The sequence below is a fragment of the Phascolarctos cinereus genome, unplaced genomic scaffold, assembly GCF_003287225.1.
Source record: "Phascolarctos cinereus isolate Bilbo 61053 unplaced genomic scaffold, phaCin_HiC Scaffold_2;HRSCAF=192, whole genome shotgun sequence".
Lineage (NCBI taxonomy): Eukaryota > Metazoa > Chordata > Mammalia > Diprotodontia > Phascolarctidae > Phascolarctos > Phascolarctos cinereus.
Genome location: NW_027555625.1, coordinates 327,691,030 through 328,267,745, shown reverse-complemented (window position 1 = coordinate 328,267,745; position 576,716 = coordinate 327,691,030). Strand labels below are relative to the sequence as shown.

The 576,716-nt window shown below is 43.6% G+C and overlaps 10 protein-coding genes, 2 long non-coding RNA genes, 1 other non-coding gene and 2 pseudogenes across 27 annotated transcripts in view; 8 read left to right on the top strand and 7 right to left on the bottom strand.

Moving 5' to 3' along the window:
- The window catches only part of TOX2 (TOX high mobility group box family member 2), a 327,883-nt gene extending 281,136 nt beyond the window's left edge, over nt 1-46,747 (top strand). For 4 of the 6 annotated variants that reach the window (XM_020998643.1, XM_078150271.1, XM_020998640.2 and 1 more), the window contains 5 exons: nt 4,568-4,795; nt 32,857-32,937; nt 38,413-38,841; nt 40,831-40,961; nt 45,657-46,747. In XM_020998643.1, coding sequence (XP_020854302.1) covers nt 4,568-4,795; nt 32,857-32,937; nt 38,413-38,841; nt 40,831-40,961; nt 45,657-45,693 — 906 coding nt within the window. In that variant the 3' untranslated portion in view covers nt 45,694-46,747. The remainder of the gene's footprint in view (nt 1-4,567; nt 4,796-32,856; nt 32,938-38,412; nt 38,842-40,830; nt 40,962-45,656) is intronic. The other 2 variants (XM_078150272.1, XM_020998641.2) reach the window with 1 other exon arrangement.
- Nucleotides 46,748-53,864: 7,117 nt separating this feature from the next.
- On the top strand, nt 53,865-53,971 carry LOC144456101 (U6 spliceosomal RNA). Its single transcript, XR_013485002.1, has one exon. It is a non-coding gene; the product is annotated as a U6 spliceosomal RNA (small nuclear RNA).
- A 15,398-nt stretch (nt 53,972-69,369) lies between these two features.
- Nucleotides 69,370-80,151, bottom strand: LOC110216663 (dynamin-3 pseudogene; annotated as a pseudogene).
- A 24,937-nt stretch (nt 80,152-105,088) lies between these two features.
- SNTA1 (syntrophin alpha 1) lies at nt 105,089-128,310 on the bottom strand. 2 transcript variants are annotated; one of them, XM_020998802.2, is made up of 8 exons: nt 128,165-128,310; nt 120,591-120,776; nt 114,278-114,461; nt 111,847-112,057; nt 111,530-111,660; nt 110,329-110,525; nt 109,950-110,137; nt 105,089-105,847 (listed from the first exon to the last, which is right to left on the bottom strand). In XM_020998802.2, exons 1-8 carry the CDS (start codon nt 128,208-128,210, stop codon nt 105,755-105,757), a joined length of 1,236 nt encoding a protein of 411 aa, XP_020854461.1. In that variant the 5' UTR covers nt 128,211-128,310; the 3' UTR covers nt 105,089-105,754. The 2 variants fall into 2 exon arrangements, with proteins under 2 accessions (XP_020854461.1, XP_020854460.1); XM_020998801.2 differs by lacking the exon at nt 128,165-128,310 and adding an exon at nt 123,202-123,601.
- Nucleotides 128,311-175,498: 47,188 nt separating this feature from the next.
- Nucleotides 175,499-343,584, top strand: CBFA2T2 (CBFA2/RUNX1 partner transcriptional co-repressor 2). 6 transcript variants are annotated; one of them, XR_002326847.2, is made up of 13 exons: nt 243,490-243,819; nt 294,703-294,808; nt 298,656-298,799; nt 303,130-303,371; nt 306,991-307,080; nt 315,754-315,935; nt 316,803-317,080; nt 322,636-322,721; nt 325,586-325,781; nt 330,456-330,524; nt 335,444-335,634; nt 339,000-340,874; nt 341,001-343,584. XR_002326847.2 is itself a non-coding variant. In XM_020998620.2 (12 exons), the coding sequence occupies exons 3-12, from the start codon at nt 298,682-298,684 to the stop codon at nt 339,282-339,284; spliced, it is 1,737 nt and encodes a 578-aa protein (XP_020854279.1). In that variant the 5' UTR covers nt 175,526-175,623; nt 294,703-294,808; nt 298,656-298,681; the 3' UTR covers nt 339,285-343,584. The 6 variants fall into 6 exon arrangements, 5 of the variants coding, with proteins under 5 accessions (XP_020854276.1, XP_020854279.1, XP_020854275.2 ...); XM_020998620.2 differs by lacking the exon at nt 243,490-243,819 and adding an exon at nt 175,526-175,623 and having other exon boundaries at nt 339,000-343,584; XM_020998616.2 differs by having other exon boundaries at nt 335,447-335,634; nt 339,000-343,584.
- Nucleotides 343,585-347,604: 4,020 nt separating this feature from the next.
- On the bottom strand, nt 347,605-380,309 carry NECAB3 (N-terminal EF-hand calcium binding protein 3). Its single transcript, XM_020998851.2, has 13 exons — nt 379,798-380,309; nt 376,710-376,734; nt 375,914-376,022; nt 373,804-373,829; nt 372,839-372,936; nt 354,441-354,577; nt 353,641-353,768; nt 353,296-353,375; nt 352,566-352,622; nt 350,139-350,251; nt 349,774-349,851; nt 349,310-349,401; nt 347,605-348,586 (listed from the first exon to the last, which is right to left on the bottom strand). Exons 1-13 carry the CDS (start codon nt 379,918-379,920, stop codon nt 348,558-348,560), a joined length of 1,095 nt encoding a protein of 364 aa, XP_020854510.1. The 5' UTR covers nt 379,921-380,309; the 3' UTR covers nt 347,605-348,557.
- On the top strand, nt 363,840-364,728 carry CUNH20orf144 (chromosome unknown C20orf144 homolog). The gene is given in 2 exon segments (XM_020998852.2): nt 363,840-363,962; nt 364,357-364,728. Coding segments are annotated over 2 exon segments (495 nt in total).
- On the top strand, nt 370,052-371,197 carry ACTL10 (actin like 10). The gene has a single exon (XM_020998850.2). The coding sequence runs from the start codon at nt 370,064-370,066 to the stop codon at nt 371,195-371,197; it is 1,134 nt and encodes a 377-aa protein (XP_020854509.1). The 5' UTR covers nt 370,052-370,063.
- A 6,752-nt stretch (nt 380,310-387,061) lies between the features above and the next one.
- On the bottom strand, nt 387,062-401,860 carry E2F1 (E2F transcription factor 1). Its single transcript, XM_020998799.2, has 7 exons — nt 401,346-401,860; nt 395,234-395,324; nt 394,286-394,505; nt 392,771-392,923; nt 390,943-391,057; nt 389,755-389,986; nt 387,062-389,376 (listed from the first exon to the last, which is right to left on the bottom strand). The coding sequence occupies exons 1-7, from the start codon at nt 401,598-401,600 to the stop codon at nt 389,126-389,128; spliced, it is 1,317 nt and encodes a 438-aa protein (XP_020854458.1). The 5' UTR covers nt 401,601-401,860; the 3' UTR covers nt 387,062-389,125.
- A 293-nt stretch (nt 401,861-402,153) lies between these two features.
- Nucleotides 402,154-409,723, top strand: LOC144455932 (uncharacterized). The gene is made up of 2 exons (XR_013484810.1): nt 402,154-402,428; nt 405,381-409,723. It is a non-coding gene; the product is annotated as an uncharacterized LOC144455932 (long non-coding RNA).
- Nucleotides 409,724-413,188: 3,465 nt separating this feature from the next.
- PXMP4 (peroxisomal membrane protein 4) lies at nt 413,189-432,504 on the bottom strand. 2 transcript variants are annotated; one of them, XM_020998680.2, is made up of 4 exons: nt 432,131-432,504; nt 420,905-420,967; nt 420,446-420,644; nt 413,189-419,836 (listed from the first exon to the last, which is right to left on the bottom strand). In XM_020998680.2, the coding sequence occupies exons 1-4, from the start codon at nt 432,241-432,243 to the stop codon at nt 419,573-419,575; spliced, it is 639 nt and encodes a 212-aa protein (XP_020854339.1). In that variant the 5' UTR covers nt 432,244-432,504; the 3' UTR covers nt 413,189-419,572. The 2 variants fall into 2 exon arrangements, with proteins under 2 accessions (XP_020854339.1, XP_020854340.1); XM_020998681.2 differs by lacking the exon at nt 432,131-432,504 and adding an exon at nt 431,496-432,013.
- LOC144455933 (uncharacterized) lies at nt 426,990-431,026 on the bottom strand. Its single transcript, XR_013484811.1, has 2 exons — nt 427,416-431,026; nt 426,990-427,304 (listed from the first exon to the last, which is right to left on the bottom strand). It is a non-coding gene; the product is annotated as an uncharacterized LOC144455933 (long non-coding RNA).
- A 34,387-nt stretch (nt 432,505-466,891) lies between the features above and the next one.
- Nucleotides 466,892-504,188, top strand: ZNF341 (zinc finger protein 341). 3 transcript variants are annotated; one of them, XM_020998737.2, is made up of 15 exons: nt 466,894-467,053; nt 481,968-482,078; nt 484,274-484,461; nt 487,213-487,374; nt 489,529-489,795; nt 491,074-491,269; nt 492,373-492,457; nt 492,844-493,034; nt 493,599-493,789; nt 494,254-494,462; nt 497,268-497,364; nt 498,791-498,923; nt 501,221-501,332; nt 502,030-502,100; nt 502,418-504,188. In XM_020998737.2, the coding sequence occupies exons 1-15, from the start codon at nt 467,023-467,025 to the stop codon at nt 502,918-502,920; spliced, it is 2,547 nt and encodes an 848-aa protein (XP_020854396.1). In that variant the 5' UTR covers nt 466,894-467,022; the 3' UTR covers nt 502,921-504,188. The 3 variants fall into 3 exon arrangements, with proteins under 3 accessions (XP_020854398.1, XP_020854396.1, XP_020854395.1); XM_020998736.2 differs by having other exon boundaries at nt 466,895-467,053; nt 487,210-487,374; XM_020998739.2 differs by lacking the exons at nt 502,030-502,100; nt 502,418-504,188 and adding an exon at nt 501,903-502,023 and having other exon boundaries at nt 466,892-467,053; nt 487,210-487,374.
- Nucleotides 504,189-519,975: 15,787 nt separating this feature from the next.
- On the top strand, nt 519,976-574,525 carry CHMP4B (charged multivesicular body protein 4B). Its single transcript, XM_020998731.2, has 5 exons — nt 519,976-520,278; nt 568,444-568,621; nt 569,627-569,741; nt 571,006-571,132; nt 573,685-574,525. The coding sequence occupies exons 1-5, from the start codon at nt 520,086-520,088 to the stop codon at nt 573,747-573,749; spliced, it is 678 nt and encodes a 225-aa protein (XP_020854390.1). The 5' UTR covers nt 519,976-520,085; the 3' UTR covers nt 573,750-574,525.
- LOC110216765 (motile sperm domain-containing protein 1 pseudogene) lies at nt 546,517-547,987 on the bottom strand (annotated as a pseudogene).
- Nucleotides 574,526-576,716: the final 2,191 nt, after the last annotated feature.

The following is a 576,716-nucleotide window of genomic DNA, read 5'->3' as shown; positions in this document are numbered from 1 at the left end:
AGTGTTGATATATACATTGGTGTAACACCTGACAGCTCAGTTTTGGAATTGTTCCTATAACCTGCATCTCCGCCCCTCCACACCAACCCCCAGCCCTACCTGTTTGTGTAAATGAAAGCTGGGCTGAGTGACTCCTCTGCACCCTAAGACGAGGGAGCACCTCTTTAAAACACCCTCATGAGCCCACAGAGAGATTCAAATCCACCATTTTCAGATGTAACATTATATAGGTGGGTTACAGATAGATATAGATATAGATATAGATATAGATATAGATATAGATATAGATATAGATATAGATATAGATATAGATATAGATATATACACATATATATGCACATGTGTGAGTCCATAGGTATACATGTGTATGCATGTGTGTGCATATGTGTATGCGTGTGTGTGTATATGTGTATGCATGTATGTGAGTGGGTGGATTGTGGATGTGCATACATTATCTATGATATAATATACAGATATGATCATGTGATACATATATAATTATATAATATACTATCTATTATATAATATGCATATTATCTGTACATATATTCTCTATTATATTATAAAATATACTAATTGTATATTATTATTTACCTATTAAGGCATGATAGGGGGCAGCTAGGTGGCACAGTGGATAAAGCACTGGCCCTGAAGTCAGGAGGACCCGAGTTCAAATCCAGTCTCAGACCAAGCACTTGACACTTACTAGCTGTGTGACCCTGGGCAAGTCACTTAACCCCAATTGCCTAAAAATTTTTTTTAAAAAGGCATGATATATAATCACATATATGTACACACATATGTGTTTTGAAAACATGGTCTTGAATCATTTTCCACTGGACCCCAGTGAAATATAGTTGCATGAGTACCTTGGCTTTTGTTATCCCACACAGGAAGTGTGGCCTCTCTAGGTTGTTAGGGGGAAGGGAAGGATATAATTTTTTTTGGTGTGGGGAGACAGCAGGTTTCAAACCAGCTATTGCTCTGTCCAAAACCCTTTCCTGGCCCATCCCACATTTTTCTAATCTTTCCTATGCCAGCTTCACCCCACAAGCCTGAGGAACCTCACTGATGTGAGGTTGCAGGTCTGAACAGGCCTCAAATAATGCATGGAAAGGTCAACTAGAGGCTCCAGAGCCAAAGAATCAGAAAAGTTGACTGGGACTTGTCCATTTGACAAATGCTGCTCTCCTGATGCTGGTCTTAATGACCAGACAAGGACTGATGAACAGGAAATATTTGCACAGCTCCTGATTTGGCCAGCTAAAATATAGCCTCTGGTAGCAGACTGTGTTGTAGCACCACAGACCTGAGAAGTGGAGGGAAACTCAAAAGATCACCCAGCACGTGTCCATACACACACACACATACACACACATACACCTCTCTGTCTCTGTCTCTCTCTGTCTCTGTCTCTCTCTCTCTCTGTCTCTGTCTCTCTGTCTCTGTCTTTGTCTCTCTGTCTCTGTGTCTGTCTGTCTGTCTGTCTGTCTCTCTCTCTCTCTCTCTCTCTCTCTCTCTCTCTCTCTCTCTCTCTCCCGCTCACTCTCTTTTTCTCTCTCCTGACCCCTGCTTGCTGGCAGATACAATCTTATCATCCCTGTTTTGCTCTAAGGCCCAGAGAAGGCTTAGGTACAATTCTTATCCGGGTCACACAGATTGTAAATGACAGAGCCAGGCCCAGAACCCATGTTTCATGACTTCTAGTACAATGTCACCCCTGCCCCGGGCTACACGTCCCGAGAGCTCAGCCCTAAGCATACGATGAAGAAGCTGGCTACAAAATCGCTGTTCTCTTTCTACCTTCAGGTTGTTGGATAACTGTTTATGTTTGTCAGTGGAGAGACAGCTGGCACAGTGGATAGAGGGCTGGGCTATGGGACAGTGAGCAGGTTACTTACCCTCTCTTTGCCCTATACTGGTTACTTCCCAAGAAGGCAAGACGCTCAAGAGCATATCCAGAGTTAGATCTGGGCTTGTGTACCTTTTTCCCAAAAGCATCTCAGGGTCAAAGTTGAATGGGATACCAAAGGAAGGCAGGGACAGGGTTTTGACATCCCTTTCAGATGAGGACACCACAAGCCTTCTCATCACTTGTGAACTACTTTAGAGTCAGCTTTGCCTCTTCGTGCTCCCTTACCTTCCCACACGCACACATATTTCTTGTCTATTCTACCTCCACAACATCACCTGCGTCCTCTCTCTTCTTCCACTCACACAGATGCCACCCAGCCCTCATTACCTTTCACCTGGACTATTGCAACAGCCTCCTAATTGGTCCTTCTGCCTAAGTCTCTCCCCTCTCTGATTTATCTTCCACTCAGCTGGCAAATTAATCTTCCCTAAAGCTCAGGTTTGAACATATATGTCACTCCCCACAATGGCAAACCACTACAGTAACTCTGCCATTTCAGAAAGCCCCAAATGGGGTTACAGAGAATTGGTCAGAACTAAAAAGTGACTGAACAACAAAAATCCAGTAAACTAGGGGCAGCTAGGTGGGGCAGTGGGTAGAGCTCTGAGCCTGGAGTCAGAAAGACCTGAGTTCAAATCTGGCTTCAGACACTGGGCGAGTCATTGTTTGCCTCAGTTTCCTCATCTATAAAATGAACCAGAGAAGGAAATGGCAGGGCAGCTGGGTGGCGCAGTGGATAGAGCACTGGCCTTGGAGTCAGGAGGACCTGAATTCGAATCCAGCCTCAGACACATAATACTCACTAGCTGTGTGACTCTGGGCAAGTCACTTAACCCCAATTGCCTCACTAAACAAACAAAAAAAGAAGAAGAAAATGGCAAACTGCTCCACTATCTTTGCCAAGAAAACTCCAAATAGGGCCACAAAGAATCAGACACAAGAAAAATGACTAGACAACAAAATCCAGGAAACTCCAGTGTCTCCCTGTTACCACCAGGATCAAATATAAAATATTTTATTTAGCTTTGAAAGCCTTTCATGATTCACCTCCCTCCCCCACCTTTCCAATGATCTCACACCCTACCCTCCACATACATTCTGATCCATGGCACTGGCCTCCAGTGCCCTGGCCTTCCTTGCACTGGACGCTCCATCTCCCAACTCCAGCCACTTTCACTGGCTCTACTCCATGCCTGGCAATGTTTTCCTCCTCTTCACTCCAGGCTTCCCCACGTCCAAGCACCAGCTAAAATTCTACCTTCTATAAGAAGCTTTCCCAATCCCCCTCAATTCTAGCGCCTTACCTCTAATGATTATTTTCAGTTTATTCTGTTTCTATCATGTTTTACATAGTCGTTTCCTTGCCATCTCACTCATTTGACTGTAAGCTCCTTGAGGGCAGGGACTGAATTTGCCATTCTTTGTATCCTCATCATTCAGTGCAGTGCCTGGCATATAGTAGGTACTTAATTAATGTTTGTCAGTTGACTGACTGATTACTCTTCCAGTCTTATTACACATTCTTACTCTTCACACACTCTAGAGTCTAGGCAAATTGTCCTTCTAACCATTCCTCATACATGTTCCTCAGCCGCTTCCCATCTTCATGTCTTTACATTAGCAGTTCCTCATGCCTGGAATACACTCTCCCTTTACCTGCCACCTTTTAGGATCCTTTGCTTCCTTAAGGTCTCATTCCATGTACCACCTTCTACATGACACCTTTCCTTATCCTCCAGTTGCTCATGCCTTCCCCACCCAAATTACTTCATATCTATTATGCATTATATAGAGTTTATATACTTATCTATGCATTGGGGTCTCCACCAATGTAACCTCCTGGAGAGTAGGGATTGGTTCACTTTTGTCTACCAGGAGTGCCTAGCATATATTTTTGTTGTTGTTCAGTCATTTTTCAGTCATGCCTGACTCTTCTTGACCCCATTTGGGGTTTTCCTGGCAAAGATCCTGGAGTGGTTCGCCATTTTCTTCTCCAGCTCATTTTACAGATGAGGAAACTGAGGCAAACAGGGTTAAGTGGCTAGCTATTAAGTATCTGAGACCCAATCTGAACTGAAGTCTTCCTGACTGTAGGCCCAGCACTCTATCTTCTCTGCCACCTAGCTAGGTGTTGATTAATTAATTCAGAGAAACTGGTCAACTCCTAGAGGAATCCATGGAGGTATCTGCATCATAAGACCATGGATCTAGAAATGGAAAGGATCTCAGGCTCCATCTAGGCCAGCCTTTTCATTTTGTAGCTGAGGAAACCGAGGCCCAGGTAAGTTAAGTGACTTGCCCAAGGTCACACAGGTACTAAGTATCATAGGTAGAATTTGAACCCACATCCTCTGACCTCAGAACCTCCAGTGTCCTCTCCATTGTGTCAGAGTAACAGAGGATTTTGCTTACTAGGTCCCTATGGGATCAGGTAGCTTTACTTCGTGCTGCTGGAGAGCAGGGGTTGTGTCAGGCTTTGAAGACTTTGCGGGCGCCCGTATTGACACAGCAGGGCCAGAGCCAACTTCCAGGCTGTCGGGAGGATTGAGTCAGTGGTTCCCCAAGACGGAGCCAGGCCGAGCCTGAGCTATCCCCAGCCAAATTCTCATTGACTTCATTGCCCAACCCCATGTCTCCTTGTTCCTCAAACAGGTGACTGGAGAGAAGAGACCCTCCACCGATCTGGGGAAAAAGCCCAAGAACCAAAAGAAGAAGAAAAAGAAGGACCCCAATGAGCCCCAGAAGCCTGTGTCAGCCTACGCCCTGTTTTTCAGGGACACACAAGCAGCGATCAAGGGGCAGAACCCCAATGCCACCTTTGGGGATGTGTCCAAGATTGTGGCATCCATGTGGGACAGCCTGGGAGAGGAGCAGAAGCAGGTGAGTCATTTGTTCAAGGGAGCCCTGTTGTTCAGTGACTTGGACAAAGGGGATGCTGGCAGAGGTGGGGCTCCCTTCAGGGAATGGCAGCATACCAGCGCAACCAGACTTAACTCCTGTGAAAAGCAGTGTCAGGTGCCTGGGCGGCAGGCCTGGAGGAAAAGCGTCCGCCTCCCCCGAGTGCCAACCTGGTCTTCCCCCAGTGATCCCGACCCCCAGCTTCCCTGCACACCGGGAGCCTTCCCACATTCCCTCCCCCAGAGGCTGGAGTGAATGCTGCTCTATCAATGAGACACCAAACACAGAGCGTCAGGTTTTCAGCCAGCATCCTAATTTCCCCGTAGAAGCCAAAGTACAGACCCATGGGACTGGTTAGGGCCATGGAGCATCTTTGAGGAAAAGTTCTTTTCCTCTGAGGGCTAAATAGTCAGAGAAGGAACATTTCCTGGACTTGTGGAAGGTTCCTAAGTCTCCATTACTGCCAGGTCAAAGGCTAAACAATGGGACAAAACTAGGCTGTTCGGACTTTTGCAGCACCTTCCCAGAGGACATCCAGATGCCAAAAAGGCCTCAGTAGCCGCACACCAACAAGGGATGAGATGTCAGAAACAAAACGAGCCAAGAAACTGCCATTGTGTTCCGTGTCCCTTTGATGCTGAGGGTCTTTGCTACCATCTTAGCATGCTGCAGAACATCTTTAAGAGAGAGCTTGTGGGGGGCAGCTAAGTGGCACAGTGGCTAGAGCACCAGCTCTGGAATCAGGAGGACCTGAGTTCAAACCCAGCCTCAGACACATAACATTTACTAGCTTTGTGACTCTGGGCAAGTCACTTAACCCCAATTGCCTTGCCAAAAATACAAAAAAAAAAATAGTTTGTGGTTGTAACCAAACCCCTGGAAATGCCGTGGATAAAGTCCTGGCCTTTTGAGACATGAAGAACTTGGATTCAAATCCTGCCTCTGACACTTACAAGCTGTGTGGCACTGGGCAAACCACTTAATCTGTCTGAGCCTCAGTTTCTTCAGAGTGAAGGGGTTAGACTCTATATCCACTGAGATCCCTTCCAAGTGAAAATACATGATCCCACCTCCGCCATACTTGACTTGCTCTTGATCTGAATGAATCAGTTAAATTTATAGCATAAAAAGGAAGAATAAATATGAGAATTAATAGATATACTTTTAGCATAAGAGTGCAAGTAGTGCTAAAACCCCCAAAGACCCAGAAAGATAAATATTTAGACAGCTGTAAAATCATGTAAGATAGTGAGTTTTCCAAGCATCATATCATTTTTATGGCCCATTCTATAGGTGGTAGTATAAATCTGCACCAGCTTGGACAGAGGATGGGATGCCCTCATCTTCTGTGGGCAGCAAAGAAGATGACAGCATCTGCCTCTCCAGTCCTGCCTCCTCCCTCATTTGCCAGCCTTCTGTAAGCCTTGTCCAAGACAGCCTGGCTTGGACAAGGAACCTAAAATGCTAATCTTCAGTCAGTAAGGCAAGGACGAGGACTAAGCCAGGAAAGTGCCATTGTGTTCTGTGCCCCCTCCACTCTGAGGGACCATTGCCATCTACAGTGATGATACGCTCTGCCCTTGGTAGCTATAGAAGCCAGAGGCAACCCCTGCTGAAGTTTAATCTACCACTCTTCAAATTCATCCATGCTGCAAATACGCTGGATATGACACTAGAGACTTTCTAGTGGCAGCTGTAATCCATCAATCAATTAATAAATGTTTATTAAATACCCACTGGGTGCCAGGTATTATGCTAGGCATTAGAGAGACAAAGGCAAGGGTTCTTGCCCTCGAGAAGCTTGCATTCTTTTGGAGGAAACAATATATACCCAGATAATTATATACAAAATAGTTGTAACTGTTCAGTCGTATCTAAATCTGCATGACCCCTTTTGGAGTTTTCTTAGAAGAGATACTGGAGTCGTTTGCCATTTCCTTCTACAGCTCATTTTACAGATGAGGAAACTGAGGCAAACAGGGTGAAGTGACTTGCCCAGGGTCACACAGCCAGTAAGTATCTGAGGCCAGATTTGAGCTCAGGAAGAGAAGTCTTCTGACTCCAGGCCTCTCACTCTATCCACTGTGCTACTCAGCTGCAAAATAAATGCAAGGTATTTATAATTACTAATATTTATGATAAATGTGTTTATAAATAATAAAATATATTATTTATAAATATATAGTATAATCTATATATTATATATAGTATAATAATATAAAATAGAGTACATAAATACAGGGTATTGGGAGGCATGTACTAGTAGCATCTGGAAAGGCTACATATAGGAGGTGGTAAGTATTTCGAGGGGATAAAAGCTATGTTTTCAAAAGAACAAGGGATTCTACGAGATCTTGATGAGGAAGGAGTCCATATTAGGCAACGGGAGGCAGCCTATACAAAGTTTTGGGGAAGGAAATGAGAAACAGCAAGAAGGCTGTTTAGCCTGTACCATTAGGGTGCTCAAAGGGGGCAAGGGTTGATGTGTAATACGGCTGGAAAGGTGGGTTGGAGCCAAGCTGTGAAGGACTCTTTTGGGGTTTTTTTTTGTTTTTTTTAGGCAATTGGGGTTAAGTGACTTGTGAAGGACTCTTAAGGTACAGCTTCCTCCTCCACTTCTCTGCTAGTCCTCTGGGGTCTTGACATCATAGAAAGCTCCTTAAACTCTGCCCAGACAGCCCCAAGCAGTCTTCCTTCTTAGTCTCCACATGGCACCACTCTGGGCAGATCAGATCTGGCAGCTTCTTTGAAAGCACCATCTCCCTCACTCACACAGGCAGAACCTGGAGCAGAAGAGGGGACGCAGGGTCTATTTCCAGGAAAGCCCTGACCACATCTGGAGGCATCAGATTGGACCTCCTGCCTCTTCCGATTGCCTGACTTAAATCCCACCCAGCTCTGCAGGAATGTGGGCAAATAGAGGGTCTTTGGGGACGGCCCACCCCACACTTCAGTTGGTGGTGACTTAGAGGGAAAAGCTGTGCCCATTGATCTGATTCTCTCCTTAGCTAGTAGGTATTGATAAGAGGAGGGCAGCTTGGTGGTGCACCGCTAGGTGGATAGAGCACCAGGCTTGGAGTCCAAAAGACCTGAGTTCAAATCCAACTTCAGACATTTACTAGGTGAGTGATGCTTGGCAAGTCATTTAACCTCTATTTGCCTCTGTTTCCTCATCTATAAAATGGGAATAATAACAGCACCTACCTCTTAACATTATTATGAGGATCAAATGAAATCATATTGGTATGACCCCTTAGCACAGGACCTAGAACATAGTAGGCCCTTAATAATGCTTGTTTCTTTCCTCCTTTTTGGCCCCTACATTCCATAATTCTCTGACCTCTTTATTTCATCCTTACAGCGAGTTATGTTTCATGTTTAGTCATTTGTTGGGGTCTTTTTTCACTGACTTGTCATGACCCCATTTGGGGTTTTCTTGGCAAAGATGCAGGAGTGGTTTGCCATTCCTTCTCCAGCTCATTTTACAGATGAGGAAACTGAGGCAAACAGGGTGAAGTAACTTGAACAGGGTCACACTGGTAGTAAATGTCTAGGGCCAGATTTGAACTCAGGTCTTCCTGACTCCGGGCCCAATGCTTTATCCACTGCACTACCTAGTTGCCATTACAGCAAGTTATTTTCCCAAGTAACTTTTGAAATTGAAAAGCACGTCCTGGAATGGGCAGAGCACTGAGCTAGGAGTCAGGGAGCTGAATCATTGTCACTGCCCCACCATTGATGTTTGCTGAGACCAAACAGGAAGAAGTTATTTACCTTTAGTTTCCTATCCACTCAATCTGCCCCTCGAGAGGCCCTGAATGCTGCCATTGAATTATGATGGCCACACACTAGTAGCTGTTTCCAGTCATGAAAAAATGAACTGTTCCACCAGACGACCACCTTAGTATGTAACTGCAGCACCGTCACAGTGGAATTTCGCCAGGGACAGTCAGTCATAAGCCAGACGAGCACAGTCCATGTGATACTAGTTCCAGAGAAGTCCCATTTTCAGGCTTGAGCTTTGGGTTTTGGCAAGATGAATTCTAGAGGCTGCCTGTCCACTGTAAAGGGGATTGATGGCTGTGTTGTAGTTAACCCAGATCACTTAAACATCCTGCTTATCTATCACCTTTACTAACTTCTCTTTTGCTTAATCTTTAAATAGCCATATTTCTCTGTTTCTAATTGATTCAGTTAGTACGTCACAATTAGGAGGCTTCTCTACCTGCGTCCTGACCTTGTCCCCATCTGCACATTGAAGATCACTTAAACATCCTGCTGTTCACCTTTGCTAACTCTGACTTTTTTGCTTAATCTCAAAATAGCCCTGTTTCTCTGTTTCTAATTGAATCAGTTAGTACATCACAGTTAGGAGCCTTCTCTACCTGTGTCCTGACCTCGTGCCCATCTGCACATTTCTCGTGCTGCATCGTCCCCCGCCCTCTACAGTGGAACCATCAGCCTTATGCAGCAGACCTGGACCACTGTTTGTGAGGCTTCTTCAGTGAGGTTCTGTCATTTACTGTCACTCAGTGTACCTTGGAGCTGAAAGGGACCTTACAAATCCCCTAGACCAGGGACTCTTAACCTTTTTTGTGTCCTGAAGCCCTTGGACAGTGTGGTGAAGCCTCTAGACCTCTTCTTAGAATAATGTTCTCTTAAATGGATAACATAAAATATTGTTTTTATTATAAATTCAAAATTTATATATTTATTATTACAAAGCAAATTTGTTATATTGACATAAAAGTTAAAAAAATTTTTAAACAAGTTTATGACCCCAGGATAAGAATCCCTATGCTCATGAAACCCCTTCATCCTACAGAGGAAGAACTTGGGACTCAAGACAGGAAGGGATTTGCTTAGGGTCACATAATCAATCAATGGCCATCACGATTAGACCCTTGACTTGTCCAACTTCTAATCCCAGACCATTTTCTATGACAATTCATTGCTCTCATCACCCAGTATTCTTTCCCCAAATGGAGAGGGGGTAGAAAGGGGAAGGGGAGCAATTCTCCTGTTATATTTTGAAATACATCCTGAGAAAAGCCAATTCAAATCAATACACATTTATTAAGAGGCAGGCACTAAAGTGGACATTTGGGCTACAATGGCAAAACAAAGATAATCCCTGCCCTCAAGAAGCTTACATTCCAAAAGTAGGAAATTACTTCAGTCATGTGAATGCATGAAGTTGCTATGTTTGTCACCAGGAAGTCCCCTTTTTAGCATAGAATAAAGGCCATTTCATGGACTTCTAGCCCCTTAATGAGCAGCACAGTGTTTCTCTTTGACTTAGATACCAGAAATGTGTTCCAGCTAAGTAAATCCCCACTTTGGGTACGTGGGCAGTCACATTCACAGATGCTTAGTCGCGCTGGGCAGTGTGTGTGGCTATCTATATCTTATGAGGACTCTGAGCCTACTGACGGGAGGCATTTTCACATTTTCTGTAGGCCCTATTCCTCTTAGAAAAAAAAATCCAGACCCACATATAGGTTAGCTCCTGCTAACCTAGGGCCAGCTCTGGGAGGATCTCTATCTGTCCTGACAACTGAAGAGAGGTGGTCCAGGTGAAAATTAAGGAGACAGCATGGTACAGTGGAAATAATACTGGCTCTGAGTTCAAATTCCGCCCCCAACATTAACTATTTGTATGACCTTGCATGAGTTATATCACCTCCCTGAGTCCCCATTTCCTCATTTTTAAGTGCTTAGCAGATAGTCACCACTTAAGAAGGTTGGACAAGATGGCAGCAAAAGTCTCTTCCTACAGTAGATCTGCGTTCCTATGATTCTCCAGAGGATATTTTGTTCCTATCCAGACAGTGTAATTGTAATGTCAGGTTTTGGGTTTTTTTTTTTTAACAACTCTCACTTGGGCTATCTACTTTGTTTAGATCTTCTATATAGCTAGTTATTTGCATGTTGTCTCCCCTGTTAGAATGTAAGCTCCTTGAGGGCAGGGGCTGGTTTTGCCTTTCCTTGAATCCCCATCACTTAGCACTTAGCCCCACAAACAGTGGTGAATAATGCTTGCTGAACTCCCATGCCCATGGTACAGCTACCTCCCCATGAAGGTTTTTGGGAGCCAGACCTTCCAGCGGTTTTCATCTAATGTGAACATGCTGGCTTAGGAGTTACACAGGACATCCTCAGCTTAAAACTGCAAGAAGATTTTGGGAACATCACATACAAGATCAAATCCTCTCCCTTAACACCACCAGCACCCCCTAAACCCTAGGTTGGTAGTGAAAGAACATTGGAAGACAGGACACCTAAGTTCTAGTCAATTTCTGCCCCAGATTCACTGTGTGGCTTCAGACAAGTCCCTTCACCTTCCTCATGCTCAGTGTCCTCATCCATGGAGTGGGAATAAGAAGCCCTATTCTTTCTCCTCTGTTGTGAGGCTGAAGGATAGTGTTAGAGAGTGGACCTGTGATGTCACTGGTATAGGGGACTCCCTCAAGCAGAGCAGTTTGGCATCTGGCCTGCAGTCTGCAGTCTTGGAATGTTGCCTGAGGCCCTGAGAAGATCAGTGTCCTGCCCAGGCTCACAAAGCCAGTGTGTGTCAGAGGAAGGGCTAGCTCCTAGGCTGGCCCTCTGTCCACCATGAAGTGAGATGAAAATTGGAAAGCACCCTGGTGCAATTAAGAGCTTAATATTTTCTTCTTGTATTCCTCATTTAAAAAAATTTTTTTTGAATGAGAGGGATAAGAAAACTATTAAGCCCCCACACATTTAAAGTGCTTGACAGTTTTGTTTTATTTTGTTTCAAATCATCTCTCAGCCTCCTGTTTGAGGGGGTGGCTGGCTGCCATCCCCGGAGGCAGCAAGAACTAATACCATCCCTCAGCCAGCTAGCTGGCAGAACTACGAATGCCCTTCCGGGCAGAATGTAGCACCTCCAGAGGCCCTGAGAAGAGCCAAATATAGTCTGCAGGTACTGGTTGTATTCCTGCCTGCAAATGGTTAATCCCCTCTATTTCCCCTGCCCTGCCCCCTTCACCTCCAGAGACAAACCTGCCTCTGCAGCCCCAGTCGGGTGTTTGTCCCAGATGGTGACCGGTGCGTCTAGAGCAAATGTGCCCATTTCCTCCTGGCAATAAAAGAAAGAAAACAAAGGTTGCTCCCTCCCTTTCCAAAGCCTTCTCTGCATTTTGCCTGGGAACATGTGGAAAAGGAATTCCCATCTCTTCCCAGCCACGGGCTTTCGGCTGGGGAGCCGTCCTCAAAGGAGCAGGCCTGTTAGGGGCAGGGGCCCCTGGCCATCTAAAGTCCCTGGGAAGGGAGCCTTCCACCTTCTAATCCTGCCGGGCTCAGTCATCTGGCCTTGGCCAAGGGTGAGGGTGGAAAAGGACCCCCGCTGTGGGGGGGGGGGAACCTTTTCTCATTTTTCGCATTTTCCTTACAGTAAAACCTCCTTCTCCCTCTGACACACTTGTATCTAAATTCCTTATTTCCTGCCAGTTTGTATTCCTATCAGTTGCCTGGTGATTTGCTCGTGCTGTGGATACTGGATTGGAGAGCTCCCCGTCCTTGGATGCTGTTCAAGGACACTTGTTCTTCGACCCCACTGTTTTGTCTCCCCCCTCTCACCTGGGCAAGGCCATCGTACCCCTGAGGCCACACCCACTCCCCATCTTGCCATTTCTGCTCACAGTCCTCATAAAATAAGGAGGGCTTATTTCAGGGACCACTGCAGAATTCAGTAATAATAATAGCTTGTATTTCTATAGTATTTTACGGCTTATAAGGGGCTTTCCTAACAATAACCTCAGTATTTTCATCTGAAAAACAGGAATAATTAGCACCGGCCTCGCCAAATGAGATAATATTTATAAAGTGCTTTATGTACCTCCAAGCACTATTTAAATGTATCTTTTATTATTATCATTATAACCTCATAAAATCCGTGACTTTGAATAGTAAAAATCAGTATTTTACTGATGAGGAATCTGAGGCTCAGAGAGAAGTTACTTGTCCCAGGACACCTAGCTAGTAAATGTCAAGAGCCCAAACTAGAATTCTGGCCTCCTGACTCCAGGCTTCTTCCCACTGCAGCTCATGCACAGCTGAAGCAACATTTCCATATTCCCCGGCTTTGGCCTGCCCTGGAGCAGGAAATCTGTTTTATTAAGGAGGAGTAAAAATACTAATAAGCTCCATTACCAAGTAAAGTTCGCACCTCTAGCACCCCACAGATTAGTCCTTGGGAAGTTCTCTGTTCAGAGGCCTTGTCTCACGGAAAGGTGCATAGGCTAGGGTAGCTGCTTTAAAAGATTGCTCTTTGAAGTCACAGATACAACGCTCAATAGTTCTACCCTGTGACTGCAAAAGGCTGGTAGTTAGTCAATAAGCATTTATTAAGCACCTATTATGACCCAGGCACCAAAAGGCAGTCAGTCAACATATATTAAGCACCTACTGTATGTTAGGCACCAAGAGACCTGGGGGGAGTGGTCAACACATATTCATGTAGCACCTGTGTACTATGTGCCAGGAACTATGCTAAGCTCTGGGCATGCAAAGAAAAGGGAAAAAATCCCTGCCCTCTAATGGCAGAAACAGTATGCAAACAACTGTGTAAAAACAAAAAAGCCATGTACAAATTGGAGATGATCAGCAGAGGAAAAGTACTAGTACTAAAGGGGATTGGGAAAAGCTTCCTGCAGAAGGTGTGACTTTAGCTGGAACTTACCTGGTAGGACTGAAGAGTTGGAAGGGTTTGGAAGGATCGTCTCAGACTCCTAGATACTATGAGTAGCAGAGCCCCAGTGTTACTTACCCTCGGTGAGGGTCCCTTAATGATCCATCACCTCCAGGTCTAGAGTGCGTTACAGTTGACAAACGCTGTCCTCACAACTGACGGTGAGGCGGGCCCTGCAGAGATGATTGCTGCCATTTTGCACTTCTAGAAACCCACTTGTTTCTAGAACAAGTGGGCAAATTGAAATACCCACAGAAGCCCACAATGGTGAGAAGGAAAGCAAGTGGCTCTCCCTGGGTCACAAGGCTAGTGAGAGGCAGACCCTAAACTGGGACCCAGCCCTCTGATTCTAAGGCCTGGGATCTTCCCAGCACACAGCCTTGCCCCTGCTTCTTCGGCTAGGACCTACACTAAGGAGACAGCAGGGAGACTTGGCCTGGGAATAAACTAGTTAGATTACTCAGCTAGACTAAACTACTACTACTAGAATCTAACTCCTAAAGTAGAAACATTGCTTCTGACACTGTAGGAAGACATTTTGTTTGTTTCAAAATTGATATGAAAAAAAGGGATTTAGGTCTGCGCTTAGTTAACCAGAAAATTAAATTGACCCGGAACCCTTATTACCTTGATTAATCAAAGCTAGACTGTCCTCGTGTGAGCCAGAGGCAGCAGCAGCAGGAGCCAGTTACCATGGGGTAGAGTCATCGATCTCCAGCTGGAAGGGACCTCAGAGGCGGGCTAGTCCAAGCCTCCCATTTCCCAGACTAGGAAATCGAGGTCCGGGACATTAGAGTGACTTGGCCAAAATCCCTCAAGCCATAAATGTAGTGACTTCTCTCTGGACCCACTCTCCCAGAGCCAGGCAGGATCCATGGCCCCTTTGAGGTTCTGGGGCCCCTTGAGAGGTTTGGGGTTACCACTGCCTCAAGTCCTCATGGGCAAGCTCCTCGGTTCCATTGAAACATCAAACATCAATTACATGGTTTGGGGCTTTTTTTTTTTTGGTGAGGCAATAGGGTTAAGTGAATTGCCCAGGATCACACAGCTAGTAAGCATCAAGTGTCTGAGGCAGGATTTGAACTCAGGTCCTCCTGACTCAACTGCGCCACCTAGCTGCCCCCATCAATTACCTCTTACAAAGAGATATTTACTTCAAAGACATAACAGGAAGAAAAGTACAAATAATCACCCCCACCCAATACTTCAGTCATATTTTTCCCTATCTTACCTTGGTTCCTGTGGAGAGTGAGCTCAAACTTCAATCAGTTTCTATACAGCACTGATCTCACCAAGTTCATGTCCAAATTTGGCATGACTTCTATATGAGGCCTGTCTCAGTCTCTCCTAGAGGTCATGCCTCCCTTCTCTGGGCACCGGCACTGAACTGGCTGCAAAAATCCAGATACTGGGACACCTGGGTGCCCCTCTTCCTTGACCTAAAATGAAAGAACAAATACCAGGGCAGGCAAAGAACCCAGGCCTAAGTATCAGAAGTGGGATTTGAACCCAGGTCCTCTGACCCCAGACCTAGTGCCCTTTCTATCATACCACACAACCTCTCCTAGAGATGCCTTGCCATGGACCTCCCTCTGGCTTGTAAGGTTTCTTCAAGCTCTAACTCTTTGATCTTATGATCTCCAAGGGCTTTTCCAGCTCTGACATCGTGTGGTTTTCTCCACAGATAGACCCATTTCAGCTAGTTTTTCCCTCAGTTGATTGTCACAGATTCACTCAGATGGTCCGTGCTTCACCATAAGGGAAACACTGGCAGTGTTAGAGCAGGAGCTGGATGACCCCCTGTCAGAGAAGCGGGAGGGAGGACTCTACCAGAAATAGGAAGCCAGCCAAGAGATCTGTAAGGGCCTTTCCAGTACTTCACACTCCAATCATAGGAGAGCATCTCTTCTGGGTGGCACCGTTTTATCCCCTCACTGACCCAATGAGCAGCACATCTTTGAAGAAGAAATTAAGACAGACTATTAAAGTCAGGAAAAACAGCAACTTTGGGAGGTGGGAGGGAAAGAGAGCCAGCTGGGAGGTGCACCACAGGGCATGTTCGTTGGGCCCGTCAGCGAGGGTTAGGGTAATTGTCTTCTCTAATTAGCTGGTTATCAAACATGAACATTTCATTACGGCATAATGTCTCTGCTGTTTTGCTGAGACAGGAGGTGTCAGGATTATGACTCTAACACATGCTTCTTAGAGCTCGGATATCTATCTTTATTCACAATCACTCACCATGTTAGCGGCTCCCCCACCCCACACCATAGTTAATGACACCAACTGCTTACAAATAAGGAAAGAGAATCAGCAGTCATGCATGGCAGACTTCTCTTTAGGGAAGTACACTCTTGCACACTCAGATAGATATGCACACATGAACATGCAGATACACACAAATGCACGCCCAAATACACTCATGTGAACACATAGGGTCATAGGTTTAGATCTGGAACAGGCCATGAAATCATTTAACGTTAGTCTCTAAGACTGTAAGTTACAGATGAATCTCTGATCACCATGATGGAAGGAGTTTCCATGCTTCCATGTTCCCCCACACTGATAGTCTCTGACTCAGACTCCCACCCAAAAAAAGGGGTGGGGGTTTTTTTCTACATACACATACACATAAGCACAGATGCATATACTCACCTCACTAATGTAGTAGAAAAAGCATTGAATTTAAAGTCATAGGACCTGAATTCAAATCTTGGCTCTTCCACTTACTGCAATCACTTAACCTCTCTGGGCCTCAGTTTCCTCATCTATAAAATGAGGGGGTTGGGTGAGATAGCCTCTAAGGGCTCTTCTCCCTCTAAATCTATGATCATACTCTTCTGTGATGGGTATGTATGTGTATATCTCACACACACCTGAACAGACATAAGTAGAAAATGTTTTGTTTGTCTTTAAGTCCTTCTAATACTTTGGAAATTGGAATCACTAAGAGAAAGTGTTATTTATTTGGAAAGAAAACTGTTCTGTCAATATTTAAACAAAAACTTGGAAAGGGCCCGGGTACTGGCTGTCATCTGTAGCACCAAAGCTTCTCTGCTAGGCTGTGTTAAGTTCTTACAGTACTCTCAAGGGTAACGACAATGACGTTTCCATTTGCTTGGCACTCTATAGTTTACAAAACAATTAGCACCCCAATTTTTAAAGACATAATTATCCTAATATAGCATCATTAATAACTGATGTTGCTGCAGCTCTTTAAAGTTTGGAAAGCATTTAATATATGTTTTCTAACTCAAGCTTCACAGCAACCCTTTGAGCTAGGTAGTACAGGTTTCACTCCCATTTTACAGATGAAGAAGCTGAGGGCCAAAGAGAGGAAGTGATTTGTGGCCACAGCTAATAGGGAGCACAGCTAGGAAACAGAGAACTTCAGTCTCCTGGCTCCTGATACAGGCTTCTTTCTCTGGCTCTACACTGCCTTGCCTGCAAACTCCATCGCAAGGTCGTCATCCATAGGAATGGACCCATTGATTCTCTAGCTCCACATAAGCACTTACAGAAAATAAGGTTTTTCAGCATCTGCACTCCCAACTCCACCCAGAAGAACCCCCTCACCTTCACCTTCTTCTCTCTCTGTCTCTGTCTCTATCTTTGTGTCTCTCTTTGTGTCCCTTGCTCTCTCTCTCTCTTCCTCTGTCTCCTCCTTTCTCTCTGTCTCTTCTTCTGCCTTCCCCTTTCTCTGTCTCTATCTCTCTTTGTCTTTGTCTCTATCTTGCTATCTCTGTCTCTCCTTGTCTCTGTTTCTTTCAATCTGTCTCTCTCTTCCTCTATGTCTCCCCCTTTCTCTGTCTCTCTATCTCTGTCTCTGTCTCTCTTCCTCTATGTCTCCCCCTTTCTCTGTCTCTCTATCTCTGTCTCTGTCTCTCTTCCTCTGTCTCTCTTTCTCTATGTCTCCCCCTTTCTCTGTCTCTCTATCTCTGTCTCTGTCTCTCTTCCTCTGTCTCTCTTTCTCTATGTCTCCCCCTTTCTCTGTCTCTCTGTCTCTGTCTCTGTCTCTCTTCCTCTATGTCTCCCCCTTTCTCTGTCTCTCTATCTCTGTCTCTCTCTTCCTCTATGTCTCCCCCTTTCTCTGTCTCTCTATCTCTGTCTCTCTCTTCCTCTATGTCTCCCCCTTTCTCTGTCTCTCTGTCTCTGTCTTTCTTTTCCTCTCTGTCTCCACCTTTCTCTGTCTGTCTATCTCTCTGCCTCTGTCTCTATCTTGCTATCTCTGTCTCTCTTTGTCTCTGTCTGTCTCTCTCTCTCTGCTTCTCTTCTCTTCTGACATTTTCTGTCAGGCCCTAATTCCAAATGAAAATTGTGCCTGACTGCTGACTCTGTGACCCCATCACCTCTGAGGATTCTGATTATTGAATTTCCCTAACCTTCCCTTTCCCTTTCCTGTTACCCAGCCAAGGACAGAGAGAGACCTTAGGAAGGGGGAGGAGGAGGAAAGAAGCCTTTATAGAGCACTGTTTCCTCACTGCTCCCTGTTCTTCCATCACCTCCGTGCTTTCTAAACCCAGTTTTTCTCCAAGCTTCAGCTTGGAGCTGCTTCCCTCGTCCCCCCCATCCCTGCTTCCCAGCAGTAGCCACTCCATGCAAGACTTGTGCCCACATTTGCAGCTTCCACTGTCTCTTCTGGATAAACATTAGCATATTCAGAAATATATTTTATATATTACATATAGTTCTATTTTGACTGCCTCATCATTTAGGGAAGGAAATTTGTTCCCTTCCCCTCATGTGAAATAACTTAGATAATTCAATCCAATTCAACAGCTGTTTACCAAGTGCCCACTGTGTGCTGAGCCCTATGTTAGGTGCCAGGGGATTTTCTTTTTGAACCAGAATTATGGATTTCATCGGTTCAGGGAACTCCCAGTGAAGAACTTCCTCTAACAAGAAAGATTGGCACCTTCCCTGAAACACAGTGTCTTGTAAAGTTATACTCTGTGGTTATGGAACTTGCCCAGCCAGCATATGAGACTTGGGTGGCTTATGAGACTTATGTGACACAGCCAGTATATGAGACTTGAACCCTGACCTAGAGGCCAGCCCTCAGACCTACTTTATGCTCAGTTGCTGAAAATACAAAGACAAAAATGAAAACAGCCCATTCTTTCAAGGAGTTCACATTGTGCTAAGGGGATAAACCTTCCCTGCCACCTGCCAGGCCTCAAAGGGAAGGCTGTGATGACCTCTGGAGGTCTCTGGAACTCTTGAGGGATCAGGAAGAGAAGGATATCATCATATAAGTTCCCAAGGGCCAGGGTCTCACTGACCCTTCATTTCCAAACAAATGGCTACATCATAGATAGGCTCACCGATCTAACAAAGGAAGGGTCATTAAAAGCCATCTGGTCACTTTTCAGTTAAGGCAGTTAGTTGATAAGTATTTATTAAGCACCTACTATGTGCCAGGCACAGTGCCAAATGCTGGAGATACAAAATGAGGCAAAAGACAGTCCCTGTCCTCAGGGAGCTTTCAGTCTAACAAGGAAAACAACAAGCAAACACATATGTACAAACAAGCTCTATACAGACTAAATAAGAAGTTGGTAACAGAGGGAAGGCAGTAGAATTAATAGGGGTTGGGAAAGGCTTCCTGTAGAAGGTGAGATTCCAGTTGGGATTTGAAGGAAACCAGGAAATCCAGCAGGCAGAAATGAGAGAGAACAGTCCAGGAATGGGGGACAGCCCAAGAAAACAGCCAGGAGTCCAGTGTCACTGGATTGAAAAACACATGGCAGAGGGGGTAGCAGGGCGGTGTAAGGCAGAAAAAGACTGGAAGCGGGGGGAGTGGCATGAGCTAGGTTATAAGTATTTGATTCTGAAGGCGATAGGAAGCCATTGAAGTTTATTGAGTACAGTGGTGATGTGGTCAGACTGCACTCTAGGAACATCTCTTCAGTGGCTGAATGGAGAAGGAAGGGGAGGCAGGTACACTCGCCAGCGGGCTGTTGGAGGAATCAAGGCATGAGGTGAGGAGGGCCTGCACCCTCAAAGGAGAGAAGGAGAAGGATTCATGAGGTACTGCAAAGGCAAAATCGACAGGCCTTGGCGACATCTTGGACATGGGGGATGAGAGACAGTGGGGAGCTAAAGATGGCACCTAGGGTGAGCCTGGGGTACCAGGAGGATGGTGGCGTCCTCAACAGCAGTAGTGAGGTTTGCAGAGAGAGAGGGTTTAGAGGGAAAGATAACAAGCTCAGTTTTGGACGTGTTGTGTAAGGTGTCTCCTACTCATCTAGTTTAAGATGTCTGGAAGGCAATTGGAGATGTGACAAAAAGGCTAGAGCTTGTTAGGAAATAAGCCGTCACAGCTGGCTTTCTGGATCTTCTAAATCTGCCCAGACAAATGTGGGCTGATGTGCCCGTGGGACACTGACAGCCTGGAAGCATTCACATCCCCACAAAGGGGCTCATGACGGTGCCAGCAGACAAATCAACACATTGTGCCCCTGGGTTTCGGTGGGACACCAGTGCCCTGTGTGAAGAAATGTGTCTTTTCCTTCCCAGACAGTCCTAACTCTATTAGCCAGGGATCTTCTTCTCCCCCTAGAAGTCTTACTCTTTATATGTGAGGAGACATCCCAGCACCAGCATCTCTAGCCACCTTTCTCTAGAAGAAAGTCAGAGACACAGAGTCCTACATAGGAGAGTCAGAAGGGACCTTGACACAGAACACAAAATGTCAGAGCTGGAAGGGACCTTAGTGATTCTGAAGTCGAAGCCCTCCTTTTCTTTTTTTAAAATAAATTTAATTGCTGCCTTTGTTTTTACACTGTAGTCTTTTCCCTTTAAACATCCTTCCCATGAATGCTTCCTTGTAGCAAAGAAAAACATTCAAGCACAGTCATCTCAACTTCATCTAATGACATATGCCACATTCCACATCCGTCGGCTCCCTCTCTCTATGGAAAGAAAGACCTACTTCCTTATCAGTTCTCCAATACTTGAAGGCTGCTCATTATAATTCATCATAGTTTGACTGCTTTTTCCTGTTATCACCATTTACATTATTGCAGTTGGAATATATAGTTATCTGTGCTCTGCTTTCTTCCCTCTTCATAAAAGTCTTCCCCAGGCAAGATGAGGACAGGTTTGTGATGCAACTATGTGCATGTAATGCTTCTGCTCCTCCGTGGAGTAATGGCTGGAACACTAGATTTGGAGTCAGGAAGACCTAGGTTCAAAAATCCTACCTCAGACACTAGCTGTGTGACCTTGAGCAAGTCATTTCTCTGTCTTAGCTTCCCCTTCTGTAGAATGAGAGGGCTGGTCTCATTGCCTTCAAAGGGCCACTGCAGCTCTAAATCCATGATTCTATGGTGCTCATCCTTGCCGTTCTTTTGCTACCACAAAGAGTGCTTCTGCGAATAATCTGGTTTATGGTAACTGCCTTATCTTGGAGATGAGGGTGGGGCGGCTAGGTGGCACAATGGATAGAGCACCAGCCCTGGAGTCAGGAGGACTTGAGTCCAAATCTGGCCTCAGACACTGTGTGACCCTGGGCAAGTCACAACCCCAGTTGCCCCAAAAAAAGAAGGAAAAAGAGATGAGGAGGAAATGAGATCAAGGCAAGGCCCACAATGTATCAATGGTAAAGCCAACACTAAAACCCAGGTCACCTGGCCTCGGGCCAGTACTCCCCACTCGTGGTGTCCCAGTACCTCCCACACAGCATGACGTAGCCAAAGGGTTAGCATTTCTTGACTAGAAATTGACTTTTGTTGCCAAAGGGGCCTGTCCACATGACAGAGGGAGAAGAAGGGAATGAGATGCCAGCCCTATGGGGAGGAATGGGTCAAGATGATCCATGACTAGGCCTGGGAGACCTTACTTGGACAGGCCGTGCATGCACGCGTCCACCCTAGAGTCAAAGTGTCTACACTGCTTGGATTCAGTTCCATTCTTATCCCTTAGGATGACAATGACCTTTAAAAATATCTGAGGGGACCTTGGCAAGAAGCAAGAGGAGAAGCTATGATTCCGTTCCATTCGGAACAGCCCCAACATTGACTTTAACATTGCTCAGGTCTCCCTCAGAGATCAGTAACAGCGTAGTGTCCTACCCACAGGTGGTTCTGGGTATGTACCTGCAGATACAAATGTGCTAGACTTATTACGTGCATGTATGGATAAATATATGCAAAATATATGTGATCGGAGATTTGACAGGGAGAGAGCCCTAACATCTCAGGGAATCAGAAGATGGTGTTTGAGCTGAACCTTGACCAAAGGTTCTTAATCTTTTCTGGTGTCATAAACTCCTTCAGCAGGCTGGTGGAGCCACCAGCCCCCTTTTCAGAATAATGCTTTTATTTTTAATAGGTATTTTTTCCCCAATACATGTAAAGATAATTTTTAACATTTTTTAAAAAATTTGAGTCCCAAATTTTCTCCCTCCCTCTCTCACATTCCCCCTCCCTGAGATGGTAAGCAGTTTGATATAGGTTATGTACAATCATGTAAAACATGTTTCCATAGAATAATGTTTTTAGATGTGTAAAATAAAATATATAAGATTACAAAGGAAACTAATTATATTGAAATACAGCTATCAAAATATATTTTTTAAAAGTTCACAGACTCCAGGTTAAGAACTCCCGGTCTTGACGAAAGTTGAATTTATAGCTAAATGTGGCAGTGGACAGATTGCTGGGTCTGGGGTCAAAAAGATCTGAATTCAAATCCAGCCTCTGACACTTACTATCTGTGTGACCCTGGGCAAGTCAACTTCTGTTTGCCTCAGTTTCCTCAGCTGTATGAGGATAATAAGAGCACCTACCTCCCAGCATAGTTGTAAGGATCAAATGAGATAATAATTGTGAAATACTTAACATAGATGCACAGATTTAGAGACATTCCCACTCCAAATATTCATATGAACAACCTGTGGTGGAGTTTATATGGGGGTCTGATCAGGCACAGACACACCGTACCTTGTCCCCAATATAATGATGTCATTTTTTACATGAATGAAGGACAATAACCAACCTGGCACACAGTAGGTTTTATATAAATGTTAGCTTTTATTATTTAAGCAAGCTGTGTTTACTGGCAGGTGGTGCAGTGGATAGAGAGCTGGGTCTGGAGCCAAGAAGAACTGAGTTCCAATCCAGCCTCAGACACTTTCTAGCTATGTGACCTCAGGCAAGACATTTAACCTGTTTGCCTAAAATGGTGATCACAGTAGCACCTCCCTCGAAGGGTTGTTGTGAGGATCACATGAGCATGTAGCACAGTACCTGGCACACAGCAGGTGCTTAATAAATATGTGTTTCCTTCCTATGCATTGCTGAGAGGAAAGGGAGGGGGAAAGGGAAGCAAATTGAAGAGAGAGATGGAGAGAAGGAAGCCAAGGTTAGAAGATGGAGAAAGGAAGGGTGTGCGTTCCAGGCTCTAGAACACAATTTATGCAAACAGGACAGAGGTGGGAAATGAAGTGTTCTGTGTGAGGAAGAGCCAAAAGGCCAGTCTGGTTGGTGTGTGGTATCTGTGAAGGAAGAACACATGGGAGGGCTGAAGCCAGCCTGCAAAGGACTTAAATACCCAGAGGAGTTTGTTTCTACTCCTGGAGCTAATACAAGTGAAATAATAGGATAATAATTGGAGTTTACTGAGCTGGGGAGTGTTGGGGTCAAACCTGTGTTTTAGGAAAATTATGAAGGCGCCCTGGAGTATGGAACAGAGAGGGGAGGGACTTAAGGCAGATTAGACATGGATTAGGTCCATGATCATAGATTTCAAGTTGGGAAGGAGCTGAGGCCATTTAGTACAAACCCTTCATTCATTTTACAGGTAGGGAAACTGAGACCCAGAGATGTTAGGCTATTTGCTTAAGATCACACGGATAATAAGCAGCACACTTATTCAAGTGAGGCCACTTGAACCCAGTTCCTGTCTCCAAATCCAGTGTTCTTCCCATTCCACCATACTGCTTCCGTCTCCTGTGCTCACTAGTTCTGACGCCTTGGCTTCACCCTCCCCATCTGTCTCTCCAGCAATGCACCACAGTAAGCAAACACATCTTCCTTGCAGCTGGACATATTTCCCCAGGCATCTATGTATTTGGGGTGCAGTAATTTCTATTCAAATGTGGAATAGCTACCCTCTACTAGTATCTATCATAGTTGTAGGTAGAATTATCTTAAAAGAGTCTCAACTAGACAGAACCTTAGAGATTGACTAGTCTACCCCAAGATGGGAAGACTGAGGCTCAGAAAAGGGAAGTGATTGGCCTACAGTCACACAGTGAGTCGCTGGCAGAGCTAGGGGACTTAAACCTGATTCTCTCAACTCCTAGCCAAGGATGTGCTGGGGCCAGCTCAAATCGGCTCCCTTGTAAGTAGGATGTTAAACTTCCAGTGAAAGCATTTACACCTCAGAAATCAGCAAACACAACAAATCAGGGCTTGATTTATTATTTAATTGATTGAATAGACTTAAGGAAGCAATAAGAAAGAATGTTAATAATACGATTAACCTTAAAGGTTTATATTGAGTACATTCCCTAGCTCCTAACTAGTTGTTAAACATTTACTAGCAAATCCCTGCTCCTAACCCAGGAGTTTTTCCCTTACACCCTTTGCTTCTTAGCCACAGCCAGGCTTTGGCACTAACATCCTTTCCAGCTCTAAAATCCCATGGTTCCATGGGGTCTCTTCATTAATTCATAGCCAGGTGACTTTCCAAAAACAGTACCTGACTTAAACACATCAATCCTGTTGATCGCCCCCATTTTCCTTTGCCTGAAGAGGCATTTACCTGGCATAAGCTGAAAATTGCTTTCACTGGTAGCTTCCAAGTCCCATACAACAATGGATGCTTGAATTCAAGGCCATTCTTATGTATAGGCAGAGTAGGAGGTTGCCAGCATTTTGTGATCTAAGGAAGACAGGATCTCCCTGAGCAAAAAATCTTTCTCTCTAGCTTGTGGGACTACCTTGACCCCATTGTGAGAGTTCCAGGGTCACCTTTGGGCTGTTCCAGAGGTCATCTAGACCAACCCCCTCTTTTTATAGGTGAGGCAACAGAAGCCCAGAGAAAATAAGTGATTTATCCAAATAATCTCTTGTTCCTCATCCTTGTTGATCCCTCTGCTGGAATATGAGGTTGAGGCCTCACCTCTCTCCTTGACACTACATTCTCCTCTTTTGGTTTTCATAACACTGCTCTCTTTTAGTTCGCCTGCAGTCTGAGGGCTCCTTCTTTCCTTTGCTAGATCATTATCTATCTCAAGGCCCTTAACTACGGGTGTAGTTAACTAAGGCTTTTGTCCCCGATTCATTCTATATCTATCCCTGCCTGTCTGTCTTCTCTGTGTTTGTCTCCTCTCTGTCTCTCTGTCTCTGTCTCTGTCTATCTGTCTGTCTGTCTCTCTGTTTCTCCCTGTCCCTATCTCTTCCTCCTCCTCCTCCCCATCTCCTATGAGTTTAATTTTCATCCCTATTTTCATCTGGTTCCCAATCCTCATCACCAGTTGCCTACTGGACATTTCGAACTGGGATGTCCCACAGGCATTTCAAACTCAACTTGTCCAAAATTGAACTCATCTCCCCACCACCACCAAAACTCACTTGTCTTTTGAATGTCTCTATTTGTCAAGAGTGCCATTATCCTGCCCATTAACCAAGTTATTGATCTTAGTTGTCATTGACTCCTTCCTCTTCCTCACCCTGCTTATCCAGCCAGTTCCCATGTCATGTCAGTTTTACTTACAGGGTATCTCTCACATCCATGCCCTTCTCTCTACTCACACGGCCGCCATGCTAGTTTAGGCCTTTGTCAGTTCCCTGCTAGACTATTACAATTACTCCTAAATCAGTCTCCCTCCCTCAAGTCTCCCCCTCTCCAATTCCTCCTCCACACAGCAGCCGAAAGTGATTTTCCAAAGGTCTGACCATGTTGTTACCTTGCTCACAAAAACTCAGGCGCCTTCCTATTACCTCTAAGTACAATACAATACAAATGGAAACTCCCTCTGCCTTGCATTTAAAAACCCTTTAGAACCTGGCTCCAACCTTCACCTCCAGGTTTATTTCTCTTTTAGGTTCTGTAAGTCTAGCAAAACTAGCTTTCTTTCTTTTTTTTTAAAATTAATTTATTTTAATTTATCAATAATCACTTCCATAAGCTTTTGAGTTTTAAATATTTCTCCCCCTCCCTTTCCACCACCCTCCCTAAGATGGCGCGCAATCTTATATAGGCTATACATATGCATTCCTATTAAACATATTTTCACATTAGTGATGTGTAAGGAAGAATTAGAACCAATAGGAGGAACCACCAGAAAGAGGAAACAAAACAACAACAGAAGAAAAAAAATAGCAAATAGTATGCTTTGATCTGCGTTCAAACTCCATAGTTCTTTCTTTGGATGTGGTTAGCATTTTCCATCATGAGACTTTTGGAGATATCTTAGATCCTAGTATTGCTGAGAAGGGTTAAGTCTATCAATATTAGTCATCTCACAATGTGGCTGTTACTGTGTACAACGTTCTCCTGGTTCTGCTCCTTCACTTAGCATCAGACCATACAAGTCTTTCCAGGTTTTTCTGAAGTCAGCCTGTTTATCATTTCTTTTAGCACAATAGTATTCCATTACATTCATGTACCACAATTTGCTCGTCCATTCCCCAATTGATGGGCATCCTCTCAATTTCCAATTCTTTGCCACTACAAAAAGAGCTGCTATGAATATTTTTGTACGTGTGGGTCCTTTTCCCATTTGTATGATCTCTTTGGGATACAGACCTAGAAGTGCTATTGCTGGGTCAAACGGTATGCATATTTTTATTGCCCTTTGGGCATAGTTCCAAATTGTTCTCCAAAATGGTTGAATCATTTCACAACTCCACCAACAATGCATTAGTGTTCCAATTTTCCCACATCTTCTCCAATATTTATCATTTTCCTGTTTTGTCATGTTAGCCAATCTCATAGGTGTGATGTGGTCAAAACTGGCTTTCTTGCTGCTACTTACCCTCCACCCCCCATCCTCATCTCCATACCTTTGCACAGATTACCCCACACCTACCCACCTGCCCACCCACCCCCCAGCACCTGTGCCTAGGATGCACTCCTTTCTTATCTCTGCCTCTCAGAATCCCTAATTTTCTTGAAAGCTCAGTTCAGAAAAGCATGGAGGGTGTGTGTATGTGTATGTGTGCATGTGTGTGTGTGTGTGTGTATGTGTATGTATAAAAATCCAGGATAGCTCAGTCAGAGAGTATGTGAAATAGAATCACTATACAAAGAGTGAAATAGAATCACTATACAAAGAGGGGAAAGCTAGGAAGGACCCACACTTCAAGAAGATCATCTGGGCAGCCAAGGGGAGGATGGGAAAAATTTGAGGCAGGGAGGCCTGAAGGCTAATGTTAATAGTCGAGGTGAGAAGAAAGATGAGGGCCTGTAGACGGACTATGGTTCTGAGAGTGCAGAGAAAGAGACCTACATAAGGGATGTTGCAGAGGTTAACAATGAAAAGATTTGATAAGAGATTGCGTATGTGACTGATTAGCTGGATTCCTGCAGAGAGAAGAGGGAGGCCTACCTGAGCTAAATGTCATATGGCTGTTAAGTGCTCTAATAAAACTCCTTTTTTGGTTTGTTTTTGGTTTTTTTTTTTGAGAGGTAGTCATTATTTGAGCCTACCTTGTGATGTAGGTACTATTATTATCCCCATCTTACAGGTGAAGAAATGGAGGCTGAGAGAAGTTAAGCAACTTGTCCAGGGTCACACAGCTAGCAAGTGTCTAAAGCAGGATTCAGACTCAGACCTCCCTGACTCCAAAACCAGGGCTCAATCCACTATGCTATGCCTCCTCTCCAACAAATCATTGCTAGCACTTCCCTGCGTTATGAAAGAAAAACTCTGGTTAGTCAGATGCCCGCATCCCAGAGCAAAGGGAATTACTTCTTCACGTCTCACTTCAGGCCTTTCTATCTAAACTTGCTCAGGCAAGAAAGGGTTCAGTGAGGTTCCGTTCCCCATCAGAAAGGAGTCCAGCCAGCTCAGTTTGTCTTTAGGTAGGAAATAGATTCCTTAGCCAAGGGCAGGGCCGGGAGTGGGGGTGGGGGCGGCGGGGAGGGCGGGGAGACAGAGAGGAAAGATAGGGAAATACACATACACTCTATTCTCATAAAATAGATTAAAGAAGAGAAAGTAAGTTTCCACTACTCAAGCTTATAATTATTTTTTTCCAGTTGGCTAATAATAATTCTGAGGACCCCTTCTGGCTCCTCACATGAGGTTTCCCAAGGGCTTCTGCTCCCAACTAAGCTTGTCAAGTATTGCTTTCTGGGCCAAAGATTTATAACCCAGTTAAGAATTGTCATCAATAGTGTGACCAGGGGAACTGGGTTCCCAAAAGACTAGACTCTTGTCCTGGCAGTGGAGGAATCCTGAGACTCATTGAGACTTGGCTCCTCTCAGAAGCAGTTATCATGAGTAGGTCTCATTAACACTTTATCGAAAACTTCTCAGGGAGAGAATCCATACCAGCCAACCAAGGCTGCAATATCATATTGGTCCACTAGAAAGGAGCCTTTTCTTGGAGTAATGAATGAGCAGAGCCATAACCAGTGTGGTACAAACCAGGGCCGGGACATGGGAGAGGAGGGGAGTTGAACTTCCTCCTTGCAGCATCCTTACACCTCACCTGCCACCAGCCTATACCACAATGTAGGGCTACCAATCCCCCAGAGCCCAGCAAACATTCTCAAGCTCCAATAACCGTGGTGCCCCTCTCCCACAATCCCTTTTTGAAGACAGAGGCTGGATTCTCTGGCAGGGGGAGATGGACTGAACTGCTCCCAGTGTGACTGTGCACGTGGTCAAATTATCCCCTGGCCCTCCCTTCACTGAATTTGCCCCAAGAACAAGCATCCCCACTTGTGGCTCTGAGCCTCTCCTTTAATGAAGGCAATTCAGTGCTTGGAACAGCCAGAAAGATAAGCCCTGGCTCTCTCCCTACAAACGCTCTCTAGTTAAGAGGAGATGGCAAGCCTCCGAAAAAGACTTTTCATTCTCTTAGCCAGCAGAGCCTGGGACCAGATACTATCACGAGCAAATCCCCACCACTCATCCTTACAACCCAGAGACAGAGACTAAAAGAATCTCCCCAGAGCTTCCCACTCTGCCAGACAATACAAAGAGTGAACCCCCCACACGCAGCTGAATCCCACACACAGAAACCCTGTGGAGCCTCAGGAGTTCATACCAGAGGCAGTGAAGGAAGGGCGGCCTAGTATTAGGGGAGATGAAGAAGCTTCCCCGAGTCTCAGATGCCTTCCACAAAATATACCCCAGCGGACAATGTGGGAATTTGTATTGCTTGCTTATGCACATTTTTGCAAGGTTTTTGTTTTTATTTTTTTCCCCAGTGAGGGTATGGGGGTGTGGAGGGCAGATGGGAGGGAGGGAAAATAGACTTTTGCAAATTTTTTTAAAAAATTGAATGAAATTTTGAAAAGCACAAAAGCAACCTCTCAATGATTGAGCAATGCTGTTGGTCCTCCTAGAGCAATAGAGCCAGAATAGGCCATCACCAGTGCCAGTGGTATCCTGACACTCTTTTTCTTCACTGCCTTCGATCCTTCCCCCAGGTGGTAAGTGAAGGCAACTGGCCTTCTCAGCCATTCACATGCTCCTGGGTTACACTGGCAGGTCGAGGGCACAGAGCACTGGACCTGAAGTCAGGAAGACTCATCTTCCTGAGTTCAAATCTGGACTGAGACACTTACCAGCTGTGTGACCCCTGGACAAATCACTTCACCCTGTTTGCCTCAGTTTCCTCATCTGTAAAATGAGCCGGAGAAGGAAATGGTAAACCACTCCAAGATAACCCCAAATGGGGTCACAAAGAGTTAGACACAGCTGAAACAACTGAGCAATAACAACTATTATAGAGTTGCTGCTCTTTTGGCCAAGGCTCTGTTTACCTGAGCTTAGGGGTAAAAAATCAGGAGCAGTCTAAAGTAAATATTTGGGCTGTTGTTTTCAGTACCAGTCAGACAGTGACCCTTCCTGTGAGACACTTATTGATAATATGATATGTGAATTATAGCCGTGGATTAAGAGCTGGAAAGGATCCTTGTATGTATAAGGAAGCTAAGACCCAGAGAAATCAAAGGACCAGTCCAGAGTTACACAGGTCATCAATGGCCGAGCTAGGTGAGGATTGAAATCAGGAAGATGTAAGTTCAAGTCTTGCTTCAGTCACTTAATAGCTGTGTAAGCCTGTGCAAGCCATTTACCTGCTCTCTGCCTCTATTTCCTCATTTGTAAAATGGGAATAATAATAGCGTCCACCTACCAGAGTTGTTATGAGGATAAAATGAGATAATATTGTAAAGTTCTTTGTAGGTATTGTTATTGTCATTATTACTACTACTATTATTAACTAGGCTTTGGACCTTGACTCCAAATCCAGCGCTCTACAAGACCTAAGGGTATAAATGTGTAGCATGATCCAGGGCCTAGATGATTGAGGAAAATCCCAGACCCATTCCTAGGAAGGGACTGTTTTTACAATCCATGTAATAGTCCTTCACCTTGGCGTATGCTTCTCAAATCATTTTCACATTTACTATCAGTCAAGAGGCAAGAGCTCCTACTATTTATATGTCAGGCACTATGCTAAGCACTATGGATACAAAGAAAGGCAAAAATATAGGCCCTGTCCTCAAGGAGCTTCTACTCTTGGGGAGTGGAACCAGGGGGAGACAACATGGAAATACCCATAGACAAATATGGTATAGAGGTGGAGCCAAGATGGCAGAGTGAAAGCAGTGACTTGCCTGAGCTATCCCCTAAACCCCTCCAAATACCTATAAAAAATGACTCTAAACAAATTCTGAAGCAACAACCCACAAAAAGAGAGAGTGAAACAAATTTCCAGCCCAAGACAACCTGGATGATTGATCAGAAAGGTAGATGGCCCCGGACAGAGAGAAGAGCGCAGTGTGGTGTGGCCGCGCAGGCCGCAGCGAACCCGGAGCAGGCCTCAGAGGACTGAATCGGGCAGCTGTGGTGGCTTCCAGACCTCTCAACCCACAAATGCCGAAGACAACTTAGAAGGTCAGTGGGAAAAGTCTGTTTCTGTGGTGAGAGAGGAGCTAGGTCAGAGCCAGTTCAGAGCACAGAGTGTGGGCACTGGGGCGGTGGCTGCGTCCTGAGCTTCTGGCCCACAGACTGAGGGGGAATACAGTGGCTGATCAGAGAGGATTGGAGGGATCTCTTTGCCAGTACTGAGGCAGGAATCTCTTGCTTTGCCCGTGCTTGGATCTGGGTCACAGTCCTGGGCGGCAGTCCTGGGGCAAGGAGGAGTGCTGGCATGGTGGAGCTTATTGTGGCAGAGGAGATGAAACCTTCCTCACAGTTCCAGGACAGAAAGGAGTGCTTGTGGTCACTAACAGACCAAAGCACAGGCCAGGAAAGAAGAAAACACCTCGCCCACCTTGCAAGAACTGAAAATTTACAGGTCCTTACAAGTATCTCTGAAAACAGCTATATAAACCCCTGAAGCTTGGGACAGTACACTCTCCACATTGGAAGCAGACTCTTACCTTAACAAAGAGTTTAAAACTCAAGTAATTGGCCAGGATCATGAGCAAAAAGAGTCAGACTATATCATCTTACTTTGGTGAAAAGAAGATCAAAATATACAACCAGAAGAAGACAACAAAGTCAAAGCTCCTACATCCAAAGCCTCCAAGAAAAATATGAATCAGTCCCAGGCCTTGGAAGAGCTCAAAAGGGATTTTGAGAAGCAAGTAAGGGAAGTAGAGGAAAAACTGGGAAGAGAAATGAGAGTGATGCAAGAAAATCATGAAAAACAAGTCAACAGCTTGCTAAAGGAGACCCAAAAAAATGTTGATTGATTTGCTTGCCTTTTCAATGAGGGTGGTTGGGGAAGGAGGAAGGGAGAAAATTTGGAACCCAAAGTTTTAAAAACGTATGTTTTTAAAAAATGTTTTCACATGCAACTGGGAAATAAGAAATACAGGAAATGGGGTACAGAAGTCTACCCTGCCCCACAAGAAGATAGAAGGGGAAGGGGATAAGAGAAGGGGGGGAAGAGATAGAAGAGAGGGCAGACTAGGGTAAGGAGTATTCAGAATGCATGCCATCTTGGGGTGGGGGGAGGGGTGAAATGGGGTGAAAATTTGGAACTCAAAATCTTGTGGAAGTAAATGTTGAAAACTAAAAATAAATAAATTTATATCAAAAGAAAAAGATAGAGATGGTATAAACAGGAGGGAGCAGGAGTGCATCTCCTCACCTTACAGGTGAGAAATCTAAGGCTCAAAGGAAACAAGGGACTCACCCAAGGACACACAGCTTATGAGGAGTGAAACAGGTCAGAACTAGGGTCCCCCCATCTCACCAGTGTTGCTACCACTCACTTCTGGTGTTCCTCCAGTCAAGTGCAGGAGTAACCTGAGATCCCTGGGGCCACTCTAGGAACAGCTTCTACTTCCCCCTCCAAAGTCATCACAGTCCATGTTTGCTGCCAGCAGGGATGGCTTTAAGCCAGGTTCTCTTCAGAGCACAGCCTGCATTTGATTTCCCAGCTATGTATGTATGTATGTATGTATGTATGTATGTATGTATATATGTATATGGGGGCACACATGCACACATAGAAGGCTAAAGGCCAGCTGTCCTAAAGGAGGACACTGGAGGGTAACAAAACTAGAACTACCCATAGTCACTAAGGGAGATCAGCAACTCATGACATTCTAAAGATTGACAAAACATTTTACAACTGTTATTCCAACTCTGTGAGGTAGGCACATCATTATGATACTGCTTTTACAGATGAGAAGACTGAGGCTCAGAGGCGTTAGGTAATTTGCCCAGGGGCACACAATAAGTTCCTGAGGTTGGATTTGAACCCTGGTATTATCACTCCAAAGAGCATTCTTTCTACTACTGAAGCTAAGGCCCTGAGGGAAGAGAACAGGAGAGAGGGATTATTGAATGGGAAGAGGGGATTCTGCCTCTGCCCTTCCTGTGCCACCACGGGAGGCTCAATGACATCATAAAAGACCTCGTGGGTGAGGATGGGAAGGAAGCAGACTTCTTGGAGGAAGAAGGGGCATCATGTGAGCTAGGACAGCCCTGAGGCACTCTTTGTCATGGAATTCACAAGGAAATGAGACAAGATGGTCCTCCCAAATTCTCATGGATGATATCCTTACACAGGTAAGACAGACCTCTTTAGGAGGTACAGCCTGGACCAGATTTGTGCTCAGGTGAGGCAGGAGTTCACTCAGCCCTTCTCACTAACCGCTAGTCTTTGTTTCCTTCTTTCAGGCCTATAAGAGGAAAACCGAAGCTGCAAAGAAAGAATATTTAAAGGCCCTGGCAGCCTATCGGGCCAGCCTCGTTTCCAAGGTAACCAGCCCCACTTTTCATCTAGCCAGTAAACTCTCTGGATGTGATAAATTAGTTGCATCTCTTGAGAATCTCTGAGGAGGAGCCATTTGATAAGAAGCACTCTGTAACCATGCTGCCCATACTCTTGGCCATCTTATCGCTGCTCTTTAGGCTAAAAGGATACGGGCAGGGGTGTGCTACTCAATATTTAACAACCAGGGTCTTGGAGGAGGGGAGGATGGATACACATACAGTTTTTAGTTTAATCTGCATCATAAACGTTTTTCTCCATCAATTTCTAAAGTCTCCACAATGAACAAAACAATACATCAAGCCTCGATGTTTGCCAATTTTCAATTTCCAAGATGTCAGTACTCACACTGAAAATGTAACCATCAGTTAGGTGGTTAGAGCTGGCTCTGGCACATCCCTGTATATGGGGTATATGGACTGTGCCATCGTGGAAATGGGCACTGGAAATAGTCCTGACTGCCGTACTCAGAGAACATCAACAGCCAGGGCTGACCAGGACCTTATAGTTCGCCTGACCCAGTGCCCTCCGTTTACAGATGAAGAAACTGAGGCTTGGGAAGAAAAAGGGACTCGTCCAAGGTCACGCTAAGAGTTAGTGGCAGAGAGGAAACTAGAACTCAGGTTCCCTGACATCCTGTTAGTTCTCCAAACTAGCTGGCCACCCAACTCCCAACTCCCACTGTTGGCTTGGCAGTATGTCTCTTGGGGAGAAAAGCACAGCGGGCAGTGGCTACGAGAACCAGACAAGTCCTTAACCATTGGCTGAGCCACATTTTCCAGGTTCCAAGGCAGTTAAAAATATTTTTTTCCTTTTCAATCTTACTGCTTGAATGAATAACCAACCTCCCTTGGATGTCTAGGCAATAGAAACCACACCCCAGAGCCTCGGAGGCAGTGGGGCCAATGATAGGAGACCAAAACACCCCAAGTGACATCCTCAAGGTCACTCAGCTTCCGAGTGACAAAGATGGGATTGAAACGCTGAGGATGAAAGGATGAAAGATGGTTTAGAATTATTCTGTCAATGGAAATAGGTTTTACGTGATTGTGCACATATAACCTATATCAAATTGCTTGCCATCTTAGGGAGGGGGAAGGAAGGGAAGAAGAAAATTTGGAACTCCAAATTTTATAAAAAATGAATGTTAAAAATTATTTTTGAAGGAAGAATTATTCTACCTAGAGAACAGAATTAGGAAGTTGTAATGAGCTAGATTTTTGCTTCAGCGTAAGAGACTATTTTCTAGCCATCAGAGCTATCCAGAAGTAGAGTGGGATATCATTAGAGGTGGTGAGTTCCCCATCGCTGGAGGTCTTAACTAGGAGGTTGGATGACCATTTTTAGGACCTGTTATTCAGGGGATTGTTGTTCAAGTATAGGTCAGACTAGAAGGCCTCTGAGCTCCCTTCTGTCTCTGAGAGCACGTGATTCCAAGGCCTCACATAAAGGCTCTTTCTAGTAGACCATAATGTACCTTTGGCTGTGACTTGAAGGTTAAGCGTTCAGGCAAAAAAGTCAAAAGTGAAGTGATCAAAGTCACTATCATTGGCTTTAAGGAATTTAATTAACTTCCTGGCTGCTTGGGGTTTGGGGGGCAAGAAGGGCTTGACAAATGGTGGGATTATTGGTGGTTTGCCTATATTTTTTCTACCCCAGAGGCAATGTCTCTGAACCTAAGACAGAGGAGCTCAATAACCCCTGCTCTCTGAGAGCACCTAAGAAGACTCGAAAAAACTAGGAATTGAGACCGCTTTCCTGAAAGAAGCCATTTCTTCTGTCATTTCTCCCTACTTCTTATGATTGGGATCTGTTCTTGTTTTCATGTAAACTTAGCTCTATCACACACACACACACACACACACACACACACACACACACACACACACACACACACACACCCCTGTTCCCCAGTCTGGGCCCTCCAGGGCATTAGAATCTCTAATCCTCATACCACTTAACAGTGACAGTGGATGTGATGGCATGGGGACACAGATCAATTTCTGCAAATCCTGGACGCAGGAGGATATGGGGAAACTCCTACTTTTGTAGAAGCACAGATGGCTTTGGCAGTTCACAAAGGTAGTAACAATAACTTTAAGAAGCAATATAGGGAAAAGAAGACAAAAATTGGTTTAAAATAGAAATTTCTCAGCCTTAGAGGTTTGTAAATTCCCTCTGGCTGACCCTTCAGGTCTCTTCCAGCACTTTGGGGAGATAGAGAATCCATCTAATCCAACCCAGCAGGAAGTTAAGTGCCTATTCTGTGCAAGGCATTTTGGTAGGTGAAGGAAGGAAGGAAGAAAGGAAGGAAAGAATGGAGGGAAGAAGGAAGGGAAGGAGGGATGAAGGAAAGGAGGGAAGGAAGGAAGGAAGGAAGGAAGGAAGGAAGGAAGGAAGGAAGGAAGGAAGGAAGGAAGGAAGGAAGGAAGGAAGGAAGGAAGGAAGGAAAGAAGGAGGGAGGGAGGGAAGGAAGGAAAGGATGGAGGGAAGAAGGAAGGGAAGGAGGGATGAAGGAAAGGAGTGAGGGAGGGAAGGAAGGAAGGAAGGAAGGAAGGAAGGAAGGAAAGAAGGAGGGAGGGAGGGAAGGAAGGAAAGGATGGAGGGAAGAAGGAAGGGAAGGAGGGATGAAGGAAAGGAGTGAGGGAGGGAAGGAAGGAAGGAAGGAAGGAAGGAAGGAAGGAAGGAAGGAAGGAAGGAATGGAGGGAAAAAGGAAGGGAAGAAGGAAGGAAGGAAGGAAGGAAGGAAGGAAGGAAGGAGGGAGGGAGGGAAGGAAGGAAAGAATGGAGGGAAGAAGGAAGGGAAGGAGGGATGAAGGAAAGGAGTGAGGGAGGGAAGGAAGGAAAGAAGGAAGGAAGGAAGGAAGGAAGGAAGGAAGGAAGGAAGGAAGGAAGGAAGGAAGGAAGGAAGGAAGGAATAGAGGGAAAAAGGAAGGGAAGAAGGAAGGAAGGAAGGAAAGAAGGAGGGAGGGAGGGAAGGAAGGAAGGGAAGGAAGGGAAAAGGAGGAAGAGACAGAGGGAAGAAAGGAGGAATGGCAGAGGATAGATGTGTCCTTAGATGTGATGCTATAGGCATAGAGAGCACAGCCAAAATTAGAAGCAACCCTCAGGCTCTACAAGTGACCACAAAATCTAAGATATCAAGGCAGAAAAAATAATCCTTTGAGCCCCTCGCTATTTTCAGAAATCCCCTTTTGGGGTTTTCCGAGATTCTGAGTCTAGAACCATCTTTAAGATGTTTTTAAAGCAGGGTTGAATATACAGCCACTGAAGTAGATGTCAAGACTCCGAGTCCTGATCCTTCTCCTCACTGTGTGACTTTGGAGAAAGTTCCTTCTTGTTTGGGGCCTCAGTTTCCCCCTCTGAGACATGAGGGAAGCTCATGGGGAAAACTTATTTTGGGTCTCTGAGATCTCTCCCAGCTCTGGGATGGCAAGATTCCAAAGGCACCTGCAGCATGTTACAGTAACTACCCTTTCTCTGGTGAAATGATCAAGGTCGAACCCTTGATCATTACCCCTCATGTCTGTGTGAGGCATAAACAATATTTGGGGTGGGGTGCGGCTAGGTGGCGACATGGATAGAGCACCAACTCTGAAGTCAGGAGGACCTGAGTTCAAATCTGGCCTCAGACCAAATACTTGACACTTACTAGTTGTGTGACCCTGGGCAAGTCACTTAACCCCAATTGCCTTGAAAATAATAATAATATTTGGGGACTATTGAATACATAATATAATTAATAAATAATATTTCTTTTTTATTTGAAATATTTTTATTTTATTATTATAATAAAATATTGTATTTTAAATATTTTAAAATAAATAATACTTAAGGACTATTGTAATTAAACTCCAAACTGTAGCTAATGTCTGCAGACTCTGAATTCTAATGTCTCTTGTGCCTACAATTGTACTAGTCACTGGGGATGTAAAGACAAGACCAAAACAATAGAAGCCCTCAAGGAGGTTATGTTTGGTGGGGGGGTGTAGGGGCAGGAATAACATGAAAATTGAAAATTAGATAAAAGTAGCTTCTAGAGGGAGAGCACTGATAGTTTTGGGGAATCCTCAAAGCCTCCTAGAGGAGGCAGTGCTTGAGCCATGCTTTGAAGGAAACAAGGAATTCCAAGAGGCAGGAATGAGGGAATTCCAGGCATGGGGAATGGCCTGGGCGGAAACAGAAGATGGCATGCCCTGAAGGAGGCCAAGAGTGGGTAAGGGACAGTAACATGTAAATCTGGAAAGGTAAGTGGAAGCCGGATTGGGAAGGGGAATGTATATTTGATCTTAGAGGAAATTTGGAGCCACTTTGCTTTCACTGAATAGATGAGTAACATGGTTAGACTTATACTTTAGAAAAATCACTTTGGCAGCTGAGTGGAAAATGGATTGGAAAGGGGGAGGGAATGCCATTGTTGCTGTTCTTGTTTTTGTTTGTCCTTCACTCTGGAAGAGGACCAATGACATCACGAGGGTGATGACTGCTGAGTGAATTGGATTTAAGTGAGGCAGGACTGTGCAAAGTTGTAACGTTCCCTGTCTCCTCCCAGAGTCATCCAAGTCCAGTGGCAAGAGTGACTTGAAACAAGTAGACAAATTAAGAGTCCCAGGAACTTGGAACTGGGACTAAGCCTTTGAGAAGAGAAGAAAGTGGAGAGAGGACCTGGGAGTGTGTGCCGGGCCCTTAGAGTAAATGCCAGCTGATAGATACTCAGGGCAGACCCTCAGGGTTAGGTGACAGTGCTGGGGATAGATGGGCCTGGGGAGCAAGACAAAATCTTCAGTGTAAGCTTTTTAATAGCTGCCATTTTGTCAGCTCCTTATAGACTGAGAATGGATATGCTATAGTGGGCAGAGAGCTGGCCTCAGAGCCAGGAAGACCTGGGTTCAAGTCCTGTCTCTGATACGTATTGACTGTGACCCAGGGCAAGTCACTTAACTTCTCACTGATCCAGGCAACTCTCTAAAAATAGTTGCAAAGAAGGTGCCAGCCTGCACTGGAAGAGGAAATTCCTCGCCGAGAGCTCTCTATGCCAAGGAAATCACAAATCTAGTTCCTATCCCCTTGCAGACTATTGTTTGCCACAGGACCAGAAAATAGAGCTATATTCTCCATAACAAAGTTAACCCTTAAGCCAGTGACCTATTGGTGGGTCCCAAGATTCTTTTCTTGACCTTTCTGGTTCCCAGAGTTCCTTGGAATGTAACTAGACGGCTTCATTTCTTCACAATGGATTAATCTAGTTGGATGCAGGGTGGGGAAGTGATTAGAGAAGGATTAGGAAACAGGCCTTCCTTCTTGTCCCGTCACCTAAATTAACTCTTTCCAGAGCAGAGCCAAGGGAATAGGACGAGCCCAAGGGAGAGGTCTCATCCTATAGGACAGAAGAAAGCACCAAACTGAACTTTCTTACGCATGTCACTATCATTTTCTTATCAAATCCTATGCTTCCCTTCCAGAGCTCTGCTGAACAGAGTGAGGCCAAGACCACCCAGCCCAATCCACCTTCTAAAATGATTCCCCCCAAGCAGCCCATGTATACCATACCACCGCAGGCCTCGTCGCCCTACCCGGGCCTCGGCTCGTTCCTGTCCCCATCTGACCTCCAGGGCTACCGTGGCCACCCTCACCCCAGCCTCTCCAGGACCCTAAACTCCAAATCCATGCTGCCCAGCATCAGTGCCTCGCCGCCACCGCCGCCGCCGTCATTCCAGATCAGCCCTCCTCTCCACCAGCAGCTGGCTCTGCATCACCCCCAGAGCGCCATCCTCAACCAATCCCTCAGCATGCAGCCAGTCCCCCAGCAGTCCATCTTGTCTCCTCCGCCCATGGCACTACAGGTCCAGCCCCCGATGAGTACCTCGCCTCCAGGGCAGCAGGTGAGTGAGGTATGCAGATCATACGACTTCCTGCCTTAGTCCAGCCTCAAACCTTGCTTATCCTGGAAAGGTGCACCTTGGCAGACGGAATGGAAGAATTCGAAGATCCAAGGTGTGGTGTTGCAGCTGTATAAAACACAGGTCTGCTGAAGTCAAGGCCTTTGTGTCTAATCCCAAAAATATGCCTCTTGGCTTCCCAAAGAGAAAAATCTCTCTTTTGCGTCCCTCAAATGTCTCCCAAATGTTTGTTTTTCCCCTCAACTCATTTAATAAATATTTATTAAGAATCTATAAAGTGACAACATCCTCCCAACATGCCCTCAGGACATACCAGGGAAAAGGGGTCAGTTGGGCAGCAACTTTCCTCCAGCTATCTAAGGCCCAGGGAGGTTGGAGTGGGGAAGAGGGAAGAATTCCTGCCTTCACCTCTCATCATCCTGGGGGCAGGGGTCTGTAATATTTGATGAGAGAAAGAGGGAGATATGGGTTGAAGGGCCAGCCCCCTCCCAACACCGCTGGAGCTAGGCATTAGGGATACCAAAACAAAAATGAAATAATTTCACCTTTCAAAAGGTTTGCATTTCCTCAGTTGGAAGAATATGGAGGGTTTCATGCAACCCCATCCATACTATGGGGTTCGGACTCAGAACACAGGTTCTACTGATGGTAGATCAAAGATGCTACCTTTATAAGTGAAAAACAGTAGGCTAAAAAAGAGAGAGAAATAGACAATTAGAAGGAAAATATATAGATTTGCATGATGGTTCTAGGTAAAAATGACCCTAGCACTTGAAAGTCCCAGGCAGGTAGAAAGCACTTAAATAGACGCTCATTGATTGATTAGCACAACTTTCATTCATCTATTCCTCTGTTGTAATCTAATCTAATCCCTTGATTTCAATGGATGATGTGAAAATGTCATGCCCGATCACCAAGATGTGAGGCAGCTCTTACCTGAAGCCAAGAGCCTGCTATTGCCATGTGCAATGAAGAGGAGCAAAACCCAAAAGAAGGAGCTGAATGGCTGAAATGCAGTTAAACAAGATTTCACACACACACACACTGTCGAGCGATTAATCAACAAGCATTTATTAAGCACCTACCATGTGCCAGGCACAATGCTAGGCACTGAGATACAAGTACAAAGAATGAAATAAACTCTAACTCACAAGGTGTCTTATCTTCGAACAGACCCTCTAGCAGAGAAGCTTCAGGGGCTTTCCACTGAAATTGCTCCAGTTGGCAGGGCATGAGACCTTCCATCCATTCTGTTTCTCCATTCTGGGTTTCTCTAGTTCCCTGGTAAAAGCAAACAGCAGGCTTACTGATGTGCCTTCAGTACCCACCCTCTACCTCCTCCAGGTCTTAAAGAAAAATATTCCCCAGAAATCCCCAGTGACCACGTAAGAATGTGGTATTCCACAGATATCCCCAGGACTCTTCACTGAAATTCTTTTTGCAAAACATTTGAGGCTGGCTTTCCTCCTGTCACCCAGATGTGAACCCCAAAGAGCAGTTAAAAGGGGGTCAGGCTGGTCTTCAGCATATACGTCCATAGCTTAGCGTGGTGCCTGACAGGTAGTAGCAAGTACTTGCTGGCTGACTCTTCGAGTGGGAACAGCACTGGATTTGGGATCAGAGAAACTGGGTTAGAATCCCAACTCTAATATTTACTTCCTGTATGGGATAAGGCATTTTGTCATCTCCAGGCTTCAGTTTCTTCCTTTGTAAAATGAAAACTAGAAGTCTTCCTAAAGCCTTTTCTACCTTTGAATATGTTCTTTAAAGAGTTGTCATGAGGTGGAGCCCCCAAAACCAGCCAGGGAGTGAGAAACAGGTCCAGCTAGCGAACCTCATGGTGGCCTGCCTCAGTTTCCCCCATCCCTCCCCTTCCTATAAAGTTGCTTCCATGCTTTCCCTTGCCCCCTGCCTGGGTTCCTGCCTGCCCAGGTTTGTAATGTTTTGTGCTTTTTTCCTCTCCATCCCGTCTCTCGGCAGGATTTCTCACACATCTCACCTGAGTTCCAAAGCAGCGGCGGCTCCTGCTCCCCTGGCACATCGAACACCCCAGGGAATAGTGACTGGGACAGTGACTACCCCAGCCGAGAATGTGGCATTAACCACTGCAGGTCAGCAGCCTTGTACTTCTTCTTGGGGACTGGGGAGAACCCAGCTCATTTTAACTTCAGCCCGTGTTAGAGACAACAGGTACGATGAGAAGGCAACGTGGTGTGGTGGGCACCGCCCTGCGCTGAGAGTCAGGAGACCTAGCTTCTATCCCTGCTCTGCTGCTGACTCCCTGTGTGACCATGGGCCTTCCTTTCCCCTCTATGTGCCTCAATCTTCTCATCTGTAAAATAGTGTTAGCATGATGTAATGGAGAGAATGCTGGATTTGGACATCAGGAGGGCCTGGGTTCATTTCCATACAGGCCACAAACTGATTGCATGACCTTGGGAAAGACTCTCTGAGTCTCAGTTTCCTGGTCTGTAAAATGGGTAAGAAAATAACTCCCAACTCACAGGGCTGTTAAAAGGATCAAATGAGATAGCGTATCTAAAGTACTTCAGAACTATTGTTATTATTTAATAATAATAATAATAACAATAATAATGGATTTAATTCTATAATCTTTAAGGTCCCTTCCAGTTTTGATGTTCTGTGATTCTGTTAAATCCAAGGTGTCCTTCCAGTCATTCATTCACTTTCCAAAATCCCATTCGTGCTGTTGACTGAGAGGGAAACACTGGGCAGCTCGTGCCCAGGCAAACCTCGGGGGGCAGAGCTGGTGTCTTGGTCTCTTGGCAGAAGGCTAGTTCCGTAGCTGTCTTCCTGGGGTCTCACTCATTCTGCACACTCTGCTGTGCTGACATAGGTGATCACATTCCTCACAATTGCCTAGTAAATGTGGAAAGGTGGTTCCTTGTTCCCACTGACATCATTGCAGTTGGCAGGGGAGGGAGCCCTCAAATAGGAAACTTCTTTTACTCCTGCTTCAAAAGCGAGTCATGTTCTCTTAGCCAGGAAGCCACTTCTGCTGGGCAGCCTTCCATCTCCTCTGAGCAAAGCCTTAATTGACACATATTAAAGGGGGTGCAGAGGGGAGCCTGACAGCTAGTTGCTCTGCTAATTAAGGTAAATGAAGTCGTGAAATTGTACCTTCTGTGCAGACTAATCTCAACAGAAACTTGTATAAAATGCTCTTTGATCAGTATGAATGCATGGACAAAAAGACGATGATCGAAGCCTAGCCCTCTGCTTCCTAAGTGAGCAGAGACCAAGCAGTGTCCTGGTTAAGACTGAAAAAAGCCCTTTATCCAACGGGCCCTGCTCACCCAAACCAGTCTCTGCTCTGGAGCTATGTGGTTGTTTTTTTAAACCCTCTGCTCCAGGAGGCCGTCAGTCCCTCCATGTATATGTCAACAAAATCCAGGTGAGGCTGTGGCAAAGAAGTACACTGAACATGTTCATAGAATCACAGAACGGGGGATTTAAAATGAGAAGGAACCTTAGAGACCATCTAATCCAACACCCCCCTTTTACAGATGAGGAGACTGAGGCCCCAGAGAGAGTGACTTGCCCAAGGTGTGAGTGGCAGAGTCAATATTCAACTCCAAACCCAGAACTCTGTCTGCCACAACTCACAGAGCCAGAAGGCTCCTCCAAGGTCACCTGTAAGATGGCCAGTAGTTATCCATGCTTCCCTGGAAGACCTCCCATGACTAGGAACCCTCCTCTTCCCAAGGCAACCTATTCCACTTTTCTAACGATCAGGAAATTCTCCCTTATAATGAGCCACAATCTGCTGCTTTGCAACTTCTCTGCATTGCTCCAGACCCAAGCAAAACACATCTATTCCCTCTTCCCTCATCACCCTTCCCCACGAGAGAGCTTTGATTACTTGACAGCTGTCATGTTTCCCTACTCCTCAAGTCTCTTCTCCAGTTTAAACCTCCCCAACTCCTTGACTGGATCCTTGTATCTTAGGGTTGCAGTCTTCTCATCATCTTGCTTAGCCCCCTTTAGGTGAGCTCCACTTTGTCAAGGTCAAACATGACTTGTATTTTACTGACCGTAATACTCCAGATGTGGGAACATCCTCTCCCATACTCTAGAGACACTGTGCTTCTATTAATGCTCTAAGATTTAGTTGGTAAAAGGAACCTCAGGGACCATCTGGTCCAATCCATCTTTGACCAAGAATACCTCCTACAACATCCCCAACAGGTCATCATCCGTCCTCCGCTTGGAGCTCTCTAGTGAGGGGACCCCCTCATACTCATTTTTTTGGATGCTCTGCCACCCCATCAGCCCCTACTGAGCTTTCAGCTCCAACAAAAAGAAAAACCTTCACATCATTTTCCCCTGGCTTCAGCTGCCACACTCATTCTGTGCTTGTGCAACTGATTGTTTTGAACCCAAGAATCAGCAAAGCTAATAACTCGTTTAAACTTAAAGTTGTTTAGCCTTGATTGGGATGCTTGTAAATTAATGTGCAATTGCCTTTTATGACCTCAATTCCACAAGTTTCACAAACTAATCTCAGCACTTTCTACAATACTGCTTTAGATTTGAGGCAGATTTTGTTGTTCAGTCATTTTTCAGTCATGTCCAACTATTCGTGAAGATGGATCTTCCAGATTCCAAGCCCAGTGTTCTATCTACTTCACCACCTAGATTTGAGACAGGGAGCTTTACTTAAATAATTAGCCTTGGAGAAGAATATAAACAATCACACCACTCACATATCTGCTCCTTCTTCTCTGTTGTAGATAGTTGTTCAAGTTTAGTCTTGACCTAAAAGATCCATTGTTTGGAAGCTGGTTTAGAAAATCTGACAGCTAAAAAACATTGACTAACTCAAACTCTGTGAACCTTCCCCTTGTCATAGCATGTCGTAATTAGGTGGAGCTTGAAGCAGTGTCTTTATGAGACTAGATATCCATGCTGGCTTCAAGTTCAGATTGGGCCTGAAGTAGGCCTGGAATACCCTCATTAGCCTGCAGCCACACTAGCTGGATTACTAAGAAAGTCAGCTGGATCGTTGGAGAGCTAATTCATTCTAGGCAGCCTTTCCTAATCCCTGAGGTTCCAATCTAGATAGCCACTAAATCAATCTCAGCTCTAAATCTACATACTAATAAGTCAAGCCTTTGAGACTAGTCTAAGTTTCATTCTTCAGGAACTAATGAAACCATTTCCGAAGGATGAAGAACAGCACCTATAAAATCCAAACCAGTCTCAAGAATTTGCCAACAAAAAGATGTTTCAGCTCCAAAGTGTAAGTGGGACCTGAAATACCAGAACCCCACCTTACATTAAAGCCAATGTGATATTGCCGTTTATTTTATAAGGCAAACCTAACCCTCAGGATTAAGAAGGAAGGGGACAAGGAAAGAGCCTTGGATCAGGAGTCAGGAGAACGGGTCTTCATCCTGGCTCTGCCACTAACTCAATGGATGACCTTGGGCAAGTCCTTTCCTTTCTCTGGGCCCCACTGTCCTCCTCTATAAAATGAATGAGCTTTCACCAGGAGATGAAATCTCTTCCTTCTAAATCCGAACCTACCCACAGAGTTATTGGGCTTCTTTAAATTTGACCTTCTAATCCCAGAGATCCCAACCATCATTCTAAGACACTATTGTCAGTGGTGTCATTTAAGGTTCTGTTAAATTCTGGGTTTAGAGCATGGAGCTGTGCCATGGGAGAGTTACACTATCAAATTTCTGGCTTTGAAATTCCTAACCTCCCCAAAAATAATATTAAAGCTAACTTGAACATAGAATTTAGGCCAGTGGTTACCAAGACAGTTTTCCAAAAAGGACATGTCAGCAGTCAAGAGGCTGAACCACCCTCCAGTGTCCGGGCTACTGCTAGTTTAGATGAGGGCCCATCCGATGGACGTTGTAGCCCGCAGCAGGGTCCCTGGTCCAGCCAGGTTTCCAAAGGCCCATCTCCCCAGGACCCTGCCTCCCTGCCACCTCCTTTCCATTTCCCTTTCCTGTCTTGCTCCAGTATCACCCTGTTGTCACAGACTCTCAAAGCTAAGAGGACATCTCGTTCAGATGCCTACACAGCACACAAATCCCTTCTACAGGTCATCTGGTCTCTCCCTTGCACTGTTGTCACTTCCCTTGATGGGGAGATCACTATCCTTCCAGATATGCATCCATTATTTTGATAGCTCTTATTATTAGGAAATTACTCCATGTATGGAACTGAAATCTGGCTCCTATAATTGTCCTCTACAGGTTCTAGTTCTGGCCTAGAACGAGCCAAACAGAACAAAACTAATCCTTCTATCACCCGATGCTCTGTCAAATATTTGAAATAAACAGTTACTATAGCCTGCTCCCCATGTCCTTTCTTCTGACTAAACGTTCCCTTTTCCTTAAACTTGCATGACATGGTTTTGAGTACCCTCGCTATCCTGGCTGCCATTCTCTGAACACTAAGAGCTTGTCGCTGTTTCTACTAAGATATCTGTCTCAGAATTTGCACAATAATCAGTCAATCTCACTACTCCAGGTGGAGGTCTGATAAGGGCAGAGGACAATAGGATTGTCAACTTGTCTGAGTTATTTACTTCTGCCTCAGTTTCCTCACTTATAAAATGAGGACACTACCACCTGCCTATCTTACTGAATGTTGAGGATCCAGTGAAGTGATATATGAGCCAAAGGTGGAGAATTGTTGTCAGGGTGAAGTCAGATTTGAGTATGGGAGGGATTGGCGTGGGGGCAATGGTCGAAGACCCCCAGAGTAAATAGATTTCCCCACTTTGGGCCATCCTCCTGACTGCCTTCTGCTCTTTTCCCTTCTAGCATGCTCCCAAGGGATAAGTCTCTCTACCTCACCTAAACTGGCCGTTTCTCCCCTCCGAGGCTCAGAGGAAGGACACGGGGATGTGGGCCTGGACACCGGGAGGAAGCATGGAGCAAGTCCTGGCAGACCGGAGGGCTGTTCCAAGGCACCTGTACGTTGCCCAGCTGGGGAGCAGTTTCTCCTTTCCAACTCCAAAGCCAACTTCTGAAGGCAAAGAGCTCGCTAGGTCCCTTCCCACCCCCAACCCCAGAGAACAAACGAGACACCCTTTTCTGTTTATTTGCTTAGCTTAGCTCCAAACTCTTTTCCTTGTGACCTGCTCTTAGACACTGCCCCAAGTTTCTGCACCAGGCTTCCCCGCTGGGCCAGCCCCATAGCAAACTGCGCCTTCTGACTTGCTGACGGCACTCAATCCGTGCAAGGAAATGTGAAGTATGTGTGAATAGTGTACATGCAAAGGCCTTCGATATCAGCAAAGTAAACCCCGAAATCCACAAACACCCCATTGGCATGCCTCACAGGGAGGGGGGCGGGTGGCCGGCCAGAAGGCTGGTAGAAATGCAAACCCAGTTTTACAAACGCGCCCACGGTCCTGGGTGTGAGTGTGTCGGCTCCACGTCAGTAGATTACTAAGTGTGTTAGACCTGTGCTGAAGACATCTTTAAGATTTTTTTGTGGAAGAAAAATAGTAGTTTACTTTCTAGTAAAAAGCATTTTATATTAACTGTAGCACATTTTTTTAGTTATACATAGACAGAAGATGTGTATAAAAAGCCTGCCAAACCTGTTTCTATGATTTCTACAGCAAGAAATGGACAGTTTCTAGCCATGTTGCCTGGCATTGTTATTTTTTTTTCAGCCATATGTCCATCTATTTAAAATTGCTGATGATGATTTTGTCTATTTATGGAAAAGGAAGAAAAAAAAAAGCACCAGAATTACAGTTTCTCAGAAGGGGCGTTTATTTCCATTTGGTTTTGCTCTGACTTTCTTTGTTAAAGGGCTCCCTTGGCCCTGACACATTTGTTTTGGTTCACAATGCTTAGCTCAACCTTTCTTTATAATAAAACTTCTGAAAAGTAGAAAGCAAGCCACTGGTCTGTTATTCTCTTGTGATCAAAAACACCCACACATGTCTATGTACTCCAGACTATACTATGACCGTAATCACTCATGACCCATCTTTCTCTAGGTCCCAGAAGTTATTTATGGCCCTAATACTAAGATCAGGTTCAAATCAAGAGTTGGGAAAAGACATCACTGATTTAGAGCTAAAAGGGATCTTGGAGATCATTTTACAAATGAGGAAACTGAGGCCCAGAGAGAAGTGATTTGCCCAAGGTTATACAAGTAGTATGAACATTCAGGATTCAAACTCAAGACCTCTGACCCTACATCAATCTTTCTATGAGGCAGAGGTGGGGAGGGAAGGCAAAAGTATGAAGAGGTGGTGGAATATTGTATGTGAGGAACTGAGAAAAGGAGACCAGTTTAGCTGGATCCCAGAATGTGGGTCCTGAAGGACTTTTGAAGCTGAATAGAGGGGTTTACATTTGATCCTAGAGGCAACATCACATCGAGTGAGCTTCCTACCATACTATGCTGTCTGCCAGCACAGCTCAGGAAGAGGACGTTCATCTGATCAATCGAACTATAATCACCAATATTAATGAATTGACATCAATAAACTTGGCAGGAGGACTCAGAAGGACCTGATTCTTCCCTCAATTTTAGGAGTTTTTTGGCTCAGCTTATCAGCAAGTGTAGACATAGAACATTAGTTAGGGCTGGAAGTAGCCACAGAGATTGCAGACTTTCAAAAGTGGAAGGAGTCATAGAGGCTATCTTGTTCAACTCATACCTGAATAAGGATCACCTTTCCAACAATGGGTCATCCACTCTTCCCTTGATGATTCTAGTAAAGTGGAACATCCTACCTCCTGGGAAACTCTAATCCCTGGGAAGTTTTCCATTACTTCAAACCTAAGTCTATCCCTGTGCAACTTCCATGGCCTTCTAATTCAGTTCTCTGGGACACACATAACCAGTTTAACTCCTCCTCCGTATGAAAACTCTTCATTTATTTGAAGAAAGCTATCATATTTCCCCATAAGTCTTCTCTTCTCCAAATTAACCACCCCCAGCTCCTCCAACCAATCCTCGTATAAAATTATCTCAAGGCCCCTCATTAAACAGGTTATCTTCCAATTTGTCAATGTTCATCTTAAAATGAAGCACCCAGATCCAAACACAATGCTCCAGATGTGCTCTGGCCAGGACAGAGTACTATAAGAGTGTAACCTCCCTAAGTCTAGATATTACATCTCTCTCCACGTAGTCAAAGATCTCATTGGCTTCTTTGTCTACCATGTCACACCATTGACCCACGATGTTGCCTAGCTGTCTCATAATGGTACAGTTGGGTATGTGAACCCAAATATAGGGCTTTACATTTACCTATTTAATTTCATTTTACTTAATTCAGTCTAATTTAATTTACTTTAATTTAATTTCGTTTAATTCTAACCTGTTGAGATCTTTTGGGATCCTGACTTGGATCCAATGTGTTAGCAATTCTTCCCAGCTTTGTGGCATCAGCAAATTTGATAAGCATGACATCTAAGCTTTCACACAATGACAATGTACAAGTCATTGATTTTTTTAAAATTGAACAGAACAAGACCAAGGACAGATCCCTGGGATCTTCCACTAGAGTATCCCACTTGCCATACTGAGAAGCTGGCATTGTCCCATTAATCACCTAAAGAGTAATGACACTTGTAGCCCAGTCATTCATACAGTTCCAAAACCACTTAACTGCACTATGTATGACTCAGCCAACATCTTTCTAAGTTGTTCACAAGGACAGTGTGAAAGACTTTGTCAAATACCTTGCTGAAATTCAGGTGTCCTGTACTGGTAGCATTGCCCTAATCTAGCAGTCTAATAACCCTGCCCCAAAAGGGAATGAAGTCAGTCTGCCATGACCTGTTCTTGACGAAGCCAATGGCAGCTCTTTCTGATTACTGCTTCTTTTCCTGGACGTTCACTAACAATTCCTTTAATAAAAATATTCCAGGATTTTGCCAAGAATTTAAGTCAAGTTCACATAGGCCAGTGGTTTGAAGAACTTACTTCATTCCTCTTTGGAAAAAAAAAAATCAGGCTATTCACTCTTCTTCAATCCTTTTACATTGCTCCCATTCTCCCTCTTTTTCAAACATCCCCCACATAGTTCAGCAATCCTATCTACCATTTCTTTCAGCTCCCTGGGAAACATTTATCCAGATCTGGTGACTTGAATTCACTTTTTTTCTCTTAATTTTTATTTTCTGTTCTAAATTCTCTCCCTCTCTCCAGCCCCTCCCCCCCCATTGGAAAGGCAAGCAATGTGATACCCACTATATATGTGAAGTCATATAAGAGAAAACTTCAGTAAGTTAAGAGTAACTCGTTTAGTTGTTTGGGGCTTTTTTAGGCAATTGGGGTTAAGTGACTTGCCCAGGGTAACACAGCTATTAAGTGTCAAGTTTTTGGTCTGAGGCTAGATGTTGAACTCAGGTCCTTCTGACTTCAGGGCTGGTGCTCTATCCACTGAGCTACCTACCTCTCCCCAAGCGTAACTCATTTAAAGAAATTAGTTCAAAATTCAAAATTGAAAAATGCCCAAATAAGTCACGGTATATGATTGTGATGGAATACCACTGTGCTATAAGAAATGACTAAGGGAACGGTATATAAAACATATACCAACATAAAACATATTTCCAAACTAGCCATGTTGGGGGAAAAGAGCAAGAAAAATAAAGAAAGTAAAAATATATATGGTTCAATCTGCACTCAGACACAATTAGTTCTTTGTCTGGAGGCAGATATCATTTTTTCATCATGAGTTCTTTGGAATTGTCTTAGATCACTGTATTGCTGAGAACAGCTAAATCATTCACAATTGATCATCATACAGTATTGCTGTTGCTGTGTTCAATGTTCTCCTGGTTCTGCTCATTTCACTTTACATCAATTCTTCCCAGTTTTTTTATAAGTCTATAAGTTTTCTCGAAGTCTTCCTAGGTTTTTCTGAACCCATCCCTTTAGTCATTTCTTATGAAACAGTAGTATTCTATCACCATCATATACCACAACTTGTTCAGGCATCACCCAATTATGAACACTGAACTCATTTCTTTAAATGAGTTGCTCTCTTGACTAAATGAAGTTTTCTCTTAATATCTCCTCACTTATCTTTGATTTCTATTCCCCATTAACAGCCATTTTTATTCTTTCTAGGACAAAAATCATTCTCTTTGGGAGAAAGAATGGAAGCAAAAATAGAGTTGAGTAGTGCTATTTTCTCTCCATTATCATTGTCCAATCTTCCCATTTTACAGAAGAGAAAATCGAGGACCAGAGAGGCAAAATAACCTGCCCAAGGTTACAGAGCAAGTCAGTGTCAGAGCTAGGGCCAGAGCCCACGTCTCCTGACTCCCAGTCCAAGACTCTTCCCATTGCACCAATGTCCCAGATTAAGAGTTGAAAGGAATAGACAAGAGCCACTATTATTTCTATACAGTTCAACTTGATTGGGTTTAGAAGGACAGGAGTATGAAAATAAGAATGAAGACTTCTCTGACATGAGGGATGTGGCAAATGAAAGATGAAATGAGGAAAACCAAGGCTGATCTTCTGAGCCTATCAATTTATTAGGCAATGTATGCCAGGGCCACTAGGTGGCACGGTAGACAGAGCACTAGCTCTTGAATCAGAAGGATCTGAAATCAAATCCAGCCTCAGACACTTACTAGTGGGTAACCCTGGGCAAGTCGTTTAACCCCAATTGCCTCACCCCCAAAAAAAAGGCCATGCATGCCAATTGCCTAACAAAGCTGGACCTTGAATACAGGGGGAGACTGACTTTCATACATTAAAAACGATTAATCAAATAAGACCGATTAATGAAAAGAAAACGATACATTAGGTAATCTGATTTATAATTGGATGAAAGATGAGGGACTTTCCAAGTTGGGAGGGAGAAAGAGAACAGGTGTAATTCCCTGAATCAAAAAAGGAGGTGTCCCACTCCCACCAAGTGTCTGTACACAAAGGAACGTGGACACAATAACTGACTGACCAGTGTGGGGCCAGTTTTCAGATAAGACTGTTGGGTTGCTTGAGATATACAATTGTGAGAAAACTCCTTGCATTAATCTTTGGATCTGACTTTCTGGTCAGCATAACCTAGTTCCTTAGTTAAGGGTCTCTAAATAGCTGGTGCTGGGGGCAGCTAGATGGCACAGTGGAGAGAGCACCGGCCCTGAGGTGGGAAGGACCTGGGTTCAAATCTGACCTCAGACCAAACACTTGACACTTGCTAGCTGTGTGACCCTGGCCAAGTCACTTAACCCTAATTGCCTTTAAAAAAAAAAAAAGCAGGTACTGCTGGTCCAGTTTCTAGTCATGCAGGGCTAGGTTCAAACAATGCAATAAGGTTTTCTCCCAGTTCCCACAACTGAATAAAGTTTCTCACAAGACAGAATTTGGACTAGACCCATAAATGAATAGAAAAGGAACAGATCTATCTCCAGAATTGAGTCACAAGGTGGGATTCAGTTTGGTTCACGCAATCCCCACAAGTAACCACTTGCTGTCCTAATCTCCTCAATCCCCTCAGAGAGAGAAGGGTCTGTACCTTATGGGAAGAAGTCACAGGATCATGGAGCAAGAAGGGGTCTTAGGTGTCATAAATTCCAATTCTCTCTTTTTATAGATTTGGAAACTCAGGGGTTAAGTGACTGGCCCAAGGTCATGTGGCTAGTAAATGGGAAGGCTGAGATTCTAACTCAGATCATATCTTTCCAAAGACAAGTTTCTTTCTGCTATGCCACAGCTGCTAGCACCAATAGAATCTCTCAATAAAATTTGCCTTGTAGAGAGAAGCAGCCTCCAGGAAGACCTAGGTTCAATTCCTGTCTCTAATAAATATTTATTGTGTGACCCCATCAAGTCACTTAATTTCTCAATGCTCTAGGCTCTGCAGAGCAATGGCTGCTCTGCATTGGTACAGGAAATTCCCAGTACTGCTGCAGTTCCCACCAAACAAAGCATATCTTCTAAAGTGTTGGTGCTCCCGGAACCTCTGACCCAAATAAGGTTTGTCCTGATCCCACCTCACAAAGGGAGTAAAGGACTTGGTGGTTATGCCTATGACAGGTGGCCTGAGCATATGTTAACAGCAGAAGAAGGTGACCTTCTCCAAGCCACAGACGATGAAGAGCCCCCAAGCTGAGCAGGGATGATGAGCCATTGCACTCTGATTCCTGAAAAGCAGAGAGTTTCCTATCTTGGGGGTGGGATTTGTGGTCCCACTCCTGCCTGAGCAAAAATTCACTCATTAAAATCCCCAACACAAGCAGTCAGGCTACTTTGACCCTGGGGAACTGTGGCCTGGACCTGCCAGGGGCCTACCAAGCTCCTACTAAGGAGACCCCTGGGGCCGCCCCATCCCTGGAACCTGCCACCGCTGATGGCCCCGACTATGCCAGATCAGGCTCAAATCAATTTTTAAATGAAATCTGAGAAAGTAATGACATTCCTCGCAGAAGCTATCTCAGACAATTCTCATCTCTCCTGTCAAGCAAATGAATTCCTGGTGCCAAGGCCTTGAGACTCTTCCCCAAACATGCAATCATTCACATAAAAGAGAATGCTCAGATAAAACCCATCACAGGGCTTCCAGAAGGAAAACCAGTCTGTCCCCAAATAATTTTGAAAGACTTAAAAATTCTGAGACCCAAGGTGAAACATGTTACCTACTTCTTCATAGTTAGATGATAGAGTCAGATTACAGATTAAGACATATTTCTTGGACATGGCCAATGTAGGGGTTTGTTTTTGCTTGACTGTACAGATTTGTTATGAGGGTTTTGGGAAGGAAGGAAGAGAGAAGGAAGGAAGGAAGAAGGAAGGAAGGAAGGAAGGAAGGAAGGAAGGAAGGAAGGAAGGAAGGAAGAAGAAGAAGGAAGGAAGGAAGGAAGGAGGAGAGAAGGGAAGGAGGAAGAAAGGAGGAGAAAGGAAGGAAGAGAAGGAAGGAAGAAGGAAGGAAGGAAGGAAGGAAGGAAGGAAGGAAGGAAGGAAAAGGAAGGAAGGAAGGAAGGAAGGAAGGAAGGAAGGAAGAAAACCAGTCTATCTCCTGGGATCTGGTTCTATGGCCAACATGGGGCTAAACTGCATACCTGTTGCTCCTCTGCATTACTCCTCAAATACTTAGCCATACATGCATGACTTCTGGATTTCCAGCCTCCTCGCCTATAAGACCTGCAGTAATGTAGTCCTGAATCTTTGTAGACTGACAACCTTGCAGTCCTTGAGCCTCCCGTCAGCCCCAAAGTCTGGAAGGCTGAGCACATCTTATAGGATGTAAGAATAAAGAAATCACATTTTCCTACCCATTTCCTCTACTCCAGCTATCAAGGGAAGCCATTGGGGACTGTGTGAGCCTTCCCTGTGGAGGGTAGGAGAGAGATTGGCAGGAGGAAAGAACAGATGTAATTACATGGGAGGGACTTGTGAGTCCCGAGGTCCAAATAGTTGGGAGAGCAAGGTGCTGCCAAGGCTGGGCTTATTTCCCAGAAGTGAGAGGTTGACAGAAGTTTTGAGCACAAGGGGAAAAATTCATTATGAGGTCCTTTTGGACGCTGCATGAGAGCTAATAGACCCTGAGACCTCAGACCAGACAGAGGAGCTCTAGTAGCATCCTCCCACCTCTGCCTGGGATATTGAAGACAATAGGGGAGGATAACGAGAGGGCTTCACAGAGGACCTGAGATACAGTTTCAGCGGCTGGTAGCTATAAAGAAAAACATCCAGGCACCATCTGCTGGGAACTGAGGAGAGATACAGATAGAGTGATAAAGCTGATAAGACAAGGCCTGGGAGACCATGATAGTCTCCATAGATAGCAGCAGCAGGAGCAGCACCAGGTTGTGGGGGTGACAGCAGTGACAGAGAACAGTAAAGGGAACGAAAACCTGGACAGAAAGAAATCCCAGGAGACTATGGTAACAGGGAAGTCTTAAGACACAAACACAGGAGAAGACCACACTTTGAAAACATCTACAAGCAAAGCCTCAAAGAAAAATGAAGATTGAACACAAGCCCAACAAGAATTCCAAAAACAGTTTGAGAAAGTTTTTTTTTAAAGAACAAAAAAAGTGCTCGCTTCTGTAGCGCATATACTAAAATTGGAATGATACAGAGAAGATTAGCATGGCCCCTGCATGAGGATGACACACAAATTCATGAAGCATTCCATATTTTTTTTACATTTTTTGATGTATTGATCAGTTTTGCTGATTTTTTTTCCTTTTCCAATTTTCCCCCCTCCATAACAAATATTTATTATATGGGATGGCTCTCTGGAGGAGGAATACTGGGAGAAATTCTGGTGATGGGGGGGAGAAATAAAATATGCTTTTAAAAAGGCTAAAAAAAAGAACCAAAAAGAAAAGATTTAAAACCCAAATAAGAGGAGTAGGGAAAAATTAGAGTTTTGCAAGAAAATTATGAAAAGATAGTTAATAATTTAGAAAATTAGAAGAACATGGAACATATTATCTATCAAACTTAAGGACAGGAGAACAATTTATGAAGAAATAAGAGATAGAGAACAATAGACGTTGTTATCCATTAAAATGGATAATTTTGATTACATGAAATTCAAAAGGTTTTCTACAAATAAAACCAATGTAGTCAAGATTAGAAGGAAAGCAGGAAAATGGAGGAGAAAAATTATAGACAATCTCTCAGATAAAGGTTTTATTTCTCACATATAAAAAAAATTTGTCAAATTTATAGAATATGAGTCATTCCCCAATTGATAAATGGTCAAAGGATATGAACAGGCAGTTTTTTGATGAAGAAATCAAAACTATATTCCAGTCACATAAAAATGATCTAAATCGTTATTGATTCAGAGAAAAGTAAATTAAAACAACTTTGAGATATCATGGGAATGGCTAAACTAGTTGTGGTATATGATTGTGATGGAATACTACTGTGCTATAAGAAATAATGAGCTTATTGATTTTAGAAAAACATTGAAAAACTTGTATGAAATAATGCAAAGTGAAATGAGAAGTACCAAGAGAATGTTGGCACAGAGTAACAGAAATATTGTCCTTAAAACAACTTTGAATTACTAACTCATCTTGAATATCATAAATACTCAAATCAACTACAATGGGCTTATGAAGAAAAATGCTATCTACCTTCAGAGAAAGAGCCAGTAAATAGAAGTATATATAGTATCGTGCTACAAAAATGTGATACATATGTGTGTGTGCATTCATATATATATATACATACATATATATATACATACATATATATACACATACATATATATACACATATAGTTGTGTTTAATTGTAACCTTCTTTAGGATAGGAGGGAGAAGGAGGGAGAAAAACATTAAAAGTGCACAATAGAGAACAAAAAAAACTCAAAAGGAAGTACAGAAAAACAGGGCAGTTTTGAAAACAATATGTAGTATTTATTACATAGTTTTTCCAAAAAGAGTAAACAGTATGAAATGGAAATCCATGGTTTTATATCGATATATATATATATATATATATATATATATATGTATATATATATATATATATATTATATATGTGTATATATATATATATATATATATATCCATGAAAGTGGAAATTTTTTTTCTTTTTTTGTATTATTAAGTTCAAAATTAATTTTAAAAATTATTTTAAAAAAAGAATTAATAGTTTGATGAAAGAGGCACAAAAATATTGAATAAAATAACGTCTTAAAAATCAGAATTGGCCAAATGGTAAAAGAGGTACCAAAAAAAAAATACTGAAGAAAATAGCTTCTTAAAAAGTAAAATTGTTCAAATGAAAGCTAATGACTCCATGAGACATCAAGGAACAATAAAACAAAGTCAAAAGTTTGAAAAAATAGAAGAAAATGTGAAATATGTTATAGGAAAAACAATCTCAAGGAGAGATCATTTTAAAATTATTGGACTACTTGAAAGCCAACAACAACAACAATAAAAAGCCTAGAAATCCTGTTTCAAGAAATTATAAAGGAAAACTGCCCATGTGTCTTGGAACTAAAGAGCAAAATCCACCAGTCACTTTGTGAAAGAAATCCCCAAATATAAATCCCTAGGAATATTATTGCCAAAATCCAGAGCTTCCAGGTCAGGGAGAAAATACTACAAGCAGGCAGAAAGAAATAATTTAAATACCATGGAGCCACGGTACAGATTTAGCAGCTACCACTATGTAGGAGTGAAGAGCTTAGAATGTGATTTTCCAGAAGGCAAAGGAGCTAGGATTACCAAGAATAACCTGCCAAACAAAACTGAATATAATCCCGCAAAAGGAAAAATGGGTCTTTAATGAAAAAGAGTATTTTCAAGCATTCTTGATTAGAAACCAGAGCTGAAAAGAAAATTTAACATTAAAACACAAGACTCAAGAGAAGCATAAAAAGGCAAACATAAGACAAATTATAATGGATTAAACAAGTTAAATTATTTACATTACTATATGGGATGATACATGTAACTCCTAAGAACTTTATCATTACCGGGGCTCTTAGAAGGAGTCTACTTAGACAGAGGGCATGGGTGTGAGTCTATTATGTTGGAATTATCTCAAAAGAAGGCTGGAAGAGTGAGAAAGAGGGATGCACTGGGAGAAAGGGGAAGGGAAGGGAAGGGAAGAATATGGACAATTACCTCACATAAATGAGGAGAACGAAGAAGAGTTTATACAATGGAAGGTAGAATGGAGGGTTGGGGAGTAAGTAATGCTTTAACCTCATTCTCATCTGAGTGGGTCAAGGAAGGAAGAATTTGCATACACACACAGTTGGGCACAGAAATTCAGCATACCCAAGAGGGAAGTAGAAGGTAAAAGGAGTAAGGAAAAAGCTGGACTAGGGTTGGGGAATTAGAAAGAAGATAAATTAAGGAAGGCAATGGTCAAAAACAAAATAAATTGAGGATGAGATAGGGTAAAAAATAGAAGGATAAGTATAAGTGAATAGGATAGAGGGAAATACATAGTTAGCAATCATAACTGTGAATATGAATGGAATGAATTCACCCATAAAATGGAAGAGGATAGCAGAATGGATTAGAAACAAGAGTCCAACAATATGTGGTTTATAAGAAAAACATTTGAAACAGAAAGATACACACCAAGTTAAAATCAGCAGCTGCAGCAAAATCTATTATGCCTCAATTGAGGAAAAAAAGGCAAGTGGAGCAATCACGATCTCAGACAAAGCAAAAGCAAAAATAGTTCTAATTAATAGAGATAATTAGAAAGGCTACATTTTGCTAAAAGGCACTGTAGATGATTAATTAATATCAATACTGAATATATATGCACCAAATGCCTAGCATCCAAATTTGTGAAGAGAAAGTTAAGAAAGTAAAACTCTAACAGTAGAAGACCTCAATTTACCCCTCTTAGACCTAGGTAACATGAAATAAACAAAGAAAGAATTCAGGGAGATGGACAGAATTTTAGAATTTAGATATGACAAGCCTTTGAAAAATATTGAATGGATATAAAGGAACGTACCTATTTCTAAGGTGTGCATGGCACATCTACAAAAAATTGAACATGTCTTAGGGCACAAAAACCTCACAAACAAATAAAGAAAAGAAATATTAAATGCACCTTTCTCCTAATGCAATAAAAATTACATTCAATAGAAGGACTTTGAAGCATAGAGTCAAAATTAATTGGAAAATAAATAAATAATTTAATTCTAAAGAATGGGTGGATCATAGAAACAATCAATAATTTCATTAAAGACAGTGACAGCAATGAGACACCATATCAAAATTTTCAGGATGCAGACAAAACAGTACTTAGGGAGAAATTTCTATCTATAATTGTTTGCATTAATAAAAGAGAGAAAGAGAAAACCAATGAATTGGGCATGCAACTAAAAAAACTAGAAAATCAACAATTTAAAACACCTAAGAAAACACCAAAATAGAAATCCTGAAAACCAAAGAAGAGATTAATAAAGTTGAAAGAGGGAAAAAAATTGAACTTATAAATAAAATTAGGAGATGGTTTTAGGGAGAAAAAAAAACAAAAAATGGATAAATTGTTGACTAATTTGATTTTTTAAAAAAGAAAGAAGAAAACCAAGTTACTAGTATCAAAAATGAAAAAGTTGAATGTACAACCAATGAAGATGAAATAAGTGTAATTATTAGGAGTTACTTTACCCAGCTATATGCCAATAAAACTGATCATCTAAATGAGACAGGTAAATATGTTATGTGTATATATGTATGTATGTATGTATGTATGTATGTATGTATGTATGTATTGCCCAGATTAACAGAAGGGGAAATAGAATATTTAAATAGCCCTATCTTAGAAAAAAAATTGAATAATCCATAAATGAGTTCCCTAAGAAAAATGCCCCTGATCAGATGGATTTAAAAGCAAATCCCAGCAAGCATTTGAGGAACAATTAATTCCAATACTATATAAACTGTTTGAAAAATAAGTAAAGAAGGAGTCCTACAAAATTCCTTCTATGAATACAAATATGGTTTTGATACCTAAAGCAGAGAAAGCAAAAATAGAGAAAGAAAACTATAGACCATTTTCCTTAATGAATAGTGATGCAAAAAAAATTTTTTAAAGTTTCAGCAAGGAAATTACAACAATATATCACAAAGATCCTACACTATGATGAGGTGGGCTTTATACCAGAAATGCAGAACTGGTTCAATATTAGGAAAACTATAAGCATAATTGACTATATTGATAACAAAAACAACAAAAATCATGATTATTTCAACAGATGCAGAAAAAGCTTTTGACAAAATACAACACTCATTCCTACTAATGGGTGAGGGGGCCAGAGCAAAGATGGCAGAAAAAAGGCAGGGACTCTCCCAAGCTCTCTCAAATTCCCCTCCAAACAACTTTAAAATAAAGCTTCAAAATGAATTCTGGAGTAGCATAATCCACAATAGAGTGAAACAGTTTTCCAGCCAAGACAACCTAAAATGTTGGCAGAAAAGACCCATCACACCAGGTTGGGAGTGGAGCACAGTCCAGTGTAAGTTACACAGCAGCAGACCTTGGGGGCAACTGTATCTGTAGCAGTGGCTTCCAAAGTTCTCAACCCACAGACAGTAAAGGAGTTGGACAACTGGTCAGAAGGAAATTACAGGGGTCCCTTGGTTAGCACTGTGTACAGGACTCTGTTGCATTGCCCATACATAGATATAAACCACAGCCCCAGGGAAAGGAGGACCACTAGCATTCCAGGCCTCAGGGGAGCTGGGACCCTGGTCCCAGTTCCAGGGCAGAAAAGAGAGCTTGTGGCTACAGCACAGACCACGAGAGCAATAAACCCACCTCTCCTTAGATCATCCCACCTTGAAAGAAGTGAAAGTGTACAGGCCCTCAGAACTAGCTCTGAAAACAGCTACACAAAATTAAAACAGCTCTGAGGTACCACCTCACACCTATCAGTTTGGCTAATACAACAGAAAAAGAAAATGATAAATGTTAGAGGGGGTGTGGGAAAACTGGGACACTAATGAACTGTTGGTGGAGTTGTGAATTGATCCAACCATTCTAGAGAGCAATTTGGAACTATATGCAAAGGGCTATAAAACTGTGCATACTCTTTGAGCCAGCAACAGCATGTCTAGGGCTGTATCTCAAAGAGATCATACAAATGGGAAAAGGACTCACATGTACAAAAATATTTATAGCAGCTCTTTTTGTAGTGGTAAAGAATTGGAAATTGAGGGAATGTCCATCAATTGGGGCATAGCTGAACAAGCTGTGGTATAGGAATGTAATAAAATACTATTGTGTTATAAGAAATAACAAGCAGGATGATTTTAGAAAAACCTGGAAAGGCTTATATGAACTGGTGCTGAGTGAAATGAGCAGAACTAGATCATTGTACGCAGTAACAGCAACATTGTGCAATGATCAACTATGATAGACTTAGCTCTTCTCAGCAATACAATGATCCAAGACAATTCCAAAAGACTCATGATGGAAAACGCTATCCACATCCAGAGAAATAACTATGGAGTCTGAATGCAGATCAAAGCATATTATTTTCACGTTTTTTGGGTTTTGTTTTTTATAGTTTTTCCCTTTTTTCTGTTTCTTCTTTCACAAAATGACTAATGTGGAAATATGTTTAACATAATTACACATTTTTAACCTATATCAGATTTCTTGCTGTCTTGGGGAGGATGAAAGGAAGGGAGGGAGGAAGAAAAAAAAAATTGAAACTCAGAATCTTACAAAATTGAATGTTGAAACTATCTTTACATGTAATTGGAAAAAATAAAATACTATTTACAAAAAATAAATAAATAAAATTTTAAAAACAGCTGCACAAAAAATCTGAAGCTTGAGACAGTACTCTCTGCACTCCAGGAGCAGAGCCCAAATTTAATGTAAAGTTAAGAATCAAGATGTAGGCTGGAAAATGAGAAACAACAACAAAAACAACTGATTATATAAAATTACTATGGTAACAGGGAAGATCAAAACACAAACTCAGAAGAAAACAACAAAGCCTTAAAGAAAAATGTGAATTGGTCTCAGGCCCAAAAAGAATTCCTGGAAGAGCTCAAAAAGAACTTGAAAAAATCAAATAAGAGAGGTATAGGAAAAAGAAATGAGAGTAGTGCAAGAAAATCATGAAAAAAGTCAACAATTTGGTTAAAAAAAGTAAAAGAAAAATACTGAAGAAAATTACACCTTAAAAAACAGAATAGGCCAAATGGTAAAAGAAGCGCAAAGATTCACTGGAGAAAAGAACTCCTTAAAAAGTAGAATTGGCCGAATAGAAAAGGAAGTTCACACAAAAGCTCACTAAAGAAAATAATTCCTTAAAAATTAAAAGTGGGCAAGTGGAAGCTAATGACCCCATGAGATATTAAGAAACAATCAAACAAAATCAAAAGAATGAAGAAATAAAAGAAAATATCCCATTGAAAAACAACGGACCTCAAAAATAGATCAAAGAGAGAATATTGGATTAACTAAAAGCCATAAAAAAAAAAAGCCTAGACATTGTCTTTCAAGAAATTATCAAGGAAAACTGCCTTAATATTCTGGAATCAGAGAGTAAATAGAAATTTTTTTAAAAATAGACCAATCACCTTCTGAAAGAGATAACAAAATGAAAACTTCCAGGAATATTATAACCAAATTCCAGAGCTCCCAGGTGAAGGAGAAAATACTGTAAGTAGCCAGAAAGAAATAATTCAAATATTGTGGAGCCACAGTCAAAATCACACAAGATTTAGCAGCTTCTGCATTAAAGGTTTGGAATATGATATTCCAGAGGGCAAAGAAGCTAGGATTACAACCAAAAATCACCTACCTAGCTAAACTGAGTATAATCTTTCAGGGGAAAAATGGATATTTAATGAAATAGAGGATTTTAAGCATTCTTGATGAAAAAACACAGCTGAATAGAAAATTTGACTTTCAAATACACTCAAGAGGAGCATAAAAAGGTAAATAGGAAAGAGAAATAACATGGGGTTCAATAAGATTAAACTGTTTATGTTTCTATGTGGGAAGATACTTGTAATTCTTAAGAATTTTCTCAATATTAGGGCAGTTAGAAGGAGTATACATAGATAAAGGGAATGGGTGTAAGTTGAATCTGATGAGATGATATACAAAAAATTAAATTAAGCAGTGAGAAAGACGAATGCACTGGTAGAAGGGGGAAGGGAGAGATAGAATGGGACAAATTATCTCACATAAAAGAAGCACAAAAGAGCTTTTACAATGGAGGGAAAGATGGGGGAGATGCAGAGTTGGGGAGCACTTGCACCTTAATCTCATTGGAATTTACTCAAAGAGGTAATGACAGATACATTCAATTGAGTATAGAAATCTATTTTACCCTACAGGAAAATAGGAGGAGAAAGAGACAAGAGAGGGGAGGGAGAACTGATAGAAGGCAGGGTAGATTGAGGGAGGCAAAAATGAGAAGCAAAACATTTTCAAGGACTGACAGGGTGAAAGGAGAGAGTAGGATAAATAGGGGGGTAAAATAAGATGGAGGTAAATATACAGTAACCATAACTGTGGGGGGAAAATGGTTATAGCAAGTTTCTCTCATAAAAACCTCATTTCTCAAATGCATAGAGTCAAATTTATAAGAATACAAGTCATTCCCCAATTAATAAATGGTCAAATCTCAAACAGGTAGTTTGCATACATGAAAAAATGCTGTAAATCACTATTGATTAGAGAAATACAAATCAAAACAACTCTGAAGTACCATCCCATGCCTATAAGATTGGCTAATATAATAGAAAAGGAAAATGATAAATGTTGGAGGGGATATGGGAAAATTGAGACACTAATGCACTGTTGGTGGAGTTGTGAACTGATCCAACCATTCTAAAGAGCAATTTGAAACTGTGTCCAAAGGAGTATAAAACCATGCATACACTTTGACTCAGCAATACCACTATTAGATTTGTATCCCAAAGAGATAAAAAACAAAAAGGAAAAGGACCTGTATGTACAAAAATATTCATAGCAGTTCTTTTAGTGGTGGCAAAGAATTGGAAATTGAGGGGATGTTTATCAATTGGGGAATGGCTGAACAAGTTGTTATATGTGATTATGATGGAATACTATCATGCTATAAGAAATTATGAGCAGGCTGATTTCAGAAAAACCTGTAAAGACTTACATTAACTAACGCAAAGTGAAATAAGCTGAACAAGGAGAACATTGCACACAATAATGACAATATTGTACAATGATCAACTGTGAATGACAGCTATTCTCAGCAATACAATGATCTGAAGAACTTAGGATAAAATAATACTATCCACCTTCAGAGAAAGAAGTGATAGAGTTTGAATGAAGATCAAAGAATACTTTTTTAAACTTTATTTCTTGTTTGTCTTTTTCTGTATGGTTTCTTTCACAACATGATTAACATGGAAATATGTTTTCCATGACCGTACATGTATAATATATATCAAATTGCCTTCTCAATGAGGGGGTAGGGGCAGGAGGGACAGAAATAATTTGGAACTCAAAATATTTTTAAAAACTAATGTTAAAATTTGTTTTTATATGTAATTGGGAAAAGATTAAAAATGAAAAAATTTAAGAACACTAGAAAGAATAAATGTAATTTTTTTTAAATGATAAGTAGTATCTATCTAAAAGCAAGAGCAAGCATTATCTACAATAAAGTTGAACTAGCAGCTTTTCCAATGAGATCAGGGCAAAGAAAGGAGGTCCATTGTCACCATTACTATTCAATGGTATACCCTAAATGTTACCTATAGCAATAAGACAAGAAAAAGAATTTGAAGGAATAAACATAGGCAATGAGTAAATAAAACTTTCACTTTTTGCAGATGATGTGATGGTATACTTAGAGAATTATAGAAAGTCAACTAAAAAATTAGTTTTAACTAGTTGTTCAAACTAATTGTTTCGACTAGTTCAAACAATTAACAACTTCCGCAAAGTTGCAGGATACAAAATAAATCCACACAAATCACCAACATTTCTATATATAACCAGCAAAACTCAGCAGGAAGAGATAGAAAGAGAAATTCTATTTAAAATTACTACAGTCGGTATTAAATACTTGGGAGTCTGTCTGCCAAGACACACATAGGAACCATACAAATACAATTATAAAATACTTCCCACACAAATAAAAATAGATCTAAACAATTGGAGACATATTATTTACTCACAGGCAGGCCAAGTCAATGCAATAAAAATGACAATGTTACCTAAATTAGTTTACTTATTCAGTGCCATACCAATCAAACTACCAAAGAATTACTTTATAAAACTAGAAAAAAAAATTCATCTGGAGGAACAAAATGTCAAGAATATCAAGAGAATCAATGAAAAAAAAATGTGAAGGAAGGGGGCCTAGCAGTACCAGTTATCAAACTATATCACAAAGCTATAATCATTAAAACAATTTAGTACTGGATAAGAAATAGAGTAGTCGATCAATGAAACAGATTAAGTATGTATTATACAGAAACCCAAAGATCCCAACTACTGGAAAAAACTGGAAAGTTGTCTGGCAGAAATTAGGTATGGAGCAACATCTCATACCATATACCAAGATAAACTCAAATTAGATACATGATTTAAATACAAAGGGTAATATCATGAGCAAATTACACGAGCATGGGAGAATTTACCTGTCAGATCTATGGATGGCAGATTAGTTCATGACCAAACAAGATATAGAGAGGTTCACAGGAGAGAAAATGGATAATTTTGATTACATAATATTTTTTTAAATTGCACAAACAAAACCAATGAAGCCAAAATTAGAAGAAAAGCAAGAAACTGGAGGGGGAAATTTTTGAAGGAAATTTCTCTGTTAAAGGTTTTATTTCAAATATAGGTGACTGAGCCTAAATTTATAAGAATAAGAGCCATTCCCCAAGTGATAAATGATCAAGGGAAATTTTTCAGTTTTCAGAGGAAGAAATCAAAACTATCAATAGTCATATGAAAAAATGCTCTAAATCATTCATAATTAGAAAAATGCAAGGGAAGACAGCTCTGAGGTGCCACCTTACACCCATCAGATTGGCTGAGACTATAGAAAATGAAAATGACAAATGCTGGAGGGGATGTGGGAAAATAAGTATTCTAATGCATTGCTGGTGGAACTATGAACCATTCTGGAAAGTAATTTGGAACTATGCCCAAAAAACTATAAAACTGTGCCTGCCCTTTGACCCAGAAATGCCACTATGAGGTCCATGCCCCCAAAGAGATCAAAGAGGAAGAAAAGGACATATATGTGCAAAAATATTTATAGCAGGTCTTTTGTGGTGGCAAAGAGTTGGAAACTAAAAAAATGTTCATCAATTGGGAATAACTGAGTAAGTTATGATATATCAAAGTGATAGAATATTATTGTGCTATAAGAAATGACAAGTAGGATGATTTCAGAAAAACCTGGAAAGATTTAAGTGAACTGATGCAAAATAAAATGAACAGAACCAGGAGAACATACACAATTACAGCAATATTATTCAATGAAGAACTGTGAATGACTTAACTATTCTCAGCAATACAATGATACAAGACAATCCCAAAGGACAAATGATGAAGCATACTACCCACCTCCAGAGAAAGAATATTAATTGAATACAGACTGAAGCATACTATTTTTCATTTTCTTCCTTTCATTTTTTTTCTTTTATTTGAGTCTTCTTGTACAAAATGACTAATATGGAAATGTTTTATATAATTGCATATGTATAACCTATATTTGATTACATACTGTCTCAGGAAGGCGGAAGGGATAAAATTTGGAACTCAAAACCTTAAATAAAAATGTTAACAAATTTTTTAAAAAAAAGAAACGATGAAGGGGATAGTTTTAGAAAAACCTGAAAGATATATAAACTGGTGCAAACTGAGGTGAAAAGAACCAGGAGAACATTGTACAAAGTAACAGCAATACTGCAACTATGATCAATTGTGAAAGACTCAATAATTCTGATCAACACAATGACTCACCAAAATTTCAAAGGACCTATGATGAAAAATGCTATCCACCTTCAGAGAGAGAACTGATGGACTCAAGAGCACTGATTGAGGCAAATGTTTTCTCTTCCTTTTTCTTAGTTTCTTTTTTTAATATGGAAAAGTTTTACATGACTTCACATGTGTAAAGAGATATTGTATTTCTTGCCTTCCCAATAGATTAAGGAGGGAGAGGAAAAAGAAAATTTGGGACTAAAAAAAATAAAATTAATGTTTCTTAAGAAAAAGACAGGCTTGGAAGTTCAGAGCTCCTTGGGAATTCATGTTGGGAGAAGGCCTTCAATGTCTTTGCTGAACAGAATAAGTATGGTAGGAATATCGGATCCCATGAAAGACCATGAAATAAGTACTTCAGCATGGGAGTGGGCCTTCCCAAGGCAGGCCAATGTATAAGTCTAACTTATCTCCATTTCCCCTGGCCCATGGCAGGAAAAAAAGGCACGTAGTCAAGGCCTGCTTTTTTCCATACACATAGATCATCAGATAGGCAATGTGCTCTGTTGCTAACTTCAGTGGCTCCTGTGTCCTTCTTCTGCTAAGCCCCAAAGTACGTAGTCCTAAAGCCAGAGCAGCCAATTAATGACTGACAGGAACCAGTTGTATGCAACTAGAAGGTTTCTGCTCCTCTTGCTCAGGTAGAGATTCTGAAATTAACCTGATCCTGGGACAGACTAATGCTTGGGCCTGGTTTGGGGGACCAGGACAGAAAGCAGTACTCCATAGCTGGTGATTACATTTGGATTCCTTCTTTTGGTTTCTATCCCTCCAGAATCCTCCACCACCACCATCAGTGTCACCCAATTCCTAAAAGTCATCCCCTTAGCCTCCCAAGACACCAGAGGAAATGTTGGGATTGTGTCTTCCTTCACCACTTCTCCATGGATCATGATTATACATGCCGTATGTCACTGCTTCTTGGGTGAATTCCAGGAAGTCTGAAGGCTAGGAAGTGTATACATCTGAATCCCAGCCTGGCCCTCTCAGCTCATAGCAGAGAGGGTTCAACACCAGAAGAATGGACCGCTTTTGATGCAAAGAAGAAAAATAAGAATCCAGGTTTGCTTTAAAAAAAAAGCCCACCACTTCTCTGCAGTAAGTCAGCATCTCAAACATCAGAACATGTAATGGAATTAGTCCCTGACAAAGGGCAGCTAGGTGGTGCAGTGGGTCAGTGCCGGGCCTGGAGTCAGGAAGAATCATCTTCTGGAGTTCAAATCTGGTCTCAAACACTTACTAGCTGTGTGACCCTAGGCAAGTCACTCAATGACGTTTGCCTCAGTTTCCTCATCTATAAAATAATCTGGAGAAGGAAATGGCAAACCACTCCAGTATCTTTGCCAAGAAAACGCCAGATGGGGTCATGAAGGGTCAGACAACTGAACCACAAAGGGAATTTAGTTCAGATGTTGAGAGCTTCAGTAAAGCTGTGTAACTTTGCTGTGAAATCACAGGACTGGAGAATCTGCAGGGAGCACTAACCCATGCACTAAAAGAATTCCCTCTCTCACATAATCTGACAAGCTTCTCTTTGGAAGTTAGACTTCCGAGAAAGGGAAATCTCTCTGTAGGCAGCCAGCCCATTCCACGTCTGGACAGCTGCAAGAGATGCTTTCTGACACCAGCCTGAATCTGCCTCTTTGCAGCTTCCATTCATTGTTACTTGATCTGCCCTCTAGAGCTAAAAAGAACAAATCTAATCTGGCTTCCTCCTAACAGCCCTTCAAGTATTTGAAGACAGTGATCAGGTCCTCCCAAGACTCCTCTTCTCCAAGCAAAACAGGCTTGGTTCCTCCAGCCAGCGCTCACCGGTGGTGGACTCAAGGTCCTTCGCCATTCTTGTTGCCTTCCTCTGGACACTCTCAATCCTGTCAACGTCTTTCTTATACTGTGGTGCCCAGAACCCAACACAATACTCTAAATGAGGCCCTGACTCTATTATCCAATGTGTTAGCTGTTCTGCCCAGTGTGGTGTCACCTACAAATTTGATATAGATGTTGAGCATGGGTCTAAGCACAGCCCCTCCAGGTACTCCTCTGGAGCCCTCTCTCCGTGTCTGCACTGAACTGCTAGCCTCACTCAACCATTCAACCAGTTCTAAATCCATCTGGTTCTATTACTGTCTGAGCCATACCTTTCCATCTTCTCCACAAGAATTGTAGGAGATAGTGTTGTTAAAATCTTGGTAAACTCTACCCACAGGATCCCCTTCGTCTACTGTTTAGTAATCCTGTTAAATGAGGTTAGTCTGGAGTGACCTGTTCTTGATGAAATCATGCTGGCTCTTTGGAATCACTGCTTGCTTTTCTAAATGTTCAGTGACCATCTCTTTAACGATCTGTTCTAACGTTTTCCCAGGAATCAAAGCCAAGCTCAATGTTCTCCAATTTGCAGACTCAGTTTTCTTCCTTTAAAAAAAAAACTGGGACATTTGCTCTTTTCCAACTTCTCCTATTCCCTGTGATCTTCCATATAGTACTCTCAGTGGCTCAGCCATCCTATCCACCAGTTTTTTAGCACTTTAGAAGATAGTTCATCTGAGCCAGGTGACTTTATCAAGGACACAGAGGTCTACTATCTCCTTATTTATCTTGGGCATCCACTCTCCATTAGTCAATTTTGTTCTATCAGAATTGAGGAACTCTAATATATCTCTGTTGTGAATTATCAGCATTCTATCTATCCCAAGCAAAAGTCTTTTCCCTCCTTTGATCCTTCGTTCTCTACCAATACAGCTTGTTAAAAATCCCATCAGTTGTCCTTAGCCTACCTTGCCAGCCTCAATGCATCCTGAACTCTAGCATTCTTTTTTATTCTAATTTAGTATTTTATTTTCCCCAGTTACATGTAAAAACAATTCTTAACATTCATTTTTAAAACTTTGAGTTCCAGATTCTCTCCTTTCCTCCCTTCCCACCCCCCTCCACATTGAGAAGGAAAGCAATTCAATATAGGTTATACATGTATAGTTATGTAAAACATATCTATAATAGTTATGTTGTAAAATAGTCAAGAAAAATAAAGTTTTTTTTAAAAAGTATGTTTCAATCTGTATTCAGACATCACCAGTTCTTTCTCTGGGGATGGGTAGCATTTTTCATCATAAGTCCTTCAGAGTTGTCTTGGATTGTTTTATTGCTGAGAATAGCTAAGTCATTCACAGCTAATCATCTTACAATATTGCTGTTACTTTGTACACAGTATATTTCACTTTGCATAAGCTCATGTAAGTCTTTCCAAGTTTTTTTTCTCCTGAGAGCATCCTGCTCATTATTTCTTATAGTACAGTAGTATTACATCATAATCATATAGCACAATTTGTTCAGCCATTCCCCAATTGCGGGGCATCTCCTCAATTTTTAATTCTTTACTCCCAGAAAAGAGCTACTATAAGTATTTTTGTACGCATAGGTCCTTTTCCTTTTTGTTTTTTATCTCTTTTGGCATATAGAACTAGTAGTAGTATTGCTAGGTCAAAGGGTATGCATGGTTTTATAGCCCTTTGGGCATAGTTCCAAATTGCCCTCCAGAATGACTGAATCAGTTCACAACTCCACTAACAATGCATTAAAGTTCCTTTTTTCCCACATCGCCTCCAATATTTGTCACCTACCCTTTCTGTCCCATTGAACTCTAGCATTCTTGACAACATTTGGACAGGATCATGCCATCCTCTTACGTTCATTCATCTCCTGTTTTCTGGCCTTACTTCTATTTTCTGATTTTTCTAAACCTAAGTCAGTTGGTCAGTTTTGTGTGCATCCACATCAGCCTCTTCAGTAGCATCACAGGCAAATAGTCATCTAGCTCAGATTAAATACTTCCAATGACAAAGCAAGAGCTCTGTTTATTGAAAGGCTACCTGTGTCATGGAGGATAGAAAGCTGGTCTTGGGTACAGGAAGGCCTGGGTTCAAGTCCTGCCTCTGACACATACTCGCTGTGTGATCCTGGGCAATTCACTTAACCTCTCAGGACTCTAAATTACTCTCTAAGCCTAGACTTTTCCAAGAGGGCTTTAATAGATGGTTTCTTCATTGACAAGTTCTTCATACCAATGAAACCATACATCTAGTTCTTTTTTTTTCCTTCAAATGTAATTTATTTCAGGTTCAGAAACACAACTTCACAATTTTCACAACAGGTGCATATGACCTTCAAGAATCATACAACAGGCTTTAGGAACTTGCTGCAAATAACCCCTCCATTTCCAGGTTCGGGTATCAATGCTAGGAAATCACTGACAGTCCTGGCAGGTCAGTGGGACCTATTCTGGCTCAGATTAAGAATTAGAGAATCAACAGAAAGAACCAAATTTTACTAGTATATGAACACTGTTCTTTATAAAAAATGTTTGGATGGTTCTGAAAAAGAGAGAGAAAAGAAACACAGACAACACAAATAAAACACAGGCTGGTAACACTGAGTAAGTCAAAAATCAAATAACAGTGGTAAACTTTCTGGATGGGAGGAGCCATTCTTATCAGATTGCCTTGGGACGCTGGGAGGAGCCAGTGGTGTTGGCCGGGATGGAACTTGTGGAGGTGCTCCAAATGCATCACTATTACTGGGAAAAGGAGGTAAAGGTCCTGGACGGAATGGTACTGGTGGAGCCCCAGACTGGGGATCCGGGGATGGAATTGCCAGAGCAGGTCCTCAGCCCGATGTGGATCTGGTTGGAGGAGCATTTAATATTGGTCTCTTTTGGTTTGCAGGGCTTGGAGGGGGTGATCTATGAGAATGCTGTAGCCAGGAGTCAGCCACAGGAGGAGGTGCAGGAGTAGACACAATGGCACTATTGATATCACCAAAAATTACAAGGGCTTCCTTAAGGGCTTGGTACATTCGAAGCACCTTGTCTCGGCGCTGAGCCTGCTCAGCAGATTCTTCCATCAAAGTGTTTTGGTCCTCTGAGGAATATAACTGTGCTAGGAGCTCTGAATTTGTGAAGTCTTTGACGTTGATCACAAGGTGCATTATTGTTTTGGAAATCAGGTCTCAGATACACTTGTTGGTTATAGACATGTAGGAGTCTACAAGGTTGCAAATGGTTTCCACTTGTCTAATTGTGGCTCCATGGAAAAGTTTTCTGCTTGACCAGTCTCATCATTGTCAGCTAAAGATTCATCAGGATAGACACCAGCTCAGAGCAGAGATGCCTTCCAGCTATCTACACATTCTTGGGAGTCACATGCCAACTGCAGAAAATGATAGTCCTTGTATACATTCCTCTGCTCTGTATCAAAAAGTGCAAAGATATGCTTACTAGACATAAAGTTCTTTTCCACATCTTGAACTTTTAGGTTGTCCAAGGGAAGCAGGTATTTCTTTTCTTTTTCCTCATCATCTTTATACCAGGACAAGCTTTCTGCAGTAAGGACAAACCACTATTCCTTGGATCCTCCTTTCATGGTGCCGAGGTTGTTGTTAGCCATCCCTTCCGAATAACCAACTGCACTCTTCTTGTGAACCTGACTGCTTCTCTGCTGAGCATGTGCAAAGCCGATGAAGTTTTCATGGTTGGTGTTAATACAGGATAACTGATTGTCAATCAGCAATAACACCTGATCTTTAGTCTTTGCTTCTCCTTCACGAATGTGGTTAGCAACAGTCTGTTCTGTTTCTTCACAAAGTCTTGGGAAGTTTGCAAGCTTTCGGGTACATTTTTTTTTACAGTATTGATTAATTCCTGCATCACCAGGTCTACACTCTTCGGGAAAGGTCCTTTTAGTTTTACAATGTGTTTTTAACTATTGCTTCAAAAGCCATACCTGGATGTTTTTGGATTGCATAGCTTATTTCTCTTCTCAGTTCTTTCTCATTAAGCTCCATCTTCACAATCTCAAAAGGGAATCGTTCTGGAAAATGAGGTTTATTTTTGCACCACCTGAGAGCTCCAGTGTATCTACTTGATCTCCTGGTCCTTCAATTCTCTTTTCAAAATCCACTGAAAACTGCTGAACCATCTATAGCAGAGCCTTTGTCTTTCTTGTAGGATCTTCTGGCTAACCCTGACCATCAGATGCTTACATGTCTAACTTCATATATCACATCCCAGAGACAGAAATATACCCTAACAGGTTCAGAAATAACACCCCTCCCCGTAAATTTCAGGAACATCTCACTGACCCGGCATAAGTAGCAAAGACTAAATCTTTTAGACAATAACTACTCACATTAATCTAGCTCTTTTACATATGTGATCTTATTTAGACCCCTCATGAAAACTCTTCCATCATGGAGGCTCGAATGTCTGTCCCACAGTCAGGAAAAAGGAGGCTCAGAGAATGAAGTGACTTGTATGGTCAAACAGCCACATATCAGAGGCAAGATGAAGCGCCTGGCCATTCTGACTCCAAACAGGTGGATTCTTTTCTGCCTTCTTCAACAGAGTATATTAAATACGTTTCACTTTTCTTCATCACACCGGGCCATCATCATATTAAGAGACAGCTGGAGGCAATGCATGGATCTAGTTCTTATCCTTGGCCTAATCAGCTCTTAGTACAGTGCCTGGCACATAGGAGGCGCTTAATAAATGCTAACTGACCTACTACTGGAATATTAGGCAGTCCTTCTTCAGGAAGAACCTAAATCTTCTTCCGTCCTTTCCATCACAGGTCTTCGCTCTGCCCTCAGGCTACTCTCTCTCCCAAGGCATTTGAACAATTAGTCCTTTGTGTTGGGGAGGAGGCATTTTCAGACAGGTTGTTTCCAACTCCTAGGTTTCTGCCTCATCACCTATGCTCTGTATCCCCCCCCTTTGCCACCCATGAGAGGTCTAACCAGCCTAGGCCCGACCACTATCCAATAGGGTTTTGTCCTGGGGTAAGTGGTTGCAGAGGAGGAGGGAGAAGGGAGCAAAAGGGGCTTTGTCCAGACCTGAGGACAGCAATGATGCCACTCATTTATTTCCCCATTTCAGGAACAGGAGGAATGAAGCTCAGTAGCTGCACAGTAGAAGGGCAAATAATGAACCTGCCAGCCCCCTCCCCTTTCCTGACAAGCTGAGCCCTTGAACGGAAATGAAAACCACAGGAAACACTGAGGCCACATATGAAGCTCTGCCACTAACGTGTCAACAGTAAGAACTTTTGTTTTGGTTTGGTTTTTTCCAGAACAGATTCAACACCTCCACCAATGAGGAAGCCAGTCCCCTTCTGTTCCACAGTGGCCCAGAGGCTGCCATCTCTCCCATGACTCAATTGGGGAGTTTGGGAAGCAGGCCTGGGGCGGTATCCTCAGGGCGCCAGGCCACTACTCACTTATTCTCCACCCCCTGGTAAAGTCGAGCAAAAGGTGTACCGTTTGGGTGTAGTGTCATCTTAGCTGGGCATCTTAGGGTTGGAAGAGGATTGCAGAGATCATGTCCTCCAGCCTCCTGCCCAGTGCTACACTCAACTCTGTAGCTTCCTTAAGAGGGCTCAGGGCTCATTAAGCCATCAGTGTAGACGCCCCATTTACACACATATGAAGAATAGACTTGCAGAGATGGCCTTAAGACAGAGACACGTATGTACATATTCACAAGCATGCCCCAAAACACAATCTTCTTTGTGCACACATGCTCACAGATATGTGCATGGAGGAGCCTTTCTCTCATCACAGTAAGGGAGGAGGTTTAGAAGTTACCCCAACACCCCTGACCTTTGCAAACCACTTTCTGGCTGGGTTACTGCTTGGGGTGGGCTAGAGTTATACAAGCAGCTACCTCAGATTTCCTGATGAGGGAAGGGAGGTGAGACTAACAAAGTAAGGGGGTGAGAACCTCCTGGAACCACAGACCTGGAACTGGGGGAGGGGATAGAGGGTCAGGGCAGTTTGTTCTTGCTTTCATGGGGGAAGGAAATTATGATTTATGAATGTAGCAGAATATTATTGCTCCATAAAAATTATTTCTCAGAGGAAACCTGGGGAGATTTGTATGAACTGATTCAGAGTGAAATAAGAAGAACAAGGAGAATAATTTATACAATAATAGCAACTTTGTAAAAGAAAACAACTATGAAAGACTTAAGAACTCTGATCAATTCAATGATCAATTATGACTCCAGAAAAATTATGGTAAACAGTGCTTCCCATGTCTTGACCGTTTGACACTTTTCTTTCTTTTCTTTTTTTTGGGGGGGAGGGACCTGCTATCACTACCCCACCCTTTATTACAACTCCTCCCCACTCCCTCATCTCTGCAAATCTATCTATGCTTATGCACATTGTCTGGAGGTGCAGAATGAGATATATGGTTAATATGAAGATTTGTTTTGTTTGATATATTTAATCAGTACAAGAGAGGAGCTGTAGAGGGAAATACAGAGTAGGGTAGCAATAGTGAAACCAAAAAAGAAAAGAAAGAAAAGTGGCAATGAAACAGTAATAAACATTTATTAAGTGCCTACTTGTGCCAGGCACTGTGCTGAGTGCTGGGGATACAAAAATAGGCAAAACACAGTCTCTGCCCCCAAGGAGTTTACAATCTAATGGAGAAAACAACAAGTAAATGAATATGTATAATCAAGCTATACACAAGATATATTGGAAAGAATTAACAGAAAGAAGGCACTGGAATAAAGAGGAGTCAGAGAAGACTTCCTGTAAACGATGAGATTTTAGTTGGTACTTAAAAGTCAGGGAGGTCAGTAGTCTGGGGGGAGGAGGGAGAACGTTCCAGGCATGGGGAAAAGCCAGGGAACATGTCAGAGCAAAGAGATGGAGTGCCTTGTTTGTGGCACAGCCAGGAGGCCAGGATTAAAGAGTATGTGCTGGAAAGTAAGGTATAAGAAAACTGGAAAGGGGGTTAGGTTATGAAGGGCTTTGAATGCCAAACAGAGCATTTTGTATTTGCTCCTGGAGGCGATAGAGAACCACAGGAACTTATTGAGTAAGGGGGTGACATTGCTTGGGAACATAAAATACTCTGAAGAGAGCAAAAAGTTCAGAAGGAAACACAAGCAGGGCTGCATTGGAACCTCCATGTTAAATTTAATGTATACGTAACCTGGCTTTCACTCAGACCTTGAGTGCTTTGCATGCATACTACGTATTCTGAGGAAGATTCGAGAGCAGGCTAAGTGTGACACTGTGTACCCACACAAAGGTCTTACATATGGTGGTTAGAGGACACTCCAGGGAGGAGGCAGAGAGACTTTAGAAACTATAGGTATGTAGGGGAAGCTGACTCTTCAGTGCCTCCCTGATTTCCAGTGTGCCTTTAGAGACTTCAGAAATCAGGCCTTCTATCTTGGTTGTAGCTGAGATCTGATCTTATTCCTATCTGGAAAGCCATTTTCTCTTGTGTAGTATTTGGTATAGTCTTATCTGTTAACTTCTCTGATTACTTTTTGCTCTTTTTTCTTAGTTAAATGAGTTACTTAATATGTTCTCTCTGTGATGGTCTTTTGTATAACCAGTTTGGTAGAAAGAAATTATGCTAGCAAGTATAAGCTAAGGACTCCTACCCACCCTCTTAAAAGCAACCAAGAAAGCAGCTTTTGCTCTGAAATTATCATCTTCCTATATCTAAATGGAGCAGAGAGATATAATTCTAGTCTTGATATCCCTCTCAAAGATAGATGAGAGAAGGTGGAAGCCCCCAGTCACTGTCTTTCTCCTGCTCCCCTTAAGATAGAAATCATAGTCTTGTTTGAAGAAAGGTTTATGGATCAGATTCCAGAAATATCTCTCTCTACTGACAGTCTAAACATTTTGACAGGCAATGCGGACATATACATATTACACAAGAACCATGCATGGCTTACATACTTTTTTAAAAACTGTACATAATAAATATCCATAATGTCACAGTTCTCTTTTTTCTATTCTAAGGAAATGCACTTTTTTTTATGTTTGTCAAGTTCATAATAATAAAAAAGGGAATAAAATTGAAGAAGGAAGTGACTTTGAAAGGTCAACACCCCTGAGGCTGTGCTGGTGAGGGGTCCTGGAGCCAGACTGGGCGCTAACAACTCATTCAGTCAACAAGCATTTATTAAGAGATCACTCTGTCCTAGGCACTGTGCTAAGAAAAGCATATGAAGAAAAGCAAAAAAAAAAATGATTTTCCTGGCCCTCAAGGAGCTCACATTTTAAAGGGAGAGATAACATGCAAACAGCTATCTATCTGCCTTCAAGATAGAGACAGTGTAGATGGGAGGAGATCTCAGAGGAAAGGCACTGAGGGAAAGAGAAGGGAGGGTAGGGAAAGTCTCTTGCAGAAGGTGATCTGAGTTTGAAAGGAAGCCAGAGAAGCCAGGAGGTGTGGGTGAGGAGGGGAAAAATTCCAAACATGAAAGACAGCCAGTCAAAAGGCACCTCCGCTTGGCAAAACAATAATGCTTAGGTTGATTTGGCCTGAGGCAGACCGGGGCAGCTGGGTGGTGCAGTGGATAGAGCACTGAGCTTGGAGTCAGAAGACTTGTCTCAGATCTGACCTCAGTCACTTACTAGCTGTGTAACTCATGGCAAGTCATTTACCCTCTGTTCACCTCAGTTTTCTCAAATGTAAAAATGGGAATAAGAATAGCACCTACCTTCCAGAGTTGTTGTGAGGATTAAATGAAACAATAATTTTAAAGCATTTAGCACAGTATAAATGTTAGTCACTACCACTACTGCTACTACTGCTATTAGCCCGATGAAATCAAGTGTTTTACTGAAGCAAAACTAAGGGAGGAAAGCCTGGAGCCAAGGATGCACATGAATGAAGCTTCTCCCTCCTCAGGCCTAAGAAAAACAAGTCGGTGGGAGAATGGGGGTGTGTCCCTCCAAAGTGTGACCTACCTGCAAAAAGGGAATTAGGGCATGCCTCCCAAATGAGATCTAAGGGCACTGAGGTGCTCACTGGCTCAGGGTGCAAGGCAAGTTCTCTGAAGTGCCCCTGGATCTGGACTTTGCAGAAAGGAAAGCTCTATCCTCCTCAGGGTCAGACACTACTCTAAACGTAGCTAGCCCCAAATACCTATTACCAACCTCAATCTGGTTTTTGGGGTGTTGCCCTTAAAGGGAAAGCTCTCCTGCCATAAGAGGAAGGGTTATAACTTCCTATCAGCCCTTATCCCATCCTCTAGCCCCAGTGTCCCGTGGAGCTCACTCATCCTTTCCCTATATGTGAAAGGGAAGAAAAAGTAGGAAAAGGAAGAAGGTAAGAGAGAGCAGAGTCCAGGGAAGAGGAAAGGCAAGATAAAAAGAAGAGCCTCCCTGGTTGATAAGGTTACTTTCTATCATCAATCAATCAACAAGGATTTATTAAGTGCTGACTCTATGACAAGGAAGGTGGGTGAGACAAATAAGCCTTCGGTGAGGGTTTATATTTGTCTCCAGCGGGGCCCATTCCTCATGCAGTACCTTCATTTACAAAGGTATTTGTTGATACCCATCAGAAGGGAGAAAGCTGAAGAATTCACTTCCTCAGTCAAATCACTTTATACAAACAAGGGCCCCAAAAGTCTTAGTGCCAATTTAAGTAGCTTAAATTTAATTTAAACTACAATTTAACCTACTTAAATTGGCACTAAAACTTTTGGGACACCTTGTGTTATGTCACTTCATGCTTCCAACAACCCAAGGAAATAGGATACTATAGGTATTTGTAGCTTTATTTTTTTTAGGTGAGTCAGGAAATTGAGGTTCAGAAAGACTTGACCACAATCATGTTGCTGGGAAGTGCGGGAGGTGGAATTCACACTCAAGAGCCAATGACTCTGAATCTAACACTATTTCCAGTAGAAATCCTCCCCGCTGCCAAAAGTGACATCCATTTAAAGAATCAAAATTTGAAGACTCCGGATAGAGAGAGAAGCATAGAATCAAAGCTGGGTCAGAGAGGGTTGGGGAAGAATCCACATAGAACCTCCTGAAATCCTGGGGTGGGAACCAAGCCTCTGTCTGAAACGTAAAAGGGTAATTCTTACAGAGTTATTTTGCCTAATGCTACAGAAAGCTTTTCCTCTATGACCACATTTAGACACTCAATAAGCATTTCTTAAGTACCTACTGTGTGCCATAGACCATGCTAATGCTGGGAATGCAAAGACAAAAATGAAATAATCCCTGTCTTCAAGGATTCTATAGATGGAGACAGAACACAAACTTTTAAGGGGATGTTTTTTGTTGTTTGGATTTGAGGCAGGACAGGGGAATGTTGAGACTGGATCTCCCAATTTTACCCAGGTTGGAAGTCCAGCAGCTACTCACAGACCCAGTCCCGACATTGACCATTGTAGAAGCTTTAACCTGTTCCATTTTTCTGTCGTGGGTCAGTTTGCCTCTCTCTGGGCAGCCTGGTGGTCGCTCATTCCCAGGGCTCACCATTTTGGTATCAGACTTAGTGTGGACACTTGATCACCTTTAGCTCTCTTGCAGCTCGGAACTCCCTGATTTACTTGGATCAGCTTAGATTATCCTCCTTGGAGCAGGGAATGAAGACATAAATAGGAATGTAGCACCAGGTTGCTAAGATCTAGAATCCTATAGACTTTGGAAGGCCTCCTCAGGATCACAGAGACTTAGGAAGACTTTCCCAAAAAGATAGAAACTCCCTAGGATAGAGAGTCCTTGGAACTAGACTGTTTACACTCATTCAGGACCACTGAACACCATTTTGAGGTTCCAGAGGCCTTAGGGAAGGGTCCAAGTTTTGGGACACTATTCAGACGAGCTGGAGAGACAAGAGAGAGACAAGAGACACAGGCATGGGAACCAGAGGGCAAGAAGAGGGAGACAGATTCATGGAAGGAGTAGCCTAGAACTGAGGCTAGGAAAAAAGGCAATTATAGCAGTTGTGGTAGTGAGTGAGAGCGAAAGTCAATAATTTTTTTCTTCCCAGAGCACTTTTTTTTTCAAACCCAGACCATTACACAAGTGAAATGCTTGCATCTCTTTTTATATTACTTGATATTACTAATAAAATATATGGCCATTAATAGAGATTTTAATTAAGCCAATAAATTTGAGGCTCAAGATTGAGAAAGGGGAAACTATTCCATGGGAGAAGAGATTTCCCTAATATTGTTCCAAGGTGGGGGCCTGCTGCTTAGAGATTTTCTGCATTTTTGTTCATTTCTGAAGCTATTCCAGAGCAATGCCCACTAGACTGCCTTTGAACCTGGAGAGAGGAGATAAGGAAATAAGCCAGTACTGCAGAAGGGTGGGAGTGGGTATAATTTTCCCTGAGTACATATAAGCAGCACCACTCACAGCCATCATCACACCCACATATCACAGAGAGCTGCACAACAAAATACATGCAAAGTAAATACAAGGTAACTGGAGGAGGAACTAGCTGCTGGGAGGTCCTGGGAATCACACAGAAGATGGTGTCAGAGCTGAACTTTGAAGGAAGCAAGTGATTCTAAGAGGTAGACAAAGGACTACATCCCAGGCATGGGGTACAGCTTGTTCAAAAGCACAGAGACGGAAGACGAAATGTCACATGTGAGAAACAGTAAGAAGTCCGGTGTGGCTGGAGCTCAGAGTGTATGAATGGAAAATAACACATAACAAGGCTGAAAATAGGGTGGAGCCATACCGTAAAGGGCTTTAAGCGCCCAACAGAGAAGTTTCCAATTTAGCCTAGAAGTAGTAAGGAGCTAGCTAGAGGGCACAGTGGATAGAGCCTTGGGCCTGGAGTCAGGAAGACTCATCTTCCCAAGTTCAAACCCAGCCTCAGACACATACTAGAGGTGTGACACTGGGTAAATCACTTAACCCTGTTTGCCTTAGTTTCTGCACCTGTAAAATGAGCTGGAGAAGGAAATGGCAAACCACTCCAGTATCTTTGCCAAGAAAACCCCAAATGGGGTCACAGGGAGTCGGACATGACAGAAGACTGAACAACAACAATAAGGAACCATCTGAGCTTTTTGATCAGGGGAATGAAATGATCAGACCTATATTTTTGGAAAATCAGTTTTGGAAAATATGTGGAAGAGGGAGAAGGGAAAGACTTGAGATAAGGAGACCAATTAGAAGATTACTGAAAAAGTCCAGTTGAGAGGTGATGGTGGACTAAAGTAGGGTGATGCCCTTAAGTACAGACAAGGGGATCATGGTGATTTTTTTTTAGGGCAATCGGGGTTAAGTGACTTGCCCAGGGTCACACAGTGTTTGAGGCCACATTTGAACTCAGGTCCTCCTGACTTCAGGGCCGGTGCTGTATCCCCTGAGCCGCCTAGCTGCCCCCATCATGGTGATTTTAACCCGAAGGGAGCACTCCTCTTCCACTGTACCCTGCTCCCTCCCACAATAGCTCCTTAGCAACAGTTTCTGACTTTACCCTCCAAGGAGGTACCTATCCCCACCCCTCCATCAAGGCCCACTTTGTACCATCTGTACAGCTGCACAGGGGAATACTAGCCCTCAGCACAAAAAATTCCTGGCAATAGCTCTAGGGCACGGCCAGCCCCAGTCACAGCTAATGAATCAGAACGCCAAGGCTTCCCAACTCTTCTGCCCGTTAGGCACTGAAGGATGGCAGAATGAAAAAGCAAAAATCCCTGCATCTGGCTAGGTAGCATTCGCCCAAACGGAAGGTAAGCTCTCCAGGGCCCTCAGTTAAATCTGGTGCCCGTGAACTCAGAATCCCAGACCCTTCTTCTGGGTCAGGCACTGGCTAACCTGAGGGCAGGACACGCGAGCACCTTAAGAGCTGTGGTAAATCCAGTTCTCTGTTCAACCCACACCCACTCCCTCCCTTAATGCCTACTGGTTACCACGGTGATGCCAGGCTCCCAAGAAGCCCCACCATGGCTGTTCCCAGAGCATTTCTGGAGGTCAGGACAGAATTGGCCTCACGGAGGAACCCTTGGTTCCTTGAGGAAGTGTATCTGGGCCGGCGACTTGGCAAGGGGTTTACTGTGCTGCCGGACAACATCCGGGCATCTCCTCCCCCGGGACACAGTCACTTCTGTGGGTTTGGGTGATTGCCACTCCTCTGATGTCTGTCCTTTGAGTCATCAATCAAATAATCCGTCAAGCAACTAGTGCGGTGCTTGGCACAGAGCAGGCGATTAATAAATGCTCACGCCCAACCCAAGTCACCCAACGAAAGGAAAAGTGAGCGTCGAGTGGGCCGAAGAGGACAGCCATACCTGTGCCCAAAGCCGTTTCTCCCTAGCATTTCCTGGTTGTCACAGATGACCCTTTGACTGCCATCTCTACGCTTCCCCTGCCTGGAATACTCGATTTCCTCCCCTTCACCACTCAGGATCCCGGGCTTCCTTCAAGATGGCTCAAATGCCACCTTCTGGAAGAAGCCTTGCTAGTGTCCCCGGCTGCCGGGCCCCAGCTCCCTTTCCCTGTAAGGCTACCTTCCATTTATTCCGTCTTTATTTTGTATGTACTGATATATACATATATAGGATAAATATGATGCATATATGTGTGTATAAATATGTGTGGGTGCATACACGTATGTATATGTTTGTATGTACATATGTATCTTCTCCGCTAGAATATAAGCTCCTCGCGGGCAGGAAATGTTTCACTTTTGTCTTTGTATCCCCACTGTCTAGCACAGTGCCTGGCACATGAACTATATTTAATGGGGCTTGTTGAGTTAGACTATGAAAGCTCATCACCACTCACGTTAATTGGAAGGATCACACACACACACACAGAGACACTCACTCGTGCACACACACATACACACACACAGACACTCACTCACACACACATACAGACACACACACATACACTCACTTGCGCACACATACACAGACACACACACTCACACAGACACTCACTTCTGCACACACAGACACACACTCACTTGCACACACAGACACTCACTCGTGCACACACATACTCACTTGCACACATACACAGACACACATACACTCACTCATGCACACACACAGACACACACACACATACACTTGTGCGCACACACAGACACATACATACACTCACTCGCGCACACATACACAGACACACACACATTCACTCGCACACACAGACACACACACTCACTCACTCATGCACACACACACACTCGCACACTCATACACACACATACATTCACTCGTGCACACACACACACTCGCGCACTCATACACACACATACATTCACTCGTGCACACACACACAGACACTCACTCAAGTGCACACACACACACACACACATATACACACACATATATACACACACATACATACACACAGAGGGAGTGGTAAGGAAATATCATAGATCTAGAGATGTAGAGCACTTACAGATCATCTAGTCCAACTCTCTGATTTTGCAGTTAAGAAAACTGAGGCCCAAAGAAAGTAAGTGAGTTTCCCAAGGACATCCAGTTAATACGTACGAGCAGCAGGATTTGAACCCAGGTCCTCTGACTCCAGAAATCGGTGTTCTTCCCCCCGTGCCATGCTCCCTGTGAAAGCGCCCCCCTGTTTCACCTGTAGGTTCAGGCTAGCACTGGACACTGTAAATGTTCAGTGAGGTGAGAGTGAATCCTGCCGGGAAGACCTCCCAGCCTGTCCCCAAACCTGGAATCCTGTTCCTAGTTAGTCCCTCCTTTGTACTGAACTAGCCCCTCCTTGGTGCAGTGGGTAGAGCGCTGGGCCTAAAATCGGGAAGACTGAAGTTTAAATGCAGTCTCAGATGCTCCTTAGCTGCATGACTCTGGGCAAGCCACTCAGCCTCTTTTTGCCTCAGTTTCCTCACCCATAAAATGGGGATAATAGCAACAGAGCCAATCCCTCGGGGTTGCTGTGAGCACCCACTGAGATAGTTGTGAAGCACTATGGTTGTTAGCTGTGCTGTTGCTGACTCTATCGATGGTTTCTTATGAAAATTTCTCAGAATCTCGTGAGACAGTAACCGGATTCCCACTAAGATCCTGGTGACTTGGGATCCTCTCACTTCCCCGCAGGAAGGGCTCTGGGCCATTAGCATGAGGTTCTTGGGCTTGCAGCAAACCAGAGGAATGAAAAGATTGACTAGGGGAGTGAAGAGGGGAGGGCCAGTAAACAAGGACTGAATAAAACTGGTGGCTGGGAAAGCAGTGGGAGAGTGGGGTGGGCCCCACCATTTGCGGGTCCGCACGGTTGGAGTAAAGCCTCAGGTAGATCTTGGTCTTTTCAAGTCAAAAGTTTATGACTAAGAGAAGGCCTGCCCCGGGCTTTCTGTCAGGGAATTAATGCTTAATCCAAGCCACTGGCACGGCGTCTTGGAGGCTCTGTACTTTGAGAGGCAACATCAGAGAGGCCTGATTGAAGAGACCAGGACGTGGAGCTCAGAGGCAGCAGGAACCCCAGAGTCCAAGGCAGATGCCATTGTCACCCCAATTTGACAAAGAAGGAAACTGAAGCTCAGAGAGGGTAAGGGACTTAGCTCAAAGTCATACAACCCAGAAGTTGGAGTCCATAAACTTGTGGTTTGTTGTGGTTGGTTTTTTTTTAATAATTGACCACTGGTATATTTCTTTTTTTTTTTTTAATCACTGGTATGTTTCAATAAAATTAGTTTCCTTTGTAATCCTGCATATTTTATCTTATGCATTTAAAAACACTATTTGGAGGTTGGATCCAGAGGTTTCACCACACTGTCCAAAGGGTCCATGATAAAAAGAGGTTAAGAACTCCTGCTATAAGATGGTCCTAGTTCACTATTCGTTGATTTGTCATTTGTGAACATTAATGCTAAAAGGAACCTGTGGGTAGCAAACATGACCTGTTCACTGTGGCTATGCATATAATATGATGTGTGACCCTGGGTGAGTCACAAAACCCCTTTGATTCTCAGTTTGCCCGTCTGTAGAAGAGTAATAAATGCCTACATCATAAGTTGTAGTTATGATAAGATGGACTAATTTATATAAAGTTTGGTTTTGTAAATCTTACAAACACAATAGAAATGCCTTTTGTTATTATTATTAGAGACCCACCTAATATGACCTATTCAAGGTTCCTGAGCATCACCTCTAAAACAGTTTCACAGATGAGCACTTTGGGAATAAGACCTGAAAATGTAAGGAGGGGTAGCCCAATAAGAGGGCCAGAGAATCCTGGATCAGGAGGCTTGGATTATAGCCTGGCTCTACTCCCAGCTCACTATGTGACCTAAACAAATGCCCTCCTCTTGAGGGACTTGGACAATATGATTATAGTCCAAGCTTAAATTTCTGTGGTGCCTTAAAGATTACAACAGTCCTGTGAAGTCAAAAATAAGTTAACACACGTCTATATATAGCTTTGATGTTTGCAAAGCACTTTACATACATTATCTCATTTGAGCTTCACAGCAACCCGTCAATGCTGCAGGCGTTGTCCCCATTTTGCAGACGAGAAAACTCAGGCTCCTCCACAGTCAATACAGACTTCTGAGTGTTTGAGGCAGGATTCAAAGCCAGGGCGCTGCTCACCAAATTCAGGCTATTTCTACTACTCCTTGCTGTCCTCCAGAGAAAAGCTGGTAGATGAAAATGGAAGTTGGAGGGAGAGGAGGTCGAGGAGGGAGGAGAGAAACATTGAAAGAATAAAATAGAAGCCATACTATATAAAGCCCCTGTTCCAGGAGCTGTAGGTTAGGAACATTGCCACTGCCACGTGCGTCTTCCGCCACCTGGTGGCAGACATCAGAATAACAGGCAAGTGTTTCTAATCTGCATTTTTCTACATCAAATTTGTAAAGGAGAAAAAAAAATCATTCTTGTGTATTTTAGAAAATAATTTTTTAAAATTTAATAAGCATTTAGCCAGCTACTGCCTGATTAAGTTGGCTTAATGGGTTGTTGAGCCAGTTTTTATCAGCAAGTTTGGGGAAACAACCCAAACTAATCACATAATTGGTAAAAAGTACTTATAAACCCACACCCCCTATTCAAAACAAAACCAAAAGGACCTTCTTGGTATCAGTGGTGAGTTTGGCATGGTTTTTGTCCAAGAGTCCAAGGATAGTTGTCAAAATAGCTTCCTATTTGCCAACACTGTTAATTAAGCTACACCCAATGTCTGTGCTATCAGGGTCCTCCTCTCTTACCATCCTGAGGCCACCACCCCATATCACCTTTCCCCAGATTATTGTCAAAAATAAGAAGTCAAGCTAATAAAAAGAGAAGAAATGCCCAGTTCAGGGGCTACTTACTCCCTGAAGACATCCAAGGTCTCAAGTGAGGGTCCTCTTCCTCCTCAGTAGCCACTGAGGTCTCTTCCATCTCTCGAATTGTTATTCCTCAGGTCTCTCAAGGCACTTTGCCTGGATCTCCCATTTGCACTTATTTTACCCTACCTGGAATCATAGGGATTTATGATACTTATCCTTCCCCCATGAGGCTCAAAGCTTCTTGAGAATAGGGTTCATGACTTATCTTTGTGCTCTCATTATCCAGCACAGGTGGTGTTTAATCAGTGTTCAATGAACTGATGACACCTAATGAGTGACCCTCTGACCCATCCTTCCCCTCTGATCAATCTTGCATTCAGCAGACTAATCTTAATGCAGCAATCTAATCACTTCCTCTCTCCTTCAAAAGTCTTCAATGGCTCCACTCTGCCTTCAGAACTAGACCTGCTTTTTTTTAACTAGACCTGCTTTTTTTTTCAGTATAGGGAGCTCCGGATGAATACTTCCTCTATCAATGCAGATCAGTACCTTCTCTGCAACTTAACTGTCTTAGATAGCTGCTGGGCACTGAGAAGTTATGTGATTTTGCCAAGGGTCACACTAGTATGTATCAGAGAATTTGAAGACCTCAGAGTTTTCTTGTCTTCAGGACCAGCTTTCTATCTACTGTGTAATGCTACCTCTCCAACATTTACATAATATTTTAAATTAAAGTTTACAAAGAGTTTTGTACACATTATTTCATTGTACCTTACATCATTGAAGTTGGTATGAAGGTATAAACTGTATCCCCCTTTCAGCAGATGAGGAAACTGAGGCTCAGAGAGATTTAAGTTATTCCTCTGAGGTCACACAGTCAGTAAGGCAGGATTTGAATGAAGTCTTTCTGACTCCAAATCCAGTACTCAATGCGCTACCATAAAACTCATGCTCCTAAGCCTAGCATTCAGAGCCCTTGGTGGTCTGGTTCCACCCTCCCTTCCTGACTCTCTCTCAAATACCTCTTCCTCAAATCAGGTTATAGCATCCACTGTACCCAGGATTTGTTGCCAGGTTTCCAACTTCATTCTTTCTTCCTGTAATGCCTATCTCCATGTGTCCAAATGTCACCTGTCCTTCAGGAGCCAGATCAAGCAGTGCACCTCCTCCAGGAAGTCTTTTGTGATTGCTCCCAGTCAGAGCTAACTTATCCCCTAACTTTGTAGTTTTTGTTTTTAAGCTTCTCACGATTCCTCTATATCACATATTTTCTCATATTGTAGCTATTTCTAGATTTACCTCATCATCACTATATGACAGTGGGCTCAGTGAAGGCAAGAACTATTAAGATCTGCAATATGGCTGTCCCCTCTACCGTTCCAGCCCTCTCCCCTTCTTGAACTCCAGCTTCCCCAAACTAAACATGCCATTTTCTGCATTCATATAGAAAGGTGTTCCTCCATGGACTGCCTCTTTTTAGAGGTGTCTCCAACCCCAGCCTACCTCCTCACCCCATTGCCTTTCAGGATCTTTCCAGGCTCACCTCCTCCCTGAAGTCATCCCTGATTTTAAGAGTATCACCCAAATTTTTATTAAAGCACTTCATCTCTCAGAAGGACATCTCCTTTGTCCCATCCCCCTCTAGTATGTACTGTATCTATGTATGTCTGTGCCATATGTGCTGCATTTATGCGTGTACATGCCATCTTCCCCCAGTTGTATATAGACTACTTGAGGGCAGGAACTCTGTCACTTTTTCATCTAGTAGTCTCAGAGCCTTGCTCAGAGATGTCCATGAAATTAACCACTAATGAATGGTTTGAATTAAATTAAATTGAATCCCGGCACAGGGCTGCCGAGCCTTCAGTAAACGTCAGTCGAACTGAAAAAGAGAAATATTCTGAAGATTTAATACTGAGTCTATTAAGACAGATAAACCACTTCACCTCCCAAAGGACAAAAGAAACAGTAATAAGGCCATGCACACATAAAGCAATAGTAATCAATGACTTTGTAACCTCGACCAGACCATGAAGCTTAATCCGTTCAGAAATGAAATTCTCCCCACTTCCCTTCCCCACGATCTCCCCCCACCCCTCCACCAGCACACTTCATGGATAGCCTGGTATTAAAGAGATGTGGGATTTGGTTTTGTTGAACATCAAGATTTATTGACCTGAGCAGTGCTTGGCGGGACATACTCTGTTGATGGGCATTGAAACATGAAGTTGTTACGAATGTTTTCTCATCATAAATGTCTGGAGATTGCTCCAGGGATGGCCATGAATGCCTAACCAGGTCTCAGGCTGCTCTTCTCTACTGAATGCTCAGAAGTACTGACAAGGACAGAGAGCCTGATACAAACAAGGTGGTCTTTATTTGTGAAAAATACCAAACATATTAACCCAAGAAATCCAAGTTCATGAGATGTGGTGACCTGAGGTCCTTAGCCAAAGAGATCCAGGGTCCAAGATGAGATCGTCCAAAATCCTTGACCAAGAAGATCTCAGGTCATTAGCTGTGGTGACCCAAGGTCCTTAGCCACAATAAGTCCAAAATCAATATATGAGGTAGCACAAAGATCTTAAGACCAAAGAGATCCAAAGCATTGGCTGTTTGGCCCAAAGTCCTCAACCCGAAAGGTCCAATGTCATTAGCTGAGGTGGACCAATGCTCTTAGACAAAGAGCCCCAAGGTCCTTAGCCAAAGAGATCCAAAATGATATTAGCCATGGTGGCCAAAAATCCTTAGTCATTAATCCAGGTTACTCAAAGTCTTTAGCCAAAGAGGTTCAACCAGTCATTAGTTGAGATGGCTCAAAGTTCTTAGTGTCAAGGAAAGTTGAAGTCATTAACTGAAGTGGGCCCAGATCCTTAGCCAAGGGACTCCAAGGTCATTAGCTAGATGGGCCAAGGCCCTTAGCCCTTAGTTCAAGGTCCAAATGCAGGTAGTCCAAAGCCCTTAGTTTAAAAAAAAAAACTATAGTGGCTCAAGGTCCTTGGCCAAATAGGTCCAAGTTCATTAGCCAAGGGGGTCCAATGTCTTGAGCCAAAAAGGTCCAAAGAAATTAACTAAAATAACCCAGAGTCTTGTCAAAGAGATCCAAAGTCATTTCCTGGAGCAGCCCCAAATTTTTAGCCAAAAAAATCCAAGGTCTATTAACTCAGGTGGTCCCAGGTCAGCAGCAAGGTAGTTAGCTGAGGGCTGCCAAATTCCATTATCTCAGGAGATCAAAGATCCAGAGCCGGCACTATCAGATATCATGTTCAAAGGTAACTGGACCACGGTGAAGCGCTTCTCTTGGATTCTTGCTCTGCCTGTCCCCTAATGATAAAGGTGGCCCCAACATCACCCACATTTCACCCACTACAAAATCATAGGCCACAAACTCACCAATCAGAACCTCCCACTGCCCCTCCCTCTCCAGATGGGCCTCCATGAATTGTTGAGGATACTCCAGAGGATCCAAGCCACAACCAGGAAGGAGTCAAAAGTGGTTAGGGCCAGGCCAGGACCCATAGCCATGAGAGAGAATTAGATTGGACTTCATTAGACTTAGCCCCCTTGCCATCCCAAGGACACAGGCGCCCTCTGGTCTAAGGGAACAATCCCACTAGTATCTGGCGCAGCCTGTGACAGAGTGGGAAGAACCCGTGTTGCTTATGTGGGAATTTGCCCTGTCCAGATTGAAGGCCTGATTGGGGCTTGGGAGACAAAGAAGGGAACCTCTCCCCAGGAGCGAGTAGTATTGAAGGTCCAGAATAAAAGGAAAAAGATCACTAAGAAGAAACCAAAGGCTACCAAAAGGTAGAGATAGAAGGAATACATCTTTTGAGTTCTTGGCTGAGCAGTTCAGAACTAAGTGGGGAGCTAGGGGCCTACAAGGGGAAAGGGTCCAGGTGCCTAGGGAAAGGAGTATATCAGGGGCCTGAAATGAAAAGCTGGACAGCCAGGGTCCTTAGAAAGGGCTAGAGGTCAGAGCCCGAGGTGGCTCAAGGACTTAGGGACCTGGGGTCAGTAAGGAGAGTCAGACCTGAGGTGAGAGGGGAAGTAGAAGATATTACAGGCCAAGGTCCAAGGCAGCCTGAAGGGAACGAGGGAACTAAGGCAAACATAGGCTGAGCAAAAGGGGGAGAGGGGCAGGCGAAGGGGGAAGAAAGTCAGAAAACCGCAACAAGTGAAGGAGGCTATGTCCCTGAGGAGTATCTGGTCCCATAAACAATGATGGGGAGGCAGGGCATTCCTACAGGGACTTGGGCATGTTTGGGACCTATTGGCCTGGGCCCCATCAGGAGGAATCCCATCCCCGTGAGCAGCTCTGGTTCACCCTAACTGATGGGCTCCTCCTGCCTCTCCAGCTCTTCAACATAAGACTAAGTTATCAGATTTTCTCCGGGGCCAAACTGGCTATGTCACTCCTGGCTATGGTCCAGGGGGGGTCACATCATCCTCACTGGCATTGAAGGGTGTCCCAGAGGATACCTACAGGAAGCTCTCCCAGCCTGACCTTTAGAGGACTCATCCATCCCGGGGCACTGTGATGTCACAGTCCCCGGAGGGAGAAATTCTAGCCCCATTTCCCAGGCCCTTAACAGCCAATGAATGAGGCAACAAATAATAAGTCCTGTGAACAGCAGACAGAGAGCAAGCCCAGATAGTCCTCAAGGAGCTCACAGTTTAAAGAAGGGACGGAGGAAGAGCAGCCTGACCTTATTTTTAAAGAAATTATGGTGTTACTCCTTCAAAAAGGACCAATGACAATCAAGGGTGACGTCTTGACTCGTGAGTGAATTGGGTGTAAGTGAGGCAGGGCTGCACAAAGTCATCAGCTTCCCACTCTCTTCCAGAGTCAGCCAAGTCCAGTGGAAGGACACAAGTCAGGAAGATTGGGGATGGCCCAGGATGCAGTGGATGACCTTGGCATCTTTGATGTCTGACCAAGCTCTAAGCACCCCACAGCGCCTGCTTCAGCCTCCTTCATGGCCATTGGAACAAATTGTTCCCATTTGTCCATTCTGCCTGGGGAAGTGTCCACATGCTTGGGGTAGACATCCCTCTACCTCACTCACGGGTTTAAAGCCTATTGGTTCCCCTCAACCTGATTTAGCCCATCTGCCGAAATGGTTTACTGGAGTGCGGCCGCTGCACAGGCTACAGTTTCTTGGAGCCACAGGTGAGAGTCGGGTGCCAGGTGGATGCCGAGGCAGATGAGCAGCCCTGAAAAGGGCTCAAGCAGCCCTCATACCAGAGGTGCTAGTTCTCCTGAGCTTCTCATACGCCCCATAGAGACTTCATAGTCTTGGGGAGACTTTTGTCAATGTCCTTCCTGAAATATGGCACCTAGAACTGAGTAAGTACTCCAGATGCCGTCTGGTCTGACCAGGACCAAAGATGGTGGGGCCCTTGCCTGCTTTATTTCAGACGCTAGAGTTAATTGCAGGCTAACAAACAAGGCATTAGTTTTGGCTATCTATCATATGACACAGCTGGCTAGATCTTAATGAGCTGCAGTCCACAAAAACCCCTGGAAATTTTTCTGAGATTATTGTCTAACCATACCTTTCCCATCTTGTACCTGTGTAGTTGATTCTTTAGCTCAAGTTTAAGACTTTATATTTATACCTGTTAAATGCCATCTTAGAGAACAGAGTGGTAGGCCTGGAGCCAGAAAGACCTGGGTTTAACTCCTGCCTCTGACATGTACTAGCTGTGTGACCCTGGGTAAGTCACTTAGCCTCTTTATATAACTTCCCCAGACTTATACTATGTCAGACTGGTTGTTATCTGTATTGGTGGGAAAAGGTTCCGTACTAGGAGTGCTCCATGCTGAATAAAATTACAGGCCCTTCCCGTATCAAGTAAATGTCATCTTAACACATTTGGCCCATTGCTCCAGCCTGCCAAAACCATTGCCTGCTGCCCTAGGTCATCCAGGCCTACCCTCCCATCACCTCCACCCACCCTCCAGGCATTCTCCTTCTGATGCAGAAATTAGGAGGAGATCAAAAATTCCTGATTCAGTTACAATCTGTTGAACAGAACCTGATTTTAAAGATTGTCCTCAAAACTCCCTCCATAATGGTACATGTTGTAGTGGGGAAGGGGGAGTAAAGTGGAGGAACAAGAAGGGAGACTCCAATTAGACTGTGGCCCTTCCTTGTTTTACCTTCACACTCAGCTCCTCCCACTTTTATCTCACCAAGTTCCGAATACATTTCCCCAGCTCAGTTTCCCAAGCTGCTCATTGTCTAGTATCTAAACTTTTCCAATCTCACTTGCTCATATTCCTAGGGAAAATTCCTTCCACAATTGCCAAGTCCTCCAGCATTATTGTCTTCACGGTTCTCAGGCTTAATTGCTTAAACCACCAACAAACATAGGGTGGGATGGGGGAAACAAGCATTTTACTAAAACCTACTCTGCCAGGCACTGTGCTAAGTTCTTTACAAATATTATGTCATTTGATACTTACAGCAACCCTGTCAGGTAGGTGCTATTATTATTCCCATTTTGCAGTGGAGGAAACTGGGGCAGATGAAAGTTAAGTGACTTGCCCAGGGTCATGCAGCTAGTAAATGTCTGAAGCTAGATTTGAACTCGTGTCTTCCTGACTCCAGGCCCCAAACTCCAGACATGTCAGCCATGATGATTGCTAGAGAGACTTGCTGAAATCCTTTTGCATATTGTTGCTGTATGCTCTTAATCCCTAGAAGCCTTATATTATCTGTAAATTTGCCCTTCAATCAAGTTGTGGATCCTAGGACAGACCCCCTAGGGCAGTCCACTTAAAGACCTTTCTAAAACAAGCTCACATTGATGAGTTGCTCTGGATCCAATAATTGAGTCAGAGGGACCATAGAGTCTAGAGCTAGAAAGGACCTTAGAGATAATTTAGTACAAACCCCTCATTTTGCAGATGAGGTAAATGAGGTCCAGAGAAGTACAATAACTTTCCCCAAGTTTACCTAGGTAAGAAGTATGGAGGTAGGATTCAAACCAGCTCCTCTGTCTCCATATCCTGACTCCTCCTACCGTACTATTTTGCCTCTTAATCAATTCTGACACCCCTGACTTTAGGGGTTCCTGGTGATCACCACTTCCTTTTCCACATGCTCATGAACCATCCCTTTGTAACAGAAACAATAGATTCCTCCCTCTTTCCAGATGGGCACCTCTCCCCCTCCCCACCCACCACATACAATCTTTTTTTATATTCCAAGGAGCCCTGGTAATTTGAATAACCCAGTCCAGGTGCACTGGAGGAAGACGGGAAAGGGAGAGGCAATTATCCAGAGAAAACAAGGGTAATCTCCCATACCCTGAGATTTAACAGGTGGTTCTGACTAGAGGAAGAAGTGCATCTTCCAGATGCCTGGGGAGAGAGGAGAAGGCAACAGTGATGCACTACCTCGCTAACGCTGCATGGGACTGCCAATAGAGACTTGTTTGTGGGGTACAAGAAGGGGCTCCCATAGCCCTCTAAGATAGCTCCCAGGTGAGGTTTGCGGCCGTATCATGTACCCAAAATAAAAAACGGTTTAAGAATAACAGATGTATACATGGAAGTAGCAGGGCAGGATGAGTTATGGAAAACACTCTGAGGTTTGTCCCATCCAGGCCGTATTAGAGAGGTGGTCCCCTGAGTAAGGAAACATGTGCCATCTGCTAGAACATAGCCAAACTGCGGAGAAGGCAGTGAGCAGATGAGAGCCGAGCGGCAGAAAGCAAAGGGTGATGAACGCCATCTGCTAGAGGAAAACTCAACTGCCCAGTTAGGGAGGGCCACAATCAGAACAGAGGAAACCAAATGACTGAATGGGAGCTGAGCCGCAGGAAGCCAGGGGTGTAAAGGATAGCATTAGTAACAGAACTGCCACCTGCTGGGAGTAGAGAAGGGAGGGCTACAATGTAGCTAGAGGAGGAGGGCAGATGGGAGTGAGTGACATCTACAAAGTATCAAGAGGCAATTGCTGCTAGAAGCACTTCGCACAGACAGGGAAGCCATGGAAGAAGGCACCAATTAGAAAGAATGGTCCCCAAATGCCCCTATCTGGAGCCTTCCCCAGGGCAGCATTGTAAGTCACAGAGACTGTAGAGGTATCTGGTGGGGATGAGGGTGGGGGAGGGGTGTTCATAAGGAAGCATCATCATTTTCTGCGGGCTCAAATATAAGTCCTGTTTCTAAACTCGTAAATAAAATTGTTTCTGTTTTGACCCTTCAGAGACCGTGTGTTTGGTTTGTTTTGGTTGGGCAATTGAGGTTAAGTGACTTGCCCAGGGTCACACAGCTAGTAAGTGTTATGTATCTGAGGTCGCATTTGAACTCAGGCCCTCCTGAATCCAGGGCTGGTGCTCTATCCCCTGCACCACCTAGCTGCCCCCGAGGCTGTGTGTTTGTAAGAAGAACTGGTGATCATCATTGGGAAATGGCAGGTACTAAAGATCCTAGGTCACCTAGATGGGGGGTAACAAGTCGGAGGATGCCCAGATTGTACCCAGTCTTCCTCCCACGATCCACTTTCCTATGCTCTTCCCATTCACGTGCTACTGAACAAAGTGGACTAAAATCATCGAACTATGATGCTTGGGTCCACTCTAAATTTATGTTACATAATCCTAACTGGACCCTCAGTGCAGCAAGGAAATCTTTTTTTTTTTTAACCCTCTCCAATCAATTCGCTAGGGAGGTGGCACAATAGATACCAGGTCTAGAGTCAGGACGACTGAGTTCAAATCTGTCTTCAGACACTTACTAGCTGTGTGACCCTGAGTAAGTCACTTAACCTTATTTACCTCAGTTTTCTTACCTGTAAAATGAGCTGGAGAAGGAAATGACAAACCCCTACAGTATCTTTGCTAAGAAAACCCCAAAGGGGGTCGTGAAGAGTCAGACATGACTGAAACGACCAAACAGCGACGCTCAGTTCACTATCCCACTCACCACGGCAACTTTGCCACACTTCTTCATTCCTCCTCAGTGCTTCCACGGAACCCCTTCTCCCACGATTTCAGCTGAGGACTTTGCCTCACACTTCACTGAAAAACAGGCCATTTGCCAACACCTTCCTCTTCTTCATCTTCCTCTTCATCTCACATAACTCAGATCTTTTCCCACTATCTCTTCCATCCCATTTCATATGAAGAGATGGCCCATCTTATGCGCAGGTAAACCTCTATTTGCACATGTCACATCACTCAATTTCATCTTCTCCAGTAGCTTTCCCCCCTCAAGTATCTCTGCTCTCTCATTAACTTCCATCTCTCCCCATCTACTGGTGCCTTCTCTGATGCCTACCAACACAACTAGGTCTCCCTCATCCTAAATCTTCACTTGATCCATCCCCAGTCCCCATGCCATCATCCTGTATCTATCCTCTCTTTCCTCTCTAGAAAATCACCTAAAACAGGTGTCTCCACTTCCTCTTCTCTTACTCTCTCCTAAACCCTCTGCAATTTGGCTTCCAAACTCATTATTCCACTGAAACTGCTCTCTCCAAAGTTACCTTAATTGCTCAGTCTCATGGTCTTTTCACAATTCTTCATGCTTCTCAGTCTCTCAGCAATCAATTAACAATCCTCTTCTCCTGGGCACTCTCTCCTCTCATGGTACTGATCTCACCTGGTATTCTTCCTGCCTATCTCACTTTCCCAGTCTCCTTTACTAGAACTTCATCTGAGTTATAGCCACTAATGTAGCCTGGATATCCTGAAAGGGCCTGTGCTTGGCCCTTTTCTCTCCACTCTCTCTATTGGTGATCTCAGCAGTTTCCTGTGGGTTCAATTATTTTTACTCTGAAGGTGATTCTCAGATCTATTCTTCCAGGACTAACCTGTGCCCTGACCTCCATTCTCCCAATGCCAACTTCCTATTAAACATCTCAAACTGGATGTACCATAGACATCTTAAACTCAGCAGGTCCAAAGCTGAACCCATTATCTTTTCCCTCAAAACTTCCCCTTGTTTTAGACTATTTAAAATAACTAGACAGTATAAGATTAGAATATTGCTGTAGTGGAGGAAATGATGAGTTGGCAGACTTAGAAAAATATGGAAAGACTTGGTCTTCTGAAGTAAGATATTATCCACCCTCAGAGAAACACAGGCCAAGCAAGCATAGTACGATCTTACACAGATGCATATGAATGTATATGTCTATACATGAGTATGATTCTAGATATTTAAGTATATATGTGTGTAAGTGTACATACGTGTGTGTATTATATATGTGTGCACATGTATGAATACATGTATGTGTGTGTATCCTCATTTTATCATAACCGTCTTGGGGGAGATGGGAGAGGAAGGGGAAAAAAAAACAAAGTAAAAACTGCACAGCAGAGGACAAAAGGAAACTTACAAGGAAGCAAAGAAAAAATGGACAGCTCTGAATACAATGTGTAGCATTTATTATATAGGCTTTCTTGAAATGGAAATTTAGTGCTGTATATTTTTAATCCTCTCTTACATTCTGCTGTGCACAAGGCAATGCTTTTTTTATTTTGTATTTAAGTTTTAATGTTTAAGTTTGATGTTTCTTTTTCTTATTGCGTATTTAAGTTTAAAATAAAGTCATTTTAAAAAAATGTTTCCCCTCTTCCTATCTTTCCTATCATTGTCAAGAGCCTCATCATTCTCTCAGTCATCCAGGCTCATAGTCTAGGTGTCATCTTCAGTTACTCACACACACACACCCCACACACACACATACACCTCTCTCGTCTGTTGCCGCGTCCTGACATTTTTACCTTCTCAATATCTCTCATATATATCTGCTCTCTCCTCCAACACAGACACCACCCTGGTACCAGCCCTCATCACCTCACACCTGGACTGCAGCCACAGCTTTCTGGTTGGTCGCCTACCTCAAGTCTCTTCTGGCTCCAGTCCATTCTCCTTTCAGCCACCAAAGTGATCTTCCCATAGGCCAGGTCTGCCCATGTTACACACACACTCCTACTAAGGGCCCTATTACCTCCAGGATCAAATATAAAATCCCCTATTTGGCTGTCAATGTCTTTCTCAGCCTGTCCCCTTCCTACTCTTCTAGTTCTCCTAGACTTTCATGACCAAGTACTTCACGATCCAGGAATAATGGCCTTTTTCCTGATCCTTGTTTCCAGAGATGGGAAACTCTGTGCCTTTTTACTGGCCATTCTACGTGCCTCAAGTGCTCCCTTTCCTCACCTAAACCTCCTGATTTCTCTGGCTTCCTTTAAGATTGGGCTCGAATCTTAACTTCTGCAGGAGGAATTTCCAGTCCCCACCTTACTCCCCCTCCCCCTGCCCTTGCTAAGGGCTTCCTTCTTGAAAGAGGATACCCTCCTCTATACATCACATAAGTACATAGTTGTTTGCTTGTTGTCTCCTCCATTAGAATGTGAGCTCTTTGAGAGCAGGGACCATGGTTTTGCCTTTCTTTGTAGGCACCTTTAGCATGGTACCTCCAACAGAGTAAGCACATAACAAACGTTTGTTGACTAGCTGACTTTGTGTCAGGAAGGAGCCCTTATGTGTGGGTTATTATGCCTTTAATAATATGTTCTAGAATGTTGCCAAGAATTGAACTTTCTTCTCCTTTTGAAAATCAAGAAACTTTTAAGAAAAAAATTGAAATCCAGTCCTTATGACACCTCTCTGGTTCTTCACAATCCTTCAAAGACTACTGACTCTACTCTTTTTATGGTGACAAATAACTGTAAACAGGGTGCCTGTCAATTGGGGAATGGCTGAATAAGTTATAGAATATTAATATGATGGGATGCCATTTGCTATAAGAAATGATAAAAGGTATGGTTTCAGAGAAGCTGAAGAAGACTTATGAAGTAGACAGAACAAGTAGAACAAAATTGCTTGAATATATGTTTTAAATGGTGTTTTGTTTTTTCTTGATTTCTCAGTGGGGAGGTAGGAGAGAAAGAATGTTATCTGAAAATAAAATAAAATTGAATTTATTTTAAAATGAAATAAAATATATGAAATAGCACTGACTGCAACTCAGCAATCCCATCTTCCAGCTCTTTCTGTACTCTAGAATGTAGCTGATCCAAACCTGGTGGCTTGAACTCATTGAGGATTCCAAGGTGCCTGTACTTTTACTATCTCTCTATTTGTTGTAAGTTTCAGCTCTCTATTACTTCTCTTCTATTCTTCCCAGTTGAATGATTGATTGTTCTCCTCAGCCAAAAAGCATTATTAAGTACCTACCACATACTAGGAAAATAGTCAACAATATTTTAGGCCCTGGGCATAAAAGACAGAAATAATACAGTTTCTGCCTTCAAGGAGCTTATTTCTTTCTTCTACAGAGAACTGCCTTATTTTCCTTTTCGGGAACGTGGTCCCTTTCAAGAAGCCCACTTTTTTACAAGCCAGAAATAATTTAAACCACAAATATAGCATACAATTCTCACCAGCTTGGTGGGACAAGGCATATCAGAGGCAAGTTTCATTCCCAGTTGCCCACCCCTGATCTATTGTGACTTGGGGCAAGATCCTTCCCTACTGTGAACCTGAGTTTCTTCAGCATTAAAATGAGTTATTTGGACTAGCTGATCTCTTAGGTCCCTTCTAGTTGTACAATTAGGCACTAAAGTAAGGGAAGAGTCTTTCCATCACAAACGTAGGACCTTTTTATCCTTGTTTGCTGTTGTTTTCCTCTCAAAAGCTAAAAAATACATGCGGTCCCCAAGTTTGAGGGCTGGCTCCTCATCACTAAAATGTGGAACTTGGACTACATCTCTCTAAGGTCCTTTACAGCTCTAGATTTGTGATCCTATGGGCCAAAGCAAAGTTATGAATCCTGCAGTGAGCCACCCTCCACTTTAAAATTCTATGAAAATACATGGAAGGGAAGAGGATGAGATGTCTTTCCCCCAAAAGGCCACCAGAGGGAGCCAGGGTCCATAACATAGACTCTGCAGTCTCCTGCAAGGAAGTAGAAGGGCTCGTTCTGCCCTGCTTCCAGCAATGCTTAATGATTAAACCCTCCTCCCTACGGGATGGTGTCTGTCCTTGATCTTGAGATCTCTCCTAGGTGGAGAGCTCATCCTTCCCAGGGTCATCCGTTCCAGTCAATTCCCTGATCCTTCTATGAAACTCCCCATGTTATCACTCCAGGTCCTCCTACCATTTGTCAGAATCTCTCCTAAAGCAATCTTCAAGGATTCAACAAATACTTTTTTAAGGACCTACTATATTGGAGTCACTGTGCTAAATGCTGAGGTCTATTTCTGAAATGAGGTCTATTTCAGAACGTAGCTGATCCAAACCTGGTGGCTTGAACTCACTGAGGGCTCCAAGGTGCCCTCAACAGGACTAAACCCTGCTCTCAATCTTCTATTCTATGGGAAGATATTACATCCACAAAGTAAAAAAATAAAGTGATTTCATGAGGGGGGAGTGCTGGGAAGGAGAGGGGAACCTAGCTGTGTCAAGGCTCTGAAGATACAAAGACAAAAAAATAAAAGAATTGCTGATGTTGAGGAGTTTACATCCCATAGGAGGAGGCAGGCTTTGTTCAAGTGATGGTTCCTGAGCTGATCAGGCCTAAAAGAAAGCCTGGAATTCTGAGGAAGAAATGAGAAGGGGATTGTGCCCCAGGCATGAGGAACAGCCTGAGCAAACGCCCAAAGAAAGGAGACTGTATTGAGGTTGGAGCGAGGCTGATAGGAAATGAGGATGGTAAGGTAGCTAGCTGGGAAGACAAATTGTGACAGGTTTTAAATGCCAGATCTAGGAGTCTCATCTAATCCTAGGCAGCCAGGGAGGGTTGGATTTTTTTTTAAGCAAGGGAGTGACATGATCAGATTTGTGCATTAAGTAAGGAGGTGATTTGGGCAGCCACATGAAGGATGAACCTAAGAAGGAAGAGCCTGGAAACAGGGAAACCAATCTGGAGGATTCAGGACTCTCTGGATATGAGGGGCTAGGGCTCTAGATTTGGAGTCATCTACATAGAGGTGACATTTGAACCTGTAACCTGAGTCCCAAAGCCCACTGGTATGGGGGACTCTCCTCATTGGTGGATGCACCTGAAAAAAAGGGAGGGAGGGAGATGTAGAGAGCCAGGGAGAGGAGGACGCTGTTCCCCTCAGACCTTTCTTCAGTCTCCAATTTGAATCCCTTCAGTCTCCTTCAGGCAGTACACTCACTCCAGGCACTTCTGGCTTCTTGCTGCAAGAGGTAAGAGGATGATGTCAACTCACTTTAGAGTCAACTCCATTTGTTGAAAAGAAAAGAGAAAAAGGGAAAATCCAATGTGAGCAGAGCTGGACTTCTCCATCGTTGCCAGCTTGCTACATTAGAGGCTTTAGGAAACTTTCCCTTGGGTGAGATCTAAGACTCTCTCTCTTGGTTGAGCTGTTAATGTAGTTATAAAGAATAAAGAAATAGTAATCAGAATTTCCAACTACTATTTCTTTATTCTTTATATCTAAGGTTTGACCCTTTCCCCAACAAACACCAATTCCACAATGAATATATATATATATATATATATACACACATATATATATATACATACATATATACACACATACATGCACACATATACATATACATACACATACACATACACATACATACATACGTATATACATACACATACATATATGGGGGGAGAGAGAGAAAGTAGCAAATTATCCAAATTGATAGCAAAACAGATATCAGAGAAAGTATACATTGGAGGCTATATAACACACAATAGAGAGTATAGGAGCTCTCCCATTGCTATTCCTTTTAAATATACAGTAAAGTTTTCATGACAATTCCTTTTTTCTTTTTTCCTTCCTTCCCATCCCTCTCTAGACACAAATAGGCATGTGTGTGTGTGTGTGTGTGTACACATACATATGTAAAATTATTCTATACATACTTCTATTTGTCAATTTTTTCTCTAGATGCAGATAGTGTCTTTATTCATCTATTCTTTACAGTTAATTTGAGTGTTTATAATAGTAAAAATGATGTATCCACTTAAAGTCATTCTTAAAAGAATGTTGCTATTACTATGTAGAATGTTCTCCTGGTTCTGCTCATTTTACTCTTCATTATTTCATGCAAGTCTTTCCATGTTTTTCTAAGATCACTGAGCTCATCATTTCTCATAGCACAATGATATTCCATCACAATCATATACCACAACTTGTTCAGCCATTCCCCAACTGATGGGCATCCCTGCAATTTCCAGGTCTTTGCTACCACACACCTGCTCCTCTCAGTACAATGCCCAGGGCTTATGCTGGGGAGGAGTGGGGGACAGATTCCCTTTTCAGTTCACCATGGATCTGTGACCTGGAACTGGGTAGTGGCAACAAAGCTGTCACCTGAGACCTCCACTTCCTCTGGTGTACATCCTCTTCCTGGTCAATAGAAGGCTCTGTGTGGCTATGGCTGACCAGAATGTGTCCCCATTGTCTCTGGACCTCTTAGTGTGTCTCCATATGACAACCTGAGCTAGAAGAAGGACTCACTGTGTGACTTTGCTTGAATTTCTTGATCAGAACTTAATCTGGTGCTTTTCTAGATCTGTTTGGAGGAGTGATTTTCTTTGTTTGGGTGACTGGGGTTTTTTTGAGGGGGTTGCTGTGCATTTTGACTTCATATCCCTAGGACCAATCCCAGTGTTTTTCACATAGTAAATGATTAATAAGTTAGATTGAATTGGAACAGAACATCGAGAGGCCAATGCTGAGCTTGGAGAAAACAGTATTAATAATAATAACAGCATAGGTTGGTCTTCCCTAGCTATTCCTTGCTACAAAGAAAGAGGCAAATAGTATCCATCAATTGGAGAATAGCTGAACACATTATGGAATATAGACATGGTGGAATACTATTGTGCTGTAAGAAATGATGAAGAGGATGGTTTCAGAGAAGCCTGGACAGACTTATGTGAACTCATACAAAGTGAAGTGAGCAGAACCAGGAGAACAATTTATACAATAAAAGCAACTTTGTAAAGACAAACAAGTTTGAAATACTTACAAATTCTGACCAACCATGATTCCAGAGGACCAAGGGTTAAGTATCCTACCTACCGTTTGACAGAGAGGTAGCAGGTACAAATTGAGATACAGTTTTTTTATTAATAAGCACTTATTTTCTCTCTGTTCCACCATCCCCCCTACAGAGAGAGAAAGAGAGAGAAGGCAAACTCTCATAACAAATATGCATAGTCAAGCAAAGCAAATTTCCCATATTGGCCATGCCCCAAAATGTAGACAGTTATTTAAACTCTTCTGAGAACAGGGACTGTCTTTCACCTTTCGTTGTATCCTCAGTGCCTAGCATAATACTTGGCACAGAGCAGGCACTTAATAAATGTTTATTAACTAACTAAGCTATGAGGAGGGGTTTGGGATAGGAAGACAAATGATTGAATGTAAAAACAAAAACCATCAAGAAAACATTCTCTTTTGATGTGGTTTTCAGTTCCTCCTCCTTGTTCTCCTTGGGAGAAAAGTTCTCTTATTTCAGCCAAATCTGGGCTTAAGGAAATCACATTTCCTCCTCTTCCCTCTGGTCCTCCCCTCTGAATGTGTACTGGAAGGCCTTCCATCTTCTCCATGGAGTGGGTGCTGCCCCACCCACCCCCTGGCCAGTGCCTCAGATTGACCAGCATTCATTGTTGGGCTAGTAGGACAGATCCTATGCAGCAAACAGGATAGGTCAGTCAGGCTCTAAGAACAAGCTAGGGCTTGTAGTGAAGAGTAGAGAGAGGCTCTTTACCTTCATCTTGATCCTTAACCGGGGCCCTGCTAAAGGAAAGATGGGGAGCAACCTTCTTCTCTTATGGTGGGAACATTAGAATCCTAACTTCTCCCTTCTCTTCCCCCATTCAAGTGAGAAATGGGGGGCGGGGTTCTTTTAAAGGTGATAAAACCATCTTTCAGACTTAATTGGCTGAAGGAACTAATGAGGAGTCAGACTACTGATATCACTTGCTAGCGACTAAGTCCAAAAGAACCACCGGAACTTTAGTCTGATGCTTGGCTGGGGGACTATGACGGACAATTCAGAGGCAGCGGGGGAGCTTCTCTCAAATGAACCAACTTAGGATGTATGTCCTCAGTGCTTGTCCTTGTTGAATATCCCACTCCTGCTATGACTAAGTAAATCTCCTTTTATATATATATATATATATATATATATATATATATATATATATATATATAATTTATTTATTTTTAGTTTTCAAACATTTACTTCCACAAGATTTTGAGTTCCAAATTTACCCCATCTCATCCCTCCCCCCACCCCAAGATAGCATGCATTCTGAATACCCCTTCCCCTAGTCTGCCCTCTCTTCTCTCTCCTGCCCCCTTCTCTTATCCCCTTCCCCTTCTATTTTCCTGTAGGGCAGGATAGACTTCTGTACCCCATTTCCTGTATTTCTTATTTCCCAGTAGCATGTGAAAACTTTTCTTAAAACATGTGTTTTTAAAACTTTGGGTTCCAAATTTTCTCCCTTCCTCCTCCCCACCACACCTCATTGAAAAGGCAAGCAACTCAATATAGGTTATACATGTGCAGTTATGCAAAACACTTCCATAGTAGACATGTTGTGAAAAACTAACTCTATTTCCCTTAATCCTATCCTGCCCCCCATTTATTCTATTCTTTCTTTTGACCCTGTCCCTCCTCAGAAGTATTTGCTTCTGATTACCCCTTTCCCAATCTGCCCTCCTCTCTATCATCCCCTGCTCTCTTGTCCCCTTCCCCCCTATTTTCCTGTAGGGTAAGACAGATTTCCATACCCAATTGAATGTGTATGTTATTCCCTCCTTAAGCCAAATCCTATGAGAATAAGATTCATTCATTCCCTCTCACCTTTCCCCTCCACTGTAAGAGCCTTTTCTTTTCTGGTTTTTGTTTTTGTGAGATAATTTACCCTGTTCTACCTCTCCCTTTCTTCTTCTCCTAGTATAATCTTCTCATCCCTTAATTTTATTCTCCAGATATGACCCTTTCATCTTCAACTCACCCTGTGCCCTCTATCTATCTATCTATCTATCTATCTATCTATCTATCTATCTATCTATCTATATATCTATATATATATATATATACATACATATTTTTTCCCCTCCAACTACCCTAATACTGACAAAGGTCTCATGAGTTATAAATATCATCTTTCCATGCAGGAATGTAAACAGTTCAACCTTAATAAGTCTCTTATGATTTCTCTTTCCTGTTTACCTCTTCATGTTCCACTTGAGTCTTGTATTTGAAAGTCAAATTTTCTATTCAGCTCTGGTCTTTTCATCAAGAATGCTTGAAAGTCCTCTATTTCACTGAATGACCATTTTTTCCCCTGAAGGATTATACTCAGTTTTGCTGGGTAGGTGATTCTTGGTTGTAATCCTATCTCCTTTGCCCTCGGAATATTATATTCCATGCCCTGTGGTCCTTTAATGTAGAAGCTGCTAAATCTTGTGTTATCCTGATTGTGTTTCCACATACTTGAATTGTTTCTTTCTGGCAGCTTGTAATATTTTCTCCTTGACCTGGGAACTCTGGAATTTGGCTACAATATTCCTAGGAGTTTTCCTTTGGGGATCTCTTTCAGGAGGAGATCTGTGGATTCTTTCAATTTCTATTTTGCCCTCTGGTTCTAAAATATCAGGGCAGTTTTCCTTGATAATTTCTTGAAAGATGATGTCTAGGCTCTTTTTTTGATCATGGCTTTCAGATAGTCCAATAATTTTTAAATTCTCTCTCCTGGATCTATTTTCCAGGTCAGTTGTTTTTCCAATGAGATATTTCACATTGTTTTCTAATTTTTCATTCTTTTGGATTTGTTTTACAGTGTCTTGATTTCTCATAAAGTCACTAGCTTCCAATTGCTCTATTCTAATTTTTAAGGAAGTATTTTCTTCAGTAAGCTTTTGGACTTCCTTTTCCATTTGGCCAATTTTCTTTTTAGGGCATTCTTTCCTCATTGGCTTTTTGGACCTCTTTTGCCATTTGGGTTAGGCTATTTTTTAAGGTGTTATTTTCTTCAGTATTTTTTTGGGTCTCCTTTAGCAAGCTGTTGACTTGTTTTTCATGATTTTCTTGCATCACTCTCATTTCTCTTCCCAGTTTTTCCTCTACTTCTCTTACTTGCTTCTCAAAATCCCTTTTGAGCTCTTCCAAGGCCTGGGACTGATTCATATTTTTCTTGGAGGCTTTGGATGTAGGAGCTTTGACTTTGTTGTCTTCTTCTGGTTGTATGTTTTGATCTTCTTTTTCACCAAAGTAAGATAATATAGTCTGACTCTTTTGCACTGCTTGCTCATGATCCCGGCCAATCACTTGAGTTTTAAACTCTTTGTTAAGGTAAGAGTCTGCTTCCAATGTGGAGAATGCATTGTCCCAAGCTTTGGGGGTTTATACAGCTGTTTTCAGAGATACTTGTAGGGACCTGTAAATTTTCAGTTCTTGCAAGGTGGTATGATAAGGGGTGAGGTGTTTACTCCTTTCCTGGCCTGTGCTGTGGTCTATTAGTGACCACAAGCACTCCTTTCTGTCCTGGAACTGTGAAAAAGGTTTCCTCTTCACTGCCACTACAAGCTCCACCATGCCAGCACTTCTCCTCGCCCCAGGACCACCGCCCAGAACTGTGACCCAGATCCAAGCACGGGCAAAGCAAGAGATTCCTGCCTCGGTACTGGCAAAGAGATCCCTGCAATCCCTCTCTTATCAGCCACTGGATTCCCCCTCAGTCTGTGGGCCAGAAGCTCAGGACCAGCCACTGCCCTGGTGCCCACACTCTGCGCTCTCGAACTGGCTCTGACCTAGCTCCTCTCTCACCACAGAAACAGACTTTTCCCACCGACCTTCTTAGTAGTCTTTGGTGTTTGTGGATTGAGAGGTCTGGAAGCCACCACAGCTGCCCGAGATTCAGTCCTCTGAGGCCTGCTCCAGGTTCACTGTGGCCTGCGCGCCCACACCACACTTAACTCCTCTCACCACCCAGTGCGATATACCTTTCTGATCAACCATCCAGGTTGTCTTGGGCTGGAAATTTGCTTCACTCTGTCTTTTTGTGGTTTCTGTTGCTTTAGAATTTGTTTAGAGACATTTTTTATAGGTATTTGGAGGGGTTTGGGGGAGAGCTCAAGCAAGTCACTGCTTTCACTCTGCCTCTTGGCTCCGCCCCTCTCTAAATCTCCTTTTGCTAACTGCCAAATGATCTATGAGTTTCTCATTTTTGTTCCATTATTGACCATAAGCTACCAGGGCACCTGGCTGAGTCAGACCCAATCTAGAACACCCCTTCTTGAGCTGAGGATGGGTCACCAGGAAGCCCAGGAGAAGGTGGAGTCCCTGGGTTTCTGGCCTAATGAGATCCTTATTCCCTCACCCCTAAATCACAGGATCAAAGGATTTAAATTTGACAGGAACCTTAGATACCATTGACTTCAACCTATTGTTTTATAGATGAGGAAACAGGCCTAGAGAGAAGTGATTCCTTTTCTCCCTCCCATTCTACCCCCAAAGTTGCCACATTGGCTCCAGGCTTCTGTAGGCTAGGAGTCCCAATCACACAGGCAGGAAGAAGGGAGGCTATTGCAGGGCCCAGGTATAGGGTCCAGGTATAGCTCTGCTTCACCTCCCCCCACCTCCCAACACAGATGGTCTGAGAGCTGTAAGGAAGGTGTTTCAGTCAGTGGCAGCCCAACTGAGGACAGACTCCCTGATTCCCCAAGTGTCCCCCAGTAGCCTATGGACGGAGAAAGAAGAAAGGACTGTGACAGAAACAACATACAGCTGGACTGTGGCGAAGTTGGGATGTTTATTTTACCAAGAGAACGCAAAAAAAAGAGAACACAAAAGGGGGAGAGAAGATTTCATAGTGGAATTTGGGCTGAGGAAATAAGAAGTGTCTTCCTCCTTCTTGTCCCAGGCCACATCTGGAGGAAGCCCAAAGGCCTCAACTGGGCATAGGGGGTCCTCTCCCTCTGTAAAAAGAGCCATGGCTGTGGGGGAATGGGTCGGGTCAGGCTGAGGCATGGCTCACTGCTAGTGTCCATGTGACCTGGCTATGCCAAATGCCAACCTGTCCCCAGGGGCTCTCTCCTGCCTGGAGCTAGGAGCAGACCTCCTTGTCCTCCCATCCTCCTGGCTCCTTCTTGGCCCTGGCCACAAAAGTATCAAATAAGGAATGGCTTATTTGTACACAAAATAGCACTCTGCAAGGCACTGGTATGGGAACAGCCTCGGGGTCAGCTGCTCCTTCACAGGGTCACTGTGTCTCAGGAGGTCACCCCCTGTAAGCCCTCGTCAGACAGTGGTTTCTGGCAACCCCGGGCCGGCACCACTGATTTCCTGGCTCTGTTCTCTTGACACTCTGCTCTCCTCTTCCTGCCTTCTGTTGGTCAGTGAGCTGTGTGGGCCTCTCTTCCTGGGCTTTGTGGCCCCCACGCTCCAACCCTGGGGACCTTAGGCCAGCAGACCCAGGCGGGTGACTTTGGCAGAAAGGAAGGAGTGGATGATGAAAACGATGGTTTTGGGGCAGGAGTGAAGATCCAGCTGCTATAGGGACCAAAGAAACCTGAGTCAGAGTGAAGTTTCCATCACCTCCCCTTGCTCCAGACTTGCCAGTCATGCATCAAGGAAGCCTATGCTGACACACACACACACCCATTACCCCTGCCAGCCCCCAGCAGCGGTGAAGGAACAAAGATATGGTCAATAGGCACAAGGCCTATGATAGGGCATTCTACAAAAGCAGAGAGATCCTGCAGAGGGGAGGAAGCCCAAAGAAGCACAGGCCTTTGCACTCAAAGGGGCCTCAAGGGCGTTTCCTTTAATAATATCCCACCTTCATGGCCTCCCTAAAAGGGGATCATCCAGACTCTACTCGAACACTTCCCATGATGAGGAACTCACTACTCCCCCCAGCCAGTCCTGTTGTTAGATAACTATGAGTGGTAGAAAGTTCTTTCTCAAAATGCACCTCCTTCCCTTTCTCAGCAGAGATGGGAGATTGGAATGGTGTGGAAGAGGCAGAAAAGATGGGTATGGAACACTCCATATGCCATCAGAGACAAGTGATGTGTTGGTTGGCTTTGCTAAACTGTTTTTTTTCTTTCTTTTTTATTCTTTGTTACAAGGGATGGCTCCTTGGGTAAGGGAGAGGGGAAGGATATACTCAGGAATGAATGTCATATAAAAATAAAAGGTCTTTTTTTTAAAAAATTGCAACATGGTTAATATGGAAATATTTTGCATAACTTCACATGTATAATGGGTACCATATTGCTTATCTTCTCAATGGGTGGGAGAGGGGCTAGAGGGAAAGAATTTGGAACTCAAAATTTTTTTAAATACTTAAAAAATTTTTTAAAATGTTCATTTTTTTTGTAAAAAGAAAGCTAATTCTTCCCCATGTTGAACGGAAATTTGCCTTCTTGTAACTTCTACCCATTGCTCCTAGTCCTATGCTCTGGGGCCAAATAAAACAAATTCTTCTTTAGCATCCAAAATCAGCCCTTCTGGTGTCTCTGAAGACAACTATTATATTCCCTCTAAGTCTTTTATTCCAGGAGAAACATTCCCAGTTCAGCAATCTTCATGACACGGTCCTGCATTCCCTCCCTATCTCAGTTACTTTCTCCTTGGAATGTGCTCCAGCTTATCAATGTCATTCGTAAAATGTGGGGCCCAGAATTGGACGTAAAACATTGGGTCAGGGCAAAGGAGAAGCCAAAGCATCTCCAGCTCCACATGCCTAAAAACTGAGCTCATCTGCTCCCGGGAGGCCGCTCTGAGAGCCAAGCGTGCTCCTCGAATCCCAACTACCCCATCTGGCACTGCCTTTCCAGTCACCCAGACTCAAAATCTTTGCCTCCTGCCTCATCACCCACAATCCAAGTTCCACTGATTTTGCCTCCTCACTATCTTTCTCCTGCATGCCTCTCTCTACTCACTGAGGCTGCCTCTCTCAGATGTTCATCACCAACATTTCACTGGGTCTGCTGGTCTACCTAGTCTCCTAAATGGCCTCACTGCTCCACTCTCTTCTCTTCTAATCCATGCTTCATACAACTACCAAAATAATCTCTCCTTCTGACCATGTCTCTCAGAAACCTTCAGTTGCTCCCTGTTACATTCCTGTAACTACCATTACAGGTTCATTTTACATTTCTCTCTTTCAAGTGGTCTACTGTCCAAATTTGATCCAGCTGTTTGTAGATATGGTCTTACCCTCTCCTATCTCTGTGCACAGGTTCAGGGTGTCCCCCATATCAGGAATGGGCTCCTTTCCTCCCCTAGTCTACACCTGTCGACAATCCTCCAAGGCTCAGCTTAGGTATCACCTCCTCCATAATATCTTCTCTGATCTCTCCTTCTCCACCCCACTCCCAGATGCCTCAAAGCCTTCTGTCCCTCTTCAAATTTTATTAGAGCACTTTGCCTGGATCTCTGTTTGAGCTATTACTATCCACTATGTAACATATTCAATATGGCATCCATACTGGATAGGATGTAGGACTTGGGATTAGAAAGAGCTGGGTTCAGATCCTGCCTCTGACGCTAACTGTGTGACTCTGGTCAAGTCACTTAAATTCTCTATTAACATAACCCTAAAAGTATACAAGCTTTTGTGTCTACCATTTCACACTGTTGGCTCATCCCAAGCTTGCACAAGTCCCTGAAGATCAGGGGGATTCCCTTCATTTGGGCATTTAGTTATAAGAGGAAATCCTAAGGAAATAATACAAGCTTTCCCAAGTAGCCCAGGCACAGCTTACTGAGTCTAGGACCAAGAGGACACCAACTAGACCTTAGAGACTTAGGGCTTTGACCTCAGCTTGCTCCTTCCACACTAAATAGGATGATAGATTTATAGCTAGAAGGTACTTTGGAGGCCAGAGAATGCAACTTCCTCATTTTATAGATGAGAAAACTGAAATAGAAGTTAAATAATTTGCCCATAGTCACACAGCTAACTGGTATCTGAGGGAGGATTCGAACTCAGGTCTTCCTGACTCTGAGTCCAGCACTCTAACCACTAGCTGCCTCCCAGGGCTATTGATAGAAGGTCTTCTTAAAGGTAAACACTTAAATATTACATCCATTGCAGCTAAACCTTTTAACTATGCACAATTCCCACTGTGACCAAATCTTCTAAATGAACAGGGGGCATCTACATTCTGCCCTGTGAGCAAAGGCAGTGGAGGTCAGGGAAGGCCACCAGCAGAGGAAATCCTTCTGCAGTGACCCCCATCCCACCAGGTGAGAGTATCTGTTACTAGGCTTCTCTGCCCAGGCCCAGAAGTTCCAGGTGTGCACCCATCAGCCAAGACCACCTTGTAGAAGAATGATCCCTGTGCCCTCTAGGAGAGGATAGAAAAAGGCAGAGTTATGCCCCTCTCAAAGTCACACAGCACATGTGGATGGACATGTCACAGGAAGGGGTAGTGAGGCTGCTGTCTGACCCACACACAGCCAGGGTCCTCCACCTGCAATCTGAATTCTCTCATGCTCAGACCCCAGCCTTCTCTCCCATAGCTTCCTAATATGACCCCACTGCTCAGGCTTGATGTCTCCTCACAGATTCCCCAAACCAGACAGGCTACCTCCCAGGCTCCCCATCTAAGTCCTACTGCTTTTCAAGGCCTACATAAGTCCCACCTCCTCCAGGAAGCCTTCCCTGACCCACTCATCCCATAATGATATCTATGGAGGTCCTATGACCCTGACCTTGTAAGTCCTCCTTTTTTCCTTACAGTCTTACACTTCTTAGCTTTCTCTACATTCCTTGTCTCTCCTCCTCGCCCTTAAGAGCTTAGAGAGGGATCACAGGATAATTAGGTTTCAAGGCTTTCAATTTCAGACCTCCCCCACCACTACCATTTTTGCAGATGAGGAAACTAAAGCACAGAGTACAAATGTACATATTTCTTTCCCAGTGATGTGATACAAGCACTCTATCCACTATCACTTCATATGTACATATTCCCTTCAGATGTACATGTTTTATTTAAGTGACTTGCCCAAGGTCACACAGCTGGTAAGCAGGGCAGTCAGGGGGTACAGTGAATTGAGTGCTAAGCCTGAAGTCAGGAAGACTCATCTTCCTGAGTTCAAATCTAGCCTCAGACACTTCCTAGCTGTGTGACTTAACCCTGTTAAGTCACTTAAGTCACTCAACCCTGTTTGCCTCGATTTCCTCATCTGCAAAATGAACCAGAGAAGGAAATGGCAAACCACTCCAGTCTCTTTGCCAAAAAAATCCTCAAAAAGCAGGATCACAAAGAGTTGGACATAACTGAAACAACCACAAAAAGTCAGGATTTGAACTCAGGTCCTCCTGAGCCTTATCTGATTCATTTCTGTTCCCAAATCCACCACCAGGCACACAATAGATGCCCAATAACTGTCTGATGTTGCTAATAAGGCTGTCAGTGCTACAAGGCTCCCCTACCAGAGCTAGAGTCTAGCCAGTGCTCCAGGTAGGATACAGCAACTGAAGACTGGACCGGGGAAGCAGGAAAAAGGGGCAGACGAAGCATCAGGCAGTCCCCCTTCCCGTTTTGGTCTCCTCAATCCCCCACCCCTCTGCCCCCGGGGCCCACCAGCTCTTCAGTCTCCTCCCCTATCCCTGCCAGCCCCAGCGCAGGCCACTCACAATCTCGCCCTCAGCACCCCCAAAGTCCAGGAAGAGCAGGCTGGAGCCATCGTCAGACGACATCTGCAGCTTCTCAAAAGGCTCCTGCAGCAACAGGGCCTTCGCCAGGCCTGGCTCCACTGCCCAGAGGGTGAAGCCCTTGTCGATGTGCACAGAGAGGCTACAGGCGCGCCCATTCCACGTACAGGCTGAGGAGGAAGGAAGAGGAGGGCATGAGGTGTAGGCACTCCAGAGCCCAGCTCCCCGCGAGGCCCCCACCCCACAGCCAGGACAAAGGTCAGGGCACGGTCCTTTGGGCTCCCCTGCCCGAGGCTGGCCACCCACCGCACGACTCACCGGAATACACAGCCCTCCCCCGGCCGCCCTCTCAGCTTCTGACCTGTGGACACCTCCTGGACAACCTCTGCAGAATTGTGGCAACCATCCACCAGCAGGCGGGTCCAGGTCGCCAAGTCCCAGGATGACTCCACACTGAATAGGTGTGTCTCCACACCCTGAGGGGTCCCCGAGCGCAGCACGAAGGACAGCTCTGAGTCATAGAGAACAGAGCCCTTAGAGGGGCCTGAATGCACCAGCCTGGGAGGGATGAGGACAAGACATCTGAAGAGTACGCATTCCCCCCCACCCCCCCCACCCCCCACCGGCCTTTCTGCCTGCTCTGCCTGGGGCAGGTAAAGAGTCCTGCTACCCAATACAGCTGCAAAGGGATCAGAGATCTAGAGCTGGAAAGGGCCTCAGAAACCATCTAGCCCACCCCCTCATTTTACAGCGCAGGAAACTGAAGCCCACGGAGGTGAAGGGATCTGCCCAAGGTCACACAGGTATTAGAAGGATCAGAGGCAGGATTTGAACTCAGATCTTCCTGGCTTGGAGGCCAGCTATCTTTGCACTATACCATGCTGCCGCTCTGGAGGGGCCTTGAATTGACTCATCTAACCCTTCATCCAGGGCCTCTGTTAGCCTTACCACAGCCTGTGTTCCAGCTCTGATGCCCACTTGCCAGGGGCTGGCTATCTCTGTTGACATCCGTGTTTTCTCCTCCTCCTACAATCCTGGATGACCTTACCCGGCTCCCTATTCTCTATCTAGGACATCAGCATCTCAAACAACACAATCTTTGTGACAATGGCCAGCTCCCCCCTTCCATCTTGTCCCTAGGACAGGTGTGTCTCTGCCCCTCTGCATTGGCTGCCATCCTCCCTAAGAGTGGATTCCAGGCTCTCATCTGCAGCTTACTTTCTTCAAAACTCTACTTAAATAACACCCTCTACAAGAAGTCTTTCCTGATCCCTCCAGCTGACAGAGCCTGTCTCCCTACACTCAAAATTAACCTCATATTTCACATGTACATATTTTATATACACTTATCAGCTTACATGTTGTCTACTGCCAGCAGAATATAAGTTCCTTGAAGGCAGGAACTGGTTCACCTTTGCCTTGTATGCAACAGTACCTGACACACGGTAGGTACTTTGTAAGTGCTGACTGATTGAATGACTGATTGGAGCTCTAAGTTTAGATGGACAGAGCAGGAGGAGACAGGACAGGGATGGGGCCCCCGGCTTGGGTGCAGGAGGTACCTTGTGGCAATGAGCGAAGAGCTACGGGCAGGCGTGTTGAGGGCATCTCGATTCTGGGGGAGATTGCTATAGAACAAAAGGTCCTTCTCCGTCAGCACAGCCAGAACAGGCTCTGTCCCCCCACCTGGGAGCTATAGGACAGAGGGAAGAGCTTAGGGTGACTTGGGGGATAGGGTTCAGAAGGAAAAGGACAAGGAAGGGTGGGGAAGGGGAGTGGCAATGAGGAGAGGAAACAGGATGAGGGGCCTAGGGGAAGGGAACACCCTGCCTCAGCCAGGAGGGGACAGCCCCCCAGCCCCCAGCCTCATGCAGGCCACCTGCTCGGTTAGCCAGCCTATCCGCTTGATTTCCTTGTTCCCAGCAACGCCTCCAGCACCCGTGAGCAGGGCCTGCAGTTCATCAGTGACCCAGGGCACAAGGACACTGATGTTAGCCTGGATGGCAGCCAACCACGCCTGAGCACTGGCCTCATCCTTGGCCCTCAGGAAGAGGACATCATGACCATCTGCGGAACGTAGCTCCAAATACCTGTGGACAGAGGCCAATTCAGGGACAGCCAGGTCTTGCTGATCGGTAGCCCAGGCACTTCCCACCCTCTGCAATACCCAAGAAAGCTGGATGTTACCATATTACTGAACTCACACCGTGACACAAATACCACCCATGTATGTATACATTATATATATATATATGTATATACCTATATACTATATATAAATACCACACACACATATATATGTATACACACACACACACACACACACACACACACACACACACACATATATATATATATATATATATATATATATATATATATATACACACACATTGCCCCCCAGATACATGGGTGATGTGGAGAATAAATTGCAGACAAACACCAGTCACACATACCACATATATAGACCACATCTCACATATCTTAGGTCAGACACATCAACCTTGTATGTCCACACATCAGCACCACACCTGCCTACACATGTGTATAGACATAACAGCTAACAATAGCTAACATTTATATAGTGCCTACTGCGTGCTAAGCACTTTACAAATATTACCTCATTTTAACTTCACCACAATGGGAGGTAAGTGCTATTATTATCCCTATTTTACAGATGAGAAACTGAGGCAAATAGAGGTTAAATGACTTGCCCAAGGTCACATAGCTAGGAAGTGTCTGAGGCTGGTTTGAACTCGGGTCTTTCTGACTCCAGGCCCAGAACCGCATCCATTGTGACACCTAGCTGCTCCATGTCTCTAACATACAGGGGCACCCACATGAGCCTACACAGACTTCTCTAAAATTTCCTATGTTTCTCTAGAAGAACTCAAAGGTGCCTCCTCCTTCCTTCCCACAGCCCAGCAGGCTCTCAGTTCACAGTCCTGAACCCTGCTTGTTTTCCAGTCTATGAAAGTAGGCTGGACCTCAGGGCCAGGCTCTGGGTAGGGCAGAGTAGAGAATGAGCTGAGACTGTGCTTACACTGGGCCTGGGGGTCCCTGGGTTCAGGCAGGGAAGATCATATACACAACGTCTGCCTGGTCCTTGAAGAAGCTCAGACAGTGTGATACAGGTTCAGGGAAGATAGTAGTTTAGGCAGACTAAAACCAGGTGGGCAGTAGCATTGTAAGACACGACCCCCACTTGTGGACAAGCTGCCAGTCAAAGGGCTCTGATTTCTTTCTGGGCCACTAGATGACCCTGGCCAAGGTCAAGGTCCTCTCCATAATCCTCAGGACCCTGGCCTGCCTCCCCCTAAGGCCACAGAGAAGAATCAGACACCAGGTAGAAAGGCACTGAGAGGGTCTTCACAGTGACCACAAAGTCATTGCCACTATCCCAGAGCCCTTGGCTGTGCACCTCTAAACAAGGCACTCCGCCTCTCAGCTCCTGGAATTTTCTCTGGCTGTCCCCAATGCCTGGAATGCACTCCCTCCTCATTACCACCTCCTGGTTTTCCTCAAGTTCCAGCTAATATCCCACCTTCTACAGAAATCCTTTCCCAGTCTCTCTAGTATCTTCCTTTTATTGATTATTTCCAATTTACCTTGTACATTCCTTATTTGTATGCAGTTGTTTGCACGCTGACTGCCCCATTAGATTGTGAGCTCCTTGAGGGCAGGGACAGTCTCTTGCCTTTCTTTCTATCCTGTCCTCTTATCACAGTGCCAGACACATAATGTATATTGACTTACTGACTCATTGACACCCTAGTAGCTTCGGACCAAGGCCTAGAGCCACAGAACATTAGGGCTGGAAGAACCTTAGAGAGGATCTAAGAAATTAGGAAACTACAGCCCAGCGAGGGGACCGGACTTGTACAGACTCACACCACTTGTCAGTAGACAGAGTCTAAACTAGAATCCAGGTCCAAGTGCCTTCTGCTGCATTAGGTCAATATTTCTCAGGCCCTGACTGGTCAGGGGAATGTCGGGTCTTCTGGTCCCCTGAACTCCCTAGCCACCTGATAATCCTGAAGACCAGCCCCAGTGATAACTCTTCTCTCTTCCTTCAGTCCCCACTGCAATCCACACTCACAATCATTTGATGTCAGACTCAGGTTCTGTGCTATAAGCCACCGGGAGCCTGTCTTTACCTACGCTCAGCATCCACTCCCCACCAGAGCCTAACCACAGCCATCTAATCTTTCCTGGGGCCCATCCTCACCTTGTACCCAGTATCTACTCCCCACTGGAGCCCACCCTCTCCTGCGCTTAGGGTTCAATTCCACCCTGGGGCTGGTCCTCACCTGCGCTCAGCATCAGTGGGGATACACCTTCTCGAGACATATGCCATCTTCAAGGAGACGTTTTTCCCCTCCTTGAGGTCCCGGGGGCAGAGGGCCGGGGAGGAGGCAGCCGGTGACTCCCAACTTACAGTAGCCCCTGACGAAGAGTTCTTGAAATATGGTGAGATCTCCTTCATGTATTTGACTGTCCAGGGGAGATGGTGACAAGGAGTCACGCTCAGCCAGTGCACCAACACAGAGCTTCCCCACCTCTGGGTGCTTAGTTTCCAGGGCACCGAGTCTTACTACAGAAGAATCACTCTCAGCTTGACCCAGCCCAGCCTCAGCTACCACCCAAGGGCTCAGCACTCTGCAGGGAACCAGTCCTACCCAAAGGGCAGGAGACAGAGCTCTGGACTGGGAGCCAGGAGACTAGGTTCTAGTCCCAGCTCAGATGCTTCCTAGCTGTGTGACCTCAGACAAGTCACTTCCCTTTTCTGGAACTGCTTCCTCTCTGTAAAATGAGGGGGTCGGGGTCACACATTCGCAGACACACAAACGTGGACAGACACAGAGACATACATACAGTTGCATCCTCACACACTCACTCAGAGACGCAGACTCACTCCTTCCCTCCCTCCTTCCCGTTGTCTGCCAGCTAAGACCAGGGTTCATTTCTGACAAGAAGCCACACACCAGGAAAAAGAAACGTTCTTGGTTTTAAGAAGAAAATGTTAAATCCTCAACAATTCTATGTAGGGTTGTCAACAGCAGAAAGACTTCAAGGCTGGGAGTCAGCAAGCAAATTCTAATCCCAATTTTGCTCCAATTCTGCTGCACTTAGTACATCCATAACCTTGGGTAAATTACTCCAGTCTTCTCTAGGCTTCAGTTTCTCCACCTGTAAAATGAGGTAACTGGGCATTCTACCATCATACGGATCTCCAGATGAGAAACAGGGCCATTCAACAGCTCCTGCCCCGAGGGAGTGGTGGTGCTTCACAGCACTTGGGCCCCCTTCACTAGGCTTACTGACCCCCTCCCTGGCCTGGACCCTGTGGTGGCTGCACAAACCTTCTAACAGGCCAGACTTCTGGTGCCTCCTAGCAGGAAGTATCTGGAAGTGCCAATGAATAGGAGGGGAAGGTTCCAAAGAGAGGCCATGAACCTCATTTACCTATTCCCTGGGTTTGACCAAAAGTGAGAAACCCAAGGCTTCTTGGGGTGTGTGTGTGTGTGTGTGTGTGTGTGTGTGTGTGTGTGTGTGTATGTGTATATGTATATATATATATATACACATATATATATACACACGTGTGTGTATGTACATATATATGTATGTATGTGCATATATATGTACATATATACACATATATATACACACGTGTGTGTATGTACATATATATGTATGTATGTGCATATATATGTACATATATATATGTCTGATGCTTACATGAAACAGGCCTATATCCTTCCTACGTCTTTCCAAAGTATCTAGCCCACACTATGCCCATAGGAAATGCCCCAACATTATTCTGTTGACTGAGTAACCTTAAAGAGCAGAAGAAAAATAGAAAGCAACCCACCCAGAGCCAGGCCATCCCTTCTCACTAGGTGCCCTCTGCATCCCACATGGCCTTGATAGTGTGGGACAAGCAGAACATGCTATAAATGGCTTTCAACCAGCCCCGGAGCTGGGGTCTTGGGTTACACACACGCAGACCCCGTGGACACGTGTCCTGGGCCTGAATGCCGAGCTATAAAAAGACTTGGCTCTGAGCCTCCCTCCCCTCTCTCATTTCTGCCTGAGTCATCATTCTTGGCAGTGAGGGAGCCCCAGGGGCAGCTGATGGGCCCACCCTCAGGAGGGGCTGTGGTTGAGATCTCTGCTGCCACAGCAGAGACGGTGAGGCTCCTAGGGAATGTCCCCACCCAAAGACTCAAGACACATAGTGGCAAAGACTAGTGGACACAGCTGCTCGACAATGCTATCACTATTTGACCTTATTGCCAAGCAATACAATCCTTGGCCACCGCCAACACCAAACACTTCCCCTGGGACTCAGGATCTTGGAGGTGGATAGATGGGGCTTCTCTTTTGGTCCACATATGGTACAGCCCAGTGAACAGAGTATTGAGGCAGCCCCATTCCTAAGTCACCCCATAACATCATCATGATCCCTCATCCATTGAAAAGAAGCTAACCTCAGAGCCTGTGAGATTCAAAGTAAAGAACTTCTGCCTTAGGCTTCTTCCTCAGAGGAGACTTAGGGGGCTGACCAACCTTAGGATGCTAACCCTAGGCCTGAAAAGAAGAACATTTACCCATCAAAAGGGTTCTCTTTGCTCTCAAAGCGGACCCATAACTGCAGATCTTCTTCCCTTCCTGCCAGGCCCAGCCTCTTTCTGTCTCCAGGGGCACATCACAGGTTTCCAGGTCAGGGAGCTGCCACCCTGAGCCAAGGTCAATGAGCACCAGATCTCAGAAGTTCAAAGCATCTCAACACCTGCCCACTGAAGAACCACTTCCTCCAGCAAGCCTCTCCGGACTACTCAGGTCCACACCAATCTCTAATTTTCTCACCTCCTCTAACAAAGCCCATAGCTCACAACCAATTGCATACCTCCTATCCTGCCTTTTGGCTGCTCGTGAGTCTGAGCCACACAGGTGAGAGAAACCAAGCTGGGGACCATCTTTTCACTTTCCACATCTCTCAGGCAGGAGCAAAACTGACAGGCTATGGGGCCAAGGACTGAATCTCCAGAGGTTTGGCCTTAACCAAACCTCTTCCCATGACTTCGTTTGGTGCTCTCTTCCAACCTGGGCTGAGTCTGAGGTCAGATGTGGTATGACTGCTTTCTGGAGACTCAGGCAATTACTGGAAGAGGTGTGGACCCCTTTGCATGCTGGATGTGGGAGTCAAGAGACGGAGGTACAAAGTCTGTGTCACTTGCCTCCATATGTCCCTGACTCCACAGAATGCCCTCAGGCCATGCTCTATCACAAGTACCAGGCAGCTGAAACTTAAATGGCAAGTGTCCTCTCCCCAAAGTGACTGAATTAGGGTGCTGGATGATAGAACCCAAATTTTGTATATTAAAAAACAAATGAAGAGAGTAAAGAATTCAGGACTAGGCAGGGCAGGGCAAGGGTCAGGAGGTACTGGCATCCTAGGGCAGGGGGTACAACAGAGCCAAAGGACCTCCTAGTGCCTAGTAACAGGGGAGGTTTGAGGGCAGCCAAGTTGGGGGGGCAGGAAAATACCCCTTCTCTATTTGCCCTATGGTGCCAAATCAGGCTTCCTCTGAAAGGACTTTGCAGCTCATGGTTCACACCTGCATAAGCCAGGCCCACCTCACCTAGCAGGGGACCCAAATGGGGGAATTAAGATAATAGAATCCTAGAATGTCAAAGTCAAGAGGGACCTTGGAAAGCATCTGACCCAATCCCTTTGTTTAGATGAGGAAACAGACTTGGAGAGGTTAAGTGACTTTTCCAAAGTCACAAGGGGCAAGCAAATACCATAGATCCATACTTGGGGATTCTAGGTATCCAAGAGGTCATGAAAACACCAGCCACAGTGCCCAGTACCTTGCCTCGGCTGAGTTCTAACCCCATTCCCCGTACAACAGCTCCAATAAGGAAGGAGGGGATAGAGCTGGGAGAAAGAATCTCTAACTTGTTTAGGTATGAGTCTTTAGGTATGTTTAGTCTAAGGATAGTTGATATTCAGTATACTTTTGGACTCTGACAAAAGATTGGTTGAGGGCGGGAGGACTGGCCTGAGTACCCCCTGGCACCTCAATCCTCCAAATAGTGTTAACTCCTAGAGGCCCAGTGTCCAGAGCCTGGCTACCCTATTCACAACATAGAGGCCAGAGCTCAAGACACATCCTTCTAGGTCTGAACCCTGCCCCTCTTCCTCCAAATGCTCTGTGGCTGTACATACCATTCACTGTTCCCTAACTGCCACCCAAAGGTTAGTGGGACCACAGTGGGGCAGGTCTCAGGGCACAGAACATTTACAACTAATGAATGTTGGCGGCAGTCCAACATGTCAGCTCTAAAACCACCATCATGGCCTCATTGGCCTAGGCATTTCCTGGCCTTGCCACATTTGGGGGGCTGCCCTCTGTCTTCCCTGGTCCTAGAAATGGAATGGTGTCTTCCTCAAAGTCTGCTAGCCCAGAGGGCTCTCTGGATAAATAAAACTCTTTATTGCCTCTTTGGACCCAGGACTGGGTCATTCCCATCCCATTAAGCAGTCATTCACAGCTCCTTCTATAGAGCAGGTCCAGCAACAGAGACAACCAGACAAGGGAACTGACTTAAGCAGGGAAAGACTGTGAGCTTTCAAGCTTCTGCAGAGTGGCATGGCCTGGCACTCCACGGTGGTAGAGGGGAGATGTCCACACACACACACACACACACACACACACACACACACACACACACACACACACACACACACTGCTCTCTCTCTGGCCAGGGGATGTCACGTTCACCCCACAGACCCATCATCTTGTTGGCCTAAGGATGTCAGATTCAGAGATTTCTGCACACACTGCAGTCTGGGCATTCCACACCCTCCTAGGCCTGAATAGAGTGCCAAGCTGCCCACTCCTCCCATCTGCCCTTGTCTTTTGAGAACAGGCATTAGAAAATTCTGGGAGTCAAAGCTGGGGGCCACAGGACAGGCTGACTCACCTGGCAACCTGCCCTGATGGGAGGGATCACCCAGTGCCCATGGCAACAGGACTGAGCACCAGGGAGGGTGACACAGGAGAGTTAGGGAAGTGGGGCAGGGAGCCTATGTCACTGGACCAGAGGCGCACCCTCTCCCCATATTAGAGCAAGGGCTACCACGTCATGGAACGAGGATTGACTAGTCCAGCGTCAGCAGTCTGCCAGGCAGTACCCCTTCCTCCCCATATTTCCCATGAGCACAAGATATACCCTATGCCTCTCGACACCCCTTTACCCCAGCAGGTCCAACCAAGCTCGCTTCCAATCTTGCACATTCTATGGGAAGGAAAAGAACCCAAGGAGACATGAGGAAAAAGGGATCCACAGGCAGGCCATGATTCCCTAAGACTGCTCAGATCTGAAACGGAAGGGCCCAGACACAACCAGTGCTTCAGGCCCTGCCCCAACCAGCCGTGTCCTCTATCTCTCTGGGCTTCTCTTTCTCTGTACTGGGATACCTATTATCACCACGATGCCTGATCCCTGAGAGCACTTGATCCTCTCTCTACCTACCCCACAGGTAGATAGTCCTATTTTCCTTAGGGCTGTAGTTTCTCGAAGGAAAGCTAAGATAACAGGAATAGGCCTTAGATCAAGCCTTGTGTGGCCACTTGATGGAAGACTAGCTTCCTACAGTCACAGGTAAGAGGCTATAGGCTCCCATGGGGCTCCATTCTCAGCTATCATCCCTGAATACTGTTGAGCAAACCTACTCTTAGCTCTACCTGCCCATGACTGACAGGGGAGTCCCAGGAGACAAAGACTGTTATCGTTGTTGTTTGTCCTTCATTCTCAAAGAGGACCATGACCTCAGGGAGGTGATGCCATGACACACAAGTGAATTGGATTTAAGGGAGGGAGGGCTGTGCAAAGTCACCAGCCTCACTTTCATCTCCAGAACCATCTGGGCCCACTGGCAAGATACAGATCAGGACCACTGGAGATGGTCCTGGATGCAGTGGGAGACCTTGGCCTTTTTATGCTAAGGTCTTTAACAGATTTCAGTTGGCTGAGGCCAGGAGACGTGGGGAGGTATATTGGATCCACAAAATACTTCCTTATCTAAGTGGGAAGCCCAGTGGGCCTAGCTGCCTGCTTCCCCCAAGGGCACTGCTTTCACTTCACACTGATTCCTCAGATCAAAGGACTCCTGCTGAGCTGCTCCAATACCCATTCTAAGACTTAGAATAACAGAATGTCCCAGCCGGAGTGCCTTAGAAACCACTGAATTCCATCCCTTTATTTTACAGACAGGGAAACTGAAAGACCATGGAGAAGAAAGGACTTGCCCAAGATCACACAGCAAGTTGATTAGAGAGCTGAGGCCAGAACCCAAGACCCCAGGCTTCAGCCAGGGTCTCCAGTCTCTTGGTTTCTAAAAACAGAAACCAAGGGAAATATTTAAATATGAAAAAGACATGGTTTTTCATGAACAAATGCAACCAATTCAATGAAAAGCCTTGAGATCTTAGGATATCTTTCCCAGGTCCTGGGTCCCAAGGAGGGGGTGAGGAATGTCTAGGAGTGAGCAATAGGGCTGTCTCCTCCAGAACCTCCCCTTACCAACCCCGTCCACCCATCACTTACCCTCCAGAACCACCTCCTTGCCAGTTTTCTTGAGCACCTGAACTGCCTCATCATGAGTGGCTGTAGACAGGTCTCCACCATTCACCGACAGGATAGCATCGCCCACAAACAGAGCCTCTGTCTGGTCAGCTGCCAGCCCCTTAAAGATCTTGGAGATGAGAATGGGCATCTTGTTTTCTCGGCCACCTGAGGATGCACACACACACAGACATGGTACACATGTAGGCACACATGGAGATAAGGAAACAGGCCCCAATGTCAGGGAATCAGGGTGACAGGTATTAAATAAATACCTACTAGCACTATACTAGGAAAGGCATAGGAGGAGGCAGGAGGATCCTAAAAATGGAACAGACACCATCAGAACTGGAAGAGACCTCAGAGGTCATCAGTCCAAGCCTCTCCTTTTACACAGGGGAAGCTGAGGCTAGAGAGGGAGAATGACTTGCCCAAGGTCACACAGCAAGTTAGTTTTAAAACTGGGACTACAACCCAAGTTTCCTGACTCCCAGTTCCAATACTCATTCTGTTTTAACAGTTCTCTCTCCATTTTATGGATGGACAAGTTGTGGTTTAAGAAGAGGAAGGGATTTATCACAACCCCAGAGAGTACATTAGACTCAAAAGACTTATTTAGAGGAAAGGGTGTGTGTGTGTGTGTGTGGTTAGGGGGGGAAAGGGAGTGGCCTTAGCTAAGAGGCTGTGTGGCCTTTGGACCCTGAGACTTGTCAGTAGGAAGGATCCCTCCCAACAGATTCCAGACCTGAAGGGATAGCTCCAAGTTCATGAGCTGTTCTCCAAAGCAAAAAGTAGAGAAGTTAAGTAGGGCTAGGAGCACATCATTAGCTGAGGCTGTCGTGATCCTTCAACAGCCAAACTTTCAGGAGAAATGACTTCCCCTGAGGGGACCAGAAGAACTCATCCCCGGAATCCATGAGAGAACTAGAGATATTGGGTCCTTCCCACTTGGAAAGGGCAAGGCTCTATTCTCAGTGGAGACCTAGCTGCCTACCTTTGCCAACTCCATGGAGAAGGAAGGAGGGACATCTTGGCACAGCAGTGGGCAAAGGTACAGGAGAATTATGGGGGTACTAAAGAGAGCTGTGAGCTGAGGATCAGAAGTCCTTCGTCCTAGTCTCTTTGAATGCTATTGATTTCCTGTGTCACCTGGGATAATTCATCTCCCCTCTTTTCATTCTCTACAAAATGATAAAGGAGTCAGTGTAAGGTCCTTGCTCCATCTGATGCTCTATGATGGGAAATTCTATTCTATGACTAGGATAGCATTCTATCCTGCCATTCACATATCAGCTTGGAAGAGGGGATTTCCCCCCACCCCCACCCCAATACTCTACCTCTACCTCTAATGGCTCTTACTGTTGATGCCAGGGAATATTTTGTCTATTGTCTGCCACAAAAACCATCTGTGACTAGAGATGTCCTAGTATGGCACTGAGAGCCAGGACAAAGGGGCCTTCAGCCCTCTGGAAATTGTTTCCCTATCCAGACCCATAAGCATCCACATAGCTCTGGGGAGAGAGAGAAGTCAGCGAAAAGAGATGCTAGAGAAAAGGGAAATAGGAGATCTTTCTGGTCTTCAAGAAAGTGGGGAAAATAAGGGAGGGGGGAGATTAAGGGAGATAAAGAAGTCAGGAGGCTTGAAGTGGGAGGGATCATGGGCTAAGGTTCCCCCACCCTTATAATGGCCCTGAGATGTCAGCCCAGAAGCCAGACCTTGCCTTTATGGAAAGCTGAATGACAAGGCAGATAGAGATAGCGGCAGTGCCTCGTCTTGGAGCTGGGAGTCCTGGGTTCTAGTCCTGCCTCTGATACTTCCTAGCAAGCCATTTAACTTCGCTGAGGTCTCTTTACATGTAAAATGGTGACGAACCTACTTCACAGTGTGGTTTTAAGATTCCAGCGAGATACTATGGAAAAGCTCTGTAAGCAAGCTTTAAAGCCTAACACAAGCAGAGCATCACTGTGAGTACAAAGGTGGGAGGGTCAAGGAGTACTGAGCAACAGGCTCAGGGAACTAGCACAGCAGAGGGCAGAGGGAGTCCTGCCTCGCTTCCAGACAGGGCCAACAGGCTGGACAGGAGAGTTAGACCACAGGAGACAGGCACTACCCTGTGGGGGTTCCATAGAGCTCCCAGAGACTCGGACTAGGAAGCAATGAGGCTCCCATTGGAGCCAGGCTCCCAGCCAGTCCCCAGACTGGGCAGCTCTCCTCACGGAGGCCCTGCCCACCAGCTCAGCCTGCCAGGCCCCGCTGTCCCGTGAAGTTTGCAGAGCGAGCAACTGGGTAAGAACTTGCGTTTGTCTCCATGTGGCCTGATCGTGATCTTCAAGGGCCTGATAGGCGGTCACCCTCCCGCAAATGCTGCGCCTACTCAGGGGACCCCGACAGTCAGACAGTCAGTCAACCAGACAGACAGACAGCGCAGTCCCGGGCAAAGCGCCAAGGCTGCGCCTTTCACCCCTCTTGTCTCAGTCGCTCTCCCATCCTGGGCTTCTTCACCTTCAGCCTGGCTCCGCTGCCCTCCCCACGTCCCGCCGCCGCCCCTGTTTTTCCGCCGTGTCCCCCAGCCCGTGCCACCCGGGCCGCTACCTTTGATGCTGATGCCCAGCCCGCCCGCCTCCTGCTTCACCACGCGCACTGTCCGCTTCTGGTTGAGCAGCGCGTGGGGCAGCGGCGGCGTTGGGGGCGCTCCGGAGGCTGCGGGCGCCCCGGGATCCGAGCCATTGAGCTGGGGCAAGGACGCGGACGCAGGCTCAGAGCCGGAGCCCGGCCCCGGCTCCGGCTCGCCGCTAGCCGGCGCAGCGCTCACCGTCACCACGTCCGGTGCCAGGCTGACCAAGACCCGCAGCCAGGGCCCGGGCCCCGCGCTACCCGGAGCGCGCAGCTCCAGCAGCCCGCTCTTCGGGGAGCGCCTACCCGCCGCCATCTTCGGAGCCAAGGAGCCAGAGAACCAGGGAGCGAGCGAGCAAGCAAGCGGCCAGCGAGCGCTCCGGCCCCCTCCCCGCCCCTCCCCGCCCCTTTTCTACCCTCCCTCCCCGCCCCGCCGGCCGCCCGGGGACACCGTGGGAGAGACCGAGAGCGCGGGCACCGGGCACCGGGCCGACTGCAACTCCGCCCCCCGCCCCCCGGCCGGGAGAGAAAGGGATCCTGGTCACCCCTTTCTCTCCCTTCCACCGGACCCCGTGCCAGATCCCGGGACTGGACGGGGCGGGTTCTCCTGGCGTTCATCTGCACGGGCTACGTGCTGGGGCTGGAGGACGCGCTTGGATGCCCCAGTGAAAGGTGGAAAAGGGGACTGACCTCCACCCTCAGAAAAATGCGGGCAAAACGGAGACCACCCACTTTGGAAGGCCCTCTTCCCAGCCTGCTCCCTAATTTTACAAATCAAAAGACAGGACCAGAGAGGAAGATGATCTTGGCCAAGGTCACGGAGTTAATGGCAGAACAGGATGATGGATGGAAGGCCAGGCTTGACCATGGCCAAGGCTATCCCGTGCTCAAGTTTTGCTGCCTCCCTATGGCCTCTAGGAGAAAATGGAAATTCCTCCCTTTGGCATGTAAAGAGCCCTTCACAACCTAACTCCAACCTATCTTTTTGGATCGATTTTTCCTCACTCCCTCCCACTCTCCCACCCTGAAAATACAGCATTTTTAGCCAAACTGGCCTACTTGCTACCTGCTAACTAGAGGATATATCAACATTCCATCTGGCTTCTCTGTGCCTTTTCCTAGACTTTTACCCCATACCCAGATTCTCTGTCCTCCCTTTCTTGATTCCAAATTCAGGGCTCTTTTCACCTTGACCTCCATCAGTCATAAGACTGGTCCCTTTGGAGGAAGGTCGGTGGCCTAGATGTTTAACTGTGATTGTGAGGGGGGCTCAGTCTACCCTAGAGTTGAATTCAGCAAGTAAAGAGTTAGCTGGTCTGAGAGCCCTGATATCAGTCCTCTTTTAGAAACCTGCCCCCTACTCCCTTAGACCTGTCAAACTCATAAAAATAGGAGCCACTAATCCATATGTAAGGAATCCCCCAGGGATACATATTGACTTAGTTTTAAAATGTGATATATCTATATTTTACTGTATTTTAATGTTTCTGTTAAATTTTACCCAGTTACATTTTAATCTGGTTCCAGTCACTCAGGATTGTGTTGTCTGCCTCCAACATGTGTTTGACAGCTCTGCCCTTGACCGTGGGGCTTCAAAGAAAGATAGATTCATAGATTTTGAGTTGGGAGGTAACTTAGGTCATCCAATCCACCTCCTTCATTGTACCAATACCTTCATATTTACCAATAACCTGAGACACACAAGTTAAGTGATTTGCCCAAGGTCCTGCTGGTAGCATGGGGGGGTGGACACATCAGGCTGTGACAGAATCACTGGGCAGATGGGCTTTACTCTCAAGGCTGGGTGGGTGTGATCTGATTAAGTCATTGGTCACAGCTTTATGAAGTATGGACAGCCTTGACAATCCTTATTAGAGGGAAGGATGACTGGTCTCTCTGTCTTAACTAGGGGCCTTCCTGGCACTTCCTGTTGTTACCATTTCCCAGCTAGGCCTTTAGGTTTTTAGCCTTCCTCCCTGCAGTCAGGGACAATAACTTTTCCAGCCAATGGCTAAACCAACTCCTGCTGAAAAGATTTCTATACGGCATTGCCATCTTTTCCACCCAGAGCTTCTGCCCTTGTTCCAAACTCTTTTCTATCCTGGTATCCTGGGCTGGGGTAGATAGCCCCAGGAAACTTAGAATCATAGATGTTCAAGTGCCTTTCAGACATCTCAAAGTGGATGTCCAATAGACATCTTATGCTCAATATGTCCAAAACAAAACTCATTTTTTCCTCTAAATCTTTCCCCCCTCCTACCCTCCATATTACTATAGAAGGCAACATCATCCTCCCAGTCCCTCATGCTCACAACCTAGGAGTCATCCTGGATTCATCACTATGTCTCACCCTCCTGAATCGAAGGCCTGTGTAGTTCACTTTGCAACATCTCTCACATAAGCTCCCTTCTCTCCATTGCCACCACTCGAGCACAGGCCTCCATCACCTCATGTCTGGACTATTGTGCTAGCCTGCTGGTGGGTCTGGCTTTCTCAAGTCTCTTCTCACTGCAATCCATCTTCTGTTCAGCCATTAAAGTGATTTTCCTAAAATGAAGGTCTGATCATGCTATCCCCCTACTCAATAAACTCCATTGGCTCCCTTTTGCTTCCAAGATCAAATGCAAAATACTGTGTTTGGCATTCAAAGTCCTTCATAACCCAGCCCTCTTAATTTTCTAGTCTTGTTATACCTTAATTCCTGCCTTGTACTTTTTGGTCCCGTGACACCAGCCTCCTAGTTGTTCCACGAACAAGACATTACATCTCTGGCTTGTCCCCTGTTCCTGGAATGCTCTCACACCTCTGATCTGACTACTGAACTTCCTGACTTCTTTTAAGTCCCAACTAAAATCTCATCTTCTACAGGAAGACTTCTCCAACCCTCTTAATTCTAGTGCCTTCCCTCTGTTCATTATGTCCTATTTACATATGTATATAGCATATATATGTGTTTGCAGGTTGGCTGTCCCATTAGATTGTGAACTGCCTGAGGGTAAGAACTGTCTTTTGCCTCTTTTTGTATCCCCAGCACTTAACACAGTGCCTGGCACATAGTAGACACTTAATACATGTTTATTGACTGAATGAATGTACAGCTAGAAGGGCCCTCAGAGATATCATTTAGTCTAACCTCCTTCTTTTACATACAAGGAAACTGAGGCTCAAGGAAGTTGTGACTTGCCCAAAGTCTGCCAGTCAACAAACATTTTTTGGAATCCTTACTATGTGCCAAGCATTGTGCTAAAGAGACATACAAGGGAAGGCAAAACATGTCCTTGCATGCAATGCATTCTAATACAAGTCCCCAGATCCATCCATGGATGGATGATGGATGGATCTATGCAGCCTCTCCTGGGGCCATCACCTCCACTTTCTCCTCACCAATAACCTGGTAGAATCCAGATTCTTCTCCAAGTCCCTCTGCTTTTGCCTTTAACTTGCAGGAGAATAGGGCTTCCACTCCATTTCCTAGACTGCTTCCTATCATGTTCCCAAGCATGCATTCCTACCCCGCCCCCGCTTCTAGCTCCTTTTATGTATGATCTTCCATTATTAGAATATAAGATTCTATAGGCAAGTGGCAAGCAGAGAGGCGCAGAGCCTGGGCTACAGTATGGCTTAATGGATGCTTTATGTATCTAATGGAATACCGCAGCAGGCTGATAGCGAAAAGCAGAGTTAGGATTTAAACCTAGGTCTTCTGAAGCCAAGTCTGTGCTTAGGCAGCATGGTACACCAAAAAGCACATTGGTCCTAGAGTCAGAGGACCTGGGTTCAAACGCGCAACTGAGGATACTACTCAGGTGACCTTGGGAAAGTAATTTGACTTCTCTAGACCTCAGTTGCCTTATCTGTAAAAATGAGGTTGGACTAGGTGGCCTGCGGGGTGTGCATCTCTATCCCCAAAGCCCCATCTAGCTCTCTCAGGTTTTTTTAATCCTAGCCTTTCTGTCCTTATGTATAGCTATAACTACATTGTTTCTCTGCTCAACATCATGCAGTGTGTACCCCATTGCTTACTGAATAAAGTCCAAGCCCCTTATATCGTTGCACTCAATCACCCAGCTCTGTACTTGTCAGCCTCATTTCCCACTGACCTTCTCCATTCATTCTCCACTCTATGACTCACTATGCTTTGTATGTGTCTCTTTGTCTTTGCTCATCCTCCTCCCTCTCCACCTGTTGAATTCCTACCCTTCTCCCTGAAGCATCCCTTGATGGCCCTGGCTAAAAGTCATTTCTCCCTCACCTGATCTCATGGTATTTTATGCTCCAGTGCACTTGGGAACATAGGGCTTATTGCCTAATAATCTGTTTTATAATTATCCCTATCTATGTCTTAATTCTCCTGTGTGAGCACCCCTGCCCCTGGAAGGGTCTTTGGCATTCATTTTAAAAAGCTGGCTCAGCTTCAGTAGGAATCCACAGGCTACCCTGACAGGTGGCCGCTGATCTCTGAGGCAGCTCAGGTAGGGCCTGTCCAAGCCCAGATGAAGGCACACTTGAGCAACTGTACTGATATGGAAAGAACATGGAGAGAGCTAGAAAACACCCTCCCTTCTTGTCCCAAGTCACACACATATTGAAGGGGGTACCTTCTGGAGACAGTCAATACCTTTTTGGGAAGACTCCTGGGTGGGACTTTCAAGCCCCCTAAAAGGAGACCAGCAAGTCACAACTTCCTTGAGCCTCAGTTTCCTTGTATGTAAAAGAAGGAGGTTAGACTAAATGATATCTCTGAGGGCCCTTTAGCTGTACATTCATTCAGTCAATAAACATGTATTAAGTGTCTACTATGTGCCAGGCACTGTGTTAAGTGCTGGGGTGATACCAGCCCTTCCTATTCCAGCAGATAGGCAGGCCCCAGATTCAAAGACTGGCCTGGTGACCTGGTTCTGAGAGACAGCACTTCAACCACCATAAGTCAACAAGGCCTCACCTGAATCAAGCAGAAGGGTTGGCGTGCTCATGGTGCCAGCTGTCATGGCCACCTGTGCTGGGTCCCTTGGTTACATCTTGGTGAAATGGGAAGAATTTTGGACTGAGAATGGAGGGACTGGGGCTCAAAGCTTCTCTCACTTGCTGACAGGAGGTCTGGGAGCCTCTGAGCCTCAGCAGTGTCCAAATGGAAATGATTATAACAGAAGGGGTTGGGGGTGGAGATGAGTCAGGGGAATGAGGCCTGAATGGGGTGGGTCCAGGACTAGGGCTCGCAGTCCCCTCCTATCTTGCTCTCTGGCCAAAGAAACTGCCTCCCCCTGCAGCCAATCCAGCCATTTTCCCAGGCCCCAGATTCAAGAGCTGGGTCCTTGAAAGTCTCCCCACGTTCCCACAAGGAAAGGACTTAATGAGAGTCTGGGCACTGAGTGCAACCTTTGAGCCCTTTCTCTCCCTGAGGACCCATTGTCTTTCTATTAGCAGAGCAGGAACAAAAGTGAGAGGACCTCCTGGAAAATAGTAAGCTGAAAGGGGCTGTGTCAGAGACACACAGCAGGGCTGTCAGAGAGAGTGAGTGAGTGTGGGTGTGAAAGGATGTGTGGGTATATGCTTCACTCTGTATGTGTGTATGCATAAGCATGGGTGTATATGTGATTGCCTGTAAGTTCTAGAACGCATATGTGGCTATGTGTCTGCTTGTGCCATTGTATACCTTATTCAAGGAGTCTTGAAGATTCTAAGATGGGCCAGCCTGAATTTCTTTTCTGTTAAGTAGGGCTGCCCAGCCCTGGTCCCCCAGCTCCCAGAGAAATAAAGTAGCCATCACTGATGATCAGCAGCCACTGTCTTGCCCTGCCGGACCATTTGATTGCAATGAATTTGCCAATGCCCAGGTTTCCTCCCTTTGCCAAGAAGGGGGTATTATGAAGATACCAGCTTCTCTCTAACCTTCAAATCCAGCATCCATCCATTTCCATATGAAAACTAAATGGTCTCAAAACCCTTTAAATCAGGGATTCTCAAGATCTTAACTATTGATCAGGGATCCATAACTAAGATTTTAAAGAGTCTATAAACTTAGATGAGAAAAAAATTGCATCTTTATTTTCACTAGCCTTAAACTGAAACTCAATTACTTTAAAATATTTTTCTGAAAAGGTGTCTATATATAAACTCCACCAGCTTGCCAAAGGGATCTATGATACAAAAAAAGGTTAAGAATCCCAGCTTAAAATAAGTAAGGCTTATTGTGTTTTTCCTTCTCTCCCTACCTGACAAAGGCTAAGCAAATGTTCCTTCTCTTTGTCCATTAACAGAGAAACAGCTCAGCTCTAATGCTTAAAGCTACAGCTAGAAAAGAGCCAGTCAGAATCACCAGGGCCAGGCCTGCCTGCCCTTGTGCCAGGTAACACAGGACATTACATCCTGATGGGACAAATGGCTGGACTGCAAATGTAGTCATAGCAAGGTTGTGTGTAGGAGACTCGGCACCAGCCAGCAGCCAGGAAGGCTTTGAACTGCCTGGCCCAAAGTCACCATGATTCCCTATGACGATGGATGTTTCTGTCTGATTCGTTCCCTTACCTAATGCATCAGGGCAGAGCGTCATAATGGATAATGAATGGTCTGAGCTGGTGGGAACTGGAGCGGTTTGTTGCTTAGCAACAATGAACATTTCCTGAGTGAGGAGAAGGACTTCAGGACCCAAGATGGGGCTAGGGTTTAACCATGAATAAATGAGGTCTCCCTCTCTCTCTTTTCTATGTGGTGACTGTAGCCATGAGAACACTCAGCCTTTCGAAGAAGCTTACCTCCAGTGTCCTCCACTACAGGAAGAAGGAATGACTCAGCAAAAGCATGGGTGCAGTTAAAAAAAAGGGGAGGATGCCTCTCCCCCCTCTCACCCCAAAACAGAAGTGGATTCTCATGGAGCGGGAGCATATCCATAAATGGAAGGTCTGCAAGAAGCTCACAGAATCATAGAATTTGAGAGTTGGAAGGAATCTATGTCAGAAGCCATCTAGTCCAGGAACAAACTCAAGGAATCCCTCCTGTGATGTACCTGACAAATGGTCATCTAGCCTGTGCTTGCACACCCCAAGGAGGGGGAATCCAGCAGCTCCCAGGGCAGGCAGGACTTTACCATGGAGTAGCTCTAATGGGTAGGACCAAGTTCAAATTTGCCTCTTTCAGCTTCAAACCATTTTCAACCCTTGGTTTGGCCCTTTGGGGCTAAACAGCACAAATCAAATCCCTCCTTCTAGACAGCCTTGCTCTACCCCAAGATCCCTTGCCTCTGACTGCAAATCTTCTCCAGGTTAAAAATGCTCATTTCATTCAATTGATCCCCATAAGTCACGGATGTACAGTCCTTCACCATCCCAATTATCCTCCTCTGATAACTCTTTGGTTTATCAGAGACCGTCTTTAACAGTGACCCCCAAACTAAGCACAATACTCCAACAAATGAGGTCAAATAAGGGCTGACGACTGGGAGACTATCACTTCCTCCCTATCCCTAGAAGCTATGCTCCTCTTAAAGCAACCCAAAATCACATTAGCTTTTTGGCTGACTCATTTTGAGCTTGCAGTTCATTAAGACCCTCAGATCTTTTTTCAAAACAATCACTTTCTAAACATGACTCTCAGATTCTATATGTGTGAAGTTGTTTTTTTTTGTACTGAAGGCAAGATCTTATATTTATCCTCACTAAATTCCACCCATGCTCCAGCCTGTCAAAATCCCTTTGGATCTAGACTCTGTTATCCAGTGTGTTAGCTATCCCTCCCAGCTTTTTGTCATCTGCAAATTTGATGAGTATACCATCTATGTCCTTATCCAAGTCATTGATAAAAATATTAAACAGCAAAGAGACAAGCAAAGGTCTCTGAGGTACTTCACCAGAGACCCTCTGCCACATTAATATTCAGTAACTACTCTTTGAATCTAGTCATCCAACCAGTTCTGAATTTGTCTGATTATATTACTTTCTGATCCATATTTCTCCATCTTCTCCACAAGAATAGTATGAAATGCTTTATCAAAAGCTTTACTTAAAACGAGCATGATTCAGGGACTGGCCAATGAGAGCCCAGTCCTTGGAGCATGTATAATATGCCCTTTCTTGTACTATATATACCAGATGGAGACTCGGTTTGTTTACTCCTAGAAATGTGTGATGGAGGGTCGCTTCTGTCCCACTTTAGAGTACTGGTAAGTATCACTTAACCTCTGTCTCAGCTTCTTCAATTGTAAAATGGGGATATTAATAGCACCTACCTCCCAGGATTGTTGTGAGGATCAAATGAGATAATTGTAAAGCTCTTAGCACAGCACCTAGAAAATAGTAGGTACATAATAAATGTGTGTTCCCCTCCACCCTCCAGTTGGCTTACTATGTAATGATGAAAAGCCTCTTAGCTGGCTGCTGAGATGGAACTGTATGCATAGAAAGGGCCCAAGTGTAGGAATACTTGTTCTCCTCTCTGGTGACTTTCTACTGAGGAAGAAGAAATTCTGAGAACCTTTGGTTGAGGAGAGAGGTGTGGGTAGGTTATCACCTCAGGAGTTTCAAAAAGGTTAGAAGAACCATCAAAGATGAGTTCTTAGCAATCAGAGACAGTAGCAATGGTAGCCAAGTCTAAGGAGGAGCCAACCCTGAGGAGCAAACTGTTTCACCCAGCCCCGTATTTAATCTATCTGGCAGCTGAGATACCATGTCTGGCATTAGTAGGGAGCAACTGGTCCATTGAATATGATGTGTTTACTTCACCCATAAATGAACTTGGTGGGGACTTCCCAGGACCAAGAAGTACCCACCCCTGGTGTTGGAGGGAGGAGGAATGTTTTGTAGTAACTACTTTAAGTCTACAACCCCCCCCACCCTGCCACCACCACCCCACCCTGGGGGCCTAATGGGACCGTAGAAGGGAGAATGTGCCTTTATTTGGTGAGGACAAATTACCTTCTCAGTCCTTTGTAAAAGCTAATCTATGTTAATTCATTAATTGATACTAAGTAACTCTACCTTAGTAAACTTTACTCTGTAACTTTACTTTGTAAACTTAGTAACTTTATTCATTATGTTATTATTAATAATTAATTCATTATTGTTCATAATTCATAATTCATTAATTGATTTTGGGGTGATGTTAACTAGCTAAATGATATTGGGGAACACACCTGATGAGGACTCATGAGCAACAATACTAGAAACCCCCAGCCCCTCAGTGTTACTCGTAGCACCCTGAGGGTAGAAAGTAGGGCCTGAGGGCCACCCATTCGGGGCGCAACCAGCCAATTGTTAAGGAAGTCAGTATAACAACTCCAGAGTATTCACAAGTTAAATAATCTCCATAGCCTTCCTGGAGCAGCTAAGTGAAGCAGTGGATAGAGCTCTGGACCTAGAGTAAGGAAGACTCATCTTCCTAAATTCAAATCCAGTCTCAGACACTCACTAGCTATGTGACGCTGGGCAAGCCTCTCAACACCATTTGCCTCAGTTTCCTCATCTATAAAATGAACTGCAGGAAGAAATGGTAAATCACTCCAGTATCTCTGCCAAGAAAACTCCCAATGGGGTCATGAAGTTGGACATGACCAAAAAAAAAAAATGACTGAATGGCAAATAGCCTTCCCTCATCTGCTAGGTAAATAACCTGTCAGAAAAGGAAATGAGGTTAGTTTGGCATGCTCTCTTCCTGATAAGCTCTTTGTAATCACCGCTTATCTTTCTAGAGCTAACCAACCGACTCTTTAGTTATTTGTTATAGAATTTCCCGACGTCAAAGTCACTGCCTGTAATTTGCAGCCTCTGTTTCCTTTTTCAAATTTGGGGACATTTTCCCTTCTTCAAATTGGTGTTTTCCACGGTCTTTCAAATATCACTGGAGAGGGGGCAGCTAGGTGGTGCAGTGGATAGAGCACCAGCCCTGGAGTCAAGAGGACCTGAGTTCAAATCCAGCCTCAGACACATAACACTTACTAGCAGTGTGACTCTGGGCAAGTCACTTAACCCCATTCATTGCCTAGCCAAAAAAAAAAAAACCCAAAAACAAAACAAATATCACTGGAGGGGTTCAACGATCACATTGGCCAGTCCTTCAGGACCCTGAGGAAGTCATTAGAAGGGGGGAAGTTCCTTGATTTCGCGCTAGGCAGGTAGGTACACATTAACTACCTACTTACTTATCTTTGGGGAACTATTTCCTGTCCTACATAGTTATTCTACCACCCATATAAAGGCTCTCTTTTTCGTAAGAGAAAACAGAAAGAGTAAGAATTCAACAGCTCTGCATCTATCTGTCGTCATTCATCATCATCCCATTCTCCCAAAACAGAATCCCTATCCTTTCTTTGCTCCTTCTTTTCCTCCATTATAACTTTAAACAAACAAACAAATAGTCCTTTAGTTGCCTTTGGCTTTCTTTGTCAGCCTCAGCTTACTACAAACTTCAGCATTCCTGAGCAAGGACCACGCCATGGTCTTGCATTTATCTTCTGTTCTCTGCCCTTGCTTCCATGTTCTATATATTTCTTTTAAAAATCTAAGTGAGTTGAATTTCTTGAGTATCTGCTTCCACTTTTTTGGACAAATCCCATTTTCCCTCCTCATTGAAATTGTTTCTTTCTGTGTCTTCAGAATTTTATTCTTGAGCATCTCCCAACCCTCATGGACTGATGCTCCCTGAAACACTTTAGTCCAAGGGATCCTACCTATCTCTCCTCCGAACCTTTGAAATCTGCTTTCCCAAACAGGAGGGCATGTTGGACTATGGCCAGATTCCTTCCTGAATAACCAGCCCAAGGCTCACGAGTCCCTAGCTAAGGGTCACAGAGAAACATTCGGAGGTGCATCTACAAGCTAAGAAAGAAGAAATCTTTAAAACTCTAAGAGAAGGAGACCAAGAAATTAATCTTCCACTAGCTCCTGTGTACATAATAATATCTGTCAGAAGTATAACTAGAGCAAGACCAAGCAGAGTTCTGCCCAGGATGCAAACTTGGTGGGAGAAGGGGGGTAGATTGCTTTCAATGCTTATTGAGCCTTCACCAAGAAGAACCATGCGAGTCTCACTCAAAGGTGTGCTGGTAAACATTTAACAATTGGATCTCCAGAAAATGTACACATAACACAATTTTAATTTTAATCTGCATTAATATTTTCTCCATAATTTTATTTTTTAATTTAATATTTTATTTTTCCCAATTAAATATAAAAGCAATTTTTAACATTTTTTTAAAATTTTGAGGTCTAAATTTTCTCCCTCTGTCCTTCCCCTCTCCCCTCCTTAAGAAAGCAAGCAATTTGATATAGGCTATACATGGGCAGTCACGCAAAACGTATTTCCATGTTAGTTATGTTGTGAAAGAAAACACAAACCAAAAATTAAAAAAAAACAAGAAAAAGAAAATTTTAGAAAAAAGTATGCTTCAATCTGCTTTTAGATTTTATCAGTTCTTTCTCTGGAGATGGATAGCATTTTTCATCATAAGTACTTTGGAATTGTCTTGAATCATTGTATTTCTGGGAAGAGCTAAGTCATTCACAGTTGATCATTGCACAGTATACAATACTGCCATTATTATATGCAATGTTTTCTTGGTTCTGCTCCTCTCACTTTGCATCAGTTCATGTAAGTCTTTCCAGATTTTTCTGAGATCACCATTTCTTATAGCACAATAGTATTCCATCACAATCATACACCATAAATTTATTCCCCAGTTGATGGACATCCCCTCAATTTCAAGTTCTTTGCCACCACTAAAAGAGCTGCTATGAACATATAGGTCCTTTTTAAAAAAAAATCTCTTCGGGATACAGACTTTTTTTTATAGCCCCTTGGGCTATAAATATAGAATGGTTGAAATCAGTTCACAACTCTACCAACAATGCATTAGTGGCTCAATTTTCTCACATTCCCTCTAACATTTGCCATTTTCCTTTTCTGTCATATTAGCCAATCTGACAAGTGTAGGGTAGTACCTCAGAATTGGTCTAATTTGCATTTCTCTAATCAATAATGATTTAGAGCATTTTTTAAATGACATTATAGATAGCTTTGACTACTTCATCTAAAAGGTGCCAGTCATATCCTCTGACCACTTATCAATTGGGGAATTACTTGTATTCTCCTAAATTTAACTCAGTTCTCTATATATTTGAGAAATAAGGTCTTTATCAGAGAAACCTACTGTAATCATTTTTTCACAGTTATGATTACTAACTGTATATTTCAATCCATCCTTTACTCCCCCCTTCCTGTTTATTCTACTGTCTTTCTCCTTTCACTCTGTCCATCCTCAAAAGTGTTTTGCTTCTGACTACCTGCTTCCCCCCAATCCACCCTCCCTTCTATCAGTTCCCCCTCCCTTCTCTTATCTCTTTCCCTTCCTACTTTCCTAAAGGGCAAGATAGAGTTCTATATCCAACTGAGTGTGTATATTATTCCCACTTTGAGCCAATTCCACTGAGAGTAACATTCAAGTGCTCCCCTCCCATCTTCCCCTCCACTATAAAAGCTCTTTTGTTCCTCTTTTAAGTGAAATAATTTACCTTGTTCTACTCTACCTTTTCCCCTTCTCCGAGTGCATTCCTCTTTCTGACCCCTTAATTTTATTTTTTAAGAGATCATCCCATCATATTCAACTCAAATCCATGCCCTCAGTCTATGCAGACTCCTTCTAACTGCCCAATAATGATAAAGTTTTTAGGAGTTACAAATATCATCTTCTCATGTAGGAATGTAAACAGTTTAATTGAATCCCTTATGATTTCTCTTTCCTGTTTATCTTTTTATGCTTCTCTTGAGTCCTATATTTGAAAGTTAAATTTTCTAGTCCTTCTAGATCTAGTCTTTTCATCAGGAATGCTTGAAATCTCTCTATTTCATTGAATATCCATTTTTCCACCCTGAAGGATTATACTCAGCTTTGCTGGGTAGGTGATTCTTGGCTGTAACCCTAGCTCCTTTGTCCTCTGGAATATCATATTCCAAGTTCTCTGATCCTTTAATTTAGAAGCTCCTAAACCTTATGTGATCTTGACTGTGGCCCCATGATATTTGGATTGTTTCTTTCTGGCTGCTTGCAATATTTTCTCCTTGATCTGGGAGCTCTGGAATTTAGCTATGGTATTCCTGAGAGTGTTCCTTTTGGGCTCTCTTCAGGAGGTATCTGTGGATTCTTTCAATTTCTATTTTACCCTCTGGTTCTAGAATATGAGAGCAGTTTTCCTTGATAATTTCTTGAAAGATGATGTTTAGGCTCTTTTTTTATCATAGCTTTCAGGTAGTACAATAATTCTTATTTGATTTTTAAAGTCCTTTTTGAGATCTTCCAAGAATTCTTTTTTGGGGGGCCTGAGACCAATTCACAATTCACAGGCTTTGGATGAAGCAGTTTTGATTTTGTTGTCTTCCTCTGAGTTGTGTTTGGATCTTACCTGTCACGCCTGTACATCTTTGCAGCATTGCTAGGTATAGACATACTCAGATTCACACTCACAAAGTAACTTACACTCACTTAGTAACTTTCTATGGGTAGATTCTGTTTTTGTTATTGTTTGCTCATTTTCCAGCCTCTTTCTTAACTTTTAACTTTATTTTAATGTTGGGATCTGCTCCTGGGGTGGAGAGGGCGCTGTCCCAAACTTCAGGGGTTTTGTGCAGCTGTTTTCAGAGCTAGTTCTAGAGGGGTCTGTAAGTTGTCATTTCTTTTAAGGTGGTGTGATCTAAGGAGAGTTGTGTTTTCTACTTTCCTGGCCTCTGCTCTGATCTTTGAGAGACACACAGACTCTTTTCTGCCCTGGAACTGGGACTAGGGTCCCTGCTCCCCTGTGGCCACAAGTTCTGGTGCGCTAATGCTCTTCCTTGCCCTGGGACTACAACCCAAGACTTCAACCTGGATTCATGTATGGGCAATGTGATAGAGTCCTACTCCCAGTGCCAACAAAGAGAGCCTTGCAATCTCTTTCTGACCAGTTGTCCAACCTCTTTGCCATCTGTGGGCTGAGAGCTCAGGCAGCCCCTGCTGCTAATTCAGCTGTTCCCAAAGCCTGTTGCTGTCTGACTGCCCAAGGAGTTGCTCTGGACTGAGCTCCACTCTAACCATGGTGTGATAGACCTTTCCGGCCCACCTTCTAGGCTATCCTGTGCTAGAGAATTGTTTCGCCCCCATCCTTTCACGGGTTCTGCCACACCAGGATCCATCTTGAAACACTATTTTAAAGTTGTTTGGAGGGAAATTTGGAAGATCTCAGGTGAGTCTTGTCTGCCATCTTGGCTCTGCCCTCTCTCCATCAATGTCTTATGCCTATACAACCAACAAAACAATAAGTTAAGCCCTGATTTGTAACATTCGCCAGTTTCTGAAATGTAAATGCTCACACTGAAAATCTAACAATCAATTCTTGCTGGCTATAGTGTACCCCTGGTCCTGCCCATCTCCTACCTCAAGGATTTGTCCCTCTCTTTCACACCCACTACTCCAATTCCCAGCCTGTCTCCTCTCTTTCTATTTCCTCCTTGGGACCTTGTCCATGGACTCCAGTGGGGAAAACTGCCTTCTGTACCATTCTTCCCTACTTCCCTCAACATCTCATCTTTGCCCCAGCTGCCATAATTCTTAGTGATGGCTCTGGTATCCCATTTTCAAAACCCATTCAATAAAATTTACCAAGCTACCAAAAATAGAAAGAACAAGAGAAATGAATGAGACCTAACTCTGTCCTCCAGGAAGTCACACTTTGGTTCGCTGGTGAGGCTCAAAATCCTCAGGACCTCATCTCCTTCTACTATGTTTAGTGGTATGACTGGACTCACTAGATGCCTAGGACATCTTCTCAGGTTTCCCACAGCCCCTTCCTTCTCCGGCCAATTCTAAGACCTCTCTGGGGCTTGGTAGACTACACCTGTTGCTGCTACTAAGGAGGCTGAAGCTGGTGGTGTCTTGAACTTGGTCATTCTGAGCTTTGGAAGACTAAACCAATCAGGTGTCCTCACTAAGTCTGGTGCCAATATGGCAAGCCTGGAGAGTAGAGGGCCGTAAAATCTTCTAAGGAGAGGGGAATCTGGTCTAGGTAGAAAACGGAGCCAGTCAAAGTTCCTGTGCCCAGCAGTACTGGGTTGGGACCTATGAGTGTCTGTTGTACCTCCAGCCTCTGTGAGATAAGGAGACCTAGTCTCAGAAACCTGAACAAAATAAAACAAACAAAATACCTGAGAAATGGGGATACTCACACACACACAAGAATGTATATGCATCCCAAAATCACAGATACACATAAGTAGATAGGTATGTGATACACATACATAGACTCACATATATACATTATATACACTTACAGTGTCACACACACTGACAGACTGTAACAATAAGACATGTAAATTACATTATGACCGTACACCTTTGCAACACTGCTATGTTAGACACTCAGATTCACACTCACAAGGCCATTAACGCTCAACATCATATGTAAATTATCACACAGACATATTTACCTTCATATACCTAAATGGACATACGTGCATGTTTACTCACATACATTTGGAAACCTACATGCTCCACACATTTACACTGACATATAGGCACACAGTGACACACATATACACTCTCAGATTCATGTATATTTACACTCACCCACAGAATAACACACTCATTTTAAAAAAAAAAAAACAACCTTTGTTCATTTCCAAACAGATGCTTTCTTTGCCCTCTGCTCCTTGTATTACCTTAAAAGCCCTTCTCTAGTAATTTTTCCAAATCACAGTAATTACCTCATTACTTTGATATTAATAGAATTCACATGGCACAAAGGAGCTAAATGAAATTAGCCCATGCCCTTTGTGTTTAAGAGGAATTCATGGAGGCGACGATCACACAGGGTTTCTGGGTGAGGTGAGGGGAAGGGTAAAAATTCCTGTTCCCTCCCTGCTCCCCCTGTCCCCACTCTATCTTCCTCTTCTCCCTCTTACCTCTCTCTATGTTCCCATCAGACCACAGTTCCTGCTTCCGGTGGGCCTAGTAGACTGAGGAAGGAGAGGGCTTTGCTAGGCTGCCCACACCATTGCTAGGTTGTGCTGAGGGCTGAGATCTGGACTCCTAGGGCAGCCCACTGATATCTCCCCGTGCTCAAAGAGGGCCAGGAGGAGTTTGTGGCACCATAGCCTCTGGAATTTCATTCCTCTGTTTCAGGGTCAATTCCAGTACTCAGTTTTCTTTGACAGGAACATACCTGGGAGCCCACTCCCAACCAGCATACCCTGAAGGAGGTTGGTTCAGGTGACCCATAAAAGTATCCCCGTAATCCCCGGCCTCAAGATCCAGGAAACCCACTGGGGCAGGAGTTTTAGCCTTTTTTGCATCTTGTAACCCTTTGGCAGTCTGGTAAAGCCCATGGATCCCTTCTTAGAATATCATTTTTGATGCATAAAATAAATACACAAGAATACAAAGGAAACTAATTACACTAAAATATAGCTATCAAAATATTAATAAAGAAAGTTTATGAACTCCAGGCTAAGAACCTCTGTGCCTAGGAGAAGGGATGGTACAAGTATTCGTCTGGATAACTTGCGCTTTCAGAATTCTTTCTGCTAATTTCTGGATTTGAATTCTGACTCTGCTACTCACTAGCAAGGTGACATTGCCTACGTCACTTCATTTCCCTGGTCTCCAGTTTCCTAATTGGTAAAGTGAAGGAGCTGTACTAAATGATCTGTAAAATCTCCCTGCAGATCTGCATCGAGGAACCTATGACCTCTGACCTATGCACCTGACAGGTGCTGATCTCCAGTTACCTGAGGACATGAATCCAGCCTCAACTAGGAAAGCTCTAGGCCAATCCAGCTGAAGAAAATTTCAGAACTCCACCTTCTCTTCTCACCTCTATCCGGTGAAATCTATCTCTTCCTTCAAGGCCCGGCTTACATGCCTGAAAGCAACCTACTCCTCCACGCACACTTCCCAGGTGAAAGTGATATCTCCCTTCTCCAATATCTCCTAGTATTTTGCCCTGTTCTCTCTTTCAGCCTTAACTCATTCTTCCTTGCATCAGTTATTTGTGTACTTGTTTTTCCCCATTAGATTACAGGTTCCTGGTTCATCTCTACTTTTCCATCCCTAGTATCCAGCACAAGGCCCTGCACACAGTAGGTGCTTAATAAATATTTGTTGAATTGAGCTGAAATCATCCAGTGACAAATTCACCTAAAATTCATGCTCCTCCAGGCTTGGGGTCCCCCTGCTGTTGGGGAGGCTCAGGGGACTGGTGAACCTCTAGAGTTCTGAACCGCAGTAACCAACCAGGGGTCCTCACTAAGAAAGGCACCAGCATGGTAAAACTTCAGGAGCATGGGGCCACCAAGCTACCAAGGAGGGGGCAAGCAGCCCACGTCAGGCAGGAGAGTAGGTCAAAGCTCCCATGCTTGCCAGCCATGGGATTGGCTCATGAGTGGCCACTGTGTCTCTGGCCTGGGCAAAATAGGGAGGCCCAATCTCAAAAAATGATTAAAAACATTCATGTTCCTGATTGCACATGTATAACCTATGTCAAATTGCTTGCTGTCCTGGAGAGGGGGGGAGGGAAGAGAGAGAAGGAGGGAGAGGAATTTGGAGCTCAACATCTTTATGGGAACAGATGTTGAAGACTGTCTTTGCACGGTACTGGGAAAAGATAAAATACTATTAAGTGCAAAAAAAATGAAAATAAAGATCGGAATTGTAATGTAAGTAAAAAAAAAATCCATGTTCCTAAAAAGCCATATTCATCAAATTTATAGGATTTTATATATGAGAAGATAGTTTCAGATCCCACAAAGCATTCTGGCTTCATTGGTATTTTTCTTTATTTTACCTGCTTTAGGAAGTATGAAGTATTTTTTTAGCTTTAAAAAGCTTATAGATATATGACCTATATTAAATTGCTTACCATCTTAGGGAAGGGGGAAGTGAGGAAAGGAGGAGAGGAGGGAGGCAGGGAGAAAATTTGGAACTCAAAATTGTTTTAAATGAATGTTAAAATATGTATTTATATATAATTGAAAAAAATAAAATACTATTAAAAATAAAAAGCTTATATATTTTGTTAATGCCTCACCTGGAACCTCTGGTGTCCAGGGAAAGGGGAAGGGTTGTGGAAAAGCATTGCTCGGTGTCCGTGACCCCTGTTGCCAGGCAGAGCCCTGAGCAAAGCAGGGGCTTTTGGGACCACCAGAGCCGAGGTTGGGTGGGGGAGTGTTTGATAACCTGAGCACCTTCCAGGTGGGAAGGACTTTGGCTACTCTGCTGGAACCTTCTTGCCTCTTCCTCCCTACTGCTAGCCTCAGTGAGAAACGTAGGGCCTCTGAGACCAACTCAGGGAGGAGATGCTGAGTCTCCTGGCTGGGCCCTGTGCCATCCTGCTTGATTTCACAGCCCAGCTGTCGAGCCCGAATGCCAGGGGCCTGGGGAGGGCAGGGGGGCATGGGGAGCTGTGACTTCCCGGCCCCAGGCTTTACACATTCAGGAAAAAAAACAAAAACCTCCCCCATTTCAAGTCAAAAGGCTGTGGCAGCATCTTCCTGATTCCCTGCTACCTCCAGCACCACCTACCCCTCTGTTTTCCCGGGGCTGCTCCTGCACCCACCCTCTTCTCTCGTTGCCCTAGGCCCACTGCCAGGTGGAGGCTGGCTGCGATACTCTGAAACTAGCTACTCAGCCCCTGCCACTCTCCTCATCCTAAGTCGCAAATCTAGGAAGGAAGGAGAAAGAAGGGAAGAAGTAGGGCTCTGCCTCTGGTTCTGGTTCAGAGCCCTGGCTCTGAAGTGAGAGGCCCTGGGTTCAAATCCTACTTCTGAGTCTTACTACTTTGTGACCTTGAACCTTAACTTTACCACGCTTGGCCTCAATTTCTTCATCTGTAAAACAGGGGGTGGGCTAGATGATGCTGGGAAGGCTCTTGCAGTTCCATTTCTGTGATCCCTCTGAGAAGCTCCTAGGTCACTTATCATTCTCAAGCCCATTTCAAGAGGTAGGGATGGGGGAGTCTGAGGAGTAGGATGCAGCTGGCAAGAGAGTCCTGAGCTAAAAGCCTGGAGACCTGGCTTCTAGTACCAGCTCTGCCTCAACATGTGGTGTGACCTTGGGCAGGTCCCCTGACTTCTCTGGGGATCAATTTCTTAATCCTTAAAAAGGAATTGATGATCTCTACCCAACCTTCTTCCCTGCTGATCTTCTGTCCAAATGAAGTCCTGGGTGTTCAAAAAGTGTCTGTGAGAGGTGATTATGATGCAAAATAGATGCAAATCAGTAACTAGAGAGCTCAGTTTTTCTTCCCCCCTCACTTTTTTTTTTTTAACTTGTTTGTCTGGAGGGGAAAAGAGGAGGGGGCCTGGGAGGCACTGGGGGAGGGGCTGACACCTGGGGCTTAAAGCAGTTCCAAGGTGGGGGGTGGGGGAGGGTCTCCCACAGCTCCTGGGCTTCTGTTTTTATTTTAAGCCAGATTTATGGCAGCTGATTGACAAGAGTGCCTTGGCCACCAGGACTCCCTGTGGTGGGCAGTCTGGCTGGGGGCTGGAGTCAGAGTGGCAGCTGGACCAGGCTAAGGGCGGCTGATGGGCTGGTCATGGAGACCAGCTGACAAAGGTCACTTGCAAATGCACTCACCAGATGACCTTCAAATGCAAGCTGAGTACTTTCTCCTATCCCCCCCCCCACACACACACTTATACACTCATACATGTACACAGCATTCTCAAGAGCACACAATCACACTCAAGCAGAACTGCCTGATGTCTCCAAATGCTCTGTCCCTCTGCTTTCTGTTGACACAGGATCCCTGGGGCCAGGAAGGAGGTCTTTGGCCACTGTCCTATTTTGCCCTGCCCTTCTCAGAGCTGCTCAGCAGGTTCCTGGAGCCTGTCAGAGTGCCATGGGTTGGGGGTGGGGGTGGGGATGGGACAAATGAGGTGATGAGTTCCATTACCCCAATCCATCGAGGACCAAAGCAAAACCTTCATGACTATGAAACAAGGGCCTTCCCATTCCCAGACCCCTCTGCCCTGATGCCCCTAAACCTGAAGCCTAGGTTAGGGCTAGTGGCAACTCCCCCCAGGAAACCTTTCCTGAGCTAGTGCCTGACAGTGTGAGGGAGCCTGAGGCCCGGAGCGTAGAGGCCTGGGCTTTGAGGCTGGAGCCTGGGTCCTGGAAGGTACAAGCTGGGGCCTGGAGCCTGGAAACTGGCCTAGCTCCACTGTGGTAGGAGGAGACCAGAGGGTGCTTTGTTCTCCCTAGACCTTGGAGGAAAGAAGAGCCAAAGAACAAATGAAAGAAACAGGCTGTTCCTGCTGCTGGGGGTAAGAGCTTTGGTTGTTTCCCCACTGTGGCCCCTACCCTAACCCTGGCCCAGATTCCTGGGTTGTCAGCAGTTCTGGCTGATAGTTCTGGCCTCTGAAGTACCATCGGAGCCAAGTTAACCCGGACCCCAAAGCACCCGGAAGCAGCGTTCATACTCCACAATGGTGATTCTTGCCTTTAATTCCCTACTGTAACAGCCCTGTACCCACACAGCATCTACTTCAGCACCAGGGGGCTCCCCTCCACTGTCCTTCCCAATCTACCGGGAGGGGGCTGGGAAGGCAGGATGAAGGCAGAACTCCTGGCTCCTGTCTGTAGCACAGTCCCTGACTCACTGGGGGAGGGGTGGGGCTCCCCATAAACCAGAGGCTCATAGGACCATCGTAGGTCTGAGCTGGAAGAGACCTTAAAAGCCCAACTCTCTTATTTTATAGGTGAAGAAACTAAGTCCCAGGAAAGTTAAGTGATTCACCCAATATCACCCAAGTAACAAGTGATAAAAGCAGACAGGATTTGAGCCAGGTGCACTGACACAAATCCAGTCCCTTCACTCTGGTGCTGTGCTGTCCCTCACAAAGGCTTGTAGATAGAGTTGCTGTAGCAGCCTGAGGGCTGTCACACACTCCAATGACATTGCTGACTCTAAAATTACCGATCATCTCTTCTTTTTTTTTTTTTTAAATTGTAAACTTAATACTTATCAACAAACACAAACATTTCAACAGATAAATAGAAAAAGAAAGAGGACTTTATGAGTGTCATAGATATTGGCCAATGAGAACCTAGCCCTTCTGAGCATACGCAGCTGGACTTGAGATAGTTCCCTCTATAGACATACACAGACGTTTTATGACTATTTCCAGTCTGCTAACCGTGCGGTGAAGAAATTGACTTTTGACTGACTGCTAAGACAGAATTGGGGGGTACATTCAAAAGAAAATACTGAGCCAAAACAAAGTTCTTTTTTATTTTATTTTGTCTTGCCTGGCTGTATTTGAGTGAGGAAACAAGGACTGCTATAAGTCTCTGGGTAGAGAGAGACAGCTAGCATCAGCAGCTACCTGGCTCAACCTGAAACCATGAACACATGGCCCTGCTGTTGCTACTTTCTTTGTGGTAGCTATTCTTTCCTGTCTTAAGTGAAGAAATATTGGAGATGGAATAGATGAGGCTGGGACCTTGTGAGCTTTGAAAGGAAGGAGCACCATGTGATACAAGAACCAATGTCCAGGTCAGAGTCTGAGACCAGCTGAACCTGGTCCTCCAGCATAGCCCAAGGAGTGACCAGAATCCATCCCAGGAGTGGACTGGCCCCATATTCAAGGTGTCAGGTCAACAAACAAGAGAGTGATTCTGTCCATCAGCTAGGATGTATTTGGAAGTGAACTTGAAGGGACGAATGTCTATAGCAGCCTATATTAAGTGTGAGTCCACTTTCCCCAGGGACCAAGGTGGTATAGGGGAGAATATGCCCCCTAGGTATTGGGGAAAGTGTTTGTACTTCTGTACTTACTTCTCAGTAAATATCATTTTGTAAAATCTAATTGTCATTGATTGGCTAAGTGACCCTGGAGTACTCATACTGTAGGGTATCAATGACATCAAAGAGACACTAACAGTAACTGGTGATTGATATTGAGAAGAATCGGGAAGAACACAGCAGAATGGGGACTTGAGCTTATAACTTTAGAGAACCTCTAGCACCCTGAGGGGAGACATGTTATCTTGCTTTTAGAACCTAGTTTGCCAGGGCATATATGGATGTGTTAGGAGAGTAAATCCAAAATCTCATTACCTGTGAAAAATACCTGGTGCTCTCCTTGCCTGTCAAAGCTCACAAGGACCAAACCTGATCTATTCCATCTCCAATATTCCTCCATCTAAGGCAAGAAAGAATGGATACGGCAGGGACAGAATCAACAGCAGGACCATGTGCTCATGGTTTCATGTTGTTGACCCAGGTAGGGTGTGGGGTAGCTCTAAAGCCAGAACCCTCTTAGATGAAATGGAGCATTCGTGATTCATTGAACAAAGGAGGTTTACTTTGTCCAAGCACAGCAAAGATATACAGCAAGGATACAGTGGCCCTTAGCTTCTCTTGACTCAGTCCTCCTCATCTCCATGTGGAAATTACACTGGTCAGTAAGTCATCAAGTTACGGCAACTCGTGCGGTCTCAGGTACCCACTAAGTCTCAGAGGAACTGATTATACCCAGCTGGAACCTTTTATACCCCAAGGCCAGGTTGCGGCATCAGGGAAGCTGGGGCCAATTAGGTTTTGAGGCAGGGAGGAGAAGCTGTTTCAGGGAAGTCAGGGAAGCCATATCAGGAAACCACTGGACCTATTGCATGGGAAAAATAGGCTGCTGGTGCCAGCTTTTTCTCCCCACCCAGAGGCTGACAGTCCTTCCCTTATCACCTGAGCACTTCCAAGAAGGAAAGAAAAGCTGATTTGGCCAGCAGTGCCTTTTGAATCTCATTCTGATTCAGCAGCTAATTAAAAGTCCATTTCTTTACCACATGGAAACCAGGCTAGATATAGTCAAAGGTACCTTCAAGTGCTCCAAAATCCATGTGGGGAATTACGTCTAGCCCAGCACACTACATATGCTCATAAATGCTGGAGTCCTATTGGTCAGTACTTGTTACATAAAAAACGCTGAACTATCAATATGCATCGTTTGTTTTTTAAGAAATATATATAATAAGGCCTCATTTCTAAAATATGCAGAGCACTGGGGCAGAGCCAAGATGGCGGAGTAAAAGCAGTGACTCGCTTGAGCTCTCCCCCAAACCCCTCCAAATGCCTGTAAAAATGGCTCTAAACAAATTCTAGGGCAGCAGAACCCACAAAAAGACAGAGTGAAGCAAATTTCCAGCCCAAGACAACGTAGATGGTTGATTGGAAAGGTCTACTGTGCCAGGCTGGGAGAAGAGCACAGTGTGTGCCCTGAAAGGCAGGCCTCAGTGAACCTGGAGCAGGCCTCAGGAGCCTGAGGGGTGGTGGCTGCTTCCAGAGCTCTCAGCCCACAGATGGAGGGGGGATCAAGTGGCTGATCGGGGGGGACTGCAGGGATCTCTTTGCTAGTGCTGAGGCAGGATTCTCTTGCTTTGCCTGTGCTTGGATCTGGGTGGCAGTCCTGGAATGAGGAGGAGCGCTGGTGTGGTGGAGCTCGTGGTGGCAGTAAAGAGGGAATCCTCCTCACAGTTCCAAGGCAGAAAAGAGTGCTTATGGTCTCTCACAGACCAGAGCATAGGCCAGGAAAGGAGTAAACACATTGCCTTTGATCATACTACCTTGAAAGAACTGAAAATTTACAGGTCCCTAGAAGTATCTCTCAAAACAGCTGCACAAAACCCCTGAAGCTTGGGATAGTACATTCTCCACACTGGAAGCAGACCCCTACCTTAACAAAGAGTTTATAACTCAAGTAATTGGCTGGGATCATGAACGAACAGCACAAAAAAAGTCAGACCATAGAACCTTTCTTTGGTGATAAAAAAGATGAAAACATACAACCAGAAGAAGACAATAAAGTCAAACTTCTTATATCTAAAGCCTCCAAGAAAAAATGAATCAGTCCCAGGCCACGGAAGAGCTCAAAAAGGATTTTGAGAAGCAAGCAAGAGAAGTAGAGGAAAAACTGGGAAGAGAAATGAGAGTGATGCAAGAAAATCAAGGAAAACAAGTCAACAGCTTGCTAAAGGAGACCCAAAAAAATACTGAAGAAAATAACACCTTAAAAAATAGACCAACCAAATAGCAAAAGAAGTTCAAAAAGCCAATGAGGAGAAGAATGCCTTCAAAAGCAGAACTGGCCAAATGGAAAAGGAAGTCCAAAACCTCACTAAAGAAAATATTTAAAAATCAGAATGGAGAAAAAGGATGACTCCTCTGGAGGCTTGGAGCACTTAGAGCCCAACCCACAGAAACTTTAGAGCTCTCCTTTCCTTTGCCAGTGAGTAAAAATGTACAAGACTATTGGGGCAAAGAGGCCTAGGAGTCTCCAAGAAAAGAGAGATGAGACAGAAAACAGTATTTCTCAGACTGCTGGTAACAGTTCATCTCCCTGCCTGAGGAACATGGATCATTGCTGTAGGCAAATCTGCTGCTGCTGTGGTTCTGACACCTGCATGAATCAGTACTGGCATTGTGGTGCTCTGAGATCCTACCATAGAAGGATGTGACGCTATGGAGGTCCTGACCTGGATCCTGACACAGAAGTCCTTCAGCCCTGCAGGGATCGCCGCTGCCTCCATTGCTTTAGGGCCAACTGCAACAGTGACAGTGAGGACGACTTCTCTGAGGAGGGCCTTTCTGAGAAGAGCTCTCTCTGAGAGTTGAGGATAGTGGTTTTGATGAAATGGACTAGGGGTCCAGCCTATTTTTGAAGGGTGGGTGCTCCCTGGTGGGACTCTAGCCCTCTCTGAGCAGGAATCTGAATGCCAGCATCCAGTATTGACTCCATGACTCAATTCAAGAAGAATGATACCAGATAGGAAGGGAAAGGTGAGCCTTGGAAATTGCCTCTTGTCCTTCCCTGTTTGATAGACTTTGTATTCGGCATCTTCGTGGACTTGTTAAATGGACTCATCTGGGGGACTTTGACAGGAAACCCAAGTCATTGAAAGCAAGGGCGCAGAGCTATGGTTTCTCTGTGTTAGCGGATGATTAAATAAAGTCTTCCTTGGTGAAAAAAAAAATAGAATGGAGCAAATGGAAGCTAATGACTTCATGAGAAATCAAGAATTGTAAAACCAAAAGACTGAAAAAATAGAAGACAATATGAAATATCTCATTGGAAAAACAACTGACTTGGAAAATAGATCCAGGAGTGAGAATTTTAAAATTATTGGACTACCGGAAAGCCATGATCAGAAAAAGAGCCTAGACAGCATCTTTCAAGAAATTATCAAGGAAAACTGCCCTGATATTCTTGAACCAGAGGATAAAATGGAAATTGAAAGAATCTGCCAATCACCTCCTGAAAGAGATCCCCAAAGGAAAAACCTAGCAATATTATACCCAAATTCCAGAGTTCCCAGGTCAAGGAGAAAATATTGCGAGTAACCAGGAAGACACAATTCAAGTACTGTAGGAACACAGTCAGGATAACACAAGATTTAGCAGCTTCTACATTAAGGAACTGGAGGGCTTGGAGTATGATATTTGGAGGGCAAAGGAGATAGGATTACAACCAAGAATCACCTACCCAGCAAAACTGAGTATAATCCTTCAGGGGGAAAGTGGACATTCAGTGAAAGAGAGGACTTTCAAGCATTTTTGATGAAAAGACAGGAGCTGAATAGAAAATTTGACTTTCAAATACAAGACTCAAGAGAAGCATGAAAAGGTGAACAGGAAAGAGAAATCATAAGGGACTTATTAAGTTGAACTGTTTACTTTCCTACATGGAAAGATGACATTTGTAACTCATAAGACCTTTGTCAGTATGAGGGTAGTTGGAGGGAAAAAATATGGATGGATAGATAGATAGAGGGCACAGAGTGAGTTGAAGATGAAGGGGTGATATCTACAAATAAAATTAAGGGGTGAGAGAGGATTATACTGGGAGAAGGAGAAAGGGAGAGGTAGAATGGGGTAAATTATCTCACACAAAACAGACAAGAAAAAACTTTTACAGTGGAGGGGAAGTGGGGGAAGGTGAGAGGGAATGAGTGAATCTTATTCTCATTGGATTTGGCTTATGGAGGGAATAATATACACACTCAACTGGGTATGGAAAACTATCTTACCCTATACACTTACTAGCTGTGTGACCCTGGGCAAGTCACTTAACCCCATTGCCTAGACAAAAACAAAAAAACCAACAACTCTGAGGTACCACCTCACACCTCTCAGATTGGCTAATATGATAGAAAAGGAAAATGATAAATGTTGGAGAAGACTTTGGAAAATTGGAACACTAATGCATTGCTGGTGGAGTTGTGAACTGATCCAACCATTCTGGAGAACAATTTGGAACTATGCCAAAAGGACTATAAAACTGTGCATACCCTTTGATCCAGCAATATCACCATTAGATCTTTGTCCCAAAGAGATCATAAAAAGGGGGAAAGGACCCACATGTATAAAAATATTTATAGTACCTCTTTTTGTGGCGGCCAAGAATTAGAAATTGAGGGAATGCCCATCAACTGGGGAACGGCTGAACAAGTTGTGGTATATGAATGTAATAGAATACTAATTTTCCATAAGAAATGGTGAGCAGGATGGTTTCAGAAAAACCTGGAAAGACTTGCATGAACTGATGCTGGTTGAAGTGAACAGAACCAGGAGGAAGAACACTGCACACAGTAACAGCCACACTGTGTGATGACCAACTTTGATAGACTGAGCTTTTCTCAACAATACAATGATCTAAGACAATTCCAAACAACTCATAATGGAAAATGCTGTCCACATCTAGAGAAAGAAACTACAGAGTCTGAATGCAGATCCAAGCATACTATTTTCACTTTTTTTGGTTTTGTTTTTTTCTCATGCTTTTTTCCCTTCCCAAACCACCGGGCCTGCTTCTAGCCTAACCTTCATAGTCATTATTTAGGGAAGCAGAAGGGACCAGCCATCCCTGCCAACTTCTAGCCAACTGCCACCCACAGGGTGTCTTTGTAGTTTCAGTACCAAGCATGATGCTTAGGACATAGTAGGTGCTTAGCGAATATTTGCTGGATTTATAGTTTCATATACAATCAGTGTTCGCTTTAATTAAACTACTTCTTTGTGTAAATGGTTACCCAATTAATGATATAAAAATGACTCCCCCACACAAATTTCCCGAGTACTCATCAATCAGCAAGCGTTCATTAGGTGCCTACTGTGTACCCGACAGTGTGCTAGGCATTGCATAGCTATAACTGAGCAGTCACAATTTCTAGGGTATCGATACAAACCTATAAGGGCAGCATGACGTAAGTCCTAAGAGAGGAAAAACCCCAAATCAAGAATAAATAACTTCAATTCAATTCAATTAACATTTATTAGGGACCTGCCATGTGCAAGACACCAGGGAAATGAAGGGAAAAAATAGTCCCTGCCCGCACAGAGCTTAAATTCTCCTGGGAGTAAAGTAATGTATTGGAAATCTACGGATCATTCCCGACTAGGCTAATACGCCGATCTATGCATTTCCAGTGTATAACTCAGCGTCCGTCACATGACGTAGGTGCTTAATGAATGTTTGTAGATTTGATTGATAGTACAATGCCCTAGACGTAGCAGGCACCGCATAAACACGTGTTGAGTTCAGTTAATACTTTTGCCTCTAACATAAGCCCCTTCAACTGGTAGGATTGCTTTATACTATTCAAGAAACTATAAGTAGGATGTAAACCCCTTGAAGACAAGGACAGCTTCATTTCTGTATTTGTAGTCTCTACCCCAGGCCTGGCACATAGTAGGTGCGCAATAAATATTGCTTGATTAATCAATCAGTGGGGGGAGGGGGAAGCAAGGTACAATATGTAAATAATGTGGAGTAACTTCAAAGAAGAGGAAGCCATTACCAACTGAGGGAAGCAAGAGGTGCAAGCTATACCTCAGGGGAGCCTGGAAGGTAGCTCGGACCTCCAAGAGGCAAAGAGGAGAAGGGCCTTCATTCCAGGCATGGGAACCTAGGCATGGGTCAGAGGAAGCATCTCGGATTACAAATGTGCACTTGGAAATGGATATACCAGTGGATCTAAAATTCCACTTCCCTAATGATCAAAGAAATGTGCATTCACCGACTCCCAGGAGCCACCTCTCACCGACCCATGAAACTGGAAAAATTAGTTAAAAACAAATTTCGGGGATAGCTCGTACATTGCTGACACTGTCTCTCCAAAAAAAAACAAAACAAAACCAGTCTGAACAAAGTTGTTCTCAGCTGAGTATTTGTAATAGTAAAACAAAAATTTTAAAAGGATATAATTTATAAACCTAGCAGTTGGGAAATGGCTGAACCAGTCATGGTATATCATGGCAAGAGAATGATACTACCATTATTATTACCAGTAATAATAACAAGTAGTAGTATTTACCTAGCATTTTAAGGTTAACAAATCCTTTTTTATTTGTTACCTGAAGAAAGTGAGAAGCCGTGTGGTAGAATATGAAGTCTTGCGTTCAATCCTGTCTGATGCTTGTTAACTGTATAATCTTTGACAAACCATAGGATCATAGACCTAGGGCTCCAAGGGTTGTCAGAAGCCATTTGAAGCAGTATTGAGTACCGCCCTAATCAGTAAAAGTTTTTTTGAGTGTTTCCCTCCATATAGGTATATGTGCTGATTTGTAAATTATATACGTGTACTACTGCACTAATAATTATGTAAATGATGAGGTGTACATAATAATAATAAATAGTATAATTATTATATTTATGTTTATTTATAGAATTTAGTAGGTATTTATTTAGTGCCTACTATGTGTCAGGTATTGTTCTAAGTGCTTTACAAATATTATCTTATTTTATCCTCACAACAACCCTGGTAAGTAGGTGCTATTATTATCCCCCCCTTTTATAGTAGAGGAAACTGAGGCAAGCAGAGATTAAGTGACTTGTCCAAGGTCACAGGACTAGTAAAGTGTCTGAGCCTGGATTTGAACTCAAATCTTCCTGACTCCAGGTCCAGGGCTCTATTCGCTGTACCATTCTATAAAGGTCATTTTAAAAGGAAGCTCTAAGGATGGAATAATATTAGGTCTTAAATTCAATAAGGAACCACAGGAATTTATTGAGTAGGGCAGTGACATGGTCAGACCTGGGCTTTTAGGAAAGCTAATCTGGAAGCAGAGCAGAGGAAGGGTTGGAAGGGAGAGAAGCTTGAGGCAGGGAGGTAAATTAGGAGGCTAATACAATCGTTCGGGTGAGAGAGGAGGAAGGCCTGAACAAGGGTGGTGACTTGTGGGAGTGGAATGAACAGGACAGATGCAAGAGATTTTGTAGAGGCAAAAAAGACAAGATTTGGAAACTGATTGGATAAGTGGGATGAGGGAGAGTGTGAGAAGTCACAGATAACACTGAGGTTATGAACCTAGGTGAAATTTCCCAGCCACTTCCCAAGTATCATATTTCACCACATAACCATCATGGTTTTATGCCAAAATTTTGCAGAAAAAAAGGTGGGGTGCAACCATTATGTGAAGCTTTAAAAAACTGTGCCAGTATTAAGTAAAAATCATTTATTACTAAACTGTCTTTGGTAGAAGATTAGGATACACGGAATATCGTGAATACACATTAAAATTGCAAAGATTAAAGTTTTACCATATCACATGACTTACTCACGGCAGCTTTGCCTGCCCGCTGCTCGCCTGCTCCCCTTGCACCTACTGCGCTTCGTTGGGCTCAGGGACAACACCATTAGTACTGCAGCAATCTAAACAGGCCCACAAGTGGTCTTTTGGAAATATACTAATAATACACACGCACTGAGAATTCTAGGCTCACAGCTCACAACGTGTGAGAGATAAATGTGTATCCATATGCCACTGGTGAACACATTGCTGCTCTGTTTACCTTTTTAAGTGGCCTGAGGAACAGAATTATAGCATGCAACGACTACACTATGAAAGGTTATAAAACAACCTTAGACTGAAAAAAACCCCAACAAAACAAAATACTCACCAGGGTGTGATGATTACACAGCAAAATACGCATTAGGTTTATAAGTTTTGCCCTTTTTTATTTTTGTTTTACTATTACAAATAACTCAGCTGAGAACAACTTTGTTCAGACTGGTTTTGTTTTGGAGAGACAACATGGTGTAATAGTAGTGGATGGAGTTCTAAATTGGAATTAGGAAGGTGGTGCTCTTGACCAGAGAGGAGTAGGCTTGTGGGGAAAGATAATGGCGTGAGAACTGTAATGCAGATCTCAACCCATCCATACCTGTTCCTCCTGGGAAACTTATTCAATTCTGCAAAAAATGAGAATGGAGAGGGGTGGTGCAGGGCTGTTATTGGCCACTGCCCCAGAGCAAACAGCCTCGTGCCCGGCCCAGCCGTGAGGTGATCTGGAGTACAGTGTTTACAGAAGCTGGAGGATGGGGCACAGGAATTTTGCCTGCACAATCTCTGCAGGTGCCTGGGTCACACTGAAGTTATAACCAGCACTAAGGCTAATCAATGTCCAGGTGCAGTCAAAGGAGGCCAGAGGTAGGAGGAGAAGTAGGCGAATGTTTAGCAATTATGGGTGAAGGGGGTGGTGTAGCTGTATTAGCCCATGATTGGCTATCATGGGGAAGATGGGATGATACCTACAATTGGTTGATTACACACAGCCTCCTTGAGATCCATCTACGACTTCATAGCGGTGCACATTGGAAGCCACCGGTGAGCATTAGATCTGGAGCCCAAAAGCCCTCGATTAGAATTCCACAGCAGACATTTACTAGATGTGTGATCATTTAGTGTGTCTGGGCCTCAGTTTCCTCATCTGTGTAAAGTGAGTGGGCTGGACTTCACAGTTCCTTCCAATTCTTGTTTTTTGATCTAACCTATTTTTCCAATTTTATAGATCAGAAAACTAAGTCCTATGTAGTTTCATTAACTGACTTACCCAAGGCCACAAAGACAATAATAACAATAATTGGTTTTCTTTGTTTTCCTATGTATTCCATTTTATGCATATAAAAATGATTCTGAGAAGGGGGTCTACAGGCTTCACCAGATAGCCAAAGGGTCCACAACACAAGAAAGGTTTGAAACCCTGGTCTCAGTAAGTTGTCAAACAGGGTGCAGCTCTCTATGCTCCTAACCAGATTAAAATGTAATTAGGAAATATATAACAAAATAAAGATACAACAAAACATAGCTAATATTAATACATGGTTTTCTGAGTTAATTTGCAGCCTCAGGGATTCACACATATGGTTTAGTGTCCCCCATTTCTATTTGGGTTTGACACCACTGGCCTAGAACACTCAGAGTTTCAGTGACTAAGTGCCCAGAGTCACACCGTCTATATATACGTCACATCTGGGACTTGAACCCAGGCCTTCTAGGTTTCCAGATGGGGATGTCTATCAGTTATTAAAAGTTCTTTAATTGCTGTATAGACCTTGAATCCCCTTTCTCAGAGATCATTTCTCTCATTAGGCTCATTGTCTTTTAATTACTGAGAAGGCCTTGCAGCCTCTTGATTTTTTTTTAATATAAATTTATTTATTTTTAGTTTTCAACATTCACTTCCACAAGTTTTTGAGTTCCAAATTTTCGCCCCATCTCACCCCTCCCCCACCCCAAGATGGCATGCATTCTAAATATCCCTTCCCCTAGTCTGTCCTCTCTTCTATCTCTCCCCGCTTCTCTTATCCCCTTCCCCTTCTATTTTCCTGTAGGGCAAGATAGACTTCTATACCCCATTTCTGTATTTCTTATTTCCCAGTAGCATGTGAAAACATTTTTTTAAACATATTTTTTAAAACTTTAGGTTTCAAATTTTCTCCTTCCTCCCTCACCCACCCTCATTGAAAAGGCAAACAACTCAATATAGGTTATACATGTGCAGTTATGCAAAACATATCCATAGCAGACATGTGAAAAACTAACTCTATTTCCCTTAATCCTATCCTGCCCTCCCATTTATTCTATTCTTTCTTTTGACCCTGTCCCTCCTCAGAAGTATTTGCTTCTGATTACCCCTTTCCCAATCTGCCCTCCTCTCTATCATCCCCCTGCTCTCTTGTCCCCTTCTCCCCCTATTTTCCTGTAGGGTAAGACAGATTTCCATACCCAATTGAATGTGTATGTTATTCCCTCCTTAAGCCAAATCCTATGAGAATAAGATTCACTCATTCCCTCTCACCTTCCCCTGCTTCCCCTCCACTGTAAGAGACTTTTCTTTTCTGTTTTTTTTTTGTGAGATAATTTACCCCATTCTACCTCTCCCTTTCTTCTTCTCGAGTATCATCCTCTCTCATCCCTTAATTTTATTCTCCAGATATGACCCCTTAATCTTCAACTCACCCTGTGCCCTCTATCTATCTATCTATCTATCTTATCAAAACATATAATTTTTTTCCTTCAACTACCCTAATACTGACAAAGGTCTCATGAGTTATAAATATCATCTTTCCATGCAGGAATGTAAACAGTTCAATCTTAATAAGTCTCTTATGATTTCTCTTTCCTGTTTACCTCTTCATGTTCCACTTGAGTCCTGTATTTGAAAGTCAAATTTTCTATTCAGCTCTGGTCTTTTCATCAGAATGCTTGAAAGTCCTCTATTTCACTGAATGACCATTTTTTCCCCTGAAGGATTATACTCAGTTTTGCTGGGTAGGTGATTCTTGGTTGTAATCCTATCTCCTTTGCCCTCCGGAATATTATATTCCATGCCCTGTGGTCCTTTAATGTAGAAGCTGCTAAATCTTGTGTTATCCTGATTGTGTTTCCACAGTACTTGAATTGTTTCCTTCTGGCAGCTTGTAATATTTTCTCCTTGACCTGGGAACTCTGGAATTTGGCTATAATATTCCTAGGAGTTTTCCTTTGGGGATCTCTTTCAGGAGGAGATCTGTGGATTCTTTCAATTTCTATTTTGCCCTCTGGTTCTAATATATCAGGGCAGTTTTCCTTGATAATTTCTTGAAAGATGATGTCTAGGCTCTTTTTTTGATCATGGCTTTCAGATAGTCCAATAATTTTTAAATTCTCTCTCCTGGATCTATTTTCCAGGTCAGTTTTTTCCAATGAGATATTTCACATTGTTTTCTAATTTTTCATTCTTTTGGATTTGTTTTACAGTGTCTTGATTTCTCATAAAGTCACTATCTTCCAATTGCTCTATTCTAATTTTTAAGGAAGTATTTTCTTCAGTAATCTTTTGGACTTCCTTTTCCATTTGGCCAATTTTTCTTTTTAGGGCATTTTTCTCCTCATTGGCTTTTTGGACCTCTTTTGCCATTTGGGTTAGGCTATTTTTTAAGGTGTTATTTTCTTCAGTATTTTTTGGGTCTCCTTTAGCAAGCTGTTGACTTGTTTTTCATGATTTTCTTGCATCACTCTCATTTCTCTTCCCAGTTTTTCCTCTACTTCCCTTACTTGCTTCTCAAAATCCCTTTTGAGCTCTTCCAAGGCCTGGGACTGATTCATATTTTTCTTGGAGGCTTTGGATGTAGGAGCTTTGACTTTGTTGTCTTCTTCTGGTTGTATTTTGATCTTCTTTTCACCAAAGTAAGATAATATAGTCTGACTCTTTTTGCACTGCTTGCTCATGATCCCGGCCAATTACTTGAGTTTTAAACTCTTTGTTAAGGTAAGAGTCTGCTTCCAATGTGGAGAATGTACTGTCCCAAGCTTCGGGGGTTTGTATAGCTGTTTTCAGAGATACTTGTAGGGACCTGTAAATTTTCAGTTCTTCCAAGGTGGTATGATAAGGGGCGAGGTGTTTACTCCTTTCCTGGCCTGTGACCACAAGTACTCCTTTCTGTCCTGTAACTGTGAGGAGGGGTTCCTCTCCACAGCCACTACAAGCTCCACCACGCCAGTGCTCCTCCTCACCCCAGCACTGCTACCCAGAACTGTGACCCAGATCCAAAAACAGCAAAGCAAGAGATTCCTGCCTCAGCACCAGCAAAGAGATCCCTGCATGCCCTCTCTGATCAGCCACTGGATTCCCCCTCAGTCTGTGGGCCGGAAGCTCAGGAAGCAGCTGCCCCCCCCAGGGCCATGCTCTTGGGGAATGGAGCTGAGAGCCCGCCTTCCTTTCTCAGCACCGACAGAAACAGACTTTTCCCACTGACCTTCTAAGTTGTCTTTGGCATTCGTGGGTTGAGGAGTCTGGAAACCTCCACAGCTGCCCGCGATTCAGTCCTCTGAGGCCTGCTCCAGGTTCCCTGCGGCCTGTGCTCCCATGCCGCGATGCTCTGCACCCCCAGCCCAGCACGACACACCTTTCTGATCAATCATCCAGGTTTTCTTGGGCTGGAAATTTGTTTCACTCTGTTTTTTTGTGGGTTCTGCTGCTTCAGAATTTGTTTAGAGCCATTTTTTATGAGTATTTGGAGGGGTTTGGGGGAGAGCTCAAGCAAGTCACTGCTTTCACTCCGCCATCTTGGCTCTGCCTGCAGCCTCTCTTGGAGACCTTCCCTAGAGCCCCTGAGCAAAGCCTGCAACCAAATCCCTGCAGCCTCAAAATCTTCAGGGACTTTAGATGAGCAAAGAGTCAGAAACAGCTAAAAACAGCAAGCAAAATTTCTTCCCATGCCCCTGGGCTTTTATGGGGAAGCTAAGACCCTAAAGAGGGTAAAGGATCATCCAAAGTCACAAGGCTGATGATGACTAATAGGAGAGAATAGCCTCCCTCTCCCCAGCCCCTCCCCCAACAACATAGACTGGGACTTCTGTCTACCAGACCAGGGCTCTTTCTACTCCCTTGTCAGATAATCTAACTTCTACCTCAAAATGCATTTTTTAAATGTAAAAAAATCAACATGCAGAGATTTAGAGGTAGAAATTACTTTAGAAATCAGCTAGTTCAACTGCTTTGTTTCCCATAGGAAAAAACTGAGGCCCAGAGAAGGAAAGGGACATATTTAAAATTTCAGGACTAATTTATGGCAAAGTCAAGACCAGAACCCAGGACTCCTAATTATTAGTAGTAATAATAGTAATAGCAACAATAAAAATAATAACAATCATTGGCATTTATATAGTACTTAAAAATGTGCAAATCCAGAGGGGATTCTTTGTTTTCTAACCATGCCATTCAGGAAACAGTCTTCTCAAGTTTCTCAACCCAGTCTGATCTTTTTCTTTTCAGGACTCCAGTTTCCTTTCTTCTTTTCTTCAGAATTCCTTCAGAATATTCTTCTTCAAATTGGAAATTGAGGGGATGCCCATCAGTTGGGGAGTGACTGGACCAGTTGTGATATACAATTGTGATAGAATACCATTGTGCTATAAGAAATGACAATAACAGCAACATTGTTTTAAGAATGACTTTGAGCAAATAAGTTATTTTGTTTATTATAAATACCCAAACAATAAAGCACATATGAAGAAAGATGCTATCTGCATCCAGTGAAAGAACTGATAAATAGAAGTATGTATAGAATAATTTTATACACACACACACACACACACACACACACACACACACACACACATGCACATACCTATTTGTGTCTAATGGTAGCCATGGGAGGGGGGAGAAAAGAAAATACAGAAATTTACACGATAATTTTGTTGTATATTTGAGAGGAATAATAAATAGATTTGCAGTTTTATATACAATCATCTTTTTTATTGTACCATGTTATGGAAACTCTTGTTTTATTCCATAAATTAAAAATAAAATTAAAAAAAAAAGAAATAATGAACAGGATAGTTTCAGAAAACTGGGGGAAGACTTATTTGAACTGATGCAAAGTGAAGTGAGCAGAACCAGGAGAACATTGTACATAGTAACATTTATACTGTAATGATAATCAACTTTGAGGGTCTTAGCTATACAAGACAATTCCAAAGGACTCATGATGGAAAATGCTATTCACCTCCAGAGAGAACTGATGAACTCTGAGTGCAGATTGAAGCAGTTTTCACTTTATTTTTTTTGCTTTTTTTTTTTGGCAACATGGCTAATATGGAAATATGTTTTGCATGACTTCAAACAAATAATGTATCCTATTGCTTGCTTTCTCAATGGAGGGGGGAGGGACTGGATGGAGAGAGAGAATTGGGAAATCAAAATTTTAAAAAATGAGTGTTAAAAATAAATTCTTCCGAATATGACTTGAGAATTCCTTCAGAAGAATCTTGTTCCTCAATTCTTTCCTGTAGTTCCACAAATTATTTCCTTATCTTCACATCATCATGAGAGGCAGTTGGGAGTACTCAGGATAACCTCTAATGAAGTCCCTAGGAAAACAGAATTCCATTTGCATATCATTCAGGACAAGTTGGGGTGAGGGTTCCTGAGCTTTCAGGACCTTCTCTGATTCCTAGTCAAGGAATTAGATCTGGATCACAGGATCATGCAATCATACATTTAGAGATAGAGGAGACCTTAAAAGCCATCTAGTTCAACCCTTTCATTTTACAGATAAGGAAAGTGAGTCGCAGTGGAGTGATTTATACAAGGGTAAACAGGTAGTAAGGAGCAGGACCTAGACTCACTCTCTCCAAATCCAGCATTGTCTCTCTCCCTTGAACCACGATGCTTAGTGCACGAGAGGCCTCTGGAGGACAGTGTGGACCCAAAAATGTCTAATCTGCAAGAAAACCACTGAGGCAGAGCTCTGAGCCAATAACCACTAATTAAAGGGGCCTAGCCCCCTTTAATGAACAGGACCTCAGTTGCTCCTCACAATCTGAGATGCCCCCTTCTCCAGGGCCTTGGTTTTATAGTGTTTGACAAGATGACACAGAAATGTTACAGATGAAGCAGATTAAAAATACAGGATCTCGTTGGTTGACAGCCTATACCTTGACCATCCAGGAGAACCTTCAGTACAGTCCAATCTAAGTCTGTTGAGGGCAGGGGCCAGAAAATGGTCATAGGATGGTCAAGGGAAGAGTCACCTGTTAGCTAAGTACTTGTGGCCATTTCCCTATGTGGGCAATCGAGAGGGATGATGAAGGGGAACTTTCCATACATATCATTAGGTCATTTCTGCCATGCTGGACTTGGTCACATACTCATCAGGAAAAGAGCATGGAGGTCCTCCAGTCAGCTTCTTGTGTTTAAGCAAGTGAACTTGTAACTTGTAGTTTAAAGTTTTGGGGACTAACATAAGAAAGAATCTGTCTAATCTTAACTAGTTATTCCTAAATATAAGATATATAAAATATGTACTGACATTAATGGACTCTACTTACTAAATGTACATTAATAGATAAGTATAACAGAAATAATCACTACTCCCACAGAATCACACTAAACTGAATAATACTGATTGGAATAAAATAGGGGCTGAATTAATCATTTGACACAAGGGTGGGGCAGCAGGAGCATGAAATAAGACTTGCTCACCTTGCTCATCTCCTTGCAGAGGTCCTCTTTGCTAGAAATGCTCTAGAATGTGTTGACATAAAAACCAACTTGGGTCTTGCTGGTTCTCTGGCAGAGAAATATGTGAAGTCTGAAAAGGAAGATTGTTCTGAATGGTGCCATAGGATGCTGCCAACAGTTCAAAGTTACAGCATGCTCTACACTCATGTCTGTTGTCTACTGGTCCTACCACTGAACATGCCTTGCCAGGTCTCAACCTTGGATTACTCCCACCATCACTCCTATCCTTCCTTTACTCCTATCATGCTCTGCTGAACAAAGCTGGAGAAAACTACAAAATCATGCTACCTGGATCCATGCTATACAAACTCAACCAGGCCCTCACTGTAGCAAGGCAATCCTTTTGCACCCCTTAATCAATTTATTATCCCACTCTTCAGAGAGGCCTCTCTAAATTTTCTCAAGTCCCCTGTAGCACCTCATCTCCCTACTCTGTTAGCTGAGGACCATGCTATACGCTTTACAAAAAAAAAATGTATATATATTGAAGCTATTTGCTGAAAGCCCCCTCTTCTTCCTTCTTCCTTACCTTACTTCACTCGGATGCCTTCCCCCACTATCTCTTCCTCCAATCCTGTCTCATGTGAAGGATGGCCTTTCTCCTGGACAAGGCAAACCTTTGATCTCATTCCATCCATTCTTCTCCAGCAGATTGCCTCACTCACTAATCTTCAATCTCTTCCTATCTACTGTCTCATTTCCTACTTCCTACAAGAATGCCCATGTCTCCACCGTCCTCGAAAAAACCTTCCTTTGATCTATCCATCCACAGTAGCTATCATCCTTTTTCTCTCTTCTCTTACTGGCTAAACTGCTTAACAAGGTTAACTTCAATAGGTGCCTCTACTTCCTTTCTCTCTGTCTCTTAACTGCTCTCTGACTTCTGACCTCATCATTCAACTGAAACTTCAAAGTTATGTGATCTCCTAATTGTGAAATCGAACGGCCTTTTCTCAAGCCTCATCCTTCTTGACTTCCCTGCAGCTTTTCACACTGTCAGTCATCTTCTCTGTAATGCTTTCTCCTCTCTAAGTTTTCATGGTACTTCTCTCCCCTGGTTTTACTTCTGCCTGTCTGGCTGCTCCTTTTCAGTCTTCTTTGCTGGATCTTCTTCCATATCAGGCCCACTAACCCTGGGTAACGCCAAGGACTCTGCCTTGGATCCTTTGCTCCCTCTAGGCTCGCTCTTTCTTTCTTTCTTCCTTTCTTCCTTTCCTTCTTTCTTCCTTTCCTTCTTTCTTTCTTTCCTTCCTGCTTTCTTTCTTTCTTTCTTTCTTTCTTTCTTTCTTTCTTTCTTTCTTTCTTTCTTTCTTTCTTTCTTTCTTCTTTCTTTCCTTCTTTCTTCCTTCTTTCCTTCCTTCTTTCTTTCTTTCTTTCTTTCTTTCTTTCTTTCTTTCTTTCTTTCTTTCTTTCTTTCTTCTTTCTTCTTTCTTTCCTGCTTTCTTTCCTTCTTTCTTTCCTGCTTTCTTTCCTTCTTTCCTTCCTGCTTTCTTTCTTTCTTTCACAATTGGAGTTAAGTGACTTGCCCAGGATCACACACATAGCAAGTGTCTGGAGCCAGATTTGAATGCAGGTCCTCTTGACTCCAGAGCCTGTGCTCTATTCACTGTACCTTTGACTTGGTGATCTCATCAGCTCTCATGGATTCAATCATCATCTCTATGTTAATGATTCCAGATTGATTTTTTTCCAGATCTATTTATCAAAGCCTAACGTCTATCCTGAGGTCCAGTTTTGTATTATCAATTAATTACCTTTGGGATATCTTAAACTGGATGTCCTGTAACCCATATAAGCTCAGCATGTCCCAAAACAGAACTCCTTATCTGTTCCCCCGAACCCTCTTCAATTCTCAACTTCCCCTTTACTGTCAAGGGTACCACCATCCTCCCAGGCATCCAGGCTTGCCACCTCAGTGTCATCCTTAACTCCTCACCTGCATTCACCTCCTACATCCAACCAGTTGCAACTATTGCCACATCTATTTCCACATCTCTTGCATATGATCCCTTTTCTCTACTAACACAACCAGCACCCTAGGACAGGCCCTCATCACATCACTCCTGGACTATTACAATAGTCTTCTGGGGGCAGCTAGGTGGTGCAGTGAATAGAGCACTAGCCCTGGAGTAAGGAGGAATTGAGTTCAAATCTGGCCTAAGACACATAACGCTCACTAGCTGTGTGACCCTGGGCAAGTCACTTAACCCCAATTGCCTAAAAAAAAAATCAAATATAAAATCCTTGGTTTGGCTTTGAAAGCCCTTCATAACCTGGTATCTTCCTATCATCCTGGTCTTTTTACATACTCTAAAATCCAGCAATATTGTCTTTTTGCTGTTCCTCGAACACACAACACTCCATCTCCTTACCCTCTGCCTCTGTATTGTCTGTCCCCTATGTCTGGAATCCTCTCTTTTCTTCTTTTTTTTTTTTTTGGCTAGGCAATGGGGTTAAGTGACTTGCCCAGGGTCACACAGCTAGTGAGCGTTATGTGTCTGAAGCTGGATTTGAACTCAGGTCCTCATGAATCCAGGGCCGGTGCTCTATCCACTGCGCCACCTAGCTGCCCCCTCTCTCTTCTTACATACGCCTCCTGGCCTACCTTTAGACCACTCAAATCCCACCTTCTGCAAGCTGCTTTTCTGGCCTCCCTCTTTCTCTACGGGTTTCTTTCTGAGATTAAACTCCATCTACTTAGTTTACGTCTTGTATGCACACAGTTGTTTGCATGTTGCTTGCCCCATTAAACTCTAAGATTCTTGAGAAAAGGGATTGTGGTTTTGCCTTTCTTTGTATGACCAGTGCTCAGGACAGTATCTGGAACATAGTAGGCACTTAATAAATGCTTATTGTTGATGATGATGATAGAATTTCCATTTAATCTATTTTTTTTAACATTGCTACCACTTCTCAATGCCTCAGGCATTCCCAATAAAATCTTCTCCTAGAAGAAAGAAGTTTAATTAACCAAACAAATTAAATATTGGCCATGTCTGACTAAGTATGCCTCCCTCTACACCCATAGTGCAGCACCTTTCTATCAATAAGAGGGAGGTCAACTTCACTCTCAGGCCTCTAGAGTCAATTACTACATTGATCAGAATTCTGATGTCTTTCAGTGTTATTGACCTTTACGATATTGTGGTCATTCTGTAACCTGTTCTTTTGGTTCTGCCTAACTTACTACATCAGTTCATATGAGTCTTCCCAAATTTCTTTACATTTTTAATATATTTTTCTATGGTACAATTACATTCACAAACCTCACTTCAGCCAGCCATTCCCTAATTGATGGGCATCATTTTTTTTTCTGTACAGCAAAAAGTATCGCCATGTACATTTTCCTACCTATGAAACTCTTCCCTCTGTTTTTTACTTTCTTGGGGTAGTGGTACCACTAGAATAGTTGGGCCAAATCACAGTTCTACCAGCAGTGCATTAGTGTGCCTATCTTCCCATAGCCCCTCCAGCATTTACCAATATTTTATTTTACTCGTTTTTGCGGAATCTTACAACATGAAGTTTTCACTCATTGCCCTAAGCAAACATAAAGAGCAATGGAATAAGAGTCAGAATCTTTACCTTTGAATCTTAGCTTTGACACGCCTATCTGACCTTAGGCAAGTCACCCCCCGCCCATTCCCCATCTTCTCATCTAAAAATGGGGAGGGTAATATTATACTATAGTAATAGCTTGGAATACCTACCTCATAGGGTTGCGGCGAAGAAAGCGCTTCATAAACTTTAGAGTGCTATAGAAAGGAGAACTCTTCTTGGATGTAGGTGGGGGTACAGAAGAAAGAGAGCTAAGCCTGAAGAATGGAAGTCTGGATTTGAACACATCTAGATTCCCGTTATTGAGAATAATTAATCCTGTAAAATGGTCTTATTTTCCAAATTCATATCACATGTATTGGGGGCAGCTAAGTGGTGTAGCAGATAGAATACTGGGCCTAGAGTCAGGGAGATGAGTTCAAATCCAGCTTCAGATACTTACCAGCTGTGTGACCCTAAATAAGTCACTTAACCTCAGTTTGTCTCAGTTTTCTCATCTGTAAAATGGGGATAATAATAGCACCCAGCATCTATCTCCCAGGGTCAGTGTGAGGATCAAATGAAATCTCTTAACAGTGCCTGGCACACAGTAAGCCCTATACAAATGTTAGCTATGATCATTATTACTATGTAATATATATCATTATTATATATTACTATATTATTATTACTATATGTCTAGAACCAATTACTATATTTTATGCATGTGTACATATATATTAATAATGTTGAATAGTGTGACTTTGACCAATTAGACTACTTCATGGGGTTCATTATTCTCACTAATTGGCACCTGGCTGTATGTCCTAGCTCTGACTCTGAACAGGTCACATATCTTCTTTAGCCTTGAGTTTCCTCCTCTGTGAAATGAGGATAATGGTCCTTGCATTGCCTGCCTGGATTGTTGGGGGGGAGACACAGTACATGTGTGAGCAGTTAGTATTCTCTGCTTCACAAGGCTCTTTGAATTCTTACTGAGAGCATCTTTACTATGGGAACATACTCACTTTTAGCTCAGTAAGGAATTTGCTTTATTCCCAGTGTCCTCACCTGGGAACCATTATCCTTTCCTTGGCCTCCCCACTCACCAGCATCTGCTAAGCAGAGGAGAAGAAACCCCCGCCCCTTAGCCCAAATATCAGTCTGGCACAAATGTTAGTTTTCCAAAAGTGCTTATGAATGTCAGTCCCCTGTTTACATAACAGGGATCATATACCTTTAAGTCATTTCCTCTTACTAGCTGTCATATGGCATTTCTGTGTTTCACATTCATTGTGCTGAAGGTGCATTTGCTCTAGGCAGATGGCAGGCAGTCTGGGAGGCTTGCCACCCATCGTGATTAGTAACACTCTGCAAGTAAAATAATCCACTGGCTTGGGAAGGAGGCAGCAGGCAGCCCAAAGCTGTTTTCTTGTTCCTCCCTGAGCACAGCTTAGGGATGAGACCTGCCACCTCAGCTTGGCATCATTGGTTGGAACCTAGTGCCATTGGGGGCCCATGACTCCTGGTCCCAGCTGGGCATGGGCTTCCTCTTTAAAAAGGTTCCTGTCCCCTACCCTGAGCAAGACTGAGATAATGGCAAAGATGATGATGATGAAGAAGATGAAGGTTCACATTTCAAAAGTATTTTATAATTTAATAACAATATAGTTCATAAAAGGGAAGGAAGTGATTATTAGCCACATTTTACAGATGAGGAAGTTGAGTCCCAGAAAGGAGATTTGCCCAGGATTATTTATCTCCAATGAAATTGTCCTTTTTATGCATCTCAGGGAACCTCCTCTTGCCACAATGGTAGCAGTGAAGTCTGATCTGTAGCCTTGAAGAGATTCGGTTTGATAAGTGGAAAGAGCCCTGGACATCAGAATACCTGTATCTGAGCCCTAACTCTGATGCCTAATAGCTCAGTTTCCTGGACTAGATGATTTCTTAAGTCCCTTCCAGCTCCAGCATTCTGTAATTTCCACATTCTAAAAGAAGCAAGGCTTTGATGACTTTGGCCAGGCCCCTTGAGGGTCCAAGATCACAACGCTAAGAGAACAGGTCACATCCTTGTGCCTCCTTGGGACTCATAGAGAAGACCCTAGAAACTGAATTGTTGAGACAAGTTCTATGCATATAAAATAGGACAGAACTCATTTGATCTGTACCATATGAGGCAAAACTTCTTAGACTGAATCCAAAACAAGTCTATTGGCAAAGCTATTTTCACCAGCAAATGTGTACAACCATGAAAATGGTGCAGGAGGGTGGGTTGGAACAAAGCCTGGCTTATTCTATGGGCTCCCTTAACACAGAATCACAGGATATCAGAGTTGGAAGAAAGTTTAAAGACTATCCAATCCAATGACCTTATTTTGCAGCTGGGGGAAACTCTGGTTCAGTGAGGGGAAGAACTGACTTGCCCAAGGTCACAAAGAAAATGATTAATTTCAATATATGAATGTAATGGAATATTAATATACTGTAAGAAATGGTGGAAATGATGGATACAGAGAAACCTGGGAAGACTCAGTGTGAACTGATATGAAGTAAAGTGAGCAGAATCCAGAGAACAATTTATAACATATATAACATATATGGTAATTAAGAGAAACAACTTTGAAAGACTTAGGCATTCTGGTCACTGCAGTGACCAGTCATGACTTCAGAAGGCTGAGGCTGAAGCAGGCTTCCCACTTCATGGCAGAGAGGTGATGGACCAGAGGGACAGAATGTAATATACATTCTCCGACCTGACAAATGTGTGAAATGGTTTTGCTTGATTATATTTTATGTTACAAGGGAAGACTTCGTTCATGGTGAGGGAGGGATAGAAGTTAGGGGAGTTTCACAGAGGGTTAGTGGGTAGTGATGGTGATACAAATAAAATAACACTAACAAAACTTTCTAAAAATCCACTGAAGAAACCGGAAGGAAATTCAGGAGACAGAGGTAAGGAGGGCAGTGTTGTTACTAATGTGTTAAACTTAATACCTCTCTTTAAAAACACAACTGTATGTAATAGCTCACCGTTTCCTGTATTTCTGTTCCTTGTATATTGAAATGCTCATTTTAACGATGTTTAGCAAGTTCAAGATTTTTTAAAATTGTGCAATCCTATGAGGTGGATAGTGTAAGGAGCGTGACTGAGTGTGTGTGGTTCAATAGAAAAAGAACATGGAGACCTGGGTTCCAATCTGGAAAAACTAGGGAGTGGGACTAGATAATTTTGCAAAAAAACTTGTATAGATTCAATTACAAAGCATTCTTTAAAAAACTAAAGAGCAACTTAAATACCTGAAGTAACTGTGCCAATATGATAGAAATGACAGAATTACTAAAATGTACTTATACTTTTAATGTTATATCAAACAAAACACCAAGACAATACTTTACAGAGCTTGATAAAATAATAACAAAATTCATTTGGAAAAATAAAAGATCTAGAATATCAAGGGAAAAGATGAAAGAAGGAAGGACAAAGGGGGAATAGCACTTCCAGACCTCAAACTATATTATAAAGCAACAGTCATAAAAATACCCAAACACCTGGTATTGGTTAAAGACTAGAGAGACAGATCAATGAAACAAGCTAGACAAGGGAGATTCAGAAATGATAGAACTCAATAGCCCAGTGTTTGATAAAGTGGAAAACACAAGTTACTTAGGAAAAACTCCCTATTTGATAAAAAATTGCTGAGGAAACTGGAAAGTAGTCTAGCAGAAACTAGGCTTAGTCTGATGCCTCATACCACACCCTAAATGCATTCTAAAAATACATTCTAAATGCACTCTAAATACTTTCTAAGTGGCTACCTGACCTTAATATAAAAGAGTATACTATTTAAAAAATAGAAGAGAAACAGGTCATGTATCTCTCATAGCTATGGGTAAGAGATGTATTCTTAACCAAACAAGAGATAGAAGCAATTAGTTGGATTATTTGAAAGCTTCTGCACAGACAACAATAATGTATCTAGGATAAAAAGGGAAGTGGTTGAATGGGGGAAAAAAATCTTTGTATCAAACTTCTCTATTAAGGTATTCAAAATATATAAATGTGGTATATGAAGCAATGGAGTACTACTATGCTATAAGAAATGATGTGGAGTCAAATCTGGCCTCAGACCAAACACTTGACACTTAACTAGCTGTGTGACCCTGGGCAAGTCACTTAACCCCAAGTGCCTACAAAACAAAAAGAAATGGTGTGGGGGCAGTGGATAGAGCATCAGCCCTGGAGTCAGGGGGACTTGAGTTCAAATCTGACCTCAGACACATAACACTTACTAGCTGTGTGACTCTGGGCAAGTCATTTAAGCCCAAATGCCTCGCAAAAAACAAACAAAAACAAAACTAAACAAATAAACAACAACAACAAAAAAAGAAATGATGTGAGTGATGAATACAGAGAGGCATGGAAATATCTATATGAACTGATGCAGAGTGAAGTAAGCAGAGCCAAGAAGACAACATATCCAGCAACTAAAACAATGTAAATGGAAAGGACAATGACACACAGAAAAATTAAAAATAAATGTAAAAAATTTATAAAGACCAAGTGGGACTCACATGAAGAGACGTAAAAAGACATCCCCAACCTACCCCTTCTGGAGGGAGGAGGTCCACAAGTGTCACACATTTTGCATGTTTTTGTACCTTCTCAATGTATTGATTGGTTGTGCTTTTTTCCCTCCCCTCTTAAAAAAATGACTATATTTCATTCAGAGTGGCTCCTGGGGAGGGGAAGGGGGAGAGATAACACAGATACCATGGTGATATAAGAAACAGAAAATATCAATTAAGAAAATAAGAAAAGAAGGCCACCAAGGCATTTTAAAAACACATAGAAGAGAATAGAAGGAAAATCCGTAGGAAACAGATAAGCAGGACAGTTTTGAAAATAACATGTTGTCTTCACTGCATACTTGGAGGATAGAAGTAAGCTGTGTTAAGTGCAAAGTTGTGGCTGCTTGTGTGTCCTTCTTCTGCTTTGTAAATGGATATATTTATCTTTTGGGGGTGGGGTTTAAGTCTAGAATTTTTAAAAAAGGAAAAAAAAAGAATAGGAAAGTTAAGAAGAGAGCAAATATTAACCTACTTTGCAAAAGGGAAAAATCCACTACAAACTATAGACCTGTGAACTTAATGTGGGTTCCTGCCAAAATTCTGGAATTCAAATTTTAAAGGAAGGTTAAAAGAGAAGCAATGATTACAAAGAACTACCATGGTTTCATCAAGACCAGATTGTATCATGTTATAACCTTATTTCATTTTTGACAAGTTTACTAGACCGGGAGATCAGGGGAATGCCACAGGCATAGTCGATCTGGAAATGGGGGAGCCATTTGACAAAGTATTGAGCTAATCATTGTGGGTTTTATTTAATGGAATGATGTCAATCTCTAGTGGAATATTCGAGGGAACTGTCCTTGGCCCTTTGCTGTTCAAATTTTTTATCAGAGACCTGTATAAAGGCACAGATGGCCTATCTCCTTCCTCTCCAGCCACCTTCTCCACAATCTTCTTAATTCCTACACCTATGACCATGCCCATCTCTTCTACAACCTTGTTCCCGAGTGGGACGTATCAATTTATACCCCATAGCCTCACTCACCGTCCCAGTTACTTTCTAGACCCGAATGCCAGGCTCTCTGACCACAGTTCCCTGTGTGAGTTGTTTCCCCACTAGAATATAAATTCCTTGAGGGGATAGGTTGTCTTTACTTCTGCATTTGTATCCCTGGAGCAGGACAGTGCTTGGCATATGTGGTTAATAAATTGTTTCATTCATCAATGTTTATTAAATTTGCAAATGACACAAAGCTAGAAGGGATAGCTAACACACTGGCTAATAACATTAGGATCCAAAAAGATCTCAATAGTCTAGAAAGATTGGTTGAATAATTTGAAATTTAATAAGGCTACACCTAGGTCAACCCATACAAGTTCAGAATGGAGGAGTTATGGCTAGGGGAAAAAATACTATTTGTGTGAAAAGGACCTGAGAGTTTTAGTAGAATGCAAATAAATTATGTTCTTCTCCCTCCAGGTTCTCCTCCTTCACATTACCAACTGCCTCTTGGATGTCCTATAGACATCTCAAACTTAATAGAAAGTATTATCATCTCTCTGCCTTCCCCTCCCAACTGTCTCCTCTTCTGACCATCCCTGTCACTGTCAAGGCCTCCCTGTCACGTAGGCTTAGAAGAACCTTGCTGTCATCCTCTACTCTTTTTTCACATTCATTCCATATATGCATTCCATATATGCATTCCATATATGCCAAGTATTGTCATTTCTGCCTTCATAAGTATTCCCTCCTGTCTGCTCATATAGCCACCACCTAGGGGCAGGCTCTCACCTCAGGCCTAGAGCATGACAACAGCCTTCTAGGTGGTCTTCTTACCTCATCAGTCCCTATGGCAGTCCATCTTCCACACAACTGCCCAACTGATCTTCCTAAAGTGCAGTTCACACTGCTATTACCTCTAAGACCAAATATCTTTTTAAACCATTCACAACTTGGCCCCTTCCTACCTTTCCAATCCTTTTAACATTTATTCCCTTCTGCATTCTCTATGACCGAAGGGCAATGTTTTGTTGCAGTTTCTTTCTCAATTCTTTGGCCTTTTCTTTTTTTGGCTAGGCAATGGGGTTAAGTGACTTGCCCAGGGTCACACAGCTAGTGAGTGTTATGTGTCTGAGGCCGGATTTGAACTCAGGTCCTCCTGACTCCAGGGCCAGTGCTCTATCCCCTGCATGACCTAGCTGTCGATCCCTGACCTTTCAATGGCTGTCCCCCATACCTGGAACACTCTGCTGCCTTCCCTCCACTTCCTGGATTCCTTCTCAGCTTAAACCCTACTTTCTAGGCCTCTCTGGGTCCCATCCCTTGTCCCCTGGAGCTTCCCTATGGGATTACCTCTTCTAAACAAAGTACTTATCAGTAGGTACACAGTTGTTTGAGTTTTGTCTCCTTTCTCTTTAGGAATGAGTTCCTTGAGGGCAGGGATCATATTTTTACTTTTCTTTGGATCCCCCTAGCTAGACCCTAGCAAACCACTTAACAAAGCTGGTTGAGTGATTGTTGATTGTGACTTGTCAGCCTAAAATTATAATTATATATATATATGTATATATATATATATATATACATATATATATATATATATATATATATATCTCAAATATATATTATATATAATATATAGATATGTATGATATCTATGGCAACCATAGAGGGCAATCATACTCAAGTCAATTCAACATATCTTTTTAAAAAATTTTTACTCTGAGGGGCAGCTAGGTGGTGCAGTGGATAGAGCATGGACCCTGAAGTCGGGAGGACCTGAGTTCAAATCCAGCCTCACACCAAACACTTGACGCTTACTAGCTGTGTGACCCTGGGCAAGTCACTTAACCCCAATTGCCTAAAGGGGGAAAAAAAAGATAAAAAAAATTTTTACTCTGAATCTAATGAACATGAAAAAAATGAGCATTTCTATATACCAAGTAAAACAGAAAAAGTGGATTTTATGTGAAATCATATATTTCTCTATCCATCTTATGTTTTTAAAGTATGTAATAAATTCAACATGTTACTTTCAAAGCTGTCCTGTTTCAACAAACAATATGCAAGGCCCTGGGCTAGACATTGAGGCAGACTTACACTTCATATAAGAAAAAACTTTAAAAAAAAGATTTGTTCTTAACACAACACCAAATAAAATGGGCATTTCCATATATATAGTAGAGCAGAAAAAAGAATATTGTACACTAAACAGCTGATCTCATTTAGGCATGCTTTTCTTTTTAAGTATATGATATGTGCTATAAGAAATTATGAAAGTGGCAAATACAGAACAACTATGGCTCAAAAGAAAGAGATATTAGAAAACACTTGAACCCCATCCCTTTGAAGAGGTGGGAGGTCTACAAGTGTACATTGCACATATTTTCAGACTTTTAAAAGATGTATTGCTCAATTATTCTAGTTTTTCACATTTTTATCTTTAATTTGTCACAGGAGATGGCTCTTTGGGAGGGGAAAAGAAGGGGAGAAAAGGGGGAAACTTACTATGATCATGTAAAAAACCAATATATCAATAAAAACATTTTAAAACATATGTAATGAATTCAACCTGTAGCTTTCAATGCTGTCCTGTTTGTCTGTGCTTCCTTCTGACCTTCCTTTTGTTCTCCAAATTATCTTTAAAAGGAACACAGTGGCCCTCTTTTCTTTCTTATTATCCTATCCCTTTTCCCTTTACCCTCTCTGCCCCATCTATTGGAAAAGGAAAAAAAAAGAAAAGAAAAAGAAAGCCCTTGTAACAGAAAAAATAATTTTTTTCATAATCAGAACTTCCACAGAGTAGAATGGGTTACCTTTTGGAGAAGGGTAAGAAAGGGAGAATAGTACGTGGGAACCTATCTCTTCATGTGGAGCCTGAAGGATCTTTTTATCATGAAAGGTATAGAAGGGATTCTTCTTCAAGGACCAGCTGGTTGAGATGCCCTCTGAGGCCCTTTCTAGATTTGGGACTCTGTATTTCTACCATATCCCCCTCTTCCTTAGAGAATAGTATTCTTAGCAGGATCTCTGGGTCCTGATCTTTCTGAATGATTCATCACAGCTGCCCTCTAACCCCCAACCAGGCCACTCAAAATGACTGAAGCCCAGTGCTCAAGGTTACCAGTCTCCATCTGGTTTCCTGGGGCTGATTATTCCCATTCAGACCTTTGTGCCCCAAAGCCTTCAGGTCTGTTGAATCTGTGAGGAGGGAACACAGAGGCACTATTGTAGTTGTTCTGCCCCTTTATATATCTGTTCCCTTTCCTCGACTAGGTTAATCCTTCCCTCTGAGGACTCCCCTTCCCCCACAAAGCTCAGCAGGATTGCTTGATATACATTTATATCCCCCCTGGGCCTGGCAGACTCTCCACTTTAGTTCTGTGCAATCCCCAGGGCCATGCTCAATGTGCTGACGTATAGGGACGCCCTGCCCATCAAGCAGGCAAGCCAGCCCAGCCAAAGCAGTGACTTCCCCTACCTTCCCTTTGACCCCAATGGAGGTAGCCAGGGACCTTGAGAATAGTGGTGTTCTCTAACCATTGGTTCTGTTTCCAATCCAGGCCCTGAATTCACATCCTTTATTATGGATAAGGGACCCACATTCCTCTATATCAGTTGACAACCATCTACCACCAACAGGCATATAACCAAGAGGCTTGGGAGTGTCAGCATTGCCCAGATCATTAGACCTCCCTGCTTCCATTCTAACCTTCCTGGCTATCACCCTGGGGTGTGAAGATGTGGCCTGACAGTCCCTTCTGTGGCTTCTGCAACAACAGCTGTAGAAGACCTAGGAATGAAATTTTTTGCTGCCAAAGTCCTTAATACTATCCAATGGTTCAGTCTCACAAAATGATACAATTTTATTTGTAGAAATGACGTTAAAGATGAGGCATCACCCACCTGCCCTCTAAGGACCCTTCCTTCTGATTTAGGGCTGAATCTTCTTCATGTCTTTGTTGTCTTCCCTAGGCCTCCCACTGCATCTGGGGCCATCTCCAGTTGCCCTGATCTATATCTTGCCATTGGGCCCACATGGCTGTGGAGGAGAAAGTGAGGTTGGTGACTTTGCCCATCCCTCCCTCACTTAAATCAGATTCACTCGCTTGTCACGGGTAACCTCCTGGATGTACTAGTCCTCTTCCAGAACAAAGGACAAATAACAACAACAATTAGGATAAGCATCTTGAGAGCTGGGAGAGTCTTTTGTTTGTACTTTCCGGGAGTTAGTTTTGCATATTCTAAGTGCTTCATAAGTGCTCTTTCATTTGTTCATCTTTTCTTCTCCAGACCTTGCCCTGTTCCCTTCCCTGTGTCTGCTCCTGCATGTGTCCAGCCCCTTGCTGGCACTATAAGGATTCCCAGCTCCTGGTCTCAGCAGTCTTTCCCCCAGATAATATCCTCCAGTCTCCCAAGTCCATAGAATCATAGAACCATAAAATCTCAGAGTTGGAAGGACCTTATCTATTCGAACTCTACATAAGAAAGTAATCCCCTTTAAAAAACAACAACAATCCCAAATCCTAAATGGTCAGCCAGCCACTGCTTGCTACTCTTTAGTGATGGAGAGCTCACTACTAACCAAAGAGGTTCACTGCACTTTGGGGCCACTGTGTTGATTAGTTAAGTATCCTATGATGTTACTAGGAATCTTAAAGGGTCATTTAGGCCACCTTACCCTCCACCTTTTCAGATAGGTACTAAACTATCTTCTCTTACAGTTAAATTTTTCCCCTTTACCTATACTTGAAATTTTTAAAATAATTATTCCTTATTTTAACATTCATTATTTAAAATTTCAAGTTCCAAATTCTCCCTCCTCTCCAGCCCCTCTCCCATCCATTGAGAAGGCAAGCAATATATCAACTACACGTGTGAAATCATGCAAACTATTCCCATATTAGCCATATTGGAAAAAAAAAGGCAAAAACAAATAAAGTGAAAAAAGTATGCTTCAATCTGCACTCAGAGTTCATCAGTTCTCTCTCCAGAGGTGGAGAGCATTTTTCATCTAGTCTCTTGGATGGATCATTGTATTGATTAGAGTAGCTAAGTCTTGCACAGTTGATCATCATTACTGTTACTGTGTACAATGATCTCCTGGCTCTGTTCACTTCATCAATTCATATAGGTCTTTCCATGTTTTTCTGAAACCATCCTACTAGTCATTTCTTATAGCGAACAGTATTCTGTCATAATCATATTCCACACTTTTTCAGCCATTCCCCAACTGATGGGCATCCCTTGAATTTCCAATTGTTTGCCACCCCCAAAAGAGCTGCTATACATATTTTTGTACATGTGGGTCTTTTTCCTTTTCCTAATCTCTTTGGGATACAGACTTAAGTAGTGGTATTGCTACTACCCTCTCTTAGAAAGGTGATGGTCGATCCCATTTTCAAATGTTTGGGAAAGGAAATTAAACCTCCTTGGGGATGCATTCCTAGGGAAATTCTGCAGGTACTCTCCTCCCTTGAAGCCAATTCATTCCAAAGAAAGGGACGGGCAAGGGAAGGAGGTCCGGTCAAGCATGAAGGATTCAGGATGCAGGAGTGACGGTGGACCAGTGTCCAAGGTCCGGAGTCATACCTATAAGGAGATGCTCCAGTGACGTCCGAGGAGGCGGTGCCCTCTTCACAGCCCAGGAAGGGCGGGGACGTGATGCACAGGCAGGGGCCGGACCTGTGGCAGGGGGGCGGGACCAGAACGCTGTCTGGCCAGTCCAGGGATGGGGCCAGTTCGGGGAGGGGCGGGATCAGAATGCGCCTGGGCCAGTCCAGGGATGGAGCTAGGTGGGGGAGGTGCGGGGGTGGGGCAGTCCAGGGGTGGGGTGGGGCCAGCCTGGAGGAGGGGCCAGCAGGGGGGCGGGGCTGCGGCCTAACTGAGCTGGGTCCGGCTCGGCCTCGGCTGTCGGCGCTGGCTCGGAGCTGCAGGGGCTGCGGCTGCACAGCGGGCGATGGTGGGCATCCCGGGAGCGGCTGCCTTCCAGTGTAAGCGGGTCCGGGGCTGGGAGGATGCGACGAAAGGGTCCCAATCCATGGTGGCCCCGGGGCCGGCGGGAGGAGGAGGGGGTGTGTGTGTGTCCATCTAGTGTTGAGAGGGTTGGGGGGAGTTGCTTCCTCCACGCTGGCTCCCGGGACCCCCCACGGCCGTGCTTGGGCCGGAGGCGGGGGTGTGCATCACTGGCCCGAGAGTGCAGCGTGATCCACAGTCATGGCCTGAGACCCAGAGAGGGGGAGTAACGTGCCCAAGGTCACACAGCTAGAGTCTAAGGTAGAGGCCAGGTTGGACACCCCGTCCTCCCCCCAGGTATCCTGATGCCCAGCCCAGGCTGCCTCCCCACGAGGCCCCGCCTTCTTCCTGGCCACCCGGACCGACCCACGGAGCAAACCCTTTCCCGCTATCTGCGTGGGCGGGCGCACTCCGGCGGCCAAGAGGCCCCAGATTTGGGGGGTCCTGTTTCCGGGCGCGCAGAGTGCTTGCCTTTGTGAAGGGCAGAGACACCCTTTCTTCCCTCCCTTCCTCTTCCCCTCCCAGCCCCAACCAGCGATGGGGTCTAACCAGACCCTTATGGTGAAGACTCCAATGGAAGATGAAAAACTCACCCTTTTTTGGCGGAGACTCAGTGGAGTCTTAGACCAAAAATTGTTTTGGGAAAGCCCTGCTTCCCCCTCTCCTAATGATGCTTGTTGACTGACTGACTGACCACTGGAGCCCTGGAGCTCTACAGCCCCGTCCACCACTTCTTTCTTGTCTGGCCATGGGAGACTAGCTTCTCTTTGAGAGGTTAAGCTTTTCATAATCAGCCCCTGTTTACCCCTTGGGCTCTTTCCAAAAAGTTGCAACTCTGCACCTGAGCTGGGCTCAGAAAGGGCAAGACGGGGGAGGAAGCTTCAACAATGAAACCTGCTCAAGTAGTGACTTCCTAACTTAGCAAGGCCTGAGCATTCGTTAACCTTCTCTAGACAGGACCACCTACCGAGTTTGGTCGCCTTTGTTGTTACTTTGCATATGCCTAGAGCACATTTTTTAATTGAAAGAATTAATGCATATTACCATACTAGCTTATGGTGGTGGGAAAGACTCCAGATTTGGGATGATAGGTGGATCATAGTCAGTAAGCATTTATTAAACACCTACTGTGTTCCAGGCACAGTGCTATACAAAGAAAGATCAAAGAGCCCCTCTCTCTAGGAGCTCACAGTCTAATGGATAGATTTAAAGGTAATCCACCTCTTCTTTTACAGAGAGTGAAACTGAGGTCCAGAGGAATTTAAAAGCATGACCCCTGGTTTCAAATCCCAAGCCCTTTCCGTTGTACAGAGCTGCCTCTTTACCTAGTTTCAGATCTCTCCTTTGCCACCTACTACCTGTGTGACCTCGAAATAGCTCAGTTTTCCCATCTGCAGAATGAGGGGGTTGGATTTGATGAGCTTCTGAGGGTTCCTTTCAGTCTCTAAAAGTAATGAAACAGGATCTGCTTTGAAGACTCAATTCCTAGAGTTTTGGGGGAGGGGAATGATCGCAAGTGAATGAATTCCGGAAGTTTCCTTGGGCTGAATGGATGGGGCCAACCCAGGTGTTGGTTTATTTATTTGGGAGTGGAACTCTTCAAACTGGAATTCTGAATTGGAACGTTTTGGATTTTGCTTTAATCCAATTTTAGTTATGTTTGGGGAGGATTCTCTTTATAAATAAAGGTGGGAAAGGAGACTGAGAAAAAAATTTTAAGACCAGTACAGTAGCCTTTCATATGTTTTGGTGCCTAAGTAATTTTTCAGAACATCCTGCAGGCAAAAAGTTTGACTCTTGGTCCATCGTAAGTTGTGGATTCATTTTGGGGGGAAGGAGGCCAAATTTGTGATTCCGTCTGTGTGGGGATCTTCCTGGGTGGACTTTGTTTCTTCAGAGTAAGATTGGCATCTGCACCTCAGAAAGCTGCCAGTAGCAGAGAAAAGTTCAAGTGACTTGCCCATGGTCACTCAACCAGAATTGGCCCCAGGCGGAATTTGAACCCAGGTCTTCCTGACTACAATGCCCGTCCTTTCTTCATCAATGCATGCTGCCTCTCACTGTTTCATAGAGCAGATCTGTACAGTCCTTAGTATCGAATCTTAATATGAGGAATGATTTACTCATCAATGTTTTACCTTAAGTTAGATTTATAACATAGACTACGCATAACTTTTAAAAGCTCTTTTCAGTTTAAAACATTGAATAGGAAAAAATGGTGGATTCTCTTCAAGCATTTATTAGGCATAGCCCTTAAGCAAGTTACTGTGTCATAGTCTCTGCCTTCAAAATGTTTGTCTTGGCAGGGCACCTGGGTGGAGCAGTGGATAAAGCACCAGCCCTGAAGTCAGGAAGACCTGAGTTCAAATCCAGCCTCAGACCAAACCCTTGACACTAGCTGCGTGACCCTGGGCGAGTCACTTAACCCCAATTGCCTAAAAAAAATATAAAAATATATTTAAGAAGTATATCTTGGTACTGAAGCTATAGTGGATATGCAGAAAGTGTGATATTACTAAGGAACGGTGTTAGATTAGGTAACCATAATAGTATGGTTCTGTACAGAGGAAAGGAGAGATTTCTCTTAGCTGGGTGTGGGGAGGAAAGAAAAGGAAGATGCCAGGGGAAGACTTCATGGAGAAGGCTATACTTGAGCTTGACTAGGAAGGGAAATAAGGAGATATCTATAGCTATTCTTATAGCTATAGATATAGACATATAGGCATATAGGCATATATACATGTGTGTATGTGTATGTTTCATATACATATACACATAAATGTGTGTGTATACATACATGTATATGTGTACATATATCTGTCCATATCTATCTATACACATACACATATAAACATATGCACTGAGGCAGCAGAGGGCAGGATGATGAGTTTCCAGCTACTCTAGTTGGACAGGAATGTCATATAATACATGGAAAGATTTAGAATAAAATACGGCTGCAAAGGTAGCTAGAAATGCTAGGTTGAGTTTGTATTTTTAATGTCTAGGCCATGGGAAGCCCCTGGAAATTTTTTAGCGGGGTAGAAACATGATCAGACCTTCATTTTAGGAAAATTATTTTGACAGCTGTGTGGAGAGAATGGTTTTGGAGAGAGAAAAGATTGGAAGCCAGAAGATCCAGGAGAAGGCTACTACAGTGTTCCAATCAAGAGACTTAATGTGGGTTTGAAGGAGGAAGCCACATGATTTGAGGGGAGGTTGTAGTGGTGCAATTGACAAGGTTTAGAGACTCATTGGGCGTGAAGGGGTGAAGAAGAGAGAAGATTCAGAGGTTTATAGCAAAGTTTTCTGGGCCCAGATGACTGGGAGTAGAAGGATAGTGCCATCAATTGATATAGGGAAATTAGGAGGAAAAGAGGTTTAAGAGGAAAGATCATGAATTAAGTTTTGGAAGGATTGAGTATGAGAGGCCGTCCAGACATTAGGTGTAGATGTAGAGCATAGACTGTAGGAACTGAAAGGAACCTTAGAACATAAAGCTTAGAATGTCATCACTGAAAAGGACTTTAGAACATGTAATTTCAGAGCTGGAAGGAACCTTGGAATAATAATAATAGTAATTTTTTCAGTTATGTGACTCTTCATGACCCTATTTAGGGTTTTCTCAGCAAAGATATTACAGTGGTTCTCCAGCTCATTTTACAGATGAGGAAACTGAGGCAAACAGGGTTAAGTGACTTGCTTCAAGGTTGTTATTCAGTTGTGTCTGATTCTTTGTGACCCCATTTGGGGTTTTCTTGGCAAAGATATTGGAGTGTTTTGTCATTTTTTTCTCCAGCTCATTGTACAGATAAAGAAACTGAGGCAAACAGGTTAAGTGACTTTCTTAGGGTCACACAGCTAGTAAGTATCTGGGGCCAGATTTGAACTCAAGAAGATGAGTCTTCTTGATTTCAGGCCAGGTTCTCTATCCACTGTGCCACCTAGCCCTCTCCAGTAACCCAGGACCTGCCAGTGTCACTCACAAGCATGTGAATATCAGAGAAGGCCAGTTATCTTCACTAACCACCTGGGGGAAAGATTGAAGACAGTGAAGAAAAAGAGAGTGTCAGGATACCACTGGCACTGGTGATGGCCTATTCTGGCTTCCTTGCTTTAGTAATAGCCATCATTTATATAGTGTTATAAGGTTTGCAAAGTGCTTTACACATAATTGTTCTGATTTGTCTTTATAACAATCCTGGGAGGTAGATGCTATTATTATACCCATTAAACTGAGAGGGAAACTGAGGCAGACAGCAGTTAAGTGAGTTGTCTTGCTAGTTAAGTGTCTGAAGTTCAAATAGAATATCAGAGCTATAAGAGAACTTAGAATGTACTTGTAAAGCCTAGACTGCCAGAAATGGAAGGAATCTTAGAATACAGAGAATAAAATATCTGAGCTGGAAGGGACCTTTAGGGGCCATCCAATGCAGCCCTTCATTTTGCAGATAGGCCTGGAGAGGGTCAGGGCCTTTCCCACCTGTTCCCAGAATGTTAGTGGCAGAGCCAAGATTAGAAGCAGCTCTCTGGATCCCAAGTTTGGGGGATACCCCTAGTCTGCCCCTCTCTGGACAGCAGAATGCATAAACCAGGTCACCTTCCAAGTGAATGAAAAGAACATTTAGAAAGAAAAATCATGGATCGTAGGTGCCTAAACTAGTTCACAAGTCCCAGTGACTGGAAGGAAGACTGGAGGACCCCTACCCCCTCCCTAGAAAAAGATGGGGAGACCCAACTAAGTTAATAATTTAGAAATAGATCTTTGTAGCAATACTTTCAGTCTTCAGTTCCTTCTGATGATGACTGCTAATAATAACAGCTAACAAATCTCACATAAATGTTTCTCACATAAAGGTTTGCAAAAACACTTTACAGGGTGTCCCAAGTACGTTAGTGTGGTTTTGAACTTTAATAGCTTAAACTTAAGTAACTTAAAACCTAACTAGGGCTTTTGGGATACCCTTAAGAACTCTATTAAGTAGGTGTTATCATCCCCATTTTACAGATAAGGAAATTGAGGCTGAGAGGGTTTAAGTAATGTGGCTTGTGGTCATATAGCTGGCAAGTATATAGACTCATATCTAGAGCTGGAAGAAACCTCAGCGGCTATCTGGTCTTTTCCAAGAGACATTCAAACTCAGATATTCCTGGTTCCAAGTTTATTCTTCTATCCCCCTGTACTCTGCTGCCTTCTGTAAAAGTGGACATTGGCCATTTTGAAGTTTATATAAGAAGGGGTGTGTGAAGGAATTAATTTACTTTTTCATCGAATATGTATCAGTCTCCTAAAAAAATTTTTCATTACTGTAAAAGATTTAAAGCCAATAAAAATGGGTTTTCATAGAAGTGAAAGTGGAAATGCTGGAATTCAATTATCCACAGGTGTTTTATCATAGAATCAATAGCTGCAGACCTCAAAGAGGCCTGGCATTTTATAGATCAATCAATAAGCATTTATTAAGTGCCTAGTCTCTAGCAGGCACTGTGCTAAGTACTAAGGATACAAAAAGAGGCAAAAGACAGCCCTTGCTCTCAAGGGGGAGAGAGAACATACAAATAATGTTAATGAGGGAGAGAACATACAAATAAATATGTACAAAGCAAACTTTTGAATCCTTCCTTTCACAAAGCAGGGATAAATAGGAAATAATGAACAGAGAGAAGGCACTGGAATTAAGAGGGGCTGAGAAGGCTTCTTGTAGAAGATGGGATTTTAATTGGAACTTACAGGAAGCCAGGCAGGTCACTAGTCAGGAGTCAGAGCTAAGGAGGGAGAGTTTTCCAGACATGAGAACAGCCAGAGAGAAGGGCCCGAGTGAGAGGTGGAGTGTCTTGTTTGTGGAATAGCCAGGAGGTCAGTGTCATCAAAACGAAAAGTATAGTTGAGAAAACTGAGACCTAGAAATGTGAAGCGATGTACAAAGCCATGTACATTGCATATTTTTTAACGAAGGGTGAAGGGAGCATCTTCAACTTAAATTCAACAAACACTTACTCAGTGCCACAGATAATTAAGTGCTCACTATATGCCCAGCACCATGCTCAACACTGAGGAAACAAAAGGAAAAATGAAATAAGCCTTGTCCTCAAGAAGCTCACACTCTCCTAGATTACACATGACCAGGGCTTGTGCTCAGCCCTGGGGATCTGGACAAAGATGAAAAATGACCTGGCCTCTCTTCCCAAATAGTTTAAGACAGTGTTTTCCCTCTGTTGATTATCTCCAGTTTACATAGCTGTTTAAATGTCTCTCCCATTAGACTATGAGCTCTTTGAGAGCGAGGAATGTCTTTTGCCTCTGTATCCCTAGCGCTTAGGCCCATAGTAGTCTCTTAGGCCCATAGTAAGCCTTATTGACTGACTGAGGCAATCAGACATGTGCTCATAGAAGTACACTTTATAGGAGAAAGTGAAAAGGAACACTAAGAGATCCAGAAGGAATCCTAGAGAGCATGAGGAGCTGAGCTCCTAGTCACCTGCACTGAGGAGGAAGGGAGTCAAGGAATATTTCATGGAGAAAATGGCACTAGAGCTGTAGAAGACTTTCAACAGGTGGAGTTGAGGAAGGAATGTGTTCTTGGCGTGGGGAACAGCCTGCAAACACCCACTGACGTGGGGAAGCTGGAGGAGATCTGGGAATGGCCAGCAGTCCTGTTTGTTGGGAACATGGAGTGTGCAATACTAAGGCTGGAAACGTAGATGTGAGCTAGATGGAAGGATGAGCTTAAGACATTTTATCTTATAGGGCTGTGGTCTCCAAACCTTTTTTTTATCATGTATCCCCTCAAAAAATTTTTGGGGACAAGCCCGTAGTATGTGTATTTTTATTTATTAGAGTGGCCACTGAGCCAAGAAGACCTAGTTTTAAGTCCAGCCTCTTGACACCTACTGTGTGACCTGGACCAGTCACTTAAACTTGATGTCTCCTCCTCTTTCCCAGCAACTCTCTGGCTATAAATTACCCAGGACATATGCAGACCTAAGATGGTAGAGTTGTATGTATCATTAAAAGCATAGGTCTGATCCCCAACTCCTCTCCATGTACTATTATGCGCCTTATAAAAGTTATATAAAAAAATGAATTTAGATGAATTCAAATTTGACTCCAAATTGGTTTTTAACCTTTTTATGAGTCCTGGACCCCTTTGGCAGTCTGGTGAAGCCAGTGAACTCCATTTCGGAATCATGTTTTAAAATCATCGAAGGACATGCTAGATTTCAATTACAGATTAGGGAAAATAAAGAGATAAAATTTTCTCATTCCTGAAATCTCTACCCTGACCCCTCGGCCCGTGGTTAAGAACCCTTGTCTTAGGGAGCCATTGGATTTTATTCAGTGGGCAAGTGACATGGTCCTATCTGCACTTCAGGAAAATTACTCTGACACCTATGTGAAGGATGCATTGGAGTGGGGACAGACTTGAAACAGGGGGACCAAATGTGAAAGGCTTTTACAAAAGTAAGCCAAAGGAAAGGTGGGGACACTGAGCCTATATGATGCCTGTGAGTAGAGAACTGCATAGATGAGGGATGGTGTGAAAAGAGAAACAAGATTGGACAACTGATTGGGTGAGTTGGGAGTGAGGAGTTGAGGTTCCAAACCTGGGTGACAGGGAGGATGGTGGCCTCAGCTGCAATGGAAAGTTTGGGGGGAAAGATAATGGAAAGATGAGATCTGTGATGCGGTTTTTAAGCCATTCAAGTCTCTTTAGCTTGTGCTACTTATGGTGTCCTACTGAAAACCCAAAGTGAGAAGAGGGGGAGGTTTGACTCAGCCCCCAGCACCCTAGAGCGCAGAGCCTGCGAAGGCTCGTGGGCACTTGCTGCAGCCAGGAGGTACCCTGGGAGGGTGAGTGTGGATATGCTGGGGTATGTGTGGGGGACTTAGCTTAGTTGCTGGTGCTGGTTCCCAGGTCAAGGGTTAGGTTTTAACTGCCTTGAGGGGACCCTTCCTAGGGCTGAAGTGGAGAGTTTGAATACTTACTGTCGGGGAAGGGAGTGGAATAGGGGAGTATTTAGTGAGTGAGGGTGACGATGAGCCCATCATCCCACCCTTTGATTAGCTGATCCCTCAACTCCTTGGGATCATATCATGGCCTCTCCCCCTGCCCCCAGTTTAGAGATCTCTGCTATAAGAAATGAGCAGCCACTAAAAGTTTTTGTAGAGGGAAATGATGGGGTCAGAATTGGGCGTTAAGAAGATTTTGGAGGCCGTATGAAGGAGGCTGGGAAAGAAAAGCCCAGGAGCACAATAAATAGTCCAGGCAAAAGCAGAGCTGTAGAACCAGAAGGGATCTCGGAGGCCATCTACTCCAATTCCTTCATTTTACAGATGAGGAAACTGAGGTTCAGGGTGGTTAAACAACTTGTCCAAAGTCCCACTGGTGCCATGGAGGCAGGCTCTGAACTCAGCTCCTCTGACCATAGACCTCGTGCTCTTTCCACTGTACCACATCCAAGAAGTACTGAGTGCCTAATCTAGCCTGCTGGCCGGGTGAGCAGAGAAGCTGGGATAGAAGAGCCATACAGGGGAGCTGTGGTGGTAGAATGGGCAGGATATTTGAAGTTTCATTTATGACCAAGTGTTACTGAATTTACCTCTCAACACTACCCTATTTGTGGTCTGGGAATGTAGAATCATTTTAAATATTAACTTGAACAGATTATAATTAGGAAGATAAATCTGTTGGGAGAAAATCTAGCTGAATATATATGCCTTTGTAATTAGCCATCCTCTCAGTCAGTGCCTGGCTATTTTTAGGCGGAATGAGGCACCTTTAACCCACACTGTTTGCAAGTACATGTACTTCTCCAGGCAGCATGAATTCAGTGGCTGAGTCTGGGCAGTAAGACGTTTGATGTTGCAGTGTCCAAGCCTGGGTTTGGTGTTTGGTGTATTTGTGAATGTGCTGGCCTCCATTCGGAGACATTTAGTCTCCTGGGCTACCATCCTCTAGCTCAGCAGATTAGGGCTCCCCCTACACTCAGGATGCCAAGGGCTTCCCGGCCTGGATTTAAGTCACATGTGGGTAGGGTCGCTCTACTCTGGGTTCCATCATGGAAGAGTATACCTCACCCCACCCCCTCCAGATCAGCTGCTTTCAAGTATGTGCCCTTTAACACAAGGAAAGCTGGTAGAGGGAGTGGGTGGCTCAGAGCATCAGTATCTCGTGTGTCTCACTTATTTGAAAAAGAATTCCACGAGCATGTCTTCCAGCTGGGGATCAGCTTTGGACATTACTGCACATGATAATGATAAATATTTTGAATGCACATAGGGCTCAGCAATTTCACAGACATTCTTTTACAGGTGAGGAAACTGAGGCATAGAAGGATGGAAGTGATTTATTCAAGGTCATCTCTACTAGTAGCAGAGCCAGCCAGGCTTAGTCTAGGTCTCCTACTGCCTGATACAGCTTTTTCCACAATGTTCCACAAAACATCTCTCACGGATTCATTGAAATGGTACAGCAGGTCAGATTATCCTCTTCCCATGTGTAAATTTGATGAATGATAGGACGTTTCAGATTTGATAACCCCCAATGAAGCAACTCTTCAGAATGTATGAAAAAAGAAAAGGGCCCCTTCTTGGCTTCAGTGTAAATTTAGATAGCGTTTTGTTTATTTTTTAAAAAAGGAAAGAAAAGAAAAAAGGAAGGACAGATCAATATGAAAGGAGAGAAAAAAGAGAGAAAAGAAGGAAAGAAGTTGACAGCTATCCAAAAGAGGTAAGAAAGGTGGTGAGGCAGTCCTTAGGAAGCAGGTAGGCCAGGGATTCTTAAACTGAAGTAATTAAGGGGCCGAGGATAGGTTTCAGGGGGTCCATGAGCTCAGATGGGGGGGAAGTTACATCTCTGTTTTCATTACAATTGGTTTCCCTTGTAATCTTGTGTATTTTATTTCATACATTTAAAAACATTCTGAGAAAAGGTCTGTGGACTTCTCTTCCCCCCCTTCTTTCTGTCCTTTCCTTTTCTTTCCTTTTTAAAATAAACAAAATGCCATCGAAATTTACATCGAGAAGTATAGTGACCAAGAAAAGCAATCTTTTCTCAGTAGGGAAAATTATTTGAGAAACCCAATTAAGATTGGAATATTGCTAGATAAATATAGATTCTAAGGTGTTAAGAGAGATTATAAGCAGTGGAGCAGGCATAGAGAGGCAGTTAGTGTCAGCTCTTTTAGAGTTCTCTGGCTAGAAGCCAGTCTACCTTCCCAACCGTATCTTCTGTTCCACCCAGCCATCACTGCTTCCCTGCTCCATGAAAGACCTCTGCTATTGTACCTTGGTGGGCCCTGTGCTTTGGACTGTTCTGGCTCTCCTTGCCCCACTTTACCTCTCTCTAGCTAATAATAATGTTCTGATTCCACTTTAAATTTTACAAAGTGCTTTGAGGGATGTGATCTCATTTTATCCTCACCACAAACCAGCAGGGAGGGAATGAAAATAGTAGATGAGGAAACTGAGACCTGAGGTACTTTAAACGGTCGTTATCCGTCGAGGAAGTCAAGTGTCAGGGGCAAACAAGATTGAGACCGCAGAATCATGTAGGTTTAGAGTTGGAAAGAGTTTTAGTCTAAACTCTTCATTGTGCAGATGAGAGAACAGGTATGTTTTCTAGAAACATGAAATGACTTTTTTAAGGTCACAAGGGTCTTCTAAATAGTAGATTCATGATTCAAACTCAGACCCTCTGACTCCAAATCCCAAAACTTTTCTCCTGTACTAAAGGTGGAATCCAGGTCTCTTCCGGATTCCAGAGCTCTCTCCACTATATCCTTTAAAGCTTTTCTCAGATACTGTGTCCTGCATGAAGCCCATATCCCCCATAATCAGTAATGACCTTCTTCGGATTGGTTGTTTTTTGTTTTTGTTTGGATAGAACACTTCCTAGCACTGTTTCTAAATCTCTTCTAGAGAAAAGGTCTTGAGGAATTTCAAATGCATTTATATTCCCCCAAAGTCAAGAAAAAACCAAACTGTTCTTTCCCCTTTCCACACAAATTATTCCATAAGACAGCTCTTTGGGAGTAAAACCCTGTTACCCCCAGCTTAACAACCCATGGAGATACAGTAAGGTTATACCTGAGGATTTCGGAATCCCCCCCTCCCAAGCCATTCCTCTTGATCTGTCCAGATATAATGGTATCAGATTTACATTACATATGACTCCCTAAAGCTTGTAGGAGTTTCTTTATCATTGTGGAGACTTCCAGTCTCAACTTGGTGAACATTAGCAATACAAAGGCCCCTGGTCAGCCTTCAGCATTTGTCTTTTTCTGCTGGGGAGTGGATCCTAAGTTTCCATTCTCCAAAATTCCTTCCCTCCATGATAGTTTTGAGACAGAGTGAATTGAGTCAATGAATTTGCAAACTTAAACGACTAACCTATCTCAGAAATGCTGTTGGGAGTCCTAGGGGGAATCACCTTCGTGGAGAGCACCTGTCCCCCTCAGTCACTCTTTTTGTTTTTAAACTTCCTTAAACCTTTTATTTTTTTCTCAATTACATATAAGCAACAATTTTTAATATTTGTTTTTTTAATTTTGAGTTCCAGATTCTTTCCCTCCCTCTTTCTTCTCCCCCTTCCTTGAGAAGGCAAGCAGTTTGATATAAATTATACATGTGCAGTCATGCAAAATATTTCCATATTAACATGTTGCAAAAGAAAACACAAACCAAAAAGCCCAAGAATAATAAAGTAAAAAAGTCTGCTTCAGTCTTCATTCAGATTCCATGCGTTCTTTCTCTGGAGGTGGGATAGGAACTTATAAGTACTTAAGTATTGTCTTGGATCATTGTATTGCTGAGAGTAGTGAAGTCATTCACAGTTGATCATCATACAATGTGGCTGTTAACTGTGTACAATCTTCTCCTGGTTCTGCTCACTTCACTTTGCATCAGTTCATTTAAGTCTTCATTTCTTATAGCACAATAGTATTCCATCACAGTCATACACAACAACTTGTTCAGCCATTCCCCAATAGATGGGCATCCCTTCCCTGCAGGCACTCTTGATGACACCTTATCCTTCTCACCACAGCAGCCCCTAGAAGGGGATCAAAGTGGGGATCAAACTGAATGACCCATCCTCTTGAATATTGCTGTTACAGGCCTCTCTCTGGGTCACTGTGGGCTTCTACTGAATACACGTAGAAAGACCTCTCCAACTGAAACTGCTCTTTCACAGACTGTAGTACTGTGGTCATGAGTGCCATTTGTAGGGTCACAAGGAAGGCCTTATCTAGGAAAGGCAGGGCATCAGGACCTTGGGCTAGGGCCTTCCAGCTGGACTTGTCAGGGCCTTGGTCTGAATGGGGTGTTCTTCCCATAACAGACTTTTTGAGAGAACAGTGAAGATCTTGCTTCTGTTAGCAAGCATCAGGCCAAAGTAGCAGAAAGGATACAATCAGGAAATTCCCCAGGGAGCCTTCAGCGAGAAGACCCTTTGGAGGCCAAGACAGGATAATAACCTAGGTTTCCTGAGGCCAGGCTTCATTGCACTGTGCTTCATCAGCTGTAATGGAAGGGGTCATCATGTAGCTCTCTCTAGTACTTTTCACAGAATAATTATTTGTGGTATGTATGGAGTTTTTTTAGATCAATCTAAATAAGACATTACTTCCTCCCAGAGCCTAGCAGCCCATCCCCCATCCCCCACACGCTTTCTGGACCTTGCGGCATCTATCTGGTCAGTCCTTAATATTTCTTAAATTGACTTTACCTCCAAGGTAAAGGTCTAGGCTTTGACTCTTTGCCTATCTACTCTTACTTTATACACAGTTATAACGAGTTTTTTGTTTGTTTTTTACTTAGTTTCCCTATCCTAAATTTAGAAAGTTGGAAGAAAGACACGCATCAGTGAATTGAAGGCCTTGATAGCAACAAGGGAGAAAAATAATTATAAGCAGGCCAAGCCAGTTTGTTCAGGCTGCTGAAGCAGCCTCTGAAGCTTTTCTATGCCCAGGACAGTCACTGAGGTTCATAGCCATCCCCTGGTTCCTAGAGAAAAGGCATGAATGATGTTCAGTGTCTCTAGTAAGAAGCCAGGGACATATGTGAAACATTGAGGTTTCCATCCAAAAAGGTCAGTCTTTGGTTAAAAAAATCAAAACCAAAACAAAGAATTTAGAAAAAAAAAACCAGCCTTGTTGCTTCAAAGGGATAAATGTTAACCTTTGGAAAATTCAATATCTCTGTAGGAAATTTTATGATTTTTTGGGGGAAAAAAAGAATGAGAACAACATTTGGGAAAAAGAAAGCATCTGAGGAGATCTGGAAGTGTCTGTGTTGGAGACTTGGAGACTTGGAGGTGGACCCTTTCACCCCAAATGCTTTTTCCTTTGTTGGGGAGGGGAGGAGCAAATCTAAGCCAGGGCCACATAGCTGAGAACCAGACTGCCACTGGGGAGCCTTGGAATGTGCAGGAGGAGGTGGAGCTGAAAGTTTTTAGGTTTCTGCCTCCTCCCAGGGGCATCTCTTGTTCTTAAGACTTGGGGAAGAATGAGCAGCTTCAAGTTAGTGACATATGTGTTTGCCTTTAGCTCTGCACAGATTGTGTTCTCTTAGTGCATAGAGTTTTTGTTTTCTCTTTTTTGGGGGGGTTATTTGAGAGGGGAGGGTGGGTTGAAGTTCTAAGGTTTAGAATTTGTTGGTTTGTTGAATCAATCAATCAATCAGTCAATCAATCAATCAGTCAATCAATCATAACTTATTAAAGGCCTACTGTGTTACTGGGCACTGTGCTAGGCTTTAGAGATCATAGATTTCAAGTTAGAAGGGACCTCTGAGGCCATCTCATCCAACATTCTCATTTTACAGATGAGGGAAACTGAGGCTCAGAGCAATTAAAATGACTTGCCCAACATAGTAAGAGGTAAAGGTCGGATTTGAACCCAGCTGCTTTTACTCCTAGCACCATTACCCTTTGTACTGTATCACACTGACTCTTGATTCAAAGTGAAAATGAAAGTGTCCCTGTCTACAAATTGGAAGTGCTTCATGACTTGGATTCTTGGATTGATTCTACCACTCTTTAATCTTGTACAGATTTATTCTGGATGAAAAGCCTGTGAAAAGACAGCATTGCAGACTCTCAGAGGCAGAAAGGGTCTTGATGGATTGATATAAGGGATCATGACGCTATTGTAGAATATGGATTTTTTAAAAATTAATGCCTTGTGTTTTAATATCACATTTATTTCCAAATACATTCCTTTCTTCCCTTCCTTAGTCGTCCCTCATAGTAAAGATTTAAAAGGAAAGCCAGCAACAGCAGTTTGGCGAATTTAAACCACATCCTTGGTCCTCCACCTACCCAGTGAAGGGAAGGAGGAGCATTTTATTATTTGCATATTAATGTTTAATAGCTGTTAATAGGTATGCAATTCTAGATGTTATGGTCAGTTTCTTGAATCAAAGGTGTATTTAACCAGAAAAGGTAAGACAAAAGGCCAGGAGTTTAAAATTTTTACTCTTCTCTAAGGGAAGATGTGGAAGAAGCTGGTGTAATGGGTGAATTGTTTACCAAGCATGAGTCCTAGGCTATGAGCCCAAGTATATTGGAAGAACCCATTTTTGGCCTTTGTAGGGCTGCTGAGCAGGCCAGCTGGGCATCTCTAAGCCCTGTCAAGGTACTTTCATGACTCTCTGTTACCCCAGATTTCAAGATCAAAAGTAAGTAACACTATAGTAACTCCAGCAGGTGAGGCTGCAGTTTCCCCACCACTTCGAGTCTTTTAATCTGCATCCAGCAACAATCCTAACTCTATTTCCGTATTTTTCAGCTTACAAAGCTCTTTCCTTATAACAGACTTGTGAAGTAGGTCGCACAGTTATTGTTTTTCCTTTTCTCTACGTAACACCTCCCCACCCCCTTCATTCTCCCATCTCCCACCAGAACTGGCAGTTGGGTCCCCAGAGGATGGTGGTTGCCTATTCCTCCTGGAGTTTTCTAATACAACATGTTGTTCATGAGCCCCCATCTGGTGTGCTCCCTACTGATTATCTATTCATCAGTCCACATTAGTTAGCTTTTAGAAACAGGTATTTACTAAGGTGTAATTAATAGTAAGAATAAAATTGGTACAAAAACATTCCCCCCAAACGGGGCTCAAACTTAGCACATGTGGCCAAAGTGTAACTTGGTGTTTCTGGTTACTGGAAATCCTTTGCTCCCTTAGTGGAATCACCTCATGAAATTTTCATTGAACGGATCTCTCTGCTAGGATCTGAGAATCTGTGTCCTTGTAGAGTCCCTTTTCGGGGTGTCTAGTTTGGTCTTACCTTTGGTGTATTTCTCAATCCCTGAATTGATGACCACACTAGCATCAGCCACTGTTGATCCAGAGACACCACTACCAAAGAATAAGTTCCTGAGATCATCCAGTGGGGGAGGGAGAGAAATTCAATTGTCCTGCCCTGTACACAAGGCCATTCTCTTGAACGTTACCAGTTTGGCTTATAGCTGGAATCCTCATATCTATATTTATATCTATTTATTGATATAGATATGTAGATACCCTCTATTTATAGATATTATCTATATGTAGATAATAACCATATATATCCATATATCTATCTAATGTGTATCCGGAAGTGTGATTCTTTAAACCTATCTTAATGTGGCATCATCTGGGTTCATTCAGTTATCCAAGTATATCATGCCTCCCACATTTATGAAGAATTTATTCATACCTAATTCACACCTTAGATTGACTTATTGAATTAAGAAATCTGTGCTCTCTGGGTTCAGATTAAATGGAAATATTCGCCCAAACACACAGACAAAGAAATTGTCACTCAGAGAAGTGGTAGATTTGTTCAGAATCCCATAGATAGTAAGGGACTGATAAGTCTTCTCCAGACTTAAGCCCCTGCCTCTTGACTGAACCAATGTTCCATAGTTCTTACTTTTCTTTAAACAAAAGCATGGCCGTTTAGGGTCATTTCTTGGATAATTCCAACCCTTCCTTCCTCCTTAATAATAACAATAGCTAACGTTTAACATTTAGCTTGCTATATGCCAGGCAATGTGCTAAGTACTTTACAGTTATCTTATTTGCTTCTCACAATAACCCTGGGAGGCAGGTGCTGTTATTATCCCCATTTTACAGAGAAGGAAACTGAAGCAGACAGGCTAAGTGATTTGCCCAGGGTCACACAAGTAGTAAGCATCTGAGGCCAGATTTGAACTCAGGTTTTCCTGATTCCTTCCCCCAAATCAAACAAGGATGCCCAGCAGCAGGGTGTTAGTTAATGAACAAACAATGAGTGTAATAATTGCTGGAGCACTTTCCTTGTAGCAACTCTGTGAGGTCCCTAGTATAACCATTATTATCCCCATTTCGAAGATGGGGAAACTGCAGGTCCGAGATGATAAATGGACATCCAGTTTTTTTAACAGTGTTAAAAGCTGAGACTGAATCCAGGTTTTGACTCCCAAGTCAAACTCACGTTCTAGTGCTCCACATATACTGAAGTTTGGAGAATATCCCTTCAGCTCGAGCCAGGAACCCTCCCTTGGGCCAGCTGTCACTAGAATATGAAGAAGAAACCTTGGTTGGCTCTCAAGCAAGTCTGCCCTTGATTTATGGGTCATATCATACTGGGGATTTGGAAAGGCAGAACCAGGCAGAACCTCAACCAGGGCCAGGAACCCGAGCACAGGGACTGGCCTGGCTTTTGAGTGTAGCTGGGGAATATCAGATACATCTTCCTTCACTCATTGATTCATCACACATGTATTAAATGTCTTGGTGTGGTGCTGGGCATCATGTTAGGGGTTAGGGGTACAGAGATAAAAAATAAAACATTTACTTCAAGGGGTTTACAGGGGGGGTGGGGGAGAGAAACATGTCCACAGATAAGTCAGTACAGAGCCATTCTGGAAGGGGGATGAGTTAGGGGTGGGGAATCACGATAGATCTCATCTAGGAGGCACCATCTAAGCTGAACCCCGAAGGAAGCTAGGGATTCTAAGAGGGTGAGATGAGGAAAGTAGTCTAGGCAGCTATAGAGTGCTGGTCTTGGGATCAGTAGGATGAGTTCATATCCTGCCTCAGATACTTATTAGCAGTATGACCCTAGGCAAGTCACTTAACCTCAATCAGCCCCAGTGTGCTAGTCTGTAAATGGGAATAACAAAACCACCTATTTTGCAGGATTGTTGTGAGGATCGGATGAAATAATACAGGTAAAGTGCTTTGCAAACCTTAAAAATGCTTTATAAATGTTAGCTATTATTGTTCCAGACACGGAGGCAGCCATGTATGGAGAGCAGCAAATAAACCACGTTGGCTGGAAAACTGTGATGAACAGAGGGGTTGATGTGAAATGACCCTGGATAAGTAGGCTGGAGCCAGATAATGAAAGTTTTCAGGGATATCAGAGAAATTTATACTGAAATTGCTCTCTCCAAAGTTACCCATGATTTCTTAATTGCCAAATCAAATGGCTTTTTTCTCAATTCTTCTTGAGCTCTGCAGAGTTTGACACAGTTGACTACTCTCTTTTCCTTGTTACTCTGTTCTCTCTCCATGACTTCCCCTCCCCTAGTTCTCCTCCTACCTGTCTGACTACTCCTCCATCTCCTTTGCTTATCCAGGTTTCTTCCCCACCCCCAACTATGGGTGTCCTAGGTCCCCTTTTCTGTGTCCTTTATACTGTTTTGCTTTGTGATCTCATTAGCTCCTACACATTCAGTTTTCTCAGTCCTCACCCAGTTGATCACTTCTCTTATCTCAGTTATCTCAAGACCAAGTCTTCTCCAGGTTCTCCTCCTACCAGTCTGACAGCCCCTTCTCAGGCTCCTTTGCTGGATCTTCATCCAGGTCATTCTCACTAACCACAAGTGTCCCCCAAGGCTCTTCCCTGGGCCCCCTTTTCTTCTCCTCGTGTGCTATCTCACTTGGTGATCTCCTCAGCTGCCATGTGTTCAGTGATCTCTATGCTGATGATTCTCAGATCTATTTCTTGAGCCTTAACCTTTCAGGCTTACATCTCTAGCTGCCTAGTGGACATCTGGGACTGGATGTTCAATATGAACATCTGAAACTCAACATAACCAAAACTGAATTCATTATCTTTTCCCCCAAGCCCTCCCCTCTTCCTGATTTCCCTATAAATGTGGAGGGTGCCACCATCTTCCCTATTACCCATGCTTAAAACCTAGGTGTCAACATCCAGTCCTTACTGTTTTACCCCATCCCCCATATCCAATCTGTTGCCAAGTCCTCTCATTTCTGTCTTTGCAGTATGTACCCTTTTCTCCTTTCACACAGCTACCACCCTAGTGCAGGCTCTCATTGCCTTAAGCAGTCTTGGGATTAGGATCATCTTTCCAGGGGATTTCAGCCACCATGGTACCTGAATGGAGGCAGAGGGATGTGGGCACAGCCTTCTTAGGTAACTGGATGGAAGAAGTTTGGGGTAATGACTTAACCAGTGTGTCTCATCTCCCTAGCAGCTCTCTTCCCCTATCCCCAAAGAAACCCCAGTATCTTCCCCAGAATGCCCCTTGTTTCTCTTCACTCCAGTTCATCCTGCACTCAGACTTTCAGAGTGATCATTCTGAAGGACAAATCTTATCATGTCACTCCTCTTCCTCATTTATTAAAATCTGTTTAGCTCTTACAGCTTTTCACAACCAGTCCCCTTCCTACCTTTTCAGTCTTCTTATACCTAACTCCCCTGACAGATACTTTAGTGACATTGGCCTCCTTGCTTTTCCTGTCACAAGTCTCCTGACTCCTTGCCTTTGCCCTGGACATCTCTCCTGCTTGGAATTCTCTCCCTCCACTTCCTGGCTTCCCTGGCTTCCTTCAAGTCCAAGCGCAAATCCCAGCTACAAGAAGCCTTTCTGGATCCTCCCCTTTAGACTAGTGCTTTTCCTCTGTTGATTATCTCCAATTTATCCTGTTCATATTTTGTTTGAACATAGTTGTTTTTGCGAGTTATCTCCCCCATTAGATTGTAAGCTCCTTGAGGGAAGGGAATAGAGTGGGGTTTTTTTTGGTTTTGCCCTTTTTTAATATACTCAGTACTTATCACAGTGCTTAGTATACAGTACGTGCTTAATAAAATGCTTGTTGACAGTATATACTTGACTTAACAGGGAGCCACGGAAGCTTCTCAAGTTGGGTGGTGACTTGGTCAAACCTATTCTTTAGGAATATCAATTTGGTAGTTAGGTACATGCTGGCAAATGAAAGAAACCTTCCCTTTGGAAGGGGAAGTCCAGGACAAGAGTCTACAATCTGGTGACTGGCTCGCATTGATTTAATTCAAGAGTTCTTAACTTTTTTTATGTAGTGAACCCCTTTGGTAGTCTGGTGAAGCCTATGGACCCCTTCTCAAAAGAATGTTTGTTGGCTGCATCATAATTGAAGAAACTGCCAAATGTCAGAGGTTAGAAAAATACAGTTATCCCTTCTTTATCTCAGGGGTTAGGGATGAGGTGTGCCCTCCTCCCTGAAATCTGTGTACAATTTTTTGGTCTTCCCTTTGTACCAGAGAAGAAGTCTAAATTATTATGGTATTAAAAGATACAATATATTGATATTATATAATACTATATATGTTTTTAATGCATTTCTGAGTTTCTAAACTTCTTTGGCTTCTGCAAAACTCCCAAAATATTCCCATTTAATTTCTTATGTCGACCTGGGATCTGTTGAAACCATGATGAGGAAAGTTGCAATATGGAAGGGATAACTATAGATATATAATTTTTTCCCCCATTTAAGTTCATGGACCCCAACTTAAGAACCCCCGACCAGCATGAGAACAGATTTCTCTGACTGGAACTGATAGCTTTTTAAAAAGATGATATTTGTTATGTTTTATTTTTCTTAGCACCTTCACTTCTGAATATATTCCTCCTCATCCCCTACCCCAGCAAACAACTCCATGAAACAGCATACAGAAGAAAAGGGGAAAGGGATGAGTGGTAAACTTTAATGCTGTGAACATTTGGCCAACATCTCAGTGAGCAGATAAGACAGGATGGGGCTTGGGCTGCTGCAGAAATGGCCAGCAAAGGAGAAACCCAGTCTGCCAGCACAATGCAGACTGCCTTCCCTGACTCATCCACTTCGTCCTTTTCCTACTTCTTTTTCTAAACATGTAGTGGAAGATGGAGCTTTCCCTGCCTCCAGGCTAAGGACTCTGTCTGCTTTTAATTTTTTTTTTCAGCTATATGATCTCATGCGTTCTGAAAGTGATGAACTCATGTGAACTATTTCTCCAGCAGAGCCCGGGTTCAGTGGCCACACCCCCTATTTCCTCTTTCATTCCAAATATAATTTTACAGCCTTTTTTCTCTCCAGTACCTAGATAGGGACACAGAATTACAAAAGCCTCCTGGTCGCAGCAGTTGTGATCTTCCCACCCTCCCCAGATTCCTGCACTGTCTCACCTCCCTAAATGGAGCCCTTGTCCTTGGCCCTTGATAATAGAAAAGAGGCCTTAACTTCTGTGTTTCCCTTATTAACTGTGGGGGGACAGACCAGGGATGAGAGTTAAGAAGTTGGGGTGGCCCAGAAAAGAGGGAGTCTAGCAGCGCTCAGGGATGCAGTAGGGATCCCTGGATATCCTGACAGTGGGTAGCAACAGCCCCCCTTCTCTTCTGCCCTCCCCTATTTCCCCTTCATGCCCTAGGTTAAAAGGTGTTGGGATGGGGTGGGGGGTTCCCTGCCCTACTTAATTGCTTTCCCAGTGTGCCTCTGGAAAATGCAAAAAGGTGGTAAAGCCTTTTAACCCGAGATTACCATTCTCTGTAAGACTTCTTGTTTTACAAAGTGACTTAAAGTTTAGGTCTCCAGGTTTATCTAAAACAGAATTTCATTTAGAAAAGAGTGCAGAATTTTTCAGCAGTACATCTCTGGCCTGCAAGGAGGTAGGTAAACTCTAAGTGGGGAAAAAATGCTGAGCTGTTTGTATTGGTGTTTGTGTAAATCTGTGTCTTGTTCATTTATTTCATCCTTTTTTTAAAAAAAATGGTGATACTATGTGCTTTGCATTGCATTTGCTTCCCAAGTTGGATGTGGGGGGCTTTTGGTTTGGGGGGGGTTAGGCGTTTTCTTTATTGTTTAGGTTATTTTTCCCCTTTCAAGAAAATATTTTCATATATTTTGCTTTGAGAAATCCCCCCTATGGGGGGAAAAACCCATGTTTTAAAAAAAATTGCTGATGTGTTTTTTGATTTGACAGAGCAGATGTTTTCTACATTTTTTGGGTTTTGTTTTTTTTCAAAATCTCATACTTATACTGCTCTAAGAGTGGTTATGGAACTTAAGATGTCTGTAGAAACCTGAGGTTTCAGAATCATTTACCTGGAATGTGGTTGCCATCAAACACATGCCAGGAATTTCAGATACCCATTCTACAGACATTATTTACTGGCTGCAGAGCATTGTGCTAAGTGTTAAGTATACAAAGACATCCCTGACCCTCAACCAGTATGTGTCAGGGGTAGGAACTTAACACCTCTTATCTTCTAAGCCACATTACTTCTCAGATGTGTTTGTAAATGTGAATGGCTGTGTGGACGAGGGACGGATATATGCTGCATATCTACTGTATGTGTATGTATATATGCATATATATGTATAGACTGTATCTTGGATATGCTGTATATCAGGCAGCTAGATGTTGCCATGGAGAGAGCATTGGCAAGAAGGCTGGAATTTAAATCCAGGTTCAGAAGCTAGCTGTGTGACCCTGGCAAGTCACTGAACTGCTCTCTGCCTCAGTTTCCTCATCTGTAAAATGGGAATAATAACATTAGCTACCTGGGATTGCGAGATTTAAGTGAGATAATACTGTAATTTTGTTGTTGTGGCTTAGTCGTTTTCAGTTGTGTCCAGCTCTTCATGACCCTGTTTGGGGTTTTCTTGGCCAAAGTTACTGGAGTGGTTTGCCATTTTCTTGTCCGATTCATTTTACAGGGGAGAAATTTGAAACAAACAGTTAAGTGATTTGCCTAGGGTCATGCTGCTAGTGCGTCAGAGGCCGGATTTGAACTCAGGAAGAGGAGTCTTCCTAACTCCAGGTCTGGTGCTCTGTGCACTATGGCACCACCATATGTATCTATATACATATACACACGTACATATGTGCATATGCGTATTGACATGCATGTATGTGTACAATATATATATGCTCTGGTTTGTGACTTTGGTCAAGGCCTTTAATCTCAGTGCTTTAGGCAACTGACTAGAAGCTGTAGAAAAGGTGTTGATCTGGTCCCTATTCCTGAGTGTGTGCAGATTTCATATTTCATTGGTATAGGGATATCCTGGTGACAATGAATGCAAATTAGCACTTGCTTTCCATTTTGTAGCCTTGGAGAGTAGCCCAGAGCCCTAAGGTTAAATGACTTATTCAGGGTCATGTGGCCAGCATTTCTCTGTGATGGGACTTGAACCCAGTTGCTCTGATTTCCTTTAAGGCCAGCTCTATCCACTCTGCCAGGTTGACCCTCCTCCTGTATTTTCTTCAATGACTTACTATTTCTTTCCTGCTATTCTTTCTTTGTTGTACCTGGTAATTTATGTTAAACTCAAGCTATGCTGGCAATATTCTTCCTTACAGTTGAAAGTGCAAAGTTTGGGGCAAATAATGTTTTGTTACTGGCCTTTGTTAGTTATACTCCATCCTTAGGCAAAGCCCATCATGCCTGTATTTTAAGACATGGTCCAAAAATCCAAGCTGTCATTATCAAATACCAACTTAAAATTAATTCTTATTTTTATTATTACCTTTTGTTTTGATCACCTTCATTTCCAAATACATCCCTCTTCTTTTTCCTGCTCAGTAAGCCATCCCTTGTAGCAAAAATTTAAAAAGGAAGGGGGAAAAAAACTCGTTCAGCAAAGCGAGCAAGCATATCCTCAGGGGTCTGACAGTATTTGCAGTATGCTTCACACATAGTCCCTCACCTCTGCCATGAAGGAAGCAGGGTGCATTTTCTCAGTTCTTCTCTGAAGCCAAGAATATTCATTATAATGATGTGGTATTCCCTTTTGAGTTTTACTTCTTTACATTAATATTGTTGAAGGCATTCACCAGCTTCTTACTTCCTCCATCTATCTGCCTTTCTTTCCTGTGTCCTCTGTCTTCCATTGGCTGCCATGATGAAGATAGTGCCTGGGCCTTCAAAGACTTTGGTTTCTGGTTCAGGGCTCCATTATCCTATCAGTGCGTTCCAGGCCTCTCTTGTTGATGTCTGGTGACCAACCTCCACAGCTTTTCTCTTTTTCCCTCCACAAGTTGTCTCTTTTTCCCCTGACCATGACTGGTAACTTTCTATCTGACAGTGCCAGTGAACACTCCTCTACTTTCTCCTCCCCCTCCTCTTCCTCCTTCTCTTACTTTCCTCTCAATCCCCTGTCTGAGGCTGGATTTGAACTCAGGTCCTCCTGACTTCAAAGCCATTGCTCTATCTAGTGCGGCACTTTGCTGTTACCACACCGATATTCTTGGAAAACAAGAAACTACTTCTAGAGATGGTCCAGGCCTCTGTAGGAAGAGCCTTGTACAGATAGACTTGGAACCAAAGGATCTGAGTGTGAACCCCAGCCCTGCCTCTTAGCTATCTGTGTAGTGAGACTGATGGTGAGACACTTCCCCATCTTTGGACCTTTTTCCTGCAACCTTCTTAGTTTCCATCTGTAGCCATGAGGGTATAACTTTGCTGACCTCTGCATGTCCTTTCCACTTCTAAATCTATGATTTTGTGGTATTCAAAGATCAGAATGAGTCTGATTTTCAGTAAATTGTTTTTAAGTGATTGAATTGCCAACTTTTTACAGTGACTGGCACATAGTAGGAACTTAGTAATAACAATAACAGCTGTCATAAGAGGCAGTAATCAATATGTGCTTATTGATTTTGAAAAAAGATTGGTTGTGACACCAAATTCCATAGGGTTGCTATAATCAAACCTAGGGAAATTGAATCGTGTTTATTTTTTTTTTAAAGTGGATTTTGCAGTTCTTTGTGACAGGTTTGTGAGAAATAACTCATCCAGACTCAGAGGAGGGATGAATTTAAAAGCCCAGTTTATTCTGCAGTTGCAACCGTAGGTGTCCTATGGACTAGGACACACTGTACCAAAGTAGGAGGTCACTATTTATCTCTAATGCCAACAGCAAAGTCTCCCCTCTGTTTCCTCATTGGCTGGGTCCTCTAGAGGGTGCAACTTTCCAGTAGGCCTATTACACAGTTCCCTCCTCAAGATGTCATCCCTCCTTCTTCATACATCCCATATTCAGAAAGTAGCATCTTGGCCACTCCTGGAAGCCGAGAAGCTAATGTTTATAAGCCTATTAAGCATGCTCACTCTAAGCAAAGCTTAACCTTTGTCCTACTTACGAACTATCAGCAAAACAAGATAAGACCAGCAGTTTATCTTAGTTTACCTATGTACTTTTAGCAGTTGTTTCAATTTTATGGGATCTTTTGTTCTGATTAACTAACTTCTGTCAGCAAAACAAGAGAAGACCTACTGTATCCTGTTTTACTTAGTTACTTCTCTAGCTGTTTGTTCCAAATTTATGGAAACAAACATTTTCGTTATATCTCTCGGGTTGGTTTAAACTTCCCTTATAGGTATAGAAATAGTCCTGAGGTCCTCTACTTTGACTGGACTACCTTTGGAGGGTTTTGTTCAGTTCTGGGGGCACATTTTAGGAAAAATATTGACAAATTGGAGCATGCTCAGAAGGACAACCAGGATAGTTAGGAAACAGAAAATCAAACCATACAAATGCATGAGTTTGAAGGGACTAAATGGGGGCACTCACCCCCTCCTTCCCTTATCCATAATTGTTGTGTTAATAAGTGTTTAAAGGACTGTTATGTGGCATAGATTTGTTTTTTTGGGGACAGAGGGCAGAACTGTGTGACACTGGGCAGATAAGATCTTTGGACCTCAGTTTCCTTATCTGTAAAATGAGGTCAGACCAACTAGATGGTCTCAGAGGTCCCTTCCAGCTCGATTTCTAGGATCCTATGGGTAACTTCCTTAGGACCAGAGCTATCCAAAGTGGCATGGGCTACTGCATCTGGAGATGAAATTAGGGTTTCTTCCTACTCAAGGCTTTCCAACAAAAGATTGCATAACCACTTGTCCTGGTGCTTTGTAGAAGAGATTCGTGGGCAGCTATTGCTTGCACGGCATGTCCCCTTCCTCCAGCTCTGGGCTCCTCAGATTAAAGTGTCAATGGTTTGGCCCCAGCTTTTGCCCGCGGCCACAGCCGCCTTCCTGAGTACCCACTGGGTAATTTATGGTGTGAGAGCTTGGCCATGTGCTGAGCTGCAGGCTTGCTCTAAGGAAGGCCTCTTTGTGCACAGGCTTATTTGCCAGACCCTGTTTACATAAGGGCTCTCTGTGAGGCAGGGGGAAAACAGACAGACAGTCAGCCTGAGAGTCTGTTTTACATACCAATTAATCCTAGAACATGCCAGACTGACTCAGACACCACAAGATCACAGGGAAAAGGAGGTTTCAGGTTTTATTAAATCTATCCTGAATAGAGTGACATTTATTTTTAGAAATATTGATGGGGGTGGGGGTGGAGAATTAAGTGTACCAGATGCATGCAATTTTTTTTTTCTTATTTAAATAGCTCCTTGCACCTAGAAGGCAGCCTGACTTAGTGAAAAGATCGGGGGAATCAGAGGACCTGGGTTCAAATCCTTCTCTTAGGCTACCCCTATCCCCACCTCAAGGGAGTCTGTTAACTTATTTGGACTTTTGTTTCCTCAAGATTAAAATGAGAGGACTGGGTCCCTTCCAGCACCCTATTTATGATCCCATGAATATTAGGGACTGGAGCAAACCCTTCTGTACAGCTGGGGTAATTGAGGTTCAGAGCGGAACAATAGACATATTCATGGTTATGCAGGAAGGACATTTAGGAGCCAGGATTCCAACTTGCCTCTCCTGGGTCTAACCCAGTGTTTCCCCCCCATGTTGCAGGCAGATTCCAAGGCTTGGATTTACCTTTTTTGTTGTTGTTTTGTTTTGTTTTTAGTTTTCAACATTTACTTCTATAAGATTGAATTCTAAATTTTCTCCCTTTCCCTCCACTGCCTCCCTCCCCAAGACAGCATACAGTCTGATGTAGGCTATACATGTACAATAATATTAAACATATTTCCACATTAGTCATGCTGTAAAGAAGAATTAGAACCAAAGAGAAAAACCACGAGAATTGGGGGGGTGGGAGAGAGAGAGAGAGAGAGAGAGAGAGAGAGAGAGAGAGAGAGAGAGAGAGAGAGAGAGATTTTCTATCTGCATTCAGACTCCACAGTTCTTTCTCTGGATGTGGATAGAATTTTCCATCATGAGTGTTTTGAAGTTGTCTTAGATCCTTGCATTTGCTCAGAAGAGCTTAGTCTATCAAAGTTGGTCATCGCACAATGTTGCTGTTACTGTGTACAATGTTCTCCTGGTTCTGCTCACTTCACTCAGTATCAGTTCATATAAGTCTTTCCAGGTTTTTCTGAAGTCTGCCTGTTTATCATTTCTTATGGAACAATAATAGTCCATTACATTCACATACCACAACTTGTTCAGCCATTCCCCAGTTGATGGGCATCCCCTCAATTTCCAATTCTTGGCCACCACAAAAAGAACTGCTATAATATTTTTGTGCATGTGGGTCCTTTTCTCATTTTTATGAACTCTTTGGTATTTGGATTAATCTTAATTTCAACATTGTTTGGGTGACTGACCAAGTCAAATAATCTTACATTGTCATAGTTGTGTCATTTGTAAACTGGGAATAAACCCCATTCCTCCCCTCTTCTCACAAATAGCTGTTGTGGGGCAGACTGATTCACAGTGTTTCGTGTTTGTTATGATTAGTTAATAATAGTTAACATTTATATAGCACCTAGTATATGCCAGGCACTATGCCAAGCACATCATAATTATTTTCTCATTTGATCCTCACAACATCCCTGGGAGGTCAGTGCTATTCTCCCCAATTTACAGATGAGAAAACTGAGGCAAACGGAGGTTAAGTGACTTGCTCAGGGGCACATAGCAAGTAAGTATTTGGGTCTAAATTTGAACTCAGGTCTTCCTGACTTCAGGCCCAGTGTTCTCTCCACGGCACTACTAGTACCACTCTTTGTCATTTTGGTGTAGGTGATTTGTTCAGTTGTTTTTCAGTTGTGTCCAACTCTTTGTGACCTCATTTGGGGTTTTCTTGGCAAAGATACTGGAGTGGTTTGCCATTTCCTTCTCCAACTCATTTTACAGATGAGGAAACTGAGGCAAGCAGATGTAGGTGGGGGATACATATTATGCATCAGGTACTGTGCAGGTGGTGTGAGTATAATGAGAAAAATGATACAGTTCTGCCCTCAAGATACTTGAATTCTGCTCTTCACTTTGCAGTGGTGACGTTGGGCAATACAAAGAACACTGGATTTGAGCCGAAGTCTAATATCTCTGCCAATTTCAACTACTCGTATCTACTTCTTCATCTCCCACTCACTTTCCCCATCAATCTCTGCCAGTTTGATTTCTATCCATCCTTCAAGATCTAGCTCAAATATCAGCTGCTCCATGAATCCTTTCCAATCTCTACTTCCTAACAGTACTTATATTCTACCCCTAATATAACACTTCACTCAAATGTTTAATTGAAATCTATCTCGTAATACCTGTCAATGTGCCTATTGCCTTCCCTGCTAAATTCTAAGTTCCTTAAAGGCAGTGATCATGCCCCGTTCATCTTCATGTATTGAACAGTTCCTGTAGAAAATTTTCAATAAATGTTTGTTAAGCTGGGGGGAAAAAAAAAAGAACACTGGATTTGGAATCGGGAAACGGTTCTAACCTGACAACTGCCTTAGCTAGCAGGGTAACTGCTCTGGTTCTACTTTGGCTATGTAATCTCCAAGGACTCTTCATTCTAAATCCCCATGTTCCCACGGATAGGGAAGAAGGAATAGAATAGTTGTTTAGGGTAGGGGTGGGGGAGCTTGGAGTTTCCAGCCAAAAGGAGCTTTTGTTCACTGGAATATGTAATAGGATTAACAAATCTTTTGTGCTGAGAAATTAAGGCCTGTGTGAATTGAGATACAAATGTTAAATTTAAAACCAACACCCTGTCACCGTGCTGAAGAAGTATAAGCAATTTGGCAAATTCAAACTGGTGCATCTATAGGGGCTGAGGGGGTTTAATAAAGTCTCGATTTTTACACATCCTAGGCTCTGTTTTTGCCAAGACAGTTGGTGAATCCATACCTTGCTATCAGGGATTTAATCATCAGAACATTTCATAGATAGTCCATTTTTAACTGAAAAAGACTTTAGAGATTATCCCTTCAAACCTTTTTGTTTTATAGATGAGGAGACTGAAGCCCAAGAGATCAACTGCCTGGCCTGCAGTTGGTATTTGAACCCAGGTTCTCTTGACTCCACCTCCACACCAAGCTGCCTCCCAATGAAGTTTGAGATCTACCTTTCCAAAAAGGGTATGACTTCTAGTACCCCAAGTGAATATTAAAGAGGCAGCATGCATCCACAGAATCCTGGGGTCTCAAGGACCTCAGAGGTTGACCTCTGCCTAAGCCTAATTCCCTTTTCTCTAGTATCAGTAGAGTGGTTAGAGAACTGCGCTTGGAGTCAGAAAGACCTGAGTTCAAATCTGGCCTCAGACATTTACTAGGTATGAGACCCTGGGCAAGTCACTTACCTTCCATTTGCCTCAGTTTCCTCATCTGTAAAACAAGGATAATAACAGCGCCTACCTCCTGGGGTTGTCGTGAGGATATTTGTAAAGTGCTTATCGGCCTGGCACAAAGCAGGTGCTGTTTAAATACTTATTCCTTCTTTCCTTCTCTCTAATATCCTCGACAAGTGGTCACTCAGCTTCTGCTAGTGTCAGTCCGCTGCTCTTGCTTCACTCCCCACACCAAGAGAATCTATACTGGTTTTGGATGGCATTGATGGCTATATTCCCTTGTATGATGAGAATTAATGTTCCCCAAACCTGAATCTATCAAGACCCTTGAAATCTGCTAACTAAAAATAACAAATTAACCAGAATACTCTTATTTCTCCCCAGTTCTAGATGAAGAGGAAATGTTTTGTACTGATGGGCAGATGCCTTGTCCCAGTCATGCCCTTGATCAGGCCACAATGGTTCTAAGAGGTTGTTTTATGTGAAAACAAAGTCATAAATATATAGGAGCAGTGTAGTATGATGGAGAAAGCAGTGGACTTGGGATCCGATTTTTTTCTGGGTGGGTTCAGATCTTAATTCTGTCATCCCTGAGTGACTTTGGGCTAGACACTTAAGCTCAGAGCCTTACCTCTATAAAATGGACCTGTTAATACTTGAACTAATCTGCTAGTGCCTGGTATACAAAACAAAGATGTGAAATGTGCTGGCCTGCATAGTGTAGCAGAAGCAAATTAAAGTATGATTGGGAAATCTTTAATAAATAAAAACACAGTACAACATAGATAATGTTAACTTTATTTTCTAAGTTAATCTGCCACATGCAAGAATCTTTTTGTGGGGTTTAGTGGCCCACTTTCTATGTGAGTTTGATACCAGACTTACAGCAGTATAAAAACTGAAATAGTTGCTTTTATCTGTGTGCAGCTGATTTTATAGCAAACGCTGGAGAAATCCAGTACTGATATAGTTGGTTACTTGGGGGTGACCAACTTTCAAAGCAATCACACCTTCCCTTCTTCCTTTTATAGACAGCTTTCCAAATGTTCTGTGTGATGTCAGAGGCAGGACAGGTGGTTGGCTTACCCATACATGGTAGATCCCTGTCCCTTTCTTAGAAAGTTCAGGGTTATCGGTTTGGACCAGAGGGAGGGAAGCGTCCTCTCCAGTTGCTGCTTGTTACTTGGGGGCTGGGAAAGCCAATGTTGCTCCATCTGTCTGATGACAAAAAAGGAATAAAAGATCAGTAAAGTTCTGTTGTCAGAATAGTGCCAGGGCTAGAAAATATCCCTTGTTTAGGGTTGCAGAGGGCACAAGGAGGGTGTGAAGCGAGGACCCTGCCCTTTCTGCAGTCTGAGATTGCTGCCGTGTCAGTTCTCAGCTTTTCAGAGTCGGGTATCTCTTTAGAAACAGAGAACTGGCCACCAGTGCAGACTGACTTATCTTCCCAGCGGATTGGATTTTGGTTTTAACATCTGATGTTAAAAGATAGGATGCATCAAATTCCAGCATTTAATATTTTCCTCAGAAGCAAAGAAAAAAACAAGTGTGGACCATCTCCGGCAGCATGGGCTGCACTCTTACCATGGCCAGAGCTTGGTAATGGGGAAGAAATGGCAAATGAAGTCTTTTGTTTCTTGCTGAGCTCATGTCTAGTTAAGGAAAGTGTGAGCTCATAATAGGAACAAGTATAAATTGGGCATGTAAAGAATTTCGTGGTGTCCTAGACAGAGCAGTAGACTTGTGGACTTGGGTTCTATTTGCCCCTCCAATACTACCTGGACAAGTCATTTAACTTATGAGCCTCTGTTTCCTTATCTGTTAAATGGTTATTCTTATCCCTGACATGTCCCCCTTACACGAAAGAGTATCGTGAGGATACAGTGAAATGGTGCACATGAAGCTACTTTGGGAAACTGGCAAGCCTTGTCTGGCGGGTTGCTAGCCATTTGTTCACTCAACAAATATTTGTTGAAGTGTATTATTTAAAAAGTGATAAACAAAGAATAGTTGGGGGGGGACAAGGGGAAAAAAAGTCCACTGACATTGAACAGACTGCTTTGGATTTTAGTAGAATGTAAAGGGGGGGCAGTCTCTTTCATTTTCAATTTTTTTTTTCATTTTTGAGTCTCGCACTGCACCCATGGTACCCTACTTATTAGATGCCAATTGAATTGAGTTTGATATTCTTTGTAGGTAGAGACTGGACTTAAGATTGATCGACTGAATGAATGAATGAATGAATGAATGAATGGGAAAGCAATTAATAAGCCCTTACCTTTTGTCAAGCACCAAGTGCTTTGGATAAAAACACAAAAAGCAAGAAGCAGCCCTTGTCATCAGGCTGCTTACTTTCAAAAGAAGGACTGGAAGGGGCACTTCGGTTGGAAAAATGACCAGAATGGGGGACTAGAGGAGGGTCTGTGAATTTTTTTTTTAAATTTTGATGACTACATTTCAGTATGGGGGTTTCCTTTGTAATCCCGTACATTTTATTTTATGCATTAAAAACAATTCTGAGAAGGGGTCCCTAGGCTTCACCAGACTGCCCAAGAGGTCTATAACACAAAAAAGGTTAAGAACTTTTGTTCTAGGCCAACACTTTAGTTTCACTGAAGATTAAATTTAGGACTTGTGAGGTGTGGCTTGCCAGAAACTGCCCGGAAGAGATGCAAATTTTCTTCCGAGAGAATTAGTTGAGTAAATTTGCCCCTGGCTTCAAAAACAGAAAAGGAAATTAATCCCATTGTCATTTTCAGAAAAATAAATTGCCATGCTAATGATTTAAAACTGGTCCTAACTACTGGGGCCTTCCTTCTGCCCCCCCCCCCCAAGGCTCTGTGTGTTGACATTCATTTCCCACCCAGTCTTTTTTTTTTTTAAACCAGTTATTTACTGTTTGGGAAGGGAGGGTGTCTGAGGAAGGGACACTTGAGTTATCTGCACATTTTGTCTGGAAGTCTCTGGATCCCAACTCTAGCTAGTTTTTGATGTATTTCATTGGCTTCTGGCTGGTACTGTTTCAGGTCCGTAATAATCCACGGCCCGAAGCCTGCCTGGGCAAACAATGGAAATGCTGACCTGGCTTAAGAGAGCCCCAGGTGCTTCAGAGCTGCTCCGGGAGCTTGTGGGGCACCCTGAGCCAGGTGTTTGCCTCTCCCTGCAGCTGGGCCGTCTGTGGGAGCAGGTGGAAGCTTTCTGTAGAGTCAGCAGAGCACAGCTGGGAAGAGTTTAGGGAAGTGCAGATTCACAGCTTCCCAGGGGCCAGCCTAGCCCCCAGAGTGCAAGCACATCTGATTCCAGGCTGATTTACCCTCGCACAGGTGTTGCCTCCAGCCAGGATTGCCAGCAGGCAAAAAAGGTGTGAGTCAGCTGCTTGTTCTCAGGGTGGTAGCTGAGAAACTGAGCTTTGAAAGGAACTTGCTTTTCTAACTTGCCCCCAGGTTCATTGAGAAAAGTTTCATGTGCATCCTACTGTCAGCCTTTCTGAGCATGATCCTTCCATGGCAGTCAGGTCAACAAGGATTTATTTATTAAATGCCTGCTATGTGCCAGGAACAGTGCTAAGCGCCGGGGATACAAGTTAAGGCAAAAATCAGTCCCTGCTGCCAAGGAGCTCACAGGCTAATTGGGGGAAACAGTATGCAAATAATGCTGTACAAACGAGCTGTGGGCTGTATAAATTGGAGATAATTAACAGAGGGAGGACATTGGCATTAAGAGGGATTGAGAAAGGTCTTTTTACAGAAGGTGAGGGTTTAGTTAGGGCCTGAAGGAAGCCAGGGTGCAGAGATGAGGAAGGAGAGAATTCCAGGCATAATAGGGGGAAGGCAGTGGAAATGAAGTCAGAGTCCAGAGACAGGGTGCCTTGTGTGAGGAACAGCAAAGGAGGCCAGTGTCATTGGAATGCATGGTACCTGGGGAAAGTGGGGAGAAGGGAGTGTAAGGTATATGAGGACTGGAGATGTAGGACGGGGCCAGCTTGTAAAAGGCTTTAAATGCAGAAGAAGAGGATTTCATATTTGATCCTGGAGGTAATGGGGAGACTGGAGTTTATTGACTAGGAAAGGGAAGAGAACAAATAAATAAACAAAAGAAAGGGAATAAATAAATATGCGTATATACTGTATTTATAGCCTACTGTGTGCCAGGCACTGTACTAAATATTTTTTAAACAAATATTGTCTTATTTGATTCTCATAACAACCCTTTGAGGTAGATGCTATTATCCCCATTTTACAGGTGAACAAACTGAGGAAAATCAGTTAAGTCATACAGCCAATACCTGTCTGAGGCTGTGTTTGAACCCAGGACTTCCTGAGACCTGTGCTTTAGCGAAATCAGTTTGAAAGCCACGTGGAGGATGAACTAGAATGGGGAGAGACATGAGTGACTGTGAGATGATGATTGCCTATACCTGCTCCTGGCATTGTTAGAGGAGAGATGGGAAAATATAAGAGAGATACTGTGAAGGTATTGAATTGAATGTAGGGGGGAAAGAGAGGGAGGAGTTGAGGATGACCATTTAGGTTTTGAGCCTGAGTGACAGAGAGAATGATGATGCCATCCACAGTGTTAGGCAAGGCAAGAAGAGGGAAATGCTTGGGGGGGGGGCAAATATAATGAGCTCATTTTTGGACATGTTGAGTTTAAGATGTCTCCTGGACACCCAGTTCAAGATGTGAGACTCGACTTTAGGAGAGTGGTTAGGCCTGGATAAGTAGATTTGAGAATCATCATGGAGATGATTGAATCTGTGAGAGCTGACAAGAAAGCAAAATAATACCAAGGGAGAAGAAAAGAGGGCCCAGGGCCGAGCCATGGTGGGGGGGATATTTGTGGTTAGTGAGAATGACCTGGATGAAGATCTAGCAAAGGAGCCTGAGAAGGAGCTATCAGACTGCTAGGAAGAGAACCTGGAGAGGAAACTGTCTTGAAAACCTTAAGATAAGAGAGTATCAAGAAGTATCATGATTAAAATTAAGGCAAAATGAAGCCCAAAGCTCCTAGCACGATCAATTTGTTAGCAAAGCTCAAATTTGCCAATAGATAAGATCTCAGCTTCCTTAGCAAGCTAAGGCCTTGAATAAGGGCTGACAGATCATTTTTATGGACTAAGAGGAACATCTGAAAAATAGAAGGCAGTTATCACAGATGGGGAAACGGTTGGTTGCAAAGTCAGAAGCATCATAGATGTTCAATGATTGGCTAGAAATTTGGAATGCAGAGCTAGCAACAACCCCTTCTTCCATCTTGTTGCTGTGGGAAGCTCGTTGGTGGTGTCCACTGGCATGGCTAGTTAGTGTCACAGTGATAACATACCGGACTTTCTTGAAGGATAGTTAGTGTTGCCGAGGTAACTGGCATCCTCCTGCATCCTCCAAAGATAAATTTCCTTGACACAAGAATAAAACAGTGATTAGCAAGAAAACTGAACTTCTAAACTTAAGTCAGAGACAAATGAAACCGGACTTAGGTAATTACACAAAAATGTCTGTAGTAATCCAAAATGAAGTAAATTACAGAATAGAATCAATTTTATTTTCTCAGTTTTCAGAAGTGATCGACAGTGATCGTCTGAGAAAAGGCCCATTAGATTTGGCAATGTAGAGATCACTGGTTCGTCTGGAGAAAAGCCATTTCAGTTGAATGATGAAGTCAGAAGCCAGACTGTGAAGAGTTGAGAGAGTGAGAGGGAAGTGAAGGCACCAATTATAGATAACCTTCTCAAGGATTTTAGCCATGAAAGGGAAGAGATACATAGTAGGTTACTTAGGATAAATGAAAGGTTTTTGAGGATGGGGGAGACAACCAACATATTTGTAGGCAGTAGAGAAATAGCTAGTAGAGAGGGAAAGATTAAAGAGGAGTGAGAGTGGGGATGATGAGAGGGTGCAATCTTCTGGAGAAGAGCAAATGGAGTGGGATCATTTGTGCAAGTAGAGGGGTCTGCCTAGGGCAAGGAGAAGGGCTAGCTCCTCATTTGAAACAAGGGGGAAGGAGATTATAGGGAGAAGACAGGCATCTGAGTGATGTGAATGAAGAGGAAGGAAGAAGAAGGAGCTTTCAGTGAATTGCCTCAGTTTTTTTTTTATTTGTTTTGATTTTTTAAAAATGAAATACCAGGCAGGGCTCCCAGATGAGGGGGGGGAGGGGAAGGCATGGAAGGTTTGAAGGAGGAAGGGTTAGAAGTGCCATTCAAGGAAGTGGGATAGTGAATCAGTCTAGGGAGGTATGAAAGGATTGTCTGGCTTCCATGAGGGTCCAGTTGAGATTATGTAACAAAGTTGTAGTGGACTGGATTAGCATGGCTTTGTGATTTTTCTCCAGCTTTTTTTCTTTCTTTTTTTTTTTTAAGAGTTCTGGGTTGAAGACTACCATTCTTTTACTTTTTGGAGGCAATCAGGTTGTGACTTGCCTAGGGTCACACAGCTAGTATGTGTTTAAGGCAGTATTTGAACTCAGGACCTCTTGACTACAGGGCTAGTGCTCTGTGTTACCTAGCTGCCAAAATATATTGGGTTTTTTTTTTTTAATATTCCTTCCTTCATTCTTTCTTTCAGCCATGAGTAGGAGCAAAGGCAGCAGATGGTGGGAATGATCCAAGACAAATTTTTGGCAGGGCAAGATCAGCTATAGGGAAAGGGGCTAAGGGACTGGAGAAGAGAGTTCAATTAGGGTCATAGATTTAGAGGGGTAAGGAACCTCAGAGGTCATCCTGCCCAATCCCTTTATTATAAATGAAGAAACTGAGTCTCTGAGGGTAAAGTCATTCTGAGATCCTAGAACTTGGCCTTTTTGGTCTTTTTTTAGCACCTTTTCTGTAAGAAAGCAGAGTTCTTATGGGAGGTAATGAGTCCTCTAGTAGGAATGTAGATGGTCCAGCCACATAATGAAAAGTAGGGCTTCCTCATCATTTTTATGTCCTAGAACCCTTAGGAAGTCTGGTAATGCCTATGGACCCTGTCTCAGAATGCTTTTAAATTCATAAAATAAAGTGTGTAGGATTATAAAGGAAACCGATTATGTTGAAATATAGTGACTAAAATGTTTTAAAAAAACAAATTCATGGATGCTGGGTTGAGAATCCTTGCTGATGGTATTATCCATGAGCAGATTATCATCTGTAAATCTCAGTACCAGACTACCACCTCTCTTCCCTCCTCCCTACTCTCTCCTCTCTCCTCTCTCCTGTCCCTTTCCCACGTCCCATGCACCAGACAAGGTCTCACTTTTCTCCAGTGTGTTCTTAGGAGAGGCAGGTCTGTTTTAATAAGAATCCAAAAGATTTCGTGCATTAGTTTGCTGGAAGCAGAAATCGTTTCCATCCCAAAACAACTCCAAACAGCTTCAGGCCACTGACGGTTGCCTTTCAAGCAGATCACTGCACCAGTTATCTGTCCCACTATTATCCATTACGTTCTTGGAAAAGTGCTGGCTCGAATACATGGAAGGATAGAAACCTAGACAATATTTATTAACTGCCCAGTTTTTCATTTTTGTTTGCTTGCATTAGAACCTATTTTCTAGGAAAAATACAGAAATTATTGCAACACTCCATCTCCTGACCTAGCATTTCCACTGGCTGGTCCCTATGCCTGGGAATCTCTCTCTCTCTCTCTCTCTCTGTCTCTCTGTCTCTCTCTCTCCCTCTCTCTCTCTCTCCTCATCACTGTCTCCTTGCTGTGTTCCTTCAAAGATCAGCAAAAAACCCACCTTCTGCAAGAAACCTTTCCCAATCCCCCTTAATGCTAGTGTCTTCACTCTAAGACCACTCCCAATTTATCCTGCTTGTATCTTGTTTGGACATAGTTTGTATGTTGTCTCTGCCATGAGACTGTGAGCTCCTTGAGGGCAGGGACTGGTTTTTGTCTTTCTTTGTATCGCCAAGTGCTTAGCACAGCCTGGCACATAGTAGGTGCTTAATAAATGCTAGGAGAGTGACTGACACGATGTTTTCTAATAGTTATCATCCTAAGCTATTCTGGTATATAGGATAGTACTGAGAAACAGTGAAATACTCTGGTAACAAGAACAGGCAATAACTAGCTTGCCTTATAAAGGGCAGGCTTTGTCAGGCTAAACTAATCTCCTCCAGTGAGTTACAGGAACAATAAATGTAATCTAGTTTGACTTTAACAAATCTTTTAATTCTGCCTATTGGTGATGGACTGGGAATATTTATCATCAAACCCATCTAGCTGTTGGGGGTGAGGAAGAGCAAGAGGGGGAGGGGGAGGGGGAGGAGGAGGAGGAAGAAACCACGCCTCCCTGGTGAGTGCAGAGATTTTGTCAGTAAGTACTGGGAACCTAGTGGGCCAGGTAGAGGAAGGGTATGGCCCTGGAGAGGGCTGATTCTGCTTTCCTGAGTTGTAGTATTTCTGTGACCTGGATGATGAAAAAGAGACTTTGTTATGTTGGTTTACAGGTGACGCTGAGCTTGGGGCGGGTGCCAGGTGGCTGGCACTCTGGAGGATTCAGTTAGGAGTCAAAATGACCTTGCTAGGTTTGAGAAGTGGCCAGAAGTCAACAGAATGAGGCAGTCAGCATAGATATGCCCAAAGAGGAAGGGACAAGAGGTAGGGCAGGGAGGAGCCCCTACTAAGCAGTTAAGATATGAGCATATGGTGGGAGAGAGGGAAGACTGAGGGGACCACACCATAGACACGAATCAGCCACCTGTATGCAGTGCTGTATTCATCTTTTTGAGATGTGTGTAAGTAACAGCATAGAGGGAGCAGGAAGGCAGCCCATTGATAGACTTCAGGTCACAAAGAACCCAAGAACCCTGATAACTTAGCAGTGGGGTTGTTTCTTCCACCAGTGGAGGGATTCTGGCATCTCTTGGCTGTGCTTAAAAAAAAAAATCATCAGAGTTCAACCTTTTCCATATGGCTGCCAAATTGAAATTCCTGCCAAATTAAAATTCCTAAAGTACAGGCCTCTCCCTATGGCATTTAAAGCCCTTCACAGCCTGGCTTCAGATTTCCTTTCCCAACTTTATTATGCATTACTTCTCTTCCCTCAGTCTTTTTGCTATTTGGTCATTTCAGTTGTGTCTGACTCTTCGTGACCCCATTTAGGGTTTTCTTGTCATTCTTCCTCCAGCTAATTTTACAGGTGAGGAAACTGAGGCAAACAGGGTGAAGTGACTTGCCCCGGGATCACACAGCTAGTAAGTGTCTGAGGACAGATTTGAACTTTATCTTCCTGGTTCTAGGCTGGGTGCTCTCTATCTACCACCTAGTACCACCGCAATATTTAGAGCTGTCCAAAAGGGGAATGGCCACCTCCAGAGGTAGTGGAAGTCCCCATTACTGGAAGCCCTTAGCACAGAATGGTGGATGACTCTTTGGGGAAGATGGAGAAGAAACTCATGTATGGATTGGATGAGATGAGCTGGAGAGTCCCGATCGACTTTGGAATTCTATGATTCTGTGAGGCCATGTGTTTATTTAAATCTAAGTTCTGTTTGAATAGCAGTCGAGCACAGTTCCTCCCTTCATTGTTTATATGACCATCTGGTGGTAACTGAGGGGTTTACGGACATGTGGGGTCTTGTGTACTTTGTGGCTTCTTTCTGTTTTATTTTTCTGGAATTTGCCTCAGTGGACATGTAGCTGGGTGAAGCAAGCTACGTTAACTTGGAAATATTGTGCCCTTTTTCAAATGAAAGGATATTTTACTAATTTATTTTTAATGTGCCTTCTAAACCTTCCAATCCAGATGTTTCAGCTAGACGACTTTAAAAAGAGAGAGACAACCCTAATTTAAAGGACCTGTATTAATGGGACAGGCAGGTAAGTGGCAAAGTAGATCAAGTGCCAGGTCTGGGGTCAGAAAGACTCATCTTCTCCAGTTCACATCGAGCTTCAGGTACTTAAGAGCTGTGTGACCCTGGGCAAGTCACTTAACCCCGTTTGCCTCAGCTCCCTCATCTGTCAAATGAGCTGGAGAAGGAAGCGGCAGACCAGTCCAGTATCTTTGCCAAGAAAACCCCAAATGAGATCACAAAGAGTCAGACATGACTGAAAGAAGAGAACAACAACAAATTAATGGGACAGTGATATTCTCTTATCAGATTAATTATTTTACTATAATCTTGGCATGACCAAAGGAGTTTGGGTAAATTAATGACCAAAATATATAATAAAGTTTGAAACCCATATGAAAAGGATCATTTTGTCATAGTTGTTCCTAAGCCACCCCATGTGTGCATAAATAAATGTCGGAGCACATTGGCTTCATACATTTTGGGTCATAATTCTGTTAACCTATGACAAAGAAGTCCAAGTTTTAATACAAACCCCAAGGCCAGAATTACCAGTTGGTTGGTTTTTAAGTTATTCTTTTGTAGTAATTCTGTTTTTATCATAGTTATTTTCTCTGAAGTCTGATATATAATAATCCTCTCCTTCCCCCATGTACCTCTTCCACGTAACAAAAAACCTGGCCCCTGCCTGATGTGGTGGGCTGTGTTCTTTCTCCTCTGTTTCACTCGAGAGGAGGTGTTTATCAGTTCTGCAGATAGAGATCTTAATTTTCTATGGATTTTAATTTGCTCCAAAGTGGAATATGGTTTCTTTCTTCTTTGGATACTGCAGAATGAACATTTTCACATTGGTTAAGGTACTAACATGTTTCTTAGTTGAGAAATTTCCTCAGAAATGAAAATTTGGTGATTTTTGTTTTTGTTTGTTTTTGGTTTTTTGTGACTGGCAAACATCCAGATGGAGGACTAGAATCTTACCTCTCTGTCTGTCTTATATGGCCTGCATTTTTTGTAGGGAAAGAGGAGAGTGGGAAGGCCGGCAGGGCTGGCTGCGCTGTGGGCCTGCACCTGGCCAGTGCAGGTGTGTATTTGAATGATTGCATCAGCAAATATGTACACCTGTCCTTATGTAATCAGGGTGGCCTCTCCAGCGTCTCCTCATTTTATAGCGTGAGTTACAGATCTGCTTCTGATTCTTGCGTTCCAAACAGACAAGATCACTGGTCCAGTGACCTCTTCTCAGCCCTCCTCCCTCTCAGCCTCTTTGTAGCTTTTCATGCTAACCACCCCCTCCCCCAAGCAAGATGTCCTCCTTTATTGGTTTCAAGGGACTATTCTGGATTCTCCTGCCTCTCTAACCTGATCGATGTCTCTTTTATCTTTCTTCATTTTGAACTGGCTCCTCCCCTGTTCCATTAGATGTGGGAATGCCTTCCCCAAGGTGCTGTAATTAATTAGCCTTTGTATTTGGCCTCTTTTCTAAATCTTACTCCTCCTCCCAGGTGCAGCCAGATCTCTTCCCTCCTGAGAAACCTTCCCAGGACTGCTCTTTCCAGCTCAGCAAACTCACCCTCTCCTGAACTCCTAAAGCATCTATTCCCTGGTTGTTTGCCAATTTGTCATGTGCTGCCTGGGGACATTTCTTGGATTGTTGTATTGAACTGTTATTTATCTAGCCTATTTGTTTGGGTTTTTCTTCTCTGTCTTTTCTTTGGAACTAGATTGTAAACCCTTAAGGGCAAGTACAAGTGTCTGGTTCATTTTTGTATATGCCACAGCTCCTGAGATAGGGTCTTAGTTGATGTCGAGTCACTATCTACTCTGTCCTGGTAGCCCAGTAAACAGCTTTCTTTTTTATCTTCTTTTTTTTTTTTTGAGACTTGATCTCCCTATCTTTCTTGCCCAAGCTGGAAATACAACAGCAGCTGACATGCCCAGTCTCAGTATTGATTGGCAAAGAAGCTTTGATTGGCTCCATTTCTGACCCAAGCCTGTTTATTCCTCCTTAGGCAACCTGGTGGCCCTCTACTTCATCAGTGCTACACTCAGTTCAGATTTCCATTGACTTTAGCTATGCTATAACTCATAACCCCATAGCTCCTGAGATCCCTAAGCAGTAGGGATTACAGGCATATACTACCACACCCCACCATGCCTGGCCAAATAGCATTTCAACAACTGGAACTGTACTGTTTCTCCCTCTGTTGAATCCAATTTGTTACATGGAAGGCTGTTCATTATCATGAATACACCAGCTAGGTGTAACAGTGGATAAAGTGCTGGAGTCAGGAAGACCTGACTTCAAATCCTACATCAGACATTAACTAGCTGTGTGACCCTGGACAAGTCACTTAACCTCTGCTTGCCTCAGTTTCCTCATCTGTAAAACAGGGATGATAATAATAGCACCTACCTCCCAGGATTGTTGTGGGGATCAAATGAGGTAATAATTATAAGGTGTTTAGCATAGTGCCTGGCACATAGGAAGTGATATATAAATTTTAGCTATCATTATTATTGGTATTGTTATTATTATTGGCTATCATTTCCAGAAAAGTCTCTGGAAGGCAAGAGTTTGAATCTCTTCTCTGACACTTACTGGCTGCATGGCGTTACTGGCTCTGTGATTATAATGTAATCACTTAACTTCTCTAAACCTGGGTATCTTTATCTGTAAAATAAGGATGTCAATAATTGTAGTACCTCCCAGGGTGGTTGTGAGAATCAAATTGTAGAATATATGTAAAGCATTATCTATACATACCTTTAAAGGGCTTTATTAATCGTGGCGTTTTAAAAAAAAATTCTTTCATATTCCCATTTTACAGATGAAAAAATATGATTTCATTTATTCAATCCAGGATTAAATTAGAAAGCATTTACTATGGACCAGGTACTGTGCTCCCTGCCCCAGGTGCTCACAGGTCCTCCTGAACACCTCAAGGAGAATAAAGTTCTGTAAGATAGGGTCCTCGTTTTCAGGGAGCTTGCTGTACAATGGGAAGGGAAGACAGGGCTTATAGACCATTGCAGGCCATCACACTGCAGTGTACTATGATGGAGTATAGATTGTAATGGCAGACTATGGTATGAGCTCAGAGAGGGGAGAAAACCAGTAAGGCTTCATAGAAAAGGCGTTTGTGCTGTGCCCTAAAGATTAGATACAACAGAGTCACCGAGATGTATAGCAGATTCAGATCTAACAATAATAGTGTTAGACATATAGAACTAGAAGGTTATTTAGAGGTCATTGAGTTCCAAGCAATTGACATGGCGTTTAATAGTAACAGCTGCCTCAGTGTAACGGGTTGTGCATTACAGATAGAATTCATCTGTAACAGCCTTGTGAGGTGGGCGCATTTTACAGATGAAGAAACTGAAGCTCCTAGAGGAAGAAACAACTTTTCTGAGGTCACAATTAATTGACAGTAGAAGTTGGGTCTTTTGATTTTAAAATCTGCTGTACTGCAGATGCCTTTTTGAATCCCTATTTCCTGATTTTCTTCCTCCTTCTCCCTTCCTCCGAATTGATGTCTTTTAGATTACTGGTTCAGAGTATCCATTAACTTTCTCCTTCATCAGAACCCAAAGATTATGGGAGTCTAGTTTTTCCCAGAAGGGTAGTGGTAGTCATTCAAGCTCTGGCTAAGAATGAGGCTGCATCTTTAGTTCCAATCTGAACTTGAAACATGAGTGTGGAGCCAGAGACATAACCATTAAGTGCCCGTGTGTGGCTCTTTCCCCCCATTCGGGGATCCCATGCCCTCCTCTGGGAAGAAATCCAATTTCCTACCCCAGTAAGACCTTCTTAGGCAGATTGTGCCACCCAGTGGCCAGTATGGAAAAAAGTCTGACCTACCACCTTCTTTCTTTCCTCTTAGTTAATGTATTAATTATTTCCTTCTGTGTATTATTCCTCTTTTTCTACTCCTAGTCCTGTTCATCTTTATTCAAGTCATCATTTTCGTATGTACTTACATATTCTTTAACTTCTTTTCCTTTTCTTCTCTTGCACAGTTCAGGGAAATCTTTTTGTTTCTTTCTTTATTCTTCTCTCCTGTTGATTTGTGACCTAAACCATGATTCTGATCGTGGTTGATCAGTTTAAAAGTATCTCTATCAAGGAGAGCCATAGACTTGGAAGAGAAATTAGAAGTAAGGAAGAGCAGCCAGAGGTCATTAACCTCTGAAAGTAGCTAGCAATACCCTTTACAATTTGAACAGAAGTCTCCTTGTGTCTCTTTATTATCCTAATTATAATAATAAAACCAGTTTTTCCTTTAGCACTGGCCTTCATGAGTAATAAATTTACTTAATTTTATTCTGTTTTATTTCAGGGCTAAGATTTCTACTATTCATTGTAAATGTGAGTCTTTAGAGTTTTATTGTTTGTAGGTCAATGCATATTTTAATGAACTGGACTGGAAATTATAACTGGTTTTATAACATGGTTTCTGGGGGAACGTGTAATCTGAGTTAGAAACAAACCATGAACATGATGCTACAGAGAGAATACAATCAATTCCAAGTGTGAGCTTCTTTTCTGTTCTGTTCCTTCGGATCTTTTCCTTCAGAGGCTGTTTGTCTCCCTTGTCCTGTTCCCTTTGCATAAATGGACTTGTTTAGAACACAGTGGCAGAATCTCAAGTTTGATCTATTAAGTGGGCCAGGGTAGTTAATTCACAGAGAAAAATTCTGCAGACCCACTTAAAAATGCCTCCTTGCTTAGATACTTCCTCCCAGGATTTGACATGCATACATATTGTCTACTGTGTCTGTATTATTCTGGGGAAGAGAAGAGTTCTTGGCAGAGTGCTCATTTGAGAAATGGGCCTGGAGGTTTCTATTTTAGTGTTTCCATTTCTGTTACAATTAAGTACTTTCACTGATTGATAGTTTTGCTTGCCTTGGTTTCTCATAAGACAGCAGCAAACTGAATTAGATCAAAGTCTGACTTGAGAGGTTCCTGTTTTGTTTCTGGGAGGGGGGGATTGAGCTAAGTGAAATACCTACTGGGATTCTCAGAAGTCTTAGTGCAGTTTTTTGCTTTTTAAACCCTTTGTCAGGTGCAAAGGCTGTTGTCCTTAGCAGAGAAAACAGAAGTAAAAGAAGATTTGAGTAGTTCTGCCTTCTCTTATGTGAGGTAGAATCATCCCACTCATCCCATGCAGTGTGGTTCTGATCATTCCCTTTTAGTATGCACACACACACACACACCCCTTTTTGTTTAACTTAAACATCCTTTACCATCCTCTTCTCATACAAAGCTTCTGGATTCCTGATTCTATTTTTATAGATCTGTACCATATTGTTATATTCATCTTGTGTTCCCTGCCCTTTATTCCAGAAGGCTTATATATCTTGTCTTTAAGAAATGCAAGTTGGTTGGTCAGTTCCCTGTGTATCCGTATTGGCCTCTTCAGACAACTCCTGTTTTTTCTCCTCATTGGGATAGTTTGCATTTGTATCTTTAGAATTTCATTCTTGAGAAGTGTCTCATTCCTCTAGGGTTGACCCTGCTCTATAGAATTTTAGTTCATGGGATCCTACCTGTCCTTTCTCTTTCAAATCTGCTTTCCCAAAACCTAGGGTAGGTGTCAGACAATTCCTGAATTTCCTCCCTTTGCTTATCACAGTCTTAGAAGGCAGCGGTCTCTTTTCCCCAGTGTTCCCGTCATTACTACTCCAGACTCCAGCTTCTCCCTATTAATGAGATTCAGAACCAATATAGACTTTCACTGGTTTCTCTATTGTTAGATTATAAGCTCCTTGATGGAAGGGGCTGTCTTTCTGCTTGTATTTGTATTCCCAACACCTAATACAGTGACTAGCACATAGTAAGCATATTGATTTTCAGACAATCATTAAATCTTTCTTAAGGGGCTAATATATGCCAAACACTGTGTTAAGTGCTGGGGATACAAATTCGAAAAAAAGAGAGAGAGCTTTTCCATCTAGGAGCTTATAGTGTGAAGGGGGAAGACACACAAAACGACGCTGAGGAGAGGGGGGTGGGCAGGGAAGGTACCTGCGCGGGGACGTGATGGGGAATCCAAAGGAGTATAGCCAGCTGGGGAGGAGAGGCCATGTGGAAGGAGGAATTAGATTAGGCTTGTTCCATTTGGCCCGAAGGGGGCAGAACCAGAGATGGCAGGTGGAAGCTGCAGAGGCAGATTTAGGCTTGAAGTCAAGAAAGACTCCCAACAATAAAAACTGTATGAAAGTAGAATGAGCTATTTCCAGAGGTGGTGGGTTCTTCCTCGCTAGCAGTGTTCAGGCAGAAGTGGGATGACCCCTTGTGGGCTATGTTCCAGTAGGAATTTCCTTTCCAGGGTGGATTGGCCTGTGTGATCACAGAGGTCAGACTCCAAATCCACTGCTGTTGCCATTGTGCCATACTGACTCTTACAATGTGATCCCCACTCTTTGAGGGGTTAGGATGACCGACATGGTCCACCCATGAGACAATATGGGACAAGTGTCATAGGAGGTACAAACAAGTGCTGTGAAAGTATCCAGGAGGGAACAGATTGTTTCTGGCTGAACTGGGATTTAGGGAAGGCACCACACTGAAGGTGGCCCTTAAGCTGGACCTTGTAAATTGAGTAGGATTTCCACAGGTGGGTCATTGATTTAGAGCTGGAAGAGTCCTTCAAGGTCACTGAGTCCAAACCCCTCATTGTACAGATGCGTGAAAAGTGAAGTGATTTGCCCAGGGTCTCCCAAGTAGTAAGTAGCAGAGGCAAGTTTTGAACCCAGACACTTAGACTCCAAATCGAAGCTTCTTTAGAAGGGGTCTGGGAGGGAATCGTGGAAAGGAAGAACTGTCCACAAAAGAAGGTGTGAACAACAGCAGAGAGATGGGAAGAAAGCGTGGAGCATATTCAGGGAAGTCCAGTTTGGCTGGAGCATACCATGCATATTGCTGCCATATATTCTCATCCTCATGTGTTTGGGGATTTTTAAAAGGCATTTTTGTAGGATTACTCCTTCAGATTTTTTTCCCCCGATCTGTTGTAACTCCATTTTTGAAAGCGTTCCCTTCCTGTTCCCTCATCCTAGGATTTCACCCCCGCCTCTCCTCCCCATGCTCTGTGGTCACACTGGCCCTGAGCCCTCCTGGGGCTGAATGTGAGCTCACCATCCCAGTGCCTCTGTGTGTGAGCAGGGATGGAAGGCATATGGGAGTGGTAGGAAGGGAGCCCTTGGAGTTCTGCATGCTTGGGTGGGCGAACTAAACTAATAGCTCCCAGCAGTTCTTTGAAATCAGACATTGTGGAGCCAAGAGTCTCGAGTTTGGAATGCCACTGCCTGCTCCAAAGGTCTGTCTTTTATCCTCAAACCACCATTTGTTACAAGGCTAATGATCCGATGGACCGGTTGACAACAAAGGACCCTGGTAAAGATCAAGTTTAAAAAAAAAAAAGAGAGAAAGAAAGAAAAGTTCAAAGGCAGGTAAAAACAAGCCTTGACCATAGTCTTCTCTCTCCTCCATCCCTCCTCCCCTCCCACCCTTTCCCTGAGCTACCCCTTGGCCATTTAAAAAGCACAGTTTTATAAAAACTCAAACAATGCTTCAGTATTAAGCCTGATAAATAAAATCGAGGAGCCATGGGTTTAATTTCCTTTTTTCTTTTGAAGTTCATAGCACTCAGCACTGGAAGGGCATCTAGCCCAACCCTCTTGTTTTTCATGTTAAGGATACTGAGGTCCAGAAAAGGGAAGGGCAGTGGATAGAGCACTGGCTCTGGAGTTCAGAGGACCTGAGTTCAAATCCGGCCTCAGACACTTAATAGCCAGCTGTGTGACTCTGGGCAAGTCACTTAACCCCCATTGCCTAAAAACAAACAAACAAACAGAAAAGGCAAGGGACTCACTCAGCACTGTACAGCAAAGGCGACCAGAGCCTAGGTGCATGTCTCCGGGCTCCTGCTCTTCTGGCCTTGCGGCTTGAGGCTGTTGCCTGATACTACTGGATCCCCCCACTTTCCCTTCTCTGCTGGAATCGGCCCAGGGGCCCAACTGAATCTCCAGAGTGATGGTGGAATGAGCCAATGGAAGCCAAACAAGCTGGTTGGGGAGACTGTAGCTGGGATTATTGACCTGGGTTAGGAAGCAAGAGGCAGTGGGATGTTGGGGAGGGAGGCTGGGGGTTTGGAGCTGGTGGGATCCCCGAATCCCAACTGTGCTACTTACTAACCTCCATGACACTGGGCAGGTCAGTTCACATCTCTGGTCCTCTGCTTGCTCCTCTTTAGATTTCAGGACTTGGACTATGTGAGTCCTAGAGAGAGTCCAGTGGAATGTGAACACCTTAAAGACAGGAGTTTTTTTTAGCACTTGATGCATATAGGGTAGGCATTTGATAAATGTTTGTTCAGTTGACCAGAAGGTTCCTTCCCCCTCTGAATTCCAAATATGTTCTCTCTCTTTCCGTCTCTCTCTCTCTCTCTTTGTGAGGCAGTCAGGGTTAAGTGACTTGCCCAGGGTCACACAGCTAGCTATTAAGTGTCTTAGGTCGGATTTGAACTCAGGTCCTCTTGACTCCAGGGCCGGTGCTCTATTAACTGCGCCACCTAGCTGCCCCCCAAGTATTCTCTTAACTAGAAAGCTAAGGTCATTTCCAGCTCTTAGATTCATAATTCCTGGATTTGCTTTACAGAACTTTGTTTCATGACCAGTTTTTCAGGACTACCTATTCTGAAGGTGAAGCATACTTGGAAAACGTTGAGTGAGTCACAGCTTCCTGGACTTTAGTTTCTTCATGTGTAAAATGAGGGAGTTAAGACTATAAAGTAACATCTGAGGTTCTGCCTCATCTTTTGGAAGAAAGATGTCAACAGCATCCCTGACAGCTGGTATTCCAGCCTTTGCTTAAACACAACCAGGGAGGCAAGCTTCCTCTCTCACAAGGATGCCCGTTCCAGTTTCACTCTGTGTCTCTGAGAGTCTTTCTGATTTTCCAAGTGAACTAAAAGGGTGTATGGTATTGGAGAGAGCCACAGACTCCGTCAAAAGACATAGGTTTGAATTCTGACTCTGCTACTTGCTCGTGTGGGCTGGGTGAGTCAACTTCCTCTTCTCTAAAACGGGATCGGTAAGACTTGGCCAGAAAGTTAGCATGCCACTGGGGGCTAGGGGAGGGGAGGGAAAGGGAAATAGAGATCCAGCCTCAGAGTCAGGACAAGCCAGAGTTTAAATTCCACTTTGGACTTCTGCTAGCTGGATGACTGACCAAATCACTTGTCTTCTCAAAGACTAGAAGTTGTAGAGTAATTGCAGATCTGTATGGGAGTTTCCCAACAGGGAATGCCTTGCCTTAATGAAATCACAGGTCTGCACTCCAAAATCCCCATTAAAAATCTTCCCCTGCCTCCCTCACTGACCTCTTGTAAGGCAAGTACTTTGCAAACCTTCAAGCGCTTTATAAATGTTGGCTGTTGGTTTCGAAAGGCAGTTTGGCCTGGGGGCTAGCTCACCACAGACCCTGCTGTCAGAAGACCTGTGTTTGAGTCATGCCTCAGACCCTGGTTCTATGATCTTGTGTGAGTCTCTTAACCTCTTCTCTTCAATTGTAAAATGAAGGGTTTGGACTAGGCGATCTCTAGTATCTTTCCCAGCTATAAACCTATGATCTCTTTTTTATAATAATAATTCTTTATCAGTGTTGGGAAAGCATTGTGTTAGCTAGCTTGGCTCTCTGTAACTAGAAAGTAGGGCAGCTAAGTGCTAAAGTGGATAGAGTGTCAGGCCTGGAAGTTGGTTCAAATCTGTCCTCAGACACTTATTATCTGCCTGACCCTGTGTGATAACGTCACCCTGTATGCCTCAGTTTCATCATCTGTAAAATGGGCTGGAAAAAGAAATGGCAAACCACTCCGGTATCTTTGCCAAGAAAATCCCAAGTGGGTCGCATAGAGTCCAACACGACTGAACGACAAACTGGTACAGGCCAACCAGGAGCATATGAAAAGTATTTAGCAGATGGGGCTTCCCCTGGGCCCCATGCAGGGGTGGGGTCATCCTTAGACACACCATTTTCTAGCTGTGGATCTCATTGGAATAAGCCAATCTGCCAGAAGATTTCAGTCACAGACTCCAGGCCTGGAAGGGAACCTGAGCCCCTTCCCTGAGTGTCTGCCTTGTTTGAATTCTCAGATGCTCCCAGGCTTAGGGGACAGACCAGAAATAGTTACAGTGGGTTAATAAGGTAATCATGGGAGTAGTCTGTTAACTGTTTCCTTGCCCTGCTTTGCTCCTTTCCCTGCTCCAAACAAACACTGCCCATCTCCTGAAGCCATCTTCTCTTTAAGACCCAGTCATAGATCATAGACTCTCTGAGCTGGAATACTGCCTTAGTAGTCATCTATACTAATCCTGGTCTGGTACAGAAATCCCTTCTCTAGCATCCCTGACAGGCAGTCGTCAGACCTGTGCTTAAACACTTCCAGTAGTGGGCAGTTCATTGCCTTACAGAACAGCCCGTTCTAGTTTTTTTAATCTATTAGGAGGTTTTTGCATATGTTAAACTTTAATCTGCCTTCCCCCCACCCCCATTGGTTCACTTCTGCCCTCTGGGTCCAAGAGCAAGGCCACTCTACTTTTATGACAGACTTTCAGATAGTTGAGGATGGTGATTCTGTACACCCCCACCCAAGCCCCTCAAGTCTAATCTTCAGGCATCCTCAGCACTTCAGATCTTTCTGTAGATGGTTTCCAGTGTGTTTCCTGTCCTGATCACTTTCCTCAGTCATCAATACCCTTCTTAAATGGTAGAAGTGGCAGAAGTGGACACAGTACTTCATTCAGGCTGAAACAAGACCGTTTCCTTCCTTACCCTGGATATTGTGTGAGATACTGTTGATTCCTGGAACTTGAAGTCCACAAAAACCCCCAGATCTTTGTCGCGTGAATTACTTTTTTTTGTGTGTGTGAGGCAGTTGGGGTTGTGACTTGCCCAGGGTCACACAGCTAGTGTCAAGTATCTGAGGCCAGATTTGAAATCAAGTCCTCCTGACTCCAAGGCTGGAACTCTATCCCCTGAGCCACGTAGCTGCCCCATGAAGTACTATTAAAATGGGTCTAATACCTTTTGAATTACCCACGGTGCCTTCCTTAGTGTTGGTTGTATATAGTAACCAGGTACTCAGCAGATACTTGGTTTATGCTTCTGGTTGAAACTTACATGGTACTTTCTAGTTTCAAAGAAAGCACTTTATATACATTATTTCCTTTTGCTTTGATGGTATAATTCCAGGCAGTATTGCTGATTGACAGCTAGGTTATTTCCAAGGATGATGGAAAATCATTTGTAAAAGAATAGTGCGATGAAAATGGTAGTAATTTATTGCCCAGCTTGAATAAAGTTTGTTTGGGGGAAAGGTACAATTTATGACCAAGCTGTATATTAGCTGTTCTGTGTTTATAGCTCAGCCTTAAACCATAGTTTATCACCAATCCGACTGGTAAGGTCTTGCAGCAAATTTGACCTGGTGGGACTAAAACCATTTATTGCCACCGTGGCTCTTTGTCAGCTTTTTGACTCTCATGACCCTGAGAAATGGTTCCAGACTCAGTTTGAGGTTGAGTGTTTCCATGTGGTTGGCCCTTAGACAAGTGAGCGCAGACAGCTGGATGGGAATAGTCTGGGTCCTTGCAGCAGAGAGAAAAACTCGCCCCCACCCCCTCTTCCTGTAGCAGCCTTGTTTCAAAAGTTTCTTTACTCCTTGTTAGGTCAGAACCCCTCAGAAGAGTTTGGTCCTTCTTGCCAGGAAAAGATATCTCTGGGTAGGGAGGGAGCAGGTATAAACAGAAGATTGTAAAAGCGGGTCAGCCACAGCAGCCTGGAGGGGCTGTGGGGAGTGTCCTCAGTGAACAGCCCAGCCAGAGCTCCTCGTGAAAGGAGGGAGGGGACTGGTTTTTCCAAAGCATAATGCTTTATTCACAATATCCTTTGCCAGCCAGAAACATAAGAAATTTTAGCAAAATCTTTTGAGCTCGAACGCCTTTGATGTGGAGTCAGACATACCAGCTTGAAAGAGTCAGCTACGAAAAAGGTAAGTTGAGGATCAGAATGGGCTTAGAAAAGACAAAACGTGATCTAGAGGAAAGATTGCAAGATTGGGTCTCGGTCTGGGCCTGAATCTCCATTTCATCGCTTACTTAGCTTCGTGGCTTTGGATAAGTCTCGGAACTTCCCCAAAGCCCCGTTTCCTCACATTTCAAATGAGGGGCTTGGTTTAGATGACTTCTGAAGTTCCTTTTATCCTTGACTCTAGAATTCTTTGACCCTAAGAAGCTGATGATGACTTGGGTGGAGAAGAAGAAAGAGAACTGGGAAATGGTGGCAGAGATGTTGGCGTAGGAGTGATAAGATAATGGGAAGATAATAAATGAGAAATTAGTGGTGTTGCTGGCACATTTTGGAAAGCTGCCGCCCCCTGCCCCCCCCCCCACTCCCAGCTCTTTTGGGAGGAGCTGGTTCAGAGACTGAAGTATGGGGATGTGTGTTGGGGGATGGGCTCCCAACCTTGGTCAGGGGCACAGGGAGCATCACTTTCAAGCTGTTCTCATTACTAAGCAGTACCTGGGGTTTCACACTGGTGACCTAGTTCCCAGGTACAGTTCAAGAGGGGAGCCAGGTGCAGCCCCCTCAGATCTTGGCCTCTTGGTAGTTTTAGGTTGATGATGGATGCCATCAGAAAAGTGTGTAGTTGCGAAGTAGTCATGTTTAGTGCAAAGAGCCCCAGACTTGGTGTCAACAGATTTGGGTTTGAGTCCTAGCTCTCTCTCATTTCCCTATCTGTGTAATGGGCATAAAAATCCTTATCCTACAAACCTCAGAGGGTGGTTGGGAAATGTGTATTTAAACCAGAGTGCATTGTAAACTGTCAAGTACTAAAGAAATGTGAGTTGATAATGGTGGGACCTGCATTCCCAACTTGGCTGGATAAGCCATACCCCGTCCCCTACTTTCCTACCTCTTTGCCTTTGCTTAGGCAGGTTCCTACATCTCCCTGCCAAAATCCTATTAAAGAGTCATGGAATTACAGTTAGTAGAGACCTTTAATGATCATCTAGTCTGGTTTCCTTATTTTAAGATTCGGAAATTGAGGCCTCAAAAGGTGAAATACTTTGCCCCAAGTCACACAGGACTGTATAGCACCTTCTGCATAGCTCTCTCCAGGCCTAGAGCACTTTCTCCCTGAATTTTAGCTTTTTTCTCTATGCCTTATTTCCTTTAGTAGACAATGAGTCCCATATGGGCAGAAGTCTGTGTATTCTTTTATCTTTGCTGTCACCGGTGACACCTCCAATAAATATTCAGTGAATATTACCTAGGCAGGATGGTATGGTTTCAAGATCAGGATCCTGGGATCAGTCAACTTGGGTTCATATCCTGGCTGTGGATATATGTGACCCGTGGCAAGTCACTCAAGCCTCTCTGACCCTCAGTTTTCTCATATGTAAAATGGCGGGGGGCAGCAGTAATAAACATACAGCCTGCATATGACCTACAACAAGGTGGTTGTGAGTAAAGAAAGAATTTGAACCAGGTACCAGAGAAATAGGAATTAGTTGTCTTATTACAAATAGCCCAGGTGTGTGATCTGGGTGAAATCTGCCGGAAATGTAGTCTGACTGTTTGTGCTTTGTTCCTGGCCAGGTGAGGCTGGCTGTGGGGATGCTACTGAGGTCTCCTCAGCTGGGCTTTGGGTCTTTCTTGCCTTGGGCCAGCAGGTCCCCACATGCTCCACCTAGGGGTAGAATCAGGAACCTTCCAATTTGACTCTTGCTGGACTTAAAAGAAACAAAAAACTCCTGTAAGATGTAACCCATAGGTTAGAGAAAGATGGGGAATGGGAATGGATCAGTTCCCATATAGGAGGCCTCATGGTGACTTTTATGGCAGGAAAAGAAGGGGAGATGTTGGTCATGTAGCCAGAGTAGAGGACAAACAGTCCAGGAGCTGCCCTGGGGACCTTGGAATATTATGAGGTAGAAAAGGGCTTGCAGTACAAAGGGTAGATTCTCTGTGGAGGATACAGGAAGGCTGGGACATGAATCACACAGGATGAAGGCATTGGAGAAATTGCAGTTTGCCCCAGTGCAGGGAATATCTATCCACACTGCTGAAATCCCAGATTCCCTGGAAATTTAGGATTATTGGATATTTGTGAAGTTCAGATTATTTTTAAAAGAAAAAAATACATTAGATTATATCAGGCATAGAGTCAGCAGAGAGCAGGGGTGAGTGAGTGCGGACATCATGAGCAAATGACTAGCATACTCTGTGTGTGTGTGTGTGTGTGTAGAGGTTTGTCTGATTGTCATAGAATTTAGACTAAGGGAGAAAAAGTGGAAGAGAACATTGAATTAGAGGTAGGGTGTAGTCATATCATGGAGCACCTTGAATTAGGCAGAGGAGAGTAGGGGATGGAGGTTGCATTGAATTGAACTGAATCATAAGAAGGTTCTGAGAACTAGGATGAGGTTGCTTTAAACAGATGAGGTATCTATACCTGACAGCTGTGGTTCATGGAATAGATTGGAGGGATGGGAGAGAGACAGGAAGACTGGAAATCTGAGAACACTTAGAAGATGTAGCACCAGTCTAGGCTTTGACAGAAGAAAGAACTCTGAGGCTCAAGGAGAGGATTTCAATAAGGAATCATCTCCTTGAGGGCAGGGGTCTGTTTTTCACTTCTGAATTTGTGTCCCCAGCATCTAATACAGTGTTTTGCTTACAGGCACATAACAAGTGCCCTTGATCAATGTTTGTAGAATTAAACTGAAGCATTAGGATCCCAGGACTCAGGCTGGATCTTCGTGGTCACTGAGGCCAAGGCGCTCCCTCACCACCACCCCCATCCCTATCCGCATTTTACAGGTGAGGGCTCTGAGGCCTGTAGAGGTGAAATCCCTTACTCCCAAACAAGCAACAAATCAGTGCCACAGGTATGACTAGAATCATATTTTCTGCTTCCCGCCCCCCACTCCCCGGAATGTTAGGCTCTAGGCATCCGGGGTGGTGATGCTGTAATCAGTCACTGAAGGGGAAATCCTAGAAAAGCTCTGGGGCCTTTGCCCTGAGAGCCATCAGAAGAAAGGAAAGAAGCCACGGGAAGCAAACCGAAGGAATCTCTTGTACCTCTTTGGGACTAGAGCTTAGGAAGAGATGTGAGAGGCTGGGAGTATTAGAAGGAAAAATTGTTATATGTTGACATTGCAGAAGCAAAAGAAAGAGTAGAAATACTGAGTTTGATCCAAGGGGATTTCCACTTCAGAATCTGTTGTCTTCTGCCAATGCAGTTTGGAAAATGTTTAGAAGTTTAGAGCTGGAAAGGTCCCTAGAACATAGAATGTCAGAACTGGAAGGAGCCTTAGACATCCTGTTTGGGAGTTTGGCTTATATGCTTCATGACATCTCTAGGATGGTGACTTTTTTTGGTCTGAAGGGATATGTTTGAATTTCAGGAAATAACATTCACTGGAAAAGATGCTACTCTAAAATATATTTTCCCCCTCTTTGAATCAAGGGCAAATAGCAAAGCAGATGAGAATGACCAGTTTAAAAAAAAAAAGCTGTGAGTGATGCCTTTTGCTTTTTTGTTTGCAGTCATATCTGGATAAACTTCCCATCTCCACCACCAAATGAGCCCTTCTTATAATGAAAAAAGTAAAGCCAAATCAACAGTGACGCTGTATGACAGCATGTGCAGCACTTCACACCTGGAGTCCCCTACCACCTCTGTACCCAGAGGAGGGAAGTGCTGTTTCATGTCTTTATCTAGAGCCAAAATTGCCATGACCCAAAATACAAGCTCCTTCTTTTCCTGGCTTCCTTGCTAGGAGAGCCTCCTTTATAAAGCTGTTCTTTCCAGTTTCCAAGGTGATAGTGAAATGTGAAATCTCTGGGTCACAAAATGGACTCACAGGTGAGGGCATTGAAGTGATCCTAAGCTTGTTTTGTTTTCTCCTTATAAAATCTAGTTTGGCAGTCCAGGACATTTAATTTCCATCCCAAAATCTGTAGTAAAAAAAAAAATCAAATATGGAAAACTTTTGAATAATTATCTCGTGTTGAAACAAACTTAAATAATAAATACCGTATTGATGCCAAGTGAGGAAATATGATTAGACTTAGTCGATAAATAAATCTGTTAACATAATCCACCGTGTGCCAATTTAAATAATGAGCGTTTTGATGTAGGAGTATGTTTGTTAAATGTACTGCAGTGATTCTGTCTTTTGTGTGAGGCCAGCACACTGTGGAGGTTCCCTAATTGTTCACTGATAATGAAGCCACATTTTCTGCTCACCGAGAGAGCTGTTAACTAGTTACTCTGAGGGAGAATGTATTTATGAGTATAACTCCCTTTGGCTTTAATAGGATTCATTCATAGATCCTGTGGGTATCAATAGCTGAGCATCTTCTTATACTGTAATTATAGAACACCAGAGTTGGAAGGCTCCTTAGAGACCATTTATCACACACACACACACACACACACACACACACCCCTCGCTCTTCCACCCTCCCCCCTCCATTTTGCAGATGAGAAAACTGAGGCCTAGAATGGGGAAAGGGACTTGCTCAAGCCATACTCCCTTCCTTTCCCTGAAACCTCTGTTGTAGTTTTTGTAAGCTCACAACTTGGCCAGCCCTTTCTGGGCTGTCTTTTATAGGCAATAATAAAAGCAAATTAAGAGGATAATAAAAATTTGTCTTCCTTGCCAAGGCCTAGAAATGAGAGGAGGAAGAGACTGATTCTGCTTGGTGTAAGCTTGCTTACAACCGGTGCCATGATAGGATACAATGCTCCTTTTGACAGTCTCTGGAGGTCCAAGGAGTGTGAACTCTTGTGATTTATCAGGACATCTTCAGGGAGGGAACAGTTCAGAGTCATCTACTGTAGAGATGGATGGAGATAGAGATGACAGATCACCATGGAAAGAATGGAAATCGTTGAGCAGAGTTCTGCTTTCCGTTTAGGCATGGCCAACAAGTAGGTGTGAATAGTTATTGAGTTTTGGCTTCTGTTGTCAATTTGTTTTAAAAATGAAAAGTAAAAAGTATCTATGAGCAGAATCCACTCAAATGTTAAGAGCATTGATACTTCTAAGCTTCCATCTAATTCTGATGGTCTGTGATCATTTTGTATGCATCATGCCATGTCAAAAGGCAGGAAACAAGAAAGCTTTGTGGAATATTATTTTATACCTGTAGAAAATTCTGTATTGGCACACATGCTTAAGAGAATTCCTTCTTGCAGAATTGGCCAAACAGGGAACATCTATAAAATGCAAACTGATTTTAAACCCCATTGACTTGCATTATAAAATCTGAAACATAGCCACAATGGGGGGAAAAAATCTCCCCAATCAATTACAATGAAAACTTTTCAGGAAGGTTGCTCTTCCTGTCACGTGTGGGGCATTGTCTTCGTTTACATGAGTTATTTATTCTTGCACTGCATTTAAATTTTTTTCTTTTGGATCTTTCCATTCCCCGTTGGCTAAATTCCAGTTTCCAGAGACCATAAAGATGTTTCTCTTATCCTGGATTGTCACCTGGCTCCATTAGCAACCACTACAACTTTGTTCCTCCTTTTCCTTTGTGTAGTGAGAAAAAAACAGTGTATTATAATCTGGATTGTAGCCACAGCATTATTCTTACTGAACTGTGTGACTGGGGACAAGACCCTTCTCTGGGTCTTAGTGTCTTCTTCAATATGAGACATTGGACTAAAGTAATCTTTAAGGTCCGTTCTAGCTCTGACATTCTTGGAGTCTTTTTTTTCCCCTTCCAAATGTAGTATCTAATAGAGTTGAGTTGCAATCCTGTGCTTCACCAGTAGCTACCACTGCTGAACAATTTTTCTCTGGAAGATTCTTGGAATCATAAAATACCGGGGCAGGAAAAGACCTCTCTGTCTTCCTGCTTGAGGCTTTGACCAGTGAAGTTACTTGTTTCCTGATTAACTGAGAAATTCTGCATGTTTATTTTGCCCAGAACATTCATTCATGCCTGTCAGTGTTTGTTTTGCTGTTAGGGATTACAGTGAGCTGAATGAATTATTTTTCCTTTTTGCCTGCCCCCAAAGGCTTTTCTCATATGGAAGTGAGTGCTCGCTACCTACCTGTGGGCTAATTTGTATGTGATGATACTTATGCATGTTCAGTTCCCAAGAATTTATTGGAGATCAGGGAAGGTGCCCCTACCTGTAAGATGCTCATTCAGGCTTGAGCATAGCCAGCTAAAGAGTGCCACATAATTGGCTCCCAGCACCCCTTCCTTTCTCTCTGACTTTGCACCTTGTACCATTTCCAAATGGGGGCCTTTCTGAGTCATCTTTAGCAGTGACCTTTTCCAGAGAGCATTTTTAGCTGCATCTTTGGAAAAGTCATAGGATCATAAGATCTTGGATTTCGAGCTTGAAAGAGACCTCCTTAGGTCACCTAATCCAATTCTATTATTTCAGTTTTCTTCTTTCATTTTAAAAATACTGTCATTTGTTTTTCCTTTTACATCTCATCTGTTTGCTTCTATTTTCCTCCAGCCACCATCACCATTGAACCCTCTCTTGTAACAAAAAAAGAAAACAAAACATAGTTAAACATACTGACCAAAAAAGCAACCAGTCAAGTCTGACATGTTTATTGTGTTGTGTCTCTCTCCACCTACAGGGGGATGTGTGTCACATCCTTTTTGCTCTAATTGTGATTATAATCATTGTTGATTAATCTGCATTTGGATATTTGTTTGTGTGGTTTCTGTTTACGTCATTACGGCCCTTGTTTATGTAGTCCATTGGCTGCTCCTGTCTTTGCTCTGCATCAGTTCATATAAGTCTTCCCAAGCATGTATTATTCCATCCCATCCGTATCCGACAATTTGTTCAGCCATTCCCCAACCATTGAGTGCCCACTTCGCATGCAGTTTTTTGCTAACATAGAGTGCTGATGAGGCTATTTTGTTACATAAGAGACTTTAATTCTAGTGCCTTCCCTTTGTTGATTATTTCCTGTTTATCCTGTATACCATTCCTTTGGACGTAGTTATTTGCTGTTGTCTTCCCTATTCCTTTGTGAGGGCAAGGGTTATCTTTTGCCTTTCTTTGTATCTCCAGCACGTAGCAGAATGCCTGACACATAGTAGGTGCTTAACAAATATTTATTGACTGACTGACCTTTCTTTCAGTTTTTTATCTCGTTGGAGGTATTTTGCCCTGTAGAACTGTTGAGTCAAAGGGTAGGAATAACAGTAGGGAACTTTCTTGAATAGTTCCAAATTATTTTCCAGAATACCAGTTCCCTTATTTTATAGATGAAGTACTTGACCCAGGTTCACATAGGTCATACATAGTAAAGCTGAGATTTACACATTGGTCTTCTTTTTTTTTTTCAATTAGTATTTTATTTTTTCTCCAAATTACATGTGGAAGCAATTTTTATTTTTTTTTTGGAGGCAGTTGGGTTTAAGTGACTTGCCTGGGGGTCACGAACCTTGAAGTGTCTAAGGCTGGATTTGAACTTGGGTCCTCCTGACTCCAGGGCTGCTGCTCTATCTACTGTACTGCCTAGCTGCCCTGTACAAACAATTTTTAACATTCAATTTTTTAAATTTTGAGTTCCAGATTCTCTCCCTCCTCTCCCCTTTCATTGAGAAGGCAAGCAGTTTGATAGAAGTTATAGATGTGCAGTTATGCAAAACACGTTTCCATATTAGTCCACATGGTCTTCTGAATCCAAATCCATCGCCCTTTCTACTTTATCATGTTGCCTTCCCTCAAGGGATACTAGTGCTGTCCCCTTAGGACTGTCATCAGGCCTTAACACTTTGGGCTTTGCCACTGTGGCCTTGGTAAAAAAATTAAGACTCCACAAGCAAGAACCAGAGCTTTATTCCTTTTCTTTCTTTGTGTAGTGGGAAAAGAGCACCGGATTATAAATCTCTGCAAATGTTCTAGGAAAAGTGCTGCTTTTAATGACTTGAACTATGCCGAAATTAAAGGAATTGAGCTTTCCCACTAGGTTGCAAGTTCTGTGAAAACAGGGACCTTGTTTTTGTAATGCCCCCTCCTTCAAACACCTCCCTACCAAATTTCTTTTTCTTAAATTTTAAATAGTACTTTATTTTTTCCAATTACATGTAAAGACAATTTTAAACATTTATTTTTTAAGTAAAATTTTGAATTCCAAATTTTTCCCCTCTCTTCTTCCCTCCCTAAGATGTAAGCAATTTGATAGAAATTATATACCCCACCGAATTTCTGTACATGGTACATCATGATCATATTTGGCTTGAGCTAAACGAATTCATGGTCCTGTCCCTGAGAATGGCAATCATAATGGCCCTCCTGGTAAATAAAGACACTGCTGATGATATTGAATTTACAGTTATTGCCTTGATCAGAGTTCTGGAGTATTTGTTTTCCCTTATGTTGATGGCAGGTAATAATAGCTAGCATTTATAGAGTGTTTGAAGGTTTGCAAAGCACTTTACACATATTATCTCATTTGATCCTCACAACAGCCCTGAGAGTAGGTACTACTCTTACTCTATCTCCATTTTCCAGATGAGGAAACTGAGGCTGAGAAGGGGTTAAGTGATTTTCCTAGGGTCAGATGGCTAGCAGATACCTGAGGCAGGATTTCACCTGAAAGGTTTTGACTCCAGGCCTTTTATCCACTATCCTACCTCCTTGCCAAGAGTTAATAATAAATAACAAAATGGACAGACCACATTCTCCACTGGTGACCATGCAATGTGAAGAGAACATGAGGAAGGTCCCCAGCATGTTAGGTGAACTGATGAGAGGACGTGGATGAGAAATGCAGAGGCTGTATCGGCATGGCTGAGTTGTGGCTGGCGCCACTGGCAAGCGTAACCATGTCAGGGAGATCAGAGGTATGTTGGAGTTGAACAGCAGCAGTAAATATCTTGCAAATAGCTACTCTGCCAGAGTGAGTGTGAGCCAAAAAAAAGGCTTTCTCTAATGAGGAGTTTCTTATCTTAGATGTTAGTTAATAGTCTCCATTTGTTCTCTGCTACCAACCCATAAGCTTTGAGAGAACAGGAATTGCTCCTGCCTTACCTTTCTTTCTATCTCCCTTAGGGCCTGGAACATAATAAGGATAAGGACTAGATCTGTGATTTTTGTGGGTATAAGAAACTTCCTGGACAGGAAACTTCCTTTACCAGTGGAAGTTCCAAGTTGCCTGGAGAGTTGTTTAGAGCACTGGAAAGTCTATGGCCCAGGATCCCACAGCCACGATATGGCAGATATGGGACTTGACTATAGATCGTCCAGGCTCCGAGGCCATCCCTCCATATCATCATACTGCCTTTCCTAGCACATAGGAAGTGCTTAAAAAAATTTTTTTTGCTTTTTTTTTTTTGTAAGGCAATTGGGGTTAAGTGACTTGCCCAGGGTCAACACAGCTAGTAAATGTCAAGTGTCTGAGGCCGGATTTGGACCCAAGTCCTTCTGACTCCAAGGCCGGAGCTCTATCCACTGCACCACCTAGCTGCCCCCAAAATATTTCTTGAGTGTGTGAATGCTTTTAAATGAAAAAAAAAAACCCCAAACAAACCAGACTGTATGACTGGTGAATTTTTGCACTCTTATTTGTTACTAAAATATTGAAAGGTTAGATTGTGAGCTTCTTGAGGGCAGGGACTGTCTTTTGCTTCTTTTTGTATCCCAGTCACTTAGCACAGTGCCTACAACATAGTTGGTGGTTAGTAAATGTTTATTAAATTGAATTGAAAGGTTATTCATGGCTACTTTTTGTGGATTCTGTTGAATTAATTGAAAAGTTATTAGCCTTCTTCCCATTGAGGAAAAGTGAAAAAGGACACTGACCTGGAGTAAATAACACCATTTGTTAAGAATCTGGTTTATGTATGTAAAGCTAATTCTCTGGGTCATAGGATCAAAGATTTAGAGATTAGAGAGATCCATTTCAGAGATCACCTAATCTAATCACTTCATTTTGCCTCTGAGGAACAGAAAGCCCAAAGAGATTAAATGATTTCAACCTGGACACAAAGTGACTGAATCAGGATTCCAGCTGAGGCCTTTCCACTCCAAATACCGAGCTCTCTTCAGTACACATGACATCATCTCCATTTTCTCATCAATAATGAGAAAGTTGGACAAGATTGGCTCCCAAGTTCTCACCAGCTAGCTCTGTATTCTCTTTTTGTCAAGATGCTAGTCACTGTCTAGTAAATGTTGGCTTTTATTTGTCCAAGTTGACAGATTTGGAAAATATTCATTTAAAAAAATGTGGACTTCAGGGGAGGTAATATAGTTGGCTGGTCAGATTAACCTTATTCTAGGCTTGGGTAGCTTCTCTTAGAATCATAGAAAATTAGGACCATGGACTTTAAACAATATCTTGCTTTCCAGGTGAGGAGATTAAGGCCTAGAGGCCTCAAATGATTTCTCCGTGGTCACTTAGCTTGCAAATGGCAGAACTTTGACACAGATTCATGCTTTCTGAATGCCAAATACAGTGCTCTTTCTCCACTGCATGCTTTGGCCTTAGAGTATAGGGTTTATATATTGGTTCAGTAAATAAATATCTGCCTTGTTTATCTCTTGAGACTCTGTCCCCTCAACTTTTTATCTGCTTTGCCAATTCAGGTTGAGTCCTTCAATCAGTAAAATCATCCAGTAAACATTAAGCATCTGCTATATGCCAGGCACTGTACTAAGAGCCAGGGATACAAAAAGAGCCAAAAGACAGTCCCTACCCTCAAGGGGCTCACAGTCTAATGGAGGAGACAACATACAAAAAGGCTATATAAAGGATAAATAGGAAATAATTGACGGAAGGAAGTCAGTATAATTAAGAGAAATTGGGAGAAGCTTCCAGTAGAAAATGGGATTTTAATTGGGACTTAAAGGAAGCCAGGGAAGTCGGTAGACAGAGTTGAGAAGGGAGAGTATTCCAGGCATGGGGGACAGCCACAGAAAATGCTTGGGCCTGAGGGAGGGAGCGTCTTGTTCATGGAACAGCCAGGAGGCCAGGGTCACTGGGTTGTGGAGTGTGTGTAGGGAGTAAGGTGTAGAAAAAGGGAGGGGCAGGGCTGGGTTACAAAGAACTCTGAAGGCTAAACAGGATTTTGTATTTATTCCTGGAGACAACAAGGAACCACTGGAGTTTATAAGTGATGCTGAAAGGATGCAAGTGTTGATTGCCATCTCACTGCATTGTGACTTGTGGCCTAGCAGGTCTAGTGACTCATCCCCAAGGAGACTTTGTGCTCACGGGGGAGTTCCCCGATTTCTGTGATGATTCTGTGGCCGGAGAAATCTTCTTTGAGTTCTGTAGTTTCATAAGTAAATAATAACTTATTATAAGGTGTTATATTATGAAAGGCAGCATGGTGTAGTGGAAGGCACCATGGGTAGCTCCTCAGGAAACCAAGGTTCAAATCCGGCTCTGACGCTTGTTCGTTGTGTGACTCTGCTATGCATATTTTTGTACGGGATATAGCCCTAGAAGTGGTATTGCTGGATCAAAGGGTATGCACGTTTTTGTAGCCCTTTGGGTATAGTTCCAAATTGTTCTCCAACATGAAATATTTAGAGCAGCTCTTTTGTGTGGTTTTCTTTTTTTTTTCCCCTTAGGCAGTTGGGGTTAAGTGACTTGCCCAGGGTCACACAGCTGGTAAGTATCAAGTGTCTGAGGCTGGATCTGAACTCACGTTCTCCTGGTTCCAGATCCACTGCGGCCACTTAGCTGCCCCTCATTGTGTGACTCTGGATAAGTCACTTCCCTTCTCTGATCTCAGCTTCTTCATTATGTAAACTGGGGATAATAATACTTACATCACAGGTGGTTGTAAGGAAAGTATGTTGTCTATGAATTGCTATGTTAGGTGACAGTTATTAAATTAGAAATGTCTGAACATTGTCCCGGTGACAAGAGTTTTGATTCTGCTGAAACCTGAACTTAAATATTACCTTGTTTTAAGTACCTTCTTTATGGCATGAGCCTCATGCTAGGTATGGGGATATCAAGATAAACCTGAAATAGCCCTTGCCCTCAGGGAGCTTACATTCTATGGGAGAGATATGTGCATAAAGAGATGTGTAAATAATATACATAGAATATAGTAAAAGGTAATTTTCTGAGAAGAAGGCAGTTGCATCTGGGGATATCAGCAAATACTTCCTCTAGAAGATGGTCTTTGGGCAGAGTTTTGAAGTTTTAAAGCAAACAAGGGGTTCTGTAGGAAAAAAAAGTAGGAAGAAGCCTGATTTGCCCAACTGAAGAGTTGTTATTTGACCTAGAGGTAATAGGGAGTCACTAGAGTTTATTGAGTAGGGGAGTGACATGGTCAGAACTGACCTCTAGGAAAATCTCTTTGGCTGCTATGTCAAATGGACTGGAGTGTGAGGTAAACCAAAAGGGAGGCTATTGTAGCGTCCAGCTGAGAGGGGAGGCGGCACTCTAATAGGTAATATAGCCAGATTCCATGGAGCGTATTTGCAAGCAAAGTTTTCCTCTAAACTATACATATACAGAGGTAATTTTAAAATCTTAGCCTTTTTTTTCAAGCTGGGAAGTTATCAGAGGTTAGATATAAAGTATTTCATTGCAGAAGAGTGTTTTGTGAAGGTGAGTTTTCTTATATTTTGTTTGAGTTTTGGAAATCCCTGGGAAATGTGAGGCTCTGGAATGGCCATGTTTTTCAGATAATTGAGGGTCTACCCCCCTGAAACCGTGGTAGGACAGGGATAGAGCTTGGACTTGTGGTTTCATTGGTATAGGAAATTCCAATCCAGAGACATTCTCTGCAGCTCAGCCTTTTAGAGCTGTCTAGAGCAGTGAGGGGTTAAATGTCTTGCTCATCATCACGTATGTATCAGAAACAGGATTTGAACCAAGGTTTTCTTGGCTTTGAAGCCAACTCTTTAAGCATTATGATGAAATACTACCTCTCTAAGACATCAGTACTTTTTTTTTTTGATGCAATTAGGGTTAAGTGATTTGCCAAGGGTCACACAGCTAGTAAATGTCTGGGATCGGATTTGAACTCAGGTCCTCCTGACTCCAAGGCCAGTGCTGTATACACTGTGCCACCTAGCTGCCCCCATCAGTGCTTTTTAAAAAAATGTTAGCTCTTTGGGTGACCCTTTAAAATAAATTCTACATGGCCCTGTGCTGTTAAGTAGAGGATCCTGGGTGATGACAGCTGATAAAGTATGTCATCATATCCTTGGGGACAAGATAGCAAACTATGGGATAGAATTCGAGCTCTGTGAGGGCAGGGATAGTTCCATGTTTGTGTTTGCATCCTCAGCACCTAGCCCACTGCCTGACAGTCAGTTTTGGCTGGCTGAAGTTACAGGGCTTCAGAACTGGATGAAGGACCATACCTTAGGGCTAATGATTAAGGAATCATTGTCATCCACTAGGAAGCTCTCCTGTAGTAGCCACAGGATCTGTCTTTTGCCCTGTTTTTGACACTTTTTAGGGAATAACTTGGATGAAAACACAAGGAAAGGTTATATAATATCTAGATGACATGCAGTTGGGACGGAAAGCTGTCAGATGTCAGAACAGTTACTGCTGGGGTCCAAAAAGCTCTTGGCGGACAGAACAATGGGTCAAAACTATCGCAACATAATTTGATAGGGATGAATGTAAAGTCCTGCACCTGGATTCAGAACATCAGCTGGGCAAGTGCAGGATGGGGAAGGCCTGTTTGACAGCAGGCTGGGTGATAAAGAGGGTTGGGGTTTTAGTGACTGCCAAGTTCAATATGAGTTGTCAGCAATGTGACATGATAATTCGGCGTTGGAGCTAAGGAGTGTGAAGATGGTCCTAATATCCTCATTTCCCATTTCAGTTCAGCAGACAGTATTTTATCCAATTCTGGAGTCACATTTTATAGGAGAGACAGTAACAGACTGGAACATCCTAAGGAGGGTGTCCAGCATGGGGATGGTACTGGAGACCATGGTGCTTGTCCTTCAGGTTCGTCAGTGTCTGTCTAGAGCCTGGTTGGGGAGAAAAAGCCCCAGGCCGGGATCAGCACATAACTACTGAGGGTAGCATCTCTATCTGTGCTGTCTACATTTGAAAAAATCTGTGCCAAAGGCTCTGAGTGACCTGATAGAGGTTCTAGGATCATAATTTATAGATGAAAGGGGCCTTCACATCATTGATTCCTACCTTTCTTATGGAGTAGAAAACTGAGGCCCCCAGAAGTGAAGTAATTTGCCCATCAACCAGAGATGTCAGACTTTTCGGTATGGGTTGCATTCAGCCTGGTTCATTTAAACAAATATTTACTATGTATCTCTTGGGTATGAAATACTGTCCTTGGTTTTGAAGGAGACCCCAAAATCTGACTTGGAAGAGACTTTTAAGGTCATTCACTCCAAAATGTACCTGACTAGGAATTTCCTCACATCCTTAAGAAGTTGTCACCTTCTCCTAAACACCTCCAGTGAAAAGAGCTCACTACCTCCTACTCATTTCTTTTGGATAGCTCTCATTGTAAGAAGTTTTTCCCAATGTCAGACCAAAAGCTCTACAGTTTCTACCCAAGACACTATTCCTTTGACCACCTACGCAGGTAGGGCCTGGAGCTGGAAAGATCTGAGTTTAAATGTGGCCTCAGATACTTACGAGGTGTATGACTCTAGGCAAGTCATGTAAACCTCTGTCTGCCTCAGTTTCCCCAGCTGTAAAATGGGGATCATAATAGAACTGACCTCCCAGAGTTGTGAGTGAGGATCAAATGAGATTATATTTGTAAAGGAACTTAGCACAATTGCCTGGCACATAGTAGGTGTTTAATAAATGCTTGTTTCTTTCCATCATGGAAATCATTGTCTAGAAGTGGGATAAAACATGTGAATAACTGCAGAAGATTATGGGAGAACTAGAAGGGACTTTAAAGGCTATGTATTATCACCTCATTTTACAAATGGGGAAACTGAGGTCCAGAGAGGCTTATTGACTTGTAGAAGGTCACATAGATAATAAGCGTCAGAGCTAGGATTTGAACCCATGTTGTTTATCCCCAAATCTGGCCCTCTTTCCACTGTATCACATGGCCTTTCACTGGACTTCCTTGGGAGGTGTTGAGTATTTTCTCATTGGAAGTCTTCACACAGAGCCTGGAATTGTCCAGTATGTTACAGTGGGAATTCCTTTCTGGTACGGGTTGCACTAGATAGCAACGAAAGTCCTTTTCAACTCTAAAATTCTGTGATTCTTTATGTTAGATGGCCCCTTGCACAACCAGAACTTCTAGTGACCCGACTTTCAGGGAAGGTGTCAGAGCAAAGTTGGTTAGTTCAAAAATAATGATCCATCTTTAGGTGGTATGTTCTCGTTGTAGGCTTGTCCTGGTTACAGGATCATGGGATTATGGATTTAGAACTCAAAAGGAAATTTAGAAGCCCATCTATTTCATCCAGCCCTCTTATTTATAAATGAGGAAACTCACCCAAAGGCTTTCGCCTGTCAAGGTCACTCGTCCTGCAAAGGCCACTTGTCTCCCATAAACTGACTCATTTAGCAGTCCTGTTATGACTGATGAAGTGGCAATGTAAATTTCTAATCATTTATTTTCACTCCTGAATTAATAGTAAGTTAGTTGCAGAGCTGTGGGTTTTCATGACCTTAGCTCCACATTAAACTTCACAACAGGAGTCTCTTTTGGTTAATTTGTATTCTCCCTTAACCTTTTCTCCCCCAGTAAAGAAAAAAACAGAATTGTAGAGTACTAGAGCCAGAATAGAGCTAAGATAGGGGACAGTGAGCCCAGACTGTTGTATATACACTATCAGACACAGTCGGTTGGTCTTCCTTACCTGGTTTTCCTTTGTTACAACAGATTGGAAGAGACAAGGAATCAAATTATAAGTGTCTGTGATGCAAAAACAATAGTTATCAGTAACAGTCTAAAAGGTGGTGGACCGAGAAAGCATCTCATTGAATCCTTACTTGATAGAGGAGAAATTAAGGCCTGGACACGGGAAAGACCTTGGCCAAGGTCATGTAGCTCATTAGAGCTACACCTGAGGCTTGAACCCAGGTCTCCTGACCTGTCCAGCCCTTCTTACAGTGCATTGTTTCTTCTTCCACACCACCATCTCCCACTTTGGCTTATTTTTTTAAAACATGTGGATATACTTTTAAGGATGGCTGTGCTGGCAGAGTGTAGAGAGGGTAGGGCTAAGCCTCTGTATTCATACATTAGAAAGGGAGGGAAGAAGAAGAAGTCAAAGAGATAGATAGAACTTAGAACAGTGGGAATAGGGAATTGGCTTTGACCTGGACCATCCCTCCCTGCCATTTTTTGAGCCTAAGTATGATTCCTAATAGAGGGAGAGAATTGAGGACATGAAGGGGAAGGGGACAGTACAGGTCCATTTGAGAAGGCTGGACCTCCCACCCTGATGTACTTTCCCCACTATATTCCTTGGGAAGAATAATTTGTTGGACAGCTCTTGCTCATTGCATGGAGTTTTTCCAGTGTAGTTGGGTGATAGTATCAGTTATTTCAAATAGGGGGAAAACATAACATCAAGTTTGCAAATCTGAATGTGCTTAATTCTCTCTTTTTCTTCTACTTAATTCTCCCTTTTCTAATATACTATAAAAGCAGGATATGAGCTAGTATCAACATGCTAATATTAACTCTGAAAGCCCCACAGTGGCTGACCCGCACCCCTTCTCCTGCCCATCTCCTGTCCCTATCCTCTGACTGTCCCTCAGTTGTGTGTGTTCCCCTTACTGGTCTGATCTCTTCACAGCCTCCCAGGCCTTTCTGCAGTTGTCTAATTTTAAACACATGCCAGTTTTGCCGTGCTACTGAATCTAGGGTGGAGAGGTGGCTTATGTGAGTGATTTCCACAGATCTCAGATTGTTTTCTCCCTCCCAGAGTTTTCAAGTTTACCTTTGCCCCAATTGAGTTCATGTTCAAGTCCAGTTTTTCTTGGGGGGAGGAGGGAGAGGTGTCCTTTGGAATGACTGCCTCTGTCATATAGAGCATGGAAGGGGGCCCCAGCAATCGCAGAAGCTAGTCTAACAATAGGGAAAGCAAGAAGACAAGAGAGAGAACGTTAGAGAGCTGCTAGATAAATGATGTCCCAGCATTTGCCTTTGCACCCTTGTCCCTCTGCTCATCCACTGGGGGATCATGGGGAGAGTTTGCACAATCTCATCGCTGTTATTGTCAGCCATAAACAAATTACGCATATTTAACACGTTAATGTCAGATTGGCCAGGAACCACTGGGAGGTGTGTACTTAGTGACATCAGCTGGCAAGGAGCCCTGGTAACAGGGAGGGAGGAAAGGAGGGGTGAGAGAGAGAGACAGAAAGGGAGAGGAGAGTGGGAGAGGGTGTGTGTGTGTGTGTGTGTGTGTGTGTATCTGGGGATTCTGGCAAGGTAAAGAGCTGGTCTGTTTGGCAGGACCTTCCCATCTGGGATCCATCTGTGTTTCCCTGGAATTGGACAGGCAGCTCTAGTCAGTGAGAAATCACAGATGTGAGAGAGCTGACACATGTCCAGCTAATGAAAGGAGGAGGAAGGCTGGTCCCAGGCTGTGCTCAGAGATCAGGAGCTGGGGAAGAGGAGCATTTTATTCCTATTTCAGATAAATTTGGCTTCTTGGGCATCTGGATTGTGGTCATCTGGGCATCTAGGGTAAGTGAGACTTTTCATCTTGCTGTTTCTTTTTATGCTGAGACAGGCAGGGATCTCGGGTGCCTCTCAGAGCTCCTGGGTGTCTTAGGTGAGAAATGATGCAGTGTTTCTGGGGGTTTGGTAGAAGAGCCCAACCTACAGGCGGCTGCTTGGCTTTGCACAGGGTAGCTTTGGGTTGACCACATTGCCTGGCCAGCTCTGTCATTTGCCTTCGTGCAAATGCTGCATTTTGCTAAACGGGAAACTTGGGGCAACAATCTAAGAGTAACTCGTGACTCTTGTCCCTGGAAATGCAGTCTTGAAAAGGCATCTCAACAGAGGATAGATAGATAGATAGATAGATAGATAGATAGATAGATAGATAGATAGATAGATAGATAGATGACCAGGTTAGGTCCTTCTCTGATATGGCTGAGGAAGGGCTGTCTCCTTTAGCACCACCCTGATGGACCCTGGTGGTCCAGGATGGGAAACAAACATTTTTTTTGAGGGGGGAAGGTTTTTTTTTTCCCCGTTCAGACTTCATGCTGGTAGAGTCATGGTCATTCCTAATAGAATCACAAGGAGTCTGCCATCCTTGCTATTACTGTCTCTGTTCAGCCCAACTGCTTTCAAGACTAGATTTTGCCCTGATGGTGCATGGTTGCTTCTGTGTGTTTCATGTAAGCTAAGGGAGCCGCTCCTGCTGCCCTCCCTGGGAGGAAGTTTAGGTAGTTTTCTAATGCAACAAATCCACATGTAGCCTTCCTTGTGTATATGTGCTTCATTTTCCGTTCCTAAGATCAGGGCTTTAGAGCCAGGGAACCTCAGAGCTCAGGTGGTCCAGCCCCATCAGTTCACAGATGAGGAGGCAGCTGAGCCCTAGAAGGGCTCAGGAGCAGAAGGAGGAAGTGACTTGGCCACAGCCACCCACCTAGAAAATAGCCAAGCCGGGATTCACACGTGGTTCTCTGAATCCGGGTCTTGTCCATACACAGGGTTGTTTTACTTTCTTTTTACCAAATAAGCACTTCTTGCGTGGGGTCAAGATGACTTCTAAAGTCCTTCTGGCTCTAAAATTTTCTGGCTCTGTTTTTTTTAAAGGCATCCACCACAGTTTATTCAGGGAATAGAGTTCATCCATGGCAGTAAAACTATCATAATCGCTCTAGGTTGACAACATCCATCCAGACCCTGGGCTGAGAGTCCCCCACAGCCTTGATTATTTTTTTCCCAGGAGGTCTTCCTTCTGCCTGCTTCCACCACCCTGAGTCTCCATTGCCACAGCCCACTTCTTCCCTTGCCTTTAGTTAGTTCCCAAGACAAGCCTTTTGTGGCAAATAACAATTAAAGGGGTGTTCTGGATGTGAATATGTAAGTGAGCCTGCTAGAACCTTACCAGAAGGGCGAAAACTTCAGAAAGTCATCCCAAGAGCCAGATTCTGGACCCTATGGCTTTTGGACAGTCCCTGGGGCACACTGGTCCATTCTTTTGTCCTTTGGAAACTCCCAGGAAATCCTTTTTAAAGAACTGGGGCTTCTCTAGTGCTTGGCACATAGTAGGTGTTTAATGAACATTTACCGATTGATTCTTCCCACCTTGATGAGCCTTGATTACCATCATTTTAGCTGAAAAGATCTTGGATTGAAATGTCAGCCCAGAACTTCATCATGGCCATCCATCACGGCCTCCAGGGGCAGCACAGGAGTCTGTCTGTCTGTTCTCCACAAGAGGTTTGAACAAGCAGCTTAAGATACGGGCCCTCAGCATGTTTGCTATTCCTTGCTGAGGGTACTAGAATGATCTCATACATGTTTCTAGGTCTTCATTTGAGGATAGATTTTATATTTTTTTCCCACAATATCTCCCTTTTGGTATTTGATATTGGCACAGCTGTCCAACATCTGTATTGGCTAATCTGAATGTCTGGGAAATGTGTATACTTGTATGTGTGTGTACGTATTTTTATGTGAGCCTTTATTAACCTGATGGGGGGGGCATTCTAGGGCTCAGGAAGTTACAAAGATAAATGAGATACAGCTCTTCTTCTCATGGAGTTCACAGTCTAGTAGAGGGATACACATATAAACATAATTGTCATTAATTTACATGATGTGCCTTCAGAGTAAACAAGCCTTAGGACTTGGTATTTGGATATAAGTTGGATTTAATTCAGTTCAAGTTAGTAAATAAGTCCCTGATGGGTACAGAGAGCCATACTAAAGCTCAGGAAGCTACAAAGATAAATGAGGCATAGCCCTTGCCCTCATGGAGCTAACAGTCTAGTAGAGGGATATGACACATATACAGATAACCCATAACGTACAATAGAACATGTTAAGTGAATAAATGAAATATAAACAAAAGCCCAATGAAGAAAGGATAATTTCCAGCTGGGGTTGGAGAGGAGCAGGGAGGGGGTGGTCAGAGCTGGATCTTGAAGGATAGGTAGGATTTTCAAGTTCAGTGATGGAAGCAGGGCATTCTTGGTAGAGGGCACTATCTAAGCAAAGACATGGAACTGGGAAATAGACATGAAAAGGAAAGAGAGAAAGCTGTCTTCACTGAAGTAGCCCAGCCTGTCAGTGCTTTAACCATGAAGGGACTGGGGCTTGAATCTAGTCACCTGGTAGGCACTGTAAGAAAAGTGAAAACAAATCTGGGAAGGTGAAACCCTTACAAATATGCTTCTCTTGTATCCTGGATCCTCAGAGACCTGATACAATTATTAAAGAATAGAAGAAGCAATCCTGGATGGATTACTAGGGGATGTCCTAAGTGAAGATTTTTTTTTTTTGGAGCAATGAAATTGTGCACTTCTGCAGACACAATATAGGACAGTCTGGTCATACAATCACAAAATGTCACAGCTGGAAGTGACCATAGAACATAAGACTGTCAGAGCTAGGAGGTACCTAAGAAAGCATCTCTTCCAGTGCACACTCGTTACAGGTGGGGAAAACGGTATCCTAGGGCAGCTAGGTGACACAGTGGGTAGTGGTTGGAGTTGGGAAATCCTGAACTTGAATCCTACTTTAGATGCTTGCTTAACCATGTGACTCTGAGCAAGTCACTTTACCATCCTGTCTAAGCCTCAGTTTCCTCATTTGCAAAATGGGGATAGCATCTATTTCACAGGGATATTGTGTGATAACATACATAAAGTTCTTTTAAACCTTAAAGCCCTATATAAGTGCCGCCTATTGTTATGATTATTATTGGATAAGCTGAGCATTATGCTTGAATACCATAAAACCAACAAGCCAGGTAAAGGTAACTGTGTTCTTTGACAGCATCATAAAATAATACTTTGGAATTTAGTTAAACAAATTTTATACAAGGTTGTGTGTGTACAGTTGTGGAGGATTTGAATTGGATCTTAAAAGAGAGTTGGTCCAATTCATTGAAAGCCCTTAAAATCACATATTCAGGAGAAGAGATACTTACAGGCCTGGTTATACTATTACAGAGGAGGTCTAGGGACTTTTCTTGTGCCATGTGCATATATCAGCCCAATACTTCATAAAGCTGATAAGGACCTGAGAGGTTATCTTATTGTATAGATGAAAACTTTGGTCAGAGAGGGAAAGAGACACAACAGCCTAGTGACAGAGGCAGGTCTAGGAAACTCTGACTGTCTCACAAGCTAGTGCTCATTAAGCTTCACTGTCTTTCATGTTGCTGGGCTGGAGAGAGAACGAACAGAAGGGAACAGTTTGGTTGTCTCATGGTTTTAAAGTAAAAATGTCTTTGGTTATAATGCCAGCCTTAATCCTAGAGTCATTCTTTTGAATGTGATTGAAAAGTCTTGAATTCTAGGGTTACAGGATTTGAGTATGTTTTTTTAAGTGAAATTCACTGGTAATGAGGAGTGGGGGTTAGATTATGGATTCCAAAAAACCTTCCTTTTGTGACAGTGTTGGATCTTCCGATTGTCCAGTGGTTAAGGCCGCCGGTCTCTGGGGTGGGCCCTGCTCACATCCTGGGCGCTGCTGCCAGTGGGGCAGACTGTGTGCATGCAAACTTGAAAAGCGCACCCTGGATGACTTTGAAAAAGGGCGCCAGAGTGAACTCCCTTTGTTCCGCCCAGCAAAGGCAGGGCTTTGTCTATTGTCTGGGGTCTGGGCCAGTCACATTCCTGTCTCCTTTCATTCTGAAGCAGTTGGGAGATGATGGGCAGGGCATGGGTTCTGTGTCAGCACAGAATCTGGACACGCTCAGCCACAGTTGGGGGTGAGGGGGTGGGGAACGGAGCTGGGGCTCCAAACGTGTCTGTACATCATCCATTTGTATTTTTTGATGCAATAATTATGGCCTTTCCCATGACCAGTTTTGCCTTAAGCAGCATAGGAACAGCTGAACAGCTTCAGGGGAAAAACAAGATGTATTTTGTTTGTTTGTTTGTTTTTAAACTGATGCATGTAGTGGGAGGGATCATAGACCCAAAGGCACACACTGGATTTGGAGCCAAAGGAGACCTGGGTTCAGATGTTAGGTCTGCCACTTACTACCTTGTGTGATATGTCACTGTGCCTCAGTTTCCTTATCTGTAAAATAAGTAGAAAAGTCTATGATCATAATGATTACCAGGCTAGGGGATACTGTGGTGTAGGGGCCAGAGCCCAAAATTTGTAGCCAGAGGAGCTTCCTGGCTTCTCCACTTAATACAAGTGCCACCAATGGTAAATCAGTTAATCTGCTGAGCCTCAGTTTCTCCCTCTGTAAAAGAGGGGGGGTAAGACTAGTTGTTTTCTAAAAAAGCTGCCAGCTTAGGTTCTATTTAGGATTCTGGACTGAGCACCAAAAGGGACCTTAGAGGTCATGGAATTTGAATGTAGAGCTGAAAGGGACATCAGAAGACAGCTAGTTTTACAAAGGAGGAAACTGAGGCCCAGAGAGGTTGGGTGATTTGCCTAAGGTTTCACAATATACGAAGTGCTCAGGGCCAACTCATAAATCAATTACTTGGTACCCTGACTTTCCACTGACTCCTTTCACTCTTTAATTTTAAAGATGAAAGGAGTCAGTCCTCAGGGTCGCAGGCTTATTACCAAGTGTCAGAACCAGGATTCTGATTCCCGATCCGCAATCACTACTACAGCTGCCGATTCCCAACTGAGGCGGGAGAGGTGGGAAGATGGGAGTCGCTCTAGGTCCCCAGAAGGAATAAATAAATAAATGTGGATGGCTTAGCGGGGATTCGAACCCAGCTCCGACTTCTCCGTGCATCTTCCCCAGGCAGTCACTCCTTCTTGCCTCTCTTGCCAAGGATGGGGGGCAGACCCCTCGAGAAGACTTGCAGCAGCTTTCGGATTTGTGGGGGGGGGACGACGACGACGACGACGACGACACCACTGAAACCTGTTGCTGAGCTGCAAGCTGTTAATGTTTCGCGGTCCCCGGATTACTTACCAGGCGGGCGGGGGCTGGGGGCTGGGCCGGCCGAGGGTAACAGATGTGCCCTGGGCTGTTGGCGCGTGCCGGCTCTGTTCCCCTGCTCCTAGCACCAGGTGCAGCTATTGTTCGCCTTGGTCTCCATTCATCCGGCCTCGTCTGTTGCTCTGCGCTTTCTAACTCATTGTTTCGGCAGGAAATTAGCATTAAAAACCCATCCGAAACCCCCACGTCCCTCAGCTGCAGGTGACTGCTATTGGCCCCAGCTGCCACCCTTGCGCTTGATTACTTCCATATGGGGCTGTGCAGAGAAGAAGTCACCATTTATTGATTTCCAGCGCCCAGCCCCCCACCCCTGCTACCCGAAGTATAATGCCCTGAAATCTATTAGGCCCCCAATGGGCTCCATGGCTCGGTCAGTATTACAACTGTGATGAACGGTTTACAAGCAAAACTAATTACTCCCTCCCACCCAACCACCCAACCTAAATATTAAATGTAAATAACGGAGGGTGATGAGCAGGATGTGGAATCTTTACGATGACTAGAGACCAAGCAGAGACCAAGCGAGGCTTCTGAAGCAGGAAGGTTGTTACACTTTGGATGGGCTTTTATGGAAAAATTTTAGTCACTGCTTTAAATATTTCATACCACGCCCATGAACATCCAAGCCCAGGACCCAGTGGGCCCCTGGGGGGAAAACATTTCTATCTTCTGCTTGTTAATTTCCTAAGTTTAGTTAGGAGGGGAGGGGAGGAAGCCTGGGCTTTTCCAGCATGACCCTTTTAAAAGTGGGAATGTGGGGATTACTTGAAACCCCCCACCCCCACTCAAACCTTTTAACCCTTGGTTTTGAATAGGGTGTTTGTTCTGTGTTCCCCTCCGTGGTTCTTCTAGTTTGCTTAATAAAATGCTCCCTGCAGCATGTTTGGTAGCAGCCTGGGATTTCTATCTTTGCTGCCACAAGAACAAAATGAGATGGCCCATTTGGGATATTGTGCTAGATGGAGGTTAGAGGAGCAGAGGATGGGGAATCCTAGCGTGGAAGAACCAGACATCTAGCTAGCTCTTTGGGAACAGGTCAAGAGCGTGATTATTTCCATCTCTGATGACTGGCTTTGTGACCAAAGACAAGATACTCCCCTATCTCATGTTCCCATCTGGAAAATGGAGATAGTAATAGCTCCCTTGGGCAGTGGTCCTTAAGCGCCCTTGTGTTGTCTGAGGTCGCAAAGCATTGTCTGGTAGGGTATGGATTGGAATTGAGGACTAAATTTCTGCTGACCGAAGTTATGCAACCTAGTCTTGAAACAGAGCTGCTGCAATAAAATCACTTTGTGGTTTTGAAAGTTTGTAAACTAAAGTGCTAAAAGGCATTACCACATTCTGGGTGGGGCTAGCCCCTTCACTAGTCAGTAGAACCCAACTTTGGACTTTCTGAAGTGGTAGATCATCTAGGCCCAGTGCCAGCAAGGCACTGCTAGAGATGTTAGAGACACAGAACTTTACAGTCGCTTTATCTCAGAGCTGGCAGGTCTGACTTGAGATAACTGAGGCTTTTGGAGGGGAAATGGCTTGGTGGTGTAGAGCAGTAAAAAGAGTCAGAGGACCTGGGTACAAACCCCACCCCTGATGCCTTATTACTATGTGACCTTGGGCAAATCACTTAACCTTTCTGGGCCTCAGTTTCCTAACCTGTAAAATGGAGTTGGTCTCAACGAGGCCCCTGAAGTCCTTTCTAGCTCCAGACCTCAAATCTTTTGAATGACACAGCTAGTACAACTTGAACCTAAATCTCCTGTGTCTTGTGATGAAAAAAAAGGTGGTATTTTTGCGGTCAGTGATAATAATAACAACTGACATTTCTATAGCATTTAAAGGTTTGTAAAACACTTTGCACATGTTGGGAATTCTCTCCACTAAGAGGAATAGGATTTCTTGGGAGAGGCATACCAGCCAGCAGGGGTCCCATGATTGCAGGTCAAAGATAGAAGGCCAGACTGAAAGCAGAGAAATGTATTAGCATACTAAGGAGGCCTGCTGCCTGAAAGCAGCTCCTGCCTCCCAGGCTCCCACTTTGATTTTTATAACTTTTCAGCGCACTTAGAGAAAACAATCCACCAGCCGCATTTTGCAGCAGCTTAGGATAGGTAAGTAAAGCATTTTGCAGGAGAGGAAGGGGTACAGAAATGGGGAGTCATTCAAGGGAGAAAAGAGGATTATTTGGAATGCAGTTGGCACAATTTATTGTTGAAATAAGAAGACATTCCCTGTTCAAGGGCAGGAGACAAGGGGAGGTAACCAAATACTTTTGCAATTGTTTAAGAATTCCATTTAGACAAAAATGCAGGTGCCTCTTGTTTAAAGACAATAGTTGTTACAATAGTGGATGAGACCATCTGCTTTACTGTGCTCTTGCATAGTTATATTATACTTTTCCTTCAATAAGGGTTTGAGACTTTGTACCATTAGGCTACCAGGTGGTTGGGGAATTAGTCCCTTCAGATTTCCCTGAAATGATTGTGGTTCCTAGTTTACTGCATTTACACATTTTTTTTCTCGAGCTTTACAACAGTTAGGTGAGGTAGGTGCTTCAGACATTATTGTCCCCATTTTACAGTTGAGGAAACGGAATCAGGGAGAAATTAAGTGACTCACCTGGGGTCACACACAATTAAATTAGTAAGTGTCAGAAGCAGGATTTTTATCCTGGCTCCTGAGTCCAGCACTGTATCCATTACTCCAGCCTCCTACAAGAATGGTGGCCTCCCTAGTGAACTGTCTTATTTTGTTTGGGAGGGTTTGGTTGTTGATGTTTTTTCTTTAGTTTAAACAAGATTATAGACTTTCAGTTTTATTGTCTAAAGCCCAGAGTTTGATTTCTCTCGGACAGGGACAGCCTTTCATGAGCGAAGCATATTCTTTCTCCTGTCCCCAAAATACATTATCGTGTCAAATGACCGCATGTGGCCTGATTTCCCCAAATAGCATTTTGGGTCATGACACTTCAGATAATGTCCAGAATATGGCGGCAATGGCTGGCCTGGGTTGCCTCCAGCTCTAACGACCACTCTCCTCTGTCTTTGTGTCCAGCAATGAATAACATTATGTGCCCCCCTGGGAGATCACAGAAAGTCTTCCTAGCCAAGAATAGCTCTGCCATCAGACCTTCTGAGATCTGTCTGAGAGGAAAGCAAGAGCATTTCCATGGTTTGGGAATTGTCCAGACCAGGCTTGGAGATGATTTGGTAGTGGTTGTATTTCTTTTTAAGTAGCCTCCATCAAAATGGTTAATAAATGTTTGCTGAATTGAATTCAGTATTTACTGTCTATAGACCACTATAGTGGGTGGAAAGAGAAACAGAGATGAATGAGAATCCTTGCTCCCATGGGGCTCATAATCTAGTTGGGGGATAAGATAAATAATGTTTAGCACAAAATAGAACAAGGAGATAGAGTTTCAACACATGGGGGATGGGGCCAGTCAGGAGAAAGTCATTATATGGGAATGGGCAACAGTGTAAACAAAGGCACCAAGGTAGAAAGGTCCAGTTTATGGGAAGGGCATAGGCTGCCACATAACCTGGGTTAGGGGGTTGGAAGGGAATCTGTCTTCTTCCCATTGCTTATTTCTGTACCTATTACCTCCCTGAATTTCTGCATCTCCCCCTATACATGGAGAGCCTTCCCTTTCACACTGTCAGGTTGGTGGGGAATTTGGGAGCTCAGGAGACACTCAGTTCCTTTGTGGGCAGCCCACAGCACTTCAGGGGATGCTTCAGTCCATACCTGACCATCCACAGAACACCAAAGTGGTAGGCATACTTTGTCTTTGGATACTCTCTCCTGACCTGTCATACCTCAGTCCTCGTTAGGAAGGTAGGGAGGAGGCATCCAAGGTCCTACCTGAATACCAGGTAGTCAGAAGGTTGAAAAAAATATGATCCAAATATGGTGGCATCCTGGAAAAAATAGATCTAAGAGCTAGGAGGAACTTCAGAGAACCTCTGGTATAACCTCTTCATTTTGCAGATGAGGAAACTGTGGCCTAGGAAAAGTCATGTGACATGCCCAAGGTCATGGAAGTAGTAAGTATTAAAGGTGAGGTTAGAACCTGAATCCCTTGCTTGACTCCAAAGCTAAAATTCTTTTCACTGTGCTATATATACAGGCTCCCTGCTGACTCATGAAGTGCACTATTCAGACTCGTGTTTTTCACAACTGTCATTGGCACAGGCTTTCCAGAGCCTTGCAAAGCATCTCCCTCTTCACTGGGGGTGGAGGCTAAAAGGAAAACTGATCTTGGGGGCTATACCTCTAAACCAGGCTGATTGTGAGGGTGGGAGCCCTGGAACTGTAAGGGTTGGCCTGTGTTTGTTCAGATGCTCACATTCAAATAGGATCTTGTGCCTCCCCCTGAGAAAAGAATACTTCATTTCGAGTCAGGGGACCTTGGCTTATTACCCTGTTCTGCCACTTATTAGCTGTGTGACCTTGAGCAAATCACATTACTTCTGTGGGCCTCAGTTTCCTCATCTGTAAAAGTGAGAGTTGGACTAGCTGCCCTCTCAGGTTCCTCCCAGCTCAGAATCAGTGATCCTGTGATCTCGATCTGCTCCAGATTTACTGTTAAGGATGTAGAAATCCAGAAACCATGACCAAGAGCCTTACTTCATGTATGTTGGGTCTCTTTGTCTGTAAGATTTGGTAACTGCGAGTCCTCCAATATCCCATGTATTTGCATGTTTCACCTTTGTCCATTTTTAATCTCTGCTTGGAAAACAAATACTTCTGTTCTGTTGATACATTTTGTCCTCCTTCGGCCCAAATCAATTAGTGGAGAAGCAGAATGGGGGAATTGAAAAGACCAGGAAAGTGGTTAGGAGATTTGGGTTCAGGTATCACCTCTGGCATGAGTTCTTTTCTTCAAGTTTTTATTGATGTCTTTGGCACTAACTCTTGGTATGTCACTTTGTTGGTAACCTAACCTCTCTGGGCCTCGGTTTCCTCCTTTGTAAAATGAGGTGGTTGTTACATTAACATCTTAGAGTTCATTCTTCTGTCTTTTAAATTTGTATGACTCTGACAAATATGTAAGTGCAAGGACTCTGTCATATTTAGTGTTCTTATCTCTTTATTCCTCTACCCAGAGATACTCACTAAGTGGCAGTTGGTTGACTGGATGGTTGATGAATGAGTGAAGGCACTGCTGAAAGAGTTGTATGATTGCTGGTTACAATGGCCACCTGAAGAAGGGAGAGTGGTTGGAATGGAGCCATAAGGGAGAGGGAGGATTAGATCCTCCTCTGTGTTTGTGGAATATGGAAGAGACTGGTCCAACTGGAGTGGAAAGTTTTTAAAAGGAAACAGGTTGTTGGGAAAGTAGTTTGGCCCTTGGGGTGCTAGAATCAAGAGTTTGGACTTGATCCTGAAGGCAGGTGGGAGCCAAGGAAGGTCTGAGCAAGGGAGTGTCATGGTCAAAGCACCGGTTTTAGAAAATTTTGTTTAGTAGTGCACACAGAATGGATGGAGCAGAGAGAGGCTGACTGTTCCGCGGTGTATTTTGAAGGTGCTGTGTCCATCCAGATTTGTAGAATATTGGGATGGGGAGGTTGGTAGAAGCTGAGTGATTTTCTTTTTCAGTGCAGTGTAGTTTCACAATATTGCTTTTCTTACTAGAGTTCTGGAACAAGCACCCCTCTGTACAGGAGATCCTTCATGGGCAGCACTGTATAAATGAGCCGGGTAGGATAATGAAAAATGTAGACTGTGTTATGGATAGTATCAGAAAACCTTCTTATCAAGTATTTTCAAAAGTTTGCCAAATTCTTAACTGATGATGGCTCAATCACATTGATTACACAGGGCCAGGCTTTTCAGTCTTCAGATTAAGATACAGAAAACCATTCCAAAAGATAATTACTAGATAAATAAGTCAGCTATTAGAAAAACTTAGAAAACAGGAAGATCTGAGATCCAGTTGTACTTCAGACACTGACTATGTGACCCTGGGCAAGTCGCTTATCATTTTTTGGCCTCAAGTGTCCTCATCTTAAAATGGGGATAATAATAGCACCTATCTCATGGGATTATTGTGAGAATCTAATGAGATAATATATGTAAAGTGCTTTATGAACTTTAAAGTGCTACATAAAACTAGTTATCATTTATTACTACTACTGCTACTACTACTACTACTACTACCACACCACCACCACCACCACCACTACCACCACCTCATATTATTACTGTAGCCCAGCCATCTTCCACCTATACTTTTCCTGTATCCCCACAGCACTGGGTGGATTTCACTCTACTTTGCATTCAATGTTTATTTTGCGTTGATCTGATATTATTGGATAGCATCAGAAAAATGTATAACTGAAAAAAGATGTGGGCTGTTGGCTAGCCTGCCTACTCCACTGGCATCCATTTAGTGTCAAGAGAACTAGAGGAAGATTGCCAACAGATTGGATGAAATGCCTGGGGAGGGCATAGATGAGGGTAAAACAGGGTGAGCTATGTAAACTTCACCCATCAAAGTATTGATCTAGCTGCTTCTTATTTCCTCATCCAGATGGTGAACCCCTGCTTTGAGGATAAGGGACCCTTGCCTTATAATTCCATTCCAATAAACAAGTATTGTGTAAGTGCCTGCTATATGCAAAACACTTAAAACTGCTCTGTGCCCCACTAGAAGGTTCTGGCAGAGAGTAGAAGAGACTGGAGCAGAATAGATGCTAAATAGAATGGGGAAGAGGGGGATTTAGAGCTAGAAGAACCTTAGAGGCCAACCTGTAGCCCAACCCCCTCATTTTAAAGAGGCCTAGGAAGGTTAAGTGATTCGCCTAAGGTCATACAGCTAATGAGCCCTGAAGGTTGGTTTTGAACCCATGTTCTCCTACCCCAGAGGCAGTGAACTCTCTTTCCATCGTTCCATACCACTTCCATAGGATAAACCTGGCAGCATATTGGTGTAAAAAGGATGGGCCTTTGTTTCCAGGAGAAACTCAGGGTCATTTGCAGAATTCTTTAGTTTCCCAAAGGCAGTCCAGCATGCTCTCTTCTCCCTGTTCCATCCTCAGTTTTCAGCTCATTGTCCAGTTTCAATATCTGTGCAAGATAAATGTACTGAAGGGCGACCTCTGTGATTTTTTCCAACCCAAACTGCCTATGAGAATCTTGACAAAAGACATTCTTCAGTTCCTTCATTTTTCCTACATGGATAATGAGTTAAATAATTTGATGCAGTGAACATAATGTCCTCCACTACCAGGACTATCTGAAAGACCTCACCATCTCTGTGGAATCCCTCTACCGCTTGGTCTGTGCCCTGGATCTCTGCTTGATGACAGTGGCAAACAGTCGTGATGAGCATCTTTCTCTGGCTTGATATGAAAACAAATGAAAAACCTGTAATTGGGGGAAAATAAATTACTATTAAAAAAAGAAAACAAATGAAAAACACATAATTGGAGGGAAAATAAAATACTATTTTTTTAAAAAGAAAGCAAATGAAAAACAAACCTTGAAACTCACATCTCTTTATAATGCTTTTAAGTTAAAAAAAAAAAAGCTCTTGTCTGCATAGTCCAGTAATGTAAGCCAGACTTGTCAAAGATGCCGAGATTAAAAAGTAATTGGGTGGAAAGAGCACAGGCCCTGAAGTCAGGAGGACCTGAGTTTAAATCCGGCCTCAGACCAAACATTTGACACTTCCTAGCTGTGTGACCCTGGGCAAGTCATATAACTCCAGTTGCCTTTAAAAAAAAAAGTAATTGGGAAATATTTAACAATACAATGAACATAGATAAGGTTTATATGTGGTTTTCTAAGTCAACATGCAGCCAGAAAGGATCCTCATGTATGGTTTAGTGGCCTTGTTTGTATCTGGTTTTAATACCACTGGTAGAAGCAATTCAAGAATTATTTTAAAGATGAGGAAACTGAGGCTCCAAGCAGCATGGGTAGTCCTTTGTCTAATAGTTAGGCCCTGAATCCAAGCCTTCATGAGTCTAAATCCAGTGTTCTTTCCACTAAACTACAATGACCTTTACTTCAGAAGGCCAAAATACCTTGACACCATAATTTTATTTTTATAAGTTTTTTGATGCTTTAAAACAAATCACATAACTTTTTGTAACAAAAGTTTAGCTAAGTAAAACAAATTAACCCACTTGCTAGGCTGGCCTGGAATGCCTCATTCATACTTACTTGCCTGGAAGAGGAACATATGTTTTAGTCCATTGGTCTTCTTGACTCAAACTTGATTATTGCATTGATTGGAGTTCAGATTACTTCAGTGGTTTCTTTTTCTTTATATTATTGTGAAGTAGACTTACTTCTCTTAGCCATCCTACAGGGTTGAAAGGTTGTTGTTGTTAACCCTACTTTTTCTCCAGGAAGAAATGGAATCACAGATAAGGTGATTCCCCTCCCATCCCCCAAAAAAAGCACACAGGCTGGTAGCAGAGCCAGACTGGAGGCCCGGGATACCACCTCCCGGTCTAGTAATTTTCCCAGTAGGCTATATTGCTTTGTGGGTTTGAGGTTAGAGAGGTGGGGTTTGGGGCGGGGTGCAAGGCTGGCTGGTTTTTAAGTTAAATGCTCTGCTAGTAAATGGTTATGGGAGGCCAAAGAGGGACCAGGAAACAGCCTGTAAAATGAATCATTATCTCCTAACAGGACTGAGGGGAGCTGGTATAATAGAAAGGAGTGCTGCATGGGGTGTCCTTAGTTCAAGGGACCTTGATTTTAATTCCAGCTCCACTCCTGTAGGACCTTAGGCAGTTCATTCCACTGCTCTGTCCTCAGTTTCTCATCTATAAAATATAAGCATTGGACTAGATGAACGTGGGAGTGGGGAGGACCCTACCCACTCTGTGACTTACTGTCCCCATTTTTCTCTGGCCGAGGAATCTTAATCTGTGTTTCCAGAGTCCAGTGTGGTGAAAGCCTTTGTGCTACAGAGGGAGGCTGGTGAATAAGGATGGGGCCTAGTGTATTTTATTAGACATTTGGGGGCGGACAAAGCTATACGAAAATATCTCACCACTTTATTTTCATATTTATCTGAAGCCTGAAAAAGTAACTTTTGGGCTTTCTTCTTTGTAATTAGATTAGTGAGGCATATGGTGTTTACCCAGGCTCCCTGTGCAAGCTAGTGAGGAAAGGAGGCACATTCCTGTGGGTGCGCGCGCGCGCGTGTGTGTGTGTGTGTGTGTGTGTGTGTGTGTGTGTGTTCAGGCGGGCAGGAGGCTGCCTTCTTTTGGGTTTGAGGACTTGATCCTGGCATTAGCTCCTCTTCCTCTGCTTAGCAGCACATGAGGTCATTCTCACCATTCCCATTTCCCCTGGTGATTGATACAGGGATGCTCTTCAGCAGGCCCTCCCTGCCTTTGCCTGTATGGGCCTGGGAGAAAGAGGTCTCTGAGAGCCTTAGAAGTAGATGTGAGAGTCTTCCTGTAGTGCTTCGGTGTGCCCGTAGTTCTTTCTGTTGCCTTGGCTGGCGTTAGAAAAGGCTGAAAGGGGTGGGGGTTAGAGGAAGAGGATTATCATCTGGTTGTATTTCTTTGAATAAAGGCATTCCTTACAGCCCATTTCATGTCGTCTGATTCCTAACTGTGGGTTTACATTTTAGGAGGAATGTGTGGCAGCCCATTTCATGTCGTTTGATTCCTAACTGTGGGTTTACATTTTAGGAGGAATGTGTGATATGATCCCAGCATAATTAGGAAAGTTATTGTGGCCAAAGCAGAAATACTGTCCCCTTTTGGGATAGTATATTAACTTCTGTTGTCAGTATTTTCTTTCCCCAAGGTTTTATTAGATCTAAAGTGTAATATTGCCCCACTTAAGTGGAAACTACCCCAGCCATGTGGGGCAGAACTATAGACCTTGAGGTGAATTTTTTAATAAGTCCCTGTGGTGAGAAAAAGAGCAGCCACAAAGCCCATGCATGTTATTCTGGCCAAGTGAGTGGCTCCACTGTGAAATGTACTGACTTAGAGTTAGGTTTGAAAGGTACTGCAAGGAAATCATCAATGCCCGGTGGTAACATTGAGAAATGGCTGTAGGAGGAGGTAGTCATAACTAGAAAATCATAGGAGCCTGGGTAGGAAGCAAAGCACCCCATGCCCCTTAGTAACTGCACAGGTTCAATGCAGAGTTTTAACATGGAGTCACAGAACTTCATGCAGGAAGAAGTCCTAGAGGCCACTGAAATCAACCCATACCAAAACAAGAAGTTCCGTAGGCTCATAGAATGAAAAAAGATATCAAGTGTTTTCTAATTGAATCCTCTTGTTTGATAGATAAGGAAACAGACCTAAAGAAATTAAATGATTTGACCAGTGTCACGCAGTAAATAGCAGTGTCAGGATTTGAAGTCAGATCTTGTGACTGCCAGTCCGATGTTCTTCCCGTCACACTTCTTCACTTCCTTTCTTCCACAGTGGGGAGCTGGGGAACCAACTGGCTCCATTACAGAAAACTCTTGTCTATAAAAGCATGTTACACTTTTGGGCAACCTTCATTTTAACCAATGTGCCCTTCTACTCAGCTGAAGTCTTCTTGTCTTCAGCTTCCCCTCATTGCCCTTAAGTTCTAACTCATTCTTCCACAAGACAGACCTTGGTGCAGTGTGACTTAGAGTCGTAGGCCCCAAATCAGGTTCCTTCTAGAGCTCTTCATCTGTGATCCTACTTGGAACTGTTGTAGAGAATGGATGGTAGGGTCTAGAAAATGGCCATAGTGAGATCTGGTGGTAGACTTCTGTAGTAGCAGTTCCAGACTACATGTCCAAAGGTCCAGGCCTATAACGGTCTAGCGTTAGATGGCAATGATTGCAGTAATGGTGAGGAGAAGACATGTGAATTGGGATGGAAGAATGGAGTGGATTGTGACGTCCATGACTCATGACTCCCGATTCTTAATGATGGTATAGTTAGATGACTCTTAAGTTTTTGAACCTAGATGACTGGTGGAATGGGGGTGCCATTAATTAAAATGGAGGCTTTTGGGGGTGAAGTTGATGAGTTTTAGTATAAGTCAGGTTGAGCTTCTGTATTCTAAAAGAGGTCAAAGAAAAAGAAAAAAGACCTCTGTACAGTTGTATTTGCAGCAGCTATTTTGTGGTAGCAAAGAATTAGAAATCGAAGGGATGCCCACCAATTGGGAGGTGGCTGTACAAGTTGTGGTGTGTGATTGTGATGGAACACCATTGTGCACAAATGATGAGGGGAGTGGTTTCAGAAAAACCTGGGAATATCTATATGAATTAACACAAAGTAAAGTGAGCAGAACCAGGAGAGTGTTGTACACAGTAACAGCAATGTTGTAATGAATGATCAACCATGAAAGATTTAGTTACTCTGATAAATGCAGTAATCCAAGACAATTCTGAAGGACTCATGATGAAAAATGCTGTCCATCTCCAGAGAGAGAACTAATAAACTCTGAATGCAAATTGAAGCATAATTTTTTTGCTTTCTTAATTTTTCTTTTTCTTTCTTTTCTTTCTTTTTTTTTTTGGTAACATGGCTAATATGGCTAAAACATGGAAATATGTCTTCATGTATAATTGATATATTGCTTGTTTTCTCATTGGGTGGAGGAGGGTCTGAAGGAAAGAAGAGAATTTGGAACTCAGAATTTTTTAAAGTGAATGCTTTAAATTAAATGATGGATTTTTAAAAAAGTTATATTGAGCTTGAGGCTATGCCTAGGTATCAGGTGATACCCACCAGCTGGTTAAAGAGCATAGATTATAGGATCAAATTCAGATTCAGATTATGAAGGTAAAAGGAGCCTTACAAGTCAGTTAGGCTGACCCTGTTATTTTATAGAGGGGGGAACTGAGGCCCAGAGAGATGAAGTCTGTTGCCTAATGGCACACAGACAGTAAGCAGGTGCTTAGTAAGGGGCAGAGTTAGGATTTGAACCCAGCTTTTCTGACTCCAAATCTAGCAGTCTTTTCACTACACCATCCTGCTCCTCTTACACAGAACTTAAGCACAGGAAAAGGAACTGTTGTAGTTACTATACTTAAATATACAGGGGGTCCCAAGAGTTTAAAACTGCACTGAGACTCTTGGGATACCCTGTGTATTAAGAGGCAAAGGGATGACAGGTGGGCCTTCACCTGTACTCTAATCTCGAGAGTGATCAAATGAGGTAACATGACAATACCAGCTTTTTAAAATGCCAATTAGCAAAAACATTTGCTGACATTAAACAGGGACCCGACAGGAGCCTTTGAAACCACTCTTGTCCATCCTCTATGTACAGTTATCCCTTCCGCATCTCCACTTTCTCTGTTGTGGTTTCGATATATCCCAGGTCAGCATAAGAAATTAAATGGGAATTTTGGGGGAGTTTTGTGGAAGCCACAGATGACAAGCGAAGGCCAGCAGACAACACAGAAAAAGTTTAGAAACTCAGAAATACATAAAATATATGTGTAGTATTATATACGATCAACATATTTTAGTACCGTAATAATTCAGACTATTTCTGTGGCATGAAGGAGGGTCAAAAAAACTTTACGCAGATTTTCCAGATTGTGGGGGCACCGTCTCCTAACCTCCGACGGTTGATGTGGAAGGGATGACTGTACTCTCCAGCAACGTTCTTGATCCAGATTTAGAGAAACACATCAAGTCTGGGTGTGTCTAGAGCCCATGGGGGCTGTTACACTTGGCTAACATCAGGCAATTGCTAGTGCTGCCCTTGTCATCAGCAAGCTGGCCCAGGATAGTGAGGGTTAGGAGGGTTATGTCTTAACCAAGATCAAAGTTGAGCTAGATTCTGGGGCCAGCAGCTCTCTTGGGAGCTCTCCCCATCCTGCTACAAGGCTTTACATTTCCCAGCAGTAATCTTGAAGAAGAAGTGATTGCCTAGTGTGGTTTTGTCATGATAATGATTAATTACTACTAGTAGTCAGTTCCTTGAGGCCGAGAGCTTTCATTTAAGCCTTTGTATTCTAGCACTTAGCCCAGTGCCTGGCATATGCATAGTAGGTGCTTAATTGTAAATAATATGCAAATATTGCAACCTTTATAAATAGGGTTGCAAAGTAGTTGCATGTGTTATTTAATTCGAGCCTTGTAACAATCCTATGAGATATCTCCCTTTTACAGATTAAGAAACTCAGGTTTAGGAGGTAAACATAACTTGTCCAGAGTCGCAGCTAGGAAGCGACAGATGTGGTTTTGAACCCATGTTTCTGACTCCAAGGCTAGAACTTTATCCAGTATACTACGCATAAGAAATAGATTTGTGGGAAACCTTGATGTTGAGATCTGTGACAAAGTAAAATTCTGCAGCTGCAGGATAATTCTTTTTGTGAGGTGGAGGAGGGCACAGAAGAGGTATTTGTACTCTTCCAAAATTACAGTCTTTGGGAAGAGACTCGGTGCACTAAAAGTTAGTTAAGTCATATTGCCAGGGTCACATAACTACTATGTGTCATGGGCAGGACTTAATGATACTGTTATTGGGTATGGTGGACGTTATCATTCACATTTTGTAGATGAGGAAAGTGAGGCTCAGACAGTTTAAATGACTTACCCATCTAGAGTAGGCATCCAGCTACTCTAGAGTTCTTTGTGAGATTTCCTAATCTCAAAGATTAAGAGGACACGAGGACAGGTGGGGGAGGGGAGGGAGGATGGTTGGGGCCTATTCCAATCACCTCATCCCCTGTATTCCCTCAATCACTTTGATTTCCATGTGAAACCCCTGGTCCTGGCTGAGATAGCCTTTTCCGAAGCCAGTCAGGTTGTCTTTTGCTGGGTGTGAGGATATTACAGGGTGCTTAACATACTCATGTTTAGGGCATTGTACTAGAAAGACATGATTGGCTCTCAGGGCTTGCAATTGAGCAGTTGATATCTTTTGCTGGGTGTGAGTCTAGTATATACTCAAAACTAGTCAAATTGAGGGCATTGTAAGACAAAAGACGTGTTTGGCTCTCTGGGCTTGCAATGAAGGCATTGCTGCTGGCTTGTAGTATAGCTAAATGTAAGCCCTGAGACTGGATTGGTCATTATTAGAGGCTCATTCACTCCACAGAGGAGTCAGAACAGCATCACAGTGTCCTGTGTCAGAGGCCCAATTTGAACTCAGTTCTCCCTGATTCCAAGCCCTGCATTCTCTAGTATTTATCTCATATAGAAGCTAGTAGAAAGCCACAGCCCCACTAAGAAATGTAAGCAATTTTAAATGAACAGGCTGCTCCTACCACACACAGAATGGCAGAAGATGCCAAATGTGGTCGGGCTACCGAGCAGGATGGCAGCAGAACACACAGCCTGCCATGATGTCAGCAATGTTTGTTTGTTTGTTTAATTTCTGGGTTGGTCATGTCTCCCAGAAGAGAGTGGAGGAAGTTAGAATGCTGAAACTCATTCTCAATGACCAGCTCCCATGATGCAGTGTGGGCTTTTTGGATGCCCCATTCCAAGGGCTTTCTCTCTCCAAAGGCAAACTTAAGAGCCCTTTGTCATGAAAGCTGGTGGCAAAAATACTCCCCATATGTGCAGAATGTTCCCTGCTGAAAGCCGTGACCAAGAGAGAACAGAGAGAAGCAGACAGAGTGTCGCTAACACAGTTCCGTCCGGGTGGGACATCTGTGAGTAGCTCTTGAGGGGTGGATTTTTCTGTTATCCCAGAACTAGCTAGGATGTCAGTCAGTTGACAGCTTGCCCTGTTTATGGAATGCCTCACATTGACTCATCTCCTCTCACCTTCAAGGCACCTCATTTAATGCTGGGCATCGACCCAGTGATGATTGATCACAGATCAGGCCCTATGAATACATTTAGGTGCCCTTTTTATAGGCCAAGAATGTGCATTGCAGAGAGCAGGACTGGTTAATTCCAGTTGTGTTTTGGTGTTAGCTGGCATGTTCTCCATCTTCCTGTCTGTCTTGGTGTCCATGTTCAAGAGTTAATGTGGACACTCTTTTCTGTATAGTTGCCAAGACAGCTGTCAAGCTAAAGTCCATCTTCTCTAGCTAGTAGTAAAGGCTGTCGTGGGTTTTAAAGGCATCAAATAAGTGTTCTGTCAAAATCTGTCCAAGACAAACACCCATTGACCTAGAGGTTGAAGCCATGTGCTTACTGTGAAATAGGGACTCTGTCTTTTTTGTGACATGAATCCCTTTAGTGAGGTCTGGTGAAGCCTCTGGACTTCTCAGAGTCATGTTTTTAAAGGCAAAAAATAGTTTTTCCAGTTGTTTTTCAGTCATCCTACTCTTTGTGACCCCATTTGGAGTTTTCTTGGCAAAGCTACTAGTGTGATTTGCCATTTCCTTCTCCAGCTCATTTTATAGATGAGGAAACTGAGGTAAATACAGGTAAGTGACTGAGGCCAGATTTGAACTCAGGAAAATGAGTCTTCCTGACTCCAGGCCCAGCGCTCTATCCACTTTGATACCTCGCTGTCCCCCTCCCCTGCCCCATACACACATATGTATGTAGGTATATACTGTTATCTCTATCTACTTTCTAAGTTCACAAACCCCAGGTTAAGAACCCCTGCTCTAAAGGTAGCCCATGATCCCTAGGAAGAAGTGATGGGAAGTGATGACTTGAGCTGTGAACTATAGCAGAGTCCTGTCTTTGGCAGGGAGAGTGGAGGTGTTGGTGTAAAGCCAAAGCCTTCAGCGCCTGGGGGAGCTGCATGAGGAGCTCAAGGGGAACAGGCCCAGCTGTGCCAAGAGGTACCTTCAGAGAGACTCCATGGGATCTTAACTGTACTTGTGAGGAACCTCAAAGACCATCCAGGCCTACCCCTGCATCTTAAAGATTAGAAAACTGGAGCCAAGGTCACACAGGTAGTCAGCTTCAAAGCTCAGATCTGAACCCAAGTTCTCCTGATCATTTTCCATTTATCCTGTACATATCTTGGGACTGTTTGTTTTTTAAGCTTTCTTTCTATCCTCACAACTTAGCACAGTGCCTGACACATAGTAGGCACGTAAATGTTTATTGACTGACTGACTCTAGAGTCAGGACTCTTTCCACCATTCCGTTCTGATCCTCTCAGTTGAGGATATACATGGAACAGCCTTGTCACAGGGTATTCTGTGTGAGGCTAGATCAGCTCAGTCCCTGCCCCCCCCCCCCAATCATTTCTCTAGAGTCATCATTTTTGACCAGGGAGCCCAGAGAATGAAACATGTCCTTCCATGTGCCTGTCATCGCATTTCAGGCTTAATAATCTGCTTTCTCTGGGACCTACAAATGACCCAGGTGTCTTGCTGTGTTACAGACCTCCATAAGCTACTGTGATAGGATTAAAATTTTTTTTTCATCAGTCTCAACTGTATCTTTTTTTTTTCTTCTATCTTACTCCTCGTTTGAAACAGACACCAGACAAATTGTGGGGATTAGATAAATCCTAGCTCATTACACTTAATGCCTGGTATATAGTAGGTACTTAATAAATGCTTGTTGATTAATTGATAGTTGCCCAGGTAGGTGAGGAGGGAGGTAGGGGGGTGGGGGGAGAGACAATGTGGAGTCTCTAGATTTGCAGTCAGAGGACTTGGGTTCAAATTTTAGCTCCATCAGGTTTTACTGGACTGGAAAGAAGGCTTTGAGTAGGAGGTCAGCAACAGATTATATGGCTATTCACTGAGGACCAGTCTCACTAAGGGTACCAGGTGCTGCCTTGGTGATCCTGGGCAGGTCACTAGACTCCTCTGTGCCTCAGGTTCCTCATCTATGAAATAAAAAGGGTTCACCTAAATGACCTCCAAGTCAAGAATCTTGACCAGGAAATCTAATAGGAATTTGCTGCTCCTTGGACAGAAGAGACCCCATTTTTAGGCTCCTTTGGCAAATAAGGCCTCTCCTTCTGTCTGGGCACAGCTGGTCCTACCTTTCTCTATTGCTTTTTAGCACTTACTATGTGTTGTGAAGGTGTGAAGAGACTGTGTCAAGCTGATGTGGCTGACCATGAGTACGTGTGTGGCAGCCATTCCCACCAGGGACTCCAGCACCCCGCTGCCTCGGCCTGCTTCCTTCCAGATGCTGCTCTCACCCCTCAGAGTGAGGACGAGCTGGAGAAGAGGATTTGTTCTTGAAATGGAGAAAAATTCTTACCTTAACCCTCTTCCTACATGTGCTGTTGATTAGAAGGGAACATTGTCGGGCTCAGGTTGGCTGGAAGGCTGTGTTGTTTTGTTTGTTTTACCCAAGCTTGCCCCTTTCTTCTTCAGCATAAAAGGTAGAAAATACTGGCCGCACAGATGCCTGAGGGTTTTTGGAAAAGGCAAAGTCCTCACATGCTCATCTCCATGATCCTTGTCATCCAGGGATTAGACAGAGATGGCATAAAGGGAAGCTGTGTGCCAATTTCACTTAAACTTTATTTATTCCTAAAGTACCAATCACTTATTAATTACAGCTAGCATTGAGATAGCATGTCAAGGCCTGTGGAGCTTTTTGCGTATATTACTTCATTTGATCTATGCATGAGATATTGAACCTGTTAATGTAGTGCACCCAAATTGAATGGCAGAATTCCTTACTTCAATGACAAGTTTCAAGTCTGCTCATTAAAAGGGATGTCAAAAACAAAAGATACCAGTAGAATGAATATATCTACACACATACACACATATATAAATTTTTTAAGTCCGTCCCATAGCAGACAGCTTCTGAAAGGAGAGAGTATAGTAGCATCTTCTTCTCAAGGTGGCTTGGTGAGGAGTTTAGACAAGGATCATAGAGTTTGAGCCAAAAGGTGCCATAAAGGTACTGTAGACTGACCTTGTAGATGTAGGCTGTCATCTTATTGAACCCTCTCTTTTTACATTTGAGAAAACTGAAGGCCAGAGAGGCTAACCAGGGGTGGGGAACCTTCAACCTCGAATCCATTTGTGACCTTGTAAGTCCTTAAATGTGACCTTTTGACAATTCAAGTTTTACGGAACAAATCCTTTTATTAAGGGGATTTGTTCTGTGAAGTTTGGATTTAGTCAAAGGGTCAAACTTGAGGACCTAGAGGGGCACCTGTGGCCTCAACCCTTCCCCTGGAAAAACAGTTTTTAATTAATTTTCAACATTCACTTCTATAAGCTTTTGAGGTTTAAATTTTCTCCCCCTCCCTCCCCATGATGGCATGCAATCTGATATAGGTTCTACATATACATTCCTATTAAACATATTTTCACATTGGTCATGTTGTAAGAAAAATTTAGAGTAGGAAGAACCACAAGAAAGAAACAAACAAAACAGAAGAGAAAGGGGAAAAAAGAACAAATAGTATGCTTCCACTTGCATTCCAACTCCATAAGTTCTTTCTCTAGATGTAGGTAGCATTTTCCATCTTGAGACTTTTGGAGATATCTTAGATCCTTGCATTGCTGAGAAGAACTAAGTCTGTCAAAGTTAGTCATCACACAACGTGGCTATTACTTTGTACAGTGTTCTCCTGGTTCTGCTCACTTCACTGAACATCAGTCCATACAAGTCTTTCCCCTGGAAAACAATTTGACCATAGTTATATAGCTAGCAAATAGCAGACCTAGGATTTGAACTCAGGTCCTCTGACATCCCCCCCACCACTAGCACTTTTCTCATTGCGCTACGATACATGTCTATCCAGAATGAGGCAGAGAATAGTCCCACTGAATTCTGCACTAGTCAGTCTACATCTGCAGTGTTTTGTTCAGTTCACGTTTCTGGACACTTAGCCCAGCAGTGGCTGTGGTGAGCCATGGGATGGGGATGTGAGCTTAAGCTCTGCAGCCTTAAATGTCAGAGACAGCCTCGGGAGATAGGGTATGGCCAAGCAGGGGGGCCGTGGACAGCAGCAGGATCTGTAGCAGACAAGAATAACTCAATCAGATTCATCAGGTAGACTTGGGCAGCTTGAGAATACGAGCATCGTGGGGTGCCCACTGGCATAGCGAACAATGTCCACAGGTCCATCTAGAAGGGAGGCTGGCCAGGCTTGCTTCATTCTTTTTAGTCACATAGATCTAGCAATGTCATTGGCCGCTTTTAAACATGAAGGATCATACCTTTCTGTGTTTTTAGAGGCATTCCTGAAAAGTTTAAAACCTAACCCTTTTTTAACTGCTCTTGGGAACCAGTAATCATGGTTTGGTTTTTTTTTTATTAAAATTTTATTGATATCCTTTATTTTCATATCATGGTCATTTATAGATTATATCTGATCTTTGCCTCTGGAATTGAACTACACTCCCTGCAACAAAGAAACAGCCGACACAGTGATCATGTGTGAGCAGTGTAGGCCACATTCTGCCCCAGTAGCATCCCGCACCTCTTGGCAAAGAGGAAGGAGGTATAGTTTATCTTCTGTTCAACAGGCCCAGTCTTGGTTATTCAGCAACACAGAGCCCTGCCTCCTTAGGGTGATCTTTTCATTTGGCTTATCATAATTATGGGTATTATTCTGTTTATTTCACCTCAGGAATACACAGATCTTCCCTTGTTTCTTTGAATTCCTCAGTTTTGCCAATTTTTATTTCACAGTATAATATTCCATCCATATAATAACCATAATTTAAGTGATGCTCGAGGCGAATTCTTTCCCCTACTTCTTTGGAGGGACTAGGGGTAGCAGGATAACCCTGCTGAGTCAGGAGGCCTTGGTTCTAGGCCTGCCTCTGCCAGGATCAGCCGAGTGATGTCAGGCAGGCCCCTTTTGCTCTCTGGGCCTTAATTTCCACATCTGTAAAAGAGGGAGGTGGATCCGATGGTCTCATTGTCTCTCCCAGTCTTGATAATCCAAATGTCTGCCCACCATCACACCATCAGTGCTTTTAACAGAAAAGCCTGAAGAACAAATCACAGACTTCTGCAATTGTGAACTTGAAACACGTTTTTCTCAAGAAGGTGGTGGCTGGGGGTGACAGGCCCCCCACCCCTCTTCCTGATATATGCAGGCACCGAAATTTTCTGAAAAGTCCAGGGGAGCCAGAGGCGTTATCCCATGTTTTCAAACTCGGTTTGGGTAGCGGCACAAACAGCTGCCACACTGAATAATTGTCACATCATTATGAGGGTTGCTGTCACTAACTGATCTGTTTGTATAAATCGAGCTCTCACCACATGTGATTGGTAAAATTAGTTCTTGGGAGACTTTCTGCTGTTGAGGCCATCTGTCTCCTGCTCCCCAAATCCGGGATGAGGAGTTAGCTTTGAAGCCACATGCTAGAAAATGTACATCAGCCCCTGCAGTTTCAGTGTGAAGTGTGTGAACAAGAGGGAGGGGTGTCAGGAGTGGGGAGGGGCAGCATGGGCGGGGGGGGGCTGGCTCATCCCTAAGTAAGCGCTGCAGGTGGCTCTCTTGCCAGTTGGCTTCAGCCGGATGAGCTAGGTTTGTACCCGACACTGTGCTAGGCACTGAGGATGCAAATACTGTAATTAAATGATTCCTATTCTCAGAGAGCTTGCATTGTAATGGAGAAGTCAGCTGGACACATACAAGTATATACAGAATGGTTAGTAAGCATTCGTTAAGTGCCTGCTGTGTGCTAGGAGCCATAGTGCTGTGAATACAAAGAAAAGTAAATGGCCATCTCTTCTGTCAAGGGGCTCATACTCTGATGGGGAAGACAACATGCAAGAGCTGTTCACAGACAAAATATACACAAGATAAATAGGCGATAATCTCGGGGAAAGCACTGGGAAAGGCTTCTTACAGAGGGCTGGACTTCAGCTGACACTTGAAGAAAGCCAAAAGAAATATCACTAGAAGAAACACAAATAAAAAGTAACTCAGTGTAGGGTAGTGGATGAGAGGGCGTTAATGGTTGGGGGTGGGAATCACGAAAGGCTTCGCGTAGAAGATGATGCTTGAGCTGGGTCTTGAAGGAAGGGAGGAATTTTGCAGGTCCTCTGCATTGGCTGTCTGATGACACATGTTTAATTCTGCACCTGTAGTCCACCACCTCTTTGCCCAAAGAAGAAAGGCCTGCTTCCCTGCCCTTGAGGAATTTAGGGTCTCGTAGTGGATAAATGATACCCATAAACAAATTAATAGGATGCAGAGTAGACTGTGAAGTCCATACAAAATCCAGTATGTTATGAGAGGTTATAGATAGGGGGAGCTCAGTAATGTTGAAGTTGTTTTAGAACATATGGAATTACATGGGCGAAGTCGTGTATAGATATGACTTTGTTGTGTTATATGTAGATCATATGTATGTAAATATGTGTGTGTATATATAAACATAAGAGAAAGAAGAGAGATGGGGGAGAGACAGAGAGGCATCTATATGGACATACATATACACCTATGGACGACTGTATATAATCTCCCACTCTCTTCATATATACATATATATACACACAACACTCGCATATACATACATACACACATATATACATACAAACACACATATATACATATACACATATACATGCACACATATAGGCAGCTAGGTAGGGCAGTGGATAGGAGTCAAGAAGACCTGAGTTTAAATCTGACCTCAGATACTTACTAGCTGTGTGATTCTGGGCAAATCAAACCCCATTTACCTCATTTAACTCATCTGTAAAATGAGCTAGAGAGAGAAATGGCAAACCACTCCAGTATCTTTGCCAAGAAAACCCCAAATGGGGTTGCAAAAAGTCAGACATGACTGAAAAATGAGTGGACGACAGCAACACACACACATAGATACATGCATAGATATGCTGCCAAAGGTCAGGTATTTTTACATTTTATTTCACTTATACTTACACTTAAACTCTGGTTTACTACCTCTGCCTCTTCTATTATTTCCCCCATACCAAAGTGATACAGTGGAAGAATACTGTCAATAAACATTTATTAAGCACCTACTGTGTGTGCTGGGGATATAAATATGAAAAGAGAAAAATGGTCCTTGCCCTCATGAAGCTTACAGTCTAATGGGGGAGAACAAAAACAAAGGAAGCTTAAAAGGAAAGATGAAGGTAACCCAGAGAAGTCCCAGCACAGTACAGCCAGGTGAGAGATGTCTGAGCTGAGCTCTCTCCTTAAGTAGACATTTGGAGTTCATGGCCCCACACTTCAGTCAGTCAGTCCAGTACTTGGGTTGAGATCAGTAGACCGGGGTTTGCTTCTGGGCTCTGCTTCTCATCTGTGACCATGGTAGTCACTTTTAGCCTCTTTGGGCTTTCAGTTCATCCTTCTGTATAGTGAACAAGTAGGATGGTTTGCAAAGTCTCTTCCAATTCAGTTAGGCAAATATTTATTGAGTACCTACTATGTGCTCAGCACTAGAGGGACAAAGGCAAAGATAAAACCTCTCCTGCCATCAATAGACTTACATTCTATCCAAGGGATAGAACATTGAGGTACCTAGGTAGCAGAGTGGACAGAGTACTGGGCATGGAGGCAGGAAGACCAGGGTTCTAATCCTACCTCAGATATTTACTAGTTGTGCGACCCTGGACACACAACCTCTCTGTGATGAAAGTTCCTTATTTATAAAATAATGAGGTTGGATTTGATGGCTCCTAAGGTCCCTTCCAACTCTTAAATCTACATTCCTTTGTATTCAGGTATTGAAGAACTGTAGTCAGAGGAAGAGAACACTACACTAGGGACATCAGGGAAGGCTTCATGGAGGAGGTGGCACCTGAGGAAGCAGAGGTGAAGAGAAAATGCATTCTAGACATGGGGGATGACTTGTACAAGTGTTCTATATCAAAGGTTCTTAAGGTGGGATCAGTAGATAGATTTCAAGGGGTTCATGAATTTGGATGGGGGAAATTGCATCTTAGTTTTCACTAACTTCTAGGTGAATTTACATTCCCCTTAATTATGGATGCAGGCAATAATTTACTAGAGTCTGTAGGCTTCAACAGATTGCCAGAGGGATCCCCAACACGAAAAGGTTAAGAATTCCTGCTGCAGGGGCTGGCATATTATGAGCTCCCCTCACACCTTACTGCTCTCTTACAGCACTTCATGAGCTCATGTCATCAGATGTTTTCTGTTGAGGGGCATCCCCGTCCTATTGAAAGGCTTCACGAATGACCCAGCCTATAGCCCGTCTGCTTGGGCATTGCACTGGGCAGAGAGCCCACAGCTCTGTGTGCTAAACAAGCCCCAGAACCGTGCCAGGACAGCATCCAGATACAACCTGACTCTCAGGGATGTGATGTGACCATCTCAGATCAGAGCCTGGGATACAACCAGCCCACTCACAGAGGACAACCCCTGGCCCGTGCTCTGTGTGCAAGAAAGATTAGCTAGAGAAGTTGAAGAATCTTCTCAGACGCAAAGGAGCCATGTCCTCTGTGCCATCACAGGCACCATTGAGAGAGAGAGAGAGGAGAGAGAGAGAGAGAGAGAGAGAGAGAGAGAGAGAGAGAGAGAGAGAGAGAGAGAGAGAAGGGGAGGAGAGAGGGGGGAGGGGGGGGAGAGGGAGGGAGGAGAGAGAGAAAGGGGGGAGAGAAGGGGGAGAGAGAGAGAGGAGAGAGAGAGAGACAGAGAGGAGGGGGGAGAGAGAGAGAGAGAGAAGGGGGGAGAGGGAGGGAGGGAGAGAGAGAGAGGGAGACAGAGAGAGAGAGAGAGAGAGAGAGAGAAGGGGGAGAGAGAGAGAGAGAGAGAGACAGACTGGATATGCCTCAAGTAATGTTGCCTTAGCCTGTGTCATTTCACCAAAAAAAACAAATACTTTTAAGATGTTACAAAGGCATAGCCCACACAGATCCTTTGAGCCTAACCTCACTATAGTGTGGTACACTATACTGCTCTAGCATGGTATAGCTGGGTGTTCCTTAGATCCATCAACCAATCAGTCAGTCAACAAACACCTATTAAGCCCAGTTCCAGGCACTGTGTTTGATGCTGAGGATACCAAGGCAGCTCAGATAGCGTGTTCTGTCAGCTAAGACCAGCCTGGCTTAGTGCTGTCTCCTGGGAGGGCCCGGCTCTAGCTCCAGGGCCTCCACTTGAGACTCCTCTCTCCTTGCCCCAGCATGCACCCTGGCATCCGGTCCTCTTCCCTAATGCACCCTGATTCATTAAAACTAACTTCCTGTTGTGATTATTTTGCCTGATAATTTTTTTGTTGTTGTCAACATCTGTGGCATGCTTATAAGTGGGTCCCAAAGCTCTTCAGCAGTCTGTCAGTCTGGTAGGTATGAGATGGAAGGGGAAGGAAATAACCATTTATTAATTGCCTACTGTGTGCCAGGCACAGTGCTAAGTACTTTACAGTTATTCTCATTTGATGCTCACAACAGCCCTGTGAGGTAGGTGCTATTGTTATCCCCATTTTACAGTTGAGGACACCAAGGCAGACATAGTTAAGTGACTCACTCAGGATCACACAGCTAGCAGGTGTCTAAGGCCATATTTGGACTCCTGTCTTCCTGACTCCAAGCCCAGTGCTCTGTTGACTGCACCACCTGCCTAGCTAGTAATAATAATAATAATAATAATAATAATAATATTAATAAAAATAATAGCAAGATTTATATAGCACTAGTAAGTGCCAGACGTCGTACTAAGTGTTTTATAATTATTATCGCATTTGATCCTCATATGTTATGTACATTTTACAAATGAGGAAACTGAGGCCCAGAGAGGCTAAGTGACTTGCCCAGAGTCACGCAGCTCAGAAGTATCAGGATCTAGAGCTTACAACTTTGCTATAGTACTCCAGTAACAACATTCAGTGATTCTCAGTGGATCTTCTTCAAATGACAGATATATTCTGTTCGGAAAAGGCTACCTCGTTCACTTGGATGATGCCAATCAGAATGGAGAGAGCCTAAAAAATAAGTGGCCAACACCTGATGGGGAGGCACAGGAGAGTTATTCTGTATGAGTGAGAAGCTTAGTTTAACTCAGTTCTGTTCAATAAGCATTTATTAAGGTCCTACATGGGCACAGTGCTTAGAGTGCCAAGCCTAGAGTTAGGAAGACTCATCTTCCTCAGATCTGGCCTCGGTCACTTACTAGCTGTGGGAACCTGAACAAGTCACTTACCCCTGTTTGCCTCAGTTTCCCACTTGCAAAATGAGCTGGAGAAGGAAATAGCAAGCCACTGCCAAGAAAACCCCAAATGGGATCACAGTTGGACTGGACTGAAATGATTGAACAACAACATAAGATCCTACTGTATGCCAAACACTGTACTAGGTGCCAGACGAAGGCAAAAACAAAAAATTCCTGCCCTCCAGAAGCTTGCACAGGGTTGGGGGAGGAACACATAACTTGTACTCAAATAACATGAAGTATATACAAAGTAACTGTACTGTGGTGGGGGGGGCAGGGAAGAGAAACACTAACAGTTTGGAAGGACCTCTTGTAAGAAGTTTCACTTGGGCTGAGCCAAGTTGTGATCCAACATTGAGTCCACAATCTTATTGATTCCAAGTTAAGACAAGAAATCTTTAGATAGATAGATAGATAGATAGATAGATAGATATAGTTCATCCGCCTTTAGGAAAATCTATTTCACTACCTTATTTGTTGAATTTTTATATAGTCCAAACAGCTGATAATTCCAAAATCTGTATTTGCACTGGAGACAATCTTTTACTTGGGTGTTTGATACTCTGGCCTAATTGTTTTTGCTTTAGCTAGTGCTGATGTGACCTTAAATTCCTTCATTGAACCCCATACCCCAAGGGCCAACTTAGATGGAGAAAAACTGCAATTAAAAAGTGTTTATGAATAACTGAGAATTGACTGTAAGAAATGTAGGAGCAGTCTCCATGATTGGCTCAAAGAACAGGTGAAGAATGACCCTGTCAGCTTACTTGTTTCAAAAGACCCTGGCTTTATCACTAATTAACTATATGACCTTTGGCAAGTCATTTGCCCACTCTAGGTCTCAGTTTCTTCCTCTATAAAATAGAGAGAGGGGGTAAGATTATATGATGTCTTAAGTTGTGTTCTGGCTTAAATTCTTTCAGTTTGCTGTAGCCATCTCTGCTTGCCACCTGTACCCCTTTTTCTCCTTTTATTCCTTATCTCCAATATTCCCTGCCTCCCAAAAGAGAGAGACACATTACAGCAATGGCATTAGATCAGTAGGGTTAGTTTCTGATTTTTGGAACATAGACTTAAGAGCTAGACAGGATCTCCGAAGTCAGCTAACGCAGCCCACTCTGGGACACATCAATAAAGGTGTCAGAAGTGCTACTTACATTACAGATGAGGAAACTGAGGCCCAGGAGATGAAGTGGTTTGCCCAAAGTCACAGTAGCTGGGTTGGGATTTGAGCCCAGGTCCTCTGACTTGGAATTTAGTAGTCTTTCCACTGAATCCCACTTTCTCCATTTCTTCAGTGGATTGCAATTAGTAATTCCTTAGAGAAGATAAACATTCCTGCAGTGTTCAGCTCTTTGTTGGCACTCAAATGGAGTTTGTTGCAAGAAGAGTGCTTTGTGAACCTTAAAACCATATGTAAATTCGAGATATTGCTAATTGATTTATTAATTGATCTGTTGCTGTCATAATTTACCGATTTGTAAGGGTCTTGCTGGCCTCTGTACCTAAATCTTACTGTTAAAACCTCACTTACTTGTTGGAAGAAAGTTTTAACTGTTTTTAGGCTTCATGCCCTCATGTGAAGAGGAAAAAAATCATTAATGAATCTACACTCCATTTTGTCATAATGATCCTTCCCCCTCAGATCTCCTTCACCTCTCTAATGCATTATCATCTAAATTTGTGTGTTGTAGCTATCTGTGTGTGGGTGTTATCCATTCACCTAGTGGAATATAAGCTCAATTGGGTCAGGAACTATGTCTTATTTCTTTCTCCTCCAGTAACAGTATGGTGCTTTATATACCGTAGGTGCTTAATAAATGTTTATTAAATGAACAAACTCTTACAATACCAGGCACTGACAATGAATATTCTATTTTCTAGTTAAATCTTCCTCTTACTGCACTGAGCTTCATTAGGACTGGACTTAGGGTCTATTCCATCTCTCTGCATTCTCATAAGTGCCAGCCTCAGGGCCCTGTGTATAGCAGGCACTCGGGAAATGTTAAGTGAATGAGTGAATTAATCTTACTCGTGCTCTGTATGGAGGCAGACGAGGTAGGTGCTCACATCTGGAATGCTCATTCCAAACATTTCATTCAGAAAGTTTTAATTACAGTAGAAATTCCTGATAGAAAGCAGTGAAAGTAGTTGAGAGATGTTAACACTGCCTGACAAATTCCAACAATCATAAGATCTTATTCTTACAAGGGGCTCAGGAGGTCATCTGGTCTAACCTCCTACCCAGTGGAGGAATTTCTGCTCTGGAGACTATAATTTTTCAGGGGATGATGACAATTTTCATATCAAACATGCGTATTTAAGTCTTTTGCTAATTTGAAATGCTATTCTTATTGGGGAAAAAATACACAAAAATTAAAATCTCTCTATAATGTAAAACCAGAAGCAGTAATTATCTGTCTTGCCTTTGACTTTTGGACTGCAATTACTAAAGTTGGAAAGCTGCCATGTTTTATTTCAGATGCATTCTCTGTATTAACCCAAGAGCTATACTATATACGAGCCTATCAGTCTTCCATAAAGCCTTCTCATACTTGACTGGACTCATTAGATTGTAAGCACCATGAAGGCAAGTACAAAGGACTTAGTGTTCCTTTGTGGCAGGACAAAGCTTTGCGCACTGGAGGCACACACAGCAAGTGTTTGCTGAATAAATACATAAATTTAGTGACCATCCTCAGGTGTGCATGTGAAAAATTTGTTTGAAGAATTTTTAGGCAATTTACCAAAGAAGACCTTGGGCAAATTTCTTCCCCATTTTCTGGGCCTCACTTTCCCTTTTTACAAAAGAGTTCTTCCAAATCTGACAGTTTTAAATCTGAGTTTTTAATTTGGGGGTGGGGAGTGCTATTTCAAAAATAGTATAGGAAACTCCATCTGTGAGTGTAAATTGGCCCTGCAGCTTACAGCTTTAAAGTGTTGCCTGTGACTCTGATGGGTTAAATGACACACTTCAGGTCAAACAGCCATGGCCTATCAGTGGCAAGACTTGAACTCAGCTAGCTTTTCCTGGCTCTGAGGATGGGTCCATTTCTCCACAGCTGTCTCTTGGAGATTTTACCAGTCCTAGTTTAATAAGTAAGAATGAAACTTAATTGGCTTTTAATCAGACAAGTGGTATATGGGTCAGTCCTCTTTCTGTATGTCCTGTCTTCCTAGTGGTCCCTCACTTGTCTTCCTTTCCTTTATCTTTTTTTTTTTGGAGGGGGAGGAGGAGAAGAGAAGAGAACTTGGTGATTTCATTTACTATAGAGACCTCTCAGCATGGAAAGGAAACTGTGGTTACTTAGAGAATTTCCTGGGATGAAAGTTTAAATGACATGGTCACATGGCCAGTATGTCAGAGGTAACACTTGAAGGACAAGTCTTTCTGATTCCAAGACTTGTCTTCATCTTACCACATATATTGCCTCTCTTTCAGCTTAAACTGTTGAAATTCTTTATCACATCTGAAGACATTCATGCCTTAGAGTAGTGATTCTTAATGTGGGGTTCATAAACCCCCAGAATAGATAGATAGATTTGGGAGGGGGTTGGACTTGGATGGGGGACAAAATGACATCTTTATTTTTTGAACTATGGATTTAAAAAAAAACCAGAACATTAAGAAAAAGTGTTCAGAGGCTTCAGCACACTGCCAAAAGTGGCATCTAGGACATACAAAAAGTTTAAGACTTAGAATATAGTTCTCAGTGTTCTACAATTAGAATATATACTGGGGAAATGGTGTATGGAGAGGGCAATTTTTTATTTAAGTAAAACTGAAGATAGATGTGCCAAAGTTCATTCTTAAATGAAATGCAACAAGAGCGTAGGTGTTTAATCCAGTAGGATCTCTCCCTCATTGGAGAGGACACAAATAGGCCTGAAGTTAATGGTCAAGTTAAGGTTGTTTCATTGAACACATGAACAAAGGGAGTTATGCTTGGCTAATGTTGGTAAAACCAGAATGTAATATAACTCAGAATCATCTAGTCAAGTACATGGATTTACTGAGTTTATAGACCCATCTGCATGTTAATAGAGGAAGTAGGAGAACTTCGACATGGGTTCTCACCTTCAAACTCAGTTCACACATTTCCTCAATACTTAACTATGTGTTTACTTGAGTGCATGTTGATACAACATTTGGTGGTTGTGGATATCCTGATGGAGGATACGGTTGGCCAGTAGGATGCTCATCACTGCCCTCTCCTTCTTACCCCGTTTGTCTCTGGATATTTAGTCAACCATCCCTATTATAACATCTCTTTTTTTTTTTAAAGCCTATGGACACAATTATAGCCCATACATGCGATCTTCTCCTGCTTCATGGAATTTATATTAAATAAAAAGTTATAAATACAATCACAATAGCTCAGAGACCCCAGTCAGGAAAGATTCCTAATGGTTAAGCAGAGGTTTGGCACTTTACTCTAATTTAAATATTAAATAATAAATCAGTGAACAATAACTTTAATTTACACATGGTTTTAAGGTTCACAAAGCACTCTTCTTGCAACAAACTCCATTTGAGTGCCAACAAAGACCTCTTTATGGTTGAGGCAAAAATTCAGGTTCCCTGAAATGTTGGGATAATGAAACAAGTAGAGTATGCTGCCATGATGTTAATAGACAGGCACAGGCAAGGGAAGTTGATGAAAGACCAGGCTTTTTTCTTGGAATTTTTGAAGAAGTGGGTACAAATGGTGGCTTCAGCCAGAGCCTTCTGTTCTAAGATGCCTGATAGCTCTCCTTTATCGCTTCTGTCTCTAAATCCTCCTTCCAATTCTCCTTTTGTTTGTTGCCCCTATTCTCCTGATTCTTTCTGGCTCAGCTTAAGTCTTATGTAGGGTTGGGAAACACGCCCTATTTAATGCTGCTGTTCTGCTGTTGAGGTACCCGTTCCTTTCATCAGTCTCTCACAAACTGTGTGTGTCTCTCTCACAAACTGTGTGTGTCTCTCTCACAAACTGTGTGTGTCTCTTTAACAGCTCTGGGGCATGACACAATTCCACTTTCATTTAGATTTGTGGTCCTTAGACTTTTTTGTCTCCTAGACCCCTTTGGCAAACAAGTGAAGCTGATGGACCATGTTTTAGAAAGTTTTAGAGAATGAATTTTAAAAAATGCTAAGGATTACCAAAAAAAAAAAAAACAAAAACAGAAACACAATTATATTGAAATATAGTTATTGAAATAGTCTTTAAAGTTCTCAAAACTTTCTCAAGAATCCTTGATCTAGATAGTCCCAAATAACTTAGAGTTGAATGCTTATTTTCCCTTTGAACTACAAATCTCTAGATGCCACTCAGTTCTCACATTACACTTGAAGGAGCCTAAAAATTGGTCCTGCTCTCATGGAGCTTACAGTCTAGTAAGTAGAATCTGATCAGAAGAGGCTTTACCAAGGAGGTCCATGTAAATATGTTGAATGTGTATGTGCCTGCTGTTAATAACTAGGATTCCATTGAATTGGCAAAACATGGCAGCATTTTGAGTTTAATATTTGCAGCCTGAAAGTGAAACAGCTGTGTGTGGGGGAGGATGGGTATAAATATAGCATCCTTGAGGAGGAAAAGGCCTATAGAGTGAGTGAATTATAGGAGCAAAAGAGCAGATGTCTGCCTTTAATCTGAGATTTTCACTAGCAATTTAAACACATAAACATTCGACCTTGTTGGAAACCATTTTTAGTGGAGTTTATGTATGTAACCCAGATAATGTTGTCCTTTGTACATGAAGACAGTCCTAGTGAGTTATATTTCCAGCACTAGGAATGGATTGACACACATCCCCACATTTACATGCAATCCTTTTGTGCAGGTTTCTGAGGCAAAGATCACAGCTTCTGGACTTTGGAATGGGACAAATCTTTTTGTTCCACATGAGGGTCAGACATGTGTTAGCATCCTGCTGTAATCGGCAGTGCTAAGTAATTCTATACCAACTTTTCATTCTTTCCATGAAAATTGTTTATCAAGTTCATACTCGGTCATCAAACTGCTTGGATACACTCAAGGATAGATGAGTTGGTCCCTGCCTTCAAAAAGCTTACAGACTGGAAACAAAGAGATGAGAGTATAGGGGACAATGTGAAGGTGTGTAAAATCTAGTTCTAGATAGGATATGGTATAGGTCATAGAATCCTAGAGTTGGGAGAGCAAGAATTCAATGTAATAAACATTGATTAAGCGCCTACTAAGTGCCAGGCACTGTACTAAGCCTAGGGATGTAAATTTAAAAATGAAAGATCCTTCCCTCAAGGAGTTTATAATCTAGGTGGGGGAAGACAGTATACTAAAGAAAACTATAAAGAGGTGGGGGGCGGGACAACACATCAGGTTTTAAGGGGACAATGATGTTCCCTGGAGTTGAAACAAAGTACAGTTGCTAATAGAAAATAGAGTTACTCAGGAAGTTCTGAGCTTTCTATAAAGGAAGACTTGGGAACACTTTATTGCCCTCCAGTTAGAAGGGAAAGACAACTGAGAAGGTTATCAGGTATAAAAAAAATTTTTTTTTCAGGCAGTTGGGGTTAAGTGACTTTCCCAGAGTCACACAGCTAGTAAGTGTCAAGTGTTTGGTCTGGGGCTGGATTTAAACTCAGTTCCTCCTGATTTCAGGGCCAGCGATCTATCCACTGCACCACCTAGCTGCCCCAAGTATGAAAAATGGAATCAGTCTGTGTGGTGGTGAGATTTCAGGTGATCAGTTTATCAACTTATCCTGGGGGAAGCGTGCTGTTCCATGGAGTTGAAGCCAAGCTGAGTCACCTTCTATAACATCTCTTTATGATAAATACTGATCTGTCTCCTGAGGATTATGAGCCCCTTTTGGAGACAGCTCATTTCACAGTGTTTTGAATAGTGAGCAAGTGTCCTATGACCTTAAAAAGAACTTTAAGAACCCTTATCAAAGCAGTGAGCAGTCATGATTCCAGAGCACTCATAATGAAGCCTGCTACCCACAAATGTGGAGACGGACTCTGAGGACAGAATGAGACATCTAGTTTTTGGACATGGCCAATGAGAGAATTTGTTTTGCTTGACTGTTCGTATTTGTTACGTGGATTTTGATTTTCTTTTTCAGTGGGTGGAAGGGGAGGTGAGAGAGATAGGTGGGTGGAGATGGGAGGGAGAGATAGTAGATTTTCATTAATTAAAAAAAAAAGTTGAATCTAGGTGGCCTGCTCTCTAGCTCCTTCCAGGCACGACCTAAAGCAACTTCTTTCATACAGATGATAATCTACCCCATTTAAAAGGATGCTTGGAAAAGGACATTTCTTAGTTTTCCTTGGCAATGTAGTCTAAGGCTTAACCACCACCACTGAGAGGAAATTCTTCCTTAGATTTAATCTCATTCTAATGCTGCCTGTTTCTTCTCCTTCCTGTTTTAAGTAGAGATGGAGACCACCCCCTTGTATCCTTGAGCACATTCAATCACTCCTTGTTCTTCTCTTCCTCTGGACCTAGTTTCTTTAACATTTCCCTCAGTTTTATTTTCTTTAATTATGTTTGTGGCTCTTCTCTTGAGCCCTCTCCAAGTTCCCCATGTCTTTAAAAGTGTGAGGCCTAGACAGAAAAAGTGTTCTGGCCAATTTTAAGTACAATACAATAGGGCTTTGAAGCTCTCCGCCTTATCATGATGCAGAGTTAGCTCAGAGCTCTCAAAAGCTAACCCAGAGCATTGAAGTGTGAGGGAGGGGAGGAACTCATTCACCAGGGGCTGGAGTGGTTATGGAAATCTTGGAAGAGGCAGTATGTGATCTGACCCTCGAAGAATGGGTTGGATTTGGACAAGTTGAGAGAAAATGGGGATACCATGGGCTAAAAGTAGAGAGGTGGGAAAGAACATGCTATGAGGGAAGAGAACATAATAAGGCTGCCATTCATCAGTCAACAAGTATTAAGCACTTACTGTGTGCTAGGCACTATGGGATACATAGAAAGGCAAAAACACTACATCATGCTGACTGACCCCGGAGAGGCCTGTTTTTCAGGGATGTATTTATTTACTACATTTTACCTTAAGTCTCAGGAATACTTACATAGAGTCCTCATTTGCCAAGTTGTTAAGCACTTAAATCAGAAGAGGAAGGGACCTTGGAGATTTAGGCCATCTCCTTATTTTATGACTAGGGAAACAGAGGTCTGAAAAGGGAAGGGTCTCGTACAGCCGGCTAGTGGGAACGAATGACTTCCCAGGCAGGGTTCTTTCTGTGTTGAGTTGGGCTTTGTGTCTCACCAAGTTCAAGCTATTGTGGGTCTGGCCTCCCCAAGAAGAGAAAATGTTAATCCAGTTTAATTTTAAGTCTTTCTATTTCTCAGTTCTTGATGTGAAAAACATTAGCTTGGTGGAGACGTAAAACAGATGGTGTGCCATTGGAGTAGATAATGCTATTATTCAAAATCAACGTTCATAGAGCTGGGAGGCATGAATCCATAGATCATGTCTCCTTATTTACCTTATCAGGTTGGGCTATGCTGGGGCTGCTCTTAGCTTGCATTGAGATTAGCTACAGCGTTCTTACAGTGGCAGGCAAATTACAGCTTATCCTTTTGAACATTGGGAAGGAAACAGTTACCCTAACAATGAATGGACAGATTTCTTCTTGGTCATGACTGATGGAGAGCTAGTTAACTGGTGTCTAGAGAGAGTCAGTCCTCAGTTCTGACATCTGGATCCACCGCCAGACTGCCCTTCTAGTTAGAAAATTCCTTGTGAATATGTAATCCAGTTTGTGTCTGGGAAAAATGAGGGGCTGTTTGTGTGACAAAGGCAAGAGACAGCCGATGGACAGCCTGTGGCTCCCATGGTAACCACGTGAGATCCCAAATCACAGCTCCAGAGCTCAAAGGGACCTTGGAGGCCATTTAGTCTGACGCCATTATTTTACAGATGAGGACACTGAGGTGTAGGGAGGGTAAGTGATTTGTCCAAGGTCACACAGGTAGTAAGTTTCAGAGGCGTGGCATTTTGCTGAGAGAATGCAAGGAAGGCCCCCGGTATGTCGGATGGGAACTTCATTGTGGCACATTTAGGGGAGCACACAGGTGAGAGAGATGCAAGTAGCACCATCTGGGCAGGCATAAACAGGCCATGATCTGCATCTCTGGAAGGAATACTCCCATCGGGGTGACAGCTTCATTAGACTATTTCTCAGGCAGTTATTTGGTACAGTGGATAGAGTGCTGGCCTTGGAAGTAGGAAGGTCTGAGTTCAAATCCTGCCTCAGACACTTAGTAGCCAGATGATCTGTGACAAATTACTTTGAAATCCTTGATTTTCCTCATCTCTAAAATGGGGATGTTGGATTCAGTAGCCTCTGAAATCCCTTCTAGCTCTTTATCAATCTGTGATCCTATTAACCCAACAGTTTTTCTCCTGCTGCAAGCTTTTTGTATGTGGATTCTCTCTGTTTAGCCAGTGAAGGGGCAGGTTTGACATCAAGACTTGTGATCTGGTTTTAGATATCTATCACTGGGGCTGTGAATTTGTACTACATACATCTGGACAGAGAAGGAAAGGAACACAAGGCCTGTTTTTTTTTTTTCTGTTCTGCCCCCGTCTCTCCACTGAGAGCCACCCATCTTGCCTGTCGGTGCCTCTAAAACAATCCAGGTTCTGTCGACTTTGTTTAGAAAGATATTTTTATGGTGGGGTTATTATATGATATGATCCATGATAGATCTACATCGCAGGATTAGTTTTGTAATAATAACCCTAAAATGATGAGCTGAGTTGTAACAGAGTCCTCTTGTTACTTGGTTTGAATTTGAGTGTGTCTGAAGATCTTGGAATTAAAAACACTTCAAGTAAAATTATTAAATGATGCTGTTAGAACCTAACTCAGGAGGAGCTGGAAAGCAGCCCAGCTTATTCACTTCCTTCCCTTCTCCCCCCCGCCCTCGCTCCCGACTCTTCCCTGTTTCAGGTTCCATACTGGTGATAAACAGCGTCACCTTTCAGTCTTTAAGCACTTACTTAGAACAGCTACCCTTCCTTATCAAGCTTTCCACCTTCTTTCCCTTGGAATAACTCATTTTGCTTTTATATTACAGAATAGTTACAGGTTACTCCACATTGTGAGAGGTCTCTTGGAACAAAGTAAAACTAATAACACAATGACCTCATCTGAAAGTATTTGCAGCATTTCATTTCTGTAGCACCCCACTGCCTCTGCATTTAGAAAAAAAATTAACAAAGCTATTTTCCTTCCTACCTTATTGAAAAGAAAAATAAATTTCTTGCAACAAATATGCATAGTCAAGCAAAACAAATTCCTTCAATGTCTCTTTACGTGTGTGTGTGTGTGTGTGTGTGTGTGTGTGTGTGTGTGTGTGTGTGTGTGTATCAGATTCTGCAGCCTAAATCCATTACCAGTCTGTAATTGATAGCATGTTTCATCATTGGTCCTCTGAAGTCAAGCATGCATGGTCATTGTATTAATGATAGTTCTTACCTCACAGTAAGATAGTTTGACTTCAAGGTCATTTGTATATAATATATAATATAAATTGTTTACCTGCTTCTGATCATTTCATCATTCATCAGTTTATGAAAGACCTCCAAATTGTTAATTTTTATAATATTGATGTATCAATATTTTTTGGGTACTGCTTACTTCATTCTGCATCAGTTCATATGTCTTTTCTGTAGTTGGGGAGAGATAATCACAGGTTTGGGATTCAATGGCCTCTAGCCAGTCATTGAGCCACACTTCCTGCTGGCCTGGGAGAGAGAAATTAACAGAGATGATAAAAGCAACAAAGGACTTAAAAATACAAGTTTGCTACAGAGCCACGTGGACAGCCCCACTTTGTACAATAGCAAAAATAGCTGACTTTTTTACAGTGCTTCACTTTACTAAGCACTTTATAGCCATCACCTCATTCATTCTTAACAACTCTGCAAAAGACATATTGTCAGTATTATTGCCACTTTACAGATAGGAGAATAGGCTCAGGGGAGGTCACACAAAGGGTGACCATGAAATTGCCCAGGGTCACAAGCTGGGACTGAACCCAGGTCCTGGGACTCAGAGTCAAGCACAAATTAGACACAAGAAGGCTGCTGGATACTTCAACAGCAACCTCCATGTAAGATGTGGCTTAAAGGAATATGGTTAAGGAAATAGAGAAGGAGGGGCGTGGGGAGGTGGGCCAGGTATGTAACAAGAGCAAAGAAAAATATGACCCATGAAATATAAAAAGACTCAGAGGGAGACTTCTAACACATTGTGTAGTTCCTCTAGGGAGGTCGTGGGAGAGCACTGACAAGAAGCCCAGGATGAGATGTGGTTGGGTTGTGATCTGCAGGGATAGAGGGAATATCCACATCCTTCAGTGAGCGTTTATTAAGCATCTGTTATATGCCAGTCTCTGTGATAGCTGCTGATTACAAAGATTCAAAAATGAAACAGTTCCTACTCTCAGGAGCTTAAATTCTATCAGGATAGAGAACATGTATTCTCTATTAAGTAAGAATTATTTTTAAGAATATCCATAACATTAAGAATAATTAAGAATATCCATAATAATATTAATTAAGAATTAAGATTATCCATAATAAAATTGAGGGAATGCCCATGTATTGGGGAATGGCTGAACAAATTGTGTGAATGTAATGGAGTACTGTTGTTCCGTAAGAAATGATGAGCAGGCAGATTTCAGAAGAACCTGGAAAAACTTACATGAACTGATGCAGAGTGAAGTGAGCAGAACCAGGAGAACATTGTATACAGTAACAGCAACATTGTGCAATTATCAACTATGATTAACTTAGCTCTTCTCCAAAATAAAGTGATCCAAGACAGTTCCAAAAGACTCATGATAGAAAATGCTATCCCTATCCAGAGAAAGAGCTATAGAGTCTGAATGCAGATTGAAACATACTGTTTTCATTTTTGTTGTTTTTTGTGGCTTTTCGCTTTTGTTCTGTTTCTTCTTTCACAGCATGACTAATGTGGAAATATATTTACATGATTGCACATGCATAACCTATATCAGATTGCTTACCATCTTGGTGAGGGAGAAAGAAAAAATTTGAAACTCAAAATCTTATAAAAAATGAATGCTAAAAACTACCTTACATGTAATTGGAAAATACTATTTACAAAAAAAAAAACACAAAAGAAAAAAGAATATCCATAATAAAGACAAGATAAATACATGATAATAGGGAGGGGAGGGTGTCAAAAAAGGTCCTGTGTATAAAAGGTGGTGCTTAGGCTGAGTCTTGCAGAAAGTAACATTCTACAAGATCACACATCTCTCAAAGGAAAGGAAGAACCCAAACCCCAAATCTCCCAATACAGCCCTTTTCACATTTTACCCCACTGCCCTTGGGTAACTATTCTGGGAAGAGGGCTTCATGTTAGTTTCTATTTCTTCAGCTATAAGGAACCATAAATAAGTTTACTGTGATTCATCCTGTGTCTTTGCCGCTATGTCTGGTACATAAAGTGTTCAAAAGAAGAGCCACAGGCATGGACAACTAAGTATTCCATCCATTTACCCTCTAGTCCGAGTGGCTCATTCTTTCTGCCTCCTAGGGGAGGGCCACCTGGTGTTCCCAGGCTCCTCTCTTGTGGTTTGCCCTTGGAGAAGCGGTTTCCCACAGTACTCTGTAATAGCCTATTACTTCCTTTTCCATTCGACACAAATATCTCCTGCCTTGTCAGGGTAAAGGAAATGAAGGTCTAGGGAAGCTGTAGGATCCAACTTCCTTCCACCATTGAGCTCTGCACTCTTTGATTTTCAGTGTCCCATAGTCACCCTTGAGTGAGGCTGGGTTCAAGGGGGGGGGGGTGTCTGCACATTCATATCCATTTTACCCATTCTAAAAGTGAACTCCAGAAGGGTTTAAAGGCTGCTGGACTTGCTAATGTCTAGATTACCTTCTCCCTCCACTATTTTTCACTCCCCTCTTTAAAACCTTAAAATTGAATGTCAGTGTAGCCAACTAACCTACAGTAGTAACTATTTACATTTTAATTAATTGCAAGGCCAGGAATACAACAGCTTTTTCGGTCTCTTGTCAGTACACTTGGTCCATTCATTCTGGTTCACATTTCTCTTTACACAGTCGTGGTTAGTGGATACTTACTTACTCTCTTCTGCTTTGTTTTCCTTTGTATTATATATCATAGAGGAAGCATGGCGGTAGAGCAAAATTATTTTTTTTCTCCTATTTTAAAGTTAAATTTTATTTTCATTTCTAAATTCTTTACCTTCCCCTCCCTCCTGCTCCCTCACCAATTGAGAAGGCAAGAAAAACAAAACCTATCACAAATGTCAGACAAAAGAAATTCCCACACTAGCCTTGTCCACAGATAAAAAAGAATATACGCTTAGATATCTCTGTCTGGAGGTGGATATCATGTTTCATTATGAGTCTTTTGGATTTGTGGTTCATCATGTTCGTCAGAGCTCCTTTGTCTTTCAGAGTTATCTTTACAACATTGTTGTTATTGTATAAATTCTTTTCCTGGTTCTGCTCTTTTCACTCTGCATCACTTCATATAAGTCTTCCCAGGTTTTTCTGAAATGATCCCCCTCATCATCTCTTACAACACAACAGGACAGTGTCACCTTCATATCCCATAACTTGTTCAGCCATTCCCTAGTTGATGGGCACCCCCTTAACTTCCAGTTCTTTAGATCTGAAATTCTTAACTTGGGATCTATAAATTTTAAAAACATATATTTGGAGAACTATTTCAATATAATTGGTTCCCTTTGCAAATCCTGTGTATTTTATTTTATACATTGATATACATTTCTCTAAAGAACGGATCCGTAGGCTTTACCAGATTGTCTGAGGAGCCCATGACATAGAACTACCAAAGAAGAGTGTTAGAGAGCTGGTGACCTGGGATCCAGTCTTGCCTCTGACACATACTGGCTATATGTCCCTGGCCAGGTCACTTAACTTCTCACTGCCCCATAAAGGCCATAAATTTAAGACCATAAACTTCAGAAAAGGTACACATTTGCATTGGTAGAGGAAGTACCCAGCTAGGAACTCTTTACACTGATGAAATCACAAATCACAATTTCATTAAGCTCTTTGTGGATTTTTTATTTGTCCATTTTAATGACATTATAGCATTCTGTTATATTTCTGAACCCCAGTGTTTTTTTAACTCTTTTCCTATTGTTGGACATTTATGTTGATTCCAATTTTTTACAATTACATTTAATGCTGCTAAGAAAATCTTTGCACTGAGAGCTCAGTTATGGTTTTTGTTTTGTTTTGGGGTGGGGGTCGATAATATTTTCAGGCTATAGTCCCCAAACTGGAATCATTGGGTCAAAAAGTGTGATTATTCTCTATTTGCACTTTTGAATTTTTTAATAGCATTTTATTTTTCCAATTACATGTAAAGACAATTTTTAACATTCATTTTTTTGAGTTCCCAAATTTTCTCCTTCCCTAAGATAGTAAGCAATTTGATATCAGTTATATATGTGCAAGAGTGTGATTATTCTTGTGATATGTGTTGTATCCCCCTTCCCTCTTTTGTAAGAGGACTCCTGAAATCAAACTGTATAGTCTCTTCTACTCTCATCCCTTAAAGGGACCCCCCATCACCTGTGAAAAGATGTGACTGTGCTGCGCGCGCTCTCTCTGGCTCTCTCTCTCATATCAGAGGATTGTAACTGGAAGGGACCTTTGGGATCCTATAGTCCAATGGTTCTCAGACTTTTTGATCCCAGAACCCTTTTACACTCTTAAAATTTAGTTTTTATTCTTTTTTTTTAATTTGTCTTTGGTTTTCAGCATTCACTTCTATAAGATTTTGAGTTCTAATTTTTCTACCCCTCCCTTCCATCCCCCCTCCCCAAGACAATGTGCAATCTGATATAGGCTATGCATGTACAATCATATTAAACATATTTCCACCTTAGTCATGTTGTAAAGAATTAGAACCGCTCTTAAAAATCATTGAGGACTTGCCAAAGAGCTTCTGTTTATGTGTGTTATGTCTATCAATATTTGCCATGTTTGAAATGAAAACTGATAACATTTTAAAATACTTAATTCATTTAAAATAATGATGACTCCATTACATTTTAACATAAGTAACATTTTAAAAATAAAAGTAACTATATTTTCCAAAAACAAAAAAAAATTGTGAGAAGAGTGGAATTATTTTACATATTTTTGTAAATCTCTTTAATATCTGGCTTAATAGAAGATCTCTAAATTCCTATGTCCTTTTGCATTCAGTCTGCTGTGATTAGGTGTTTTGGTTCAAATATATGAAAAAAATTCAGCCTTACACAGATATGTGGTTGGGGAGGAATATTTTAATAGGCAAATAATCTTATTGTTAATAGTATTTTACCTCACAGACCCCCTGAAAGGGTCACCTAGGTGGCCCATTCAGTAGAGCCTGCAGTAAGGAAGATCCGAGTTCAAATCCAGTCTCAGACACTTAGTAGTCATGTGACCCTGAGCAAGTCATTTAACCTCTGTCTTAGTTTCCTCAACAGTAAACTGGAGATAATAATAGAGAGAGACACAGACAGACAGAGACAAAGAAGTCTTGCTTAAGGTCACATGTCTAGTCAGAACTGGATGGGCAACTCTATCATGGTCTCCCAATTCCCAGCCTCATCGTGTTCAGTTTTATGTAAAACTTGGAAATTGCCACATAACTGGCCTATCGAGTTCTTCAGGACACTTGCCCTCCAATTACTGCTCAGATTCTGACCTGGGGAAACTGTGCTTACTGGCATTTTTCATCTGGAGTCATGTTTGGTGAAGTCTCAGAAGAAAATGTTGTTGGCAGTTCGTAGAGATTTTTGAGATTATTCCAAGGTTCTGTACTAAATAAATATTTGAAATATTAAATATTTGGGGGTTTAGATTGAGCCTTGTTTTCAGGTCCCTTTAAGTGCTGAACTCTCACCCACCATTATCCCTGTCATCCTTGCTTGGGTAATGGATCACTTAGAGCCTGAGGGTTAAAATATTCTGCTCCTTTCACATCAACGGTCCCTAGGTAGAAAGTAATCCACAAGATGATAAAAGGCAGGTGAGGAAGGTAAAAGCCACTGGCAAGGAAATTTCGTTGGAGTGTCAGAATTTCCCCCCCCCACACACCCTAAAACTTTTTATATTCTCCTTGCCCAAAGGACCCACAGCTGGGTTCCAGTTAGTTCACCTGAGGTCAGAATTAACTCAAACTGCCGGAGGTCTGCCCCATGAGTCTTTGCTCATCCCAACACTGATTGGTGTTGTGGGATTGTGGGGGTTACCACAAGTGTACAGGCCCCAGACATGAAGAAATGAATAGGAGGTAGAGGTGAGTTACAAAGAGTAGCCAGGGGAGGTCCAAGATGCCACCAGTAGACAGACCCTTTCCCATATATTATAAAACTGTGATTTAGTTTCTTTAAAATAAAGATTGTTTTACCTTCCAAGTCTGTTTGGTAAAAAGGTCTCATCTCATACTTCTCCCTTCTCACCCACTAGTGGGGGGGAACCCTATACGGTTGGACTAAGGTCCCATCCAACTCTATCTCTGTGATTTTAGACTCCATCAGTAGTCATAGCAATTCAAAGCTGGAGTATAACAGGGGGTCACCATTGGACTCAGGTGACCTGGGTTTGAATCCCAGCTCATAATTACTGATTGTATACCCCAGAGAAGTCCATCTAGTTAAGTAAGCTTTGCATGGTAAAATTAATCCAGTCCAACAAGACTGTGGATATTCATGAATTTGTCAGAATGTGTTATGGACATTTTGTTAATCTTTCCAGACTAGTGGTTGCAGAAATGTTTATAATCTGAATAACTGATTACAGGGTGGTCCAGGGGTCGATGACTGGGATCTCATGCTTAGTAACTACTTGGTGTCTTGGTGGTGCAATGGGTAGTGTGGGAGATGGTGTCAGGAAGAACTGTGTTTGAATTCAGCTTCAAAGACTTACTGACAGTGGATCCTAGCAGGGGTGTTTGGGAGTGGGCTCCAACTCTGAGAGCCTGATGAATTTTCAGTGTGAACATTTACACTTCACAAATAAACATTAATAAAGTGTTAACACTCAGTTGGGTATGGAAATCTATCTTACCCTACAGGAAAATAGGGGGAAGGGCATGGGGGGGTGCAGTAAAAGCGGGGAGGGCAGATTGGGGGAGGGGGTAATCAGAAGCAAACACTTCTGAGGAGGAACGGGGTCAAAAGAGATAATAGAATACATGAGGGCAGGATAGGATAAAGGGAACTATAGCTAGTTTTTCACAACCTGACTACTATGGAAGTGTTTTGCACGACCACACATGTACATAACCTGTATTGAATTGCTTGCCTTCTCAATGAGGGTGGGGAGGGAGAGGAAGGGAGAAAATTTGGAACCCAAAGTTTTAAAAACAAATGTTAAAAATTGTTTTTCACATGCAACAGGGAAATAAAATATACAGGCAATGGGGTATAGAAATCTATCCTGCCCCACAGGAAAAGGGAAGGGGAAGGGGCTTGGGGGGGGCGCGGATAGAAGGGAGGGAAGATTAGGGGAAGGGGGGTATTCAGAATGCACGCTGTCGGGGTGGAGGGAGGGATGAGATGGGGAGAAAATTTAGAACTCAAAATCTTGTGGAAGTGAACATTGAAAACTAAAAATAAATTAATGAAATAGAGATTTAAAAAAAGAAATACAAAAAATTTTTTAAAGGACAGTGTTAATGCATATTAAACTTAAGTGTGTGTATATATGTATGTGTGTGTATATATATATTTTATATATATGTACATACACACACACACATATCTGTAGGTGGGTAGATTTAAATAATTTTTTCCAGAGAGTTCTGTTACAAATTTGCCAACACAGCCCTGGACTCCAGGCACTTAACTTTGCTTAGCCTCAGTTTCCTCATCTGTAAAAGGAACTAATAGCATAATACCTCATAGTGTTGTGAGGATCAAATGGAATTATATGTGTAAAGCATTTTGCAGACCTTAAAGTACTCTAGAGATACTAGCTATGATTATTTTTAATTTTATCTTATTTTTATGGATACCTTTTGGTTTTATTACACATTCATTTCCACATATATCCCTTTCCCCTACCCCATTCCCTCTCCAGTGAGCCATTCCTTGTAATAAACATTTTATAAGCATGGTTTTTTAATGGCAGTTTAAGATGGGGTTCTTTAACAAATCAGTAACTCCACATTTTGAGTTTTACAAGCCACTTTCCTCATGACAGCCCTGTGATATAAGTAGTGCAGCTATTTCTGCCTATCTCCATTTTACAAATGAAGGGAGTAAGACTCAGAAAGGTGAGGTAGCCAGTAGATGTTGGAGCCTGAACAGTATCATAACCAGCTAAAGCTCTGCTTTGAAGTTCCCAACCAGGTCCCCATTTCTTGCTGCAGCCCTGGGAAGGATGCCCTGGCCCTGGGAGTCTCGGTGGACCTAGTCTGCCTAGTAGACCCTTAGGTCTGGACCTCTGTTCCAACAGAGGAGCCTTCTGGTTAATGAGGGGTCTTCCACATAGGTGTTCATCAGGTATCTATCAAACTGAAATTTTCCTCTTTTCTTTCATTTCTCCAGAATCAGACTCATCATCGGTCTATGTCATTTGGATTTGTTAAAAGTGAATAACAGTAGCTTAGCACTGGTTTTTATTTTTTGTACCCAGTATCATCTGAGACTAAAATGAAGTTGGCCATAGGTGCAAGTACTGATATTTCATTTTACAAATAAGGAAACTAAGGCTTTGAAAAGCCATGATTTGCCTAGAGTCATTAGGAAGTGGTGGCACTATGGCCCTAAACAAGGACACCAAATCCAGTGATTTTCTTCTAATTTACCTCCACGAGCTCCTGGCCCAAGTGGAGAATGTCAGGTAATCCAACAAGACAGAACCAGAAGATTTAGATAGGAATTCAAGGGACATTGACAATAATCATAAAATTAGTATCACAGGCTCAAGGGTTGTTAAGGACCACAAATGCCATCTGGTCAAACGCAGACCAGAAAAAGAAATTTCTAGCAATTGTCAGTAAGTCAACAAGTCCCTCATTTCTCTGACCCCTACTGGCCGTGTGACACTAGACCAGTCACTTGACCTCTCAGCAACTCTAAAGCTATTAATTACAGAAAAGATGCTGGTGCAAATAATTACGGAGGGTGCACTCATCCAGGAGCTCATTTTGCCAATAAAACCACGGGTATAGTCCCTATCACCACCACTGAGTTTCAGGTGTTACTGCTGGGGGTCTACAACATTCATTAGAAGCAGCTGTTTGCCCAGTCCTTCCTTGAAGCTTTAGAGTGAAAGATGAACCCGTACCTTCCCAGGCAGTCCGTATCCTGCTTGTACAAGTCTTAGCTTGTCCTGCATCAGCCTTAAGTCTGTCTCCCTCTATGACTTCCATCCATTCCTCCTGGTGTGGCCCTCTGGGGCCAAACAGAATAAAAGCAGTCCTCTTCGGTAGAACAGCCCATCAGGTACTGCAAGATAAGGTATTGGAAGGTTTCATGCCTCCTCTTCCTGATGAATCTCCTGCCTGCCAAAGGACACACTGAGCTGCTTTTTAAAAAATGTGTATTCTTTGTTATAAGGGATTTTCTAGAAATCTAGAAATTTTTCTAGAAAGGGATTTTTCTAGTAATAAGGAAAATTTGAGAAATTCAAGAAAAAGGGAAGACTATTTTGGGAAATGAAGGTGATATCAATAAAAAAAAATTTTTTTTGCACTAAGAAATATGTAGCATTCATATGACACAGATTTTGGCCCCTAGCATTCTCACAGTTTAGGAGGGGATGGCACAAATTGTAAGGAGCAGTGTTATCTGATTGACACAGGAATTACAGATTTGTAAAATAAAGTGCTTCTGGAGGTCTGCTAAGAGTTTGAAGAGAGATGGAAGGAGAAATAGTCCAAGATCCCTATAACCAAGTTGACTGGAGAGGGATAAGAACACTATGTCCCTGGACTTGCTCGGGACATGGAGGCCATAGAGAGGCAAATACCAGTGTCTAGTTAGTTTCTTGGAAGTGATGAAGCATTGAAGCTGAATTGAATAAATTCCCTGCTTGTAATTTTTTTCATATAGAGGAGTCCCTTTAATGTTTTTATACATTAAAAAAGTCTTATTGATGGCTTTTTTGTTGTTTATTTCTTTTTTTCTCTTTTTTGAGCATAGTTCCTGGCACATATTAAGCTTTTAAATTATTGATTTAAAGTTGATTGATAAAATCATTACCACATCAGTAAAATTATTGATTAATGAATGCTTACCTTTTATACCACATTCATTTCAAACTTGGATCCCACCCTCACCCCACATTGAGCCCCACCTTTGTAACAAAGGAAAACAGTTAAGCAAAATGACTGATGGCATATTGCTCCCGTGGTCTACCACCCTTCTGAAAGGAGAGGAGTGTGTTTCATGTTCTATTCTGAAGGCTCAAAACTGGTGGTTATAATTAGTCTGAGTTCAGCTGCCTTTTGGTATTCAGCATTTATGTTATTGCAGCCATTGCATGTGTTTTTCTCCTAGTTCCGCCCCACCTTGCTCAGGGTCACAGGACCAAGATGTGTGAGAGATCTTCCTGAATGGGACTCTTGTGATCCCCTCCACCAAGAAGCCCCTCATTCATCTCTAGGTAGATAAAACTATGTTCACTTTATTCATATATGTATGAATATGATGCTTTTGAGCCAGAAAGATGATTCTTCTGTTTAATTTACTGTCAGATGTAGTTGATGTGGTTTGTTTCATTTTTGTTTTTTTGGTAGAGCTGTCCCTTATTTATCTCCAAATGATGTTATTAGTATCTTCTGGGGATTTTTGTACCACCTAAATTTCATCCTGTAAACTCTGCCCCATTTATTTTTAATTCTTGTTACAAGGCATGACTTACTGGGAGGGGGATGTATTTGGAAATGAGGGTGTTAAAACAAAAATCAATTTTAAAAAAAATTTTAAGTGCTTTCACATTTAGTATCTCCTTTGTCCCTTATAGCACTGCTGTGGGGGTAAGCAGGCCAGATGGCATTATCCCCATTAGACAGATGAGCAAACTGAGTGGGGTTAAGAGGTTAACCCCAAGGTCATATCCAGACCAGTGGCCGAGCCAGGTCTAGTGCTTGGGCCTCCTTGTTCCCAATCTGGTGCTGTTTTCATTACAGTGTGTATTGGAGATTAGTTTTTTTTGCTGTCCTATCTGCTGGTGAAAGTTTGTGGCCAGTGGAAAGTCACGTGGCGGGGCTTTGATTCATCGGCCTGGCAGCTGGTGTGGCAGATCCATCAGAAAGGAACCGAAGCTTTCAGTCCCCTACATTTGGGCTGCTCAGGATTTTTCCTTCTGCCAAGCCCTGAATGTGAAAATGTGTCCAACTGCTAAGCTCTCCTCAGGCCCTTGGCACCGGCGTGGGGAAGGCAGGTGGTCTGAGGAAAGGATCCCTTTAGGTTGCTGCACAGCGCACACAACACTGAACAGTGTGAGACAACTGTCAGTTCCTTCCTTCCCTTCTCCCCCTCCTCAGCAAAGCTGGGCCGCAGATGGATGAGCTGGAAACGTGTCAACCCTTCTCTGAAGGACACGGCGAGAGCACAGTCCCAGGGAAAGGCACCAGCTTCATCATTTGGCTAATCTGTTTGGCCTGAGGAGAAAGTGTCCTGCGAGCAGGAGAGAAGTGGGAAGGGCTGGCTGGCCTGTCCGTTATCTCCCTCCCCGGCCAGACCAGCCTCTCTCTAGCTTCCAAAGTGGCCAGCAGGCTTCTCCCCTGGGAGCTTGGAGAGTTTGATGTTAAGTATCCTTCCTTGTATATGTCTCTAAAGGGTAACCATTTTTGAAGGGAAAAATGTGAAGTCTAAGGTAGACAGCTTTATTTTCTCATTATTGTTAAGAACTGACATTTGTGTAGTACTTTAAAGTTTGCAAAGGAGTTTTAATGACATTTAATTTGGGCCTTGCTACAAACCACGTGAAGTACTCTGGGTATTACTGACCCCATTTTACAGATGAGGAAAAAGACTAGGAGCTTAAATGACTTTTCTTGTAAGAGAAGAACATGTAATGTAGTTGGATAGAAAGTGCTGGAGATAAGAGTCACAGGGGCTGAGACCTGGAAGGGGAAGGGACCTCCTAGGCCAACTCCTTCATTTTAGAGATGAGTAAACTGAGAACCGTGGGAGTTAAATTATTTCCCCAAGTCCACAGAGGCAGGAAATATTGCAGGTTGATTAATTGATTGACTGATGGAGTTGGTCCACAGTACCCCAAAGGGGCTGTCACAATTGAAATTGAGGTAGACTGAGATACAAAGTTACAGTTCCAAGCACAGTCAGTTTATTAGCAAAGTGTGAATTTGCCAATAAATAGGGTCTCAGCCTCTTCATCAATAGCTAAGACCCCAAGGTAGGGCTTTAGAGATCATTTTAATTGACAAAGGAGAAGCATTCATAGTAAAAGGTTAGCATTATAGATGGGAAAAACCGTGTTTGTCTGGAGATCGAGTTTGGGGGGGGGTACCAACCCCCCCCTTCCATCTGGTTGCTGATTGATTGTGTCCACCTGCAAGGTTATTTAGTGGTACATGTATAACAAAACCAGACTTCCTTGAAGGGTGACTAGTGGGATAGAGAAAACAGTTTTCTTTGACATAAGAATAGACCATTGATTTCACAAAAAAACTGAACCTTTAAACTTGGAGAGAGACAAGGAATAATTTACAGGAAAGCTGGACTTCTAAACTTAACCCAGAGACAATAAAATATGACTTAGCCAGTTACACAAATGTCAGTGATAATACATAATGAAATCAATTCTAAAGTAGAGTCGATTTGATTTTTTTTTTTCAGGGTCTAGGTTCTAAGGCCTCTTCAGGCTCTTTTGCACCTGTGTGACTCTGGGCAAATTACTAAACTTTTCTTTGACTCAGTTCCCACATCTTTAAAATGGGGATAAAAATCCCCGAAATTTCTACCATATAGGGTTGTTAGGCTTAAGCAATAATGATATTGTTATATATTCATAGATAACATATGCAAAGGGTTTTGCAAACCTGAAATCACTGTGTAAACTTTAATACTTGTCATCCTGTGTTCCAGGTTAGCTTTTCAAGTGTTGGTCTAGCTATAGGGAGAAGAAACCTTCAGGTTTGCCCACAGACTGAGCCTGACCTTTGGCCCTGTTTATTATCTAAATTGCAGTAAATATGAAATGGAGTCATGGCAAGATCAGTAGAATACATAATTGAAGAACTTTTTGTTCCCAGAGGATAGTCATAGTTCAGTTTTCAGATGGTGAAAGAATTAGATTTGACCTAATTATCAACCAAAGTAAATGACTGATTCTTCAATAAGAAAGAAATTTCTTTTTGAAAACATCAGAGCTTAGAATCTGACTACTCTTCCCTTCTCTGTGAGTCTACAGAATCAGGTTTAGGTTTATATTCATTCAGACCAAATTCCACTGCAGTCGTGTGAAGCCTGTCTGGCCTTTCCTCCTGCCATCCTCTCATGTCCAGGCCTTTGCTGGTTTCAAGCAGCTGTTATAAATCACCCCAGAGGGAGAGGTGACTTCTGCTTAGTCTGAGCAGTTCATTTAAGTTTATAAACAAGCTCTGTGTTGGGGAGTATTCTCTAACAATCTGATGGTGTCCTATTCCCATTGCATGCTAGGAAGCTTGAGGAGTGTGGTCAGGAGCCTGTGTGTGTGTGTGTATATGTGATGGTTTGGGGGAGTTTGGGGGGGGGTGTGAGTGTGTGATGGATTTGGGGAGCTGGATTTCCAGAGGCATTTCCATCCTTAGCTTACTTCAAGTTGATGAACCTGTATTTTCTTCTGCAAAACGGTGCCACCAGCTGCCCCTTCACTGAGGAGTAAATGTTTAGCAATGTACTATCCAAAACACGCTCTTAAGTTTAATCTGCATTCTTACCATTTTCTTCATCTCTTTCTTACGTCTAGGCCATCAACAAAATAGTAAATCAAACCCTGACTCGTAGTGTTTGCAGGAATCTGAAGTCCAAATGCTCACACTGAAAGTGTAACAAATTGGGTTTTGTGAGAGCGGTGGCCAGCCGGCTCCTGCACACCTGTGACATTACCCATCTTGAAGGGTTATTGGGAATGAAGGAAATGCCATCTCTGAAGCTTTCTGGTTAGCCTCTTAGAGAACATCACAGAGTCCAGTTCCAGTGGCAGTGGTAAAGAGGAAACCCTATAGGTCTGAAATCCAGAAGAACTGGGTTTTAGTCCTTGTGCTGCAAACTCACTTGTGACTGTGGGGGAGTTATCTTCCCCCTCGGAGCCTCAGCTTCCTCATATTTAAAAAACTGCAAGGGGGACATTGGATTGTACAGCCTCTCGGGCCTTCTCCCATTCTTTGGTACAATGTTCTGAATTCTCCTATTTCCCAGAGTTGCCTTTTGTGTCTCACTATATAACGTGTCTCACCTGTGAGTCCACCTGTTGACATAAGTATCCTTTTTCTTCTTCACAGTTGCTAGTGAGAAGAGGGTGCCAGCGATGCCTGGATCCCCCGTGGAAGTGAAAATACAGTCAAGATCTTCGCCTCCCACCATGCCTCCACGGCCACCCATCAACCCTGGCGGGCCCCGCCCGAGCTCCTTCACCCCTACAGCATGTGAGATTGCCTGCCCTCCTTTTCAGCACTTGCCTGACTTACTTTAATGTAATATTTAGGAGATAAGGGATGATGAGGCAACACTGGTGTTTCCTTTTCTCACCCACCAGAAGTACCCAGGAGATCAGATAAGGATAGGAACAGGACCTCTGCTCTCATTAGGATAGGGAATTCCCTTTATCAATGTAAGGTGCTGACTGGTTTTTTTTTTGGCAACTTTATACTCTCAGGGCAGAGGTTTTACTAATTGGGGGGGGGAGGGGGCTTCCCTTTGATAGTCTAGTGAATCCGATGGACCCCTTCTCAGAGTAATGTTTTTAAATGCATAGAATTGGGGCAGCTAGGTGGTGCAGTAGATAGAGCACCGGCCTTAGAGTCAGCAGGACCTGAGTTCAAATCTGGCCTTAGACACTTGACACTTACTAGCTGTGTGACCCTAGGCAAGTCATTTAACCCTATTACCTAGCCCCCAAAAAAGAAGATACTTTGGGGCAGCTAGGTGGTGCAGTGGATAGAGCATCGGCCCTGGAGTCAGGAGGCCCTGAGTTCAAATTCTGCCTCAGACACATAATACTTACTAGCTGTGTGACCCTGGGCAAGTCACTTAACCCCATTACCTAGCCAAATAAATAAATGTATAGGGTTACCAAGGAAACCAATTATGTTGAGATTCATTGTCAGAATTTTTTTTTAAAAAAACAAGCTCCTCAGACCCAGCACTTGAGATGTTAAGGTCACTCAGCTTGTAGGTGTCAGAGGTGTAATCTGAGCTTGGGTCTTCCTGATTTAGAAGTCAGCTCACAGTCTGCTGTGCTGTCTCTCAGACCTTCCCTGATCCAGGTTATTTCTGAACCTGGTGCTCTGTTTGGTTTTACCACATCATTTTTGCCTGAGGAGTTTTGTGTTTCTTTTTGAGCAGAGTTAAAATGGCCAATTTAAATGATTATCTTGGATTTTCAAGATGCTTAGGACTCCAAATATTCTACGTTATTGGAATTTTAGGGCAATTTCCAAAACGCCAGCTTGACTATCACCAGATGCTGGTTAAACTAGCTTTTTTTTTCTTCCCATGTGAGGATTCATAGAAGCAGCTCTTTGTGGAATGGGAAAGCGTGTCTATGTAATGCCTGGCACATTTTAGATGCTTACTGAATACTTATTTATTGACTGCATCTACCTTAGTTTCCCCTCCCTATATAGCATGCTTCTCGACAACCATGACCCCAAACTCTGGGTAGCCTCTGGGGGTGTCCTCACACACTGATCCATGCCCCTGATTTTTCTCTTTTGTTCACTGCTCCCGGTCTCCAGTCTGCCATACCCAGTAGCTCCATCCCATGAGTACCACATTCTAATTCTGTTAAGTCCAACTCTAGTGTCCGCAGATGGGGAATAAAATCATCCTTAGAAGAGGGAAGAAATTACACGTCTCTGCAGGCTGGGTTAATATAATTTCTGGGCCTCCAAGCAGAAAGGACTTTGCTTGCAAAATAACTAGGCCTACAGTGATGGCAGGAGCCTTAGGTAACACAGGGCCTGCTCCAACATAGGGCCACCCAGTGCTAATCACTCATCAGTGTGGGCATCAGTGGAAAATGTCCCAGGATCATAGAATCACAGCTAGAAGGGACCTTGGTGGACACTGAGTCTAACGCCCTCAGCTAATCCACTAGGTTGCAAAGTGGACAGAGCGCCAGGCCTGGAGTCAGGAAGACCTGAATTCAGATCAGGCCTCTGACACTTGCTGTGTGATCCTGGGCAAGTCACTTAACTTCCTTTTGCCTCAGTTTCCTCATCTGTAAAATGGTGGCGGGTGGGTCATAATAGCATCTACTTCACAGGGTCGTGTAAGGATCAAATGAGATAGTTGTAAGAAAGCTTAGCACGATGCCTGGGATATAGTAAGCACTATATAAGTGTTAGCTGTTATTAGTATTACAGATGAAGAAACTGAGGCAAGAAGAAGTTAGGGACTGACCCAAGGAGGTACAGGGCATGGGATTCACACACAGGTCCTCTACCCTTCTGATCCAGGGCTCCATCCATGCTAAGCACCAAGTTGGCCCTCATGTAGCAAAAGGTCAGTGAGGAAGAGGCCCAAGAGATTTCAATGCGAGCATTTAGCCAGAGGCCTCATTTTCTTTGACAGATATGATCCCTTGAAGTTAAATAGCTGGTCTGTGGATTGATTTTAGCCCCAGGTGAATGAGGCCACTGGAGAGTGCTGAGCAAAACCAGTTACTGACTTGTGGCTTCTGGTCTAAACAGGCCTGTGTATCTTGAAATGAAGCAGACCTTAATTACCTGATAAACATTTCCTGGTATTTAGACTTCAGAGGCCTACATGAATGTCTTCCTTTTTTATCTCCATGTTTGGCCACTTGGGGGTGGGTATGTTTTATTTGGGAAAAGGCTGGGTCATAATAAGCTTTTATTAAGCTGGCTGTCAGAAAGGCTTCCTTTAAGCTAAGGCCTGTGGGAAGAAGAGCACACAGTCGGGGTGGGTTGGTGATGTGGCGCTGACGGTGGTAGGAGGGTGTTTATGGGGTCGCTGGAGAGGAGAGCAGTGTTCCAAAAACAACTGACCTTTCAGTGGAAACACAGGCAGTAAGACAGATCATAGAGCGGTGGCGAGAGGCGAGGGCTCCATGTTTGCTGGCCATTTTCATGCAGTAAACAACGCAGATCCAGCCCCTCTATCTGCCCTTCGCTAGATAATGGTTGAGAGTGGCCATGGCCAAAACAGTCATCCCCCTGTAGCCTAGCTGGTCATGAGCCTTGGCCTTAGCCCTGGACAGCAGATGCACCAGCCAAGGGTCATAGATTCAGAACTAGAAAGCAATTTGGAGGCCCTTCAGGCCAACTCCCATTTTATAGGGGAAGAGGCTGGCGACCAAACAGGTTGAGTGAGCTGCCCAAAGTCACCCAGCTGGTAAGCAGCACGGCTAGAGTTTGGCCCCATGTCCTCTAATTCCAATTCCATTGTCCTTTCCCCACAATAAAGTATAAACAAACAAGAGCTATGAACAGGATGGAATAAGTGTTCGTTGGAGGGGAGACAGGAGGAAGCTAGAGCGCTGGGCTTAGAATGAGGAAGACCCGACTTCAAATCTGGCCTCAGACGCTTAACTAGCTGTGTGACCCTGGGTGAGTCACTTAACCCCATTTGCCTCAGTTTCCTCATTTTTAAAACAAGGTGGAGAAGGAAATGGCAAACCACTCCAGTATCTTTGCCAAGAAAATCCCAGATGGGATCACGAAGAGTTAAACTTGACTGAACAGCAACAACAGGAGAGGAGAGGTTATTTTTTAATTCAGGTACAAGTAAGGGAAGAAGATGGAGATTAGAGAAGACTGCTTGAAGGAGTTGGCATTTCAGCTAGGGCTTGAAGGAGGAATAGAATATTAACAAAAGGAAAGGTTGGGGGCAGGGTGGAGAGGGAAGGGGGAAAGAGAGGGCCTTCTGGATGTAGAGAATGTCATTTGCTTTAGTAAATTAGCCTCTCAATGACCCAGCCTCCCTCTCAAACCACTTTGAGCATCAAGCTGATTTTTGTGGTGTGTTCGACTGGAAAATTATACTGAAAAGCATGTAGAATCCCCTTGTAGCATAAGTATCAGTATTTGTAATTTTAATTAATAAGAAGCAAATTAATTCTGTCCAAAGTCTGATTTCTCAGTATTCGAGCTAGACACAGAGACTGGACTTTTCATTGGTATAGGAAACTTGTCCAAGGAGGAGATTCCTTCTGCCAAGGGCAGATCAGCACCATCTCTTCAGCTTAGAGTTTTAGAAAGTTTGGTAGAACCCTAACCCTGGGGAAGTGATTAAGGATCCTACAGCCAGTCTATGTTACAGGCAGAATTTAAACCTGGGTCTTCCTGGCTTCACAGTCAGCCGTATGCCACCCTGCCTTCACAGTACTATAAACAGTGCATAGACACACACACACTCACACACTTTTTTGGCTCCACTGTGTCACATTGTTGATACATTATATTAAGATCTTTCACGTGAACTGTTGTCTAGCCACGCCTCCCACATCTTGGGAAGTTAATTTCTTGGACTTGAATGTAGGGTTTCACATTTATCTTGATATTAAGTCTTGCATTTTCTTAGAAGGGGTCCATCATTCAAGTCTGCTAAGACTTGGAGTAGGGGTCGGGGGTGGGGAGAGAATCTTGAATCTTGTCATCCAAGATGTCACCTGTCTGTAACATCAGCAGCCTAGGCCTCAAAAGCAGAAGGCATTAGAGACAGGATTGGCCTTGAGGGTCTTGATTTGTACAGGTCACTTACCAAGGGTTCTCTGTCTGTGTTCCTCTTCAGTGTCCAATGGGATTAACCATTCCCCACCCACCTTGAATGGCGCTCCATCACCACCACAGAGATTCAGCAACGGCCCTGCGTCGTCCTCGTCCTCATCGCTCACCAATCAGCAGCTCCCTGCTACCTGTGGGGCCCGACAGCTCAGTAAACTGAAGCGCTTTCTGACTACCCTCCAGCAGTTTGGTAATGACATTTCCCCTGAGATTGGAGAGAAGGTTCGGACCCTCGTCCTGGCTTTGGTAGTAAGTATAACAGCCCTTCCCATCCTCCACAACTGTAGTGCCCGACTCTCCTTCCCTTTGTCTGAGCCTCTCTCTTTTCTACCCCAGAATGACAGGAACTTGGTAGTTCCAAGAGGCCATCGTCATTCCGTTCTCCAGTATTTGTGTGTTCTGTTCTCTCATAATCGTGCAGAATGTAAACTCCTCGGGGGCAGGGGCTGTTTGTTTCCTTGTCCTATCCCTGAGCTCACCCAGTGACTGGCCGATAGTGCTCACTCAATAAATGCACGCTGATCTGGATTGAACTCATAGTAAGGGTGTTAATCCAAGAATTGTTACGCTCTTTACTGTGGTTGCAGTATCTTTTTTGTCTGGCCGCCTTTCAGGTCTGATGAACCTGCCAGGGTTCTTTTCTTCAGCCTCCTTAACCGTTTCACAGCAGACCGACGTTCAGCAGAATCGGGCCAGGGTTTTTATTTCTTAGGTCATATATGCCTATGACCTTCTTTCCAAAATAAAGAGGAGAAAACTGAGCCTCAGGTTTAATTTTCAAAACAATAATTTTCCAAATTACAAGCTTTGCAGTGTCTGTGAACAGCTCCAAGGGGCTCCTGCCGCTCAGCACCTCACAGGAAGGCATTTCCCTCCAAACTGCCGAGCACACGTTATTTCTGTAGCTGCCACATTTGCATTCGGGACCCCTAAGAACGAGGTGATGCAGGGAAGCTGTGATTTCCTCATGTCCACTGCTCAGTGGACTTTCTTGCTGTTGCTTTCAGCAGGGTCAGTGCTGGATTCCAGCATGTATAAGCCACCAGCTGTTCCATACGAGGTGCCAAGGTGCTGCTGGTGCTGACCCTGGCTAGGGAAGGGGCTTTGGATGTCTCATGCCCTTTTGGTGTCGGCCCCCATCTTAAGTATCTTTGCCCATGAATTCTTGTGAAGCGTGACTCCAAGTCTCTGAGATGGGAGATGCTGCGTGCCTCTACTCGGCTCCGTAGACAAAACTCTCCTTACTTATCACCTGGATTATTAGAGGCAGCATAATGCAGCAGAAAGAATGCCAGGGTCAGAGTTGGGTGAGATCTGAGCTCAGATCCGGGCTTTGACATTTATTAGCTATGTGACGACAGCTGCTTGTGAGGAGCAAGTCACTTAATCCCTCTAAGCCTCATTTTCCTCATCTATAAAATGGGCATGATGAGAGAGGTGCCTGCCTCAGAGGGTTGTATGATGACCAGTCAATCCACTCAATCAGTAAGCATTTATTAAATGCCTACTCTGTGCAGATACCAAGGACACACAAGGGAAGTAGTCTCTGCCCTCAAGAAGCTTATGTTCTCTTGGGGGAGACATTCACATACAGGTGTATGGGTATTTTGCTGTGTTTGATATTTGCCAAATAGATAAAAGGTAATCTGGGGGGACAAAGACAGTGGTAGGTGAACAGAGAGGGGGTTTGGAGACAGGGAGAGACAGATCAGGAAGGCCCAGAAAGTGGCACCAAGGGTGAGTATTGATGGAAACTGGGGATTCTCAGAGGCAGGAGTGAGGAGAAAGTGCATTCAAGGTATGGAAGGCAGCAGTGGGAAATAAATTGTCCTGCATGAAGAAGGGCGAGATGAGATAATGTGCTGTGTAAAGCTCTTCAGAAAGTTTAAGTTTGACCTAAGTGTCAGAGGCAGCTGGGTGGCTCAGTGGGTAGAGTGCCAGGCCTGGAATCAGAAAGATTCATCTTCCTGGGTTCAAATCTGACCTCAGACTAAGTGTGTGACCCTGGGCGAGTCACTTAACCCTGTGTGCCCCAGTTTCCTCATTTGTAAAATGAGCTGGAGAAGGAACTGGCAAACCATTCCAGTATCTTTGCCAAGAAAACCCCAAATGGGGTCATGAAGGGTCAGACAAAACTGAAGCGCCTCAACAACACAAGTGTCAGATATTATCTTTTTTATCTAAAGTTGCTCAGATAATCTAGGGAAAAGTTTAAATCTCAGACTCCAGGTCTGTGAACTGAGCATCTCTCTCACTTAGACTACTGCCAGCATGTCCAGATAGATGCTGCTCTGGTAGCCAGAGCCTTAAAAATAATAATTATTTGCTTTTGTGAATTCTTTCGTATTATACTTTAGGATTTCCCAAGTACTTTACTATCCTAGGATCATAGAATCCTAGATGAGAGCTGAATGGGATCTTAAAGGCCACCTGGTCTAATTCCTTCATTTTATGGTTGAGGAAACTGAGGCTCAGAGGTGTGACTTGTCTTGGTCAAGGTCCTCCAAGCTATTAAACTCAGAGCCACAATGTCTCTAGACTCTTAAGTCCTCTAGACACTTCCCCTCATATTGATGAAATGAATGAACGAATGAAAAGTCTTTTCTCCCCCATTTGAGACCAGCAGCAATTGATTTTTTTTTGGCCAATTTTAAATAGATTTTATTCTCGAGGACAAGAATTGCATTTTCCACTTGTTTACAGTACTCATAAAGTGCAATGTTCACTTCTCTCCTTCTGCACACAGTCAAATATTCAGAATGCCCAGATTTATACAGTAGCTTAAATGTTACTTTGAAACCACAGCAATGGATTTTTACTCACCCTCCCTGTAGATCTTGAATCCAAACAATTTTTGTCTCTGATTCTCCCTGCAATGTTAGCGCCCTCTGCAATTGACCAGTTATCTATCTAAAGAGTGAAGAGTTAGATTTTTGGGGTGAGCTTTCCATTTTCCAAGGGAAATCAAGGAAGATAGGAAGATGTTACCCAACTGAATTGGATGGACCTGTCTCCATTTTATTGGGAAGCTTTGAAATCAAACCTCCTGCCTGACGTTCCGAAGAGAGGGGAGAAGCTGATGTGTTCCTCTCCCTGTTTCCCTTTTGGTCTGAATTGTAGACTTGAAATGAAGGAAATAAGAATGGCACTCTGAGGGTTCCATTGAAACTTGTGGTAAAAGAAGGAATATGTTAATGTTTTTTCCTTTGCCTCTCATCCTCTTCTTTCTCTTCTACCTCTCCTCTTCTCCCTCCTCCTATTCTTCCTTTCATTCCTTCTCCTCCCTCCTCCTCTCCTTTTTCCTTTTTTTCTTGCTTTTCTACTTCTTTCTCCTCCTCTCCCTCTCCTCTTCTTTTTCCTTCTCTTCTACTGTCTCTGTTGCCTTCTTTTTCCTTTTCCTCTTCCTCCTCCTCCTCCTCTTCCTCTTCTTCTTCCTTTTTCTCCCTCCTTCTTACCTTCCTTGTCCCCCTCACCCTTTTCCTCTGAGCCTCTGGGAAAAGCCCATTTTGAAATCCAGAATGAGAATGCTGCCTAGCACTAGCCACCCAAGTCTCTCTGGTGGCCTGGGGACCATCTTGGGGGGAAGGGCGGTGGCGAGTTGTCAGCAGCTCTGGCATCTGCTTATCCTCTGTCACGGTGGAGACAATCCTGCAGGGACAAGTTCCTGCTCAAGCATGGAATCCTTGCCCCTGAGGTGTCAAGGGGCAGCACTGTCTGGTGGGACCTTTGAGGCAGCTGCAGGGTGTTAGAAGCCTAAGATGCGGCCTGGCAGCAGTGGACAAAGGAAAGTGGACAAAAGGAGCTTGTTTGGGGTTGGGGGGGTGCTTTCTGAGTGTCCCCCTCCAACTCTTATCCTTCCTCTTTGCAGAACTCCACGGTGACCATTGAGGAATTCCATTGTAAGCTGCAAGAGGCCACCAACTTTCCTCTTCGTCCCTTTGTGATTCCATTCTTGAAGGTAACAGGCAAGGCCCAGATTCCCCAGGGACCAAGGCCAGCACTCTGTGATTACACCCCACCCCCCCCCCGCCCCGGGCATCCCAGTCCCCACCCTCCAGGCATCGATTTCCAGCTTCCGAGGTTTCAGTTTTTAAAAAGTTGTTCGCCCTCTCAGAGCAGGACTCAGCAGGCCTTTCCAAGGTGACAGGCAAATCCCAGATTTCTTAATCACCCTTGCAGGAATGAAGGGGGGAGGAGGCATTCTTCTTTACAAAAGCAAGACTGTTCATTTAGAGCTTCCAGGGACCTCCGAGGTCACCTGGTCCAGCCCCCTCATTTAAGGATGAGGTAACTCTAGCTGACGGCCAGGGTGGAAAAATAAATTGTCCAAGACCACCCTACAATAATATCAAAGATGGGCTTTGAACCCAGCTCGTAGGGTAGTAAATGGAGAGATGGAAGTGACTTCCAAGGTCTGCCACACAACCCCTTCTTTTTACAGTGGAGGAAACTGAGGCCCAGAAAGGTGGCATGGCTTTGCCCTAGGTTATTTGTGTCCAAGCTCAGGTCGTCTGACTCACAGTTCAGCACTCTCCTTTGTAACCACAAGGTGGTGCAGCCGCTTCCAGATCTGACATAGGAAAGCCTTTGGCCCATATTTATTTGGGGTACATAGGAACGTGTGTCCCCTTCTCTTGGGGTCTGGTAGCTGAAGGGATAGGGAAGGGAGGGCTTCCCACACACCCCTTCTCTGCAAATGTAAAGACCCGAGGAAGGTGTGGTTATAGCTATCAGTTAATACCTTGGTAGGAATGAGTAGGCAGGCCAGGCCACTGGGATCTGCCACTGGTGGGCTGTTTTCAAAGGAAAGCAAGTGAAAGCTCTCGCTTCTGGCTGCAAGGCTGGGGTTGGTCAGGAAAGGAGTGAGAAAATCCCGATAGTGCTGTCCTGGGGGATTCTAGGAACAAGGAAAGAGAAGTGGCTGGGAGGATCTCTGCTACAAATGAGTCGGACCTGAACCAGCTCCAGATTTTAGCTGTGACACTCTCATCACAGAGTCCTGATGACTTTGGACGAGTCTTTAGTCGCTATCCTTAGCCCTTCACCCCCACAGGCAATTCCAAGTCAGCTAGGGCATGAAGTCCAGCTACCCCCAGCCTTTTCCGCTTTGCCCTCTGGAAGTCTCTGCTGAGATTCCCGCTTCCAGAGGGCAAGAAGAGGTGAGCCCTGCCTGATCTCCCGTGGCTACACCAACCTCACTCATGATTCAGGAGGTGCCATCTGTTCCCTCTTGCGCTTTGTTCCTTCCAAAGTGCTGTGTAGGGCCCCCACCCCAAGAGCAGCTTCGGGGAGGGGAAGGGACAGGACAGGGCAGGGAGGATGAGGAAGGAGACATTGGCAATGGCTGACTTTCTAAGGGGAAGGCGACTGAGAGATCTTATTTGTGGCCTTTAGAGGTAGGCCCTACGCTGATGTGGCCCTCACCGCTAGGCTTTAGGAGTTTGTTTTATGTTGTTTCTCTGACTCCTCCCTCACAATGACTGGTTGTTTCTTGCAACAATAAATATACCTACCTGCAGCAACCCCTGCCCTAACCCCGGATTTTCTGGTTCTAAGCTGATCTGGGCAAGCTAATAAGATAACGAAGCTTGTTAGAACAGTGAGTAAAATAGGAGTCAGCAGGCTCATGAGCAAGTGCCTATAAAGTGCATGGATTTTATGCCAACTATTTTTGATTACTTAGGGACTTTTTTTTTTAACCTTTACAGGAATGGGGGAGGGGGATCTGTTAGATAATTGAGATTATTTGGTCTGTGACTTCTGGATGAGTGAGATGTTGATTGTATTTGCTACTTATTGTCCCATTTCAGAAGACTTTCCCCCGTAACTAAAGGAGGTGGAAAACAATAAGTTATAAGAAAAAAATTCAAAATGCTAACTTTTCAACCTATCTGACTACAGAAGACAGTCTTCAGGTGAGGAGGGCCTGCCTACCCAGGTAGTGGTAGTGTTAATTGGTCAGTCATCTGCAGTGGTTCTGTATGGACAGCTCTTTTGACCCGACCCCACCCCACACAGCTGCGGCTGTGCCATCTCAACAAGATCTCCTAGGCAGATATGTTCCACAAGACTCCGGAATCATGAAAGCATTAACAGACTTGTTATCCTAAGAAATAATTACAGTATGTTTTTATCCATCAAAAGACAGGTTGAACACAGGCAGAGCTCACCACCCCCCTCCCACTTTCCGCGCCAAAATGCAAAGATCAGGCGTGCTTTAAAAAAAAAAATGTTAATCCCGAGTGTCTGCTGTTCCTCTGCCTAGAACAGTAAGCGTGTCTCTGTGACTGCTGTGCCTGGCCAGGCCCTCCTCCCTCCTTCATTCTGCTGTTTGGGCACACAGCAGGCAGTATGGACATGGTGGCAGCTTTTTGGCATTGGGGCTGCTGTCAGTTTCTTTCAGCTCCAGACGCTAATGAGGGTGCTGGCTGTATTAACCCTTCCTGCAGAGCTGGCTTCATGCATGCACATTCAGTCCCTCTCCTGAGCCAAGAGGCAGCATGATTCATAGGGAGCTGCTGGCCCCAAGTCAGAAAGGCAGGGCGCAAGACCGATTCCGACCCATCCTAGCAGTGTGACCCTGGCTGAGTCTCCTCCCCTCTCACAAACCTGGGCAGCTCTTTCCGACTGCCACTTACAAACAGGTTACCCAGCTGCATCCAAGAGACCTTTCTACACTAGTGAGTTCATGCAGAGATGAAATCACAGGTCTGGACTACCCTGACCCCTCCGCAAAAAAAGAAAAAAAATTGATCATCCATTTCCTTTTAGGAGTAAAGTCAGCTTTGGTTCTATTTCAGATTTAATTTGATTTTAGATGTATTTTTAGATTATATGTTTAGAGATGATTTTTAAAAAACCTCCATTCTTAAATTGGGGTTTTATAAACATGATAGCAATCTTTACTTTCTACGTGCAAAGAATTCATACAGTTGAAATTTTAAATTCAGGTATTGGAGTTCTAGCTAGGGCTGGTCTTCAGTAACAATTTTAAGTTTGGAAGAAAGGGGAAGGGAAAAGAGAATCAGCTTTTATATAGCACCTGGTATGAGTCAGACATTGGGCATAGTTCTTTACAAATATTTCTGGTCAACCCTGGAAGGTAGATGCTATTGTTATCCCTATTTCCCAGATAATAATAACAATGATAATGATAGCTAATATTTATATAGCGCTTATTATGTGCTGAACACTGTGCTAGATGCTTTACAAGTATCTCTGGCCCTCATGACATTCCTGGAAAGTAGGTGGTATTGGGGCAGCTAGGTGGCGCAGTGGATAGAGCACCAGCCCTGAAGTCAGGAGGACCTGAGTTCAAATCTGGCCTCAGACACGTAACACTTACTAGCTGTGTGACCCTGGGCAAGTCACTTAACCCCATTACCTAGCTTAAAAAAGAAAGAAAAAAAAAGAAAGTAGGTGGTATTATTACTCCCATATTATAGTGAAAGAAACTGAGGCACACTTTGCCAGAGTCACACAGCTAGTGAGTATCTAAGGTCAGATTTGAACTCAGGTCTTCTTACTAAGGCCCAGAGCTCTGTCCAATGAGCTGCCTCCTGAACAAAATAATCACAGAATTCCTAGGATTTCAAAGGATGGGACCATAGAAGCCATCCATTAAGCTCCTTCAGGTCAGGAAACTGAGATTTAGAAAGGTGAAGTGATTTGCTCAGAGTCACAAAGAGGTAGTTCATGGCAGAGACAGAATTCAAACTCTGACCCCCCCCCCCGACTTCCATCAAATAAGGCTTTTTCCAATCGTATCGTATCACCTCTTTTCTTTCCTTTGACCCACCACCTAAAGGAAATGGATAGTCAACTAATGAAGAAGATTAAAAACTTGGATGCCAAATAATTAAGGCATTTCTTTTTGAAACTTTAATTAGGGTAACATTATTACCAGTCCTACCAGCACTTCTCAGTCTGGTCAGCAGGACAAGGTACAAATTAGGTGTTTGAGGCCTACCCACACTACTTCCCAACACACTTCCCGCTAGAGGCACCTCGTACTTTCTGTCCCTGAAACCGAAAAGGTTGGGGCATCCTTTCTTTCTCGTTCTGTAGATCTAATATTGCTAGACCCCCTGGTTTCTTCCTTCCAGATGTTCCCCCCTAGGGCAACTAGACAGCTTGGTGGATAAAGCTCTGGCCTTGGAGTCAGGAGGACCTTAGGCACTTGACACTTACTAGCTGTGTGACCTTGGGCAAGTCACTTAACCCCTGATTGCCTCACCAAAAAGAAAAGAAAGCCAAAAAAAACTGCATATCCCTAAGCGTCCTGACCGACATTAGAGACCCATAAGTTTTAGAGTTGGAAGGGTACCTTGGTTGGCATGTAGCCCATCTTAGTTGTCATTTTACAGAGGAAGAAATTGAGACCTAGAGAAGTTAATGACTTGCCCAAGGTCACACAGATCCAGAGTCCAAAAATGGAACCTCTGACTCCAAATTCAGTGCTCTTTACACCAAACAAGCAACAAAATGCTTCCTAGATTTAGCGACTGAGTCCTGGGTGCCAGAATCATGGATTCTTAGAGATGTCACGTTCCTGACAAGCCAGGCCGCTGCCTGAGCTCTTTCATTGATGTGAAGCTTAGTATTTCACAAGGCAGCCTGTGACATTGTTGGGCAGCCCTCAGTTGACCTGGAATTCTCATCCTTTGGATTTCTGCCCGTTAATCCTGGCAAAAACATATTTGTTCGTTGTTCTGTGTAAAAATGGCCAAACACACCAGGTTTCGGAATAAATGCAAGGACCAACCTAGATGCTAGGAGGACAGATAATGAAACACCCTCCTCTTCTTGAGAAGGAGGTGGTAGACTTTGGGGTACAGAATGTTGCATACCTTATCCACTGTGTTTATGTCCGCTGAGTAGAGTGAAAACCTGACTATTTTCCTTACGTATGCATGTGTTCTTTCTCTCTCTGCCCCCCTTTTTCTCCCCCTCCCCCCTCTCTCCTCCCTCTCTCCTTCTCTCTCTTTTTCTCTCTCTCTCTCTTTCTCTCCCTCACCTCCCCCTCCCTTTTCTCTCCAAACATCTCCATTCCTTCAACCACCAATCCTCAGAGAAGAATATGGCTTCCAGACCCTTTGCCCCTATGACCTTCTCAGACAGTCTGCAGCCTATCAATCTTCCTCCTTAAATAGGTATAGCAGAGGCTGGTGAGACCCTCCCTGTCTTTTGTTCTGGACATTACCCTCATTAGTGAAGTCTGAAAGGACTTTTTTTTTCTTCTTCCACATTGGTGTTTGCTTCTGTGTTGTCCATGCTTCACTCCTGCCCTGCTCATCCCCCCACCCCCCGCCCCAAGTCTCTTGTCATATGACCTATTCTCAGAACCGTCGCCACCCCCACCCCCACCTCCCGTACTCATACATGTGGCGTTTTGTCATTGTAGGACTTCGCATTTAAATTCGCTGTTTATTTTTGTCTCCATCACTCCAGCCGTTGAGGTCACTTGAATCTTGGTTCTGTCATCCATCATCTCCACACACTCGATAAGCCATCTGTGCTTTCACCCAACCATTGATAAAAATGCTGAATGGAACAGGGCCAGGGACAGATACTTGCAGCTACTGCTAGGGACTCCCTCCGAGTGGATCTCAGTCACATTCTGTCCGTTACCAAAACTCCTTGGGTCCCATTGCCCATAACATAATGAAGGGTATGGCAAAGGGAAACTGAATCCCAGAATGCCAGAACTTGGAAGCACTGGTTGAAGCTTGAGAGAAAACAAGGAAGCACAGTTTACCTCCCAGACATTTAAATCCTCAGATGTATCTATCTGGATGTTCTCTCCAGGGATGTAGATTGCAGCCCTTCCTATGAGACTCTTGTCCGTGGGAGAGACTTTTTTTTTCTTTACCTATCGGGTAATGAACCTGAAGATGTGGTTCTGGCAGAGGGCTAGGAGGTAGGATTAGAAACCGGCGCCATTTCACCTTGGGCAATAGCAGGTCTGGTTATACTTACTCCCTGTTTACTCTCCTTGCCCATGTGAAGTTTTGGGAGATGAGAGGTATCAGATGTGGTCTGTACTAGCCACCAGGAATAGCTTCATTTGCAGAATTGAAACGTGTCCAGTGTGGTGAGTGGGAAATAGAAAATCACATGTCATTGCTATAGGGTTTTGACATTTAAAAACGAAAGGTCTTCGTAGTCGAGTGTGAGAACTGGCATCCTGTCTCTCCTCTCCATGTGCTGCACTCTGTGGGGGCAGAGCGCAGCCTCCATCAGGCAGTGAACAGCAAATGGGAAGCAGGGCTCCCGGGCTCCCCACTGTTGCTTTGCTTGCCTTCAGATTTTAGGGTGTGCTAACTTCTTTGAGATGACTGTCTCACTGTGACCCATGTGGAAAGTGTGCAGAGAGTATCTTTCTGGATGTGTCCTTGAAGACAGGCCAGACCCTCCCCAGACACATGTAGTGACCCAATTCCCTTCGCTACTCCTTGGCTTACTGAGATGTGCACGTGGACATCAGGCAGAACCTCCATCTTCAGGCGAGTGCCCAGGCCAGCCATGTCTTCATTCCCTTCTGTGCTCCACTCAGGATTCTCTAAACTCTATCTACCATGCCACGGCAGCCTCCACACTCTGGAAGTTCCCTTCATCTCAAGCGCCCCTTCCTCTCATTGGACAGTTCCTCCTAGAGCCCTCCACTTTAAGGAAAGTACCGTTCCAGTCATTCCCCACACCCATGCACACTCTTTTCATCTTCGTTTTTTTGTGCTGTCTCCTCCCATTAGAATGGGTGCTCCTTGAGGGGAGGAACTGTTTTTCTGCTTTTATTTGTATTTCCAGTACTTAGCACAGTGCCTGGCACTCGGTAAGCACTTAATAAATACTTGTTGACTTGAGGACAGCTGCAGGGGATTATAAAGTGTGTGTATTCCTTGAGAGTGCTGTTTTGACCGAGTTCTTACCTCCCAGCAAAGACTGTCTGCCTTTTGTTGTAACATACATGTTAGGCCCTAGAGTCTCAGCTAGCCATAAGCCCAACTCCTGGCCAGAAAAAGCCCCCAAGGAGAAACACTAGGATCCCATAATAGATCCCCTTAAATGCTTTAAAAACAAACAAAATCCCCAGATGTTAGACAGTGGAGACTATGAGAAATAGGGTTCATATCACTAGACTGGGAGCTAGATGGTCTGGGTTCTACTTACTCAGTGACCCTGGGTAAGTCACTTCCCCACTTTTGACTTTGGTTTCCTTCCCTGGTCCCTAAGGTGGGGGATAGGTGTATGTATGTGGGGAAATCAGACCAGATGATCTCTCACATTCCTCCCAACTCTCAAATTAGAGAGCTGCTATTAATAATCTTTACAGTGAGGGTTTACTTCTAGAGGAGTGGGGGGAGGGTCATGTATTTGTGTGATACACAAGGCCGGAGACAGAAAATGGTTTCTCAGTTAGAATTACTATTTCTTCCCCACCTTGGCTTCTGCTGTGCTGTTCTCAGAGTTCTGGGCTTGGATTTAAGAGAGACGGGTTTGAATATTGCCCTTGACACTTAACCTAGTTGTATAACTGGGCAAGTCACCTGGTGAGCTGCCCAGAGCCTCAGTTTCCTCATAGGTAAAAGGGATAATAATGGCAATTAATTGTTTCAGTTGTGTCTAACTCTTTATGACCTCACTGGAGTTTTCCTGGCAAAGATATTGGATATTGGCAAAGACATTTGCTACTTCCTTCTGTAGCCCACTTTACAGGTGAGAAAACTAAGGCAAAGAGGGTTAAGTGACTTTCCCAGAGTCCCACAGCTAGTAAGTGTCTAAGGCTGCATTTGATACCAGACCCAGCACTCTATCCACCATGGCACCTTGCTGCCTCTAATAATGACACTTAACCTGGGGTTATTGTGAGGATCAAATGAGATAATCTTTGTAAAGGGCTTTTGAAAGTGTTAGATAAATATCAGCAAGTTTTGTTCCCACCAGATTCCCATTAGGACTTGGGTCTTGCAGTCCACTGGGATTCCAGATTTTCATGTGCTAAAAACTAGTATTTTCTAACACATCAAAGATCCTAATGTTTCCCTTGGTGTATAACAAATGCAGAGGTCGGGGGTAGGGGATGGAGAAACCATCTCTCTGAGTATTAGACAGCTGTGTTCTTTTTTTAAAGATTTGATCATTTCTTCCCATCGTTTTAATGTTAAAAGATTCTGTTTTCAAATTCTGGTTCAAATGGAGCATCCCACAGAAAAGAGAGGAAAGCTGCTATTTTAACCTTGCAGGTGATTAACTTCATAAGAAAGAGCAGGGGGTTCAGTGGTTAGCACTAAGACGAGCCTTTCTGTCACGTTGGGAGGCCCTTGCTAAGTCAGGAGCCCATCTTTCCTGGACACCTGGGCCACAGTGGTGCTGTCCTCGCCCCCTCCACCCTCCCACTGCCCTTGGTTCCCAGCCGTAGCTTAAAGAGAAGATGAGCTTTGAGCCCATAGGAAGACCATTTCTCTGGACCTCTAGGGTAGCAGGAAACCTGTGGGGAGTTAGAGACCCAGAGCGGGGAAAAGGGTCTTTTCTTTCATGTATTCTTGAGTCCAAGAGGAAGTCACAGGTGCCGGACAGCCAGAGGCACTGTACGGGGTGGAGAAGCCATCTCTCATGATCTCTTCTGTTCTAGGCCAACCTTCCCCTGTTACAGAGGGAGCTGCTGCACTGTGCCCGGGCAGCCAAGCAGACCCCTTCCCAGTACCTGGCCCAGCACGAACATCTCCTGCTCAACACAAATACCACCTCCCCAGCTGACTCTGCAGAGCTGCTTATCGAAGTGCATGGGAATGGCAAGAGACACAGCCCTGACAGGTAAACGTGGCCCAGCATTTTCCAGCCCCTTTATCACTTTTTTCCCTCCGTTCTCTGTTTTCTTTTCAGCGAATTGATTTCCTTTGCCCTGTGCTTGGAACATTCTCCCTCCTCATCTCTGCCTCCCGGCTTCCTTTAGTCCCAGCTAAAATCCCATCTCCTGCAGGAAGCCTTTCCTGATCCCCCTTAAGAAGTGCCTTTTCTTTGTCCATTGTATCCAGTTTACCTCGAATGTATCTTGTTTGCTTGTTGTCTTCCCCATTAGACTGTAAGCTCATTGAGGGCAGGGATTGCCCTTTGCCTTTCTTTGTCTCTCCCTGCACTTAGCACAGGGCTTGGCAGTTGTTGTTTAGTCCCCACTGCGGTGAGGTTTGGACAATTCAATTCAATAAATATTTATTAAGTGCCTGCTATGTGCCAAGCTTTGTATTAAGCCCTGGGGGGATACAAATAATAAAAAGACAGTCCCTGACCTCAAGGAGCTTACGATCTACAGCACACAAAAGGAAGCTGGGAGTGGTGGTGGGGTGGGAGGGGAGCAGATCAGGGGTGCCTGCCACGGGGGCATGTTGGCCTGTGGAGTGGAAGTAAGGCAGGGCTGCTGCTGATGGAGAGTGGAATTGCCAGGAAGGTGGTGAGCCCCCTGTCAAGGGTGGCTTTGGGACCCTCTAGGCCTCCAGTCAGAGAGGAGATGCCACTGAGGGTAAGTGAAGAGGTGTAGAGTATCCAGACCTGAGTCGTTCATCATCGTGGTGATGGACTTTTCCTGGGGAGGGATGGGAGGTGGGAAGTGGGAAGGCTTCCCCGGGTGCTCCCACTGCCCCTGATTTTTGCATCGTCAGCAGCCTTGCCCTGGTTCTCCTGCAGGAGAGAAGACCCCAGCTTTGAGAGAGAACCAGTCCCCCCCGAGCCTCCCGCCAAGAGGGTGTGCACCATTAGCCCTGCTCCGAGGCACAGCCCGGCTCTCTCCCTGCCCCTCATGAATCCTGGTGGGCAGTTCCATCCCACCCCGCCGCCTCTCCAGCATTATACCTTGGAAGACTTTGCCACTTCACACCTATACAGAGACTCCACTAAGCTGCTGGAACATCGAGAAATCCGTGGCAGCGGCGGTGGCGGTGGTAGTGACCGACATCATGGGCTTGGTAAGCCAAGTGTTTCTTTCCATCTATAGAGCTCTCTTCCATTCAACAGAATCACGTGAACCTATCATATCTTACCTCAGACCGAAGCCTTTCCTGATCAGTAACAATACAGTGTGTCTCTATTGTCAGTACTCCAGAGAGAAAACCAAGCAGGGTGGTGGTAAGAGTCAGGGAGAAAATTGAAGGGAGTTGTGGGGGGGCGGGCAGGCCTGTGATGCCATCTGCATCAGAAATGCCCTCCACCAGTGCAGATCAGCAGCTTGTCTGTAATTGAGTCATCAAGAGTTGCCTGGTGGCCCTGAGAAATTGTCACTTGCCCGTGGTCAGCGTGAACTCGGCTCTTCCTAAGTCCAAGGTCTACTCTCTATCCTTTGTGCCTTCTCAAGAAAGTTAAAAACCTCAAACTAAAATTCCATTAATTTTCTCTTTTTTGTTATTTTATTTTTGTCATCAGTTCAACAATCACAAACAGGTACTAACATTCCAATAGACAACTATAAAACTTTGGTTATGTACAGTTTGTTTTTAAAAGTGTATGTTCAGTTTCACAAGGTAGTAACAAAATTGCCTTATTACTCTGTGTTCCATGAATTTTTTATGTTTTATTGGCCTTTCTTTTTTCTTTACATGTCTGTCACTTCCCACTAACTCATTCAAACCTATGGACCAATATTTCTAGTGAAAAACAATGGAGAAATATGGAATAAAATATTAGCAAAGAGGCTATGGCGATCTACAAGGTATCCCTAATATCGGTGCAGTTATATTATGTATACTAGCATATTATATTAATGTATATATCCTATATTAATATACTGCATTTTATTTAGTGCATAACATTTTATATTATAATATATATACATATATATATATATATCTTAAATAGTATCATAAATGAGATTATAGCCATAATTTCATTTGACACTCACAATAACCCTGCAAGGTAGTCACCATTACGACAGCCATTTTAAAAATCAAGAAGCAAAAGGAGGTTTAAGTGACTTGTCTAGAGCCACAAAACCATCCGGGAAAGTACCGGGGATAGTCTGCAAACCCATGTCTTCCTGACTCTTAAGTCTAGTGGCCTGTCTCCTACATATCCTTGCCCTCAGTGTTGGTGCTAGGAGATACAGAAGGCCTAATATCCTTGGCTTGGCCTTCTCATCCTCCAGGCTAGGGGTTTTTAACCTTTTTAATGTCTTAGATGCCTTTGGCCATCTGGAGAAGTCTATGGATCTCTTTTCAGAATAATGTTTTTAGAGGAAGAAAATAGTATTTTGAAGGAAGCCAATTATTTTGAAATATTATTACCAAAATATGTTTCTTAAACTTCGGAGACCCCTAGATTAAGAACCTCTATCCTGAGTACCCGAGTTTTACCAGTTACCTGAAAACTGGGCTTTTGTGAGTAAGGGGAAACTCATCTCATGGTGCTTGACTCACGAAGGTGACTCCAGTAGCGATATCCTTAGGGAATTCTTGCTGTGCTTTTTTGGGGGGTGAGGAGGTCTCTCTTTGCTTCATCTTTTCAATTCATGACCCAGTGTCTGGCTTCTTAGCAAAATACATCCTGGCTCTGAATTCCAATCCAGTCTCAGACACATGAATGACATTTACTAGCAGTGTGACCCTGGGTAAGTCACATAACTCCATTTGCCTCACCAAAAAGCAAAAAAAAAAAAATACACCCTGGCTATAGTGAGTGACCTCTGCCCTCAGTAGCCTCAAAATGAGAGAATATGGCAACTTGGCAAAACACCCATCACCTTGTCCTATCTCATTCTTTCTAGCTAAGCTGCCAGTAATTTCTCACAGGGTGGGTGCTTACTTTGGGGCCCTGCTTTTGAGGTATGTTAGTCACAAATGGATTTGATTTAATAGGCCTAACAAAGTCATAAATTTAGAGCTCCTTGTTCAGTTGTTTCAGTAGTGTCCAATTATTCTCAAACCCGTTTTGGGGGGTTTTCTTTGCAGAGATACTGGAGTGGTTTGCCATTTCCTTCTCCAGCTCATTTTACAGATGAGGAAACTGAGACAAACAGGGTGAAGTGACTTGCTCAGGGTGATGCAGCTAGTAAGTGTCTGAGACCAGATTTGAAATCAGGCAGGTGCGTCTTCCTGACTTCAGGCCCGGCGCTCTATCCACTGTGTCATCACCCTAATTCAGGTCCCCCCCTCTTACTAGCACTATGTATTGTAACAATTTCCTCTCTCCCAGTCCTCTTCAGCAATCCATCCTAAACACTGTTGCCAAATTAAACTTCCTATACCTTCTCCAATCGTGTCATCCCTTGAGTAAAAACCTCCCCTTTCTCATTCACTTCCTGAATTAAAATCCAGGCTCCTCAGCCTGGGATTCAAGGCCCTGTAGACTCGGAACTCAACCAATGGCTGTTTAGCATCATCTCTCACTTTTCCTGTATCATGCAATCAACTCACTGTTCCCCAAACACATCCCATTCTTTCTCACCATTATTCCTCTTTTCATGTTTTCCTTGTTTAGAATGTGCCCCCTCGTCTCTCCTCATCTGCTGGTCTCTCCGTCCAACAGCACTTTGCTCATACCCCTCTTTGGGCCTTTTGCAGAGCCTGCCTTGGACCATAGTTATTTGTTTCCTGGTTTTGTTCTTCCTTCCAGACTAGAAACTGCTTAATGACAGCAATTTCATCCTGCTCATTTCTGTGTCTCCCCCTCCTCCCGACCCCAAGCTTTGTGCCTTATGTGATGTAGGCAGCTCCATAAACATTAATGGAATTGAATGGAAGTCATTCATTTTTAGGAAGGAAACCCTTTGTACATATAGGATGGGGTAGTCCCTAGAAGGGGAGCTGTTTTTTTAGCTTATGTATTAACTATAGTCATACAGATGAGGAGCACCAAGGTTTAAAGGTCACTCAGTGATTCCACAGATGGCGGAGACTTAAGATGTCAGAAGGACCTGATTTTCTAATCCTGCTTTGAATGCTTACTAACTGTGTGACTCTGAGCAAGTCACCTAATTCTCTGTGCCTCTGTTTCCACCTCGGTAAAATGAGAGTAATAAAAGCACAGTGCTTTGCATACCTTAAAGCACCATATAAATGCTAGCTATTAAAGGGCAAAACTGACTCAGAGGAATGTAATACTAGGGTCAAGTCTGGCCATTTACAACCCTTGGAATGGGATGCTATGAGATTGTGGAATGAGAATATGGAACTCAAAAATTTTTTAAATGTTAAAAATTTTTATTTACGTGCAATTGAGGAAAAAAAGATAAAAATTGAATGTAAAAAAAAAAAAAGAAAAATCTGATGGTGGTTACACTTAAAAAAAAATGAGAGAGATTGTGGAGTGAGATGTATTAAGGGCTCTCCAGCTTTGGAAACCTTTGCCTTGGGGCATTTCTTAAGAAAGCAGGAGGGCCAGGCTATTGACCAGCTCAGCTGAGCTGAGGGTCTTAAAAGGAGATTCCCCAGCCTTAAGTCATAACCAGTGATTCCTTGCTGTTTCCTCACCCAGGTCTCCTTGGACAGGAGTTCTTCTCCTAGCTTGTGTGTCTTTAAACATCATCACTGTTGCCTGCTTCTCCCTCCCACATAGCTGCTTCTGCACCTTCCCCAGGCCTCTCTCTTTCCTCAGCCAAAAGCACAGCAGACAGACCCCCTTTGAGTCTTAGAACAATATGCCCTACCCTACAGCCATGAGCTAGAGATTATCCTCCAAGAGGTTGCAGCCTAGTATGGGAAGCAAAGCAGAGACCAAGATTGACTTACATGTGAAAATGTAAAATACAGGGACATCAGAATGCTTCCTCTGACCTTCAGCTCTGATGTGCAGAGCCCTGGGTCCCATGCTCTTCTAACCAGAGACGGCCTCCCACCCTGAGCTCCAAGACACCAATAGCAGCAGTTGTCTGGAAATTCTTTTATTTTGCCTTTGGAAAGAGAATTTCTTTTTTTCTTTTATTTATAAAGTTGATTTATTGTGAATTTTAAAACAAAGCCAATCACACATGTTTATGCCATCATAAAACTTACAAAGCAGTTGCACTGCTCTCACAGTGGTCTCTCTTCCTGCTTCACAGCATCCCAGTCTCCCTATAAACATTCTTCTTTTTTTATTTAAGTTTTCTTTTTCACTAACTTAGCCAACAATAAACACGAACATTTCAGTCAGCGAAGAAGAGGGAAAAAGGATTGGATGTGAAGTGGTGAACTTCTGTTACATACAGTTTTTGCAGTGTATCTATGTGGCATATGTTATTAAAATCTGCCTGGTTTTTTTCTCATTTGTAAACAGTACAGAGGAAAGATAAGGCTGATTTTGGGCACAGGTACATAAGGTGGGTGCACAGTCATTAGGAGGCTAGACTTGGAGTTCCTTAGAACAATACCTGACATCTAACAGGCGCTTAATGAATGCTGATTGATTGTGAGCGGTTGTTAGGGGCCTAGCCTTCCCAGTCATACTGTTCTTCTCATGCCTCCTGCTCTAAATTATCTTGTCTTCTCTCCCTGCACTGCTGCCTCCCCTTCTCACCCCCGCCCCCAGTCTACCCTCTTCCACTACGTTGTGACTACAGAGTAAACTCAGAAATTTGCAGCTAGGTGGCGCAGTAGATAGAGCACTGGCCTTGAAGTCAGGAGGACCTGAGTTCAAATTTAGCCTCAGACATATAACACTAGCTGTGTGACTCTGAGCAAGTCCTTTAACCCCAACTGCCTCACACAAAAAAAAAAAAGAAAAGAAATTTGCCTTTCAAGTTTCTCTTCCCCCTCCCTGGTCTGTCATTTCACTGGTGTAAGGAATTCCTGGTTATAATAATAATAGCTTGCATTTATATGTCACTTTAGATAGATTATTTTATCCTCACAACAACCTTGTGAGGTAGGAGTTATTATTACCCTCACTTTACACATGAGGAAACTGAGGCAGAATCACACAAGTAGTAAGTGCCTGAGGCAGGTTTTTAACTCAGGTTTTCCTGACTCCCAAGTCCAGAACTATATCTACCACACCACCTGGCTGCAGATATAGATAGACTTGGACTGGGCTTCTCATCGTGGCACCCTGATACTGGTATCACTGTGTAGGGGCAGGGTACTAAAACAGACAACAGCCATAACCCTACTCCTCTCACCCCACCACATCCATACCAAATCCCCAAGCACCCAGTGGAGCCAACGACCCCAGGCTTAACACACACCTAATTCTTGTGAACATGGTCTGCTTCTCCCAGAGCTTACACTCGCCAGTACCATGTCAGCTTACTGTTATTACCCCCGATCTTGCCCTGCAGAGACTCGCCCTCTCTTCTATACATTCTCAAGGCTTAGTTTCTTCCACCATGCTTTAAGACTGTGAGTGAATGTATTTCCTAAGATCTGAAACAGGCGTTGGCAATCGCCGGCATCTTCAGGCTATGGTATGACCCCCAGCCTCAATCGCTCAGCCACGCCTCCTTCGCCAGCATCCTTGGCTCCCGACAGCTGTCGCCCAATTCACATTAAGACTGAAAGCCTTTCCGAGCACCTCCCTCCTAATCATGGAATATGTACTCTCTCATTTTGCACAGGCTTAAATGGAGGCTACCAGGAGGAGCTGGTGGACCACCGTTTGACAGAGAGAGAATGGGCTGACGAGTGGAAACATCTGGATCACGTAAGAATTCTGGGCAAAGACACCTGGTGGGATGATTCCCAGATAACCTGGTGGCTCTATCCTGTGATGCAGAGCTTCTGGACAGCTCTTCTTTCCTGTCTTAGTGTCATCCAAGTTAATTAGATATGTGGGTACACTACAAGGCAGAAGGTGAAGATGGAAAAGTTGGGAGTTAATGTAGTGAGTAGAATGGGCGCATTCCTCTTATCTGACCTTAGAAGACAGAGTAGCCAGGTGAAAGCAGAAAACTGCAAAAGGGGGGTAAGCAGACTGCAGTGGGCTCTGAAGAAAGGGGAATTTGCCCGTAACAGGGAGACCTAGCAGTCATTCCATTTTAGTATGAAGTAAAGTAGTTTTCTCCCTGGTGCCTCACCACAATGTACTGAGGGGTTAGAGATTGGAGCAGGTAGCAGAACAAAAGGTAATAATTTGGGATCGTGGAGCAGTGGAAAGAGCATCAGACTTCAAGCTAGGTTTGAATTCCAGCTCCAGTGTTCTTCCTTTCTTGTGTGCCTATTGGCAAATCGCTTAACTCCTCTAAACCTCGTTTTAGTTCCCTTATTTGTTTGTGTATTTGTCGGAGGCAGCCTGGGTTAAGTGACCTGCCCAGGGTCACACAGCTATTAAGTATCAGACCAGATTTGAACTCAGGTCCTCCTGACTCCAGGGCTGGGACTCTATCCAGTGTGCCACCTAGCTGCCCCTAATTCCCTTGTTTGTAAAGCAAGGATGATAATGCCAATAGCACCCACTTTACTGGGTTGTTGTGAGAATAAAGTGAGATCCTGGTGTGGAGCAAGTTCTTTGTGCACCTTGAAGAGCTGCATAAATGTCAGTTGATTTGTTATTGTTATTATTCCTGTTCGCCTCAATCCAGCTCTCCCAATGTCCCACTCTAAAGCTTCCCACCCCTTCCGCTGTTCTCTCTGGAATGCTCACTCCATAGGTGACGAACTTTACGTTCATCTTCAGTCTTTTCCTTTCCCACCCACTCCTTCCATCTTCTGGCTCTCCCTTCTCATCTGGCTCTCTCCTGATAATATAGCCCCTCTGTCCTCCTCCCACACTGGCTGTACTTTCATTCTCTCCCTCACTGGACACTCCTCCTCCTCTATTGCCAGGTTCCAGATTTTCCCTCTACTACTACTTTCACTCAGTAACTTTTCCTCCTTTGAGGTTTACCCAATCCATATCTACCACCCAATCAAAATTCTGGTAATGCTTGTCCACCAATCTCCAGAACATCTTTTTCTCAGTGAGTTCAGTGGTTCACAGTCTTTCTTTCCTCTTCAGCTCCTGCCATCTTATGAGGGCACTTCAGTATATACTGATATCTTCTCAAACACCCTAACTTCACGGTTCCTTGCCAAGAGCTCCCTCCTCTCTCCCCCTTACCTCACATCACCCAAATGCCTTCTGCCACGATTTCCTTCACCCTATCTCATATGAAGAGATGGCCTTTCAGTGTTGTAATGACAGTCAGCTGTGAAAGACTGCTACTCTTTTCAGTACAGTGATCTAAGGCAATCTCTAAAGAGTCATGATGAAAAAATGCTCTCTACCTCCAGAGAGAGTACTGATGAACTCTGATTGCAAATTGAAGTATCATTTTTTTCATTTCCTTTATTTTTCTTGAAATATGGATAATATGGAAATATGTTTTGCATAGTTTCACGTGTATAATTGATATCATTGCTTGCCTTCTCAGTGGGAGGGGTGGGAGTAAGGGAGAGGATTTGGAACCCAAATTTTTAAAAGAAAAGAATGCTAAAAATGAATAATAAATTGAAATTTTTTGGGGAAAAAAGGTGGCCCTTCTTGCTGGTACTAACCTCACTACATTGCACAAGCGATCCGTTCCATCCCATCTTCTACGGCAGACTGATCCCTTTAATTCTCACTCTCTTAATTATCTTCAATCCCTTTCTGTCCCTTGGCCGCTTCCCTATTGCCTACAAACATGTCCACATGTCCCCCATCATCAAAAAGCCCTCACTGGATCCATCCATCTCTGCTAGCTCTCATCCCCTCTCTTCTGCCTTTGGTGGTTAGTTAATCTCCCTTAAAAAGGCCATCTACAATGGGTACCTGCACTTCCTTTCCGCTCCCTCTCTTCTTAACTCTCTACAGTCTGGCTTCCAGCCTCATCACTCAGCTGAAAAGTGCTAACTCCAAAGTTACTAATGATCTCTGATTTCCAGATCTAATGGCTTTTTCTCAATTCTCATCCTTCTTGACCTCTCTGCAGCCTTTGACACTCAATTACTCTCTTCTTCTTGCTATGCTCTCTTCTCTAGGTTTTATTGACACTGCTGTCTTCTGGTTCCCTTCCCACCTTTACCCTTTCTCTCTCACCCACCCCGTTCACAAATGCTACCATATTATGCCCCTTTCTCTCCTCTGACATTGCCACTGCCCAACCACAGACTCTCATCACCTCATGCCTGGACTATTAGAGTAGCTAGCTGGGTGGTCCACCTGGCACAAGCCTCTCCACTGCAGTCCACCCTGCTGCCACAGAGCAGGTGTGTCTGTCTGTCTGTCTCTCTCTCTCTCTTTTCTCTCTCTCTCTCTCTCTCTCTCTCTCTCTCTCTCTCTCACACACACACACACACACACACACACACACACCCCTTTAATAAACTAGCCTGCACCACTATCCCTTTTTCTATACTTCTTCCACCTTGTACCCCTCAATACACTCTGCAGTCCAGTGATGCTGGCTGCCCTTAGTGTCTGGAAAGCTCTCCATCCTCACCTCCATCTATTCTGAGCTAAAATTCCACCTTCCCCAGTCTTCCTCAACTCTAGTTCCTTCCTTCTGTTGATAATTTCCAGTTTATCCCGTATCTTCTCGTTCCCAGGCTTTGAACTGCATCATGGAGATGGTAGAGAAAACCCGACGTTCCATGGCCGTCCTGCGGCGCTGCCAGGAAACTGATCGGGAAGAACTCAACTTTTGGAAGAGACGGTGCAGCGAGAACACAGAGACCAGGAAAGCCGGGAGCGAGCTCATCTCCAGGCAGCACAGCCCAGGAAGCTCAGACTCACTCAGCAACGGTAAGAAAAGTCACCAAGTGCATGCATATAGACGTCTGTAGCATCTACATACCAGGGCTGGGAAGGATCTTCTGTTAAGCTTTTTTGTTTGTTTGTTTGTTGTTTGGGTTTGGCTTTTATTTTTGTGTTGAAAAGAAGCTAGTATAATTGGGGAAAAATAAAACATTAAAATTTTTTTTAAATGATTGCAAAAAAGAAAGAAAGCTAGTCATGGTAAAGTACTTGGGTAAATGATTTGTAAGATATTTCTCTCTTTCCTGGCTCTTAGACCCAGGGACATGCTTCAGAATATCCTTAGAGAACAGCGTGTCAGTGCAGGAAATAAACTTACCTGGTTGTGAATCTGAGCTTTTTTTGAGAGTAGAGAATCAGCTACTGGTCAATCCCCTGTCTGTGACATACAGGCAGCACTCATCTTTGGAAGGCCACAGCCCCTCAGGGGTTCATGGAACATGGCTCAGTAGGTGGGGCTTGGACAGCATTGGAGCAACTTAACCAACTTAAAATTCTCTGTCAGCTTATGATGATAAGAAAGCCATCAACTTGAGCTGAGAAATCTAATTTTTTTTAATGTACAGAAATCTAAAAAAAAATCTTTGTTGTTTAATTGTTTCAGTTGTGTCTACCTCTTTGTGACCGTATTTGGGGTTTTCTTGGCAAAGATACTGGAGTACTCTGCCATTTCTTTTCCAACCCATTTTATAGATAAGGAAACTGAGGCAAACAGGATTAACTTACTTGCACAGGGTCATACAGCTAGCTAGTAAGTGTCTGAGGCCAGATTTGAACTCACGAAGAGAAGTCTTCTGACCCTAGGCTCAACACTCTTTCCACAGTGCCACCTAGCTGCCTAATAGCTTTAGAGACATTTGTATCTTAGGGGTTTTGTTATGGGGGTTGATGGAAATGGAAGGGACCTTAAAGCCCACCAAGTCCATCCAGTGTTTGAGCCTAGATCTTCCTGACTTCTAAGATCCAGTGCACAACTTACTGCCTCTTTGCGACCTGTATATCGTGTTTACCCATTTTTATCCCCTCCTCCCATAGTGGATAAAGATTGTTTTTCATGCTTTCCCTCAAGAGTTTCCCACAGTTTGTTTTTTCATATGTTTATTTTTTCATGTTGTGAAACTTCTCCTGGTGACTGCCACATTCTTTGTTCAGACGGCTGCCAGCCAAGGCTCTGTGTGTAGCTGGCTCCTGGCTGGTGGTGGTGGCTATGGCCTCCTTTCTGTCATCCAGAGGGAAGGGTGATTTTGGACACACATCAGTTTCCACATCTGGAGGCCCAGGGTCTAGATCATAAGCACTTAGCTAAGAGAAAGAGCCAGGAGGCATTTGTTCCAGTGAACTTTGCCACTGATTGCTTTATGATTTTGGGTGACTTCTTTAGTAAATAAGAATGAGACTAGGTAACAGATTATCTTTAGAGGAGAAATCCTATAAGGGTTGGTGAAGGGGGCCAGTGGTAGGACAAGGACCATTCTCATCCTCAGTCAGGGGCTTGCTTAATTTTTATACCCCTACCACCCACCCTAATTTTAGATTAAACAATATCAAGGAGACAAAAAAAACCCCAGCTTAATTAAGCAGCTTTCTTGCTAATTCCTAGCTGAGATTAGTTAAAGTAAGAACATGGAAATTCAAATAATATGGGAATGGTAAGTTAGATAATTTTGGAGAATGGAGCACTTGGGGGTGAGGGTGGAAAGCGGTGCTTAGAGAAATGGACTGTTGGTTACCTGGGATACAGAAACAGGTGGGAGGATGACAAAGACAAATCTGAACTCTAAAGATTTGGCTCAGGGCAGCTTTGTGTCCAGGAGGATGGTGGGGGAAGGGCAAAAGATGACTTTTTCTTGCCTTCCAGGTTTCCTCTTCTTCCTTTGTTCTCCTCCTCCTCCCGTGTTCTGTCTTGTCTCTCCTTCCTCCACCCTCTCTTTCTTTTCCTGCTACCTTTTATTTTCTTCTTATCATATAGTTTTTGCCCAGAACCCAAAACTCAAGACTGGCCTAATAGTTGTATTGTTCAGCTACTTTCAGAGTTGAATGAGTTTCAAAGGAAAGCCAGAACAGATTTCCTGCTTGTCATTTTATAACATTTTTCTCAATTGGGGAAATCTGTTCAGAGCCCTTCTGCATTGCCCCTCTACCCACCTCACCACTGCCAAAGAGAAAGGTATACACAGAATTTGGAAATGTACAGTATTTATAAGTTGGATGTGACTTGTGCCTGTATCTTAGGGGTATCTAGAAGTTAACACATTCTTAAGAACCAGCCCTATAGACAACAGAATGACTTTGTCAGCTTTCCTAGTTCTACTAGAGAAATAATTTCAATTCAGTATTACCTAAAACCTTACTTTCTGAGTGAAGGCTCATAAATGAGATAACCGCTTTAAGAATAACAGCATAGGGGCAACTAGGTGGTGCGATGGGTAGAACACTGGCCCTGAGTTCAAATCTAGCCTCAGACACTTGGCACTAGCTGTATGACCCTGGGCAAGTCACTTAACCCCATTGCCTAGCCAAGAAAAAAAAAAAGAACAAAGACAAATATAAAAGGTCTCACCCACCCAGTGTCCTTCCCTCGAGTACCTGGACCTTTTACTATTTTCTTTTCTTCTCTTTTTTTTTTTAAGGCAATTGGGGTTAAGTGACTTGCCCAGGGTCACACAGCTAGTAAGTGTCAAGTGTTTGATCTGAGGCCGGATTTGAACTCAGGTCCTCCTGACTTCTGGGCTGGTGCTCTATCCACTGCGCCATCTAGCTGCCCCCAACCTTTCACTATTTTCTGCAGTATCCTTTAACATCTGTCTCCATTTGTGAAGGCTGGTCCTGAACCTCAGGTTTGGAAAGTACCTTGCTTGGCCTTATTAGATTCTGAATTCCTTTCTGGCAAGTGCTCACAGACTTGCAGAAGGAAGAAGGGTCTAGGGGGAAACTGATCCTGAGCATCTGGCTTATGGGCCCCTTAAAGCTGGTACAGAGCTTTGAAAACTTTTGTCTCTAATGGTCATCAATCTATATGATTGATGAACTAGGTGCTAGGTGCTGTCCTGGTGCTGGGAAGACAGATACCAAAAGTGAAAGTGCCTGTCCACAAGGAGACAATATAGACACATTTAAGTAAATATAGGTATAAGGTATTTGGGGGATCAGGAATGGGGGGATCAGTAAAGGCTTCCTGCAGGCAGTGGTGTTTTAGCTGCATCTTGCAAGGAGGATTTTCTTTGAAGCGAGGATGAGGAAGGAGTGTACTCCTGGTGTGGGGGACGGCCAACGCAAGCGCTCAGTGACAGCAGATGGAATGTCACATGTGAGAGAGGAGAGTGGCCTCCTGTGATTCTAGTAGCAGAAGGTCAGAGTGGGAATGAGAGCACTTGTCCTCAATCCCAGGCCATAAAGCCTTACGGCCCTTCATTGCTTCTGTTTACTATCATGGCGTCACACTTCCTCTCTGTCCCTTCTGGTTCCCTTCTCTAGATGCCCCCTCTGTACTAGAGACTTCTCTTCTCTTCCTGAGAGCTTTCTGGCCCTTTGGCTCCATCTTGAGGTCTTAGATCCAGAGCTGGAAGGGACCTCAGGCCATCTCATTTTACACATGAGGGAAACTGAGGCTCAGGGAGTTTACAGGACTTGCCTGAGGTTACACAGTAAGCACCAGAAGTAGAATTTGAACCCTGAGTCTCTGACCCCAAAGCCAGAGCTCTTTCCACTATACGTTGCAGAACAGCGTCCCTCCTGCTCCTAAAGATGTTCAATTAACACTTGGTTTCAAGACCCTTGTCCAACACTAATAACAAACCAGAACTCCACAGTTTTGTAAAAATTCTGGAAATAATCCCTTAGCTATTCCTTGGTTTGGCCAGCTTCGGTCATATCTCAGAAACAAAGCCTTGTGGACTAGGATTTTTAAAAGGATGAGCTGGTTCAGTTTGATTCACCGAACACTTATAAAGTGCCTGCACCGTGCATGGCACAGCTGTTCCCTCCTGGCTTGTTTAGACACACATACGTTATAGCCCAACTCTAACCACACATGCAATGACCCGACCTCTCCATCAGCCTTATTTACAGGCATTCTGGGGCTTGGGAGCAGGTTCTTCTGCGGTTACTCAGAAAAGCCTCTGCTGGGGCTTATTGTTGTTACTTCTTTCTTATGAGATGTCGTAAGTGACCTGCCTGTGGTCACATAGCGGGGAAGTAATCAGAATTTGATTTGAACCCAAAGATTCCTGATTCCACATCCGGTCTTTCCACTACACTATTATGCTGCCTTAGTATAAATTTGTTTTCTTGTTGCCTAATTCTTTCATCCATTTACAAAGCTTTATTAATTTAGATTTATAGTATTAACCTATTTCTTAAGATGTTACCTGAATCTCCAGGTGTTTGGACTTTCTCTCTCTCTTCCTCTCTTCATCTCTTCTCTCTTTCCTTCTCTCACTTTACTTTTCTCTTTCTTCCTTTCCCCCCTTTTCGCTCTCCCCCCCTCTCTCTTTTTCTTCTTTTCCTCTCCCTGTCTCTCCCCCATCTCTCCTCTTCCTCTTTCATTCCCTTTTCTTTGTCCTCTCTCCCCCTTCAGACAGAGTACAGATGAAAGAAGACTGGGTCTCTGGGTGGGAGTAGGGGTCCCCTCTGACACCACTCTATTTCCCCCTCTCTCTGCAGATTCCCAGCGTGACTTCAGCAGTAGGGCAGGATCAGGCTATGTCACTGAAGAGATCTGGAAGAAAGCTGGTAAGTGTGTGTGAATTTGCCTGTGGATTTTATAAATTCCCTGCAACTGGAGTGATTCTACTTGGAAGAAAGCATTTGACCTGGGCTGCATTTGCATTTGTAAGCCAATCTTTGCCATCGCCTAGATCAGTTAAATTAAAGTCTCCCCTGCTGGAATCATAGGATTGTGGGGCTGACATTCAACCCTGGCTGGCCTTGGGAGCCAAGCATCCTGGCCCAGAGGCCCTTCATGCAACCTGGAGCTCATGAGTATAGATCTATCTGATGTCCTATGGTTTTTTTTTAATCTGTATTTGTTTTTCCTAGTTTTTCATTGGCCAGTCACAGAACACAGAATGTCAGATCTGGATGAGCCTTTAGAGATCACCTAGTCTTAATCTCTCATTTTATAGATGGACAAACAAACCCAGAGAGAGGAAGGAACTTGCCTCAAGGTCATTCATCAAGCCAGCAGCAGACGGACAGGAGTCAGGGTTCTTCCCACTGCACCAGATGCTGCCTTCTCTCCCTTTTGTCCCCTTAATTTTTCTTCCATCCATGCCTTTTCCTGCTTTGCCTTGTCATCACTGAACCCAGTTATCTTTTCCTGACATGGCTATTATCACCCCTACCCACTCACAGCCTCCTGATATTAACTCAGTTCACTCCCCATGGCTAAATGGGCTACGAAGAAGTGTTCTCCCACACCTTTCTGTCTTCAGTGGCCTGTCCTTCTGTATTCTAATCATCTGCTGCCTCAGTCACTGCCCTCCCCCATAACCTCAACCGTATCCTTCCTTAAGAACTCTGAAACCTGAGTCTTTGTTTTCTTCCTTCTTTCTTGTTCATATAGCTCTGATATCCTCTGAAAACTTCTTCACAAAATTTCTTTCTTGGACTCCTATTTCTCCCTGTTTCAGTCAGCCTAGTTAATCCTGCTAAAATGGCCCTTTTATCATATTACTGATGAGGGTGGGGCCCAAGCCAAGATCTTCGGCCTTGGGGCCAAAGGGCATCTGACTCACGGGCCCCAGACCCTCATCTTGCTTTGAAAGCCTTAGCTTTACCTTTTAATCTTTATTCAGATGCGCCCTAAAAGCCTTAGGCTCCCTCTTGTGTATAGGCCCCAGAAAGGCCTTCCTTTATCTCCTTTTGAAAGTCCTAGCCCCACCTTGATTTTGTGCAGATGCCTTTCAAACTTCTGCCTTCCTGTTCCTCTATTATCTATTCCCATTGTCTATTCAATCTCGTCGACCTCCCCAATTAGAATTGTTACCTACACCCTTTACCCAACCCCCTTCTCTGGCCACCCAAAGTTAACTTTAGTATTTAAGATCCACCTTGGCCCTCATTCAGATGCTGAGAATCTCACGCTCTAAAGGCTGAGAACCTCTCATGCCTGCTAGTCCTTACGGGCGTCACCCGGCCTATATGTTTTATCACTAATAAACTTTTCCTCTGGCTGAAGAAGATTTGAGTTGAATTCTTTCAGGCAGGGCCTGGTACCGCGATCTTGGGGTCCCAGCACCCCAGAACCCCTAGACTTCTTCATTACTGTTCTTGCTCAAGAGCATGGAATGGCTCCCTAGTTACCTCCTCTCTGGACAGGATTATGGTCTCTTAATTCTCACTCACTCACACATACACACCTACAAAACTTGTTCATTCTTGCCTTTCTGGCTTTGCTCACAGTTTGCTTTTCTCTGCCTAGAATTCTCTCTCCCAGCCCTACCCCATCCCATTCATTCACCCAACAAACATTCATTAAGCACCTATTATATACATAGTTCTGTGTTCCATGCCAGGGGATATACCAAGTTTAGATAAAACCATGTCCCTGTTTTGGGGGAGCTCACAGCCTAGTAAAGAGATGAGAGACACATAGTATACAATATTATTATATTAGTGCTTTAGACATATACAAAGTTCCTTGTGGGATCCTTGGAGGAAGATTGTTCTTAACCAGGAGGATTAGGGAGGTCTTCCTGGATAGGAATTCAGCAAAGGAAAAAGAGGAGGAAGGGCATTCTAGCCATGGCAGCCGTGACAAAGGCACAGAGATTGGAAAGCAGGACAAGGTGTATTTAGGGGATAGAAAGTACTCCAGTTTAGCTGGCCAGTAGAGAGCATGGCAGGGGATAATATAAGAGAAGGCTGGAAAGGTAGAGCAGTACAGATGACGGGGGCCTTCAGAGCCAGACCGGCAGGGTTTGAACTTTCCTCAGTAGCCAATTAGGGAGCCACTGACAATTTCCAAATGGAAAAACCAGGTGGCCAGATCTAAATATAAAAAGGCTTATTCTGGCGGTGAGGACTGCTGCCATGGTCTAGATCAGGAATGGGTAGCCTTCTGGGTCCCTGGGTGTAGCCTTTTGTTTTAAAGAACTAATCCTTTTATTAAGGGGATCTGTTCTGTGGAGTTTGGATTCTGTCTGAGGGCTGCACTTGAGGACCGGGGGTGGGGTGGGGGCCACACAGCCGCAGCTTCCCCATCCCTGGTCTAGGATATCTGTGCTGAAGGTCTGTGCAGTGGAGACAGGGACTGCCACATCCTGTCCCTAGTTCAAGGCAAGATTTAGGTCCCAGCTGCTCTAACCCATTGCTCCTGCCTTCTCCAGCCCTCAAAACTGTAGCGTGCTTAGCACCGTGCACTTTTTCATTGTTTCTCCAATTCTTCCCCTTGTTAACTTCTAAGCTCTCTGAGGCCAGGGAGGGAAGCATTGCTCTGCATTCCTTCCAAGTCCTTAATGGGAAATAAGTTTTGGGTTGACTGATGGACTTTCATGGCATCCTAGACTATTAGAGCTAGAAGATGCTTTAGAGATCATCCTGTCCAGCCCCTTCATTTTATAGGGGAGTGTACCGGTGAGCCCAGGCAGGATTTGAACTCGGTCTTCCAGTGCCAAGTCTAGAACTCTATCCACTAGGCCCTCTAGTTAGGTCTGTGCTAGCTCATCACTGAGACCTTCTGCCTGGCATCTCTGCCCCCCCTTGATTCTAAGCCTCCTCTTCTCCATGTCCTTCACATCAGAGTCTCTCTCACCACACACTATCAGTCAGTCAACATTTATTAAGTACTTGTTATGTGCCAGGCACTGTGCTAACCTCTGGAAGCCCAGAGCGGCTTCTTCCTACCCTTGCATTTGCATGAATATCTCATTCTTAGATACAGCTATATCTGATTATCTCCATAGCATATTTGTCTTCCTTATTTTAACAGACAGGAGGCAAGCCACAGCTAAACTCACAGGGCCCAGGAGAGTGGTGGTGTGTGTTCCTGGGGCTCCAGAAATGGCTTTCTTTGGTTTCTGTGAGGATATTTGAGGCTTGTATAAAGCATGAGTTTTCCTCCGTTAGGGAGCTATGAGCATGGTGTGTGATTAAAGGACGTGCGTAAGCCAGGCTGTATGTGTCACGTTTAGAGGTGGCCACTGTGGAGGATGGTCCCCTCTACAGGCCTGGTTCATATTTATGTGTTACAGTCAGCTCTCCATTATTTGAGCCAGAGTAATTACTGGTTTGTGTAAAGCAGAGACGTTAAAACTATGTACCTGGGACACTCCCCAGCAAATGTAATGGAGAAACACTTAAATAAATAAAAATATAATAGAACATAGGTAGCGTTAATATGTGGTTTTCTAGGTCAGTATGCGTGGCAAGAATCCATATGTATGATTTAGTGGCCCAGTTTCTATTTGAGTTTGACTCTACTGGGCTGAGGTATGTATGTGAATTTTCTGCATCTCTTTTGCTGGGTCTTATTCCTATGCAGTTTGTGTCCCTCCTCCTCTCTCTCCTCAGAGAACTTCCACACTAACACCTTTGAGGGAAGAGTAAAAATAAAATGCTGTGGTCTCAAGGCCACATGTGACCCTCTAGGTCCTCAGTTGTGGCCCTTTGAATCCAAACTTCACAGAACAAATCCCCTTAATAAAAGGATGTGTTCTGTAAGACTTGGACTCAGTCAAAAAGCTGCACCCAAGGACCTAGAAGGCCACATGTGGCCTCGAGGCTGCAGGTTCCCCACCCCTGTGGTGGGGAATAACCACCTAGAGTTCTCTCTTCCAGCCCTACCCCATCCCATTCATTCACCCAGCAAACATTCATTAAGCACCTATTATATACATAATCCTGTGTTCCCTCCCAGGGGATATACAAAGTTGAGATAAAATCTTGTCCCTGTTTTGGGGGGAGCTCATAGCCTAGTAAAGAGATGAGAGACAAATAGAAAAATAACTGTAATATACAATTACAATGAACAGAATTAACTGAATGGTGCTAAGTAGGATAAAATTCTAGAGAAGGAAAAGCCCAGAATGAATTGTCTGGGAAAGCTAGAGAAGAAGGGGTACCTGAATGTGTCCTTGAGCAGTGGGCAGAATGTGGGAACAGTTTACGCTCTTACCCTCATCCACCACCAGCAACAAAAACCTTAGTTCTTCTGCTTAACCCACAGAAAGGCCTCAGTGAGCCAGCAAGCTTAAAGAGAGAGGCATAGGCCATCCCAGGCAGAGCACACTGTCTCAGACAGAGGTCATGCCAATCCTTCCCAGCATATGCGGCTGGGGACCATCGTGGTTGGGGTAATGGTGAGGCTTTCTAGCTTCTCAGTATTTACATCAGGCCTAACTTTCCCCTTTTCCTGTGAGTGCCATGAAGGGAATATGTATTTATTAAGCATCTTGTGTGCCAGGCACTGCATGGAGCACTTCACAAATATTCCATCCTATGAAGTCCTAGGGTGACATGCCTTCATGTTGGAATGGAAGCATAAAATGCAAGTGCAGCATTTGTCAGACATGGAACTGCCCATGTATAGTTTAAAACAATGAGATCCCCAAGTGCCTTTCCTCGTGCTCCATCTAGGCAAGCAGCGGGATAGGCAGCCGTGCCTTTGCAGGGTTCTCTGGCCAGTTAATGATCCCGTCGTATTCCCCTAGAAGAAGCTGTGAATGAGGTGAAGCGGCAGGCCATGTCGGAAGTGCAGAAGGCTGTGGCAGAGGCTGAGCAGAAGGCCTTTGAGATGATCGCATCAGAGAGAGCCCGCATGGAGCAGACCATCGCGGATGCCAAGCGCCAGGCCACTGAAGATGCCTTCCTGGTTATAAATGAGCAGGAAGAGTCCACTGAGGTAAGAGCTTTGGGGGCTAGCAGGCAGGCGATGAGATGCGCCCCCCCTTCAGCCTGGGTGTGGATATTAATGTTACATCTTTTTTCTCACCCAGAATTTTAAAAGAAAAAAAGTAGTGAATTGAATTTTTGGCTTAAATTTGTAGTATTCAAGGGAACCAACAGCATTAAAATATTTCTCCTTGGTGGCATGGAAAGAAGGTAGACTACAGGTGTGTTCACATCCATTTAGAGAAGACAGGCCATTTGCAAATAAGGGATGGTCTGTAGTAGCAATATAGTATAGTGGGCAGAGAATTGTCCTCGAGCAAGGAAGACCTAGGATTCCTATCCTGCCTGATACATGCTGGCTTTGTAACCCTGGGCTAGTCACTTGACATGCTAGTGCACTGGGTAGCTCTCTAAGACTGTAGTTGCTAAGAAGTTGCTGGCTGACCTGTGTTGGCTCATGGAGATTCCTCATCCGGGTGGTCCCTAATACCAGTGACATCTCAGTGAAGTCCCTGCATCCCCCTCCATCTTCATATGCTCAGACAAAACCTGCACCCTTCAGTTTGATGATCCACGAGCACGTGTTTTGTTAATAGTTGTTTGCCAGCACGTGAAGTGTTTTGAATATTTAAGAATATAAGAGACCTTTCTGTCTTTGCCCTCCTTGGGGTATGTCCCTATCCAGCAGACAGGGGCATCGCCGGGTCAGTGTCCAGTTCATGTCACCTAGTACTCTCTAGGTGGCTACTCTGTGCACAGCAGGGGGCAAGGTTTAGGCATGCACAGCACTTAGGCAGTGCTGGTCACAGCTCACCTCACTAGAGCACTTTAAAGTTTAGAAAACATGCTAGTGGAGTGTATTAATTAAACAGCAGATGGATCAAAGTCTGTCATTGTAAGTAAATGAATGGGAACAAAGTTTCATTAAGCACTGCCATGTCCCAAGCATTGTGCTAAAGTTCAGGAGATGAGAAGAGAAGAATCAGGGTATGTCAGTATCTGTGAATGAATGAGTGATGAAAAAAAATATCGAGCACTGCTGTGTGCCAAGTGCTGGGGGAGAGAAATAGACAACGTATAAGACAGTCTCGGCTCTCAGCGTGTTTACCTCCAATGGGGAAAGACAACTCATCCAGGCTCCTAGAGCAGCATTGTGTTCCTAGAACTGGCAGGCACCAAACAGAGCTGGTCTGGACAGGGTAGACTTCAGCCGTTCCCCCAGGCTCCTGACAAGACCTGGAATGTCCTAATGGTAGTGTCAGAGAGACAGGCCTGATGGACTGAGCTGATATAAGAATGAGAGTGACGGATATTCTTTATAATGGTGGGAGTTTTCAGAACCAGAGGCCCATTCCAAGAGAAGCCAGGGCCTCCCAACACTGGACCCCCCAGTAGCAACCCAGGCACTCAGAAGCACTCATCCATTCTCAGTAGGGATAGTCCACTATCAATCATTATCACTCAGTGTGCCCTGGAACCAGATTCGACTTCTACCCACCAGTAAGTAAGTCAGCAGATCCGAGACCCCTCCCTTTGCCCCGACCCACAGAGAGAGCCTGCTGGACTGCTATCCCTTCTTCAGGGTGCCTTCTCTGTCTGTCCACACCCACGTCTCGTCAGCCATGGGCAGTAGGGAGGGATAGAGAGGAGGCTGAAGAGGAAGCAGGCTCACCTGACAACACAGGGAGGCAGAGGAAGCTCTTCTTGCCCCTCCAGCTCCTGGGTGGCCTTTCCTTCCTGCTCTGGGCAGGGATTGTGTCTCTGTTTTGTTCCCTTTTTCAGTGAGTAGTGGAAGGTGTGCTGACTTTTTAGTCAGAAGGCCTGGCTTCCAATCCTAGCCCTGCAGTTTCGTTCCCTGTGCAACTTTAGAGAAGTCACACTTCAGCTCACGCTGCCTCCGTTTTCTCCCCTGCAAAGTAAAGGGGATAGGATTAGATAATTCCTAAGGTCCTGTCTGACTGTTAAATCCATGCTCCTAAACATTCATGATGCAGAAAGTGGTGGGGTTTTTCTTTTTTTTTTTTTTTTTTAAGACAAGCTGAAATTAATTGGCATAGTTGATGAAATTCTGGACTTGGAGTCAGGCATGCCATGCCTGAGTTCAAATCCTCTCTCAGGTATTTAATAAGTCTGTGGTACTAGGCAAATCACTTAGCCTCTTTAAGACTCAATTTCCTCATCTCTAGTAGGAAATAGCTTCTTCCCTTCCTTGCAAACTTCAAGCGGAACCATCCTGGTGGAGCCCCACATTTGGCCCCATTCCCTGGGTTATTCCCAGCCAGTCACATTGGCCGGGTCACCAGCTGATGGGCTTCTCAGGATAAGGAGGGGTGTTCAGTTAAGGCAGAGTAGGGAGGGGGATTCAGTCACCTCATTCCCAGCACCATGAGAACAGCCCCACCTGCTTCATTAGCTTTGAGGCTTGACTTGGAACGTGTGCGACAGTCACAGACGGCACTCATAGAAAGCACACGATGGAGCACTACATGGCCCAGGTGCAGGGCCAAAAGGGAAGCAGACCCTGTGTCTCTGTGGGATTGACCACAGGGTCTAGACTACGTGGGCAACGCCTGCTGTGGAAGCCCTTTTCCAGGGATGAAGAGGGCAGCTTCTGTGTACCTTAGGGTCCTGGGAACATCACTGGGCCTCTGGGAGATTGAGTGCTTTGTCCAAGCTCACACAGCCAGGATGGGTGTGAGAAGCAGGACTGGAACCCAGCCCCGTCTTCTTGAATCCAAGGCTAGTTTTTTATCCACTAGACTATATTGCTTCAGACCCTCCCTTAATTAGAGTGAGCCCTAAGGAGATTTTTTTCCCTGTCCCATTATACTCACACCTGCTTTCAAAGTGACTAGTGTTACTTTTATTCTTCCCCAAACCCAGGTCCCATGGCCTCCACTTCCTGTGGTAGGATGAAGGTGCTATAGGGTTGACCCCCTTTCCACGCCCTGCTGACCCCTGCTGGGGCCAGTAGGGCTTCCCACAGGGTCCCGTAGGTGTTGGGGGCTCGTGGCTGCAGAAGCAGGTACACTTAGTTGTCAGAGTGTCTGTCTCATAAACAAGAGATCCTGGGTTCCCATCCCAGCCATGCCTGGGTTCCTCTAAGGCAGACAAGCATCTTTTCCAGTGCTTAGCTTTTGGCTGACCCATGGTAGGCTCTTAATAAATGTTTCTTGAATGACCATCCAGTGCCATCAGTACAGTTGGGGGGGGGGGCAGCCAGCGAGGCACCTGGAAAGAGCCCAGAGTCTAAGCTCATCTTCTTTTCTTTAGAAGAGCAAGATGTTTTCTCTGTCTAGCTTTTGGCTTTGCGAAAGGCTGTATTACCTCGATCTGCCCACCTTGACTCATGGAAATAAGCTTGCTGTCTTTCAGAGCTGCTGGAACTGTGGACGCAAAGCCAGTGAGACTTGCAGCGGTTGCAACATTGCTCGGTACTGTGGCTCCTTCTGCCAGCACAAGGACTGGGAGCGTCACCACCGCATCTGCGGCCAGGGGCCCCACAGTCAGAGCAAACCGCTTCTCCCCCCCAGCGGCCGCGTCTCCGTCACCAAAGCTGCCGACGGAGGGCTGAGCCCAGCCCTGGACAAGACCTCTGCGGCCACCTCACGGTCCTCCACCCCTGCCTCGGTGACGGCCATAGACACCAACGGACTCTGAGCGGGGTCAGTCGTCGGTTCCTTTGTGGTCACTTCGTTACCACCACAGCCGGCCCCTTGGGGTACCGCGAGAAGGCGGCGGTTTCAGTTGATACACGCACCTGTCAAACCATCGGCACATACCATCTCATCAGAGCAGGCAGCAGGGGACAGGGACAGCTACTTTCACTATCTGTCATGTTCCCCCAGGGGACAAGATGACCAGCAGCTTCCCCAGGGCTGATTGATGGCTTCTCCAAAGTCTTGCTGGCCAAACATGGCTTTACTGAGGCTTCCCACGTTTTCCTCTCGTGCAAGGGCCATCCAGCCGCCATGCATGGAGGTGTGACCGTTGCATCACTTTCTTCATTTCAGATCGCTGGCTCGAGCAGCCCCGGGCTCCAGCTTCCCCTTTCCTCGCCTCTCTCCAGAGCACCTTTGTTCCGGGCTTTCCATGGTTAGGCCCCTTCTCTGTCTTGCCTGGCCCACAGGCTCCCCAGAGCACTTTCTCTGTGGAATAGAATTGGTCACAGAACAACAATTCAGATCTGGAAGGAGCCTCAAAGTCCAGCTCCCCAAGCCTGTAGCTGAACAGGAAGCTACTCTACAGTATACCTGACCGGTGAACATAACAGCATTTGCTTTAAAGACATCTGGTGACGGGAACCCGCTACACACTGCTGGTCTAGGGCACGGTGTTCTCACCCTAATGCCTAGTCCCTGGCGGGCACCGAGAATCCCAGTTTGAGCGGCTGGGGAGAATGTGACTCCCAAAGCTACTTAACTCATTGAGCCACATTGTTGGGCTGGAGTCCAGAAATCCCAGGCCTGACGGGACCTTCCGCAAGGAGAAAAGCCACCACCCCTTGCACTCTGACCTGCTCCCAGAGCCCAGTGTAGGGTCGACTCAGACCTGGAGGGGGAGGAGGAGCTGAATGTTTTCATTAAATGCATTAGTTATGATTTCTGTGAATGGACGTATTCGTTATCCCTGCTCAGCTGGGGCCAGAGCCTCCCTCTCACTGGCTGCCAAGGTGCAGTTTGGGACCATGAGGAGGATATGTCCTGATCTTTAATTTGTTAGGGGCTATGCAGAGAACATCTTATCCACTGCATGGAAGATAATCCCATTTATACTTCTATAGAAACAGCTTTTTTTTTTTAAGAGTGAGCACAATAGAGGGAGAGAGAAATTGAATTTATTGTTGGCCCATTCTCTCCAAGCATGTTGGCCGAAACTATGACTATCACGTTTAGAACCTGCAGACCCAGATGTCCAGAGCTCCACGGACTGGAATATTAGCTGTATGTCCCAGGTCCCCAAGTTTCTTCCTGACACGCCGGCGAGTCTGGATGCGGTATTGCCTCAGTAGGCTGGCGTTAACGAAGCCTGGCACAGGGTAGCTGTGGGACCTGCTCGGCCACTCAAGTGAGGCCCTAGGTTTGGGTTTTGATTTTTTTTTTTTGGTTTGGTTTTTGTTTTATAAAGGAAGCATGTGCCACGTCCAGAAAGATTTCTCCAGCTTCTGTGCTTTCAGATACTTAAACCTCCATCATCTGTCTTGTTAACCATCCACAGGCTACATGGTGCTTTATCAGTCAGTCCAGTCCAGTGAGTATTTACTATTTGTCTCCTGGGTACTAGGCCTAGGACAACACAGACAAAATGGGGAAAAAGTGGTACTGACTCTCAAGAGGGGTTTCCAGCCTACTATTTAAAATGTTTTCCCTCCCACAGCTGCCCTGTTGATGCAAGAAATTTCCTCTGGGCTCCTCCAGCCCTGGGAGGTCTGAGGAACATCTTATGGAAAAGAGAGAGAAGCACCTTGTTACCAGCCAGCCTGCCATGGCTGCCTACCTGAAGTTGGGGCAGAGAGAGAGCTCTGAGCTCCCTAGGGAAATGTCCTTGGACCTACAAGCCTCTCGCCATTTACGAGTAGCTGAGCCTTGTTTCTTCTGGTGGGCTCAGCGGAACTTAGACCGATACATTCTCTTCCACGTGTGACCAGCATTACAGGGTCAATACAGGAGCACATAGTAAGGAACCTAAGAGGGCCCACCGTACACATCTTGTCTGTCGGACAGGATCGGTCAGCACGAGCTAGGGGAAGCATCTAGTAGATCAGCAGGGTCTCCTGCCCAGAAGACAAAGAAGGTTCCAAAGATTTACTCCTATCGCAGTGAGTAACCCAAGCCTGGACTGACATCTCCACAAAGAAGGGACAAGTGATACTTCATCCCCAAAGAGGAATGGATGAGAGAGGAGAGAGAAAAAAGTGTTTCACATCGAGAGCATCATTGAATCAGGTATACTTCACTTTAAGAAAGCCAAGCAATGATAAGTCCAAACTTAGAAAACAAAATAACCATTCACTTTCTGAAGGAAGTTGCTGTAAAATAACACTTGTATATTCAAGGGGCAAGTTATATTGGGTAAAAAAAAGGTATGGTTAGAGAAAAGATAATAAACCAAAAGGTAAACTACGTATGGGATAACAAGATTGCTTCCACTCTCAATTTCTGAATTTTGTAATGAACGTTAGTTCTCGTCCTTGCCTGTGAGAGGGAGGGCCATGCTGTTTGTCCTTCTCAGTGCATACATGGCTTCATCTGAATTTCAGCCAAGCCATCGTAGAGTATCCATGTGGAGACAATGGAGAGGCAGGGGCTAAGTAATAATAGCAAAGTTAAGCAGGCTCAGAGCTGGTTGAACAATCGGACTCAAGGAGCAAGAATTAATGGGTTCAAGTTAAGTGGTGAGAGAAGGGTCTCTAGTGATGGCCACAAGGCGCTGTCCTTGTTAACATTTTTATCAGTGGCTTTGGTAAAGGCCTTGTTTATATAATGTGAAGCCACCAAAAAGCTGAGAGGGGTAGCCAATGTGGGGGATTAAAAATTCCAATACAAAGATTTTCATTAGGTTTCAAAAGATAGGCTAAGCTTTGAAATTTAACAGGGACCAGTGAAAAATCTTAGATATTTAGGCTCCAAAAATCCATTACATAAATACAGAATTGGGAGTGTCTAGACCAGCAGCCGTTCAGGTGACAAAGACCAAGAAGCTTTAGGATGAACCAACAGTGTGTCATGGCTGGTTAAAGAAGCTATCACAATCTTGGGCTCCATGTCTAGAGGGGCAGTGCCTAGAATGAGGGCAGGGTCAGCCCTGCTGCCTGCCATCCTAGTCAAACACCGTTGGGAATATTGTTTCATTTGGGAACCATGTTGATAAGCTAGGGCATGTCAAGAACCGAGCAACTCAGAAGATGAGAGGACATGAAATCACATACTGTTGAAAGAACTGGGGATGTTTAGCCTGGGAAATGAGAAGACTGGTTGGGAGTAGGAGGTGGTACGTGATGAATGCCTTTTTTGTGGCTAAGGAAGAGGAATTGGAGGACTTCTTGGCCCCGAGGCCTGAATGAGGAGGCATAGATGGAAGTTACAGGGAAGAACATTTGAGGTCAATATAAAAAAAAAAAATGAGCAGCCATCCAAGAATGGAAGAATTGCCTTGCTTTGGATAGTGAGCTTCCAGTCACTGGAAGTATTCAAGTAGGCTAGATGCCCATCCATCGATTACTGTATGACCTCTCCGGTCTCTGCTTACTCTCTGATTCAGTGAAAGCAAAGACTTTACCCTAATGCCCATTTCCAAAGATGATGAAACTGATAAGGTGGGAGGAGTCAGGGAGGTTGACCAGGTGCTAGCGTGTTCCCCGTAAATGGTGCTCCCGTTGCTCCAAGAGGCCACTGCTAGACCCACATCCACCCCACGTGCCCTGTTGCATTGCAATGTATTTCTCAAACCAAATAGGTGTGCTTGTGTGTGTCTGTCCGTCTGACTCTCTCTCTCTCTCTCTCTGGGTGAAAACCCATCACAGCTGTGGGAAATGTGGAAAGGGTGAGGTCGGCAGCAGAGAAACAGCAAAAAGTGTTGTCATCCAAGAGGGCGCCCTTGGTCTCCTAGGGCCCCAGCCAGGGCAGGGATTGTCTTACACCCTGGCATTCCAAAGTTCTGGGGAGGCAACAGAAGTGGTTCCATGTCTGAGGCATGACAAGAATGTAAATAAATAAGAGGTGTGCCAACGGCCCCCAGTGGTGGTTCTTAAAAGAGGGTGATTGGGATAAAACCACACGACTGAGGAGAGGACAGTGGATTGTTTTCTATCTTCTTTGCCATGTAACCCAAATAGCCATTTTTTTTGTCGTTACTTAATTCCATGCATAACTTATTTAATGTCTTGTATAAAGGAACCAAAATTGTTAAATATGTATTTAGTTTGTTCTACTTTAAGTAGTCAATAAAAGGCTATATTCCTTTTCTGGCTCCAGGCTGTTTTGCGAAGGGAGGGGAGAAGCTCATTGGCTCCGCTGATCCGCCCCTCACCCCCTCCAAAGCCCTCCCTCTCCAGGCTGGCCCTGGAAGGCGAAAGCAGTGTGTCATGCTCCAGAGGGAGATGCCAAGGACACAGTGCCAGGCTCTGGCACAAGGCAGGGGCACAAACAGACTCATAGAGAAACTTCTCCCTCCCCCAGGCAGCCCAGAAGCAGGGTAGCAGCTTTTTTTCTCCTAGGTGACTCTTGTCCCACACACAACAGCCTGGCACAAACCTAGAGCCAGGACTAAATTCAGATCCCTTCTTCTGACATTTAATAGCTTTGTGACTGTGGGCTGGTGACTTAACCTCTCTCTAGGCCTCAGTTTCCTTATCTGTAAATTCAGTAATACTTGCTTCCTAGGGTCGTTGTGAATCTCAAATGAAATCACATATGCCAAGTTCTTTGTAAACTTTAAAGCACTACTATAAATTCATCAGTTATCACTGTGTGCAGAACACTGTACTAGGCACTGGTAGACAGCATTTAAGTAGGACATGGTCCCTGCCTTCATGGAGCTTACAGTAGAATTGAGGGGCAGACACAGTGCAGATCATAATACAGGGTGCCTCTGATGTCTTAGGGCAGGCTTAAGTTATAGAAGCTTAAAACCACTGAGACTTTGGGCTACTGTATACAGTGATACATGATAATATATCACTGTTAGAGAATTGCAAAGCAGAGTGAGAGAGAGGTCCAAAGGTGGGAGGTGGGATGTGTAAGGGAAGGTGATTACTTACCAGGGGCATCAGGAATGCCTTTTGTGGTGCAGGTGGCCATTGAGCTCATCTTTAAAAAATAGGCAGAAATTCATTCAACAAGCCGAGAGGGAATGATGTGGATAAACCACCAAGGCAGGAGAGCACAGGCTGGGCTGGGCTGGCAGGATATAACCCAGTTTGTCTGAAGTAGAGAATGTTATATAGAGGGGAGTAATAGGAAATCAGGCCAGAAAGGTAACATGCTGCCAGGTTATGGAGGGCTTTGAATGCCAGGCCGAGGAGTCTGAATTTTACTCTGTGCTCAATGGGGAGGCAGCAAAGGCTTTAGAGCAGAGGAAATCTTTGCATGAGGAATGTAGACCGCTTGCTGAGTTGATCCTTGGCCAGCACGAAGACAGAAATAGACAACATCTGGATACCTTCTCTGCCTTCTCCCCCACCACCCCCAATCCTCTCCTTGAGTGTTAACGCTTTTTCTTATCTGTAGGGTTGAAGTTGAGATGTAGGTGCAAAGATGGTGTGACTTTGCAGGAGCCAGCTGAGCTAAGGCCTCCCTCAGACCCCTCTCCCTGGGTATTCTGAGTTCTGCTTGTGATACAGTTGTTCCTTTTGTACGATTTCAGAGAGCTGGGAGAAACCTCAGAAATCATCTACAGGTGAGGGGACTGAGGCAGAGGCCTCACTGGGTCACACAGGTTCTGTAGCAGAGTGGGAATCCAAACCAAGGTATCGAATGTAAGTCTGGAGCTTTTTATGTACTAGGTTTCCTGTATCTGGAAAAAATCAACTCCAGGAATTAATTCTTTCCCCAGCACCTTCTACATAGGAAGGAGGAAAACTGGGCTCGTTCTCTGGGCCTTCCAGCCTGGTTTTGTGCTTCTGGTACTTAGAGAATTTTGGTGGGAGGATAAAGGGGTCCAGTGGGGAGCTGCTGCTGTGTGCTCCGCTCTGGTTCCAGATGTCAGAGCAACAGGGAGCATACAGTCCCCACAGGCTCCATCCCTCCCCCTCCCCATCCAACAAGTTCATATTCTGCTCTTTGGAGAGAAGGGATCTAAACATGGGAACTAGAGGACAGGCTGAGGCAGCAGGGGATGAGAGGGACAATAGAACATTCAGACACCCCTGAGGGATAGGAGAAAAGGGGGAAACGAGCTTCTTGAGCCCTTTATAGGGTCTGCACCCTGGGAGTTTATCTGAACCCTTGAACCTATGTCCTGTCCAGCCTCTCGGGAAAAATACATTGGAGATCTTAGCAGCCCCAAGGATGAGGAAGAGTGTTCAGGAAAAGCCTCTGGGGACTTAGAGGAACAGAGGTTCATTGTTTCTTTGGAGTCCAGTGGGCCAGGGCCAGGTTGGAGCATCCCCTGGTGGTCATGGGCCCTCACTACAGCTAGGAGGCTTCCTGGAGATGATAGTTCAGAACTGGAAAGGATCGAGTTCAAGGCCCTTCACCATAGAGGACATCCAGGCTCTGACCTCTGACCTATCCTCCACAGGGCTCCCAAAACACAGCACGCTGGACTCGACACAAGAAGCTGGACTAGATGACCTTAAAGGTGCGTTTCAGGTGATCTTCCAAAAGCACATGTCTTACCATTTCACTTGCCTGCCCAAAGAAGCCTCCATCCATCTCTCTTGCCTTTAGGATAAAATACAAGCTAACTCCCATGAAGCATCTCAAGCCCTACCCAGTTGAGTGCCAGCCTACCTTACCAGGATGATTGGGTATTTCTCTCATCTTTACACGTGTCCTTGTTCTTCATACACATAATATTCCATCTCCCTTCTCAGTGAATCCTCACCTCTGCCTCTCAAAATCCCCTAGCTTCCTTCAAAATTCAATTGAAAGGACACCACCTACAAAGCAGTCATCAGTGCCCCTGTCCCCAGAAATTATTTTACCTTGTAAATATTTTGTGGGATTACATGAGATAACAATTTGCAAAGCTTAAAAGTGTTATAGGAATATTAGCTATTATTGTAGGCTTATCTGAGTTTTATGTTACTTGTCACACCCCTCTGCCCCAATGGAATGTAACCATTTGGAGGGCAAAGACTGGACAGTGCCTAACATATAGTGGGCAATTAGTAAATGCTTGCTGAAGAAGTCCAGCCTTATTTTATAGATGAGTAAACTGAGGCCCCAAGAGTTAAAGTGACTTGTCCAAGGTCACACAAGTAACAAGCGACAAGCCCAGGTTTCCACCCCAGGTTCTTGGTCTCCAAATACAGGCCTTTTGTCTGCCTCTTACTGCTCAGTGAGTCCAGCACCCTCATTGCCTAGATGCTCCCACAACCTGGTAGGGGTGGCAGAACAGGGACTAGAACCCAGGCCTCTTGATTTCCAGCTTGAGAGCTTCATTCAGCTTTCTGCTTCAGGCACCATTATGGACTTAGCATCTTTTTTTTTTTGACTTGTTCTCTTCTGGATGCTGAGACTTTCACCCTGCCCAGCTGGAAGAGAAAGGATTATTCCTTTTAACAGCTGACTCTTTCGGGGCAGGTAGGTGACGTAGTGGATAGAGCTCCAGCCTTGGAGTCAGGAGAGACTGACGGGCTTCTTTGGCAGGCAAGTGAAATGTTTAGACATGTGCTTTTGGAAGATCTCCTGAAAGGGACGGGACCTGCAAGGTAATCTAGTCCAGTTCAAATCTGGCCTCAGACACTTGACACTTAATAGCTGTGTGACCCTGGGCAAGTCACTTAACCCCATTGCCTAGCCAAAATAAAAAATGAATTGACTCCTTCGCCTGTATTGATTCCACTGCCCTGACCAGCTATTGCCATCCCCGTTTCAGAAGTGATCCAGGTCCTTGCCTCCACAGCTGCCCCAGTCTTCAAGCTCTGTGGGTACATGACCAGGGTTTGCCCCAGTCCATGGGCATTCCATGGATAATCACTGAAGACACTGGCCACAAATGTTGTGCAAAGAAGGGGTCCTCTTCCCCTGCACCCCCACCCAGGCCCAGCCCCACAGGGGTGGCGTAAGGGCAGACAGCTGAAGTTGCCTCCCTGAGCCCGGCCTCTCCCAGGCAGTTGCTGACAAAGCTTCGGTTGTGCTGGAGAAAGGACCTGGATGATGTGCATCCTGGGGCCCTGAGATTCTAAACCAGCCCCTCCCTCTAGGCCCCCCAGCTGCAAGTTGGCTTTGGGACCCCCTCTGTGAATGAAATCAAGGTCAAGCTGGGGTGAGGCAGCGCCTCGATTCTGAAGCCTGGAAGAAAATGGAAGAGATGATAGGAAGTGAGACAGGAACCTTTATTGCAGGTGAAGTGGGAGCCAGCGTACAAGGTCATCACTGGGCTCCTATTCCAGGACTCAAGTCCTCAAATGTTACTGCTACTCATGCAGTTTCTTGTATCCTAAAGATAGCTGCATGTGGGTGGTACACGGACATGCAAAGTATATGCAAATTGCATGCAAATTAGAGCCCCTCCCCTCCCCATGGGGAGATGGAGCAGAGGCCTTGTTCATCCCTCCCCCTGCCACCGCTATGCACACACATACATATACTACACATATACACAGCAAGGCAGTTCCAGTTGCAGCCTGCGGGCAAAAGCCAGGCCTGTACCCTGACCGCCCCAGCAGATGTTACGTCATGGCCTGGTATGAGATGACCCAGTCCCCACCAAGGTCTTCAGTCACCCTTCTAAGCCCCGGGTAAAGCTATGGAGAGTCATCTTCTACCTCAGTGAAGGAGGCATCAAAACAGCCATAGCAACCTTATAAATCATCAAATTCAACCTTCTCCCCATTTTACAAATTGGGAAACTGAGGCCCACAGAAGGGAAATAACCAACCCAAGGTAACATGGCCAGATCTACAGCCCAAGACACCTACCTCCGATCCCTGAGCTCTCCTCTGCACCATGCTGCTGCTGAGAAATCCCCCCACCCCCATATAGGTAGTTGCTTGTGAAGTACGGAAACCCACCACCATGAGCAGCCTGGGAGCCAGGACAGATGGGATTGCTGTTCAGGGTGGCTCAGAGGAGGGCTTCCGAAAGGCAGCAGCTTGGGCTGGGAGACGCGCAGTCCCAGACAGTGGGCTCCTCCCACTCTCCAGCTCTGTGAAGCCCACACAGAGCCAACTGTCTAATCTCGGGTGAGTCCTGTAGGGCTCCTGGGATAAGGGGCAACGTCGGGCTGAAGCAACCTTCGTCCTAAGACCAGGGGTTGGCCCAGGGTTCAGTTATTGTTCATGATCCACCAGGAGGCTGGAAAAGGAAAGTTGGGGTCAGATCCCATCTTCCCGGGTCCCCCTGCTGAGTTCCCACTTGGTGCCAAAGCACCAAGGCAGCTGAATTTAGAGTTGGGGTCAGGGTCAGACGAGGCAGCATTCTGGGAGAGAAGGGGGTCCCACCCGAGAAACAGCCAACAGCATCCTGAACTCAGAACCTTCCCGTTGTCCTGGCCCTTCCCTCTCCCTCATTCTAAAGGCCGTGTTGATTCTAAAGTAGAATCTCTCCCAAGTTCTTTCCTGTCCTCCTCAGGTCTCTCGTGTACTAGCGTTAGTAGCCCTGCCTCCACTGTTTTCTCTCATCAGTGCCATGCATGCCCCTGCTCAGTAGCTGTGATAGACCCCTTAGGATAAGAAGAGCCTTGAGATCTAGTGCTAACTCTGCTCCTAACTGCCTGCGACCTTGAACGATTCCTTCCCTTCTCTATTTTCCCTTCCCTTTTCCCATTAGTAACATGGCGGAAGGAGGCATTAGATGATCTCTCAGAGCTTTCTAGCTCTAAGTTTCTATGACTCTATAAGAAATACCAAACTCCTGATGCTGGCATTCAAGGCCCTCCACAATCTGATCCCACCTGACCCCTCCCTCTCCTGTCTTACTTTACACTGTTCCCTTCCATATAGTCTATGTACTGGGGATATTGGGGGTAACATGCAAAGGTCTGGGATTGAGAATTAGGGGGACAGGGAACTGTCTCACCTGGAAAGAGCATGGTGGTCAGGACCTCTGGGGTCTGCAGGTGGTCAATGAGAATTCTCTGGAAGGCCTTGGAATAGCTTGTCTGTGAGTGACTGGAACATTGAGGAATGTGCAGCCAGAGCAATAAGGAGGAACATGGGTTAGGTGGTTTTATCCGGTCCTACCAGCCCAAGATTGGACCACAAGCCCTGCACCTCCGCCCCAAAAAAGATGAATCATGGGATCACAGACCTAGAGTCAGATGGAACATCAAAGGACATCTAGTCCAACTCCCCATGTTACAGATGAAGAAACTGAGACCCAGGGAGATTAAGTGACTTGCCCAAGGTCACACGGATAGTATAATTGTTCTCCAGGGACCCCAAGTCCAGAGCCAATGTTCTTTCCGTTCGTTGTGCCTTCCTGCCTCCCTGAGGGCATGGAGAAGGTCCCCTTCACCTCCCTCCAGCCCCATGAACGCTCACCTTTTCCAGGAGGCCTCGTCCTTCCAGAACTCAAACAGAATGAAAGTGGCTTCACCCAGCAGCTTCTGCGCTGACACGCTGGAAGGGACCAAACTATGCATGCACAGGCAGACAAACAGCCGGGCCGTGGAGGCTGTCACTTCTCCCAGAATCCTCTCCCTCGGTCGGCTCAGGGCCCCAGCAGCAGCAGCTGATGGACAGCTACCGCCTAGCTCCAAACTTCCCTAATAACTCTCTCGCTTCATCTCACTCTGGCCCTGGGAGGTCACTGAGTCTGAAGGACTCCCTCCCATGCCGCCCCGGCCCTAATCTCAGGCTTCCCAGACCACGCCTGTCTGCCCTCAGCTCAGGCCGGGAGGACTCACTGTAGGCAGCTGCTCTGGGCACTCGTGAAGTCTGTATAGCAGCAGAGGGCACGTTGGAAATCCTGCAAGGCATCGTTCGTCACCGAGATCTGCCTCTGTGCCACCAGGATGTGCTGTCAAGAGAGGAAAAGGCACGGTCCAGAGAAACAAGTCACTTCTGAAGGAGGACTATCCGGCCAGGCCAGGGGCGCGGAAGGGAGGGGATGTCAATCCCCTCCAGTAGAGAAGAGCATTGAGACAGCCCAGGCCTGTGTCTGAAAGAATGCACAGGTCAGGGAGGCTGGACCATAAAGAACAATAATGAAGCCAAACCAGTAGGTGAGGCAAGGGTGATAATGAGAAGAGGGTAGTGTAGAGTAGGAGCAAAGATTAGAAGATATTCCAACTATGGAGTGCGCTTATGCCAGGAGAAGGGGATGGCCTGTCCCCCAGAGAATCCATCCCACATTCCCACAGGGGTTGAGTAGAGGACACTCTCTAGGAGAGGAGTGCCAGGGCAACAGGACCTTGGTGGAGGGTGGGGTGGCCCAGGACTGGTTGAGATAACAGGGCCTAACAGTACAGGTTTCCAGAGGAGCTCAAAGTACAAGGTATGGTCTGAATCACAATGGGGAAAAAGTATGCCCCCCTTACTCCATTTTCAGTGCCCTGAGACAAAGCCCTATTGCCCCACCCTAGTTATAACTCTTAAAGGAGCCAGTCCCTCCAACTTTACTCAGGAATGAGGTAGAGGAGCACAGCCTGTTAAAAAAAAATGCAAGAAGTGGGAGGCAGTGGCAAAGTGCCCTGGACTTGGGGGTCAGAAGAAATGGATTTGAGTTCTGGCTCTGACATCAACTAAACTTATAATAATAATATAATAGCTAACATTTATATTGCATCTGCTGTGTGCCAGGCACCGTGCTAAGCACTTTACAATTATTATTTCATTTGATCCTCACAACAACCCTGGGAAGTAATTGCTATTATTATCCCAATTTACATTTGAGGAAACTGAGGAAAACAGAGGTGAATTGACTTGCCCAGAGTCACATAGCTATTAAGTGTCTAAGGCTGGATTTGAACTCAGGTCTTCCTGAGTCCAGTCCTGGTTCTCTGTCCCTTGTTCTTGTTAAGTGACTGATTCGTGGGTGGGACTTGTGTCCAAGAGGGTCCTAGGGAAGCAGAGGCTTAGAAACACACAGCCCTGTAGGGACGGCCTGAAATGAGGGAGGGTGCCCCAGTGTAGGGAGGGACCTCTGAGAAAGAAGCCCCAGGGTGCCAGGTTAGTAGTTGACTGAAACAGGGGTAAAGAAGGGAATTCTGGTGCAGAAACTCCCTCCACTCATGCAAATCAGCATCTCATCCCAACTTTAAGAGCTTCTGAAGTACTTCAAGGTTAAGGGTCAGACAAAGTCAGCCTCACGTCAAGGCTCTCCCTTTATCCTCCCTTCCTGGGCACATAGTAGCCTTCTTTACTCTGAAAGGATTTAGAGCTGGAAGGAAGCCTACACACTGTCCATTCATAGGATCACAGAACCATAAAATCCTACATCTAGAGCTGTGTATGTCAGGAACCACATAGTTCTACCTCCTTATTGTACAAATGGGCAGGCTGATGGGGGAGAAGGGGTTGGTCAAAGTTCACATGGCTAGGAAATGGTAGAACTTGAACCCGTGTTCTCTGACTCCAAATGCAGCGCCCCACAATGCCTCACAACACCAATATGTTGTAATCAGAAAGGCCTGCGGATACCTATCAGGGCTTTCTACTACTCGAAGCCTTTTTATATCAGTTATTTCATTACATCCTGATAATAGCCCTAGGAGGTAGATGCTGAAAGAATTGTCATGTATTTTATATGTGGTTTGTAAATGGCACACAGTTGGTGATTAATAAAGGCTTGATTCATTGAATGGGGAAATCACTTGTCCAGGATCCATCAGAAAGTAAGTGGCAGAGCCAGGACTTCTGATTCGCAGCTCTGTACCCTGAGGAAATCCTTGGAGAGGACCTTCTCCGTCATGAATAAATTGGAGTTGGACTGGAGAACCATGGAGGTCCCTTCCAGTTCTGTGATTCTGTGAGTCAAGCAGTGGGAATCCTGAGATGGAGTCTCAATAATGCAGCTAGGTGGTGCAGTGGATAGAGCACTGGCCCTGGATTCAGGAGGACCTAAGTTTAAATGCGGCCTCAGACACATAACACTAGTTGTGTGACCCTGGGCAAGTCACTTAACCCATTGCCCAGCCCAAAACGAGATTTAGATTGGGACATGGGGCTAACTACTCACATAGCTGTATGACCTGATTGAACATCAAGCCATTCCTAAGACTGCCACCTATACCTGTGGACCAGGGGCCTCTGGAAGCATGAAGAGCCTCAGTCTCTATACCCACCCAGATACTGCATACTGGGATGTAGGAACGGCTCCTTGAAGTACTCACCGAGTCAGCTGCTTTGCAAACTGTGGCTTCTGTTAAGGGCTCCAGCCTCAGGGTGTGCTAAGGAGAGAGGTGATGGGAAGCTGGGTTGAGGCTGGAAGAGGTGTAGGGACCAAAAGACAGAGGAGGTAGGTATCTGAAGGAACTAAAGAAGAGATGATGGGTCTGGGATCGGGGGAGGGAGGGAAGATACATGATAGCTACGTACAAGTATATGAAGAGCTTAAGGCTTAGAATTGTTCTTGACCCTGAATAAAGAGCCAAGGGTGGGTGGAAGGGTAGATAAGTTGAGGAAGCTACTGAGAGCCAGAGTTCAAGGCAATATAAGGGGGAAAAAATTTTTTTTAATGGATCTATCCAAAAAGAAAAGGTACTGCCTTGGAAAGTAAGTGAATTCTCCTTCACTTGAGGCCTTCGAGGAGATGAGGGATGATTATCCACTTAGGGGATCCTGTGAAGAAGGGATTCCTGCCCATATACAGGAAAGACTGATGCCCCTTCTGGTTCTGGGGTTCTCTGCCTTTGGGATGGTGGGCAGACCCTGCCACCTTTCTGGGACTTCTCTTTGGGTCTCCTGCCTGGCTTCCTGCCAGCTTCCTGAGTAGGCTTATGCCAGGCCTTCTTAGCTGCCTCTGGAATGCAGGTAGAGAGGGGAAAGGATGCCTTTCACTCAGAAGAGCAGAGCTGGGAACAGTGGGGCCTGGAGCTGAGCCAGACCCTAGGGGCCATGTACCTTACATTCCAACTGGTCTATGAGCTGCTGTAATCGATTCACTTGCACCGTCCACTGACTGTCAGAATCCACACATTGCCCTGCATATGCCAAGGAGATGGAAGAGGGACTTTGAAGGCCTGGCCTCCCGCCCCTCCCAGGTAATCTTTCCCCCCCCCCAATCCCCTGCTTCTTCTTCTAAGCTGGCCCCCTTCTCCCTCAGGCTGAGGGACCCGGGAGGTAGCATAGACCTGCACCCTCTGGCTTAACACAAGACCTGAGATACTTTAAGGGAGAGGGAAGAGGCCCGAGAAAGGAACCTCACCAGTGTGTGCTGAGGAGGCTATAGCTCCGAGGCCCACCCACCTGTGTTCAGAATTCCATAATCTGGGGTGCTTGGTGAGAGGCAGATGTTCCGCGTGGCCCGGCGCCCAGACCTCCTGCCAGCCCGAGGCCGACCTGACTCTTCCGCTTTCTGCACGGGCACATCCATCCTGCAGGGAATAGGCTTAAGACCCAGATGTCTGAGTCCTCCGCTGCTCCCTAGCCCTGGAGACTGGCTCATGGACCCAAAGGATAGCAGCTGCCAATGCAAGGTGGTCCTCAGGGCCCCCCAGCTCCCCAGACCCTGAGCTTCCCAGGGACATCCCTTACCCTCCCACTGGGGACCTATCTCTTTCTCAGAAAATTGCAATCTCTCTGCCCCACTCTCATCATAAAATCACAAGATTTGGAACTATTGAAGATCTTAGAGATCAGCTAACACAACCCCCTTCATTTTAGGGGTGGGGATTTTTTGGAGGCAATCGGAGTTAAGTGACTTGCCCAGAGTCACACAGCTAGTGAGTGTTGTGTCTGAGGCTGGATTTGAACTCAGGTCCTCCTGACTCCAGAGACAGTGCTCTATCCACTGCACCACCTAGCTGCACGTCCCCCCTTTATTTTAGAGATAAAGAAAGTAAGGTACAAAGAGCTTAAGTGATTTGCCCAGGGAAGTATGAAACTGAAATTTGAAACCAAGCCTTCTATCTACAAACTCAAGGTTCTTTCACTGGCTCAGCTGCCTCTTCCTTTTCTCCTTTGTCTCTGCTGCCCTCTTGGACGCCCCCCCTTTTCCGGCACTGCCCAACCCCCATCTCTGTATCGGGCCCTCTTCCCATACGTACCGAGAGCCACTCATCTGGCCCTGAAGTGTGTCCGAGGCTCCCTCCAGGGAGCCCTGCAGGGCCTGCAGCTGATCGACTGTCTCTCGAAGGAGGAATCGCATTACAAACTGGTCCACTTTGGATGCATGGTCATACTCCTGGGAGGGGGGAGGGGACAGGGGAGCGTGGCAGTGACCAGGAATGCCCCCCCCAGAAACCTAGCTAACCACGTGTAAGTGTGCGCACACACACACACACACACACACACACACACACACACTCCAATCAGCAGGGCTGTTCCCTGCCTCAGGGCTGAAATAATAAAAATAACTCCCATTTCTATAGTGTTTTGAGGTTCACAAAGCTAAATTAGTTAATACAAATAATATTATCCCCATTTTACAGAGGAGAAAATTAAGTACCAGAGAGAAGAGAATCATAGCCACGGGGGCAGAGCTTGAGTCCTGGCTGTTACAGTGAAGAAGTCACTTAACTCCCTAAACAGAGGAATGCATTGTGTGCACTATTAAGCAAGGTATCATCTATATAGGAGCCATCATTACGATAGGCTATAAAACACACCTAAGCGAATCGCTTTATTTTACAAATGAAGAAACTGAGGCGGGGGTGGGGGGGGGGGTTGGTTTGCCAAATGCTTTGACCAATGTCATGCAGCTAATGGCAGAGCCAGGATTTCATTCCAAGCTTCCTGCTTCCAAGTCAGTGCTCTGCCCATTAAACCTCTCTGTCTCCCCTAGTGAACTTCAGTCTGTGGATTTCTGTGGGCCACACACCCAGCCTGGGTAAACCTGTACCAGCAGGGTTAGCTTGAACATCTCAGGCTTGGCTGTCTCCATCAGGTGGGCAGCAAAGAGGCAACAGAGAGTCTGAGGATCACTCAGGTATGGGGCAGAACAGAGGGGGCTGGGCCTTTCATAGCCGGAGGAGGACCACACACAGCTGGCACTGGGCGGACGGGGGTCATTTAAGCCCGCAGAGACCGCCAGCCTCCCTCAGGGGTGTCCTGCTGAGCAGTGAGACAGCAGCAGCAGAAGTAGCCCTGTAAAAAGGTCAGAGCTGCTGAGAGCAGCAGGGGGCCCCGGAAGGCCCCAGAAATGCAGCAGATGAGAAATTAAATCCTCCCATTCCCCACCCCCAAGGAAAGGAGACACTAGAGGATGGGAGGGAGGGTAGGGAAGGGAAGCAAAACTAGGTGTGAGAAAGGCTATGGCAGATGAAATCTGCAGGGGATGAGAGGGCAGATGGGATCAGACCCTAGGATTCTGGGCTGTCTCTCCCCAGCTTCCCCCCCTGTGATGCCAGAGGGGACACACTCCAGGGAAAGGACTTCAGCCCTTATCTCCAACCCCTAAGCCTCTGCAGTATACCAGTTGTCTCTCCTTTGTCTTCCTTATGCCCCAGCCCTCCCTGGACTCTATATCCTCCTCCATCATGGCCTAGAACCTCCCTAGAACCTCCCAATCCCCTCCCCCACAGTGTTCAAGGCCTCCTCTGCCCCTTCATGGATGGGAAAACCTGACTTCCCTGCCTTCTCTCTGGCCAGGGTTGCAGCATACAGACCCATCTCTCCCCATGTAGGCACATATGTATAACATGTACACATATACCCCAGACGCAGCTAATCTCACCCTGCATGGGTTCACACTTACACAATTTTTCCACACACAGTTACACATATGTGCAAACACACCAATCTCTCCACCCCCAATATACTCAACACACTTCAAACACATATAGCATGTCTATTTACATAGACACCCTAAATTCACAGCCCAATCTCTCCACATGTACAAACACGAGCGCACATACCCCAGACATTATCTCCCCATACACACCCTTGCACATGCATACATATACCCATACCCTGACATTATCATCCTATACCGCATCTCTCCTCCTTTTCATTGCCAGACTCCCAGGGGGGAAAAAAAAAAAAGCATTTACACTTGTTACATCTTCCCCTCTCACTCACTAGTTTTCTAGTTTTCTGCCCCACTGAAACTGCTCTCTCCAGTTGCCCAGTGATCTCTTAATTGCTAAATCCAATGGGTTCTTTTCAGTCTGCGTCCTTCTTGACCTGTCTCTGCAGCATCTGACTCTGTGGATAAATTAATACCTCTCACTTCTAGATAATTTCTCTTGACTCAGCTGTCACGACACTACTGTCTTTTGGTTCGCTTCTTACCTGTCTAACTTCTCTACCCCCTTTGCTGGCTCATCATCTCCCATGCACTCAGAGGAGATGTCCCCTAGGGCTCTGTCCTGAGCCCTCCTCAGTTCTCTGTCTGTAGTGTCTCTCAGTGACCTCATCAGCTTCCATGGGTTCAATTATCATCTCTATCTAGATGACACCCAGATCTCTATATCCAGCTCTAATATCTCTCATAAACTCCAACCCCACATCACGAACTGCCTACTAAAAAGGCCCTCCTGGATGGCAAGTTGGTGTCTGAATTTCAACATGTCCAAAATGGGGCTCATTAACTTCTCCCTTAAATCTGCCCCTCTTCCAAACTTCCCCATTTGTATTGAGGTCACCATCATCCTTCCAGTCCCTGAGGTCTGTAACCTCAGAGTCATCTTCAACTTATCCTTCTCCCTCAACCATCATATCTAATCAATTATCAGTTCTCTTACCACAAACTATTTCATATCTGTCCCCTTCTCTCCACAACACCTAGTTTGGGCCCTTACTACCTCTTGTGTGAACTATTTCAGTGGCCTCCTAGATGATGTCTCTACTTCCAGTCTCTCTCCTCTCTGATCAGTCATTTGAACATTTGCCAAAATAATCTTCCTAATAGGAGAGATGGTAGAGTAGCAGGAAGTAGAGACAAGCTCCATCCAACATATCACCCCCACAAAGTCTTGAATTAATAGTAATATTAAACAAATGCTCTAAATGGCAGAGCATCTAAATATTCAAAGGAAAAGTAAATGAGTTATGAGGAGAAATAGACAGTAAGACTATAATAGTGAGGAATCTCAATTTATGCCACTCAGACCTAGGTAAATCTAACCAAAAAAATAACTGAAAGACCTGAATAGAATTCTGCAAAAGTTAGATATCAAGGAATATACATATTTCACAGCTGTGTATACCACCTTCACAAAAATCGGCCATATATTAGGGTGTAAAAACCTGATAAATTCAGAGAAGCAAAAATCTTAAACACCTTTTTATAGATCACAGAGCAAAAAAAAATTATTTTCAATAAAGAGACATTGAAGAATTAATTAAAATTAATTGGAGACTAAATAACAGTCTCAAGAATGGGGGGGGTCAAAGAACTAATAATGGAAACAATAATTTTATTAAAGATAATAACAATAAGACAACATACCAAAATTTGGGGGATGTAGTCAAAAGAGTCCTTAGCAGAATCATATCTCTAAACATTTTCATCAATAAAAGAGCAAATTAAGAAATTGGGCATGCAACTAAATAAACTAAAAAAATCAACAAATCAAAAAAACTCAACTAAATACCAAAATATAAATCCTATAAATCAAAGAAGAGACCAACAAAATTGAAAACAACCCAATGAATGAATAAGCAAAATTAGGAGCTTTTAAAAAAACCTCAATAAAATAGATAAACCATTAGCTAATTCGATTTCAGAAAACAAAAAAAAAGAAACTCAAATCATCAGTATCAAAAATAAAAAAGGTAAATTCACAACCGCTGGAGAAGAAATAAAAGAAAGGGTCACGAGCTATTTCATCCAAGTATATGCTAACAAAATTGAAAGCATAAGTGAAATGGATTAATATTTACAAAAATATAAAATGCTCAGATGAATAGAACGAGAAATAGAAGACTTAAGTAGCCCAATCTGGGACAAAAAAATTAATGAGCCATAATCAAACTCCCGAAGGACAAAACACAAGATCAGATGATTAACAAGCAAATTTTATCACACATTTAGAAGACAGTTCATTCCAATATTATGTAAACTGTTAAAGAAAGATAGGAAAAGAAGCAATCCTGCCAAATTTCTTCTGTGACACCAATATAGTCTTTCCATTGTAAGCTCCTTGAGGGCAGGGACTGTCTTTTTGCTTCTTTTTGTATCCCTGGCACTTAGCACAGCATCTGGCACATAGTACCTTAGCATAGTGTCTGATACTTAATGTTTATTGGTTGGTTGATACCTAAACCAGGGAAAGTCTAAACAGAGAAAGAAAACTAAAGACTAATATCCCTAGTGAATATTGATGCAAAAATTTAAGATAAAATATTAGCAAGAAGACTACAGAAATAAGATGATATGCTATGACCAGGCTAGAGTTAATAACAGTGATGCTAGGTTGGTTCAATACTAGGAAAATTATAAACATAATGCAATAATCATCAAAGCAATTTGACATTGATTAAGAAATTGAGATGGTCTGTTGAGTTTTGTTTCATCTTTCTGATGGTTCCTCCTATTGGTTTTAATTTTTACTTACAACTTCACTAATGTGAAAATATGTTTAATAGGAATGTAAATGTAAAGCCTATATCAGACTGTGCACCAATGGGGGGGGAGGAAGGGGGAGAAAAATTTTCAGCTCAAAAGTATATGGAAGTGATTGTTGATAAATCAAAATAAATTAATAAAATTTAAAAAACCTTTAAAAAAAAAGAAATTGAGAAGGTGATTGGTGGAATAAATTAGGTACACAATAAATAGAAGCAAAAAGGATAGTAGCCTGGTGTTTGATAAACACAAAGTTCTCAGCTATTGCAATAAAAACTCACTATTAAATTTTTTAAAAACTGTTGGGAAAAAGGGAGAACAGTCTAGAGGAAATTAGGTGTAGGTCAACATTTCACAGCGTATAACAAGAGAAGCTACAAATGAGTACATGACTTAAACATGAAGGGTGATATAGTGAACAAATTAGAGGAGCAAAGAAGAAATCATCTGTAAGATCTAAGAATAGGGAAAGAATTCATGACCAAACAAAAGAAAAAGAGGGTCACAAAAGATAAAATGGACAATTTTGATCATAAAAATTTTTAAATGTTACACAAAGAAAACCAATGTTAAGGCAGCTAGGTGGTGCAGTGGATAGAGCACCAGCCCTGGAGTCAGGATGACCTGAGTTCAAATCCAGTCTCAGACATTTGACGCTTACTAGCTGTGTGACCTTGGGTAAGTCACTTAACCCCATTGCCTGCCCCCCCCCAAAAAAGAAAGAAAACCAATGCAGCAAAAACCAGAAGAGAAGCAAGTAAATGGGAAAAGATCTTTACAGCAAGTTTCTCTGATAAAATTCTCATTTCTAAGATATATAGGGAACTTTAAATTTATAAGAATAAGAGCCATTCCCCAACTAATAAGTGGTCAGAGTATATGAATAGGTAGTTTTCAAAGGAAAAAATCTAAATTATCAATAGCTACATGAAAAAGTGCTCTAAATCACTAATCATTAGGAAGATGCAAATTAAAATAACTCTGAGATTCCACCTCATACCCATCAGATTGGAGAAGTTGACAAAAAAAGGTTAATGGCAGGTATGCTATGGAACTACAGCTAAAAAAGCTATTAAACTGTAAATACCTTCTGACCCAGCAATACCACTACTTAGGTCTATACCCCAAGAAAATCAAAGAAAGAGGAAAAGGATCTATATTTATAGAAGCTCTTTTTGTGGTGGCAAAGCATTGGAAACTGAGGGAGTATCCATCAATTGGGGAATGGCTGAATGGTATATGAATGTAATGGAATATTATTGTGCTATAAGAAATGATGAGCAGGCAGACTAAACCTGGAAAGACTTGTATGGACTGATGCTGAGAGAAGTGAGCAGAACCAAGAGAATGTTGTACACAGTAACAGCCACGTTGTGTGATGACTAATATTGATAAACTTAACCCTTCCTAGCAATACAAGGATCTAAGACATCTCCAAAGGCCTTGTGATGGAAAATGCTATCCATAAAGAAGAAAGAACTATGGGGTTTGAATGCAGATTGAAGCATACTATTTGCTTTTTTTTTCTTCTGTTGTGTTTTGTTTCCTCTTTCTGGTGGTTCCTCCTATTGGTTCTAATTCTTACTTACAACATCACTAATGTGAAAATATGTTTAATAAGAATGTATATGTATAGCCTATATCAGATTGCATGCCATCTAGGGGAAGGGAGGGGGAGAAAAATTTAAAACTCAAAAGCTTGTGGAAGTGATTGTTGATAATTCAAAATAAATTAATAAAAAAAATCTGTACCTTTTAAAAAAAATAAAATCTGGCTCCATCCTACATTTCTAGTATTATTTCACATTATCCCCCTTCATGCCCTCTACATTCCAGTCACACTAATGCATTGTTGGTACAGTTATGAACTGATCCAACTATTGTGGAAAGCAATTTGGAACTATGCCCAAAGGGCTAAAACTGTACATACGTACCCTTTGACCCACCAATACCACTACTAGGTCTGTATCCAAAAAAGATCATAAAAATGGGAAAAGGACCCACGTGTACAAAAATATTTATAGCAGCTCTTTTTGTGGTGGCCAAGAATTGGAAACTGCACCAGTTGGGGAATAGCTGAACAAGTTGTGGTATATAAATGTAATGGAATACTGTTGTGCTATAAGAAATGATGAGCAGGCAGACTTCAGAAAAACCTGGAAAGACTTATGTGAACTGATGCTGACTGAAGTGAGCAGAACTAGGAGAACATTGTACACAGTAACAGCCACATTGCACAATGATTAACTTTGATAGACTTAGCTCTTCTCAGCAATGCAAGGATCTAAGACAACTCCAAAAGACTCATGATGGAAAATGCTGCCCATATCCAGAGAAAGAATTATGGAGTCTGAATGCAGATCGAAGCATGCTATTTGCTCTCTTTTTTTGTTTGTTTTATTTTGTTTCTTCTTTCTCGTGGTTCCTACCATTCATTTTAATTCTTCTTTACAACATGACTAATGTGAAAATATGTTTAAAATGAATGTGTATGTAGAGCCTATATCAGATTTGCATGCTGTCTTGGGGAGGAGGGAGGGAAAGGAGGGGGAGAAATTTTAAAACTCAAAATCTTATGGAAGTGAGTGTTGAAAACTAAAAATAAATTAATGAATTAAAAAAATAAATAAAAGCATATTTCTTCATGGCAGAGAAGCAAGGGACTTTTAGGATGGAATACTGCATATATTATCAGACTTGGTTCTTGAATTGTTCTTTTAGCATAATTGTTTTTCTTTATCACAAGGGAGAGTTCAGCTTTCATTCCTCTCCACATTCCACTTCTAACTCTCTGGACTTTCTCTACCATGTCACAGAGACTTCCCCACCCTGGAAGAACACTCCATCCCTCCAGACCCTTCTTCCATTTGGCTAGTTCTTCCCAGAACCTCCATTTTAAGGAGAATATCCAGGCCAGTGAGAGCTTCCTTCCTCCCCAGCCTCAAATCCTGATTCTCTGGATTTTCTCTACCAGTCCCCCTTTCTCTTACCTTTCTCTTCTTCCCACCTTGGTTTTTCAGCTTCCTCTTCTGTGTTACTTTTCCTCATGAAAATCCACGTTCCGTTGAGGGCAGGGACTATCTTTCTTTCTGCTTATATTTGTGATCTAAGAGCTTAGCCCAGTGCCTGGCATATGGTTAGCATAGCTGACTGACTTGACTTGAGGCTAGAGAGAGAGACTGAAAGGACTGTGATGTAGTAAAGAGAAAAGGCATCAAGAAAATATATTTTAACTAGCTGAAATAGTTAACAACTTTAGCAAAGTTTCAGGATATAAAATAAACCCACATAAATTATCAGCATTTCTATATATTGCCAACAAAGTCCAACTATAAGAGATAGAGAAATTCAATTGAAAATAACTGCAGACAATATAAAATACTGTCAAGACAAATCCAGGAACTATCTGAACACAAGTATAAAACATGTTTCACAAAATAAAGTTGGATCTAAACCACTGGAAAAATATTCATTGCTCATGGGTAGGCTGAGCCAATATGATAAAAATGACAATTCTATCTAAATTTATTTACTTATTCAATGCCATACCAATTGAACTACCAAAAATATTTTATGGAGGCAGAAAAAATAACAAAATTCATCTGGAAGAATATTAAAGGAATCAATGAAAAAATATGAAGGAAAGTGGCCTAGAAGTACCAGATCTCAAACTGTATTGCAAAGTGGCAATCATCAAAACAATCTCATATTGTACCACATCACACCTATCAGACTGGCTAACACGACAAAACGGGAAAATGATAGATGTGGAAGAAGATGTGGGAAAATTGGAACACTAATGCATTGTTGGTGGAGTTGTGAACTGATCCAACCATTCTGGAGAGCAATTTGGAACTATGCCCAAAGGGCTATCAAACTGTACACACCCTTTGACCCAGGAATACTACTACTAGGTCTGTATCCCAAAAAAGATCATAAAAATGGGAAAAGAACCCACGTGTACAAAAATATTTATAGCAGCTTTTCTCGTGGTGGCCAAGAATTGGAAACTGAGGGGATGCCCATCAATTGGGGAATGGCTGAACAAGTTGTGGCATATGAATGCAATGGAATACTATTGTTCTATGAGAAATGATGAGCAGGCAGACTTCAGAAAAACCTGTAAAGACATACATGAAGTGATGCAAAGTGAAATGAGCAGAACCAAGAAAACATTGTACCCAGTAACAGCAATATTGTTATGGTGATCAACTATTGCTGTTCTCAGCAATACAATGATCCAAGACAGTTCCAAAGGACTCATAATACAAAATGCTATCCACATCCAGAGAGAACTGATGAACTTTGAACGTGGATTGAACCATATTTTTTCTACGAACTTTATTTTTCTTGGGGTTTTTTGTCTGTGTTTTCTTTTACAATATTACTAATACAGAAATGTGTTTTGCTAGACTGCATATGTATAACCTAATTCAAATTGCTTGCCTTCTCAATGAGAGAAAAGAGAGGGAGAGAAAGAATTTGCAAATCAAAATTTAAAAAAAGAATGTTAAAAATTGTTTCCATGTAATTGGGGGGAAAAAAGAAAATACATTTAAAAAAATAGAATAAGACCCAGAAGGAAGCTTAGAGATCATCTAATATAATACTATTATTTTACAGAAGGAGAAATGGAGATTTGGAGGGAAAAAAAGGGATTTGCCAAAGATTATATGAGGTCGGAGGTATAGCTGGGAAAAGAGCCTGAGGCTTTCTAAATCTCCATCCAGAGCAAAGATCTTCATGATGAAAAGTCAAGTGAGAGAACTCTAGATGGTCCTGATGAGGTCATGCCTAGTGAGGTCACAATATCCCCTACCCAGGTTGTTGGAGGAGGAATATAGAGGACAGCCCCAGAGGACAAGGTAAAGCTCAAGATGGGTCCTGGACCATAATGGGAGCATATAGGGAGCCAAAGCCACAGCTGCTACCCACAATGGGGAACTACAACTCCCGAAAGAAAACCAAGGCTCCCAAGCAGGCATGGAAGGGGAAACCCCTAGCCACGGAAAAGCCCAAGAAGAAGTCCTTCTTTGGCCACTTGAAGAGAAAGTCAAGTGTGAGTGTCTGGGAGAGACCCAGCCCACTGAACCACTGGGGGAGGCTAGAGGACACCCCTAGCTCTTGGTTCCTGGCTGCTTTCCAAGCCTGGTCTGAAGATGGAAATTTTGTGCTCTGAGCCCCTAGCTCATACCCAGGGAAGGGCACAGTGGGCCCACAGTCTGCCCCCATGGACTGATCCCTTCGCCTCCAATGCCAGGGCTGGTGAATTCCTCTCTGCTCAGGAATAAAGAGGAGAGAAGTCTTAGGAATGCACCAGAAACCAGCCACATGAAACCCTAGGTCCTTTTGGGTTCCAGCCCCCAGTTTATTTCCTCTGCAAAATAGTAAGGGGACCCAGCCTCTGCTAGATGCACGGAAGATTCACCAGCTTTACTCTTTCTTCTCCACAGCCCAAGATTGTACTGCTCCTGCCCTTGGACAAGAGGAACCAACTGGCAGAGATCAGCATGGCCCCTGGATCTGGGGCTAGGAGGCCCGAGGATGAGGCTGGGGCAACAGCAGCACCAGCAGCCTCCTCACTGAGAGGTGCAGGTGACGGGACAGATCTCCGGGAGGGCTCTCCAGCTCGGGAGATGAAGATTTTGGTATTCCTGCTGCTACTGGATACCCGCCTCCAGGATGAGTGATGGGGAGCGGATGGTAGCACCAAGTGGGCCCAGGCCTGGCAGCACCCTCCACTGGCTGAGAATGAGGCTGAGGGTGAGGTGGAGGACCAGCCGCAGCCTGAGAGGCGCTGGCACCAGACCCTCTCCCAGTGCTGAGCCTGAGCAGGGCAGCAAGGACAATAAAGACCATGGAGCATTCAGGTGGCTGGCCAAGGCTGGTGTGTCGCCGGGATGGCTCTAGGGCACTCGGGGGCAGCCCCCCCCCCCCAGTGTGGGCCTGTGGCAATAAAAGCATGGAAATGGGGAGGGCTGGGACGAGGGGTGACCGTCCCTCATTCCCTCTCTACCTCCCTACCAGAGTGAGGTCGAAAGAGGGGGTCAAGACACAGAGCCTGGAAATCTTAGGATCACAGACAGCTTAGAAGTCATCCGTTCCAACTCCTTTGTTTTACAGATAAAGAAACGGATCCAGAAAGATCCTGACTTGCCCAAGATCACACAGGTGATAAGGAACTGAGTTAAGATTTGAACCCAGGTCTCCTGACCCCAAATCCAGCTCTCTTTTCCACTGTTTCCTCTCTTGCATAAGTACCTTGCATAAGAGCCCAGAAAAAAAGAAGAGAATATCCCATTGCCTGGGAGTGAGTGGCAAAACTAGGAGGAGAATCCAAACCTCCAAGGCTCACGCTTCACTGTTCCTCAGAATTGCTAAGAAATTATGGCCACTAGGTGGCGCTGTAGATAAAGTGCCAGGCCTGGAGTCAGGCAGACTTACGAGTTCAAATTCAGCCTCACCCACTTACTCGCTGTGTGACCCTGGGTAAGTCACTTAATTCTGTTGGCCTCCATTTCCTCATCTGTCAAATGAAAAGGAAGTGGCAAACCACTCCAGTATCTCTGCCAAGAAAAGCCCCAGTGGGGTCACAAAGAACAGCAAACAAGGCTAAGGTCTCTTGGGGGCATAGTAGATGGACGAAGTAGAAACCGTTCCAGGCTGAGCCAGCCCAACCGAGCACGGCATCCACTACGGCCTCCGGCCTCCCTTCTCCTCTGTCTACACTCTCCTTCCTTAGGGCTCTCAGCCTCTGCCATGGCTGGAGCAGAGAGAATTCCCAAATCCATCTCTGCAGCCCCAGTTGCTCTCCCAAGCACCAAGTCTCCGTCTCCCTGCAGGGCATCTCCACCTAAATGTGTCATATACATCTCAGACTAAATTTGCACAAGACCAAAATTCTTATTGTTCCCCAAAGAAGAAGGAAGAAAAGCAAACTCCCTGACTGGTTCTGTCAGTGACACCGGCATTCACCCAGTCTGGGAATCTTGGAGTCCTCTTCCCTTTAGCTCTTCCCTATCCAGCGAGGTGGGGCCATAGTGCACAGAGGGTCTGAAGGGAGGAAGACTCATCCTCCTGAGTTCAAATCAAGCCTTAGACATTTTGCTAGCTGTGTGACCTCAGGCAAATCACTTACCTCTGTTTGCCTCAGTTTCCTCATCTGTAAAATGAGGGGGAAGAGGAGTGGCAAACCACTCGAGTATCTCTGCCACGAAGTGTCGGACGTGACTGAATCAACACAGCCACAAACAACAGACCCAGTAGGTCACCACTTCCTATCGATTCTGCATTGACAGTATCTTATGGATCGCTTCTCTCCTTTTCCATTCTCACCACCCAGGCCGGGCCCTCTCATTTTTCGTGTATACTGTTGAAACAGCCTCCCTGCCAGTCCCCTTGCCCCAGTCTAGTCTCTCCAATTCATCCTTTACATGCTGCCCAAATAACCTTCCTAATACTCACGTCTGACCGTTTCACTCCCCTACTCAAAAGCCTTCAGCAGTTTCCTATTGCCTCTACGATAAAACCCAAACTCATCATAGTCTGAGATCTGAGGCACTCTGCTACTGTTTTTATCCCCTGCTGCTTGCCTTGTGCTTTAGCTCAAAACTGGGCTCCTCACTGTCTCCCCAAACAAGGCTTCTACTTTCTCATTCCCCTGCTCTTACTCACACCATTCCTCTGCCTGAAAGGCCTTCTCCGGCCCAATCTGCGTAAATCCTATTGGTCTTTCAAGGCTCCTCTTCTCAGTTAAGCTTCAGCTGACCACCGCAGCCCAAAGTCCTCTCTTGAAATGAACGCACAAATCTTGTGTGTTCCCGTCACTGGGCAGGGCCCAGCCTACCCCAATCTTCAGGCATCATTTCACATTTACCTCCTGTGTCTCCACCAGTGGAATTCCCCTGGCTCCCACCAGTGAGACAGCCTTCAGAAGGTCTACCTTTCCGGGGTGCACCTGAACAAGCCACACAGCCTCTCTCTGTGCAGGCAGCGAGAGTGGGCCAGAGGAGAATGGGAATGTGGGATGGGGGATAGTGGTCTGTAGAGACGGTAGAGAGGGCTGGATTCTGATGGGCCTAGCCCAACCCTTGAGGTCACAATCCCTCTAGCTGCTCCCATTCCCTCCCTCTTTCCTTCAGCCTATTATCAGGCTGAGGTACCTTGAGTAGGAGGGGAGAAGGTATGAACAAAGGGGAAAAGCAAGGGAAGGCTTAGGCCAGGTCCCAACCCTGGAAATATAAATATAGGCATAGCTACAGCATAAGGGTGGCTAGGTGGCACAGTGGATAGAATTCCAGGCCTGGAGTCAGAAAGACTCATCTTCCTGAGTTCAAATCTGGCCTCAGACATTTACTAACTGTGTGATCCTGGGCAAGTCACTTAACCCTGTTGGCCTCAGTTTCCTCATTTCTAAAATGAGCTAGAGAAGGAAATGGCAAACTACTCCAGTATCTCTGCCAAGAAAACCCCAAATGGGCTTATGAAGAATTGGATACAACCAAAAACAACCGAACACTAATAGCATAAGGCAGAGAAAGGCAGTGGGAGTGAGGGCCAGGAGCTGCTCCGGCCCTAGGGACCAAATAGCAAGGTACGTAATAGCTCACGGGGGCTTCGTTCCATGGTTGGTCCACAGAAGGGAGTGACTGATGTGACCAGCCCCTAGCAATTGCCTCCCATGCAGGGAGAAGCTACTGTTTCCTCCACATTGCCCTCTGGGCTCTGCTGCTTCCTGGCCCCTCCATCTTGGTCCTTACCCAATCTTTGCCTGGCCCTCTAGCCCAGTTTCTACAATCTGGCTTCATCCCCTCATCCCTCAACTGGAATTGTTCTCTCCTAGGTCACCAGCGACTTTCCTGAAGCACCAAATAGTAGGGTTGTGGATTTAGATCTAGCAAGGACCGAGTCCAATCCCTTCAGTTTATAGATGGGGAAACTGAGGCCCATTGAGGGTAAGCGACCTACCCAAAGTCATACAGGTAATGTCAGATGTGGGATTAGGAACCCAGGCCTTCTGGGTCCTGAGCCAGTCCTCTCTTCTCCATACAGCGCTGTAGTCTCCGTCTTCCCTAACCTTTCTGCAGCTTTTGACAGCGTCAGCTCCTCACCCATTGGCTACACTTTTCTCCCTAGGCTTCAGCTGACACCACAATCACTCGGTTCTCCTCCTTGTCTGACTCCATTTCCTTCTCAGTCTTCTTGGATGGCTTATTCTCCTAAATATCCCTTTATTATGGAGCCAACCACTCATGTTTCCCAAGAATCAATCCACAGTTGTCATAGGATTTAGAGCCACAAGAGATTTCAGTGACCTTCTGGTCCAGCCTCAGCCCCTTAGAGATGGAGAGGCAGAGGGCTAGACTTGGGTGACTTGCCCAGGATCACAGAGGCTCCTGCCACATAGCACAGAAGTCCAGAACGTGCTGACTCCAGATTCGGTGCCCCTTCCTCTATGCCGTCCTCAGGCCTCTCCTCTAACTCCTCCCTTAGCAATCTCACGCCCTCCACAAATGAACGAGCATTTTCTGAATGCTTCCTAAGTACTAGGCATTCTGCTAGGAGCTAGAGGCACAAAGGAAAACACTCCATGCCCTTGAGGAGCTTTCATTCCATGCAAGATGCCTCCCAGTTTATATTTTCGGCCTCAACCTTTTTTTCCTAAGCTCCAGATCTGCAACTCCAAGTTGCTGTTCAGTCACCTCTAACTCTTTGAGACCCCATGGACAATATGTCAATGCTGGCCGTGGGGTTTTCTTCGCAAAGATACTGGAGTGATTTGCCATTTTCTTCTCCAGATCATTTTACAGATGAGGAAATTGAGGCAAACAGGGTTAAGTGATTTGCCCAGAGTCACCCAGCCAGTACATGTCTGAGGCTGGATTTGAACTCAGATCCTCCTGACTCCAGGTCCACTGAGCCATCTAGCTGCCTCCTTCAGAAGAACCCTTACCCGGATGTTCCACCAACCTCTCAAACTCAGCACCTCCCCAACCATCCCCCTCTATCCAATATAACATCACTATTTCTGTTTGTAGCACCACTAGCTATCTACTCCCTCATGTCTGAAAAACTTGAGGTGTGACCTTTGATCCTTCCGTCTCTTTAACCCCCCATGTCCAGTCAGTCCACCAAGCCTTGTGGACTCCATCTCTGTGGCATCTCTTATGTGTGTTCTCCCCTCTGTAGTCCCATTGCTACCATCCTATATGGGTTTTCATTAATGCTCACCCAGACTATTATAATAGCTTCTTTGCAGGGCTTCCTTCCATTTTGCTCTTTCTTCCTCCTGGGCCATTATCCGTGTCATAGATCTGGTCATGTTTACTCTTTTTCTCAAAAATCTTTAGATCAAACTCTTCTGTGTTGGCGTTCAGAGCCCACCACCTTGCCTTTCCAGCCTTAACCTTCATTACTCCCCTGTACACTCTCTACATTTCAGCCAACATGGCCAACTCCCCTAGCCCTTCTCTCAATTCCCCTTTCCTTGCCCTGCCCTAGGCCCCAGGATGGGCACTACTTCTCTTTCCTTTATTTGTTGAATCCCTGGCCATACTTTAAAGTCCCACTCACGTAACAACTCTTGCATACAGCCTTCCCTCATCCTTCCCCCCTTCTCTCGAGCTCTTATCACATGATACTGTCCATGACAGAGCTACCTTTGAAGGCATCTTATCCTCATCCTAGATTGTAACCCTCCTGTCTTCAATAAGCTTTGTATCTCCCTAGCTCCCAGCATAATACTCTGCACGTAGTTGTTGCTGTTTGGTGATTTTTTCATTTGTGTCTGACTCTTCGTGACCCCATTTGGGCTTTTCATGGCAAAAGATACTGGAGCGGTTTGCCATTTCCTTCTCCAACTCATTTTACAGATGAGAAAACAGAGACGAGCAAGATTAAGTGACTTGCCCAGGGTCACATGGCTAGTAAGCGCCTGAGGTCAAATTTGAATTCCAGGCCTGGCACTCTATCCAGGCCATCTAGCCACCCCCCCGCACATGGTAGCGGATATTTAATAACTACTATAATTATAATTCTGCAGGAACCAGGTGCCGAAAGGCCTCAGCCTCTTGTAGAAGGGGTAGAGCCCCAGAGGGCAGCCATTCTGAGCAGCAAAGGGGACGGTGTCTCCAGCACAGGGCAGGCCCCTAGCCTGCGGCCATGGGCAGCATAGCCGTGGTCATTGACAATGGCAGTGGCTTCACCAAGGTAGGTTTTGCTGGGGAGAAAAAGCCCCGATTTATCCTGAAGACTGCCAGCTGTTTGCCGAACTGTGCCACTGCCATGCGGGGCATGCCTTGTAGCCTGGATGCCTTGGGCACAGCACCAGGCCGAAGTCGCCTGTTGAAACATGGGGTCATAGTGGACTGGGAATCCATGGAGAGCTTGTGGCGCCACCTCTTTGCTTGCGGCCTGAAGACCAGCCCTAAAAACTGGCCTGTCCTCATGAGCGACTCGCCCACCAGCCTGCCCAAGAATCGGGAGAAGGTGGCTGAGCTGATGTTTGAGACTTTCTCGGTGCCAGCTTTTCACATGGCTAGCACAGGACTGTTGGCTCTGTGCTCTGGGGGGAGCCTCAGCGGGTTGGCAGTAGAAGCTGGGGCAGGTGTGTGCCATGCCACGCCCATCTATGCTGGCCACATGTGGCACAAGGCCACGTTCCGACTTGATATGGCCGGGGCCGCCCTCTCTAAATATTTTCACGGACTGCTCCTGGAGGCCTGTCCTGACCCAAGGCTGCAAGCCCTCCCCCGGCTCACCGTCACCATGCTGAAGAAGCGATGCTGCTACATCTCCCTAGATTATGAGGCAGCCCTGCGTGCTCCCACACTGCAACTCCCCTCGGCATGCTTCTGCACAGCTGACGGCTGCCCCGTGACCCTGACTGACGAGTGCTTCCGCTGCCCCAAACCCTTGTTCTGGCCAAGCCTGCTAGGCCACAGCTCTCCAGGCCTGTCCAGCCTGGCTTTCCAGGCCCTGCAGGCAGTGCCAGAAACCATCCGGCCCAAGTTGGCGGCCAATGTGTTAGTGGCTGGGGGCTCCACGCTCTTTCCTGGCTTCCCTCAGAGGCTGAGGCTGGAGCTGAAGGCCCTGTACCAGAAGCAGCAACAGTGGCCAGCAGTGAGCTCAGGGACAGTGTTGCATCCACAGCTGGTGGCCAAGCCCGAACGGGGCCTGGCCACCTGGGTAGGAGGCTCTCTGGCGGGCTCACTCCACTCCTTCCATCGACTTTGGGTAACACACACCATGTATGAGGAGCAAGGTGCAGGCTGCGTGCACGTGGTATTTGATTGAATAAAAGGGGGTGTCAAAGGGATCATATCTGAACCTGATGCTTGGAATGCCCCTAAAGATATTTAGGAGGCCCACAGAAGACCCTGGGAATGGAGCCACTTTTCTTCCCTGGAGGGCAGATAGCTGTCTAGGGGTACAACCTCTGATCCTGGGCAGGGTAACTCCTTGACTCCAGAGGGTGATCACAGAGCCAGAGAAGGTGGCCCAGGGCTTACCTTGTGGCCATCTGGGGCAGGGTCTGGCCAGGTTATTCTCTCCTAAGCAGGCTGTCTGGGAGAACCAGATCTGTGTGGTTGTGAGGATGCATGACTGCAGGTAGTTCAGCTATGACTGCATACATCTGTGGGAGGGGAAGCACCTGGGAATGGACATATCTGGGGGTATCTATATGTGAGATAGAGGTAGACAGATACAGGTAAATGCATGTGCCTGAGCATGAGCAGGGTTCACAAGGAGTGGAAACAAAATCAGTCAAACTGAATCATGTAATGAAACCTGGGGAAACACTGGTAAGGGGAAGAATCACCCCTGGTTGGGTTTTTTTTTTTAACTGGGTTGTCTTAAAGTGAGACACTAAGAAAATGGGACCAGGCAGGACAGGGAGAAGTGGGTCTGGCCAGATCCAGCCCCCCAGGCTTCCTTCTTCCTCTTCTCCCTATTTAGAGAATCCCTGAACAGTCTCGTCCCGTTCAGGTCACCTGCGCAGCCCAGATGCTGCCTCCTCTTCCCCTCTCTCTTACCTCTCTTAGCTACCCCAGGCACGCATGCACGTGCACAGAGTATGGAGTTTTCAAAAGGATTTTCTTCAAGATAATGGAAGGAAGACCATAGGGTAGTAGGTTTAGAGCTGGAAGAGACCTTATCAGTCATCTAAACAAATTCCTCATTTTAAAAATGAGGAAACTGAAGCCTAGACCAACTTGTCCCAGGTCACCCTAGGTAGTAAGGGTAGAATCAGGATTCTGAGTCAAGATCTATTATCCTTTCCACAATGCAATTCTGCCAATCAGTCAAATAAGGCAAAATCACAAGTGGCCCCCAGACCTCCACAGCTACACATCCCCATTTATTCACAGGCTTGGACCCCACCATTCTGTCCCTTGAAAGTCTGCCCTGCTAGCCTAAGCAGCTCCCACAGTCCTTCCCAGCAACTCTGAGGGTCGGGGCCTCCTGCCCATCTGTCTGGTCTCGTATTTGCCTTGGCAAGCCTCCTTCCATGTGGACTAAGTCCTTATTGCTATCCCGAACCAGGGAAACTGCTCACAGGTTATAGTTAACAGTTCCCCACCTCTACCACAGTGACACATGGTCATACTTAACGCATGGTAACACACGCACACCTAGGTAACACCCAATAACACCCACATACAATTTCTACTAGCAGTAAAGAGAATGGGAAGGGGTGAGGAAAGAGCAGAATCCATGAGTTGTCCATGCGCGTTTACATGGATTTGTTCATCTAGGTGTGTGCATATATATGTGCATAAGAACAGATAATGTGTTGGCACAGATGACTGTCTGTGCTTGTACTGAGCTTATGCCTCAGATCTGGCGCCTCTCCCAACTCCCCCACCTCCCCAGCCCTCCAGCCACGGACATATGGAGCACTCAGGAGGTCTTGAAACCCAAGTTCCCACTCACCAGCTTGGTGGCATCCATGGCAGCAAGCACTGCACTGTTCAGGGCCTCCAGGGCAGCCAGCACAGGTCTGTATGCACCCAGGTGCAATGAAAAATAGTCTAGGGTTGGGGTGGAGAGAAATATAGGAAAAGCTGACTGAGCATACTCACTATGGCATGTCTGCCCACCTGGGGCCCCACTTAGGTCTGTCAGATCCCTCCCTACTCAGGTCATCCACCTGGCTCACCTCCCCAAGATCCCCATCTGTCTGGTCAGTGGTGCAGCCTTAGGGCCTGGGAACAAGGAAACCAGAGGGGAGGCTGACGAGAAAGCCCCAGGCAGGGATGGGTAAGGACAAACGGGGAGGTCCCAGACTTCCCTGATCAAAGTAGCCCTTGGAAGAACAAGATGCGGAAGCTGGGGGAAAGATGGATTGGAAGGGACAGGACAGAGAGGGCTGGGGCCACCTCCCTCCCAGGCCACACCTGGAACTCAGGACTCAGCAATGTCCTGCCAAGCTCTACTCAGTGATGTGGAAAGGGAAGGGCTTTCCCCTCTGAACTAGAGAGGCCTGGACTGTGGATTACCCTTGTACAACGGACCCTGCCAAGCTAATACTCTCCTTCCTGATTGCCCCCTAAGGGGGAAGAGAAAAAAGCAAGACTGAACTAATGGCTTTCCTTCATCTCTTAACAAAAAGCACCACATCTCAAAGAGCTATAATAACCTCCCTCCCCCTGTCCCCCTCTCTATCCCTGTCAGCTAACAAGTCCTATCCCCTTCAACTGCAAGTTCCTTAAATCCTAAGCAGGGCTATTTCTCAGGAGCCAGACTCCAAGGCCACTGGCTTTGGGCTGCTGGAGTGACCAGGCAGTATTATGTACCACCACCCCAAACAGACATAGAATATATATGAATTCATGCAAATATATATAAATACACATCAATGCAGAGCCAGACCCATCAGAGATCTGGCACCAACTTACCGCAAAGCTTCTCGGTTTCCAGATTGCTTCAGGGAAAAGAGAAATCAGGGCTTGTTAGACAATGTTTGACATCCAAGCAGTGGCTGATACAAAAATAGCATAGGGGAACTTGCTGATTAGGGGTTTTGTAGCTCCGGAACCCCCAGCAAGGACCCTCCTCCAGTGCCTTTCCTAACAGGGACCAGAGGGAGGCATCAATCTGCAGCCATTACCCCTGGTCCCTCCTGAACTGGCCTAGTACCTCACAGGAATGGAAGGTTAGCACCCACTGGGGATGGGCTTCAGAGACTAGAGGAGATGGAGCTGACTAAAAGCCAGCTTCCAGGGGCATATGTGCCCCATCTTACGCACATATGTTCCCATGTGTGTATATGCATATATGCATGTGCAGAGTGGCATAGCATCCTGGGAAACTTTTTTTTATGCAACTCCTGGGTGTTAACTCTATTTCAGGCTCATGGTATCATTCCAGCCCATCCCCTTTTAGTCCAAGCCTGTCCTTCTCATCCCCTAATTCCCCAAGGACACTCCCATCAAGCACCACTCATTCCCTTTCCCAAACCTCTGTCTCCCTACATCCTCTCAAGATTACTCTGGGAACCTACCCAGAGTAGATTCCCCTGAGGTCCTGCCCCTGCCCAGAGCCCTCAAAGCCCCTTAGAAGACAGAGGCCATATCGCCTCTTCCTGGAAAGGGGGAAAAGCCCTCATTTCCTCAACCCCACCCTAATATGTGACCTATTTGGTATAAGAGTAATAAGCGGGTTCCGAGAGGGAGCTGAGGGGCTTTCTCAAGGCCAGGCCTCACCTACTCTGTGGTTAGCAGCCAGAAGCTCTCCTGGATCAGGGGATAAGGGGTATAGATCCCACCCCCAAAACCTGGAGAGAACTGGAGGGGGAGGCCAGACAGCCTGACCCACATCTGTCTAAGATCACTCTGAGGAGCCTAGGTGGCATGGATAGCCCTGTCCTTCCACCCCCCCTCCCCCACAACGGGATGGGGATTGGGCAGTAAGCCCCCTCCTCCACCTTAGGCCAGGCCTGGTTGGTGCTGGTGGAAAGTAGAGGGGTGCAGAGGAGGAAGCCTGGTTCATCTCCAGGCTATTTTGAGACCCTAGCTTGGATTCATCCCAGCAGGCAGGAGCTGAGCTGCTCAAAGTGTGTCTGGAGGAGGAGTGGGGGAGGAGGCTAGACCAGCAACTCAATGTGGCCTTGAAACCTCAAGGTAATCCCCAGCTGGACTAACCTCATCCCTTTGACCCAGCCTCAGCCCCATTTGAATAGTCTGTGTCGCCTCATCCCTAGAGCCCCTTGGCCTGGGGAGATACCTTTTCTCCCAGGACTATGAGGGTGGGACCCCCCGGGACTCCTCACTTAGCTCAGCTCAGCTCTCAGCTCACGATCAGCTCCTGCCAGCTGCCCCTCGTTATTCTCAAATGCTCATTAACCATAATTAGCACTGAGCTGGTAACGAAGGGTGTGAGTGAGTCACCATTCTCTTTCAGGGAGCATCTGCTGAGCAGAGCAGGAGGGAGGTGGGAACGTTAGGACTGCTGACCTGATGACCCATGGCCCCACTCCAACTGGGGCCCACCCCATGGCCCCAGCGCCATTCCCATCCCCATCCCTCGCCCCAGCTGCCTCCTCCACCTTAGAACCCAGAGTCTAGAGCCATGGAGGAAGCCCAGAAATTGCAGAGAACAACTTCCCCTAGACAATGAGGAAGTTAGAAGGGCCTACCCAGCAGATACTCCACAATTCTGTGGCAGAACACAGGCTATAGAGATTAATGCTAGGCATTTCAGGGCAGCAGCATAGTCTAACAGGAAGAGAACTGGTTCGTTGTCCAGGTCTAGCACTAACTTGTTGTGTGATCTTGAACAAAACAATTCCCCTCTCTGGTCCTCAGTTTTCTCCTTTGCGTCATAGAACTGTAGAATGTCAGGGCTGGCAGGGAGCTTATACTGCCTTACTGTACATATGAGGAACTGAGGCCCAAGAAAGTAAAAGGATTTGCCCACCACCTTTCCCCTTCTACCATACCCAGGTCACAACTTTTCTCTCCTACCAACCATTATTTTCTCAGAACCCACATCCTGACAAACACTTACTCTGAGTAATGCCGGTCAATGTTGCTGAATAGCTCCCGGAGTTCCCCAGAACTGAGAATCCCATCTGCAAAATAATTCTGGAATTCCTCAAAGGACAGCTTCCCATCATCTATGGGAACAGGGGAAAGCAGAAGTCAGAATCCTAGCGTAGAGTCCAAGCCTCAGCCCCAGCCCCTGTAGAGGACAGAGAAGTGGGAGACACAGAATCAGTTCGATTTTGGGGATGGGAGTCATCAGGCCTTTCAGAACGTCCCCATTAACCCACTCTTTCCAGCAGACTGGCAGGGGGCAAGAAGCCGGGAGACAGAGCTCTCCTGTCCAGGCAACATCAGGTCATTCTCCATCGGCCATTATAGGCCCATAAGCGGACAGAGGGAGCCCTGCCCTGCAAGGTCAGAAGGAGTCTGGGACTTCTGGAAGGTAGGCTAGTCAATTGTTTGTGGGGAGGGGAAGGGATCTGAGCTAAGACCAGGGGCCTAGAGATTGAGGGGAGGATGCTGGAATCGATGAGAAACAGGGGCTTCCTTGGACAGATAGACAGAGATATCCCAAAGGTTATCAGGAGATATCCAACTAAGGCTCTTCCAGGATGGGAAGGGGAAAGGACAGGAGGATCTGCAGGGCTTTGGGGCAAGTCAGCCAGGCTTTTTCACATGCTTCCCAATTCTTTCCCAATTTATCTCCTCCTGACTGGCCTTCCAGCCCTAGTCTCTGTACAGCCTCCCTGCCCTCAAGGTACAGGCAGATGTGGGTCTTCCTGACCTCCCCGATCCCTTTCCACTGGGGCCATGCTCACCATTCTTATCTGCTCGACGAAAAACCTGAAAGGAAACATTAGAAGGCATATGTAGATCCTAGTGGCCTCCCTGGGCCTAGCAACAGGGTATCTCCCAATAATCAGCAGCCAATGCATGAGACTTCCTCCCTCAGGGAGCCCACCAGGCATAAGAATGGCTCTTAACCTAGGCTTAAATCCCTATATCTAACACTGTTCAAGAAGCATCCTTTGACTACCATACCCTATTGTCCTCAGACCCAGTAACCCTATATTTTGGTCTTATCCTCCCAGCCAACAGGCTACTCAGAATTCAGAAAGAGGAGCACTGAATTTAGAGCTAGAGGCTCTGGATTCAAATTCTAGCTCCACATTGGTACTTACTACTTCTGTGACTTTGGGCAGAGGGACACCCCACTTAATCTCTCAGCTTCAGTTTCCTCATCTGTAAAATGAGGGGCTTGGGCTAAATGAATTTGAAGGTGCCCTCTAAAGCTATGATCCTAAATCAAATACGTATTTACATCCTGGGGGCCACACCCCTCCCAGACCACATCTGGGACTCGAAGCCCAGCAGGATGCTGTCAAGTTCTATTCAGTGCTGGGGAAGGGAGGGTCTCCTTGGATCTCAGAGACTCTGCAATACTAGAGGGGCCTAGGCACCTGGCTGATGGGTTACCTCCTCATATTAGATACAGACAACTCAACTGACCCTCCCATGCTAATGTTTTACTCCCCAGTCCTCTTAATCTAGAGTTGGTGGAGGGGAGGGGGTGGAGGGAAGTTTAACGTCCTTCCCCTGAACTAACAGATCTCTCTTGTCCCTGAATAAATAAGCTAGAATAGCCCTTATCCCCCTAAACTGTCTCCTTATCCCCATCAGCTAACTACCCTTACCTGCCTCCTTCTGAACTCCCAGTCCAAAGGATTGTCACACTCTCTACAGAACATAGACCATTCTGTGCCACCAGTGACTCAGACCTCTACCCTCCCCCACAGCAATGACCCAGGCTTGTCCTCTTCTCCATGATGACCCATGCCCATACTGAGGAGACAGGACTAAAAGTAGGCAGCCTCTCGTTCTCAAGAGGAGGGAAGTTCAGATTCAAGGGGCCTACTGGCGTTTTGTTAGGCTTCCCCAAGGACTGCCGCTGATTTTCCTAAGGAGAGGGAACATCTCCACAGAAGGGCTTCGAAAGGGGCAAAATATATGACCAGTCCATAGCTCATGGTATGTTTTTGTTGACCCAGGCTCTGGCCCTACTCTCATTCCTGTTGCAGACCCTAGAAAATCAGAATAGCAGAGAATGATTCCAAATGATATGGGTGGATACAGAACACATCTCTCCCCCACCCTACTCCCAATCTCAGACTCCTGATGCTATTTGTAGCAAGAGACCTCCTGCTGGTACCCTTTCTTCCTCCCTGGCCTGTCCCCAACCCCCTCCTGGGAACTCAGCAAGAGCTTCCCCTCAGACAGGAGACTGGGAAGAGCTCTGAACTTTCTTCCCCTCTACTTCTCCATCAAAATCTCTATTCCTCTTTCTCCCTGGAAGCTCTGGGCCAATCCAGAGAGGAGAAGGGGCAACCTTTAGAAGGGAAGGAGCAAAAAGCAGAATATGGTGGGGCAGAGGTCAGAGCATACATGGGTGAGGGGCAAACAATGCTCTCTACCCAATGCAGCAGTATGCTGGCACTGCCCCAGTCAGAACACAGCAGGGAAAGAATGCCCAAGAGCTCCCTACTAAGCTGGAGCAGAGGGGGAAGATAGGAGACTTGAAGATCCTATTCTTTCCTGCCCCACTCCACACACACACATCCTTGCCTTTGGGTGCTTCAATTTCTTCATCTGTACAAAGCTCAAAGGAGAAGAGGGACAGAAACACCAGAAGGTGTATAGGTGGGCTGCACAGACCCCTGGGTTAGGCCTTTGTTACTGGCTCTCTCCCGCTGTGGGCCCCCAGACCTAGACCTTACTCCCCTGGCCTCTTGGCAACCTGGGTTACTGGCTCAGGCAGTGACTCCTCATTGCCACAAAGATCCATTAAAGGTTCCTACTGCTCCAGGTAGAGATACTGGGGACCAGGACAGTGGAGAACAATCACCTCCACAGAAAGCCATGTTCAGAGAAGTTTAGCCACCAGCTTAGGGTCACAGAGCAGCCCTCTCTCCCAACATGGGAACCATAGCTACTTTCCTGCTTCAAGGAGAAAGTGGGGGAGAGAATCATACTCCCCTCTCTCCTAGGAAGGGTCAGTGCAGTCTGCATCAGAGATGCTGACTCATGGGAAATGAGGAAATTGACTCGGTAGTCCGGTTAAGGAAAGAATGCAGGGAGGGATAGGTGGGGAAAGCTCAAAGGACATGACCTGTGGATTGTGGGGTCTTGCTCTCCTAAAACTCGAGTTCTTGACGGGATCAGAGAAAGAGGTGACTAGGGGGTGATGACAAAGGTAAAGAGAGAGAAGGAAGGTTCCTGCTGCAGGGCTCCAGTCAACCACAGGCTCCTCACAATGTACAGGTGTGCACAGTGGGCAAGCAATAAGGGTGGGGGAGGGGAAAAGGACAACAGGAAGATAGGCTCTCCAGGAAGAGCGCACCCTAAGACTGGATGGTGCCCCCGCTGCTCCCGCTAAAGGAAAACATAGGGACAGGAGCCTCAAGTTTCCAGAGCCCCCTCCACCTTCATTCACTGGGACAATGACGCGAGTACAAGCCACGGGCACTTCTGCATCCATCCACCTCCCTCTCCCGGAGCTCATCCACATCTAGGAGCCAGGGCTATCACATCTACAGCCACTTGAGCAGTTAGCTGCCCAATGATTTGGTTGGAGACTGATAGCGGGGGGAAGGCTGTGGACAGCTCTGGACAGCTCCTATCTTCAGTGCCCAGCCCTTCTGCCCAGCCCCGCTAACCTTGCTGAGTTCGGCCCTCAATAGCCCTTCCTCTGTTGTAAGTTTCAGGCCTGTACCCTCCCCCTAGAGGCTCCCTACGGAGTCCACCCCCACCCCCACCTACAGCTACCCCCTCCCTACCCCCCCCAGTTCTGCGACCCGCAACCCACAGCTCTCAGCCGCCCCTCCCCTCCCCGCCCAGGGGGTCACTCACGTCCTGGAAGAGTCCAAGGCCAGCGAAGGCCGCAGGAGGGACCGCAGGGGGGGCTGCAGGGGCCTCACAGGCGGCAGCCTTGGGCCGAAGCAGGCACATGGTCAGCAGCTCGGTGCACGACATCCTTAGAGATTCCCCTCAAATGTGGAGGGAGCGCAGTTGGGCCTGCAGGGGCAGGGGAGAGGGAGGCGGCAGGGGCAAGGGTTAAGGGCAGGAGTAAGGGCCGGGGCTACGGCAGGGGTCTAGGAAGAGACCGGCCGGGGGCGTGGGCAGCACGGGAGGGAGGGAGTCAGGGACAGGGGCCAGGGCCAGGTGGAGGCTGAGGCTGATGCAGAGGTGAACGCTCCGCAGAGCAGCTCCTCGGGGCCAGGGTCCGCGGCAGAAGAAAGCGCAGCAGGGCTCCGGGGAGCCCAAGTCCGGGATGGGAGCGTCCAGGGTGTCCACTGGGCTGGAGCACTGAACACCGATCCCTCGAAGTTGGGCCTGGAGGGGGTAGCTGGGCTCCCGCCTCTAGCCCGAATGATTGGTCAGTGGAGGTGACTGGCAACATAGAGCCCCCGCCTCCTGTCAGGAGGATTGGTCACCGGCTGTGATTAGCAGCTCCGACCCCGCCTTCATCTCAGAGCCCAGATTTGGGGAGCAAAGGGAAAACCTTCGGGGCTGGAATCCCGGGTCTAGGCCCATTTCCCATGCCAGGAAACTAAGGTGCAGCCAGACAGTTCGAGGTCCCTGTGAGGACTGGCACAGAGAAAGGGGATGTTCTGCAGACGAATTCAGGAGGTCCCATCACCTGTCTGGCCGAGCTACCCCTATCCTCTCTTCCCGACTGAGGTCTTGGAGACGAGTTCGAGTCCTAGCTCTGCTATTGATGGGGGTGGGGAGTAGAAGGAGAGAGGGAAGAGAGGAAGAGGTTGGGCTAAAATATCTCTAAATGCCTTCCCAACTCCACCGAGGGGGAGGGGAGGAAACATTTTCTGGTGTCTGGTGACTACTAATTCTCTCCTTCCTTGCGGGAAGCAACAGCTCCTGAGAGCCCCAAGATGCTGTGGTCCCGGCCTGAGCAGCCACTGTCCCTAGCTCTCAGACCGAGCCCTGGGGGTCAGTCCAGGGGATAGTTCAGTCCTAAGGATGAAGGAAGGCTGCAGCCTTGTCCAGAGAGAAGCAGGAGAGTCCAGCTAGGTTTGAGGAAGGGACCAGGGACATCAGGTGGCACCACCTGGTCTGGGAAAAGCACTAGAGAAATGGGGGAGAGCCTAGCTGGGTCTAGGACAGGACCAGAAGACACAGCAGGCTCTGGGTCCACTAAAGCCATCCCATTCCCTTCTGCCTGCTGCACCTGCTGGTTCTCTCTTTCACTATGGAGCTGAGAATCTGCCCCAAACTGATGGAGAAGAAGGAGGGCTATGGCCACATCTCTCTTTGGCCAGGGACCAAGTCATCAACACAGTTGCTGGGTGAGCAAGCAAAGCCCAACTCTGAAGGAAAGAGAGCAAAGGCTCCATCTCGCAGAAGTCCTTGTATCAAGAACAAGACAGTCAGGATATCTCCCTACTCCTCATGCCTATTCCAAACCAGAATAACCAGCGCCAACTGTGGAATCACCTTCAGGTGGAGAAGGTGGGAGAGGGAGGATGGCTAAACAGCAGACGGTCTGAAAAAGATCTGGGGTATTTAGTAGACCACAAGCTCAGTACAAGTCAACCATGTCATATGGCCCCCAAGAAAATCAAATTTCAAGGGTTATTTTCAAATTTTCAAGGCAGGGGAATAAGTGATGCCCCACCCCCCACCCCCATCTGTCCTGGTTATACTGGAAGAGGAATTAGACTTGTTCTGTTTGATCTCTGGGGACATAACTAAGATGGAGAAGTGGATGTTTTAAAGAGCCAAATTTAGGCTTGAGGTCAAGAAAAACTTCCTAATTTCCTATTGTTGTTTGAGTCATTTTAGCTGTGCCAGACTCTTCATGACCCCATTTGGAGTTTTCTTGGCAAAGATACTGGAGTAGTTTGCCATTTCCTTCTGCAGTTCATTTTACAGATGAAGAAACAAACAGGGTTAAGTGACTTGCTCAGGGTCATACAGCTAGTAAGTGTCTATTAGAACTATCCCAAAGTGGAATAGTGGGCACCCCTTTACTGGAGATTTTCAAGCAAAGGCTAGATGACCAGCTGGTCACGTGCTGTAGCTGCTGTTCTTGTTCAGGTACGGCTTGGGCTAGATGGCCGCTGAGATCCCTTCCAAATCCAAATCCGAAACATGATGATTTAGACCACATCTGGGGCATTGTGTTCAGCTCTGGCCCAGGTGCCACAACTTAGGAAGGACACTGATGAGTTGGAAGGCATGGGGCTAGTGAAGGGTTTCAAGTTCATGTCACAAGAGGACCTGAGGATTGTCCTGGATAATGTCATCATCTTTCAAAATTTGAAATTAGAGATTAGATTTGATTTGTTTGGCCCCAGGGAAAACTAGGTGTAACAGAGTGTGTGTGTGTGTGTGTGTGTGTGTGTGTGTGTGTGTGTGTGTGTGTGTGTTGGAGGTGGGCGGGTGAGGAGTATTGCAGAGGCAAATTGAAGTCTGATGTTAAGAAAAACCTCCTAGCTAGAACTGCTCCAAAATGCAAAGTGCTGCCCCAAGAGTTAGGACTTTCTCTCTTCACTAGAGGGCTCCAAGGAGGGGCTGGTTGACCATTTGTTGGTATGTCATAAAGGGCATGTGGGCTTACTCTGGTGTGGGATGGACTAAATGGCCTTAAAGGTCTCTTCCAACTCTGAAATTCTGTGATTCTGAGTCAGCCCTGCCCCTCTTCTCATTCACCCACCTCTCTCCCTCTCCTTCCCTCTCTCTCTCCTTCTCTCTCTCTCCTTCTCTCTCTCATACACACACACACACAAAATCAGCCTGGCCTCAGAGGTATAGAAATTCTGGAACAGACAATGGAGGATTCAGGAACTCCCCATCCATGCTTCTCCATCACTACATAGCATACAGTGACTAAATCTGGAGGGATGTTAGGGGAAGACCACCTTTTCTATCACCAGTATGATTATGCTTTGAGTCCTTGGTCCTAACAAGGGGATCGGGGATGGGCTGCCAGGGTGCTGCTCCCGATTTCTGGGGACATCCTGTGTCCTGTCTCATTAAAGACATAAGTGGGGAGTGCAAACCCTTTTTTCTCCCCGGAACCCATGACAGTTGCATTTAAATCCTACCTATCCTTTAAAATTCAACTCAAGAGGGGGTGGAGCCAAGATGGCAGAGTGAAAGCAGTGACTTGCTTGAGCTCTCCCCCGAACCTCTCCAAATACTCATAAAAAATGGCTCTAAACAAATTCTGAAGCAGCAGAACCCACAAAAAGACAGAGTGAAACAAATTTCCAGCCCAAGACAACCTGGATGATTGATCAGAAAGGTGTATTGCGCTGGGCTGGGAGCGCAGCGCAGCGTGGCATGGGAGCGCAGGCCTCAGAGGACTGAATCGCGGGCAGCTGTGGAGGTTTCCAGACTCTTCAATCCAGGAATGTCAAAGACAACTTAGAAGGTCAGTGGGAAAAGTCTGTTTCTGTCAGTGCTGAGAAAGGAAGGTGGGGTCTCAGCTCCATTCCCCAAGAGCTTGGCCCTGGAGGGGGCAGCTGCTTCCCAAGCTTCCGGCCCACAGACTGAGGGGGAATCCAGTGGCTGATCAAAGAGGGATTGCAGGGATCTCTTTGCCAGTGGTGAGGCAGGAATCTCTTGCTTTGCCCGTGTGTGGATCTGGGTCACAGTTCTGGGCAGCAGTGCTGGGGTGAGGAGGAACGCTGGTGTGGTGGAGCTTGGAGTGGCTGTGGAACCCTTCCTCACAGTTACAGGACAGAAAGGAATACTTGTGGTCACAGGCCAGGAAAGGAGTAAACACCTGCCCCTTATCATACCACCTTGGAAGAACTGAAAATTTACAGGTCCCTACAAGTATCTCTGAAAACAGCTATACAAACCCCTGAAGCTTAGGACAATACATTCTCCACATTGGAAGCAGACTCTTACCTTAACAAAGAGTTTAAAACTCAAGTAATTGGCTGGGATCATGAGCAAGCAGTGCAAAAAGAGTCAGACTATATTATCTTACTTTGGTGAAAGAAGATCAAAATATACAACCAGAAGAAGACAACAAAGTCAAAGCTCCTACATCCAAAGCCTCCAAGAAAAATATGAATCAGTCCCAGGCCTTGGAAGAGCTCAAAAGGGATTTTGAGAAGCAAGTAAGGGAAGTAGAGGAAAAACTGAGAAATGATGCAAGAAAATCATGAAAAACAAGTCAACAGCTTGCTAAAGGAGACCCAAAAAAATACTGAAGAAAATAACACCTTAAAAAATAGCCTAACCCAAATGGCAAAAGAGGTCCAAAAAGCCAATGAGGAGAAAATGCCCTAAAAAGAAAAATTGGCCAAATGGAAAAGGAAGTCCAAAAGATTACTGAAGAAAATACTTCCTTAAAAATTAGAATAGAGCAATTGGAAGATAGTGACTTTATGAGAAATCAAGACACTGTAAAACAAATCCAAAAGAATGAAAAATTAGAAAACAATGTGAAATATCTCATTGGAAAAACAACTGACCTGGAAAATAGATCCAGGAGAGAGAATTTAAAAATTATTGGACTATCTGAAAGCCATGATCAAAAAAAGAGCCTAGACATCATCTTTCAAGAAATTATCAAGGAAAACTGCCCTGATATTAGAACCAGAGGGCAAAATAGAAATTGAAAGAATCCACAGATCTCCTCCTGAAAACTCCTAGGCATATTATAGCCAAATTCCAGAGTTCCCAGGTCAAGGAGAAAATATTACAAGCTGCCAGAAAGAAACAATTCAAGTACTGTGGAAACACAATCAGGATAACACAAGATTTAGCAGCTTCTACATTAAAGGACCACAGGGCATGGAATATAATATTCCGGAGGGCAAAGGAGATAGGATTACAACCAAGAATCACCTACCCAGCAAAACTGAGTATAATCCTTCAGGGGAAAAAATGGTCATTCAGTGAAATAGAGGACTTTCAAGCATTCTTGATGAAAAGACCAGAGCTGAATAGAAAATTTGACTTTCAAATACAGGACTCCAGTGGAACATGAAGAGGTAAACAGGAAAGAGAAATCATAAGAGACTTATTAAGATTGAACTGTTTACATTCCTGCATGGAAAGATATTTATAACTCATGAGACCTTTGTCAGTATTAGGGTAGTTGGAGGAAAAAAATTATATGTATGTATATGTAGATAGATAGATAGAGGGCACAGGGTGAGTTGAAGATTAAGGGGTCATATCTGGAGAATAAAATTAAGGGATGAGAGAGGATTATACTGGAGAAGAAGAAAGGGAGAGGTAGAATGGGGTAAATTATCTCACAAAAAAAAAACAGAAAAGAAAAGTCTCTTACAGTGGAGGGGAAACGGGGGAAGGTGAGAGGGAATGAGTGAATCTTATTCTCATAGGATTTGGCTTAAGGAGGGAATAACATACACATTCAATTGGGTATGGAAATCTGTCTTACCCTACAGGAAAATAGGGGGAGAAGGGGACAAGAGAGCAGGGGGATGATAGAGAGGAGGGCAGATTGGGAAAGGGGGTAATCAGAAGTAAATACTTCTGAGGAGGGACAGGGTCAAAAGAAAGAATAGAATAAATGGGAGGGCAGGATAGGATTAAGGGAAATAGAGTTAGTTTTTCACGTGTCTACTGTGGGCGTGTTTTGCATAACTGCACACGTACAACCTATATTGAGTTGCTTGCCTTTTCAATGAGGGTGGGTGGGGAGGAAGAGAAAAAATCTGAAACCTAAAGTTTTAAAAACATATGTTTAAAAAAATGTTTTCACATGCAACTGGGAAATAAGAAATAAAGGAAGTGGGGTACAGAAGTCTATCCTGCCCTACAGGAAAATAGAAGGGGAAGGGGATAAGAGAAGGGGGGGAGAGATAGAAGAGAAGGGATATTCAGAATGCATGCCATCTTGGGGTGGGGGAAGGGGGGAGATGGGGTGAAAATTTGGAATTCAAAAACTTGTAGGAGTGAATGTTGAGAACTAAAAATAAATAAATTTATATTAAAAAAAAATTCAACTCAAAAGCGATCTCTTCCTGCAAATGTTTCTTTATGTATTATGGCTCTGTGCCTAATGCATCCACTGGTTTAAGCTCCACAAGACCTAAGACTTAACTAGACTTTGTATTTCCCCTAGTGTAATAGGCACAGCACTGAACACGGAAGGCATTTAAGGTTTATTTATATATGTATAGTAACAGCCTCATATAATGATAGTGCAGGGTTTGTAGTCTGGAATTATCCAAATCCTGTCTGACATGGGCAGCGTGTGTGTCCCTGGTCAAGTCATTTAATCTCTGTGCCTCAAATTGTCCCCAAACCAAAGTAATTTTCCTGAAGTGCAGTTCTGGCCATGGATTCCCTATCAACCAACTTCAGTTTCCTATTGCTTTTAAGATAAAATCTAAACTCCTCTGTTTAGCTTTTAAAGCCCTGCACAACTTGATCCCAATCTTTCACTGCAGCCTCATTGGACACTGTTGCTGGTTTTTTTTGTTTTGTTTTGTTTTAGAACCAGCCAAATTTGCTTTCTCTCTGTCCTTCAGCCCTAACAGTCTATCTCTGATTTCCATGCCTTTGACTACACCATCCCCCATACCTTCCCTCCCTCCCCCTCAAAGCCCCCTTTCCTTTAAGATGCAACTCAAGAATCAACTTTTGCGTAAAGCCTTTCTGGGTTCCCCCTAACTGCAAGTACCCTCTTCCCCAAACTGGTTTGTCTCTAATTCTGTTTATATTTTTTAATTTTGTATTTATGTTGTGTATATATTTGTCTTCCCCGTTAGAATGTAAGCTCCTTGAGGGTAGGGATTGTTTCATTCTTTATCCTTGGACTCCAAGCACCTGGCTGTTGTAGGTACTAAACAATTACTTGTTGATTGATATAATGTGTATGCAGGCAGGTATGTATGTACGCCAGGTGGTGACTTGCAAGCCTGGCCAACCTGGGTCCCTGAAGAACAGCTTGGGTGAGGGGGCGCTTATCATACAAGATCCGAGGCATCCCAGAGCCTGGAAGTTAGTCGTTCAGTAACCACACTGCCAGAGCAGCTCCCTAAGAGAAGGCAGGGGCATGGCTAGGGGCTAACCCCTAAAGGGGGAGGGGGATTCGGCAGTGACAACTATCCAGACTCCCCTTCCCATCCTGAAAAACAAAAGTTACCCAGAACAGCCCAAACATCATCAAAATATTTATTGAAACCAAAGCACAATATGATCATGAGTCTGAAAGGCAAATCTGGGGCCGGGGAGAGGACTGGGTCCTATAAGCAGCTGGCCCACCCCCCCAAAGACAAAAAGCTGGTACCAGATGTGCTGCCCCTGTCCCCACAGACCCTAAACCTAAGCCTCCTCCAGTTGAATAGGGAGCTGAGAGGACTGGCGAGAGGTAGGGAAGCAAGGATCTGCCCCTGAAACTTCCTCCTTTTGTTTTAGATAGTCTGACCCCTCCTTCTCCATTATCTCCTCTTTCTTGCCCTGCCTAAGAGACCCCCACCCCAGACAGGGCCCTTTCCCCTTCCACCATCCAAATGGTGATGGGGAATATGGGAAGGTAAAGGGAGGAGAAGGAAGACTGTGCCCTGAACCCCACAGAGGAGTTTGGTCAGGCCTCAATGATGGGGGCTGCATCCTCAGAGGCTGGTACACACCAGTCCAGGGCAGAGGCAGCAGAGAACCTGGGGACAGAGACTATACCTCCTTCTCTTTCTCCAACCCTCCCTCCAAAGAAAAAAAAAAAGCCCAAGTCAGGCTTCGGTGGCTTTAGGCCGGTGCTAACTTCACTCTTGACCTCACATGGTAGGGGTGGCCAGAGGCAAGGGAGCAAGACCCCTCCATCCCACCCAGAAGAGTCACTTCTTTGACTCCCCTGTCTACAAGCACACGCTTCTCATACTGCATCACTGCTTCCTCCACCAAACTTTGACAACGTCTGCCTCTAATCCCAGGGCCCAAGCTGACTTTCCCATTGCACCTAGGCCCCAGTAGCCCAGCCTCCAGCTGCAGGTCCAGCTCCAGCCTTAGAAAGCTGACCAATCTCCTGGTGCAGCCGATTCCCTTCGCCCTCCTCCTTTCACTGACCTATGCTACTTCTCCTATAGTCTCTCTTTGCTCCTGGCCTATAACTCTCTCCTTCTTGCCATTCCCAATAAATAAATAAGATCAGACCTTGAAATATTTCTACCCAGGGGACCAAGGGTAAAGGGAAGAACCCCTTTTGGACCCAGTCTGGCCCATCTTCCTTCCTGACTGGCTGAGGAGCTCCTGTCCCTTCACCTCTTCCTTTGGGCCCAAATGGACACCCATGGGCCATGTGGGCCTCTGCCCCCCTCCCCAGTGATGCTGGCTCCCCAGCTCCCATTCCACCTGGGAAGTGGGGGCCGGCCATGGCCAACTTCAATAAATAAATAAGTTTGCACACACTGCGTTTTAGTAAAGCTTTGCAACAAATAACCTTTTAAGACGACAAAAGTGCTCTCTCCATGCAGCCTGAGCCCCCAGAGAGGCGCTGCAGCCTTCTACCCTGCATTGGCTGGCTGGTTGGCTGGGGGAAGGACTCCTGGGAGGAGACCACACAAGCCCTCACCCCCTGACCTCTGAGCACAGGCAAGGCTCTGAGGAGGGGTCTAGGACTTAGGTCCTGGGAAGGACCAATGGTCTCTAAGACCTTTATATAGAGAAGATGAGCAAAAGTGCACTTAACGCTCCCATCACACACAAGCACCCACACCCACTTCTGGCTCGCTCCCTCCTGGGGCATTCACTGGGTCCTCCGACTCCCTAGAGGGGAGAACTCCAGCCCGTGGAGGAGACCAGACATGGGGAGTAGGGGGAGAGGGGACCAGAGAAAGGGGAAATAAATTATGTGGCTTTTGTAACAAAATCAGATCATTGGGGTAGACTCCCTGGCAGGGCAGAGATCCCCTCCTGGGAAGTCTTAGAAAGGATGAGGTGGGGGAGAGGGATATGGGCCTGGGGCTACAGCAGCTTTGAGGATCTCCAAGCACATAGGAAGGGAAAGCTGGTAGTGGCCTCAGTAATGGCCTAGTTAAGGGATCCCAGCCTGACTGCCCACACGCTTCCCTCCACATACAAGGATGCCCATCCAGCAGCCCAAGCCTCACCAGGATTCTGACCCTTTTCCGATGATTCCAGTCATCCTCCCTGTCACTGTGATGGCCCCCTCTACTCCCCGAGCCCCTTGACCTATCCTTGGGCCTGGGGAGCTTCCTGTTGCTTTGTGTCAGAAATCCAGGGGGGTAAAGTCCCCAAAGTCACAGTCAAAGAGCTCTCTGATGCCCTCTCCTTCCTCCAGGCCAAAGTGGTAGTCCTGGCCCTGTGGAGGGGAGAGGCTGATGAACTCATCTGGCAGGAGACTGGAGAAATCCTCCTTCACCTGCTCCAGGAGGCTGTCCACAGACACTAGTGGGGATAGGCGTCCATCTTCTGCTGAGGCTCTGAGGGATGCTGGGCTTGCCCGGGACAGGAGGTGTTCTGAAAACAGAGGAAGCAGGGCCTATTATAGGATGTCTGCTGCTGTGGGGAAGAGAGGAGATGAGGCAAGGGGGCCCCTTTCCCCCTCTACCCTGGCTCACAGGGGCAGCCCTGGCCGGACTCAGAGAAGTATGACACATGTGAACTGCAAAATCCCTTCCCTTCTAAGTTCTACTTAGCCTCCAAGCCCCCCATCCTCCTCACATCAGAGGGACTAATAAAAATAATAAAAGCCCCGATTTTGGTGCTGTTGGCTAGATGTGGAGGCCTTCAGGCTAGGTACCCGTCTGAAACTACTTTCCCAGCAGAAAGGGGAGGATGAGGAAACCCAGAGGGTAAGGAAGTAGGGTCTGTATTCTGTTCCGCTGCCCCACGCACCTTGCTCACTGGCAAGCAGTGGCAAGGTGCCTTCCTGCGTTGAGGTTGTGAGGGGGCTGGCAGGGGATGGTGGCGGCGGCTGCGGTGGAGGGCTGGGCTCCAGACTGAGGCCAGTCTCCTCAGGAGGTGCTTTACTGGGACTCTTCACTGGACTGCACACATCAGCACTTTCCTCAGGGCACAGGAACACATCGATGGGCCCTCGGCTGCTTTTCAGAGAGATCTGGTATGCCTGGAGGTAGATGGGGAGGATGGGTCATTAGAGGCCCAGGGAACAGTCGCTTGTACTCGTGCTGGTTCCACAGGAGCAGAACAGCCCCAAACAGAGCTCGGAGTAGGGACAGGAAAGAAGAAGCAGGGAGGGCAACTCTGAGAAACACTTTGGCCAAATGGGTGTGAGAGACTGCTCTGAGCCCTCTCACGTTCGCTGGGCCACCTTGAGGCACAGGCTGCAATGACTTAGGAAGAAAACCTCAGGTTGACCATATCTGGTCTTTGCTGGATCTCTGGGTCCTTCTGCACCTTGGCCACCTCCTCCCTCCATGACCAGGGCTAGGAGGTAAGAATTTAAGCACAGGGGTAGGGAAACTGGGGCCTTTTGACTGAGTCCAAGTTCTATAGAACAAATCCTTTTATTAAGGGGATTTGCTCTGTGAAGTTTGGATTCAGTCCAAGCACTGTACCAAAGGACATGGAAGGCCACATGTAGCCTTGAGGCTGCAGGTTCCCCACCCCTGGTTTGAAAGTGAAGATTATGGGGCAGCTAGGTGGCACAGTGGATAGAGCGCCGGCCCCAAAGTCAGGGGGACCTGAGTTCAAATCCAACCTCAGACCAAACACTTGACACTTACTAGCTGTGTGACCCTGAGCAAGTCACTTAACCCCAACTACCTAATTAAAAAAAAAGTGAAAATTATCTTTCACAACCTGACTAATATGATTACATTTTACACGATCGCACATACGTAATCTATATCAAATTGGTACCACCTTAGGGAGGGAAGAGGGAGAAAATTTGGAACTCAAAATTTTACATAAAAAATGAATGTTAAAAATTGTCTTTACATAAAATTAGAAAAAAAAATCACTATCTACTGGGGGAAAAAAAGAGTGGAGATTACTCAGGGGTAGAGTAGGGAGGGGTGCTCAATGAGTCCCATCAGGTTGGCTGTGAAGGGTCAGGATTACCTCTGCTGGGTCTGCCGCCTGCAGCTGTGTCTCTGGTGGGGCCTTAATCACCATCACCATCTGCTCTGCAGGGTCTGCTATACTGCGTAGGTCTTGGCAGGTTACATAGGCTAAGGTGCACTTGAAGGTCAAGGATCACGACATCATGGTGTCAACCACTCCCCATTGCAAGCACATAAAACTCCCTCCTAGGTGACTCTCCTGCCTCTCTGGAGGGGCCCTCCAGAAGGGATGACCTAGCCATGACCCTAGCTTCTCCATTCTGTACCCTCTCAACCAAGCACAAGCCAGTGCAGTCGAAAAGGCCCTAGATGGAGAGCTAAGAGATGCAGGTTCTACTCTTGGCTCTAATGCTCACTAGCCATGCAACCTTGGAAGAATCACAGAACCCCATGAGTTTTCTTCTCTTCTGGAAAATGGCATTCCTAACTCCTGCTCCAATAAAATACCAGAAGTTGGAGTACTTAATGAGTAGCTCAGGGGAACATACATAATACATCTCATTTCAGTAAAGCACTTGACAAAGTTTTCTCACAAAATTCTTGTGGACAAGATGGAGATATGAGCTGCATGGCAATAAGTAGGTTGGGAACTGGCTGGCTAACAAAACATAAACCAGAGAGAGGGGATATGTCTGTCCATGGGTCTCTTCTGTTCAACAGCGACATGGATGATGACATGTAGATGTCACAAATTTGAGGATGACATGCTGCTATGTAAGAGTGAAGAATCTGAATGACATGAGAATCCAAAAGGATCTCAACAAGCCATGGCAATGGAATGAGCTGAGTAAAATGGAAGTGAATAGTAATGATTATAATCCTGTACGTGGGTGATTACCCACATACAGGATGGGAGAAGAACAGCAAAACAGAAGTTTGGCAGGGAGAAAGGCCTTGAGGACTAAAAGTACTGGATGTGGTGGGGAGGTCAAACCCAAATCTAACGCGACTTATCTTAGAGTACGGGCATGGTATCCAGAACGTGGGAGATGAGTCCTACCACGCCGAGGCTTCCCAAGTCAGGCGAGACCTAGATAGTCATGTTCAGTTCTGGGAACCATATTTAGGAGGAATTTTGACAAGCTAGACAATGGGGACCAGGAGGAGAAGAAGGATCAGTTGAAGAACTAGGGATATTTAAGCATAGAAGAAATCACACTTTGAGGGATGGGGGTGGGTAGAGGTCAATCGCTCAATCATTTCATTCGTGTCCAACCCTTCATGACCCCTTTTGGGGTTCTCTTGGCAAAGATACTAGAGTGGTTTGCCATTTCCTTCTCCAGCTTATCTGACAGATGAGGAAACTGAGGCAAACAGGGTGAAGTGACTTGCCCAGGGTCCCACAGCTAGTGAGTGTCCGAGGCCAGATTTGCACTCAGAGAGATGAATCTTGCTGACTACAGGCCCGGCACTATCCACTGCACCACCTAGCTGTCCTGATAATATAATAGCTCCCTTCGAATATCTGAAGATAGTATCCTGTAGCCAAGACTTTCCAGAAGGCAGAACTATGACTAATGGTTGGAGACTCCAGGGAGGATCTGAGGTCACTGTCAGGAAGTAACAAGAGCTATCGAGCTAAGGAAGGAGCTGTCAGGAGGTGCTAAGCTCCTCATCAGTGCTGGGGACGCAGAAGCAGACTTCAAGGACGCTGCATGTGGGGGTCACCTCTCAGGCAGGGCCCGATGGCTAAGGATGCCAGATGATGTCTAGGGAGGTCTCTTCCCGAGCTGGAGCCTCTGATTCTGAGTACGAGGAATCAAAACCCACAGCATGAGTCACTGTGACTCGACTCCCACCACCTGCACGCTTCCCCACAAGGATATTGCTGATTGTCGGCGTCTTCAGTGAGCAGTTTGAGCTGAACGGTGCACATCTGGATCAAGTCATCCAGCTGCCTCTCAGCCTCCTGGAGATGATGCAAGTCCTTGGCTAGCATCTGGTGCTTGCTGGCGTTGATGGCTACAGAATGGTTCCCCCTGGAAGCAGAGCAGTGAGAAAGGGAAGGTGGAACTGTGAGAGGGGCTTCCCCTTGCTCCCCTCTCTTTCGGGGAGCAGCTAGCTATACCGGTCCTAGGCTTGAAGGGGGAGTGCTGGAGGGCAGAAGGGATGACCATCGTGGGCTTTCTTGGGCTCAAGGGACTGTCTCAGTTCTCCCAACACCTCCCTGGTCCCAACAACCAGCTGTCCAGAAGGGCTCCCATTACCTGCTTCACCCAGTGTGGGTTTCTTAAGGTCACTGAGATAAGCAGGTGGCAGGGATGGGAGGGGGTGGCAGCAGCAAAGCTGGGCTTGCCTCAACCACACCCCACCCCTGCAATTACAGTCCTTTCTTAGAGTCCACAAGGGAGAGAAGGTGTGTGCCAAGATCCTCACTTCCCCTCGACCCCCGGGAAGCCAGACCCAGGCAAGGTACAAGAGTCTGGCCACAAGTGCTCCTCTTGTCTGCCAAGGAGCCCCTCAGTGGGCACCCCTCAGACACGAAGCCCTTTTGCTCTGCCATTCTCCCCCATGCCCTGCTCTGTCTGGCCAGCTGCCCCACTCCTTCTCTTAAGTGAAGTGCTCCCCATCGGCCCCTTCCTCTGGCCTCCCCATTGCTCTTATTAGATCCTACAGCAGGAAACGCTGGGCTGGGCATCAAGACACCTAACTCTTAGTCCCTGCCCTGCCAGGGACTCAACGTGTAGCTTAAACCAAGTCACTTTCCCTTTCTGGACTTCAGTTTCCCATCTATAAAAGAAGGGAATCAGACTTTAATTTCTAAGGTCCCTTCCTACTCTGAATTTCCGTTGTTGTCACTCTATCTCCACACAGCCAGCATCCCTCTCTTCCACCGCTGTCTTGATCACCATAATAATAATGAGAGATAACATTTATATAGCACTTATTATGTGTCAGGCACTGTGCTGAGTATTTTATAAATATAACTTCACTTGATCCTTGAAGCTATGAGAGATAGGTACTATTATTTTCCCTATTTTACAGTTGAGGAAACTGAATCAAACAGGTTAAGTGACTTGCCCTGAGTTACACAGTTAGTAAGTGTGTGACGCCAGATTTGAACTCAGGTCTTCCTGACTTCATACCCAGTGTTCTATCTAGCTGCCCAAGGGCTTAGCTCCCCAACCATCCCTGGCTACCTCTCCCCTAGTTAGGCTAGGGACCTGGAAACTATCAAGAAAAATAGCCCTAGGTCTTTCCACCCCTCTATCCTTCCCTAATCAATCTGTGGCTGGGTCTGTGGTCTGTGCAAGGCAGTGGGACCCAGACAAAGCTGTGCTGGGGGGGTGGAGGGATGGCAGGACCCGTCCCCCAGCCCCTTCTGGGGGCATGGCACCTACAGCCACTGGATGTGGTTCTTGGACTTCTTGGTGATGAGCTGGATGCCTTCGAGCACATTGGTGATGTCATAGATGCGCCGTTTCTGCACCTTCAGCACCTCCGCTGCCCAGTTCAGGTCCACCACACCATCTGTAGACTGGTTCAGCAACTCCAGGAAGCGTTTGGTGGTCAAGTTCAGTGAGGTCTCATAGCGAGACTTCTCCCCTGGGGACTTCACACCTGTTGGCAGGGACCAAGGACCCAGGCTCAGTGCCCACATCCTCCCAGGAGGCCCCACCCTTGAGCAAGAGCAGGGGCAGGGAAGCTCCCCCAGGTATGATCTCCTGGGTCTGCAGGGCTGGAAAGCTCCCAAGACCAGGCTCCAAAGGGCAGGAAAGGACTTTGTCCCACTTCAAGGGCTCATACACATTCTTCTCCTCTGTTCACAGGGCGTCACCCAGGCAGGAAAGCCCCCTGTGTTGACACACCCTACCCCAGCTCTGCACTAACCACAGAACTTCCTCCCTAGGCTGGTAACCCCATCTGCCTCCCCTAGGGCCCAGATCCTTAGGCCAGGTAACTAGTGCCAGGCTCCTTTGACTGCCCCTTGCTCGGGACCCTGCCTGGCTCTCCTGATCCTGTGCCCAGTCTACCTAGGGGTGAGGAGGCAGGTGAAAAGAGCCAAGTTTTCAAGGCTTCCTGCCTTCTGTCTAACTTTGGCTCCTCAGAGCATCAGGACCCACTAGGGAAGGGGAATCAGAGCTCAGGAGAGAGGCCCTGGTGCTAAGGGGCTCTTTCCACCCCAAACAGCACCCATTCATGGGGAGGAGAGAGAAGAAGCCAGAGGCCCTGGTTGGCTCGAGTTGAGTGTGGGGACACTGGCTTCCCAGTGTCCTGAGCAGCCTAACCAGGGGGCCAGAAAGGGGGAGCTGAGCTAGAGAGTCTGCCTGGGTAAGGAAGGCCCATACCTTTGCCAGGGGGTCTGGGCCTGGCCCGGGCTGGCTGGCTGCCTTCAGCTATGTACTGATGGTCTGTTTCCAAGTCCAGTTTCCTTTTCACCTGCAGCACAGGGGAGAGGAAAAGAGAGGCCTCATGAGGGACCCAAGGAGGCCCAGGGAAGGGGCTAGAAACCTGTTCTGTCAGTGTCTTAAAGGCTGGTGATAGGACTCCCCATGCTAAGAAACAACTCAGTTTCCTCTCATTGACATTGGGACTAAAAAAGCTGGCCCGTCTCCTCTTTAATGGATAATCACAGATTCTTCCCCTGCTCCCCTGTTCTCAAGGATTTAGGTGATGTGGTAAGAGTCCAGGGGATACCCTAAGAATAAACATGGGCCAGGACTGGGTGGAACAGCAGGATCCCAATCTATTCCTTTTTTTCTTTTATTCACTTGCCTTTTCTAAGGCTGTTTTCTCATCTGTAAAATGAGGTCCCTTCCAACCCTGAGAGTCTATAATTCTTGGTAATGTAGAACAACAGAATCAAAGCTCCTGGGCTCAAATCCCAGCTCTGCTATTTACTATGTGACCATGGGAAAGTCGCTTCTCTCCTTTCTTATCTTTAATTTACTAATCTGTAAGACATCCTGCCCTAAATCGGATTCTGTTGGGGAGTTCGAGCCAGCAAGGTTGGAACCAGGTTTCAGTGCCTCTCTGGGCGCACGTGGACACTGAGTTCCTATTCTGGCACTTACACAACAAAAGACTTCCCCTCTGGACATTTCTCCTGCTCTACATAAGGCATGACAGAAGGGGACCTTGAAGGGATCCCAGGATCATATATTCAAAATTAGAAGGGGCCTTAGAGGTCAATCAGTCCACCTCCCTCATTTCATAGGGGAGGCAGAAGATAGGTAACACAGTGGATAGTCTGTTAGACTTGGAGTTAGAAAGACCTGAGTTCAAATCCTGCCGCAGACACTTTCTACTCAGGCATGTCACTTAACACCTCTCAGTCTCAGTTTCCTGATCTGTAAAATGGGGGTGATAATAATAGCACCTACCTCACAGGGTTGCTGTGAGGATTAAATGAGAAAACATGTAAAGCGCTTTGCAAACCTGAAAGTGCTCTAGAAACACTCTCCTATTATTATTATTATTATTGTTATTATTGTTACAGGCGAGGAAACAAAGACCCACAGGTTAAGTGACCTGCCCAGGGTCACATAGAACACTGTTTACTTAATACTTGGCCTTAGAAGGCTGGACACGCCTCTTTTTCAGGCAGGTCTTCCTAACTCCTCCAAGCCTCACTGCCCCCTCCTCCTTCAAGCTCCCATAGCCCTGACAATCTGAGTACTTTGTTCCATACAGCTTTGTGTCTTACTCTTTACTGCTCTAGCAAAGGGAGACAGATTCATGGATTTAGACAGGAAGAGGCCTTGGAGGCCACCTAACCCAATGCTCTGGTTTCATCTTACAAATGAGGAAACTGAGGCCCAGAAAGGTGAACTGACTTGTCCTGGTCACCCAGGTAGTATCAGAGGACCAGTTTGAACCCAGGACCTCTGACCTTTTTATTACTATTCTAAGATGAAGAGTCAGTTCTGGGGTCTAGTCATCCCTCTGCTAGTAATTCACTGTCACATAAACTCTGAGCCTCAGTTTCCTCATCTGTAAAACAGAGATAGGAATCCATACCCTGTCTCCCTCAAAGGGGTGTTGTAAGCCTCCCTTAAGATAACAAAAGCCTCCAGTGGCAGACACTGGATGGATGGGAGCATGAAGCTGCTGATGTGCTCAGAGGGCTAAGGGAGTCTCTTAGTGACTGAGGCACCTAGAAGGAGAAGCAGAGGCGGGAAGCCCCATTAAATGGCACTGACAGCTACTGATGCCTAAAGCATTCATTAATTACAGCACTCAGTGCCATTAAAGGCCAGATGACCTTCTAGGGGAAGCACAGCTGGCCAGGTGCCTCCCTCCTCAGGGACAATACAAGGAGAGACACCACACTGCGACCCATGCTACCCTGACCTCAGAGGGCATTCTACACTGAGCACAGGGCTGGGGATGTCCAATGTTATAGCTGCTCCTGAGGCCTAGCTTGGATAGCCCCAGGAGGGGATCTGCCCTGGAGCATGGGACCACCTCCCTGAGCTACACAGTCTTTATCTGTGAAACGGGAATATTTCTAAGACCTAAGGCACCCCTACCTCAGAAAGCATTCAGAAGCCAGAACTAGTAGTGGCTGTCTGGTAATGGGGGCAGACATGCAGATTTCAGCTCAACTGAAGGAAGAAATTCCTAAAAATCCAAAGTCCTACAGTGGAATAGGCTGCCCCCATTCCAGGCCTTATTACCTCATACCCAGACCACCACAGCCTCCTAACTGGTTTTTTCCTCTCCAACCCTGCCTGTAGAGGCTGCCAGATCACGTTCTGGTCATGCCACTCACCCCTCTCCTCACAAATCTTCATGGGCTTCCCACTACCTCCTAGATAAAAAGTCCAAACTTCTTAGTGTAGTATTCAGAACTTGGCCTCCTCTAGTGCTAACCTGAGCATCCAACCTTATCTCCCCAAGCTCCCCTCCACCAGACAGGCTGACTTATGGCCCAAGTTTTCTCTACTCAGGCTATATCTCACCCCTGGAAGTTCTTCCTTGCTCCCTCCTATTTTGTTTGTTGACCTCTTTTCCTTCTTTCCAGAACCACTCCAAGGACCCCCAGACTTCAAGTGTCTCTCTGCTCCTGGCACACTCACAGTCCAATTGTAGGCTCTCTTTAGGCCCCTTATATACAAGGGCCTATATATGCAAGCCAGAACCACTCCCTAGAGACACCAGTAGTAGTAATGATAACTCACATTTATATGGTGCTTTTAGATTTACAAATCACTTTACATACATTATTTCATTCTGGACATGGGATCAAGGAGACTTGAATTGGAATCCTGCCTCTGACACTTACTAGCTTTGTATGGGCAATGGGCATGGGCAATTCATCTTTCTTAGCCTCAGTTCCCTCATCTGTAAAATGGGGGTAATATTAAATAATAGAAGTTATCTTTGCAAAAGCTACTGTTGATGATGATGATGATGATGATGATAACACCAAATCATAATACCAACCAAACAAAGAGAGGGCAGTGGGATTCTGTGATCTGGGATGGCAGGAGAGGGCCAGGCATCATGGAGGGTGTGGAGGAGAGCTATGGCCAGGAAGCCAATGCCTGCACACGCTCCCAGGCTGACATTCCTCGCCCACAGACACAGAACAGGTTTTCCTTCTGTGCTGTGGTGAGGGGAGGAGGCAGGGTAGGGCAGGGCAAGAGAGAATCTGTATTGCTACACCAGAATGATATTGATTTACCCACCAACCTGGGACCCAAAATAAAATAGTATTAAGTATAGGTGGTGGCCTCATTCCCCTGAACACCCGTAATCCTCTTTGCTAGACTCCCCTCATCCCAATAGTCTCTCTAACTGTGTGTCCCCTCACCCACCTACACCAAGGCAATCTGGGCTCTTCTGCTTCAGGGCTCTAAGGCCCCTAAGCCTGGGTACCCAGAAAATGGCACAGGAGAGTTTAGCTATGGCAGAATCTATCACTAAAGTCCTAAAGGCAGCAAGAATAGAGGGAAAGGGGAGGGCAAGACAGCATCAACCCTGAGCTCAACTACAGGGGCTGTTGCAGTCTCTTTCTCCCAACCCCTTTACCATCCTAGCCTCAGTCTCAGTCTGGAGGCAGGGAGATACCAAAATGAGGTGGCTTCAAACAGTTGAGGTAGCTCCCCACACAAAGGCTGAGCACTGCTACCAAGTAGCTATAAGCACTTGAAGGTGTAGCTTCTTCCCACTCTCCCCTTACTAAGCCCCCCAAAACAGAGGGGAGGGAGAAGAGGAGTGACATCAGAGTACCTATAGAGAAGGCATCTGTATGACAGATAAGGAGACAGGAGAAGTGGCTTGAAAGCGGTCACACAGGTAAGCAGTCACATAGATAAGCGGTAGAAGTTACATTAGAACTCAGCTCCTGAACAAAAATCTAGGGCTCTCTCCTCTATACTCTGGTGCCTCTCTGCCACTCCCCACCACTATCTGTCCGCTGGGAATGCAGCTCCTTTCCCAGTTCAGTAAGAGAAGGCATATGAAACCCATATGGCAGGGACTCAGCTGGGCATGAGCTAGGTCAGCAGATCATTTGTAGGATCTCCTCTCCCTGACCTACCCAGAAAATCAAACTTAGCAGGGCACCTTATCACAGCCCACAATGGGGTCGGCCATCTGATTCCCAGACCTCTCATGACCTCTATCCAAACAACCAATGCACCCTCATCCACTATCATACCTCCCCTCTCCCTGACTCCAGCCCGCCACACACAAACACACCTACTACAACCAATCTGAATCACTGGCTGGCTGCTGCGGAAGGGCCTAGATTTCAGGAAGTTTTTCCAACATGATTGGTGCACCTGCTGTAATTCCTTTTTCTTAACACTCTCCAGGGCCAAGACTTTCTAAATTTTTTAGATAGGTTCTGTTTGGGGTTTTCCTCCTCCTTCCAGACTGCACAATCCAGTAGCCTCACCAATACCCCAGATACCCTTGGGGAAGTCCCTTGGAAAGGCCCTGGGACTCTGATTTGACCACAAAACACGTCCTAGGAATCCCAGGCCAAACCAAATTTGTCCAGTCCAATGTCCCAGGTACAGAGGCCAGCCCTCTTAACTCCCCCTTTTCCCATACCAGTCCCTCTTAGGCAGGACCACTAACCTCCAGGGGTCTCAGTGCAATCAGGACCAGATACTAAGGCCAAACCCAGGGCCTGGTGTCTGGCTTGAGACAGGTCTCAACCCGAGGGAACCCAACCAGGTTCTACAGGTTCAGAGAGAAAATGGGGAGAGGGGAAGGGCAACCAGGGTGCAAAGTGTGGGAGAGTAATTTCCACAAGCAGCTCAACTGTTCCCTCCTGCCTCATTCAGCCCTTCCCCCAGCCACCCAGCCACCACACCACAGAGGCCAAGGACCAGCTCAGTCACCCGTTCCCTTCCCCTCCCCCAGGGGGCCTAGGGGAGCTGAACAAGTTCACTGAGCATTTAGACACTATGGCAACAATCCCCTTGAAAATATGAAGGCAGGTGGAGAGGGCCAACAGATGGAGGGGGCGGTGGGAGGGAGGAGATCAGCTGCCACTCCATGCTGTACCCTCATTCCCTAATGGGGGGAGAGGCAGAACCCATTCCCGCCCTGCAGAGGCCTCACACAAACAGCCCACTTCAATTCGGGCCCATTTCTGGGGGCAGGGGGAGCAGAGCAGCAAAAGGCACCCATACCTGGGTACCTTTCAAGTCCCCAGAGGCACCCAGCAGATTTTACAGGGGCACTAAGCAGCCAGCTGCAAACACAGAACCCCACAGCATCCTTTTCTCTTCCTCTTCTTGAATAGATTATAACCCCCCGCACACACACACAAACATACACATACCCCAGCTCTTGCAAAGAGCACTCCTTCTGTCTTACAGCATGTAGCAGCTCTTGGTGACACAAACCCACCACCTCCTTTTACTGCCACCAGTTATGTGGTTAATAAAACAGGACTTTGAACAGACTCAAACATTGACACCCAGGGTCCATCCTTAATCTCAGTCTGCCCCAGGCCAAGGGCTGCCCTTTGGCAGCCAGAGCCAGGTTTCTCCACTCAGCAAGAGGAGTTGGGAGTGCCTAAAGAAGGCCAGAGACCACCGTGCGGTGGGAGTAGAAAGGCCAGAGTCAGCCAGCACCCACCACCGCCCCCCTCCCCTCCAGCCTCGGCCTCCGAGCTCCAGGCCACGGTCTCAGAGGGCAAAGGTACAGCGAGTCCCCAGCGCTGTGCGGCGGCCGCTGCTCAGCTCCACCCCGGAGGCAGGCGCACTGCAAGGGGGCTCCCTCTGGCGCAAACCCATCCATCTGGTACAGCCGATTAGGACCCCCCCCTCGTTCCCCCCCCTTCCGCAGATCCGCCCTCCTGGGCGTGGGATCTGCCCTGGAAAGCTGCCCGGAGCCCCTGGCGCGAGGGTCCGGCCCTGGAGATGCATGCTCACAGAGATGCCCGGGGCCGAGGCCCGCCCATGGTGCTGAGAGGGCGGGGAGTGAAGTAGTTACCGGAGGCCGGCCCAGGGCAGGCCTGGGTCCGCTGGCTCCGGGCCGGGGAGCCTGGGGCGTAGCGAACAGCAGCAACTCGGCCTCTCGGGGCCCCTCGGCGGTGACGGGGACGGCGGCGGCGCTGAGCGGGCCTTCGTCCTGCGTGGAGATGATGACGATCTGCTGCTCCAGCAGCTGCAGCCCCCCAGCCCCCAGCAGGGCCTCCAGCTCCGCCACGCACGTGCCGCCACCGCCACCGCTGCCGTCCAGGGCCATGGCGGCTCCGCTGGCTCGCTCGCTCCCCTGGGCGCCGGCTCACATCCCAGGGACAGGGACTGGCCGGCGGGGCCGGGAGGGCCGGGGCGGGGCGCGGCCCCGAGGCTGGGCGGGCTTCCGCGGTCGCCGCTCGGGGCCCTATCCCCTGCCGGGGGTCTCGGCACTACAGCCTGCTCCAGATCCCAGATCCATAGTCCCTGGCTCCGCCCGGCCTGCCGGGCGAGGGCTCAGGGCCCCGGACCGGGGCTAGGAGCTGCTGGAGACTCCGAGAGGGCCCTGGCCCATGCGCGGTCCTGGACTCCGGGGTTCAGCAGCGACCGGATCCGTACAGATGGATGGAGCCGGGGCGGGAGACTGGAGGACAGAGCAGGGGCCGGGACTGGGGCCGGGGCTGGGAGCTTGTTTTGGTCTCTCCAGCTGATCCCCGCAAAGTCCCGGACACTTTTACGCGCCAAATCCTTTTTGCCGCGAAAGGGGCACGAGCCGGGTAGCGGCGTTCCCATTGGCTGGCAGTTCCGAGATTGATACAGAGAAGCGCCGGCGCCGAGCCCTGCTATTGGTTACGGCGCGCCGGCCCCGGCCTGCGTGTCCGAAGGGGGCGTTCAGCACGTCACCCACAGCCAATCATCGCCAGGAAAATGCGCAGGCTTTGTCCGGAAGGCGCGCCGCTGGGAAGCCGCGGACTCGGAAGCTCAGGTCCTGCCCAGTTCTGCCCTGCCCAACCCCGCCCCGGGGAAACCAGCTGGTGCTGGAACCCTCCCACGAGACCCCCAACGTCCAGATATCACCTCACGCGTCCTTCAGTTCCGGGAAGCCCATCTCTGCAAGGTACACTTCCGAGATTTCCCCCCACCCCTTCACCCCACGCCTTCCCATTTCAACTCCACAAGCGTTGCAAAGCGTCTGCTCAGTTGAGCAAGTGTTTATTAAGCGCTTCTTGTATGCCTGGCAGGGGCAGCTAGGTGGTGCGGTGGATAGCTCTCGGGTCCTGGAGTCGGAAAGATCTGAGTTTAAATAAGAACACTTAGTAGCTGTGTGACCGTGGGCAAGTCACTTGACCCCTTTTGCTGTCGTTCAGCCGTTTGAGTCGTGACCCCATTTGGAGTTTTCTTGGCAAAGATACTGGAGTGGTTTGCCATTCCTTGTCCAGCTCATTTCACAGATGAAACTGGGGCTAACAGGGTTAAGTGATTTGCCCAGGGTCACACAGCTAGTAAGTGTCTGAAGCCAGATTTGAACTCAAGAAGGCCACCACTCTACTGAACCACCCAGCTGCCCCACGTAACCCCTTTTTGCCTCAGTTCCCCATCTGTAAAATAGGAACACACTGGAGAAGGAAATGGCAAACCACTCCATGGACAAAGTCATGGGTTCACAGTAGAGTTGCACACAACTAACCAGCAACATGTGCCAGGCATTGGACTAAGTGCTGAGGAAGCAAAGAAAGGCAGAAACAGTAGCTGCCCTCAAGGAGGTTACATTCTGATGGGGGAGACTACATGAAAAGAACTATATGTACAAGATAGATATTTCCAATACATGGCAAGGGTAGTTGGTGGAAGGGAGAGGCGGCAGAAGGACCAGGAAATGCCTGCTGCAGAAGGTGGGATTTGAGCCCAGTCTTAAAAAGGAACCAGAGATGGCAGGAGCTAGCGGCCAGGAGAGAAGACTATCCAGGCATGGGGGACAGCCATGGAAAACACATGGAATGCAGAGATTCATATGAACTCTGTAGGAGTTTCTCCCATAGACCTTTCAGTTCAGAGACACTGACAGCTGAACCCAAAGACAGTACCCTCCTCCCCAGGCTTGTCAGCTGAGAGAGGCCCTCCCATTCCCCAAACCCAGGGACTCAGTCCAGAGACACCCTCCCCCAAATATCCACAGAACCCTCAGCCCGGAGACATTCCCCAGAAAAAGCTCAAACTTGGGGACCCAAAGACTCCCTCATGCCAGAAACTGGAATCACAGACCATCGGCAAACCACATATGGACCCCCCAGTACAGAACCTCCAGGCCCAGCTCTCTATCCACTGTGCCACCAGCTGCCTCTGTCATTTTAGAGGTGACCTAGCAACATCTCTCTAGTTGGGGAACAGGCAATCAAGAATATTGAAGGCAGGTCTCTGCCCGGGAAGCAGGAAAAGCCAGAGGACTAAGAAAGGCAGGGGGACATCAACTTTGTCTTTCACTCAGGACAGAGGTTGGTACACGGCATACACTTAACAGATATTTGTGAATGAATGAATGAATGAATGAATGAATGAATGAATGAATGTCATGAAGCAGATGTAGCAATTGCAAAGTTCCTTCTTGAAGAAGGCAGTGCTGGGCTCAGAACAAGAAGACTGGGTGAATCAGTTCTAAGAAGGAAATCATCCTTCCAGGAGTCAGGGAAGGAGATTAGGGTAGGGTGCCCTCTGGGCTCTCTCCCACAGCTCAGCCAGGCCCAGGCTGGTTGAGTCTCCAAGCAGGAGGTGAGAGACTGGATGCTCCAGTTCCAAATCTGGATGCCCTGGGAACACACTGTTATGCGAACCAGAAAGTTACAATTCCCTGAAGAAGAGTGGGGATCTTATGTAGGTTATTACTGGGAGCAAAGAGATAGAGGAAGTCTTAGCTCTGAGGCAACCTTGCAGTCTCCACAGGCCTTTTCATATTCATTGGAGCTATTCAAGCCTGTAGCCTCTTCATCACTGAAAGTGCTTCTTTAATCTCATTCAGTCAGTCCAATACACATTTATTTAGAGCCTACTGTATGCATAGCAGGTGCTAGGCCCAGGGGATACAAAGAAAGACAAAAGCCTCATCCCTGCTGTCTAGAAGTTCACTATCCAATGGGGGGGCCCATTAAAACAATACAAAGAATATGCATATAAGATAAATAGATAATCAACAGAGAGAGTTACTAGCATTAAGGGGACCGAGGAAAGTTTCCTTGTAGAAGATGGGATTTTAGCTGGGACTTTGCCCCTTCAGATTTCAGAAAAGGCATGCCCCTGTAATGGCACCATTTCCATTCCTTGGGTTGGTTTCCCCTGTGGGCTTGGGGTTGAACCTTCCCTCGATTCTAGGGCAGCCCATGAATGGTCTGGTCTACCACATAGACTGCTGACGACTTCCAGGATGGAAACAGTCCTTTCCTCTGAACCACATACCATGGATGTCCTGTCCCCAGCCCCAAGGAGAAGAGCAGACTGGAAAAGAGACAAGCCTAACTGGAATCCTTAGAGTGATTCACTTTACAGATGAAGTGAAAAAGGTCCAGAAAGTAGATGGGACTGGCCCAAGGCAGCACAGAAGCTCAGTGGCAGATAGCAGCTTAAATACTATTAATATTTACTTGAAAGATGTAATATCCAGAAGTCTTAGCCCTTTTGAGGACTCTTGCTCTAGGGCTCGTGGCCTGAGAGCTGCTGCTAAGATTTCCTATGATGTCAGTAATCATACTCATGCTTGAGTTTATGTGAACTGAACTTGGGCTAGAGATGCTTGTCATCCATCACCTCACAGATTCTGGCTGACATAGCTTGAGGCACATGAGGCAATCCTAATACTGCCCTTTTAAAAATTTATTTATCTATATTATCTATATATATTATTTAATATTATGTTATTATTTAATTATTGAAGACTAGGGCCAACCCAAAGCAAAACCTAAAGTGGGCAAAGTTGGTCTTTCTGTGTTCCGCATCTGCTCTGCCCATGTATTCAGGTGCCTCCTGGGTGCACCCAGAGCCTGACTCTGGACCAAGACACAGGTCCTGTTTTCCACACCAGGTTTTCTGGCCCAACTCTGAGCACCTGTTCCAGCTTCAAGAGGGTCCTGACTCATCCCTACTCCTGATATCTCGACCTCATACAGGCAACTCTAATAAGAAGGCAGAGAACCTAAGAGAAGAAAACATCCCATATTGTCCAGCCATCTCCAATGTTTGGTTCCTAAATCTTGCTTACTGGGTCTGTTACAACTTTTTAAATTTTTATTTTATTATTTTAATTTCTGGCATTAGGTTCTGGCCTCACTAATAGACTGTAAGCTCCTTGGGGGCAGGGACTGTTTCCATTTTGGCATTTGTATGTCCAGTGCCAAAAAAAAAAAAAAAGAAAATAGAAAATGAGCATCACACAGAGGTGCATGATGGATAGCTGTGAACGAGCAGCGCTAGAACTCTGATGGCACCGGCTCTAATCAGAGCTCATTGTTAAATTTTCATTGTGAGTATGTACATTTCAGAACTGTGATTGCTACAGATCTGGACTCGATTTATAGTTTTGTTGATTGTCTAGACTTAAGAAAATGTTAACAATGTAGATTCAGAATAATGCAGTTAATAATGCAGAAATACATATATATTCTCTCTTATAAAACATTTACCAGTAAATCCCAGTATGCAGTGAAGAACTGGAAAGAAGAGAAGTAAAGATGTGGTCAGGGGATTATATGATAGGAAGAGAAGATAGGCTGGTTATGTGGTGAGGATGAGGGATGACCAGCAGATGGTAAGTATTCTATTGGTGTCCTCATGATATCAGAAGAAATTGAGGAAGGTCTCCAGCATGTGAAGGCGTGAATATGTTTTTGCCCTTCTCTGTAACCCCAGCAATTAGTACACGTTGTTTAGTCATTTTTCAGAGGTGTCTGATTCTTCCCTTTTGGGGTTTTCTTGGCAAAGATCCCGGGACAGTTTGCCATTTCCTTGTCTAGCTCATTTGACAGATGAGTTAACTGAGGCCAATAGGGTTAAGTAACTCGGCCAGGGTCACACTACTAGTAAGTGTCTGAGGCCAGATTTGAACTCAGGAAGAAGAGTTTTCTTGACTCCAGGCCCAGCGGTCTATCCGGTCTATCCGCTGTACCACTTAGCTGCCCTGATTAGCACATAGTAAGTGCTTAGTAAAGCTTGTTAACCTTCCAATTGACTCGCCCTTTGTGGATCTTATGAGAGGACATGGATAATAATGGCACATGATGGGCAAGCATGGATAAACTGTGGTCTATGTGATTGGAAGAAACATACAAAATCAGTGAGATCATGGATCCATTTGAACATTTCCAGTATCTAACACATGCTCATTGAATTTAAGTCGACTTGAATCAGTCCCTTAGGCTGCTTTGAGCTTTCGTCTAATAGAAGGGGATCTTATAAACTGGAGAGCGCTTGGAGGCTGGAGTTGGTAAGGGGGATAGATTGGGGCCAAAGGCTTTTCTCCACATGCCTCAAGTCATACCACATGGGCCTTCTCTACCCATGTACAGGACTAGCTCTACTGAAAACAATCTTTTCTCTCTGTTCTTCCAGTAGGTATGGTAAGAGCACCTGCTGGTGCTGGGCACACCAAGTCTGTTATGCTGCCTTCTCAAGCATAACAGCATGATATCTCAGCTGACTTCCTTCATCCCTCCTGCCCACTTCTCCCATTAGTGAGTTCTTACTGGAGCCACCATTTTGAAGAAAGATCCAAGCTGGCCATGTATCCTTCATTGCTCTCTTGTCTTTGCTTCTGCCTCTGCAAACTTTACTAACCAGTCTCCAGCCCTCCCTACCCTACCTTCCACAGCGCTTTGTCAGCCCCCTTTTATGTGTTGTCTTTTGAAGTTAGAATGTAAGCTCCTTGAAGGCAGGGTTGTCTTTCTTTTCTTTTGCATGTGTCTGTATAGCTAGTGTTTAGCACAATGCCTGGCACATTGTAAGGGTTTAATAAATGCTTATTGCTTGCCTGCCTATAATTTCCACCCACCTACTAAAAAATCCTCAGCCCTTACCCCATCTGTTATCAGTCTTTCACCATCTCCAGTTGTCCTCGCTCTCCTCTTCCACCTATCCAGCCTGTGCTTCTAAGACACTGTTGTTGTTGTTGCTGTTTTACCACATTGCTCCCCAAATGGGAGCCTTGGGAACATTTTTTTCTCTATCAAAAGGCCCTGGGGAAAAAAGTTAAGTCAAGTTTTTCTCCCCACTGGAGGACCCTGCACTAGATGACATTCAACTAGAGAAGAAAAGCAGGTGACCCGAGTAACCAAAAGCCACAATTTTATGGATCTATGTGACGGGATGGGGATGGGGGTTCTTGGAGAATACTGAGTTTCAGTTCTGCCGCTGTGTGACCTCCAGCAAGTCATGACCTCTCTGAACCTGTTTCTACTTCTGTATAAAGGAATGATAATCCCTCCTCTGCCTTCTTCTCAAGGTTTTATGAAAATTAAATGAAATGATGGATGTGAAAATGTATGGAAGCATAGGATTGAGAGCTAAAAGGGGCTTCTCATTTTATAGATCAGAAAAGTGAAGATGCCCAAGGTTAAGTGATTTCTCTGTTACTGTACAAATGTGAGCTATATTATGAAAAAAGTCAGCATTCATCTGCTTTTTAAAAATTAACTCAAAAATAGTATATGTTTTCTTCAATAAATGCAACAGTTAAGATATATATACATATATCTTAACTGTTATATATATCTTAAATATAGATAGATGGATGAATGGATGGATGGATAGATAGACAGACAGACAGACAGACAGACAGACAGGCAGACAGACAGACAGATAGATAGATAGATATAGATAGATAGAGGTTCCATTAGGGTAGGAAGAAAGGAGAGGGGGGTGGATGTGTGTGGGGAGAGGGCTGCAGTTGCCTTTCACACAACAAAGGGTCTCTCTCTCCTCACAATGAGGAAGAAATGGTAGAAAGGCAACCCCTTTCTCCCCAGTACTCAATGGGGTATGGAGTATATCTCTCAAGAGGGTAGGGCCAAATAGAATGAATAGCAGATTTGAGGTATAAAAAATTCATGTACTCAGATAATAATGATATATAGCACTTTAATGCAAAGCATTGTTTATAAGTGTAACTCAGGCTCCCTGAAAATGCCCAGTTTTGACATGGAGCTTGAAGCTTCCCTACCACGAGAGTAAGAATAGCTGTCTTTGATTGGCTTCTTGCGTCTTTAAAACCGGAGATCCATTCACACTCAGTTCTGCCATCTTCGTCCATTGTGCAATGGGATCTTTGTAAACAGATGTTTGGCTCCAACTGGGGTCTTCTTCCTCCACTCAGGATGTTGTGAAAGATCCTGGGTAGTGGGGGAAGTAGAACACTTGGGAGAGCTAGAAGTGGGGGCTTAGGGAGGCAGGCATGGAAGGGAAGAAAGGAAAACCCCCAACATGCCCCCCACCTCATCACCTGGCCTCTTTGAACCCCCATCAATCCCAAACCACTTGCTCAGAGAAAAGCCTAGTTGGAGATGATCTTGGCCCACTGCCTCAGTGGAAATAGATCCAGCAGTGGGAATGGGGATCCCCAGAGCACCTCATGGAAGAGGCCACCCCAAAAGTCTCCTGTTCCCAGTCTTGGAGCCTATGTGCCTCTCATGGATTGATGTTGGTGACCAGATCCTGTGGTGGAGGTTCCTTGTGCTATGGCTTCCCCTGAGACTGAATTTGAGTATTGTACTCCTAACCTCATTTCCCCTTAAGTCCTGTGGGGTTTTTATTGTGTGATTTTTATTTTATTGCATGATTTATTGGTGATTTTTTTAGACTAATAGGATTTAGTCCTGTTAGACTAGAATTGCATGTGCTTAAGGAGCGTAATAACAACAGTGTCTTCAGAAGGTGACCCTTGCAACACAGGTGGGATAGTAATGGAAAACCGTCCAGAAACGGTCCCCAAGGCTCCCATTTGGGGAGCAAAGTGGTCAAATAGCAACAATGACATAAGGGATTAACTTCTGCCCTCAATAAGGTGACAAGTAGGAGCCCATCTAAAGAATGGTAAGCAACTCAAAAACCATGCCACTTGAGGACTGGTTGAAAAAATGAAAGATTTTTAGCCTAGAGAAGAGACAATTTTCCTGGGCACCAGGGCAGGGTAGGGAGTGGGTGGAGGAGATCATCATTATTTTCAAATATCTGAAGGGGAATCATGTGGAAAAAGGAATGGATAGATATTCTTTGTGGAGAGGAAAAAGACCAAAGGATGAATGAATAAGTATTTGTCAGGCTCTTACAATGTGCCAAATATTGCGTTAGGAATGTAATGGAAAATTACTGTGCTATAAGAAATGACCAATATGATGAAAAAAAAAGAAGCACGATTAAAAGATTAATGTGAACTGATGCAGAATGAAGTAAGCAAGGATGAGAAAACAATATACACAATGACTAAATGACTACAATAATGCAAACAGAAAGAACCACTACAATGCAATCAAAAGTGAATGTTGCAGAATTACAAAGAACAAGCATGGCTCCAAAGAAGAGGTAGGAGAAGACACCCCAGTCCTACCCCTCTGCAAAAGTAGGAGGTCCTATACAATACGTTTGCCTTCAGGCTTTTTCAATGTCTTGATCAGTGTTGCTGAATTTTTGTCTTTTTTTTATTAAAAACATTATTTATTATGTGGGATGGCTCTCTGGGAGGGGAATACGGGTACTAGGGGAAATTTTGGTGATGTAAAAAAACAAAAACAATCAATAAAAATTCATTTGAAAAAGAAAAGGTGAGATAGCTCTCAAGAAGCCCACATTCTAATTGTAGGAGACAACTCCACCAGCAGGGTGAAAAGACTGGAAAAAGTGGAGTTGTTGATGGCACTGCCTGGAGGTTCCCAGGGTGGAGAGTCAGGGGAGATGGTAAAACACAGAGGATTGTAATACATACAGGTAAGACAGATGGAGGGGCTTGGTGGTCCTTCAATTACTGGAGATGGTAATTGATGACTCCCAGCTCATTGAAGTGGGATGAGTCACCATGTCTTTCTTCTCAATCTGCTATCCTGGACGGGGACAGGGCAACGAGGGAGTTTGAAGGAAGAGGAAATGAAGTAAGGGTGAATGGAGGTAGATCTCACCTGAAGCTAAGGGAGAACTTTTCTAACAAGCAGAGATGTCCAGTAGTGAAATGGATTATCTCATGAAGTAGGAAGTTCCCTGCTATTGGAGGTATAGCAGAGGGTAGGTAACTACTTGTCAGAGTAGTTATGATTGTAGAGAAGATTCATCTATGTGGTAAATGGCTGGACTAGATGAGTCTTTAGGTCCCTTCCAAGCCTGGGATGAATATGTGTGTTAGACTTCAGAGAAAAGAAAGGAAAGGGGCAGGTAGGTGGCACAGTGAATAGAGCACTGGCCATGGAGTCAGGAGGACCTGAGTTCAAATCCAATCTCAGACTAGCTGTATGACTCTGGGCAAGTCACTTAACCCTGTTGCTTAGCCAAAAAAAAGAGAGGAAAGGAAAGTCTGGCTTAGTCAGGAAAGCTTCTCTAAGGAAGCAGAATTTGAGCTAGGTATTGAAGGATAAATAGCATTTGGTTAGGCAGTAGGGAGGTTATGAACAAAGGGAGAAAAGTGAGAGCATAGCAGGGGACAAATTTTTTTTAAAGGAGGCTACCTTATGGAAGTTTAGCTTGGGAACCAAAGAGAAATAAGGTGGGAAGTGGAGAAAAAGGGCCAGAATGTTGAAGTCCTTAAACGTCAGGTAAGGCCATTTGGTCCTGATGCTGTCAAGAAGTGATTCTCAAATTGTGATCCAGAGACCCTTGGGAGTCCTTCAGACCTTTCAGGGGGTCCACAAAGTGAAAACTTATAATAATACTAAGGTGTTTTCATTTCTAGTATGTTAAATATTGGCAGATAGAAATTTAATGATAATATTAAAGTGTTTTCATTTCTAACATGTCCAATATTGGCAGATACAAATTTAATAATACTAAGGTGTTTTCATTTCTGATACATTAAGTATCTATAGATACAAACCACATAAACGAAGTTCTTGGGGGGGATCCTCAATAATTAAGAGTGTAAAGGGGACCAGACACCAGATCTTTGATGACTGTTGCTGCACAGCAGAAGGAGCCACTGGAGTCTGGACTTGGGCTGCCTGATCCCAGGCCACCAAAAGCATTTGTGGCCTTGCTGTTCTTCCTGGCTCCCTTTCCAGACACTCCTGGGCTACTTCTGTCCACTCCAGAGGACCAGATGAATAGCGGATCTAGCCTTGCTAGGGGCTACTCCCTCAACTTGGGCTAAAGATCCCTCAAACTCTTAACCTGCCATATTTCCAGGTGTTACCCTGTTAAGAGATTATACTCCAATCTGAAGTATCACAAGCCTGTGTTAGTATTCATGGAATATAATGTTGTTCAGAGAGGCTCTTGGTTACTCTGCTATTTCAACAGAAGGACCGTGATGTGTCTTGGTGGTTGTAAAAGCTTTTGGAAAGCTTATCTTGTGATGGCTTCTCTTAAATTTGGCCACTGTGCCCTCTGCTCCACATGATCATCTCTTGTCCTTCTCCCAGCATAGGGGTGCAGGTGATATGAACTCTCAACCTTTTCCTCACCCAAAGAAAATAAGCCCCAGTCACAGCCTTTTGCAGCTATTGTCTCACTTTGGGCTCAGATACCCACACCATAGACATTCCCACATCAGAATGTACTTGTAGAAAGTTTCAAGTAGCTGTGCCTCTTCCCCAAATCACCTTGTATCTGTGGATATGTTGTCTGCCCTGGTGGAATGCAGATAAATATTTACTTGCTATGTGCCAGGCACTGTGCCAAGCACAGAGGACAAATAAAAGCAAGACAATCCCTTGTATTCTAATGAGAGAAGACAACACCAAATCGAGCTGGAGGAGGCAGAGACAATATCCAAGGTTTCTGCTGGGGGCAGATGACCAGAATGTCAGTTTCTTGAGGGTAGGAATTGTCTTGTTTTTATATTTATATCCCATAAACCTAGCATAAAGCCTGGCACAAAGTAGGTGCTAGATAAATGCTTGATTGAATGTTTCCCAATCTGTAAAATGGACTTGACACCTGGCAACTTTCCTCAAGGGGTTGGGATGGGGTGGGAGAACTCATTCAAAGACTGAGTACCTGGTCTGTATAGAGTACTGGGGATAGGAACTAAATAAGATATGAAGTTGAATAAAGTACAGTCTCGGCCAACAAGATTCCTATGAGGTAATGAATATCTGAGTCATTATATAACGATCATGGATTTTTAGACAATAAAGAGAAAAGAGTTGGAGAAGCATCCTTGGTCCTGAGTGAGGATGACCAGAACCCAGACTGGGGGAGGGGAGGAACTGGAAGAAAGCAAGACAAAAGCAGAAAGAGGGGGAGGAGGAGGCAACAGGCACGCGCACGCGCACACACACACACACACACAGTGCCCAGATTAGTACAGTATGGACAGCTGCCTCAAACAGCAGCTGGAGCAGCCAGGAAAGGTCCCTTTTTAACACTGTAGGCAGGATGTCCCTCACCGCCTGTTAGCAGATTTCCTTCACCCTCCACCCTCTGGACACCAATCTTTAGCCCAGGGAAATCCCCTTTTAGTGCAGAAGAGAAAAAGCAAGGCCCTTGTCTTCCTATATTTTGTAACTAAGACAGTGGACAAAGAATAACGATGTAGACCCTTTGGGAAGGATCTTGTGAAGACATCAAGATCCACCAACTGCAGGTGGTCCAACGCAGGGCTGATTCCATGCACACCTTTTCTGTGTAGCTGTACTTTATGCCAACTCCCCCCAGGAACCCTGCTATGTACTCCCAAGGAAGGTGACTACCAACACAATGTAAAATCATTAAATCATTAAACATTTATTTCCCCCTCCCAAAGATTATACATTTCTGTTTTTCAAATTTTTTTAAAAATAACATTCACAAGTGAAAAAGAAATAGTTCAACATTTTTAGAAAAGTCTATGTTTGCTATCCATTATATACAACATTAAAGGCACCTCCTCCAGTTAAGACAGTATGGTTACATCCTCATTGAGATCCCATACCAGTTCTGGTCTGTGCATCCCAAATTAGGCCTCTCAAAAGTCAGAACGATTCTCTTGATCAAAGGCTCAAGAGGTAACTGTTTGTCACCTGGGGAGGCATTCCATTCTCTCTCTCTCTCTCAGTTCTCTTACTGTTTATTCTACTTAGGGGATTGTCATAGAAAACTAGAGAAAGAAGGGACATCAAAGGTTATCTGGGTGGCCTGGTGGATACAGCACTGGGCCTAGGGTCAGGAGGACCCCTGAGTTCAAATTTGACCTCAGACACTTGCTAGCTGTGTGACCCTGTGTAAGTCACTTAACCCTGTTGGCCTCAGTTCCTCATCTTTAAAATGAACTGGAGAAGGAAATGGCAGAGCACATGGGTATCTTTGCCAAGAAAACCCCATATGAGGTCACCAGAGGTGAGTATGGCTGAACAACAACAAAGGCCATCTAATCCTAGCTGGAAGCAGAGATTCCCTCTGTGACAGCTGAGACAAGTGGTCATATCCAGCCTCTGCTTGAAGACCCCTAGTGATCAGGAACTCCCTCCCTTGTGAAGCAGTCTTTCTACTTTTATACAGATTTAATTGCTAACAAGTTTTCCCTAATATGGAGGCAAAATTTGCCTCTTTAACCTTTCCCATTTCTTCTGGTTCTGCCTTGTGGCAAAAGAAACTGAATCCCTCTTCTACTCAGGTGAGGAGAGTCTCCTCCTCCCTCCTCCTCCAAGTCTCTTCTTTAGGCTAAATATTCATCCCTATATAGAATGGCTTCAGATTTCCTCATCACCATGGTCACCCTCCTCTGTAGGGCAGTGAATAAAATCCCCCAAAGGGAGTGCAGGACTCTTTGAGTTTTTCTTCTAAACAGTCAAGTATATGTGGAATGTGGGAAAGAGCCCTGGCCTAGGAGACCAGAGACTTGTATTATAATCCTAACTATGCCATGGGATTGTTGTGTGATGTTGGGCAAGCAAGTCACTTAACCTCTCTAGCCTTGTCTTTTGACAATGGAAAATAATGGTGTTGAACTAGATCTCCCTGGGGTACAGTGGAAAGTATGCTGCATTTGGAGTCAGGAGAGACGTGGGTTCGAACCCTAACCAGCTCAGTGACTACAGACAAGTCTCTTCACCTTTTCTAGGCCTCTTTGGCAAAATGAGGATAAGAGTGCTTATAGCGCCAACCTCACAGGATTACGGCTCAAATGGGATAGGGAAAGCAGAGAGGAACTTTGTGAACATTTAAAGAGCTAAAGAAATGACAGCTATTAGTTTGAAGATAGCTTTCCTAAGAGAGGCAACTTCCTTATTCTTCATTACCGAGAACATTATGATGATGAAAAATGCTTTGCTAGGACAGGAAGAAGAATATGCACATCAAGGAGCAAATCTGCATTACTCAACAGCTAGATTTCTTCCCTGCAGCACAGGGAGGAAACCACCCACTGTGCAGTGAGAAGCAACCTTCCAAAGCAGGAGGAAAAAAAGCTGCATCAAGGAAGAAACAGCCTAGCTAAGAAACTGTATAAACAATGTGCTTAAAGGCTCACCTTGATTTTTTTTTTCTTCAGAAAGAAGAAAAATGTTTCTATTGGAGTCCAAGCAAGTAAATTTTTTGTGGGGGAAAAAAAATACACGCTGTCTCCCCATTTCAATTTTATTATTGGGGTTTGGGAGAGAAGAGGTAGAAGGGGAGGAGTTCCCAAAGGAAGAAGAAATAAGCTTTCCATAAATGACAAACAGGACACGAAGGTGTAGAAAACCCCACAGATAGGGCAGTGAGCTCTAACAGGCCGATTATTTCTAGGCCACTTCTTCATTACACACAGCCATTGTTCAGCCCTCTCCCGGGCCTGTAGGATTTGCTGAGTGCCCTAAACTAGCCCCAGAAGCTGGTCTGGTGGAAGGATGAGAACATGTTCCCATGACTCCCCTGGGAGCACATAACAATGATCTACCCACAGACAGCTGGGAAACTCGGAGCCTTTAAAGAGCCTGACTAATGGCTGGCCCTGGCCTGATGAGCAGAGCTTGCTGGGGGAGTCTGTGGGGCTCAGAAGAGGAACGACTGTTAAACAAGGCCAGGAGGCATGCATGCAGACGCTCCTGGGGAGAAACAAGGCCAGAGCCTGTTCCCTGGAGCTGGGGCAGAAGGGAGGGTCAGGAAGGTTGGGAAGGAAACAAGCCAGTCCCTGCTGATACAGGCCAGGCCTCTTCTCATAGTAAGCACCAGCAACAAGTGCCAGGAGGGAGCCTAGATTAGAGCTGGAAGAGGCCTGAACATTATTTAGCCCAACCCCTTCATTTTACAAACAAGGAAACTAAGGCCCAGAGGGGGGAAGTGACTTGCCCAAGGTCACCCAAGTAGTCATTAAGCTCCAGGATTAGATCTAGCTCCTCTGACTCCAAATCCAGTCCTCTTTCCCTTTCTACCATGATGCCTGGGGGCTAGAGCAGGTGACCCACACTCCTCACAGTTTGGCCAGCCAGGATGGCTTCACTTTTACCACTACTTCAACCACTTCTGAGAACGCCCTCCTGTGGCACCTAGATGGTTTGCAAACACCCCACAGGAGGACTATGTGATCCTATTTTCTGAACCCACACTTTGGATACATGTTTTGAACAAGGCCTTTGTTAGAAGCCTTGTTAAAGTCCACTTTCTTTTCACTGAAATTAGGACTGTACCATAAAATGGCCCTCACAGATCCCCTATCTCCTTTTCATTCAGACCTCATTCCTACACTCACTGGTTACCTATTACTTAATCCACCTGGGCAGGAAGAGCAACCATCCCCACCACTGCTCCTACCCTGATCAAAATATTTTCATTTCTCAAAACTAGGCTCTGTCACATGTAAGGCTACACATGCTTAACAAGCATGATGACTATGGAGAAATGAAAAGTGCATGAGGGAAGCATCTTGCAAATCTTCATACACTATATCAATGTGATTTCGTTATTATTATTGCCCATTTGGACAGAAAAACAGACAATTTTTCTGCCTAATTGGTCTAGAGAGACACTTTCTACATGGTGACTCTTTAAATAACCCACAGAACCTTCAGGAAAAAAAGTAATAATTTTCAAAGGAGTCTAAAATGTCTGAGCATCTCTCCTAATTCTTTGCCATAGCTGATTTCCAGTTTTGGACACTGCTGGCTGGGGGATCCCATTTGGAGAAATGGAGAAGACACAGATTTCTTTTTAAGAAAGTGCATTCTAATGCTAGTTAACTTTGCTGCTGTTAATTAAAATAATCATATTGCCTATGGACACGACAACATCCTGCTTTCCCACACACTCCACCGGAGGATGCTTTTAATAGTGCTAAGAACATCCATCCTATAGGAGATAATCTTTACACAACTGACTTAAGAAAAAGTCATATTTGTTGTCATGTTAAAGAAATCTATTTTATCCCATTCTACGTGGAGAAGTGGATTAGACACTTCTGTTCTGCAGTGAGGATTTCATTTAAATCAAAATGCCTCTCTGTGAAGCATAAAGTATCCTTTGCTATAAAACAAGAATTAAAGTAAGTTCATAGATTTAAAGCTGGAAAAGACTTCAAAGTTCATCTAGTTCAACTCTCCTTTTTCAGCTGAAGAAATGGAGGTCAAAAGGAATTTTTATTTTTTACAAAAACTAAGTAAAATTTGCCAAAGAGAACAAAATACATGAAAAACTATGAGCCGATGGTGATTTTCAGATTAGTCATTGGATGATTTTACATTCTAGGAAGGAGTCAACCTAAATCCTGGTTCTTTCTAGACTTCAAAACATCCATGAGAGATGGGGGAGAGGGGCAGAGAAAAAACATCAAAATTGCAACATTTATACATAGCAGAAGAGCCTTCCCAATGAAAGCCCATTTGGGAATACTTCCCCAATGGGGAGTCATCTATTTCAAACCAATCTCAAATTGAAGAGATTCCCATTGGAGAAGCCCCAAATAGACTTTTCTTTCACCCAAAAGGGCATCAACCGTGACTGATTTTTCTTTTAACTCTTTTAAGTACCCAACAGTCAATTATGTAGGATCTCTGAGCATCATCTGATTAGAGAGACAGGCACCACAGATGGTACAGTGCCTGGCACAAAGTCAGTTTTAAATTTGTATCTGCAAATTTGATGATTAACAACAATAAAAACTAGAACCATTAAAATAATGATGGGAGGCAGCATGGCATGATAGAAAGCTGGTTTTGGAGTCAGGAAAACCTACCTGACAAAAACTGTTTATAGGACCACTTAATTTCTCAGTACCCTGAAATTACAGATCACAAATTAGTTCCCGATCTGCATGGGTGGAAGGAGTTTCCACAACAGGAGTTCCTACACTGATAAACTACAGGTCCCAACAAAAATAACAACAATAACAATGACTCTTTACATTAAAATAACATTACAACTGACAGAGTATTTCCACATACATTGTCTCAGGTGAGCTCAACAACAGCCCTGGAAGAACACATTAATCCCATTTGCCAAATGAGGGAAGAGAAATTAAGAAAAAGGAAGTGACTTCTCAAAGTCACAGGACTAGGAACAGGTCTAAAAACTCAACTCAAGTCTAGTGGAGGCCCTTCATGACCCTTCCCAAGGCCCAAAAAGTCAGACCCAAAGTAACAGAAGCTTAAAGGAAAAAAGGGGGCTAGGGGGAAGATAAAAGGTAAGTCTGGGTAAAAATGTTGCAGTTTAAAAGTCATTTAATGGAAAGAGTCTTATGAAAGCTGTCTAAAAAAGCCTAGAAACAAGAGAAAATTCTCTTTAGCATTCTAGTCTGAGGCTGGAAAGGATGTAAGCCCCGACAGGACTCAGTACAACCACAGACTACTGCTGCAGAAGAGGTCTAATCCAGGAAAACTGGCCTCCTAGTAAGAGGGAAGGTGATGGATACTGTAATTGACCTGCGCTATTAGAATCAGGAATCATGAATGCAGTAGGGCACACAGTCTCTATGGCCCGCACGGCGAAAACTGGCAGGAGGTAAGACTTGGATGGCTGAATATGTGCTTCATTCTGTTCTCTTCTTGATGTTGCCCTTTGGTTTCTCATTAATGTGTTGATGTTTTGTTTGTTTTGTTTTTCCTAATCCTGACTTGCCACTACCTGGAGAAGGCAAAATTATGACCAGGTCCCCATCAGCTCCTCACGTGCACAAATGGCCCCAGTCTAGCACTCTCTGATTTGTTTGTAGGTACATCTGTTTTATTCTTTGTGCAAAGCAAACCAGGTTTGCGAAAATAATTATACACATAGATTCTTATTTCAAAGTCTAAGTTTAAACTCCTTTTGGTTCCCTAAAAGATGATTCCCCCCCATTCAAGGACAGAGTCAGATGGAAAACCTGACTCTCATAAACCTGTAAACATACTTCATAGGAGTGGAGGGAGGAAAGATAGGATGAAAGAAATTCTAACTCAATTTTTACTGACTGGCCTCTAAAAAAATAACATCACTAACAAACACATGGGTTTTCACAGTCTGAGTCAAAAGAAACACACAATCACTCCTAAAGAAACCAGTGAGTGACTTACTTAGAGAAGTACTACTTTCTTCTAAAACAGGAAAAAACTGCACAGGGGAGTTGTTTGGAAAATCATGTTGGAGGCTAGACCACTTCTCAGGGAGGCTGTGGAAGGAATTCCGATGGGAGATTGGACTAGATGATTTCTAAGGCCCCTTCCAAATCTGTGCTTTTACAGTAAAATCATTTGAAGTAATGGAAAGAAGTGTCCTCCATACATAATTACCTTTGAATAGAGTTGTGACTTTTTTTTTTAATGAAAAAGATTTGTATTCCACTGGTGGTCTAAATAGCTCCCTGTCATTACATAGTAAGTACCTTAATTTTCTAAAAAAACAGTTTTTAACTTCGTAAAATGGTTCAGGACCCCTGTTACCAATGAAATTAAACATGAATGAACCCTAGAGAATGAAATAAATCATCTCTAGTCTCCACAGGACATTTCTGTTGACCAAAAAAAAACCTAATAGAAAAAATGGCAATAGGTTGCATAGTATTTGTTTAAAAAAATTATCAAGAAATTAATTCAGAGGATGGTAAAAGCCGATCTGAAAGCCTTTAGGTTTACGATAGAACAACAACAAAAAAGTCATCTACTTTCACCCTGGCCATGCCAGAGCATACCACTATCCAAGTTTCCTGAAGCCTATGGATTATTTCCCAGAGCTGCTTTTATTACAAATAAGGAAATCAGAAATGTCATGCCACACATTGCTGTCATCATAAAGGTATGTCATGGAGGACTGCAGAGATGGCTGAAGGGTGTGTCTGTGGTACTGAAAGAGCCAGAGGACGAGTCCCCAGACGATAGCAGAAAACAAAGGAAAGGGATCCTGTTTTGGCTCTGGGATGAAGCCTTTCTCAACTGCTAGCCGGGCCAGTCCAAAAAGGGTTCGAGACAGCAGGTACATGTTAATCTGCAAAAAAGAGAACCTGAACAGGAAACTGAATGATGCCCTAGGGTGTGTCAGCCCCCAAAATGCCCACCCTGCTTCACTGTCCCTTCAATTCCAAGACTCCCTGTCAAACAGACATGAACCAAGAAGGCAAAAAGTCTGGCAGACAGGGAGAAGTACCATGTAGTGGCACCACAGCATTTCAAAGGAAGAGCCATGAGACTAGGGATGAGTCACCATTTTACTCCGTCACTTAATCATGTACTTCTCTCTGACTGCAGAGTTGGCCAGGAAAATCCTGTCTTGGGTGAGGTTATAATGAGCGATTAGAACAGCATCCGGGCCAAGAGAGTCTGGCAGGAGAGGAATGCAGGTGCAGGCAAATTTCACCCAAATGGGGAAAAGAGTCTAATTTTAGGCCTTCATGGCAGCTCAAGCTAATGACTAATCATGGTGTGATGATGAATGACCTGCACAGACATGGGGCAGGTGGGGAAGGAGAGGAGGGTTCCCATGGAACAAGCTAACCTTTAAGATCATAACCAGGAAGTCAAACAACAAATCTGGAAGAGATAGGTTAGGTGATGGTAAACAGCTACCTGGAAAAAGAAGAGGGGGGGTTTCATTTACCTGACTGTTGATGTTATTATTTTCTCCAAAAACCAACCAGCCACCGATACAGGCTGCCAGGAAGGAATGAAACTGGAAGGTCTGTCCCTGGACCCGGGACTGCAAGGCACACAAGCCCTTGTAGGTAAAAACAAAGTAAGCCAGGTTTCGGGAATGCGTGTAGGTGGCCTGAACAATTGCCTTGAGCTTCTCCTTTAGGCTAAGGGAACAAAGCAATACAAACGCACACACATACACACAAAGAGAATTAGGAAGACCATGATCAGAATGAAACTATGAAGACAAGAGAATGTTTTCCTTTGGAATGCAATGGAAGCTATGCATGCGAGGATCAGGGGATTGGTTAGTTTCCAAAATATAATAAAGTATTTTCCCAAGGACAAGATCACACTATGTTTAAGATTCAAGAATGCTGCTGGAGATAAGCCATGCAGAAATACAAAATCAGAGAGTTCATACCTTCCACTTCTGAAGAGAAATGTCATGACCAGAGCATGGGGTGCACGGATTTTAGCTCCATAGCTGGGAAAGAAACATATTAAGAAATAATTTTCATAAGATATTGCACTCTTTGGATAAATACAAGAAAGGTCTTTAACACTAATAAATGATCTAGCTTGCCCTCAGCTCTCAGGCAAACAAGACTATTCAACTCCATCAACACATCTTTATTTACATGTTTACAGATTATAATACATAGACTATTAGAGATGGAAGGGACCTCAGGGGTCCAACACCCTCATTAAAAAAGAACTTGAGACTTCTGGGGGGGTGGGGAGCCAAGATAGTGAGTAGAGAAGCATTCAAGTGAGCTTCCCAACGTTCTCCTCCAAACAGCTTTAAAATAACACCTCAAATTGAATTCTGAAGTGGCAGAGCCAACAAAAGGTCACAGTGAGACATCCTTCCAGCCCAAGACAACACAGGAAGTTGGAATGAGAGACCTGTGACGTGGGGGAGGAGGTTGGCCCACAGCCCACATGGATGAAACACCAGTGGTGAGACTAAGGTGATGATGGCATGAGCAGGAGCAGCTTCAGGAGCTCTTAAGCCAGAGACAATAAGGGGACCTGGCAACTGGTCAGAAAAAAATTGCAAGGTACCCCTGCACTAGATCTGGACACAGGACCAGATGCTGTTTGGCAACTCTATTGCCTATACCCACTTCTGGGTCATAGTTCAAAAGCAGAAAGGGTCACTTTCAGTTAAGAGGGAGTGGGAAACCTGAGGGGCAACTGTTTGGCAATTCCATTATCCATATGCACTTCTAGGTCATAGTTCAAGGGTGGAGAGAGGCACTTTTGGTCAAGAGGGAGTGGAAGCCCTAGGGAGCAATATTACTTCCAGCCCCAAGGGATCAAGGACCCTAAGGAACAGTATCCTTACTGGTCCCAATGTAGGAGGAGCTCTGAGAAACAATACTGATTGCAATGCCAAGGGATCAAGGGCCCTTTTTGGGTAAGGACCAGAGTACAGACCAAGAGAACAGTGACTATTGATCTCTCCCCAGATCACACCACCCTGGAAGTACTGAAAACTTCCAAACTCCCAAAACTGGATCTGAAAACAGTGCGGAAAAAGCCTAAAGCTTGAGATAGAGTCCTTCCCACCCCCACAGTGGGAACAGAGCTCAACATTAGCATAAAGTTCTAAATCAAGAATTAGGTTGGAAAAATGAGCAAACAACAAAAAAAGAATCTGACCATAAAAAGTTACTATGGTGACAGGGAAGATCAAGATATAAACTCAGAAGAAGACAATGAAATTAAAGTTGCTATGAGCAAAACCTCAAAAAAAAAAAAAGGAAATTGGACACAAGCCCAACAAGAATCACTTGAAGAGCTAAAAAGTGATTTTCAAAGTCAAATAACAGTGGTAGAGAAAAAATTAGGCAGAGAAATAAAAGCGAAGGAAGAAAATTATGAAAAGACAATTAACAAGCCTGGTAAAAGAGGCACAAAAAAATACCAAAAATAACACTTTAAAAAACAGAACTGGCCAAATGGAAGAAGAGGTATAAAAATTTACTGATGAAAATAACTCCTTAAACAGAAGAATTGGCCAAATGGGAAAAGAGGCATAAGAACTCATTGAAGAATTTAACTTCTTAAAAATTAGAAATGGGTAAGTTGAAGCTAAAATAACTCCATGAGACAACAAAAACAATAAAACAAAGTCAAAAGAATGAAAAAAATAGAAGAAAATGTGAAATATCTCATCTGGAAAATAAATCAAGGAGAGATAACTTAAAGAATTATTAGATTATTTAAAAGCCACAATCATAGAAAGATCCTAGACATCATATTTCAAGAAATTATCAAGGAAAACTGCTCCAATATCCTAGAACCAGAAGGTAAAATAGAATTTGAAAGATTCTACTGATCACCACGTAAAAGAGATGCCAAAATGAAAACTCCCAGGAATATTATAGCAAAATTCCAGAGCTGCCAGGTCTTCAAGCAGAAAATTCAAACAATTCAAATATTGTAGAGCCATAGTCAGAATCACACAAGATTTAGCATCTACCATGTTAAAGGAGTGGAGAGCTTGGAATATGATATTCCAAAAGGCAAAAGAGCAGGGATTACAACCAAGAATCAACTATCTAGAAAAATAGTATAATCCTTCAAGGGAAAAAAATATATACCTTTAATGAAATAGAAGCTATCAAGCATTCCTGATGAAAAGATCAGAGCTGAATAGAAAATCTGACTTTCAAATATGATACTCAAGAGAAGCATAAAAAAGTAAACATAAAAGAGAAATCATATGGGACTCAATAAATTAACTGCTTGACTTTCTATATGGGTAGATCATAGATGTATCTTCTAAAATTATTAGGGCAGTTAGAAGGATTCTACATAGAAAGTGTGTATGGGAGTGAGTTGATACACTGGGATGATGTAAAAAAAATAAAGGGGTAAAAAAGAGGGATACTTTGGGAGAAGGGAGAGGAAGAATGGGGAAAATTATCTCACATAAAAGAGGTGTGCAAAGAAGAGCTTTCACAGTGGAGGGGGAAATTATGTGTCGGGGGGAGAGGCAATGCTTGAACCTCACACATCTAAGTTGGTTCAAAAAGGGGGAAAAATATATGTATGTGTATGTGTGTGTGTGCGCATGTGTGTATATGTGCACATGTGTGCAATAAAGAGGGGTAGGGGTGGGAGGAGAGATCAGATACAAGAATGCAGTGGTCAGATGCAAAACAGACTTGAGAAGAGGGACAGGATAAAAAGAGACAAAAGGATAAAAAGAAGAAATAGGATGGAGGGAACTGCACAGTTAGTAATCATAACTGTGAATGTGAATGAGATGAACTCACTCATAAAACAGAAGTAGATAGCTGAATTGATTAGAAACCAGAATCCAACAATATGTTGTTTAAAAGAAACATCCTTGAAACAGAGAGACACACACACATAGAATAAAAATAGGAAGCTGGAGCAGAGTTTATTATGCTTCAGCTGAGGTACAAAAAGCAAGAGTAGCAATCATGACCTCAGAAAAAAAAAAGGCAAAAAGAGACCTAATTAAAAGAGATAAGCAGGGAAACTACATTTTGCTAAAAGGTAAAAAAGACAATGAAGTAATATCAATACTAAACATATTTGCTCCAAATGGCACAGCATCCAAACTCTTATAGCAAATGTTAAATGAGTTATGGGAGGAAATAGACAGTAAAACTATACTAGTGGGAGACCTCAACTTTCCCCTCTCAGAACTAGATAAATCTAATGATAAAATAAATAAGGAGTCAGGAGGACCTGAGTTCAAATCTGGCCTCAGACACTTGACACTTAATAGTTCTGTGATCCTGGGAAAGTCAGTTAACTCCAATGGCCTCACCAAAAGAAAAAAAAAGCCAAAAAATATAATAAAATAGAGAAAGAGCAGTTTAATGAATTAAGCATGCCACTAAAAAAAAAAACTAGAAAAAGAACAAATTAAAAATCCCCAATTAAACGCCAAAATGGAAATCCTGAAAAATCAAAGGAGAGATTAATAAAAATAAAAGTAAACAAAACCATTAAACTAATAAATGAAACTAGGAGTAGGTTTTATGAGAAAAAACCCAATAAAATAGATAAACCATTGGTTATTTTGATTTAAAAAAAAAGGAAAACCAAATTACTGGTATCAAAAATGAAATGGGTGAATGCACCAATGAAAATGAAATTAAAATAATTACTAGGAGTTATTTTGTTCAATTATATACCAGTAAAGCTAATTAAGTAAAATGGACAAATATTTACAAAAATATAAACTGCCCATATTAACAGAAGAAGAAATAGAATACTTAGATAATCCTATCTTAGAAAAAGAAATTGAATATGCCATCAATGAAATCTGTAAGAAAAAAATCCCTAGGACCAGATGGATTTACAAGTAAAGTCTACCAAACATTTAAGGAACAATTAATTCCAATACTAAATAAACTATTTTAATAAACTGGTAAAGGAGTCCTACAAATTCCTTTTATGACACAAGTATGGTTTTGATACCTAAACCAGGGAGAGCAAAAACAGAAAAAGAAAACTATAGACCAGAGCAAGTCACTTAACCCTGACTGCCAAAAGGAAGCATTATCTGTAATAAGGACAAACTTGAAGACTTTCCAATAAGATCAGGAGTGAAGCGAGGACTTCCATTATCATCACTATCATTCAATACTATCTAGAAAGGCTAGCTATAGCAAGATAAGAAAGAGAAATGGAAGGAATAAAAATAGGCAATAAGAAAACAAAACTATCACTCATTAAAGATGATGTGATGTTATACTTAGAGAACCCTAGAAAATCAACAAGTTGAAACAATCAACAATTTCAGGAACAGTGCAGGATATAAAATAAACCCACAGAAATCATCAACATTTCTCAATACTACCAACAAAGTCCAGCGGCAAGAGATATAGTAATTCCATTTAAAGTAACTGAAAACAATATAAAATACTTGGAAGTCTACCTGTGAAGACAAACCCACAGATTATATGAACACAATTACAAAACATGTTTCACACAAATAAAGACTCATGGGACAGCCAAGCTAATATAATAAAAATGACAATTCTACCTAAATTAATTTACTTATTCAGTGCCATACCAATCAAACTCACAAAAATTATTTTATAGAGCTAGAAAAACAGTAACAAAATTCATCTGGAAAAACAAAAAGTCAAGAATATCAAGGGAATCAATGGGAAAAAAAATGCGAAAGAAGGTGGTCTAGCTGTACCAGATTTCAAACTGCATTACAAAACAGTAATCAACAAAACTCTAAAAATTAGAGGGGTGGATCAGTGGAACAGATTAGTGTAATACACAGTGTTATGACTAGTCACCTAATGTTTGATAAACCCAAAGATCCAACCTTTTGGGGTAAGAACTCAAGATCTGACAAAAATTTTTGGAAAAGCTGGAACGTGGTTTGGCAGAAACTAGGTATAGACCAATATCTCACACTGTATACTAAGATAAAGTCAAAATGGATACATGATTTACACATAAAGGGTGTTATCATAAGCAAATTAGGGGAGCATGGAAAAATGTACCTGCTATATCCATGGGTAAAGGAAGGGTTTATGACCAAAGAAGAGATAGAAAACATTAAGGAAGTAAAATAGATAATTTTGATTATGTGAAATTAAAAAGCTTTTGTGCAAACAAAACTAATGTAGTCAAAATTAGAAGGAAAACAGGAAACTGGGGGGAAATTATACAGTGTTTCTCTAATAAAGGACTTATTTCTGGGATATACAGGGAACTGAGCCAATTTTATAAAAATAAGAGCCATTCCCCAGTTGATAAGTGGTCAAAGGATATGAACAGGCAGTTTTTAGAAGAAGAAATCAAAGCTGGTAATAGTCATGTGAAAAAATGCTCTAAATCACTACTGATTAGAGAAATGAAAATTATAACAACTCTGAGATACCATCTCATACCTATCAGATCGGCAAACATGCCAGAAATGGAAAAATGACAAATGCTGGACGGGGTATAGGAAAACTGGGACACTAATGTTGGTGGAGTTGTGAACTGATCCAACCATTCTGGAGAACAATTTGGAACTATCCTGAAAGGGCTACAAAACTATGCATACCCTTTGACCTAGAAATGCCACTACGAGGTCTGTATCCTAAAGAGAACAAAGAAAAGAGGGGAAAGAACTTATTTGTATAAAAATATTTATAGCAGCTTTTTTTGTAGTGACAAAGAATTGGAAATTGAAGGGATGCCAATCAACTGGGTAATTGCTGAACAAGTTGTGGTATATGACTGTGATAGAATACTGTTGTACTCTAACAAATGACAAATAGGATAGTTTAAAAAAAAACCCAAAAAACTGGTGAAGACATATGAACTCATACAAACTGAAGTGAGCAGAACCAGAACACTATGCACAGTAACAGCAATATTGTTCACTGAAAAACTATGAATGACTTTGCTACTCTGATCAAGACAATGATCCAAGACAATTCCAAAGGACCCATAATGAAAATACCTCTCTGGAGAGAATTGATGAACCCTAAAAGCACATTGAAGCATAGTTTTTAAACTTTCTTTATTGTTCTTGTTTCTGTGTGTCTTTTCTTTTACAACATTACTAATATGGAAATGTTTTGTATGATTTCACATGTACAACTGATATCATAGTTTGCCTTCTCAAAAATGGGGAAAGAGTGGGAATGAGTATTTAAAACTCAAAATTTGAAAAAAAAAGATTGTTAAAAAATTTTACACGTAATTGGGAAATCTTAACAAAATAATTTTTTTTAAAAGAGGAAATTGGAGCAGCTAGGTGGCACAGTGGAGAGAGCACCTGCCCTGAAGTCAAGAAGACCTGAGTTCAAATCCAGTCTCTGAAAAAGAAAAAGGAAATTGAAACTTAAAAAGGTTGAGGTACTTGTTCATAATCAACTAACAATGAATATGTGAATTGACTGTGAAAAGAAGTGAGGGCATTACAAGACCTTAGCTTTAAAAGGCCAAGGTCTCCCACTGCATCCTGGACCATCTCCAGTCATCCTGATCTATGTCTTGCCACTGGACCCATATGGCCCCAGGAAGAGAAAGTGAGGCTGGTGACTTTGCACAGCTCTCCTTCACTTAAATCCAATTCACTTCCAAGTCATGGCATCACCTTCCTGATGTCATGATCCTCTTCTAGAAAGAAGGACAAACAACAACAAAAAGAAGATATTTTTGCCTACAAAAGTATTTACAGTATCTAGAGAAATATTCAGGCATAAACTTGAAGGGGTCAGCTAGCTATGACTCTTCCCCGACTTCCCTCCCTTCTCTAGTCTACCTCCATCCTCCACAGGACTATATGAGGGCACTTTCAGTTTTTATTCTGAACCCAAATAAAGAATTCCTAATAAGGGGACAACTTCCCATCATCCTTTCAGTCCTTCTCCTTCTGCTTTGTCTGCTGAGCTTGGTAGATTTTGTTTTAAATTACCATTAGATACTCTTTAATGCTGGCTGAGAAAACTAAGATGACAAAGAGGAATCCGGATGAACTTGAAGAGCCACTATACAACAGGAAAGTAGACACTGTAGATAGCAAAGAAGGAGCAGGTCACATTACCGCCATCCATGCCGTTATCTAGTGTCTGGGAGAAGAACCCTACCCTTTCCAATCTCAGAAGTTAGGGATCTCCCCCTAAATGGCCAGGCTTTCATTAACAACTCACCACAGATCTACCATCCAGAATTCAGCTAGAGTCTTTTGAAATATATTGTTGTCATTGTTGTTTTATCTATATCATCCTTTAAGACAATGCTTCTGGTAACCTGGGATTTGGTGAAAGTCTTCTTCACTCTTTACATCCTCTTCACGATTTGAGAAAATACCTTTTGTATCCCTGTTAATCTGAATACTCAAACTTATATGATATTGGAATATATGCATGTAGAACAGAGATTTGGTATCAATCTCAAACACTAAACCATACGTATGGATCCCTGTGGGTGGCACACTGACTTAGTTTTAAAATATTATCCATGTTTTATTGTATTTTAATTTATTTTGTTAAATATTTCCCAATTACATTTTAATCTGATTCCTACACACTCAGGATTGTTGCAAGTGCCTCAGATGTATTTGACACCTCTGATGTAGAATACAAGTTCCCTGAAGGCAAGGACTATTTCATTTTTGTCTATCCCTCCAAAACCTAGCATAGTACCTGCCACAAAGTAAGCAGTCACTTGTAGAATGGAACTGAATTGAATTTCAACAATGTTATAATTACTTACCATCTACAAAGTTGTCCTCAAATTTGTTTAATGGCAGAGTTGTGCATTTCACCTATGGTATCATTATAATTACAATTATTATTGCTCTGCAAAGGCCCTATAGTTCTTTCAAACAGGTTTAGAAACAATGTTTTGAGGAATTAAAAAACAAACAATCTCATGCAAATCAGCAAAGAAGGTTCTTCCACACGTATTACGCGTGCTCACCTATGGTCAGTGGGTCAATCGTACCATATCACTGGTTGATTAGTTAAGCCAGTCATACACTATTCAGAGGTGCCCAGTTGGCACTAGGCCTGCGTTAATTTCCATCAACTTCCAAAACAAACATTTCATAAAATCATAGAATCTTGAAGTTAGAAGGAGCTTTGAAAGTCACCTAACTTAACGTCTACTTGAAACATGAATCCCTTCTACAACATTCTCCAACAAGGAGCCACCCAGCCTCCAGCCGAAAATCTCCAGCAATGAAATCAATTTTGCTACTTCTACTGAGGTGACCATCCTTCCAGGCAACTGGGATTTCCAACTTCGGTCATCCTCAACTTTTCCCTCTCTCTCACCACCCACATGCAATCAGCAGACAAGTCTTTTTGATTTTACTTCCACAGCATGCCTCACACATTGTGCGCTTCCCTCCTTTCAAATGGCTACTACACTAGTCCACTTCCTCATCTCTCCCCATCTAAAACGCTACAATAGCCTTTTTCACTGGCTTCTAGTTTCTCCCTTCTCTAATTCATCTTTCCACACAGCTACCAAATTAACAATCCTAAAACACGGGTCTGACTGTCACAACACTGCCCAAAAATCTTCTATGGCTCCCTACTGCTTCTAGAATAAAATGAATTCTTATTCTATCACTTGAAGGCTCCATAACATGGTTTCACCTATCTTTCCCAATTTATTTCAGGTTATTTTTCCTAATGCATGCTTATATTCCAGGAAAACGGACTTCCTTCAAGCCTCACCATAACTGCTACCTCTTATTAAACAAAGCCTTTCACAATTCCCTTCAGCTGTTAGTATTTTCTCTTTCCTCTAAACCAAGGGGCTCTTAACCTGGAGCCGGCAAACTTGTTTTTTGAAAAAAAATTTGCTAACTACATTGCAATATAATTGACTTCTATTGTAATCTTGTGTATTTTATTTTAGGATTTAAAAATAATATTCTGAGAAGGGGTCCACAAGCTTCAGACTGTCAAAGGAATGTGCTAGTAAACGTTTCTCTGAACATGCATTAACATACTTTTAAGTTTAAACTGCATCATTAATATTTTCCCTATCACTTTTTAAAGTCTAAACAACCAACAAAACAATAAATCAAGCCTTGATTTGTAGCAAGTTGTAAATACTCACACTAAAAAGAAAATTTAACAACCAGCTCTCCAGGGCTAGTACAAGTCAGCTGTAGCATACTGCTGAGTCCATAACACAAAAAAAGTGAAGAATCTCACGCTCCAAATTATCTTTAACTTACATCTGTTCATGTTGTATCCTTCCAATAGAATGTAATCTCCTTGAGGGAAGGAACTATTTCTTTTTTTTTTGTCTTTGTAACTCTAGCAAAATGACATGTACATAATAGGTAGAAAATGAATATTTGTTGAATTAGGCTGTGAGTTCACTACCCACAAGGCATTCAATTTTATTTCGAGCCAACTCTAATTGTGAGAAACGTCTTGTGCTGGGATGAAATCTGCTTTCCCATGCCTGTCTTGGGGTATCAAGCAGAGCAAGAGGAATCATTCTACCACATAAGCCTTTCAAATATTTGAAGATAATAATCTTGCTGCTCCTAAGTTATATCTTTTCCAGACTAAGTATTCTGTTGACCTATCCCCACAATAGTATGATACGCATCCAAATATCATACAGTTCCTTCCATCAATCCGCATACAACCTGTAACCTCGAGAACTAAACAAAATGTGCCACACATGGTCTGGCCAGGGCAGATGACAGTGGGACTACCGTTCCCTTGATTCTGATTATTAATGACATCTAACAATAAATTGGTTTTTGGGGCGAATCACACTTTTGATTTACACTGAACCTGCATTCAACTGTAACTCCCAATCTGTTTCAAGCCTATATCACCAAAAAACACATCCTGAGCACAGTTCAGTACATGAACAGCCTCCAACTAGCACACTTCCAAAAATAAGCACAAAACTCACTCAAATTGCATTGTTAAGTGCCCTGTTTCTTCTCAACTCCCACCCAACCAATTCATTGCTCTTATTCCAGGTTGTGGAGGCCCTGCGATGTGGTTTCCCACATCACAGGCAGAAACCTGTCGCATTGTGCTATATGAATACATATTACCTAAGAACACAACATGGTTGGGAGAGGATTTGTGACCATTCTTGCCTCTTTCCATTGTACTCTGAACTTTTTGGACACTATGTTCAGGTCTTGGCACCACATTCTAGGAGGGACATCAACAAACCGGCTTGTGTACAAAAAGAGGGTAAAGATCATTCCAGGCTAGGGAGGCATTTTGAATTTAGGAAGTTAGACAGAAAGTATGCTTAAGTAGAAAAACCACTGAATTCGGAGTCAAAAGACGTGGGTTTAAATTCCAGCTGTACCAGTTACTGTGTGACTTTAGACAAGTCACCTGACTTCCTCAGTTTGCTCATCTATGAAATAAAGAGTGTTGGACTAAATGATCTGTATTCCATTCACTTCTAAATCCATGATCTATGTGTGATCTCTAAGACTTTCCAGAATCAGGGCAGAAAGAACACGAAGAAGAAGAGGCTAATCTTCTAGCGTGGTGAAGTACCTCAGGATCATCTGAAGGCACTGGTGATATTTAGCCTAGAGGAGAGAAGACTCCGAGGGGAGATGGGGCATGAAGAGCTGTCAGGAGGAAGGGGACTTCGGTTTGTTCTCTTTGGCTCCAAAGACTAAAACAGGGAGTGGGAGTGGGAGGTCTGAGGAGAAAGAAGCTACAAAGAGGCAGATCTCCTAAAGGAGTAGAGGAATCCAGAAATTAAATGCGCTGCTTCTGGAGGTAGTGGATTCTTTTTTCACTAGAAATCTTCAAGAAAAGGCTTGATGACCACTTGTTGAATACGTCCTAAAGAAAATTCCATTCTCATCCAGGTGTGGATCGGACCAGATGGTGTCGGAGGCCCCTTATCTCTCAGACATTTTGTGCAGAGTCGTCCCTCGCTGCTGGGGCGGATGTGAGCGCAGCACCACAGGCCATTTCACAAATGCCCGGAGCTCAAGGCTCTCCCTCTCCCCCCGCCCCGACCGTGACCCTGCGCACGACCGTGACCCTGAGGGCTCTAGCCCTGGGTCCCCAGGACCCCGCTTTCTCGGCACTCAGTGACACGCCCCTGCTCCCCCTGCCCCGGCCTCAGTGCTCCAGGTCCGACCCCCGACCCTCAGAGACCCGGAGCCCCGGCTCACACGGCTCCGTTGCGGAAGCCCTTGAGCACGGCCAGCGCGGCGTGGTAGCGCCGCTTGCGCAGCAGCGTATTGACGGCGTAGAGCAACATCCCGAGCTTCGGCTGGAGGCCCATGGCCGCGGAAGGGAGCGGGGACACGGAGACCGAGAGCGTGAGCACGTACCACCCGGCCGAAGCGGCCAGAACAACTCCACACCGGGCTCAGGGTGGCTGAGCCGTCCTTCACGAGAGATTGACCAATCAGAATCACGAAGCTGCTCCAAAGGCATGGGAACCCCGGGTTTCCTTGGAGTTATTGGCTCAATGGACCAAGAAATAACAACCATAACCAATCACAAGATGGGCTCCTCCCCGTCTGGCTTAGCGTAAGAGATAGGAGCCAGAATTCGCCTTCTCAGAGCCTGGTGTGCTTTACTGAGTGTCCTCAGTAAAGGGCGGGGGTTTGGAAGGATGTGACGAAGAGCTTAGAGAAACTGACACAAATTTGTAAACAGTAACATCACTGGTTTAGAACTCAAAAGTCATGGAGAATACCAGACTTCTCCTTGTACAGATGAGGAAACTGAGACCTAGAGATGTAATAAAGTAATAAGTAGCAGAACCAGCATTTTAACTGAGGTGCTATGATCTTAGATTCATCAAGCCTCCTGCTGCTTCTTAAGATTCATTCCCCAAACATATAAATGGATGTGAAAAGGATACCAAAGAATAAGAACAGGCCATTATCAAAAAAGGAAACACAAATTGTTAACAACCACCAAAATATTATTTCAGGCTTTCTGGCCATCAGAGAAAAATGCAAAAACAAAACAAAATAAAAAACCCCAGCAAATTCTGGCATGCCACCTTAAATTAGATTGAATGACAAAGATAGTTAAAACAGATAAAAATTCAGTGTTGTTGGGTATATAGGAAACCAACCAAACTGCTAAGGGAGCAGTGAATGGGGCAATCATTTTGGGAAGCAGAATAACAACACATAATTAAGTTATGGTATTGTCTTTACCCTTTGATCTAGTGCTCATGCTCTTACAACGATACCCTAAGGAAAGGTTAACAGTACAAAGCTGCTTAATTTGGGATAGCAAAAAGCTAGGAGTCAAATCTCACCTATTGTCAGTTTCCCTCACAGTTCTGGGACCACTAGCTACTTCCTGGTTTAGGATGGTTTGTTGTTGTTGTTGTTGTTTAGATATATTTGAGGCATATAAATCCAATAAAGTATTTCATATATACGGGTAGGTGTTGATTAAGTCCATGAATCAAATCACCCAACTCCCACTTAAAGTAGCAATATACTATGTTTTGATACCTTTGTCAGGTCCAATAGTCTATTAGAGGTGTGAACTAAGTGTGAGCCAAGTTAGGCATCAATCAATCACAGGGTTGAACTAAGTGCTAAAATTTAATGTTAACTATAGCAATAAGAGAAGAAAAAGAAAGATATTAGAATAGGCAATGAGGAAACAAAACTATCATTCTTTGCAGATGATATGATGTTATACTTAGAAAATCCTAGAGAATCGACTAAAAAAATGACTTGAAATTATTAACAACTTCAGCAAGTTGCAGGATACAAAATAAATCCACATAAATCATCAGCATTTCTGTAGATTACCAACAAAGTCCAGCAGCAAGAAATAGAGAAATTCCATTTAAAATAAATGTAGATGATATAAAATACTTGAGAGTCTACCTGCCAAGACAAACTCAGGAACTACATAAATACAACTGTAAAACACTTTTCACACAAATGAAGCCAGATCTAAACAATGGGGAAAATATTAATTGATCATGGGTAGACTAAGCCAATATAATAAAAATTACAATTCTACCTGTTATTTATAAGAGCTCTTTTTGTGGTGGCCAAGAATTGGAAATGAAAGGGATGCCCATGAATTGAGGAACGCCTAAATGAGCCATGGTACATCATTATAATAGAATATTATTGATATAATAATAATGTATTTGATTATAATTATATCATTTGATTATAATATATATTTATATAATTTTATTATAATTATAATAAATAATTGATAATGTAATAGAATATTATTGTGAAATGACAAACAAGATGATTTCAGAAAAACCTGGAAAGATTTACATGAACTGATGCATAGTGAAGTGAACAGAACCAGGAGAATTGTACATAGTAACAGCAGTATTATTTGATGAAGAACTGTGAATAACTTACCTATTCTCAGCAATACAATGATAATAAGACAATCCCAAAGGACAAATGATGAAGCATAGTATCCACCTCCAGAGAAAGAACTGATATTGATTGAATACAGACTGAAGCATACTATTTTTCACTTTCTTTCTTTCATTTTTTTCTTTTATTTGAGTTTTCTTGCACAAAATGACTAATATGGAAATGTTTTACATGATTGCGCATGTATAGCCTGTATCTGATTGCTTACCATCTCAGGGAGGGAGGGAAGACAGGATGAAATTTTGAACTCAACACTTTAAATTAAAATGTTAAAAAAAAAAACTGGGAGAAAAAAGTCAATTTAGCAGTACTTAAGTTGAAGTATGCCATACAAGTGGTGTTTGGATTGGCTGACAGTCATCACACCATGTGGGTCTTGTATAAAGCCACCAAGCTAGTTTGGAATTAAGGAGGAGTTCCTTGGAGGGGTTGGGGAGGAGAAGAGGTCTTATCTGAGGTCTTGGCCTAGATTTCTTTCCCACCTTTGGTCAGAGAAGGACCTTGTGAACTTCAAAAGATCTGGAGGACTTTGACTTTAATCTCATTAATATCTTAGTTCTAGGAGCCTGTCCAGAACAGCTGGCACATTATCTGCATCTTGAGCAGAGAATTAACTAGATAAGATGAAGAAAGGCTGATTCAAGACCCTACCAGGAGCCCAGCAGAAAAGCTGTATCATACCTAGGGGAACATCTAATCAAAAAGGTCTCATCATCTTTGAGGAGATGTAACTTATTCCTCTGCTGCAAATGCTAAATTTAAATCCGCTTTTCCCTGGACTCCATGTACTTGTGTGAGAGTCTGCTTTACCCCCTTTTTTTGGAGGAGTGTTTTGCATCAACTCTACTCCCATAATAAATGCACATTTCTAAAAGCTAATTACATTAGTTCTCTCTCTTTCTCTCTCTCTGTCTCTGTCTCTGTCTGTCTCTGTCTCTCTCCCTCCCTCCTTTCCTGCTACCTGCAATCATGCCCATATTTTCTCACTTCATTTGATTCTATGGATCCTTGAAGCCATTATCCTGTATTTCTTTCCTCTTTCACTTCTAAGCTAGATTTATCTGCTTTCACTGTCTGCATAGCTTTGCCATTCATTCTTCAACCTCTTACTGAAATGTCTCCTCTTGGCTTCTTAAAAATCTCTTAATTGCTAAATCTAATGATGTTTTTCTAGTCTCCATCATCCATGACCACTCCGTAACTTTTCACACTGTTGATCACCCCTTTCAGATCCGAAGTCTGAGTGGTTCCTGAGATCATGGAATAATAATAATAATAATAGTTAACATTTAAATGACACTTACTATATGCCAGGCACCATCCTAAGCACTTTACAATTATTATCTCTTTTGAACAATCCTGAGAGGCAGGCACTATTATTCTCTCCATTTTGCTGGTAAGGAAACAATTTGAATTATACTTTAAAAGCTATTAAACTGTGCATATTCTTTGACCCAGTGATACAGCAGGAAAACTTTATTGCATTGGTTGAACCTAGACTTTTATGGCTGAGAGACCAGACCTGTTGCTTAAAGACCAGATTTGTTTAATGCTTAACTCAGGACTCCAGGTTATGTTGACCAGAAACCTTCCAGAGGATCTGAAGATTGAATCCTATATGATGTATGACTTACCTAGACTCGGGAGGGAGGGGCCCTTTTTAGGCTTCCGCCTCTGCCAGATGACATAATGAAGTTTTTTCCAAATTATTTCATTTCTGAGTTTTGTTCTCAGCCAATAATTTATGGTATCAGAAGTGGGATCTCTGATGGTGACATGAAGAGCAGGACCAAGCTAGATAAGATCATTCTGCACAATGACAACCAGGTGAGTAACCTGAGGGCTTCAGGTAGAGCATAATCCTCGTCCTTTTGTTTGAACTCTACATGTTGTAGGCAAATATATGATGCCTTAACCCAGGTAATTACTCAAGGTAGGGTTAGAACTAGCCTAGCCACTCTTGCTGGCAAATGAATAGTCCTCTTGGATTAGTCAGCCAAGAGTTCTGGGAACAGAACTGCCATCTGTTAAATCTGATCAGTAGTCCTCTAGCATATTTCTTGTCTCTGTTTTTGTCTCTGTCTCTTTCCCCCCCTCTTCTGCATTTTCCTCAATCCCCTGTGACCATAAAAAATAAACCAAAGATTGCTGTCTGTGATTATATATTGGTGGTAGCTGCTGTGCTACCTTGATGAGTATGGCATTGTGATCCAAAACTCAAAGGCAAGGGCCACCATTTGATTCACATGACCTGCCAGGAGGGAATCCTTTATCATATATTTGTGTTGTGTCTTGTCTTGCCCTTATCTGTCTAGTTAATTGAGCAACCCTGATGAACCAGTTAGCTAATATCAGTCCTACCTACCTCCATTTACTTAGGACAACTCTGAATGAATGTGTGTTAAGTCAAAAGTTGTTCAGGGCTAGGCATACTGAACACTCATAATCCAACAGTAGGGAATCCCCCTTTCTCCCTCTGTACCCTTCCTATGAGGTTCTTAGGAAAACCTTTGACCTGTGTCATGTCTAGTACTTTTTTAGATTCTGTTGCCTTGGAAGATTTCTAAGGAGAAAATGCATCCAGCTATAAAGACTGCTATAAAAAAAAATTACAGCCAAGGAGTTTAGAATGGTGGGGAAGATTAGTGAAGTTTTATACTTGAAGCAGCTTTCCTAGCTTTCTGTAATCTGATGCTAAACCCTCCTTTTCAATAAACAGGGATGTCTTCCACTTCCTACTTTCAACAGGAGATACAGTTTTTAACAGGAAAAAGGGGGGGAAAAAGGCAAAATACTTTCTGTCATGTCAGCTGTGGTCAGGTTGAAGTTACAGAGATAAAGTCAGAGGTTACAGAGATAAAGTCAGACAATCAAAGAAAGGAAATCTTTTTCCTGGTTTGTAGAAATTTATGGCATTGTAAACTAGAGATTAAATTTGTAACTTAAATATAAATACCCTTGCTATAAATTTCCCAATTATAGTCTGAAAATTTTTGCAAATGAACGTGAAATGAAATGAAATATTTTAAAAAGGAGATGAGACAGTGAGACTGACACACCATAAATCTTTAGAACAGAGTTAATTGAAAGCAATGAGCTCTGTAACTTGAGGTGCTGGCAGCTAATGGTCCTTGGGAAAATTGAGATTTTGAATGATATAATTTGTAATTAAAATCCAGATTTGATTTGATTGTGATTGTCTTTAAGCTAAATTATAATATTGCCTCATTTAAAATGAGATATTCTTCTATTAAGATAATTATGATTTTTGACCCTGTCTGTATAGATCAGACCTTAATGAAAAATATACTTGTTATTTTGCATTAGGGCAATATGGTTTAGAAACTGCATGAATAGGAATTGAAAGTATAATTGTTTCTTTTTACTGGTTTTTGAATGTGATTAGCATTCTATACACAATACTATACTATACTATAGATATAGTATACATACTATTCTACATATACTATATAGAATTGGCATATGTATACAATATAGAATAGGTACATATATTATGTAGAATTGGCATATATATTACATAGAATTGGCATATTTATTATACATATAGGTACTCTATATAGAATTGGCATTCTATTGCCAAATTGATAGATGGATGGTGATTTTCTATGTGAAATGATTTGGAAATACATTCAACCAAATTGTTGTTATTTGACTGTTTTTTTGTGTTGTTTTTTTTAATCCATGATATTATGTTATTGTTCGGTTTCTAATTTTTCTTGTACTGTGATTTTTGGGAAATCATTGTATAAGAAATGCTATTAATTTGAAAAATAGATACCCAGAGTGTGACATAATTGTACCATTGGAGGGGCAGCTAGGTGGTACAGTCGATAGAGCACTAGCCCTGGAATCAAGAGGACCTGAGTTCAAATCTCCATCTCAGACATTTGACACTTTCTAGCTGTGTGACCCTAGGCAAGTCACTTAACCCTGATTGCTTTGCCAAAAAAAAATGCCACTTGTACCACTGGAAAATTAACTTCTCTTCTAAAAGAAATTGTTATGGTTAAAACAAACTGTCAAATATTCAGTTGGGTATGTTTTGCTTTTAAAATGAATAATAATACTTATACTTTGGAAAAATTCCACAGACTTCGTGAATATCTGTGAAGTTCTTTGTAGACTTCCCAGATTTTCAGTCCTCAGAATCTTCAGCCTTGGCAAAGTCACAAATCTTATCAATTCTGTGAGAGAACATATTGATAGAATATTATGATTTTTCAACTTAGTATTGACAGATCCCAGATTTAAAGATTTTATTTTTGATTCAGGGATTAATATGAAATATCTTCAGACATGGATATTTGTCAGCCCCAAAGCTTATTGTAGCCAGCATTTTTATGGCTTTTAAATGAATTACCATGCATTCACTGCATGTGTATAATCATAGAATATGATTCTTCTTGATTTCCGATGATTAATTTCTGCTCCAGGATGGATTTAAACAAGAAAAGACGAATAAAATAAGGCCTTATATATGTTCATTGTTAATTGCTATTGCAACAACACAAAGGAAAAAAAGCTCTTGGGATTGTAATTTGATATTATTCTGAGTTTTTATTTCAAGTATGATTGTCTGAATTGTCATTAAGCCAATAATCCACCATTGCAAGGAAATGCTATGTTCTCCTCAAAAGGAGGTGTGATCTGAGAGCTGCTACAGGGGGATGAATGTCTGTGCCTGGGAAGGTTGAGAGGACAACCTTGCAATGCAACAGTATGCTCTTCTTGGCTGAGTTTCTTTATTGTGCTACTTCCTGTCTGAACAGGAAATTTTCCCACCTGATTAATTCTGAGCCTGAGTGTGATATCCTGCAAATAATGTGGTACTGTGCTTCATGATTAACTATTCCAAAATAAAAGCTAACTCTGACTCTTGCCTGGAATTGAACAAAGCTGAGAGAGTTTTATCCTGCTATGCTTACGTTAGGTCAGTCTGTGCCCTTGAAGGGACAGTCTTGACATTATTATTTTTTCAATAAATTAATTTGTTTACTTTTAGTTTTCAACATTCACTTCCATAAGATTTTGAGTTCCAAATTTTCTCCCCCCCTTCCCTTCCCCCACCCTAAGGTGGCATGCAATCTGATATAGGCTCAACATATATATATATATATATATATGTGTGTGTGTGTGTGTACACACACATATATAATATTCATATTCAACAAATTTTCACATTAGTCATGTTGTAAAGAAGAATTAAACCAATGGGAGGAACCCTGAGAAAGAAGAAACAGAGAGAGAAAAAAGAGAGAGAGAGAGAGAGAGAGAGAGCGCGCGAGCAAATAGTATGCTTTGATCTACATTCAGACTCCATAGTTCTTTTTCTGGATGTGGAGAGCATTTTCCATCATGAGACCTTTGGAGATGTCTTAGATCCTTGCATTGCTGAGAAGAGCTAAGTCTATCAAAGTCAGTCATCATACAACGTGGCTGTTCCTGTGTACAATGTTCTTCTGGTTCTGCTCATTTCACTCCGCATCATTTCATGTAAGTCTTGACTTTATTATAACCACATCCTTCAAAATATATATACATACTCAATTGATAATAGAAATCTATTTTACCCAACAAGGAAGTAGGTGAGGAAGGAAGCAAGAGAAGGGTGGAGAGAGGTCATAAAAGGGAGGGCAGATAAAAGAAGGCAGTGGAGAAAAGCAAAATAGACTTGACAGGAGGGACAGGATGAAAAAGGAGAGATATACATATTAATTTATATTTGTGTTTATATTGGACGTGGCCAATGCTGGAATGTGTTTTGCTTGACTATATATTTTTGTAACAAAGTTTTGCTTTTCTTGCTTTCTCAATCAAGGGGTAGGAGGTAGAAAAGGTAGATTGTTACTAGAAAAAAAATTTAATTTAAAAAACTATTTTAAAGTGTATGATAATTCCATATATTACTTTCAGAATTGTACTGCTTTTCCCTGTTTCCTATTGAACTTCTTTCTGTTCCTTTTTGTGCATTTTAAAAAATGTTCCAAGAAGCTTCTTTTGGGGATGCATTGTTATTGCTAGCCTCTCCTCTTTTCTTCAGTACCCCCCAATTAAAAACTGAGAGAACAGGAAAAACCTCTTGTAACAAATAAGCATAGTTTATTGAAACAAATCCCCGCAATGGCTCAGGGCACAGCCTTGGGAAACTCTCATGGGTGAAGATCCAGCAAAGGAGCCTTAGAAGCAATTAGATGGGTGGGAGAACCAGGAGAAAACCATGTTATGAAAACCTAGAGGAGAAGGAAAAGTGGATAATCAATAGTTTCAAAGGTCAAGAAGGATAAGGATTGAGAAAATGCCATTAAATTTGGCAACTAAGAGATTGTTAGTAACTTTAGAGAGAATAGTATCAATTGAATGATAAGATTAGAAGCTAGACTGCAGAGAGTTAAGAAGAGACTGAGAGGAAACGAAGTGGCTGTACCTACTGCAGACAACTTAAGGAGTTTACCTATGAAGGGAAGCAGAAATATGGGACAATAACTAGCAGGGACAGATGGATCAAGTGAAGGCTTTGTTTGTTTGTTTTTAGTATGGGAGAGATATAGGCATATTTGTAAGTAGTAGAGAAGCAACCAGTGGACAGAGAGATCAAAGATAAATGAGAGTAGAGATGATAAACTTGGGTAATGTGTTTCGTCACAGAACTTCTGGAGACACAGCTGGTCACTGCATCGATCAGAATTCTTAAGTATTTCAAAGTTATTTTACTTTAAAATATAATTATTCTTTTTTTTCCCATAATAGTCATGTTGTAAAAGAAAACAGACAAAAAAAAACTCAAGAAAAATAAAGAAGGTGAAAAAAAAGTTGCTTCAATCTGTGTTCGGACACCATCAGTTCTTTGGGGATGGATAGCATTCTTTTTTTAAATTTTTTTTCATTTTTTAATTTATTTTGATTTATCAACAATCACTTCCATATGCTTTTGAGTTGAAAATTTTTCTCCCCCTTCCTCCCCCCCACCCTCCCCAAGACAGCACACAAATCTGATATAGGCTTTACATTTACATTCCTATTAAACATATCTTCACATTAGTGAAGTTGTAAGTAAAAATTAAAACCAATGGGAGGAACCATCAGAAAGATGAAACAAAACTCAACAGAAAGTAAAAATAAGTGATAGCGATTCGACTTCCATAGTTCTTTCTTTGGATGTGGACAGCATTTTCCATCCTGAGGACTCTAGAGATGTCTTAGATCCACGTAATGCTGAGAAGGGTTCAGTTTAACAATATTAGTCAACGCATAACGTGGCTGTTATTGTATACAAAGTCCTCTTGGTTCTGCTCACTTCACTCAGCATCAGACCATAAAAGTCTTTCCAGGTTTTTCTGAAGTCAGCCTGTTCATCATTTCTTATAGCACAATAGTATTCCATTACATTCATATACCACAACTTGCTCAGCCATTCCCCAATTGATGGGCATTCTCTCAATTTCCAATTCTTTGCTACCACAAAAAGAGCTGCTATGAATATTTTTGTACATGTGAGTCCTTTTCCCATTTATTCGATGTCTTTGGGATATAGCCCTAGAAGTGCTATTGCTGGATCAAAGGGTATGCGCATCTTTGTAGCTCTTTGGGCATAGTTCCAAATTGCTCTCCAAAATGGTTGGATCATTTCACAACTCCACCAACAATGTATTAGTGTTCCAATTTTCCCACATCTTCTCCAATATTTATCATTTTCCTGTTTTGTCATGTTGGCCAATCTGATAGGTATGATGTGGTAGCTCAGAGTTCTTTTGATTTGCATTTCTCTAATTAATAACAATTTAGAGCATTTTTTCATGTGAGTATAGATGGCTTTAATTTCTTCATCTGAGAACTGTCTGTTCATATCCTTTGAGATGGATAGCATTCTTCATCCTAAGTCCTTTAGAGTTGTCATGGATCGTTGTATTGCTAAGAATAATCAAGTCATTCACAGCCAAATATATTATTCTTGCATAAATTGTTCACCAGGTTCTGCTGACTTCACTCTACATCAGCTCATATTAACCAAGATTCTCTGAAATTGTCTCTTTTGTTAATAATATTCCATTACATTCATATACCATCATTTGTTCAACCATTTCTCAATTGATAGGCACCACCCTTTGATTCTAGTTTTCTTTGCTTTTATTTTTTTCCTTTTAATTCACCCCTTCAACATCAGGAAGTTTGTTTTGCTTGTAACTACTACTTTTCTCTTAACTTCCCATTCTAATACCTAATTGATCCTTCTTAAGTTTGATGTATTTCCACACCAAATTGTGTGTGTGTCCAACCATATTTTGTTTGTTTCACATGAATGAGGTTTGAAATATAGAAAATCTTTCTCTATATTGGTGAACCTGTATTTTATGCAGGTGGGTAGACAGAGGAGTGCCCTGGCAAAATTAGTGCCCTTGTGACCCATCTGGATCCCACCTTTCTTGTGCCTTCATATAGGTTTTTAATTTGCTTCAGTCTAGAATTAAAAATATAAAATCACACTATATTTCATAAATGTATCACAAATTAGCTTATATTTGCCTTCATTTCCTTTTAGGGAATTTCCTCTCCAACTTCACATGAACAGAAAGAAAAACACTCACATTATAGATTAAAGAACATTTATTACATACAGTTAGAATTCAAAAGATACAGTATTAAAACAAATTTTAAACCTCTCAGACTACTAACAATCTGGTAATTTTATGGAGGTCTAAATTCCCAACTCAGCTCACAATTTTACTTTTGCTAAGGGAGCCAGTGCTCCTAGAAGCTATTGGCAAAGGACAACTATTGGTCACTCCCTCCTTCTCAATATAACAATCTAAAGTGGTGAAATAAACAATCTCACCCTCACCCCACTCAAAATCCTAAGAAATTGTTGTTCTATGACTGATTACCAGAAAAATTTTGGAGCCCAAAGACCAACTAGGTTGCTCTCAAAAGTCCCAACATTGGGGCAGCTAGGTGGTGCAGTGGATAGAGCATGGGCCCTGAAGTCAGGAGGACCTGAGTTCAAATCTGACCTCAGACCGAACACTTGACACTTAGTAGCTATGTGACCCTGGGCAAGTCACTTAACTCCAACTGCCTAAAAAACAAAAAAAAGTCTCCAACATTAATCTAGTCTACCCTGAAGTCCACGATCCCACACATTCCATTAAAGGTTCACTGTTCATCCTGTATGACTCAGTTATGTTTTGCCTTGAGTATTAGCTCATACTGGATTATTTAACTAATACTAGAGTATTAGTTCACTACTGGAACCATACTCTAAACACCCAAGAGAAAAGGTGGTTTACTACTCCTATGTCACTGACAAAGTGATCTCCACTTTATATACTCTGAGCTCCTTGTCATGCCTCTTTGCCTTAGCTGCCTGGCATAATGCCTGAGTATGCTTTTCTGGAATCCAGCCTCTCAATTTTTTAAATACCCTGCCCAGCATGAAATTAATAATCCTTTTAAAATTAATTTAAAAAATTATCAGTGTATTTTTCCTAAAAACCACCCCCAAGAAAAATAAAAATAAAATGCTTATAACAAATAAGTATAGACAAGCAAAACAAGTTCCCATATTGGCCATGTCCAAAAACGTGTGTCTCATTTTACATGTTAGTCCCTCACCTCAGACAGAAGATAGATAGGATTCTTCATCATCAGTCATTTAGAATCATGACTGGTCATTGCATCAAGTAAAGTATTAAAGCCTTTCAAACTGGTTCATTTTTATGATGTTGATATTAGAAAATAAATTATTCTCCTTATTCTGCTTACTTTACTCTGTATCAGTTCATACAAATCTTCCCAGGTTTCTCTGAAACCCTTCCCTTCAGCATTTCTCAGTATTCCATTATATTCTACACAGTGGAAATACTCTTGGTTTCTAGTTCTTTGTTTAATCATTTAAAAAATATTTCTGTTACATTTATAGTTCTGGGTAATTCTTCCCAATCTCCCTTATTTTTGTTCCCCTTAGAATGCCATCTGAGTAGAAATTGTAAGGGTGTGAGAATAAAAAGACAAGTCTGCTTAAGCCAGTGCTGCATACAGATGACAAAACTAAGGCTCAGAAATGTTGAGACTGATCCATGGTCACACAACAAATCCCAAGTCTGGATTCTGACCCAGATCTTCCTGATTCTGAGTCCATTATACCATTCTGTTACTCAAGAACCCATCCTAAGATATAACTGACAAACGATCATGCATCCTTCACTTGTGGATCTCTAAGGAGGGGGAATTCACTACTTCTTTGGACAGCAATTCATGTTACTTTTGAGCAGCTCTATTTAATTGTTGGGAAGTTTTCCCTAACATGGCACCCTAAAACTATACCTCTACAGCTTCTACCCAGTGATGGAAGCAGAATAAACCTAATCCCTCTTCCACAGGAAAGACCTTCATATTATGAGGACAATTATTACATCTCAATTCCTCATATACCTTGGACATCAGATGTTTATCAGATATAGTTGATTTTCCCCTACTTAACAGATTCTCTTTTTTTTAGCTACATTGATTTTGTTTGTGCAAAAGCTTTTTAATTTTATTTCATTGCAATGATTGTTTTGGTCTTTTGTGATCACTTCTGTCCCTTATTTGATTATGAATTCTTCCCTTAATCATAGTTTAGAAAGACACCTCACTTTACTCTCTAATTTTTTTCTGATATGACTTTTCATATTTAAATTGCTTAAATTTTCCTGGGAATAAAGAACTTGAAACAGAGTGGATTTCCTTTGATTGAGGAATGGCTAAACAAATTTTGGCATATGAATGTAACAGATTGTTATTGTGCAGCAAGAAATGACAAATATGAGGAATTCAGAAATGTATGGAAGGGGTTACCTGAGGTGAATCAGGGTGAAATAAGCAGAAGCAGGAAAGCAATATAAATGATGATTACAAAAGTGTTTCAAAAAAAGAAGAAAGAAAACTTAAACAAAACTGATGGCTGTACAAGTTGAATGGTTAAACTTGGATCCAGAATAGAGCTAAGAAAATACATCTCTTTCCATTCATTGGAGAGGTAGGAAAGTAGGAGCTTATGGGTGTGGAATGAGTGTGTAGTCAGATCAGTAATTATGTTAATTGGCTTTACTCTTTTGAGTAGGAGAGGGAGAAGAATACATTCAGAAATGAAGGAAATGAGAGGGAAAAGGCAAATCAAACAAGGCACACTGAAGATTAATGTAATCAGGGCTTTGCAGCATGCCCAGGTCACCTAACAGAAAGCACCCTGCTTCTGGAAGAAGACATCCTATGTTCTCCTACCATTTTAATGGTAATAACCTCCTTCAAATGTCTGATTGGAACAGGCTATGCCTTTAAAATTGCCAGACTGGAACAGTCTTATTCTCTTTCTTGCTCAGAGCTGAGAGAGGGTGAGTATTCACCCGTAGCATGGAGACTATAAACTGAACTGGTGCTCCCTTTTTAGGCCCCCAGGGCTCCCAAGAAATGGGCTCGGGGCTTCTCCTTAGTCTTAGATGTAGGAGGTAGAATCCTCACTGGAAATGAAATCATCAAGCCTTGCTGACCTGTGACCTTGGAGGCAAGATTCCAAGCTGGATATAAAGCTGACCAGTCTAGCAGGGAAGCCCTGAGAAAGTTGAACACCTGGGACTTGAGTTCAAAGCAGGTTTTGGACTTAGAACTTGGGACCTTGCTATAGAGGAACTGAGCTAAAATGTTCATTAATCCCCTCCCCAGAATATGAGCTCAAGTTGGGGTGTGAATTATGCCCCTAGATATTAGAAGGGTAAATTTGTACATTTATTCTCAATATACCAGTGAAGTAAATATTCTTTTGTGAAAATTAATCTGATTGTTAAGTGGAACTGGGGTGCAGGGAAACTCCTAGAATTGGTGGAACACAATCAGTAGGGACTGGAGCCAAATGGCAAAGAGTCTACAGACCCCCAGAATCCTTAAGAGTGCCACAAAATACTAACCTTCAGGCAGTGTGGGTCAAGGTAGCCATGGTTACACTAATATAAATACAATTACAAAATATTTTTTAAAGAAATAAAAAATGATTTAATTGGAGGGATATTCATTGCTCCCATCTAGGCTTCACTAATCAATAAATCAATCAGACAATAAGCATTTATTAAGTGCCAACTAGGCACTGTGCTAAATACTGGGGATATGAAGACAAAAGTGAAATAATCCTTGACCTTGAAAAATTTACATCCTTTTCTTTTCTCTTCTTTTCTTTTTAAAGACTGAGTTTTTCTATCACTCCCTGGCTGGAAGTGCTGGGGATATTCACAGGTCTCCTGCCACCACAAATAGGGCACAGGAGTTTAATGAGCTTCATTTTTTATGGGGGTGGGGGAACAGTTCATCCCTCTGAGGCTCGCCATATTGATTCTGGACTTAGGTCAGACGTCCTATAGGCTTCATCCACTGCATCTCAAAACTTCTAGGCTCAAGAAATCTGCCAGCCTCAACTTCCTCTGTAGCTGGCCTTACAGAAGTGTGCTGCTACACCTTCAGGCAGTAGCTTACATTTTAACAAAGGAGTCAACAAACGTATTCATTTATAAGCATAAACCAGTGTTACACAGAAAAGAGACAGAGCTTCCCCACTTGCTTCCAACTAACCATGGAGATTCAGTTCTTCTGTACTTTGTGGATGACTAAGTCCCTGGCTGCTTCTAATTATGTACTTTGAGATGACAGTCCCCTCACTGACTGCTGAGCCAGAAAAGCTAATGACTCAATGAATCTTTAATATGGAAGGATCGTCTTCTCTTCCAGCTATGGGGTTCTTTTGAGCCACTTGCTGGGAGATATTGGGAGAAGAACACCCCTCCCTAGTTCCCACCCTGCCATCTTTAGACCGTGAGCAAATGGAAGCTAAATCTTGTGACCTCCCTAGGCATAAGGCAACTTGATGTGGGTGTGGAAGCCCTCAAAGGAAGAAGCTTGAAAACAGTCCTGATATGATCCATAGTGAAAAAAGAAAAGAGAAACAGAACTGGAAGTTATTCTCTTTTTAAAGGTCTACTTAGTCATTCTCACTTCCTGCTCAGTGGCCCATGAGGGGATGTCATTGGAACTTAAGTGCAAAGAGGATGGGTGACATGTTTGGACTTACACTTTAGGAAAAACACTTTGGTGGCTGAATGGAGAGAGACTTAAGGCAGGTAGATCAATCAGCAGGCTATTGTAATAATCGAGGTGTGATGAGAGCTTGCACCACAGTGATGGTAGTATCAAAGGAGAGAAAGCAGAGAAATGTTGCAAAGGTAAAATCAACAGGTCTTGGCAATAGATTGGATTTGGGGTAGGGGGAGTGAGAGATAATGAAGAATTGAGGATATCATTTAAGTTTCAGGCTTGGGGGATTGGGAGGATAGTGATGCCCTCAGATAATAATAGGAAAGTTTGGTGGCAGGAGAAGGGCGGGTTAGGAGGAAAGCTAATGAGTTCATTTTTGGTCATGTTGAATTTAAGATCTACTTGACATGTAATTCAAGATGTCTGAAAAGCAGTTGGAGATGCAAGACTGGAGGTCAGCAGAGAGGTTAGGGAAGGATAGGTAGATTTGAGAATCCTCAGCATAGAAAAGATAATTAAATCCATGGCAGCTGATGAGACCACAAAGTAAAAAGTATAGAGGGAGAAGAGAAGAGGACCCAGGACAGAACCTGGTGGGACACCTATGGTTAGAGGATATGACCTGGATTGGGATCCAGCAAAGGAAACTGAAAAGTGGTCTGATAGGTAGAAGAACCAAGAGAGAGTGGTGTCTTAAAGAGAAGAGGGTATCAAGGAGAAAAGGGTAGTCAAGCATGTTAAAGGCTGCAGAAAGGTCAAGAAGTATAAGGAAGCAGAAAAGACCATTGGATGTGGCCATTAAGAGATTATTGGTAACTTTGGAGAGAGCAGTTTTGGTGGAATGATGAGGTCAGAGGCCAGTATGTAAGGGGTTTAAAAGACAATAAGAAGGGAAAAGCAGATACACCTATTAAAGACAGCCTACTCGAGGAGCTTAGCCACAAAAAGCTTAATGATATAGGTTGATAATTAGCAGGGATGGAAGGGGTCAAATGAGGGTTGTTTGAGGATAGAGGAGACATGGGCATGTTTGTAAGCAGTAGGGAAACAGCCATCGGACAGAGAACCATTGAAGATAAGTGATAGAGTAGGGGTGACAGAGGGGGCAATCTGTTGAAAGAGATGGGAAGCAATCATTTGTGCAGTATAGGGATTGGACTTGGTAAGGAATAAAGCCACCTGTTCATGTAAGACAGGAGTGAAGGAGATAGTAACAAAAGGCATCTGAGTGAAATAAGGAAGAGTGGAGAAGACCTCAATTTTTTTCTGTGAAATAGAAGTCAAAGTTCTCAACTGAAAGGTTGAAGGGTAAGAAAGCCACAGGAGATTTGAAGGAAGATAAAAAGATTTGGAAGAACCATTGTGGAGAGTGGGATAGTGAGTTGATAAGGGAGGTTTAGAAAGATTGCCTAGCATCAGTAAGACCCCATGTGAAGTTGTGTAGCATAAATTAGTAATGGACCCACACAGAAGGATTGTGTGATTTTCTCCACCTTTGTTCAGCAGCACATGTATAGGAAAGAAAGTTGATGGGAGTCATCCAAGGTTGAGGCTTCTTAGGATATAATGATTGATATAAGAAGGCCAGGGATTCAAGAAAATTGGACAGTGTAGAATTGAACTAGTTCACCAAGGGGTTGAGACAAGGAAAAGAGGAGGGTGTGGCTAGCACAGGAATGATGGCCTGGGAGAGAACTGAAGGGTTGAAGAATCTAAATCATTGTTGGACAGAGTAGAGTTTATTAGATTATGATTAGATAAGAACATGGAGATGGTGCATTTGTGAGTGATGGCAAGATCAAGGGTATGGCCGTCTTTGTGTGTGGCTGAAGCAGGGGTGGAAGAGTAGGTTATGGGAAGTCAATAGGTTGAGGAACTGAGTTAAGGTGTTTGATAGAGAGTCAATAGATATAGATATAGATATAGATATAGATATAGATATAGATATAGATATAGATATAGATATAGATATAGATATAGATAGATATAGATATAGATATAGATATAGATATAGATATAGATATTGAAGTCCTCTAATATGAGGAAGGAGTTGGAAAAGAAAGAAAAATTGTGAATCAGGTACTGAGCTCATTGAGAAAGAGAGGAGAGTGACTTGGTGGTCCACAGACAATAGCTACCAGAATTTTGATTGGGTGGTAGATATGGATTGCATATATAACCCTTGGTTCCCAGACTGCCACCTGGCAAGCAATACCATAGAGACATCAGACTCCAGAAATGCTTGATGGTCTCTGCCTCAGAGTTCACCAGTTTGGTAATGTCTCTTCAAAGGCTTTGGAGATTTGTGGGAGAAGGAAACCGGAAGAGATTGTTCATCTTGCTCATTTCCCCACGTTGGAGGAAGTGCAGTTGTCAGGGTCAAACAAAATCTGATTTCTTAATGCTTGCTCCCTGACCCTTCTACTGGCACTCTGGAGGGCTACTGTTATAGGACAGCAGTAACCACAACTGCCAAGACACTTGATACTAGCACTCCCCTTGCTACTTGCAGTCATGAGAGAAAGAAACCACAAGACAGATGAAGATCTGATGCTCTCAATTGCTAACCAGCAGTGGTCAGTGCCCAATTTATGTTGTGTACTTTCCAATAAGATCCCCTCTCACATTATCATGTGTATCCCTGTGTATGATTAATTTTTTTATATTTTTCAAATTTATTATTTTTAACATTCTTTTTAAATTTTGAGTTCCAAATTCTCTCTCTCCCTCCCACCCCACTGAGAAGGCAAGCAATATGATATCAATTATTCATATGAAATAATACAAAACATATTTCCATATTAGCCATATTTTTTAAAAGCAAAAAAAAAAAAGAAAGAAAGTGAGAAAATTATACTTCAGTTTGCACTCAGAGTTCATTAGTTCTCTCTGGAGGCAGATAGCATTTTTTCATTGTGAGTCCTTTGGAATTGTCTTGGATCATTATATTGATCAGAGTAGCCAAGTCTCTCACAAGTGATTATTGTTACAATATTGCTATTACTGTGCACAATGATTCCCTGGTTCTTCTTACTTCACTTTGCATCAGTTCGTGTAGGTCCGGCCATGTTTTTCTGATACCACCCCTCTCATCGATTTCCCACAACACAGTAGTACTCCAACGTAAACATGTACTGCAACTTGTTCAGCCATTCCCCAGTTGATGAGCACCCTTTGATTTCCAATTCTTTGACACCACAAAAAGAGCTGCTATAAATATTTTTGTACAAGTAGGTCCTTCTCCTTTTTCTTTGATTTCTTTGGGATACAGACCTAGCAATGGTGTTGCTGTGTCAAAAGACATGCATGATTTTAAAGCCTTTTGGGGCTAGTTCCAAATTGTCCTCCAGAATGGTTAGACCAGTTCACTACTCCACCAAAAGTTCATTAGTATATTGTTTTTCCCTCAACCCCTCCAGCATTTGTAATTTCTGATAGGTATAGGTGGTACCTCAAAATTGTTTTAACTTGCCTCTCCCTAATCAATAGTGATTTAGAGCATTTTTTCACATGACTGTAGATAGCTTTGATTTCTTTTTCTGAAAACTGCCCGCTTATATCCTTATATCAATTGGGAATGGCTCTTATTTTTGTAAATTTGACTCAGCGTTATACTCAGCATATATTTGAGAAATGAGGCTTTTATCAGAGAAACTTGCTGTAAAAATTTTTGATATTACTTCATTGTCTATGGTACCTTTTAGCAAAATGTACAGGCATACCTCATGTTTGGTTCCAGATCACCACAATAAAACTAATATTGCAATAAAGAAAGTCACATGGATTTTTTGGTTTCACAGTGCATATAAAAGTGATGTTTATACTATACTGTGGTTTATTAAGTGTGTAATAGTATCATGCCTAAAAAAAATCCCAATGTACATATTATATTTAAAAAATGTTAACCATGGGGCAGCTGGGTGGCACAGTGGATAGAGTACCAGCTTTGGAGTCAGGAGGACCTGAGTTCATATCCAGCCTCAGACACATAACACTTACTAGCTGTGTGACTTGGGGCAAGTCACTTAACCCCAACTGACTCACCAAAAAAACAAAAACAAAACAAAAAATGCTAACCATCATCTGTGCCTTTAGCGAGTTGTAATCTTGCTGGTGGAAGGTCTTACCTTGATACTGACGGCTGCTCATTGATCAGGGAGGTGGTTGCTGAAGGGTGGGGTGGCTGTGGCAATTTCTTAAAATAAGACAATAATGAAGTTAGCCAACTGATCAACTCTTCCTTTCATGAACTATTTCTCTGTAGCATGCAATGTTGTTTGATAGCATTTTACCCACAGTAGAAATTCTTTCAAAATTGGACCAATCCCCTCAAACCTTGTAACTGCTTTATCAACTAAGTTTATAGAATATTTTTCAACATTGTCATGTCTCAGGGAATAATAGGAAGGCCTAAGGACAGGGAGAGAGATAGGGAATGGCTGGTCAGTGGAGTTGTCAGAACACACACAGCATTTGTCAATTAAGTTCGCCCTGATTTACGGACATAGTTCACGGTGCTCCAAAACAATCACAATAGTGACATCAAATCACTGATTACAGATCAGCGTAACAGATATAATAACAATGAAAAGGTTTGAAATATCACCAAGACTGTGAGCACATGCTGTTCAGAAAATGGCACCGATAGCCTTGCTTGATGCAGAGTTGCCACAAACCTTCAATTTGTAAAAACAGAACAAAAGAAACAAAAATCCCCACAATATCTGTGAAGTGCAATCATGTGCAATAAAATGAGGCGTGCCTGTAGTTTCCCTGATTAGCCCTTTTGATTAGACCTATTTTTGCTTTTGCTTTGTCTGAGATCATGATTGCTACCCCTCTGCCTCTTTTTAGTGTCTCATGGAGTCGCTAGCTTCCACCTTCTCAATTCTAATTTTTAAAGAAGTATTTTCTTGAGTGGGATTTTGTATCTCTTTTCTATTTGGCCAATTCTGATTTTTAAGGAGTTCTTTTCTCTTTTCTTTCTTAAATTTATATTTTGGTTTTCAATATTCACTTACACAAGATTTTGAGTTCCAAATTTTCACCTCTTGCCCCTCCCCCCCACCCCAAGATGGCACACATTCTGAATATCCCTTCCCCTAGTCTGCCCTCTCTTCTGTCTCTCCACCCCCTTCTCTTATCCCCTTCCCCTTCCATTTTCCTGTAGAGCAGGATAGATTTCTGTACCCCATCTCCTATATTTTTTATTTCCCAGTTGCTTGTAAAAACATTTTTTTAAACATGTGTTTTTAAAACTTTGTGTTCCAAATTTTCTCCCTTCTTCCCTCCCCATCCACCCTCATTGAAAAGGCAAGCAACTCAATACAGGTTATACATGTGCAGTTATGCAAAACACTTCCATAGTACTCATGTTGTGAAAAACTAACTCTATTTCCCTTAACCCTATTCTGCCCCCCACTTATCCTATTCTTTCTTTTGACCCTGTCCCTCCTCAGAAGTGATTGCTTCTGATTACCCCCTCTCCTAATCTGCCCTCCCCTCTATCAACCCCTGCTGTCTTGTCACCTTCCCCCCACCCCCATTCTCCTGTAGGGTAAGATAGATTTCCATACCCAATTGAGTGTGTATGTTATTCCCTCCTTAAGCCAAATCTGATGAGAATAAGATTAACTCATTCCCTCTCACCTTCCCCATTTCTCCTCCACTGTAAAGAGCCTTTTCTTTTCTGCTTTTTGTGAGATAATTTACTCCATTCTACCTTTCCTTTTCTCCTTCTCCCAGTATAATCCTCTCTCACCACTTAATTTTATTTAACAAGTTCTTTTCTTCAACGAATTTTTTACTTCCTTTTCTGTCTGGCCTGTTCAGCTTTTTAAAGAGTTCTTTTCTTCAGTGAATTTTGTGCCTCTTTTACCATTAGGTCAATTCTGGTTTTTAGGGTGTTACTTTCTTCAGTATTATTTTTGTGTGTGTGTGTCTTTTACTATGCTATTAATTCTCTCTTCATAATTTTCTTGAATTTCTTTTTTTTCATTTTCTCTCATTTCCTAATTTTTCCTCCACCACTCTTACCACTTTAACAATTCTAGGAATTCTTCTTGGGCTTGGATCCAATTAGCATTTTTCTTTGAGTCTTTATTTGTAGCTATTTTTACATTGTTATTCTCTTCTGAATTTATGTTTTGGTCTTCCCTGCCACCATAGTAACTTTTTATAGTCAGATTCTCTTTTGTTTGTTATTTTCTTATTTTTCCAGCCTATTTCTTGACTTTAAACTTTATATTAAAGCTGGACTTTGCTCACTTTGGGATGGAAAGCACAGTCCCCATTTTCAGGCTTTTTTGTGCTGCTGTTTTCAAAGCTAGTTCTGGAGGTCTGCAACTTTTTGGTGCTTCTGAGGTGCTCTGATCTTTACCCAGGGAGGACCCTTGGTCCCCTCCAGCCACAAGCATTAGTTCTTTCTTTGCTTTGGAACTGCTACCAGGGCCCCTGTTCCTTCGTGACTTCACCCCAGAACTTCCTATAGTTAATGGAGTTACCAATCAGTGCCAGTGCCAGGAAAGGGTCTCCTGTAATCTCTTTCTGACTAATTATATGACCCCCTTATGATCTCTGGGCTGAGAGCTTCCAAAGCTGCTGCTACTGCTACCACATGTGTGGGCTTTGAATAGGCTTCTACCTTAGTGACACAAACTTCTCCTGCTGACCTCCTAAGTTTTCTTAGGCCGGAAAAATATCTCAGCCTAAATTTTTGTTGGCTCTGCCACTCCAAAATTTGATTTGAGGTGTTATTTTAAAGTTGTTTAGAGAGAAATGTTGAAAGTTCAGCTGGGTTGCCTCTAATGTCCCATCTTGGCTCCCCCTGTATATAATTATAAACAAAAACTTTCCAGCTGCCTACAATAATGGTGAAATAGACAGAATTTTGGAAAGAAGTTTTGATCCCTTTAAAGAATGGGTGACATTGGGGCAGCTAGGTGGCGCAGTGGATAGAGCACAGGCCCTGGATTCAGGAGGACCTGAGTTCAAATCTGGCCTCAGACACATAACACTTACTAGCTGTGTGGCTCTGGGCAAGTCACTTAACTCCAATTGCCCCACAAAAAAATAAATTAAAAATCGAAAAAAAAATAATGGATGACATTATCGCTGCTTCAGCATTTGTTGAGGTAAGTATGGGCCATGGGTAAGAGAAATCTAATCATACCTGTAAAGAACTGCAAGTTCTTTACAAATAAACAGGGAATATTTATAAACATATGCATACATACATACATATATATATATATATATACATACACACGCACATGCTGTATTTTATATGTATACCTCTAGACCTAGAGAGATAAGCCATGGAGATAAATGAGAGCTTGAGTTAGACAAATCTCATGTAGGAGGCATTCTGAGCCAGCCTCCCCTCGGCTAGCTTCCTGTGGAGTTGGGTTAGAGAATCAAGGAGATGCCTCATTTGAGAGCCCTTCCTTGTCCTTAACCTCTTCAGTTTGGCTTATTGCTATTATGAGAAATTCCCAGGCCATCTATTATGACTACAACAATATCAATGGAAAGAATAGTAGCAATAAAATTGAATGCTATGTAATTACAATGACCAAGTTTGACCCTGAAGAATAAATGAGAAAACGTACCTCTATCCTTCTCTACAGAAAATAATTGGTGTGTGTGGAATTATTGTGTGGGTGTGGAATAATTGCAAACACTATAAGACTCAGTTGATGTGATTTTTTTTCACTTTTATTTTTTTTTTATGAAAGAAATGGCTCAATGGAATCACAAGATGATAAAACAACAGAAATATCAATAAAGCTTCTTTAAAAACCTAGTTAGGTCATTTGTACTCATTGAACTTACTTTGGTATATTAAGTAAGTTGTTGGACTAAACTTAGTTTTTACCAAAGGGATTACATGCTATTCCAGTAGCTTTTATAGAATAGGGGAGTCCTTCCATCAGAAATTTGTGTTTAATTCTTAGGTTTCTCAAACACTGGTCTATTATGTTCTTTTTCTCTTAGGTCTTTCTTATGTAATCTATTTCATTGTTCTGCTTTTCTAACTTTTAATGAGTACAAAATAATATTTTGATTACTGTTTTATGTTATACTTTGAGATCAACCAACAGATAATTACTAAATGCATAATCTGTTACAGGACTAATGATACAAAGAAAAAAAATGAAAGTGTCTGCCTTCAAAGTACTTATGGTTTATTGGGAAAGATGCGTCTGACTACTAGAATATAGAAAATAAATAAATTCAAGGTAATTTTTTTAAGCAGATAGGAAACACTACTGCCTAGAAGGCTTAGGAAAGGCCTCATATAGGAAATGGGGCTTGAGGTGAGCTCTGAAGGAAGCTAGTGATCATAAGAAGCAGAGGGGAGGAGGGAATTCATTCCAGGTGTGAAACAGAGCTTTGGCAAAGTTACAAGAGGAAGATGGCATGTGTGATAAGGGATAAAGTATAATTAGACTAGACAGGTAAGTTGAAATTAGGTTGGGGAAGAGTTTAAATGCAGAGGAGTTTGCATTTGACCCTAGAGGTAACAGGGAGCCTAGAGGGAACCTAGAGGGAACAGGTAACACTAGAACTTTTATTGAGAGGGAGTTTTTGCAGGTTTTTGCTTTGGTAATATCATCTGGGTGGCTTTGTGGAGGATGTGTCATAGAGGCCCGGAAATCCACTAAGACACTACTGCAATAGTCCAAAAGTAATGAGAGTCTGTCTTAGGGTGATGGCCCTGTTAGTGGAATGAAAGGGTTAGATTTAAGAGACATAGTGGAGGTAGAATCTAAGAGACTTGGCAACTGATTAGATATGTGAGGTGACAGGGAGTGAGAGAGTCAAGGATGACCCCAAGGTTGTGAACCTGGGTGACTGGCAGAATGGTGATACCCTTGACAGATATAAGGAAGTTTGAAAGAGGATTTGGGGGAAAATATAATGAGTTCTTTCATAGATATGTTGACTTTGAGATGTCTATGGGACTTCAAGGTTGAAATGTCCAACAGATATTTGGTTATGGGGGACAGGAACTTAGGAGAGAGACCAGGGTTGGAAATAGAGATCTGTATGTTGTCTGCACAGAGATAATAATTGAATCCATGGGAAGTGATATGGTCATTAAGAGAGAGAGAGAGGAGGAGGAGAAGGAGGAGAAGGAGGAAGAGGAGGAGGAGGAGGAGGAGAAGGAGGAGGAGAAGGAGGAGGAGAAGGAGGAGGAGGAGGAGGAGGAGGAGGAGGAGGAGAAGGAGGAGGAGGAGGAGGAGAGGAGGAGGAGGAGAAGGAGGAGGAGGAGGAGGAGGAGAGGAGGAGAAGGAGAGGAGGAGGAGAGGAGAGGAGGAGAGAGGAGGAGGAGGAGGAGGAGGAGGAGGAGGAGAGGAGGAGAGGAGAAGAGGAGGAGGAGAAGGAGGAGGAGGAGGAGGAGAAGGAGGAGGAGGAGGAGGAGAGGGAGGAGGAGAGGAGGAGAAGGAGGAGGAGGAGAAGGAGGAATAGAGATCTGTATGTTGTCTGCACAGAGATAATAATTGAATCCATGGGAAGTGATATGGTCATTAAGAGAGAGAGAGAGGAGGAGGAGAAGAAGAAGACGAAGAAGACGAAGGAGAAGAAGAAGAAGAAGAAGAAGAAGAAGAAGAAGAAGAAGAAGAAGAAGAAGAAGAAGAAGAAGAAGAAGAAGAAGAAGAAGAAGAAGAAGAAGAAGAAGAAGAAGGGAATGCTTTCATTATTTCCCTAGAGATTCTAAACTTTTGTTCCTCCAACTGAATGGAGAAGCATTGTACATGATGGAGGACTGAACACCCAAATCTATGAGACCACAGATCCATTTGAATATGCAAACATCAAGGAGATATTTTTAGTTATTTCAGTGGAGATGTCTATCTACACTTTGTTCAGGGAGAGGTTGTTAAGCTAGTCATGGTCACAATCTCTATTGTGCATGGGGTGGTTAAACAAATCTGTATTTCTCACACTGTGGAGAAACCATTTCTGGGGAGGGTGGCTGGATCAAGGGCTCACTTCTAGCTGGGCCACAGTGTATGGGGTTGGAGTAGATGTGAGAGAAGTACAGCTATCCTTTCCTACTTTGAGGGAGACAGGAATCAGTCTCAAAAGAAGAGACCAGAACCATAAAGGTTTCTTTTTAGCACCTCCTTACAAGACAGGCCTCAGAATCAGATTTGCAGCCTGTGTTTAGTGTCCAAGCAATGCTGGTTCAGTATGGAGGCAGAGACTCAGTGGAAGGCAGAAATTATAGTAGAGCCTAATAATGATTTTTCTCTCCTAAGCATTTTCCTCTTGAGTTTTTTTGTCAGCTTCTTCACAATAACTATGCTATAGCAAGAAGACAGCCAGCCCAGTTATCTAGTGAAATTGTTGCTAGAGTGGAGGGGCTGGGAAATTAACCTGCTAGAGAAATTAAAAAAAAAAGAAAAGAAAATTGCAATGAAGAGAAAAAAAACCAGAATAAGCAGATAGAAATAGAACCATAGTTAAGAGGCTGAGGAAAGAATACCTAGGGGTACCACCATAGCCAAGAGGAGAGAGTTCAAAAATTGTATCTTTCATGTTGTTGTCCATTATGGCCGTGGTAAGATAGTGCTATTGCTGTTTTCCATGGATCCCTAAAGTTATACAGGACTGCATGCTAACCAAAGAGTAAAATTTAATTTCTGTCACTGAAATAAAATAAATTCTCAGTTAGAAACTATGTTTAAAAATAGATTCATAAATGTTATGTGAAATATCTTTGAAAATAATCTATGTGGTTGTTACCACTGAATGAGAACTCACTCATTTTTACTGGTCCAACCATCCTAAAGAACAATTTGGAGCTATGCTGAAAGGGCTATAAAACCATACATACCCTTTGGCCCAGCAATGCCACTACTAACTAGGTCTGTATCCCAAAGAGATCAAAGAAAAAGGAACAGAATCTATATGTGTTTTGTAGCAGCTGTTTTTGTGGTGGAAAAGAATTGGAAACTGAGGGGATGCCCATCAGTTGGGGAATGGCTGAACAAGTTGTGGTACATGATTGGAATCTGTGCTATAAGAAACAATGAGCAGGATGGCTTCAGAAAAAAACATGGGAAAATTTATATGAACTGATGCAAAGTGAAGTGAGCAGAACTAGGTAAACATTATTCGTAGTAACAGTAATATTGTAATGATGATCAACTGTGAAAGCTTAGCTACTCTAATCAATACAATGATCTAAGAGAATTCCAAAGGACTCATGATAAAAAAATGCTATCCACATCCAGAGAGAGAACTGATGAACTTTGAATGCAAACTGAAGAACTTTTTTTTCACTTACTTTATATTTTTCTTGCTTTTTTTCAACATGACTAACATAGAAATGTTTTGCATGTATAGATATAATTAATATCATATTGCTTGCCTTCCTAGTGGGTAGGGAAGGATCTGGAGGGAGAGAATTTTGCACTCAAATTTTAAAAAATGAATGTTAAATAAAGTATACATATATATGTATATATATTTAAAATAACTCACTAATTTTTCAGCCCTTGTAGTTAAAGATATATAACTATAAGAGCAGGACCAATTTCTTCACCAACCAATTCCTTCACTGTGATTTTATTAATCTCCAAGAGAAAATATTGCTTTGCAGTACTGTTAAAAAGGTAACAATATTTTAATTCTTTTTTTTAAGAAAGATGAATATTCTTTCTTTGATTTTAACCCCCCAGTGAGTTATAATTATCAAAATAAATTATTTTCTTTAATCTGAAGATAATTCTGCCAGACATTCTTCTTCAGTGTCTCCAAAGTGATTGTCTGGGTGGTTTACAAATGAAATCACATTTTAGTAATTTACAAATGTATATGCAATTCAGATTTTCCCAATACTAGACACCTTCTGATAGACAGTAATGACTGAATACTCAAGAAGGCTCTCCTAAGTGTTCACAAGTAATGCTTGTGAGGCTTCTTATTTTCAAATCTGATTCATTTAAGAATGTAGAAACTGAAAGTAATAATTACTACTGATGTTTTTCTTTTTAAAAATAGGTTAGTGTGATGACAAATTGAAGATAGTAGTCATAGTACCTTGGAGACTCAAATATAATTCATGTATAACTGATGACATATCTTAAAAATAAGCAAGCTTTGAAAGTCATACTTTTTGAAAATACTCAACCAAATTTGAATCTTTTAGTTAATTGATTAATTTTTATTCTGGAGGAAACTCTTAGAAAGTATGCTTTCCCCTTTACACTACCATATCGTTCAGAAAGAAACTGTCCTGACAAGCTGTTTTAGTTAGATGGAAAAGGCTACCATAGGCAGCTAGGTGGCTGGAGTCAGTGGATAGAGTGCCAGGCCTTGAGTCAGGAAGACTCATTTTCCTGTATTCAAATCTGGCCTTAAATACTTACTAGCTGTGTGACCCTGGGTAAGTCCCTTTGTTTGCCTCAGTTTCTTCATCTGTAAAATGAGCTGGAGAAGGAAATGGCAAAACACTCCAGTATCATTGCCAAGAAAACCCCAGATGGGGTCAGGAAGAGTCAGACACGACTCAAATGACTAAACAAAAGGGTCTACCATGGTGAATACTGTTAATAGTAGTGACTGGCTGAGATTTATAAAATATTTTACCATTATCGAAGATATGTCACAATGTTCTATCTTCAAGTACCAGATATGATCCCTACCACATATTTGCTTTCTGAGAGCTGGCCCAGCTAAATATGGAGAGATTTATCACTGGTGGCCTGGACTCTTGGTGATGAATTCTTTGGTCGTGGCAATCCATGGGCCAATATTTATGAGAATTTAATGTAGATGAAGTGCCCACAGTTTGCTAAAATTCATGCATAAAAGGTACTTGGGACTTTTAAATTTAGATTATAGGAATGACAGAAAAAGTTAAGTGATAGATGGTAAATTTTTCTCACAGCCTGTATGGATGCCAACTTTGCTCATCATAAAACGCTATTTATCTTCTCATTTGTGACAGCCATCTTTGCTTATTGATAGGCTTTGAAAGCCAAGTCCATCTATACAATCAGTGGAGAGGATTGAGAAACCTGTCAGCACAAGTGAACTATAAACGCAGAAGCATAAGGCAGAGGAAGAGAATCAGCTCTAATAATGAATAGAGGACACACTGGGATTGGCACCTTTCCTCTACTATGAAGGCAGTTAGACTAGTCCAAAAGAACCTATGTCAGGGATACTTCTGAAGCTGTTGACCTGATTGTGGTTGTTTACCTCTACTTTCATTAAGAGATGAGACAGATTTTGTGAAATGTTATCTGGTTTCCAGTTGAAATGTTATCAAGACTGAGTGACCTGTGGAAATCATCTCTGTGTTGGGTTTTTGTGTGAATTAGTTTGTCTTTATTAAAATCTGTGGAGGAGCAGCTAGGTGGTGCAGTGGAAGGAGCACCTGCCCTGAAGTCAGGAGGACCCGAGTTCAAATTTGACCTCAGACCGAACACTTGACACTTAGCTGTGTGACTCTGGGCAAGTCACTTAACCCCAACTGCCTAGCAAAAACAAACAAACAAAAAATAAAATCTATGTGTATATATTTGAGTCAGAGAAGCTACATTGTTTTTCCCCTATAAGTCGGGGAGGAGAGGCACTCACTGGTAGTTGCCACAGGCAACCTCTAGTGCTCACTATACTGTCCTTTGTTTAAATGCATGTATTAGCAGTAACACATCTTACCAAATATTACTACCAGAATGAGAACATTATACACAATGTTGTCAGCATTGTATGCAATGTCAGCAACATTGTGCAATGATCAACCATGAACGACTTAGTTCTCAGCAACACAATGATCCAAGACAATTCCAAAGGACTCATAATGGAAAATGCATCCACCTCCGGAGAAAGAACTAATAAGAGTCTAGATGCATATTGAAGCACACTATTCTCACTTTATTTTTTTCACGATTCTTTTCTTTTGGTCTGTTTCTTCTTTCATAACATGACTAATATGGAAATATGTTCTACATGATTAACACATATATAAATGATATAAAATTGCTTAATGTCATAGAGGGAGGGAGATAATTTGGAACTCAATTTTTTTTAAATGAATGTTTAAAATTGTCTTTACATATAACTGAAAAAAAATACTATTAAAAATATTACTGCCAGATGGCTAGAGCTCCCTCAGAGTTAGTGCTTAGAACAGTGGTATCAAACTCAAGTAGAAATGAACCCTCTGTACTACATATTGACTTAGAAAACTACACATTAAATTATGTGTTGTATTGTATTTTTATTTTGTTAAACATTTCAAATTACATTTTAATCTGGTTTCAGCCCTTTTGAGGTCCATGGGCTATGAATTTGACCCCTCTGTTCTAGAATGGTATAAGTTTAAGAAAAAGAGTATGGGATGGCTCTCCGGTAGGGGAGAGAGTGGGGATAATGAGGAAAACCACAATGATGTAAAAAAAATACATCAATGAAAACATTTAATTTTTAAAAAAATAAGCTGGACTGTGTTTGTTTATGTAGAACCATTTGGTCAATTAAAGGAGGATCTGCCCACCTTTGAGATATAATGTGTAGTGTAAAGGTTGAGATACTGTGATGTTGCATCCTAATGGATATGGGGTGATTTGTGGATCTACTGGATTAATGTTTGGCTAAATCTGACCATATATTCAACTACCCTTTTCCTTCCATCTTGGATTTCCAAAACCCAAACCAGGTGACAATTGCGATGCTTGCGATTCTAACATCCATTTTCCAGTCAGCTGTTCTTTATAGCATTCTCCCCTGCCTGCCACCCCCATTGTGATATTCATTTAAAAGAATTTTATTTTTATATTTATAATTCCCCCTCTTACTACACCTACAATTTAATAATCTAAAAAAAACTAAAAAATTAAACTCTTATTATGAACACATGTAGTATAGTCCAGAAAATAAATTCTCACATCCATCACGCCCAAAAATATATAACTCTCTCTGTATTTTAAGATCAGCACCTCTCTGGCAGGAGGTCAGTATAATGTTCCATCTTAAGTCTTCTGGACTCATGGTTTATCATTGTATTTAGTGATCAGAGTTCTAAAGTCTTTCAAAGTTTCTTTTTCTTCTCTTTAATGTTGTTGTGTGCACAAATTAGTCTCTTAATTCTGGTCACTTCTTTCTGATTCTGTTATTTATTTTTAATATTAATTTTTTAAAGATTTCGAACTCCAAACTCTCCCCTACTCATTGAAAAGGCAAGCAATATTATATCAATTATATGGTTCATAAGGTCTTACAATTTCCTATGAAACTGTACATTTTGTCACTTCACATGACATAATAATATTCCATTACATTCCCATGCCATAATTTGTTTAGCCATTTCCCAAGAGGGGAGACCCCTCTTAATTTCCAATTTTTGGCTACTATGAAAAGACTTTTTATAAATATTTTCATAAAGGTTAGGCAGCATAGCATAATGAGTAGAGCATTGAAAAGAGTCAGGAAGTCCTGAATTCAAATCTTGCCTCATACTCACCAGTTATGTGACTCTGGCCAAATTACCTAACATCTGTCTGACTCAGTTTCTCATCTGTAAAATGGGGATGATAATGGCACCTACCTCTCACCATGTTGTGAGGATAAAATAGATACTTGTAAAGCACTTTGCAAACTTTAACAACGCTACATAAATGTCAGCTAGTATATTTTTGTACATTTTTGTTTTGTATATACAAAGTAAAAGGAAAGGTCTAGTAATGGTATCATTGGATCAAAGTATATGCAGTTTATTAACTTTTGGACATAGTTCTAAATTGATTTCCAGAATGGATGGGGGGGTGCAGCTAGGTGGCGCAGTGGATAGAGCACTGGCCCTGAAGTCAGGAGGACCTGAGTTCAAATCTGTCCACAGACCAAACACTTGACACTTACTAAGCTGTGTGACTCTGGGCAAGTCACTTAACCCCAATTGCCTAAAAACAGACAAACAAACAGAATGGATGGACTAATTAGTTCATAGCTCCATCAACAATGCTTTGATGTGCCTGCTTTCCTGCAGCCCCTTCAACATTTGTTATTTTTCTCTTTTGTCATCTTTGCCAGTCTGATGAGTATAAGGTGGAAGTTTAAAGTTGCCATAATTTATGTTATTCTAATTACTAGTGATTTAAAGCATTTTTCAAGGCTTAATGTTAGGTTGGATTTATTCCTTTCAAAACTGACTGCATCTTTTTTTTTACTAGCTATCTACTAAAGAATATCTCTTAAGTCTTATAAATTTGAATCAGTTTCCTATATATGCTGCATGAGATGCAACAAAATCCCCCCCCCCAATTTACCTGCTTTCTTTCTGATTTTAACTATGATTTGTGTGAAATGTTTTAAATTTTATATAATCAAAATTGTCCTTTTTATCTGGTGTGATCCTTCTTCTCTCATTTAATCATGAACTTTTCTGCATTCATAAATCTGAAAGGTAATTTCTTCCTTGCTTCCCTAATTTATGATCTTTTATCTCTAGATCATTTATTTGGAACTTATTTTGGTATATGACACGAGGAGTTGGTCTAATTTCTGCCTGACTGCTATACAGTTTTCCTAACAGTTTTTGTCAAATAGTGAATTCTTCCCTCAGTAACTTGGGTGTTTGGGTTTATCAAAATTACATCACCATTCATTTCTATATATGATGTACTACTCTTCCACTGATTGAGCTATTTTTTTAATCAATTGTTAAATTGTTTTAATGATTACTGCTTTGTAGTACAGTTTGAGATCTGATACTTCTAGGCCCCCTCCCTTTCCACTTTTCCCCTTAAGATTTTTGACCTTTCAATCCTCTGCATTAATTATTTTTCTAGCTCTGTACAATGTTCCTTTGATAGCTTGACGGTTTCTCTTAGCTTTTCTTGATTAGCCTAATTTACCACCTCTAGCACAAAGATATAGAGTGGAGAGAATGAAGAGGATGTGGTATTGAAAGGCCATGAAGAGATAGGAGAAGGGAGACACAGAAAGGGAATGTTGTAGAATTGGGAAAATTCCACATCCACACCCTAAACTCAAAACCTGTGTGGGTGGTTGAAACAACAGCCTATGCAGTTTTCTAGCACCCTAAGGTCCTACTAAACTGCACCTCTGGGGAAATAACTTGCTGAGTTCCAACATGACACCTAAGTAGGTCAATCAATGAACACAGCCCTGAATGTCCTAGGAGTATAAGGAAATAGCTTGTTAAGGCATATGAGAAGTGGGAGGGGGACAGGCGTCATAAAGACAGATTCAAAACCAAAAGAAAGGAACAAAATGAGACAGTTGCACAAGGTTGTAACTTCGTGGCCTTAACTCAATACTGCCTCATTTCCTTCTACTTCTCCCCTCGTAAAAGTTTTACTAGTAGAAAGCTCCATTTATCTCTAACCTGCCTTCTTCAGTAATTAGACTAGGTGAGTAGAAGTGATTCTCAGACTGGACCTGAAAACCTGGGGGAAATTCTGGAAATCCCAACAAGGCCAAGATGTAGGAGATGATGGCTGCCAGGAGATCCCCAAACCTGATATTATGGGGACTAATTCTGTACAACTCATCAGCAGTTTGACTACAGGATGATTAACTTTTTGGGCACAGCAACTTTGGAATATTATTTAGTACACAATCATAGATAGGTGATGACCTCCATCAGTGGAGGAAATGGTCACATGAAATCAGGGATCTTTCAATTCAAGAGAAAGGAAAAAAGGGAAAAGATGGGAAAAGATGTCGACAGCTAGAAGTACAGGCAGAGTAACCTTGGTGTGGCCACAGGGTCTCTTCAGAAGGACCTAACGGTTGCTGATAGACCCTTGACTTAAGCATCTTAAAACATCTGGAACTCTTAGTTTTGAGGCCTAGGGTAGGAAGGAAGATCTGGCCTAGGGAAATCAGACTCTTAAATTTGCTGAAGACTACAGTGCTTCGGACTGGGAAAAGGTTTAGGTTAAATGGTAGTTCTGAATCAAAAGAAGAGTAACATTAGCACCAGGGCCTCAGTTTTCTGGGCTTCTCTCTTGTCTCTGTCAGCACTGACTCATCCTTCAATTTCTGTTTTCAAGGGCCAGCAGGTGGCTCCAGGAAAGCAAAGAAGCAGGGATCATTTATGGACTTGATCCTGGATTGTGAATATTCTGCAGTGAAGGACCTACTATAGGCTTCCCAGGGTGGGTAGTGGAGTCAGATTATTGCCAGAGGGGGTATTATAGTTAGGGTTTCTGGGATTATTTAGGGAAGGGAGGCATCAAATTCTGGAAGGGAGGTCTGAGGGAACAGGAGTTTTTAGTGACACTGGAAGGAGTGGGCAAAATATCAAGGCAGATGTGTGTAAAGGGGAAAGGTTCTCAGGGAAGAGTGTATCTGTGGGTGCATATGTATAAATGTGTGTATACACAAGTATTTGTATATGTTTATGTATGTGTATGTATATCTGAAGTCAGTGGGATGATATGATTGGGGAAGTGTTAAAGTTTGGGATGTCAGATGTGTGTGGAAGATTTTAGAATTGTCTTAAGAGTCATCAAGGAAAGGGGTTGGCTTTAATGGGGTTTCAGTTCAGAGGATATGTGGAACAGAGCAGAGAGGATCAAAAAGCAAGGAGGAGATATGGAGGAAGTGTCAGGGATGAGATGAGCCTGTGCGTTGAGGAAGGAGTGCAAGGAGAGGGAAACAGGGGAAATGTGAGAGGGGAGTATACAGCAAGGATAGGATCACGTATTAGGGACTGCACAACATATGAATAGAAAGGAGTTTGTGTAACAGAGATGGTACATGTTAGAGAAGGGTAGGATAGGGTGTGTTAGAGCTAGGTGTCTGTTAGGCTTGTGGTATGTTTGTATAAGGATAGCACGTATGTGGGAGGTGGACTTGAGAGGAGAGGGCTTGTGGAAGGAGTGTATCTGGATATGGGTGTGTTAGGGATGGGGCTGCAATTGCATATGGAGTGTGTTCATGGGTGTATCTAGGATGGCGAATGTAGGTGGAACCTAGTAGCGTAGAGTACGTGTTGGGGGGGAAGAGTGGGGCATTTGGATATAGGCATGTTTCAAAGGTGGGGTGTAGAAATGTAGTCTAGTTAAGGGTGTGTGCATGTATCTATGAGGTTATTTGGATATAGGAATATGTGCCAAAGTGGTTGTGTGAATGTGTGGACCCCACTAGAGGAGAGTGTGTGGGGTGCTGGACGGCAGTACAGGAGTGTGTGTGAGGGTATGGACATTATGGGGGGGTGGACCCCAGGGGGAAAGTGTGTATTGGACCAGGTGGGGATAAGGAGGGACGTGTATGGAGAAGTGAACCCCAGTGGGTGAGTGTGCTGGAGGGGTGGGTGTGAGGGGGGGAGAGTGTGCGTGTACTGAACTGGACGGGGGCAGAGTGTCCGTGCGGGGGACCCGGCGGGCGCGGGGTGCCAGGTCCGTGGGAGCAGCGTCTCGGGGGCGCCCCCTGCCGCCCGCGGGCCCCGCCTTCGAGCCCCGGAGCCTCCTGCCCGCCGTCGGTCTGCCCTCTGCTGCCGCAGCTGCCGCCATTGTCCTCCGGCGGCCGCCGCCGCCGCCGCCGCCGCCGCCTCCGCTCCCACAATGCTCGTCTAGCCCCGAGTCCTCGGCGGCGACGGCGGCGGCGGCTCCAAGATGGCGCAGACAATCTTCGAGGCGCTGGAAGGTGAGCGGCGCGGCGCGGGCCGGACTGCGGCGGCCGGCGGGCGGGCGGGCGCGCGGGCTGCGGCAGTGGCTGCAGGGCGCGGAGGGGCGGCGCGCGGCCCCGGGGAGCGGCGGGCGGGGGTGGCTGTTCCGCGCCGCGCGCCGCCCCTCCCTCCGCGCCGCTGCCGCCACCAGCCCCAGCAGCCTCGTTGCCGCCGCCGCGAGGGCTGGGGCCAGGGCGCCCTAGGAGCGGGGGCGGCGGGGCCGGGTGCCTGGAACAGCCACGACGAGGGGCCTCGCGCGCGGGGAGGGCGGGAGGAGGTCTGCGGCCTGGAAGAGCCGGCCCGCAGGCCCTGGCGTGGGAGGGGCGGGCCGAGAGGCCCCCGGCCGCCATGCCTAGCCGTACGCGCACAGAGCGCACCGAGCGACCGAGAAAGGCCGGCCTCGTCCGGGCTCCGGGGGCCTCCCCCCGCATCCAGGCCGCCAGGGAGGCTTCGGGGGCTTCCGAGACCTCTGACCCCCATCGTGTCGGCCTGGATACCGGCCCTGGTGCGCACAAAGATGGATGGGCGCAGGCCCCTGCCCTTGGAGAGGTCACACTCTAACGGGAGGTGGGGGGAGGGAAGGAGGGGGAGCGTAGGGGCAGCCGCCGACCCGGCCCTGAATCCCCACTCCCCCTGCTGTCCGTGTGACTAGAGGACCTGGAAAGGACCTCCAAGATCGTTGCGCGCGCGCGCGCGCGCGCACACACACACACATATACACACACACACACACACACACACACACACACACACACACACACGAGATTAACTTTTATTGATGCCCTTTATTTCATTTCTGAATAGACTTCCAATTCCTCTCCTACTTATGCTTCCTCACAAAGATTGAGAAAGGAAAAAGTAAGCTGCTCCGCAAGACATGGAAAAGACACATGGCGGCAACCGCACCCCTCCTCCCTCCCCTCGGCATGGAGGGCAGGGAAGTGCATTTTCTTAGTTCTTCTCCGGGCCAGACACAGTCATTACATCAACTTAAAAGGACACTAAGTGTCCTTTTTGTTGTTCTATCCTGTGCCATTATTGTTGTCCTGTGTATTTGATCCTGCATCAGTTCAGAGGAGTCTTCCCAGGCATCTCTGAAACATATTCTTTGTATTTTACAGTTAGCAATATTCCATTCATGCTCTGTAATTTGTTTGGTCTATTGATGAGCAACGTTTCTTTGTGACCACGGAAAATAGTATCACAGAAAGACCTTTCTCCCTTTTGTCTCCTTTGCAGTGGGATTTTTGGGGTCAAAGGTAATGAACATTTTATTCACATTTTTTCTTAAAATTCCAAATTGTTTTCCAGAGTAGTTGGACCAAGCAACTCCAACAGTATGCTTTCTAGAAGACTCTCCAACATCGACTATGTATATCTTTTCTTATCTTTGGCAGTTTTCCATCTTCAACATTGTTTTTCCTATTATTTGAGGTTTGAAGCAATCTTTACTATGCCTATCCCTTCATTTTTCAGATGAGGAAACTGAAGTCTAGACATAGGAAGTGACTTGCCCAAGTCTGAATAGGTCATAAGTCCTAAGTACTTAGGGACTAGATTTGAACCTAGTTCTCCTTGGAGGTGGTTGTAAAAGCTGTAGACCCAGAGGACCTGGTGTCAAAACTCAAATCTGAAAATTTACTATCTGCTATTGGGAAAGTTACTTAATCTCTGTATTCCTTAGTGCCTCCATCTTTAAAACGAGAGGCTTAGACCAGATGGACCCCGAGGTCCCTTCTAGTTCTGAATCTGTTATCTCTGAGTCCTATCCTATACCCTCTACTCTTATTGGCTTCAATTTCCTTACCTGTAAAATGAATTGGTTGAATTAGATACTCTCACAGGGCTTTTTGAGATCTTAAAATCTATAATTGTATACACAAATAAGTATAATAAAAATGAGAGTGAGGAAAAGGGAAAATAAGTCAACAAATATATTAAGTGCTATCTTCATAGGATTTAATAAAGGCAAACTGAGGCAAAAAGGTCTGAGTATGTTGAATTTATTAGCAAAGCGAGAATTTACTGATAAATAGGATCTCACCTTCCTAAGGAAAGCTAAGACCCTGAATGAGGGAGCCAGTTCTCTTTTGTAGTTTTGAGAATACAGAAAATAGGAAGCCTAGAATCACAAATGGAAGAAAACATGATTGGATGGAAATTGGGAATGAGGGCTAGCAACAACCCCTTCCTTCCCTCCTGTGAATAAGAATGTTCATTGTTTGAGTCCAGCTGCATCTGCAACGATAAAGATAGCAAATCAGACTTCTTTGGATAACAAACTAGACATACTTGAAGGATAGCTTGGTGGTGTAAAGATGCTAGACTAGACTCCCTGGTGTCCACCTGACTTCTTCAAGGGTAACAGATTTCTTGATGCAAGAATAGAACAGTGATTAACAAGAGAACTGGATTTCTAAACTTAACTCCTTACAGGACAGCTGAATTTCTGAACTAGTTTCAGAGACAAAGAATCATGACTTAAGCAATTACAGGACAAAATTAATCAATTGTAAATAGGATCAATGAAAAAGACACAGAATCAGTCTGATTATTTCAGTGCCTACTAGATGTGACAGGGGTACAAAGAAAGGTAAAAGACAGCCCTTGTTCTCAAGGCGCTCACAGTCTCATGGTGAAGACAACAGGCCAACAACTTTATGCAAATGAAATACATACTAGATAAATTAGAGTAAGGTGCTAAGATTAAAGAGGACTGCCTTTTGCAGAGGGTGGGACTTCAGCTGAAACTTGAAGGAAGTCTGGAGGAGGAAATAAAAAGGAAAAGAGTTCTAGACATGGGAGATAGTGAAAATACTCAGTCTGGAGATGGGACATCCTGTATGAGGAATAGCAAGGACGCCTGTATCACTGGATCGTAGAGTACATGGAAGGGAATAAGGTGTTAGATGACTAGAAAGGTAGGAAGAGGCCAGGTTATAAATGGCTTTAAAAGCCAAATGGAAAGATTGTGTATTTTATCCTGGGGGTAATAGGGAGCCACTGGAGTTTATTGAATAGAGGTGGGTGACAGGGTCATACTTATGCTTAAGGAAGATCAATTTGATAACTGGTTGGAGGATGGACTGTAGCTTGAAGAGAGTTGAGGCAAGAGAGACCAACCAGAAAACTATTGCAATAGTCCAAACTTGAGGTAATGAGGGCGTTCACTATGGTGGGAGAAGTGTCAGAGAAGAAAGGGGCATGTATGACAGATGTTTTAAATGCAGATACGATTAGAGGACAACTGATTGGATGTGGGGTGTGAGAGAATGTGGATGACACCTAAGTTTTGAACAGGAGTGATTGGATGGTGGTACTCTGGATAGTAGTAAAGAATTTAGAAAGAGGGGAATATTGGGTATAGAAAAAGAAAGTCCAGTTTTGTACATATTGAGTTTGAGGTATCTACTGTATATCTGTTTTGAGATGTTTAACACGTAGTTGGAGATTCAAGAGTGAAGGTCAGGAAAGAGGTTAAGGCTGGACAAATAGATCTGAGGATCATCTGCACAGAGATGATTGAATTTATGGGAGCTCATGAGTTCACCAAGTGAAATAACATAAAGAAAGGAGAGAAGAGCGCCCAGAACAGAACCTTGAGGGACCGTCACTGTTAAAAGGTATCTTCTGGATGAAGATCCAACAAAGGAGGCAGAAGGAATGGTCAAACATGTAGGAAGAGAACCAGGAGAAAACAATTGTCACAGAAACATAGAGAGAAGAGGGTATCAAGGTAATGTGAGGGATATGTCAAAGGCTACAGAAAAGTCAAAAAGGATAAAGATTGAGAAAAGGCCAGAGATTATTAGGGACTGTGGAGAGAGCAGTTTCACTTGAGAAAAGATACTAGTAGTGGTCCAGATATCTGGAAAGTTTTCATTCTCCCTCTTTGGTTGGTAAACATTTTGTTCAGTCATTCCTGATTCTTTGTGACCCTGTGGACCATATCACATGAATACTATTCATGGGGTTTTCCTGGCAAAGGTACTAGAGTGGTTTGCCATTTCCTTTTCCAGTGCATTAAGGCAAACAGGTTAAGTGACTTGTTCAGGGGCACAAAGCTAGTAAATATCTGAGGTGGGAATCAGGTCTTCCAGACTCCAAGCCCAGTGCTCTATCCAATGAGCCACCTAGCTGCTTCATAAACATCCTTTTAAAATCCAACTACTCAAAAAAAAAAAAGTCCAACTTATCCATTAGGAAGCTTTCCTTGATTCCTCTCTCTTATCATAAATAATGACCTCCCTGCCCCCTTGCAGTACTTTGTTTTATACCTTTCTAATGCAATGAGCTTTATTCTTGACTCTCTTAGGGGTCTATTGCAGGGCTCTGTAAGCTGTAAGTACCTAGCACTATATATTTGCTGAATGAATAGAAGTGCTAGCAGAAATTTTCTTTATTAAAATTTTTAATTGTTATCTTTTGTTTTTATTGCTCCCTCCCATCCCCAGAGAGATCTCTTGTAACAAAGAATAAAGAGAGAAAAGAGGCAATTCAGCAAAACTAACACAGTGTCTTAAGTAAAAAGTCTAAAAGGTCTTCACATTATCTATAATCCCACCACCACTTTAGACAAGGTAGGAAGGTACATTTTCTGCCCTCTCATTGGGAACTAGGCTTGATCATTATAATTATACAATATGTGGAATTTTTCGTGTGTTGCATCTATTTAAGTTATCTGAGTCAATGGATATCTTGTTTTCTTGGTTCCTCTTACTTAACTTTACATGAGTTCATGTCTTCCCATGCTTCTCTTTATTCGTAATTATTTTTTCTTATGGTACAATAAAATTCCATTGCATTCACATACCACAATTTGTTTCTCCATTCCCTAATTGATTGTTTACAGTTCCTTGCCACTCTAATAAGTGCTGCAAGAAATATTTTGGCATTGTGGGACATTCCTGTCATAGACTGTTTTAGTATATGTGCCTGCTTATGGGCATTTTCATCACTTTCTTAGCACAGTTTCAAATTGATTTTCAGAATGAAACCTCAAAGTTGTATCGATTTACATTTGTTTTAGTGAGTTCGAGTACTTGTTTATAGCTTGCAGTTGTTTTCTTGAGACCTGTTCATATCCTTTGACTACTTAACTGTTGGGAAGCTAGAAGATACTTTGGGAGAGTCAGACCATTCTTACTTGGGTAGGCACTATTTATGGAGTAGGAGGTAACTGAGTTGGTCTTGAAGTAAAGGAGGGAAGTTCAGCTCAGCAGGCATTTATTAAGACCTTACCATGTGCCATCACTGCTAAATCTGATAGAGACAAAAATCAAACAGTCCCTGTCAGTAAATTGACATTCTACTGAGATCTCAGCAGATTAGAGGGACACAGTGATGGCAGAAGCAAAATCAAGCAGAAAAGGTACATACGTTTATCCTAGTTGCCCTTTTTCTTCTCCTGTTTACTCCAGCCAAGCTAGCAATCGTAATATATGTAATAATGATGATAGTAATAGAAACTTATATTTATGTTGTATTTTATGGCTTACAGACCTCCACTAAATTGTGAACTCCTGTGATGTGGTGGTGTACCTGGGTTTTCTAAAGCTATGCCATTGGAGTACAGACTGTAGCAGGCCTTCCACAGCTAGAAAGACTCCAGATTTGTGCCTAATGATAGACTGTTTATTGTCCAAGGAACCGCCTAGTTCATTTCTGGAAGGGCTGACCACTGGGTGATGAATTTCACTGGTCCTGAGAGCTCTTGAAAGCCCCTATTAAGGCATGAAGAGGTTGTCAGCTACATCAGAGGAAGGACCCACACCGGTGAAATTCTAGATCTACCCCACCTTCCCCTCCTTAAATGTCTATAGGGAGCTGAGTCTAAGAACAAGTATGGTGTCTGAAAAGCATTTATTGAGTTACTATGCTAACTCCTAGGGTTAACAAAGAAAGCTCCTCTACCCCGCCCACTCCCCCCCCAAAAAGGGTCCCTGCACTCTGGGGACTCAGGAGAGACAACACACAAATAACTATACATATAGCATGTATACAGATGTATATAGATGTATAAATGGAAGGCAGTCTCATGGCACTAGTAATGGGGGAGACCAGGAAAAGCCTCCCGGAGAAGGTGGACTCTAAGCTGTGTGTTAAAGGAAGCCAGGAAAGCCAAGAGGGCAGAATTGAGGAGGGAGAGCATTCCAGGCATGTTGGACAGCCCATGACAGGACATGGAGTCTAGAGTTGAAGTGTTGCATGTTAGGGACAGTAATTAGGCCAGTATAGCTGGATCATGGAGTATGTGGAAAGGACTAGAATATAGGACTAGGAAGGTAGGAAGTGAACTGGTTAGGAGAGTCTTTAAAAGTCAAGTAGGATTTTATATTTGATTCTGGAGGTAATAGGGAGCCATTAGAGTTTATTTCGTAGGGTGGGGGTGACATGGTTATGCCCAACCCTGCCTTAGATCATCTTGACCATCTTCCATATTTAAAAAATGTGTATTTGTTTTTGTTTTGTTGTTTGTTTTTAAATCACCTTGATTGTCAAATATATCTATTCCTCCATCCTTTCCCCAGAAAGCTATCCTTTGTAACAATAATAATAATTAAAAAAAAAGATATAAGAAGACACTTCCCTCCACTTTCTTTGTAGAAGTGAGGGGTCATGCTTATGTTTGGGTCCACCTCAAATTTATGTTATCTGAGCTGAGATTTCAGCTGGACCTTCCCTATAGCAAGATAATCGTTATACTCTTCCCACATCAGTTCACTAGCTCACTTTCTGAAGCAGCTTTCCAAAATCTCCTTTCTCAGGCCTTCCATGGTTCCCTCTCCCCTCAACCTCTTTGCTGAGGCCCTTGACTCATACTTCACACACACACAAAAAATTGATGCCACTTCGTAAGACATTCTTTTTCTTCCTTTCCCCATATCGCATTGCTCAGACATCTTCTCCAACTATCTTCTCTTTCTCTATAGTCATATATAAAAAGATGACTCCTTTCCTTATCAAGAGCATTCTGCATGCATCCTTGATCCCATCCATCCTGTCTTTTCCAACAATTTGCCCACATTGTCATTTCCATTCTCTCTTCAGTCTTGTCCTGTCTTCCCATTCCTTCCTTGATGTTTACAAACATGCCCACTTCTCTATCCTTAAAAACCCCGACTTGATTCTACGGTCCCCACCAGCTATCACTCTATAGCTTCCCCTTCTCAGCTACACTCCTTGAGAAGGAAGTCTACACTAGTTGTCTCCGCTTCCCTCACCTTCTGCTAAACCCTTTGTAATCTTGCTTCCAATCTCATTATTCAGCTAAAACTGCTCTCTCCAACATTACTGGGGATCATTTAGTTGCCATACCTAGTGATCTTTTATCAATCCTTATCATTCTTCACTTCTCTGCGCTTATAATACCACTGATCACCCTCTTTTGGATTTTTTCTTCTCTCTAGGTTTTTGTGACACTGTTCTCTCCTGGTTCTCATCCTACTTGTTTAACTGTTCCTTTGCTGCTTTTTTATCTGTGTGATGTCCACTAACCATGGGTGTCCCCCAAGTCTGAGCACTCTTCTCTTTTTCCTCTGTATTCTCTCACTTGGTGATCACACCAGTTCCCATTGGTTTAAATTTTATCTCTATGCAGATGATTCTCAGATGTATGTATCCAGTCTTAGTCTCTCTCTTGAGGTACTTGATTCTTGAATTACCAGCTGCCTTTTGGACATCTTGAACTGGATGGCCTGTAGCCCTCTTAAACTCATTATGTCCCAAACTGACTCATTATATCTCCCTTCCCCCTACCCCCAAACCTCCCCTCTTCCCAACTTCCTCATTACTGTTAAGGGCACTCCTGTCCTCCCATTCACCCAAGCCTGCAGCCTTGGTGTTATTCTTGAATCCTTACTCTGAGTTGCCAACACATCAAATCAATGACCAAATATTGTCATTTCTACTTGAATAACATCTCTCCTATTCATCCCCTTCTCTCACTCACATAGCCTCCACCCTAGTTCGGGCCTTCAATACCCTCTTGCCCGGAGTGTTACAGTAGCTTTCTAATTTGTCTCTCTGCTTCAGGCCTTACCCCACTTCAAACTGTCCTTTCTTCTGCTGCCAAATTGATTTTGGTAAAGCATAGGTCTGATCATATTATCATCCTTACTCAGTAGACTTCAGTGGCTCCCTTTTCTAGGATCAAATATAAAATCTTTTGGCATTTAAAATTCTTCTTACTCTTTACTCCCCTTCACCTACTCCATGATCAAAACTGGTCTCTTTACTGTTCTTTGAATGCAGCACTTCCTGTCTTCTCTCTGTGCTGTTGCATTGACTGTCTCCCACGTCAAGTGATCCTCACTTCCACCTCTTTGTTTCCTGGCTTCCTTCAAGTCCCAACTCAAATTCCACCATCTGTTAGAAACCCGTCCTGATCCCTCTAGCCTTTAGTGCCTTCTCTCTGAGATTATCTCCCAGCTACTCTGTCTACACCTAGTGTATTATATACCATCTTTCCCCCATTAGTCTGTGAGCTCCTTAAGGGCAACAACTGTTCTTACCTTTCTATCCCGAGCACTTTTTATAGTGCCTGGCACTTAGGAAGTTATTAATAAATTTTTTCTAATTGAATGATTGATTGTGGACTACTGCATATAGTGTCAAACTTTTTTTTCACTAGTTTTGTGGAACTTTTTTCTTTCTCTTTTTACTTTCCTGTAAGAGATGGATCTCTAGGAAGGGGTAAGGGAATAAATGTAGTGGGAATTTTAGGTGTTATAAAAATAAAATGTCAATCCATTTTTAAAAAATTATGAATATGAAGAATACAGAGAAACATGGGAAGACATATATGAACTGATGAAAAATGAAGTGAGCAGAACCAAGAAACAATGTCTACAAAAGTATAATTTGAAAGAACAAAAAAAATGGAAACTTAATGCTACCTAATTATAATGGCAAAACTTGGCTCCAAAGGAGAAAAGAGAATATGTACCTCTTCCTCTTCTTTGCAGAAACAACTAGTGTAGAATATTGCAGAGACTTCCAGACTTGGTGGATGTGTTTGATTAGTTTTATTGAACTTTTTTTTCTCTCTTTAAAATTTTTTCTCTATTGATATCCTGTTTTTATATCACTTAGATTTCCTACTGTATTTCTCCCTTCTTCTCCACTCAGAGAAGCATCTCTTATAATAAAGAATAAAAAAAAAGAAAGAAAAGGGGAAAAAAAAAGTTCCATATAAGTAGCCAACACATCCACGAAGTCTGATGTTAGGTGTAGTATTCTGTAATCAGTCAATCAAATACAAAAGCACTGGGGATACCAAAAAAAAAAAAAAGAGTTAAAATAGTCCCTGCCTTCAAAGAGAATTCTTTCTTTTATGTGTTATCTCCCCCTTAGAGTGTGAGCTGCTTGAACACAGGGGCTGTCTCACTTTTTCTGTTTGAACTCATAAATCTTGCTTGGCACATAATAAGTTCTTAAATTAATGCTTTTCCATTCATTCTTTCATTGATTCATTATGTATCTTTTCTTCTTTCCCCAACCAGAAAGCCATCACTTATAACAAAAAAAATAAAAAGAAAGAGAAGGAAACTAATGAGAGCTAAACTAATGAACCCATCGATTAAGTCCCACAGGGTTCAGTGTTTTATACTTCTAGTTTCCTGCCTCTGCCAAAGCTTGGTATTATAATTACGTAGCATTTGGTTTTGAATTGTTTTTCATTCTTTGCATTTACATTGTTGTCCTCATGTGTCTTATTTTCGTGGTTCTGCTAACTTTGCTTTGCATTGGTTAGTTCATAAAAGTTCTTCTAGTAGTCTCCATAGTTATTGTTTCTTGTGGTATAGGAATATTCCACTACATTTGTGTTTAGCAGGTGTTTCCAGTTTTTGCTACTCCAAAAGGACCGCAGTAAATATTTTGATGTTTATGGGATCTTTCTTTTAATCTTTAGCCTCCTTGCATTACGTGGTTAGTAGCGGGATCTCTGGGTCAAAGAATGTGGACATTCTTGACACTTTCTTGGTATAATTCCAAGTTAATTTCTAGAATAAACTCCCTGATTTGTCCAGGGCTAGTACAGAGGTAACTCGGCCTTAGAAACTGAGATTTGATGTTTCACTCTATCATTGGGCCTCCCTCCTTTAGTTCTCCTTCGGCCTGTAGCGTCAGTTTCTACCTAGTCCTGGAATGTACTCTTTGTAAACAATCTCAGACTCCTTGGAGCCTCTGAATTTCTAATTTGTACTTGGGCAGTCAAGTAGTATATGCCAGTTTTATATAGGGGAAATGGAGCTAGAGAGTATTGTGCATGGTAATTTGACATGGAACAAAATTCTTTTTCTAGAAGTTTTTTAAAAAACAATTTATTTATTTTTAGTTTTTAGCATTCACTTTTGTAAGATTTTGAGGTCTAAATTTTCTCCCCTCTGTCCCCTCCTCCCTTCCCAAGACTATATGCAATCTGATATAGGCTATACATATACTATGATATTAAACATATTTTCACATTAGTCATGTTGTAAAAGAATAATCAGAAAAAAAGGGAAAAACCATGATAAAGAAAAAAAGAGAGAGAGAGAGAGAGCAACTAGTATGCTTTCATCTGCTTTCAGACTCCATAGTTCTTTCTCAGGATGTGGATAGCATTTTCCATCATGAAATATTTGGAGATGTCTTAGATCCTGGCATTGCTGAGAAGGGCTAAGTCTCTCAAAGTTGATCATCACACAATGATTCTGTTACTGTGTACCTTGTTCTCTTGGTTCTGCTCACTTCACTCAGCATCAGACCACACAAGTCTTTCCAGGTTTTTCTGAAGTCAGCCTGTTCATCATTTCTTATAGCACAGTAGTATTCCATTACATTTATATACCACAGCATGTTTGGCCATTCCCCAATTGATAGGCATCCCCTCAATTTCCAATTCTTGGCCACCACAAAAAGAACTGCTGTAGATATTTTTGTACACGTAGATCCTTTTCCCTTTTTTATGATTTCTTTGGGACACAGACCTAGAAGTGCTATTGCTGGGTCAAAGATTATGCAAAGTTTTATAGCCCTTTGGGCATAGTTCCAAATTGCTCTCCAGAATGTTTGGATCAGTTTACAACTCTACCAACAATGCATTAGTAATAGAACAAAATTCTTCAGGTGAATGGCTTGCCTCCTTGTGAAGTTTGTTCATTTGGCAACTGTTTGTTGCCAGCTTAGCTCAAACCCCAAGTTTAACTCTGATTCTCAGATTTTGGTGGTGGAAGAGGCAGGCAGGTAGGTAGCTGTTAAGGAGGGTTGGGTCTATTCCATGGCACGTCAGCTTCATTTGACACTGTTGACCCACCCTCTCCCAGATGTTCTTTCTTCTCTGGGTTTTGTGATACTCCACTTTCCTGGTTCTCCTGCCTGTCTGACTGCTTCTTCTGTTTCCTCTGGTGGCTCATCCTCCATATCATATCCTCATCACTATGGGTGTTCTAAAGGTTCGGTCCAGTTTCCCCTTTCTTCTCTTCCCTCCCCCTCTCCTTTTTTGGTAACCTGTGGGTTTAACTGTCATCTCCATACAGATCTACATTCTGTCCCCAGTCTGTCCCCTGAGCTTCAGTCCCATATCAGCAATCACCAAACTGAATATCCCAGAGATATTTTAAATTCAACATGTCCAAAATTGAGCTCATTATCTTTCCCCTTAAACTTCTTCTTCCAAACTTCTCTCTTTTTTTTTCTTTTGAAAGCACCGCTCTCTTTCCAGTCTTCCAGGTCCGTAATCTTGGCATTATCCTACACTTTTCACTCTCTCTCACCCCACATGTCCAATCAGTGGCCGGATTTCACTGTTCCTGTCTTCCCGATATTGCTCACAGTTGAGCCCTTCTCTGCTAATACAGTTACCACCGTGGGTCAAGCCCTTATCACCTCAGCAGCCTTCTAATTGGTCTGTCTGCTTCAGATCCTTGACAACTCCAGTCTGTGCTACCTATTCTGCCAAAATAATTTTCCTTCAGCGTGGATCTGGCCACGTGGTTCCCTTGTGACTTGACCAACCTCAGTAGCTTCCTGTTGCCCTTAGGTAAAATAGAAACTATTCTGTTTCTCTTTTAAAGCCCTATGCATTCTGGCCTCAACCTTTCCTTATAACCTCGCTGGACATTATTCTCCCTTCCAGCACTCTGAAGTATGGCCAGACTGGCCTTCTGGATGTCCTTTGACTCTCTGTCTTCTATCTTTGTGCCTTTGCCCTGGCTATCCCGCCCCCCCCCAATACCTGGAATGTACTTACTGCTCACTTCCTCCTCAGAGAGTCCTCTTCTTTCAAGATGCTACTTTTGCACCTCCTTTCTGCATGAAGCCTTTCAGATCCCCCTATTTTTAACTTGGTGTAGATATTTGTATTCCCTTATATTTATATATACTTATCTCCTCCATTAGAATATAAGCTCCTTTTGAGTAGGGATTATTTCATTCTTTGTATGTATATCCTTAGTACCTCCCATAGAGCCTGGCATATGTTCAGGTGCTTAACAAATCTTGACTGATCAAAGCTACCATATACCTGTCCTAAACAGGACCAAGCCTTCAGCTCAGGCCTGAATTCACCCTAGCCTCTCTAGAATCTTGGCCTAGGTGCTCCTTTAGCCTATTATAATCCAGATAAATAGCCATAGGTAGAATGGAATCAATACCTGTGGCACCATGAAGGGGAAGAGAATAAGCATTTATATAACATCCACTATGTGGCAGGTACCACACTAAGTGCTTTACATGTATTATTTGATCTTTACAACAACCTGGGAGGTAGTGGCATTTATTATCCCCATTTTATGATTGAGGAAACCGAAGCAGACAGAAGTGAAGTGACTTAGCTACGGAGCTAGTCAGGGTCTGCGTCTGGATTTGAACCTCAGAACTTCCTGACTCCAGGCCTGGTTCTGGATCTACTGCACCCCAGTGCCATATGTGACGGTGCCATGTCTAAGAGAGCCGTGGATGGTAGATTCCCAGGCCTAGAACTACTTCTGTCCGCCTGTCAGTTTTAGTGCCTCTGGACAATCTTAACCGTCAGGATTTTTGCTTTAAAGCTAGACCAGTGAGACCAAGCTGGAGAAGTCAGCCTGAATAAGTTGTAGCTGAGGTGACGTGTTGGCCTAGTTTCAGGCATCTGGGAGATGACTTTAGGTTTTTGAGATTCTGTAGAGGCATTTTGCTGGATGAAACTTCAGACCTGTACATTCCCTGAGCTGTGGGCAAGGAGGAAATTGGCTGTCTGAGAGAAAGCTTAACCATAAATTCAGATCACACCCAGCAGTTTGAAAAAAGGTGGGTAGACAACAAAAGAGTTGTGTAGTTCCCTCTCAATCCATAATGAAGAGAGCTGTTCTTGAGTCCAAGAATGATAAAACCCTGGCAGCATAGGCCCTGAGGGTGTGTGTGATGTGGACTCTGGGCCTTGGGCAAGGGTTCATACTGTGGCTAGTGGGGGAGCAGCTGTTCCTCCTGGGAAGGCTTGGCTATGCATGGTTTATTTTTTTTTAAATTTTATTACTAGCTCTTGTTTTTATATAATTTTAATTTCCAAAAAAATTCTCCCCTACTCCAGCCCCTTCCCAGAGGAGCCATTCCTTATAACAAAGAATAAAAAATAAAGAGATGGTGGTGGAAAAGAAGCATTTCAGCCAAACTAATGTACATGCACTGTTCCGCATCCATAGGACCTCACTTCTGAAAAGAAGGGAGAAAGATACATTTTCTCCTTCTCTGGGGCCAAGTTTTATCATTATAAATACAATGTTCATTTAATTTACATTGTAATTATTGTATATATTATTTTCTCCTTTCTGCTTACTTCATTTTGCATAAATTCGTGTTTTTTCCATATTTTCCTCTGTTTTTAAAAAAAATTTAATTCTGAACTTAACAAATACCAGAGAAAATGAGCATTTCTATCTACACAACAGAACAGAAAAGGAGAGTTATACACAGAACCACAAAGCTCTGTTCTGTATAGCTTCCTTTTCTTTATAAGTATACATTTGCCCTGTAGCTTTCAAAGCTGGCCTGCTTGGGGGATGGGAGGCAGGGGAGATACTGCATTACTCTATCTTGCCCAGGTTAGAAGTGGGCCACGTCCAGTTCACCTCTCCTTAGGCAGCCTGGTGACCCTGTACTCCTCTGGGCTCACCACATCAGTGCCAAATTTAGTGTGGGATGCCCGATGAGCTTTCATCCTATTACAGCACAGAGCTCTGGAGCTCAAGCCACCTCAACCTCCCCAGCTACAGGGATTCTTGGCCTGCACAGCCACACCCAGCTCTTTCCACATTTAAAAAAAAAAAGATGCTCCAAGGACAGTTCTTTCCTGTGTTTTCTTTTCTTGCTACCCCATGCATATTCCTCCCTTGATCCCACCCCCTTCTTTAGGGAGAAAAAGAAAAACAAAAACAAAGCCCTAGTAACCGGGATAAGTAGTTTACACATGTAGTCAAGCAAAATGAATTCTCATATTGACTGTGTCCAAAAAATTTGAATCAGGCAGCATGCTTCATCATCATGTCTCTGGAATCATAGCTGGTGAATGTATTGATCAGCGTTTCTTAAGACTTCTAAAGATATTTTCTTTATGAAGTTGTTGTTATTGTATAAATTATTCTCCAGGCTCTACCCACTCCATTTAGCACGAGTATTTCCTTGCATTCTTAGCATCTATCATCTTTTATGGTATAGTGTTCCATTCCATTCAGGTACACCATTTGTTTAATCAGTAGCCTATTTTGGTTACAATTCTTTTGTTGCTACAAAAAGTGTGCAATAACCATTTCTTGGTATATATGGAACCTTCCTTTATGTCTCTGATCTTCTTGGGGTGCATATGCTTAGCAGGGGGAGTCAAAGCATGTGGACTGTGTGTGGTTTCTAATGTGGCTGTATTTTTCTTTTTAGGAATAGATAACCAGACTGTCCTGGCAGTTCAGTCACTGTGGGATGGACAGGGGGCAGTCCCTGACCCAACTGCTCCAAGTGTCAACACCCCTCCCACCATCCAGTCCTTGGGTAAGTCTCTACAGGAGTCCTAACATCAACTACTCTTCACGTGGGGGAACACAAGCCAAAGAAATATTTATTAACAGTTCAATTCAATGAGCATTTCATTTCAGCAATTTGTTAAGTACCTTTTATGCCAGGAACTATGCTGGTGGTTAAAGGTACAAAGACAAAATGAAAACAGGTCCTGCCCTCAAGCAGCTAATGCACTACTTGGGTGAAGCAACATATCCACACATTTAAGGAAAAGATAACTGGAGGAGGGAGAGACCACTGACAGGGGAACCAGGAAAGGCTTGCTGTAGGAGGCAGCATTTTAATTCAGCCTTGAAAGGAGCTAAAGGTGCTAAGGGGTAGATATGGGAGGGAGTGCTTGCCAGGCATATGGACAGCATATGCGAAAGAATGGAGGTGGAAATGGAGCGCCAACTGTGGAAAATAGAAATGAGGCCTAGTTTTCCTAGAGAGTGTGTGAAGGGTGGTAGTGTCCAAAAAGCCTAGAAAGGTAGGCTGGAGTCAGACTCTGGAGTGGTCTAAATTTTAAGCTCAAGAGTTTGTGTTTTTTCCTAAAGGCAAGAGGGAACCACTGATGATTCTTGAGATGGGAAATGCTATGGTCAGATTTGTGCTTTAGCAATGCTATTTTAGCAGATATGTGGAGGACAGACTGGAAAGAAGAGATGAGTTATGTTTTAGTAGTGCTTCGCAAACTTCCTCCGTCTACACACCACTATCGCCATGCTGCCAGGTTCTCATCCTTTTCCCCTTCCACACTTCCCAGGTCTTCCCTTTTCTTCAGTCCTTCCCCGTCCTATAGGTTGTTGTTTTTGTTTTTGTTTTTTGTTTTAAACTTAGATTCCATACTGGCTTTCAGGATCACTTAATGCTGAGAAAATAGGATCAGTGTAGAGGGACTGAACAACAGCATTACTATTGCATATTAAAAATGTCCTACTCAAAGACCCATAAGGCCCTTTATTAACAGTTTCCTGGGGCCCCTGTGATATACAGACAGGCCAGACATTCTTTCCATCTTCTTTCCTTCTTGCACAGAGGGAATCCAAAACACAGAAAGGACAAAAGGCTTGTTAAACATCAGAAAAGGAGTCAGTGGGAGAGCTGAGGCCAAGACTTGCTTCTCTGTGAATGCTGGTTTAAATTCTGGCTTTGCTACTTACCTACCCATGTAGGCTAGTTATCCCCCACTTCCACCCCCACCCCACGCCTGCTTCAGTTTCTTTATTATAAAATGAAGGAGCTAAATCATGTGATCCCCAAGGCTCTGTCTAGCTCAGAATACTGTGATTGGATGAACTTCAAGACTAGTGACCTTGAATACACTGTTTACAGATGTCCGGTCTTTTGATATTTGGTTTTATGTTGTTCTAGCCAGAAGTAAGCTCTCCCTCTTATGAACTCTCATAGCATTTTATTCATCCCTCTCTTATAACACCTATGTTTTATTTTGTGTTATAGTCACCTGTGCACATATCTGCCCAACTAGACTATGACTTTCATGATGTTTTACCTGGGACTTTATCTTATAAGTCTTTGTAACCTTCACTGTATAACGTATCACAGGGCCTCCTATGGTACAATATAACAAACTTCCTGTGGCTTTTTGGTTTTTGTAACTCACTAATACACTTTCATTTAATATTGTGTATTACCTGTTTTTATGTTTTAGAATCCTTGTAACTAGAATGTATGTTCTTTAATTGCGGAGACTATGTCCTATCTAAACTTTGTTTCTCTCTTAAGTGCCCAGAATAGGTACCCTACACACAGCAGTCACTTAATAAATATTTGTTGCATTATATCCTTTTCAGTTCCATATATATATATATATATATATATATATATATATAGAACTGAAAAGTTCATATGTATATGAACTGAAATATATTATATATATAATGTATAAACACACACACATATATGTATGTGTATATGTATACATATGTATGTATACATATCTTAAGTTCCTTGAGGGCAGGTACTCTCTTGTTTCAGCACATAGCATAGGACTCTATGTATTGGCTATGCGCAGTAAATATCTTCATTGATGTGTCTAGTGGAACAGGTGGTCATTCTGAAATCAGATATTAGCTCCAGTCCCTCTTTTTTCTGCCATTCTCTCTGATAATGGTTTTTCCTACTTTCCCTTACTCTCTGTTACCACCCCCTCCCTATTTGACTTATAGATGATGAAGATGTCTTTCTCTGTGGGAAGTGTAAAAAGCAATTCAACTCATTACCAGCATTCATGACCCACAAGCGGGAGCAGTGTCAGGGGAGCGCTCCTGCACTGGCTGCTGTCTCCCTGGCCACCAATAGTATCTACGCACCCTCCGTTACATCTGTGCAGCAGGCTCCACCAGCCAATCGCCAGGTAACCTTGAGGACTTCTTTACAACTAGGTCTGGGGGAGGTAGAAGGGTGAGGCAGCAGCTATGGAAAGACTCAGAGAAACCCACAGGAAGGGTTGGAAGAGATCCACAAAGGAGAGGGGGCCCCTTCTCAGAATGCTGGGCTAACTGGCAGAGTTTTCAAGGGATTAGGCATCTGCAGTCCCTTCCCATTCACTCTTCTAAAAGTGTAAACATATTATGTATATACTGGCAAATTTCTGGATGACCTTCTAGGGGAGTCCAGATGTACTTATGAGAGGAGATAGGAAGAAAACATCTCAGGAGAGGTTTCTCCAGGTTATTCCCTGGGCATGCTGTTCTGTTTCCTATGTCTTGTCAGAATGAAAGAATTGTGAGCTTTTTTTTTTCTTTCAAAAAGTATTTCTGAATGCCAATAAAAAAGAACACAAGAAAATCTGCCCACCGTGTTTAAGGGAACAATGATAATACCAAGACAGTTATCAGTAATTTTAACTTGCATTTCCAAGGGCCCTGGCTTGACATCAATGTCCTTTCCCCAAGTACAGTTTCTAGGTTGTGCAGTTGATTTCTCTGGATTAACATTTTAGAAATACAAGCTAAACATACAGGTGAAAACCATGACAGTGGCTACTTACTACATCTTCATATTGCAGCTAGACCATGTTTTAGAATTTTGCCTTAAGAGGACCACTCAGATCCACCAAGAAGTGGATATGTTTTTTTTTTCAGCATAATCAGTGTCCTAGCTTGGTTTCAGTGTACTTGACCAACTAAAAAATTTTTAAAAAAATCAAACCCAAACATTAGTGCTGTGTGTGATACCACATGTTAGAATTCCCAGCTACAGGGGGTGCTGAGGCTGGCGGGTCACCTGAGTTGGGGAGTTCTGAGCTACAGTGGGGCTAAAGCTGATCGAGTATTCTCACTACTTTTGACACCAATATGATGAGCTCCTTGTGGAGTGAAAGGCCACCAGGCTGCCTAAGGAGGGATGAACTAGCCTAGGTGGAAAATGGAGCAGGTCAAAGTTTCCATGTCAGTTAGCCTTGGGATTGGCCCATCAGTGACCACTATACTTCCAACCTGGGTGAGATAGAGAGGCCTTGAATTTAAAAAGAAAAATTAGTCAAAGGTAGCTGGCTGCTCAAATAGAAGACCTCAGAGCTACAAAACATTCTAAGGGAAGGGAATTGCCTGCATTTTTTTTCTTTCAGCCGTAACAATGAAACTAGATTGGTCATTTTTATTTCTCATTCAGCCTGGCTTCTCCTCTGGGTTCTCACTGCAGTAGTAACATTACTATATTTGAGTTGGCAAGCTGCAGAGAAAGATTTCAGCTCCATGAAAATTTTAGAGAACCTATATCTTTGGTCAAGCATGTTCCCCTTTAAAACTTTGTATTTTGAGCCCAATTAAAGATGATTTTGTCTTTTAAATTTTTTCTCCCTTATTCAAAGAACAGAAACTCCCCAGAGTTGGTTGATCAAATGTTAAGAGTTCAGCTGAGCGTGGATTATGATTCCCAGACAAGGGCAGTTTGCTTTCTTTGTCAGTAGAGGAAGTGAACTGATTTGTGTTTGATGCTATGGCAAAAATATAGGAACAGCTAGGTGGTACCGTGGATAGAGTGCTGAGCCTAGAGCCAGGAAGACCTACGTTCAGATGTGGCCTTAAACACTTAGTAGCTGTGTAACCCTGGTCACTTAACCTCTGTTTGCCTCAGTTTCCTCAAATATAAAATGGGGGTAATAGCAGCACCTATCTCTTAGGATTATTGTGGTGATCAAATGAGATAATAGTTATAAAGTCCTTAGCACAGTGCCTGGCACATGGTAGGGGTTGTATAAATGCTAGCTATTACTATTCTCATTATTATTTATTATATCTTTACTTCCCTTTGAGAGAATGGAGCTTCTCAGACTTCAAGAAGGGACAGTTGAGTCCGTATGTGATGGAGTATTAATATACATTATATATTATATATAAATATATATTAATAATATAATTTGTTGCTCAGAGTCTAAATTTAGTTTATTCTGTTTTGTTTTAATGAAAATAGAGATTAGTATCTTTGGAGGATTATAAATATCTCTGTCAGGTACAGGGTTGATGAGAGGTCCTGTCTGTTGCAGTGATTAGTGAAACAGAAGAGGGAAGTGATTAAATTGTGTTCTGTCATTCTGTTCTTTGTAACCCTGTCTCTTGAAGACTCTCACCTGTCTTGTATTGTTCTTATTTTGTCTGTGAAAAGTATATCCTGTTAGTGATGGAGTGGTTAGTGCCAGTCCTGGAGTCAGGATGATCAAGGTTCACATTCCACATTTGCTTTCTATATGACCCTTTGTAAGCCACTTAACTTCCCTGGGCCTGTTTTCTTATCTGTAAAATGGAGATAGTAGAGGTGTTGCCAATCTTTTTTGGTCTCTATATCCCTTGACTTTCAGTAAACCTTTCTGTGCCATGTGCTCAATATGAAAGCAAATGAAAGTCCAGAGTTTACCATAGATATGTACATAAGAAACAACATGAAGAGATTTTGCAAATTTTAAAATGCTTTCTAAAATCAGTTCTTTTTATTGTTAGATGATAGTGTCTCTGAACAGGGGAGTTCTTCACCTGTGTGGCCTTTCTGCCAATGATCATGCTGAGTCAGGAGAAGAGAGATTCAGAGAGGGGGCATTGGGTTCTTTCCAATGTTGGAGATCCCTTTTTGTGTGACATCCAGTTCTCATGTGTGTTCCCTGCAGCAGATCTCTACATACATCACAGTGCCCCCGTCCCCTCTGATCCAGACTCTGGTACAAGGGAACATTTTGGTGAGTGATGAAGTGCTCATGTCAGCCATGTCAGCCTTCACATCACTGGATCAGCCAATGCCCCCTGTGCAGCCCCCTGTGCAGCCTCCGGTGCAGGTAAGGAGAATTCATGCCACATTAGGATAATAGATTACAGCTTCTTCATGAAATTAAATTTGTTTATTGTCTTGGTTCACTCTCTAACCTATAAGCTGCCCACTGTTTTTCAAAGATCTTGGTGAAAAGTAAGGAATGATTTATTCTTATTTTCTCCCTTATGAGTAATTTCAATCTCCTATAATTCAGGCAGACACTAGGTCCTTGAATTAGGGCCCCTTTGAACTCCTTGTGTGAGTTTTAGGTGTTTTAAAATGAGGATATTGATCAGTTTCCCCATTTTAGTGCTTATGTTTGGTAGCAAAGATCTCTCTAAAGGAATGATTATGTGGCAACGCAGTTTCTGTAGTAGGAAAAGGAGAAGGAGAAAATAGCCACATGAGATTTATGTACCCAAATAGAAACATAAGATAAATTAAAAATAATTTTTTACTAATCTCTTTTGTTTTTATATTGCCTAAATTCCCCCTGTATCCCACTCTCTCCCATTCATGGAGAGCCATATGACAAAGAATTGTTTTCAAATGAGACTTATTAAAGGATATTCCGCACAGCTGACGGAGGCCACAGGAATGGTGTGCTACAAAATCTGGGAACTTCAAATCTGTATCCAGATTGGATGATGGTATGGCAGCTCCTACTATGGCTTCCAAGAATTTCTTTTGTGTTAAAAAAAAAAGTTGGGGCAGCTGGGTGGCGCAGTGGATAGAGCACCAGCCCTGGAGTCAGGAGGACCTGAGTTCAAATACGGCCTCAGACACATAACACTTAACTAGCTGTGTGACCCTGGGCAAGTCACTTAACCCCATTGCCTAGCCCCCCCCCAAAAAAAAGGTCTCTTCTTTTGATGTGTATCAGAAATATTCCCTCCATTTTAAGTATTCTAAGGCAGTGATTAGTGGGGAGCAAGATTATTATGTCTGAATTTTGAGCACTGTAATTGATTGAGGGGAAGATAAGAATGATAGGATTGGAGTGACCCCCGTCAATTCCAGCTTGGCTAACAAGTATGATATGAAGGGTCTTACTGATGATCCCAGGTGCTATGGGGCTGTTTGGGCCTAGGTAGACACTTATTTTTGAAGGTATAATTGGGGAGACAGGTTCAGACTCTCTTGGCTGCTTTTAGGGCTGAAAGAAAAAGAAACCAAGAAGCAATTAAAACTATGTGAATATTCAGGAAAGCAGCCAGTTAATATGGGTATGCACTTTCCAGAGAGTTCTGCCTCAAAATTGCCCAGTCCATCCATCACCAGAGGATGGCTTTGAGTGGTCCTCTCAGGTGTGAATTAAAGATCCTCTGAAGGAAGCCCTTAGAGCTTTATCTCTTGGGGATTTCACATAGACTTGCTAATTTAGATTCTGTAGGGGAGAGGGCAATAAACTTCCAATACACAAAGATCCTAATGTAGGGGAAAAGGCCTCAGTTATTAGCATAGCTGTGTATAAATGTGGGTATGCATGTGTATGTTCTTTACCAAGCAATATTAATTCCTTTGCATTCCAAGAGGAATGTAGTTAGAAAATTCTAAGAAGCAAGCATATCCTTTCTACTGTATATGTAACATAAGAAGGGTCATAGAAATCACAAACCAGGCAGTATAAAATGAATGAACAGTTATAGTGTAAAGGCCCTGCTGCAGACCTTCACAAAGGCTGCCATTGGTAAAAGAGATGGTTGTTGCCTGGCCTGGAGCCGTGAAGTCACGTCTGTTCCTGGATGGAGCCAGGGCACTCATAGCAGTGCTTTAATCAGAAGGAAAAGCAGTAAAGGGTCATTGCTGTCCTGAGCACAAATCCAGTTTTATTTCATGGTCTCCCTTTCAGCTTCCTCTTCCGAACCCATTCCCCAAATAACTCTGCTTTTCACACAGGCGGGTTTGGTTTCTGGGTTGAAAGAGACATGATGTATGTGTTATCTTGCTGAAGTCACTTAGATTCTCTGAACCTCAGTTTCCTAATCTGTAAAATGAGGGTGGTGCTAATGTCTACCTTGACTGTGTTCCTATGAACTTTGAATGGGCTATTTTATATAAAAGTGCTTTATAAACTGTAAAGTGCTAAACAAATTTAAGGTATTTTTCTGTTATGATGATGTCCAATCTTAATGCCATGTTTCTTTCTGATTTTCCATTTTACCTCTTCTCATTCTAGAGCAGCCTGAGTATGCACTCAGGGCCTGGCTACCTCCCTCAGCCTCCACCACCTCCTCCTCCCCCTCCACCATTGCCCCCTCCCCCTCCCCCACAAGCTCCTCCCCCACCCCCTCCGCCTCCGCCTCCGCAGAATCTCGGGGCTCCAGGACATCCCACCACGGGTAGCAGTGGAGTGGTAGAGGTTTACAATGCCCCTGCCCCCCTGGCAGGAAGCAATGTGGTGGAGATCCAAGCGCTGGGGATGCAGCCCTACCCACCTATAGAGGTAATGGGACACTCATCTCTGTGGGGCTGGGAGGTGAGGCCAGTGAGGGAGGGCACATCCAGAGGTTTCCTGGTGAAAGGATAAAAAGCAGTGGGCACTGTCAGGATCCTAGTTGGGAGAGAGGCAGTCAGGGGCCTACACCATGGCTCAGATGAAAAGGCTCAAAAGTCGGGCACTGTCCTGGGCTGTTAGTGGGAAGACAGACAACTCAGAAGGGTGGGACTAGAGGGGAGAAAAGCTGCTAACATGATGTCAAGGCTGAAGACAAGATTCTCAAAGAGGCTGTAGCTTCCATTTGGCAGGATGAAAGAAGCACTGGCTCTGGAGTCCCAAGACCTGTGTTTCAAAAGGTGCCTCTGACTTGTGTGACCTTTGGCAAGTCACTTTCCCACCAAGAGCCTCAGTTTCCTTCTCTGTAAAATGAGAGGCTCTGAGGCCTCTGAGGTCCCTTCCAGCTCCAGACCTGTGATCCTTCAGTTGTGCCTGGACTGTCCCTTTGAAGACAGTGGGGGTAAACTTCTCTCTTTAAACTCTGCTCGGGCCTCTTGGGGGTGGGTGACTCACAGGGCAGTTTGGCTTCCCAGGCTTTTCTGATAGATTGCTGACACCTCTTGGATGTTAATTTGCTGTTTTCTCGAGCTCACATCTGCCTTTCCTATGGGCCAGCCTGCAGCCAATGTAATGAGTTGGAGATAAGAATGGCTTGTCACTTGAGATCTGTGGGAGAGGGTGATCTGACTGAATTTCCTGTAGGATTATTAGATAGGAGGAATTCATTCAGGCTGGGGCTAGACAGGTCAAGTAGGAGGAAGCATTTTACACTGTCATATAATACCATGAGTTATATAGCTGGGCAGTGGGAGAAAACGCAAAGGAAGAGAAGATGCTTAGAGATCATGGAGAATTAACAAAGAAGCAGCATAAAATGGAAAGAGTCCTGAAATGGGGTTGCCTTGGCTTGGTCCGCTAGCTTACTTGGTGGCTTTAGGCAATCATTTAACTTTTTTGATTCTCGGATGAAGTTCTGCTGAGTAGAGTTTGATTCAGATCTCTTATAATCAGAGGATTTTAGAGCTGGATGGGACCTTATTGATCATCTCATCTCCTCCCTGCACTTTCCAGAGGAGGGTATTTGAGGCCCAGAGAAGGACGGGGACTCACCAGAGTTGCTAAGGTCCCACCTGGCGCTAACATTTATAAATGTGTAACTCTTCCATCCTTGGTTCAGGCGGCTCTAAGTATACTGGGGAGCTCTCCTTGATAACTTTGTGCTTTCAGGTCCCAAACCAGTGTGTGGAGAATCCTGTGTACCCCAGCCCCCCTGTGTATAGCCCCGGGAAACAGGGCTTCAAACCCAAAGGGCCAACCCCACCTTCCCCCCTGACCAGCACCGCCAGTGGTAATGTGGCTGCTTTCAGTTCCCCCTCCACGTTGAAGACCCGGCGCCCCAAAAGTGATGGCGGGCTCCAAGAAGGTAGGGTCCAGGTCCCTTTTCCTTGGCCGGTGGCCAAGCGTCCTGACATTGAGCAAACTGCTTGGTTCCTGGGGCTACCCTTCTGGGTCAGGAGCATCCAGGTTTTTCAGTAGTGGGCCACGTGATCAGAAATCTTGTGTGGACTGCATGAATTTAATGATATACTTAATTGCATTCAGCTTCCATTATACACCTAGCACCTCAGAGCTGGGAGTCACACATTGGTGGTGATCAGACAGCCAGACAATAAGCATTCATTGGGGCATTTACTATCCCAGGTGCTTGGGAAACAAAGAAGGGCAGCCACAGCCCCTGCCCTGAGGAGCTTACGTCATGGGAAGGGGCTGGCAGATAGTTCCTATTGGGCTTCTACTTCTGGTATGTGAGTCACCTGGGCAATTGCTCTTTTTTGGCTAAAAATCTTAGGCAGGACACACCTGAGGCAGCCCTAGGGTAGGGGTTCTTAATCTGGGGTCCGTGTAGTTAGGTTTTTCTTAAAAATATGTTTTGATAGGGGCAACTAGATGATGCAATTGTTAGAGCACCAGCTCTGGAGTCAGGAGGACCTGAGTTCAAATCTGACCTCAGACATTTGACACTTACTAGCTGTGTGACCCTGGGCAGGTCACTTAACCCCGATTGCTTCACCAAAAAAATATATATATATAGATATAGATAGCTAGCTGTATTTCAATATAATGGGTTTCCTTTGTTATCCCATGCATTCCAAAACACCATTCTGTGAAGAGGTCCATTGACTTCACTAGACTGCCCAGATGGCCCATGACATAGAAGAGATTAAGAGCCTCTCTTTGAGGCCTTTTCTTTGGGGGAACCTCAGGTTCAGGTGGCAGAAATTGAATGGGAAGAGGACCAGGATGCTTTTCAGAGGCTTTGCAGGTAGGGCTTCAGGGCTGGGGTGCCTTCATCCTCAGTGGGGATGAAATATGTGCCTTCACTTGTTGCCTCTGCCATGTGTGATGCCTCAGCTAGTGCAGCTGCTGCCATGGAGGTGAGCTATGAGTAAAGCCCTGCCATCTACTTCCCTCCTATTCTAATTCCTCCTTATTCCCCACCCACACCCATTTTGGTCTCTGCTGCAGGGAAACCCAAGTGTCAGAAACTCAAGTGTACCTACTGCAACAAGGCATTCACCAAGAACTTTGACCTGCAGCAGCACATCCGCAGGTACCTGGGAGGGGAAGGTCAGGTATTATCTCTGAGGAGGGCGCCAGCTCTTCTACCCACCTTGGACTGGGAGGCCACAGCTGCCCCCAGCTTCCCCACTGTTTAGGGAGCTCTGACCATGGCAGGGCCTTGGCATCTTTTTCTCTGTTGCCTGGAGCACTGGGGAAAAATGGCAGTGTCTCCAGAGCAAATAAGGCATCCTTCTTTTCCCTTTACTCCTCCAGGGCCCTTGTATGGTGGGTACAGGCAGCCCAGGTGTGAATTTTCTCTGCATCAGCCCATGGGGTCTTCCCAGGAGTGTGACCTGAGCTCTCCTGGCTCCAGAGAGTAGCTAGCATCCCTCCCTTAAGCAAATGATTGGACAACTGACTTCTCTCTCCCTCTAGCCACACAGGGGAGAAACCCTTCCAATGCATTGTCTGTGGCCGGGCCTTTGCACAGAAGTCAAATGTCAAGAAGCACATGCAGACCCACAAGGTGTGGCCACCAGGGCATGGGTGCACCATCTCCCGGAACTCAGTGACTGTTCAGGTCATGGCCCTGAACCCCACCCAGCAGGAGAATGAGGAGGACTCAGGTGTGAAGCTGAGGAGCCATGGGCTGGGTACTGGGGCAGGTCAGGCGCCAGGGCTTGAGGTGTCAGCCCTAGAGATGTCCTCAGCCCTTTGGGTTGCTTGGCACTACTCCCACAGATTTGTTAACACTCTGTATCAAGAGGACGACCAGAAAAGTGTCATTCTACGTTCCCCAAGGCAAAGAAGTTGTTCCTTTTTGTGGAGCATTCCTTTGTGGTCCCTGGGGCTGAGGGTATCTATGCCTGTCTTGGGGGGGGGAACTTGGTCTCAAGTATCCTCAAGCCTCCTGGTGGCTAGGACTGTTCAGTGGGCAGGCAGGATGCAGCTCTTCCTGTCCAGTCCCCTCCTCCCTAAGGGCTGCATGGTAAATCTAGGTTTACTGCCTGGTACAGTTATTTAAATGCTTCATGTGAATGTTGTCTCCCTGAGGGGAGAGACTCATTTTTCTTTTTTATCTCCCAGAGTGCCCAGCATCACACCAAGCACATTGTTGGTGCTAAGTAAATGCTGATTAATTGAGCTCTTTCCCATCGTTGTCCTGATTCATCCTCTGTGGTTTTCTGAAGGGATTAGCCAGCCCCCCAGGACTGTTCCCCAGCCTCAGGTCATGGCTTCAGCTGATGAAAGTGAGCCAGGAAAACTGGAAGCCAAGCAGGTGGTCCTCATCGACAGCTCTTACCAGTGTCAGTTCTGTCCAAACAAGTTCAGTACATACTTCCAGCTCAAGTCACACATGACCCAGCATAAGAATGAGCAGGTAGGCGGTCACTGGTCTACTCCATCCTCACCCTCTTCCTGAGTCCTGCCTGGCTGAGGAACTGGTCACCCTCCTCTGATACCAGTGGCCTTGGGATAATCTAGAAAGGGACAGCTCTGTCAGAGACATAGGGCGATTGTGTCCCCTGCCAAATCCTACTTGAGTGAGGCCTGCCTGCTGACCTATCACAGAGGGCCATAAACCTCATCAGTAAAGAAAGGCCCCTGAGTCAACCCCAGGAGAAGGGCAGCTTGTAGGAGTGAATGCCTCTGGCTCGGGGCTTGCTCCAAGCAGGTTTATCCTCAGCCAGACCTCCTGCCCATGGCACCATGCTTGCAGGAGGAAATAGAGGTTGTTTGTCTGGGTCCTGAGCCATGACTGATCTGACAGCAGGGAATGGAAGGGGCAGGCACCTCTCCTTATTGCTTACCCCTTTCTCCCCACTGCCTGGGGCCTCCCTCCAGGTGTACAAGTGTGTCGTGAAGAGCTGCGCCCAGACGTTCCAGAAGCTAGACATGTTCCTGGAGCATATCAAGAGTCACCAGGAGGAGCTGAGCTACCGATGTCACCTGTGCAGCAAGGACTTTCCCTCTCTGTATGAGCTGGGTGTGCACCAGTACTCTCACAGCCTCCTGCCTCAGCACAGCCCCAAGAAGGATGTCACGGTCTACAAGTAATGTCAGGGCATCTACAGGCAGGGGCCACTTTTGCCTACAGCAGAATCCCGGGCAGGCAGAACTGAGTTTTTGTGAAGCTCAGAACCCATGCAGACCTTTGAGGAGGTGCCAGGAATCTGAGCACATAGATGTATTTTCTTCTTGTCAGTATTAGTACGGACATCCATGGGTCATCTGTTGGGACTAGTAAATGTACAAGTTTCTGAATGTTTGTGTTCTCACTGCATGGGTGACATCTAGAAAGCACCAGGCTCTGACAGTCATAGATGAGGCTGGAGTGGGAAGGGAGGGCACCAGGAGCTAAGGAACAGAGTGTAGATCATTTAGCAGGGGCTGGTTCATGTTTCCAGCTGTGGGATCTGACACACAGGACAGGGTGGTTAGTTGGTTAATTCATGTCCAACATCCATGCCTAAGGCTTTTTTTTTCTTTTGTACATATAATGTGTCATCTGCCCTAAACCAACTTTTTTCATCTATAATAATAACAGCCTCTATTTAAAGTTTATAAAGTACATCTCTCACAAGAACTGTGTCAAAAAGAGATTGCAAATAACTCTATTTTATAGATGAAGAAACTGAAACATAGATTAGGTGAAATGAGCAGCCCATAGTCACATCACTGATAAGTGGCAGGGGTGAGATGAACCCAGATCGTCTCCCCCACATTGCCTTTCATAAGGTGCAGGATCTGTGTGGACAGCCAAGGTTATTTGTTGGGACCTATGAATGTGCAGGGTTCTAAATGTGAAACCTGAATTTTTAAGTCTGTTCCCCTTCATCTTTGCAAAGTGATCTGAACCCCAGGACGTGCTCCTGAGTTTTGATTTCTCACTATAAACACCTTTTGGCCTTCACTTTTTGGAGCCACAGAAACCTTAGTCCATTTTAAGTCTTGTGTTCAAATATGTTTGGAAGAAAGCCCCTTTTGATTAGAAGCCTGTCCTTTTAGCAGGAAAACACTCCTCGTGTTAGCACAGTGCTCCCACCTCTTGGTATCCTAGGCAACCAGACCTTTCCAGCCACAGTCCGAAAGAGTTCTGATCTGGCTCTTCAGCAGGATCAGAGCCCAAAGGTTAGGACGTAGCTTGGGACCAGACTGTTTGAGCAGATTTCAGAAAAGAACTTGGAGAAGAGGAGTGTGGGAGAGGGAGTGTAATTCAGGTCTGTTATGCCCTCCCCCTGGAATCCAGTTAAACCTTAGGAAGTAACAACTGGAAGGGTGCAAACTTTTTCCTTTGGTGTTGAAAAATACAGACTTTCCTCATCAGGCTAAGAGAGATGCAGGACATGAAGCACCAGTTGACACTGTCAGAAACAAAGAAAAAAGTGTTTCACCTGTGAGGTATTTGTGCTTAGGAGATGAGGGTAGCACAGTCTGCTGAGAAAGCAGGCATGGGTTCTTTGTATCATGTCTTGTACCTGGGAGGGGAGGTTAATTAGCTCAAGAGTCACCACCTTTCTGTTTGCTGAAGCTCTTGCTGTGGTTCACACTTGGACTTAGGGTTTTGTAAGCATTTAGGGTGGAGGACAGTTTCTGTCTCACTCATATGTATGTGGTTGCACATACACACGGTTCTCTCCTCTCCTCTCTCCTGCCATCCCCTCCCCTTCTTTCTCTCCTCTCTCCTGCCATCCCCTCCCCTTCTCTGTTTCTGTTTCTCTCCCCTCCCCTTTTACCCCTTCTTCCGATTAAGGCAGTGGTTCTCAAACTGTGTTGTGTGAATGTCCTCCAGGGGTCTGGGGGTGGGTCTCTTCGAATATCAATGTCTGTAACCTGACAACATCTGTATTAGTTTCTGACATTAATTCTCATTGAGAGTCAACCTGGTCTGTTGGATAGAGTGCTAGAACTGGAGTCACACCTGGGTTCAGATCCTGCGTTTGATCCTAGCTTTGGGACAGTTAGGGCCAAGTGACTTATCCTCTCTGAGCCTTTGGCAGCTCCTTAAGACTCATCTGAGACTCACCAACCAAGAGGTATTTATTAGGCCAGAAACCTTGTTAGGGGCTTCTTGTCCAGTAGGCAGTTACAGTGTAGCCAGGAAAGACAACATTCAAATACATAGGTAGATACAAAATAGATACCAGATAATTGGAGAGGAAAAGCACCAGCCCCTGGGGGAACGGGAAAGTCTTCATGAAAAAAGTGGTACCTGAGCTGAGACCTGAAGGACTCAGTTATAGATGAGCTGCTATTGGTGGAGGAACTGTCTGTACTGAAAAAAATCATGGCATCTTGACATATCAGTTCATCACTAAGGCTCTCTTTACTGTAGCTTACAAAAAATTGAACCATTTTCCTATTTGTTCTGGTTATTTTTTTCTGTGATAAGTGGGAACATGTGTGTTGGTGGTCTTTTTTTTTTCCTTCACCATCTCAAAGTGATTAGGTGGCAGGAGGTATTTGAAAACCATTTTTTGGAAGACCTAGTAGAAGGCCTGAGAGCCTAAGAAGAGAGTCTGGCCCATGGCTCAAAAAAAATTGTACTAATTGATGGTAGGAATGAGAAAGGAACTTGAAAGGTTTAGGCACAGCCAGTTGGGAAAACGGAGTTAGTCAGAGAGGGTGATTACTAGGCCACATGACAGATGAGGCAGCAGAGATCCTGAGAAGAGGATGGAGGACTGCTGATTTGCCTTGTTGGCTGAGTATCCTTTTCCTCCATTCCTAACGTACTGCTGTTCCTTGGACAGGTTTCTGGGATGGCAAAAAGCCGGTGGTCTGGCTTGAACTTTGACTGCCTGTCCTGGGGAGTCCAGTCTCCAATACTTCAGCTCTCCTTACTCCTTCCCATTCAGGTGCGTCAAATGTGTCAATAAGTACTCTACCCCAGAAGCCCTGGAGCACCACCTCCAGACAGCAACTCACAACTTCCCCTGTCCACACTGTCAGAAGGTGAGTGCTTGTTTCCCCCTGAAAGGTGCCTAGAAAGAGTGGGTGGCCCAGAAACTGGGACTTCCTTCCTTTTTTTTCCTTCTCCCTTCCTACCTCAATACGTACTGGGAGGTCCTCTAGGGTGTCTTAGGTGAGGAGACAGCACTCATTCCTTTATTCCTAAAGAATACAGCTCTGTCCCCAAGTATCTCTGTAACATTTGTTATGGATGGCTTTGGGCTCTGAGCTCTGCCAGACCCCAAATTGCCCACCCCAAGGACTGGAGGGCTCTTGGGCTCTTACTGTCTTTTACTACAGTGGTGGTTCTGAGGCATAGCAGGTTGGAGTGAGTTAGGGCTTGCTTGCTAAAATAATCCTTTGTGACCCAGGGCACCTGGTCTAGGCAGAGGCAGATCTGCTCTCTGCTGCAGCCTCTTCCTTGTACCCCTGCCCAAACTCGGCCATCTCAACCTGGTAGTATGTGGGGGTTTTTTTGGTTGAGACCTATCTGTCATTACCTCTATTCCTCCCTTCCCCAAGGGCTTAGGGCCATGGAGAGTCAAGGGACAGATGGGGATTCTCATAGCTTACTTGATCATTCCCCCTCGCCCCCACAAAGAACATGAAAACTCCAAACTAAAATTTAGCTACTTACTCCTCTGTTTATAGATAAGGAAGTGAGAGGCTCGCCATGGGGGCGGGGCCAATCTCAGAGGATTGACCGCTTTGTACTGAGGTAGCTCAGGAGGGGAATTGGAACCCCCGCTCTGGTTAGTAGCTCTTCTGTGTCTTTGCCTCGGTCCCCAAGGCCACAGGGTGGGGACTCTGGGGGGAGTTGGAGCAGGTGGTCAGATCAGCTGTGGTAGATTGGTTTGGCCCAGTTTTTCAGTGGACTCTGCCCTGGAGCCCTAAGGGGAGGGGAAAACCCCTCTGGGTGGGAGGAAATGCTAATGGAATAACACACATGTTTGGAGGCCTCACATGGGGGGCATCCCCCTTTCCCCCAACGCATCCTGTACTTTGGTGTAATTTCACAGAGTAACCCCCACTGTGATGCTAAAAAAAAAAAAAGAACATTTCAAGTGTGGGTACTATGCCCTATTCATCTTTGTACTCGTCACAGGGCCTTGCACATAGTAGCCACTTAGCAAATATATGTTGACTGATTGGTTTCAGTGTTTTCTGTATGGTTTGCATTCTTGCTTTTCCCTGGATAGAAGGATGTGGGAGAAAGGGTAAGCAGTGAAATTACAGTCACCAGAGCTGATTTCTGCCTCCATCCCTTAGGCTACAGGAGAGAAGTCCTCACTCGCCCGTAGGAAAATGTTCCTTCAGTTAGCTTAGTGGGGAGAGCCCCAAGAGCCGAGTCATGGGGCTAGAGAGCGGAGAAGGCAGTGGCTCCCGGTGAGCTTGGTTCCTGATGCTGCCTCCTCTTCTCCTCCCCCAGGTGTTCCCCTGCGAGCGGTACCTTCGACGTCATCTGCCCACCCACGGCAGCGGGGGCAAGTTTAAGTGCCAGATATGTAAGAAGTTCTTCCGGAGGGAACACTACCTCAAGCTGCATGCCCACATCCATTCTGGTAGGTGGAGGCAGGCACTCAGGGCTGCTGCCTGGGGCTTTTTCTATCCCTGACATTGCTCTTGCTACCTACCTGTCACATCCCCCTTTCACTGCCTCACAGGCCTAATGAATATCTCTTGATATTAAAAAACCGTTAAGGTTTTCCCCCCTCATTTGCCTCTCTTTCTCCAATTTGGTCCAAACACCTTTCACCCCCTGATCCCTATCTCCTTTCATTCCCCGCTGCTCCCATATCCTGGGAACAGTCTCCACACATCATCCCTGACCTCCACCGTCTTTCAAAAACTATTTTCTGGCCCTACTACCTTCATAGATCCTTCCTTAGCTCCCAAGCTTGTGATGGAGAAGACATCTGATATAGTCTCCCTCTTATAACCTCATTTTCCCTTTGGTTTGGAGCTGTATGGCTCTCCTTACAAGTAGGATCTGGGGCTTTGCTGATTTTGGGGGGTGTTTACCTTTTTGAGTAAAGCAGGCTATTTTATGACTGACCTCAGCAGTAAGCATTACTGTAGGGTTCTAGGAACTCAGAGCCTGTATCCCTCATACCAGGCTCCCAACTCTTGCATTTACATAGTGACTTAAGGTTTATAAAGCATTTTACAAATATTACCTCATTTGATCCTCATGACAACCCTGGGAAGTAGGTGCTACTATTATCCCCATTTTATGCATGAGGAAACTAAGGCAGGTAGAGGTTAAGTGACTTGCTCGGGGTCACACAGCTGGTGTCTGAAACCAGATATGAACCCTTAAACTTTCTGACTCCAGGTCTAGTGCTCCCTGTTCCTCCCTCCTTCCCTCCTTCCCTTCCCTTCCCTTCCCTTTTCCTTCCTTCCTTCCTTCCTTCCTTCCTTCCTTCCTTCCTTCCTTCCTTCCTTCCTTCCTTCCTTCCTTCCTTCTTTCTTTCCTTTCCTTCTTCCTGTCTGTTTCTCTGGCTGTTTTAGAAAGCTAGGTGATACAATGGATAATAATAACAGCTAACATTTATATAGCACTTGCTGTGTGCTGGGTACTATGTTAAGGGCTTTACAGTTATTATTTCATATTGAAGCATACTATTTTTCCTTTTTTTTCCCCTTTCTCATGGTTTTTCCCTTTGGTTTTTCCCTTCTTCTTTACAACATGACTAATGTGGAAATATGTTTAATATGATTATACATGTATGGCCTATATCAGATCGCACGCCACCTTGGGGAGGGTAAAAGGGAAGGAGAGGGAGAAAATTTAACACTCAATCCTATAAAAGTGAATATTGATAAATAAATGTTTAAAAAAACCAATTACTATCTCATTTGATCTCACAACAGCCTTGGGAGGGAGGTGCTATTGATAATAATAGCCCTGTTTTACAGTTGAAGAAACCAAGGTAAACGAAGGTAAAGTAATTTGGCTGGGGTCTTACAGCTAGTGCTCAAGACCATATCTGAATTCAGATCTTCCTGATTCCAGGCCCAGCACTCTATCCTCTGTACCACCTAACTGGGTCTAAAGTCAGGTAGTAGTTCACTGGTTTCGGTCATATCCAACTCCTCATGGTCCCCATTTGGGGTTTTCTTGGCAAAGATACTGGAGTGGTTTGCCATTTCCTTCTCCAGCTCATTTTGGAAATGAGGAAACGAGGCCAATGGGATTAAGTGACTTGCCCAGGGTCATAGAGCCAGTAGGTGTCTGAGGTTGGATTTGAACTCAACTCTTCCTGACTTCACACCTGGAGCTCTGTCCACTGCACCACTTAGCTGCCCCATGTTAGAAAAACCTGAGTTTAAATCAGGCCTCTTACTAATTGTGTGACAGTGGTCTGTCTGCCTCAGTTTCCTCAACTGTAAAACAGGGGTAATAATAGCACCTATCTCCCAGGGTTGTTATGAGAATCAAATGAGATAATAATTGCATAATGCCCAACACACAGCAGGTGCTTAATAAATGATTATTCCCTTCTTCTGTCTTTAGTGAAGTAATTTTTTTTTTCCTGGACTTGTGATTTCTTCAGTAAATGGAACTCCCCAATGAGGGAATCCACCCACCAATACGGATCTGTACCTTAGAGTCTTAGAGAATTGTGAGTTTAAATGCCCTCTCCCAGTAGGTGTTGGAGGGGAGAAGAGGCCAGGTCTTCTTCCTGACTTTGAAGCCAACTGGGCACCTTGCTGCTCCTTAGGAATAAGGAGGGTAGGCTTCTGTTCTCCCAGGCTTCTCAGTGCTGTGCTGAGCTCCCTGCCTCCCCTTTCATGGAAAATAATTGTAGACGATTAAATCCTGGTCATTTGGGCCTTTGCTGTTTCCCCCATACAGGTGAAAAGCCCTTTAAATGCTCTTTATGCGACTCAGCCTTTAATCGGAAAGACAAATTGAAGCGACACATGTTGATCCACGAGCCAACCAAGAAATATACATGCCCCTTCTCGTAAGTAGCATCACTTTTGGGCAGGGGCAGGGGTGGTGAAAGAAGGGCTGCTGATCCTCCCAGGGCAGGTTTTAACAAAGGAATGCTGCTGGCTGGAGCCATCAGAGCCCCTGAATGGCACGTGGGGCAGGACAGAGCAGTGTCAGGGTGTCCAGTACGTGGGGCAGGGGCTATGTTTTGTCTTGTGGAAAGAATCCGGGACTGGGTGTGTTTGTCAAGGGCCATTCCTTCTTCAAGGTCTCAGTGTCCACATATGTAAAATGAGAAGGTTGAGCTAGATGATCTGTGTAAGGTCCCTTCTTGCTCTGACATATTTCTCTTATGAGCTGGGGAAATGTGTTTGATGTTGAAGCTGACGAGTTTTGAGCCTTTCTTGTTCTAGGGGCAAGAAAGTCCATCGGTCCTTGGGCACTTGCTCCCAGAAACTGGTAAACAGATGCCCTCCCTCCCTAAATAAGTATTCTCATTGGTAAGACTAGGGCCCTGCTCTGGGGAAGACTCCAGGGTGGAAGATTTCCCTTCCGCGCTTGGACATTTATTCCTTGTTTACCTCATCTGTTCTGCCCCAAGTCCCACCTCTCCTAGTCAGCTGATGAGAGGGGGCTGCTTGCAGGATAAGATGCCTCTTGTGGCATGGAGGGAGGGTCAGTCTGAGTGACTCCAGCTTCCCGGACATAAGAGGATTTGGTTGTTATAGCACGCATACAGGCTGCAGTAAGGAGTTCAATCGGCCAGACAAGCTGAAGGCCCACATCCTTTCCCATTCAGGTAAGTGGCTTACACACCCAGAAGCTCCTGGGGAAAGTGGCATGCTGGGTAGAAGGGGAGGATGGAAGCCTGGACACCTTGCAGAGAATGCATTCTTTCTTCCCTGTGATGGGAAGATGCTTATGTCCAAGGAAAAAGACCCGGCTAGACGTCGGGAGGCCGAGCCGGCCCCAACTTTGCCCCTGAGTGACCTTGGTTAAAGCATTCGCCCTGTGGGTGCTTCAGTTTTCCCCTGTGTGCCCCAGGGAGTGGATCCTGCCCGGCGGATGGGCTCCTGTGACTTCCCTGCCCCCTCTCTCCATTCTGCTCACACACAGGGATGAAGATCCACAACTGCCAGTTCTGTAGCAAATGCTTTAGCCGCCGGGCCCATCTGGTGGAGCACCAGCGCTCCCACACCGACAACTACAAGTACCGCTGCACTAGCTGTGGCAAGGGCTTCACTCGGAACAAGTACCTGAAGGAGCACCGCTGCCGGCTGGGCCCGCTCAAGGACAAAGACGCCCAGGCCCGCCGACCCACGAAGCAGCGGGGGGCTCGGGGCCGCAAGGTGGCCCTGCCTGACCCCTTGGGCCTGGAGGAGCTCAAGGGCAATGCCGAAGGGCCTGAAGGAGGTGGCTCCGGCAAAGACCCCTTCCCAGAGTCAGACGCAGTGCTGTCTATTGTGGTAGGAAGCTCAGTGGGTGGTGAGCCTGATCTGGTGGTGCCTGGGCACTCAGACAGTGTGAGCCCCAACCTGACCCTGGCGGGACTGCAGTCTGGAGCCGAGGGCCCCTGTGCCATGCTGGCCGTCCCTGTGTATATTCAGACCACTGAGTGATGAGGCGGGGAGCACGTGGCTGAACCTGGGTTTACCGGTGGGGCTGAGCTCCCCACCACTGCTGCTGCTGAGTGTCCTGGCCCATAGGCACAGAAGGAGTACTTCTTGGGCTTCTTCCCTGCCCCAATGGGGGGAGGGGTGGACAACAGCCTACGGGGGCCTGTAAAGGCTAGATAGAACCCCCACATGCAAACAGGGTGAATCCTAGGGAGTGCCTAGGGCCAGCCCATGGTGCTGCTTTGGGCCTGGTCCTGCCCTGGGAGGCTTGGGAGATGGGACCTGATGCCTGTGGGACTTGGGTTTGTGATCCAGTCAGTATGCCTGGTATTTGGGCAAATGGCCTTTGTGAGGGCAGACCAATGATCCTTCCTACTGGAAGCAAGTCAACCATGAAAATCCTTTTGGAATGTCATTTATAAATACCTCACATCCTTTATACTGGCTCTTACACATAAGGGGAAGTCTTTTGGCCGGCCAAGGCCTAGGAGAGGTTTTTATGACGCTATTTTCTCCTTTGATTACATTTCTGTCATAACCTACCAGCCTTTGGGGCAGGATGGGACGGCGGCGGGAAAGGGGATGAGGAGATGGGGACTTTGGGTTAGAAAGCATGGATAGATGGATCCTGGATCCATAGGCCAGACTCTTCTTACCTGTTTCTGCCTTCAGACATGGGATATGGGATGGAGCATAAACATTAAGACAGTCATAGAGGAGAAGAAACCATCGTATAGCCTGCTGTCCTCTCTCTAGCCTGCCTCTGGAGGAAATAAGGCAGAAGGAAGGCAAACCCTGAGGCTGCGGGGCAAGGAGATTGGGGGCTAGCGGGGAGAAACCCGGTCACAGCAGTCCCCCACCCCACCCACAAGACGAGGAGATGCTGTAGCTGTACAGTGACATGATTCCACCGAAGACTTGTTAGCCCTTGCCTTCAATTAGTCCTTGGCCCAAGTGTACTGGGAGGGGTGAGGAGGCAGAGCCAGGCTTTTCTGGGTGTGCTCGAGGTGGGGAGAAAAGAGGGACTTGAAGGAGCTAGAACAGAATCCGAGGGTTGGGGGAAGGTCCCTATCCCCTCACAGTCTTCTATCAAGTTGTCTCCCTCGCCCCCACCTCCATCCCCAGTCCTCACCATGAGGCTGGGCTTACAGCTAACTCAGGGTCCCAGTGGGGCTTCTACAATACACATGTTTCTAAATGGAGTAAGGAAAGGGGCTAGTGGTCCTTGTGGAGTGTTCTTCAGTGGAATAAATGCTGTTTGATGATGGAAATGCCAGCCTTCTTCGTATGTGAAGGGAAAGACTTTAAAGAATGGGGCAATCCTCGTGTGATGCATGGGATTGTAGGCTTTAAAGGTCATCTGGTCTGATCCCTCATTTTTCACCTGAGGAAACAGGCCCAGAAAGGGCAAGAGACTTGCCCAAAGGCACACAGGCCAAGTGGCTGGGGCAGAGTTTGAACCCAGGACCTCTGCTCCAAAGCTAGAGCTTTTCTCGCTGTACCACACTGCCTTTCTTTCATCTCCACCTCAGTCATGTGAACCTTGGGAAGACAGAGCTGTGGTCTCCTGGGAGCCTGACGATCCCATGGAGAACAGAGGCCCCAAGGCAGCGTGGTGCAGTAGAAGTAGCCCTAGAATGAAGTATATGATGCTGGACAATCATTTTGATCCTGCCAGCATCCGTGGATGGTAGGTATGTCAAATGGTCCAGATAAAAAAACAATGAAAAACTGTCCCATCTCAAGGAGCCTACATGTGTGGAGACAGAGAAGTATTTACAGGGTAGTTTGGGGAGGGAGGGCTTCGCATTGGAGATGATACAGTAGCTGAACCTTGAAGGAAAGTGAGCATTCCAGGAGGCCCCCATGAGGAGGGAGTACATCCCTGGAATAGAGGGCAGCTGGTGCTGAGGCACAGAAGTAGAAGGGATGCCTTGTTTGTAGGCTGCTTGGACTGGACCTCAGTACGTGAAAGGGAGTTAATGTGAAATAAGTCTGGTAAGGTAAGCTGGCACTAGATTGGCAAGACCTGTGATATCAAGCTGAGGAATGTGTTTATTTTTTTTTCCTGGAAGCCTTAGGAGCCACCCAAGGTCAGGACAGGACAGTGACCTGGTCAGATTTGTACTTAAGGCAGGTTCTTTTAGAAGCTGTGTGGAGAATGGATCAGAGCAGGGAATTGACCAGAAGTTGACAGTCCAATTAGGAAGCTGTTAACAACAGTTCAGAAGAGAGGTGATAAGGACTTGAACTAGGGTGGGGGCCATGTGATTGGAGAGGAGACAACTGCAAGAGATATAGAGGTATAATTGAGACTTGTCAGCTGATTTGGAGATGTGGAGTGAGGAAGAAGGAAGGGTTAAGTATCAGCCCATCACTTAGTAAGCACTTGTTACATGCCAGGCACTGTGGATACAAACACAAAAGTGAGACAGACCCTGTCGTCCAAAAATTCATGTTCTAGTAAGAAGATGCACGCTAAAAGACAAGTGAGTATAGGACATATACTAGATAATGAGAGGCAGCATGCTACAGCAGAGAGCCAATCCCAGAACCAGAAAGAGCTGGAAATAAGTCCTGCCTCTGGCATGAATTGCCTGTGTGACTCTGGACAAGTCATTTAACATCTCAGTACCCAGTTGACTTTCTGTCGAATTGCAGAACGTTTGCCAGAACTGTGTTGGTAAGTGGGGAGTTTGCTATGCTGGGGCAATGATAGATCCTAGCCAAGTTTTGCCCCCAGAGGCAGAGGATGTCTATCACTGGGGAGTCCAAAAGGCTCCTAGAGCTGCGCCTTCAGTCAGGGAGCTCGAGGTTCCAAGAGGGGAGATGAAGAGGGAGAGCATTCTAGTTTTAGGAGATAGCTTGTGCAAAGACGTAGAGATGAGAGATGGAGTGTTCTGGCCAGGGGGCAGAAAGGAGGCCAGTTGGGGCAGCTGGGTGATGCAGTGGATAGAGCACCGGCTCTGGAGTCAGGAGGACCTGAGTTCAAATCCAGCCTCAGACACATAACACTTACTAGATGTGTGACCCTGGGCAGGTCACTTAACCCCAATTGCCTCACCAAAAAAAAAAAAGGAGGCCAGTCTGGTGGAGCACAGTATGTAAGGGGAGATCATATATATAAAAATAATTAGCTCAGAAAGGTAGACTAAAGTCAGATTGTGAGGGTCTTTAAAGGGTAAGCAGAGGAATTTCTGTTTTATCCCAGAAACAATAGGGACCCATTGGAGCTTTAGCAGGGAAGTGATGTGGTCAGACCTGTGCTTCTGCAGGATCAGTTGGGAAACTGGAGAGTGGATGCAGAGGGACCAGTACTATTGTAGTATTGTATAGACAACTAGATAGCACAGCAGATGGAGCACCAAGCCCAGGATCAGGAAGACCTGAGTTCAAATCCAGCCTTACATACCAGTTGTTTGACTCTGGGCAAGGAACAACCTCTGTTTGCCTCAGTTTCCTCAACTGTGAAATGGGGATAATAATAGCACCCCCCCCCAGTTGTCATGAGGATCAAATGAGATAATTTGTAAAGCGCTTGGCACATAGTAAGCACTGTATAATGTTAACTATCATTATTGTAGCTGCTGTTATTGTAGTAGTCCATACAAAAGGAGATGAAGGTCTACACTAGAGTGGTTATGGTGTGAATGGAGAGAAAGGGACAGATAGAAGGGATGTTGAGGAGAATGAAATGACAGAACCTGGCGACTGACTGGATGTGAGGGGTGAGTGAGAGTGAGGAGTTGAGGAATTTCAGAATCCTGGATCATGGAGGTAGTGGAGGGAGGCATCAAGGATATGACCTTAGCTGTGTGTGCCTGAGGCAGGATGAAAGCTAAGGGTCAGAAGTTTGGAAGGTCCTAAGTTTAGAGCTGAGAGGGACTTTAGAAACCTGTCCAGTTGGATTCCCCCATTTTCCAAATGAGGGGATCTGAGGCCCCAAGAGGTCAAGTGACATACCCAGGGGCACACCGAGCTGAGGTTAATGAACTGGGAAGCCAGGGTGCTTGAGAGAACATCAACATATATGTCCAAGGTTCAGAGTATCATGGCAAAAATTAGTATGAAAAAGAAGACTCTGAACCAAGCACTGAACTGGTTGGGGGAGGAGAAAAAATGGCTTGGGGTCTTGTAATAGATAATCACTACTATAATCTAGATAGGGGAATATCTAGGATAATAATAAGGTGGCACGGGACCTACAGAAGAGGAAGTGTGGTTGAGTGGTGATTGCTGAAGGGTGGGTCTAGAAATGGCAGAAACAAGCAGTTTGCCTACTCCTAGTCCATTGTCTGCTGGGGGAGTTGATCCAGACTGAAAGCGTCTCCAGTACTGAATCAGGAGGACAGTTATGCAGTGTTTTCTGGGGAGGTGGGTAGGACAAGTTTTCATATGTGTCAGGAAATGGATGAAGGGTAGATAAGTTCTAAGATGAAGAGCTGTTTGTTAACAATAGAATGGGAGTTTCAGAAGGCACAATGGAAGGGGAGAACAGGGACTCGGAGAAGGTAAGACTAAGGTAGATGAGGATGAGATATCGGGAAGTGATATCTAGGGAAAGGGTTTTATTTTTGTCTAGGCAGCTGAGACAATCATGGGGATGAGGAGGAGAGGAAGTGGTGGTACATTTGCTAGGCATAGGGATTGGGTGAGGGACCATTTGGCTGGGGCTGTCACCATTAAGGGTCCTGTGGTGGTAAAAGTCATCCTAAGTTCTCTCTCAAATACCAGGGAGTAAGGGAAACTGGGACTGCTGTCAGAGGCTCCATTCCTAAGGGATGTTCTGAAGACCAGAAGATTGGTCTTGGAGGTCAGAGACCTAATGCCTGAGGCTCTGTTCCTGGGCTTTGTTCAGTCCAGCAGTAGCTTTGTTTGGGTGATTGTAGAAGTGACAGCTGAGTAGCAGGATCTTCCAGGGCAATAGATTGGGATTGAGGAGAGAAGGGAGGAGGAGGTTATGGTCCTTCAGAGTGGGTGAGAGGTTAGGGCATTCACTCACAGTCAAAGAAGATGCCCCCTGTCCATCCCCTAGGGGGGCTCCCAGAGGGGTAGCTCACAAAAGCATTGTTCCCTCTGTCACTTCAGCAGTGGTGGTATTTGGTCCTACCAGCAGGCCTTCCCAGTGTAAATGTCTTGTCTTCTCTACTTTAAGCACCATTTTCTCATCTATTAAATGAATCATTTGGAACCGATCCATTCCAATTTCAAATTATGAAAAGTGGAGGTGGTTCAAATCATCAGTGATTTCTACCTCTTTGTCCCCATTTTATTCTGCTGTCAGATCAGCATTTCTGTCTCAACCCCTGAAATGGTGCATTTATCCAAGTGGGAGAGTTGATCAAGACAAATAGGCCTCACTGACTTCGTTATAGGGAAGCTAAGGTATTTATTGGGGCAGCTAAGGGGCACAGTGGGTGGAGCACTGAGCCTGGAGTCAGGAAGACCTGAGTTAAAATTCAGCTTCAGACACTAGCTCTGAGACCCTGGGCAAGTGACTTCACTCTGTTGGCCTCCGTTTCCTCATCTGTAAAATGAGCTGGAGAAGGAAATGGCAAACCACTCCAGTATCTTTGCCAAGAAAACCCCAAATGGGGTCACAAAGAGTAGGACACAACTAAACAACAGCAGGCTATTTATTGCAGGGACTTAGTGGCTTAGGTAAAATTTTAACCCAGAGCCTCATGGTCCCCAACATGAGGCTGAGAGAAGTCTTGTGTCTAGTCACTGCAGAATATCAAATGAACCAGAAAACATTTATTCAGTGCCTTTTAATGTGCTAGGTACTGTCCTAGGTGCTAGGGAGACATGAAAATGAAAGTCCTGCCCTCAAAGAGCTTATGTTCTATTGTGTGTGTGAAGAGAATAAAATTATTAAAATGTGTTTTAGAGAGAGGGTACTAGCAGTGGATAAGGAGTGGATTCAAAAAGGCTTCCTGTAGATGACATTAATTAGAGTCTTGAAGGAAATGAGGGAATCTGAGGAGGGAGCACATTCCAGGTATAACGGGGTAGCCAGTGTAAAAGGCATGGAGAAAGGAGGTGATGTGTTGGGTGTGGGGAACAATCAGAAGGCCAATTTGGGTAGATAATGAGCTCGGGAAGGGGAATCATGTGTGATGGGGCTGGAAAGGCAGGTTGGGATCAGATTGTGAAGGGCTTTAAAAGCCAGAAAGAGGAGTTTGTCCTAGAAGCAGTAGCAATCCACTGGAGTTTGTTAAGGAGAGAAATGATGTGGTTGGACCTGAGCTTAAGGATAATTGCTTTGGGAGGATAGATTGGAATGGAGAGAGATCTGAGGCAGGGGAGACCAACATGAGGCACTGTAACAGTCCAGGTGAGAGGTGATGAGGGTGCCGCCTTGGGTACTTACTGGCTGTGAGAGTAATGAGAAAGGAACAAATGTGAGGCATTGTGAAGAAATGGCAAGATTTTGCCAACTAATTGGATATGTGGGGTTAGGGAGAGTGAGAAGTGAAGGATGACATTAAAGCTTTGAACCTAGGAGACTAGAAGTATGGTGGTGTCCTTGACAGAAATAGAGAAGGTCGAAAGGGTAGGTTTGGGGGAAGAAATGAGTTCTGTTTTAGACTTGTTGAGTTTCAGATGTCTATGATCTATTCAGTTTGATATGTCCAATAGTCAGTTGGTGGTGTGGGACTGGAGCTCAGGAGAAAGATCAGGGCCTATTTGGAAGCCGTTGGCTTGGAGGTGATAATTAACCCATTGGAGGTCATGAAGTAAGAGAATGTAGGAAGAAAAGAGATGTTTCCATGGTGCTCTCCAGTATTGGCAGAAAGGTACCTGTGTCACTTCCATTCACACCGACTTCATTCCATTCCTTCCTGACATCCTCAGGCAGGACAGTGATTTCAGGACTCTGACATTTGTATGGCCCTGCATATTTTCCCAAGTACTTTCATATTCCTTGGCCCTTTCATTCACGTGTATTATAACATTTATTTATTTATTCATTCATTCATTTATCTATCTGTCTGTCTGTCTATCTATCTATCTGTCTTAGGCAGTTGGGGTTAAGTGACTTGCCCAGGGTCACACAGCTAGTAAGTGTCAAGTGTTTGGTCTGAGGCTGGATTTGAACTCGGGTCCTCCTGACTTCAGGGCCAGTGCTCTATCCACTGCGCCACCCAGCGGCCCCTATTATAACATTTATTAAGCATCTATTATGTGTACCTGTGGTCAGGGCTACAGATGTGAAGATGAAAACGCTTTCCTTGTCCTCAAAGAGCTAGCTTACAAGCTAATGAAGGGAGGGAGGAATCAGGCATGTACACTGATATATATCCTACAAGATGGGCAGTGATAGGGGCAGAGGAGAGACCCAGACAATGTACTATGTGCATTACAAAATTTGAGATGGGCGATATCATTTTCAGATGTTAGAGTTGGGAATGTGAGGAGACTTCATGGGAGAGCTGGCACCTCATTCGAACCTGGAAGGAAGGAAATGATTTTAGCAGATGGAAATGACCTTGAGATTGGCCCATATGAGAGGTGGAAGGCAGGGTGAGATGGGGAAAGATGGGGACAGAGTGGTTTTTGTAATCCCCACCCCCAAATTTTACCAATAAGGAAATAGCAACAGAGAATCTAAGTGAGTTGTCTACAGTCACAGCAGAGCATGGCTTAGTACCCAGGCATTCTTGCCTGACGACCCTACTCCACCATCCTGCCTTCTCTATGTGTAAACACCAATTTGTCCTCATGGTGTGAAGACCTGTTGACTGCCTTCTTGTGATAGTTCAGATGAAGGCAAATTCTTCCCAGAAGCTCTCTTTACCTCCATGCCCTCTATTGCAAATTGAAGGACAGTGGGGGAGAGAATGGAAAATGTCCTGAGGAGTCCTCCTTGGCTCCTGGCTGCTGTTCTTTGTGTTTTCTGGTGAGAAACAGTGGCCAGTCCTGCACCTTTTCTGAACCTTCTGGAGAGCAGAATCCTCCCCGTCCGTCCTGGATCTTGTTCAGCTTCCTGAGTGACGAAGAGCAAAAGTTGGTTCCGTGAGAGTTTGAGTAATTAAAATGACTTTCATGAGGAAGGAAAACCGGTTAAGCTAGTCACGTGGAAGAAGCGGCAGGGACAGAGCCAGCAGCACCCCCAAGGGCAGCCAGACTACTCTAGGGTGTGACTGTAAGACCAGTGATCCAGGGCATGGTCCCTGTCCCTGCCCAGTCATTAGAGTCTAGTGACCAGCTATAGGAAGGAATAATTAACAATTAAAATCACAGATTTTTAGGAGCTAAAGAGTCCTAAAGAGGACATCATCTAGTCCTCCTTTGTGTCACAGATGAAAAATAGGCCAAGAGCAGTTAAATGATTTACCCAAGTTAGTGCAGCTAGTAAGTAAGAGTCAGGATTTGAATCCAAGTCTTTAGTCCCCACCGGTCAACTTATACTTTCTATTATACTCCATTAAGCTGCCTTTTTTTTTCTTTTTTGGTGAGGCAGTCAGGGTTAAGTGACTTACCCAGGGTCACACAGTTAGTGTCAAGTGTCTGAGGCTAGATTTGAACTCAGATCCTTCTGAAGCGCTAATGAAGCTGCCTTTCTGACTGACACAGGCCATTATGTGGCCAACTTTAAGCACAATGCAGCTGCTAAGGCAGGACACTGAGCTTACAGAGCTCTTTGTTAGGAGTACTGGGTTCCAGTCTCCTTTTCTCGTTGACTTAGTGAAAATGATTTTGGGCAAGTCACTCCCTCCTCTTGCCTTAATTTCCTCACCTGCACAGGAGGACTTATGTAATCAGAAGAGCCTCCTTGTACTGTGTGGCTGGCCAGAGGCAGAGGGATAACAATATTAATGAGGTGCTCTAGTACATAGGAATAACAATTTGTATGGGTATTTAGGGAAGTCAGTGATTTCATATGGGGCCCATGCTCTGCATATGGTCAGCAGGATTGAATCCCTGGGAGCCTTTGAGTGGGAGGTGAATCTGCAGGCTCATTTTGGTCCCCTGCCAAAACCCTGCTCTTTGTTGGTTCAGCTTGCACAGACTTTTCTCCTCTGCAGTTCTCTCCACTTGAATTCTCATCCTAGTCTTGGCCCAGTCTTGTGTTCTTTTTATGTTCTCTTTATATTCATTCCTACTTCCTGCTTCAGCTGTAATCTCCCCTTCACGTTACCTTGCTGTCCACGTGTTCCAAGCCATAAAGAATGAAGGGCTACTGGGGAATGAGTCCGTTGTTCGGCACAGTGTAGGGGAGAGAGCACAGGCTTTAGACCTGGGTTTATATGTTGGCTTTCTTTCCTTGTTCTTGTGTGACATTGGGCTATTGGACCACTCTTTGGGCTTCATTTTCCTCAGCTATAAAACGAAAGAGTTGAACTAAAGGATGACTAAGCACCCTTCCACCTCTAAATCCAATGATGATGTAATCTAACCCGGTCACCTTCATACCCTAGCTAATCCTTGCTCCCTTCTACCTCCTACCCCTAGGTCCAGCCTGTCGTGGAGAGGATATGTTTTTGTTTCTCTGTTAGTAAGAATAATAACTCATAATTCCTAGATCCAGAGCTGGGTGGAACCTCAAAGACTAGCTAGTTTGATCCCCTTATTTTGTAAATGAAACAACGGGGCCCAGAGAGGTTAAATAGTTTGTCCATGTTCACATGATCGTATCAGAAGTGGGGTTGGAGGGGCAGCTAGGTGTCACAGTGGATAGAGCACCGGCCCTGGATTCAGGAGGACCTGAGTTCAAATCCGGCCTCAGACACATAACACTTACTAGCTGTGTGACCCTGGGCAAGTCACTTAATCCCAATTGCCTCACCAAAAAAAAAAAGTGGGGTTGGAACCTAGGTCCTCTTAATCCAGAGCCAATGTTCTTTCCATATTGCCTCCCTAATCAAGGATGTCAGTTAATTAATAATTAAGCACTTGCTATGTACCAAATACTTTGCTGAGCACTGGAGATATTAAAAAAAAAGGCAAAGATGAGAGGATGACATTTCATTTAAATGATTTAGTCATTTTAATAGCAATTTCCTGATGGGCCTTAGATGCTTTGGGGGGCAGCTAAGTGGTTTAGTAGATGGAGCCATGGGCCTGGAGTCAGGAATACTCATCTTCCTGAGTTGAAATCCAGTCTCAGATGCTGGCTCGCTGTGTGACCCTGGGCAAGTCACTTAACCCTGTTTGCCTCAGTTTCCTCATCTGTAAAGTGAGCTGGAGAAGGAAATGGCAAACCAGTCCAATATCTTTGTGACTCCACATGGGGTCACAAAAGTTGGACACCACTGAAAAAAGAGCCTTTGAGGCTTTTGCAGTCTCAAACCAAGAGCTGTTGGCTCATAGCACCTTCTTACTCAGAGAGGCGGAAGATGTAAAAGGCATGAGAATCAACCATCCTGCAGCCCCTGGAAAGGAACCACTGACTTCTAAAGTGGCCCTAAGCCAAGTACAACAAAGGTCTATTGTGGAGATAAAGATCTCCAGGTGGGGACAGGTGTTCAGGTAGTTCTGCCTTCAGATTTCAGCTCTAACATGGATGGCAGAACCTCCTGCCTAGTCCCCCCCTCTCACGCCCAGCCATTCCACTCCCTACCCCTCACCCACACCCACACTCAGGGAGGTAGAAACTGGCTTCCTTTGTTTTCTGTCCCACAGACTTCAAGCCCCTGAGCTCTCCTAAAGAGCCACAAACATTTATTATATTTCTCTTCATTTTTTTTTCTTTTATGCAATATGAATTGTTGTTCAGTCATTTTTAGGTTGTGTCCAACTCTTTGTGACCCCATTTGGTGTTTTCTTGGCAAAGATACTGGAAGGGTCTGCCATTTTCTTCTCCAGCTCAATTTACAGATGAGGAAACTGAGGCAAACAGGGTTAAGTGAGTTGCCCAGGGTCGTACTAGTTAAGGGTCTGAGGCTGGATTTGAACCCAGAAGAGGAGTCTTTCTGACTTCAGGCCTGGTGTTCTGTGCTTTATGCTGCCACCTAGCTGTTGGTCCTTTGAGTTTGTGCCCTGCGGGCATTAGCCAGAATGTGATGACACGGTTACATATTGCAGGAGCTTTTAAGGTTAGGGTAGTGTGGAGCTGGGACTGAGGACTTGGGAAATACTGGTTTGATGTCTCTCTAGCTCCATCTGTGGCTGTTGTTGTTTGTCCTGTGTTCTTGAGAATCACGACATCAGGAAGATGATGCCACGACTTGGAAGTGAATTGGATTTAAGTGAGAGAGGGCTGTGCAAGGTCACCAGCCTCACTTCATTCTCTGGAGCCATCTGGGTCTGGTGGTGATATATAGATCAGAACGACTGAAGGTGGCCTGTGGAGAAAGAGAATCTAGCTTCAAATGATGACTACCACTAATTACATGTATGGCCATGGGAAACCCTCTTTCATCTTTGGGCCTCAGTTTCCTTGTGTGTAAAATGGGAGGGGGGAATGGTGTTAAGCGCATGCCCACCCTCTGAAGAAAAAGCAGTGTCCATCTGTGGCAGATTGTAGTGCAAAGAACCTTGGACCTAAAATCAAGAGAGAGAGCTTGCCCTTCCTCCTGAGCTCAGGGCTCCATTGACTGTACTGTCTGCTTCTCTTTAATCATAATGGAATGGCAGTCAAGCTGAAACTCTCATTAGTAAATGGCTTTACAATCCATTATTGATTTAATTCTAGTCCTGGCTCTGCTGCTGACCATGTATGACCTTAAATTCCTTCCTCTTTCAATTTAATGAGCATTTATTAAGAGTCTACTATATGCAAGATACTGTGCTGGTCACAAGGGTTACAAAGAGAAAAACCAAACAGTCCTTCACCTCAAGGAGTTTACATTCTACTGAAGACGTGGTGGTGGGAAGGGGTAGGAGAGATAACATGTACTCAGCTAACATAAGTCTATATAAAGTAATTTCTAGAGGGAGAGAACGTTAAGAATTGGGGCAGGGCGGGCAGCTAGGTGGCTCAGTGGATAGAGCACTGTTCCTGGAGTCAGGAGGATCTGAGTTCAAATCCAGCCTCAGACACATAACACTCACTAGCTGTGTGACTCTGGGCAAGTCACTTAATCCCAATTGCCACAAGCAAAAAAAAAAAAAGAATTGGGGCAAGGAAAAGAAAGGTCTTGGGTAGAAGGTAGCACCCGAGTTGAGCCTCAAAGAAAGCAGGGGATTCTAAAAGGCAGAAGAGAAGAGGGATGGGGATGTTTCAGACATGGGGTGGGAGGGATGGAATGTTATGGACAGGGAGCGGCAAGTAGACCAGCACAGAGAGTATGTAAAGGGAGACTAGCATGAATTAGACACAAGGGTAAGAAAAAGCTAGGCCCGTGACGGGCTTAAGTACCAGACTGAGATTTGGTATTTTATTCTAGAGACAATAGGGCACCACTGAAGATAGTTAAGTAGGGAAGTAACATGATCAGGCCTAGGTAAGAGATGGAAACGTATGGAGGCCAGTGAGGACGATATTTTAATTGTGTTGGTCAGGGGTAATGTGGACTTGGACTAGGGTTGAGGTTGAATTGAAAATTAGGGACAGTCAAGTCATTGAGAATTTAGTAAGGGCTTACTCTGTGTCTGGCACTGTACTCAGTGCTGGGAATACAAATGTAATTAGAAATAAAGACAATCCCTGCCCTCAAGGAGCTTACATTCTAATGGAGGCAGACAACACATGAAAGGGAATTTAAAAAGGGATCAGGGAATGAAGGGACCTGGTTCTGGGCATGGTAGAGAAAGGTTCTGTCAGGATGGGTCAGGAGTGCAGCCTGGAGAGGGATGAAGACATGGTTGGTCTGGGCCTCCTTAAAATGAAGATTCTGGGAGGAACCAGCCAGTCAGAAGGAGAGGCTGCGGGGGTGGAGCGTACTTCCGATGTGAGACAGATGGGAGAGATACGAAGGCATCATTGGCTTAGCAGCCAATTGTGTATGGGGGTTGAGGGAGGGGACTAGTCAGGGTTGATTCTGAGGTTGCCAACGTGGGTGGCCGGAAGAATCGTGGTGTCCTCCACAGAAATAAGAAATCTGGAGGAAGGTGGGTTTTGAGGAAAACAAAACGAGTTCCATTTTGTATATGGTGAGTTTGATATGCCTACAGGACATCTAAGGGAGCATATCGAGCAGGCACTTGGTAATATGAATGGCGTGATGGATAGTGTGCTGACCTTGGAGTGGAAACCAGAGTTCACATCCTATTTCACACAGTGAATAGTGGTGTGACCCCTGGGCAAGTCACTTGATCTCTCTCAACAGAAGTTTCCTCATCTGTAAAATGGGGATAGCAACAGGAACTACCTGCTTGTGAGGATCAAATGAGATTATGGATATAAAGCACTTGCAAAACTTAACACTGTATAAATGTTAGCCATTCTTAGGGAGAGGTAGCATGGCATAGTGAATAGACAGCTAGCCTTGAAGCTCAGGGAGACTTGAGTTCAAGTGCTGTGACCAACACAACACTGGCAAATTACTTAACCTCCTGGTGCTTTAAGCTAGTGATACCAAACTCTGATCCGTACATAAGGATCTCTGCAGGCAACATATTGACTTAGTTTTAAAATGTAACATCATCTGTGTTTTATAGTATTTTCATTTATTTAGTTAAATATTTACCAATTACATTTTAATCTGGCTCCTCCCCTCTCTCCCCACCTTCCCCACCCCACCCCACCCTACCCCACAATGGCTCCACAAGTCAATTGCGTTCTAGGCTACTTTCTAAATCTAAAAGTTGCAGAGAAGGTGACCTTCGTTGGGAGAGAGGACCTTCCTTCCTTTCATGGGAGTTCTCCAGTTCTTCTTATGCTAGTAGGTAGTATTAATGACTAGTCACATTATGAGACTAGAATTCAGGATGGAGCTTAGGCCTGGTTGGATATATAAGGTTTGGAGATAATAAATGAATTAAAGGGAGATGATGAGATCACCAAGGGAGAGAGTGTGGAGAGAAGCGGACCCAGCACGTTGTTTTAGGGGATGACCACAATTAGTGGCAGAAGCAGGATGATCCAGGACAGGAAAGCAAGAAGAGGGAGAAGAACCAGAAGAGAGTGGTGAGTACCACAGAAGCCAAGACAGGAGAGGGTCTGGGGGAAAGGTGAACAATGTCGAGAGGTGCAGAGAGGAAAGTCCATTCAGTTGAGTAGTTCAGAAATTGTCTGTAACCAAATTGAAGGGTCAAAAGGTTGAGAAGTGAGAGGCAAGAAAATGAAGAGAATGAGCATAAACAGCCCTTTCTAGGACTTTAGCTGTTAAAAAATATGGAAGGTAATAGCTTGAGGAGATGTGAAGGTCAAGCAGGGGGTGTTTTTTGAGGTTGGTGAGGACAGGCAGATTTATATAGAATAGATTAGGAGATGGTGGTGCACTGGATAGAGCCCTGGGCCTGTAGTCAAGATGACCTGAGTTCAAATTTGGCCTCAGAACAGTTACTAGCTGTGTGACCCTGGGCAAATCACTTAAACCTGTTTGCCTCAGTTTTCTTATCTGTGAAATAAACTGGAGAAGGAAATGGCAAACTACTCCAGTATCTTTGCCAAGAAAACGCCAAATAGGGTCAGGGAGAGGTGGACACAACTGAAATGACTGAATAACAACAAAGATTAGGAGATACTGAAAATGAAAAGGGGAATGATCTAAAGGGCAAGCTATTGGAGGAGACAGAAAGGGATGGAGTCAAGAGCTTGCCTCTTATCAGAGACTAGAACAAAGGAGAGATTAAGGGATGGTGTCAAGGGGTTTGAGGTGTGGGATGGCCCCACTTTACTGGAAGTGAAGCACTTTACTGAGAGGGAGGAAGGAAGAGGTGGTAGAGGAGACATGAAGGAAGAAGAAAAAGTTTGGAACAACTTGGAGAGACCATCAGGGAAGAATAAAAGGATTTGCCATGCAGTAAGGCCAGTTGAAATTTGATCATTTCAGTCTGTAGAATGAAGTTTCGAGGATTGTAGTTGGCTATCCCTAGGCCAGCAGCTATAAGACAAGAGAACAAGGGAATTAATGACAGAGGATAGTGTACAGTTGAACTGGTCAAGCCCTAAAAAGGGAGAAACTTGAGACCAGAGCAGAGATAATAAATTCTGAGAATTGGAGGGGTAGAGTAACTTGTACAATAGGTTTAGGAGGAGTGAGGCAGAGGGAGTGATTGAGAGATAGGTGGTTGTTATCAGACAAAGGAATTTCAGATTTCCAGATCATGGAGGCAAAAGAGTTATGGGTAGTGGTTGCTGAAATGGAGTTAAGGTCATGGGAGTTGAGGAGGTTGATGATTTGGCATGGTAAGCCCATATTGGAGGGGATATTAATATGCATAGGTGTGTCATGATGGATAGAGAAGACTGGACTTGGAGTCAGGAAGACAGGTTCCAATCCTGCCTCAGAAACTGCTAGTTTTGTGATCCTGTACAAATCACTCAACATCTCTGAGGTTCTGTTTGTTCTTCTATATAATGGGGATTGTAAAAGCACCTTCTTTGATCATGTTTTGAGATGCAAATGGGAGAGTGTCTATAAAAAGCTTTACAAACCTTAAAATACCACATAAATGTGAGCTATTGTTGTTATTTAAGCCCCAAGAATGAGGCCAAGCTTTGGGGTGGAGTGGAAGACTGCCAGCCAGTTGATGAAGTCCTTGAGAAAGGAGGATTATGACCTGGGGGCTGGTAGATGAGTATCACCAGGAACTGTGTCCAGTTAATATGGAGTAAATATGGGTAATATGGGGCAAATCTCAGAGAAATTGTTCCATTGTGATAGCAGAGGTAGGGCCCTTTTAAAACCCCTCACAATCTGGCTGCAGCCTACCTTTCCTAACCTATTCTACATTACTCTACTTCTTGCACTCTCTGCCTTCTAACCTAGCTGGCTGAATTGCCCCCCCAGTATTTCAGTCTTCCATTTCTCTTTGCACAGGCTTGGCCGCTCCCCCTCTGCAACCCCCAGCTGGGATGCTTTCTCTCATCACCTCTGCCTTATGATATCCCTTGGCTACCTTTAAGGCTTAGCTTGATCGCCACTCTTCCCAATTACCCCAGGCTTTAGCTCCCCCTCTCAACTTCCTAGAAATTTGTTATTTGAGTACATGCTGCTTTTCTTGAATTATTGATTGCTATATAAACATGAGCTATTGTTGTTATTTAAGTGTCCTTTTAGGAACTTAGGGAATAGGACTTTTTGCTTTTGTATGACAAGATATGGGTCTAGGTGGCACAGTCTATAGAGTCTCAGCAGTGTGTGTGACCCTCACAGAGCACAGAGTCTTTTTAAAGATCCTAAGGGCCAGCCAGGTGGTGAAGTAAATAGAGCACCAGGCTGGGGGTCAGGAAGACCTAAGTTCAAATTGAGCCTCAGACACTTACTAACGGTGTGATCTTGGGCAAATCATTTAATCCTGTTTGCCTCAGTTTCCTCATCTGTAAAATGAGCTAGAGAAGGAAATGGTAAACCCACTCCAGTATCTCTGCCAATAAAACCCAAATGGGGTCAGAAAGAGTAGGACATGACTGAACAACAAAATGACCAAGTCACTCTCTTGACTCAGTTCCAGCCTCTGAAGTTTACTATCTGTGTGATTCTAGACAAGTCACTTAAGCTCTCTGGGCCTCAGTTTCCTCATCGGTAAAATGAGGAGGTTAGAATAGACGACCCAGAGGTCCTTTCTAGCTACAAACAGATTATCCAAGTGATTGAGTTCCGATCACCAAAAATAGGTGTTTAACAAACGCCTGTTGAATTGATTATAAATTACCCTCGATCTGTTCTCTGCTTCCTGCACCAAAGAACAGCTCAGCACCAAATCCGGTGTCACCCTGACCTGATGCCAGACCACATTTTTTCTGGATTGAGGCCTATGGATGGACTACACTTCCCAGCACACACTAGCACCCTTTGACCCAAGCAGTGTCAAGGACTACAGCTCCCGGCAGCCAATACGGCCCAGGAGCGTAATAGACTACGGTCTCCCGCGGTACAACGAGGGCCCGCAGGTCGCCAAGTGGGCGGTGCAGGCGGCGCGGGCGATGCCGGGAGTTGTGGTCCGCGTCGGGTCGCCTGGACGCCGCGGGGGCCTGTGGGAGGTGGCGAGTACAGGCCCCGCTGAGGGAGGAGGCGTTAGTGCGGCCTGAGCCGGGGAGCTTAGACTGCGACTTCGACTGGGGTTCCCGGGCGGCGGCGGAGGGGACCGGGGACCGGGGGGGTGGCGGCACCATGTCGGTGTTCGGGAAGCTGTTTGGGGCCGGCGGGGGTAAGTCGGGGGGCAAGGGCGGCCCGACCCCGCAGGAGGCGATCCAGCGGCTGCGGGACACGGAGGAGATGCTGAGCAAGAAACAGGAGTTCTTGGAGAAGAAGATCGAGCAGGAGCTGGCGGCGGCCAAGAAGCACGGTACCAAGAACAAGCGAGGTGAGCCCGGACCCGCGAGCCGGGGGGCTCCTGCGCCACCCACCCGGCCTCGGCCGGCCCCGACCCCACCCCGCCCGGCCTCTGGACGCCGGTCTCTGCGTCTTCCCCCCCCCCCCGCCCGCTCTGCGCTGACCCCTCACTCACACCCGGTCCTTTCCTCCCGTGGCCACCGCGCACCTGTGGAGCCTCCTCCCTCCCCCAAATATGGGGCCTAGACTGGCCCCGGCCCGGCGGGCACTGACCGCCCTGGGGCGCTGGACACACTCCCCAGCCTGGCAGCGCTCTGGGTCTCGGGCTTCCCGGGATATCCCTTGCCCCCCAACACCCACCGACACCCCCCCCGTCTCTCTCACGAACTCACACATCCTCTATCACACTCACCCTCAACACTCACACACTCTTCTTTCTCAGTGTCTGTCTCTCTCTCACACACACACACACACTCTCTCTCTCTCTCTCTCTCTCTCTCTCTCTCTCTCTCTCTCTCTCTCTCTCTCTCTCTCTCTCTCTCTGCCATTCTCTGTCTCCCCCGCCCCAATTCCACCACACACAAGAAACCCCAGTCTCCTGTGGCCCTCCTTCAGCCCAGCCAATACCATAGGCTGGACCCCCACTCCTCACTTCTTACACTCTACTTTTTTCTCCCTTCCCAATATATTTTCATTTGGTTGCTCTCGTTGCCCCTTTTCCTTTTCATTCTCTTCCCCAGCCCCAACTCAGGACGCTTATTTCTGCCCCACAACTACAACTTCCCTGTTCCATAGTTGCCTTGAGAAATTCTCATGTGACTCACTCTCTTATCATCCACCAGGCACCTCCCACTTTCTGACGTGACTGAAAACATTGCCTAAGCCCTCTCATTCACTCCCTTGCCTCCTCCACCCAAATCAGGGATCCCTGAGAAGTGGTCAGCCCCCAATTCTGCTTGTTTTGGGGGCATTGGGGTGGATGTTGACTTTACAGCTGGTGATGAAATGACAACTGTAGAACCACTTTTCCCATCTCCCCTTACTCTCAACCCCCCAAAATATTATGTATATATGTACTGCCTGTGAGAAGGTAGGTGAGTGTTGCTTTCTGCACTCCCAGGCCAAACAGGAACTTCAGTTGGAAGGGAAAGAAGGTCTCTTGGGCAAACAAAGCTTTCCCCCCTCCTGCCGATTGATGACCTTCTGCTGTCTGTAACCTTCCTCTGTGTTTTCCTTTGCCAGACCAATATGTTCCATTATGCTCTGCACTCTGCTTGTAATTATAGGATTATTTTTTCAACAGATGCTGGCATTTTTCAAGGCTTTGCCTTGCTGTGGGGGATTGGTTTACCTCAGCTCGTACATGATATGGCAGATGTTCAGGGGTCTTCTGTGGTCCATGGTTTTAGAAAATGGCATTGGAATCCGTGCAGTTTTTGGCAGTTAGGTGATTTTTGAATTAGTATCCAGAAGTCTTGAAGAGAGATTATCAAGTGGCATTTAAAAGATAGATACTCTTAGTTATCCAGTCTCGCTAAATAAGTTGTTAACATGTTTTCCTGGCAAGTTTGAAAGGCAGGCTGATTTTACTGAACCTGTGCTTCATTAATTTCCTCTTTTGAGACTATGTCCTGCTGCTTATTATGCAGAATGAAGAGGGCTACAAATGTACTTTGTAGTTTTCCAAATGTACAGTCTCATTTATATTATCCTTGGATCTCTGTTGCTTCATTATTCTAGGTACCATCAAAGTAACAATCTACCTAGGTGTCCTAGCGTGCTGAGTGTGCTATAAATAAGGTCGAAACCATGTCCCTGCCCTCAGGGAATCTCCAGAGTGATGTGAAGAGTGTCTGTGTGGATATACAAATAAACATGTACAGTATGCAGTGGAGTTGAGGGGAATAAACTCATATAAATACCATTGAAGTCTGAATCAGCTGTTAATACCACATTATCCAACTGTTCATTATGGCATGTTAAGTTGGGGGTGTGGGGCAAAAGTTTGAGTCCAACATTTTGTTTCCAAACTTTTGTCTCATTTATTAATTCAAACATATTTATTAATACCTAGAACTTAGAGGCCTTGTACTAGGTTCTAAAAGGATACAAAGATGAAGAGGTTAGGGCCCTTATCATCTGGGACTCAGATATTAATTCCTTAAATGAATTGAGGTGGTGATGAGGCTCTTATTTAGAGTTCTCTGATAAATGTACAGTTTGTGGATTCCCGAGGACAAATTGTCCAAGCAGCTTTCTTCAGTGAGACCCAAATAGAAAAATGAGTTGTAGTTGGGCAAAAAAATGGAACAAAATGAAATTATTTTTGTATGCAGGCAGATTTTTTGACATTTACAAACTGTGGACATCTTTATTGATTTTCTCCTTGTGTAAGTCAGCATGAAAGATAATGGGAAAACTAAATCATGTAGTAGAAATAGCACCTGAATTAGACTCAAAGATCCTGGGTTTGAATCCCATCTCTGCCTCATCTATCAGCTGTGTGATCTTAAGTCACTTCATCTCTCTAAAGTGTGATCTTAAGTTACTTCATCTCTAAAGTAAAATGAAGGGCTTGCACGAGACTAATCACTAAAGGTTCCTTCTAGCTCTAAATTCTCAGATAATGGTATTATCAGTGATATTATCATTTAGTGAAGATTCTTTTTATTTTTAAGGTGTGTCACAAAAAAAGATCAGGATTTTCTAGAATGCTGTATTTTGGTTGAACACGAAAAAAGTATTGCTTTGTAAGAAATTGGAAATTTGGAACTGATCATTTATGTTGCTAGTGATATATATATATATATATGTATATATATATGTATGTGTATATGTATATTTAAAGTTAAGCTTCTGGACTTGGAACTGAATTCTCATCCTCTTATGTCCCCCATTCCCATGTTAACACTAGAGCCCCAGTGCTGATATTATTTCTCTTAGATCGATGTTTGAGAAGCAGAACATGAGTTTTTTTATGAGTTAATTTAGGTTAAATGAACAGTGCCTAATGGTATGTATAGAAGTTTGGCTATAGTGGGAACTCTGCCACCATCAAATCATAATTATTGTTAGAATTGGCACTTTTCTCATATTTATTGAAGTCACTCTGAATGTTTTATGGTAGGAGGACATCTTAACAAGTTAAATTTATTGCTAATGAGGACTCCCTGTTCTCTGATAGAGGCATCAAGTTGCAAAACACTGTATCTAATTGGTTTATGTGCTAGCAGATTCTTCTCTCTGAGAAGAACGCTTATGGAAAACTAGAAAAATGTCAAGGAAATTGTTTATCAGAAAGGAGACTCCTGTCTGGGTCATGCTTAAACTCATCGTTTGAACCACTCAGTATACAGTATGGAATCTAGTTTCTTTTTTAAGACTACAAGAATGAGACTGGCATTTCAGGGAAATTTTGGGTACGCAGATGCCTAATTAGATGTTTTTGTTTTATTAACTGTCTCTTTTTGCATCCTCTGTTTGGCAGTAAGATTAAATATTTGGGTAGTGATTGCAAAAGTATATTCACAGATTGAACTCAAGATGGATTTTGCTTAGGGCCCTTCCAACTCTGAATCCATGATCCTAGAAGTTCTAAGCATGAGAACTTCTGAGAAGCTGAATTACTTTGCTATAGGAGAGATTGTTTTTAGGGGTGGGAAGAATGGAATTGTAGAACATTCCTTAGCTAAGTGCAGGGTTAGTATTTCTTAGACAAAAACATCTCTCTATCATGTTTACAGTCTTCCACAGGTTAGGGGGAAGGTTCGCTAGTGTGGAAAGAATAGATGGAAGTTGCTACAGATTTTAGCAGTTCCTTCAGGGTCATGAAGGTTTGTTAAAGATTGGTTCTCCTGCCCACAAATAATTTGTCATTGCTTTGTCATAGTTGTGTTACTGCTTTTTGTTTTAAATAATAATAATCCTGATATTGGTCATTATGCCAAGGGTCAGAGCTTAATCTAGAAAGGCAAATATACCATTGGTTAAAGATTATGAATTCAAACAGGAATATTATCTTAAAATAGAGATTACCCAATTGAGTCTGTTTTTAATGTCTTCTCTAGAAATTAACTCAACGCCATATGAATCAATGTGTCATGAATGAGCCCTTCTGTTTTACAAAAAGAAGCCCCCAGCTCTCTGCACAGCTAGTATGCTCTGTGGAAAACAATATCCCTCAGCAGGTTGTGCTGGGTCTGTGCACATAGGGTGCTCAGTAAATGAATGCTGAAACTTCTGCCCTTAAAAGACTAAGTTTCTTAATTTCTAACCTCTCCAGGTGTGGGTGCCAGTTATCATTTTGAGACCCATCCACAGCTTTTTCTACTACAAATGCTCAATTTTTCAAATCTGAAATTGCTTTTCTCTGGGCTGGTAATTGGGAGCCAGCTCTAGGCAAAGACTGGCTTTAGAAGAATGAAGTGTGTGCTGAGTGGTTGTATATTTTGCTGTGAAAAATGGGATTTGAGATAGAGAGGTTGGAGAGTGAATTGTTCACTTCTTCGACCCTTTTCTGTGGCAAAATCAGGAACAGTCATAATAATATGTTGGGTTGGGGAGAAGTGTGGGAATTATTAGTTCTCTAATACAAGCTTGTTGTAAAATGGGCTTTTAGTATCAACTAACTTTGGTTTTCATTTCCAACTCAATTAACTGGTTTCTACAAAGGTTAAGAGCCTGTGAAGTCACTGGGATGGCAGTCCCTTTGTTGGCCTCCAGAGCTTGAGAATAATTTGATTTCTCTGTCATGTCACAGAAGCCTCTTAACCCCTAAAGTTCACCCTATCCCTGGACTTCTCACATTGGTAATATACTTTGCCCCTGCAAGTCCCTTCCTCTGATTGGTTGGTTCTTCCCAGAATTTCCATTTTAAGGTATATGACCAGGCCTGCATTGTCTTTATTCCTCTCCAGGCTCCACTCCTGACTCTGGACTTTCCCTACCATGTCCCTTTATGGTTGATTTCTCTACTCTGCCCTCCATCTGGCTTCCTTTTATGAGTTGTCTTCCTACATTAGAATGTAAACTCCTTGGGGGCAGAGACTGCCTTTCTTTCTGTATGTGTTTTGTATTCCCTGAAGAATAGTGTCTGGCCTGTAGTTTAATGCTTGTTGACTAGATATAGTGGACCAGGTTGATCAGAGCCTCTGGCTGAGATGGGTGGGGGGGAGAATGGAGGGTGGAGGAGGCCACTTCTGGAAAGGGGGGAGTGAGGAACAGTAGAACTGAAACTCAGCAGGCTTATAGGATTCCCCATCAGGAGTTGTGAAGCCATAAAACACAGAGGGGGTAGCTGGAGCTTTATGTGGAAATAAAAATGTATAAGTAAAGCAGTGTCCCTTGCATTTAGATCCTGTGACAGTCACATGCTAGGACATTTATTAAAATAGAAGATTTGCCTAGAATCATTTAAAATTAATGGCATTGGATGGTAAATGGTATCTAAGTCTAAGAGGAATGTAACATCCTTGAACGTGAGAATCTCTTGGTAGACCTCATCTGAGACTTTCAGATTGTCATGATTATAATTTTTCTCATTTTGCAGGTAGTCACAAGACATTAAAATGTATATAGGGTGAGCCAGACAGCGTAGAGGTCGGAAGCCTGGACCCAAGAACAGGGTTAAGTTTTTTGGGAGGGGAAAGGTATGAAACTAGGCCTGAGCACTTACCCTCTAACCCAGATCAGACAATACCCTGGGTCTGGGTTTCTCTGAGTTTAGGGATTTAGATTTTAGACTCTCTGGTAAACACGGGGTCCTCCGGGAAATACCATACGGTACTATACTCCAGGTGGTATAGTAGAAAGTGGGCTGGACTTGAGGTCAGGAAGTTTAGGTCTGAATCTAAGATGTGATCTGTGTGATCCTTAGTAAGTCATTTAACCATTTAGAGCCTCAGATTTTTCACTTGTAAAATGGACATGATAACCCTAGACAGTATGCTGTTTGCAGATATAGGGACTGTTTTGGGGCTTTTTTTGTCTTTGTATCTCTATCACTCAGCAGAGTGCCTTGCACGTGGCAGATGCTTAATAAATGTTTGTCAAATTACATCTACTATTACCTGCCTTGAGTAATATGTACCACAACAAACTGAAAACTGTGAAATCTTGTTATCTTCTCTCTTTTCTGCTGCTATGTTACCGTCACTACAAAAGTGGAAAGCCACAAAGGAATGAGGGCCATTTTATATTTTTCTGTGTTTCATAAATTGCCATGATTAAAGAATTCCTTGCCCCATGGTCAGCTTGCCACGTAGTGATTAGGCTCTCCATACTTAAGTAATTTGATCTTCATAAAACAGACTTGCTCTCTTGCCATACTCAAAGCCATCCTAGCAGGGTAAAACATGCCAGATCTTACACTCTACTGTCATAGCCTTTGAAAACATAAGGTCACCTCCTTGTCATGACTAGGCATTGGCATAGGACGGGGGTGGGGAACCTGTGGCTTTGAGGCCACATGTGGCCCTCTAGGTCCTCAAGTGCAGCCCTTTTGTTAAGGGGATTCAGTCAAAAGGCCTTGCTTGAGGACAGAGAGGGGCTATCACATGGCCTTGAGGCCGCAGGTTCCCCATCCCTGGCGTAGGACTTAGTGGAGGTCTTTGTCCAGTGACTGAATGGACATAGTTCTGGAGGAGCTGAATGAGATCAAACTTTACATTCTTGCTGTTAAGAAAACCAGAAGAAAGAAGGAAGTTGTAGCTAAGTCAAAGGGTGGCTCATAGATTGTCCTTAGAGACACAAAGAAAAGAGTGACAGAATTGGTTTTAGTGCATTCCTAAAGGCAACAAGAAATGTTTCATGGGCTACTTGGCCATCTTGTATTTGAAGTACTACTTGTAAGTATTTATAGAAAGACCACCATGAAGATAATTGGCAGCTTATTCACTAACATTAATTGCAGAAGAGCTAGAGAAATTCTCTAATTCACTAGAGAAGATCCTCCAAAGTAAATTGGTCTGCATTTTGATAGTGACTTCAGTGCATAGTTAAAGATGGTGCCAAAATTAAATATATTGGAAAGCATGGTTTAGGAAGAAGGAATGAGACTAGCCAGAATCCTTATACATTTACATCATGACTGTTTTCATCAAGAGAAAAAGTGGTAGTTATTAGACATAGTGAATACTAAATGACTTTACAAAGAAATTAACTTGATTCTGTCTTGTTTAAAATTAAGGTTGTGTTGATTTTTTTTAACATCACTATAGTTTCCCAGAGAGCTATCCCATATAACAAATAGTATTTTTACAAAGATACAAAAAGGAAAAAGAACAAATCACGTAACTGATCAGTACATTGAAAAAGTCTGAAAATGTGTTCGGTGTGCAACTCTTGTGGACCTCCCACCTCTGCAAAGACTTGGGGTGGGGGTGTTTTCTCAGATCTCTTTTTTTCAAGCCATGCTTGTACTTTATAGTTTTATTCACTCTTGATTTTTTTCCATTAGTGGTTCTTTCATTGTATATATATTTTTTTGGCTCTGCTTACTTCACTCTGCATTGTTTCATGTAGATCTTTCCTTCCATGCTTCTTTGTATTCATCACATTCAGCACTCTGATATGCCATTATATTTATGTAACCAGAATTTGTTTAGCCATTCCCCAGTCGACGGACATCTGCTTTGTTTCTGATTTTTCAGTCTTACAAAAAATGCAGTTACAGACATTTTATTGTGTTTGAGCACTTTATTCTTATCTGTGGCCTTCTTGGGCGTATAAGTCTAGTTATGGAAACTTCGGGTCAAAAGGTATAAACCTTTTAGTAATTTTATTTGCATAATTCCAGATTGCTTTCCAAAGTGGTTATACAGATTTCTAGCTCTACCAACAATACTCTAGTGTGCCTTGCTTCCCATAACCCTTTCAGTATTGATGACTATATTTTTTGTCATCTTTGCTAAATTACTGAGTTTAAGGTGGAATTTCAGAGCTTTTTTGATTTTCATTTCTCTTATTACTAGTGATTTGGATTATTCTTTCATATTAACTGTCAAGAAAAGACTTATTGATGTGAGAATCATCCCTGAATCAGATGTCTGTATATATTCAGAGCACCAACTTGTCAAAACAAAGATTGTAATTAGTAAATGACTACAATAGTTCCTCTGCATTTGCAGGAATTACAGGCAGAGGACCCCTGTGATTGTGAAAAACCTTGAATAACTCTAGGCCCCACTTCAAACCTTTATTTTTAATAATTCTGATCATATTCATTTAACACACAAAACAAAACACCCATTAAAAAGTTGCAGTTTCTATGGGAGAGAGATTACTATCTCGCACACTATGCATCGTCTGCACTTCACAGATTTCTTTCTATTAAAAGTACACAAGATACAAAGGTCACTGTGGGAGAAAATCATGTGAATGGGTCTGAATGGTAGAGAGACAAAGAAGAGGTGTTCCCAAAGAGATTGTACAGCCAATACTTGAGTGCACTGAAGCTTTTCACAAAATTTAACTGTTTGCAATGAACTTATGTAGTATACTGATGGTAGGCAATGAAGTAGATTAATCATATACAGTATTTGGGCATTTATGACTTATTAAAATTTTTAAAAAGTTTTCTTTACATATCTGCATCACATGTATTGCGTATATATATGCAATTTTCCACACTATGATGCAGATCTTCAGAAATTCCCATTTAATTATCAGTGGCCAACCTGGAATAACCAAAACCCAAATGTGAAAGCCTGCAAACATTGAGGGATGATAGGTGAAAAAAAATAAAAATAGAAGGGAGCTGTGCTATAAAATTAAAACAGCTCTGTCCTGAGCTCTTTAAATAAGGGATTGATAATAAGATGGGTAACAGAAATAACATCAACACTGATTAGAATAATTTTATATAGAAATTTAGGTTAATTGCCACAGGAAGACCAAGAGAACCCAGAAGAGGAATTAACTTGCCAAGCAGAGAGAGAGAGGGAAGCTAAAGGCAGTGCCAGTTTAGAATACGAAGTCTTTTGTAAAATCTTGTGAAGTGGGAACATGGATGATTATGAACAGGATTATCTCATCAAGTGGGAAAAATTAGTGGAAAGTGAAACTAGCTTAAAGGTTGGCCAGAGAACAAACTAATCCAAGTTATCCCGAGGATGTTTAAGGATGAAAATGGAAGGAAGAGGACAAAGAGCAGTAAAGTGGAAAAGATCTGCCGAGATGTTCGAGCTGTTTTCATCACTAAGGGCAAGGACTCTACATTACTGCCATGTGCATGCTAATAGAGGAGATAGGAATGGAAACTAAAGAGAGCAAATATGGGGAGGCAACTGGATTAGATGGTGACATCTAACCCTTGTGTAATATGACAATCAGAAATAAAGGAGTGATTGTACAGAATTTCTGTGAGTGAGATCCCAGGGGAGTAAAAGAGAAGAACATGTTCAGAGCTTAATTAATTAAGCCGAATGAAGAGTAGTTTGCCCTGATCACCACACAGGAAAGAACCAAGTGGATGAAGAATGACTTTTGCCCAGATATACCTAAATGCGTTTTGACGCTCATTTGGATGAACCTGGTGGAGAACCGGTCCATCAGTATCTAAATCTGGGACACACAGTATAAATGGATCACTTGAGCCTGGGACTTCTCATCCTGGAACAGCCTCCTGTTCCTCCAGCCCCCATTCTCCATTAGCAAGTTCCTCTTAGCGCCTCCATTTTGGAGAGGGGCCCAGGTTGGCTCTCCTTTAGTCCCCTCCCAGCTTTGCTTCTAACTCTCTAGACTTTGCCATCATGCCTCAGACGCCTTCTTATGTTGGAACTTCCCTCAGTTCCTTGTTTCTTCACACCCTGGAAAACCCCTTTGGCCCTTTTTTCCCACTGGGGTCTCTAGTTTGAGAAGGGTCCCAGCTGGTTGTCCTTCATTCTTCTCCTGAATTTACTTCTTTTTTTTTTTAAATTAATTTATTTTGAATTATCAACAGTTACTTCCATAAGCTTTTGAGTTTAAAATTTTTCTTCCGCTCCCTTCCCACCTCCCTCCCCAAGATGGCACGCAGTCTGATATAGGCTTTACGTATATATTCTTATTAAACATATTTTCACATTAGTCATGTTGTAAGGAAGAATTAGAACCAATAGGAGGAACCACCAGAAAGAGGAAACAAAACATAACAGAAGAAAAAAATAGCAAATAGTATGCTTCGACTTGCATTCAAACTCCATAGTTCTTTCTTTGGATGTGGATAGCATTTTCTATCATGAGACCTTTGGAGATGTCTTAGATCCTCTTATTGCTGAGAAGGGTTAAGTCTATCAGTATCAGTCATCACACCTGAATCTACTTCTGACTGTCTGGATTGCTACTGTGCCCCCTGCATGGGCATCTTTTCATACCCCTATCCATTCAGCTCCCTTTTATGTGTTGTCTCTCCCTGTTAGAATGTAAGCTCTTTGAGGGTAAGGATCTGTCTTTTTGCTTGTGTTTTGTCTTTGGCACATAGCACAGTGCCTAGCATACTGTAAATGCTTCCTCCCTCCTTGCCTTAGGAAATTGCAAAGCTCTTTTAATGAACCCAAGTTTCTCTAAGCAGCACTTCTTAAACTATGGATCGAGACCCCATTTGGGATCCCACAATTTAAGAAGTACTGAAGGGGTCACAAGTGGGAAAAGTTTAAGAAGCCCTGCCTAGGGAACAAAGGTCAATCTTTCTAATGCCAGCCTTTTATTGGTGTTGCTATTTGGCTGTGAGACATGTGCTATAATAAACCTCTGAAGAACTGAAAATGAATTTAACCCAGAAAAGGAAAGGAGAATGGTTGATGTGAGTAGGCAGCAACGTATAACAAATGAGGAGCTTTGAAGAATAGGAAGAAAAAAATGTCATAGAAATGAAGATAGCCTGGTGATGTGGCAAGGGCAGGGGGTAACAGCGAGCTCCACAGGTATCCTCTTAATGTTAATAGAACTGGAGGAAGCCTTCTGGCACCTGGCATGGGCCTTCTTCGGCATCTTATGAGAAGGACGTGGACAGATTATCCAGGATAGGCAAGAGTGGCTGGTTGAGGGTCTGCACCGTTGGAGGGAACGTCCAAATTTAGGAGCTCGTGCACCCATTTGAGTGTTGGGTATTGTTTACCTCAGGCTTATAGTGATGAAAGTGCTTTGTAAAATCTTAAAGCATCATAGAAACATAAAGACTATCATGACTTTTTTCTGCTTAACTTCTTCAAGTGCCTTTTGGGCGATACCACTTGTAATACAGGTTGATAAAATGAGGCACAGACTTTTTATTACTCAGACAGCCCTTGTTCAGTTCATTTAGTTAATCAGACTTTGAACAGATTGCTGTTGTGTTTCATTCTCGGGCTGGCCAGTGTTAATATTCTGATATTGAGTTTCCTTCATCTTTTCTTAATAAGCCACTCTTCTGTCTCTTCATTTTGAGATCAAAATCATATTTCCTTTAGTTACTGAGGAAGCAGGATCCTTTTCTTAGGCCTGACCACCATAGGTAGCTCTTCAGCATCCTGAGTCGTTAAGCTACTCACAGAAACTCCCCTGAAATCACCTGCCTCTGATCACAAATCCCTTCCCTCTTGTTCCTTCCTTACATCTTCCAAACATTTAAAACAAATTGTTTTAGCAATGGCCTTTTTTACCTATTACATTCATTTCCAAATATAGCCTACTCTTCCTCAACCAGCTTTCCCTTGTAATAAAGATTTAAAAAATACGCAAACCCTACACCAAACAGTTGAGCAAAACCAGCTACTGCATTGACAACACCTTAAGAGCAAACGAAGCATTCCACACACGTAGTTTCCAATGAAAGGAGATGAATTTTCTCATCCCTTCTCAGGGCCCAATCTTGGCCATTATAATAACACAGTATTTAGTTTCACTTTAGTTATTCTTTCCATTTCTACCATTGTGGTCACTGTGAATATTTTCTAGTTCTGCTTGCTTCTTTCTGAATCACTTCTGCTAAGTCATGTGTTTCTCTGAATTCTTGTTGTTCCTTAGAGTACATTTATGTTTTTTGTTTACTGTTTCCCAGTTGACGGGCACCCGCTTTGTTTCTGGGTCTTTGTGACTTTTTTCTTTGTACCTTGAGCTATATATGGCTAGTATATGACCCTGTGAGTCAGAGTACAGGCATTTTAGTCACTTTTTCCTCATAATTGCTAAATGTTTTCTGCAATGGTTAGACCATAGCTCTACCAACAGTGTATTATGCCTGTCTTGCCATAGTCCTTCCAGCACAAATTGTTTATGTCTTTGCCAGTTTGCTGGGTGTGAGCTGGTTGGATGGCTTGACTCAGAGTAGTTGTCAGTGACTCTGTGTTAGCTTGCCACATAGGCTCCTAGGACCTATGCTTGGCCTTGTGCTGTTTAACATTTTTTATTAGTGACTTCGATAAAAGCATTAGCATGTTTGTCATATTTTTAGATGACACAAAATCAAGTTGTAGTTTATACCTTAGATGATAGAGACAGGATCCAAAAAAATCTTGCAGGGTAGAACTTTGGTATGCTTCTAATAAGATTAAATGTACTAAGGATAAAGGTAAAGTCTTACAAATTTAGTATAAAAAATTGAGTTAATATGTACAGAATGGTGAGGCATGGTTAGATACTTAATTTGTTTAAAAAGAATGTTAGCTCTATAGCTGGAAGGGACCTGAAAGGCCGTCTAGTGCAGTTTTACAGATGAGAAAACTGAGGCCCATGGAGATTGTGACTTGCCCAGGATCATACAGGCATGGTAAGTGTCAGAAGTGGTTTGAACTCAAGTCCTCTGACTCCTGAGGCAGTTTAAGATCATACATAGCCCTAGCAGTCTGTCAGGACATAATTTAAAAAATAAAAATATTTTGGAAATTTAATACAATTAAATTGAAAAAAAACTTGAGAGTTTTAGTGGACTTCAAGCTCATTGTGATTAGCTGTGTATGGCAGCCAAAAAACCCGAGGCAGATTTAGGCTTCATTATGAAGAGTCAGCTGTGGTGTTGCTGGGTATGGCCAACCAGTTTAAAATGGAGGTCCTATCCTATTGTAATGTATTGATGTGTTAATAAAAAAGAAATATATAAACATGTGGTTTTCTAAATCAGTATGCTGCTGCAAGAATCCTTATGTATGGTTTAATGGCCCTGTTTCTATTTGATTTTGACACCACTGGTTTACAAGATAAGAAAGGTGATAAAAACAGGCATTTTAAAATGTGTGTTGTGTGTTGGCCACCATGCTAGGCTCTAGAGGAAACAAATAATAATAATTTAAAAAAAAAACAATCCCATCCTTACTCTCAAGGAACAAACAGTTCTCTGTTTTTGCCAGACAACATCTGGAGCTTTGTGTTCAGTTCTGGGGGTGATGTTGCTAGGATGGAGAGCATAGAGTAGTGGGGTAGCCAGGATGGGGAAAAGCCTTGAGTTCATGTCACTTGAGAATAGATGGAAAGAATTGAGGAAGTTTGGCTTGAAGAAGGGTCAGGGGGACACATAATTGTTGCCTTAAGATATTTGAAGGGTTTTCATGTGGAAGACGCATTAGATTGGTTATTTTTGAACCCAGATGGCAACTGCCAGAAGTAGTGAGAGGGAGTTGCAAATATTTAAATTTAGACTTGATGTTAGGAAAACACTTTATAAATATTAGAAGTATCCATAAGTAGAATGGGCTGCTTTGGGAGGTAGTGATTCCTTTTTGGGTGTGTTGTAGTGAGGATTCTTTTTTGTGGTATAGGTTGGACTAGAGGTGTATTGAGGTCCCCCAAACCTCTAAAATACCATGTGTGTGAGAGTGTATATGCTTCAGTGACTTACCACGTGCTGAAGGTTTGTACGAAGATTCTGTTATGGGGCTCCATTTCTGTCATGATGGTCCTCAATGGTGACTGAACATCAGAAACTGCTTTGCCTTTCCCATTAATGTAACTGTAACATTCTAAAAAAAACATGGGCACATGTGAAGTTCACCTTACATGAATCTTTCAAGGTGTATATTAAAAGAGACAAGGGATATTAGTCCTGAATGAGTTATTTTGAGGAGAGAGAGAAACTGAAGCCTTTGCTGGGTGTGGTAGCCTATGCCTGTAATCCAAGATAACAGGGAAATGTAGGGTCAGGCTGGTGGATCTCTTGAGCTCAAAGATTCTGAGCCAGGGTAGTCTGTATCCATCCGGTGTCCACAATAAATTCAACATTAGTATTCACCTGAGCCTCAGGAGCAGGGAGCCACCATGTTGCCTAAGGAGCACCAAGAGACCCAGGTTGGAAATGGAGCATTTCAGAGCTCCAGTGCCAGTCAGTAGTCAGATTGGGCCCATGAGTTGCTCCTGCATGTCTAGTCTGGGTGAGATGGGGACACCTAGAAAGGAAGGAAGGAAGGAAGGAAGGCACAGGTGGTCAGGCCTTCACAGGTCAATTGAGTTGTCTCTCAGTCAGTAGAATTGCTCAAAACAGAACTGAAGGTTCTTGGTGCTATGGAAGTTGCAAAAAAGGTTGAGACTCTGACTTCAGCTATGTGGCAGAGTAGATAGGAGCACCAGATCCACTGTCAGGAAGATCTGAATCAGATTTCACCTCAGACTCTTACTAGCTGTGCAACTAGGGCAAGTCACTTAAGCCTTGTTTGCCTCCATTTTCTCACCTAGGAGATGAGGATAATAATAGCACCCACCTCACAGGGTTGCTGTGAAGATAAATGAGATAATATTTGGAAAATACTTTGCAAAGCTTAAAGTACTATAAAAATATTGGCTTTTATTAGCTATTATTGTAGGGGAAATAAGATAGCCATACAAATAAATATTCTATAAAGTAGGATATGAAAGTGTCGGCACACAGAGCCCTGAGATTTTGAAGAGTGAAGAGTAATTCAGCTGAGCAGCAAGAAAGACTCTTAGGAGGAGGGGGCAGCAGGAGGAGGAGGTCAGTTGCAGAAGTAGAAAGGCTCGGTATATGTTAAAGGAGAAGTGATTATACCGATTTGTTTAGTATCATTGCACTATTACTCTAAAATCGGCTTCAGTTCATAGGCCAGAAAGTTACTCATGCTGCCCCTTGGTTTTTCCATTTGTAAAAATGAGGGGGTTGGATTTTCAAGGTCCCTTCTAACTCAAACAACAACAACAACACCCCACAACCCTGAATTCTGAGTGAACGTTTTATCATTCCTTTTGTAATCAATGCTGATATTTTCACCTGGCATTTTAAACTGTATGCTGGGCCTGTGATAGCAGGTGCTTTCCCGGGCTCCTCCTCAGGCTTAGCTTTGCTGCCCTGAAGGAAAGGAACTGGTTGAGGCTAACCTCATAAATATAGGGTAAATGACTTTGATTAAGAATTTCTAAGGCAGAGTTTTCCTGTCCTGGGTTTTTTCAGTCTCCCAGAAAACCTCCAATTATTTCTGAGGTTGCACTGAAATTCCTAAAAAATATTATTGGAATAATCTTAATTAAAAGATAATACCTGATAATATTTTGTGGTATCTAAACATTAATAGGATGTGACATCTTCCAAAAGGTTGGGAATCACTACTCTAGGGTGGTCTTTTAGCCAGATATTGGTTGGGATACTCTCACTTATAGCTCATAATTATTGAATGTCAGAACATGATGGATTCTTAGGAGATCAGAGCATCTGGGCCTACCCCCTCATTTTGTAGCTGAAGAGACAGAGGCCTATAGAGAAGTGATTTGTCCAGGGTCGCACAGCTAGATAGTAGCAGAACAGTACCAGAATGTGGACCTTTTGACTCCAAGTCCAATGCAGTCTTCATTATGCTACCATCTTTGTTAACTGTGAAAGATGAGAGCCACCATAGTTGTAGAATGTGCTCCACCTTTTTTTCTTTCTATTACCCAGGTCAAAAGCTAGGGCTGAATTAATGGCCACAGGAGAGGCAGTCCTGTGATGCTCCCTTAATACAGCAGGGCATCCTTCCTGGCAGAGTTGGCTTTGAATCCATTGTTTAAATATGGCTTTATTACTGTTGTAATGTTGGTAAATGAGAGGGACCAATTTCTTCTGGAAGCTGAGTAGGATCCAGTCCTGATAAACAAAAGCCCAGCAGTAAACAATAAAAGCAGTGAAAGTGGATACTTCTGTGAAGTAGACAAGTTGGGAAAGGAACAGGGTCCTACTTCAGGCCCCTGTATTGAACCTTGGAGATAAAAAGGCAGGAAACTTTTCCCAATGTCTAGGCCAATGGAGGAAACCAATAGCAGAAGACTAGTTGGCTCATTCATAATTGTAATTAAGCCTTTATTTTAGAACATCAACTGCAGAGATTGAACAGTGATATCATCGGTCTTTCAGGCTAGTTTCTGTGAAAGTCTTATGTACTCAGTGTAACTCTTGGTTCTGCATATGAACAGTTCAATCTGTTAGGAATGTGGAAGAACCTAAAACTATCAGGTTCTCAATGATGACTGTTAAAATCTGAAGTCCTCAAAGCAGTTCCCTTCATTTTAGTTAATTTTCAGATTATGCTCCCTTAGCATTGTATCTTGGAAGTTATGTTCAGTATAAACAAAAGAAAAACCTGTTAATGATGAGCCTCTCCAAATATCTTATTCATAGATAACATTGTGCTAATTTAATTACCCTGGAACAATGCAAAGCCTCTGCAGGGAATTCCACAGCTGTGCAAAAAGAGATTGCTGTAAAATCATGTACACTAAAAAACCAAAGTTGGTGTAAGTTAAATATTGCTTGTATAGCGGATGGGCAGTGATCTGGAATTTGTGCTGGATCACATTTAGAAAATTTAGCAGTGCTTTTGATGATCCCAAGCTGCCCACTGCAGCTAAGTCTCTCTAGCAACACACAGTCTTCTTTTATTAATGCAACATATCTGTAAATTGTGGCACACTGGGATCTTAAAATCATCAATGTTGTTAGTTACATGAAGGGCAAGGGAAAGATACATGGTGGGCATAAGTGCGTTAGTAGCAGTAATTTGTGCATGAGAAGTGGTGTAGATGACATTATCGATATAAATGTGTCTGTGTGTATCAGAAAATGAAGTAGATTAGTCATACAGCAAGAATGTCCCTTTGGGGACAGCTAGGTGGCGCAGTGTATAGAGCGCCGGTCCTGAAGTCAGGAGGACCTGAGTTCAAATTTGGCCTCAGACCAAACAGCACTTACTAGCTGTGTGACTATGGGCAAGTCACTTAATCCCAGTTGCCTTAAAAAAAAAAATAATGTCCCTTTGAATCTAAATCCTCTGTTCCAGTGAGGGGCAGCAATTGGACAGTTGTAATCCTTCATCGATAGCACTGAGATATTGAAATGATGAGAAGAGGGATCTTCTTGGGAATGTTTCCGAGAAAACATATTTAAGAGTCTCAGAAGATGATGAGCAGTTGTAATTCACACTAATTTAAGGTTATACCCACACTGATGAGTGAGTATAGAATTTGTACCCCATAAGAAGGTTCCCCACCCCTGAGGTTCACGGTCATTTTAAGCTTGTAAATACATCAAAATGTCTGTCGTCTTCTTAAGAGCTCAAGCATCTATAGTGGTAGCTTCCCGACAAACCCTGGTCCTTCCAGGATACTTTGAAAGTAAAAGGAAGGTTGCTCTGGGAATATGCTAGGTGACAAGGGAAAGAAAGGCAGTACAGAGCTGTTATTTTGAGCTTTTGTTTCTCCTAAGATTGTAGCCAGCAAACTGTAGTTAGGGATAGTGTGACATTGTGGGAAGAGTGATAAGTAGAAAATTAGAATTTCCAGAGCCCTGTCCCAGCATCATTATGACTCACTGGGTGACCTCATGAGCAAGTAAGTCTCTTTCTGGCCTGTTTTACAGGGATTGGGAGATGGCTAGGACCTTGAAGCTGTGGACAAAGTTGGTATAAAAATTATATTTTTTGATTCTTTTTTGTTTATTCCTGTAATGTTGACTCAAGAAGAGAATACGTATTCTGCTGGACCTTTTAAGAATCTTAGATTACTCAATTTTTATTGATTCTTTAAAATATCTTTTGTTACATGGCTATCTGGGGGGAGGGAGGAAGATGAATATAGGGCGGAATTTAGGCAATGTAAAAACAAGATATCAATAAAGAAATTTTTTCAAAGAATCTAGTATCATATCCTCATTTCATGAGTGAAAAGTGGAGACGGCATTTCCTCAAATCACTGTTTTGGGAGATCAAAGAAGAAGTGCCATTAACCTTGTATAAATCACAATAGAATTGTAAAATGCTAGACTTGGGCTTCTGCAACATTGGGCAGTTTTAAGATGTTCAGGAGTGCTATAGTTTACCAGATGACATTCAGCCCCATTGCCTCTTCTTTTTCTTTTCCAAGATTCTGGCTTTATTGTTTAGTTTGAGGCACTTGTCCAAGATCCACTTAGGAGAGTCAGAATGGTATAATGGATAGAGGGTTGGACTTGGAGTTAGGAGAAACCTAGATTTCAAATTCCACTTCTGACAGTACTAGGTATGTGCCCATGAGCACATTGCCTTTCTGAACCTCAGTTTCCTCATCTGGAAAATAGGGATAAAAATGTCTGAATCATTCAGTCAGCAAACTACTAAAGGCCTACTTTGTGTCAAGGGCTATAAATACAACAATAAATAAATGAAACAATATATACTTGCAAAATAATTAAGTAAAACATAGTTTACAAGGGAAGGCAGTAGCAGTTGGAGAGAATCAGGAAAGGTTACATGCAGAAAACAGCACCTGGGCTGCATCTTAAAGGAAAAGAGGGACTCTGAGTCAGAAGCAAGCAGGGAGTACGTTCCATGCGTAGAGGAAGTCTGGTGCAAAAGAAATGGAGTATTAGTAAGTGGAACAGAGAGAAGGCCAGTTTGTCTGAAGTGGATAGTGTAGGAAAGGGAGCAGGAGCCAATGAATCTGGAAAGATTGGTTGAAGTCAGGTTATGAAGAACATTAAAAGCTCAACAGAGTTTATATTTTTATCCTTGAAGCAATAGGAAGCCACTAGAGATGGTTGAGTTGGGGAGACACATGGTCATATTTACACTGAAGGAAAATTCCTTCATCAGCAGTGTATACGATCAAGTGGAGTGGGAAGAGATGAGGCAGGGAGACCAATAAAGAGGCTGTTGAAATAATCTGAGTGAGGTGATGAGGCCTGAACCAAGGGGTGACTGGGATTGGAGGGAAGAGATGCTGTGAAAATAGAGATGGCAGTATTTGGATATGGGGATTAAGGGGGAATGAGGAGTTCAGGATAATGCTGAGGTAATGAACCTGAACAGCAGAAAGGATGGTAGTAGTGCCTTTGTCAGGGTTCGGGAGGAAAGAGAATGTGTTCAGTTTTAGACTTCACGAGTTTTAAGATGTTTCTAGGACATCCAGTATGAAATGTCCAGTTGGTGATGTGGGAATGAAGTTCAGGGGAGAGACTGGGGCTGGATCTATAGATCTGGGAGTAATCTGCATGGAGAGGATCGTTAAGCCCATAGGAGCTGTTGGAGTTAATGGAGAGAATATAGAGGAAGAAGCAAAGAGGGCTCAGGAGAGAAGCATGGGGAACATCCAGAGTTTTAGGGGGCCAGGATCCAGGTGGTTAATACCTTGCCAGAGTAAAGTGTCATAGAGGATCAGAGCTGGAAGAGAAGATAGGGATCATCTAGTCTAAAATCATTTTACAGATAAGGAAACTGAGTCCTAGAGAATTGAAATCACTTCCTTGAGGTCATCACGTGGTGCGTTCTTGCTCTATTGCAATACAGAAATGGAGTTCATGTTTACATAGCACTTTACAGTCGCAGAGTGTTTTACTTGGGTTACTTGTGAGGCAGGCAGTACACTATCATCCCCATTCTGCAGTTGAGAGAACTGAGGCGGAGAGATTTGAATAACTTGGCTAAGTTCACAGAGCCGTTATGTGGCAGAGCTGTATCTTAACACAAGTCCCACGCTCTTCTTGATGTATGATGTTGCCTTTTTCTTTGTATGACGGTTGTCTAGGTGGAACATTCAGGTGGCATGGGCAGTTGGTTTTTCTAGCTTCTGTCTAGACACACTTGGATTATTATTGACATTAAAGAATCAGAGACAAAAGGGACCTTAGAGACCATCTAATTCAGCAGCCCCTCAGGGAAGAGGCTGAGAGAGGAGAGGGTAAGTGATGTGTTCAAGGTATCTTAGTGATTCAGTGACAGAGACAGAAGTGGGACCTACACCTGACTTCTAGAAAATGCAGTTCGCATGGCACAATCCTAGTGTCCTTAGATGTCATGTTTGGTCCTTAGATGCAGAGTTTAAAATGCCTCCCTGTGGAATATATTGATGCCAAGAAGTACTTTTCCCCACATAGAAAGGGGCAAGGCATTTTGCAGAGGGTATTGAGGGAGTTAAAACCAGGAGGCACTAGTCTTACCTCTCTCTTTGGCTTGTTTCCCTCCTAAATCTTGAGTCTAGTTTGCCACAGTCTTAAGTTATTATGGTTTTATTTGATTTTTTTTAAACATTTAAAAGATTTACTAACTATAGGATGGAAAGGAGATTCAGCAAGGGTACAACTTTGATTCAGTTGAGTGCAGCTTATCTGCCCTGTGTTAATTATGCTATTTCACTGAACAGTCTTTTTTTTTTTTTGGCGAGGCAGTTGGGGGTTAAGTGACTTGCCCAGGGTCACACAGCCAGTAAGTGTTAAGTGTCTGAGACCAGGGCCAGTACTCTATCCACTGTGCCACCTAGCTGCCCATCTCACTCATCAATCTTAGGAGAACTTCTGACTCTATGTGATGGATTTTATTCTTAGGTCACTAGGAAGCTATACTTACTCTTGGTTAGAGCCTTATCCCTCTGGACCAATTAAATCTTTTTTTTCAATATATGTTTATTTCATTAAATATTTCCCAATTATATGTAAAACATTTTTAACAGTTCATTTTTTAAAATTTTGAGTTCCAAATTTGCCTCCCTCTCACCCCCTTGCCCCTCCTTGAAAAGGCAAGCAAGTTTATATAAATTATACATGTGAAGTCATGCAAAACATATTTCTGTGTTAGACATGTTGCAAAAGAAAACACAGACAAAAAAACAAGTAAAGAAAATTTAGGGGCAGCTAGGTGGTGCAGTGGATAGAGCACCGGCCCTGGAGTCAGGAGGACCTGAGTTCAAATCCGGCCTCAGATTAAACATTTGACACCTGCTAGCTATGTGACCCTGAGCAAGTCACTTAACCCCAATTGCCTTAAAAAAAAAAAAAACCAGAAAGTTTTTTTAAAAAGTGTGTTTCAATCCTCATTCAGAGTTCAATCCGTTCACTCTCTAGAAGTGGATAGCTGGACCAACTGAGTCTTTTTTTTCCCTTTTTAAAAAAAATTTATTTTGATTTATCAACAATCACTTCCAGAAGCTTTTGAGTTTTAAATTTTTCTCCCCCTACCTCCCCTCTTCCCTTCCCAAGATGGTGCGCAATCTGATACAGGGCTATACATATACATTCCTATTAAACATTTTTTTCACATTAATGATGTTGTAAGGAAGAATTAGAACCAATAGGAGGAGCTACCAGAAAGAGGAAACGAAACAAAACAGAAGGAGAAAAAAATAGCAAATAGTATGTGTCAATCTGCATTTAAACTCCATAGTTCTTTCTTTGGATGTGGATAGCATTTTCCATTATGAGACCTTTGTAGATGTCTTAGATCCTTGCATTGCTGAGAAGGGCTAAGTCTATCAACATTAGTCCTCGCATAGCATGGCTGTTACTGTGTACAACATTCTTCTGGTACTGCTCACTTCAGTTGGCATCAGTCCATACACGTCTTTCCAAGTTTTTCTGAAGTCTGACTGCTCATCATTTCTTATAGCACGACAGCATTCCATTACATTCATATACCACAACTTGTTCACCATTCCCCAATTGATGGGCATCCCCTCAATTTCTAATTCTTTGCCACCACAAAAAGAGCTGCGCTAAATATTTTTGTATATGTGGGTCCTTTGCTCATTTTTATGGTCATTTTTTTTCAATGAACAAAAATCTGTTTTCTTTACTCCCAATACCCCCCTCCCATGGGGGAAAAGAGAAAAAGAAAACCCCTTATAACACATATGAAGTAAAATCAGGACAAATTTCCATGTTGGTCACGTCCTCAAAATATGTCTCATTCTGAACCCTGAGCCCCTCATATCTCTGTTGGGAAGTAGATAGCATGTTTCAACATGAGTCCCTTGGAATCTTGTTTAGTCATTGCATTGAGTTCTTAAGTCTCTCAGATTTGTTTTTCTTTGCGGTAATAATGTTATTGTATAAATTGTTCTCCTGGTTCTACTCACTTTGCTCTGCTTTAGTTCATATAGGACCTCACAGGTTTCTCCGAAACTGTACCCTTCATCGTGTTTCTGGAAATACAATAGTATTCCATTACATTCATATACTGCGCTTTGTTCTGCCATTCCCCAGTTGATGGGCACCCTCTTAGTTCCTGCTTCTCTGCTACAACAAAAGAACTGCTATAAATATTTTTGTACATGTTTCCTTTTCCTTTGATCTCTTTGAAGTATATACGCCTATGGTCTGTTTAGTGACTTGGGGCATGGTTCCAAATTGCTTTTCAGAATGCCTTTTGCCAGTTTACATTACAGCTCTAACAGTAGTATATCAATGTCCCTTCCTACATTACAATATTTGTCATTTTCCTGTTCTGTTAGCTTTGCTATTCTGATGAGTGGAAGGTAGAACCTCAGAATTGTTTTAATTATTAGTGATTTGGAGCATTTTTCAGTATGGTTGCTTATAGCTTGGATTTCTTCCTTAGAAAACTGCCTGTTTATATCTTTTGACCATTTTCCAACCATTTTTCAGTTGGGGAATGGTTCTTGTTCTTGTAAATATAAATCAGTTTGTTACATATCTTGGAAACAAATCTTCAAATGCATTTGAAACACAAGATCAACAGTTCAGTCAAGTACAGAGCAGGGTGAGCTTGGCGATGCAGGCCTTGGATGCTTGCCCCTGCTCCTCTTCTGACTCCTAGTCTTTCCATCTGCGAAATGAAGAAGGTGGGACTGACCAGAACGGTTTCTGAGACCCTTTTAGCACAGACATTCAGTTTGTAATTCTAAGCTTAATTTACAATAAGTTCAGATTGAAAAATACTCCTGTCTCATTGAAAAGTAATGTTTTCAGTGCCACTGCTGTGTATCTATTGTCATCAGTTTGCTTCATTTTTCAATTCTCTCCAGTTTCCATCTCTCCAAACGTACTGAACTGTTTTTGTTGGATAACTAGATGAGTAAGAGCTGGCTGTCTGGCATAGATTATAGTGCTTTTTAAAAACCCAAACCTAGGATTACATAAATTGGGCAATTGGCTGTAAGTAGCAGAGGGCATCCAATTCTAGGTTGTGTCTGTCATCATGGTCCTTTTTCATTAACTGGTTTCTATGACAGTCAGTAAGGGTGACAGCGATTGTTTTAAAGCTCTTACTTACTGAGTAGTTTCAGTTAAAAATAACTTCTGCCATGAAGTTATTGTTGCCTTGTTGGACAAACTTTGTAACATTTTTGCTGTAGAGCAGGAGTTTTGTGTCTTGGATGTTTTTAGCAGTCTGGTGAAGCCTATGAACTCTTTCTTAGAATCATGTTTTTAAATGCATAACATAAATACATAGGATTACCAGGAAGAAACCAGTGGTATTGAAAGACAGAAAAATATTTTAAAACAACAAATTTAAGGACCTCAAGGTTAACAAATCCTGCTCTACAAAACATCTTGGATATCAGATCTTTGCAACATAAGTGTTACATAGGTTCCCATCCTCCCCACCCCCCATAACCTCTTCTAATTCTGGCTGCACTGATTTTGTTTGTTGAAAACTTTTTAATTTTATGTCATCAAAGTTGTCCATTTTATTTTGTGATCACTTCTCTCTCTGTTTAGTTAAGAATCTCCTTTTCCTTGTGATTTTTTTATGATGTAAAGGTTTTCATGTTTGGTTATATATATCCAATTGGAGCTTATTGTAGTATATGTTGTACTGTAAGATGTTGGTGTAAGCTTAATTTACCAGGCTGCTTTGCAGTTTTCTTATCAGTTTTGATTGAATAGGGAGGCCTAGTTGTTGATGTCCTTGGGTTTAACTGAACACTATCCTCCTCTGTTCATTGCCCTTTTGGATCTTGTTTACCTAATCTACCACCTTTTCTAATTTTTAGCCAATACTAAAATAGTTTTGATTACTACTTAATGATATAGTTTTAAGATCTGGTAATGCTAGATCTCTTATTTCTACCTTCATTTTTCTCTGAGGTTATTGACCATTTGTTCTTCTAGATGAATTTTGTTATTTTTGTCTAGCTTTATAATAAAACTCTTTGGTAGTTTGATTGACATGGCACAAAATCTGTAAAATATTTAGACAGCATCATCATTTAAAAAAAATTATCGTGGTCCAACCATGAACTATTAATATCACCAATTATTTATTTTCCTTTATTTCTGTAAAGAGAGTTATGACGTATTCATATAAGCCCTGAATGTGTCTTTATAAGTGGACTCCAAGCTATTTGACATGTTTGTTAGTTATTTTGAATGTTTTCTTTCCTATCTCCCGCTGCTGTTTTGTTTGTAATAAACAGGAACTAATGCTTTAAGAGTATGTATGTTTATTTTAAGCTTGCTAATTTACTGAAGTTGTTTTCAATTAATATTTTTAGTTATCTTAGACATCCTCTTAAGTAAGCAATATCTTTTGCAAATAGCAGTAATTTTTCATCCTCTTTGTCTTATGCTTATTCTAGTAGAATTATATAAAATAATATTGGTGAAAATGGGTATCTTTGTTGCTAATTATATTGGAAAGACTGTGGTCTTTAAATACTAACTCTTGGTTTTTAGACATATGCTGATTATTAAGGAAAGATTTCTTCATTCCTTTGCCTTTTAGTATTTCTGAAGGATCCTTAAAATTACTTGTCTTTGTTCTTATAAGCCTGGGAAAAAATGATGTGTATGTACATTTTCCATAAGGTTTGTGGTGGTCATTTTTTATATATCATTCTCTCCAATTCTTATACATCACATATAATTTAAGAACTTATAAATGAAATTCACTTAATCATGAAGTCTATACATATTTTATGATGTATGGGTTTTTTTCCATTTTTTTAAAGTGAGGCTCTATGGTAGCAAGTTTTGAAAGACCCAACTCTGAAGAATTGAAGTTGAGATATTTTAAAGGAAACAGAGAGGTGGCCTGTGGAGGAAATGCTTAGGTTGCAGTGTATTACCAATGTAGAATTGTACCAGAGAAGTGGTGTAAAATAGAGGTGTCAAACTCCAGCCTGCGAAAACTCCTGAGTGCAGCCCAAACTAGATTAAAATGTAATTGATGGGGCAGCTAGGTGGTGCAGGAGATAGAGCTCCGGCCTTGGAGTCAGGAGGACCCAAGTTCAAATGCGGCCTCAGACACTTGACACTTACTAGCTGTGTGACCATGGGCAAATCACTTAACCCCAATTGCCTCACCAAAAATTAAAAAAAAAATGCAATTGGTAAATGATTAACAAAAGAAATGAAAATATAATATAGGTAATGTTAACATGTGATTTTCTAAGTCAGTATGTGGCCTGCAGGGAATGTTTCTATTTGAGTTTTACACCACTGATGTAAAGGTTGGCTCCATAGAACGATCATAGATTTATAGCTGGAAAGCATCTCAGAAACCTAGATCTAGTGCAGTCCTTTCAATTTACAGATGAGGAAATGAGGAAATTTTCAGATAAGCAAAAAATCTTTTAATTGATGGACAACCCAGGTAATCCTTTGGTATCCACAAAAGATGTATAAGACTTCCAGTGTATTAGGTGGACCCTCAAATGAAGGCTTTACAGAAGGACATAGAAAGAGCTGTAGAGAAGAAGGGTTGCCATCTGTATCATTGGAGGGAGTACCCACATTAACAAAACAGTAGATCCACCAGAGCACCTTATTTACTCACATTTTTTTCCTTTGAACATTAAAATCATAGGACTTTAGAACTAGAAGGAGTCTCAGAAATTTAGTGCAACTTCCTCTTTTATGGGGAAAGAAATTGAGGTTCAAAAAGGGGAAATCACTTGTCTACTATGGTCACACACTGAAGTAGTGACTGAGTCCGGACTTGGAACTCGGGTCTCTTGAAGCCTAGCTCAAGTACTTTTTCTGTTTTCCCCCCGTACTTTTTCCGTACCTGAAATGGAAATCAAAAAGAGCACTTTTTGTTTCTCCCTAATTCCCAGTGTTGCTTAAAAAACCGCTGTGTTAGAAACTTAACATTAAACACCAGTACAACAAACCGTACTTGCATAATAATGATTTACATTTAAATTAACTTTTAATGTCTGAAGTATCACAATTTTTTTTTCAGTTCCTCCCTTTAAGTTACCATCGGAACTATCACATTATCTCAAAGTTTCAACACCTTATGGGCCAAACTATATGGAAAAAACAATCTTTACTTAATATATTCAGCAAGTGGTCATCCAGCCCCGAGGCAGCCCATTTCACTTTTGGGCAGTCCTAATTTTAAAAAAGTATTTCTCGACATCAAGGTTAAGTTTTCCTCTTTGCAGCACCCATTCATGGTTCCTAGCTCATTCTCATTCATTTTTTTAAAAATAGCAAATGTTATTTTAATGTCTCCCTCCCCCAACAAGTATAGCTATAAAAATTTCCTCAGGTAATTTTACAAGAGTCATTCAACAGACTATCCTGTCTGTAACATGAGCACAAGGTGCTGGCGTCCTTCAAATAAATTATACATCAGTTTAAAATATATACATATATTACACATTTGCAAGTATTTTAAATCACCCAAGTTTTTCTGTAGCGTTGAGTCAAGAGGGAATAAAGGGCAGTCCACATTCATGACAATGTGAAAGTGAAATGACTTCAGTCAATTTCAGTCCTTGGTCATATTCTAAGTATAACCATAGTGATAAGACCTAAAACATAAGCAGCTACTAATTTTTGATTCACACTTAAATGGAAGTAGTGAGGCACTAGAGATTCCACTTCTCCCAGTGTGGGAAGCATCAGAGCTACAACGCACACTATTCCCAGAAAGACAGTTAATAAACTAGGTCCCGATGAGACAGCCCTGTTTTCCGTCTGATCTAGCATCTGATCAAAAAAGACACTTTCTGCTAAGTGTTCCTTCATCCTTTTTTCCTCTTCTTCCTTCCGTTGTTCTTTGGCCGACGGTAGAAGGGTCGCAATAATCTCTTTGCGTCCTAAAGCCTTCCTCTGGCTTTGTTCCGAAACTTGAAGACGGAATTTGTCTATGACATCATAGTGACAGGGCCGGACATCTCTGTGACGAATGACGATGTCCACGCAGCACTGAGGCTTCACTGCTCCCGCGGCGTCCACGACCACGTACTTGCTGGGGCTGGTGCACAGCACTTTGAACTTTAGGGCAAACTCGTAGGGATTGTACAGAGTCAGCACCTGCTTGTGGGTGGACTGGTCGTCCGCATAAAAGATCAGCTCCGTAGGAAACACGAACACGGGAAGATTGCCTTCCCCTAACTCGGGCTGCCGTGGTGGCTGCTGCATTGGCGCGGGGCCGCCGCCGCCGCCGCCCTCCCGCGGCTTGCCGCCACTCGCGATCCCCTTCTCCGATTCAGTTAAAACCCCAGAGCTTTTTTCCAGTCTTCCTCGACGACGGACCGAACGCGGCTCCTCAGGCTCGGTCCCTCCCCCTGCGTGCGCGGGGACTACGACATTTCCCCCGCCCCAGTCCTTTGTCACCGACTGGGGCTGCGCTGGCTGCTGGGATACGGGAGGACCCGGGGCGGGGGCGGGGGCGGCGCGGCGCTGCGTAGCGGCCCTTTGGGCGGAGCTACCGTCCTGGGAAGCGCCGCGGGATCCCCGGCCGCGGGGGGGAGGGGGGAAAGGGAGGAGGGAGGAGAACCGTGAGGGGAGGGGCCTCTGCGGCGCCCCGGAGGCGGCTGCGCCCCGCCTCTTCTAGCCCTTCCCTCTGGGGCAGCCGCGGCTCCGCCCCCGCCGCCATTTGCCTGGCCCTGCCTTTTTCTGTACTGTATTGTTTTGTAAAGGTCTTTGCAGGTTTTCACGTATTCTTCTTAGGAGTCCCCTTTAAATGCTTTTCAGTATTTCATTACCTTTATGTATTTCAGTTTAACCAGTTCTCATCTGGACAGATGTTTAGGTTACATCCGTTTTTAACTTCACAAACATTGAGGCAGAGTGGTGGTGGGGATGCGACGTCACGGAGAAATGTGGGATTATATATTACCTCTGACACCTGGGCTGTGTTGTGTGGCCGTGGTGGGGCCAGTTCAGCAACACTTTAAGACTAAAATTCGAGGAACAGTCAGTAAGGGTTTATTAAGCTCCGCAGTGTGCCAGGCACTGTGCTCAGGAAGTGCTGGGGAGGGGGGGTAAGTGAAGAGACCGGAAGGTAGGAGGGGCCAGGTTATGAAGGGCTAAGCCTAATGGGGGATTTTTTATTTGATCCTGGAGGTGAGAGGGAGCCACGGGGAGGTCTACACCTTAGGAAGATTAATTTGACAGCAGACTGGGGAGAGACATGAGGCAGGCAGACCCGCCAGTAGGCTTTTGTTGTAGTCCAGACATGAGGTGAGGAGGGTCTTCTTCAGAGTAATGGCAGTGTCAGTGGAGAGAAGGGGGCATATACAAGAGATATGTACAGACCTTGGCAAGGGTTGGGCTATGGAAGAGGTGAGGAATAGAAGATGACACTCGGGTTTCAGTGCCAGTCTGAATTGCTGGAAAATTTCTTCACTGTGGAGTTGCTATACCAGTGAAATAATGGATTGGGGTGGGGGGAAGTGGTTTAAAAAATCTTGAACTAAGTTTTCGGAGTTTTTTTTCCCCAGCAGTAGATTTTTTGGGTCAAAGAATATGATTATCTTTTCTAATTTATTATTTCTAACATTTTCTTTTTAAATTTTGAGTTCCAAATTCTCTCTCCCTTCTACTCTTTCCCCACTCACTGAGAAGGCAAGCAGAGTATCAATTATGTATGTAAAATCATGTAAAACCGATTTGCAAATTAGTTAATATTGCAAAAAGAAAAGCAATAAAAAATAGTGAGAAAATTATGCTTCATTTTGCACTCAGAGTTCATCAGTTCTCTCTCTGGAGGTGGAGAACATTTGTTCATCATGAGGAATTGTCTTGGATCACTGTATTAAAGTAGCCAAGTCTTTCACAGTTGATCATTATTACAACGTTGCTGTTACTGTGCACAGTGATCTGCCAGTTCTCACTTCACTTTGCATCCGTTCATACAGGTGTTGGTGTGTTTTTTTCTGAAACTACTACCTTCCTCATTTCGTATAGCACAATAGTACTCCATCACAAATTATATGCCACAACTTGTTCAGCCATTTCCCAATTGATGAGCATGCCCTTGACTTCCAGTTCTTTACCACCACAAAAAGAACTGCTATAAGGGGGCAGCTAGTTGGCACAGTGGATACAGCACCAGCTGTGTGACCCTAGGCAAGTCACTTAACCCCAATTGCCTCAACCCCCCCCAAAAAAAACTGTAAATATTTTAGTACAAATAGGTCCTTTTCCTTTTTCTTTGGTCTCTTTGGGATACAAACCTTGTAGTGGTATTGCTGGGTCAAAGGGCATGCACAGTTTTGTAGCCCTTTGAGCATAGTTACAAATTGTTCTCCAGAATGATTGGACTAGTTTGAAATTCCACTGATAGTTTATTAATGTATCTATTTTCCCTCATTCCCTTCAGCATTTGTCACTTCTGATAAAGTGGTACCACAGAGTTGTTTTGATTTTCATTTCTCTACTCAATAGTGATTTAGAGCATTTTTTCATATGACTGTTGATAGGCAGCTTTCACAAAAATAAATCAAAAGCTGTTTTATATCCTTTGACTATTTATCAATTGGAGAATGGCTCTTATTTTTTTTTTATAAATTTGACTCACTTCATTATATATTTGAGAAAAGAGGCCTTTATCAGAGGAACCTCCTGTAAATTTTTTTGATATTACTTCACTGTGGTACCTTTTATATTTTTTAATATTTTATTTCCCCCAATTACTTGTAAAAATAATTTTTAACATTCATTGTTAAGCTTTGAGTTCAAATTCTATCCCTCCTTCCCCTTCCCTGAGGAGGTAAACAATCTGATATGTTATACATGTGCAGTCATGGAAAACATTTCCATATTAGTCATTTGGTGTGTGGGGGGGAACTTGAACAAAACAAAAAAAGAAAGTTAAAAATTGTAGACTTTGGTCAGTGTTTAGATGCCATCAATTCTTTCTCTGGAGGGGGATAGCATTTTGAGTCCTTTGGGATTGTCTTGCGTCATTGTATTGCTGAGAATAACGAAGTTGTTGATTGTACAGTATTGCTGTTACAATGTATGATGTTCTCCTGGTTCTGCTCACTTTACTCTTCATCAGATTGTGTAAGTCTTTCCAGGTTTTTCTGAAATTATCCTGCTCATGATTTCTTATGGCATAGTAATATTCCATTGCAGTTGTATATGTGGTACCTTTTAGTAAAATGAAGTTTATACCCTATTATCTCTTTTAATTAGGTCCATTTTTGCTTTTTTCTTTGTCTGGGGTCATGATTACTACCCCTGCCTTTTTACTTTGGCTGAAACATAATAGATTCTGCTCCAACCCTTCATTTGAACTCTATATGTATGTCTTTCTGTTTCAAGTGTATCTCTTGTAAACAACATGTTTTCTAATTCAGTCTTGTGTCATCTTTGTTTTATGGGTGAGCTCATCCCATTTACATTCACAGTTATGATTACAGTGTATTTCTCTCCATTCTATTTTCTTATGTTTATCCTTTTCTTTTTCTCCTGTCCCTCCTCAAAGGTCTGTTTTGCTTCTGACCATTGCCTCCCTTAATTTACCCTCCCTTTTATCATTTCCCTTCCCAGTATCTCTTATCCCTTTCCCTTCCTATTACTCTATTGAGTCAGATAGATTTCTATACCAAACTCTGTGTTTATGTGTATGCTTTCTCTTTGAACCAATTCCAGCAATAATGAGGTTGAGACATCACTCACCCCTCACTCTTCTCTTTCCCCTCCAGTGTTAAAGCTCTTCCTTGCATGCCTCTTTTATATGAGAAAAATTTCCGTCCTCTATTTTCCCTTTTTCAGTACATCCCTCTTTCTCTTTCTTTCTTTTTTTCTGGGGTGAGATGGTCTCAACATAATTGATTCACACTCATATGTCCTTTGTCTATGTAGATCCTTAATAATGAGAGAGTTCTTAGAAGTTACAAGAATCATCTTCCCGTGTAGGAATGTAAATAGTTTAACCTGATTGAATCCTTATGATTTGTCTTTCCAGTTTACCTTTTTATGGTACTCCTAAGTCTTGTATTTGAAGTCAAATTTTCTATTCAGCTCTGGTCTTTTCATTGGGAATGCTTGTTCTCTGTTTCATTAAATGTCTGTTTTTTTCACCCTGAAGTATTATACGCAGTTTTGCTGGGTAAGTGATTCTTGGTTGCAATCCTAGCTCCTTTGTCCTTTGGAATAACATATTCCAAGTCTTCCAGTCCTTTAACATGGAAGCTGCTAAATCTTGTGTGATCCTGACTGTGGGTCCACAATATTTGAACTGTTTCTTTCTGGCTGCTTGCAATATTTTCTTCTTGACCAGGTTTGAGAATTCTGGAGTTTGACTATAATATTTCTGGGAGTTTTCATTTTGGCATCTCTTTCAGGAAGTGATTGGTAGATTCTTTCCATTTTTGTTTTACCCTCTGGATATAAAAATGTCAGGGCAGATTTCCTTGATAATTTCTTGAAAAATGCTGTCTAGGCCCTTTTTAAGATCATGGCTTTCAGGTAGTCCAATAATTCTTAAATTTGTGCTGATGTTTTCAGAGCTAATTCTGGTGGTGTGTAAGCTTTTGGTGCTTCCAAAATGGGGTGATTCAGGGAGAGTTGTGGTCACTGCTCTCCTGCACTCTGTCTTTAACCGGGAAGGGCCTGTTCCCCTGCAGCTGCAAGCGCTAGTGCTGTTTTCTGCTTTGGAGCTGTGACCTGGACCCTTGCTCCCAACCACAAGCACTCCTCTCTGCCCTGTAACTGTGATCCAGAACTGCACATGGACGATAGAGTTGCCAGTCAGTGCCAGCTGCACGCAGTTTCAGCAAAGGGTCCCCTGTAATCTCTTTCTGACCAGTTGTCCGATCTCCTTGGTGTCTGTGGGCTGAGAGCTCCTGAAGGTGCTACTGTATACACACACACACACACCCATACCCACAGAGTCTTCACTGTAGCCTCCAAAGCCTGCCCCTGGGGGTCTGCGTGTGCCCACTTGCTCTGGACAGGCCTCCACGCTGGTGTCACAGAACTCTCCTGCTGACAACCTAAGTTGTCTTAGGCTGGAAAAATGTCTCACCCTGACCTTGTAGTGGCTCTGCTGCTCCAAAATTGGATTTAAGGCATTATGTTAAGGTTGTTTGGAGGGTGATATTGAGAGACTTAAACTGTGTTGTTGCCTATACCACACCATCTCTGGTATGATTATTTTTGCAACCTTTCCTGAGTAATGCCATAATGCTGCATGAAGATTTTACAGGCTTACGGTTACACCAGCATTTGAGTGTTTATATTTTTATACAATCCTACCACTTTGTAATTAGTTTTTTGCTTGTTTTGGGTATGACATGGTTGGTACCTCCAAGTTGTACTAATTTGCATCCCTTTATTATGAGATTAAGCATTTTTTTCAAGGGGTTATTAACAGTGCTGTCTCTAAAAAATTGTGTATTCATTGCTTTTTGGTAATTTATCTGTTGTGGACAGGGTTAGTTGCTACTGTCTTTTTTAACAGTTCCTTGTGCATTTTATTTATTATCTCTGACCTATGATTTCATTGTTTTAGGGAACTCCCAAGAAGGAAACTCCCCTAAGAATGCAAATAGCCACTTCCCCTGTAAAATGGAGAGTAACCTGGGCCACTGACTAAATAAATGACTTACTCAGGGACACTCTGTCAGTATATATCAGAGGTGCTACTTTAATTCAGGTCTTTCTGATGTCAAGTCTGGCTTTTTATCCTCAACACCATGCTGCTACTTCTCTCTTTGTATTTTTTAGTTGCCAAATTCTGTTATATTTGTCATAAATATTTTCCTTCAACTTATTTTTTCATGTTTATCTTCTCTCTGATGCAGCCATTGCTACCAAAAGGCATTTCTGAATGTAAAGCATGTTTTGGCCTTCTAGGGCAGAGTTAAAATACTAGCAGATGGCTACTTTCCATTGGGCACACAGAAGGAGAAGACTTTAATACAGGATTCCCAACCCTTTTTTGAGTGAAAGTTATCTTCCTTGAAGCCTTAAGACTCTACTGGAGACACCAATGGAAATCAGTGAGCCTCAGAGAGAAAGGGCTTAGGTATTGTTTGCTCTCCTTACTCCAGTTGGGAATCTTGGGAGGGAGAAGGGGGAAAGGGGTGTCTCAGTCTTAATTGCTCTGGAGACCTATCAGGTAAAGGCATTGAGTGAGATCTTTAATTCAGACCCACTACTAATTGAGGACATCGCCTTGAATTCCTAACCATTCTCTTTGCTCTCTCGTCTCCTCCTTCTCCCTTCTTTGTCCCCTTCTAACTCTAGCTGACTCCTCCCCCCATCCTTTTTGATCTTGTCCCCATCACTCTCTTTGCCTTTCTCAGTCCAAAGTTTCTAGAAGCTTTGTGCCTCTCCTCCCCTCTTTGCTGGGTTGCTGCCCAGCAAGGCAGGATAGAGAGTCCCTCCCGTCTGCCCCCTCCCCTTCCCACCAGTGTGAATGCCTTGCTTTTGTCCTCTAGAGGGGCTGCTCTGCACACAACATACATTGAAAATTAGGACCCCAGCCTAGGAGCTGGGTTGTGATTTCTGCTGCCAAAGCACAAAAGCTGCATTAAACAAAAGGGGGTCTTGTTGGCATCAGTTCAGCTGGAAGTGGTGAAAAGAAAAGCAAGTTGGAAAAGAAACAGTGCATTCTAGCCTGGGAACGGAAATCAAATGGCAAACTCTTCCCTTGCCTTCAGATTCCCAAGACAAGGGAAGAAATTGTTGTGTTTGCAAAGTTACTTTTAAATGCTCTCCATAAAACTCTTGAATCTGAGGTAGTTATCGATCCCAACTCTTTCCAGCGTCTAAGCCCAGATTTTTCTGCACAAAGATAGGGCTGAAGTCATATGTTGAGGAGAAAGCAGTTCTGAGATGTGCAGAAAGTCTTTATTGTGGTTAAAGGGCTAGATCAGCAGGCCCAGCTGTCTGTTTTCCTCTTTTTGGAGAAGCTAGGACCACTATTATGAAATGATTACTCGGTGCAGGAAATAAGAAAATGCTATAGAAAAAACAAGCAGCCTCACTCATTTCCGTATTGGTTCCAGATCAGGGGTGACCCTTCAAGCCCTTTCTCATCTGTCTCCTTTGATTTCACCCGTTTGAGAACAGGTACTAGGCAATGTTGTATAGGCCACAGCTGTGGAACTTTTTTCCTTTCGGAGGCAGCCACCGAGGTTAATCAGCATTTCAAAAGGTCTTAATGATAACTTAGTGTGATTCACATAGCTCCAATTAAATAGGCTATGACAGGATTCACTCCCTCCTCACCCTATATCTCTTCTTGTTCCTTTCCTTTCCCATAGCTCCACATTTCTCTAGCCACGTATTTCATCATCTTCCTTTTCCGTTTTATATACTCCTCCCACCATCTCTTTTATGTGTGGGGCTGTCACTCTGTATATGATTCTTTCCTCTCTATTCTGTCTCTCTATCCCTTCCCTGACTCCTCTTTTCTTTCTTTCTGTCAGTTTCTTATCTCCTCTCTCCCCCTTCTCTGCCCCTTTTCTCTTTGAATTATAGAGTTAGAGCTAGAATGAACTTCAGAGATCACATGTGGTTCAATTCCTTCAGCTTACAGATAAGGAAACTGAAGCCCAAGGAGTGATTTACCCAAGAACGCTTATTAAAGATTAGAGGCAGGATTTGGACCCAGGCCGCCTCTGGCTCTAGAATCAGTGCTCTTTCTTCATCCTTCTTCCCTCCTTCTTTCTGTCTGTCTTCTATTGCCCGCCTCCTCTGACCCCCCATTTTCCCTTCCCTTAATGTCCCTGCCTTTCTCACCCTCTCTCTGTCATCTCTGTCTCTCCTTTTCCTCTTTCCTCTTCTCCTTCCTTCCAGCTCTCCCTGTTTCTTCTGAATCTTAAGCAATAATGAATAGGGTCCTGGATCTGGAGGCTAGAAGTTGGGTTCACATCCTCTCATTACTATGTATTAGTTGTTAACCCTATTACTCAACAACAATTAAGCATTTCACCTATAGGTGCTAGAGATGCAAAGAAAAAAAACAACAGTGAATAAGTACCTGCCCTCAAGGAGTCAAGGAGTCTTACCAAGGGAGACAACATGTACTATAAGACTATACAATCAATGCAAGTTATTATCAGGAGGGAAGCACTAGAAATAGACTCTGAGAAGGTTTAATGGAAGAAGTGAGCTGTAAAGGAAATTGGAGATTCTAAGAAGTCGAGTTTAGGAGGGGTTGCATTCTGGGTATGGAAATAAGCCTATGCAAAAAAGGACATGGAATATCTCCTGGAAGGAGCTATAGTGCTGGTCTGGCTGAGTTGGAGGAGAATAAAGGCTATGGAAGCCTAGAAAAGAAGAATGGAGCCAGAACATCAATTGCTTTAAATGACATAGGAGTTTGTATTTGATCTTAGAGGTAAGAGTGAGCTGGTAGGATCTGAATAGGGGAGCCACATGAGAAGACCTGTATGGCTGCCATAGTGAAGATTGGTTATAGAGGGCAGAGATGTGTCAGGAAGACCAACTGGGGGCTACTGAAACATCCAGGGCAGAAGTAACGAGAGGTTGAATTAGGGCAGTAGCCTTGTGAGTGGGCCAGTTTAAGTGGTTTCATTTACATTCTTTGGGCCTTAGTTAAAATGGGATACCACTCGTACTTGCTTTGTAAGGTTGTTAAATGAGGCTTCAAGTGAGATAACATATATACATCACTTTGTAAACCTAAAAACTACATATAAATGCAGCTATTTTTAAAAAATATTTTTTTTATTTTTTTCATTAAATATTCCCCAATTACATTAAAATTTTATTACTATTTATTTTTAAAGATTTTGAGTTCCACATTTTCTCCCTCCCTTCATCTCTCTCCTTCACGCTTTTAGAAGGCAAACAATATGTCGATCATACCCGTGAAGTCATGCAAAACACATTCCCATATTAGTCACATAAATACAACAAATATCATTTTTACTGCTACTTTACACAGCGCCTGCTTCCCTTCTCAGTGCTTTCCTAGTATTCTTCTCACATCCCCCTCACCTTATCCCTCCTATATTCCTCTTCCTCTGTCTTTCTCCCACCCTCCAACTACCTACTTACCCATCTCTCCTGTCTTGTCCCCCTCTGCCTTTCCTTCTTTTCTTCTACTTCTTATCTCTCTTAAATGGTCATACCACAGAGCTAAGACATATTTTTAGTAGTGGTGGTATTTATTGGACAAAATTGTTGCTTGTTTTCTATTTTAAAATAGGGAAAATATAAGCAAGCTATTTTACTTGGAATGTGGCCTTCTGTCATCTCTTTCCTATGGGTCAGTGGCCCTCCATTAACACTGAGGCATTGCCAGTCTTGCTTTGAATATCCCTCTGCAGAGAGATTGTCTCTGGCTGGAGATTATGGTTTCCTAGGAGCTGGTAAGCATCACTCATTATAAACATTTTCTTTCATTGTTTATCAGCAGAAGGTGATTTCGAGGTGTAATTAAAAACCACCCCCAAAACTGCAGTTCTGACTGTGTCTAGCATTGATGTAGAGTACACTTGAAAAGAAGAATTAATGAAAGAAAAATTATCCTTTCCCACTGTAGCCTCTTCTTCCTCACGGAAGTACCTGGAAAAAATATATTGGAGGTCTTCAAGCAAAGGCTGGATGATCACTTGTCAAGGCATGATTCCTTTTATGTATGGGTTCCTGTCTTTCAGGGTTGAACTTATATGGCTATTAAAAGGCCTGGCCCCTAACAGTTGTAAAAAATTCTGTGATTCTGTGACTACTAGTTCCAAAGTAGTCACAGCTATTAGAGCTGCTAGAGGACAAGTCAAACATTTATTTAAGTTACAGATTGTGTGGTATAGAGATAGGAGTTCAAAGAAGGAAGTGATCAGTGGAATTCTCTCTAGATCTTAGTTGCCCTATCTGTAAAATGGGAATAATAAGGCCTTTCCTACTGAAGGCAGGGAGGGGGCTGACTAAATTATTTTATGAGGGTCTTTATGAAAAAGTCTCTGATGCTGTGACATTGTTTCAGTTTAGCTTTAGAGGTGGAAGAGACCTCATGAGTTCCAGCCCCTCCATTTTACAAATGAGGAAATTGAGGCCCAGGAAGAGTGAGATTAAGGGGGAAATTATATAAGTAGCAGAACTGGGACTTTAATTGACGTTCCCTGACAACGTATTTCCAGTTTAGCACTTGCCTCCTTTATTATCATCATCCAGAAATTTCTTAGAATTGTAGAATCTTAAAACAGGTAGTTCCTTAGCGATTCCTCTTATTTGATAAATGAGGAAACTGAGACCCAGAAAAAAGGACATAAGTGAACCAGGTGACACAGCTAGTTAGCTTCAGCTGAGGAACTAGAATTCCAGTGTTCTTTCCATCAATATAATGGTAAATAATTGAAATACTGTATTTTTTTTTCGTTTGGTTAGGCAATGGGGTTAAGTGACTTGCCCAGGGTCACACAGCTAGTTAAGTGTTATGTGTCTGAGGCCTGATTTGAACTCAGGTCTTCCTGAATCCAGGGCCAGTGCTTTATCCACTGCACCACCTAGCTGCCCCGAAATAATGTATTTAAAGTGCAATATACATGTTAGTTGCTCCTATACTGCTACTGCTATACACAGTGTCTTAATAACTGCCTGCTTGTGCCTGATTAACCCTTTGCTAGTTAAATAGTTGAAATAGCTAAATAGACATGTTCCGTCTGTGAGCCAGCATCATATCTGCCGTACTGAACTGCTTCTTACTCCTACTTTTCTTATTTCCTCCAGATTTCCTGATTTTTCTTAATGACATATCTGAGAGTCAGCTTTGACTGTTTTTTTTTGCCTCATATTCCATATCGAGTTAGTAGCCGGTTTGTATCCTTTGTCCCACAGTGGTGATTTTTGCATTGACTCCTCTCTATTCCCAGGGCTGTTACCTTAGACTAGACACTCATTTATTCTATTTCAGGAACTGCTTAAATGGTCTTCATACCCCCATTCTCTTCCCCTCCAGTATACCCTTTATACCACCTCCAGATTAATCTTCCTAATGTTTAGACCTGACCACATCATTATGTTAAAAAAGTCTTTAAGGTTTTCTCATTGCTTACCAATAAAGTCCAAGTTCCTTGTCCTGACATTCAAGGCCCTCTACTATTCAGCCCCAGCCCACCTTCTCAGATTTCTCTGGAAAGGTATTGATGCTTCCTGTCATTTTAACCATTTTGTAGAGTTATACTAGTTATTTTCTGGAATTGATCCGTGCTTTGCTAGCTCCTTTGTTCATGCTGTTTCTTTTGCCTGAAATAGCTCTCTCTCAGCCGTGTGATCTCCATCTGTAGAAATCCCACCTTCTCCATGCCCTTCATGGTGTGACTTTCCCTGCTTAACACAACTTCTCTCTGCTCCTCAGCTACCATAGGACTTTGTACTTCTCTTTTGACACTTCCTCTGTTTTGCTTTCAAGTTATAAGAAGAGGCTGTGGTCATAGGATCTAGAGCTGAAAGATGCAAGAGATCATCCAGTAGCCCAGCCTTCTGTTTATATAAAGGAGGAAGCTGAGTCCCAGAGAAGTAAACCAGTTCGCCTCGACACTGTCCTCTTTTTCTGAGTCCCTCACCTCCTTGTGTCACCAGCCTTGCTTTGTAAAGCTTCACTTTGGTTCACTCCCTTTATCCCCTTGCTGCTATGCACATGCTGCTGAACAAAAGTGGACAAAATCACAAAACCATGCTGACTGGGTCTACTGCAAATCTGTTACATAATCTCAACTGGGCCCTCCCTGCTAGAAGGCAACCTTGTATACCTCCCTAATTAACTTATTATTCTACTGACCACACACAGTGACTCTTCTAAACTTTTTGGTCCCTTCTCAAACCTCCCAGAATTCTGCCTCCTTCCACCCTCTCACCTTAGAAACTTGTCTTGTAGTTTACTGAAAATGTTGAGGATTTGCCAAGAGCTACTTCTTCTTGCCTCCTCCTTACTTTATATTACTCAGCTGCCTCTGCCACTATCTCCATCTCTTTCTTACATGAAGAGGTTGTCCTTCTTGCCAAGGCTAACCCCGTTATCTACACAAGTGATCCCATTCCATCCCATCTTCTCCAGAACATTGCCCCCTCTAGTGTCCTCACTATCTCATTTATCTTCAGGCTTTTTGTCTACTAGCTGCTTCTCTCTGCTGCTTGTAAATGACTGTGTCTCTCCCATTCTCAGAAACCCTCGCTTGTTTTTCCATTTCCACAGTCATCTCACATCTCTACTGCTTTTGGTGGCTAAACTCCTTGAGAAGGCCAGCTTCAGTAGATGGCTCCACTTTCTTTGCTCTTTTCTTAATTCTCTACCCAACCAATACAAACTTTTTAAATCATCATTACTAATGATCTCTTAAACTGCTAACTCTAATGGCCTTTTCCTCGTCTTCATCCTTCTTGACCTTTCTGTTTGATACTATGTGATCATCAAGTGTTCAGGACACTACTGTTTCCTAGTTCTCCTCCTACCTATCTGATTGCTTCTTCTCTGTCTCCTTTGCTAGAATTTCATCCAGGTCTTAATCAGCTAACCCGGGGACTGTCCTGGGTCATCTTCTTCCTCTCGACCATTTATATTTGGTGGTCTCATCAGCTCTTATTTCAGCCAACTTAACCCCTCCCCCCTATTTTTGGAGACTTTCATTTATGTTCTTCATTTATTGCAAACTGAGAAGATACGACTGGCCTACTTGCTTGAGCGCTGAATTGTAATTTGGAGGTTTGTGTTAGAGTGCATTATTTTGGTCTCTATAGCTCATTGACTTAGCAAAACGAGTTTTTTTCTGGCAAGTGTGGTTGGTCAGCCAAGTAGGAACGATAAAAAGCCCGTTTTGTGCATGGTACAGGGCATCTCAAATAATTAAAGTAATAATCCTACACATCTGTCCAGTACTTAGTTTTTACAAAGTGTTCTGATAGGTATTCTCTTATTTTTTTCATGATCCTGTATAGTAGGCAGGACAAGTAAAATGGGATTTTACTAGTGAGAAAATTAAGGCTGGAAGATGGGGAATGACCTGCTGCAAGTCTAGCAGAGTGACAGAGCTGAGTTAAATTTGTCTTCTGTCTCCTAGTCTGATGCCCTTTCCATTGCAGCATGAGGCTTGAAGGAGTAAGAATCCCTAATAGAGCTGAAATGTACCTTGGAGATCATTTAGTAGTAATAATAATAATACTACTTCATATTTATATAGCTGTTTGTGGCTAGAGAGAGTTTCACATCCATTATCTTAGAGTTTCACAGCGCCTTGGAGGTGTAAGTAGTAGAGGTAGTGATATTTCCATTTCACAAGTTAGAAAACTTAGGCTTAGGTACATGGAGTGATTTGCCCAATGTCACATATCAAATTAATGTCACAGGCAGAGCTAGAACCTAGGTCTCTTGACTTCCGGTCATTTCAGTTCAGCAAATAGTCCAGTGCTCTTTCCATTACAGCATTATGCCTTTAATTTTATGGATGAGGAAACAGAATTTCAAAAAAAATGATGGTGCGTGTCTACTAATATTTTTTAAGTGATGTACCTGTTTTAAGTCATGTATAATAATATTTGAGAGTACTGATTATCAAGCCTGTTCTTGTCATCTTTGTTCCAACTAAAGTGATACTGGGACATATTTTCCCCCTTTTCCAGAATTTTACTGCCTCACTTGAACAGAGTAGTATACCACATTCCTTCTGCAGTTGATGATGAAGTTGGCAGCATCTCCAATTTCAGTTCTTCATGTCACTTAAAACATTTGTTTTCCTGTCACTAAAGTGTTGTAGTTGAGCGTATCCTCTTCAGGCAACAGAGAGTGAGTTAAGGTACCAGAGAAATAGAGATTGTAGAGAGTGATGCTGCACTGAAAAATCCAGTCGGCTCACGCCCAGCCCGACCTCTTCAGCTGTGTGGGAACAAGTACAGCCTTGTCTCTGAACGTTGTTCCTACTCCTCGTGTGAGCCTTTGAAATGTGTTGTGTCGGGAGTGGACTCGGAGCCAGCAGGTGGATAGATCCCAGCTTCTGGGCGGGCTCGGTTTCTACTGACAAGTGTTTGTCAGACTTGCTTTCTGCTGCTGCCTTTTTGGAACTCAGAAACAAGTCCATCCTTGACCTTTTAAATGGCAAGTAGAATTGAAAATTTTAGATTTCAGATTTAAATTTCAGGTTTAAATTGAAGATTTTAGAGATTTAGAGCCATGAGGGTCATCTGAGATCATCTGGTCCCATTCCTCATTTTACAGGAGAGGATTTTTACAGAGAGGTTAATTGACTTACTCAGAATCCTACAGGAAAGAAGTAAGAGAGCTAGAATTTGAACCCAGAGCCTCTAACTTGAAATTCAGTGTTCTTTACACTATGTGGTACAGCCATTTCTGTTCCAGTACAAAAGACTGGAAACTGTGGATGGAGAGGCAAAGGCATGTCAGAAACACTGAACTGGAGGTAGGAGGCTGCATTCTAGTTCCTGCCTTTGTAATCAACACACATGTGTTACCCTGGGCAATTCACTTTTCCTTATTTGTATGTTTTATCATCTATAAGACAGATAATAATAGCTCTGCCATTTTTTTTTGTCTCACAAGTATGTTGTATGGAAAGTTCTATCTGAACTGTATAGTGCTTTAGAAATGAGAACTGTTCTCTGTAAAATGAGAGGATTGGACTAAATGATTTCTAAGGCCCCTTCCAGCTCCATAGTTCTGTAATCTGTGATTTTTGTAGGAGTACCTTTTATATAATCTTTATGCATATATGATGCTAAAAATTCCATTCAGCGTGCAGCATGCATTTATTAAGAACCTGATCGTATGTATATGTGGGAGGGGATGACAAACATTTATTAAGCATCCACTATGTTTACTGTTCTAGGTTTATGTAAGGCACATCACTTATTTGATCAAAGACCTTTAGATCTGAAAGAGACCTTAGTTATCCTAATCCAGTCCCAAACTCTGTAATTTAGTCTTTACTTAGATTTGGCGAACATTTCTGTTTTTTGTTTTCTTCCCTCTCCTACCACTGAAGATTCATAAAGAATAAAAATTAATATCACTTTTCAATTATTTTTATGTTTTGCATGAGCTTAAATATAGCTTAAGAGTGTAGAAAATTAATTGGCTGAAATAGGTTTAGGGAAAAAGATTTTCCATATCACATAGATAACCCAGTTTGTAATAAACCTAATTCTTAGCCACAACAGTAATTTCTTAGAAGTGTCTCTTCTGTCTGTTGGTCCTGGCACGGCATTGTGGAGTTGTGCTTAAAAATAACCGTCCTGGTTCCATGAAAAATTCTTCAACCCTGATGGGAAGAAAACGTATTTCTGTGTTGGCTCTGGGAAGGGTTTTTTGCCCACACAAACAAGACAGAAGACTGTGAGTGTTTTGTACTTCTCACGCTAACACTGCAAAATGCCTGGTGATTGGCAGGCCAGACTGCCAATCTATAGGCTGATCTGAAAGAAAGGGGATGAGCTTGTGCTGCCAGACTTCACTTAGTCTCTGCTGTGCTTGTAGGAGCCAGGCATTTGTGGATACCAGATGAAATTTTAAAGTTTGTCAGCCTGTTTTGAAAAATTATGGTTCTTGAATGTTATTGTCTGTGGGAGACTTTGAGCTTTCCCTATAAAAATGCAACTTGAATTAAAATACTTATGTATCACTGAAAGGGAAATTTTCTGGATTAAAATATGGATTTTTGAAAAGTAATATTATAGGGGTCCTTCGTTTTTAAAACCTTTAGTGTGCTTCCTAGCCCTAATCCCAGCTCTTTGGGGGCACCTTTTGCCACCCCATTCCTGTTAGTAGTTCCTTCCCAGACTCTGAGAATTTCCTGGCCTGTCCCTTTCCTGCTTTCTAGTTGTCCTGTGCTCAACCTGTAATTCTCCTTCTTCTGTTTAGGCAGTCAGGTGGCCCATTGGATAGAGCACTGGGCCTGGAGTCTGGAAGACCTGAGTTCAAATTCATCCTCAGACACTTCCTAGCTGTGTTGCCCTGGGCAAGGTGCTTAACCTCTGTCTTAGTTTCCTCAGCTGTAAAATGGGGACAGTAATAGCACCCACCTCCCAGGGTTGTTGTGAGGATCAGATGAGATCTTACTTGTTAAAAGTGTTTAGCAGAGCATGGGGCACATGTGTAACAGATGCTTGCTCCCTTCCCTCTCCCTCCCCACCCCCCACTTCATGTATTTGAGACAGAGGTTGGGTTTTTCAAAGAGAACTTTGCTTGCAACTAAGGAGCAGAGAAAACAGGTTCAGGCTAGACAAATTATAGGTATCAAAACCTGAGTTATTCTTAATCTAGCCATATACGGCCAACACAAAACCTGGGCTAACTACATGTTCACTGCCTTGAGAGGAGGCCTAGACTGCTGTGTCCTGCCTGTGGCTCCATCTTAATTTCCCTTTGCCTTCTGCTTGTAAGCTGATCCTATGACTGGTTCCTCCCTAAGCAATTTCTTGGGTTAGGACTTCCTGGCTCTCATAGTCCTCAATGTTCCCAAGACTGGGCCTGTCAGTTTCTTCTTTCATGGGCATTTGGGAGGCAGTTGTGAAGAGGCAAGAGCTGGAATAATCTCAAGGGCATCCTGGAGAATCAGTTGGCTATTCTCTGACCAAGTCACTAAGATTTATTCAGTGTCTTCAGTTGGTCACTTGTTCCAGGATTCATACTGCTGTACTTGTGTATAACTTCTTTTTTGTGTAGGCTTTGCCTCCTTGCTTTAATTCACATTGTTATTGGAAAAATAGTTTCAACGTTCTCTTTTCCTTCCTGTCTCTGCTGCTGCCGTGGGCTGTGCTCAGATGAATCCAGTTTGATTACCTTCTCCTGCCCCCTTACCCCTCAATCATTCCCCTCTATTTAGTACATTTCAAAGTCACTTGAGTCTGTCTTTTTTTTTTTCCTTCATACCCCAAACAGTTTAATGGAAGAGGGCTCAAAAGATTGAGGCACTGGCTAAAAAGGTCTCCAGTTGCTTTTTTTTTTCCTTTAGTAACATTTATTTAACAAGTGTTTGCTGAGCTCCTTAGAATTTGTAAAGCTGTGCTGGGGATGGCAGGGTATAGTAGTCAGACTGTCAGTCAGTAAGTATTTATTAAGCACCTACTATGTGCCAAGTGGAGGCAGCTAGGTGCCAAGCACTATGCTAAATGCTGGGGCCTTGGTAAAATCATGAAGTAACCATCTGGAGACTAATGTTGATGTCAGGATGGCTCGGGTTGATTTTACTGTAAATAGCACCACCAGTGCAGGTGATTAGATTGTTTTGCTTCTTGCCAAAGCTGTAACTAGGAATTCTAGTGAGTGACTTATTCGAGTGACTCAAGATCTGTTGTGTCTGCACCTTGTTCATGTCCCAGCTATTCCAACCTGGGCCTGTGCAGCACTGTGCAGCACAGCCAGAGACCCTTGGGCCCTTAGCCCCAGCCTTGGGGAAAGAATGGGGGAGGTTGTACTGCAGGTGAAGCTCCTGTGAGGGAGGGACAGAGGAGGAACAGGTAGCTGGAGCCATGGTCATCTCACTCATTATTTCTCTGCCTAGTGCAGAAGTGCCCTACCAGAACTGTCAAGGGCGTGATGATATGTATGGATTCCAAGGCTTTGAGTTATACACTTCTGCTTGTTGAGTATGTCAGTTGTTACATTTTTAGACTCATTTGGCCTACTCATCATGGCAATTGATTTACATTGGTTCACCTTATATATGAAATTGTTGTAATCTGTATATGGAGCCTTTCCTCCATCCATTTTTCATTTTTCTACATCAATAACTTCTTTAAATAGGTCAAATTAGAGTTTGAATTGCACATCATATCTTTCCCCCATTCTTCTTCTAGCTCTGTATTAATTTTGATCCTTGCTCTAACAAATCAAGGGGTCTGACTGTACATAAGCAGCTGATTCAAAAATTGATTCCTATGTTGGGAACAAGTCATTTCTTGTCTGTTCAAATATAACCAGTTTCATTTTTTATGTCATTCAGTGCCTGCCACGCCCAGTGCCTTACAATTATTTTCTTGAAGAAAGTATTCATGATAGATAATACGGTATATGTTTTCTAGCATGTTTTTCACTGTCCTCAGTTAGCAGTTGAAGTCATCTAGTACCAAAGTGTATATCAGTTTAATTTGGAGGATTTTATGAAGTTCTTCATAGAATTTCTGTGCCTCTTCATCCTCTAGCAGATGTTGACATAATCTGAAGTTACCTTTGTGTTGGTCTTTTTGCAAATCATTATCACGAGCACCTGTAGCATGACCAAATGTCTCATGCAGTGAAGTTTCTTATTTGTTTGTACGTGATTTAACAAACTCTAGCAACTTCTTTCTTTGCTTTTCCAGGGAAAACCTATGAGTCATCCTTTCATTTAGCTTTAACTTCTTTTGTTTTTTCATTTCATTTATAGTAAGTATGCCAAGATGGATGAATTTCAATTCTTCTAGTAGCATGTCTACTTGTTGGCTATTTGACAAGCATTACACATTTACAGTGCCTACTGTTTACATGTTTATAGGTGTTCTTAAAACTGTTCAATTCTTAGCTGCTCTAGCACTGTTTTGTCTTTTTTTCCCCTTAGACTGTCAATGCAGACTCAGTGACACTGCATGAGACTGGTGGCCCTTTTGTATTTTTCTTTATTTAATGGGTTTCCATGACCAAAGAATTCATCTACAAGTGGCCAATCTACTGGTGATGAATGCCTCTTCATACTTAGCTGAACAGTTCCTTGGAAACCAAACAGAGTCTTTTGCTCAGACTGTACTCAAAACCTTCCCAGGATGGTAGAACCTGACAGAGCTGGTAGTCTTTGAGTCACATCCACACCATGGTGAAGAATTGGAACAGGATTTGGAAGAACTTTATATATTCATTGAGTTCTATTCTGTGGGCTTTCTGTTCTGTTCCGTTAGTGTTTTTCTTTAAAAAAAATTTTTTTTGTTCTGTAATTGACAAATGGCATCCAACATGCACATTTCCAAATACATAGAAGAACAGAAAAGGAAGTTTATATATATAACCATGATTCTATGTTATATACAACTATAATTTTTAAAAGAATGCAATAAATCCAACATGATCTCCAAACTGCCGTGCTTGTCTATGTCTCCTTCTGGACTTCCTTCCTGTGCATTTTAAAACCTACTACAATTTTCTTTCTTCTTCTTGTTCTTCTTCTTCTTGTTCTTGTTCTTGTTCTTCTTGTTCTTGTTCTTGTTCTTCTTCTTCTTCTCTCCTCCTCCTCCTCCTCCTTAATCTAGGCCCACTTTCCCTCCCCAGTGCCCCCTCTCCAAATTAAAAAAAGGACAAAAAACTCCAAAACCCTCCCTGGTGACATATAATCATAGTCAAGCAGAACAAACCTATACTTTGGCTATGTTGAAGATAAGAGTCCCTAGAGCCCTCCATTTCTCTGTCAGATGGGTGGGTAACATGCTTCGTTATCAGTCCTCTACTGCATTGATCCGAGTTCTCAAATCTTTTAAAGTTGTTTTTCTTTACAGTGTTGTAGTTATTGTATAAATTGTTCTCCTGGTTTTGCTTATTTCAGTCTGCATCAGTTCTTTTGTTACCTCAGAATCTTTCATTTTTGTAATTTCTTACAGAGCAATAATGTCCCATTATAATTTGTTCAGCCATTTCCCAGTTGAACCCCTTAATTTTCAACTCTCTGCTGCTATAAATATTTTGTACAAGTGGTTACTTTTTCTTTGATCTCTTAGAGGTAGATGCCTACTATTGGTATTCCTAGGTCACAGGGTGTGCAGTTTAGTAGCTTTTACAGTGCATTCACAGTTCCAACAGTGTATTAGTGTGCCTGTCTTCCCTTAATTCCAATAATTACCTCTTTTTTGGGTCATCTTTGCCAATTTAATGGGTATGAGATTCTTGTTTTGGTTTTTTTTTTTTTTAGTATTTATTGGAATCTGCCCCTTGTCTTTATTTATTTATTTATTTGTTTGTTTGTTTGTTTGTTTGCTTGCTTGCTTGCTTGCTTGCTTGTTTGTTTGTTGGCAAGGTTGGCATGGGGAGAGTGGAGGGTGGCAGCAGCTCCAGTATGTTTGTATAGGTATTGAAGGTGGCTCTCAGTATCCCGGTCACAAGTCAAAGGAGTAGCCAATAGATTGTGGTTTTCTTGTTGAATGAAACTAATTGTTTTAAAAAACACTGTCTTGTTTTTTACTGCTCTTTCAAATGCTTATGTTGTCATACAATTGATGATAATATAAAATATAGGGAGATTGAATTATTAAATTAAATTAAATTATTAAATCAACTCTTCTTTTCATCTGTCCCCATCAGCTCTTTTTTTTTTTTATTGCACAGAAGGGGTTAGTTATCTGCAGAACTGGAGATTTTGCTGTTTGTACTTCCCAGGTTGTTCCATAAAGATGCCAAATCAGAAAGTTCTCAGTACCAATTAATTTTTTTAAAATGAAGTTTCCTGTTTATCCCTACCCTTTGTTTCCTCTCTCTAAACCAGCTCTTTATCCATAATAAAACAGTTTTCTGCCTATAGTCCTATGGTGAGTTTTTTCCTTAATAATTGTTGATATATAACTTTGTCAAAGGCCTTTTAAAAAGAGCCTAAGTTATAGCTAATGTTTCCCCTTTATCTGAATTACCGTTTACTTCTTAAAATAACGTCAGTAAATTTATGAGATGACTTTGTCCCATATAAGTCATTGGACAGGGTATTCACTTTGAGGGCTTAATCACAATGATGATGTTTGATAAACAATACTTTTCTCCCCTCCCCCCTTCCATCAATGCTGATTTTAATGTAATTTGAATAAAGAAACAAAAGATAATCTAGGCTTGGACATGTTTTGTACAGCCTTTATCCCACAAAGTGTGATTGAATAAGCTGTAGTGTAGCCCTTTTAGATGATGATTTTTTTCAGACTCTGTTTTCTTCTCTCTTGTTCAAGCTGCCCTTCAAGCACTCAAGCGCAAGAAGAGGTACGAGAAACAGCTGGCCCAGATTGATGGTACATTGTCGACAATCGAATTCCAAAGGGAAGCCCTTGAGAATGCTAACACTAATACTGAAGTACTCAAGAACATGGGTTTTGCTGCAAAAGCCATGAAGGCCGCCCATGACAACATGTAAGCCATCCGTGTGGGGAGCGTGCGTATCAGAAAGTCTTTTCTAGTCCCTGGGCCTCAGTTTCCTTATCTACATAATAAGGCAGTTGGGTTAGATGATCTCTGAGGTCTCTCCTAGTTCCACTGTCCATATGCTTAAACTGTAATTCCATAGTAATGCCTCATTTATCCAGCACTGTTGGGCAGAGTTCTGAAGCTTACCCCTTAACTTAGTCCCCAAGCTTTTTATCTTAACTTTTTTTAAATGGAAAAATATTCAGCATGTATTGTAGATCCCCAGACTTCTGCAACAGATCATGGCAAACAGAATTTCTCCCTTTTTTGATGTCTCAAATTCACCATTTGTGCATATCCACAGCTGTCCTGGGTGTCCCTACATGACACACTGATGCCCCTGAGGCGTATTGAAATGTCTAGAATTATTTGTCCCTCATCAAATGGCCTCAGACTGTTGAATTTCTTAAGTTCTTGTGTTTTCTCTTCATAGTTTTCCCATGTCTTTCCTCACAGCAAAGCTATCAGCAGTTATTTCTCCCTGCTGTGGCAAATGCCTGCTTGTTAGAACTTTGTGATATAGGCTCTAAGTAAAGGCTTGATGAAGGGGCTTTCCTGTGTCCCAAAAAGGAGAAGTTGCTGGATAAATGAGGTGTTAACATTTGTGTGTTATATAGCTATATAAAATGTTTTGGTATTTTTTTCTTTTCAAACTGTAAGTGGATTGGGGGGCCATGACTACATTTTAGCGGGTAGGTGATGGGTCTGCCTGTTGCCCAGTATTCAGAATTACCTTTGGTCTATAAAATGAAAGAAAACTAACATTCTTAAAGAGTTTATTCGGAGTAGGGAATTATAGTTTGTTGGGAAGAGGTGAGTTGGGGACATGGTCCATGCCAGAGGAATTAGGTTCTCACTTTCTAGTAATTAAGGCTCACTTACGAGAGCCACTCGGACCCTGTTGTGTATATGTGCTTTCACAGACATGGCATATGTATCGCTTGTTTAAAGGGACATCGATAAAGTAGATGAGCTTATGCAAGACATTGCTGACCAGCAGGAACTTGCCGAGGAGATATCCACAGCTATTTCCAAACCTGTCGGATTTGGGGAAGAGTTTGATGAGGTAAGTGACTTGACACAATTATATAAGCTGAACAAATTTTTTTTCCCCTCCGAAACATTTAGGTGAGAGCCAGCTAATTGTTTCCAGTTCTGGAGTTGTCAGAGTGGCTTATGCTCCCTGAGTACAAACACAGGTCGGCTGCGCACATGCCGTGTCTCACAGCTTGTTGACCTAAGGTCCAGGGGTCTTCTCGGGAGCTGCCTGCCAGGTTCATTGGAGTCATTTGTGACTTCACATCTGTTGGCCTTTTCAATAAAGCAGAACCACATTGTAAAGCGTGTCATTGTGCCGCAGACTTAGCAGTGCCAAAGGTCAGATTTTGTCCCCCGCGAAGACAGGGTATCGTAGTGTTCATCTTTTCTTTTTTTTTTACTAGGCAGTGGGGTTAAGTGACTCACCCAGGGTCACACAGCTAGTAGGTGTTATGTGTCTGAGGCCAGATTTGAACTCAGGTCCTCCTGAATCCAGGGCCGGTGCTCTATCTACTGCGCCACCTAGCTGCCCCCCATCTTTTCTATGACATAGAAAGCCAAGATGTGGCTGTAAGACTTTCTCTTCAATACTTACATTTTCATGCTGGATGGCTACAGTTATACATAATTCAACACTTATTAAGTGCTCAGTGTGTGCCAGGTCACTATGTTAGGCACTGGGCGTACACAAAGTCAAAAATGAAATAGTCCCTGCCCTCAAAGAGCTTACACAATAGCGGGAAGATACAGTATGTACAGAGATGAATAAATACAAGGTAATTTAAGGAGAGCGAGAACTAGCAGGAGGTGGGAGGAGGGAGATAAGGCACGACTTATCTTGCTGAATCATGCCAGCTGAGAGGAGCTTTGAAGGAAGCTAAGTATTTTAAATGGCAGCAGTGAGGAGGGCATTGGTCCTAGGCATGGCGACAGCCTATAGAGAAGCACAGAGAGAGGCAGACACGTTGAGTTTGGGAAGTGGCTTAGTCGTCCAGTCTAGCTGAATTGTAGAGTGCATACGGGATATGAGTCTGAACGTGGCCAGGAAGTTCAGTTCAGATTGTGGAGGACTTTACATGCCAGGCTGAGAATTTTACAACTTATTCTACAGGCAATAAGGAGCCACGATAGGTTTTTGAGTTGAGATTAGGTCTGTGTCTTCCGCTCGCCTCTCTCTTGAACAGAATTCAGACAACAGCATTTGAACAGGGAGTCATCAGTTCTGAAGTGACGCAGTCTGGGGTTGGGATTTCCGTGCTGACACATTTCACTCTTGTATTTCCTTCTTTCAGGATGAACTCATGGCAGAACTAGAGGAACTAGAACAGGAAGAACTAGACAAAAATTTGCTGGAAATCAACGGTCCAGAAACAGTCCCACTACCAAATGTGCCCTCTATAGCGCTACCATCAAAGCCAGGTAAGCACTTCCAAAGTGTGTTTTTTAAATAGCACCTTGAGTATGTTATTGTCTAATTTCATGGTCTCCTGAGTTCATCCAGGCCATGAATACCAGGTTAGTTTCTAGTTAGTGTCTAGTTTGACATTCTGAGAAGCAGGTACCTGCGTATCTTTATTCTGCATATGATTTTCTACCATGATCTTATGCAGATTTAGCTCTGTATACATAACCTTAGTCATAATTCCATCTTGGACATGGTTGCCAAGCAAGAAAAATTTTTGGATAAAAGTGAAACGGGGAATTTCCATGGAAATTAGGTTTAGGATGACTCTTTGCCAGAGTGGTGGCATTTCATGGATTGTAAATTCTTAGGCCCCAGAAATAACTCTTATGGAAAAGGGAGATTGGAGCAATTGAGACCATTTCAAAGGCCTGATTAATGAAGTACTATCTGCCTTTGGAGGCTAGTTTATCATCATGATGTGAGAGGAACACTGGACTGGTAGTTAGGAGAACGAAGTTCTAGTTCTGACTCTCATTATACTCAGCAAAATATAGAAATATGTTTTGCATGACTTCACATGTATAATGGGTATCATATTGCTAGCCTTCTTAATGAGTGAGTGAGGGGCTAGAGGAAGGAGGAAATTTGGAACCCAAACTAGGAAAAATGTTAAAAAATACACACACACACACACACATATTCATCAAGCATTTAAGTGCGTACTACGTATAAGATACTGGTGGTCAGTAGAATTATAAGGAAAAGTGGAACAGACCTTAACCCTCAAAGGTTTATTGCTGGATATAACATGTAAAGAGATAAGCAAATAGAAGAGAATTTGAGAAGGGAGAGAAAACTGTGTGAATTGGAGACAGGAGAGACAGGAAGCAGGGTGCCCAGTTAGCAGTCTATTATAATAATCCCTGTCAGAGGTGATGAAGGCCTGAATTCAGATGGTAGCTGTGTGAATATAGAGAAGGGGGCAGATGCGAGAGAGATTAATTTCTACCTCCTCAGCAAGATGTGCCATTGGTAGTTAATTGAACATAGGGGATTTGGGAGAGTAAGGTGAATGTCTCTGATTGCCAGTTGAGGTGCTGGAAAGATAGTGATGCTAGCAACAAAGATAGGGAAGTTTGGAGGAGAAATGGGTTGGGGGCAAATATTATAATTTATTCTGCTTTGGACATGTGGAATTTGAGATGCATATAGATCCACCCAGGTGGAGACACCAGCAGCCAGCTGGCGCTGTAGGATTGAAGCTTACCAGTTCACTAATTATTCTTTTCCCTATCCAGGAACTCAGATTCTCCATGTGTAAAATGAAAGGGGTTAGAGCAGGAGTGGGGGACCTGCGGCCTTGCTCACACGTGGCCTTCTGGGTCTTTGGGTGAGAGGGTCTTTTGACCGAGTCCAAGCTTTACAGAACACATCCTTTTATTAAGGGGATTTGTTCTGTGAAGTTTGGATTCAGTCAGAGGGCTGCACTTGAGGACCTAGAGGGCCACAGGTTCCCCACCCCTGGATTAGACAGTAATTTCCTTTCTTCTTATTTTTTTTAATTAACAAACATTGCTTTTTTTTTCTTCCACCCCTCTTCCAGTTTTAAAAGGGGAAAAACACTCCTCATAACAAATATACATAGTCAAGCAAAGCAAATTCTCATATTCTCCATGTCCAAAAATGTATGGCATTCTGCATCTTGAATCCATCACCTCCAACAGGAAGTGGCTAGCATAAATCATCATCAGTCCCCTGGAATCATGGTTGCTCATTCATTGATCATTGATCTTTCAAAGTTATTCGTCTTTACAGTGTTGTTTAGTGATTTCTTAAGTCCCCTTTAAGCTTTAAATCTTTGCCAGAACCCCAAATGGGGTCCCAAAGAGTTGGACATGACTAAAATAACTGCCCAACAACAATGATCCTCAGCTTTGACATTGTATAGATCAGTTCTCAACTCAGAGAAATACTGTTCGGGATGATAATAGCTGACATTTATGTAACTCTTTAAGGGTTACAGAATGCTGTATTCATTTATTTATTTTTGGTGAGGCAGTCAGGATTAAGTGACTTGTCCAGGGTCACACAGCTGGTAAGTATCATGTGGCTTCAGGATTTGTAACAGGAAAAAGCTGGGCAAAAAGACGCTATAGCAGCGAACCATACTCAGTGCCCTCATCTCACACATTTAAGAAGGAAACGTATTCTTCCGATGGGGTGAAGCCCCAAAATGAATCATTATTGACGTCCTCATCACATGATCATTCCTGGCAGATGAAAGCGGTCAGGGAGAGGGGAAGAGGGAGGAGAAGGAGAAGGAGGATGAGGAGGATGGGCTGAGCTGCTTCCCTGCCTCTGTGGCATTTAGGACCAGCTTATCAGAGCAGTGGAGCCATAGTCCTTCCCATGGAGCTGGGAACGAGGGGAGGGGCTGTTTACATAACCAGATCTGGTGCAGCGCTGGAACCTGGCCATGTATGGGGAAAAAAGGGAGTTTTTAAGACAAGTAGCTTTTCTAAATATTCGCCTTCCTTCTTCCCTCCTCCCTTCCCCTCTTTTATAGCCAAGAAGAAGGAAGAGGACGAGGATGACTTGAAAGAGCTGGAGTCCTGGGCTGAAACTATGTAATTGGTACAACTCTGCAGGCTTGTATAGAAACAGACTCTGGTCACCTGTTGCAGTGGGTGTATGCGTGTGGTGTGGGGGAGGCAAACTATCTTTATCTCTTGGATCTTAACCCAAGGCAGTGGGCCTGCATCGCTGCATACTGGATAGCATGGTCTGCACCGAGTGGGGAGGGGGAGCAGCTGGGGGGAGGGGGAAGGGAATTGCCTGCTGTTTATAATGTTGAATTTCTGTAAATTAAAATGTATTTGCAAATCCAGCATTCAGCTTTTGGACTATGCTAACTCATTGCTGGATCCTCGATTGGAATTTATCGTTCAGAATTGAAACGCTCTTCAAATGTAGTCTTTGTCATTTTAAGTCAGTTGAAATGTCCCACATGCCTTTGTAAGTCTTGTATGACATTTAAAGAGATGTCATAGATTTCTTTCTTGTGTTCAGCTGTAATAATGCATTTGATTTTGGGTTCTCTGTAAGCTGTATTTATATCCACTGACTGACTGCCTTTGTATTTATCACACCACTCCCATCCTTTTACTCCAAATCACCTTTTCTTTTTAAGTTTGTGAAACTGATTTGAAATGGACAAAGTCCTCTTGGAAGCAGGTGAGATTATTAGAATTAAATTCCAGCTGTACATTTTTTAACATAGCTCTACAGAAGTGTTCATTGCTGTTTGTGATAACTGATTGATATAGCTCATTGGAACATGTGCATACATTTATATTCAGATGAAACTATGGTTTGCACTGTCTATTAAATATCTCGATTAATTTTCACATGTGGCCATTTTGCTCATTTGATCATTTACCGCTGTATTGACGATAAAAATCACCTCCAGCCTGTGAAACTCAGTACAGTGCTGTGTCTGATGGTGTATCCTGGCAACAAGTGGAAGACGGGAGCCTGGAGCAGGTTTTCTGGTGCCCAGGGTTCTGTCCTCGCGCTTGAACTGGAGCTCTTCCCCTTGCTGAGCTCCCTCTAGGCGTGTCTGGAACGCTAAATAAGCTCTTCGTAAACCCCAGGACCCAGGAGGCTCCTCTGCCTTTCTGCATCACCTCAGCCAGTGGGGAAACATGGCAGGATCTGCCTCCAGAAACCCACTGAGCCGTTCATCTCAGGTGTGTCAAAGAAGATGGCTGCCCACATGGCAGTGTGTGACAGCTGATCTCCACCCCCAGCAACTTCTGCTTGGGCTTGGATCTTATGTCCTAGCGTTAAACTGGGCCTGGAAAACGAGACTTCTTTGAAAACCCAGTCTTACTGCTCTCAGCTCTTCTTTTCTTTTCCATCAAAAGGAGACTGACCAGCTGAAGCCGTCTCAGCCTCCGGTTGCCACTGCTGCTTTGTGGCTGGCCTTGGCTCCTCAGGAGGGCCTTTGGGCAGGAGTTGCAGAAATTGCCATTTTCCTAAGGTCTGCCTAGACTCGGCACCTGATGATAATCTCTCTCCTGAATGCCATTGTTGTTTGGAAGCAGCTGTAACCCGAGGCCACTGTTTTTTGTCACCCTGGCTTGGGGCATGCACAGAAATCCAGTCTGAAGGCCAGGTGCTGAAAAAGGCCGCAGGCCAGGTCTTACCTGAGAGAGAGATCTAGGCAAAGGCTACAGATTGGTTTAGGCAAAGCTAGATTTGGTAAGGGGCTGCATGAGGGCCAGAGAAAGTGGGCAATGTGATGGAATAGGTGATGAAATCCAGCCCCTGAGCAGGAATTGTCTCCTGTAGGTTCTCAGCAATGTGATTGCTCTTTAATCCAGTCTTTCGTTCTTTCGTGCTGGTTCTCGTGCCAGCTCTGCTGACATTTAACTCTCAGGCTGCTAGACTAGCTCATTTCTAGAAACCTTGACTCCGAACCGATAGGTTTCTCATGATCTTGTAAGCTCCTTCCAGCTCTAACATTCCATTACGCATATAAACCCTTCTAATACCAATAATAAGTAGCTGACACACACCAAGTGGCATTTTGATGGCTTGCAGAGAGGGCTGTACTTGTGTAATCTCCTTTGATCCTCACAAAGACCCTTAGAGACAGGTAGGATATTCATTGTTCTCATTTTGCAGCCAAGGAATCTGTGGTTCAGAGGAGTCAAGACACTTTCCTGTAGTCACACAGCTAGTTCAGTCACTGTGCAGGAACCAGAACCCAAGGTCTTCAGTGTCCATTTCACTAGTTCATCCTGCCTCTTCTGCATGCCAGGGCCATACTTAAGTCTCCAGTTAGAAACAGGTTGCAAGACAACAGTTGGCCAAAAACACCTCCAGCCCCTGGCTAAGGGAGAAAATTGAGACTTCTAGCTTTAGCCTTTGTAAGCTTTTGCGAAGTGAGGGCCACTCCTAAGGGCAGGAACAGCCCACAAAGGGCACTATCCTCAAAGTCATTTAAATCCCCCAATAGATATTTTCATTGAACTAATGTTGATTATGGGCATACTATGTGAAGGCGTAGTTCTAGGCACGGGGCAGAGAGGAGGCACTGAAATAAATGAGATCGCGTCCATCCCGTCATGGATGACCATCCAGCGAAGAGAGAACACTTGTGCACAGATAAATCTAATGCAGAGTGGAACAGGATGAAGGCCTCCAGACAGGGAGAAACGAGGCCTTGTGGCAGCTCAGAAAAAAGAAGGATGGTCAGAGAAGGCTTCGTGGAGAGGAGGATGGTATGTGAACGAGGCCCAAGGGCAGACAGCGCAGGTATTTTGTTGAGTACACCATCAGAAATTCACACACGTTTTCAAGGCATTTGAACTCATTAAGAATACTTCTTAATGTGGAACCTAAATTAAGTGCAATCTAATTTGTCCTCTGATGACTAGAAGGTACTTCTGACTGTTGTGATGTGCCATGGCACCATTATGCTGATCTTATTTCTCAGTGTGTTATCAGTTAGTGAAGGGGCCAGCAGTTAAACCTTGAGGTAAGCCAGCTGTGATTCTCCTGGGAGCTGAGCCCATGGGAACCGTTTGCATG

Bases quoted from the DNA above. Each gene is read 5' to 3' on its own strand.
- SNTA1 (XM_020998801.2), bottom strand. From the start codon at position 123,538: ATGGCGGCGGGTAGGCGCTCCCCGAAGAGCGGGCTGCTGGAGCTGCGC. The intron at 120,777-123,201 runs GTAGCGGCCCGG...GTGCATCCTCAG, and splicing joins GCTGGGCATCAGCATCAAAG to GTGGCCGAGAAAACAAGATG. The intron at 114,462-120,590 runs GTAAGTGATGGG...TCCCCTGGACAG, and splicing joins CAAGGAGGTGGTTCTGGAGG to TCAAATACATGAAGGAGATC.
- CBFA2T2 (XM_078150270.1), top strand. From the start codon at position 243,688: ATGAAAGGAGGAGGAAGGCTGGTCCCAGGCTGTGCTCAGAGATCAGGA. The intron at 315,936-316,802 runs GTAAACGTGGCC...GTTCTCCTGCAG, and splicing joins AAGAGACACAGCCCTGACAG to GAGAGAAGACCCCAGCTTTG. The intron at 335,635-338,999 runs GTAAGAGCTTTG...GCTGTCTTTCAG, and splicing joins AGCAGGAAGAGTCCACTGAG to AGCTGCTGGAACTGTGGACG.
- ACTL10 (XM_020998850.2), top strand. From the start codon at position 370,064: ATGGGCAGCATAGCCGTGGTCATTGACAATGGCAGTGGCTTCACCAAG.
- NECAB3 (XM_020998851.2), bottom strand. From the start codon at position 379,920: ATGTCGTGCACCGAGCTGCTGACCATGTGCCTGCTTCGGCCCAAGGCT. The intron at 350,252-352,565 runs GTGAGTACTTCA...CTCTCTTGACAG, and splicing joins TTTGCAAAGCAGCTGACTCG to CACATCCTGGTGGCACAGAG. The intron at 349,852-350,138 runs GTGAGTCCTCCC...GGTCCCTTCCAG, and splicing joins GCCCAGAGCAGCTGCCTACA to CGTGTCAGCGCAGAAGCTGC.
- E2F1 (XM_020998799.2), bottom strand. From the start codon at position 401,600: ATGGCCCTGGACGGCAGCGGTGGCGGTGGCGGCACGTGCGTGGCGGAG. The intron at 394,506-395,233 runs GTATGGGCCTTC...CCCTGCCAACAG, and splicing joins GCCCAGACCCCCTGGCAAAG to GTGTGAAGTCCCCAGGGGAG. The intron at 389,377-389,754 runs GTGCGTGGGGCA...CTCTGTTTTCAG, and splicing joins ACTGCTTGCCAGTGAGCAAG to AACACCTCCTGTCCCGGGCA.
- PXMP4 (XM_020998680.2), bottom strand. From the start codon at position 432,243: ATGGGCCTCCAGCCGAAGCTCGGGATGTTGCTCTACGCCGTCAATACG. The intron at 420,968-432,130 runs GTGAGCCGGGGC...TTTCTTTCCCAG, and splicing joins GGCTTCCGCAACGGAGCCGT to CTATGGAGCTAAAATCCGTG. The intron at 419,837-420,445 runs GTAAATGAAACC...TCTTTTTTGCAG, and splicing joins ATAATAACATCAACAGTCAG to ATTAACATGTACCTGCTGTC.
- ZNF341 (XM_020998736.2), top strand. From the start codon at position 467,023: ATGGCGCAGACAATCTTCGAGGCGCTGGAAG. The intron at 482,079-484,273 runs GTAAGTCTCTAC...TTTGACTTATAG, and splicing joins TCCCACCATCCAGTCCTTGG to ATGATGAAGATGTCTTTCTC. The intron at 494,463-497,267 runs GTAATGTCAGGG...CTTCCCATTCAG, and splicing joins AAGGATGTCACGGTCTACAA to GTGCGTCAAATGTGTCAATA.
- CHMP4B (XM_020998731.2), top strand. From the start codon at position 520,086: ATGTCGGTGTTCGGGAAGCTGTTTGGGGCCGGCGGGGGTAAGTCGGGG. The intron at 568,622-569,626 runs GTAAGCCATCCG...GCTTGTTTAAAG, and splicing joins AAGGCCGCCCATGACAACAT to GGACATCGATAAAGTAGATG. The intron at 569,742-571,005 runs GTAAGTGACTTG...TCCTTCTTTCAG, and splicing joins TTGGGGAAGAGTTTGATGAG to GATGAACTCATGGCAGAACT.